The sequence below is a fragment of the Prionailurus viverrinus genome, chromosome B4 (assembly GCF_022837055.1).
Source record: "Prionailurus viverrinus isolate Anna chromosome B4, UM_Priviv_1.0, whole genome shotgun sequence".
Taxonomy (NCBI): domain Eukaryota; kingdom Metazoa; phylum Chordata; class Mammalia; order Carnivora; family Felidae; genus Prionailurus; species Prionailurus viverrinus.
In genome coordinates, this window is record NC_062567.1 from 61,285,777 (window position 1) to 61,736,761 (window position 450,985).

Here is a 450,985-nt window from a genome sequence, read left to right on the forward strand (position 1 = left end):
GTGTTGGGCTCTTTCCATACTTTGTCTATTGTTGATAGTGCTGCTATAAACATTGGGGTGCATGTGTCCCTTCAAAACAGCATCCCTGTATCCCTTGGATAAATACCTAGTAGTACAATTGCTGGGTCATAGGGTAGTTCTATTTTTAATTTTTTGATGAACCTCCATACTGTTTTCCAGAGTGGGTGCACCAGCTTGCATTCCCATCAAAATATAAAGTTTTTAAAATATTGTCATATTAAAGCAGTTATAAACAAATCGGTCACTGAACGGGAAAAATGTTCAGAAATACAGTTAAAAATATATATTTATATTGTGCAGTTACCTTAAGGACATATTTCTACTGTGTAGTTACCTAAAGTTTCATCTCAAGTTAGTGGGGAAAGATGAACTATTCAATAAGTGGTGTTTTGTCTGTTCTGATGAAAAAAAAGATTCATACATCACATCAAAAATAATAAATATTTTGGGGCACCTGGGTGGCGCAGTCGGTTAAGCGTCCGGCTTCAGCCAGGTCACGATCTCGCGGTCCGTGAGTTCGAGCCCCGCGTCGGGCTCTGGGCTGATGGCTCAGAGCCTGGAGACTGTTTCCGATTCTGTGTCTCCCTCTCTCTCTGACCCTCCCCCGTTCATGCTCTGTCTCTCTCTGTCCCAAAAATAAATAAACGTTGAAAAAAAAAATTAAAAAAAAAATATTTTGAGGGGCACCTGGCAGGCTTAGTCGGAAGAGCATGTAACTCTTGATCTTGGGGTTGCAAGTTTGAGCCCCACGTTGGATGTAGAGATTATTTAAATAAATAAAAATTTTTAAATAATAATAATAAATATTTGGGGAGGGGGAGACTTAAAAATCTAAAGATAAACAAAGGTATAAGGTTACAAAAAACTTTTTAGGAGAATACCTTTATAATTTTGAAGCGATAAAGGGTATATGTGTGTGTGTATATACCTTAAATATACATTGTATATGTGATAATTAGTTGTTTGTTTGCTTGTTTTAATACACACTAGAACATTTACTAAGTCCACTTACCCTGGTGTTACCTGAAAATGGGTTTACCTCTTGATGGGTGTCCAGCCAAAAAGACACAACCAAGCCAAAGAATAGGAAAAGGAAGGGTCTTAACTTGCAATAAGTAAAGGAGAACACGGGGGTATCTCCCATATGAACAAACCTGGGGGGCTTTTAAGCTAAGGGTGCATACATATTCATGCAAGGGTTTGTGCAATGGAGATTTCAGCATGGAATTGTCACCTCTTAAGGTGACAGAATTTAGGTCTTAGTTGATAGAAGTTATGAGCGGCAGCAAGGGTCAGAATCGTCAATTCTGTGGCTCCAGTTGGTCTGGTATTTGAGTGCTCAAAGGGGTTTAAATCCTGCAAAGATAACTCAAGAATGTGCATAAGGTCAATCTTTACTTTTGAACCAGCACTGGGAGTTTTACTACTGATTTATTGTCCCTGATATGATTAGGCTATCTCCTGACCTGATAGCGGCTGTTTGTTCTTACATTCTTTTGTTCTCTTAAAATCATTAACTTCTGAGGTCTATTCTGCTATTTCAACATATCCCAGGAAATTCTGCAAGAAATGTGCTGTGGACCAGCAGTTCTGATCAGGCATAGATCACAAGATGGCCAGGCTCAAAAATTGCTTTTATTATGTCAAGAAAGCTATGTCTCGTCTTTCTTTTTCTGGGGACCCCTCTAACTCTTCCTACACTAATGTGACACTCTTGGGAAATGACACTATATATTTGACAATAATCAACATCGATGAGGGTACAGAAAGACAACTGCTCTATAAGATTAGAAGTTAACATGTAAACCTAATAAATTGTTAGATGCTTAGCTCCAAATGTGATAAGCCTTTATTGCTCTGAAAAAGTTAACCACTTTTATTGCTAATTAAGCAATCTTATTTGGCATTTCTTTCTCCTCTGAGCATATAAATAAGACTCTATTCTCAAATCTCCCCAAGCCAACTCTTTTCTTACCTGCTGTTTCCTTCATAATTCAATAAAACCTTTGCATGTACTAACAAATTTATCTAAGAATTTTGCCTGTCAATATAATTGTGTATTCACAGTCAAGGCTCTGGAAGGAATGCACAAAGGAAAATTGGACAGTGATTTTATTTCTGGGGATACAAGTGGGAAATTGAATTTTTACATTTCTGTATTACTTTTATATTTTAAACATCCCAATTAAAAAAAAATGTTAGGGGAGCCAGCATTGACTCTTGATTTCAGCTCAGGTTTTGATCTCATGGTTCTTGAGTTTAAGCCCCATGTTGGGCTCTGCCCTGACAGTGCAGAGCCTGCTTGGGATTCTGTTTCTCTTTCTCTCTCTCTGCCCCTCCTTTGCTCACGTGTGTGTGCTCTCACTCTCTCAAAATAAATAAACATAAAATAAAATAAAATAAAATAAAATAAAATAAAATAAAATAAAATGTTATTGTGTCTGAGTAAAAGCAAAGAAAACAATGTTTCCATGAACTCTGTGTTCACTAGAAAAATGATTTAGTAAAACTATACCTTTTTCTTAGAAAAATATTCAATCATTAAAATTATGTTTGTGAAGATTATATTTCATTTTATTTTAATTTTTTAAAGATTTTTTTGGCAAGTAATCTCTACACCCAACATGGGGCTCATACTCACAATCCCAAGAGTAAGAGTCACATGCTCTACTGACAGCCTGTCAGGCACCCCAAAGATTATATTTTAATTGCTTAATTTTTTATTGTTGTTTTGGTGGTATTTTTTTTTCTTTCAAAATTTTATTTAAATTCTAGTTAGTTAACATACAGTACAATATTGGTTTCAGGAGTGGAATTCAGTGATTCATCACTCACATACAACACCTAAGGCTCATTATAACAAGTGCCCTCCTTAGTACCCATCACCCATCTAGCCCATGTCCCAACCACCTCCCTCCATCAGCCCTCAGTTTGTTCTCTATCAATAAGAGTCTCTCCTGACTAATTTCCCTCTTTTTTTTTCACCCTCCCATATGTTCATTTGTTTTGTTTCTTATTTTTTTGTTTATTTATTTATTTTTGAGGGAGACAGAGACAGAGAGAGAGAGAGCACGCAAGCAAGAGGGAGAGAGAGAGAAAGAGAGAGAGAGAGAGAGAGAGAGAGAGAGAGAGAGAGAGAATCCCAAGCAGGCTCTGCACTGTCAGCACAGAGCCCAATCTGGGACTTGAACTCACGAATCATGAAATCATGACCTGAGCCTAAGTCAGGTGCTTAACCAACTGAGCCATCCAGGTGCCTCCATCTGTTTTGTTTCTTAAATCCTACATATGACTGAAATCATATGGTATTTGTCTTTCTCTTACTGCCTTATTTCACTTAGCATAATACACTCTAGCTCTATCCACGTTGTTGCAAATGGCAAGATTTCATTCTTTTTGATAACTGAGTAATATTCCATGCATATATAAACCACATCTCCAAAGATTATATTTTAACATATAAAACTATTTTAAAAATCTATGCATAGAAAAGAAATAATAGAAGAAAAGAATCTATATTAATGATAGTTGTCTTTGGGTAACAAAAAAAATTTTTATTTTTCACTATTTTCTTCATTGCCTAATGAGCATATATTATTTTAATAATGAGGAAAATGTTGATACAAACAAAACACAGCATGTTTCAGCATGCCCTGACTCTTGTCTTTGAGGATGTGTGAGACAATACTTTGGCCTATTGTGACTTTTACAAAGACTTGTAGTTTGTATTCCCTCCCACAACTTTGAATTTTACCTCACATAATGGATATTTGATAGTTGACTTTTTTTTTTTTTTTTTTTTTTTTAAGGAGTGCAAGTGAACACTTTAATCTGTGATTAGGGGCATTTGGGTGGTTTAGTTGGTTAAACATCCACCTTTGGCTCAGGTCATGATCTCTTGGTTGGTGGGTTTGAGCCCTGCATTGGTCTCTGTGCTGACAGCTCAGAGCCTGGAGCCTGCTTTGGATTCTGTGTCTCCCTTTCTTACTCTGCCCCTCCCCGGCTCATGCTCTGTCTCTCTCTCTTTTAAGAATAAATAAACATTTTTTAAAAATCTGTGATTGAATTAAAATCTTGTAAGTTTTGACTAAGAAGACATCATTTCTGTACTGTATTATTAATCAAAGGGACTACTTCAGATGGTTTATCTATTTGGAAAATACTTTTTTAATAGACATAAGGAGGAAAAAAAAGCTTTACCCTGTTAGGTTTAATACCTAGGGGTATGCAAATTAAATAACAATAGGAGAAAAGGCACTCATTTTTTATTTTTTATGTGTGTAGGAGTTCACAGAAGAGAAGTGGAACTCAGAGAATCAGAGCTTATATACTCTTTTAACAAAAGAAAGGGAGTTTGGGCTTCAAAGGACAGTGAGTGGTGGGGAAGTAAAACCTATAGAAGAGAAGGGCTATTTTAATAAGGTTTTGTTTAGGCAAACTCATCCTAGTGATGGCTCCTTGGCTAGGATAATATGAATCATTTTTGTCTCCCCGGTGGTGGTGGTGGTGGTTAGGGGTAGAGGTGTGATTCTTAAAGTCCTCAGCACAAAATAATCCCTATGTCAAAGTGGCATATTTTGTGTTGGTGTATTCTGATCCCTTGAACAAATGAAGTCGAAATACCTTTAGGGTAAAAATTTACCATTCTATGTAGAGAATTCATTGCTGTACAGAATTTATCCTTTTTGAAGAAGCAGGATGCCACAAAGGTTATAAGCAGAAACTCTTTTTTTTTTAAAAGTGTATGTATGTATGTATGTATGTATGTATTTATTTAAATAATCTCTACACCCAACATGGGGTTCAAACTCATGACCCGGAGATCAAGAGTTGCAGGCTCTTCTGACTGAGCCAGCCAGGTAGCTAGAAACTCTTGATTGCCTGGCTTCTCATATTCTAGCAGTGTGCCTTTGGGCAAATTATTAATCTCTTTGAGCTCGATTTCTTCACCTGTAAAATAATATTGTGGTAAAGAACAAGCAAGATAAGGCATAGTTACCAAAATGTCTGGCACATAGAAAATCATAAATGCTACAAATGTAATTTTATGTTTCTCTTAGAGAATGTTCATTTCATAAGTGCCCTGAGTTCTTGTAGCAGGCAGAGTTAGATTTGAGAAGCAGAAACAATATCAATAATAGAATAAGAGTTTCATTGTAGGCATTAGAACTTAGATGATTATGGTAGCTGGTTGAGAAGTTGATGCAAAGCTGTTGGATAGAGCCTGATGTCATTCAGGCTGGCAATCAGGGAAGCTGGATGTGAGGTATGGAAGAGAAAGAACTGGAGTCCATATGGAGAGACTAGAAACCACAAGGACAAACCATGATTTTGGGTGACCTGTGGTAGAACCTGGTGCCCTTCCTCATGGAACTACCCATACCCCTGGCCCAAGATTAGGAAAAACTGAAGGAAGGGATATGGTGTGTGCTTGAAGAACTATGAGCTGAGAATTACTGTTCACTTCTAGGTGAGCTAGCACATTAGCAACAACATGTGCTCACTACCACAATACCTGGCACCCTATACTGACTTTTGGCATGAAAAACATGACTGCTGCTTCACTTAGGCCTTCTAAAACATGCTCATATTTCTCCTGTGGCCATCTGTAACTCAAAATCATGCAGGGAAAGAAGTTCTGGGGAAGCTGGTTTGAAGTTAGCTAGGTTGATGTACTACAAAGTCATCATACTCCTGTTTTACGTATAATCCTGCCTACTTCAGTCCAAAACAGAACACTTAGAGGAAAAAACACACCATACCATTCAGATATTTTAAACCTAGCTGTTTTATTTTGAAATCGGGGGATTACTAATAACAAAAATTCACCTTCTCTATTCTATTTGGTGAATTTGTAGTTAAGAAAACAAATATCATTTACTTCAGAACATGTAATTTCAAGTGAATCGTGTATCCCACCATACAGAAATTTGTTAAACAAAGGACTGTCAAACTCTTGTGCAGATTTGGCCTCTGGGAGAGGGTTGGGTCCAAAGAAATCTGAATGAGTTGTAACAGCGTGTGGGTACCCTCCTTGTTTCCTCCTCAAATAGTGCCCATCTACAAAGGGCTTTAAATATGCATTAAGTAAAGGAGTTTCAAAGAAATGAGAGTGAGGTAGGTATAATTCCCAAATAAGCCCATAACAGTTATGAGGTTTGCCTTCCTTTGAATGAGAAAGAACAGTGGTGGGTTCTAGAGTATCCCTGCAATGGATAAATACAGGGTAGAGGTAGAGGGAAGAGGAGATGATTTTTTAGAAAGTCAATCCAGAGGCAGAGAAATGCTAGCTATTTTCATTTAAGAATGAAATCTGAGCAGCATCAGGGACTATGAGGTTAAGTGCAGGTGATAATAAGCACTTGCTGTCACTGCACCCAAACAAGGTGGGTGGGCATTTGCAATGGGCTCAAATGAGGGGACATAATCAATGGGCCTCTGATGTCCATCATGCTGTTGTTAAGACCCCTAGAGTTTGTCCTGATTTTTTATATACAAATAGAAAGAAAGGGTTGTGACGATTAGGGAACCCAGGGGTGATGGGTCTACTCAGGGCAAAGACTCAGGTGTGAGGGGCAAAGGCAGGCTGCCCTAAAATGGGTCATTTTGGCATGAACATCACTTCAAGTTAAAAAGCAATCAAAACCTGGAGGATTCAGGAAAAGCTCTTTACCTCCCTCTCAACTGCATAAAAAGAATTTAGATAGGCAACCTGCTCCAGGAAGAGAGGTATTATCACTACATTTTGAGAGGAACTAATTATGGTAGACAGGGAGGAACCTAGAAAGCCCTGTTTGAGTAAAGTCCTCTATGTCTCATTATTTCTGAGTGACCTAGCAAACATTTGTTTACTAAACATTTACTCTTTTTCATCTTCCTGTGAATTGCATTCTTCCCCTCTGAAGTCCCAGACCTCTACCCCCTTTTCCTTAGTTCAGAATGACATACACACTTCATTTTTGCCTATCTTTGGAATTTCCATGTCCATGTGGATTCTCTGTATGTACAAAATTAAATTGATGTTTTCCTTTTAATCTGTCTCGTGTTGATTTATTTGATTTTTAGTCTGGCTAGAAGGACACTGATGGGGACAGGAAATTCCTGCTCCCTTGCAAGGGTTAAATTGTAGTGTAGGGCTAACCTGTAGCCTTGAGAAATAACAGCTTTGTTTTGACACTGTAGGTTAAGAGATAACAGCCTTGTCCTATCAATCAAGGGAACAAAAGTTCAAGGAAAATCAACTGGATTAGTGATTGATTGGATTGGGGCTAGGGCATGTTGAGAACTTTGAAAAAGTGGCGCCAGAGGCAGGGTCAAGGAGGTCAACTGGTTGGGCTTAACAGCAGAAGGTCTGAATTGTTTCCGCCCCCATCTGGGAACTATTTCTTTGTTCTGTTCCCAAGTGATGATAAGACAACGTGGTCGTGGTCGGCTATAAAAACTCTGTACCCTGGCTGCTCGAGGCCACACTCTGATCAAGAGTGTTGGTCCCAATCGGTCGGCCTTGCCTCTCCTTGCAATAAACATCGCTGTGACTGTCACTGGTGCTCGAAGCATTCTGTTTCAGGAGTCGTGTGGATGCAACACCCTGATGTGTGTCAACTAAAGATCATATAAAGGGGCAACGAACACAAAAAGTTAGAAATCCAATGTCTACAAGATCCTATGAGTTCAAGAACTCTTCTAAATTATGCTTTGGTGATTAGTAAGGTCAAGTCATGAAGAACTTCTAGTCTGTGATGGGAAGGAAACTTTCTATTTTGTACAATAATGTCATGACGAGGATTACATTTTCCTGCCCTTACAGTATCATCTATTGGAGAATGCCAGGTATGAGAAGGCTCCAAATGATCAGTCTCACTTGTAAAAGGATGGCATCTTAGCAGGAGGGGTAAATTGAAGTTTGGCTAATTTTGGGAACAGATAATCAAAGGTAGGTCCTTAATAAAGAGAGGAATGATTTTTGTAGATTGGTAACCATTGTTTGGTCAAGAGGAGTGGAGGAGGGTAAAAAAGAGGAGTAGAGGGCATAATAGGTAGGGGCTATGGTCATGTGCAAGGAGGTATGAGGGGGAACACCTGTGGGGGGGACAAGGGCAGTAACAGCTTTGGAGAATTCTCAGACCTTCAGTGTCTTTAACAACATTCAATGTCATGTGGGATACCATCACTGAGAATTAACTGGCCCAACAAAACTGGGCTGAAATTCAGTCTTTAAAAACTAGTTTCCTGTGGTGGTAGAATTGATGGCCCCTTGGCCACAAATGTGGACAGAATAGTTATTTTTCAAAAAAGAATGAGCTGATCAGTTAGTAGCATTTTACATTCAGTCTCAAACTCAAAGCTCTTAGCATCTGAATGGCTGGTCTATTTTCTTTTTTGACTACTGAACCCTATGGCCACCTCCAACCCTTTTGCTCTTTGTTTTCCAAATTGACCTTGAATTTTGTTTTCCAGTTGGTAGTTCAACTCCAAATCTTTTTGACTGTTCAAATAAACACAACAAGGAGATCACTTTACATAAATTGAGAAGTTAATAGCCATTGTTAATGATGGGGAAAGGATAACTTTCTGGATGTTAATGCAAATTCTTATAGCCTTAAAAGGAAATAATCTGGCAATACCTGTTATATTAAAATCACATTTTAGTCCAACAATCCTCCTCCTGGGAATCCTTCCAATACTTGGGATTGTTCACCAGTGGCAAAAATGGGAGTTTCAATTGGGTAATGATGCATTTTAACTAATTATTAAAAATGACTTAGAGCTACTTCCATGATCTGGAGGATTGCTATGGCTTGTTGAATAAAGCAAGAATCAGAGAAATGTGTACTGTGCTATGTAATAAAATGATGACCAAAATGTCTCTATATGTATATTTATTAATACATGGTTGAATGAGCATGAAGAAAAGTACAAAAGTACACATGCATTAGGGTGAATTGATGGTTTATCCCTAAACCAAAACTACATTTATTATTTAGTAAGTCTTGAAATCAGGTTGTGAAAGTCCTTCGATTGTTCTTCAGGACTGTTTTTGCCGTTCTTGTTCCTTTCTATTTCCAGGCTCAGGTCTCCAATTATCCTTTCTTGTTAAATCCAAAGGATATTTTCCTATTTACTTTTCTGTGATATTTAACAAACTGAACATTTTTTACTCACCTGAACCAGTCTCTTTCTTTGCCTCTGTAACAACATTCTCCTTGTTTTCCATCTTTCTTTCTGGCTATTCCTTTGGATCTTTAAAGGCTTATCCTCCTCTCTTGCCATTAAACATTAGAGTTTTTTGAGGCTTGGTCCTAACCTCTTTTCTCATTTTACATTTCACATAAGGTAATACTCCTTCATATCCAGAGTTTTGATGAACTTTTAAAAGTCAGAAATTTACTTCTTTATTAGTAACAGTCTAGTTGGTCCAGGCTTCTTTACAGATATTTCTTCTTTACAGAGATTTCAGTATCTATTTTCCTTCCACTTTATTCCTTAAACATTGCCTTGGGTAGGGGTTATAACCTGGAGTCCATTACATTACTTCTCTATTACTGCCATCATAAGTTACCATAAACGGAGTTGCTTAAACAACACCTACTTACTATCTCACAGACTTCACTTCCAAGCCCATTCGTGCTGTTGGCAGAAATTACTTCCTTTTTATGTTTTCCATGCGGCCCCCTCCATTCAAACCAGCAACAGTGAAGTGAGCCTCTCTTATGCTTTCAATCTGATTTCCACTTCTGCCACATCTCTCTGGTCTCCTGCCCCATCTTCCTCTCCTGATTTTAAGGGCTCATGTCTGGATCCACCCAGATAATCCAGACTCATTTGCTTATTTTAAGGTCAACTGATTAGTAACCTTAGTTATCTGCAAAATCCCTTTTGTATGTAAGTAACATAACCTTTGGAGTAGCATCGGGAGGTGAAGATTATAAAGGCCAAAATCCTAACTACTACATTCATGGATAGGATTTAGTAATACCATGAAATTGGATGGTGAAAGGGTTTGGGACAGCCTGCCCCCTATGTGCCCCTTTGGTATGTTGACTATTTTGAACTGAAGGCAATCAAGACCCTGTGGGCTTAGGAGAAACTTTTGCCCCTCCCTTTACTACATCTAATCTAAATAGGAGGGTCTTTCTAGAATAAGGGTTATTAGCAAAGATAAATTTTACCTGAGTAACCCATCTGTATGGCAGGGCAAACATCTAATTACCAAACATCTGCTCTTTTCTTACTGCCCTGTGAATTACATTCCTTTCCTCTGAAGTCCCAGATCCCTACTTGCTTCTCCTTAGTTCAGAATGACATAAATACTCATTTTGCCTGTCTTTGAAATTTCATGTCTGTGTGGAGTCCTTATATGTATGTTATTAAATTTGGTTTTCTCTAGTTAATCTGTCTCATGTGAATTTGATTCTTTTTTTTTTTTTTTGTAAGATTTTACTTTTAAGTAATCTCTATACCCAACATGGGGCTCAAACTCAGAACCACAAGATCAAGAACAGTTGGTTCATGCTGTACCAACTGAACCAGGCTGGCACCCTGTCAGTTTGATTCTTAATCCAGCTAGAAGGACCTTTGAAAAGGATATGAATAGTTGGTCCCCCATAATGGCAAAACAATTAACTCTATTTTCACTAACATTTTACTGAAATGTACCATATCCTTTGTTGATCTATCAAGAAGAGGCTGTAAATCAACCAAAAGATTTATTTAGGATCTTAGGGATTGCAATCAGGAAGACACAAGTGTCCACCAACATCCAAAGTATGCTTTGAATTGGGAATTTGTAAATTATGAGTGGGAAGTGCAGGCTTATAAAGGCAAAAACCACAAGGTAACATAATTTGTTTTGAAAGAATTATAATGAGTACTGGCAGAATTTAAACTGACTATCTAACACATGATTGGCTATTTAGCTAACAAGTACTAGATTATCTCTATTTCAGTCCATAGCAGAAGGATATGTTCCAGGAGATGATCCAGTTGCAACTGACAAGCTGCAATTGACAAAAGTCGAAAGTTCATGGTGTTCTAAGAATTGAAACAGGAGATGCGCATAGGCCTTACTTCTTAAATATCCTTCCAACTCTATTTTGAGTGACTATCTTAGCAATGGTTATTTCATCTTGAATCTTCTTTCATACCTTCAATTATGAATGTTGGCAAAAAAAAAAAAAAATTTCCACAGTAACATAACAGTATTAACAGTTAATTTGTCACCATTAAAATCACAGGTATTTTCCGGGCACCTGGATGGCTCAGTTGATTAAGCATCTGACTCTTAATTTTGGTCATGATCTTGGGTTAGTGAGATTGAGCTCTGTGTCATTATCTGTGCTGGCCATGTGAAGTCTGCTTGGAATTCTCTCTCCGTCTCTCTGTACCCCCCCATAAATAAACAAATTTTTTTTTTAAATCACAGGTATTTTCATATTATTAGAGTTAATGCAGATGATCTTGAAATATTTAAGTCCATTGGTTAAAAACAAAATCACAGTTGTTAGATCTTATCTGTTAACAAAGAAATACATATTACCATGTTACAATTTGTTTTTAAAAATGTTTTGAGAACTTTCAAATTGAATTAATTTCCTTCATAGTCTTATGTATTTTATTTTAAGCATTCCCAAGCATTATTCTAAGTAGGGGTCTATGGGTTCTACCAAGCTGCTAAAGAGATTTATGGCCCCAAAAAAGAAAACAATTCCTGTCCTCAGGAATTAATCTTCTTTTGTATGGTTGAAATTTGGTTACTGCCTTTTCTACATTCCAACCCAAACAAATAAGAAAGATAGAGAACTTTTGGGCAAAAGCATTCCCTTAGGCGGAAGTTGTGTACAACATTTCTGCTCATAAGTCTTTGTGAGAGCTGAAATGTGGAAATACTTAGCTGCAAGGGAGGCTTGGGGAATGTAGTCTTCAGTTACATGTCCCTGTACCCAGCTAAAAACTACTAACAGGAAGGGGAAACAGAATATAGGGGACATTCAAGAAAAGAAAAAGAAAACCAATGACCCAATTTACAACTGAAATGAGTAAGAGTCATCTTTAGTACACCACTATACTTTTGTTTTATTATAGACATGCTAATGATGTCATGTACTTTTCTAAAACTTGTTTTATAAGTTTAGGAGTTAACCATCCTTGAGGCTAAGTATTATGCTCTTGGAAGATTGAGATAGTATCTATAGTAGAATTAAGTTTGAATTTTTGCTTTTGAATGTCGGGAAACATAGTGGGAGGATGTGTAATTTATGATAAGGGACATAGCATAGAACAATCTAATCTTTTGGGGGAATCTTTCCTCAGCCTGGCCAGCTGGGTAACAAGGTTCCTCGTTTGGCACTCGGTGTTACAAGTACCTTAAAAAGAAGGCAATGTAAAGTCGAGCCCTGGATTAAACATACTTTCAAGTCCTAGAGATTATGTCTTCTCTTTGCAAGTCTCTTTGCTGATGACCCTTCAGGGCTGCTATAATGATGAATGCCAGTTGTACTTTAGGATTTGTGGAAAGAAATACTTTTGGGAAATCAGACAAGCTTTACTTATCTCAAGGAGAAAGGAGAAAGTCAGCATAAACACAGACAAGGATACATGGCAGAGAGATCAGCAACTTCATCCCAAATACAGTTGTAGTTTCCTGGGCACTAAATCTTGCTGGGCATTAAGGCTTCCTCAGGCTCTATAGGAGTGGGGTCTGTATCAGACTTTCTGGCAATAAAACTCCCTCTTCCTTGGGTTGATTCCTTATTGCTGATCTGTGCAGCTTAGGCTCTGGAAAACCCCTTTTCTGAGCCAAGTGCACCACTCCACGTTCCAGGAGATGTTCTAAATTATGTATTAATTTATGGAATGACCTCAATAATCCTATGAAGTAAGTACAGGTGTAATGCCCGAAGTTCCGAAACCTCCCACAAGAGACCACCAGAGCCGTAAGCCAAAACCAAGCGGCAAGGGTCGTTTACTGCAGGTTCGAACCCGGACCTCTGCTCACTCGTTGCCGGTGACGCTAAGAGGCCCCGAGTGAGGTTTTTACAGCCTTTTTATAGACAGGTACAAACAAGTTATGGGGAAGTTAGGGATTCTTCGAGGTTACAGAGCGGTTATTGGTTGATATCTTAATTTAAACACTTAGCAGAATTTAATTGGTCCCTGCCTTTAGGTCAAACCACAACTGGGGTGTGGGTGTCTTAATGATTGGTCAAGAATACGAGGTTACGCCAAGCAGTTGTACAGAAGCGGAACAAGCTGGTTAAGCAAGTGGATTTAAGCTAAGTTTGTTTTTCACAGACCGGATGACTAGGCAAACAGTTTGCCCAGGTTTCTCATTTCTCCCCTTTCTCAAGTACCTGAGGAACCAAGGGGAAGGGGAAAATATGTTAAGCAAGCAGGTTTACAGAAGCGAGAAATGCCGGTTAGTTCATGTACAATCACTTATTCTATTACATACCAGACTACATTTAGGAAGTTTCACAACTTACTCTATTACATAGCGGGTTACATTCAGGAAAGGTTTCACAATGCTCGCAGCAAACAGCAAGCAAAACAGACTTCTCAGCAATTGTATTTCTTATCAAAGATCCATAATAAGCAGAAAAGAGAACTTAGCTTTAAACTAAGGCAGGGCTGTCATTTGGATTTAAAGCTGTTATTTTCACAGGTATCCCCTGCTTTTCACTTTTTGAAAGTTCTCCTTATGCCACTTTGCTTTTACAAAAGACCTACATTAGTTACCTGTTTTTGCTAACCCCAAAAAAATCTGAAGAGGATTTTTGCTTTCATGAAAAGAAGGTGAAAAGTGAATATAGCATTCATCATTTGTTTTGCACGTGCACCCTGAGTAGCGAGAGTGGCACCATTAAGTTCCTTCCTTGGGAACTACACTGTCTCAGCATCAAGCTGCTATATAGCTTTTAACTATGTCTGTGAGCATCTGTGCTTTATCCCCATTTATTTAACAGATATTAGCAAGATGTGTCCTAAGGAAAGCCTAAAAGGAGTTGTTTTGGGGGTCTGGGAATATTAAAAAATGTTCCCATATAAAGTAATGGTAATTGCTGCATCACTACACTATTTTGGATTAGCAAAGTTTTCATAGAAATTCTCTACTTTTGGATAGCAGGAGAAACCTGCATTCCTGTTATTCTCCTTTTATAGGTGAGAAAACTGATCAGAGACAGGTTAAGTGATTTTCCCAAGGTTGTAGATCTAGTGAGTGGGAGTGGCAGAGCCAAGATCCAAATCTTAGGTCAAAGGAATTCCCTGCCCACCCTTTGGCAAAAATTAACCACCTCTGCCCTTTCTTATTCTTAACCACTCAGATGGGACTCCCTTATTTACTTCATATTATAAAAATCCTTGTATAGAAAACATTGATTTTATTTATTTATTTATTTATTTATTTATTTATTTATTTGGAGAAGCTTCCTCTGCATTAATGGACGTTCTCCCTATTCCATTGGCTTGGAGGAAAAAACATCTCCCTAGCTTCACTTTGTGTGCTTTCTTTCACATGCTTTATGGAAAGTTTGCCAACCCCATTCTCTACATCATTGGTTCTGAGACCAGCTGCAACAGCCTATCCTGGGAACTTGTTAGAAATCTACATTTTCAGTCCACTTTAGCCCTACTGAATTGGTTTTGCAGGTGGTGCTCTTCAATCCTTTGGACGATTCCGACGCAAGTGAAACGTAAAGTACCACTGACGGAGACGTTTTCTCCATAGGACAAGTAAACCTGCCTTTGCAAATCTCGCCGCCAGGGACTGGAGGGCGGGGCTGGCCACAGCCGTTGTATACGTGTGGCACTAGGACCCGGGCGGCGCAGGGCTTACCGCTGCCGCTCACGGCCGGGGGCGGGGCCTAGCTGTTCGGGGAGCCTGGGCCTCGCTGATCGACCCGCCCCTGAAGGCGGACCGAGTTGACTTAAACTCAGGGGCCCGGGAGGCCCAGAGCGTCCTCCCCGCTTACCCGCGCTGGGCTCGGCGCCCGTCGGTAAGTGTGGGGCCGGGGAGCCCGCTGCCCCTCGCTCTCCTCAGGTCCCAGGCGCGGCGCTGGCCGTCAGGAGCCCAGGCGCCCGCGGGCAGGCGCCGCGCGCGAGGCGGCGGGCGCTTTTGTTCTGAGGCGAGGACGGAGTCTCGGGGTCGCGGGAGCTCGGGCGTCTCCGGGCCTCGGCCCCGCGACTCGCGCGCCCCACCGCGTGCCGGCCCCTTCGCTCGTGGCCCTGCCTGCCGCGCGGGGCCGGCCGGGGCCAGCCGCGGACGCCGAGCCCGAGCCGGAGGGCGGCGCCTCCTGGGTGTTTTCTTTAAATTGCCTCACTCCTTGCGGTGGAGGTCGGGGTGGAGAGAGCGAGTACGCATTTTGTTGAACTACGAGGTGGTGGGTGTGAGAGTACCTTATGTTTTTAATTATTTCCTGTCGGCGTGGAAAAAAAAAATCTTTGTTTTGCATTTACGGTTTCTCGAGCGTTGCCTTCCTCCCCACCTCCATTATGCTGACCCTCCCGAAACAGAATTGCTCTGCTTGTATCTCCAAGTGGCCCGCGAACGCCTCTGTTCCGCAGATGCTTTCTGTTCCTCAGCAGTAGTTAGTTCCTCGAGGCATTTTTAAATGCACAAATGCATACCGATTTTAGGTGTTTTCGAGGGAGGCGAATGCTCTAAGCACATGTCCTTAGGATCTTGAGTTCAGCAGCAACCTTTTGAGGAGAATCGTTTCAGTGAAAACAATTTATTTGTAATACTTTAAGGAGCCTACCTTCAAAATAAAGAGAACAGCCCATGATACGAGTCAGCTTGGGGTGCATTTGAATAGGTGGGTCGCAGAGCTTGTTTGGGGGACTTTTCTGCTTGTAAATTGTATGTTTTAGTCATTGTTAGCATTCACGAATGTTAAGGTTTTAGTTACGTTTCCCCCTGTACAGTCGGATTCTCTTACTGTTCCAGTGAGGAAAGCTGGTAAGATAAAGTATTTCTGTTTTGGAATGGTAGGGCAGTAGTGATCCTGGAGGACCAACTTGAATTCTAACTTAAACAGTGAATGGTATTTTAGGCCACACCTAGTTTCTATTTGTTACTTTCCACACCTAATGAGAATTCTGTAAACTTCGTATGTTTTTGGTGCAACCTTAAAGGAGGAACACAGTTTGGCACAGCAATGTCCTATCTAGCAAACAGAATAGCATGTGCTTTTATCATAAAGTAAGTTTCATGTGAATAAAAAAAATGCAGTTCATATTAAATTATCACTAATTATAAAATGTTTCTTGCTCTTCCTAGGACCAAAGAAGTATAATAAACACTGTGTGAAGGGGGACTGACATGCTTGGAGGGAAATGGGAACATAGTAGTAAAAGACTAACATTGTACTTAAAAGTAAGTATGTTACCTCCAAGTAGCCTGCTCTAATTTATTATGGAATTAAATTGTTAATTACACGAATCAGCGTTGGTTAAATATTAAACAGTAGGGCACAATGGATTTGATGACAGAGCTTGAGGAGAAATACATGGTTGACATAGCATAGAGAATTTAGTTGTTAGTCTTTGCAAGAAAGAGTAGATTATGGGAGGTGACTGGTTCAGGTTACTCAGGCAGAGGTCTACTTAGGATTGCTCTATTTTTTAGAATTTTTGTAAGTTTATTTTATTTTATTTATTTGTTTTTGAGAGAGAGAAAGAGAGGGAGACCGAGATCCCAAGCAGGCTCCTTGCTGTCAGTGCAGAGCCCGACGTGGGGCTTGATCTCACAAACCATGAGATCATGACCTGAGCCAAAATCAAGAGTTGGAAGCTTAACCGGCTGAGCCACACAGGTGCCCCAAATTATATGAGTTTTAGTCATACAACACACGTGGGACAGCCCCTGTCTGTGAGTGGTAAGAGCTCAGTAAATTTTAGTTGTTGTCCTGTTAGAGGAAAGATATTTTATGGCTTCAGACAGCATTGTATCTAATAGGAAATTCAGTTTGCTCCTTTAAGGTCTAAGTTTATCAGCTCTACGTTAATCAGTTTTGTGTTGATTAAACCCTTTACTATAGATCCTGTTGTAGGTTATGTTTCTGTAGAGAAGTACTAGACACAACTCTGGTTTTTACCTCTAGGCTTAATTTGAAATCAAGAATATCTCCATTAAATTCTCCTTTTAAAAAAAAAATTTTTTTTTTTTAATGTTTTATTTTTGACAGAGACAGAGACAGAGCATGAGCCGGGGAGGGGCAGAGAGAGAGGGAGACACAGAATCCGGAATAGGCTCCAGGCTCTGACCTGTCAGCACAGAGCCCAACAGGGCTTGAACTCACAGACTTCGAGATCATGACCTGGGCTGAGGTCGGCCGCTCAACCTACTGAGCCACCCAGGTGCCCCTCTGTTAAATTCTTAATTCAGGGCATATTTGCCCCAGAGCCTCGTTTTTCCATATTACTGTGTGATATTCAGGACTCCCTTACCATTTAGGTTATCGATGTCTTGTATAAATAGGAACCTAAATGTTTAGGGAATTGATCTTGTTGTTTGAAAAGGTATTTATAAAGATGAATTTCAAGGGTTTTGTGTGTGTGTGTGTGTGTAAGCAGGCCTTCTCCACCCTCCTGCCCCATCCCTCCCATTGAAACAGACATGGAAAGCATTCAATTTTTGAGATAAAGAGACAACGTTTACCAACTCTGTCTCTAGAATGCAAGTTAAAATTTACTTTGTAATAAGTCTTGTAAAGAAAGAACTAACTGGGGACTTTGAGAAATTCTAAATGCTTTGTTGGGAGGCAGCATTGTAGTGTGTATATTCTTGAGATCCTAAGTGTGCTTGTAAATTGAAGGGCAGTGTTAGAGGCTGGCCTCTTGAGGTAAATGTCGTGAGACATTTGCTCATAGTTCTAATGACTGCAAAGATTTAATGACAATCACTAAGATTCTCCTGGGATGTATTAAATTCTATGACTTCACTGTAAATTAAATCTTTAATTTATGGTTAAGATTGCAAAGTACTATAAGAAATTATATTGTCTACCCTATGTTTTAAGAAACAAATCGTAAGCAAATTATTTTTTTTTTTTAAGCCCTAAAAGATAATTTACTGGATCACATCATTAAGAAGTTCAAATAGTTCAACCTTCATGTTTGGCTGGATCCAGTATCTGAATATAAAGAAAGAAAAACTTTAAAGACTTTTGAGACCCTCCATCTTTGAGCTCTGTTCTTCAGCATTGACTCCATTCTCAGGCACACCTTTCTTCCTTGAGTGGCTCTAGCATCTCCAGGTATGTATCCAATCAGCTTGAACTTAGGCCTTTTGTATGGTTGCTCTACCAAAAGTCTATAATTTCATTGGCTTTCATTGGGTCATGTACCCATGTCGGTGCTATTGACAGGGAAATAACTGTTTGGTTTTTAAACCACAGTTTAGGGATATAATTCATATGCCGTATTTATAAAATTCAGTTTGTCCATTTACAGTGTACAGTGTTTTTTGTTTTTTTTTTTTAATTGTGGAGAGAGTGTGCCCTTGTTGTGTCTGTGTGAGTGGGGCAGAGGGAGAGGGAGAGAGAATCTTTAGCAGGCTCCACTACTTGCTTGGAGCCAGATGTACGGGGCTTGATCCCAAGACCCTGGTAACTTAACCAATCAGGAGTCAAGACACGTAACCAACTGAGCCACTCAGGCACCCACTACAGTGTACAGTGGTTTTAAGTTATGTTCACGTGGTGTGCAACCATCATTGCATTCAATTAGAACAGTTTCTTTACTCCCAAAACAATCTCCATGCTCATTAATGGTGTTGATCCTAAAGGTGATGAATCTGCACAGCAACCAAAAAGGTTTATTTAGACCCTTAGGGATTGCAATCTGAGACACACAGAATTGATAAAATCCAAAGTAAAGTGCTGCAACAAGTGGGGAGTGCAAGCTTACATAAGCAGAAGGCACAAGGTTACATAATTTGTTTTGGATGAATAAATGATTGGTTGATGGGTGCTAGCAGAGTTGAAACTAACTATAATACATGTTTGGCTATTTGTAGGCTTTGGCTATTTAGCCAAAGTAGGACGATGCATTCCAGGAGGTGGTCCAGTTGTAACTGACAAAAGTCAGAACTTTGTGATGTTTTGAAAATTAAAACTGGGAAAAAAAATTAAAACTGGAGACAAGCCTCGACCCTACTTTCGATATTCATCCGACTCTATTTAGAGTGACTCTCTTAGCAGTGCTTACTCTGTTTCAGAATCTTCTTTCACAGATCACTCCCCCTTTTCCCCAACCCAAACATTCCCAGGCAACTATTAATCTAGTTTCTGTCTCTAGATGTGTGTACATTTCGTACAGATGGATTAATAATATGTGATCTTTTATGACGTCTCTCACCTAGCATTTTGTTTTGAAGGTTTATCCGTGTCCTTCACTGCTTTTTATTGTCAAGTAATAGTCCATTGCATGGATATGCCACATTTTGTTTATCCTTTAATCAGTTAGCAGACATTTGGATTGTTACCACTTTTTAGCTACTATGAATAATGCCCCTGTGAGGGTTCATGTGCAAGTGTTTGTGTAGACATACATTTTTAATTCCTTTGGGTATGTACCTAGGAATAGAATTGCTCCATCATATAACTACTTGGTCTTTTGAGAAACTGCCAGAGTGTTATTCAGAGTATTTATATATATTTAGATTTAGATTCTCAGCAGCAAGGCATAAGAGTTCCAGTATGTCCACATCCAGGGCAAACACTTGTCTTTTTGTGGTATGCTACTGTGGATTTTTTTTTTTTTTTTTGCGTTTTTAAATGTATATTTATTTTTTAAAGATTTTTAAAAATACTCATTTTTGAGAGAGAGCATGAGTTGGGGAGGAGCAGAGAGACAGACAGACACAGAATCCAAAACAGGTTCCTGGCTCCGAGCTGTCAGTGCAGGGCTTGAACCCACGAACCCGAAGATCATGACCTGAGCTGAAGTCAAATGCTCCACCCACTGAGCCATACAGATGCCCCTGCCACACCGTATTTTTGATTGCATTCTCCTGATGGTTAATGATGTTAAACATCTTTTCATGTGCATGTTGACTATATATCTTTGGAAAAACTTTCAATTTGAGTTGTCTTTGTATTGTTGAGTTGCAAGAGTCCTTTTTTGAATTCTAGTTCCTTATTGTAAATGTGAGGGTTTATTTTTGGATTCTGTTCCACTGATCAGTGTCTATCCTGTATCAGTGCCGCATGGTTTTGTTATCATAGTTTTGTAGTAAGTCTTGAAGTTGGAAAGTGTAAGTCCTCCAACTTTACTCTTTTCAAAATGAATTTCAGGATCAGGTTCTCGATTTCTAGAAAGAAGACATCTGGGATTTTGGTAAGGGTTGTACTGACTCTGTAGATGAATTTGGGTGGTGTTTCTACTTTAACAGTATTAAATCCTTTAATCCATCGAATGTGGGATGTTATCCCTTTTTTTTAGGTCTTTAATTTTCTCTTCTCTTCTCCCCTCCCCTCCCCTCCCCTTTTCTTTTCTATCTCTGCATTCAGCATGGGGCTCGCTCTAATTCAAACCCTGAGGTCAAGAGTTGCATGCTCTTCCACCTGAGCCAGTCAGGTGCCCTTGGTCTTTAATTTCTTACAGCAATGTTTTATAAATTTTTCACTTTTGTTAAACTTATTCAAAGTGTTTGATTCTTTTTAATGTTACTGTAGTGAGATTGATTTCCAGATTAAGTGTTGTTTAGAAATACATTTGGCTTCTGTATACTGAGCTTGTAGTAGGCAACTGAGCTAAACTAGTTAATTAATTATGTTAGTTTTTTAGTGGATTCCTTAAAAGTTTTCTATATACAAGATCATGTCATCTGCAAGTAGAGATAGTTTTACTTCTTCTTTTCCAATCTGGATGTCTTTTATTTCTTTCTTTTCTTTCTTTTTTCTGAACTGCCATGGCTAGAACCTGTAGTACAATATGGATTAGAAGTAGCCAGAACAGGCATCTCTGTTTTTTCCCTGATTTCTTAGAGGATAAACATTCAGTCTTTAACTATTATGATGTAAGCTGTGGGTTTTTTGCAGATGCCTTTTATCAAATCAAAGAAGTTCCCTTCTTTTTCTAGTTTGAGTGTTTTTACCATGAAAAAGAGTTGGATTTGAAGATGCATTTAATTTCCATCCTGTTAGGTCCTTCTTCTGAATCTACTGAGATGATCATGTGGTTTTTGTCCTTTATTGTATTGATATTTTATATAACATTGATTTTTTTATTATTTTTTTTTATTATTATTAAAAAAAAATTTTTTTAATGTTTATTTATTTTTGAGACAGAGAGAGATAGAGCATGAACAGGGGAGGGGCAGAGAGAGAGAGACACAGAATTGGAAGCAGGCTCCAGGCTCTGAGCCATCAGCCCAGAGCCCGACGCGGGGCTCGAACTCACAGACGGCGAGATCGTGACCTGAGCTGAAGTCGGATGCTTAACCGACTGAGCCACCCAGGCGCCCCTAACATTGATTTTTTTAAATCAACCTTGCATTTCAGGGATAAGTCCCACTTTGTTATGGTATATAATTATTTTTATATGCTGCTGTGTTTGGTTTGCTAGTTCTTTTTTGAGGATTTTTGCATCCATATTCATAACAGATTGGTCTGTAGTTGCATTGTGATTTCTCTTCTGGTTTTGCTATGGAGTTATCTTGGCCTCTTAGAATTAACTTGGGAAGTATTCCCTCTTTTGTGTTTTAAAAAAGTTTGTAGAATTGGTTTATAATATTTATGTTTTTGGTATGATTGTCCAGAGTGCCATTTGGGCCTAACCATTTCTTTTTGGGTAATCTTCTGGTTACTAATTCAATCTCTTCATAGGCCTAGTTAGATTTTCTGTGTCTCAAGTCAGTTTCAGTCAGTGTCTTTTGGAGTTTTTTGGGGTTCTTCACTGAATTCCACTGTATGTGTGTGGAACAACAACAAGCAACAACAAGCAGTTCTCTGGGGACACCAGCTGGGTCTCCTACAATTCTGACACTATATACCTGGGGGGTAGCATCAGATTCTACAGGTTGAGGGCTTAGTCCCACAAGACTGCCTTCATCCATACTTGCTTGAGACACCAATCACAAACCCAGGTTATTCCCTGTGCTTCTGACGAACAGGTTACGGATTGGAGGTTTTTATAACTCCCCTTCTTGGACTTGAGATATGAGTCGCAAGTCTAGATTGTTTGTTGCCTGTACTTGTGTCTAACTGGCTATTGATTGGAGGTTTCCCCAACCCCTTCGTTGGAATCTATTAATTTGGTTGAGAGGCTAATGAAACTCGGAGAATCATTTTACTTACTAGGTTACTGGTTTATTGCAAAGGAATTTAAAGGATATGAATCAACAGTCTAGAAGAGCTGATAGAATGAGGTATGTGGGAAGTTGTGTGGAACTTCTCTGCTCCCTCTGGGCATGCCAAAGTCCCCAAATCTTCATGTGTTCACAAACCCAGAAGCCCTCTGAATCCTGTCCTTTTGAGTTTTTATAGAGGCTTTATTACACAGTCATGACTGATTAAAAACATTAGCCATTGATTTAACCTCCAACTCTCCATCCCTCCCTGGAGGTGGGGGACGGCTGAAAGATCCAACCCCCTATTCACATGGATGGTTCTCCTGCCCGCCCCCACCTTTTGGTGCAGTCTAAAAGTCACCTCATTAACCTAACAAAAGGCACCTTTTTTCACTCAACACTTGGGAAAACCTCAGGATTTTAGGAATTCTGTGTGAGAAATAGGGACAAAGATCAAATATATATTTCTTTGTATAAATTACAATATCACAGGGAGCTTGTTCTTTTCTTTCAGATTATCGAATATATTGGCATGTGGTTGTTCATAGTATTCTCTTTTTGTTTTCAATGAAAGGTTGGTAGTAGTGTCTCTATTTCCTGATTTTAGTAATTTGAGACTTTTTTTTTGGTCGGTTTAGGTAAAGGTTTATTAGTTTTGTTGATCTTTTCAAGGACCCAAGTTGTGGTTTTGTTCCTTTTCTCTATATTCTCATGGCTAAAGTTGATGACAGCAAAGGATATAATATAGGACTAACAGAAAAGAGATGCATAGGCAAAGTCTGTGGAGGTGAGGCACATGCTTCCAGGTTCTTCCATGAGTACTGAATGGGCGTGCCATCTCTAGCTACAGTCAGCAGGGACAGATCAAGTCAGGAAGCATTTATATACATTAGAAATTCTTTAAAAAAATTTTTTTTAAATTTATTTTTGAGAGAGTGTGAGTGGGGGAGGGGCAAAGAGAGAGAGAGAGAAACACAGAATCGGAAACGGGTTCCAGTCTCTGAGCTGTCTGTCAGCACAGAGCTCGACGTAGGGCTTGAACATGAACAGCGAGATCATGACCTGAGCCACCCCAGCGCCCCAGAAATCTTTTTTTAATGTTTATTTTTGAGCGCACTAGTGTGAGTCGAGGAGGGGCAGAGAGAGGGAGACAGGATCCCAAGTTGATATCATAGAGCCTGACGTTGGTCTCACTAATCACGAGACCTGAGCCAAAACCTAGAGTCACATGTAACCAGTCACATTTAACCGACTGAGCCACTCAGGTGCCCTACTTCTCATACGTTAGAAATTCTTTAGGACCCTGAAGAATATTTATGTAGGTTATATCAAATCTTCTTCTGCATTTAGTTTCTTGCCATGTGTTATTTTAGTTGAAGTAGTTGAGGGTGTTTATTGGAGGTCAGAAATTTATCTCAAGTAGGTCACTTTCATTATGGCCATAAAGATTCACTGCCACAACTTCTGTTGGTTTTTACATTTTCCTTCCACATGACCATGCTACTATACAAGGTGTTGTGGGTAAGGTGGCTTAGAGCATGGAAGTGATGAGTTCACAGTTGAGTGATTGCCATTCCTTCTCACCCACCATAACTTGCAGAGGTCCTCTATGCTAGTTGGAGAAGGAAGACCATAGACCTAGGGGATAAGGGTTGGAGGAGTAGGCAGAAACTAGTAATCTAATTTACCTCAGGCTTGTAGCTGCCTACTACTCTTAGTCAACATACTGCTGGCCAGTGGAAGATCTTAATCTTAAAGACTCTTAGAAACCCTCAGCAGTTGCTAATTTTGGGGGAATGAATGCTCTTGCGAGTGGTGTCCTTTAGGCCAAGACTCATGTAATTTATTCTGTTAGTCATGATTTCCATTGGTTTCCTGATCGAGGGAAAGCAGAATTCTCTTGTCTGTATCTTCTAGACTACAGTTATGGTTCTGAATTTAAGTGGATCTGTCATCCCCTACCTGACCCTGATAATAAGAAAGTAGATTCTATCCTATAGGTCTCTTCTGGTACTTCAGGTCCCCTTGCGTCATTAGTCTTAACCTTTAGTTTTATAAAACCTGGATCTTAATGGAATGCCAACAAAATGCCTGTGTTAATATTCTTACAATCCTCCAAACAAAACCTGGTACAACCAGAGTAAACACTAGAGTATGGTCTATAATGACGAAGGTAACTAACTAGGTGTAACAGTTTTCAGATTTCTCTTCAAGGCAGTTGAGCCTGCTTTTATGGCAACTGTTTGGTTCTATTCAAAGAGTTTATCCATCTCAAGAGGCACAGAATTGGCTCATTCCTGTTGTAATAGTGGTATTTATCCTCCTAATACACTTTGTACTCCAACAGCATATTGCATCTTAGGTAGCTTATACTGGCAAACTACTCCTCTGTATTTGAGGCACTTGTCAGGAATTTCTAGATATTTGAGACCACCACCTCTCTAATGAATCTTGTTTGCTTAAGGTGGTGGGTACCTGGAGGGTTCTAAAATGAGTTGCTAGGCAGAACTCCCAGGAGGGATAACTGACTTTTTCATGTGTGCTCTCTGATATTTAATTCCCATTTTAGGGAATAGTACAACTCTAAAGTTAGTTTGAAATTTGTCTCTGACCTCTGCTCTGGAGACATAAGCGTAAACTTTCTAGCCTGAATGATAGATGCATTGCTCTGAACTTCCTACTGGCCAGTCATGATGGGGTATGTGTGATTGCCAGCATCCCACGCTCTGCTTAGATTAATCAGTGAGCAAAATTAGAGCAGTTTATTTCCCACTCCCTTGTTCTTCCAGAGAGAAAGCCATGTGACTCTTATTGGTGAGCCTTGATTATACCTGGGACGTTACATGGCTCTGTATGGGGAGCTTGTGGCCTGACCTCCACAAACGGCCTGATCATTCTGCCAGGGGTCAGGGTCAAGTCACTCTTTTCCAGTGTTGCCTAAGAAGAAGTACAGTTCGTTAGGGTATTTGATTGAGTGTCCTGTGCTTCTGAATAGAATTTGTAGCAGGACACATGTAGGGTGGAGGGTAGAGATGTAGGGGGCAACTTCTCCATTGTACTCTGATGACCTTTGTCTATTCATGGGCCAAATAGGCAAAGTCTAATCTCTGTCTGACTCCTACCTTGGCAGGACACCCAGTAGGCCCTTCTGGAACAAAAGTTGATAAGAACTCTTGTGAGAAATAGCCACAGGGATGTTTTTTTTTTTCCTGTTGAGCACAGGACTTTACCACCTCCCTTATCCTTGGGTTATATAGTCGCCAGCTATAAAATGGCTGCAGTTTAGAGTTGGCTTTTTGGCAACCTGTGTTCTCAAACACCTTGGGATCACCCTCTGGGAATAGGGACACTGATGTTATTTTTTTCTGTGTGGGTAAGTAATAAATTTGTATGTGAAGTTATATTCTTGTCTCCTTTCTGTCTCTGGCAATGTGGACAGCTGTGATAGTGGGATTTCTATCTAGCCTTGCTAGCCTTGCACTATTGCCTGGCTTCATTCATTTGTTGTGACAGTTGCGTGTGATCATGTATTTAAAGCATTCAGTGCAGTTCTTAACATATGGTAAACTCTCAAATGATAGCTGTTATTTATAGAATTGTATTATAAATAATGCAAAATTTAGAATATTCCTGAAAGCCTAATTCAAGGATTGATAGCCTAATTTCTTCTATGACTAAGGATACCAACAGCCAGAGCTAGAATAATAGGTTGAGAAAATCATGATACTTTTCGAATTTCTGAAAAGTGCATTTTACATTGAAGTGTTGGTATTGATGGTTTTGTTGATGTTACAGAAGCATCTATAGCTTTTGCTAACGTAAATCAGTTTTTTAGTGGAAAATAGTGGCTTTCCTCGTTTTGACCACATCAGCTGACACTCCAAATAGACTTTGGTTTGTGGAACACATTAGATGTCAAACTTAAGCCATAAGGGAAAGTTTCACTTTAAAATACCAGAATGGGGGGGAGGGGCGCCTGAGTGGCTCAGTCGGTGGAGCATCTGACTTCGGCGCAGGTCATCTCATGGTCTGTGAGTTCAAGCCCTGCATCAGGCTCTGTGCTGACAGCTCAGAGCCTGGAGCCTGCTTCGGATTCTGTGTCTCCCTCTCTCTCTGCCCCTCCCCTGCTTATGCTCTCTCTCTCTCTCTCTCAACAATAAACAACATTAAAAAATTAAAAATAAAATAAAATAAAATAAAATAAAATAAAATAAAATAAAATAAAATACCAGAATGGGGGGGCGCATGGGTGGTCCAATTGGTTAGGTGACCGACTTTGGCTCAGGTCATGATCTTGCAGTTCGTGGGTCAAGCTCCGTGTCAGGTTCTGTGCTGAACAGTTGCTCAGAGCCTGGAGCCTGCTTCAGATTCTGTGTTTCCTTCTCTTTCTGCCCCTCCCCTGCTTGTGCTCTGTCTCATTCTTGTCTCTCAAAAATGAATAAGTGTTAAAAAATTAAAAAAAAATACCAGAAGGGTTTTATGTTTTTTTCAGGTATAAGAAGAGTGTTTAATATATTTTTTAAGAAGTTCTATATTTTTGAAGTATTGAAATCATGTGATGTTTATGGCTGACACAAATCTGAAGGGAGAAGTGGGGACTTTTTCCCATCTGGAAGTTTAAATAGGGACTTCTTTTTAACTTGGTGTTCAGTACTTACAGATTGTGTTTATTCATTTAACAAACGTTTATTGAAGCCTGCTGGACATTGTCTAGGTTTGCATCTTTTGGGCTGCTCTGAGATAGTCTTTTTTTATGCCTATCATCTTGTCTATTAATAGCATTATCTTTCATTTTAATAATGTTCCAGTTTCTTTGACAAATTAACAGTCACCCTTGTATATAAAACAATTCTTGATGTGGCTCTGTTTGTCCTGTTCTATTTCTTACAATTTCATCTGACCTGTAGTAGGCAGATCATAATGTAACCAGTCTGTTTTCATAGAGTTCTGTACATGGGTGCGTGTGATTGTGTTTAAAATAGATACTAATATTACTATTCTTCCACAAGCTGTGATTTTTAGGTTATTTTTTTACTTTGAAATTTCTGTAATAAGGGTAAACTAAAAATAAAGTTGCTGGGTTGAAAATTTTTCTTTTTTTAAGTTTATGTTTTGAGAGTGAGTGAGCAGGGGGTGGGGGCAGAGAGAGAGAGAGAGAGAGAGGGAGGGAGAGAGAGAGAATCCCAAGCAGGCTCTGCAGTGTCAGCGTAGAGCCCAATGTGGGGCTTGAACTCACTAACAGTGGGATCATGACCTGAGCTGAAGTCAGATGTTTAATTACAGAGCCACCCAGGTGCCCTATTTCTCACAGTTTTAGAGGCTGGAAGTCCAAGATCAGGGTTATGGTTTCTCCTGAGGCCTCTTCCTTCTTGGCTTGTGGTCAGCCTCCTCCTATGTGATGTCACATGGTCTCTCTCCCCCCACCGTGTGCATATGCCTTTCTTATGAAGACAACGGTTGTTGTCCTGTTGGATTGTGGTCCTATCCTTCTCACCTCATTTAGACTTAATTACCTCCCTTAAAGGCCTGTTTTCAAATATAGTCACACTGGGGATTAGGACCTCAACATTTGAAATTGGTGGGGGGAATAATACAATTTAGTTCATAACAGCATCCCACCCCCAAGTACATACAAGAAGTAAGGGGAATTTATTAGGCATCATTAACTCTAGTAGAAAAGCTAGTTTGTATTATGCTTCGGCCTTTATTTATTTTTTTCTTTTTTAAGTAAACTGCTCTTAACATGGGATTTGAACTCACAGCCCCGAGACCAGGAGTTGCATGCTTTAGCAACTGAGCCAGCCAGGTACCCCTAGTCAGTTGTATTATTAAGGAGCTTTCCTGAGAGAAGGCATGTGAGGAATATACAGATCTCTCTCTTTTGGGGATTCGTTTTTAATTCAAAAGCATACATACCTTCTTCAATCTTGTTTTTCTTTTTAGTGAAAACACTATGACCCAAGACTTGATAGATGTAAAAGATCTGTAGATTGTTTTGGATTTAAAAAATTTTTTTAAATATTTATTTGTGAGAGAGAATGAGAGAGAGAGAGAGACAGATCCTGAGCAGGGGAGGGGCACAGAGAGGCAGAGAGACAGCATCCTAAACAGGCTCCAGGCTCTGAGCTGTCAACACAGAGCCTTACACAGGGCTTGAACTCTCGAACCATGAAAGCATGACCTGAGTGAAGTCGGATGCTTAATCAACTGAGCCACCCAGGTGCCCCTGATTTAGATTGTCTACATAAACTCTGTGAACAGTTTTATGTTTTCCTTCCCAATTCTTATGCTTTCCAGATCTCTAGTACCATGGCAAAAAGAAGGGGTAATAGTGGCGTTTTCATTTTATTGTCAATATAAATGTTTGAAGCTGCTATTTATCAAAATTAAGGAAATTTCTATTGTTGGTTTGATATGATTGTTCTTCTAATAAATGGATATTGAATTTTATCAAGAGCTTTTGTACCTGTTGAAAATTTATCATCTGGGGCACCTGAGGGGCTCATTTGGTTGAATGTCCTCCTCTTGATTTTGGCTCAGGCCATGATCTCATGGTTTGTGAGTTCAAATCCCGTGTTAGTCTCTGCACTGACATTGTGGAGCCTGCTTGGGATTCTCTCTCTCCCTCTCTACCCCTCCCCTGCTTGTGCTTGCTTGCTTTCTCTCTTAGATAAATAAATTATTGTCCTGTGATTACTTTGGTTAATTTTCAAATGACAAACTTTGTATTTTTGAAGTAAAGCCAGTTTGATCATGGTGGGTTATCCTTTCCATAGGTCACCCCATTTAGTTTGCTGACATTTTGTTTAGGATTTTTTCATTTACATTTCTGAAAGAAATTATTAATTTTCCTTCTTTTCAGCATTTGGATGATAGCCTCAGTGAATGAGCTCTGAAGTGTTCTCTCTTTATCCTTTTTTTTTTTTTAATTTTTTTTTTAACATTTATTTATTTTTGAGACAGAGAGCATGAACAGGGGAGGGTCAGAGAAAGAGGGAGACACACAGAATCTGAAACAGGCTCCAGGCTCTGAGCTGTCAGCACAGAGCCCGATGCGGGGCTCGAACCCACGGACCGCGAGATCATGACCTGAGCCGAAGTCGGACGCTCAACCGACTGAGCCACCCAGGCGCCCCTATCCTTTTAAAGAAGCTGTATGGGGATTGTTTTCTTTCATGAATGATTGTTGGAATACTCCAGCAAAGCCATACAGGCCTGGCATTTTCTTTGTGAAAAGATACTTAATTATCAATGTAAGTTCTTTAAAGAGATAGGGTATTCTTACTGTGTTAGTCCTGGTTATATGTATTTTTCAAAGAATTTGTCTATTACTCCTAAATTTGAAATGTATTGGAATAAATACTTATTATTTTAGTGTCTATAGGGTCTATAGTCTATAGGGTCTAGTGGTAGCCTCTATTCCCAATATTGTGCTTTTAAAGTTTCATGATCCGTATTGTCAGAGGCTTAATGATTTTTATTCTTTTGAAAGAATCAACTTGTGACTAGCTGAATTTCTACATTTTTATTCATTATTTTATTTCAGTCCATCATCATTTCTTTCCTTGGGTTAACTTATTAGTCTTGTGATAAATACAAAGATTGTTTCTTGGTTATTTATTCATTCATTTATTTATGAATGAATGCATGAGTGAGTGAATGTTTTTAAGTAATCTCTACGCCCAGGGTGGGGCTCAAACTCCCTGAGATTAAGAGTCACAAGCTCTACCGACAGAGCCAACTAGGCACCCCTCCCAGTCTCTTTAACATATTTATTTATGCTCTAAATTAGTGTTATGTGTTACATGAACATGGGGATAGGAACATGTTATGGACTGAATTGTGTGTCTTCTCTTCTCCCATTTGTATGTTGAAGCCCTAACGTCTAATGTAACTATTTGGAGGTGAGACCTTTATAGGTAATTAAGGTTAAATAAGGTCATAAGGGTGGGGCTCTGATCCAATAGGACTGATGTCATAAGTAGAGGAAAGAGGCACCAGAGAGCCTGCGTGCGCGCGCTCTCTCTCTCTCTGTAAGTGTAAAGTGTATTCTTTATTTCTCAATTACTTGGCAATTTTCTATTTACTTTGTTTTCTATAATTTCTAGATTGATTCCATCGTAAATTAATCTGAATAATTGAACACTTTGAAAATTGAGATGTGCTTATGGCTCAGCTAGATGGTCATGTTGGTAAAAATTCCATGTGCACTTGGGAAGAATGTATATTCTGCATTTAGGGTGTAGTATTAGTATGTTTAAGTGAAGTTGGTTTTATTTTAATTGGTCTTTCCTCATTTACTATGGTTGTAGAATTGACCATTTTTAGATTTGTCAGTAGCTGTGGGTGAGAGTGTAAGTTATTTTAACCTTTTTGGAGGGCAGTTTGTATTGTTCGTGAAGATAATTTTAATGTCCTTTGACACATTGATTTCACTTCTAGGAGTTTCCAGAAACATTTAGCCAAAAATGTAAAGTATAAATATAGAATCTTTAGGATAGTTTACAAGTGCAAAAACTTTATCTGCCAATAAAGGACTCGTTAAATGGTAATATATACTCAGAAAGTGTATGTTCTGCAGGCAATGAGGATAATATATTTGTAGTGAAATAATAAGGTATCCTAGGTATAGTAATGAAAATGAGGCAAAAAGATGAGGTTTCCTTTATGTATTTGTTTTTTACCTATAAAATTTTCTGTAAGAGGAGGTAACAATAGATACCTCTGGGGAATTAGACAATGGGGATAGACAATAAGGACTATTTGCCATGTGTTTGAAGTTTTTTGTTTGTTTTGTTTCAATGAACATGGGTACTTAGAATAAAGAGCCTGTTAAGATCAAAGTAATTGCCACTTAAATGGAGCAAGCAAAATACTATATTGTGTAGAATTTCTATAAAACACCCCAGAGATTTTATTGATACTTGCCATGTTTATTGTTAAATCCTTCTTTGCTCTTTTCTTTGTATCTCTTCCCCAAATTAAAGATGAAGTTTTGACTGGTCAGAGGTTTCTGGAATTCTAATAGACCATAGCATTGGTGTTAAGGTAAACTAATTTTCTTGAAGTTTTATGCAGACAAAACAAATTTTTAATGAAAGATCTTTATTTCCTACAGATTCCTGACATTCAAAACAACTGACTTTTAATACTCTGCTACTACATCAAATCAACAATGAATTGGAATGCAAAACCAGAGAATGTCACCTTACCACCACATTATCCTAAAAAGCCATCATCTTTTTTGGAGCAGGCTTTAATAAATACATTTAACACAACATCTCAAAGTTCTTTAAGCTATCCTGGAAGTAACCAAGAAGCATGTATGTTTCTTGGAAATTCAAATCCAGTTTCACAGCCACTGCTAAACATGAGAAATTATACAGCTCCTCAGCAAATCCCTATTTCTGATATACATACCGGGACAGTTGTGGCCTCACAAACGTCAGTAGAAAGAATAACATATGCAAATGTTAAAGGATCCAAACAACTAAATCACAATTTGCAGATGTCTTCAGGCGTTACCCAAAATGTTTGGTTGAACTCACCAATGAAGAATTCTGTGCATTCTCATACAGGGGCAACTGTATCTCATCAAACTAGTTTTGGAACTAATACACCTAATGTACATGCACTACAGAATCAATTTGTAACTTCAGATACCTGTTCTGTGCAACTACAAATGATCCCCTCCAATTCTCCAAGAGTTCCTATAACTTATCAGTGGACCCCAAGACTTAACCCATCTGTATCAGAACGACAGGTTGACTGGGCGCAACAGTATACATCCAGTGGACTGACTTATCCAGATTACAGACCGCTTCCAAAGCAATATAGTTACACATCACGAAGCTCTTTGCAAGATCCTTCCCTTCAGAAACAAAACCCTATGCCATCTGCATCATTGCAAATTAAAAATAGTCACCCTCCAGATCCTCCACAGACTTTACAGTCAAAGCAGACTGCAACTGTACATTCCTATCGATACGCAGTTCCTCAAACTGACAAAAGGCCTCCTCCTCCTTATGACTGTAGATACGCAAGCCAGCCTTTGCAAAGTACTCAGCATGTTATTAAACAGGCTTCTGTGGAAGTTCCTCAGAGTCAAGAAATGCACTTACCTGAAATGAGGAAAGACTTTTCTAGAAGTTTACAACTGCATTGGCAAAACCCTAATGAAAATGTCAGCACAGTTGGAAATTCCTGTAACTTGAAAGTAAATAGCAGTGTCATTCAGCCTTTTAATGAACCTGTTAGATCTTCTGTGGATGGTGTTCAGACTCTTGCTCAAAATAATCAAGAGAGGAGAACAGACTCTTGTGATCTAACTTCAAATCAAGTATTGGACACAAGTGTCACAAAAGAAAAGTTAGTGAGGGATATTAAAACATTAGTAGAAATAAAAAAGAAGTTTTCGGAACTTGCAAGGAAAATCAAGATTAATAAAAATCTTTTGATGGCAGCAGGTTGTATTAAAACAACTGATACCTCTTATAGTGAATTAGCTCCAAATTCTGGATTGTCTCTGAAACAAACTGCCCAAATCCGGTCTGGACCACAGGTAACCCTAGTGACTCCAGAGAATAAACCACCAACAGTAATGGAATCTGCAAAAGAAACAAATAGAGCATACAGTACAATGAATTCCAACATTCAGGACCCCAATTGTGGAAATTTTAACCAAGTGAATTCTGTTTTACTAAATTCTGTCTGTTCAGAAAAGTTTCCAATGCCAGATGAGTTACAAGATTTGAAAGTTAGGACTTCTTTAAAGGCATCGACTGTTGAGATTACCCAGGCAACCTTAAATAACAGCCAGATTTCATCAGGAAATGTCAACGTTGAACTAAATGTGCCAACAAATTCTGAAACAACTTATGTTCCTCAGTCTGCGTCCTTTGAGGAATATGTTTCAAAATATCCAAATAAAAATACGCTAATTCTCAGTTTACTTACATGTAGAGATAAACCTCAGGAGAAGTTGTTTAAAAATGCTAGTGAAACTATTCAGGGTTCTAAACCACATAGTTATGAAGTTAATCCAAGTACCCAAATCACTGGTAACCAGCTAAATTTGAAAACAGTGGAAGCTCCAAGTACTTGTAACACAAATGCCAAGGTTTTAGATAACTCTTTTTCCCTTGAGCATAAATCCTCAACAAGTGGAATGCCTTCTAAAAGTGACAGTCACTTTTCCATGGAATTGCTAGCAACATGCCTTTCTCTGTGGAAAAAGCAACCTTCAGAACCTACCGAAGAAAAGCAGTGTAATGAATCAAGAAAAAATAGAACAGCAGTTGGAGTTTCCAAGCCTGTGGAAACCTGTGATAAGAGTCCATTTTCAGTTGTGGGAAATTCTCAGAATAAGGTGTTAAACAGCTCACAAGAAACAACTTTGTCAATGGTAGTACAGAATTCTGAGTCTTCAGGCACAACCAACACAAAAGGAACAGAACTTCAGGTGGCTGTAGTGTCACCACTAATTCTTTCAGATGTCAAAACCTTGTCTGTCAAAGGAACAACACCTGAAGCTTTATCTGAAACAATGTATCCAGTTATTAAAGAAGGCAGTGTTTGTAGCTTACAGAATCAGTTGGCAGAAAATACAAGTATTACTGCTGCTTTGAAAGCTAATGTTGATGAACCAGTAGCAGGTGCTACAACAGACACCAAGATGTTCTTACCAATTCAGAAGGAAGAGCAAAATGAGTCAACTAATGCAGCAGACACACCTCATGGCAATCAAGGAAAGCATATCAAATCAGAACCAGATACCCATTATACTGTGAGTGAACAGCAAGCTTCATACAAGCCAAGGAAAAGTGATATTGCTAGTGGTGATATGTTACATATTGAGAATATTTGTTCTCTTGTTGAAGGTGATACGTCTTATAATTCCCAAATAGCGGAGATATTCAACTTGCCGCCTTTGAAAAGAGTTGAGCCACAGAAATCTTCTCTCCCTAAGCAACAGGTGATTAGTAGTGGACAACAAAAAGAACATACAGACAATGTCACTGAAAATAAAGACTTTGGTTTTCAAAGTGATAATTTTTTAAAGTGCACAGATGTTTCACATAAAATAACTGACCAGGCAGAATCACCTCAACCTCCAGAATCATCTTTGAAGCATGTTAAAGCAAATAGTGGAATTTTAGAGGAAAGTGATTTGGAACATATCACTAAAAAAGAAAGCATGGCTAATGATATGTGTTCATCAGCAGCTATCCAACAGGGCAGTTGCCCTCAGGAAGCTGATGCAGTTTGCAATTACACTGCCCAAGATCCTACAAGAAATGAGATTCTTAATGATAAGGCATCCATCTTATACCTACATGATCAGTTGTCAGAACTTTTAAAAGAATTTCCCTATGGCATTGAAGCTGTGAACACACATGAAGGTTCTGTGGCCCAACAAATAACAAACCAAAACCCAAAAGGTCAAACTTGTGATAAAACTGGTTGTGACTCCAAAGACTCAACAGACCAAATACATATTACAATATTAAACTCAGAGCAAATGAAAGAATTATTTCCTGAACATGAAGATCAACTCTGTGAGGTAGACAAGTTGGGGGAACATCAGAAAGAAGAACCTGTAAACAAAGAAGGGGGCCAGTGTGACCCACAAACAGATACAGATGAAAAGAGTCATGATTCTATAATGGATTCAGAGAAAGATGATGTCCGTTGCTGTGCACTGGGATGGCTATCTATGGTTTATGAAGGAGTACCCCAGTGCCCGTGCAATTCTATCAAGAACTCAGCTTCAGAGAAAGAAGGGGAAGATAAATGTTCTCCTTTGAAGATCAACAGTTGTAAACAAGGAGAGAAAACTGATAGAAATGCCCCTGTTGAATGTAATAGTCCTCTAAATAACAATCCGGAGATTCCTTTGACTTGTCCAGATACAAAAAATCATCTTCCTGAAATAGAAGAAAGCAAAAATATAAATAAGCCCAAAACAAAACATCACAAATCACTGAGGACAGAACAAGAATTATCAGGTCAGTTTTTATCTAAAGGTGATAAAAAACTAGATTCCTTGCAAAGTCACAAAAGGAAAGGAAAACTGAAGTTTCATGAGATAACTTTTCATAGCAGTAATAAAATGACAAAATTTTCTCAAGAGAGCCTGCACCAGAAGCTCATGGCACAAAACTTACGTCCACTAAAACCAAAGGTGGGTTTTTTGACAAATAAAAATAAAGATCTGTGTATGAAGAATGGTTCTTTGGTACAGTCAGTATCCCCAGAGAAAATAAAATTGAAAGCAGGTGGCTTGAGACAAAAAGTTTTGGAAAAAAGGAAGTTAGATGATGGGGGCATACTTGATTCAAAGATAAAGAGGAAGAAATATGATAAACGAGAGCATAATAAAAATACGGGAGATGGTACATTTAAGTTGTGTAATTTTTTGTCACTCGCAAATGAAAGAGCCAGAGTTAAAGAAAAGACAGTATCAAATGCTAAGTCCTCAGGCTCCAAGGACGTTTCATCCAAAATGAGTAGAGTTCTGACACCAAAGGAGTATTTACAAAGGCAGAAGCACAAAGAAGCGATGGGTAGCAACACATCAAAGAAAAGCCACGTGAGAAATGTAACGTGTGATTCTCAGTACGTGAAGTCCAGTAAACTTTCCATGCAAGCAGGGAGTTGTGGGAAATCAAATGAGAGACACAATAGTGTACAGGCTTCTAAAGAATCATTAAATACTTCTTTAAGCCATGCTAAAAACCTCAAATTTCACCATTCTGAGGAGTCTAAAATGTGTATTTCAAGGAATGTTAAAGGGATAGTTGGTGGAAAGCAACTTGATAAAATGTGGATTGATAAAACCAGATTAGACAAAAATTTGAACAGTATAGACAATGAAGTTCAATTTGGCCAAATGTCTCCCCAATCAAAGGATCAAAGGAAACTATATCTGAACAGAGTTGCATTTAAATGCACAGAACGTGAGAGCATTTGTCTCACAAAATTAGATAGTTCGCCCATGAAGCTTAATAAAGAGAGGACACCAGAAAATAAACCTCAGAGCTTCTTACCTGTGAAAGATGCCACAGAAAGACCAAACATGCTGGAGTTTAAATTATGTCCAGATGGACTGATTAAGAATACAAATTGTGATGACAACCGGAAGGATCTGCAGCCTTGTCCTAGCAAGGAGCAGGCACCTGTGCAAGGTCTGGTATGATTTTTTTTGATGATGTCTACAACATTGTAAGGCATGGTTTTAAGTTTATCTTCCCCTTACTGTAAATTGTATTCAATTTGTACTTGATGACAAGAGATGTATGGAATTGTAAGGTTTGCCAAATACAAAGATTTCGTTTTGCACCAAGAAGCCGATATTATGAAAAATGTTTTTGTGCTAAGTTAGAAGAGTGTTAGTTATACATTATTTCAGTCTTTAAAAAAAATTTTTTTTAATGTTTATTTAATTTTGAGACAGACAGAGCATGAACAGGGGAGGGTCAGAGAGAGGGAGACACAGAATCTGAAACAGGCTCCAGGCTCTGAGCTGTCAGCACAGAGCCCGACATGGGGCTCGAACTCATGGACCGTGAAATCATGACCTGAGCCGAAGTCGGCCGCTTAAACGACTGAGCCACCCAGGCGCCCCTCAGTCTTTTGTTGATTCTCATTTGGACTTGTGATTTCAAAGCTCTGTGAGTTTGAAGCTTTGGTCTAAATATGAGGAAATAATCATTACATATTTGTGAAAACTTTTTATACATATGGAAATGGTTTGATTTACTATTATCTTTGAAGTAGTTGGTAACTGTTATCACGAAAGTTAAAGCGCTGTCCTGTAGTCTGCTCTTGAAATGGGAGGGCAACGGAAGCAGTCTTGTCCAATGTTAAGTTACCAAGGCCAGAAGGAAGCATGACTGTCATTTGGCTGAATGATAGAATTCTCAGTGTAGTGCCAGGAGGGAAGGAGAAAATAGAGGACTAATTATTTGGTAGTCAGGAAACATTTAAGTGTTGTGAATATTACTTATAAAACATTGTGTTGAGAAATTCAGATTGGAAAAGTAAAGGATTTGAATGGCAATCTTCTTTTCTCCTGTGCTCTTCAGATGGTATCTGGGCACAGAAAGTTACAATGTAAATATAAGGTACATTTTCTTGGAAGGATATAGGGATGTATGGTAAAAATAGACTATAAAATTTATGTTGTAAAGTATTGGTGATTTCACTTGGCCATATAAATGTATCTGAGGCATGGGTGTAACAAGAACATTGGAAGTAGGTGGGGGCAATGGGAGGGGCTTTCTTTGTCTCATGTACCCTTAAATACCTTGGAATTTGTTGGTGTTCAGCCTAAGTGGGAGAAACAATTCCATACTGAAGATAAACTTTTAATGCAACCCATTTTTCATTTATAAGATACTCAGACACTTGAAATGGAAGGATTTTTGAGGCTTCTTTTAGACTTGCAGTATATGTGAATATATTTAATGCCTTCTAGGATTTATTTTATGTTTATATGACTTTCTTTCATTAAAGTACTAAAAGATGAATAGCAATTTCTAGAGATCTGAAAATGAATATTTAGTTTCAGGAATAAAAAGTACAAAAGAAGACTGGTTAAGAGGTGTAACTGAGGAGAAAAGGATTCCAGAAGCCAACCAAAAAATAGGTAAAATCCTCATGTATTTACATTTTTACTCTACGTATTGGGCACTTGGTCACACAGAAGCTGGATTATAGTTATGAAACTATTGTGAAGTTTGATTTTTATCCATATTTTTTGAATGATTGAGTGTATGGTAGGAAGATAATTTCTGATATTTTCTGTCATACTGTGGAGAGGGGAGCAGTGGTCTGTTTCCTGTTAACAAGAAAATATTTCTCCTCTTGATGAGTTAGGTAACTTTTCTGTGCAGGATTATGCAGTAAATACTAGGTTTTGCAGATCGTAAGGTTTCCTGAATACTCAACTCCGAGACTATAGTGAGAAAATGGCAGTAGAATAATAAATGAATGAGTATAGGCTATACTTGAGTATAGGCTATACTTCAGTTAAACTTTATTTACCACATTGGGCTAGAGGGTTAGCCATACCCTGTTTGCTAGCTCCTGGGTGGGGTGATTAGCAAGTTTAATTCATATAATTCTCAAAACCAGGTAGATGAGCATGTCCCCATTTTATCAGTGGGAGGTAAGGTCATTAGAAATTCCATAACTAATAACCAAATAGGGACTTGAACTTTGTCCCCTCTTTTCAAAGTTAATTCAGTGTGGAATTTGAGTTATTTTGATGATAAGAAACTGAGTCTCCTAGTTAAAATTTATTTCTCTTTGTATGGGAGGGATTTAGGCTGAGTGCCAACCAGAAAAACCAGAGCTTTCAGTATCTTACTTAGTGGAATGAAATGAATGCACTTTGTTTTTAGGGTTTTGCATTGAGAACTAGAAGCTAGGGTTCAGGAGTTTTATCTTAGTTTTGGTTAATTGAATATGAAAAGACAAGTGTTTAGAACTCATTGAAAATGGGTAGAAGCAGAATTTCACCATGAAAAATAAAGAAGCACATTTCTTAAAAGAGAGGAAGTGATGAAGTGGAAAAGAGAGTTTAAAACAAATATACATAAGCAGGCTTGCAGAAATCGAGTCCTGCACAGTAAAGGTACACATAGGAAAAAACTAAATTGATTTAAAGTCTTAAAGAAGAACTGCACTCTTCGTCAGAACAAGAAAACAGCTGAAACAGGGCAAAATGAATTTTAAAAGTCCTAAGAGTGGAAAGCATACTTTTAAAGTTGGAACACAGGAATTCAAAAGTGAGAAAAATGGAAATGGGCATTGAGATTGGATAAGAAAGGTCCTTGGACATAGGAGCGATGTTACTCCATAGAGAAGGTAAGAGACATAATTGAAATATGAATCTGAAAATACTCATAGATGCCTGCGCAAATTGATCAGATATAAGCATGAGCTAAATGAGAGACATAAAGACAGCCACAAATAAGATGAGCAATAAACTGAAGTTGAGTAAACAGTGCTGAGAATCGTGATAAAAAAAAACACAGACTGGGGCACAAGCTCAAGGAGATCTGCAGCAGGGTAAGGAATAGCCAAGATGCGAAGTGTGAGATGAATCACTATGTTGTACCCGAAACTCACGTAATATTGTATGTCAGCTATACTTCAATTAAAAAATAAAAGCAAATAATACTTACAATCCAAAAAAAAAAAAAAAAAGTCTGGAGATTCAGGAAAAGCGTGAAAGAACAAATACCAAGATGAAGAGGTGGAGAACATGAACCAGCGGGAAATGAGACAAAAAACAAATGTTGCAAACTCCCAAACAGATCAAAGATACAGTTGAGATAATTATACATCTACATTTGGTAGCAAAGGTTTGAGTGTAGATGGAGCAAGTTGTGAAACTGTCAAGTCAAGGTAAGGTACAGAGAAGAGGAAGTAACAGAATCCAGTGAAAAGTGACTTAGGAACCCATCTCGGATATCAGTGTCATAGAAGAAAGCTAATGAGGATATACAATAATTTGAAACTAAGAGGATAGAATGCGTGAGTTCCTAGGCAAAAAAAAAGTAAAACAAGACTATTATGCAGAAAGGAATGGCTATAGCAGGAATGAAAACCAAGGGAATTCTATTCTAGACCAGGGGAATTGGCTACTGAGAAGCACAGCCACATCTAGAAATTCAGGAGGTAGGAAAAGCTGGACCCATCAAAAAGATAGGCTAATATAACGCTGAAATGGTCTGACAACAGAAAGCTATAGACATGTCTTAGAATACAAAAACTTTTCCATTCACTGGTTGAAACTGGCTGGTTTGTGCTCTTTGTATTGCTAATTTAGATAGCTGTTAAAAAGGTCACATTTATAATAGTGTGCAAATGATAGAACAAGATAGCTGTGGGATGTGAAGATGGGATGAGAGTAGAAAAGAGTCCCCAAAAGAGGCAAGATGTCCTGTGTGTGTAATTTATAATTCTGTAGGTAAAAAGCCATAGTTTGTCCAACTCCTTGTCCTAATTTTATCCAAGAGAAGAGTGCAGGGTTACCCTCTCCATTTTAATTGATTGTATATTGGTCACAAACACTGAATAATAAAGTAAACAAAATTTCTGTTTCCTTAGATGATAATGTTTTGGCTAATGCAAGACTCTCCAAGAGAAGCTTCAGTGCAGATGGATTTGAAACACTACAAAATCCAGCAAAAGATTCAAAAGCAATGTTTCAAACCTACAAAAAGATGTATATGGAAAAGAGAAGCAGAAGCCTTGGTAGTAGTCCTTTAAAATAATTTCAAGGCTAATTTTTTTTGATGGTTCTGTAATGGGCACCAGGAAGTTTCTGCCAGTTTCTGTTTAGAATATTTTGCTGAAAATGCTCAGAATTGTAAAAAATGTCAAGAGAGTTTGGATACTACATAAGTTTTATACATCTATGAAATCAATTAAGTGGCTTGAGAACCTTGCTTGTGGGTACCAGACATAAGAGATAGATGGTATTTGTCAGCAAAACCATAAGGTATTGAATTTTGACATTACTGAACAAAGTTTACCATTGTTTATTTTGAAATGCTAACTATTGATCCTGAGGGAGGACTGTTGTTCTCAGTTAAGGACTTGTTTATTTTAGCTGGGACTGTAAATATATTTTTATTTCTAAAGCTTATTAGCAAAACTTATTTTTCAAAAATGCTCACTGTGAACGTCAAAGTATATTCTTAAGTATTTTATACCTAATTGTAAACTTTGTCAGAAGTCTTGTTTTGTACTTGTTAAGCTGAACATAATTTTTGGATAATGTTTAAACATTACTTTTCATACTTGAAATAAACATTTATTTTTTAAAAATATATGTGAAGTCATAATGGATTGTGTTTCGTTTTCTACCCTCACAACAGGACACATTTTAGAAGGGTGTTTTTAAAAGGAGAAATGTTAAATTAAGCTGTCAGAAGTAAATATTTTCAGGTTGCATTCAGAAGAAGAGCAAACATTTTACTGGGGTCAGGAAATTGGAAGAAAGAAAGCAAAATGTTTCTGGGTTTTACTTTATGACTCCTAGAAATGTGTTGGTTAGTTTCATAAAATCTCAATGCCATATATATATTATATTTATTTATAAATTGTATATATTATGTATGATATATATAATATATATGGCACTGAGATTTTATGAAAATATAATACATTATATATTATGTATAAATTATATATAACACATAAAAATAAATTACATATATATATATGGTTCATACTTAACCACATTTCTGGGAGTAGGGAGAAATGGGGAGTTTAAGGGGAGTATAGTTTCAGTTTTGCTATTGTGAATATCCTTAACATCACTGAACTGCACACTTAAAAATCCTTAAGGGGGGCACTTGGGTGTCTCAGTTGATTGAGCATCTGACTTCAGCTCAGGTCATGTTCTCACAGCTTGTGAGGTCGAGCCCCACATTGGGCTCTCTGCTGACAGCTTGGAGCCTGGAGCCTGCTTCAGATTCTGTGTCTCCCTCTCTCTCTGCCCCTAACTCATTCATACTCTGTCTCTGTCTCTCTGAAAAATAAACATTAAAATCTTTTTTACTAAAAAAAAAAGTCCTTAAGATAGTAACTTTTATGTGTATTTTATTACAAGTTTAAAAACTATGTTCCAAAGACTACAGAAGACTGGGCTTTTCATAAAATACTAAGCAGCTGTGCTCATTTTGACTATTTGATGGTTTCATGTCAATGATAAGATTCAGTTAGAAAAGCAGTGGTTGGGAAAACTGCTGGCACCATATTTTTTTTTTTTAAGTCTTAATGTCTTTGAAAAAGTAGTGAAAATTGCTAATATAATTAAACCTCAACCCTTGAGTACACGTCTTTTAAATATTCTAGGTGGTGAAATAGCAAGTACAGAAACTGCATTTCAGAACAATCTGAAGCAGAGATTATAAGCAATAATGATACATTGGTCATTGAGGAAAAATGTAACATTTTGACTTGGGAACTCAACCTTAGGATGTCATTTTTACTTGAAGGAATCATTGACATTTTTCTGAAAACTGCCGTCCTCACATTTCCATGAAAATAAAGATATTTATTACCAATGATAAAATGAGCTTTCTAAAAAAATTCAGATTTTGGAAAACTTATATCTGAGACCAAGTTTGATAGCATCTTACTACTAGACCTCTGGTCAGCTCAGTGAAAATGAGTTTGATCATTTAAAAAAAATTTTTACAGTAGGCTCCATGCCCAAAGCGGGGCTTGAACTCAACCCTGAGATCAAGAGTCACATGCTGAACTGACTCATCCAGCCAGGCACCCCTTAATGTAATTTTTGATGTATGTCAATATTTGGAAGATCTGCATAACTTAGTGAACCAATGTTTTCTGATGACCGATGCATGTTGATAAGAGATTATTGAAAATGCCAGGTAGACCAAATGGATTTCGATAGAAGAATGCAAAAAGATATCTATCATGTGAAGCTTCCATGTTGCAACTAACCTTTAGGGAACACTCAGCTTTTGGTGCAGTGTCCAAGAAGAATATTATGCGATTATCTGAAAAAGCTGGAAGAAAGCTCTTGTGCACATAAGCCATCTATGTGTGTGAAATGGGATTTCCTAATACACTTAAACCATGGCATGGCTCAACAACAAGCTGAATGCACAAGTAGGTAGGAAATTCAAGGGTCTTCTATCAAGTCAGACATTAAAGAGATTGGCAGAAATGTAAAACAAGGCCAGACTTTTCATAATTTTGTTTGGATATATATTTTTCATAAAAATGCTATTTATGTAACCATGTGATAGGTTTACTTTTAAACAAAAACACTTGTTAAATGTTTGAATTTTTCATGGAATAAATATTGACATATCTCAATTCCTCAGTTTTTTAAGATGTTTTAAAAAATCAGTGATTACAGTGGTGATTAAGGAGCAAGCACAGATGGATATGGTTAGTCTTTTTTTTAATTTTTTATTTTGTTTGAGAGAGCATGAGTGCGGTAGGGGCAGAGAGAGAGGGAGACAGAATCCCAAGCAGGTTCCATGCTGTCAGCACAGAGCCTGATGTGTTGCTCGAACCCACGAACCCTTAGATCATGACCTGAGCCGAAACCAAAAGTAGGACGCTTAACCACTGAGACACCCAGGCACCCTGAATGTATTCAGGCTTGCATCATTCCCAAAAGTCAACACTAACTTTCAAATATTTCAAAAAACTAGTATAGTATAAAACAGGGTTGTATATAAGGTTGCATGTAACAATGTTGAATGACTGCTTTTGTTATTCTTTAATACTTTTCATATTAGGAGTGCCTTTTACAATGTTAAGGCTAGAACCTTATAGGTACCAATGAACATTCTATGACAATGAATTTTCAAAGGACAGGAGGGAGTAGCCTGCATAAACCACTAAAATTAGTAAAAAGATAAATTCAGCCTTTTAGGTGTTTGAAGCTCTGAGCAGTGTGTCTAAAATATTCTTTATGCATAATACAGCAAAAGACAAACCCTCAATGAAAGAAAGACCAATGAAATTTCTCCAGGAAGAAGGGAACTGAAAATAGAAGTGAGATGCAAGAGTGAAAGGTCAAAGAAATCAGATATTCATCTAAAGAATGACTACAGAAAGAAAGCATTAATAAAACTGATTTTAAAGGAAAAAGCAAAAAATCCATCTGGTAACATTGGGCAGCATGTTACATATACCTTAGTTCCTGGAAATGGAAATTTGCAAGTGTTAAATACCTATAATGTATGAAGCTCTGTGGAAAGTATGGTACTGCAACAGAAGCTGCAAAGAAGAGTAAAACAAGTTTTTCTAAGGAATTTCCAATCTGGAAGATGAGAAAAAGCAAGTGTCCAAATGTCAGTTGATATTTATGAGGGGCATAAATGTTAACAAAAGATGAAATACAATTACAGAAATTTTCTTACTTTGGAATGCCTTATATTACCTTACCACAGCCAGGTTAGTGCCTTCTCTTGCCTTTATCTAGATGAAAGTGGCCAAAACTACTAGTCTTCCCAATTAATTTTTATCTGAGTTTCTTTTCAAGATAAGGGTCCAGAGAAAAGAGCACAAATAATATGTTGTTATTACAGTAGAAGCATAAATAATGTTGGTTTGTTACTATTTCCAGGTTTAAAGGAGTGCATTCAAGGTTCATTTTCTTGCAATTCTAGATGTTTAAAAATAGAACTCAGAAGTATTCAAAACTCTCCTATATTAAGTTTAGACTACAGAGCAGAGATTATGGAGTATGAATCAGGACTACAGCGAAACTATAGTTAAATGAAGACTATCACATCAAACAGCCATCGGGACTTGAAAGGCTTCTGAAATAGTCAAGAAAGCAAAGCTTGAGACTGAATGTCAGATTATTTTACATCAAGATTGGGAAGGTGCCCTGAAAAGGGTGTGAATACACCTTGAAGAAAGCTTTGCTGAGGAAGGTTAAGTGATACAAGCTGATAGCATTTCGATAGTCCTAGTAAACCTAGTAATCCTAGTAAACCTGCTGTAGATACAGGTAACCAGAAGGTAATCAATGAGCTTAATTGTTCAAAATGGTGGCCATTAGACATATGTGTCTGTATTGAGCACTAGAATATAAAATGCACTAGACAGTTTGAACCTATGTTCCAAAGGAAGAGCCAATGGAACTTGAATTGGATAAGGGAGAACAAGAGGGAGTAATGTTTTTTCTAGATTGTGCCACTGAGTAGGTAGAGAGGCCTGCCTTGCCTGCGTAACTAGGGAGTTGAAGTCTTTAGGCTGACCAGGAATTGATTACGTTAAGCCTGTGTTCAGTTTCCATAGAGCTTTTACTTGGAGGCCAGCCTGCAAGGCAACAGTCTTGAATAAATTAACCCACACCTCTTAGTGGTTGAGTCAACTCAGCATAACTTTTAGAAAGGAATGGACTTGTACTCCGAACACCATTTTCACAGACATGATTATTTTCATAGCTGATATTTCAGGGTAAATTTCATAAAACAAATTGAGGTTTAATTTGAAATCTTTGTAGTTTCTCCCAACTTTTGCTTTGCTTAAGTAGAATGGATTTGTCTATGAGATAATTGTTGTTGTTTTTAATAGCAAGAAACAGACCATTGACCTGAATTGAAAGAGTTGGAAGGAGCAGGAAAGGAAATTGAGCATTTTCTTTTCTAAGTCCTTTTCAGTCACTTCCTTCCTGTCTTCTATTATCTGATCTCTCTGTAACTACATGTTGATAATGTTTGAGATTCTAGGCTGTTGTAATTGTGGGGATTTGATGATCAGAACTGTTCCTGTCACTTTGGGAACATTTTAGATGTGTTAAATTCCATTGGTCATTGGGGATTTGCCTGCTCTGATTGCTTTGAATTGCATATCCAAAATGTGGCTCCTATGTTGTTATTATTTTCTGGACCCCAAACACTTTTAATTATTTTTAAGACCTCATATCAAATGTAAAACATATACTTACTCATGACTGAATGGGCTGAGCAAAATATTAACTTCCTATGCATGGGGAGAATTAACTCCGTTCCTTTTGGATGCTTCAAAGAATCTTGTAGGAAACAAAATGTGTGGATAGTTAAGTTTTGTGCTCATACTCAAGTATGCCCTTTAGACCTTTACTCACTGCCTGTCATGAATGATTATTTAGTATTCATAGTACACCAGGAAGTTATATTGTCCTTGTTATACATATAAGAAAACTGAGTTACAGAGAAATAAGGTCAAACAGCTTTAAAGTAATAAAGGAGCACCTAAGAATTAATGTAGTCATCAAAGAACTTCTAATTTGGTCCAAAACACCAAAATCGGTGATTACAATACATTCCTTACCAAGGAACGTTTCATTACATGATAGTTACGAACATTTGCCCTTTCCCCAGTATTAGAAGTGCTGGATTAATTTGCTTGAATATGTCTGCTATGTAATCCCAATATACTACTCCCACAGACGGCCCTTCAGCTTCCACCTCTGTTTGGCTTTGCACTTATAATTACTAGAGGCCTTGTGCTTCCCCCCACCCCCCACCCCCACCCCCAGCTTCACCTTGTGTCAGTGTGACCTTAACTTCTCTTACTCTTCCCTTCATTTGTGATTTAGTACTGTATACCAACTTCATAGATTTGGAACATACTATCATGTGTTTATCCTTTTGCAGACTGAAACTCATTGTTAGATTCCTCCATCAGGTACTGACACTATGTAAGGCTTAAAACATTATGTCACAGTTCATAAGTTTCAGAGATCTGGGTGTGCTGGGCTGAGTGCCTCCTTCAGGTCTCTCACAAGGCTGAATCATGGTTGTTGGTTGGGACTGTAGTTTCATCTGAAGGCTTGACTGAGGAAGGATCCACTTCCAAGCTCATGCATGTGATTGTTGTCAGGGTTCAGGTGTTTCAGGCTTTTAGACTGAGTGCTTCTGTTCCTTGCCAGCATTGGCCTGCAGCTTCCTTCAATTCTTTGCCATGCTGGTTTCTCGATAAGGCAACCTACAACATGGCAGCTGACTTTCCTCAAAGCAATAGAACATGAGTGTGAGAAAGAGCAGGCAAGAGGAAAGTCACAGTCTTTTTGTTACTTAATTTCGGAAATGACATCCTGTTGTTTTGTTATATTCCTTTTTTAGAAATGAGTCACAAATTTCCAGCCCACATTCAAGGAAAAGGGGTTTAGGGGTCACTAGGGACCATCCTAGAGGCTCCCTACCACAGTCTTTACTACATTAAGCCCTAAATTCTTTTGTTGTATGGGAATGGAAGCATGACCTTTCTGTTAGATTTAGGTAGCTCTGTGTTTATTCCAGGGAAGCCTGGAATGGAAGTCTGGCTTCTTGGCCAAAATAAGAATAGACGATGATGCATATAGTTAAATGGTTACCTAACCTGGTTTTAACTCCCTAGTATATAGTATAAAACCCCTCAGTAAACTCATGCCTCAGCATCCCTGCGATTATAATATCTTCCTCCTATCTTGGTAGTTCATACTGCAAAGACAAAGTATGTTCTGTGTGATTAACCAAGGGCCCTGGGAGCTGTGCCCTGAAGCCTCCGATCTCTATCTGCCTGTGCTTTCCTTCCTGTACTGTATCCTTTACTTTTACTAAAGCCTTATATAAGCATATCCCCTGGAGTCACATCATCCCTTTGAGTGATCCAGTCCCATGTGATCATTGCAGTTAGGCTGGTCTGTCCCCACACTGTGCACTTCAGATGTAGCCACTGTGTCTGAATCCCAACAGCATCCAGGTGGCTGTGGAAACTCCCAGCATTAGTCAAATAACCCATGGGGCTATGAAGAACCTCCTCAAATGCCTTTCCCTAAGGTCAGTTTTTCTGTGAGGGGAAGACCTCTTTCTATCCTGCTGCCCATGCCACTGTCCCCTATTGTTTCTTTATATAAAACCAGCTTGCTGAATTTTTATGTTACTGTAGGAATGCTTATCATGTTATATTACAATTAATCTCAATCCCTAGACAGATTAGGAGCTTGAATGCAGGGACTCTGGCTTAATTTTATTTATATTCACAGTGCTTATTGTCTAGCACAATGCTGTGCAATAGCAATGAAATATGGGCCACATATGTAATTTTAAGTTTTCTAGTAACCCAATTAGAAAGTGTAAAAAAACGTCACTGCACTGACAGTATGGAGACTGCTTGGGATGCTCTCTCCTCCTCTCTCTCTCTGCCCCTCCCCTGTTCTCTCTCTTTCTGTCTCAAAATAAGTAAAAATTTTTAAGGGTAAAAAAATTGGTAAAATTAATTTTAATAATGTGTTTCATCTAACCAATATATTTAAACTATATTATCAACATGTAATATGAAAATTACTGAGATATTTCTTTTCTTTTGATATTGAGATTTTGAATTTTAGTGTTTATTTTATATTTACAGTACATCCTAATCAGATTAGCATTTCAGATTCTCAATAGTCATGTGTAGCCTGTCACCACTGAATGGGACAGTCAGGACATGTTAGCACATAAAAGGTGTTCAAGTATCTCTAGGTACATAAGAGGTACTTATTTGTTTAGAATTTACCAATTGCTATGCCAGCTTATTCCTTGACACTTAGCATATATTATCTCAATACACATACAATCTTGAGACACAGGTATCATTATTCTCAGTGTTAAACAGAAAACCGTTTTTTTTCCCACCATTGTATACCCAATTCCTGGCTTATTTTTAAGATACTTATTTTATGAGTAAATTAATGACTATTGATGAGTGAACATTTGGGCTTAAATGTTCAAAAGTGAGTGACAGTCTCAAACCCAGCTCTCTGACTTCATCCATGAGCTCTTCACTCTCCTGCTATACTTCCTCTATGGACAGGTGAAAGAACTGATACGTTAATTAATAAGGAGCAAATTAATAAGAACCTGGAACTCTACCCAAAATACAAGAATCCAGCTTGTATCACTTACGTGAAGCACTTGTTGAATAACTAAATTATCCGTCAGAAACTGTTTAAAAGTGGGGTTATTAGGAAAAATATGTTAAAAGACACTTGTGTTATGTCAATGACTAATAAAAAATGAATTCTTATTGCAACCAACCTTATTATGTATATCATGCCACTAGAAAGAGATGAGGATAACTCTTATTTTTATCTATTTTTTAGTTGAAGTATAGTTGACACACAATGTTAAATTAGTTTCAGGTGTACAACATAGTGATTTGACAAGTGCATACATTACGTTACAATCAAAACTGTAGCTCCCATCTTGTGTATGGTTATAAGTGTATCACCATACAACTCTATTATAAATACCACTGACTATATTCCCTATGCTGTACCTTTTATCCCCATGACTTATTCATCCCATGACTGGAAAGCCTGTACCTCCCACTCCCCTTCACCCATTTCACCCATTCCCCCCAACCACTGCCCCTCTGGCAACCATTAGTTCTCTATATTTATGAGTCTGTTTGTTCATTTGTTTTGGTTTTTAGATTCCACATATAAGTGAAATCATACAGTATTTGTCTTTCTTTTTCTTATTTCATTTCATTTATTTCACCTTCTAGGTCCATACATGTCACAAATGGCAAGATCTTATTCTTCTTTATGGCTGAGTAATATTGGGCTCTGTGTGTGTATGTGTGTGTGTGTGTATGACATCTTTATTCATTTATTGATGGACACTGCTGCTTCCATATTTTGATTATTGTAAATAATGCAATAACCATAGGAACACATATATCTTTTTTACTTTTTCTTTGGGTAAATACTCAATAATGGAAATGGATCATATGGTAATTCTATTTTATTTATTTATTTATTTATTTATTTATTTATTTATTTATTTTTAAATTTGTTTATTTCTTAGAGTGCACAAGTGGAGGAAAGGAGGCAGAGGGAGAGAGAGAGACAAAGAGAGAGAGAATCTTAGGCTCCATGCCCAACACTGAGCCTTCCATGAGGCTTGATCCCACAACCCTGGGAGCATGACCTGAACCAAAATCAAGAGTCAGACACTCAACCAACTGAGCCACCCAGGTGCCCCTATTTTTAATTTTTTAGGAACCTCCATATTGTCTTCCATGGTGGCTATACCAATTTGCATTTCTGACAATAGTACACAAGGGTTCCCTTTTTTCTACGTCCTCACCAACACTAATTGTTTCTTGTGTTTTTTATTTTAGCCATTCTAACAAATGTGAGGTGGTATCCTCTGAAGGTTTTCATTTACATTTCCGTGATGATGAGTGATGTTAAGCATCTTTTCATGTGTCTCTTGGCCATCTGTGTGACTTCTTTGGAAAAATGTCTATTCAGGTCCTCTGTCCATTTTTTAATCTAGTGTGTGTGTGTGTGTGTGTGTGTGTGTGTGTGTGTGTGTGTGTGTTGAGTTGTATAAGTTCTTTATATATTTTGGATATTAATCCCTTATTGGGTATATCATTTACGAGTGTCATCTCCCATTCAATAGGTTGCCCTTTAGTTTTGTTGATGGTTTCCTTTGCTATGCAAAAGCATTGTATTTTGGTGTAGTCCCAATAGTTTATTTTTGCTTTCATTTCACTTGCCTGAGGAGACATATCTAGAAAAATGTTGCTAAGGCCAGTGTCAGATTACTGCCTATGGTTTTCTTCCAGATGTTTTATGGTGTCAGATTTCACATTTGGATCTTTTATCAATTTTGAGTTTATTTATGTGTATGGTATAAGAGAGTGGCCCAGTTTCATTCTTTTGTAGGTAGCTTCCAGTTTCCCTAGCATCATTTATTGAAGAGACCATCTTTTCCCAGAGAATAACTCTTTAAATAGCCTTTGAATTAGTATACTGCAATATCCCACAGACCTTCCTTTCATGAGCAAATTCTTGGATATGATTAAATGTGAAGCAGATAGAGAGGGACTGTTCATTCACCTGTGTAGCAGCTGCAAACTGGCATAGTCCAGACAGGTCCAAACCAATACTAAATGACTAGCAGAATCCGTGTAGGGATTGCCCTATTTGGTTCGATAGGCTTTTAGGGATTGGTTAGTCAGGGAAATATCACCAGCTACCCCTACTCTGGCTTTGTATAGCAGCACTGGCCAATAGTTCTGTATCTACATGGTCTAACTGCAGCTGCTGGCCACCTGTGTCTGTTGAGGAACTGAATTTTTAATTTTACTTAATTTTAATTAATTTAAAGTTAAATAGCTACATGTGACTATTTGACCACATGTTTCTTCTTGGATAATACAGTGTTACAGGGTGGGTGGAAGATTTCCACAGATGTATCTCTCTGTCACTGGGATCCCCATAGGCTTGTGGGAGTTATCAGTGGCACCCTGGTAGAGCCTGTCAGGCCTTATCTGAGTTCCCCTATGGGCTGATTCAGCACCTAGTTGCCCTCTTGCCTCCTGACGATAATTCTTCCTACCTCTAGGACATGGACGTATAACAATGAGTTTATCTATGTGTAGCTTAGACATCTGCCTTTGAACAATTTCCTTTCTTTTATAGAGTAAGATTTGTCATCTTGATATCCTGTAGAACTTTGGTCCATTTCTTTGATGATATTATGCTAACGAGATAGACCTGACAAATAGGAAAAAAAGTAAGCATTCTGTAAGACTTAATAAAACACACACATGCCAGAGGATGGGAAATAAATGTAAAGAAATTCAAGGACTGCCACATTAGTGAGATTTTGGGGGTCTGACTATAGTCTGGCGCACAAGTTGTACCACTCACCACAAAGAGGCACAGTGTTTGATGAACCTCTTTGGGGTCGTGGGTAACATACACCATAAACGGATGTGTTGCCCTAAGTAATTTATAAAGTAATTCACACAACTCTACCTTTATATGAGGCCACAAGCAAGAGAAGGCTCTATACCATGCTCAGGCTATGGTGCAAGTCATCTGCCCCTCTGGCCTAATGGCCCAGAGAGTCCAATGGTACAGGGAAGTTTGGTGCTGTATGAGTCCTCTCCAAAACCCCTTTTTTTTTAAAAGGGGAATTCTAGCAAAAACCCCTAGCATCATGCCCTCTTTTGTTGACAAGTATTCTCCATTTGGAAAAAGGGTTCCTAGATTGCTACCAGGCCCTGTTCTTAGGACAAAAATTGACTCTGCTGAACTGTCCATCATGAATGGGGTATTCTCTGATTCACAAAACTATATAATTGGGTTGGCACAGCAGCATTTCATTGTTACAGGAAACAGTATATACATGGCCAGTCCAAGCAGCTCTTTTTTTTTTTAATGCTTTTTTACATTTATTTGTTTTTGAGAGACAGAGAGAGACAGAGCACAAGCTGGGGAGGGGTGGAGAGAGGAGGAGACATAGAATCCGAAGCAGGCTCCAGGCTCTGAGCTGTCAGCACAGAGGCCAATGTGGGGCTCGAACTCATAAACCATGAGATCATGACCTGAGCGGAAGTCGGACGCCCAACCGACTGAGCCCCTCAGGCGCCCCCAAGCAGCTATTAAGGCATAATTAGGATATATAAGCAAGTCACCTCAGTGTTCTGTCATACCTCAGTCCACACATATGGCCGCATGAGGAGTGAATGAAAAGAAAGAAAGTAGGGTCCTGGTTTATGAATTGGGTTTGTTTAGTATGCTGACTCCAGCCAGAACTATTTTATAGCCCTACTTAGAAATGATACTAAATGACAGTGATAAAGCCAACCTTGTTATAGCCTGCCACCAGGAACAGATGAGAGTAAATCTTTTAAATGACTTTTGAGTTACTTATACTGAAATACCCCACGGCCTTTATAAGAGCAGATTCTTGGATGTGATTAAATGTGAAGCAGAGATAAAGTACTGGTTCATTCACCTTTATAGCATCTACAAACTGACTAGTCTAAACAGGCAAAAAAATCAATAAATAACTATCAGAACAGGATTCCCTATCTGGTTTGATAAACCTATTAAGCAAGTACGAGAGTGACTGATGAGCCACTACATCTGGTTATCAACTTTGGACTTTGGTGGATAGGTATCCTGATGTATGAATTAACATTGATTCATGGACAGGGGCTAATGGGTTGACTTGCTGGTCAGAAACAGTATATCCAGTACTGTGGGTGTCAGTCAACCTCTTTCACCAGCCACCCTGGTGTTTGCTTATTAGGCCTATCCATAAAGTGAGATGGCAGCAGGGAAGTAGGCTCTGCATGGACCTCCCCTCACTTCTGCCTCTCCTGGGTACCCGTGTGCTGTGAGTCAAAGCCATGCTGAGTTCCAGACGGAGCACACCATTCTCCAAGGAACTGATGAGCTACTTGGAGGCAGGTGAGTACATTGGGCACTTTGCATCATGGAAGGAGCAGCAGTTTGTTCTCCTGGGCATAGAAACATATTTCAGAAATGAATTAACCTTTTCCTGCCCCAAGCGCTCCACCAGCACTAAACAGAAGACCATACTCATTGCCATTTATGTTCCATACAAATCACTTCAGACCAAGGAACTTGTTTATATGGAAGGACATAATGGAATGGAATTACACTCACAGGGTACACCAACATTATCACAAGCTCCAACAACCCAAAAGCATCTGGCTTGACAAAATGGTAGATTGGCCTGCTAAAAATCCAGTTACTACATTAGCTGAAAGAAAATTACCTTACAGGATTGAGATGCTGTTTTACAGGATGAATAATTGACTTAAATCAGTAGACAGCAAGTATACCTTTCCCTCGTAGCTAAATATATGAGCCCAGGAACCAAGGGGTGGAGGTCAGGGATGGTCCTATTCAGTCTTTTCCTTGTCTTTTAAAAATTGAGATGTGGGGCACTTGGGTGCCTCAGTTTGTTAAGTATCCAACTTCTGCTCAGGTCATGATCTCACTTTCGAGCCCTGCATTGGGCTCTCTGCTGTCAGCATGGGGCCTACTTCAGATCCTCTGTTCCCCTCTCTCTCTGTCTCTCACCTACTTGTGCTCTCTCTCTCAAACATAAATAAAATTTAAATGTAAGTAAATAAAAATTGAGATGTAATGCACATTTACATAGTGTACAATTAATTATATTTTTGAGAGAGAGAGAGAGAACAAGCAGGGGAAAGGGTCAGAGGGAGAGAGAGAGAGAATCCCAAGCAGGCTCCATGCCCAGTGCAGAGTCCAACATGGGACTCGATCCCACAAGAGTCACTCAACTGACACTCAACTGACTGAGGCACCCAGGCGCCACACCATGAAGTGATTTTCTTTAAAATATATTCACAAAGTTGTGCAACCATCACCACTATCTGATTCTAGAACATTGTCATTATCCTTAAAAGAAAGCCTGTACCCTTAGTGGTGTCCCTCCATTTCCCTTCCTCCTAGCCCTAGGTAATCACACATCTACTTTCTGCCTCTGGGTTTGCCTATCCTGTATATTTCTTATGAATGAAATGATATATAATATGTGGCCTTTGTAGCTAGCTCCTTTCATTTGGTATGATGTTTTAAAGGTTCATTCACGTAGAATGTATCAGTACTTTATTCCTTTTTATGGCTAAATGATACTCCATTGTATGGCCTTTCACTTTTATCTGTTTTTTTTGTTTTTTTGTTTTTTTAAGTAAGCTCTATGCTCACGAGGTTTAAACTCACAACTCTGAGATCAAAAGTTGCATTCTCCACCAACTAAGCAATTATTTTTCTGAACTATAGCTCATTGATCTCTTGCATTAGTGGATTTTAAAAGGAGAATTCTTTAAAGGAAAAGTGGAAATTGAGGCTATTTGCTTTAATTCTTTGTTCCAGGATAATCTTGCCCAGGAATATAAAGAATACATAACTTCACTATTTGCTTTAGGATGTGCTTGCCAGTCAGTGTATCTGGGAAGATCATCTGTAGGAACATTTGCTATTAAGATAACAGCTTGCTCACCTGGAAAAGAGCTTGCTTCTCTGACAACAGTTTACTTATCAAAAATTACTTTAAATCCTCACTTTGCTGTCATAAACTTTGCCAGTTCCAACCAGGTCTCTGTCTAAAAGGATCTTCTTTAAACCACTAAAGTCTAAACCTTCAAAGCCTTAATCCTTAACCCTTCCTTAATCCACCCTCCTCCCCTCCTTCCCAGTCACAATTGAGTCAAGGTGGCACTGTCCTCTCCTGCAGTAAATTTAATAAACTCAACTCTCAACTTTGAGTAGATTTCTCTGGTGGTCTTATGCAAAGTTGACAAAATTTGACAAAAATGACAACAATGACTGGGCATTTTTTACAATTTGTAGGTAAACAAAATTCTCTTGTCAAACACAGACTCTATGATCTAATCTTAGTTTCATATCTTACTTTCATTTTTTTCTTAGTTCACTTACCTATTTTTTTTAAGTTTATTTATTTATAATCTCTACACTCAACATGGGGCTTAAACTCACAACCCCGAGATCAGGAGTCTCATACTCTACCGAGCCAGCTACGTACCCCTAACTGCTCACTTATCTAAACCAGATTAAAATGACAATACTTGTTTTGAGCCAACCAAAATAATAAAGATCTGTGGACGCTGTTAAAATCAGATTTTTATTTTCCCAAGTAATTATTAGTAGGCTGTCAATACAGGGTAAATATTTTTAATCAATATTAAGACGTGTATCTTCTAAGTACAGAAGCTACACAGTTACCTCTGATTTTGCATCTACAGTATATCTAGTTCCTTTAGCTTAATGTGGTAATTTATGGGAAATAAAATGTGGTTGTGTTTGTTACACTTTGAGTCTTTAGAGTGGTGTTTGAAAATATTTTTTTAATGTTTATTTTTGAGAGAGAGTGTGTGTGAGTGGGGGAAGGGAAGAGAGAGAGAGAGAGAGAGAGAGAGACAGACAGACAGGCAGAATCCAAAGCAGGCTTCAGTTTCCAAGCTGTCAGCACGGAGCCCAATGTGGGGCTCGAACTCACAAACTAGAGATCATGATCTGAGCCAAAGTCAGACGTTTAACCAACTGAGCCACCCAGGTACCCCAATATTGATTTATTTTTGAGGGAGAAAGAATAAGTGAACAGGGGAGGGGCAGAGAAAGAGGGGGACAGAGGATCCAAAGTGGGCTCCACGCTGACATCAGATAGGCTGATGTGGGGCTCAAACTAACAAACCTCGAGATCATGACCTGAGCCAAAGTTGGATGCTTAACCAACTGAGCCACTCAGGTGCCCCAGAGTGATATCTTTAGATAAAATATTAGAGTAAAAATATTATCAGCCGTCTGCATAAGGTCTTCATTGGCTTGGCATTGCTCTGAAGGTAATTTCAATGTTCTTCATCCAAGTGAAAGGCACTGCATTGGCTCTTGCTGTAGTGTCAATTTTCAGGTCTCAACACTCCCCATCTCTCTCACTGTTTCCCAACACCCAAGGTTCCCTCCTTTCTTTGAACACCCCCAATTCCTCTGACATTCAAGGCCATCACATTTACAGTTACATTTCCTGGAACATTCCCCTTGTCTTCAACATTTCTTTCTGCTCCTCTAGGTCTCATCTTTTAGATGTCAACTTAAATAGCACTTCCTGGGATGCATCCCAAGGCATCCCAGTCTAGATGGGATAGTCTTAGTCATAGTCTTCTTTGCGCTCCACCTTTTCCTTCCTAGCGCAAACCGTCAGCTGTAAGGATACAACCATTTGCATGCTTATTCCATGTTGTGTCTCCCACTGGGCTCTAAGTTCTCTGAGGCACTTTGTTTACTGTACAGCACAGTGCCTTTCTCCTAGGAGTCCCTCCATAGATGCTTGTGGAACAGATGAATCAATTTTTATTTTTATGTGTTTTAGAGAGAGAGCGCAAGCAAGAGAGGGGCAGAAAGAAGAGAGGGAGAGAGAATCTTAAGCAGGCTCCACACTGGGCATGGGAGAGAAACAATAAACTCTCAGAGCTTGATCTCATGACCATGAGATCATGACCTGAGCTGAAATCAAGAGTTGAATGCTTGGGTGCCTGGCTGGCTCAGTTGGTTGAGCATCCGACTTCAGCTCAGGTCATGATCTCATGGTTTGTGGGTTCAAGCCCCGCATCGGGTTCTCTGCTGTCAGCAAGGAGCCCACTTCAGATCCTCTATCCCCCCCTACCCCCTCTGCCCCTCCCCCACTGGTGTCTTCTCTCTCAAAAATAAATACAATATTTAAAAAAAAAAGAGTTGAATGCTCAACTAACTGTGCCACCCAGGCGCCTTGATGAATCAATTTTTAAAACTCACTTTTCTACGTAATTATTCTTTCAATATAGGAAAGTATGCTAAGTAAAATAATTTTTTTTGCTAAGTTTTTTTTTTTTGCTAAATTTTAGACAAATTACAGTTACAACTTAGCTATGACTATATTAGTAGAATGACTTGAAGGAGTTCCACTTTTGTGGACCTTTCATACAAGATCAAAGTCTGGAAGTCCCTCTGGGTGAGAAGATTGAGTGGCTTCCTGTTTTCTTGGGTTATCACTTTTGGTGACTTGCTCCCCTAACCAATGTCCTCTAGTTCCTGGCTGCCTGCTCATGGTAAGAGTCCAGTACTTCACCAGTTAGAACCTTCATGAAGTAAGGGAGGCTTATCAGTGTGAGCATGCTGGTGCCAAGACTTCCAGAAGTAGGAATAAAACAACCAAGATATAAGTTTCTGCAGCATCTGGAGATATAAGTTCTCTTCCTTCAGTTTCTTTAACTATTAAAAAAAAACAACAAAACGACAAATTTAACTCCATAAGTTTTAAAGTTTTTTTTTTTTTTTAATTCCCTGATTCTCAAGAGAGTAAGTCTATAGAGGCAAATTGGGAAAATTCAAAAGAAATTTAAAATGACCTCAAATCCCACTATCTATAGGTGACAATGATCAATTCTTGGGTTATTTCAAATAGCTTGTGTTTAGGGCTACTTCCAGAGCTCTAAGATGCAGTTTTGGGCTCAGTGAACATCCTTACAAGTTTACTTCACTCCAGTCTCAATGGCTTTTTTGTAGCTCCTTGAATGTTAGAAATACTCTACCCCAGGGCCTTTGTACTTACTGTTCTTTCTGCCTGGAAAAATATCTTCTCAGATAGCTACATGGTACATTCCCCGACCCTCTTTGTATAGGCATTCAGATGTCACTGTGATAGTTAAAATTTATGTCAGTTTGACTAGATCATGGGATGCTCAGATATCTGATTAAACTATTTTTGGGTATGTCTGTGAGGGTGTTTCCAGGAGAGATTAGCATTTGAATTGGTGAACTGAGTAAAGTGGTTTGCCCTTCTCAGTGTAGGTGAGTATTATCTAATCTGTGAAGGGCTTTATTAAAACAAAAAGTAGAAGGAAAGTTGAGTTAGCTTTCTGCCTGACTTCATGAGCTGGGGCATTGATCTCCTGCCTCTGCTGCTCCTTAGTTCTCAGGTCTTCAGACTTGGACTGGAATCTACCATCGTGTGTTGGCTGTCAGGCTATAGAGCTATACCATTAGCTTTTGTGCATCTCCAGATTGTACACATCAGATCTTGGGACTTCTCAGCTTCCACAATCATATGAGCTAATTAATACCTTATAATAAATCTCTCTCTCATTCTCTCTCTCTTCCCATCCATCCATCCATCCATCCATCCATCCATCCTGCTTCTGTTTCTCTGGAAAACCCTGACTATTACAGTCACTTTTCAGAGACACTTTCCTAGGCCACACTATCCAAAGTACACCCTCATCCTTGGGGCTGATTTATTTTTCCTCCTAGTGTCTATCACAGTGTTTTGTTATATGATATGTTTATTAGCTTATTGTTTCTTTCCCTGCTAGAATTTAAATCTCTGCGAACAGGGCTTTGCCTTGTTTCTTGGTGCCTATTTTTATTTCTTTAACAAAAACTTATATACCATTTTCTATATGCTGGGAAATGAGTGCTTTAAAAATATGAACTCATTTTGTCCTCATAATAATGTTCTGGAGTAGGTACTTCTCACTATCCTCCTTTTATAGATGGAGAAATGGAAGCACAGATTAGTAAAGTACATAGTCCAAGGTCACACAACTAGTAAGTGGCAGAACTGAGATTTGACCTGATTAAGTCTGATTCTAGAGTCTGTACTTTTGACCATGATTGTATGCTATGTAGAACAGTGCCAGGCATTATAGTAGGTATTCAATACATGCTAGTTGGATGAAAAATGCTTTCCTATGATTTTTCTTTGCACAGGTTCAGGCTAGTATTTTGTTTCAAGGCAAAAACTGCATCTCTGAATTCTGTATTTCAGGGCCGACATTGTCTCTCTCAGATAGTCACAACCTGACTATCAGCTAGTTGGAAGGTCAGGATGAAATCACTGCTCTCTGATTCTAAATCCTAGTGTATTCTTTGACTCCTACTAAATCTGGGATCACAGACCATTGGTGGGGGCGTCATTCTAGCATATGAATCAGATCAAAAGATTTGGAAAAAAAATTTTAAATTTTCTCTTCCGAAGGTAGATAAATATAAAATGAAAACAAGCAGGAGTCAATGTTGGCACACAATGCAAACCAACACAAAAATTTAAAGTAAAACTGGAACATATAAAACAACGTTTTGCCTGGGGTGCTCCCCGTTAGCAATACTCCTGCCAGTCAAGAGAAGCACATTTACTCTCCTAGAAGTAAGACCCTAAGGAGAAGGTACTTCACTGGGAATTCTGGAAGGTGGAGGACCCACAGGGGACAGCCAGGGAGGAAACAAGAAAGAGTAAATAACCTGAGCCATAAAACCAAGAGTTTGGGCTGTTACAGTTCACAGTGTGAGTCTTGCCTTGTTCTGCTTCCCCAGTGGCGGCAATGGAGAGGACATTGTAAACACTCAACCAAACGGTTGCCCTGTTTTGGATGATTTCACACTTACAGAAAATGAAAAATATGTGGCTTTTACATTTCCTGTCCTTTCCCTATTCCCTTCTTTCAGTTTTCTACCAAATCACTGGGAGTCTTTTATTAGAGAGCTGTACTCACTTTATAGCTTGATTTTGTTTACCCTGGGGCCAAGGACAATTCCATCTGTTTAAAGAGGCAGATGATAAGAAAATGTAAGTGACTCCTTGTCCTTGAGCCTGGCATGAAGTCTAGACAGTGGAGCAAATTTCAGGGTTAAGGGCCTTCAGGAGGGTGGCATTAATAAATACTTTACTCAAATTACTAAATGCTAAAGCCAACAACATTTTAAAATTTTAGTTAAGTAACTACCTGCTCTGTCTTGCAAATGTTTTAGACAGGTGTTAAGGAAGAGCCCTACTGGCTCAAACCAAGACTCTTCTTGAGTTAATTGCATGAAGTTGAAGAAAATTGAAAGATACTGTCGCGCAGTGTGATTTCTTGTTTTTTTTTTCCCTCATATTTATACCCATATTTTGTGAAACATTCCATTGCGCAGTAAGATTCCCACAGAAAACTTGTCTTATAATCCTTACTTACAGATGAGGACTCTTGAGATGACGAGGGGGTGTGTAATTTGTCCCGAAAACACACGGATGGCAAATGGCAGCAACAGAACGTGAACACGGGCATCAAGATGAACACTGCCCTACATTGCTGCTTTGTATTTTCGAGTCATGAGTAAAGATAGATGCCCCCTAACTTGATTAACTTTTTACTCTTTACTTCTTTTTTTTACTCTTCTCTTTTTTACTCTTCTTCTTTTTACTCTTCTACTTCTTCTTCTTCTTTTTTTTAACGTTTATATTTGAGAGAGAAACAGAACGCAAGTGGCAGATGGGCAGGGGGAGGAAGACAGAATCCAAAGCGGGCTCCAGGCTCCCAGCTGTCAGCACAGAGCAGGACATGGGGCTGGAACTCATGAACTACGAGATCATGAACCTGAGCTGAAGTTGGATGCCCCATTCTTCAGCAATTTTATACCGAGGAAGGATTCAAAAGAGAGGCAAGAATGTTCTAATTCCATAAGCTGCATTGTTACGTCTCCTGGAAAAAAGTTCTTTTTCATGTGAATATGGCTTTTGATTTCTTTTCCCCGTCTTTGTGAGTCAGTTTACTCTTGATGTTAAAAAATATTTTATTCATATAATTTTACAAAAGAAAATAAAAGCAACTATATTGCCAGAAACATTTCTGAAAAGTCTTATAAACTGATTTTAAAACAAAACAAAATCCTTTAATTTTATTATGGGTTTTCAGAATATATTTCAGCAAGGATTGCATTCATGAGCCAACCAGGAAGTAATTTGGAGCTGTGATAAAAATGATAAAAATACCTGTGCTCAAAAACTGCTTGGGAATTGAAAGGTAATCTCAGAGGACTAGGCTTTCATATGCTAAATAGAACAGGAGGAACAACGCAAATGTTCTTCATCTGGTGAATAGACAAAGCAAAACAAACAACTTATGGTAAATTTGTACTATGGAATGTTATTTATCAGTAAAAAGTAATGAAGTGCTCATATAACCTGAAAGAACCTTGAAAAGATTATGCTAAATGAAAGAGGCCAGTCACAAAGTACTCCACAAAGTGTGGAGGGATTGGGGCAGGGGAGGGGGGGGTCATAGGTAAAGACTATGTGGTTTCTATTTGAGGTGATGAAAATGTTCTAAAATTGATTGTGATGATGGGAGCATAATTGAATACACTAAAACCATTGAATTGCACACTTTACTTTTTAATTTAATTTAATTTCTTTTAAAGTAGGCTCCATATCTAACGTGGGTCGTGAACTCACGACCCTGAGATTACAAATCCCATGCTCTACTGACTGAACCGGCCCAGCACCCCTGAATTGCACACTTTAAAAGGGTAAATTGGATGATATGTGAATTATACTTCAATAAAGCTGTTGATTTATCTGTTGTGCTTAATCCTCTTTATCTGTTTGGTTCATCCCTCCACCCACCACTGCTCTGGCAACCACAAGTGTGTTCTCTGTGTTTAAGAGTATATTTTTTTGTTTGTCTCTTTTTTGTCTTTGTTTGTTCATTTGCTTCTTCAATTCCACATATGAGTGAAATCATACAGCCTTTGTCTTTCTCTGAATTGTAATGCCCCCGATTTCAAATCCAAGAGACCACCAAGGAGCCGATACTGATGCAAACGCATGAGGGTTTATTTGCAAGCTCGAGCTTGGGCCCAAGTATACCCGACACAGCGAAGCAGGGACTTGGACCCCTAGGTTAAAAGGCGTAGCAGTTTTATAGGGGCCAGTGGCCAATGAGATTGTAACACACACAGAAAGTTGCATAGTCATGTTAGTCCACACACAGGTGGCCAATTGAATTACAATTTACCCTATAGTAACTGTTTGAACTAGCCTATCACTCTGGTCAGAATTGGCGCGCAAGTTTGGCGGGCAAAAGGCGGGGTTTACATTCTTTGGTGGTGAGGGGTTCCGTATTCCTATATGAGCCGGTCTCCAGTAAGGGTGTGCTCAGCGGCTTGACTAGGGTAGGGGAGTGTCTTAAGCAATAAGTAGGTCATGTGGGGGTTATACATGAGATGGTGGGTGTAGCACAAAATGGAGTTAGTCTTGCTCTGCTTGTCCAGGGGTAGGGGATTTTTGTTAAATTCCTTGGGTCCCACATGAATTATTTCATTTAGCACTATACCATCTAGGTCTATCTGCGAGGGCCACTGGTAGGCAACAGGCTTGAACAATGGAGAGGTGAGCAAGGCAAAGGGCCCATGGTGACCACCAAGCTAAATACAAACAGGCTCATTAAGCGACCCACCTTGAAATGGCCACAGGCCCTAAATGACCAATGGACTGCTTACAACCAGTCACAGTTCCTAAGATTACCAAAAAAGGGAAGATTCCATATGTCCCCATACTCCCTTACTCAGCTCTTTAACTATGGACCCTCGCCACTGCCTTGTGGCAGACAATCTCTCCTTTGCTGTCCTGCCCGCTACTTTCTTGCAGTGTAGTCAATAAATTTGTATCTCTTTCATTTTGTCTTGGATGAATTCTTTCACTACCCGTGCTGCCAGCCCCCACCCAGTCAGAGCGCCCCACATTTGGTGGCCCGTATTGGGACCCTTTGTTAGCCTGGGACTGTCCCCAGATTCTCCAGAAATATCTTGGGACTTTCCCTCAGTGAACCGACTCTAATACTCTTTGGGGAACTGACGAACTCCAGTGAGGTTACCCCTCAGTAAGGATCCGAAGATCCAGGGGGAACCCACCAGACCACTCTTTCCTAGAAGGGTGAGGGATTTCCCTCTTTGCCCTTCAGAGGGATTCTTCCCTCCCTCTCCTTTCCCTCTTTGGCCTTTCCACAGTGTAACCCTAGTACTCCTCAGACTACTGAAGTTCTGGCCGGGTCATCTCCCTCATGTGGTCCAAAGTCTGAGGCAACAGGTCAGACTGCCCAAGCGTGTGAGGGCAAAGGACTGCTTTCCCCTCCTCTGACACTCCATCTGTAACTTGTCTAGGGTGAGTCTGCACACTCTACAGACCCAGTTGGGACACTTTCATGATACTGGCTGACTGTCAACTGCTGTGTTTCTTTCACCACGCCCCCCACTTTTCCTTCATTCCTGGAGATCCAGCTGCCATCTTGATCTATAGGCAAAACACATTCTGACGTGTCTGAATGGTAAGTCCTCCCCATCCTTTCTCCAACCCAATTTGGCCACCTGGTGTTCAGCTTTCTGTGTTGCAGGGGATGCCCCAGCAGGGATTAAAATTGCCCTTTGCTCTGACCCTCTCCTTGGGACACCCTAGTAGAGTCAGTTGTCCTGTATAAGGTCTGGTCCTTTTTCAGATCAGTGGGATGCCCCGACTGAAATCGTGACCACAAGTTGGAGCTCTGTTCCCTTTGGTGGGCCACCCCTTTGGAAACCATCAGCCAGACTTTCCCACTATGAGCACACCCCCTCTATTTCAGATTCTGTATGTGTATTCTTTGGACCTGCCCTTGGGCTGTATTCTTAAAAATGGGAACAAATTTGACCCCCAAGTTTTAAGGAAAAATGTCTCATCTTTTAATATAATGTTTCCTAGCCTCAATACAAACTCCCAGATCAAGAGGTGTGGACATTCATGGAACCCTTTCTTATAATTTACTTTCCAGCTTGACCTCTTTTGCTGGAACTCCTCTAGATGGTCAGAGTTCCCATATATTCAGACCTTTCTGGCTTTGTCCCCCAAATCCCAACCTTCGCAAAACATGTAGAATGTGTCTTGCTTGGTTTCGTGGCTCATCTGACACTGTGGACCTTCTAGATGACCTCTCTTTTACTCCACCATCTTTCCCTTCCCCTGAAGGCACATGGACTCAAACCACCCACATTAGATTTCCATATAGGTGTCCTAGGTAAAAATTGCCAATGGAGAACAAACTGATGGATTTTAGTGGACACAGATGCAACATAGTTGGTATTTAAAGCAAACTACAGGGGCGCCTGGGTGGCGCAGTCGGTTAAGCGTCCGACTTCAGCCAGGTCACGATCTCGCGGTCCGTGAGTTTGAGCCCCGCGTCGGGCTCTGGGCTGATGGCTCGGAGCCTGGAGCCTGTTTCCAATTCTGTGTCTCCCTCTCTCTCTGCCTCTCCCCCGTTCATGCTCTGTCTCTCTCTGTCCCAAAAATAAATAAACGTTGAAAAAAAAAATTTAAAGCAAACTACAGTTTGTTGGTTTAACTAAAATAGATAGGTCTTTAGAGTTATTGACATTAAATATAAAACTTCTATTGTACCAAGGTTTACTAAAGGTTAAATGAGCTCATGTTATCTCTGTTGCAATTTGTCAGCAAAAAAAGATGGCTTAAAATAATGGTTAATTTTGTCTGTCTCAAAGTTCTCATGGGTAATTGTTAAGATAGCTTTCAAAATCTTTGGTAACCTGAAACTTTGAGGTTTTGCTAAGTTAAATGATAAATTGGGTTAGATTCATTGGAAATCTAAGTCTTTTCCAAGTAAGATAAAATACTGAAACATTAATTACTAAACATAAGGTTGATCTACTTTTGACTTCTTATTTCAGAGAAACTAAAGATATTTGGATCTATTGGAAAATGTGCTTTGTGCCTTACTGAAAATTTGTACTATGATAAATGTATGTTCCTAAAAATTATGAAATGTATTCAAAAATCTACCTAGTGTAATATGCTAGTGTACAATCCTAATGTAATAGTTCACAGTTGGTTACTACTTACTTTTCAGTGGAGATGAAGGTTTCTAAGAGTTAAACTCCTGCTAAATGTCATTAAGACTGATGGAGATGATAAGGAAAGCAACTCTGTAGGTGGGAAAGCAGGAGATGTGTAAGGAGGATAGAAGGAATGTGAATACATTTGTGTTGAGGGAAGAAGACAATTTTGTCCTAAAATGAGGTGTGTTATTTAGAGAGAAAAGGCTTAGGACAAAATCGGAATGCAAAAGAAAGTTGTAGGTTTGTGAATGGAAATCTTTAGAAAAGAATTTTATGTGTGGTCAGGACAGACTAAGATTGAAATGAGTGGATTTTAAAAATATACTGGTGAGGCACTTGGTTGTCTCAGTTGGTTAAGTGTCCGACTTAGGTTGTGATCAAGTCAAGATCTCATGACTCGTGGTTTCTAGCCCCGTGTTGGGTTCTGTGCTGACAGCTCAGAACCTGGAGCCTGCTTCAGATTTTGGTCTCCCTCTCTTTCTCTGCCCCTCCCCCGCTCACACTCTGTGTGTGTGTGTCTCTCTCTCTCTCTCTCTCTCTCTCAAAAATAAATAAACATTAAAATTAATAAATAAAATCTTTTAAAAAATGTACACTGGTATAAGATTGAAACTCTTTACCCTCTGTTCAAAAGACAATATTTTCTTGGATTGTTGGTCTGCTCTTGATAAGAAAATGTAAACAAAGGGGTTTATTTCTTTATCTGTGCAGAAAACCAAAGCTTCTATGCTTTGTCTTTCTCAGGCCTTTGATTACTTAAGACAGTTAAAACCTCTCAATGTCAAGGAGCTACGTTTTGGAAAGAATTGTGTGGCTTCCTGGAGAATCTCTTACTGCCACCTTCATTATGTGTAAGTAATCCTATTTAGGCATGTGCTTTTAAAATTTCTAAGGTTTTTGAGGCATCTGGGTGGCTCAGTTGGTTGAGTGACGTCGGCTCAGGGCATAACCTCTCAGTTCAGAAGTATGAACCCTGCATTGGGCTCACTGCTGTCCCTCTCTCTCTGCCCCTGCCCCACGTGCACTCTCTCTCAAAAATAAACATTATTTTATTTATTTTTTTTTAACGTTTATTTATTTTTGAGACAGAGAGAGACAGAGCATGAATGGGGGAGGGTCAGAGAGAGAGGGAGACACAGAATCTGAAACAGGCTCCAGGCTCTGAGCTGTCAGCACAGAGCCGGATGCAGGGCTCGAACTCACGGACCGCGAGATCGTGACCTGAGCCGAAGTCGACGCTTAACCGACTGAGCCACCCAGGCGCCCCAACATTATTTTTTTTTTTAATTTTCTAAGGTTTTTAACAAACCTCCCTGAGATTTTAATGGTAAATGAAGTCCTTTTTTTTTTTTTTGACTAATTAGTCTTGTTTATTTGGTATCTTATGTTCTGGTATAAGGTCATCGCTTGATATTCTGATTATTGAGGTGTTATGTGTCACAGAAATAACCAGATTTCCATGTCTGATGCTTTTGCAAATAAGTTTTGTCTTCAAGGAAAGTCATGAAAAGGTCTTTTTTTTTTTTTTTTAATAAATACAGGTATTTGATGTCTTTAAGATCATAAAATTGAACTGGGTGAGAATTTCCAGAACTAGCAAAAAAGCTGCAGCCAAACAATTAGAATTGGTAATGTGGGTCTGAATGAATTGACAAAGATGATTATAGTTTGTGTGACTCTTGGTTAAAACATTACAGGTTCTATAATGTCCGCTCTTCTAGATTGAGAAAATTTTCTGTTAAAATATCTGTGACTGGTCGGAGGGAAGATGGCGGCGTAAGAGGACGCTGGGCTCACCGCGTCCTGCTGATCACTTAGATTCCACCTACACCTGCCTAAATAACCAAGAAAACCGCCAGAAGACTAGCAGAACAGAGTATCTGGAGCCAAGTGCAGATGAGAGGCACGCGAAGAGGGTAGGAAGGGCGGAGAGGCGGTGCACGCTCCACGGACTGGCAGGAGGGAGCTGGGAGAGAGGGGCAGCCCGCTGGCCAAGCAGAGACCCCAAGTCTGGCTTGCAAAAGCGGAGGGGCTGGATGGAGTGTGTTCAGAGAGCAAGTGGGACTTAACATCTGGAAGGTTATAAGTTACCAGATCTGCTCGGATAGCGGGAGGGCTGGAGGACAATGGGAGGGAGAGTTGTTGAGCCCCGGATGACAGAGTTCAGCTTGGCGGGGAACAAAGGCGCTCACCAGCGCCATCTCCCTCGCCCATCCCCCAGCCAAAATCCCAAAGGGAACCAGTTCCTGCCAGGGAACTTGCTTGCACCGCGCAAAAACCCAACGCTGTGCTTCTGAGGATCCATCCCTCTGGCGGCGGGTCTGACTCTCTCCCGGCCACAGGGCCCCTCCCGAAGAGGATCACCCAAGGATAAGCGAGCTGAGTCTGCCCCTCCCGCCCCTGTGCACCTTGCCAATGGACTCCAGCTAATAGCCCAGATCCCCAGCACCACAAGCCTGGCAGTGTGCAAGTAGCCCAGATGGGCCACACCACCCCACAGTGAATCCTGCTCCTAGGAGAGGGGAAGAGAAGGCACACACCAGTCTGACTGTGGCCCCAGACATCAGGTCTGGCTGGGGGCAGACATCAGGTCTGACTGCGGCCCCCACCACCAATGCAGGTTATTCAAGACAGCACAGGGGAAGTGCCCTACAGTTCCGCACCACTCCAGGGAATATCCAAAATGACGAAACGGAAAAATTCCCCTCAAAAGAATCTCCAGGAAATAACAACAGCTAATGAACTGATCAAAAAGGATTTAAACAATATAACAGAAAGTGAATTTAGAATAATAGTCATAAAATTAATCACTGGGCTAGAGGACAGCAGAGAATCTATTGCTACAGAGATCAAGGGACTAAGGATCAGTCAGAAGGAGCTAAAAAATGCTATAAACGAGCTGCAAAATAATGGAGACAACCATGGCTCAGATTGAAGAGGCAGAGGAGAGAATAGGTGATCTAGAAGATAAAATTATGGAAAAAGAAGCTGAGAAAAAGATAAAAAAATCCAGGAGTATGAGGGGAAAATTAGAAAATAAAGAGAGATAATCTATGCATAATTGGTATTCCAGAGGAGGAAGAGAGAGGGAAAGGTGTTGAACGTGTACTTGAACAAATCATAGCTGAGAACTTCCCTGATCTGGGGAAGGAAAAAGACATTGAAATCCAAGAGGCACAGAGAACTCCCTTCAGATGTAACTTGAATCGATCTTGTGCACGACATATCATAGTGAAACTGGCAAAATACAAGGATAAAGAGAAAATTCTGAAAGCAGCTAGGGATAAACGTGCTCTAACATGTAAAGGGAGACCTATAAGACTCGTGACCGATCTCTCTACTGAAACTTGGCAGGCCAGAAAGGAATGGCAGGAAATCTTCCATGTAATGAACAGAAAATATGCAGCCGAGAATCCTTTATCCAGCAAGTCTGTCATTTAGAATAGAAGGAGAGATAAAGGTCTTCCCAAACAAACAAGAACTGAAGGAATTCATCACCACTAAACGAGCCCTACAAGAGATCCTAAGGGGGACCCTGTGAGACAAAGTACCAGAGATATCGCTACAAGCATGAAACCTACAGACATCACAATGACTCTAAACCCATATCTTTCTATAATAACACTAAACGTAAATGTACTAAATGTGGCAACTAAAAGACATAGGGTATTAGAATGGATAAAAAACAAGACGCATCTATTTGCTGTCTACAAGAGACTCATTTTAGACCTGAGGACACCTTCAGATTGAAAGTGAGGGGATGGAGAACTATGTATCATGCTACTGGAAGTAAAAAAAAAAGCTGGAGTAGGCATACTTATATCAGACAAACTAGACTTAAATTAGAGCCTGTAACAAGAGATGAAGAAGGGCATTATATATTAATTACAGGGTCTATCCATCAGGAAGAGCTAACAATTATAAATGTCTATGCACCGAATATGGGAGCCCCCAAATATATAAAACAATTACTCACAAACATAAGCAAGCTTATTGTTAAGAATGTGGTAATTGCAGGGGAATTTAACACTCCACTTACAGCAATGGATAGAACATCTAGAAAGAGAATAAATAAAGAAACAAGGGCCCTGAATGATACATTGGATCAGATGGACTTGACAGATATATTTAGAACTCTGCATCCCAAAGCAACAGAATATACTTTCTTCTTGAGTGCACATGGAACATTTCCAGGATAGATCACATTCTGGGTCACAAAACAGCCCTTCATAAGTATACAAGAATTGAGATCATACCATGCATACTTTCAGACCACAATGCTATGAAGCTTGAAATCAACCACAGGAAAAAGTCTGGAAATCCTCCAAAAGCATGGAGGTTAAAGAACACCCTACTAAAGAATGAATGAGTCAACCAGGCAATTAGAGAAGAAATTTAAAAATATATGGAAACAAATCAAAATGAAAATACAATAATCCAAACGCTTTGGGATACAACGAAGGTAGTCTTGAGAGGAAAATACATTGCAATCCAGGCCTATCTCAAGAAACAAGAAAAAGCCCAAATACAAAATCTAACAGCACACCTAAAGGAAATAGAAGCAGAACAGCAAAGACATCCCAAACCTAGCAGAAGAAGAGAAATAATAAAGATCAGAGCATAAATAAACAATATAGAATCTAAAAAAACGGTAGAGCAGATCAATGAAACCAAGAGTTGGTTTTTTGAAAAAATAAACAAAATTGATAAACCTCTAGCCAGGCTTCTCAAAAAGAAAAGGGAGATGACCCGAATAGATAAAATCATGAATGAAAATGGAATTATTACAACCAATCCCTCAGAGATACAATTATCAGGGAATACTATGAAAAATTATATGCCAACAAACTGGACAACCTGGAAGAAATGGACAAATTCCTAAACACCCACATACTTCCCAAACTCAATCAGGAGGAAATAGAAAGCTTGAACAGACCCATGACCAGCAAAGAAATTCAATCAGTTATCAAAAGTCTCCCAACAAATAAGAGTCCAGGACCAGATGGCTTCCCAGGGGAGTGCTACCAGACGTTTAAAGCAGAAATAATACCTATCCTTCTCAAGCTATTCCAAAAAATAGAAAGGGAAGGAAAACTTCCAGACTCATTCTATGAAGCCAGTATTACTTTGATTCCTAAACCAGACAGAGACCCAGTAAAAAAAGAGAACTACAGGCCAATATCCCTGATGAATAGGGATGCAAAAATTCTCAATAAGATACTAGCAAATCAAATTCAACAGCATACAGAAAGAATTATTCACCATGATCAAGTGGGATCCATTCCTGGGATGAAGGGCTGGTTCAACATTCGTAAATCAATCAACGTGATACATCACATTAATAAAAGAAAAGAAAAGAACCATAGGATCCTGTCAATCGATTCAGAAAAGGCATTTGACAAAATTCAGCAACTTTTCTTAATAAAAACCCTCGAGAAAATCGGGATAGAAGGAACATACTTAAACATCGCAAAAGCCATTTATGAAAAGCCCACAGCTAACATCACCCTCAATGGGGAAAAACTGAGAGCTTTTTCCCTGAGATCAGGAACACGACAGGGATGTCCACTCTCACCGCTGTTGTTTAACATAGTGTTGGAAGTGCTAGCGTCAGCAGTCAGACAACAAAAGGAAATCAAAGGCATCAAAATTGGCAAAGATGAAGTTTAACTTTCACTTTTTGCAGATCACATGATATTATACATGGAAAATCTGATAGACTCCACCAAAAGTCTGCTAGAACTGATACATGAATTCAGCAAAGTTGCAGGATACAAAAATCAATGTACAGAAATCAGTTGCATTCTTATACACTAACAATGAAGCCACAGAAAGACAAATAAAGAAACTGATCCCATTCACAATTGTACCAAGAAGCATAAAATACCTAGGGATAAATCTAACCAAAGATGTAAAAGATCTGTATGCTGAAAACCATAGAAGGCTTATGAAGGAAATTGAAGAAGATATTAAGAAATGGAAAAACATTCCGTGCTCATGGGTTGGAAGAACAAATATTGTCAAAATGTCAATACTACCCAAGGCTATCTACACATTCAATGCAATCCCAATCAAAATTGCACCAGCATTCTTCTCGAAGCTAGAACAAGCAATCCTAAAATTCATATGGAACAACAAAAGGCCCCGAATAGCCAAAGTAATTTTGAAGAAGAAGACCAAAGCAGGAGGCTTCACAATCCCAGACTTTAGCCTCTACTACAAAGCTGTCATCATCAAGACAGCATGGTATTGGCACAAAAACAGACACATAGACCAATGGCATAGAATAGAAACCCCAGAACTAGACCCACAAATGTATGGCCAACTCATCTTTGACAAAGCAGGAAAGAACATCCAATGGAAAAAAGTCTCTTTAACAAATGGTGTTGGGAGAACTAGACAGCAACATGCAGAAGGTTGAAACTAGACCACTTTCTCACACCATTCACAAAAATAAACTAAAAATGGATAAAGGACCTGGATGTGAGACAGGAAACCATCAAAACCCTAGAGGGGAAAGCAGGAAAAGACGTCTCTGACCTCAGCCGCAGCAATTTCTTACTTGACACATCCTCAAAGGCAAGGGAATTAAAAGCAAAAGTGAATTACTGGGACCTTATGAAGATAAAAAGCTTCTGCACAGCAAAGGAAACAACCAACAAAAGTAAAAGGCAACCAACGGAATGGGAAAAGATATTTGCAACTGACATATCGGACAAAGGGCTATTATCCAAAATCTATAAAGAGCTCACCAAACTCCACACCCGAAAAACAAATAACCCAGTGAAGAAATGGGCAGAAAACATGAATAGACACTTCTCTAAAGAAGACATCCGGATGGCCAATAGGCACATGAAAAGATGCTCAATGTCATTCCTCATCAGGGAAATACAAATCCAAACCACACTGAGATATCACCTCATGCCAGTCAGAGTGGCCAAAATGAACAAATCAGGAGACTATAGATGCTGGAGAGGATGTGGAGAAACAGGAACCCTCTTGCACTGTTGGTGGGAATGCAAACTGGTGCGGCCACTCTGGAAAACAGTGTGGAGGTTCCTCAAAAAATTCAAAATAAACCTACTCTATGACCCAGCAGTAGCACTGATAAGAATTTACCCAAGGGATACAGGAGTTCTGATGCATAGGGGCACTTGTACCCCAATGTTTATAGCGGCACTCTCAACAATGGCCAAATTATGGAAAGAGCCTAAATGTCCATCAACTGATGAATGGATAAAAAATTGTGCTTTATAAACACAATGGAGTACTACATGGCACTGAGAAAGAATGAAATATGGCCCTTTGTAGCAACATGAATGGAAGTGGAGAGTGTTATGTTAAGTGAAATAAGCCATACAGAGAAAGACAGATACCATAGGTTTTCACGCTTATGTGGATCCTGAGAAACTTAACCGAAACCCATGGGGGAGGGGTAGGAAAAAAAAAAGAGGTTAGAGTGGGAGAGAGTCAAAGCATAAGAGACTCTGAAAAACTGAGAACAAAGTGAGGGTTGATGGGGGTGGGAGGGAGGGGAGGGTGGGTGATGGGTATTGAGGAGGGCACCTGTTGGGATGAGCACTGGGTGTTGTATGGAAACCAATTTGACAATAAATTTCATATATTGAAAAAAAAGATAAAATAAAAATTAAATAAAATATAAAATATATATATAAATAAATAAAAATTAAATAAAAATAAAATAAAATAAAATGACTTAGAGAAATGTGATTAAGTATTCTTTTTGTGAACAAATTGAAACATATTTTACTTTTCTCCCTAGTTGAACCCTCTGAAATTCAGAAACTCTTAGTGAGTATTCTCATGTTTGAGAGAGACATGCCTAGATTCAGATATGACCAGACAGCTCTAAGGAACTAAGGTTGACTTTATGGAGCCAATGAAGCTCCTTGGAAATGTTGGCCTGATACCTTTCTTACAGAGTTCCCAGCAGTGTTACCAGGTGAGTAAAGAATATCGCTTTCTGGTAGGTGCAGGAAACTGAGGATATTTGGGGAACCTCGAGAAGAGAAATTCAGCCAAATCTCCAAGTATTGCAGGCATGTCTGATGGCAAGTATTTGGCTTGACTTCTGGCCTCGAGAGTCTATTAAAAGTTCAATCTAGAGATTCCTTTTGAAAAGTTCCAGAAAAACAAGTTTTAAAGAATCCATATGGTCAATCACTATTCTTACTAAGCTTATGTAAATAATTAGGCCAAGTTTGTTGAAATTGGACTTGTTTTTCAAGTGAATCAGTCTTGATTTGAAATGAGGATGATTTTAGAGAGAAAAATTGTGTTTCAATAATGCACCTTTGTGGATGTTAAATTCCATTTCTGATTGTCTTTGAATGTTTGTTGTTTGCTTAAGCTAGACAACTTAAAGTAGCCTTCGGAGAATTTGCCACAATAGCTCATGTATAGACAATCTTTGTTCTTGATAATAACAGAACCCCATGGACATATGATTATTTGAACAGCTATAAAGTGGGATGGACTGCCCGACAGCTGTATAACTCAGGTATCACCTTGGCCAATTCTGTGTGGCTGGAATGACAAAATTATTCCTCAAAAGCTGGAATGTACCCCACTCCATAAGGTTAATTATGGGCTTATGATAGAAATAGTGGATGGCCCCACTTTCCTTACGATTAAATAGAGGATACACTTGGGGATGCCCATATCCCCAGACAAGTCTTCTCCCACTTGCCCGTGATTCCTCATAATTAGGATATTTGTTAAGGTTAGACATCAGACAAAGAGGGCTTCTTGGTGGTTTTATCCCTTAGCTGTATTTGTCTTAGGAATGGCCTCTGTTGATGCAAAGTTGCAAATAGAGTTTTTTGCCAAACCTTTAACCTTTCACCAAACCCAACATGTAGTCACCTACAAATTCAAAAGGTGGCCCTCTAAAACCAAATGGCCCTTGATATCCTGACTGTAGCTCAAGGAGGAAACTCTATTAAGGTAGTGTTATGTATATAGTCTAGATTCCCACAGAATTGTGACAGGGATACTAAAAGACATGAATACTCAAATTGGCACCTAAATGATCTCTCTCCTTTACTTGGTTAAACTTCTGGACTGGAGGGAGATTTTTGTCAACCATCAAAGCTCTTTTATTTGGGCTATTCTTTCTCATAATAGTAATAATCTTATTGTCTTTTCTGAAGTCTCTCTGACTGGTTCCCAGATTCCTTCACTGTCATATATTCAAGCTGACAGATGATCCTTTCTTAATCAGGGAGATTCATGCATGCTGTCTACCTTGGATTTGGCTGCCTCTGTCCTTTGTAATTCTTACATATAAATTCCCAACTGACCAATGTTGACCCAAAGGTAGGGATATCTCTATGCCCCTCATTGAGCAGGAAGAAGCTACTGAAGATGAGACCTCCTCCCACATGCCAAAGATCTGTCATTGTTGATCTGTTAGGGGTGGGGGAATGTCAGGGCTGCTTTAGGCAATAGGCTTGAGCAATGGAAACCTGAGCAAGGCAAAAAGGCCCATAGTGACCACCAAGCTAAATACAAGCAGGCTTATTAAGTGACCCACCTTGAAATGGCCACAGGCCCTAAATGACCAATGAGCTACTTACAACCAGGCACAGTTCCTAAGATTACCAAAAAAGGGAAAATCCCATCTGCCCCCATACTCCCTTAGTCCACTCTATAACTGTGACCCCTTACCACTGCCTTGTGGCAGATAGCAGGCACTGCCTTGCTGTCCCTGCCTGGTGCCCCCTTGCAGTATATTCAATAAGCTTTATCTCTTTTGTTCTGCCTTGAGTGAATTCTTTCACTGCCCATGCTGCTGGCCCCCACCTGATCGGAGTGCCCCACACCATCCATATTGTTGCCAATGGCAAGATCTTATTTTCTATGGCTGAGTAATATTCCATTGTGTGCATGTATGTATACATATATATATGTATGTGTGTGTGTGTGTGTGTGTGTGTGTGTGTGTGTGTATCTCACATCTTCTTTATCCATTCATGTATTTATAGACACTGATGCTTCCATATTTTGGTTATTGTAAATAATACTGCAATAACCATAGTGTTGCATATATCTTTTTTGAATTAGTGTTTTTGTTTTCTTTGGATAAATAGCCAGTAGTGAAATTACTAGATCATATGGTGTTTCTTGGTGTCAAATTTAGACATTCTTTTTTTTAAGTTTATTTATTTATTTTTGAGAGAGAGAGAGAGAGAGAGAGAGAGAGAGAGAGGGTGCACAAGTTGGGGGAGGGGCACAGAGAGATGAGAGAGAGAATCCCAAGCAGCCTCCATGCTGTCAGTGAAGCCCAATGCAGGATTCAATCTCACAAATCATGAGATCATGACCTGAGCCGAAATCAAGAGTCAGATACTCAACCAACTGAGCCATCCAGACACCCCCATGTGGTGTTTCTATTTCTGATTTTTTTTTGAGGAAACTCCGTACTGTTTTCCACAGTGGCTACACCAATTTGCATTCCCATCAACAGTGCTCAAGGTTTCGTTTTTCTCCAAATCCTCACCAACACGTGTTGTTTCTTATGTTTTTTATTTTAGCCTTTCTGACAGGTGTGAAGTGATATTTCTTGGTGGTTTTGATTTGCATTTCCCTGATGATGAGTAATGTTAAGCATCTTCTCATGTGTCTGTTGGCCATCTGTATGATTTTTTGAAGAAATGTCTATTAAAGTCCTGTGCTCATTTTTTAATCAGATTGTTTGGTTTTTTGGTGTTGAACTGTGTAAGTTCTTTATATATTTTGGATATTAATCCCCTGTTAAATATGTCATTTGCAAATATCTTCTCCCATTCAGTATATTGCCTGTTTTTTAAAATATTTTTTTAAAGTTTATTTATTTTAAGAGAGAGAGAGAGAGAGAGCAAGTGGGGGGGGGGGGAAGAGAGAGAGGGAGACAGAGGATCCCAAGCAGGCTCCGTGCTGTCGGCACAGAGCCAGATGTGAGGCTTGAACTCACAAACTGTGAGATCATGACCTGAGCTGAAAACAAGAGTTGGGTGGTTAACCAACTGAGCCACCCAGGCCCCCCTATTGCTTATTTGTTTTGTTTGTGGTTTCCTTTGCTGTGCAAAAGCTTTTTATTTTGGTGCAGTCCCAACAGTTTATGTTTGCTCTTATTGCCCTTGCCTGAGGAGACACATCTAGAAAAATGTTTCTACAGCTAGTGCTAAAGAAATTACCGCCTATGTTTTCTTCTAAGAGTTTTATGGTTGCAGCTCTCACATTTAGCTCCTAATCCATTTTAAGTGTGTGTGTGTGTGTGTGTGTGTGTGTGTGTGTGTGATGTAAGAAAGTGGTTCAGTTTCATTCTTTTCCATGTAGTTTTCCAGTTTTCCTAGCACCATTTGTTGAAGAGGCTTTTTCCCAATGCATATTCTTACCTCCTTTGTCATAGATTTGTTAACCATGTAAGTGTGGGTTTATTTATGAACTCTCTATTCTATTCCATTGACCTATGTGTCTATTTTCATTCTAGTACCACATATTGTCTTGATTACTATAGTTGTGTAATATATCTTGAAATCTGGGAATGTGATACTTCTAGCTTTGTTCTTCTTTCTCAAGATAACTTTGGCTCTTCGGGGTCTTTGGTGGTTCCATACAAATTTTAGGATTATTTTTTCTGGTTTTGTGAACAGTGCTGTTGGTATTTTGATAGGGATTGCATTAAATCTGTAGATTGCTTTGGGTAGTATAGACATTTTAACATTGGTTCTCCCAACCCATGAACATGAAATATATTTCCATTTGCTTGTGTCATCTTCAGTTTCTTTCATTAGTATTTTATAGTTTTTGAAGTATAGGTCTTTCACTTCCTTGATTAAGTTTTTTTTTAAGACACATTTATTCAGCATCATGATGAGACTATTACATTTAGCAATCAACAGCATGGGTGCAAAAAAAAAATCTACATTAAAACTCTTTGTTGGCATGCTTTACACTTTCCACGGAACAGAAACTAAAATAATCTCTTATACAATTAGTCACAAATACAGTCCTCAAGTTTTTTTCCCATACACATGAGTATTGTCTAAAACATGTCTTTGTAGGAGCTAGGCCCTGCCACTACTGTCTGTGGCTGAGTTCACAAATCTGTTGTAACCTGTAGCTTCCCTGTCACTTCTCTGGATCTTCTCTCCTGCTAACCTTTGTTTCCTGGCAGTGATTAAAACCTTCTGCCATTGCCATAGCTACTGCTGCTGCTGCTGAAACCTCCATAGCCACCGTGGTTTCATGGTTTAGCAAAGTATTGGCCTCTACCACCATAAGGGCTAAAGCTTCTGCCTCCAAAATTTCCTCCTTTCATGGGTCCAAAATATGAAGATTGATTGTTGTAATTGCCAAAATCATTATAGCTTTTCCACCACCTCCAAAGTTGCTTCCATCCACCAAATCTGTTATAGCCATCCCCACAGCCACCATATCCACCACCCCCTGAACTGCCACCAAAGCCACTTTGCCCACTGAAGTTTCCTCCACGACCAAAGTTGTCATTCCCACCAAAACCACCTCCAATTTCCAGAAACAACCACTTTGACCTCTTTGGCTGGATGAACAACTGGCCATTTCTTGCTTAGATAGGACTTTCCTTACTTCACAGTTGTGGCCATTCACAGTATGGCATTTTTGAATGACAGTCTTGTCTAGATCATGGTCATCATGATCATGGTCATCAAATGTTACAAAAGCAAAGCCTCTCTTTTTGCCACTGCCTCGTCGGTCATGATTTCAATCACTTCAGTTTTCCCATACTTTTCAAAATAATCTCTTAGATGATGTTCTTCGGTGTATTCTTTAATGCCACCAACATCTTTTTCACAGTTAAGTGGGCACCAGGTCTTTGAGAATCTTCTCTTAAGACAGCCCTCTTGGGTTCCACAACTCTTCCATCCACCTTGTGTGACCCTGTATTCATGGCTGCATCCACCTCCTCCACAGTGGCACACGTGACAAACCCAAAGTCTCTGGAGTGCTCGGTGTTTGGATCCCTTGTTACCACAGTGTGTGAGCGTTCCCCATTGCTCAAAATGACTCCTTAGACTCTCATGGGTTGTCTCAAAGCTCGAAACTCTGATGAAGGCTCTTTGGGAGACTCTGACTTAGACATGCTGGTGGTGGGAGAGGAGACTTTAACGATGCTTCCTCGACGCTGTCCATAAGCAGAAAGTCCTTGATTAAGTCTTTACCTAGACGTTTTATTCTTTTTGATGAAATTGTAAGTGGGACTGTTTCCTTAATTTCTCTTTCTGCTACTTCAGTATTAGAGTATAGATATGCTGCAGTTTTCTGCCTATCAATTTTGTATCCTGCTATTTTACTGAATTCATTTAGCAGTTCTGGTAGTTATTTGGTGGAGTCTTTGGGTTTTCTCTATACAGTACCATGCCATCAGCAAATATAATCATAGTTATTTTAAGTTCCAGTTTGATAATGTCAACATCCCTGCCATGTCTGATTCTGATGCTTGCTCTATCTCTTCAAATGGTGTTTTTTGCCTTTTAGTGTGCCTTACAATTTTTCTTGATAGTTTGACAGGATGTACCAGATTAAAAAAAAAAAACAAAACCTGCTGTAATGTGGTGCCTTTAGTAATGTGGTGAAAAAGTGTGGCAGTAGGGGAAACGTTCTGTAGTCCTGTGATTAGGTCTCAATCTTGGTGAACCTATTTCTCTGGATTTTGAAATTTACAAGTATTTTTGTGTTTTTTTCTCCCAGCTTAGGTGGGACAGGATGGCTAGAGTGGGCTGGAGTTGGATATTTTCCATCTTGCAATTCAGTTAGGCTCTGGTTAACTAGTTAGGCTCTGGTTAACAGTAACCCCTGAAGGCAGACCTTGTTCTTAACACAGTGCTCTGGTATATTTCAAATTGGTTCCTTTTCATCTCCTCCTATCAGAAGCACAAAGAGATTTTTTCCCAATATTTACAGTGAGAACTGTAATATGTAGATCTCAGTGAGAACTGAGATATGTACTCACTGAGATATGTAGAGCTCCTGGAGGTATAACTCACAAAAGTATAGTGGCCTTTGTATGTCTGAGTTCTTCTGGAGTTTTTAACTCTCATATTTGTCCATGTTGAGCCTCTAACAATTTGTCAGTTGCAGATTGGGTTTCCAATCCTGGAAGTTTCTCATGGTGGTTTCCATTTGAGTCTCTGCTCCCTGTATTTACCTGTAGGTCTCTCCAATCTTGGGAACAGCGGGTTGCTGTCCAAGAAGAGTTGGATCCAAGAAGAGTAATTGATTTTTCAGTCTTTTAAGGTTTTTACTTCTTGCTGGGACAGAGCGGAGACTTCCAGACTCCTAACATGCAGAACCAGAACCTAGAAGTCTTTACTATTTTTTTTTTAAGTGAGCCAGAATGAGAGAGAGAGCTCATGAGCAGGAGAGAGGCAGAGGGAGAGGGAGAGAGAGACTCTAAGCAGGCTCCACACCCAGAGAGGAGCCTGATGTGGGACTCAATCTCATGGCTGTGAGATCATGACCTGAGCTGAAATTAAGAGTCAGATACTCAATTGACTAAGCCAGCCAGGTGCCCCTAGTAGACGTCTTCTATGTACTTATCACTGTTTTAGGAGCACTGTATTAAAGGACAGCAGCAAATAAGACAATGACCCTGATCTTAGAGAAGTTAAAATTTGTCAGGAGAGACAGGTGGTGTTTTTTTAAAAAATTTAAATCACATCATTCTCACAACACACACACACACACACACACACACAATGTGAGGTGATAGGTATGTTAATTGGCTTGACTGCAGTAATTATTTCATAATGCATATATATCAAAGCATGACATTGTATACTTTAAATATATACACTTTTTACTTGTCAATTATACCTCAATAAAGCTGGAAAAAATAAATCATATTATATTTTAAAGATATTTTTATGGGAAAATACAAATCCTCTATGAATTCCATTTTAGTGTTTTAGATTTTAAACTTTTCTGGCTGGCTCAGTCAGAAGAATATGCAACTCTTGATCTCAGGGTTGTGAGTTTGAGCCCCATGTTGCAAGTAGGGATTACTTAAAAAAATAAACTCTTTTTCCGAAGCCTCTTATTTTTTTTTAATGCATTTAATACTGAGATCTCAATACAGTTTTCCAGACATTTAAATACAAAAACCCCTGTCATAAGTGAAGGCCAGGGTGAAAAATGGCTTATTTACTAAAATAATGAAGTTTGCTTATAGGTAAAAGCAGTATAGGAAAGTAGACAATTTTTTTGAGAAATTGTCCATGAATAATATCTTTTCTTCCTAATTTGAAAAATACAGAAATTACAAAGAATAGTATAACAAACACCTGATGGGGAAATATAATTAAAAACAAAAATCTCCCAACCCAATAAACCTCTCCACAAAGGTAGAAGAGAAAGAGAATAGTTTTTATCATTTGCATAAAAATTAAACTAGAACTTAATATTCATTACAGGCATTCTGCTAACAAATTACACAGAAATAAATCTCACAGTTTTTATATAGCCAGGCAGATACAACCCACTGTATGTATGTTCTCAAGATAAACAACAAAACTAGTTCTCAAGTAGGAGAATTTGAGAACATCATTTGTCACATATAGTTCCTCCTAAATTCACTTGGAATTTGGAGTAACCATGTTTGTTAGTTGGCTTTATTTATTTATTTTTAATGTTTATTTATTTTCAAGACAGAGACAGAGACAGAGACAGAGTGCGAGCAGGCGAGGGGCAGAGTGAGGGAGATGCAGAATCTGAAGTAGGTTCCAGGCTCTGAGCCGTCAGCACAGAGCCCGATGTGGGGCTCGAACTCACACAACCTGAACGGAAGTCGACACTTAACCAATGGAGCCACCCAGGCACCCTGGTTGGCTTTACAATGAAGGAAAAACCAATTTTCATATCTTTATGAGAGCTGGTAGTTTTGCAGTTTGGAGCCAGATGCCCACCAAAATTACTCTCCTAGTCTCCCATGGGAACTGGCAAGTAGGGGTGGGTGCTATCTCCCTTGACATTTACATTTCAAGGAGGTGGCCCCCAGCTCCTTGAGAAAAATATTCCTGGGTTATAAATCTGGCAAAAAAGCCTTAAAAAGGATTTACATCTCAAACCTAAAAGTTTTCTAAAGAAAATGCTCTAAGAAAAGGGAGGAGTCTCTTCCTTCATTTTTAACAGAGAGCATTAAGCCTTTAAGTTTCAATTTTTATTTTCCCTTACACACCCAAATGCCTACCACATACAAGTAATAAGTACTAACAGTTAATTATGTTTGCTTCACATTTTTTTTATAAAAAATTTTTTAACGTTTATTTATTATTGAGAGAGACAGAGTGGGAGCAGGGGAAGGGCAGAGAGAGGGAGACACAGAATCTGAAGCAGGTTCCAGGTTCCAAGCTGTCGGCACAGAGCCCAATGCAGGGCTTGAACTCACAAACTACGAGATCATGACCTGAGCTGAAGTTGGATGCCTAAGTGACTGAGCCACCCAGGCATTCCACATTTTTTTTAATAAAAGAAAAAATATGGAGGTTAAAATTCCTTCTGTGCCTTCCCCACCCTCCATCTCTCTTGCTCTCTCCTTTGAAGCCGCCACTACTCTATATTTGGTGTGCTTCCTTCCAATTGTGGTAATAGCGCTTTGTTTACTCTTACAATTTGTAATTAGAAAATGCCTCTTTTACGTGCTGCTTCTATCTGTTTGGCTTTTTTAGATTCCACATATAAGTGAGATAATGAAGTATTTTTCCTTCTGTGTCTAGCCTCTTTCACTTAGCATACTGTCACCAGGGTCATCATGTTGTTGCAAATGGCAGTATTTCCTTCATTTTTAAGGCTGAATAATATTCCACTGGATATACACACCACATGTTCTTTATTCTTCCATCCGTCAACAGATACTTAGGTTTTTTACATATCTTGGCTGTTGTGAGTCATGCTGCAATGACTATGGGTGCACTGATTTTATTTTCTTTGGATATATATCCAGAAGATGGATTGTTGTAGTTTTAGTTTTATGAGGGGCAGAGAGGTAGGGGGAAAAAGGAGACGTTGATCTATGGATACAATGTTGCAGTATATAGAATAAATAAACCTAGAGATCTAGTGCAGTGAATATAGTTAATATTTATTGAATACTGGAAAACTGCTAAGAGAGTAGATTTCAGGTGCTCTTATTACACACAAAGAAGATAACTATGAGGAAATGGTATTTTAATTAGCTTGACTGTAATGGTGCTTTTATTATGTATATCAAATCATCTCATATGCCTTAAATATATACATTGTTTATTTGAAAAAGAAAGAGAAAAGAAAGTCTCTCTTTTGTAGTGAAAAATATGGAATATAAACAGAATCGCTTCCCTATTGTCCAGCCTGGATTAAAAAGAACAATAGATGAAGTGCCTGACAAAGAGGAGCGTTCCCTGGATTTAATATGCCTGTGCTTTGCATGTATGCTGTGCCCAAAGTCTTGTTCTGAGCTGATAAAGAAGCTTGGCTCTCCTTCAGTGCTCCGAACAAAGAATGTGGTCAACTGACTGATCAAGGTGCAGCTAAGTGCTAAGTCACGTGAAAATTGGTTATGCTCTGAAGATTGGGTCTAGGTCAGGTCTGTGCCGATTGCTAGCATATCTCCCCTTCCACCTTCCCCCAAGCCTCTGTGCTTTAGAAGCTGGAAAGTCCCTATCCTTGGGCACTGGGTGCATGTACAGCAGCAATAAATAGCAATATGAAGAATATGGGCAACAGGTGCTGGAGACTTGTCAATTAGCGACAGAGTGTTACTTCCATATAAGGATATCATGACATGGTGCCCCAGGTTAGAAAGATGCCTAAGGCCAAGATCAAAAAGACTAGGTGCCTCAACATCTACCTATGTTGTAACCCACGTTCAGTGGAATGTGTACTGTCTGCTACATGATTTGTATATCCTTTGATGCAACAATTTCTCCAGTGTAGTCCAGAAACCCTGGGGATCCCCAGAATCCTTTCAGGGATTCCACAAGGTCAAAACTTTTCAAAAATACTAAGCCATCATTTTTTATTCCACTTTCATTCTCTCACAAATGTAAAATGGAATTTTCTAGAGACTACATGGCACGTGATATCATAACAGATTGAATCTATAGCAGATATGAGAATCCAGCTGTCTTCTAGTTGGCTACATACCAAAGAGATTTGCAAAAATGTAACACAATGCCTCTCGGAGAAAATTGTCTTAGTTTTTTTAAAATGTGTCATTCATGATTATGACTGCTATTTTAAAAAGTAATTAATACATATTTTTAAGTTCTTAGTTTTAATTTCTAATGCAGTAAATATTGATAAACTACAGATGATTCTTGAACAACATGGGTCTGAACTGCATGGGTCCATTTGTATGCTGATTTTTTACAGTATAGTACTGTAAATGTATTTTTTCTAATGATTTTCTTAATGTTATTTTCTTTAGCTTACTTTATTATAAGAATACAGTATATAATGCGTATAACATACAAAATATATGTCAATCAACTGTAAATGTCAACAGTAGGCTTTTAGTAACTGAGTTTTTGGGGAGTCAAAAGTTATATGCAGATTTTTGACTGTGGCCGTGGTTCGTGCCTCTAACCTTTACATTGTTCAGTGGCCAACTATGCATAAATAAAAGTTCATTGGAGTTTCAATAATTAAAAAATTTTTTTTTGATGTTTATTTGTTTTTGAGAGACAAAGTGTGAGTGGGGGAGGGGCAGAAAGAGCGGGAGACACAGAATCTGAAGCAGGCTCCAGGCTCTGAGCTGTCAGCACAGAGACTGATGCGGAGCTGAAAGTCATGAACCGTGAGTTCATGACCCGAGCCAAAGCTGGATGCCTAACTGAGCCACCCAGGTGTCCCAATAATTTTAAAGAGTATAAATGTGTCCTGAGCCCAAAACATTTGAGAACTGCTGCTAAAACATTTGCTTGTTTAACTAATGGTAAAATTCCCCCATCTACCATAAATGAGAGATTTCTGGTTCAGTTTTCTTTCATTTCATGATAAAAAATTAGAGTCTTTTATCATATGATTTTACTATTGATTTTGCTCTAACCTTTTGCATTGAAATCTTTTACATCTAGTTTTATGTTAATTCAAAAGCTTTAAATTATTGTGTAGAGTGATATAATTTATTACTAAAAATTGCTTGCTAATGAACCAGATGCCTGTTATTCTTTAAATTGTAAATGGCATTACCATTTTTTTTTCTTTTTCTTTTCTTTATTTTTCTAAAACATATTTATCAGTGAAAAACCTATGGGACAGGCTAGTCTACTCTCTGCAGTGGCTAGTTATTATAATAAATGTGGTTTGGGTTATTTCCAATTCTAACACTGTATTCATTTGAGTTCCCACTGAAGCAGACCCTGAGGAAAGAATTTGACAGCAAGTTATTTATTTGAGAGGTCATCCTAGGAAACACTGGTTGGGGATGGAGAACACAAGAATGGAAAGGAAGGTGGTAAGGAAACTGTGAGCAAATGTAGCTTAATCCTGCTGGAGAACTCTGGGAGTCAGTGTAGAAAGCAAGCCTCCCATCATCCTACCAGAGAAGCGAAGAAACTGGGGTATTTATATACCAGCTGTCTTCAGTCATTGGTTATGTACAGCTGGGGGAGTGCTTATATTCAGGCCACTGGAGAAAACCCTCAGGGTTGGAAATCAGCCGAGCATACTACAGAGTCAGGAGCATGGATGGGGCACTGACAGTGGCAGCTACAAACACGATGCAAAGCTTTTCACCATAAACACTTTATTATTTTGTGTGTTTTGGAAGATTTCGGTAGTTGGTATCAGTTAATATCATTGGAAAAGGTATGAGTAGAATAGGAAGACTTGAGGTGATCTAGATGGCAGTGTAGACTTGATTGTGTGGAATTAAACAAAGACCACCTGAATGAAAACAAAGGCTATTTGTTCAGAGCATGCTATGGCAAGGGAGACAGCTGCTGTCCTTTATATTTTAATGGAGACTTAAGGCAGGCAGAAGAGTGGGAAAACTTGGTAGTGGGAAAACGGAAGTCTTTGAGTATGTCTGATTAGAGGTTGTTGGCATGGGGAAGCTGGTAGGCTAACTGGAAATGGAACATCCTGTGTCTTGGTTAGGGGAACATATTTGGCTTTCTCAGTTGGTCCCTAGTTGGAAACCAGGGCAAAATTTAGGGAAGCTTGCAGTTATTAACCAAAGCTTGGACATTGGGGCATATGGTTGGTCTTTTGGTTTATCTGTATTTCCACAGACCAAACTATTTTTACTTTAGGCCCATATTCCTATCTTATATTTTCTTTGTGCCAGCCATATTAAACATCCCACTTTCCCCAGATAAATACACCAGACTTCGGCATGTAGGAGCTGCCTGCCGTTGCTCATATTGTTACGTCTCCTTTCTAGAAGGCAGAGGAGGGATAGTAAAAGTATCCTCCAGACTGAGAATGCACTTTGAGACCGAAAAACAAAGCAAGTCACTCCATACCATTTACAGAGTTTTTATTCAGGGTATCTTACTGATGGGGGAGGAATTGGATGGGCAATAATTCACTACACAGCTATTCTCTGTGTTTGTCTTTGTTCTCTGAATTAAGTTTGGACCTTAATTCACAGCTTCTATAGAGCAAGGAGATCATTATGTTGCAAAGGGTAGTTGTCTAAAATGGCACCATCTGTGTGCCAGTCATCTCTACTAATTAGCTAAAGTGGTACCCTCTGGGGCTCCTGGGTGGCTCAGTCATTAGGCATCTGACTCTTGATTTCAGCTCCAGGCATGATCCCATGGTTTGTGAGTTTGAGTCCCGTGTCAGGCTCTGTGCTGACAGTATGGAGGCTGCTTGAGATTCTGTCTCCCCTTCTCTCTCTGCTCCCTGCCCCCCCCCCCCACTTGCTCTCTCTCTCTCTCTCTCTGTCTCTCAAAATAAACTTAAAAAATATAAAGTGGTGTCTTCTGTGTGCCACATTAGGGAAGATCAGAGCAAGCCTTCCTACATTCCAGTCAGGGCACACATTAACTTCCATGGAGCCTGGAATATGTAGCCCCAAGGGAGGTCATTCTGTGGGCATGAACAAGATGGAGGGCCAAAGATGGAGTCAATGGTGTCACCACTTCTATACTCCTCTATCTAGAAAATCCTTTCACTGGTTCTCCAGTTGATGGAACAGATCCTACTCCTACTCCTAATCCTAGCTCAAAATCACCTCATGCTTTATAAAGCATTTCCTAACCCTTTCAGGGAGAATCAGTTGAGCTCCACTTCTGAGATCTTTTTTATAAAAATTTTTAACGTTTTTTAAATTTATTTTTGAGAGAGACAGAGCAGGGGAGGGGCAGAGAGAAACAGAAACACAGAACATGAAGCAGGTTCCAGGCTCTGAACTGTCAGCACAGAGCCTGATGTGGGGCTCGAACTTGTGAACCTTGAGATCATGACCTGAGCTGAAGTTAGCTGCTTAACTGACTGAGCCACCCACGCACCCCTCTACTTCTGAGATCTTATTACACTTTATTCATGCTATTAGCATAACCTTTCAAACCCTGTTATAGCCATAGATTTTCAGGCAGTGTCTATATCCCCTGAGAAAGTGGGAACTCCTTTAGATTAGGGTGCATCAGTTTATCTCTTTATGTGGCTCTTCACACTTAGAAAATGCACAGTAAATGTTTGTGAAATGAAGTTGAATTAAATTTCTACTCCAAAACAAAGGTAAAGGGAAGGGGGTGATTGATAGGTTGCTGTTTAATTAATTTTACTAGCTAAACAATTCCTTTGAACCTCAAAATATGTATTTTATTTAGCTTTTAATCTACTTCATTGAAAACATATTTAAACTCAACAAATCTGTTATTGCCATCTTCCCCTTTCAAGGTCATTTTTCATTTAAAAAGAATTCATTTGGTTCATATATGTTTTCTCCCATCCTGTAGGTTACCTTTTCATTTTGCTGATTATGTCTTTTGCTGTGCAAAACCTTTTGATGTAGTTTGATGTAGTCTCACTTGTTTATTTCTGCTTTTGTTGCCTGCGCTTTTGGTGTCAAATCCAAAAAATCATTGCCAAGACTAATGTCAAGGAGTGCCTCCTCTACATCTTCCTCTAGGAGTTTTACAGATTTGGGTCTTATGTTTAGGTCTTTAATATATTTTGAGTTGATTTTCGTATATGGTAGGTGTGGATATCCAGTTTTCTCAACAGCATTTTTGGAAGACACTGTCCTTTCCCCATTAGGTATTTTTGGTGCCTTTGTTGAAAATTAGTTCACTCTATATATGTGAATTGGTTTATTTCTGGGCTGTCTATTCTGTCCCAGTATTCTGTATGTCTGTTTTTATGCCAGTACCATGCTGCTTTTGATTACTATAGCTTTGTAATACAGTTTGAAGTCAGGAAGTTTGAAGTCTGGGTCTTTTGTGGCTCTGTATGAATTTTAGGATTATTTTTTCTATTTTGGTGAAAATTCCATTGGCATTTTGAGAGGGATTGCATTGTATCTGTATATCACTTTGAGTAAAGTAAATATCTGACAGGAGGTTAACTTCCAAAACATATAAGGAATTCATACAAATCAATAGCAAGAAACCAAATCACTAAATTAAAAAGTGAGTAGGAGATATGAATGGACATTTGTCTAAAGAAAACATGCAAGAAGCCAACAGGTACATGAAAAGATGCTCCACATCACTAATCATCAAGAAATGTAGATCAGGGGCACCTGAGTGGCTCAGTCAGTTGAGGGTCTGATTTGATTTTGGCTCAGGTCATGACCCCAGGATCATGGAATTGAGCTCTCCATTGGTCTCTGTGCTGACTGTGGAGCCTGCTTAAGATTCTCTCCCTCCCTCTCTCTCCCTCCCCCACCTCTCTTTTTCTCTGTCCCTCTTTTCCCCTCCCCTGCTCATGCACATTCTCTCTCTCTCTCTCTCTCTCTAAAGTAAAAAGAAAGAAAGAAAGAAAGAAAGAAAGAAAGAAAGAAAGAAAAAAGAAATTTAAATCAAAACCATAATGAGCTATCATCTCACACTTGTTAGGAGGCTATTATCAAAAAGTCAACAGGGGAGCCTGGCTGTCTCAGTCAGTAGAGCCTCTGAATCTTGATCTCAGGGTCATGAGTTCAACCCCCATAGAGCTTACTTAAAAAAAAAAATGGAAGGCTAAAAAAGAAGTAAACAGGTAACAAGTGCTGGGAAGGCTGTGGATAAAAGGGAACCATTGTACACTGTTGGTGGGATATAAATTGGTATAGCCACCATGGAAAATAGTGTGGCTGTTTATCAAAAAATTAAAAATGGAACTGCTATATGATCCAGCAATTCTACTTCTGGGTATATAGTCAAAGAAAATGAAATCAGTATCTTGAAAAGATACCTGCATTCCCATGTTCACTGCAGCATAGTCACAATAGCCAAGATACGGAAACAACCTAAGTGTTAATCAACAGACGAATGGATAAAGAAGATGTGATACACACACACACACACACACACACACACACACACTCTTTAAAAAGAAGGAAATGAGGAAATGCTGGCACACCTGCGTGGCTCAGTCTGTTTAGCATATGACTCTTGATTACAGCTCAGGTCATGATCTCATGGTTTGTGGGTTTAAGCCCTGCATTGGGTTCTGTGTGGACTGTGGGGAGCATTCTTGGGATTCTGTCTTTTTCCCTCTGTCTCTGCTCCTCCCCACCTTGCATGTGCTCTCTCTCTAAAATAAATAAACATAAAAAAGAAAAGGAGGAAACACTGCCATTTGCAATAACTGGAGGACATTGTGCTAAATAAAATAAGCCAAATATGGAAAGACAAATATTTTTTTTATTAACTTATTTTTTATGTTTTTAAATTTACATCCAAAATAGTTAGCATATAGTGCAACAATGATTTCAGGAGTAGATTCCTTAGTGCCCCTTACCCATTTAGCCCATCCCCCCCTCCCACAACCCCTCCAGTAACCCTCAGTTTGTTCTCCATATTTACGAGTCTCTTATGCTTTGTCCCCCTTCCTGTTTTTATATTGTTTTTGTTTCCCTTCCCTTATATGTTCATCTGTTTTGTCTCTTAAAGTCCTCATATGAGTGAAGTCATATGATTTTTGTCTTTCTCTGACTAATTTCACTTAGCATAATACCCTCCAGTTCCATCCACATAGTTGCAAATGGCAAGATTTCATTCTTTTTGATTGCTGAGTAATACTCCATAGTATATATATACCACATCTTCTTTATCCATTCATCCATCGATGGACATTTGGGCTCTTTCCATACTTTGGCTGTTGTTGATAATGCTCCTATAAACATGGGGGTGCATGTGTCCCTTTGAAACAACATCCCTGTGTCCCATGGATAAATGCCTAATAGAGCAATTGCTGGGTCGTAGGGTAGTTCTATTTTTAATTTTTTTGAGGAACGTCCATACTGTTTTCCAGAGTGGCTGTACCAGCGTGCATTCCCACCAACAATGCAAAAGAGATCCTCTTTCTCTGCATCCTCACCAACATCTGTTGTTGCCTGAGTTGTTAATGTTAGCCATTCTGACAGGTGAAAAGTGGTATCTCATTCTGTTTTTGATTTGTATTTCCCTGATAATGAGTGAAGTTGAGCATTTTTTCATGTGTCGGTTGGCCATCTGGATGTCTTCTTTGGAGAAGTGTCTATTCATGTCTTTTGCCCATTTATTCACTGGATTATTTGTTTTTTGGGTGTTGAGTTTGAGAAGTTCTGTATAGATTTTGGATGCTAACCCTTTATCTGATATGTCATTTGCAAATATCTTCTCCCACTCTGTCGGTTGCCTTTTAGTTTTGCTGATTGTTTCCTTTGCTGTCAGAAGTTTTTTATTTTGATGAGGTCCTAGTAGTTCATTTTTGCTTTTGTTTCCCCTGCCTCTGGAGACATGTTGAGTAAGAAGTTGCTGCGGCCAAGATCAAAGAAGTTTTTGCCTGCTTTCTCCTCGAGGATTTTGATGTCTTCCTGTCTTACATTGAGGTCTTTCATCCATTTTGAGTTTATTTTTGTGTATGGTGTAAGAAAGTGGTCCAGGTTCATTCTTCTGCATGTTGCTGTCCAGTTTTCCCAGCACCACTTGCTGAAGAGACTGTCTATCCCACTGGATATTCTTTCCTGCTTTGTCAAAGATTAGTTGGCCATACGTTTGTGGGTCCATTTCTGGGTTCTCTATTCTGTTCCATTGATCTGAGTGTCTGTTCTTGTGCCAGTACCATACTGTCTTGATGATTATAGCTTTGTAGTATAGCTTAAAGTCTGGGATTGTGATGCCTCCTGCTTTGGTTTTCTTTTTAAAGATTGCTTTGGCTCTTCGGGGTCTTTTCTGGTTCCATACAAACTTTAGGATTGTTTGTTCTAGCTCTGTACAGAATGCTGGTGTTATTTTGATAGGGATTATATTGAATATGTAGATTGCTCTGGGTAGTATCAACGTTTTAACAATATTTGTTCTTCTTGTCCAGGAGCATGGAATCTTTTTCCTTTTTTTTTCCTTTTTTTCCTTTTTTCTTCAATTTCTTTCATAAGATTTCTATAGTTTTCAGTGTATAGATTTTTCACCTCTTTGGTTAGATTTATTCCTAGGTATTTTATGGTTTTTTTGTGCAACTGTAAATGGGATCGATTCCTTGATTTCTCTGTCTGTTGCATCATTGTTGATGTATAGGAATGCATCCGATTTCTGTGCCTTGATTTTATATCCTGCAACTTTGCTAAATTCATGAATCAATTCTAGCAGTTTTTTGGTGGAATCTTTTGGGTTTTCCATATAGAGTATCATATCATCTGTGAAGAGTGAAAGTTTGACTTCCTCCTGGCCGATTTGGATGCCTTTTATGTCTTTGTGTTGTCTGATTGGAGGCTAAGACTTCCAATACTATGTTGAAGAACAGTGGCGAGAGTGGACATCCCTGCCTTGTTCCTGACCTTAGGGGGAAAGCTCTCAGATCTTCCCCCATTGAGGATGATATTAGTGTTGGGTGGTTCATATATGGCTTTTATGAACTTGAGGTATGCTCTTTATATCCCTACTTTCTTGAGGGTTTTTATCAAGAAAGGATGCTGTATTTTGTCAAATGCTTTCTCTGCATCTTTTGGGAGGATCATATGGTTCTTGTGGAAAGACAAATATTTATGATCTCACTTACATGTGGAATCTGAAAACAAACAAACCAAAAGGTTCACAGTAGTGCACATGGGACATTCTCCACAATAGATCACATACTGGGTCACAAATCAGCCCTCAACAAGCACAAAAAGACTGATATCATACCATGCATATTTTCTGACTACAACACTAGAAACTTGAAGTACATCACAAGAAAAAATTTGGAATTTTTTTTTAATTTTCCAAATACATGGAGGCTAAAGAACATACTACTGAAGAATTTCCTGGGTTAACCAGGAAATTAAAGAAATAAAAATACATGGAAACAAATGAAAATGAAAACATGATGGTCCAAAACCTTTGGGATGCAGTAAAGGTGATCCTAAGAGGAAAGTATATTGCAATACAGGTCTACCTTAAGAAGCAAGAAAAGTCTCAATTATACAACATACCTTTACACCTAAAGGAGCTAGAAAGAGAACAGCAAATAAAGCCTAAAGCCAGCAGAAGAAGGGAAATAGTAAAGATTAGAGCAGAAGGGCGCCTGGGTGGCTGAGTCGGTTAAGTGTCCAACTTGTGCTCAGGTCATGATCTCGTGGTTCACGAGTTCTAGCCCTGTGTCAGGCTCTGTGCTGACAGCTCAGAGCCTGGAGCCTGCTTCGGATTCTGTGTCTCCCTCACTCTTTGCCCCTCTCTTGCTCATGCTCTGTCTCTGTCTCTTAAAAATAAACATTGAAAAAAAATTTTTTTAAAGATTAGAGCAGAAATAAATGATATAGTGTGGGAAACAGAACACCACAATGACCACAGGCACATATTTGTTCAGGCTCTAAGACCTCTGAGAAAACTCAAGATCATGGGTTAAAAATAACCTGAAAGGACTTGAGTGAAATGCCCTTGGGAAATGTGGTCTGTTCTTTAGTAACCAGATAGAGATGTTTTGCTTAAAGGAAGCCAGCTGTATATAGCACAGTGCATTCACTCCCTTCTTTGTCTTTGCTTCTATCATAAAGATTCTTATTGGAACATGTGTATCTGCTCTCATACACAAGACACATACAATAGCTGAATCAGATGTACATTGTTTACAGGCTTTGCTAAGCTTCTGTTGTTAATCATTGCTGACCTGTTTTTCCTGAAAACGTATATAAGAAGATGTACAATAAACCTCAGTACCTTGGGCTGTTGGCTCGGGGTGTCCTGTGCCTCACTCTACTATCATCTCTTTTTCTCCGTTCCTTCACTGCCCCAGGTCCACGGCCCATTGAGGTCAACAATATAGAAACAAACAAACAAAAACCCAGTAGAGCAGATCAACAAAACTAAGAGCTGGTTCTTTAAAAGAATTAATAAAATTGATAAACCCCGAGTCAGACTTATCAAAAAGAAAAGAGAAAGGATGCAAATAAATAAAATTACAAATGAGAAAGGAGAAATAATAATCAACATCACAGGAATACAAACAATTATAAGAGAATATTATGAAAAATTAGATTCCAACAAACTGGGCAATCTGGAAGAAATGGACTAATTCTTAGAAACATACAAACTACCAAAACTGACACAGGAAGAAATAGAAAATGTGAACAGATCCATGATCAGCCAAGAAATTGAATCAATAATCAAAAATCTCTCAACAAAGTCCAGGGCCAGATGGCTTCACAGGTAAATTCTACCAGACATTTAAAGAAGAATTGATATCTATTCTTCTCAGGGTGCCTGGGAGGCTCAATCAGTTAAACATCTGACTCCTGCTTTCAAGTCAGGTCATGATCTCACAGTTTGTGAGTTCGAGCCCCACATCGGGCTCTGCACTGACAGTAAACCTGCTTGGGATTCTCTCTCTCACTCTCTCTGCTCCTCCCCTGCTCATTCTCTCTCTCTATTTCACAATAAATAAATAAACTTAAAAAAATACCCATTCTTCTCAGTATTTTTCCAAAAAAAAAAGAAGAAGAAAGAAAAGAAATGGAAGAAAAACTTCCAAATTGTTCTACGAGGCCAGCATTACTGTGATTCCAAAACCAAAGACCCCACTAAAAAGGAGAATTATAGGCCAATATCCCTGATGAACATGGATGCAAAATTCTCAGCAAGATGCTAGTAAATCGAATCCAACAGTACATTAAAAGAATCATTCACCAGGATCAAGTGGGATTTATTCCTGGGCTTGAGGGGTGGTTCGCTATTCACAAATCAATCAATGTGATATACCACATTAATAAAAGAAAGTATAAAAACCATATGATCCTCTCAATAGTGGAAGAAAAAGCATTTGACAAAGTACATCATATATTCTTAATAAAAAAACCTCAACGAAGTAGGTATAGATAGAACATTGCTCAACATCATAAAGGCCATATGTGAAAGACCCACAGTTAATATCATCCTCAATGGGGAAAAACTGAGAGCTTTTGCTGTATGGTCAGAAACAAGACAGGGATGTCCACTCTCACCATTACTATTTAACATAGTACTGGAAGTCTTAGCTTCAGCAATCAGACAATAAAAAGAAATAAAAGGTATCAAATTGTCAAGGAAGAAGTCAAACTTTCACTATTTGCAGATGACATGATATTCTATGTAGAAAACCCAAAAGACTTCACCAAAAAATTTCTAGAACTAATACATAAATTCAGCAAAGTCACAGAATATCAAATCAATGTACAGAAATCTGTGTTAGGGTACCTGGGTGACTCAGTTAGTTAAGCATCTGACATTGGCTCAGGTCATGGTCTCACAGTTTGTGGGTTTGAGCCCCACGTTGGGCTCTTTGCTGTCAGCTCTGAGTCCTATTTGGATCCTCTGCCACCCCTTCCCCCCCCCCCCCCCGGCTGCCCCTACCCTGCTCACACATGCGCATGCACTCTCTCTCTCTCTCTCTCTCTCTCTCAAAAAATAAAACATTAAAAAAAAAAGAGGGGCACCTGGGTGGCTCAGTTGGTTGAGCGTCCAGCTTCAGCTCAGGTCATGATCTCACAGTCTGTGAGTTCAAGCCCCACATCAGGCTCTGTGCTGACAGCTCAGAGCCTGGAGCCCGCTTCCGATTCTGTGTCTCCCTCTCTCTCTGCCCCCTGCCCTGCTCACACTCTGTCTCTGTCCTCAAAAAGTGAACAAACATTAAAAAAATTAAAAAAAAAAAGAAATCTGTTGCATTTCTATGCACCAATAATGAAGTAGCAGAAAATGAAATCTAGGAATAAGCCTAACCAAAGAGGTAAATGAACTGTACTCTCAAAACTATAGAACACTTAATGAAAGAAATTGAAGAGGACACTAAGAAATGGAAAAACATTCCATGCTCATGGATTGGAATAACAAATATTGTTAAAATCTACACTACCAAAGCAAACTTCACATTAATATAAATCCCCATCAAAATACCACCAACATTTTTCACAGAGCTAGAACAAACAATCCTAAAATTTGTAAGGAACCACAAAAATCCTCAAATAGCCAAGCAATCTTGAAAAAGAAAAGCAAAACTGGAGGCATCACAATTCTAGACTTCAAGCTGTATTACAAAGCTGTAGTGATCAAGACAGTATGGTACTGGCACAGAAACAGACACATAGATCAATAGAACAGAATAAAAAACCCAGAAATGGACCCATTACTATATGGTCAACTAATATTCGACAAAGCAGGAAAGAATATCCAACGGAAGGAAGATAGTCTCTTCAACAAAAGATGTTGGATAAAATGGACAGCAACATGCAGAAGAATCAAGCTGGATTACTTTCTTACACCATATACAAAAATAGATCCAAAATGGTTGAAAGATCTAAATGTGAGACAGGAAACCATCAAAATCCTAGAGGAGAACAATGTTAGCCACCTTTTGGACCTCTGCCATAGCAACTTCTTACTAGACGTGTTGTCAGAGACAAAAGAAGCAAAAGCAAAAATGAACTATTGGGGCTTCATCAAGATAAAAACCTTCTGCAAAGTAAAGGAAACAACAAAACTAAAAGGCAGCCTACAGAATGGGAGAAGATTTTTGCAAATGACATATCTGATAAAGTTAGTATCCAAAATCTATAAAGAACTTATCAACTCAACACCCAAAAAATTAATAATCCAATTAAGAAATGGGAAGAAGACATGAATAGACATTTTTCCAAAAAAGACATACAGACAGCTAATAGGCACACAAAAAGATGCCCGACATCACTCATCAGTAGGAAATACAAATCAAAACCATGATGAGATACCATCTCACACCTTTCAGAATGGCTAAAATTAACAATACAGGAAACAATAGATGTTGGTGAGGATGCAGTGAAGGGAGAACTCTTTTTTTTTTTTATGTTTATTTTAGAGAGAGAAAGACAGAGTGTGAGCAGGACAGGAGCACAGAGAGAGGGAGATACAGAATCTGAAGCAGGGTCTAGATTCTAAGCTGTCAGCAAGAGCCCAATGTGGGGCTTGAACTCATGAACTGCGAGATCATGAGCTGAGCCAAAGTCAGACACTTAACTGACGGGGCCATGCAGGTGCCCCAAGGGGGAACTCTCTTGCACTGTTGGTGGAAATGCAAACTGGTGCAGCCACTCTGGAAAACAGTATGGAGGTACCTCAAAGAGCTTAAAATAGAACTATCCCATGATCCAGCAATTTCATGAATAGATATTTACCCAAAGGACACAAAAACACTGATTTGAAGGGATACATACACCCTAATGTTTACAGCAGCATTATCAACAATAGCCAAATTATGAAAAAAAGCCCAAATGTCCATGGACTGATCAATGTATAGAGAAGATGTGGTAGGGGTGCCTGGGTGGCTCAGTCAGTTAAGTGTCTGACTCTTGATTTTGGCTCAGGTCATGATCTCACAATTCATGGGTTTGAGCCCCACATTGGGCTCTGTGCTAACTAGCACAGAGCCTGCTTGGGATTCTCTCTCTCTCCCTCTCTCTCTGCCCCTCCCCGCTTACATTCTCTCTCTCTCTCTCTCTCAAAAATAAACATTAAAAAAAAGAAGATATGGTATATATACACAATGGAATATTACTCAGCCATCAAAAAAAAGAAATCTTGTCATTTGCAATGATGTGGATGGAGCTAGAGAGCATTATGTTAAGTGAAATAAGTCAGTCAAAGAAAGACAAATACATATGGTTTTACTCATATGTGTAATTTAAAAAACAAAACAGATGAACATATGGGAAGGGAAAGAAAAAAGAGTGGAACAAACCATAAGAGGCTCTTAACAATAGAGAACAAACTGAGGGTTGATGGAGAGAGGTGGGTGGGAGTTTGGGCTCAATAGGTTATGGGCATTAAGGAGGGCACTTATTGTGATGAGCACTGGGTGTTGTATGTAAGTGATAATTCACTAAATTCTACTTATGAGACCAATACTACACTATGTTAACCAACTAGAATTTAAATAAAAATTAAAAAAAAAAGACATCTCATAGTAACAGAGAGTAGAATGATCGTTACCAGAGGCCGGAGGGTAGGTGAAAAAGGGAAATGCTGGTCAAAGGATACAACCCTTCAATTATAAGATCGATAAGTTCTGGAGACATAAAGTGCACCATGGTGACTATAGTTAAGAGCAATGTATTCTATACTTGAAATTTGCTAACAGTGTAGAGCTCAGGTTTCTCACCACATACAAAAACAAAAGCGACTATATGATGTAATATATTAATTACTTTGTTAGTACTGATCATTTCACAATGTATACATATGTCAAAACATTGTGGGGGCACCTGGCTGGCTCTGTCAGTAGAACATGTGACTTTTTTTTTTTTTTAGAGCAAGATCTTTTTGTTTGTTTGTTTGTTTTGAGTGCAACAGAGAGAGAGAGAAAGCAGGGGAGAATCCTAAGCAGGCTCTGCACTGTCAGCACAAAGCTTGACTTGTGGCTCATTCTCACAAACCATGAGATCATGACCTGAGCCAAAATCAAGAGTAGGATGCTTAAATGACTGAGTTACCCAGGCACCCCAGAACATGTGACTCTTGATTTCAGGGTCATGAGTTCAAGCCCCACAGTGGTCAGAGAGATTACTTTTTTTAAAAACATTATGTTGTACACCTTAAATATGTACAGTTTTATTTGTCAATCATACCTCAATAAAGCTGGTGGGCAGGGGGTGGGGGGAGAATTAAGCAAAGAGTAAAATACATTTTTTAATGTTTTTTAACATTTATTTATTTTTGAGAGACAGAGAGAGGCAAAGTGTGAGCGAGGGAGGGGCAGAGAGAGAGGGAGACACAGAATTTGAAGCAGGCTGCAGGCTCTGAGCTGTCAGCACAGAGCCCAATGAGGGGCGGAACTCACAAACCACAAGATCATGACCTGAGCCGAAGTCGGACACTCAACCGACTGAGCCACCCAGGTGCCCCGAGTAAAATACATTTAAAATCATTGTTGAGACAATCCAATATAATAACATATAAATTCCCTTCTCCTAACACACACAAAGAATACTGAAAATCAGCTGCCTTCCTTTTCATGACTGAGGTATTAGGAAGAAATTATCAGATATGCCAAAGGGAGAGGTAAATATTTTGAGATTCATTTAGTGTTAATACCAGAGATGGAGGCAGAAACATAACACTGTGGTTACTTAGTCCATCATCAAACCAATATTGTTTAAATATGTGTTCAACATTTGTCTAGAAGGAGATGTGTTCCTCAGGGACCCCAAACTCAGCTAAACAGGTGGCTCGTAGTTACCAAATTTTTGCTCCTTTGAGACTAGTTAGGGTCATTTGAGTATGACCCCTAGGGGACCTTATTACTGGGCCACCTCAAGCAGTTCAGAGAAGACAGCTTCTAACCAAACAGGTTATCCTTAAAAGAACTGATAAATAAATTGTCCTCCAAGTTCTCTTACATAGGTCCCTAGAAATTTGCACCGAACAGCCACGGCTCACCCTTGTCCCATTTAAAAAAACATATTTAAGGGCACCTGGGTGGCTCATTCGGTTAAGCACCTGACTTCAGCTCAGGTTGTGATCTCATGGTTGGTGGGTTGAGCCCCACGTTGGGCTCTATGCTGACAGCTGAGAGCCTGGAGGCTGCTTCAGATTCTCTGTCTCCCTCTCTCTCAGCCCCTCCCTACTCACACACTCTCTCTCTCTCTAATTAAAAAAATAACAGTAAAACATTAAAAAAAAAACAGTAAAAGGGGCGCCTGGGTGGCTCAGTCGGTTGAGCGTCCGACTTCAGCTCAGATCTCATAGTCTGTGAGTTCAAGCCCCACATCGGGCTCCGTGCTGACAGCTCAGAGCCTGGAGCCTGTTTCGGATTCTGTGTCTCCCTCTCTCTCTGACCCTCCCCGTTCATGCTCTGTCTCTGTCTCAAAAATAAATAAACGTTAATAAAAAAAAATTTAAAAACACAGTAAAAAATAATAAAAAAAATTAAAACATCTTTATGAATAGACTTATTAAAATAAGCAGGGGCTGGGTTTGGTTGACTTGCTCTTTGCACTTGTAACTTCTGCGATGGTCTCATGAAGCAGCGTGTGAGGCACATGTGCCACAAGCAGGGATCTCATTTTCAATGGGAAGGACAATGTCTCTTGCTCTTTTCAGGTCTCATCACACCTTCTCTAAGCAATACCTTCCTCTTCAAGAAACGCAGGCAGAGGCAGAGTGCTTACTGTCGAATGAAGTATGCTCCCACACAGGTGGCTAGGGGCAACTAACTCAGGTCTGGTGATGGTGGAAGGATTGGATGCAGCTGGGGCTGACCACTTGCTATATATATGCCATGGCCCATGCTTCCGTGGAAGAACTGTACGAACTTCCAGGCCACCTAATTATGGGTAAGTTGTGTATGAAATAAGTGGAGAAAATAGACCGAGCAGTCCTGCCACACTGTGTCTGCTTACTCTTGCTTTAGTGGTTTTATTATATATTATATAAATAGATATGTGTAAATATATGCGTAATATATATGCATGTATAGTGTAAATCTACAACTACTTCTTATACCCTATTTAGTTTCCCCCCATCGTCTCTTTCAGCAAGAATAAGCTTTTAAAAGTTCTTATAGAATGAAAAATTAAATCCAAATTTTGGTTTCTCAATGAAGTTCATGATGAATGTGTAAATTGCACAGAGTATTTATCAACATTTACCACGGCCAGTAATAAGGCTGGCTCTAGTAAGGAGTCTCTAGTAATATCACTGACTAAGTGAAAAGTAGTAGATTCAAATTTGCTGAAGAAAAATCCGCATCTACTTCAAACGTTCGTTAGGAATTTTTTTTTTAATGTTTATTTTTTTGAGAGCAAGACAGAACGCGAGTTGGGGAGGGGCAGAGACAGAGGGAGACGCAGAATCCAAAGCAGTCAGCACAGAACCCGATGCGGGCTGGAACTCACCAACGGTGAGATCAAGACCTGAACGAAGTCAGACACCCAACTGACTAAGCCACCCAGGAGCCCCTAGTTAGGAATTTTTTAAAGAAGACTGTGCCTGAAAATGACTGTGTAACACATGCAGATACATTGGTGTATTTTCTTAGCTGAGAAGCATGATTCTCACTTAGAGCAAATGATGGCTTTTCTAAAGTACTTTTGTTCACTTTCAAGTCTAAGTTTTCTCGTGCACAGGTGAAAAGTAAAATGATATCTGTTAATGTGTTGGCTTTTTAAACTTTGCACCCAGTTTGATAATGTTGGTTTTATATTGGTGTCATCAAATAAATTAATTGCAATAATAGTTTGATTTCTTTTCATCCGATTCAAGTTAAGTTTTTAGAAGCTCATTCCGTCAAAGAATCTAACTTCATTTGTGAATGCTATTGTAGTTTCAGTTTAAAAAGTTCCACATCAAAGTAAAAGGATTTGGTTTTCTTTGATAATAGAAATGTAAATTTTGAAGGAGTACAGCTTTATGGAAAAACAATGTTCTTATTAAATTAAGAAACCCATGGATCCAAAAATATTCTTGGGATTGATTGAGATGCATGCATAATTCATAATCATTTAAAAAAGTGTAGTAATAATTTACTAATGTAAATAAAAGCTATAATTATAAACATTTATAATTTTTTAATATACACAGATTAATGAAAGTACCAAATTTTGGTGAAGCTAATTTGAATTTAAATAAGAACTATTATTAATTAAATTCTTTAAGTATCTGAGACTCAAAAAGAACTAAGTAAACCCAAGTATCCTATAATAGCAGTAAGCCTTTTGGTTAGGAAGTCCTGTATGAGCGCATTGGGTATAAAATGAGATAGAAACCTTTAATCAAAGTATTTAAGAAATGAAGTACCCTGCAAAATCCAGCTACCAAAGGTTTTAGCAACTTGTAATTATTGAATTCAAAATTTGCAAATAGGAAGATACTGAAATTTATTCCTATAATGCAAAGGAAAAGCTGAACAATTTTAACAGAGCTGAAATCGGTTTAATTTTGAACTTCGGTGATTTTGACATGTGAGAATGATTTGTTTTCTTCTCTACAAAGTTCTTACAATATCATTGACTATATTTCCAATGCTATACTTGACGTTTTTGTGACTTACTTATCTTATAATGGAAGTTTGGGGGTGCCTGGCTGGCTCAGTCAGTTGAACGTCCAACTCTTGAGTTTAGGTCAAGTCGTGATCTCAGGGTTGTGGGACCAAGCTCTCAGTAAGTGTGGAGCCTGCCTTGAGATTCTCTCTGTCTCCCTCAGCCCCTCTCCTGCTTGAGCACCCACGCACTCTCTCTCTAAAAAAAATAAATAATGGAAGTTTTTACCTCTGAATCCCCTTCACCTACTTTGCCTATCTTCAGCCTCCTCACCTCTGGCAACCACCATTTTGTTCTCCATATTTATAAGTCCATTTCTGTTTTATTTGTTTTGTTTGTTTGCTTTGTTTCTTAGATTCCACATAAAAGTGAAATCATATGGTATTTGTCTTTCTTTGTCTTATTTCACTTAGCATAGTAACCCTCTAGGTCAATCCATGTTGTCACAAATAGCAAGATCTCATTCTTTTTTATGGTTGGGAAATATCATATATATATATATATATATATATATATACATACATATATATACATATGTACATATATACATATATATACATATGTACATATATATACATATGTACATATATACATATATATATATCTATATGATGGACACTTAGGTTGCATTATCCATTATCTTGGCACAGTGAACCACAGTGACACAGTGAACATAGGGGTGCATATATCTTTTTGAATTAGTGTTTTCATTTTCATTTTCCTCAGATAAAACCTAGAAGTAGAATTACTGTATTACATGGTATTTCTATTTTTAATTTTTTGAGGAACCTCTAAACTGTCTTCCATAGTGGCTGTACCAATTTACATTCCCAACAGTACATGAGGGTTTCTTTTTCTCCATATCCTCACCAATATTTGTCACTTCTTATCTTTTTGATGCTAGCCATTCTCACACATGTGAGGTGATATCTCATTTTGTTTTTAATATGCATTTTGCTGTTGATGAGTGATGTTGAGCATCTTATGTGCCTGTTGGCCATCTGCATGCCTTCTTTGGAAAAATGTCTATTCAGGTCCTCTGCTCATTGTTGAATAAATTGTTTTTTGTTTTTGTTTTTGTGTGTTGAGTTGTATAAGATCTTTATATATATTGGATATTAACTCTTTATCAGATATGCCACTTACAAATATCTTCCTTCATTCAGTAGATTTCCTGTTTGTTTTATTGGTGGTTTCCTTCACTGTGTAAAAGGTTTTTATTTCAGTGTGGTCCCAATTGTTTATTTTTGCTTTTGTTGCCCTTACCTGAGGAAACAGATCCAACAACATCTTGCTAAGACTGACATCTAAGAGATTACTACCTATGTTTTAAGAGTTTTATGGTTTAAAGACTTACATTTAGGTCTTTAATTCATTTTGAGTTTATTTTATGTGTGATGTGAGAAAGTAGTCAAGTTTTATTATTTTGCAGGTAGCTGTCCAATTTTCCCAGCACCATGTATTACTGCCTTTTCTTCATGATATATTCTTGCTTTCTTTTTGACAGACTTAGTCACCATATAAGCATGGATTTATTTCTCTATTCTGTTCTCTTGATCTATAGATCTATTTTTGTGCCAGGACCATGCTGTTTTAATTACTATAGCTTTGTAGTAAATTTGTTGAAATCTGGGAGCGAAATACCTCCAGCTTGATTCTTCGTTCTCAACGTTGCTTTGACTATTTGGGGTCTTTTGTGGTTCCACATAAATTCTAGTATTATTTGTCCCAGTTTTGTGAAAAATGCTGTTGGCATTTTGATAGGGATTGCATTAAATCTATAGATTGCCTTGGGTAGTACGAACATTTGAAATTAATTCTCCTAATCCATGAGCATGAAATATCTTTCCATTTATTTGTCTTCAATTTCTTTCATCAATGTATTACAGTTTTCAGAATACAAGTCTTTCACCTCCTTGGTTAAGTTTATTCCTAGGTATTTTATTCCTTTTGATGGCATTGTAAATGAGATTGTTTTCTTAATTTCTCTTTCTGCTGGTTCATTATTAGTGTATAGATATGCAACAGATTTCTATAATTTACAAATTTTCTGATTTTTGTATCCTGCAACTTACTGAATTTATTTATTCTAATAGGGTTTTTTTGTGGAGTCTTTAGGGTTTTCTACGTATAGTGTCATCAGCTGCAAATAGTGATAATTTTACTTCATTCTTACCAAACTTGGATATCTTTTATTTATTTTTCTTTTCTGATTGCTGTAGCTCATATACCCAGTATTATGTTGAATAAAAGTGAGCATCTTTGTTTTGTTCCTGATCTCAGAGAAAGGCTTTCAACTTTTTAGGTGAGTATGTGTTAGCTGTAGGTTTGTAATATGTGGCCTTTATTATGTTGATGTATGTTCCCTCATACCTGCTTTTTTTGATCTATTAAGATAATCATATGATTTTAACCCTTTATTCTGTGCAAGTGGTGTATCACTTTGATTGATTTGCAGATATTGAACCATCCTTGCTTCCCTGGAATAAATTTTACTTGTCATAGTGAATGATCCTTTTAAAATAAAGAATTCAGCTTGCTAAAATTTTCTTCAAGATTTTTGTATCTATGTTTCTCAGGGATATTGGTGTATAATTTTATTTTTTGTAGTGTCTTTGGTTTTGGTGTCAGTGTAATAAATTACCTCATAGAATACATTTGGAAGCCTTACTTCCTCTTCAATTTTTGAAATAGTTTGAGAAGGACAGATATTAACTCCTCTTTGAATGTTGCTTAGAATTCACCTATGAAGCCATATGGTCCTGGACTTGTGTTTGTTGGGAGTTTTTTGATTACTGATTAAGTTTCATTACCAGTAATCTGTCCAGCTTTCTATTTCTTCCTGAATTAGTCTTGGTAGATTGTATGTTTCTAAGAATTTATTAGTTTCTTCTAGGTTGTCCAGTTTGTGGGCATAACATTTTTCATGGTAATCTCATAATCTTTTGTATTTCTGTGGTGTTAGTTGTAACTAACATTTCTGATTTTATTTGAGTCCTCATCTTTTTTTCTTGATAAGTCTGGCTAAAGGTTTATCAATTTTGTTAATCTTTTCAAAGAACAAGCTCCTAGTTTTTTTGATGTCTTCTATTGCTTTTTCACTTCTTATTTCACTTATTTCTGCTCTGATCTTTATTATTTCCTTCCTTTTACTAATTTTGAGCTTTACTTGTTCTCTTTTTTCTTTTTCATTTAGGTTTAAAGTTAGATTTTTTTGTTTGAGATTTTTCTTGTTTTGAGATAGGCCTATGTTAGAATGAATTTCCTTTTTAGAACTACTTTTGCTGTGTCCCCCAAATTTTGGGACATTGTGTTTCCATTTCCATTTGTCTCAAGGTATTTTATTTATTTATTTTTTTTTTTTTGTTAACCTATTGGTTGTTGAGTAGCATGTTGTTTAGACTTTGTGTGCTTTGGTTTTTCCTTGTAATTAATTTCTAGTTTCATAGTGTTGTGGTCAGAAAAGATGCTTGTTATTATTTCATTCTTCTTAAATCTATTGAGATGTGTTCTGTGGCTTAATATATTCTGGAGAATGTTCCATGTGCATTTGAAAAGAGAGGGTAATCTGTTGTTTTTGGATGGATTGTTCTATATGTATCTGTTAAGTCCATCTGGTCTAATGTGTCATTCAAAGACAGTGTTTCCTATTGATTTTCTGTCTGGATGATCTATCCACTGATGTAAATGGGGTGTTGCAGTTCTCTATTTTTATTCTATTATTGTCAATTTCTCCTTTTATGTCTATTCATATTTGCTTTATATATTTAGGTGCTTCTTTTTGGGTGCATGAATATGTATACAATTATTATATCCTCTTGTTGGATTGGTCCTTTTATCATTAGGTAATATCCTTCTTTTTCTCTTATTACAGTCTTTGTTTTAAAGTATTTTGTCTGATGTAAATATTGTTACCCCAGCTTTCTTTCTGTTTCTGTTTGTATGGAATATATTTTTCTATCCCTTCACTTGCAGACTGCATGTGTCCTTAAGTCTGAAGTGAGCCTTTTGTAGGGAACATATAGATGTGTCTTGTTTTATTTTCCATTCAGTTACCCTATGTCTTTTGAGTTAAACCTTCAGTCCATTTACATTTAAAAGAATTATTGACAGGTATGTACTTTTTGCCATTTTGTTCATTATTCTTGTTTGTTTTATTGTTCTCTTGTTTTCTTCTCTCGCTCTCTTCCCTAGTGATTTGATGACTTTCTTTAGTGTTAAGCTTACATTCCTTTCTCTTTATTTTTTGTGTAGCTATTATAGTTTTTTGGTTTGTGGTTACCACGAGGTTCATATGTAACATTCTATTCATATAGCAGTCTATTTTAAGTTGATGATTGCTTTAGTTTGAACACACTCTGCATTTTTAATCTCTCTCTCCTTAACCCACAATTTATGTATTTGACATCATATTGTAACTACCAGAGGTAATGGAAGTGTTAAATAACCTCATTGTGGTAATCATTTCACAAAGCATATATACACTTTAAATATAAATTTTATTTGTCAGCTACACCTCAATACTGGTGGAAAAAAAAACTAAGGTATGTGAATATGTACCTAAAATAATTTTTCTATGTTGTTTTTTTTTTTTCAACGTTTATTTATTTTTGGGACAGAGAGAGACAGAGCATGAACGGGGGAGGGGCAGAGAGAGAGGGAGACACAGAATCAGAAACAGGCTCCAGGCTCTGAGCCATCAGCCCAGAGCCTGACGCGGGGCTCGAACTCCCGGACCGTGAGATTGTGACCTGGCTGAAGTCGGACGCTTAACCGACTGCACCACCCAGGCGCCCCTCTATGTTGTTTTTTAATATTGGTATAAAAACATAAAGGTTTTAAATTTTGCTTTAAGAGATGTAGATAGATCTTATTTTTATTTTCTTAGGACATTATTTTTTAAATAGTTTTGCAATTAAATTATTTTATAAACCCACCAAAATAACAAAACCAATTTGTTGGTCAATAAATATATCAAAAATTCTAGGATTATGATTACTTTTGGCACCTCCTTTTGATCCAAAATTTCACTATTTGGAAGATAAATTATATGATAATCCTCTCTATTCACAGATTTGTGCTCTGGGGTTTTGCCTAACTGGCTCTTCACTCTTATCTGGCTCAGGATAAAGGACCAAAAATAGCACAAACAAATACATCACGAGTCATTAAAAGAAGATGTCTTACAAGGGAGGAGCAAGGAGGATGAGAAAGGAGGGAAGAAGAATAGGAGCAGACATTATTGTGGTACAATTCTTTTCCTTTCTTTCTTCTTTCTTTCTTTCTTTCTTTCTTTCTTTCTTTCTTTCTTTCTTTCTTTCTTTCATGTTTATTTTTGAGAGAGAAAGAGACAGAATGTGAGCAGGGAATGGCAGAGCGAGAGGAGAGAGAGGGAGACACAGAATCCGAAGCAGACTCCAGGCTCTGAGTGGTCAGCACAGAGCCCAATGCAGGGCTTGAACCCACGAACTGTGAGATCATAATGTGAGCCGAAGTTGGACGCTTAACCAACTGAACCACCCAGGCGTCCCTTCTCTGGGTCATTGTTAAGCCACAACCACGTGCCAACCCAAATCGGAGTACACTCTACTTTCCAGTAAATCTGTGAATGTTATGTCTTTCCTCAAATTTATCAAAAATCATTTTTCACTTTTGAAATTTTACTGTATCTTGTGACTTTTGCAAAGTAATTGTGATTTACAAATATTAGCATAAACAGTGTGCTATCAAGTAGGTGTCTTGTAGGGGTAGTTCAGTGGTGTACCAACAGGGCTAATTAATTAGAAAGATCACAGTCTAGAAGTAGCCACCACAAAGTTCAAGTTATCTTTATTTCTGGAACCCCAGAAGCTTTACAATTATCAAAATGAATATTAGAAATGAGTGTTTATGGATGACATTAGTGATAATTCAAGAAATATGCATTGGCTGAAAGATTTTTAGCAATGCTTCCATTCTTGAATGAACCTTGTCAAAGAATTCAGAGTTCTGGAGGCCTATAGGCCTAAGGATGGCATCCAGATCTTAATCCCTAAACATCTTGCATCCTGCCATGGGTTCAGAGGATTTGGAGTCTCTAAGGCTGACTCTCATCCTGATTAACTGCCTGAACTTGTTAGGCTAGATGTGTTCCAAGAACCTGAAGGGACAGATAGCAGGTCTTTGTTGAACAGTACAGGGTTTCTGACTTGTTTTGTATCTATTTGCAAATGAATGTCTGTGTGCTTCAGACTTGCCTTCACCATGACCTGGTAGGGAGGGTGCCAATGAGTGGCTAAACCTCACCCACCTCTAACTATGAGAGATGACTATTTCGGCCTAAAAGAACTGCATACTTGGGCATGACCTGCCCCCTCAATCTGGCTCCTTTTAATTTTTTCCTGATTTCCAGGATCTAGAGGGGTTCTCAAAGTGCAGTTGCCAAGATAGTAACACCAGCATCCTCTAGGAACTTGTTAGAAATGCAGATTCTCAAAACCCACCTTGAAACTGCCAGATCAGAAGCCCTGGTGTTGTTTTAACATTTTTCACATGATCTTTACGTATGAATGTTTGAGAAGCACTGGACCAGATCACATTTTGCCATCTCTCTTTTCTTGATGGCCCTCTTTTGCTACTTAAAGCACAATTGACTGAATAAATGATCTGAAACTCTCTACATTGTTTATTTCTTAGTATTATGTTTTGTAAAAAAGTCTCCATAAATCAAGACCCAGGTTTCTGGAGTCCAGCTCCAGCAGTTCCAGGGGTTCCCAAAGGATGAATGGTGTTGGCAAAAAAGTGAAAAAAAATAAAATAAAAATGGACACAGACAACAGCAGTGTGTTGAACTGGCCGCTTTATTGTGGCAAATGTGGCATTATTTCCTTGTAGCATACGTCCTCTACGTTTTCTGGCATTATCTAATTCTAAAAATGTTCCTATGTGTAATCACCCTTTAAGGAATAACATGGTTATTTTCTCGTAACGTTCCCTCCTGCCCTTTGCTTATTGATTAATTTCTTACATTATTTTCATTATGTATCTACGTTTATCTACAATCTATAGAGCATTTGCTTTGCTGTTTTCATGAAAGTTCATCTATCTCTCAACACCTCAAGTGGAACAGTTACAGGGACATGAGCTCTTAGTTGTTTCCCTGAACCACTTGTGGCTTGAGGAGCAAAAGTGTTCGCCTGGGTCCAAGGTGCCAGGAGGGGGCCAAGAGGGCCTTAGGAACCCACACCTTATGCATTCCCAGAGAAAAAATGCACCTAGGAACTAATGAACCATTCTGTACCTTAACCGACTAGGTTCAGTCATCATCTGGAATGCCTCCTGGGGGCCAAGTGGGCCTAGGGCTTGGAGTAATTTGTGCCCGTAGGTACACTCCTTTGTCGCCGGAGTGGGGCTTTCAAATCCATTTATTTCTCCTTTGCTGGCAAATGTATGAGGCTATCCTTCCTTTAGGTAGAGGAGTCTTTATAGGGGGTGGCAAGGGCTAAATGTAGGGCTGCACAATTTCCTTGCGGAACCTTATTTTCTTTCCCCAGTGGTTCTTTGCCCCGGGGGCCTGTCAAGGGTAATTCCTCAACAGACAATTCCCCAGGTACTTTTATTAAGGCCAAACTACATAAAAGCGGGAGTACAAGAAGCTTCACTGTCGTTGGGCTGCCCTGCAGTCCCGATGAGTCCACCGCCTGGGCCCTGCCATCAGGCTGGTTGGACAGCGCGGCTTCCGGCACCAGGTGTAAGTTTTAATCAGAATTCCTCACTAATCAAGTGTCCAGAAAGGCTCTTTGTATTAAGTTGATTTTATAAACAACATGGTTTCAGAAATTCTTATTCCTCTGTGATGCAGCAGCAACAGTGTAATGATTATCAAATTCTGTTCTTGGAATTCTAGGCATTTCTTTGAGTGCCCTTCTGGGGCACCTGGAAGGTTGGAAAATGAGGAATAACACTCTCTACACTTGTCTTTTAAAAAAGCCAACATTTGGAGTGCCCGGGTGGCCCAGCTGGCTAAGCGTCTGACTTTAGCTATGCTGACAGGTCAGAGCCTAGAGCCTGCTTCAGATTCTGTGTCTCCCTCTCTCTCTCTCTGCCCCTCTCCTGCTCACGTCACGCTCTATCTCTCTCTCAAAAATAAACACTTAAAAAAAAAAAGCCAACATTTGTTGAGCATTTACTATGAGCCAAGCATAGTTCTAAGTATTTCACATGCTAAGGCATTCATGTAGATGGTGTTTTATTAACCTTTTTGATCCAAGAAGTTATGCCTTCATCTGTTTTATTTACCAGGGTGCAATATACTTTCCTTTTAGGACAGAGGGTTGAAACTAACGACAAAGCAAACTATACCCTTTACTCACTAAACTCCAAATATCCAGACCTCTCTTCAGTCCCGGAATACACAGGTTCTTTCCTATCCCAAGATTTTACATGCTTTCTGTCTTCCTGAAGTTTCTCCTTCAACCAACCATAGCAGGCTTTCTCATTTAGTTTTCTACTTAAGTGTCATCTCTTCTAAGAAACCTTTCTTAACCACCCAACCTGTTTTAGGTAGTTCTTTTATTCTCACTCAAAGTACCTTGTTATTATTATTTTTTTTATAGCTTTTAATGGAATTTGTTAGAACTAATTTTCCTTGTTCAGTTTTTGTGGTTTGTTTTCCCACTGGTCTGTAAGTTTGGCAAGGACTGGGACCTTATCTGTCTTGTTTCTTTTGTCTACCCAGAACCTATTAGTGTCTTATCTTAATTGCTTGTTGTGTAAGAGAAAAACTTATGTTAATATCTCAAGTGAACACCTTTTTAGATGAGTTAAAATAAATACAAAATGGAGACCAGACTTGAAAATTCCCTGAATGGACAGAACAAGTTAAACCATGTAAGCAAAACCTAATATAACTTATTCTGCAACATAAGCAAAACAACTTGGATTGTTCTTTGGAAATGCCTCTGAAATTTTTTTCCCAAAAATGGCATAAGAAGACCACTTTTAACCAATTCCCTGTTGCTTGGAAAAATCCCAATGCTGTAACCAGTCATTATAAAGATGAAATAGTTCCCATGTGTTTACTATATAAGCTGCCTACTATATAAGCATGCCTATAACATGTCTCTAGGCTTCAAGTCACTGTTGGTTTGTAGACTCCCAGTTTGCAAACTGTTCTTCTGTGTACTATAAACTCTTACTAAGTACAAATTATTGATTTTATTTTTAACAGTTTTTGGATTTTGACAGGAGCCACCTGCCAACTTTACATTGGGCTGGCCATAAATATTAGGATCTGAACTCTGTGCAGTCATGCTTTTTTTTGACTTGGGTCAAAAAAAGGAATGTTGGAAATTACATGTATAGCTTATTTAAAATTTGTTAAGATTGGGGTGCCTGGATGGATCAGTCAGTTGAGCATCTGACTCTTGATTTCAGGTCAGGTCATGATCCCAGGGTTGTGGGATTGAGCCCTGCATTGGGCTTTGCACTGAACATGGAGCCCGCTTAAGATTCTCTGTCTTTCCCTCTGCCCCTCTCCCCCACTTGTGCTCTCTTTCTCAAAAACCGCTTTTAAAATTAGTTAAGATTTATTTATTATCTTATAACATAATGTATTTATTAATCCAGTCAAAATGGGCAAAGCTTCTGAATAGATATTTTTCCAGAGAAAACACACAAATGACCAACATGTACATGAAAAGGTGCAACATACCAATCATCAGGGAAATGCAAATCAAAATTGCAATGATATCACCTCATGCTTGTTATAATGGCTATTATAAAGAAGACAAGAGAAGACAAGGATGTGGAGAAAAGGGAACACTTGTGCACTCTTGATGGGAATGTCAATTGGTAGAGCCACTATGGGAAACAGTATGGAGCTTCTTCCAAAAATTAGAAATAGAACTACTGTATAATCCAACAATCCCATTTCTGGGTATGTATTCAAAGGAAATTAAAACAGAATACTGAAGAGATATCTGTACTCCCATGTTTATTACCAAACTGTTCACAATAGCCAAAGTATGAAACAACCTAAGTGTCCATCAACAGATGAATGATAAAGAAGATGGTATACCAATTTGACAATAAATTTCATATATTGAAAAAAAAAGATGGAAAAAAAAGAAAAAAAAGATGGTATAGACATACAATGGAATATTATTTGGCCGTGAGAAAGAAGGCAATCCTAACGTTTGTGACAACATGAATGGACTCTGAGGGCATTATGCTAAGTGAAATAAACCAATAGAGAAAGACATACTGCATGATATCACTTATTTTTTTTAATGTTTATTTATTTTGGAGAGAGATAGGGACAGAACATGAATGGGAGAGGGGCAGAGAGAGAGGGAGACAAAGAATCTGAAGCAGACTCCAGGCTCTGAGCTGTCAGCACAGAGCCCGATGTGGGGCTCAAACTCATGGACTGTGAGATCATGACCTGAGCTGAAGTCAGATGTTTAACTGACTAAGCCACCCAGGTGCCCTACATGATATCACTTATATATGGAATCTTAAAAAAAGGTCAAACTCATGGGAAAAGACAGTAGAAAGGTGGTTGCCAGGGGCTGAGGAGTGGGAGAAATAAAGAGGTTGGTAAAAGGTACAAACTTTCAGCTATAAGGTGAATAAGGTCTGTGAATCTAATGTAAAACATGGTGACTATAGTTGATGACACTGTATTATATAACTGCAATTTGCCAAGGAAGTAGAATTTAAATGTTCTCATTAAAAATGTATATATAAGGATGGATGCATTAATTAACTAGATGGTGGGAATCCTTTCACAATTAAAAAAAAATAATAATGCAATGAATTAGGATTGTATCTATTGAACAATGAAAAATGGCAGAAATATTCCCAAACTTTCATTAGAGCTTTCACCTTATAAAATTTCGTCTTCGAAGTCAGGGTAAGAAAATTCCTTTTTTGTCAGTTCTGCCTTAATGAGGTATAACTAGAAAATTTTATTTATTTATATATTTAGAAAAATTTTAAGTTTCAAACCGATTGTAGTTTTGTTTTCTCTTTGGGTGTTTTAATAAACTGTAGATAAATAGTCATCAGTAAGCCACAGATACAGAAACACTACTCACAAGACTCCTGGTTGTCCCATCCTCCAGTACCTTAAGTAACTGCTGTATGATTAGTGGCATTCAACTCAAATTAGCACATTCAGGGTCCTCCCTCAAGGCATTTTTACTCCAGGTATATGCAGGAAGAATGGAGAAGAATGCCAGCTATCCACACCTGAGTACTCTCCTCTCCATCAGCAGGCATGGAGTTAGCAGGGAGAACCCTGGTTGAGAAATTTGAAGACCGAGGTTCTCACTCTATCAACATGTTGCTATGTGATTTCAAGTACATCACTTCATGTCAATGGCATTAACTATTTCTCATTTATAAAAATGATGGAGCTTGATTTAAGATGTTTTCAAGAGTCCTCTGAGATTATTTTTGTCTTTATCTATTTACAGAAATAAGATTAACCTGACTTAAAAAAAAATTATCTGCCTGGTTTTGTTCTTCACTGGTCTACCAGAAGCACGTGAAAGAAGCTGCTTGCCAGGAGGCTAGAGAAACCAGAGGACAGTGGTAATGCAATGAGCTTTGGGTTTCAAATGCCAGACTTAGGGCAGCTGAAAATTCGACTGATTTGGGCTACCAGTAATATAAGTTGGTAGGTGAGTTGAAAGTGTGAGATCAGATCTCAAATCCTGGCCTATTGATGTCTACAACATTTAGTATTAACTGGGTTTCCCTTCCCTTCAAGTAACTACTGGGGACTTCCTAGAAGAGTTCTCAAAGGAATGCACCTTATATTATTACCGAGGACATATATACATACATACATATCTACTTACATATATACCTACCTGACTGAACCAATACTTAGCCTTATAACACCTAATGCATTGTTATTTTCTATTCTATTGTTTTTGTTTTTTAATTCTTAGCTTCCAACAGCAATTTAAAAGTATTGCCTTGGGAAAGAAGGAATATGGCTAGCAGCTGTCTCCTTCTTGGATCTGTGTTGTGGATTTTAGAACAGATGTTTGTTATTCCCTCCCAAGCTTTCTAGGCAATGTGCCAGTGGGCCTGTCCTGCTGTTGGTCTTTGAGTTGATGGCCCATCTGTCCTGGATCTTGATGGGAGTGGGGGCAGAAGTGGGGGGTACAGGGAGAAAGCTCATTAAACATGGTCTTGTTCTAGGATTTAGAATGTGGTAGGTATGCACTGAATCACTATGTCAGTTAGGTGGTGCTTTAAAAGAGATTTGGGTCTATGATTCAAAAATTTCTTAAAAAAATAAATAATTCAGAAATGTAGTCATCTTCTGCTGTCCATCAGAAATCTGTTACTGAAAACCAGGTGTTCTGCATGCAAATGCTAATCTGGAGCCTATTTCTCATTTATTTAGGTAGGAAAACATGTTATGTCAACCCCAAGCCCTCAACCAATTTCTTAAACAGGCAACTAAAGTGTGGTAATATACCTATATATAATGTTTAAAAATCCAAACCATCTTTTTAGGTGTGCAGTGCTTAAGATATTATTTCTTTTTCACCAAATAATTAATATAATCAGTAACAGCAGATTTTGTACAAAGGCCACTGACCAAGATGGTTTAATGTTTTCTTTAACTTGACTTCATTTAAACAGGCTTCTTTCTGACTCTAGGTGCCTCAACTCCCTTTTCTTAGAATATTTACTTTAGAAAACTTGTAAATTCTTTCTCTACCCCTCTGAGATATAAATCTATTAAAAGCCTCTGATCAGTTTTACAACCCAGGAAAATCTCAGGAACCTGGGAACCATCTCTTTGAAATTTAATTAGCAAAGGATATAACACCCCTATCTCTCAGCTTCCATGGCAGGATAGGAGCCAATTCCAAGGTTTCTTGCTCCAAGTTACAAAACTATTTCTTGTCGTAAAGATAAGAGACATTTATTTTTTCTTTGGATAAAGCCCATTAGCAAATACAGATGGCCTGTGATGTCCCCCTAACATCCTCCAGTACTTTTCCACTAGCTCACCCGAGCCCATAAACAGCCCTGCCCAGTCTGCTGCTGTGGAGTTGAGTTCAGACTTCGTGCTGGCGTCTCTCCTATTGCAGTAGCCTCAGATAAAGTCTCCTGCACCAGTTTAACTTTCTCCAGTGAAATTTTTGCTTTCATACCACCAATGGTCCTGTACTACACTCCTTTTCAAGACACTCAATTCCACAATTTTCAAAAATTTGAACAGGATCTTTGTTAGTTTCCTAGGGCTACCATGACAAATCACCATAAATTGGAAAGTTTAAAAAAACCTAGAAGTTTATTCTTTTACTAATCTAGAAGCCAGAAGCCCCAAATCAAAGTGGTTAACAGCCAGGCTCTTTGTGAAGGCTCTAAGAAAGAATCAGTTTCATGCCTTTCTCTTGGCTTTTGGTGTTGCCAGTAATCCTTAATGTTCCTTGACTTGCAGATGCATCATTGCAATCACTGCTTACATGTTCACGTTGCATTCTCCCTGTGCGTGTCTGTCCCTGTGTCTTTTCTTCTTAAAAGGAAACCAGTCATATTGGATCACGGGCCCATACCACTTTTGTATGACCTCATTTTAACTTAAAAAAAAAATTTTTTTTTTTGAGAGAGAGAGAGAGACAGAGAATCCCAAGGAGGCTCCACACCACCAGCACAGAGCCCAATGTGGGGCCTGAACCCACAAACCATGAGATCATGACCTGAGCTAAAACATAGAGTCAGTTGCTTAACTGACCGAGACACCCAGGTGCCCCTAAACTTACATTTTAATTACATCTGCAAAGACCCTATTTCCAAATAAGGTCACATTCACAAGTACCAGGGGTTAGAATTACAATATACTGGGAGGGGGGAGGGACACATAATGCAACCCACAACTGACTCAGAAGAAACATCAATAGTATTTAGAATGAAAGACATTTTTCTATATTATTTTGTTAAAAATATTGTATTATGGTTAAGACACAAATAGAAGATTTTTCTATGTAAATGTTGGCTGGAAATGTTATATTGAGAGATAAGTATGTTCTATGAAGTTTGGATATTGATGTAGGCAGACCAGGTCCAAGGACCCAGAGTGGGTCCTGCAGGACCAGCCAAGAAGGTCCTTGGCTTTGTGCAGGATAGAAATCAAATGCAAGCCAGGAGCAAGTGAGAAGAGAGTTTATTGAATAGTGTTAAGTGATAGACTATAGCAGATGGAAGCTCTGGAAGACTTGGAAAAGGAGAAGTGAATCTCTCCTTTGCTTGAGGTGAAGGATTTATACTGGAAAGGGGTCCAGGGTATGTATTCCTTCAGGAATCTAGGATGGGGTGCAATCACAGTTGAGTGTCAGGTAAACGATAGATGTTATTCCATAAATCACCAAAGGCACCACTAAAGGTATTGATGCAGTGTCAATCAAGATTTGTTTGAAGCTGATCTCCTGGAACATGTTTGGGATCCAGTTGTTTTGAGATGTTATCAGGTGTTTGGGGGCCTAAGATGAAACTCAGAGAATGATCAACTTTCTTGCTTCCCCTCTAGAATAGGAACATATCTTCCTTGGTTTACTCAGATGCAAAATATAGAACATGAATAAATGGGATTTAGCAGAGAAATGGTGGAAATAGAGCCTTTCTAAAATGGAGTCCCTTCAGTTTCCCTATCTCAGTATTAAATATGAAGAGGTATCTCTTTTGGGAGAAGACTTATCTAAGAGACATTGTACAGGAACAGTAGTAATTGGCTTAGGTTTGGTGAGGTGAAGCTTTTTAAGGATGAGTTGGTGGATGTGTCCAAACAAAACCAGACAAGTAAGGAGATTGCTTTTATTTGGGCTATCAGGGTGCCTCTGGGGGAGGGGTATTGCCTTAGATTTATATAGGGAGGAGTAAGCAGACAATGAGTGGGATGATTTAGAGTTGGGTTGTTATGTAAGCAGAAGTCTCAGTGAGGTAGCTGAATACGAAATATTTTTCTCTGTGGTTAGCTAGTTTCAGGGAGAACAAATAGTTCTAATCTTAGCTCATCAATTACAACAAAGAAGGGGAAGTTGGAAGATCTGTGTCTGCTCTGGTCATCACGTTCTGAAAAGGGAGGAAAAGATCTGCATTTGGCCTGGTTACAGTTAAACAGAGAAATCATCTGTGAGAATTCAGGGGGTCATAAGAAAGGGTGGACAGTGAGGTTTATCTAAGCCAAATGGGTAAGGGTGACTCTTTGAGTAAGCCCTTTCCTAGAACACAAAGGAATGGGGGAGATTTCGGGAAAGCAAAATGCTGGGGGAGGTGTTCTTTACCATCACTGCTTTCCAGAAGCACAGGACTTAGGTAAACTTCAGCACTGTCAACAGTCGCGAGGAAGGGCCTGTGTAGGGCTGAATGCACATTGTCATTGTTTGCTATTAATTATTTACACTTAAGGTTTATCCTTGCAAAACAGATCCCACAGTTGTGGGACACCGCTGCCACCAAGTGGTGGCACCCACTTAGTGACTGCCAAACCTCAGACTTGCAAAGTAAAGACATCCTTTTTTCAGACTCTAGGGGGGGCTACATGTACCCTAGGAGAGTGCAAGAAAAACCACTGGGATGCAGGAATTAAAAAACAGAATTTCTGCTTCATTTTATTTTTATCAAAAAAGCAAGCAAGAATTTAAACTTAGTACTAGGATTTAACATACTATTTTACACTGGGTTTCTCACCCTGAATTTATGTCACATGTCACTTTCTTGGGGAAGAATAGAAGCTTCACATAATGGTAACTTCCTTCTCTGAACCTCTTTAGAGTGTAGTAATATAGTGCAGATTATGAGTGCCTGATTAAAGGGCAGATAATATCTAGTTTCAGTTAAATTTGTCCTTACACATGGACAAGTGACTTTAAAAGACTCCTACTGAGAAATTGTTGGTTTAAAAAATAATGTATGTGCCATCAAATAGGAATCCATGGAAGCACTGACAAACACTCTTACAGTGCTAGAAGATCTTTGTCAGCTACTTAAGAAGAAAAAAACCCAAGAATATAGCATATTTTACAAGAAGCTGGTCAAAAATTCAAAATGATCAACCCTATTTGAAATATGGATTTACTTTAACTATTTTTTAATGTTTATTTGAGAGAGAGAAGGAAAGCAAGAGTAGGGGAGGGGCAGAGAGACAGGGAGAGAGACAGAATCTCAAGCAGGCTCAGCTGTCAGAACAACGCCCTATGCTGGGCTCAAACTCACAATCTGTGAGATCATGACCTGAGCCGAAATCAAGAGTCAGATGCTCAACAGACTGAGCCACCCAGGTGACCCAAGTAGTGTTAAAACAAACTTCACCCCAATTGTTGTGTATGAAGAGGTTTCATAAGATATCTGTTTTGGCTATTACAGCTACCTGTCCACCAAGATTTGAAATAAACTGAAGTTAGAGCCAGTTATTTACATCTCTATTTTATAGTGTTAATCAGCCTTTTCAAAACTTGTGGAAAGGCAGCATGTATAACCACTGGCCCTTTCCCTGTTATAGCAGAAAAGACCTGTGACTGTTTGCCCCCTTACGATATATGTTAGAGTATAATGTTCAAAAAGGTAAAGTCACGACTGTCTAGCAAATACAAAATGAGCACATTTCAAAGATTTCATTTAATGCATTAATTACTGAAGGAACCAGCCAAGATATTATGACAAATTCAAAGAAGCAAGGACATTTATAGAATAAGATGTATGAAATATAAAATACTCCATTGGCCATAAATTTTTGGAATTATCTGTTCCACTGACAGAAGTTATTTGCATCTCTTGCAGACAAAAATCTTCAAGTTAACAAGTGTTAAAGAACAGATATTCAACTGAGTAAATTTGAAGAACTGATGGGCTTTACTCAAGGATTCACAGATGGGCAGCATCCCCTCTAGCAAGTAGATGCTCTGAGGAATTGTGCAAAATGGAAAGTTTTTATAGGAAGGAGAGTGGGGCAAGGAAGCTATTAGGGAGGGAAAATAAAGGATTGTTTCAGGTCTTCTTATCATAAGATGACCTCATTAGTCCTGATCAGAAATTTCCAGACCAATTGGTTTAAAATTCCACTCTTGTGAGAGACTCAAACTGCAATTAGGTTAGGAGGTAAAGCTTGGTGGGATTTAACATAAGTGACTCCATTTTGGTCATGTTTCTTGTTTAACACAAGTAATGTCCTAATTCTGGGACCTTTAATCAATAGTAAATAACGAGGTAAACTTTACATTACTATGATCCTCTGGCCAAATTTAGCCCATGTGATTTGTTTTGTTTTGTTTATTTTTGACAGACAGAGACAGAAAATGAGCAGGGGCAGGAGGAGGGGCAGAAAGAGAGGGAGACACCAAATCTGAAGCAGGCTCCAGGTTCTGAGCTGTCAGCTCAGAGCTCAACACGGAGGTTGAACCCATGAACCCTGAGATCATGACCTGAGCCGAAGTCGGACACTTAATCACTGAACCACCCAAGCACCCCTAGCCCATGTGTTTTATAAATAAAGTTTTATTAGAACTCAGCAAGGTCATTCCTTACTGCCTATGACTGCTTTTGTGTTACAATGGAAGACCTGAGTACTCAAGAGTGCTAACACCCACAAAGCCTAACATATTTACTATCTAGACCTTAACAATTTGTTGGCAACTTGTCCTGGTCAGTACTTGGGTGGGCTTTATCCCCATGTGATGCAGAAAGGATGGGCTACTCACCTTTTCTGCCTTATTTCCAAGTTTTGGATAATTTTCTTGACAGCTACTTGAAAACCCTCAATACATAGTTTATCTCTTTTCGTTATCTTCAGGTAAGTCTTTTGGTGCAAATTTCCTGTTTTATTTTATTTTTCCCTTCAGAATGTTCTAGATATTTATTTTCTTTTATGTTGTTTTATTAATTACAAGTAACTCAGACGGCATTTATTTTTATCCTTGTAAATGAACTACAGCATTTCTTAAAGTATAAAATGTTGCATTTTTACTGTGAAGTTTAATTGACCACATCATGATATATATTGTTGTAGTTGTGAATTTCATTTTCTTGGAGGACAATGAGACCACCCATCTGCACTGTCTTCATTTCAGTAACATTTTCTTTCATATTTGATATTATCTTTAACATTTCATTTGGTATGCTTTCTCAAATTTACTCTAATCGTATGTCTGTAAGTATTCCATGGTCTACCATTCATTTCTCTCATTGGATTTCTTTTGTAATTGTACTTTCCACAAGCCTCTTCCCCAGGTTATTTTTTTTTTTACAGTGTCTTTTATTTATTTTTAAATTTTTTTTTTCAACGTTTATTTATTTTTGGGACAGAGAGAGACAGAGCATGAATGGGGGAGGGGCAGAGAGAGAGGGAGACACAGAATCGGAAACAGGCTCCAGGCTCTGAGCAGTCAGCCCAGAGCCCGACGCGGGGCTCGAACTCACGGACCGTGAGATCGTGACCTGGCTGAAGTCGGACGCTTAACCGACTGCGCCACCCAGGCGCCCCTACAGTGTCTTTTATTTAGGTAGTCAAAATGTGTTCAGCAATAGCATTTATTTATTTATTTATTTATTTATTTATTTATTTATTTTACCATTTATTTTTGAGAGACAGAGAGAGACAGAACATGAGTTGGGGAGGGGCACAGAGAGGGAGACCCAGAATCGGAAGCAGGCTCCAAGCTCTGAGCTGTCAGCACAGAGCGCGATGCAGGTCTCAAACCCACAGACCGCGAGATCATGACCTGAGCCAAAGCTGGACTAAGCCACCCAGGCGCCCCTTTTATCTTAATTTATATACCTAACTCCACCAGCTCTTTTTTCTTTCTGTCTTGTGTTCTCTTCACTCATTCTTAAGCAAATATTTGTATCCATGTACTTTTTTTTTTACATTTTTTTATTAAAAAAATTTTTTTAATGTTTGTTTATTTTCAAGAGAGAGAGAGAGCACAAACACAAGCAGGGGAGGGACAGAGAGAGACACACAGAATCAGAAGAAGGCTCCAGGCTCTGAGCTGTCAGCACAGAGCCCAATGGGGGCCTTGAACCCACCAACCGTGAGATCATGACCTGAGCTGAAGTCGGACGCTTAACTGACTGAGCCACCCAGGTGCCTCACCATGTATTCTTTAATGTTTGATTTAGATCACTAGTAAAATGTAAAAGGGTATATAACTCAGGAATAGCCAGATGGAAGAGATGCGCAGGGCAAGGTCTATGGGAAAGAGTGCAGGACTGTCATGTTCTCTGGGCACACCACTCTCCCCAAATCTCCACGTGTTCACCAACTTGGAAACTCCAAATTCCCTAAGTTTTAATCTAACCAATGTTTATTGAACACACACTATGTGCCAGATACTGCAATGAATAGAACCTGGCTGTGTCACTTTCAGTTTAGTGAGAAACACAGATGTGTAGTGGTAAAGGTGTTCTCTCTAAGAGGTAAAATCTGAGTCCTGTCTGAGAAAGATGTCCTAGGTATGCGAAGCCTGAAAGCAGGGGGGAAATGAGACACAGTTAATGGTTGCTAAAGGACTTTGGGATCTCCTTGGTTTTTAGAAGGGAACTTGTGATTAAGGGAAAGTAAAATTAAAGTCCTATTTGGGGGAAGCTAAGATAGCAGTGCAATAGGAGGAACCTGGGCTATCCTTGTCCCTCAAACAGGTAGATAACTATCAAATCATTCTGAATACCCAAGAAATTGACCTGAGGACTGACAGAACAAGCTGCACAACTAGAGGGACAGAAGAGGCAGGAAGGAGGAAAGTAGGAAGTATGTGGAGATGTGGTTTAAGAGAAATGGATCATGGGTGCTGCTGAGGGGAGGGAGCCCTAGTCAGAGAGAAAGGTGAGAGAGAGTGGAGCACGCAGGGATGAGCACAAGGAGAACACTTCCCCAAAGCCATTGGCTGGGGGAAGGGGCTGATTTTTGTGAGTTCTTGCAACCAAAGGGGCTTAGAGACTGGAGTGTTAAAGGTCTGTGGGCTTGGCTGGGACAGAGTTCTGAGGGCACTGCTCTATTCATAGAGAGAAGGCAGGCAAGCAACCCTGGAGCAGAGGGAGTGATCTGAGAATTACCTAAGGTGCATGGGGAGAGACTGCTCTTCTTGGGGCACATTTGTGAGAGGTGGCATTCACAGAATCACCTCTCTGGAGACAAAAAAGCAGGCAGGCACCATTTCCCTCCCCTGGCCCTCAGCATAGGTGCACAGAAACCTGCTGAGAGCAGCTGACCCAGATACTGGCTGTCTAGCCTGCTTTGCTCCAAATCCCATGCCCCTGCATTCTGCTGTGACTGACATTCTCAGTCAAATCTGCATTGGTCCCAGCGCAGTGAGACCCTCCCCACAGAAGACAGTGCAGGCCCTTGCCACAGCACATCCCTAATGTTTGACGTTTTAAAAGTCAGTAGTCTTGGCTGGAATAGAGCCCAAAGTACACCGCACTGTTTCAGGCAGGCAAGCAACCCGGAGACGGAGACAATAGCATGAAAACAGAGCTCTGAAAAATACCTGGGATACACAAGGGGAAATTATTTGCTCTTCTGGGAGGGCCTTCCTGAGAGCAGCAAGCACGGACTCCTCTCTGCTAGGACAAAGGAACTGATTGGTGCCATTTTCCTCCCCCCACCCCTTAGCATAAACCAACTTCAGTACATAGGACAAGGCCAACACTGGCTGCCTAACCTCCTTATAGGAAGTCCCACCCCCTGTGCTCTGCTGGTACTGCTTTTCTCTGACAAGTGTGCCTAAGGAGTAGTGCAGTGGGCCCCTTCCCCAGAAGGCCAGCAGAAATCTCTGCACATACACATGACCATGGAGTTCTGCAATTCTTCTGTTCTAGTGGAAGTAGCATCAGGTCTCATTTAACAAGTAAACCAGAGCACGTCTAGTTAAAACTTGCCCCACCCTGGCTAAGGTCCAGACACAGCCCACTATAGGCAAGGAGAACTTCACAGGCAACTGACCTGAGGGATAAAGCAGCCAATACAGCAGCACAATGCATACAGCACACACCAGAGACACTCCCTGAAACACCAGACCCTTGACATTATATGACCTCTTCATAAAGCTATTACTCTCAAGAGCAGGAAACATAATAGATTTTTCTAAGACACAGAAAAAGATAGAGGAATTCATTCCAAAAGAAAGAAGAAGAAAAGGTTATGGTCAGAGATCTAAGTGAAACAGATATAATACACCTGATGGAGAATTTAAAGCAGCAATCATAAGGATACTCTCTGGGCTTGAGAAAAGCGTGGAAGAGATTATGGAGTCCCTTACCATAGAGATACAAGAGTAAAAAAATATCCATTCTGAAATTAAAAATGCAATAACTGAGATTCAAAACTATCTGGATATAATGACCATAAGGAGGGAAGAAGCAGAGGCACAAATAAGTGATATAGAAGATAGAATAATGGAAAATAATGAAGGTGATCAAAACAGAAAAAGCAGAACCATGGATCACAAGAATAGACTTAGGGAGCTCAGTGACTCCATCAAATGTAATAACATTCATATCATAGGAGTCCCCAAAAAAGAAGAGAGAGAAAAGGGGGAAGGAGGTTAATTTGAGGAAATAATAGCTGAAAACCCCACTAAACTTGGGGAAGGAAACAAACATTCAAATCCAGGAGGTTTAGAGATCTCCCATCAAAATCAACAATGGCAGGCCAATACCAAGACATATTGTAGGTAAATTTGCAAAATATAGTGATAAAGAAAAATTCCTAAAAGCAGTAAGACGAAAGAAGTCCCTAACTTACAAAGGAAGACCTATAAGGCTAGCTGCAGATCTGTCCACAGAAACTTGGCAAGCCAGAAGAGAGTGGTGTAATATATTCAACATGCTAAATGGGAAAAATCTGTAGCCAAGAGTACTCTGCCAAGAAGGCTATCATTCAGAATAGAAAGGAGGGATAAAGAATTTCCCAAACAAAAACTAAAAAAGTTCATGGCCACTAAACCAGCCCTGCAAGAAATATAAAAGGGGACTCTCTGAGTCAGAAGGGAAGACTAAAAGTGGCAAAGATTAAAAAGGAACAGAGAAAATTTCCAGAAACAATGACAAAACAAGTAAAAAAATGACACTAAATACATATCTATCAATAATTACTCTGAATGTAAATGGACTAAATGCCTCAGTCAAAAGACATAGGTTGCCAGATGGGTAAAAAACAAAAACAAAAAAACCCAAGAACCATCTATATGCTGCCTAGAAGAGATGCATTTTAGACCTAAAGATATCTGCAGATTGAAAGTGAGGGGATGGAGAAACATTTATCATGCAAATGGAAGTCAAAAGACTGTGAGAGTGTTTTAGAGTGCACATGGAACATTATCCAGAATAGATCACATATTAAGTCACAAATCAGGCCTCAACAAGTACAAAAAGATTGAGAGCATACCATGAATATTTTCTGACCATATGCTATGAAACTTGAGATCAATCAATGAAAAAATATGGAAAGACCACAAATATATGGAGGTTAAACAGCATGGTACTAAAGAATGAATGGGTAAACCAGGAAATTAAAGAAGAAATATAAAAATACAAGGAAGCAAATAAAAATGAAAACACAATGGTCCAAAACTTTTAGGAATCAACAAAAGTGGTCATAAGAGGGAAGTATATAGCAATGCAGGCCTATTTCAAGAGGCTAGAAAAATCTCAAATAAACAACCTAAGTTTCCACCTAAAGGAGCTAGAGACAGAACAAATGAAACCTAAAGTCAATAAAAGGAAGGAAATAATAAAGATTAGAGCAGAAATAAGTGATATAGAAACTAAAAAAAACAGTAGAACAGATCAATGAAACCAGGAGCTAGTTCTTTGAAAAAATCAATAAAATTGATAAACCTTTAGCCAGACTTACCAAAAAAGAAAAGAGAAAGGACCCAAAGAAATAAAATCACAAACAAGAGAACAGAAATAATAATCAACACTACAGAAATACAATTATGAGAATATTATGAAAAATGATGTGCCAACAAATCGGATAATCTGGAAGAAATGGACAAATGCCTAGATAAACTAACAAAACTGAAGCAGGAAGAAACAAAATAACCAGCGAAAGAAGTTGAATCACTAATCAAAAATCTCCCACAAACAAAAGTCCAGGGCCAGATGAATTCCACCAAACATTTAAAGAAGAGTTAGTACCTATTCTTCTCAAACTTTTCCAAATAAATAGAAACAAAAGTAAAATTTCCAAACTCATTCTATGAAGCCAGCCTTCCTCTGATTCCAAAATCAGACAAAGACTCCACTAAAAAACAGAACTACAGGCCAATATTCCTGATGAACATGGATGCAAAACTTCTCAGCAAAAAACTAGCAAATCGAATCCAACAGTACATTAAAAGAATCATTCACCATGATCAAGTGGGATTTATTCATGGGTTGCAAGGGTGTTCAATAATCACAAATCAGTGTGATACACCACATTATTAAAAGAAAGGATAAGAATCATGTGATCCTCTCATAGATGCAGATAAAGTATTTGACAAAGCACAACATCTATTCATGATAAAAACCCTCAACAAAATAGGGAGAGAGGGAGCATACCTCAACATAATAAAGGCCACCCTTCATTATGTGAAGGGCCACCCTTTATTATTAGTGAAAACCCACCACTAATATCATTCTCAATGGGGAAAAACTGAGAGCTTTTGCTGTATAGTCAGGAACAAGACAGGGATGTCCACTATCACCTTTGTTATTTAATTTTTTTAATGCTTATTTATTTTTGAGACAGAGAGAGATAGCACCAGCAGGGGATGGGCAAAGGGGAAGAGGGACCAAAGATCTAAAGTGGGCTCTACACTGACAGCGGAGAGCCTGATATGGGACTCAGACTCATGAACTGTGAGATCATGACCTGAGCTGAAGTCAAGAGTAAGACGCTTAACTGACTGAGCCATCCAGGTGCCCCTCTCACTTTTGTTATTTAACATAGTACCGGAAGTCCTAGTGTCTGCAATCAGACAACAAAAGAAATGAAAGGCATACAAACCAGCAAGGAAGAAGTCAAACTTTCACTATTTGCAGACAACATGATACTTTATATAGAAAACCTGAAAGACTCCGCCAAAAAATTGCTGGAACTGATACATGAGTTCAATAGTTTCAGGTACAAAATCAAAGTACAGAAATCTGTTGCATTTCCATACACCAATAATGAAGTAGCAGAATGAGAAATTAAGGAATCAATCCCAAAACCCATAGGATATAGAGGAATAAATCTAACCAAAGAGGTAAAAGATCTGTATTCTGAAAATTATGAAACACTGATGAGGGGCGCCTGGGTGGTTCAGTTGGTTGAGCGTCCGACTTCGGCTCAGGTCATGATCTCGTGATCATGATCATGATCTCATGATCTCATGATCTCATACTCCGTGGGTTCGAGCCCCACGTCAGGCTCTGTGCTGACACCTCAGAGCCTGGAGCCTGCTTTGGATTCTGTGTCTCCTTCTCTCTCTGCTCCTCCCCTGCTCATGCTCTGTCTCTCTCTCTCAAAAATAAAGAAACATTAAAAAATAAAAAAAAAACCACTGATGAAAGAAATTGAAGAGGACACAAAGAAATGGAAAAACATTCCATGCTCGTGGATTGGAAGAAGAAATATTGTTAAAATGTTTATACTACCAAAGCAATCTACACATTTAATGCAACCCCTATAAAATACCACCAGCATTTTTCACAGAGCTCCAAAAAACAATCCTAAAATTTGTATGGAGGCACAAAAGTCCTGAAGTAGCTAAAGCACTCTTGAAAAAGAAAAGCAAAACTGGAGGCATGGCATCACGATTCAGGACTTCAAGTTACATTGCAAAGCTGTAGTGATCAAGACAGTATAATAGGGGCACAGGGGCACCCGGGTGGTTCAGCCAGTTAAGCGTCCGACTTTGGCTCAGGTCATGATCTCACGGTTCATGGGTTCGATCCCTGAGTCAGGCTCTGTGCTGAGCAGGCTCAGAGCCTGGAGCCTGCTTCATATTCTGTGTGTGTGTCTCTCTCTGCCCCTCCCCTGCTCCCTCTGTGTCTTTCTCTCTCTCAAAAATAAAAACCAAAAAAATAAAATAAAATAATGGCATAAAAACAGACACATAGATCAATGGAACAGAGTAGAAAACCTAGAAATGGACCCACAGCTATATGGTTAACTAATCTTTCACAAAGCATGAAAGAATATCAAATGGAAAAAGTCTCTTCAACAGTTGGTGTTGGGAAAACTGGACAGCAACATGCAAAAGAATGAAACTGGACCACTTTCTTACACCATACACAGAAACAAATTCAAAATGGATAAAAGACCTTAGAGGAGACAGAAAATCATCAAAAATTCTAGAGGAGAACATAGGCAGTAACCTCTTTGACCTGGGCCATAACAACATCTTACTAGATAGGTCTCTTGAGGCAAGGGAAACAAAGCAAAAATAAACTATTGGGGCTTCATCAAAATAAAATCTTCTGCACAGCAAAGGAAACAATCAACAAAACTAAAAGGCATTCTTTGGAATGGGAGAAGATATTTGCAAATGAAATATCTGATAAAGGGTTAGTATCCAAAATCTGTAAAGAATTTCTAAAACTCAATACCCAAAAAACAAATAATCCAGTTTAAAAATGGGTAGAAGACAAGAATAGACATTTTTTCCAAAGAAGATGTACAGATGGCTAAGAGACACATGAAAAGATGCTCAACATCACTCATCATCAGGGGAATATAAATCAAAACCACAATGAGACACCATATCACACCCATCAGAATGGCTAAAATCAACAACAGGAAACAGGTATTGGTGAGGCTGCAGAGAATGGGGAACCCTTTTACACTGTTAGTGGGAATGCAAACTGGTGCAGCCACTCTGGAAAACAGTATGGAGGTTCCTCAAAAAGTTTAAAGTGAATCTACCCTGTGATCCTGCAACAGCACTACTGGCTTTTTACCCAAAGAACACAAAAATACTAATTCAGAGAGATGTATGCACCCCAATGTTTATAACAGCATTATCTACAACAGCCAAAATATGGAAATGTGGAATATGGAAATAGTGTCCATGGACTGATGGTTGGATAAAGAAGAGGTGGTATATATGTATATACACTGGAATATTACTCAGCCATAAAAAATGAAATCTTCCCATTTGCGATGAACGTGGATGGAGCTACAGATTATTATGCTGAGTGAAATAAGTCAGAGAAAGACAAATATCATATGATTTCACACATATGTGGAATTTAAGAAACAAAACAGTTTAAGAGAGGGGGAAAAAAAGAGAGGCAAACCAGGAAACAGACTCTAGAGAACAAACAGGGTTACTGGAGGGGAAGTGTGTGGGGAGGGATGGAGTAACTAACTGGAGGGGAAGTGTGTGTGGGAGGGGTGAGATAAACAGGTGATGGATATTAAGGAGGGCAGGTGTTGTGATGAGCACTGGGTTGTTTTTTTTTTTTTAACATGAAATTTATTGTCAAATTGGTTTCCATACAACACCCAGTGCTCATCCCAACAGGTGCCCTCCTCAATACCCATCACCCACCCCCCATCAACCCTTGTTCTCAGTTTTTAAGAGTCTCTTATGTTTTGGCTCTCTCCCACTCTAACCTTTCTTTTTTTTTTTCCTTCCCCTCCCCCATGGTCTTCTGGTAAGTTTCTCAGGATCCACATAAGAGTGAAAACATATGGTATCTGTCTTTCTCTGTAAGCCTAATTTCACTTAGCATAACACTCTCCAGTCCCATCCACGTGAGCACTGGGTTTTGTATGTAAGTGATGAATCACTAAATCCTTCACCTGGAACTGATATTACACTGCATGTTAATTAAGTGGGATTTAAGTGAAAACTTGAAGAGAATAAATAAATAAATAAAGTTCTATTTTGGGATGAAGATAGGTGATTTGCTCATTATTATAAAATTTCTTCTCATCTGTCTCCTTTCAGTAATAAATATGGTGTAACATCATTTTTACCATTCACCTATTTTTATATACAGTTTAAAAAAATATGATTTTAATTTTAATGCTCAAGTTGAAATATAAACGATTGATAAAAAATTACTATAAAATTAATATATAGCTAATAAGTAAATGTTTGGTATGATCATACTAGAAGGCATAATGAATAGTGAGTTGCTTGGGCCTCTATATAGAAAAATGAGAATCTACTAGGTACAAATGCATATAGCAACAGTTATAATATTGTTGGACAGATTTTTTTTCCTTTATCTTTCAAAGTTTCTTCTGGCTAAGATTTAAATTGACATGAGATTAACAGGAGAAAATCAAGTTTAATTTTGTATGTACAGGAACCCCACATACATGAGAGGTTCAAAAAGCAGTAAAATAGGGGCACCTGGGTGGCTCAGTAGGTTAAGCATCCCACTTCAGCTCAAGTCATGATCTCACAGTTTGTGGGTTCAAGCCCCACATCGGGCTCTGTGCTGACAGCTCAGCGCCTGGAGCCTGTTTCAGATTCTTTGCCTCCCTCACTCTCTACCCCTCCCCCACTCGCTCTCTGTCTCCCTCTGTCTCAAAAATAAATAAACATTAAAAAAAATTTCTTTTAAAAGAGCAGTAAAATGAGTTATATGTGCCATTCTGAGCTAAGAAATGGGATAGAGGACTGGGGCTTCAGAGGGTGGGAGGGCAGTTCACGGGCAAAGAGAAGAGCAGGTGTTTCGTAATTAGATGTTTGCCCTGCCATAGAGATTGGTCACTCAGTTAAAATTTATCTCTGGTAATAACTCTCCTTGTGGGAAAGGCTCCTTATGTAGATTCTTCTAGGTAGTTAATGTAGGGCAAATTTTTTCTTAAGTTTTTCTTAAGCCTGCAGGGCCTCAGTCATGTTCACCTCAAAATAGTACACAGGCCAAAGTGGCACATTTTGCGGAGGCTTGTTCTGAACCACTTCAATGTATCACCAACTCAAAAACTATAACCCAAGTTGGCTTCAGAGAAATGATTTTCCAAAATGCTGAGTAACTCAGTAAACTCCTGGGCCAAGTAAAGTATAGTCTTTCCTAGATTTGCACAATGGTTGCATTTGTGGAAAATTCAGTGTCTAGTAAAAGCATGCAAAGTGTTTTCTTTATATGTGAAAAAAAAATTAGGTTTAAGCTCAAATAATTGTGAACAGGTTTTTAACGTCTATAAATGTTTGGAGGGACTAGACATTCATACTCAGAAACAATTTTGCATTGTGAGACTATTCTACACACTGTTGTGTGCCTGGTCCCTACTAAACTAAATGGGAGTCCATATGAGTCCTTCCAATCCCAAATTCCAATGACTGAGACAATCAAAAAGACTTTCAGGGGGCTCCTGGGTTGGTTGAGCAGCTGACTTCAGCTCAGATCACGATCACACTATTTGTGAGTTCAAGCCCCACATCTGGCTCTGTGTGGACAGCTCAGAGCCTGGACCCTGCTGCGGATTCTGTGTCTCCCTCTCTTTCTCTGCCCCTCCCCTGCTCATGTTCTCTTGTCTCTCTCTCAAAAATAAATAAACATTTAAAAAAGTTAAAAAAAAAAAAAAAAGACTTCAGAAACTTCCAAATTGACCTCTAGGGGGCAGTCTGATTCCTGTGGAGATCACAGCTTGAAAATCTCTGTTTTCTTCCACTTGCCTGTGAGGTTAGGTAGGGTGGCATTATTCTGTTGCCTGGGGGGCTGGCTTGGGGTGGGGGTGAGTGGTGGAAACAAAGGAACAATTTTTCCCTCTTGCTAGCCATCAGGGAAGACTGCAATACTAGGGCTTTTACATAAATGAATGGGTAGGTAACTTTTGACACATTTCTCATGCATTTTAAAATTTCCTTGATCAGTTTTCCTTGCATAGAAAGCTGGAGTCAAAAACCCCTCCCTATAAATATGATAGAATAAATGCAGAGATATCCATGTATATTGACATGTATGTATGTAAATGTACAGATATGTATATCGTATGTTTACACACACATATTCATCATGTTGTTTGTACTGTAGAAAAAGTACAGGCAATAAATAAATGTCCACAAAGAGGAGAGTAGATTAAACAAACAAAGAAAAACAAACAAAATCCTGTGGCACCTGCATAAAATGGAATAGCATTGTAGCCATTTTTTAAAAATGAGATAAATCAGGGGCACCTGGGTGTGTCAGTCAGTTAACTGTCCAACTTCAGCTCAGGTCATCATCTCAAAACTCGTGAGTACGAGCCCTCCATCAGGCTCTTTGCTGTCAGCACAGAGCCTGCTTCAGATTGTCTCCCTCTCTCTCTGCCCCTCCCCACCTGGTGCTCTCAAGTCTCTCTCTCAAAAATAAATAAACATTTTTTAAAAAATGAAGTAGATCAATTCATTGGCCTTGAAGAATGTCCTTAAGAACAACATAACTATAAATGTGATGTGTACAGAAATAGAATTGAAAGAATATAAACTGAAATACTATTAGTGGTTATTCTGGAATCTGAAAATTACAGGGGGTATAGGGACTTTCATAGTAGGGTGACCTCGTAAGTCATGACCACAACCCACAGAAAGCCATGTGTGATATCAGGTTTCAGTTAGGTATCTTCTTTTCTTTTTTTCTTCTTCAGTATTGTTTAAACTTACGTGACCATGAAACCCTATTTACCTTTCAGAGAAAGTGATATTTGAAGAAACTGATAGCATGATAAATGTAAGTGTGTGAGTTTTCTTGTGAAATTATACTGGCAGGCACAGAGAGCTCTAATTATGTTCCAGGCATCATTCTAGGGCTTTATAAGTATTCGCTCACTTAATATTCATGGCAAGTCTATGAGGTGAGTTGTTCTCATGATCTTACCTACGTCCAGCTTCATAAAACTATTCAGTGGTAGAGCTGGGATTTGAACCTGGATAGTCTTGCTCTAGAATCTACACTACCTGATGATACTCAATCTAATTCTCTATCTAGTCTAGAAATGCTCAGGCAAACTCAAAGTATGCTGGGTAGATGAATTTACTACTGTTACTGGGTAGAAGAATTTACTATTCTTCCAATCCAGATACTGTTCTCTATCAATCCGGTAACCTTAGCAAAACTGAGAATTTTGTCAGTCTTAAATCACTTCAATTCATATCCCCATCCTAGTTGGTCTTCCTGCTTTCTGTATAGTCACTTTATTTCTTAAAATTTCCAAGACTTTTAGGGTAGAGCCGAAATCCCTTACTTTTGCTTACAAATCTGTGTATGATCTTGCCTCTCTTTATGTTCCAGTTGAGGGCTGGACAACTGGAGGGCAAGCTGAGGGCAAAGTACAAGCTAACAGCACCCCACCCCAACGTGGGGTAAGTGTGATATTCCTCAGACACTCCTGGCTGCCCAAGAACAGAAGAAAGGAAAGACAGCAAATGGTTGACTTGGTAGAGATCACAGTTATGCAGGACAGGAGTCTCCTTCAGTTTATGTATAACTGCAAGAAAAAGGCAATCTTATCCATACCCTAATCTCTAAAAACCTATAGATTCTGTTTCCTGGAGACCTAATATCCCCCTCATCAAGATGTAAGGGGGTTCAAGTTCTTGTCCTGGTGATGTGTGAAAAAAGGCAAATTAAAAATTAAATTCCTTTACTGTCTACAGCCCATTGACATCCTTGAAACTGGCAGAGTGATCTTCCTCTAGTTGCTCAGCTGCCTGTGTGAGCTGTGCTAGGGGCAAAAGGGAATCTTGGCTTAACATTATCCTGACCCCTCAGGATCCTGTAAGTTTACTTCAACATATAAAAATTCCTTTGGAAACTTCCTTTATCTCAGCCCTCCCAAGATATATGCTGGCAATCATACTCCAAGCTTGTGGCCCCTGATACACATCGGAAGGGTCTCATGACTGAGGTTTTACTAAACGGTAATAAATGGCGTTTTCCTAACAACAGCTAGCCCCTCGGGGTCCTGGAAACCTTGCTTCAAAATACCTTTAGAGACTTATTCTATCCCTAACCCCCTCCTAACTTGAAAGTATAAAATCAATTACCCATCACAACCCCAATGCAGCTCTTTCTGCCCATGGGTCCTGTCCTGGTACTTTTATTTATTTATTTTTTTAATGTTTATTTGTTTTAGAGAGAGAACGAGAGAGACAGAGAGTGTGTGTGAGCGGGGCAGAGTCAGAGAGGAGACACAGAATCTGAAGCAGGCTCCAGGCTCTGAGCTATCAGCATAGAGCCGGTTGTGGGACTTGAACTCACCAATCGTGAGATCACGACCTGAGCCGAAGGGACACTTAACTAACTGATTGAGTCACCCAGTCACCCTGTCCCCGTGCTTTAATAAAATCACCTTTTTGCACAAAGGTGTCTTCAAGAATTCTTGCTTGGCCATCAGCTCTGAACCCCACCATCACCCCAAAACCCCATCACAATCTCATCTCTTGCTTCCTCCCCACTTCCAATACATAGACACTCTCTCTGCCGAAGAGACCGCCTTCATTTGTTCCAGCAGGAGAACCTCTGCTCGTGCTATTCTTTCTACCTGAAACTGCCTCCCCTCAAATCCCACATATTTCTGGCTAACTTCTGCACATTCTTCAGGCACCAGGTTGGCTGGTAATTTCTTTAGGAAGGCTTTCTGACCCCCAGATCTCAGATACTCAGGAACTTTTCCTGCATCTCCAGTCCTCCACACGGGAGGCACCCTGTACTTCCTATCTGTCATGAGCGTGCTATGAAGGTACACACATGGATTGTGTCTTTCTACAATGTCAGCTTTATTCAATCTTAAAGCAAGGTTAACATAATTATAGCACAGGTTCACAATTCCAAATTCAATGATATTTCACCCACGTGTTTAACTTGGCTTCTTACATGGTACATAAAGTAAAGCACAAGACCAGCCACACAACCAACAAAAGACAAGAGGGGGTAGGAAGTTAATAAGCCAAACCCAAAGTCAGCCTGTGGGCAAGCAGTTGAGGTAAGGCCTCAGTCCAGCCTGGTCAGCTTGCAGCTCTTACTGCTTATTATGCTCAAACAATGAATTATCTCAGTTCTGTTTGGAGATGAACTGGGCAAAACCTTTAGCAACAGCTGCCTTCTTGAAATGGTCAGACACAGAGGGGTCAGTGTCTGAAGAGTCTGACAATTTCCTGCAAAAATCCTCCCTTTTAAATGGGATTTTATCAGTCTTGGACCCCTGCACACCTCTTTGCTTCTGTGAGTTATCAGTTCTGGGATGTCATCAGCTGGCTCGGGTCTTGGCCATATCTGGTAGCTGCATTACCCTTGGCTGCTTGAGTCAGTAATTGACACGGGGCTCTGCCTGACATGAGTAACTCCATTTTGCTCTCTACACTATCACAGTTTGGGTTGTCTGTATCATCACCAAATTCTGTAGTCTCTGTGAAGCAACCAGGGTCACTTTCACCTCTGTATCTCCAACATCTGGCATATGGTAGATGCTCAATAGATATATTTTTTTAATGTTTATTTATTTTTGAGAAAGAGACAGAGTGTGAGCGGTGGGAGGGGCAGAGAGAGAGGGAGACACAGAATCTGAAGCTGGCTCAGGGCTCTGAGCTGTCAGCACAGAGCCTGTTGCTGTCACCACGAACTGTGAGATCATGACCTGAGCCGAAGACAGACACTTAACTGACTGAGCCATCCAGGCATGCCAATAAATATTTCTTAAATGATGAATGGCTTAACCAAATAAAAAATGGAGAATGTTCTCTACTAGAAAATATTCATACTTCTTTTCTTAGTAATTTCACTTCTAGAATCTTTAAAAAAAAACTTTTTTCTTTTTCGTTTATTTTTGAGAGAGAGAAAGAGACAGAGCGCCAGCAGGAGAGGAACAGAGAGAGAAGCAGACACAGAATCCGAAGCAGGATCCAGGCTCTGAGCTGTCACCACAGAGACTGACACAGGGCTTGAACTCATGAGCTGTGAGATCATGACCTGAGCTGAAGTAAGACATTTACCTGACTGAGCCACCCAGGTGCCCCTAGAATCTTATCTAAAGGAGAGAATCAGAGAAACTTAGAAAATTATGTTCATGATAACAGTAAAAAATGCAAAAGAATCTAGATGAACAGCAAATAGGGCTTCCTCAAATATAACATGTCCAGAAGACATTATTCCACAAGGCTTTGAGAATGCCATTTTTGAAGAAATATAATGAATAGGAAATTATATACAATTTAATATTAAATGGAAAAAGCAAAATACCAAAAAGTGTAATTCCACTTTAATTTAAAATATACAGGGGCACCTAGGTGACTCAGTTTGTTAAGCATCTGACTCTTGATTTCCTATCAGGTCATGATCTCACAGTTCATGGGATTGAGCTCCACGCTGAGCTTGGGATTCTCTCTATCCTCTCTCTCTGCCCCTCCTCAGCTCACATGCATGCTCTCTCACTTTCTCTCAAAATAAATAAATAAACATTTAAAATGTACATGTATGTGTGTGTATGTATACATGTTTATATAGCTCAGTTACACACATGTACATACATAGAAAAAAATGAAAGAAGAGAGAAAAATGTTAATAGGGATTATTTTGGACTGATGGAATTTATAGATGCTTACTATTTATTCCTTACATATTGTTCTATTATCCATGTTTATTTAAAATAAATGTGTTACTTTCTTTATTATCATTTTTTTATTTAAAACTTTTTACTGTTTATTTTTGAAAGAGAGAGAGAGAGAAAGAGAGAGAGTACGAGTGGGAGAAGGAGCAGAGAGAGAGGCAGACACAGAATCCGAAGCAGGCTCCAGGCTCTGACCTGTCAGCACAGAGCCCGATGCAGGGCTCGAACTCACAAACCGTGAGATCATGACCTGAGCTGAAGCCAGATGCTCAATTGACTGAGCCAACCAGGTGCCCCAAATGTGTTACTTTCTTTCTTTTCTTTTTTTTTTTTTTACCGTTTGTTTATTTTAGAGACAGAGAGAGACAGAGCATGAACGGGGGAGGGTCAGAGAGAGAGAGAGGGAGACACAGAATCGGAAGCAGGCTCCAGGCTCTGAGCCATCAGCCCAGAGCCCGACGTGGGGCTCGAACTCACCAACTGCGAGATCATGACCTGAGTCGAAGTCGGACGCTTAACTGACTGAGCCACCCAGGTGCCCCTGTGTTACTTTCTTAATCAGAGAAGAATAACTAAAATGTTTTACCACTAGATAGCTGGGTTATGATTATTTTGGTTTACGTTATTTTTTGTCAGAGTGAAGAAAATGTTAATTTAAAATTTTACAATTTACTAAATTTCCCATGCTGTATATTTATTATATGAATTTTTAAAGACTTATTTACTTTTACTGTTTCCTTTTCTTTTTTAATTTTAATTTTATTATTTTTAAAATTTTTAATGTTTATTTATTATTTTGAGGGAGAGACAGAGCATAAGAAGGGGAGAGGCAGAGAGGGAGAGGGAGACACAGAATCCAGAGCAGGCTCCAGGCTCTGAGATGACAGCTCAGAGCCTCCTGCAGGGCTCAAACCCACGAACCATGAGATTATGACCCGAGCTGAAGGCGGCCACTTAATCGACTGAGCCACCCAGGTGCCCCAGTGCTGTTTTCTTTATTATGATTTTTGAAGTGAGATATAACTGACATATAACATTGTATTAGTTTCAGGTGTATGACATAATGATTTGATTTATGTATATATTGTAAAATGATTACCACATGAGTTTAGTTAACATCCATCACCATATAAGTTGAAAAATTTTTCTTATGATGAGAATTTTTGAGATTTTCTTGTGATAACAATTTTTGAGATCTAGTCTCTTAGCAACTTTCAAAATACAATACAGTATTGTGAACTATAGTCACCATGCTAAACACTCATCCCTGTGACTTATTAATTTTATGTTTTATTATTTTTTAAAGAGGACTTTTTATTTATTTATTAATTTAATTTACTTTATTTTATTTTATTAACTTTGTTTTTTTAAACTTACATCCAAATTAGTTAGCATATAGTGGAATAATGATTTCAGGAGTAGATTCCTTAATGCCCCTTCCCATTTAGCCCGTCCCCCCTCCCACACCGCCTCCAGTAACCCTGTTTGTTCTCCATATTTAAGAGTCTCTTATGTTTTGTCCCCCTTCCAGTTTTTATATTATTTTTGCTTCCCTTCTCTTATATTCATCTGTTTTGTCTCTTAAATCCTCATAGGAGTGAAGTCATATGATTTTTGTCTTTCTCTGACTGACTAATTTCACTTAGTGTAATACCCTCCAGTTCCATCCACGTAGTTGCAAATGCAAGATTTCATTCTTTTTGATTGCCAAGTAATACTCCATTGTGTATATAAAACACCTCTTTATCCATTCATCCATCGATGGACATTTGGGTTCTTTCCATACTTTGGCTGTTGTTGATAATGCTCCTATAAACATGGGGGTGCATGTGTCCCTTCGAAACAGCACACCTGTATCCCTTGCATAAATACCTAGTAGTGCAATTGCTGGGTTGTAGGGTAGTTCTATTTTTAGTTTTTTGAGGAACCTCCATGCTGTTTTCCAGAGTGGCTGCACCAGCTTGCATTCCCACCAGCAATGCAAAAGAGATCCTCTTTCTCCACATCCTCGCCAACATCGGTTGTTGCCTGGGTTATTAATGTTAGCCATTCTGACAGGTGTCAGGTGGTATCTTATTGTGGTTTTGATTTGTATTTCCCTGATGATGAGTGATGTTGAGCATTTTTTCATGTATCAGTTGGCCATCTGGATGTCTTCTTTGGAGAAGTGTCTATTCATGTCTTTTGCCCATTTCTTCACTCGATTATTTGTTTTTGGGGTGTTGAGTTTGAGAAGTTCTGTATAGATTTTGGATGCTAACCCTTTATCTGATATGTCATTTGCAAATATCTTTTCCCATTCTGTCGGTTGCCTTTTAGTTTTGCTGATTATTTCCTTTGCTGTGTAGAAGCTTTTTGTTTTGATGAGGTCCCAGTAGTTCATTTTTGCTTTTGTTTCCCTTGCCTCTGGAGACGTGTTGAGTAAGAAGTTGCTGCGGCCAAGATCAAAGAGGTGTTTGCCTGCTTTCTCCTTGAGAATTTTTATGGCTTCCTGTCTTATATTTTGGTCTTTCATGCATTTTGAGTTTATTTTTGTGTATGGTGTAAGAAAGTAGTCCAAGTTCATTCTTCTGCATGTCGCTGACCAGTTTTCCCAGCCCACTTGCTGAAGAGACTTATTCCATTGGATATTCTTTCCTGCTTTGTCAAAGATTAGTTGGCCATACATTTGTGGGTCCGTTTCTGGGTTCTCTATTCTGTTCCATTGATCTGAGTGTCTGTTCTTGTGCCAGTACCATACTGTCTTGATGATTATAGCTTTGTAGTATAGCTTGAAGTCCAGGATTGTGATGCCTCCTGCTTTGGTTTTCTTTTTCAAGATTGCTTTGGCTATTTGGGATCTTTTCTGGTTCCATACAAACTTTAGGATTGTTTGTTCTAGCTCTGTGAAGAATGCTGGTGTTATTTTGATAGGGATTATATTGAATATGTAGATTGCTTTGGGTAGTATCAACATTTTAACAATATTTGTTCTTCCTATCCAGGAGCATGGACTCTTTTTCCATTTTTTTGTGTCTTCTTCAATTTCTTTCATAAGCTGTCTATAGTTTTCAGTGTATAGATTTTTCACCTCTTTGGTTAGATTTATTCCTAGGTATTTTATGGTTTTTTTGTGCAACTGTAAATGGGATTGATTCCTTGATTTCACTTTCTGTTGCTTCATTGTTGGTGTATAGGAGTGCAACCGATTTCTGTGCATTGATTTTATATCCTACAACTTTGCTAAATTCATGAATCAGTTCTAGCAGTTTTTGGTGGAATCTTTAAAGTTTTCCATATAGACTATCATGTCATCTGCAAAGAGTGAAAGTTTGACCTCCTCCTGGACGATTTGGATGCCTTTATTTCTTTATGTTGTCTGATTGCAGAGGCTAAGATTTCCAATACTATGTTGAATAACACTGGCGAGAGTGGACATCCCTGTCTTGTTCCTGGCCTTAGGGAGAAAGCTCTCAGTTTTTCTCCATTGAGGATGATATTAGCGTTGGGTGGTTCATATATGGCTTTTATGATCTTGAGGTATGCTCCTTTTATCCCTACTTTCTTGAGGGTTTTTATCAAGAAGGATGCTGTGTTTTGTCAAATGCTTTCTCTGCATCTACTGAGAGGACCAAAAGGTTCCTGTCCTTTCTTTTATTGATGTGATGAATCATGTTAATTGTTTGGCAGATATTGAACCGGCCCTGCATCCCAGGTATAAATCCCACTTGGTCGTGGTGAATAATTTGTTTAATGTATTGTTGGATCCAGTTGGCTAATATCTGGTTGAGGATTTTTGTGTCCATGTTCATCAGGGAAATAGGTCTATAGTTCTTCTTTTTAGTGGGGTCTCTGTTTGGTTTTGGAATCAAGGTAATGCTGGCTTCATAGAATGAGTTTGCAAGTTTTCTTTCCACTTCTATTTTTTGGAAGAGCTTCAAGAGAATAGGTGTTAACTCTTCCTTGAGTGTTTGGTAGAATTGCCCTGGAAAGCCATCTGGCCCTGGACTCTTGGTTTTTGGCAGATTTTTGATTACTAATTCGATTTTTTTTTACTGGTTATGGGTCTGTTCAAATCTTCTATTTCTTCCTGTTTCAGTTTTGGTAGTGTATATGTTTCTAGGAATTTGTCCATTTCTTCCAGATTGCCCATTTTATTGGCATAAAATTGCTCATAATATTCTCTTATTATTGTTTTTATTTCTGCTGTGTTGATTGGGATCTCCCTTCTTTCATTCCTGATATTATTTATTTCTGTCCTTTCCTTTTCTTTTTGATCAAACTGGCTAGTGGTTTATTGATTTTGTTAATTCTTTCAAAGAACCAGCTTCTGGTTTCATTGATCTGTTCTACTGGTTTTTTTTTTTTTTTTGTTTCAATAGCATTAATTTCTGCTCTAATCTTTATTATTTCCTGTCTTCTACTGTTTTTGGGTTTTATTTGCTCTTCTTTTTCCAGCTCTTTAAGGCATAAGTTTAGGTTGTGTATCTAACATCTTTCTTCCATCTTTAGGAAGGCCTGGATTGCTATATACTTTTGTCTTATGACCGCCTTTCCTGCGTCCCAGAGGTTTTGGGTTGTGGTGTTATCATTTTCATTGGCTTCCGTGAACTTTTTAATTTCCTCTTTAACTTCTTGTTAATAAATGGGTGAGCCCATTAATTCTTTAGTAGTATGTTCTTCAGTCTCCAAGTATTTGTTACCTTTCCAAATTTTTTCTTGTGGTTGATTTCGAGTTTCATAGGGTTGTGGTCTGAAAATATGCACGGTATGATCTCAATCTTTTTGTACTTGCTAAGGGCTGATTTGTGTCCCAGTATATGGTCTATTCTGGAGAACGTTCCATGTGCACTGGAGAAGAATGTGTATTCTGCTGCTTTAGGATGAAATGTTCTGAATATATCTGTTAAGTCCATCTGGTCCAGTGTATCATTCAAAGCCATTGTTTCCTTGTTGATTTTTTTGATTAGATGATCTGTCTATTGCTGTGAGTGGGGTGTTCAAGTCTCCTACTATTATGGTATTATTATCAATGAGTTTATGTTTGTGATTAACTGATTTATATATTTGGGTGCTTTCACATTTGACATATAAATGTTTACAATTGTTAGGTCTTCTTGGTGGATAGACCCTTTAATTATGATATAATGCCCTTCTTCATCTCTTGATACAATCTTTATTTTAAAGTCTAGATTGTCTGATATAAGTTTGGCTACTCTGGCTTTCTTTTGTTGACCAGTAGCATGATAGATGGTTCTCCATCCCCTTACTTTCAATCTGAAAGTGTCTTTAGGTCTAAAGTGGGTCTCTTGTAAATAGCATATAGATGGATCTTGTTTTCTTATCCATTCTGTTACCCTATGTCTTTTGAATGGAGCATTGACCATTGACATTTAGAATGAGTACTGAAAGATATGAATTTATTTGCATTATGATGCTTGTAGAGTTGGAGTTTCTGGTGGTGTTCTCTGTTCTTTTCTAATCTGTGTTGTTTTGTTTTTGTGTTTTCTCCCCTCAGAAAGTCCCCCCTAAAATTTCTTGCATGGCTGGTTTAGTGGTCACAAACTCCTTTAATTTTTGTTTGTCTGGGAAACTTTTAATCTCTCCTTCTATTTTGAATGACAGCCTTGTTGGATAAAAAATTCTTGGCTGCATGTTTTTCTGATTCAGCACATTGAATATATCCTGCCACTCCTTTCTGGCCTGACAAGTTTCTGTGGATAGGTCTGCTGCAAACCTGATCTGTCTTCCCTTGTAGGTTAGGGACTTTTTTTCCCTTGCTGCTTTCATGATTTTCTCCTTGCCTGAGTATTTTGTGAATTTGATTATGATATGCCTTGTTGATGGTCAGTTTTTGTTGAATCTAATGGGGGGTCCTCTGTGCTTCCTGGATTTTGATGTCTGTGTCTTTCCCCAGGTTAGGAAAGTTTTCCACTATGATTTGCTCACATAACCCTTCTACCCCTATTTCTCTCTCTTCCTCTTCTGGGACCCCTATGATTCTGATGTTGTTCCTTTTTAATGAGTGACTGATTTCTCTAATTCTTAAATCGTGCTCTTTTCCCTTAATCTCCTTCTTTTTTTCTACTTCATTATTCTTCATAAATGGGTCCCCTATATTGCTGATTATCTATTCTGCCTCATCCATCCTTGCTGCTGTGGCATTCATTTGTGATTGCAGCTCAGTTATATCATTTTTTACTTCATCCTGACTAGTTTTTACTCCTTTTATCTCTGCAGAAAGGGATTCTAAGCTATTTTCAACTCCAGCCAGTATTCTTATTGTTGTCATTCTAAATTCTGTTTCAGACATCTTGCTTGTATCTGTGTTGGTTAAGTCCCTGGCTATCGTTTCTTCCTGCTCTTTCTTTTGGGGTGAATTCCTTCATTTTGTCATTTTGAAGGGAGAAAAGGAATTAATGAAGTAGAAAAAATTAAAATTTAAAAAATTTAAAAAATTAAAATTAAAAAAATTAAAATTAAAAAATTAAACACACACACACACAAATCAAATAAATGATGCTAGATCCTAGGTGTATTTTGGTCTGGGTGTTTAAAGTGGCTTGATAGATTAGAAGAAAAGGGGGAAAGAAAAAACAAATCATTTGAAATTTGAAAAAAATACGCTGAAGTAGACTAAAATGAAATGATGGAAATAAAATAGAATTTGAAAAATTTACGCAAAAGTAAAAAATATAGTAGAAAAAATTTAAGGAAAATATTTTTAATAAAAATTAAAGATAAAAATGAATTTTTTCTCTTTCTGTATTCAAGAAAAAGAAAAGAAACAAAAAAGAAGGAGAGAAAGAAAGAGAGAAAGAAAGAAAGAAAGAAAGAAAGAAAGAAAGAAAGAAAGTTGAATAGACGGACCTGCTAACAGACTGAAATATGACTGAAATTACTTCGTTTTCCCCTAGAAGTCAGATTATGAAGACCTTTAAAGTCCATAAACTAAGTAGGCAGTGAGACATCTGTTCATAAAGAGTGAGGTTGGCCCAGTTGGGTGGGGCTCAGTGTAACGGCTCTGTTCTCACTAGATGGCGCTGTTAGCCTACTGGGGTGGATTGTTGTAGCACTCGTAGGTGCATACGCGCATGCACGGAAGTGGTGAGAATGGCATCACCCAGCTACCCAGTCTCTAGTATTGGTACTCTGTTCTCCCTGATCAGCAATCGTGCGCCCATCCTTTGTTGTCAGCTTTTCTCCACTGTCCACTTTTATACTGTCCGCAGCCAAGCCCCAGGCAGTACCTCTTTCCTGAGTTTTGTCTCAGATGCGGCTATTTTCCCTGGCCCCTTACCTCTGAGGGACTGTGGCTTTGACCCGTTCCACCCCTCTGCGGAGGGTCTTATGGAGCAATGGCTGAATGCCGGCCACACCCAGGAAAGTTTGTGGGACTGTGCTGCTGCCGATGCCCAGAGATTGCAGCCAGGTGCCAGCCCTCCCTAGAAAAAGTTTGCAAGGTAGTGTAGCAGCAGTGTTTCAGGGATTATGCAAAATCACAACACACATCTGGCACTAGGCTTCAACCTTAATAACCTTGTTCCAGCACCAGTGAATGTGGCTGTTCTCTGAGGTTTGCAGGGACCAGGTGGCCTCACAACATCTACTAAATGTCCTGCCAGCAGTGGAACCGCTTCTCCCCATGGGTCCTGAGAACCTCCCAGACCCCACTCTGTTCCTCAGGATTTGCCCTTCCCACCAGAGCACCGCCAGATATCGAGCTGCGGAGTTTCAGACTCTGCACTCCCCCTGTTTATAGTCTTAGTGGAATTTAAATCCTCTCCTTTCTCGTTTCTCCCTTTTTAGTTCAGTCCCTGCAGCTGTTTCCGATTTTCTACTTTCTCTCCAGCTGCTTTTGGGGAGGGGTGCTTTCCCATATTCTCTCCCCACCCCCTGTCTCCACATGAAAAAGCAACTCCCTCCCCTCTGTGCCTTCTCTCTCCCCAAGTTCACCTCTCCACACTGTGTATGTACTGAATTCTGTGGTTCAGGTTGTGCAGATTGTTGTGTTAATCCTCAGACAAGTTTTCTAGGTGTGCAGGATGGTTTAGTGTTGGTCTGGCTGTTTTTTATGGGCACAAGACACACAAAAAACTTCCATGCTGTTCCGCCATCTTGGATGCCCCCTGACTTATTAATTTTACAACAGAGGTTTACATCAGTTCACTCCCCACCCCACCCTACTCCCTGCCCCTGACAACCACCAATCTATTCTCTGTAGCTATGAGTTTGGGTGTGGGTTTTTGTTTTTATTTTGCTTTGCTCTTTGTTTCCACATATAAGTGATATCATACAGTATTTGTCTTATTCGTCTTTCTCTGTCTGACTTCTTTCACTTAACATAAGACCCTCAAGATCCTTCCATGTTGCCACAAATGACAGTATTTCCTTCTCTTTTTTTATGGTAAACAATATTCCATATACCGTGCCCATTTTTTAATGGAATTATTTGGGGTTTTTTTACTATTGAGTTGTATGAGTTCTTGTGTATTAAAAATTTTTTTTAATGTTTATTTATTCTTTGAGAGAGAAAGAGAGCATGAGCAGGAGAGGGGCAGGAGAGGGAGACACAGAATCTGAAACAGGCTCCAGGCTCTGAGCTGTCAGCACAGAGCCCAACACAGAGCTTGAACTCATGAACCATGAGATCATGACCTGAGCTGAAGTTGGACGCTTAGCCAACTGAGCCACCCAGGTGCACAAGTTCTTATGTATTTCAGATATTAACCCCATTTCAGACATATGATTTGCAAATATATTCTCCCATTCTATAGTTTGCCTTTTCATTTTGTTTGTGGTTTCTTTTGCTGTATGGACGTTTAGAATTTGATGTAGTTCCGTTTCTTTATTTTTGCTTTTGTTGCCTATACTTTTTTTTTAAGTTTGTTTATTTATTTTTGAGAAAGAAAGAATGAGCGAGCAAGAGAGCCCACAAGTGGGGGAGGGGCAGAGAGAGGGAGAGAAAGAATCCCAAGCAAACTTCACACTGTCAACCCAGAACCCAATGTGGCGTTTGATCTTAGGAATCGTGAGATAGGTCATGACCCGAGTCGAAATCAAGAGTCAGATGCTTAACTGACTGAGTCACCTTTTCACCTATTCTTTTGATGTCAAATCCAAAAACTCATTTCTAAGACTGGTGTTAAGGAGCTTATCCCTTGTGTTTTCTTCTATGACTTTTATAATTTCAGGTTTTATATTCAAGTCTTTAACCCATTTTGAGTTTATTTTTGTGTATGGTGTAAGAAAGTGGTCCAGTTCCTTCTTTTGCATGTGGCCGTCCAGTTTCCCTAACACCATTTATTGAAGAGACTATCCTTTCCCCATTGTGTATGCTTGGTTTCTTTGTTGTGAATTTATTGACCGTATGCATGAGTTTATTTCTCATTTCTCTATTCTGTTCTATTGGTCTGTGTGCCAGCTTTTATGCCAATACCATACTGTTTTGATCACTATTTCTCTATAATATAGTTTGAAATCAGGAAACGTGATGCCTCAAACTTTTTTCTTTCTCAAGATTGTTTTGCCTATTCAAGGTCTAGATACTATTTTTTACTAGGTTTTACTTTTTACAGTGAAAATAAATTCAATTAATTCTTTTCTATTTCATTTAACAACTTTTTTCTGTTAAGAAGAATTATTTGCAATTTGAAAATAAGGAAAAATTATACCATGTATACTATCAAAGTCATACTAGAAGTTCTGTCAAGTGTTTTGTAATTTTGGGGGGCAATGATTCTGAAACTTGTTGACCTTAGAACCCCCATACATGCTAAAAATTATTCAGGACTTCAAAGAACTTTTGTTTAGGTGGGGAATATCAATCAATATTTAGTGTATTAAAAATTTTGACATGGGAATGCAAGCTGGTGCAGCCACTCTGGAAAACAGTATGGAGTTTCCTCAAAAAAGTGAAAATAGGACTACCCTATGACCCAGCAATTGCACTGCTAGGCATTTATCCAAGGGATACAGGTGTGCTGTTTCGAAGGGACACATGCACCCTCATGTTTATAGCAGCACTATTGACAATAGCCAAAGCATGGAAAGAGCCCAAATGTCCATTGATGGATGAATGGATAAAGAAGATGTGGTATATATATATACAATGGAGTATTACTTGGCAATCAAAAAGAATGAAATCTTGCCATTTGCAACTATGTGGATGGAACTGGAGGATATTATGCTAAGTGAAATTAGTCAGAGAAAGACAAAAATCATATGATTTCACTCATATGAGGACTTTAGGAGACAAAACAGATGAACATAAGGGAAAGGAAACAAAAATAATATAAAAACAGGGAGGGGGACAAAATATAAGAGACTCATAAATATGGAGAACAAACTGAGGGTTACGGGAGGGGTTGTGGGAGGGGGGGATGGGCTAAATGGGTAAGGGACACTAAGGCATCTACTCCTGAAATCACTGTTGCACTATATGCTAACTAATTTGGATGTAAATTTAAAAAAATAAAAAATAAAACAAGTTAAAATAAAAAAATAAAACAAACAAAAATTCTGACAAATATTTAAAAATATTCATTAACTCATTTAAAAATAACTCATTACATATGAACATAAATTATATATGTTTTTAAAATATAGCTATATTTTCCAAAAATAAATTAGTGAGTAGAATGGCATTGTTGTACAGTTTTAGAAATCTCTTTAATTTCTGGCTTAATAGAAGACACATAGATTCTCGTATCTGTTTCTGTAGTCAATCTACTGCAATATCACATGTAGACTCTGGAAAACTCCACTGTGTACTCATGAGAGGATGAGAATGAAAGAGTATATTTATCTTAAAAAGTATATATTTATCTTAGTACTATGAAAGTAATTTGACCTTGCTCACCTCTTAAGGATTTTAGCTGTCCCCTTGCCCCATCCCCAAGGGTTTCCACATGACACTTTGAGAGCCCTTACTCTAGGAGCTTATACAATCAATATAGGACCCAGACTTTGAAGTTAAATATTAAATGGATGAATAATTTTCTTTTTTTAAATGTTTATTTGTTTTTGAGAGAGAGAGAATGAGCCAGAGAGGGACAGAGAGAGAGGGAGACAGAGGATCCGAAGCAGGCTCCTGACTGACAGCAGAGAGCCTGATGCAAGGCTTGAACCCGCAAACCTCAAGATCATGACCGAGTCAAAGTCTGACTTTTAACCAACTGAGAGACCCAGGTGCCCCTGGATGGATAATTTTCAAATGATACTTTTTTTCAGTACAATGTAAATGTTTTCTGTCCAGTAGAAATGATTACCCCAAAGGGTAACAATTTTCTTTTTATTTTAAACAGTTTTGTATGTAATTTAGCAAACATGCTGGCATTCTCTTTTTTCCCCAGTGATTATATATATCTAGTCTCTCAAATTCTCCTTTGAACCAGTTTTTCCACCCTGTTGGTCCCTTCATTAATAAGTTAAGTAAACCTGTAGCCTGGATTAACCTTTAATACTTTTTCACTTTGTATTCATCTAAGAGTCATGTTTTTAAGTATTTGAATACCTTTGTATTTCTTAATTTTTTATCTAGAAAAATTCACACCTTTAGAAAAGTTGCAATACTACAGTGAAGACCCTTATGCCACTTACTAGATTCAATCATTAAATTTTTACTACATTTGCGTTAACTTTGTCTCACTCCATCCATCCTTGTAAAGATAAAATTTTTAAATGAATTTCCCCAGTGGCCAAGACAGAAGGGAAAGAAAACTTTTGCTTCTCCCCTTCTTAAAGAAGATCATTTCTGTGAGAAAACTTAGTGATTATGAATCCTTTCTCTAACCTTTTTTTTAAATAAACATTTTGTTTACATGTTAAGTATGAGGGCATTCTACACATCTAAATATAATTATCCGACTCAGAAAACTTAGAATTTAGGGATGCCTGGCTGGCTCAGTCAATTGAGAATGTGACTTTTGATCTTGGGGTCATGAGTTTGAGACCCATGCTGGGTGTAGAGATTACTTTAAAAAATAGAATTTATACAGTAAGCTATCATAAATTTCTAATATATGGTCTGTATTCAAATTTGCCAATAGTCTTAATAATGTCCCTTATGGTTTTCTTTTTTCTTTTTGCTTCAAGATCCAATTAAGGATTATACATTCCTTCTTTAGGAATTTGGACCTTCCATTGGCTAGATAAAAGGTTACATTTTTAACCTTTCTTCCCTCAGAGTTTCTGCTTTTTTTTTTCTGTATGCAAGAACAGGTAGATAATAGCATGATGTGCTATATTCAAATCTTTACACTTGTAAATTATTTAATTTTACCAAACCTCAGTGAATCAGTTAAGATGCTTTTGGTTGCAAGTAATAGAAAATCCAAAATAAAAATGACTTAAACAATTACCTTTAACATCTCAACTAAAAATAAGTCTACCATTAGAACAGCTGCTCAGTGATGTCATCAGAAACCAGGTTCTTCCCATCTTTCCACTGTGCCATTCTCAACATATTGGTTTGCTGCCTTAGGCTGGCTTCCCATGTAATCCCAAGATGGCCACCACAGTTTCATGGTCACATATCAATAATAATGTTCAGAGGCAGGAAAAAGGATATATGTCTTCTTGACTCTCTTTTAAAGAGAGAAGATAACCTTTCTAAAAGCACCAGCCCACACACTGAGGCTTCATTGCCTAAAATTTCATTCCATGTTCCTGCTCAAACCAGTAACTTGGCAAGCAAGATGACAACTCCATGATTGCTCAGGCCAGTTAAAATTTATCTCCTAGTCTAAGAAGGTGCTGAGACCCCTCTGAAGGATTTGTCTGCATGATGAACATAATCTGGTTTGGGAAAGTGACAAGTGTCTGGTACACTCAGTTTTTTCTCTTACCAAAAGGAGGATATCACTTATGGAATATTGCTATAAGTATGAAATGAAATAACATGTGTGAAGTCTAAGCCAGCGCCTGGCATGAAATATGTGTTGATAGATTAAGTTTCTTCCCTTGCTTTCTTGTTAAGATATACTGTTGTTTAACCAAAAGATGGCAGCAAAGGGAAAACTCTTCAATTTAATATTCTTTGCCGGCATCTACCTAGTCCATCACTTTATCTATGTTAGAATTTATGAGAATCTTTAAGTACTCTGAATTTTAATGTTGCTCGCAGAACAATTTTTAATGGATCAGATCTTGTATTTTTAATGTTATAATAATAGCTGTTCTTGAAATCACATAATTTCCACTATGTGACTATATCAATCACTTCAGAAGAAGAGAATATATTAGAATTCTTAGCTGGGAGAGCAATTAAATAGACTGGGAAATATGCTGTTCAAACCACTTGATTCTCCAATCATTTTTATTTGAGGGACAAATCATTTAATAATTTTACAATGTCTATATCAAATATATTAATTAACCACTGATTAATACTTACATCTCCCAATGGAATTTGTTATAATAACTTCAGTTCAGTTCAGCAAACATTTGTTAAGCACCTGTTATATGCCAAGTTTTGTGCTGTGCTGCCTTGGAAGAATCTACTGGGTTGGACAAAGACATGAATAGAAATTCCAACAAATAAGGTAAAGGTATGTACATGTTGCCATAGGAGCAATGAGAAGGGTACTATACCTGGTCTGGGAGATTCGGAAATTTTTCTAGGGTAGATGAGGCCTGAGATACAGTACAGTGAATGAGCAGGGTTTAGATGAGAAGAGTTGGGTGATCAAAGAAAATTGGGAAGACATTCCGAGGGTGGGGTGGGGGGAGAAATCACAAGCCATAGCATGAATCCCAAGCTTACAGAGAAATGTTGGGAGAATGGGAATCTATGAGCGGGGGTTAACTAGCTTAAGTATTACCTGAGAATGAGGTTTATTACAAGGAAAATAAGCAGATGAAACTGGGGGCCTAGGAAGCCCAGTTTATTGAAGACTTTTCAGACCAAGTGAGGAGAATGAATTTTAATGAATAAACAGTGAGCCCTTGACCACTGTCTAAAGGGTTTTAGGCAAAGAAGGAATATGGTAAAAATTTCCTGTTTAGGTATACTGATATGTCTATTTGTTGCATTTGATTTTTGTTTCTTAAAAATGTTTTGAAAAAATGTGTTTTGGAAAAAAAATGTTTTGTAAAATGGGATTAGGGGGCACCTGCCTGGCTCAGTCAGTAGAGCCTATCTCTTGATCTCAGGGTCATGAATTCAAGCTCCGTGTTGGGTATAGAGATTACTTAAAAAAATTTTTAATGAGATTAATAATGGTATCCACCTCATAGAATTGTTATGTGTGTTAAAAGGCTAAAAGATTTTCATATATGTAAAGTGCTTAAAACAGTTTTGGCATATTGTAAGCATTATATAAGTGCTTATTAAGTTAATAAATTCTAATTTGTAACTGAAGAATGCCATATGAGATACACAATATGTTATATATATGTAATAATTGCATAAACATGAAGGCTGTTTACATATAGACATATAAATGTATACATATATAAATAACATATAAATTAAAATGTTAAAATATATAAATAAAATACACATATATCATAAATATACATATAAAATGTACATATCTGCATAAATAAAATAACTTTGCAATGATTAGTCTGGTATGAAATTATGTTAGCCATGTTTGTTTTCATGTGGGAATAAGTTGGCTTTATAAAGTTTGAAACTAGGCAAAATATAAAGGAACTCTGGAAGTGTAGGTAAGAAACTAAGCACAGTGCATTGGGATGCATTTCCTGGGGTGGAAACCAGGCTCATGTGGGACAAGATGAGAGGGAGATTTTTACCTACTGTATATTTTTATAATTTTTGGATCTGGAATCAGTATCTCTTCATCTTAAGTTCTTCATATGATGAGTGAGAATCATATCTACGTGTTAATGTTTTTTTCAAAGAATTTTCAAAGGGTTATGGATAGAGAACATTCTGAAGGATCCCCAACACAGTCCTGCAAAAACTTTTAACTGACTTTTGAAACAACTACCTACTAAGAAAAATGTATGATAGCTCAGTACAATTTACAAAGTGCTTTTAGAAATACTTTCTCATTTATTTCTGACAACTCTGGAGTTGACCAGAAAAGCTACTTTTCTACTTTTAGAAATAAGAAAGCTGAAAGTCCCAGAAGTTTCTGGGTGTGAAAGCCAGTATTTGAAACTGAGCCCATGTCTAGAACTATTTTTACTCTACCACCTACCTCTATAAAACAGATGCCTCAGGGAGGCTGGCTGGGTGGCTCAGTCAGCTAAGCATCAGACTCTTGGTTTCAGCTCAGCTTGTGATCTCACAGTTTATGAGTTCAAGCCCCGCATTGGGTTCTGTGCTGACAGTGAGGAGCTTGCCTGGGATTCTCTTTCTCTCTCTCTCTCTGCCCCTCCCCCATTCATGTGCATGTGCTCTCTCAAAATAAATATTTTAAAAATCAACAATCCAGGGAAAAATTTACTATTTAACTGATAGTTAAATTAGTTAATTTACAACTAATAGTTGTAATGCTTAATAACCAGCAAATAGTGATATTGACTGGTTTATTAAGTTTTCATTATGTTTTTTACTGACTGCATAGTCAGCTGATGAGGAAAGCATTAATTATTGGTCAAATAGTCATAGATCATATGGCACAAAAAAGGAGGAAAGGAAATAAGCAACACAGAGCCCCCAGCACAGAGCCTGATGCAAGGCTTGATCCCACAAACCATGAGATCACGACCTGAGCTGAAATCAAGAGTCGGATGCTTAACCGACTGAGCCACCCAGACATGCCTGGATTGTTGATTTTAATTAATAACACATGTTAATTCTCTACCACCTTGGGAAACTGAGTGTTGTCTGCAAGTTACACATGCACTGATAACATCTGCTTTAACAGATACCTGGTAAGTGGAATGAGAAAGTGGTGGTTTGTGTGAGTTTGCATTTCTCAACTCTTTTTCATGCCTCTCTTCATATTTGTAATTGAGATTATTGGGATAGTAAGGTAAATAATCACTGTTAGGAAAGCATTTTCAGGCATGTGATAGGTAAGTTGGACAAAGAACAAAGCCCTGATCACAGCTGTTAGAGATGTCGATATCTGCATGACAGTTTTCTTTTTAATGACATTTATCGCCAGCTCTCTTATTTTTGATGTACACTAATGATCCATTAACCAGACAATCCTCACTGTTTTCCAGAGGGATATCAGACTCTGAAAAGCTAACTGATAAGATGAAAAGTTGGGGGCAGGTGGGATGTGAAGGGTACCCCCACTGGCTTTCCCTGTGCTAGAGTAAGTGTCACTCTAGTTGTCGTCCTTGACCATGTGAAATGGTAGGAGCACTCCCAAGGTGCAGGGGCACTGGTTTCCTGAAGCTGTCATGGTCTGGGTGTTAGCTGTTGTATCTCTTTAGAAGTCTCCTACAAGACACTTGAAACTTTTCCCTTAGCCTCTCAGGGCTTTAAGACTGGGACCATATCTTGCATACCTTTAATCTCTACATGGGACTCCTATTTCTTCCCATATTGAGGGATACTGAAGCCTTGGTAAGCTGTGCCCTTGGCCAGTAGTTATTTTTTTCTCCTACAATTGTTCTGGGAGAACCAGCGGACTCCATGAGGGCAGGGATTACATCGGTTTTGCCTATTATTGTATCTCCAGCACTTAGAACAGTGTTGTGCATGTAACGAATGCTCAATTTATTGAAGGAACTATCTTTCCTTTCTTTAACAGCTGAGTGTCACAGACTTGCTCTAGGTTTGCACAGTCTCCAAGTCAATGAAAAGTACATCCGACTGGCTCAGGACCCCCAACATCTCACGTCTGGAGTTGATCAGTTTAACTGAGCCCAGAGTAAAGTTTTTCCCTCTTCTCCCTCACTCAGTATACATTTTATGGGTCTCAGTTGATTGAGTGGGATTCTTCTTAAGCTCATACTGAGATTTGAGTCCTACCATTAACCAGCCCATTTGGCAATGGACCAGATCCCCTGCATAGTTCTATCTTGCTTTCTTTTTCTTCCTAGGGAATTGGCTTCAGCTCCAAGAAGCCCTAGATTTGTCCTGTGTCCTCGCTATCTCTGAACCTCCACTGGTGCCATGATTTTAGCAACAAATTTTGCCACTACTCACAGACTCTTATACTGAGGTCCCTCTCTATCTGAATGGATTTGTTAATACTGATTCCATTCTGGATGAGACATGAATCAATGCCCTCTCAACACACACACACACACACACACACACACACACTTTTGGACTTAAATTTTATTTTACTATTATTTCTTAAAATTTTATTTATTTATTTATTTATTTATTTATTTATTTATTTATTTATTTTGAGAGAGAGAGAGAGAGTGTGCATGCACATGAGCAGGAGATGGGCAGACAGAGAGGGGGACAGAGGATCCAAAGAGGCTCTGCATTGACAGCAGAGAGCCCAATGCAGGGCTCAAACTCACGTACCGTGAGATCTCGACCTGAGCCAAAGTTGGATGCTTAAAAGGACTTCAATTTTAAAATACTGTCTCCACTTTGGGGATTGGTTCCATTACAAATATGCTATCTTAGTCACAGCTCATTCATTCCTGGGGCTTACATTCATCTCTCTGCCAGTTCACTGTTGGATTCCTAGCTGATCTCAAGGCCAAGGCTATATATGGTTATAAGAATAGCTCCTTCCTTTGGCAATGCACAAGGACTTCTGGGGATAAGTAGCCAAAAAGATGGCCTGATGTTATTACTTCAATTCACCCTTATCTGTTCACTTCTTTGAAAGAGAAGTGTCTTGTTTTCCCTTGGTAAGCCACACAAATTACATGATATTTTTAAAAATAAAAATCAAAGTATTACTGTGATTTCGTTCCATTGGCTAGTAATTTAGTTAAAGTGGATACATGAGCCAATTCTGGCATATGAGACAGAATGGAAACTGACCTGTGCAGGGTTTCCTTCCTGAAAAACAAGACAAAGGCACCAAAGGAAAAAGCTCTTGCCCCCTACCCTTTTTATTGGCTTGGGTTGGGGGAATGCCCAGAGCAGAATGCAGCCCTCCTGCAACCTTGAGATGACAAGCACAGGACAAGAGCCAACATGCCGAGCACAGGAGAGCAACAAGACAGCTGAGTTTTGCATCATTTGGCAGCTGAACTGATGCCAGCAGCAACCTACCTCCAGGCTTGTTTTAGGGGAAAATTTGTCTATTATTTGTTAGGGCCTGAAGTTGGGGTTTTTTTTACTTGCAAAAGCATGAATTCTAACTTGGAGTTAATTTTCTCTGTTTAGAACATCAGTTCTTATCTTAGAACTGTTAGAACATCTTATTTCTAGGTATTTTCTCATCTGACACTTACTGTGACCTCACATTTCCACATTCCTGGCCCATCCCTGTCTGGAATTTTATTTTTCTTTGTGTCCTAATTGTACCCTTTACCCTGTCCACCACTGGATGTCCACCTACACTTTTCTCTAAAGGTTTTTTTTTTTAATTTTTTTTAACATTTATTTATTTTTGAGACAGAGAGAGACAGAGCATGAATGGGGGAGGGTCAGAGAGAGGGAGACACAGAATCTGAAACAGGCTCCAGGCTCTGAGCTGTCAGCACAGAGCCCGAGGCGGGGCTTGAACTCACGGACCGCGAGATCATGACCTGAGCCGAAGTCGGCCGCTTAACCGACTGAGCCACCCAGGCGCCCCTCTAAAGGTTTAATAGTCTACTGTCCAAATCAGTTTTGGCTCAGGTCATGATCTCATGGTTCATGCATTTGAGCCCTGCATTGGGCTCTGTGCTGACAGTGTGGAGCCTGCTTGGGATTTTCTGTCTCCCTCTCTCTCTGCCCCTCCCCTGCTCATGTGCTCTCTCTCTCTCTCTCTCTCTCTCTCTCTCAAAAATAGATAAACATTAAAAAAAATAGTCGACTCCAACATAAATATTATATTTTTTAAACGTAGGAAACAATGATTTATGGAGGACCTACTACATGTCAGGCTCCATACCAGGTATGTTAGAGACCTTACCTCACTGACTCTTCAGAGAGTTACAAACAAAAGTAATGGTTGCAAGCAAAGTAATGCATTCTAGCTCATTTAAGCGAAAGGGATTGATTTCCTGGTACAGGGTAGCTTACAGAATTTCTACGAGTCCCAGGAACCAAGCTTAAATGCTGCAGAGTTTAAAGGAACACTCAACCACATCATGGACTGTCAACACAGAAGCCCCACTGCTGCTTGTGCATGAAAGCACTGGACACCTGTGACACTAGAGCTTGATCAGTAGAACTTCTGCCACAGCGGCCCTGGAGAAATCATGTGCTTCCATCACAAGAGCCGATGGGCCCCAGTGCAGCTGCCCCCTCATGGGACTTTTTTCACCTCCCAAGTCTCCCAAGCTTGCTTGGCAAAACCTGGCCGTATATGTAAAAAACTGTGGCCACAAGAGAATCTAAAAAACGGAGTTCTTAGTTTTCCAGCATCTAGAGTGTAGGATGGCAAACTAGAGAGTGTTGCAATTGATGCTCAATGAGCCAATAGGAGGGCCTGGCACATGCTTCCTTAAAGAAAGAGTTTTCTTTACAGGGGAGCTGTTTAACTGGTTAATTGCCACAAGGCAGAGAAAACAAATGGATTGCAATTCAGTGGCATCTTCAGAAGAGTAGTGTTAGAATGATTGAGATGGAATTTCAGGAATGAGGGCCATGATGAATGAAGGATGCCTCTGCTGGCTGAGAAAGGTTAAGGAGTTATTCCTGAAATTTCTTTTAGGTAGCTTCACAAATAAACATTAAAATTTTCACATACTTCTTGAAATAAGTTGATGACCTGGGGCACCTGGGTGGTGCTGTCGGTTAATTGTCTGATTCTTGATCTTGGCTCAGGTCAGGATCTCACAGTTTGTGAGTTCAAGCCCTGCATCGGGGTCTGTGCTGATGGTGCGGAGCCTCCTTGAGATTCTACCTCTCCTTCTTTCTGCTGCTCCCTTTCTTGTGCACTCTGTCTCTCTCTCTCTCTCTCTCTCTCTCTCTCTCTCTCTCAAAGTAAGTAAATAAATAAATAAAATGACGATCTGCTTCAAATAAATTAGGTACTTAAAGTTTTTGTTTTAACCTATTTTAAATTTACTTCTGGAAGTAAATGGGCAGATAAAACTTTCCTTCTGCTCCTCTGTGAGTGTATGGGAAAACCAACCTGTGGGACATCCCTTCTATGGTGCTGTGATCTTCTACAAAATATTAAATAAAAATCCTTCTAGCTGGCTATGGAAAGTCTTAATGAACTGAAGGGTGGAGGAACGCTTTCTAATTCCTCCCATATTCATCACCTTAGTAAGAGACACATTTTATTTTATTTTTTTTAAGGTTTATTTATTTTTGAGAGAGAGAGGCAGAGCGTGAGCAGAGGAGGGGCAGAGAGTGAGGGAGACACAGAACCTGAAGCAGGCTCCAGGCTCTGAGCTGTCAGTATAGACCCCAACGTGGGGCTCCAACTCACCAGCTGTGAGATCATGACCCGGGCCAAAGTTGGACGCTTAAGGAATGAGCCACCCAGGTGCCCCAGTATGGGACACATTTTAACATCTTAAAAACCAAAAAACCAAAAACAAAAACCTTGTAAGTTTCTTCATTGATTATTCTGTGCTAAACTGTTTTTTTTTCCTTCAAGGGCAATGTTCATTAATTTAGTACCACCAGCTAGCTGACAGCTTGTTCTGTAGGCTGTCAAGGGCATTGACAAGTGACAAGGATTTTGCTTTTCCTGAAGGATTCTGGGGGGCTTTTCACTGCTACTCACAGGGTACTGACAGCAGAGAATGTGAGTCCACTGGCAAGGAGTCTCCAAGCGGCAGATTGAACATTTCCTGCCGCTGCCAGAAACCCAATACCATAGAGTGAAGCTCTTTGCATTCAGCACCCTCGCCCCCCATTCATTTTCAGAGCCTGTTTTTCCTTTGACAACACTTCGCAGAACAGTGACAAGTGTACAAATGAACTGTCTATTCCTACTCTACTGTATAGCAACATGTCTACTGTCTTAAATCCTCAAACATAGCAGCTTCTAGTTCATTTCCTTGATGTATTCATTATGGTAGCTATACCGGGGGTTATCAAATAAAATTTTCTTTAATGAATATCTCGAAAGATATAGTGTGTCTCTGCAGGATTGCATTGCTTTCTTAAAGTTTACCATGAAGTTACTTTCAAATGAAACATGCTTTTCTCATTCACGTCATCTTACAAATGAGGAATGCATGCTTATAAAAAAAAAACTAGTCTCACTATGTAAGTAAAGACGTTCAACAGAATGCAGCAAGTTAAGGAAAGGAAAAAGGAACATCAGTAATAATTTTAGCACATTTCAGCACAGATATAAGGTTCAGTGTTTGTTGGACTAAAATCATATTATTTAAACATTAATCTTCCTGGTTATTAGGCCTAGTTAATAGGTAGCCCTTTTAAAATCTCAGGTCTATCGCTTTTAGGCATTTGTTGCAAAAGTGTTTTTCTGTTTGCTCATCAATTTCATTTATTTTGTTAAAGGCTTCTCTTTCAGAGTAGGTCTCACTACTTTCAGAATGTCTAATAGATAAAATGCTCGACTGGTGTTTGAGTTTTATGCTATTGTTTGTGAGCCTGGGACTGAACCTTATCTCCAGAACCAGTCCTGCTCCCTGAGCCATAATACAATGTCAGTACCTGAATGAGTTAACACTGACGCCCACAAGGGATGAAAACAATCACTGCCCTAATTTTTTTTTTTATTTCTATAAGTTTGTCAGCATAGGGAGTTTTAAGTAAATGAAATAATATATAGTAATTAACGGTAAAAGATGAGGTGAAGGCAACAACAACAACAAAAAAGAAAGTTGATTAAGAAGAAATGCATAGAAGTTTGAATAACAAGAATGTTTGAACAGTTACTAGTTGACTGGTTTCGCTTAGAGCAGGGTTAGCAAACGGTGGATCATTGGCCAAATCTGGCCCAATGCCTGTTTCTATACAGCTCATGAATCAAGAGTGTTTTTTTTATATTTTTTAATGGTAGAGGGAAAAAAACACAAGAGAAATCCATTTTGTGACATGTGGAAATTAGAAGAAATTCAAATTTCAGTGTTCGTGGATAAGGTTTTATTGGAATACAGCAGCTCTGTATGGCTGTTTTCACACTTTTTTGGCTTAGTTGAGGAGTTGTGACAGAGATCATATAGTCTGCAAGATATTTACTACCTGGCCTTTTACAGCAAAAAGTTGCCCACCCCTGGACTAGATTTTGAAGTTTAATATTTGATACTTTGCTCTTCCTTGCTTTTCCTGTCTTACACCACTTCTTTTCTTTCTTCTTTTTAATTAAAAAAAATTTTTTTTAATTTATTTATTCATTTCAAGAGAGACAGAGAGAGTGAATGGGGGAGGAGCAGAGAGACAGGAAGAGAGAGAATCCCCAGCAGGCTCCACAATGTCAGTGCAGAGCCTGATGTGGGGCTTGAACCCACAAAACGTGAGATCATGACCTGAGCCATAACCAAGAGTTGGTCCCTCAACTAAATGAGCCACCCAGGCACCCTACATTCCTCCTTTTCTATGCACATCTTGGGGATCCTCAATCTGAGCTCAGGGGTGGCATTAACTTAAAGTGAGGGTCCGTTTATACCTAAGTCTGAAATAGAAGAGGCCCAGAAAGAGGAGAGAACTTGATAGAAGACAAACTTGGGTTTGGATTCTGGCTCTGCTGGTTGTATATCTTCTCTCGAGGAAGCATCAGTTTTGTCATCTGTACAATAGGGATAATAATTCAGACATGTGTACTGTGTAGTCAAAAAAATTGAATATGTATGGTGACTGATCTATACCTTCCTTCCCAATTTCCTAAGGAGCAGTGCTCTATGTTTGAGCACTGCTCAATTTGTTTGCCCAAATTCATAGACATGGTTTGGGGAGAAAGAACCCCTTGTGTGGAGTACTTTCTTCCTCTGGTTCCTCTCCTGATGGGGTGATTTAAAGCAACCTACCCTGGATTAAGTGGACTTTCTCTCAAGACTGCATTAGAACTCCTTTCCCCTAGTGTCTAAGGAGGCCTGCCTTGCACAACTAACATTGTGGCTGATGTGAAGAATCTGTGCTTATATGTGACTTTTCATTGTTCTATTGAAGTTTGTCAACTTTGTTTTCATTTCCATTTAGCTCTCTTTTCCTATAAATAGTGTATGTCTAGATTTATACTTAGACTGAATAACATTATCCTGTAATATTTCATTTCTTGTGTCGAGCCCTAAAACATTAAGATCCTGGTCAATCTCTCTCTCACACAAAAAATATAAATATATTTGTTTTTTTTTTTTTTTAACCAAAATGCTCTTAAAGTTTTTGGTCATATGCTCTTAAAGATATACTGCAAACACTGAAACATGTTTTTAAATGTCACTTATTTTCTCTACAAAATGTAGACACTCGTTAAAAGTTCTCACTCTTAAAATGCTGCCATGATTATTGTTATAGCTCAACTTTGTTTTGGTCTGGATAGAAGCCACAGTGATGACTCAGTTCATCCCATGAACCTTCAGTCTAGTTTGCTAAAATGGACAACAGCTGAGCCATATTTATGTCATAATCTAACGAAACAACAGTGTATAAAGTAACATTATAAACCCTTTTTTGAGAAGGAAATTCATTTAAATTAAATTTCCGTTTATATTTATCTAAAACAGGTATTATGTGATTTATATATATAATAATAATATATATAATATATATATAATATATGTATATTATATATATTATATATATATTATATATATAATATATATATACCCCTACTTGATCTCTACAGGTACCTACTAAGTTTTGGAAAAGTTTAGAATTTTTGCTAAATAGATTCAGTCTTATTTTCAAATCTAGGCTTTGACAATTAAGATAAGGCTTGCTTTTTTTTGTAAAGTGAGGATAAATTTAATGTCACATTCTTAATCCTGGGTTTATATTTGCATAAAAGAAGAGCTAGTGGCTGAAAGAAGGAGCTCCTCAAGTTTGGAAGGAACTTTTTCCCTCACAAGCTGTCACTAAAATAGATCTGCTCCCTGACATTACCCTGGAGGTGGCAGGAGTGTTGACAGGACTGGTCAGGGGTAGCTGGCTACCATGGCTTGAGTGCCACGATGTGGAACTGTGGGTAGGTCCCAGACTTACAGGTTCATCTTAGATATCTGTTGTCCCCTGACTCATAGGTGTGATTGATGAGGGACTGACTGAGCTGAACCAGAGAGAGAGGCTGATTTTTGCCTTTTGCCTGACTAGGCCAAGGACCAGAAAGGACAATGATTTTATAATAGAACTCCAGGTAAGGTATTCACTGATGTATTTTTTTTTTTTCTTAATGCTAGGGGCATCAAGATGAGGCCATTTGCTTCATTCCTTACTGATCTCTATGTGGATTGGCTATATTGCCTGATCCATGAGTGAGCCACTGGGCCTTTTTTATTAAGTGGGTTAAGCTCAATTATCAAAGGTCTCAAGCATGGAGATTTTGGTCTATTTCTCCCTCCCTCTTTTTTCTAGCCCAATGAAAGCAAACACTAGGTGAATGTATCTGCTCTGTTCTCTGAAACTTGCCCTTAGGTGGGTTATTCTAAGGGCTAGACTGGAGGACAAGGAATTAACACAATCATTTTATTTTCCACACAGAGCTTCATCTTCCAAACTATACTTTATCAGTACTAACAGTAACAATTGAGTTTCCATCTGCCTTATTCCTTTGGAACGTTTCTTAATTGGTTCAGAAACCAGGTAGGAAGTGAGGTACTATTTATGGGTTGCTCTCAAAGACTTGATCAAGAATGACCCCCTGGAATAGTCAATCTCACCAAAATATCATGACTTTTACACAAAGGAGGGGAAGGGAAATGAATATTGGTCGTAATTGTTAACTGACATACAGCAATTTGGACTTAATATAATTTTAAAGTGATTTCTTGACTGATATTGGTGATAGCCCTTAGTTAGAGGTGGGTTAGGTTTAGCTAATCCCCGTTCCTCACTACCAGCTTATAATGAAAACAAATTTCAGATAAAATCAAGGTATTTACCAAGCTTGCACTTAGCAGCAAGCAGGAACACAGCAGTTCTTACGATGTTTTATTCGATTAGATTAAGACCAAGTCTGTTTCCTCAGGTGCTGGAGTACATCTTGCATAAAATGTTTACCTTAAGACACAGGTATCAGTATTCTGGAGGCAGGATGTGGTTAACTTCATCACTGAATCTTCTGAATGGATGACTGAACACAGGAGGTTTAGAGGTCGATCTGGGTGCCATCCCTTAGGGAGCAGGCTCCAGAACATCCTAGATTCTTAAAAAAAATTTTTTTTAATGTTTATTTTTGAGAGAGAGAGAGAGAGAAAGACAGACCACAAGCCAGGGAGGGACAGAGAGAGAGATACACACACACACACACACACACACACAGAATCCAAGTAGGTTCCAGGCTCTGAGCTATCAGCACAGAGCCCGATGTGGGGCTCAAACTCATGGACTGCGAGATCATGACCTGAGCCGAAGTCAGATGCTTAATGACTGAGCCACCCAAGCACTCCAGAACATCCTCGATTCTTATACTCTGTTCCTGCCAAGAGTGGCTAAAACACTTTAGCTAATCCACCTGTCTTCATCATCACCAGTTTTACCAATGAAAACTCTCTTGTAACATAATGATACTAATTGGCAAAGTCTCCTTGCTTATTACAGAGAAGCACTTGTAGGGTGGGCTTTCTGGTTAGCACGCTGGCCAGCCCCTGAGAGGATGGAGCAGTTCCCAAGAAGAGCATCTGACCTGCCTACTTCACATGTATTACAGAGTGCACAGCCTTTGCAAAGGCCTTCTGTGGTATCCTTGCAGTCTCATTTATGGAGGTGAAAGAATTCAGCACATGCCACCCCAAAATATGCCCCATTTGTATATTGATTATTTTGAGCTGAAGGCACGTGATTTGCTAGAAGGCTCTAGCAAATGCTAGAGGAGGCTTTCTCTGAACTTCTATTATCTGCCCAAAGAGAGATCCTCCAAAAGGAAAGCAGTTGTCATAGGTGCCCTCCCCTGGAATTTCCTCAACCAGGGAAGACTGAGTTTTATCATAGGAGGCAAGACCAGAAGTTGGAACCCCACCCAGACACATTTTGTCACAAACTATCATATCTCACATTTTTCTCCTAAGGCCCATTCATTTTACCAAAAAATCAAGTAGTCGATCTGAAGTGGCCTACAACCTCTATTCCCTCGCCCTGTTGAGATTGTAAAGCTCTCAGATTTCACAGCTACCCCCTCCGTGTACATAATATTAAAAATTAATAAATTTGTGCACCTTTTCTCCTATCAATCTGCCTGTTGCCAGTTTATGTCATAGACCCAGATATCATACTTAGAAGAGGAGGGAAGGGGTGCCCCTGGGTGGCTCAGTCAGTTGAGCGACTGACTTTGGCTCAGGTCTCCATCTCACGGTTCGTGAGTTCAGGCCCCGCATTGGGGTTTGTGTTGACAGCTCAAGCCAGGAGCCTGCTTCTGATTCTGTGTCTCCCTCTCTCTCTGCCCCTCCCCCGCACACACTCTGTTTCTCTCTGCCTCTCAAAAATAAAGAAAACTAATTAAAAAAATAAAAAAAAAAAGAAGAAGAGGAGGGGCAAAGTCTTTCTTCCCTTACAAAAGTTAAGTCTTTTATATGCCCATTTATAGAGGACAAACACAATAGCAGGTTTCCTGCTTCAATACATATTTGAACTCTCCAGTGAGGAGAAAGTATGAAATTTGTAAGGAGTTTTTTTCCATTTATTATTTGATCATAGATTATATTATTCTTTTTTGATTACCCTTTCTATGCTTGAACATATTCCTTATTATATGCTGCACATTGAATAATTCTGGATTTCCTTAGTTCCTCTCTCCCTGCCCCCCTACTTTTGTAATTTTGTAATTTTTTCTTAAGGCCAACTCGTAATCATAGTTCAATTTCCTACTGTAGGCTTGGTTGGACATCGTTATTATCATAACTATCATTATAGGTTCCCCTAACCCAAATTAGTCCATATCCTATGTCTTTCCAAGGTTTTGAACATGTTTGGAAGGTGGCACCTGTGTCCCCCCAAAATACGTGATCTATAGAAGAGCCCAAGTCATGAACTGGTGAGCTCAATGAAGACATAACAGAAATAGTTCCCCTTGATCTCAAAAGTATTCCATTAAGGATTGATTGTATGTATAATGTTTATTTTTTAGTATCCGCCCCGAAGAGCCAAGTATGGTACAGGCTCAATATTATAAGGTGAACAGCCACAGACATGGTTTGGTGGATTAACAATGGACCCTCCACTCAGCAGCCTTTGTAACAGGCTGTGGATACATTGGGAAAGATTGCTCAGGGAACATTCTCTTTAGGGTCATGTGGCCTGACCCTCGTGGTGAATTGAATTTCCTCTGCCTAGTTTCCTTGTTCTCCCCTAGGGAGAGAACATTTTTTTTTTTTTTTGCTTACAATCTTTTTTGAAGTTATACAAAAAGAATCCCCCCAAAGTGAAAAAATACATTATATACAAAAACACTTTCCCTCAGGAGGAAGGCTCTGCGCCCTCTCTTTACATGCAGTGCTTTCAACTGTTGCTCCGGCCTCCACGGTCCCCTCCACTGCTGCCCGGCTTTCAGCCTGATTCTCAGCCTCCTCCTCCATGTTTTCTGAAACTTCATTTCCACTGGAGACGGCATCCCCACTGCCTCCATTCACCTCCAGCTCTTGTTTGGCTTTCTTTGCATCATCTTTTCGGGGACTCTCTTCCTCTGGTTTCCTCTTCTTTCTGACAAGGTGGGAAATGTCAGTCACACAGTTAGATGAGGAAGCACCATCTGTTGGCTTTCTACTGGCAACCATGGAGACTGAAGTGCCTCCTCCACTAGGAGTGAAACCTGAAGCAGAGCTCTCCACCAGAGTTGCTTTCAGAGCCAATTCAGCTACATTCCCACTACGCTGGGACTCCTTCGCATCTTCTATCTTCTCTCTAATTTCAGGTAGCAGTTCCTTCAGCTCCTCAATTTCTTTTTCATATTCAGAAGATGATCTATCAGCCTCCTTCATCTGCTCGCTTAGTACAGCCATTCTCTTCTCAATGGGCTTCTTCGTAGCCCATACCCTCCGTCTTACAGAAACACATGGCTTTGAGGGCTCCTCTACCCGTGTCTATTCCCAGTCACATTTGAAGGGTGCAGGAAGGCTATTACCATGAAGAATGCTTTCCATGGAGTAAGATGGATCCTGAAGGCATCAGAGCTTCTTGCCTTAGCCACATAGGAAATGGAACCAACCTTATGCGTTTATCTCATCAAGATTCTACCTGTTGCATTCAGGGCAACAATTGAAAGTGTTTAGGATTTCTTTATTTTAATCTTGAGGATGAATGACAGAATTTCTGGCCTTGAAGTGAAAAAAATGGTTTTTTAAAATTAATTGAATACATTGTGCCATGAGTCATGTCCTCCATCCCCACCCCTCCTCCTGTACATATCCCTCAACATGTCCTCCATGTTGGTCGTGCATGTGTGGCTTCGTTATATGCTCCCATAGTCTGCAAAGCCCTCCCCTCATGCTCCTGACATCTCCTGTTGTGTGTACCAGCTGTGTCACCGGTCCATCTCAATTTCCAGTTGTGCCAATTGCTTCAGGAGTGGTGTTTGGCAACATGAACAAAAATCATCAACGATGTTGTTTCTGAACTAACGTGCGTGTGTGCATGCGTTTGCTCGTTGATGAGTCTTAAAGACTAACCCAGGGGTGCCTGGGTGGCTCAGTCGGTTAAGGTCTGACTTCAACTCAGGTCATGATCTCACGGTTTGTGAGTTCGAGCCCCGCGTCGGGCTCTGTGCTGACAGCTCAGAGCCTGGAGCCTGCTTTGGATTCTGTGTCTCCTCTCTCTGCCCCTCCCTAACTTGTGCTCGGTCTCTGTCTCTCAAAAATAAATAAATGTAAAGAAAAAAAAAAGACTAACCTAGGTGCAGTCATCACACAAAGGAAACTTTATTTGCAACACATAAGGAGATGGGGGGGGGGCAACGAGGAGGAGGGAAATAACTTCCAAAGCATGACTCCTGGAGCATGGGTGAGTATAGGTTCTTTTATTTAGGGTTAGGATGAATATTCAGAAAGGGGAGCTTTATTATCACATATAAAGGCAGGCATAAATAAGGTTATGCAGGTACTTAGAAAACATCCTATATTATGTTCATGAAGCTTGTGCTCCTTTTAGGGTAGACTTTAACATTATAATAAAGCAGGGGGAGGGGCTATATGGTCATGTTCCTAGAACTGGTATAAACTCCATGGGGTCTTGGGCTTGTTATCTCAGAGAAGGAATGCAGGGCCTTGCTTACTTTTGGAATAGCACTGGGAGTTCTAACATTTATTTATTGTCTCTGAACAGGTTAGTTTATTTCCTGGACTGGTAGAGAATGTTAGTGTTTGCATTCCCTTTATTCCCTTAAAATCCTTAATTACTATGGTTTTTGCATTTCTTTGTAATTCTGCCGCATCCTAGGAAATTCTGCAAGAAGTGAGCTCAGATTAGCGGGGCATACATAGATTACAGAAAATAGCTGCCTACAGTGACTTCTCTGATGTCACTAAAGCTATGTCTTGTCTTTCTTTTCTGGGGACCCCTAACTCTTTCTGCTCACAATGTTTCACTAGACTCATTCTATATTGCTTAAGGCTTAAAACAAAGTTTTAAGTTTTGTGGACAATCCCGGTTTCCAGTCCAATGAGAGAGGAGTACGTGGTTTACTAGAAAAGCCTATATAACAGTTGATGAACATCATTTACCAGTTGTGAGTCCTTGGACAAGGTATATAACTTCTCTGTGCCTTCATTTCCTCATCTGTAAAATAGAAAACTGATCTCCTGGGATTGTTGAGAAGGGTAAATTAGTTGTAAAATGCTTAGAACTGGGTCTGGCACAGAGTAGCATGGAGGACATGAGACATGTTGTCTTTAAAGAAGGAGTAGAGGAAAAGGACAATGGGTTAGGATGGGATCCACTTGACATGTTTTCCAAATTGAACGTCAAAAGCTTGCAGTTGGGTTTTCCTTAATCACCTAGAGAATGCAGTTGCACGTGAGATAAATTGTTGATGAAGTTTGTATAGCTTTGTCAAGCATGTGGCCATGGTCTGGGCTTAGCATCCTTGAACCTCTCAATATCCTCATGAAAATAGGCTGGAATATCCAGGGGCCTTATTAGGAGAAATCAGAGGAGAGATTAGAGGATTATTATGGCATGTCCTTTGTACTTATTAAACAGTTTTTAAAAGAACAGAAAAAGCTAAAATTGTCAAAAAAGAGATGCTAAGAAGTTGAGCCAGTTGTGTAACACAATGCCAAACCATCTAATTTCCCTCTACCAGCAATGTGAGAAAGCATTTCTAAAATGAAATGATTTTGGTAGATACATGATTTATTTGACTTGGTTTACTAAAAATTATTTGTGCGAGCTGGTTATGTAGTCATGGTATCAGCTGTGTTTCCATGGCTACAAAAATAATTGCTCTTCTACAAACAGTTTTTGCAACAGACAAGTATTTGATTATGATCTTAAAATTGCTCTGTAATTCAAGGAATTTTATCTCAACCGAAAGAACAAAAACCTAATGCTTTAAAAACTTATTTTTCGGGGCGCCTGGGTGGCGCAGTCGGTTAAGCGTCCGACTTCTCGCGGTCTGTGAGTTCGAGCCCCGCGCCGGGCTCTGGGCTGATGGCTCAGAGCCTGGAGCCTGTTTCTGATTCTGTGTCTCCCTCTCTCTCTGCCCCTCCCCCGTTCATGCTCTCTCTCTGTCCCAAAAATAAATAAACGTTGAAAAAAAAATTAAAAAAAAAAATAAATAAAAACTTATTTTTCTGGAATTGATTTTGTTTTAAAAAAACAAGAGGAGAGAGTTAGATTATGGAAATGATCTAGCAACTGTGTTTCGAGTGTTTTGCGTTTAGAACTATGTATCCATCCTCAGTTAATAAGATGGCAGTTCATTCTGCAGGGCCTGCATGCTGACCTGAGCACCCATTTATGTGTTCCTGGTTGCCCCTTTTCTATTCCCCATGACTGTTCCTCAAGCTTCTCTATTAGGCTGTCTCCTCTCAGCAGATGACTAGAGACAGAAAAAATAGAGTCTGTTATCTTATTTAAACAGATACAAGGAAAAACACAAGGACCTTGATAGAAAAATTGCAAAAGATGGAAAGAGAGAAGAAATGAAGTGATTAATAAAATAAATGTAGTGGTTTGGGTCAGAAGGTTCAATCTCATTAGTTATCAACAAAATGTAGATTGAAATGACAATAAGATAATACTCCTTTTTTTTGCCTGTCAAGTCAGCAAGGATTTTCAAAAGAACTCAGCACTGCTAAAGCATGATAAGACAGGAGTCTTATCCTGTCTTATCCCATTGTCTATGCCAGTTGACGGGAAAATTAAGCACACAGCCTCCCAAACACCCATGGTCTTTGCCCAGTCATTCCAATTGGAGTAAATCCTATATAAGTAAAACTGAAACAATAGAAATATTCCAATGACTTCTTTTTAATTATTTTAAAACTTCTTTTAACCACTTAACTATGAGCCTTCACATGTATCTTGTCATTTAATCCTCATCAAAACTCTATGAGGCAGGTAACAGTATTCCCTTTTATACAAAGGAAGAAACTGAGGTACAGAGGAAATAAGTAACTTACTTGCCCAAGGGCACACAGACAGGAAGTGGCTCCAAATCCTGAGCCAGGCCCTGAACAATTATGCTCTATTACTTAGTTTTGGAAAAAACTTAAGACAGCAGGCAGTACTCTATAAAACACAGATAATTTCAAGAATTCTGTAGAAGAAAGAAAAAAACAATGATGGGGACATAAAATAGGAACGATGCTAAAAATACATATTATTTCACCTATACCCTTGCTAAAAGAAGGTCACAAATTTGCCTAGAAGCTTTCTAGCAGCCTGGGGATAAACAAAAATCTGATCAGTTATAAAATTCACAATACTCATGATATAAAAGCAGACCACTTACTCTGCAGAAGTCCAATTATTCTTGGTAGTAAGATCAGACATAGATTTATTGCACAGAACACAGAGGGTTCTCATAAAAAGATATTAGGTAATGTCATAGCTAATGACCTTGATAGCATCCTTGTGTAGACAAGATGACCACTTCTGCTGAGTTGAGTATTCCAACTTTTCTCATGTGGCCTCATGACCCAACATCAAAACAAAGCAGGATGTGGGCCAAGCACCTCGTCCTGTACTGGTCTAGAGATTATAGAGTACCTGTGAATGAGTAAGCTGATATCCTTTAGATAAACCTCCCTTTGATAAATGTTGTAGGGCATGAGATTGAGATTGTGTTTTCAACTAGTACCTAGAACTGTCAGTTTCATGTGCACTAAGGACCATTGAATTGGATAGAGTATTAAAACAATTATGAAATAGTCAATTATGCAGCTATTAGAGATGATGCTTAGGAAATATTTTGCTAACATGAAAAATGTTCCATACTACAATATTAAATAAATAAAACTGGATATAAAACTGTATATAGCATATGATATCAACTATTTGAGAATATGTTATGTAGCAAGACATGATTCTTCAGTTTTTCTTAATATAGAATCTTATTTTTTCTGTTATTTACTGCAATAGAAGAACAAAAAGTACTTTCTGGATTGATGAGAATGTCTTAGAAAAAGGCAGCAGTTTTCAATTCCTAATTGCTTGGGTCACCATCAAACCAAAGGGAAAGAAGAAAACAGGTTTTGTTTTGATTTGGTTTGGGAGGCAAGAATACTTGGGGGAAAGCATAAAGACAATGTGGGGGAAACAGATTGGGAGAGGATGGCAATGAGGAGGATTTCCAGAGGTGCCTTCAGAAACCTAAAAACTAATCCCTGGAGTTGCCCATGAAGAGAGGGAGTCCAGTGCTAGGAGATTTCTGTGCCCAGGAGAGAGCTGAGCCCTCATCTCCTATCGGATACATCTGCACTTGAATAGTAACATGCCCAACACTGTTGTCCCAGGGTCTGTGGCTGTTTCTTCTCACAGAGATGTAGGGAGGGACTTGATCCTTCCTGGACTTGCATTAAGCTGATAATTGCCAGACCACAAGACTGTGGGACCCCTCATTCGTTACCCCAGAAAATACAGAGCATTTTCTGTAACCATGCCTTAGGATACCAGTGCAGGGTGGAGAGTTGGGGGGGGGGGAGGTGAGCAGACACAAGGAGCTTCTGATGTAAAGAAAAGACACTGAACTAGGTAAGTCTGAGATCATTTTAATAGTGTGCACACACACACATACCGGAAAAAACTATACCTCCTTCAGGGTCCTACTCTGCTTCCCCTATCTGCTCCTTAAATATGCGTGTTGCCCAGGATCGGTTCTCACTCTTTGTTCTTTTTATTCTAGATACACTTTCTGGGCTGTTGCAGCTTCCACACAAATTCTGATACACACTAAATGTGAAGTCTCCAGTATCTTCTCCTTCAATTACAGTCTAATGACATCCAAACAGCTTCCACAGAGGAAACACATCTAGTTTCTCATCTATAAACTTTTAATCTGTGTTTTTGTCTTTGTTTCTCAATCCCTAAATCCTTGATAAATAGTGTTGTGTTGTAAAAAAGAGGGTCCTGGGAAGGAGAAGGAAATTAGCACTCAGAATCCTTGCAACCGTTTTATGAAGTAGGTGTAGCATTATTCCTATTTATAGATGAGGAAATTGAGGTTGGGGCAGGTAAGTCACTTGCACAAGATCAAACAGCTTGGAAGTAGAATGACTAAGGTTTAAACTTAGATCTATTTCCATAAGAAAAGAAGCCTGATGCTCATGCTGGGGAATCAAACTTCCTGTCCCAGGACTGGGATACTGTGCTAACCAGGAAATAACCAGTTCTTCCTCCAGGACATGTTAGCATATGAGGTGTTTTGTAAGTCATCATTGCCTTTTAACTTGTTTTATTTAAGAATTCTGAATAAATGCAGTGACCTTCTAGCTTCATCTACTTTCTGATGTTACCTGGGACCTCAGTGTATTCTGCAAAAAGGTACATTACGCTATGCACACCATAAAGAAGAAACATCCCTCCTGCTGTGTGTCTCCTTTACTCTCACACTACACTCCTGACCCCAGACATGTGGGTTTTCCACACATCAAGCAATTCTGGGACACCAGCTGGGTGTCCTACAATTTAACACAATTCTGATACTACCTACCCAGAGATAGTGTCAGACCCCACAGGTTAAGGACTTAGTCTCACAAGACTACCCTATACCCCCTCCTTCAGACACCAATTGAAAGTTGAAGTTGGTACCTGTGCTTCTGGTGAACTAGCTATAATTCAGAGGTTCCCACACCCCAACACTTGGGTGTGATTAATTTGCTAGAACAACTCACAGAACTCAGGAAAACAGTTTACTTACTAGATTACCAATTCATAATAAAGAAGATAATAAAGGATACAGATAAATAGCTGGCTGAAGACATACATAGGGCAAAGTCCAGAAGAGACTTCTGTGCAAGAGCTTCTGTCCCCACAGAGTTGAGTTGTGCTACCATCCCAGCACATGGATGTGCTCACTGACCCAAAAGCCCTCAGAACTCCACCCTTTTGGGTTTTTATGGAATATTTAAAATTTTATTTATTTATTTATTTATTTGGAGAGAGAAAGAGAGAGAGCATGCAAGTGGGGAGAGAGAGAATCCCAAGCAGGCTCTACACTGTCAACACAGAGCCTAATGTGGGGCTCGAACTCATGAACTGTGAGTTCATGACCTGAGCTAAAACTAAGAGTTGGATGCTTAACCAACTGAGCCAACAAAGAGCCCCTGGAGTCTTTATTATATAATTAAGCTTATATAATTAAGCATGAATGATTAAATCATTGGCCATTGGTGATTGATTCAACCTCCCGCTCACTCCTCTCCCTAGAGGTGGGGGGGTGGACTGAAAGTTCCAACCCTCTGTTCTTGGTTGATTTCTCCAGCAACCAGTCCCCATCCTTAGAGGCTTTCCAAAAGTCACCTCATTAATATAAACTCAGATGTGGTTGGAAGGAGCTTGTTATGAATAACAAGATACTCCTTTCACCTTTATGGATCTGGAGCTACCTCAGGAACTCGAGGAAAGATCAAATACTATAACAAAAAGTGTTCCCATTTCTCTTATCACTTAGGAAATTCCAAGGATTTTAAGAGCTCTGTGCCGGAAATGGAATGACCAAATATACGTTTCTTATTACAAATCACAATATCACATACACCTCCCAATTTCAAAATTTACAGCAAAGCAACAATAATGAAGACACTGGTACTGGCATAAGAATAGACAAATGGACAAATGGAATAGAATTGAGAGTTTAGAAATAAACCCACATGTCTATAGTCAACTGACTTTTGACAAAAGTGTTAAGACCATTCAATGGAGAAAGAATAGCCTTTTCAACAAATTGTGCTGGGATGACTGGATAGTCACATGTTGACATGTAACAGATGAAATTAGGCCCTTACCTCACACAACATACAAAAATTAATGCCATATGGATTACAGGCTTAAATTTAAGAGCTAAAGCTATAATAACTATTAGAATAAAACAGGTCTAAATCTTCATGACCTTGGATTTGGCAGTGGATTTCAGCTATGACACCAAAAACACAAACAACAAAGGGAAAAATAGGTAAGTTGAACTTCATCAAATTAAGACCTTTTATGCTTCAAAGGACACTATCAAGAAAGTGAAGAGGGACACCTGTGTGGCTCAGTCAGGTAAGTGTCTGACTCTTGATTTTGGCTCAGGTCATGACTTCACTGTTTGTGAGATCAGTCAGGCCCAGCATCAGGGTCTGCACTAAGCATGGAGCCTGCTTACGATTCTCTCTCTCTCTCCCTCTCTCTCTCTCTCTCTCTCTCTCTCTGCTCCTCCTTCCACTCATGCATTCTCTCTCTCAAAATAAATAAACTTAAAAAAAAAAAGAAAGTGAAAAGACAGCCACATGATGGGAGAAAATCATTGCAAGTCATATAACTGATAAGGGAATTATATCTAGAATATGCAAAAAACTCACACAACTCAATAGTAAAATGACAACCCAGTCAAAAAAAATGTATAAAGAATCTGGAAAGGCATTTCTTCAAAGAAAATATACAAATGGCCAATAAACACGTGAAATTACGTTCAATATCATTAGCCATTAAGAAAATGCAAACAAAAATCACAAGATACCATTTCATATCCACTAGGATGGCTAGAATCAAGATGTCAGATAATAATAAATATTGATAAGGATGTAGAGAAATTGGATATTTCATACACTGCTGCTGAGGAGGTGAAATACTTCAGCCACTTTGGAAATCGGTCTGGCAGCTTCCCAGAATGTTAAACCTGGAGTTACCACATGACCTAGCATTTCTACTCCTAGGTATACCCTAAAGAAATGAAAATATATGGCCATATAAAACCCTGTATGGGATGTTTATAACAACATTATTAATAATAGCCCAAAGGTGGAAATCAAATATCCAGGAACTGATGAATAGATTAAAAATATAGTATATCCATACAATGGAGTATTATTTAGCCATAAAAAGGAAAGTAGTATGGATATATGCTACAACATGGACAAATCTCAAATACATGCTAAGTAAAAGAAGCCAGTCATAAAAGATAACATATAATATGATTCTATTTATATGAAGTGTCCAGAATAGGGAAATCTATAGAAACAGAAAGATTAGTAGTTGGGGCGGTGGGGGGGGGGCAAGGTACTTGGAGGATAGCTAAAGGGTATGGGGTGTATGTATGTATGTATGTATTTAGTTAGTTAAGTAAGCTCTACACCCACTGTGGGGCTTGAACTCATGACTCCGAGATGAAGAGTTCCATGCTCTACTGACTGAGCCAGTCAGGCACTCCACAGTGTTTCTTTCTGAGGTAACAAAATTTTTCTAAAACTGACTATAGTGATAGCTGCAGTTTTGTGAACATACTAAAAACCATTGAGTTGTATACTTTAAATGGGTGGATTCTAGAGTATGTGAAACATATCTCAACAAAACTGTTAAAGAAAAAAGATTGACTAGAATAGATGATTAAATTTTTTTTTTCATTTTTATTTTAGAGAGAGAGAAAGAGAGAGTATGTGGGGGAGAGGGGCAAAGGGAGAGAGAGAGAGAATCTCAAGCAGACCCTACAATCAGCACAGGGCTTGATGTGGGGCTCGATCCCACGACCCTCAGATCATGACCTGAACTGAAATCAAGTTGGATGCTTAACCCACTGAGCCACCCAGGTGCCCCTAGAATAGATGATTTCTAATGTTGCTCTCAGGCTTAGGTGATCCTTGCAGTCAGGATGAAAATGATGAGTTTGAACATTAAAGCTGGTTATCTCACCAATCCTCTTGTTAAGATTTAAGAACTGGGCACTTAAAAATTTTTTTTAAACAATTATTTACTTATTTTGAGAGAGAATGAGAGCATGTGTGCACACAAGTTGAGGAGGGACAGAGGGAGAGAGAGAGAGAGAGAGAGAGAGAGGAAGAGATAGAGAATCCCAAGCAGTCTCTGTGCTACCAGTACAGAGCCTGATGTGGGGCTTGATCCAACAAACTGTGAGATCATGACCTGGGTGAAAGCAAGAGTCACTAAGTTAACCAACTGAGCTACCCAGGTGCCCCAGGACCTAGGCATTTTCTATCCTGTTGTCCAGTCTACATGATTTTCATTATCAAAGTTATTTCATGGGGAAAAAAAAAACCCACAAAGTTATTTCATGGGCCAGGATGGCTCCTGGAGCTCCAGTCATTCTATTTGCATTCCAGCCAGCAAGAAAACAGAAGGTAGAAGGGTATACCTTACATTAATGACAATTGCAGAGTTGTATGCATCACTTCTTAAATCCAGTTAACTGGATCCTCGTTGTTGGCAAGTAACTGAATGTACTCAAATAAATAGCCAGATTTGTTACATGACCATTCACACAGCATGACCATTCTTCTGTGGAAGAAAAGAGATGTTGAGAGACACCCAGCAGTTGGCCATGTTCCACAACTTAACCCATCAGCTACCTTTTCATCAATATCCCCAATTTGCTTGTCTCCTAGTCCTCTTACACACTCACTGACAAAACCCTAAGTCTGGATTGATACATCTACTCACCATCTCTACTCTTATACTTAATCCTCTGGAAAAAGCCATACAACTATATGGCTTTAAGTGTTTCTACAAATCCATGATATTTAACTATAGTTGGGCTCTTGACTCAGCTGGCTGACAAAAAATTTACTTAAAACAATCTTTAGATTCTTTGATCCATAGCACCTTGTAAGACCTTAGATGTATTTATCACTTAGCTGCTAGCATGCAGTTTTAGTCACTAGAGTGGTCCTCAAAATAAGCTTTATAAAAGAGAGGAACTGGTATTCTGAAATAAGTAACTCAGAACATTGCCTTAGATCAAGAAAAGCAAGGCTGGTCAGTGGAAAAATTCTAAAGAAATAAGAACTGGCACTCAGAATTTTTTAGTCTTCTTTTATTTTTTTTATTTAAAAAAATTTTTTTTAATGTTTATTTATTTTTGAGACAGAGAGAGACAGAGCATGAACAGGGGAGGGTCAGCGAGAGGGAGACACAGAATCTGAAACAGGCTCCAGTCTCTGAGCTGTCAGCACAGGGCCAGACACGGGGCTTGAACTCACAGACCGCGAGATCATGACCTGAGCCGAAGTCGGCCGCTTAACCGACTGAGCCACCCAGGCGCCCCTAGTCTTCTTTTAAAGAAAGAATACATTATATTAGCTTGTGTCCTACAGTGTGCAAATTCTTTTGGTTGTTTTTCAACCAATACATACGGGAGATAGATTTAATAATGAAGAAAGAATTAAGAAGATGAGATTGCCCCTGGAATAGTCAAATGCTGGTGGCAAAAATGGCAAAATCAGGAGTTTTTAAGAAAATATTATTTAGAAAGTAAAGAAAAACAGATGGAGAAATGTAATCCCAATTAAAATTAAATCGAGCGCTTGGAGAAACCAGTGCCTTTCTGGTGAGAAGATGACAGGATGTAAACTGTGGCTAAGAAACAACCCCAGAGAATCTGGTAGTCACTGATTTTGAAGATGTAAAACAGGAGAGAACAGCTATGTGGCTTTTCTTTTTCTTATTACAAAATACTCCAGCTTTTATTAATTAGCATCTTGCATCTTGAAAGAAAAGAGACAAAAGACAGATGAGATAGCAGAGTTGGGAGTGCTCCCTAAATAAGCATCCAAAAGAGAGCAGAGCTCAAGAAGCCATGTGAACAGGGCGAGACAACACCCTCTGGGAGTGGGTCTGGACCCAGGGGTGCTCCAGGATCTGAGCCAGAGGAAGCTGTGCAGAGGGCTGGTATCTGAGCAGCTTGGAGATGAAGTCCTGGCCTCAAAAGACATTGATGGGGGAAAACCCACTCTTATCCCGGGGAGCATTTGGAGGTCCCAGTGTGTGAGATGCTCTTGAAGGGCGGATTTCTCACCAGCAGTTCATAACAGAGCATTCCAATCCAGATCCACCTTCTCACTGTATACATACATTGTTTCTGGGGTGTTTCTGAGGGCGTGGAGTTGTCTGCTCAGGCTGCTTCCTTCCACATCTTAAACTTCTCTTCATGCTTCAATCTCCTATATTTTGGTTTCTACCCTGTCATGCACAAACTGCTTTTGTCAAGAGTACCCACTTCCATGTTGCTAACTATGGTGACATTTTTGTGTCCTCATCTTACTTGACCTTGACCTCTCAACAGCATTGACTTGGTCCTTATTCCTTCACTTTTCTTCTTCTTTTTAATTTTTAAAAATTTATTTATTTTTGAAGCACAGAGCACAGGCTGAGGAGGGCAGAGAGAGAGGGAGACAGGATCCGAAGCAGCCTCTGCACTGACAGAGGACAGCCCTATGCAGGACTTGAACTCACAAGCCAGCTGTGAGATCATGACCTGAACCCAAGTCAGATGCTTAGCCCACTAAGCCACCTAGGCATCCCCTCCTTCACTCTTCAATGTTTTGTTTTGTTTCCTACAGATATTTCTCTCCTGATTTTCCTCCTACCACACTTACTGGTCTCTTTTAGTTTTATTTCTTTCTTTGTATTTTTTCAGTTTTTATTTAAATTCCAGCTAGTCAACATACAGTGTAATATTAGCTTCAGGTGTACAATATAGTGATTCAACAATTCCATACATTACTTGGGGCTCATCACAAGTGCATTCTTTAATCCCTAGCACCTATTTCACCCATCCCTCCACCCACCTCCCTTCTGGTAACCATCAGTTTGTTCTCTACAGTTACCTCTCAGCTTTCTTTGTTGGCTTTTCCTCTTCAATTCAACCTTTATTAAGGGTATTACAGGGCTAGGTCCTGGACCCCCTTCTCTTCTCTATTTGTGCCCTTTCCCTAGATGGTACCATCAATTTCCTTCACTTGAAATACAGTAAAACCATGGTTTGCAAGCATAATTCATTTTGGAAACATGCTTGTGATCCAAAGCACTTGTATGTAAAAGCGAACTTCAAGAACCATTGGCAAAGTTGTGATCATGCGACATTCGGCATCATGTACTAGTTGTACTGCAAGACATCACTCATTTGTCAAGTTAAAATTTATTAGAAATGTTTACTCATCTTGCAGAACACTCACAGAACAAGTTACTTGCAATCCAAGGTTTTACTCTACCATATAATCCTGGGGCTCCCGGCTGGCTCAGTCATCAGAGCATGCGACTCTTGATCTCTTGGTCATGAGTTCAAACCCCCTATTGTATGTAGAGTTTACTTTAAAAAAACGCCATCTAGGGGCGCCTGGGTGGCTCAGTCGGTTAAGCGTCCGACTTCAGCTCAGGTCACGATCTCACAGTCCGTGAGTTCGAGCCCCGCGTCAGGCTCTGGGCTGATGGCACAGAGCCTGGAGCCTGCTTCCAGTTCTGTGTCTCCCTCTCTCTCTGACCCTCCCCTGTTCATGCTCTGTCTCTCTCTGTCTCAAAAATAAATAAACGTTAAAAAAATTTTTTTTTTAATTAAAATAAATAAATACATAAATAAAATGCCATCTAATGCTAATTTCCAGAGGAGAATTGTTATACCTTCCAAGAAGTCTTTTCTTAACCTTGGTCTTGCATCCAATTTTTGACAACATTTCTATTCAAATGTCTCCAAATGTCTTACACTTAATATGTGCAAAATAGAACTCTTAATCTCCTGAAATTTCCTCCCAGCCTTTCCCATCCAACTAATGGCAAACCATCTTCCAATTGCCCAAGTCAGAAAATTAGAATTTGTTAATGATTCTTTTTTTTCTTCCTATCCCACATCTAATCCCAAACAAGTCTTAAGACTTCTATCTTCCCCTCCCCCCAATATATTATGAATCCATCTACTTCCCCTACTGCTACCACCTCAGTCAAGGTCATCATCTTCTTTCTCCTAGACAATCACAACAACTTCTTAACTAGCGACCCTACTTTTTTTTTTTAATGTTTGTTTGTTTAGATACAGAGAGAGAGAAAGAGAGAGAGAGGGAGAATGAGCAGGGGAGATGCAGAGAGAGAGGGAGAGAGAGAGTCCCAAACAGGCTCTGTGCTGTCAGTGTGGAGCCTGATGTGGGGCTTGATCTCATGAACTGTGAGATCATGACCTGAGCTGAAATCAAGAGTTGGATGCTTAACTGAATGAGCCACCCAGGCACCCCATACTTTTTTTTTTTTTTTAAAGTAAACTGTACTCTCAACGTGTGGTTAGAACTCGTGACCTGGAGATCAAGAGTTGCAATCTCCACCGATTGAGTCAGCCAGGAACCCCCCTATTTCTGTTTTTTGATACCACCAATCTTTTTGCATCAGTAGTGATTTTTTTTTCCTTCATGCCCTGTGTGGCGCCCAACATGGGGCTTGAACTCACAATCCTGAGTTTAAGACCTGAGTTGAGCTCAAAAACCAGACGCTTAATAGACTGAGCCACTCAGGTGCCCCAGTAGTGATGTTCTTAAAGTACAAATCAAATCATTTCATTTTGTGACTAAATAATCAAGTCTCCTACTGCACTGAGAATAAAACCCAAATTCCTTTTTCTTCTTTTTCTTTCTTTTCTTTAGGCTGTTGGGTAAAGGGATGTTCCTGAACAGGTTCAGAATCACTATATAAATTCTAGGGCTATCAAAAACCAAGAGAAGGGACATATTTTGGCAGAAGGAAGCAGACTAAGAAATTTTGTTCAAATCTTGAAGAGCTGGGTGCAAGTCCAGCCTTAGGCAAAAATGTGAATTAGATGATATTTGTCTTCAGTGTTCCCATCCTCCACTTCTTCAGCCATTCAGTTCTTTCCTTGGGGGCATTTCTTCATCAGAATCAGAAAAGAATAAAAGCAAATATAACTGTACATTTAAGTTCAATAACTTTTTGCATTTTAAACTTATTTCTAATTATGAGATGATAGACTTCTTTGTTTATTACCAAAGGAGTCTCAGACATCATTTTCAGGGGGATTAGAAAGACCAGAGGATTTAAAAAGTCCTTTCTGGCAGCCTTAAAAATCCCAGCTCACAACCTACCAGCTCTTCTGACTCTAAGGCTAATCCAGTTAGTAGGGTTATTTAAACATTTTTCAAAAGCATGCTGAGAAATGAAACAGAAATATCTTTTCTTTTTCTTGTGTGGTATGAAACTCATTTGCCTTGGAAAGTTTTTTACTCTGCGAATGCTTGCAGTTTGAAAGACCATAATTTTTTTTTCTTTTTTAAAAATTGGGATGTGGGGCACCTGGGTGGCTCAGTCCGTTGAGCATCTGATTTCAGCTCAGTCATGATCTCACAGTTCATGGGTTTAAGCCCCACATCGGGCTCTCTGCTGACAGCTAGGAGCTTCAAATTCTGTGTCTCCTTCTCTCCCTGCTCCTCCCACCCGCCCCGCCCCCAATCTCTCTCAAAAATAAATAAACATTAAAAAATTTTAAAAAATTGGGATGTAATTGATATATATAACATTATATTACTTTCAGGTGTACAACATCCAAATTATTCTAACCTGCAAGGCAGGCATGATCCCTGAGTGTCCCCCCAGCATTGCTGATCTTTATATTGCAGTCTTAGGCCATCTACTCTTGGCTTATTAAGCCTCAGCTTCTGATTTTTTTTTTTTTTTTTTTTGCACTCACCAAGCTCTTTTCTGCCTTAGACTTTTAGACATGCCTGTTCCCTCTTCCTGGAAAGTTCTTCCTTCACATTTAGCATATCCAATTCCTTCAGGTACCTTAAATATTAAGGTGTATATCACTTTTGTAGAGAGATTTCCACTGATCGTCCTGTTTCTGTTTTCTACCTCGATTTTATCCTTGTTTTTTCCCCCCAAACTTAAAAACACACACATTTATGCTGCTTATTAGGTGTCAGTTATTGTTCTGTTCACAACAATCTCATTATTGTCCCCTCTTTAAGGATGAGGCAACTGAAGCATACACAACTAGTAAGTGGCAAAGTTGGATTTGACCAAGACGACTAGCTTCTGCTCTTAGCCGCTCTACTGTATCCTGCTTATCAATGTCAAACTTTGGAATTTTTGTATTAATTTATCTTTTTTGTTGTTGTCTATTTTTGGTCTGTTTTGTTGTGTTTGTTTGTTTATTCCTCCCAGAACATAAGCTCCATGAGGTCAGGGACTGTTGACCCCTGACATCTTATTGGTCATAGATTTCACAATGCCAACTATTGTTCCTAGGACATAATGGGTACTTAATAAATATCTGCTTAAGGAATGAATGAATGAATGAATGAGAGCAAGAGAAAGCAATATTTATGTAAAGTTGGTGAAAGGTTGGTTTGAGGTACTAAGTCACAAAATATAAATTTTCCTGGATATTTGTAAGTAAGAAAATTCCCTAATTAATCAGAGTAATTGGAGTTCCCCACTAGGATAAAGAAATATGAGGGAGCCCTAGTTCCAGGAACAGTTTAAGAAATTCTTTCCTAGATACTTGTCAGTGTTATATCTATCTATATCTATATCTATCTATATCTATATCTATATATACATGATATGTATGGCATATATATGAAGAAAGAGAAAGGTAACTGTGCAGTACTGGAAGAGTATGGTGGGTAAGGGAATAAGTTGACTTTCTTCAAGGTAAATGCCAACATATACAGGATCAAAGTTGTAATAAGCAAAATCTTAGTGTTAAAATAGTGTAATATCTCAATGAAGTCAGACTGAATACATTAACAAAAGTGGATCAATCAGCAAAATGCGGCAGGACAGAGCATAGGGAATGGGTGGCAATGGAAACTTGGAAGAAGGAAGATCACAGAGGCAAACTCCATTCTTAGTTCTACCCAAAGGAAAGGGAATCATAGGCAATCTACTCCAAGTGTTATGATTCCTTTGGAAGGGCTCTGCTTATACTTTGCTGAGTGAGGAAAGGCCAAGGGCATCCTGGGAAGGAGGCAGTTTAGCTCCCTGCAATTACAGCTTTCATCTCTTTTCTCTCAGCACTTCATGATCGATTGTTCATCATTGTGATAGGGGATGGGCACTACAGGAGCACATGGGAGGGTCTTCTCAACAGTGGTGTGACCTCAAGGTAGTATAAGTGGAATGATGTGGTCTTGATCACCCCCACATCTCTGCCAGCTTGCCATTCATGGTTGGTTGCATGTTTCAAGTGTTTTCTCCTTTATTTATTTATTTATTTATTTATTTATAGATTAGTTTATCACAAGAGAATATTCTGTTGTAATTGTCAGCATCTGGAAGGAATCTTTTCTGTGTTTTCCGAGGTAGAGAAGACCACATCCAGGCTATTAGTCAAGGCTTTGTAAGACATTGTTGTTTGTTTGCTCTTCCTCCCACACCATCAGCAACTGCCTTTTTTTGTTTACCAGGTACAAAATGAAGGGGAGAGTGGAGTCCTGCTTTCTAAAACGGGAAGCTAGCCAGTGTGTGTGTGTGTGTGTGTGTGTGTGTGTGTGTGTTGAACACCTCCTGGCCACTGAGAAGCAGCTCTCTAAGTGCAACCCAATAGAAGAGAGGGAAGGAACTGGTTAGACTTTTGGTCTATGGATCCCACAGCTTCCCTTCCATTTCCACAGAAATCCCTCCTTTCTGCTCCTATCCCTCCCTTTTCTGTAGGTTCTGTATGCTCATCTCTTCTCTGCTTTTGGTCTTTCACTCTGACTTTGCCTTCACCTCTTTTTGTGACTCTTCATCATCACTCTTCATATTGCTCAAAGTGCTCATTTTAAGAGCATATGATATTTAGTTGCTGGATTTGTATTGTTAATGAATGGTGAGGCCAACATAATGATCCAGTTTAGGGCTCTGGAGTTAAGATTAAATTTTGGCTTCACCACTTAAGAGTTGCCTGATTTGGACAAATCCCTCAACTTCCCTAGGCCTTTCTTTTGCCACTTGTAAGTTGGGGATAAGGGTTGCTACCCTCCAAGAATTGTCATTAGGACTGGAGAGAATGAACATACTATACTCAGAAGAATGCCTGTCACATGGGCTCAAGAACTATTAGCTGCTACTATTTTAAAAATGTTTATTGTAGGGTATATCGGTGGTACCGTATAGAGGGAAATTTCATGCAGTTTTGCTTTATTGAAGAATCAGTAGAGTCATGAAATAATAGTTCCCAGAGGCTTACTGGGTGCCTGCATTACAGATCTCTTTTTCGGAACAGATGCCGATCTTGAGGCAAACTGGGCACAGGACCCCTGTGCGAGGGCAAGCAATCTTTAGCGAAGACTCTCTGCAGGGGTAATAAGGCTATTCGGTGACAGAGTGAGGTGAACCAGGCCAAGCTGGAGAGCGGAAGGGAGGGAAGGCGGAGGGGGTGGTGGTGGAAGCGGGCGCCTGGGGGCGCGTCTGGCAGGCACTGGAACCCAGCGCTGGTTTGGGTGCCGGAGGCTGCGAGCCCAGGGGGCGAGAAGGATGCGCGGGCCCGGAGCGCGTTAGTTACCGTTTGCTTTTCTTTGGGGAAGGCCCCGAAGGTCTTAGAGCAGGTCCCTGAGCTTGCGCTCACGTCGCAGCGGCAGAGCAGGGGCGTCCCCGCCACTCTCGGGGGCTGCGCGTCCGCGGGGCAAAGCCGTGCGAGGAACTCCCGCCCGCAGCGAGCCGAGCAGGGAGGAGGCTCCCCCCGCGCGCGTCCCGCCGCCTTCGCCTTGGCCTCTGGCCCGCGCTCCCCCCGCCCGTGCAGCCGGCGGCGGCAGCGGCGGTGGCCCCGCGCGCCCGGCGGGAGGCGCCTCGGGATGTTTCCGTCGGTTCCTTCCCTCCCCCCGCGCTGACTCCATCCGCCTCCCCGCCCCCTGCTCGGAGCCGGGGCCAGGCGCGAAGGGAGGGAGCGGGCCCGAGACTGCATCATTCCGCACCGGCTGCAGCACAGCCAGAGGGAGCAGGTGGAGCGAGCGAGCGAGACGCGAGCCGGAGCGCGCCAGGCCCCGGGGAGACTGCAGTGACGCTGCCCCGGAGACATGGCGGCCGGGCGCCTCTGAATAAGCAGAATCCGGAGCCCCTCGTCGTCCGCGGCCGCCGCAGCCCAGGCCATGCCGTACGGCTGCTGAGCGCACGCAGGGGCCGGCCCAGAGGACACATGCGGCAGCGGCTGCCGCCTCGCCCCTGATCCTCTCCCTGCGTTCTCCATGTTGCATTCCTCCTCAGTTTCTCGGGCTGTGTAGCCGTTGCCGCCGGGAGCAGCAGTCAGGGCATCGCTCCTCTCCGCACGTTCACCCAGCCACACTTTTCCATTTTTACCCTTCCCTCCCCACCGCCTTCACCCTTCCCCCCTGCCTGCCTCCCATCCATCACCCCACCCCGACACCCCCTCCTGCCTCCATCCGCCGGGGCTATGGCCGCAGAAGAGGTATTGCAGACTGTGGACCATTACAAGACTGAGATAGAGAGGCTGACCAAGGAGCTCACGGAGACGACCCACGAGAAGATCCAGGCTGCTGAGTACGGGCTGGTGGTCCTGGAAGAGAAGCTGACCCTCAAACAGCAGTATGACGAGCTGGAGGCAGAGTACGACAGCCTCAAGCAAGAGCTGGAGCAGCTGAAAGAGGTGAGTTGCCTGTCACCTCATCCCTGCTCGGCCCCCGTCCCCCCACCCCCAGCGCCCACTCATCATGTACACAGAAGTCGGGAAGGATGCGGCTGGAAGGAATGTTTCTTCATCTTAGGGTCCTTTGTTGATAAGAGAGGATTGAAAGAGTCCATTGTCCCCCCCCCCCCCCCCCCCCCCGAGAGAAAAATTGCCCAGGAAATGAATGTATAAGCTGGAATTCGAGAGGCAGTGGCCCTTCAGGCTGTGGGGGAGGGACATTCAGAAGTCTTCAAGTCTTAGCACTCTGAGGCGACCTTCTGCTGGGTTGGAATGTGTAAATCCAACTTCTCAAAACTGCTGTTATTTCAAACCTGGGTTCCAGCGACAATCCCATAATCCACAAAGGCGATGAGTAGGTTTGTGCTGAGGGACCCACAATTTAAGGATGTAGGATCTATGCTACCTCAGCCTTCTGAACGTAACCACTCCTTGATGCAAGAGGGGACTGTTATTAGAAGAACTCCCCGCCAATCCCATTTGACAAAGTCTGGGCAATCTTCATTCTCCTTGACTTTAGTTATTCTTGTCATGGGCTGCCTGAGAAAAACAACTCCGCTGGATGATCCCACTGCCTTGATTTCACTTCTGAGTGAGGCAGAGCCATGCCCAAGTCCTGTAAGGTCACCCTGACCAGGGAGGATTTAAACTCCCTTACAAATGGTCTGAATGGTAGGTAGCAAATACATGGGTGGCTGTCCATATCAAATGAGCCTCTTCTGTTTGAAGGGACTGTTTATAAAATGCGTAACACTTGTCCTTTGTAGTCTTTTCATATTTGGCTTTTTTAAAAGACTGGCTAATGTTTTGGAAGAAAATAATGTATATGCTTTGATGTCCTGTCAAGCACTCATAAGCATATACATACTGTTGAAGGAACTCAGTCTATTTTACCCGATTCCTGAAGCACTATGGGTAGCAACTCACTGGTTATAAATTTAAATGTACCCACTGCTTTTCAATGTTGCAAGTCTTTATTTTTAGGTGCATTTTGGCATTTAAAGTGTTATTTCTAAATTTAGTATGTATTATTGAAGATGTTTTCTTATCATGTACTCACTTTTTCAGAAGGCATCTGTTTTATGTTGTTACAGTTAAAAAACATGGTTTATGACCTGTCTAATGAACTTGCCTTCTAACTTAGTACGTAATATGGCCAACACTTATACTTTCAGGTATGTCTAATTTTTATTCTGATGCCTAAAAGCCAACTAATAAACATACAGTGAACACCCCAACTAGACACCTGATCTTTGTGTATCAGGCTGTTAATTTTGAGTTCATGTTTTTCTTACCATGGACATGTCTGTTCTTAACAACAGCTGGGCTTACTGGTATTGTCCAACTTAGATTAGGTCTGATGTGTTTAAATTCAGCAATGCTAAACCTTGTGAAGTCAGGAAACAGGATAGTGATTGTAATTCTCAGAGATGTTTTGATGTTTACACCCATCAACACTGCTTTGCCAAGACGAGGAAGTGCAAACCAGGCAGTGGTAAGCTATCACCTCCTTGATAAAGGAGGTAGACTTCATTTAATGAAGCATTACTGTTAACTGACCTTCCTGCTTGATTTAAACAACGTTTCTAGGGATATTTCTGTGTCATTTGCACCTAGCCTGCATAGTAAACCATAATGCAATTGTCTTTGCCTTTACTAGACCATGAGCTCTTAAGGCAAGGAATCTGTCTTAATTTACTTTGCATCTAAAGCCTTTAACAAAGCCTAGCACATAGTAAGTGTGTAATAAATATTTTGTGGAAAAATAAATTTATACTGGAAGAAGGTACACCTTTATCAAACATTCACTAGTCAGTATTGGTTAGTGTCAGAGAAAGACTAAGAAAATTAGGAGGTATGGGAACTGTTATTGAAACACTATATTACTATCATCAACAATAATGGGGAAAATGAGAAAAAACATTTTGTGAGCATGGTATAACAGTGGTTTCTTAATAAAGAATGATACAAATAGTAGTTATAAATTTTTTTCTTTAAAAATGTAAGGCGTATTTTGTTCTATATAGCAGGAGGTTAATAAAAAATTTATCGTGATTATTTTTACCAAATGATACTCATGTACATATGTATTTTAAGTTGCACTTAGCATAAATTAATTCAGTGTTTTGATTCCTAATGAACTGTCTTAAGCAATTACATACAATTTATTTTAGAGTAATAAAAATAATCATTATATTTGATTGATAGACTAACCTGGTATTTTTATTCTTTAAACATAATGTACACTTTAGTTGGGAATATTATTAAATGAGCTAAATCTGTCTCAATAATATTTCCTGTTTGAAAAGTAAATCCAGAAGAGTTGTGCAAACAAAGATATCCCAATGATGATATCATATAGAAGCCATTTTTGAAAGACATGTTTTATGAGTGCTCTGATTTTTAAAAGGGAAGTTTTGTTCATTTTCAGGTGCATATAGGTGCATTTCAGGTGCAATGTTACATTTTATCTGTAAAGCCAAGTATAAAAATCTTTGGTTTATTTCTAGGCTCTTTCAACAACTATGATTCATTTAAAAATAATTGGTTCAGTTTATGGGAATATCAACAGAGAAAGACTGTACTGTTTTTCGAAGTTGAACATTAGTAATTTGTAGGGTAGCAATATGGCTCAGGCTTTACAGGTCATTTTGTTTTCAAGAGTCAGCACCCAACAATGTTGCTGCCCTCCTTCCCAGGCTGATTACCGCTGTGACAATAATGGAAATGAGCAGCATTGCCTGAAGATGTTCAAAATCAAGACAATGAATTCCTGAATGTTTTTCTAGTTATTTCTTCCCTTAGTCTAGATTGCTTTTTGACCTGGCCTGACATCATTTAGAGCTCTGCCCTGTGCCTACATCACTGTCTACATGACCCAAAAGAACACACTTAAAAAGAAAAGTACTAAGGATATGAAAAAAACAATGACTTCTGACATCATCATAATGTTCTCCTTTTAATTATCTTTGGGGAGCTGGACAAAACCATATACCCGTTAGAATACGTGACGATCATTTTATGATTTCACAAGTAATGCTTGCTTTTCAGTGACCTGAGGGGCACCCATGCCCAGTTATGTCCAGATCCTGCTGATTGTATGTTTGGGATGTGTATAAATCAGCACTGTGAGTGTCATTCAGGCCAAAATAGTGTTTGAAGAAGAGTCATAGTCCTAAAATAATTTTAAAACTAAAAATATACATACATTAAAAAAAACCCTAGAATTTAAGTTTGTTTATTTGTTTTTTGTTTTGTTTTGTTTCTTACTCAAAAAAATATTTGAAATTTAGAAAGTAGTAAAGTTGAGAAAGATCTCCTCAGAAAGGAATGATTCAGCATTCCTGATGGCATTTTAGAAAACATCCATGTGACATCTTTAGAAAAGTTTTGCAGCTAGGTTACAGTAGACTATGTACTAAGAATCTCCAACTCCCTTTTTTTCCTCATGTTCTCAACCCAGACACCAAGGATAGACCCCACTTGCTGAAGAAGCACTTTGTGGGCAATGGGCAGCTTTTCTTCCTGGCACCGATTTTATGATTTTTCAGGGCTATGGTTAAATCATTCAAGGAGTAAACATTGAACTCACACACTTTTTAGAGACTGTCACATTAGGGACCTTAGGAAACCCATTAAATTACTTTGATTCATCTTTAAACAGAATGTTTTTTCTTCATATGCTTGTTGTATATTCTAAATCATGAAATCATACTGTGGTGGGAATCCCTAGATTTCACTTCCCATCTATAAATAAACATAGAGAATGTTAATAATTCATTTATCTAAGCTAATATTTTCTTGCTCACTGTTTTTTCAAAAAAGAAATATTTATTTTTGTTATCAAGTTAATTAAAACATCTAAAATATATCAATGTAGGGTGCCTAGGTGGCTCAGTTGGTTGAGCATCTGACTTCTGATTTTGGCTCGTGATTCCAGGGTTGTGGGATCAAGCCCCGTGTTGTGTGCCAAGTGTAGAGACTGCTTGGGATTCTGTCTCCCTCCCTTTGCCCCTCTGCCCCTCTCCCCCACTCACGTGCTCTCTTTCTCTCTCTCTCTCAAAAAAAAAAAAAAGAATGATACTTTAAAAAAGTATATGCACATACATTTTTGGAAAGTATTTACAAACAACCTCAACAAACAACACAATCACTTTCAATCATATTTCTTCCTTTCTTTTTTTTTTGACCTAATTGCTCTAACTTGCACCCTTCTTTTTATTTCAACTCAAAATTTCATCTCTGGCAAAGTTATTTCTCAGATATCATTTAGCAAGTTGTTATATCTTTAATCACACTCACTATGCTTGTATGAACATGTATGGTAACCATGGTTGGGCAATTTTTTTGGATTTGCATGTTTGTGAATATTCTACTATATCATTCCCTTAAATACAGTTGTACTTTATGGACATCGCATTCCAAATTTGAAAATATGATGGCTACTTGCATGTTGAAATATACTGTAAAACATAATGTTGTACCTGTAAATATGGCTTTGAAGGAGAGGAAGGCATGAAGAGATGCACTCACAATAATTCATTGTGCTGAAGGAGAAGACGTGTGAAGTCAAGTGGCAAGAGTTGAAATTGGAAAGTGGCAGGAGCTACAGTTTGCCTTGAAGATGGGGAGCCATTAAAAGGAAATGAAAAGAAACACTTTGTAACTGTATTTGGTGCCTTATATCTTATTTGATATTCAAAGTAATTCGAAGACTTACTGTTCATTTTTACAGATAAAAAATAGCAAAAATAATAAAGTGTTTAATTATGTACAAAGCTCCATTTAGGACTAGGCATTTTGCATGTCTTATCTCTGATTCTTACAGCAATCTTTTTATGAGGTAGATATTACTCAAATTATGCAGAAGAGGAAAGTAGGTTTTAGGTTAAGGATTTTTCTCAAGGCTGCCAAACTAAGTGGTGAAACCTGGTTTAGGAAGAAGCCCATTTTCTTCTCACTGCACCATACCACCCGGGAAGGTGGTACACGTCCGTCACAAGTGTGGTTTAGAAAGTCCCAGCGTTGGCTCTAGAGGGTGGATTGGAGCTGTGCGGGAACGGTAGGGATGGTGAGGAGGGGTCACACCTAACAGCCCTTCAGGAGGTGTAGGGTGGAACCCAATGCTGGGTGACTAGATGTGGAAGGTACGGGAAAGAATAGAGTGGAGTATTTTCTTAGGATGTGTAGAAGGTGGTTCCATTTACAAAGGAAGGTGCTATGGGGTAGAGCACTTTTAGAGGGTAAGGTTGATGGCCAAGGCATATGAGTCCTTTTAATTCATGTTTTCTTTGAGGGGAGGCATAAGTTCCATGAGACAATCCAGTACTCAACCCTCAATTTAATAAAACAAATGAGTAATTTGTGCAATTAGTCACCATTTCATTCAGACCTAATTTCCAGAACACAGAAGACATGAACAACTTAACAGTGTTTTCACCAGTTAGTTTGACTGCATTTTGAATTAGGAGATTTGAAAATTAATAAACAATGGGCAAAGAAGCTGGGCTGACACAGTGAGGGCCCAGAGGTCAGCCTAAGTGGAAAACAGTCCTTGCTGACCTCTTCAGTTAGAGAGGGGCCTGGGAGAAACAGCTCACACCCCTTGCTGACTGAAAACTTGAAATTGCATTAGTGTTTTGTTTTGTTTTGTTTTGTTTTGAGAGAGAGAGAGAGAGAGAGAGAGAGAGAGCATGTGAGCAGGGAGCGGGACAGATGTAGAAAGAGAATTCTAAGCAGGTTCCACACTCAGTGTGGAGCCTGACATTGGGCTTGATCCCACAACCCTAGGATTATGACCTGAGCGGAAATCAAGAGTCAGATGCTCAATCGACTGAGTCACCCAGGCGCCCCTTTTGAATTTAAGTTTTTTTTCCTTTCCTTTTTTGGTGACAAGAGTTTGATTGCTCCTTCAGAATTATGATTCTGTAATTACAACAATTTATGGCAACAATCCAAGTTAGGTAAAATCATATACAAATTAATAGTTTCTCCTTTCTCTCCTCCCAATTCTGTCTGTATTTCCAATACTTTGATGAGTATTCTTTTATACTTGTTTTAAATGTCTTTAAACATAAATCCATTGACAGGGTTGTTGTTCCTATTCCTTTGTTTTTATAAAAATGGGGTCACTTTATACATATTACTTCGCAACCTGCTGTCTTTCATTTAACACTGTATCCTTTTAGAATGCAGATTTTTCTAGAGCAGGGCTACCCTTTTAAGGCACTGATGTTGCAAGTGTGAAGAAAATTGGACTGCGTAGAGAAGAAAACCAGAGAATCTCAGGGAGGGTGGGTGACTCTGGCGGCTTGGAGGGAGCAGGTGGCTCAGCTTCTGCCCTGAGGATGGCTCTGGTGCTGAGAGAGAGAAAATAAGTGCAGGCGTGTGTAAAACAAATGGATGGTGTTTGTTGGGTTGTCCTGTGGCAGGCCCGTGTGATAATACCAAGGAAAAAGATGGAAAGTCTTGTGGGTGAATTAGCAGCAGTTTTGATTCTTGTCTTCTTGGCTGACGATGGAGCTATGTGTATCAGCATAATAGGTGGCTAGGTTCCATGGCCAGCAAGAGCTGGTCCTGCAGTGTGACTGCATCCTGTCCATACTGGGTCTTGGTGAGAAGCCAAGATGATTCAGACAATTGGGCCTCTTTATGTTCTCCCATCTTTGCCCCGTGATAACTGAGTTTTGAGATAGTTGGTTAGGCTCTTCCACAGCACCTCATATTTGGCATGTCATGAAGTCGATGGGGATCAGTGGGTACAAGACAGGAGATTGTTTGGCAAAAGAGTTCTTCCTTATTACAATGAAAAAGAATAGAAGAATGACAATTGATACCTTTTCCTTCTGGGATTTAATTATTTTGTCTATAAAATTAAGGGGATGGGATAGATAATTTCTATGATTTTTTGCAGCTCTAAATTTCTGTGATGCTGTGTTTTAGAGTTACCTTGTCTACTTATTTTATCTACCTGTCCTTTACTTTTCAAATTCGTTCTAATTTTTTTTTTTTTTTTTACAAAATACAGAATGATCTTATGTAATTGCAGTAATGTTTACCTAGCCTTTAGGGATGTGCATCAGCTGTTTTTGGTATTTTTCGTCCTATCTATTTTTGCTCTGGTCACTCACTTCTAGCCAGGATAATCCACTTGTTTTCACACTTGTATTCTGTCCATTTATTTGTTTATTTATTTATTTTTAATAATTCACAGTTTTCCTTTCCTTTGATACCTGGCCCAAACTCCTTTTCCTTCTGGATTCACTTTAGTTCTTTAATCATATCTATATTGTTATAGAACTGATTCATTGAGTTTATTTCATTGACATATTTGTACTTGGCTTCAGAGAGCAGAACCATGACCCAGTGGGTCTCTGGGAGCCAGATTTGGGGCCCAAATCAAGAAGTAACAAGTACAGGTGTCCAATAATGGAATGAGGCAGCTTTCTTTAGGAAGTAGTGAGTTCCCTGTCACCAAAAAAATTTAAGGAAAGGCTAGGCAACCACATGCTAGAAACACTGTCTGGAAGGTTCATACTTAGAAAGGAGTTTATATAGAATGATCTCCAAGTTTCCCCCCAACCCAATCTGAGTTTTTTTGATTTTATGATTTTATGTGTTCCAAGTAATTTCATACGTTTATGTGTTTTTTTTTTAATTTTTTTTTCAACGTTTATTTATTTTTGGGACAGAGAGAGACAGAGCATGAACGGGGGAGGGTCAGAGAGAGAGGGAGACACAGAATCGGAAACAGGCTCCAGGCTCTGAGCCATCAGCCCAGAGCCTGACGCGGGCTCGAACTCACAGACCGCGAGATCGTGACCTGGCTGAAGTCGGATGCTTAACTGACTGTGCCACCCAGGCGCCCCTCGTTTATGTGTTTTTAATATGCTCTTCCCCATGACTAGATAACAGTGTTTCCAACTTGGTTACATTTTTCTGTTTAATGTTTAGCATTTTGCTGTATTTCTGACTTTGAATATTTGGAATGTTTTCAAAGTATATCAAAAGTTTATCTTAATTTTGATTTATGTTTTGCTTGATTTTCAATAGGAAACATGCATAATAAAGAATTTAAGGTGACTACATCTGTAAATTTGGGGTAATATCCATGAAACTGTATAGTTTGAAGCTATATGGTTACATTGGGGGGGGGTCTATAGCCTCTAGAGTATTTGTTTTCGTACACACACACACACACACACACACACAGTGATGTATTTTGTCATTTACACTTAGTTCAGTATTTTGTATCTGCACTGTCAACTGTTTTCATTAGGTAGCAATCTGAGTTTTTGTTTTGCTTTAGATTGCCCATGCCTGTTGTTGTGTTTCAGTTATCCATTCAAAAGTTTGTATTGAGTGGCTACTATGTTGGGCACTATGCCACATGGTGAAGATACAGTGTTGAGCAAGACAGACAAGATGGAGGTGCCTGAATGGAGCTTATGTTTCAGGCCTGGGAGAGAGTCCACAAACACACACAGTCAGGATGTGAGAAATGCCACAAGTGAAGAGATGGAGACTGGCTAGGGATGGTGTGATCAGGAAAACCTCTCTAGGAGGTGATGGTTGAGCCCGGACCTGAATGATGAAGGCCCCATCCTGTGGAAGAAGGGATTTTGAGGAAGGGGTACAAGTACAAAGATCATAGAACTCTGTTTGTAGTTGTTAGGGGAAATGATGGGTCACCATGCCTTGTAAGTATAGCCATTTATATTTGAAAAGTGACCGTTTATAAAGTACTATATTATCTTTAGAGTTTTGGATGAGATTTTGGGTCTCAGCATAGGAAGTGTGTAAGCAAAGCCTAAATATGCTCTCTGGGATCTTCTTTTGGAAGAGTTGGGTCAGAATCAGTGACTTTCTATACGGACTACTCATTAGGGTCATCTGGGTGATTTACAAAAATACTGCTGCCTTGACCCCATGATCCCACTCCGGCTTCCCCCCTGGGCAGTTCAGAGTCTTTGGGGGTGAAGCCGGGGCTTTGTTTTGTCAACCCGTCTCCCCTTATAGGTACAGTTAGGGCTGAGAACCTCTCCTAGAAACTTCCAACGCTAGGACTAAATGACTATAGGAGTAGAAGTGTTCTGTAAGAAAAGCTGGGAAGTTATGAGCTAATATGTAAACCTTAAGTGCACAGTCTTTTTACTTCTCCAGTTTCTGAAAACTAAAACACTGTAGGGGCACCTGGATGGCTCAGTCAATTAAGTGTCTGACTTCAGCTCAGGTCATGATCTTGCGTCTGTGAGTTCAAGCCCCGCGTCGGGCTCTGTGCTAACAGCACAGAACCTGGAACCTGCTTCAGGTTCTGTGTCTTCCTCTCTCTCTGCCCCTCCCCCACTCACGCTCTTCTCTGTGTCTCTCAAAAATGAATAAAGAGTAAAATAATTAAAAACAAAAAACTAAAACACTGTAAAGTGTTTCAGAAGACCAACAGATATCATCAAAAACTTAACTGCGTTAGACAGAAATGTATGTTAAATGAGACTGTGTTTATTTTTATATACTCTAGGGTTCTTTAAAGTTTACTTTAAAAGTTGTCTTCCTTTGGGGCGCTTGGGTGGCTCAGTCGGTTGAGCGTCTGACTTCAGCTCAGGTCACGATCTCGCGGTCCGCGAGTTCGAGCCCCGCGTCCGGCTCTGGGCTGATGGCTCACAGCCTGGAGCCTGCTTCCGATTCTGTGTCTCCCTTTCTCTCTGCCCCTCCCCTGTTCATGCTCTGTCTCTCTCTGTCTCAAAAATAAATAAAAAACGTTAAAAAAATAAAAAAAAGTCTTCTTTGTTGAATCTGTTTATTTTGCTTTATTCTGTTTGCAGTTGCTAATGCAAACTTTACAAGTTTATAAATAGAGAATTAAAAAAGAATTGCTTTGATTGATCTTTAACTTCTGGGGTTCTTTTTTAAATTATTAACGTTTATTTATTTATTTTGAGAGAGAGAGAGAGAGTGGGGGGAGGGAAAGAGAGAGAGGGAGACAGGATCTCAGGCAGGCTCCACACTGTCAGCGCAGAGCCTGACATTGGGCTCAGTTTTACGAACCATGAGATCATGACCTGAACTGAAATCAAAAGGATGCTTAATGGACTGAGCCACCCAGGCACCCCTGGGGTTATTTCCAATTGTTCTTTTGGTTATACACGCTCACTGTTTTCAAACAGTATTTTATGGAGAAAAAGCACTCTTCTAAAATGTAATATTTAACTGGTGTGTTTCTGTCTTTAAAATTAGAATTGAAAATAAGAAACCTGTTTACATTTATGGGAAGTACCCGGTGACAGCAATTTCCTTAAGAATGTTTGTTGCAGTTTGGCGTGGGTCTGTAATGGAAGGTTCAGAATGACGGGTCTTTGTTTTTCTCTTGCATACTGCAGACTAATGTGGAATCAAATGCCACTGCTGAAGAGGCCTTATCCATCACTTTTTGAAATTGAAAAAGGTTTATATTATAATGGATGTGTGTTGTTGATAAGCCTTACTGAGTGCCATTCTCTAGAAGGTTTTAGGAGATTTTTTTTTTTAAGTTGACCTCTGTGTGAGGTAACTAGATGGAGACAGGACTGGACATGACTTCTGTTGTTGAACTGAAGATACTGTCATCTTGCACATTATCTTTTTGGCATATACAACCATTTTTTCTCGCTTTAAATCACAATGTGGCTTGCTTTCTGCTAATGCTGGCGTATGTGTGCAGAGCTTTTAAACCCAAAACCTCAAGTAAACATAATTAGGAAGGAAAAGCAACCATTACAGAGGGGAAGAAAGGGGTATATTGCACTTGGAAACCAATTCTGAATACCTTTTGAATTGTTGGCTTTTTGGATTATTTAAAAAAAAAATTGATACTGGGGACTCCTGGGTGGCTCATTCGGTTAAGTGTCTGACTTCGGTCTGGCCAGGATCTCACAGTTTGTGGGTTTGAGCCCCGCATTGGGCTTTGTGCTGACAGCTTGGAGCCTGCTTCGGATTCTGTGTCACTCCCTCTCTGCTCCTCCCCCTCTGGCATTCTGTCTCCCCCTCTCTCAAAAATGGACAAACATTAGGGGCACCTGGGTGGCTCAGTCGGTTAATCGGCCGACTTTGGCTCAGGTCATGATCTCGGGGTCCGTGAGTTCAAGCCCCACATCGGGCTCTTTGCTGACAGCTCAGAGCCTGGAGCCTGTTTCAGATTCTGTGTCTCCCTCTCTCTGACCCTCCCCTGTTCATGCTCTATCTCTCTCCGTCTCAAAAATAAATAAACGTTAAAAAAAATTAAAAAAGATATGATACCGGTTCTTAAGTAGTGTTGGCAATTCAGAATTAACTATGGCTTAATGATCTTCTTTTAGTTAATATTTTAAAATAATTTAGGGGCACCTGGGTAACCCAGTCATTCATTGAGCCTCTGACTCTTGATTTTGGCTCAGGCATTATCCAGGGTTGTGGGACTGAGCCCTGCGTTGGGTTCTGCGATGAATGTAGAGCCTTCTTGGAGCCTCTCTCTCTCTTTCTCTCTCTCCCAAAAAAAAAAAAAAAAAAAAGTCCACCTCCTTCAAAGAGGGGAGAACACATGGGCATACACACACACACACACACACACACACACACACACACACACAAAATAATTTAGAACTAGAACCCTAAGAGACGTCAGGGTGTCTGTCTTAATTACTGTAGTTACCGTTATATGTGCTTTTTTTTTTTTCATTGTAGCAAAATAAATACAATACCTTTGCAAGTAACTTTGAAGTGTTTGGGATAATATGAGCTATTATTTGCTAGAATTGAGACCAAGATCTCAAATCCACAATTATATTTTTAGACAATGGTCACAGTAAGACATTTCAGGGAAAGACAATGAAAAGAACTTTATACCCATGAGGTTTTTGTCATCATTGAAAAAATTTTAAGTTTCATTTTTAAAAAAAAGTTTATTTATTTTGAGAGAGAGGGAATGAGGGTGAGTAAGCAGGGAAGGGGCAGAGAGAGAGGGAGAGAGAGCATCCCAAGCAGGCTCCATGCTGAGAGCGTGGAGTGTGGAGCTCATTGGGGGGCTCAATCTTATGAGCCATGCGTGACCTGAACCAAAATCAAGAGTCAGGCACTTAACCCACTGAGCCACCCAGGCACCCCTTAAGTTGTATTTTAATTTGTGATACCCATGTGATTTAGAAATACAGAAAATGTACACCAGAGTAAATACTGTGAGCAGATCATTGCATAAATAATGGTTCATTCATTCTTCCCTACAATAATGATATATTTAGCGCCTTCTATGTGTTAGGCATAAAACTGGATGCTGAGGATACACCAGAGAACAATTCCAACAGAAATCTTGGTGATGGAAGGAGACAAGGAGAGGGTAGTGTGGGGACAATAAACAAAATGAGTAAGTAAAATAGAATGTTAGATGGTCCTAAGTGGTAGAGAGAAAGAGCAGAGAAGAGGGAGATAGGCTTTGAAGTGGGAAAATGTTACTATTTCCAATAGTGTGGTCAGAGAGAGGCTCCTTGAGAGGGATGGCAAAGAGGCCACCTGACTGGCTGGGATTGAGTGAGGGGGGTGAATAGTAAACGAGGCAGAGAGGGAATGGGGGTTAAATGATGAGTCAACTTTTAGGTTATTACCAGGACTACGCCTTTTGGTCTCAGTGAGATGGGAAACTTGAGAAGGATTTGGAGCAAAGGAGTCACAATGCTCTTTTTCCCCACATTGAGATAATCTGTGCATACTTTCAAGTAAGACTTAACTTCTTTTTGGGAAAAGGAATTTAAATTGAACTGGTAGCTCCTGAGATATGATGCATCCTTTTTTTAAACTCTCCTCCATAGCAAGTATTTAATAGATATTTATGGTATTGCATTGATTGAGGCTGGAAAAAAATGATAAAGTTATTCAGGTATTTTATTTTCTTTTTAAAGAATATTTATTTAAGTAATCTCTACACCCAATGTGGGGCTCGAACTCAAAACCCCAAGATCAAGAGTCACATGCTCTACACACTGAGTCAGCCAGGTGCCCCGGGTAGCCAATTATTTTGAAAAGAGGTTGGATTAGACCACTGTTTTAAAAATAACCATTTGTATCATGTCTCTGCCTTTTGGCTAAGATCAAGTGTAAAAATAGCCATTTGTTTGATTGATTAAACCAGTTCGCTAAAGAGACACTGTGCTGACTTTTCTGGTTCCTTGTACCTGAATCTTTAACTTTCTTTTATTCTCTGTCTCTTATTCTAGACCTTTTGAACCATCCAGTAGATCTCAGTCGAAGGTGACAGAAAGACAATTTCAACATTCTATTATAGATTCTGTGTTATGGTTGATATCCTACTTTCTGAGACACTGGAATGGATGCTAGTCATTATTTCATTCATTTGTATATTAAAAATTTATTTAATGTTTATTCATTTTTGAGAGACAGAAGGAGACAGAGCGTGATCAGGGGAGGGGCAGAGAGAGAGGGAGACACAGAATCCAAAGCAGGCTCCAGGCTCTGAGCTGTCGGCACAGAGCCCAATGCGGGGCTCGAGCTCACACATCAAGAGATCATGAGCTGAGCCGAAGTCAAATGCTTAGCTGACTGAGCCACCCAGGCACCCCTACATATTAAATTTTTTTTAGTTGAAGTATATTTGGCATACAGTATTGTATAGGTTCAGGTGATTTAACATTTATATACATTTATATACATGGTGAAATGATTACCATGATAATCTGGCCACTATCTGTTACCATGTGAAGTTGTTGCCTATTATTATGTATGTTCTGTACTGTATGATGCACGCTGTATCCTCATGTCTTGCTTATTTTATAATTGGAAGTTTGTTTGTATTAAATATTTAGAGAGGATCAGTTGTATGCTAAGCATTATGGTTGTTATATGAAAATGAGGAAGACACAGTGTCTATGTATTAAAAAAATTTTTTTTAAGTTTATTTATTTTGAGAGAGAGAGAGAGAACACGAATAGGGGAGAGACAGAGAGAGAGGAAGAGAGAGAATCCCAAGCAGGCTCTGCACTGTCAGCACGGAGCCTGATGTGGGGTTTGAACCCACAAACTGCAAGACCATGACCTGAGCTGAAACCAAGAATCAGGTGCTGAACCTACAGAGCCACCTACGTGCCTCGAAATGGTCTATATTTTTAAGTTAGTTATTTACTCTTGGTAGCAACAGACATGAACAAAGGTGATTATGATACTTTATTGGAAAGGTCATGGGCTTTTTTTTTTAATGTTTGTTTCTTTATTTTGAGGGAGAGAGAGCATGTGTGCAAGAGCGGGGGATGTGCAGAGAGAGAGAGCAAGAGCAAGAGCAAGAGAGAGAGAATCTGAAGCAGGCTCCTCACGGTCAGTGCAGAGTCTGAAGTGGGGCTTGAACTCACAAACTGCAAGATCATGACCTGAGCTGAGATCAAGTCAGACGCTCAAATGACTGACCCACCCAGGCGCCCCAAGGTCATGGGCTTTTGAGTCAGAGTGCTGTGTGATCTTAACACTTAAAACTCTATGAACCTCACTTTCTTCTTCTGTAAAATAGGGAAAGATATTAACTATGGGTGTTAAAGAAAAATCCCTGTGAGGGATGTAAAAGAGTCCTTGACACATAGTAAACACCTGATAAATGATGGATGTGTTGGGGATGATGATGATAATAATAAAATAACAATAAAAACAGTAACGTGTTGGCTGTGCTTGATAGGATACTGAAGTGGAGGGCAGCAAAGTTAACTGAAAAGAATCAGAGAAAGCTTCCTGATTGAGGCAACATGTGAGAGGGCATTGAAGAACAAGTAGGGCTTTATCAGGCAGCTGAGAGGGCAGAGTCATTCAGTAAGATGGAAACCACCTGCAAAGGAGGGAAGGTTGGAGGGACTGACGCTTCTCAGCTGTGGTGGCTGCAGTAGGTGGTGTTTGAAATGAGATAAGAGGTGGGGGGTGAGCCTGGGGAGATGGTTTGGGGCCAGATGGGGAAAGGTCTTCTAATGAGGTTGTCAGTCCCCACCAGCCAAGGCCTTGGTGCTGACTGTGATGTCTGCCATGAGAAGGCTCTGCCAGTGACAGCAGGCTCAGCCACCCTGGAGGAAGGTACCTCTAACAAATCAGGGGGCTGGAAGTATCTGCTGTTTGTATGTGCTCTGTGGGGTATGTTTTAGGGTTTGTTTTAGCCTCATGGCTTTTTGTGAATCTGAGAGTGGCAGCTTCCCGGTCTTTTACCGCCATTGTGGTCAGGTCGCCTAATTGCCTGTTAGTTTGGGCCCTCAGCGCCCACTGTCTCTTCACCGCATCGGGCTGGTGCTGCTCCTCATGGTCCTGATCTCTCACATCCCCCTCAGATTCCTGACTCTGTCAGCTCTGAGAGCCACTAGTGTCCTGCAGTCTTGACATAGATCCTTTCAAAAAAATTTTTTTTTAAGTTTTAAATTTTATTTAAACCCAAGTTAGTTAACATCTAATGTAATAATGGTTTCAGGAGAAGTTGACATAGATTCTAATCTGTTGGTCAAGCCTTTGGATATGTTAAGCTCTGTCCATACCGGACTTGAACATTCTCTGCCATTGGGTTTTGCTAATTAAATTTAATTGCTGTTTTCCTCCTGTCGTCTTTTCTCTCAGTTGCCATTGATTCAGGTTCAACCTTCCTTTTGCTTCTCCTCTGGGACAATCTCTCTTACAACTTGTGAACAGGAGCAGGTCACTTATGGGGAAGTTCAGGAGCTTAAACTATTCTAATGCTATGAGGAAAGTCTTGAAAATTTCCAAGCAGGAAAATAATATAATTAGTTTTGTATATTTTTAAAGTTTATTTATTTATTTTGAGATGGGGGAAGGGAGAAAAAGAGAAAGAGAGAGAGAGAACCCAAGCAGGCTCCACACTGTCAGTGCTGAGTCTGTTGTGGGGCTCCATTCCACAAACTGTGAGATCATGACCTGAACCCCAATCAAGAGTTGGGTGGTTAATTGACTGAGCCACCCAGGCATCCAGGTTTATATTTTAAAATTGTGATTTTTGGTTTTTGATTCTGGCAGTACAGTGGTCTAGGACCTCTGACTAACCCTTCTGCTGGAGACAGTTAAAGATACTTGATAACATATAACACTATCCTTTAAAATGCACAAGTGAATTGGCTATTTCGGAAGGATTCTCAGAGGCTAAAACTGAATTAAAGCGGAAACCCTTAGAACTAAGTAGTACATCAAAGCTGACTTTGGCTTTGAGTGCTTTTGCTGAATCAGGTAAAAATGAGCATTGTTTCTGTGGGTTGCTTGGGGTAGAGAAAATAGGAGAGAGAAAAAACCTAATGTCCTTCTAAGTTTGAGGCCCAAAGGACTTAATGCTCAGTGTAAGGGACAATTGGATATATTGTCCTTCCCCACCTCCATCACCTGACTACATGAAAAATTGGGTCTTTTTCCTCAGATTTCCTATTATCCACAATTGGTTCTCACCATAGACTGCAGATTGTTCACACAGAATGTATGTGTATGGAGGGGATGAATCCAAAAAATCTTAAGGTCCTAAAGTCAGAATTTAGAATGATTCCAGGTTGGTCATGCCTGCAGACATCTGTCAGAAGCAAATACAGACCTGCTCTAAGAAACCTACTGACATGATAGGTTAGAAAGAATCAACACAGATAATATTCTGAAAAATACGAAGGGTGCCTGGGTGGCTCAGTTGGTTAAGTATCAGACTCTTGATCTCAGCTCAGGTCTTGATCTCAGGGCCGTGAGTTCAGGCTCCATGCTGGGCTCCACACTGGGTATGAAGCCTACTTTAAAAACAAACAAACAAACAAATAAATAAATGGCAAAATATACAAGGAGCAAGGCACCTTTGGCTCCACATCTTTGTCATTACCTTTTAAATTTAAATTTATTTATTTTTATTTGAGAGAAAGAGAGGGAGAGAGAGAGAGGAAGGGAGAGAGTCATAAGCAGACTTGGGGCTCAATCCCACCACCCTAGGATCATGACCTGAACTGAAATCAAGAGTTGGATGCTCAACCGACTAAGCCACCCAGGCATCTCCTGGTCATTACTTTGTACTGTTAAACTTTAGGATATTTGCCTCACTGGTAGATGTGAAAGTTATCTCATTGTAGATTTGGTTTGCATTTTGGAGATTGTTAATGAGGGTAAGCATCTTCTTAGATGTTTACAAGTATTTATGTTTCCTCATTATTGAAAGGACTTTTTTTGTGTCTTTTGCCCATTTTTCTATTGGGGTTGTTTATGTTCTTTTTACCCATTTGTAGGAGTATATCTGTGTTGTGTAGACTAAGCCTTCTCAGTCATATAAGCCAGAAATCTCTTCCTAGTTTGTGCCTTGTCTTTTGACAGTTTCTGGGGTGTCTTTGATGAGGAGAACTTCATAATTTTAATTTGGTTGACTTATTACTTTTATGTTGATACATTGTGTGTTTTTTTAAGTTTATTTATTTATTTTGAGAGAGAATGAGCGAGAGAGCTGTCAGCATGGAGCCCGATGCAGGGTTCAATCTGATGAGCTGTGAGATCATGACCTGAGCAGAAGTTGGATGCCCAACTGACTGAGTCACCTAGGTGCCCCTATAATAACATTCTTAATAGCTGGTGGAATACTTCTTCCTATTTTTCTCTTCTTTAGAACCCATTGGTTTTAGGAAGTCTTCTTTGCTCTCATTGACTCTTTGCTTTGATAGGCTTTCAACGTTTACGAGGAAACAACAAGTGAATGAGGGCAGATCACACCATTTCTATCTCACCAGTAAGTGTTAAGGAGAAGGATGCCAAGTGTTTGGTTGTGGTTGTCCTAGACTTTGCATACATTTTTATAAGCAAAGCAGGCAAGCTCCAGAAAAGGAACTAAATTGTCTAATTAGATGTTACTAGAAAACTTAATGGGACCTGTGCTCTAATTCTTAAAAAGTCACTTGGGACAAAAATATTATTTAAGGGCTTTTCATAAAGTATTAAAGATATAAGTTCGAATCCCTTTTTGGTTTTTGAGCAAGCACATGCATATTTCTAACTTAAGCATCTGGAATATCTTACTACCTGAAGCTCTGAAAATTCTTCCTTTGGTTATTTTCTTCTCATGACAGTTGTTGGAAAAACAAACTTGTAGACTACTTTCCAATTCACGGGTCTACTTAGGTATAAATAACATCATAATACCATAAAATTTAAAACTTTTATGGAAAGCGTCAGGTGAAGTATTACTTAAGTAGGAATTAACTTATTTTTTTATCATTTTACATGATTCCATTTATAGTACTATGAAAAATGTAATTGTTCCTCTTAAGTTGAAAAATTCATAGCATTACTTTTGTTCCGATAGTTTCAAACCAATAATTTTCTCTTATGTTTATAGCTTAATTACATTTTCAAGTCACAATATTTGACCTTTTCCCCTTCATAATATTAACTATATGAAGAAGAAAAGTTCAGCAATGCAGCATTATATGGAAACTCCCTCTTTAACATTACAAAATAAGATTTCTCCAGTCCCTTTTTCTACCCAAATCCTTTTCTTTTCTTTCTTTCTTTCTTTTTCTTTTCTTCTTCTTTTTTTTTTTTTTTGATATTTTTGAGAGCAAGAGAGAGACAGACAGATAGAGTGCAAGTGGGGGAGGAGCAGAGAGAGAGGGAGACAAAGAATCTGAAGCAGGCCTCATGCTCTGAGCTGTCAGCACAGAGCCCGACGTGGGACTTGAACCCACCAACCGTGAGATCATGACCTGAGCTGTAGTTGGGATGTCGAACCAACTGAGCCACCCAGGTGCCCCAATACTTTTCTTTTTTATCTTCATTTATCCCCTCCCTCCATTAACTTTACACTAGAATTTTGAGGATTTAATGGATCATTTAATGGATCAAATGAACTCTAATTAGGAGAAAATTCCTGAGAACACTTATTAAGTGTCAGTGTGGGGGAAATATTCCTAAGCAAGATTTGAAACTTGGAAACAAAAGACAGGACTGACACATTTGGTTACATAGAGATTTAAAAAAAAACGTGATAGACATTGTAAACAAAAGTAAAAAACAAGCAGCAGACTGGAAAGAAAATAAAGCAGTGTGGATGATTTACAAAGATTATTATCCCTAAAGTACAGTTCCTACAGGTCAACTGAAAACAATGATACAGTGGAAAAAAGGACAAAGACTAAATAGACAAACAGGAGGATTTGCAAATAATCAATAAACATCTGAAAACATGCATGATCATAGTAGTCCGTGGATGCAGATTAATAATAGTGAGTTTTTTTGGGACGCCTGGTGGCTCAGTGGGTTAAGTCATAGCCTATTGATTTCAGCTGAGGTCATGATCTTAGCGTTGTGAGATGAACCCCACACTGGGTATGCTGAGCCTGCTTGGGATTTTCTCTCTCTCTTTCCCTCTCTCTCTTTTTCTCTCTCTCTGCCCCTTCCTTGCTTAGTCTCTCTTTCTCTCTCTCTCAAAATAAATAAATAGACCTATAAAAAAGAATAGGGAGTTTTCACTTTTTCACCAATCAACTTAAGAAGAGTTAAATTTTTTTTTAAATGTTTATTCATTTTTGAGACAGAGAGAGACAGAGCATGAACGGGGGAGGGGCAGAGAGAGAGGGAGACACAGAATCTGAAACAGGCTCCAGGCTCTGAGCCGTCAGCACAGAGCCCGACGCGGGGCTCGAACTCACGGACCATGAGATCATGACCTGAGCCGAAGTCGGACGCCCAACCGACTGAGCCACCCAGGTGCCCCCAACTTAACAAGAATTTAAAATACTGATCATGTACAGCGTTGGAAAGGGTGTGGAAGTGTGAGCATTCTCCTACATTGCTTATGGGGGCATGAATTGCTATGAGCTTTGAGAATGGCATCTGGCAATCTTATTAGAATATAAAATGTAGTCGGTTAAGCATCCGACTTCAGCTCAGGTCACGATCTCGTGGTCCGTGAGTTCGAGCCCCGCGTCGGGCTCTGGGCTGATGGCTCAGAGCCTGGAGCCTGCTTCTGATTCTGTGTCTCCCTCTCTCTCTGCCGCTCCCCCGTTCATGCTGTGTCTCTCTCTGGCTCAAAAATAAATAAACGTTAAAAACAAAAATTAAAAAAAATATATATATAAAATGCACACAGCACTTGGGCCCAACAATCTCACATAAATCCTAGGTCATTGTATACCAGTCCCCAAATATCTCTTATCAAAGAAAAGCACTTAGCGTTTAGTATCTCCTACTCTAGACCCTATCCAAATATAGGTCATGTATGTGGGGAACATGACAGGAATCAAATTATACTTTCTTCTTTAACAGACTTCTATATATTTAATTAAATAATGCTTCTATACATTTCATAAATTCATATTATAAAATCTAAATGTAATCCTACATATCCCGCTTATCCCTTCTCCCTTAGTTCATTTCATAGACCTGGTTTGAACATTAGATTTAGTGCTCCTAAACTGTGTTTAAAAAATAATTTTGTAATGTTACATTATTTTTCAACTCTTTTGAGTCTTGAAAATATATTTTGTGAGCACTTTTAACAAAAGGTGATTCTCATTCTCTCTTCTGGTGGATTTGGGAGTTGTTCCCATCAAAGTAAAGGGACTACCACCCACGTATTTACTTTTGCCCTTGGAAGTACTTCTCCCCTGCTCTACTGCCATGTTAGTCAGAAGTAGCACATTTACTGTGAGGTTTAGAGAAATATGGTGCCCATAAACCCCTCCCCCCACTTTTACATTCTGTGAAAGAGGTAATTGGTGACTTGGAGCATTAAAAATTTACTGTTACCTCTCTGTGCCGTGGAATGATGGGTCAGTGCCACTGTACCTCAAAATGAAGTTTTGTTCATTCCTGATTCTAAATAAGAAAAGTTATTGTAGACATTTATTCATTTCACAGAAAATTATTGAACACTTGCTATGTTCCAGGCATTGTTAGGTGCTGGGGGTACAAATTCTCTCAGGGGGTTAACACACCAGAGGGGGAAAAAAGCAATAAAAGAGTAAATAAATAAACAAGTAAATTTTGCATAGTGATATGTGCTAAAAAGTAAATAAAGCAGGGTAAAAGAAAAAATAAAAAGACTGTCAGGAATGCTGGTAGTCTACTTTAGAAATGAGGGCTGGTCCATCTTCAAAGGAGATGACGTCCTGTCCCACACGTGAGAAAGAGCAAGCTGGGAAAAGATTTCACAGTGTGTTGGGCTGAGTACCTGCAAATGTAAAGACCTTGATGTGGGAATGAGCTTGCTGTTTGTGAAGATGGCAGCGATACTCCTGGCATTGGGGTACAGTGATCCTTTGTCGTGTAGAACCGTGCTTGTGTTGCGTGATGTTTAACATCTCTGGCCTGCCTACTAAATGCCAGTAGTGCCCCCTCCCAAGTCACTGTGATTACAAAAACGCACTCACTAGACCACACGGTGGCTACAGTTAACAGTCCTATATGGCATAATTGATAGTCGGTAAGAGAGTAGATCTTAAAAGTTCTTCTCATCACAAGAAAAAACTTTGTAACCATATGTGGATGTTAACTAAACTCATTGTAGTAATCATTTGCAATATGTTCATATATCAACTCTTTATGTTGTACACCCCCCAAACTAATACATTGTTGTTTGTCAATTGTATCTCCACTTAAGTAAATACAAAGAAAAGAAATGCAAACAGAAAACATTCTCACGTATTTCAAACACTGCTTCTCCCTTCAGGGTGCCACTACCGCCCTCCACCTAGAGCCTCTGAAAGCTGGGAGGGAGGGAAGTTGGGGAAGGGGATGTTAGAAAGGCGGGAATGGGGAGGTGGAGGGCAACCAGGCCCTTGAGTCCTGGCAAGAAACCTGAATTTTATTTTAAGCATAACAGGCAGCCACTGGAGTGATGTGATCTGATAAATGTTTTAAAAAAATCACTCTGGCTCTTCCTTGCAGACTGTGGACAGAATGAGCTAAGTTAGGAAGCTGTGGCACCAGTTCCCATATTAGATGGCGGTGGCCTGGACTGGGGAGAATCTACCCAGGGAGAGGGCGGTATGATCTGATTCAGGATGTTGAAAGACTTGCTAATTAATTGGATGTGAGAGCCAAAGAACAAGAAATTAGAATGGCGCCCGGCTTTTGGTTTTGTTTTTAATAAGGAATTAAGAATATAAAGAAATCATATGGTAAGGAGATATGAAAATGAAGGAGGAGGAAATGTCACAATTAAATTTAGGAGACGAACCACTCCATATTTTTGAATTTTCAAATTCTTGTGGACTTCAATTTTGATGCTCTGTTTAAAAAAGAATTTAAAAATGTGTGTGCCAAAAGCATTTAACATTTGGAAAGGATTCATGACTTTGGTAGATAAACAAGCATCATCCTATAGTTATTATGCTCTATGATGTAATTTATTGGACTTAAGTTGGCTCCATTTCATGACACACATTGGGTGTATAGCCATATTTCTTAGTTTTCATTTAAAAGCTAAAATGTTAAATCATTTTCTTCCTATGAAATTAAACTAACCATATACACTCTCAATATTCTGTGAAGCCAACCCCATCTAGTTATCAAAATGGATGTATCTTTTAAACTAAAGATTTAAAAAAAATTATTTATAGGACACAATGTGTAAATTCTAGATTAGGAACATGGAGACAAGGGCATAAATATATCCTTAAATTGGAATTATAGCAAACAAACAAACAAACATGACTCGTAGAAAGAACACTTCTCTTTCCCTCTGCTGTGGATCTTTGTTGACTCACTTGCATTGTAGATTGTTCCATAGTCTTGAAGGGCAAGGAGGCAAGTGTACTAGCCTCATGAAACACTGTCTAGGCTGTGACGATAAATGTGAATCCATCTACTCCTGGGATATTTGTGCTCTAGGTATAATGATCCAGGAACAAACGGGTGGCAGTTACAATACAGAGTTCACCTTAATATGAAGAAGGACCTTCCATATGGGGAGACTAAGAGTAGAGTGAAAATTAGCAGGCCTTCTGAAGAGAGAGACTTCCCTGTTGGCTAATGGAGATGTTTAAACAGAAGCCAAAAAGCTACTTGCTAAGGGGGGGTCCAGGAAGTGAGTCAGGCACTTGATGGATTTTGGAAGAGATGAGGTCAAAGTTGTTCTCATAACTGCAGTTCTGTCACTGAATGTGCCTGCCCCATTAATACTGCAGAGTTAGGATAAAATCCTGGTAGCAACAGTTGCACCGTCCACTGGTTTGCTTTGCAATGATTGCTTGGTTGTTAAACTCTAAACTCTACGGGTGAAATACCACAGTGACGGAGAGCAATGCCAGTCAGATCGGCCACCTGTCATCTAGAGCAGAGATTGCAAACCGTTATCTGATAGGCACAATGCAGCCCAGTGATTAGGAAGCATTTGATTTAGGGAGATTCTTTTTTAAAAAATGAGAGTCATAGAAAAAGACTGGATTGCAGAACTCTCTCAAAAAATTGGAAGATTTCACAAAACCCCAGGCCCACCTGCCCTTCAGAAAGGGCATGAAACTCCAGTTTGCCACAGCCCTCCCCATTCCATGTCGTCCATATCCTCTAACTGTCTATTTTCCTCATTTACATCGTCTGTCAGTTCCCTATTGACGTTTGAGTTTGACTTCTGATTTAGATGCTGACACTCTCTTGCCTTTCTAGAGAAAAAAACAAAGGAGAAAGGAAAATCAAGAATGAGAAAGTAGAGGAGGTAGAGAAGCATCATAGTGCCTTACAGAGAGCCCAGGACTTGGATTAAGAGGGCCTCCATTTCATTCTGAGTTCTACCTCTTACGTCTTGAAGCCTCCATTTCTTTATCTACTGAACAGGAACCGTAAATAGGACTGATACTGATTTTTGAATGAGATAGTATATACAGGAGCACCTGGCATAATCCTTGCTGAAAGTATATGTTCTGGTTAGCTAGTTAGCTGAGGTCTTTCTGTATTGTCCTGTAAAACCCCAGGGAACTATAATGTTCCCTTGTTCTGTGACTCTTGATTTTTGTATCTGTTTTCTATACTAGATTCTTTGTATTGTATTCAACTTTATATCACCAAGCACTGAACTTGACATTTTGATGAATAGACGAATTTTTGAGTGAATTTTGAGAATGGAGGAAAACCGAATAGAGAAAAGGGAGTAACTAGTCACCCCTTGCTTCCCTTTCTCCAGATCCCCCTTTCCTCCTCCTCCAGACCCTCAGGCTCATAGTCTTGCTGTGAACCATCATCTCTCTAGAAGGAAGTCCAGCCATACTGACTTGGACCACTCTGTGCCTGGGTTGAACATTCTTAAGAAATGAAGGAGGTAGTTATTTGCTAAACATACCCCAGTTCTTTATTTAGGAGCATTATTATCAGCTTTGCTTATGGGTCCAAAAGTGGCCATTGATACACGGACCTAGAGCAAGCACTGTTTAGGTTTATGAAGACTCTGGTTTTCTTTTTTTTTTTTTTTTTTTTTTTAAATACTTCTTTTTTATTTTTTTTTATTTTTTTTTATTTTTGGGACAGAGAGAGACAGAGCATGAACGGGGGAGGGGCAGAGAGAGAGGGAGACACAGAATCGGAAACAGGCTCCAGGCTCTGAGCCATCAGCCCAGAGCCCGACACGGGGCTCGAACTCACGGACCGCGAGATCGTGACCTGGCTGAAGTCGGACGCTCAACCGACTGCGCCACCCAGGTGCCCCAAAACTCTGGTTTTCATTGAATACTCAGTATTTTAAAGCCGGTCACTTTACTGACAAGTTATTTTGCTTTTGCGACCTGAAGTAATACTATCAAATATTTATTGTAGTGATTCATTGCTTGTATACTTTGTCTATACTTTTCAAGAAGGAAAATGTCCTAGCAGAAAGAGAAGAAGCTGGTGTGTTTGGTGGTGTATGTCCTACCAGGGTATCTGACTGGATTATCGTACAAACTAGAAAGCCGTTGGTGCTCAGTGTTACCCAGTACACAATGCAACCAATGCTACTTTTTGTTACTGTATCATAATAGTACTTGTATCTATTCAATTAAATGGCCTCTTTTGATGTTTTCTAGCAGTGTGGCTGTAGAAAGTGCTCTAAACTTTATCAGGAGACTCGGGTTTTAATTCAGATTCCCTATTTCCTGGCTAGGAGACCAAGGCCAAACATTTATGCTGTAAAAATCACTAAATTGTGTTTGCCATCTACCGTGCACGGAGTCTTGTGCTAAATACTTCCTACTTCTTATTTCACTCTCAATAGCTTGTGAATTATATGTTTTTATTATTACTTGCATTATATGAATGAGAAAAATTGAGACGCAGATAGATTAACTTGTCTCATGACAGAACCAAAATTTGAGTCAGGCAGTATGACTTCAAAACTTGCATTCTTAAGTAATAATAATTAATAATAATAATAATACTAATATCAACAATAATAATAATACTGTAATGGTAGGAATGATAGCTTGGGCTTCCATAGTGCTGCTTGTGTGTCAAGGAGTTCTCTAAGTGCTTTACATACGTTTATTCAAACTCATTGACCTGTGCTTTTTTAGTTCATAAAATTGTTATGAGTATTAAATATGAAGATATGTACATATTTATATATGTATAGATACATGCTATGGAAATTATAAGTTAACTAAATTTCTTAGATGGTATTATTGTATGTTCACACATAAGAATGTAGGATTTTATGGGACACCTGGTGGCTTGGTCAGTTAAGCGTTTGACTCTTGATCTCAGCTCAGGTCTCCATCTCATGGTTGTGAATTCAAGCCCCATGTTGGACTCCAGGCTGGGCATAAAGCCAGCTTTAAAAAACAAAAAGAATGAAGGATTTTGTGATTTTTATTAATTCATAGACTTTAAAGGGACCAGGAAGGTAGAATTTTCTGCATTCAGAAAAGCTGCATGTGTATTCATTTTATATAACAGCATAGCAGTAATAGCTTGGTCTTTCCTTAGTAAGTGTGTAGTGCAATTTGTTTTCTTTTTTTTTTTTTTAATTTTTTAATGTTTATTTACTTTTGAGAGAGAGACACACACAGGCAGTTCTATCATTAGGCAGTGAGCAGGCGAGGGGCAGAGAGAGGGAGACACTGAATCTGAAGCGAGCTCCAGGCTCTGAGCTGTCAGCATGGACCCCAACGCCAGGTTCGAACCCATGAACCGCAAGATCATGATCTGAGCTGAAGTCTGATGCTTAAGTGACTGAGCTACCCAGGTGCCCCACAATTTCTGTTTTCTTGAAAACTTTGTACTGGAGAATGTGCTCAGTGCTCTTATTTAGAAACTATATGACAACTACATAATTGAGGGAGCTAATCTGCCATATGCCCTGTAGTTGCTGTAAAGTGACTGCTTTTAACAACAGTGTTACCTTTGCCTGCTGGATTAGATATTATTGCACCATCTGTGTTTGAGGCTAAGTTTTCTAATGTAGATTCATGCTGTTTCTGTGAATTTGTGTTTGTTGTCGTTTTACAGATTTTAAGGCAGTGCTTTTATGGGCTCTTCTTTTTTCTTTTTGTGTGCAGCATGATGAAAAAAAAATCAAAACCTCTTAAATTAAATCAGAGTTTAATCCCTGTCCCTAAACTAGATGGTAAACTGCTTTAGACCTTTTCCTCTCCCTTTACACAGAGTCATGGCTCAGTAAATACTTGCTGATTGATTCTCAAGTTAAGGATTATTTTTATAGTAGCATATGGTAGGCTTTAAAAAAATATTGGTAGTGGAAAACTAGCTGGCATATATCCATTTTTCAGATTTTTCTAGAAGATATCCTACCAGATGAAAAGCAGCAGAACCATCTGTCCCAGTACTTGGGACAGATCTTAGCAGTCCTCCTTTGGGTTGCACTCTTTGTAGCGGATTGCCTTGCTGCACTGTAATTAAGTCAGCCGGTGGGAGTCCCTGTGTTGAAGGGGCCCTTCCCTGCTGGAGAAGCACCACTGCCTTTGTGTTACATGCCATGTTATTGTGGAGTGGGTCATTTTTTTTCCTGCATGGGTCTTGATTTAACAGCAGGATCCTCTGGGCTTCTTCCAAGCAGCATCATGTTTCCCTGAAAATAAATGGTGGATGAATTCTTTCTTGAGATGATGAAAAACTGTTAAATGAAAGCTTTTCTTTTTTTCACGTTCAAAACAATGCTAAGTGTTTATAATTATACTTCAAATGAGTTACTTGGTTCACTGGCTTTCTTCCTGTTATGGCAAAGATGGAGGTTTTTTTTTTTTTTTCCCTTTCACATGGCAGAGAAATTTATAAAGATATAATATTTTTTTAAATGACTGAAAGTCAAGAATATAACAGATTTATATGCCTGTCTGTGGCCTGATAAAAGAAAGACTACATGTAATACTGTAATAAAATTGATCTGAATATCCTTTATTCCTCTTTTCTCTTATTCTTACCTTCTTAAAGCCCTGTGTCCCCTCCTTCAGCCAAGTCTCTTTCTGCTTACCCATTCTCTTACTCTGCACACCCCCTTATTCTACGTACCCTTCTCCATGGTAAGCAAACTTTTTTGTACCTTAATCCCTTTCTGGAATATTCTTTCCATCTCCTTTTCTTGGCCTTACGTGTATTCTCCTGCAGCCCTTTGTAGGAGACATTGCTCATTCTCTCCCACATCCTTTAACCTAAGACTCCAGAGACAGTGGCATAGTCTCTTTTTTTTCTTCCATATTGCGATGTTTAGACCATTATTCCTCTATTGTTGCCACTACTTTTGCTATGTATCCTTGTTTGTAGTCTGTTTAGACTGAATAGCTTAGTGAAAAAGAATAGACTCAAGGGAAAAGGGAAGATGGGGAGATGCAAATGGGAAGTCTGTCAGCTGTGATAGGATGCTGTTATATACTGTGATAGGATGCTGTTACTTTTTTATGAAAATTTTTTATCTCATTCGTAAGCACTCAATTTTGACTAAATAGCTGAGTACAAAGCAGCTCCAAGAATGATCATATAAAGTTTGAATATTTAATTTGAGGGTAGAGAAAATATTCTTCCAGTGGTAAGATGCATAATTTCACCAAGAAATGTCTGGTAAATCAAGTCAAAAGGCCCTCAGTTTTCCAAGAAGCATTTCAGGGTACTTTCACTTCTTATGGGAAATCTTCCTAGGCATGACCTTGTGAAGTCTGTTATTACTCTGAGGATGTATTAACAGGAACAAACATGTGATCAGAAACATAAATTATGAAAAATGCTGGAATTGCAGTCATAAGTGTTATTGACCTGTTACACATAAGAAACAGAAATCTAGGGGCACCTGGATGGCTCAGTTGGTTGAGCATCTGACTTCTGCTCAGGTCATGATCTTACAGTTTGGCTCAGGTCATAATTTCACAGTTTGAGAGTTTGAGCCCCGCTTTGGGCTCTCTGCTGTCAGCACAAGCCTCCTTCAGATCCTCTGTCTCCCTCTCTCTCTGCCCCCCACTCCCTCAGAAATAAATAATAAAACATTAAAAAAGAAAAGAAACAGAAATCTATGCCTTCTTTCCCCAAACCTCTACTTATTGGATAGGTAAAACATGGTATGCCATACATAGTATTTTGAATTTTTAAATTATTAATAAGGGTGAACAACCCTCATGTTGTTTAACCATTTAAAATTCCTTTCCTGTCAGGTGGTTTTTGGTGTGCATATCCATTGCCTTATCAAACTGTATGTCACTGCTTCCATTGAAAGAAGTGCCATAGTTTAAGAGGATCTTTATTTTTTAGGCAGACTATCTATTGGATTCAATGTTTATAAGAACTAGGTCTACAAATAAGAAGCAAAATCTTGGATATTAGTTTCTTTGAATGAATACAATTTCCATATATTTCCTCATTCTTACAGGGTTACATGCTTGAGTGTGTATAGTTTTGGCATTGGAGAGAGCAGAACTGAGAAAAAAGATGTTTGCAACCACATCATCAATATGTTATACAGCAGAGGAAATGTAGTGACTTAAATTCACTAACTGGAAACTCAAAATTTTTCAGTGTCACTGAAATCTTTCTTAGAATGTATATGTTTCCTTAAAAGGAAAACACATTAGAGAAATTTCTATTAGTTACCTTCTATTTCTGCAAAAGTCTTTGAAATTCAAAGTCTCTCTTACCTTTGGAGGGGATAAAAGTTCAGAACCATGGTTCTCTGTTTTGCTTCTTTGCCTTTGGCTGAGTGGTTACCTTTTCTGAGCCCTTGGCTTTCCATCTGTGAACATAAGGTGCTCCATCTGCCGTTTTAAAGTGAAAATTTATAATTCAAACAAGACAGTGTTTTGATCTTACACTGCTGTTTTATAAGTGTCCAACTTAAAATTAAGAAGATGGAATTATTCAAGTTATTATTATCTCATTCATATCGTATTAGGAATTAACATTTCTGACTTATTTTGTCCAGATATCTGCTTTTGGCCAATTTGTTGTGTTTTTGGTTGTAAGCTAAAAATGTATGAAATGGTATCTCAGAACAAAATCCTGTATTTGTAATGCCCAGTGAGAAATCTGATTTAGATACCTCCTGCTTTGGACAGACTTCAATAATACTTGCCATACACATGTCCTGAACATGTTGGTTTTCTTACCTTTTTCTCCCTCCTGTTGTTGGTAAGCTTCATGAGTCCTTGTCTTGTTTTTGTCTCTCTAGGTGCTAGTGCATGGTATGTGATCAACAAATATTTGTTCAATGTACGGGTTCAATCATAGTCTAGTTTAAAAATAATATCATCCTCATCAGTGTTTTGAGTTTGCTGAACAGAAGATAGTGGGTTCCTTTTAAATAGAGAGGAAAAGTTATTATGAAAAACATACCTTTTCTATATAATGTCCAGCTCTTCAAGCACTGTAAGGCAGGACTGTGTCATAAACAGGACACAGCTTAGACTGCAGAGGTCGCATGTTAGGACAAATCCTATGAAACTGCCTTTTTGTAGCTCAAAAATGATGGGCTGAACCATGTGGAATTTTAATATTCTAATATATTAAACAGAAAGGTGTGAGTGTGAGGGCTTAAAATTTAATGCATTTTCAGGACCTTTGTTACCTGAGAACAGCTACCTACAGAAAAAATAAAATCAGTTCACTTAAAAATTGGGACCAACACTTGATAGTGTAAATAAGCAGGAAAAGAAAAAGGACTGATTGGAATTCTTCCTTGAAATATACAAACATATGGAAATGTTGATAAAAATAACGAATTCTTCAAATTAAAAATGAATTGGCTTATTGTTATTTATGACACACAGCCTTAACTTCACATCTCAGATCTTCGGATCTCACATTAAATTTGAAGACTTCGTTAACTTTTCCAAGGCTTTAAAAAATATGTTATCATTAAAATTTTCTTATGAAGCATCCAAAATATAGACTGTGTTTTAAATTTTATTTTCTTCAGTGGTTAACTGGCTAACACTTCCAGATACTTATCTATCAGGGACTTTGGGTATCACTGGAACCATCTTTTACGGATTTTATGAAATCTTGCATGCGGCACAATTTGAAATTTCATTGTGCATTCAATTTGCATTGCCTTTTTGTGTCCACAGCAGCACTCCATTTGTAGCTGTGGAGATACTGATTTTGTAGGCTATAAATAGTTCTCTCCACTCAACCCATTGCCCTTTTCCTGCCTTATATTTCTTCATGGCAGTTGTTCTCTACTGATGATATTTTTTGTTTGTCCTTTGTTTCCTCCCATCCAGTTTCCAGAACATCTAGTCTTACCTGTCTGTATAACCTTTTTAAAAAGTTGCTTAAACTGTGAAATATGCCCTTCTATACAGAAAAAGCACACAAATAGGAAGCACAGTTTAAACACATAACGTAAAGCCACTCTGTGTAGCCACGACCTAGGCAAAGGGAATAGAAGATTATGAGCACCCCAGAATCTGCCTTTGTGCCCCTCCTCCATTGCAACTCTCCCCACTCCAGGTAATCCATAATTTTGTCATAATAATTGTCTTTTTTTAAAAATAGTTTTACCGCATGTGGTTTAGTTTTTGTCTGGTTTTGAACTTTACACGAATGGAATCATATTGTATATGTTCTTTCATACCATATCATTTTGTTTAACATTTTTTTGTGATATTCTCCTGGTCATTGCATGCAACAGTGGTTGTTTTATTTAATTACTATATAGTACTCCATTGTCCTATTTATCTACTCTTTGGTTGGTGGATTTTTGGGTTACTTTAATTCTTTGGGCTATAATGAAGAGTGCTGCTATGAATAGTTTGCACATATAATCTCATATACAAGTTTGTGAATTTCTACAAGTGTGGCATGGTATATGCCTATCTTCAACCTCATCATGTTTTCCAAAGTGATGGTACCATTTTATATACCTCCCAGCAGTGTATGAGAATTCTTACATTATTGGATATTGTCAAATTTTAAAGTTTTGCCAATCTGCTGGGTATAGAATGATAGCCCATTGTAATTCTAATTTGCATTTCCCTGATTACTGAGATTGAACAACTTTTCAAATGTGTATTTGAATTTCCTATTTTATGAAATGCCTATCTAAGGTTTTAGCCCTTTAAAATATTAGGTTATCTGTCTTTTATACTGGGATATAGGAATTCTTTATATATAGTCAGGATTCTAGTTCTTTATCATTTATGTGTTGCAAATATCTTTTTTTTTAATGTTTATTCATTTTTGAGAGACAGAGATAGAGCGTGAGTGGGGGAGGGGCAGAGAGCAAGGGAGACACAGAATCCAAAGCAGGCTCCAGGCTCCGAGCTGTCAGCACAAAGCTGTCAGAACAGAACCTGACATGAGGCTCAAACTAACAAACTGTAAGATCATGACCCAAACTGCGAGATCATGACCCGAGCTAAAGTCTGATGCTTAACTGACTGAACCACCCAGGCTCCTCCAATTATCTTTTCCTACACAGTGGCTTGTTTTTTCTTTTCATTCTCTTTGTGATGTCCTTTGATAAAATTCCTAACTTTAATGAATGTAAGTAAATTTATCAATTTTTTCCTTTATGTATTTTTGTGTCTTAAAAAAATTTTTTTTAATGTTTATTTATTTTTGAGAGAGACAGAGACAGAATACAAGTGGGTTAGGGGCAGAGAGAGAGGGAGACACAGTATCCGAAGCAGGCTCCAGGCTCTGAGCTGTCAGCACAGAGCCCGATGCAGGGCTCGAACCCATGAACTGTAAGATCATGACCTGAGCTGAAGTCAGACACTCAACCGACTGAGCCACCCAGGTGTCCCTATGTATTTTTGTGTCTTAAAGAAAGTCTCCTTTTCCCCCTAAAAAGAACATCTTCCCTATCCTGAGGTCTTAAATATAATTTTCGTCTAATACAATTAGTTCTTGAATCTTGTATTATTGCAAATATAAATAAATTGTGACCATCACTGAATCCACAGTAGTTGAATTGCGTATATAGATGCTTGAGTCATAAATGATTCTTTCCAGGTTTACTATTAGCATATCACAATAGACCAATGGCTCTTTTGCTAGGAAAATCTAATATTCTTGTTTCCCTGTCACAAAAACATTTTTGCTAAGCTAGAAAGAATATATATAAGGGTATAAATCTGTAGTAGACGTGAATGCCAAAAACTGTGGTTTAAACCAGCAAAATGTACCTTCTTAGATACAAGAAACCTTTGTCAAATAGCCCCTGGCTTCTTCTGGTCCAAGTGAAGAATCACCAGGAGATGTCACATAGTGAAATTAATCCACTTGTGGTAATAGTACTTGGTAATTGCTTGCATTAATCAAGGTAGGTTAATTTCTATTTATTTTCATAACTGTAAAAAAAAATCTATCATCTACCGAAGACTTTTATTTAATAAGCTAAGCTCTTATTTCTTTCATAAAGATTAAAGATCAAATATTAATCCAAACTACTCAGAATCCCTTTCTTTCCCTCACCTTTCTGATACCTGCACCCCACTCCCCTGAGAGGCCAAACTACATTATCAGTCATCTCAAAGCCCTCTTCTTTTATATCCAATACTAGGCCATAAATTAAAAAAAATGTTTTTTAATGGAAAGATGGGAATGGAAAGATGCATTAGTTAGTATGGGGTGGGGGCCCGTGTCAACATCTTTTACCTAGGAAAAGAGTTAGCTGTCTCCTGATGGTTCAGGAATATGCATGGACATAGAGGGAGACCTGAGTTTTCCTGAAAGCAGTATTCTTTAATTCTTGTCAATATTTTAATCAGTGCCACCATGTGTATGTTATTTCTGCATATTATAGTGCTTGGTGTTGAAATGACAAAAAATGGCCGAGGAAAAGGCTATGGAGAGATACAAAATAGGAAAGAAAAGAAAGGATTCACTTTTGCTATAAAAATCCTGTCTATGTTCCCAAATCTCATTTCTTCTTTCTTTTAAAGACAGTGATTTCTGAGTACCAATTAAGTTAGAAGGTACTATGTTGAGCCCACTTATTACACAGGAGATCCTGAAAATCTTTAATTAGTTCCTGGTCTTAGAAGAGGGAAGGAAGAGAGAGATGCTAAAATTATTATACTACATGATAATTTGCAAGATACTCAGATAATGTGTAATGGATGCACAAAAAGCCAGTAACTACACAGAGAAAGCAGTTTTGGGGCTGGATCTTTGAGGACCAGGCTGATAGAAGTTGATGATCAGGTAGATTTGAGGGGCTGGGGACAGTGAGTTTTTTGTTTGGCTTAAGACTGGAGTGAATATTATTGTTGCAGGATTTTTTTACTTCAAAACTCAGGGTTCATTGTCTTGCCGCTTTGAAGAATGAAGAGATGGACACAAAATGAGCAGCAGGCAGAAGTTTATTAGAGTATAAGATCAGAAAGGAAGAAAAGTATGAAAACTCTCTTTCAGAGAGGGGACCTGTGGCTATAGGCAAGGGCCTTTGTTTTACAAGGTTTTGGTCCCCACCTCCCTTCCCTTCCCTCTTGTTCCTTCTCAGGCTCTACCCTTATTGGCTTGGGAGCTCTAGGTGCGATCATTCCTGATCGGCTCAATTCCATCGTATTGGGGGTGGTGTATGGCCGGCCATACGAGTCCTTGAGCGTCAGACGTTTTCTGGTCTACTACTTATTTTCAGTTAGATCTTTTGTCAAATTCATGAGGGAAACCTGAGGGGAAGTAGGTGGTATCTGTTACATTCTTAAGAGGAACCTTACACCTCAGGGGCTTTGCTGTGTCAGACACTACCAGCATTGTTCCAAAATATGTGTTTTTCCCTACTCAGGGACCTCAGGTCCTAATCTTTCCCTCTCTGACTATTGAATCCTATCTTTTCCTATCATATTAGGTCTACAAATGCAGGGCTTTAAGGAGAAAGGCGTAGGACAAAGTGCCAGAACACAACAGGTTTCTATTTTTTGTGTACTTATAGATCACGATAATTCATTTATAGACACACTCATCCTCGTGAGTAAATTGTTCATATCCTATTCACCTTTACCTGGTCTGAGTTGTCAGATTTAGTCATAGAGAGTACAGAGTCAGCTTTTCCTTCTGTGGTGTTTGTGTGGAATGTTTTCAAAGAAGTTCCTCTTCTTGGTTCTTCTTCTTCTTCTCCTCCTTCTCCTTCTTCTTCTTCTTCTTCTTCTTCTTCTTCTTCTTCTTTTTTTTTTTTGTCTGATCTTGATTAGACGTCTCTGCTTGTCTCCTACCTTCCTGATCAATTGATACCTAGGAAATTTGATAGCCGACATCTTAGACTTGTTAAATCATTGAAAGGGTCTTTTAAAATGATAAATGACCCTCAAGTCCAATTTAGTTTTGCTGAGGTGAAAATCACAATCAGAATCAAGGTCTCTGATTTAGTGAGAAAGAGAAATTTCTGGTTAAATAATGAACTGAAGTCTCAACAGATATGCTGAGAAAATCTTATTCATCTTACTAGATAATTTTTAGTTTCTGTGGTGGCATATATTCAGACTGATATTGTCTGATGAGGTTTAGGGGTGATGGGGGGAGTTTGTGGGTTTGGAACTGACAGCCAAGAAAGAATTCTTGAAGATGTCTTTGGTGCAAAAATGGTGATTTTATTAAAGCATAGGGACAGGACCATGGGCCAGAAGAGCTGCACTGCAAGTGTCGGGGGGTGACCGGTTTATGGAGTTGGGGGAGATAAAGTAATGGAGTTTCCAAAGAGATTTTCACATGTTAAAGACTTACTAGAGGCCTAGCTATTACCAAGCTAAGGTTGTTTTCACTGTAGCAAAACATTAAGACAGTAGGGAGTTCCTGGAGAAATGTCATACATTTCTCAAGTATTTGTCAATGGGCTGCAGATTATAAGGAAATTTAATTTTACCTCTCATTTCCTTCTTGCCTCTGTCCCCCACATCACTATGGCGGGGAGGGTGATGCTGGGGTTCCCAAGAAACTGAGTCTACAGTTTACCGGAGATTAGACTATTGATGATTGCCTTTTTCTTGTAATTTACTAAGATATTTGTAAACTGATGGAGACTCTCATCTGTTTAACCATTTGTTTTCTGTCCTTTCCTTTGTCCTTGGGCAGCAAGGAGTATCTGAGGAATGTCAGACATATCCCACCTGGGTGGGGATGCATGTGTGTGCTAGTTTGTATTTTGCTCCCTCATCATGGTCTATTGGTGTTCTCTGAGTCTGCTTTGATTTTGATAGAAAAAGCAAAGCAGAACTCCATTGTTTTCAAAACCAAAGCAGAACTCAATTGTGTTTTCAGTTAATGTGAGCTAATGTGTTAGCAACTGTGTAACCATCAAGCATTTACTAAGCACCTACTATAGGTGAAGCACTGTACAAGGTGCTCTCCATACAGAGATAAGCAAAACAGGCAGGGGTCCTACCCTCATAGAACTTAATGTTGAGTGGGAAAAATGGAATTAATAAATTTTCCATATTTATAATTACAAGTGACACACACATATAAATAGAGGTTGCTCATAACCCATTCATTATTCCCTTTCACTCTTCCTAATATACCATCTGTGTAAGTTAACAGTCATTTGTCAGGCTTATTTAGCAAGTAGCTTTGCAATTTTCTCTTGCATATTTTTGTTGACAATTACTGTTAGTTACACAGTCACTCTTACATATTGGCCAAAGTACCCCACAATCACGATGGCTTCTAGATTTTCAACTTGGGAAAGCAGGTGGATGGAGAGGCCATATACTGAAATAGAGAACGCAGGAGAGAAATTTGAGACCAAAGAAAAAAAATGTTTTGAACACAATTTAAGGGAACTGTGAGATGTCAGAGTGGAGGTATGAAATAGGTCTTGGGTAATATTGGAAACATGGTTGGCCATTGATAAAGATTTGACTCTGTGGTGATGGGCTGGTGCAAATGCGCTTCTGAATCTCAAGACTGACTAATGATAAAAAGCAAGAAAATTAACAATGAGGAACCAATCACACGTGTCTTACTTGGGTTATGTGATATGTGGCTTCAAATCATGTATGTAAGTCATTCCTGAAGTCATGGAGCGAATGAGATGAAAGTAGAGGAAGAAGGACGAGAGTGCTGGTGGAGTCCTGGGGATCACAGTCGTTCAGGGCAGGCAGAGGCAGAGGCTGCAGGGAGAGCCAGAGCCGTGTGGTGGGAGAGCTGTGAACGGGACCAGAAGAGCAGACAAATGGAGACCAACACAGGAAGCGTTTCGAGAAACCAGAGACCAGCACTTCAGAGAGGCCAAGGCAGAGGGGCACTGGACAGCAGGCTGGTTGGGAGGTTCACAGGAACACCTCTGGAGAATTCTGAATTCTGAAATCCACAGGTGTCATTTCATAGAAAGGACAGTGGGGTGATGGTTTCTTTTGTTTTCCTTAGCCACCATTTGGATATTTGATTAATTATCAGACAGCTAAATTTCCAGTGTCTGGGTAGTTAAGATTTACCAAGAAGAACTTCTATGCTCTTTAAAAGTAAGTGACTTGTGATTAAAATCATTCAAGTTGGTTGTTCACCTCGCTGCTCACTCCATTTCTTTGTTCTGTGTTTTAACATCTGCTTCAAGGCTTACTCTCTTTAGAGTCTCTATGGTGATCATTTTTAAAAAGCTTTTTCAGGTTTTCTAGAAACACGCATAGGTGCACAATAACTCTGAAAGTGGGCAGTAAGTACCTGGGTGTGATGGTGAAGTGCTTGCTCTGCCCTGAGAAGTAGGGAATAACATGAACAATTAAAGGGCTAGAGTAGAGAAGGAAAAATCTCAGAGACAGAATGGCTCCAGGTCAGCAAGCTTTGTCTACAGTCTTAAGAAAAGAAGTCTTAGTACTATATCAAGACTGTAGCAGTCAGAGGTAGGGTTGTTTTAAAATGGGAAGCAGAGAACAAAGAGAACCCGAGAAGCAGAGGTTGGCAGTGCGCACCGAGCAGGGGCGGGCACCCTGCCTGGCCTGCATAGTGGTCAGCGCTGCCGACAGGCTTGTGCTGTGGAGACACACAAACTGCTTTTCCAGGGCCTGATGGAGTTACATTTGAATCAGGCATATCTCATTTTGATGTTGATTCCATGCTTCTCCAACTGGTGCCTGGTTAACTGGTTGCTGGAGAGAATGTGATTTTCTTACTGATGTCCTTCTCTGACCTCTTGGCAGTTACAGAATTTTTTATTGTAAGATAAATGTCTATTCTGGTTTTGTGTATCAGTCTCCTGGGGGTTTAATTCACATGTGAGAGCATCCATGAGCCTGAATGAGTCTGGAGTGGGATCGAGTTTCCTAGTCCCCGGCTCGTGACCAGAATTATGTCAGATTCACCAAGTTGAGCTCCCTGTTAAAGTCTCTTGGCAGGCAGGCACTTTCCCGGTGCAACTCCTCCATATCACCATACAGCCTTCCTCTGGGAGCTTTCAGAGATTACCATTATTTTTCTAAAAATGATAAAATTTAATGTACTAAGACTTAATTCTGTAATTGTAAAGATGTGAAACAGGTATTATCTAATGCGAAATGAATAATTGGTCATTTGCAAGCATGCCATGGTTACTGCTGTGCTGCATTCTGTCTCCTGGTGCTCAACTGCCTGGGCCAGACCATTTGTGTATAGCCTGGTCATCTGGCTCATAAACATGTATTAAATATAGATCTTGGGTAATATTGGAAACATTTTTGGGTTTCGGCCATTGATAAATGTTTGGCCACCACTGTGTGGTGATGGGCTGCTCTCTTATAAATGATAGCATTATACATCTATATGTTCTTGTATGTTAAAATTCACGTACCTTTATTAATAAGTTACGTAAGTCACAACTTAATCTGGCCTTATATATATTTCAATATGTAGTATAGGAGAAATCATTTAAAAATGTTTTTTTAATTTTATTTTTGTATTTTACATCCAAATTAGTTAGCATATAGTACAACAATGATTTCAGGAGTAGATTCCTTAGTGCCCCTTCCCATTTAGACCGTCCCCCCTCCCACAACCCCTCCAGTAACCCTCTGTTTGTTCTCCGTATTTAAGAGTCTCTTCTGTTTGTCTCCTCCCTGTTTTTATATTATTTTTGCTTCCCTTCCCTTATGTTCATCAGTTCTGTGTCTTAAAGTCCTCATATGAGTGAAGTCATATGATATTTGTCTTTCTGACTACTTTCACTTAGCATAATACCCTCCAGTTCCATCCACGTAGTAGCAAATGGCAAGATTGCATTTTTTGATTGCCGAGTAATACTCCATTATACACACACACCACATCTTTATCCATTCATCCATCGGTGGACATTTGGGCTCTTTCCATACTTTGGCTATTGTCGATAGTGCTGCTGTAAACACTGGGGTGCATGTGCCCCTTCGAAACAGCATACTTGTATCCCTTGGATAAATGCCTAGTAGTGCAATTGCTGGGTCGTAGGGTCGTTCTATTTTTAATTTTTTTGAGGAGCCTCCATACTGTTTTCCAGAGTGACTGCACCAGTTTGCATCCCCACCAGCAGTGCAAAAGAGATCCTCTTTCTCCACATCCTCGCCAACATCTGTTGTTGCCTGAGTTGTTCATGTTAGCCATTCTGACAGGTGTCAGGTGGTATCTCATTGTGGTTTTGATTTGTGTTTCCCGGATGATGAGTGATGTTGAGCATTTTTTCATGTGTCGGTTGGCCATCTGGATGTCTTCTTTGGAGAAGTATGTCTTTTGCCCATTTCTTCACTGCATTATTTGTTTTTTGGGTGTTGGGTTTGATAAGTTCTTTATAGATTTTGGATACTAACCCTTTATATGATATGTTGTTTGCAAATATCTTCTCCCATTCCATCAGTTGCCTTTTAGTGTTGATGATTGTTTCCTTCACTGTGCAGAAGCTTTTATTTTGATGGTCCCAATAGTTCATTTTTGCTTTTGTTTCCCTTGCCTCTGAGAAATCATTTTTTTAAGTGTTTATTTTTGAGCGAGAGAGAGAGAGATGGAGGGAGCGCGAGCGGGGGAGGGGAAGAGAGGGAGGGAGACAGTATCTGAGGCAGGCTTTGTGGTGTCAGTGCAGAGCCCGATGAAGCAGAGCTCGAACCCCCAAATAATGAGATAACGACCTGAGCCAAAATCGGACTCTGAACCAACTGAACCACCCAGGTGCCCCAAAACCTTTTTTTTCTGAGGTCAAGAAATACATATCGTTTCATACCACAAAATGTGTATGCTTTGTCAAAGAAGCACTTCCAGAAAGTAAGCTGGAGTTGTGAACAATAAAGTTGGGGCTTTAAGATGTTTTAAGTGAATCAGGAAAAAGAAGACTGGTGTCAAAGTTAAAAGCATGCAAAACAAGAGTAAAGGCAAAACATTGACCCTACCTGGCTTGGGAGAATTTTGGTCATGTAACTGTAAGCAGAATAAGTATCCAGGGTTCCTGGGTGGCTCAGTGCATTAAGCATCTGATTTCGGTTCCAGCCATGATCTCATGGTTCGTGGGTTTGGGCCCCATATTGGGCTCTGTGCTAACAGCACAGAGCCTACCTGGGATTCTCTCTCTTTCCCTCTCTCTCTCTCTCTCTCTTTCTCTGCCCTCTACTCCTGCTCTCTCTCTCTCTCAAAAATGAATAAGTGAACATTTAAAGAAAAAGAAAAAACAAGAATAAATAACCAGTTTGGGATTTCCCTGATAGTCCTAGTAGGTCATTTTAGCTTCTCTGAAGGTTTTATCTAGGGAGAAAAAAAAAAGCTTTCTTCCTGACCTGGAGAGTTTATTCTGGCTTTGCTGTGTACAAACAGGAAGATCCTAGGAGATGCCCAGTCAGTTTTTGAGAGGCATGTCGATAAAGGTAGGGATTGCAAGAACTGGGCTTGGGGGCTGAGCAGAGAAAATGATAATCTGAAAGGACACCCAGGTATGATGCTTCTCTTTAGCTGTACAAATACATTGCTTGTTAACATCACTGAATTCACATTGTTGCTTTTCTATGATAATTTCCAGGCCTGCTGTGCTACATAACTTTGAGGAGTAGTGATGGAAATGGCACCACTGAAGTAATGCAGTGCAGGTCTGCAGAGCCTGACTTAGGTGTCTTGGGTCGGTCTGTGACAGCAGTAAGTGTGTGACACTCCCATATCCTGCTAGAGCAGAGGTACTTTGCTATTTTATGAAATAGATAAGATATGCAGGCTGTTGTTCAGAGATAGTATTCTAAAGAGTTAGAACCCTTTCCATAGGTCAAGAAGGCTGGCAAGATTCCTGGTAAATTCACTGACTCATATAATTGTAGCCCTTCCTTGTAATCTTAATATAAGCTATATTGTGCTTCTCAGCAATTCTGGTAAGTCTTTGTGCTTCAGCAAATACTCCTAAACATGTAGGGTCCACTGGCTTGTCTTCTGTGTAGACATCAAAACAGATGATGGTGACATTGTTGGAATGTGGTATGAGACACAGTTGCTTAAAGATAATAAGATTGCCTTGATATAAATGACTGGAAACACCTGCACAAGGCAGGTGATGGTGTAGCGTGTTTTGAGACAGAAGTACAGGGTCCCGCTCCCCCCAGAGCACTTCACACAGCCGTACAGCTGCCACTCACAGAAGTTGCACAGATTCCACCAGTGGACAGCCATTCACCTTTCTTAGGCAGTCTTTTTGCCCTGACAGCCCTTCTGACTCTTCTGGAACCTCTGGCTGCCCGCCTGCCTGCTCACCAGGTACAGCTCATTAATTACTTGTATACAGTACGATTATTGGATTATGGTACAGCTTTCCTTAAAGCATATTTTTCATTTTTATTAATTTGGAGAAATGCATATGCCAACCCAAACATAGTAAGTTGTACAATATTTATTGTAAGACTAGATGAATGGGAGGCCATGTTCCCAGGCATCCCTGGGCTTGGTAACTGTACATTATGGTTACTTCATATTGGGTGATGACTAATCAAATTTGATCAGATCCACTCTCTGGGAGTTTGTGAGACACAGGAGAAAGGAGCAGAGAAAGAAAGAAGAGGAGCGGAGCCTGAAAGAACTGAGAGTGCACTGAGTCACGGAGTGAGGAATATCCAAGTAGACTCTGAGGGGTGGAGGGCATCCCTGCCTCTGCCTGCACTGTTTCACGTCTTTCTTCCCTGCCTCTGGTTTTCCTTTTTCTTTTTCCCAATGGCCATGGTGGAAGATGGATGCTCCATGGTTCCTGAGATTACATGTCTTCAGTTTAAGCAGTTAGCAGAGATAAGTGTTTTTAAATCCCAAATCCACCTGCTAGGGAGGGTGAAATTGATTGGTGTACCTGGGGTTATGTGTTCGAAGCTGGTCTATTCTGCTGTAGCCACGGAGACCGGTTTGTGTGTATAAACATGACTGCTAGGGTCCAGCCCAGAGAAGACAGAGATATGAGCTTGTGAGAATAAGTTCTCCTATTTAAGGAGTTATATCTATAGGTGTATAACATAACCTACTATTTATTTGTTTATTCAAAGAAATCAAACCTACTTAATATAGTAATAACATAGTCAAATAAATACACAGCCACATCTGGTTAGATTTGGTTGCTCATCTGGATCTGAGAGGATTGTTCAGTTATGTTCAAGAGGTTCAGTAGGAAAACTACTCCTAGCAAGTTAGTCAGCAAGGCCCCCCTGGCAAAAGAGGAAATTAAAAAACATTAAATCAATTAAGAGGTTTATCAGGTTCCCAATACTTGACATCAGAGGGTGGATTCAAGACTCACCCAATTCTAAGATTTTTTTAAATGTTTATTTGTTTATTTTTGGAGAGAGAGAGAGAGAGAGAGACAGAGAGAGAGAGAGAGAGAGAATCCCAAGCAGGCTCTGTGCTGTCAGCACAGAGCCTGATGCAAGGCTGGAACTCAAAAACCGTGAGATCGTGACCTGTGCCGAAATCAAGAGCTGGACACTTAACCAACTGAGCCACCCAAGTGCCCCATCTCTAAGATTTTTTAATGGGCTTCTTTAAGGTCATTGTGTACCTTATTTTAAACAAGTCAATAATTTTTTTTCAGTATTTTGGACCTATTGCAAATATTTTCAATATTTTACATGTAATGCTTTTTAATTACTTTCCACCCTGGGGCTTCCATGGCACTATTCTCATTCTCCTCTTACCTCTCTTCCTCAAAGGGCCCCCAAATGCTCTGTATCTCCCCACTCTGTGAAGAGGGGCTTGACTTAAGTCCTTTGCCTCTGCTCTTCTTATTCACTCATTTTCATAAGTTTTTCCAGTATTTTAGCCAAGGAGGCACGTTTCTGCCCCTGACCTCTCACATAACTATTTCTTGGTAGACACATTTGCCAGTTGAATGATAACACAGTGGCTTCATGTCCCACAATTACTAACATTCCCCTAATTTTGTCAGTCACTGAAACTCTCCCATTTACTTAGGTTTAATACCATGAACTCTTCTTTGACAGCTTTTCCTTCTTCATTTTCATTGCTATGACCACAGACCAGATTCTCATTGGGATATCATCATATTCTAAGGGATTAAAAAAAATTCTTTTTGGCTTTGTTTTGCTTTTTTTTTTTTTTTTTTTAAACTTCACCTAATGGTTCATAGCCAGAAATCACACCAGGATTACTTGAATATTTCTTAAACACACACCCTCTGATCTCCATTACAATCACGATCTCTGGAGTGATTTGAAAAATCTCAAAAAATAAAGGCAAGTTCCAGTGTAGAAAGGTTTTGCAGGTGATTCTGATGTGTACCCTGGGTTAAGGATTACTGCTCTTATCTTACCACTGTTAGATCAGTTCTTTAAACATTGCATAAATCCTTCCTTTTGCCAGCAGCCTCCTTAGGCTTGTCAGGTCAAGGTCAAGGTCAAGATCCTCAGTCTGACATTCAGTGCTCCCCATTCCTCTATGTGAGTCCTGAACTTGAGGCAACTTGTTTTCTTGTCTGCCACATTCATATTCAATCTGTCACTTTACTGGTCTCATTAAAGCAGTTCTGCCTTAACTTCTCATAAGAACCACCTTCTCCACCAAGCATTCCCAATGAATATAGCTCCTGTTCTTTCCTTTGCCCAAATTTTTGTGGTTTACTTATTGTCTATACTGCTTATAACCCAATACTTGTTTAGGTACTGTCTTATATGCATGAAATATTTTCGATCAAAGTAGATTTTACGTTTTCTAAAAGTGGGAAAAGTCTTTGATATCCTGTACACAGTCTAGGATAGCCTGGTACTTTGAGTCAACTTAAATACTAAATAACATGCATACTGATGCATTGTGGATAAACCTCCTGCTTCATCCTGTATCCAATTAAAATGATCTCATTTCAGGTTCTCCTCTAATTCAAGCATTTTACCCCATATTGTTTCTGCAATTAGGCAGAAAGATGAGCATCTGTGAAATTAACCTTTTTGCTTTTCTTACTCTGAAATGTGAATTTTTTTAAAAAATGTGGTTTTAAAGTCCAGTGTAGTGAATGACGTTTATTGTTTTTTTTTGTCTTCAGGTAACATATTTTAAAATTTCTTTAACGCACAGTGCAGACAGGATGCTAATAGCAAATGTGGACTTTGTCCACAGCTGTACCCTATCAGCCACTAACACTCTGATTGCATTATTTCAAAGGCGCAGCAATCATTTACACTTTTTATTACCCAGGGGCATTTCAAACTGTTACTGAAATGCATCCATCCCTGGAGTAACCATCTGTGAATGTTGACACCATAAGGTAGAATGATGAGAACTAAATCTAATTGATATGCAAAAAGCAGAATTTCAGTTGTCCAGCTATGGAGATTAAAGTTCAGCAACGAGCTAAATTTTTTACGTAGTATCTAGTTCAAGAACTTATTGTATTGAGATTCTCAAGGAGAAATATAGCCCTCTTTATTCTGATAAGAACATCTCAAAGTATCTTCTTTAATACATGCTTATTGTAAACAAATTCAAACTCTGCAAAGAAAGGAAGTTCTTCTGAAGGCAAGGAGATTGCTGTTGTTGCTATAGGATACCACAATAACAATACATTTCCGTTATACGTTTTCTTGCCCTCCAAAAACAAAAAAGAAAAGAATGCCTTATTTTAATAGTTAAGCTATATTAAAATAAACTATTGGGAGCAACATTTATTAAGATATTAAGATATATTCACTTATATTAAATTGGTTTTATAACAATGGCTTAAGATCTTTGAAAAATTTCTGTCCTTTTATTATGAAATATAATTGTGAAAGGGTCACTTAAATTAGCTGTCTGGCAAGATGTACCATGCCCTCATTCACTTGGAATTATCCAGAAATTCTACAGACCAGCTCATCCTTCAGAAAAGATGTTCCCTGGTGATTTATATGTCTGTGTGGACAAATAACACCTTTAAAATGCAGCGAGGTCTTGAAATGGCCCTGCTGTGGCTGTCCATTGAGAGATCACTATTCTCCTGAGGTCTACCCTAACTGCTGGAAGGAAAATAGCAGCTCCTGTCAGTCTGTGACAGGAGTGTGTATTAGCAGACATTTGTAAAGAGACAACGGTGTGGACTCAGGCCTTTCTGCAATAAAATTGCACTTAAAAATGATTGCTGCTCCAGAGTTTTTGTATGCAGTGTTATGGCACGCTGCAGTTCGGGCAGCAGGCAAACAGCTCTCTTTGAATGGCAGGACAAGTGTATCTCTGTGTTTGAAGTGCCTGAGCTTGTCTTGCCTTTTGCCAGGGGGGACACAATAGCGTCGTCTCTTCTCCTCAGCACAGCTCAATCCTGGCTCCTGGGATGAATTAATAAAGGGATGTGGCCAAGGGCAGCGTTAGCCAGGGCTCAGGTTCCCAGCTATCATATTGCTGAAATCTAAGGATGTGCTTAAAGTAATTGAAGGAAAGCACAGCAGGATTTTATTGGCTCGAGATGAGGCACTCTGAGAGAGGTCTGTTACCGGCATTTGGGGAGTTATTTGGCACTGGGTAACTAGATCGTGTCCCCCCAAATTGCAATATTTTTTGGTGTTCTGGGCTCCACATACTTACCATTCTTTTCTGAAGAGCTGCTAACTGCCTGTCAGTTTAAAAGATTACATTTTGAATAATGCTATGAGGATATCCCTGTGCTGTCTTGGTATTATTTACCACAAGCAGGGCATGTATGTGTTTGGATCAACTAGGAGATCTGCTTGGGACACAATTCTAGAGGTGGTCAGGACTGCTTTTTATATTCTGAATAAGTTATTTGAAAATTATTTGTATTCAAGAAAAATTCCAACCATATGGATTTTTATCTCCAAACAGGAAAATTCTACAAAATTGTTATAAAAATACATATACATAAATATATATATACACACATATGTGGGTATGAGACATTTTGTTCAGTGTTACGTAGTGTGTGATACTGTGTTTTGTGATGCGTGTGTGAGGTGCGGTGTTGATTAATGTGTATGTGAGTATATCTCTATTACCTTAAGATTTGACAGTATTGACATGTATATATACCATGTGACCTAAGAATAGATCAGGAAAGACTTAAGTTTTGACTATCAAAACAATTTCTCAAACATGATGGTACTATTTTATACTGAGTAGATACCGGTTATCATAAAATAAATAATTTTGGTGTTTACAAGTTAAGTAATCTTTTTATAGTCAAGCTAATTCTCTGGTTAGTGCTTTTCTTTTTTGTAAAATGTGTATTTTTTTAAAGTTCTATGCCCAACCTGGGGCTTGAACTCATGACTTCTAGATCAAGAGTCATATGTGCTATTAACTGAGGCAGCCAGGTGCCCCATGTAAAGTATGTATGTTAATAACAGCACCTATCTTTTTTTTTTTTAATTTATTTATTTTTGAGAGAGAGAGAGCATGCGATTGCAGGGGAAGGGCAGAGAGAGAGAGAGTCCCAAACAGGCTCTGTGCTGTCAGCACAGAGCCCAACACAGTACTCTATCTCATGAATCTTGAGATCATGACCTGAGCTGAAACCAACAGTTGGACACTCAACCGACTGAGCCACCCAGGCATCCCATTAATAACACCTATCTTGAAAGATTTTATGTATTTGTCTATCTATACATATTTGTCTCCGTATACATTTATACATCATTCTCCCCAAACCAAAAATGTGTGATAGAAATGTATATGTACACCCCTCCCCCCGTATCTGCATATACAGATTGAATTGGTGTATATCAGTTAACTGGCTGTTAACTGGGAGTAATTTTGCCCTCTCTTCCTCCCTGCCTTGGGGGGCATTTGGCAATGTCTGGACACATTTTTGGTTGTCACTGTTAGGAGTTGCTGCCTGCATCTGTATAGAGGTCTGGATGCTGCTAAATTTACTAAATGCATGAAACAGCCCCCCCCAAAACAAAGAATTATCTGACCCAAATGTCAATAGTGCTGAGGTTGATTATCTCTGGATTAGCATAAATTAAATATTGTCAACCTGGATACATTTGTCTGTGTGTGTGTATATATATATATATATATACACACACACACACACACACACACACACACACAAACACACACACACATATACATACATGCATGTCATATATAATATATGCATATACTATATACAAGGAGGAAGAGAGACGGAGACAGAGAGGCAGAGACAGACACACATACATACACTAGATGAGTTAGTAAATATAAAACACTTTGAACTGTTCCCTAGAATATAATTGCTGGTACATATGCATACATTATAATTATTTTTCTAAAGCAGTGCTCTGATTTTCTTAGGCTTAAAACCCAATAAAGTTGGATATTAATTAGCATGTTTTAAAAATATTAGATATTGATTCAGCTAATTAAATTCTTTAGAAATTACTGTTGTCTATTATAATTATTTTGAGTCTAGAGTCTTATTTTCAGAGATAAGGACTTGATCCCAGCCTCTGTGTCAATATGAATTAAACTTTATGCATATGCTTTTTTCTAGTACTCTTTATATACAGGTGAAAGCATTAATGAAGGACCCAGGCCCACTCTGAGGATGCTCAGAAGTTTACCTTCTCTAGAAGAGATGAAATAAATGTTGGTAGGACAGACCTCTTTGCTTCAGAGCAAATGCAGGTGTGTTGTTACAAATTTTGGATAGTTTACATTAACAGATTTTCAGACCCACCCGTAAACATTTGGGTGGCCAGGACAAGAGGGCAACTGGAAGGCCACATATTCTATGTCTCAGTATTAAAAGTGATAAATCAAGTGTGCTCTCCATGTTTTTCTGTTTCTTCTGGAAGCACCCAAGATTCCTGAGTGCTCAAGGCTGCCTATTGGATGGAGCCAGGAACCATCTGATCCCAAATTTCCTTGCCATGTTTCTTTATTCTCTCAGCATGACTGTTCATTTCCTAGGTATTTTCTTAATCTCTCTACTTTTTTTTTCCTGTCTTCATTGGCCATAGCTTAGTGAATTTCACCTTAGACATTTGCTTTTCCACCTATTTTCTTTTAAAAAGTTCCCCCCGATGTTCACTGTGGTGTCATGATTAAGAGTGTGTGTTCTAGAGCCCAAATACCTCAGCCAAATCCTCTATCTGCCCTGGGCTGGCTAAGTGATTCTGGGTAAGTTGCCTCCCTATGTGTTAGCCTGTGCATCTGCAAAATGGGGATAATAATAAGAATACTTTTAAGGGTGTTTTGAAGACAAATGAGAACGTACATATAGAGTAGGTAATAAGTGTTTGATAAATGTTACTATTTTTATTGACAGGAAAGTAAATATAATTCTTGCCTTTACCTAAAATATTTGTCTAACCAGAAGCTCCCTTTGGGATTTTGGTATTTTGATTTCTGGTATTACAAAGGTGTGATACTTTAACAGCTTTATTGACTAAAGTAAGTTTTGGTGACTAGATAGGGCACTTTGGCCCAATTAATAATATTTGAGGAAATATTTTCTTTTTTTTTTTTTTTTTTATGAAATTTATTGACAGATTGGTTTCCATACAACACCCAGTGCTCATCCCAAAAGGTGCCCTCCTCAATACCCATCACCCACCCTCTCCTCCCTCCCACCCCCCATCAACCCTCAGTTTGTTCAGTTTTTAAGTCTCTTATGCTTTGGCTCTCTCCCATTCTAACCTCTTTTTTTTTTTTTTCCTTCCCCTCCCCCATGGGTTCCTGTGAAGTTTCTCAGGATCCACATAAGAGTGAAACCATATGGTATCTGTCTTTCTCTGTATGGCTTATTTCACTTAGCATCACACTCTCCAGTTCCATCCACGTTGCTACGAAAGGCCATATTTCATTTTTTCTCATTGCCACGTAATATTCCATTGTGTATATAAACCACAATTTCTTTATCCATTCATCAGTTGATGGACATTTAGGCTCTTTCCATAATTTGGCTATTGTTGAGAGTGCTGCTATGAACATTGGGGTACAAGTGGCCCTATGCATCAGTGCTCCTGTATCCCTTGGATAAATTCCTAGCAGTGCTATTGCTGGGTCATAGGGTAGGTCTATTTTTAATTTTCTGAGGAACCTCCACACTGCTTTCCAGAGCGGCTGCACCAATTTGCATTCCCACCAACAGTGCAAGAGGGTTCCCGTTTCTCCACATCCTCTCCAGCATCTATAGTCTCCGGATTTGTTCATTTTGGCCACTCTGACTGGCGTGAGGTGATACCTGAGTGTGGTTTTGATTTGTATTTCCCTGATAAGGAGCGACGCTGAACATCTTTTCATGTGCCTGTTGGCCATCCGGATGTCTTCTTTAGAGAAGTGTCTATTCATGTTTTCTGCCCATTTCTTCACTGGGTTATTTGTTTTTCGGGTGTGGAGTTTGGTGAGCTCTTTATAGATTTTGGATACTAGCCCTTTGTCCGATATGTCATTTGCGAATATCTTTTCCCATTCCGTTGGTTGCCTTTTAGTTTTGTTGGTTGTTTCCTTGGCTGGGCAGAAGCTTTTTATCTTCATAAGGTCCCAGTAATTCACTTTTGCTTTTAATTCCCTTGCCTTTGGGGATGTGTCCAGTAAGAGATTGCTACGGCTGAGGTCAGAGAGGTCTTTTCCTGCTTTCTCCTCTAAGGTTTTGATGGTTTCCTGTCTCACATTTAGGTCCTTTATCCATTTTGAGTTTATTTTTGTGAATGGTGTGAGAAAGTGGTCTAGTTTCAACCTTCTGCATGTTGCTGTCCAGTTCTCCCAGCACCATTTGTTAAAGAGGCTGTCTTTTTTCCATTGGATGTTCTTTCCTGCTTTGTCAAAGATGAGTTGGCCATACGTTTGTGGGTCTAGTTCTGGGGTTTCTATTCTATTCCATTGGTCTATGTGTCTGTTTTGGTGCCAATACCATGCTGTCTTGATGATGACAGCTTTGTAGTAGAGGCTAAAGTCTGGGATTGTGATGCCTCCTGCTTTGGTCTTCTTCTTCAAAATTCCTTTGGCTATTCGAGGCCTTTTGTGGTTCCATATGAATTTTAGGATTGCTTGTTCTAGTTTCGAGAAGAATGCTGGTGCAATTTTGATTGGGATTGCATTGAATGTGTAGATAGCTTTGGGTAGTATTGACATTTTGACAATATTTATTTTTCCAATCCATGAGCAGGGGATGTCTTTCCATTTCTTTAAATCTTCTTCAATTTCCTTCATAAGCTTTCTATAATTTTCAGCATACAGATCCTTTACATCTTTGGTTAGATTTATTCCTAGGTATTTTATGCTTCTTGGTGCAATTGTGAATGGGATCAGTTTCTTTATTTGTCTTTCTGTTGCTTCATTGTTAGTGTATAAGAATGCAACTGATTTCTGTACATTGATTTTGTATCCTGCAACTTTGCTGAATTCCTGTATCAGTTCTAGCAGACTTTTGGTGGAGTCTATTGGATTTTCCATGTATAATATCATGTCATCTGCAAAAAGCGAAAGCTTGACTTCATCTTTGCCAATTTTGATGCCTTTGATTTCCTTTTGTTGTCTGATTGCTGATGCTAGAACTTCCAGCACTATGTTAAACAGCAGCGGTGAGAGTGGGCATCCTTGTCGTGTTCCTGATCTCAGGGAAAAAGCTCTCAGTTTTTCCCCGTTGAGGATGATGTTAGCTGTGGGCTTTTCATAAATGGCTTTTATGATCTTTAAGTATGTTCCTTCTATCCCGACTTTCTCAAGGGTTTTTATTAAGAAAGGGTGCTGGATTTTGTCGAAGGCCTTTTCTGCATCGATTGACAGGATCATATGGTTCTTCTCTTTTTTTTTGTTAATGTGATGTATCACGTTGATTGATTTGCGAATGTTGAACCAGCCCTGCATCCCAGGAATGAATCCCACTTGATCATGGTGAATAATTCTTTTTATATGCCGTTGAATTCGATTTGCTAGTACCTTATTGAGAATTTTTGCATCCATATTCATCAGGGATATTGGCCTGTAGTTCTCTTTTTTTACTGGGTCTCTGTCTGGTTTAGGAATCAAAGTAATACTGGCTTCATAGAATGAGTCTGGAAGTTTTCCTTCCCTTTCTATTTCTTGGAATAGCTTGAGAAGGATAGGTATTATCTCTGCTTGAAACGTCTGGTAGAACTCCCCTGGGAAGCCATCTGGTCCTGGACTCTTATTTGTTGGGAGATTTTTGATAACCGATTCAATTTCTTCGCTGGTTATGGGTCTGTTCAAGCTTTCTATTTCCTCCTGATTGAGTTTTGGAAGAGTGTGGTTGTTCAGGAATTTGTCCATTTCTTCCAGGTTGTCCAGTTTGTTGGCATATAATTTTTCATAGTATTCCCTGATAATTGTTTGTATCTCTGAGGGATTGGTTGTAATAATTCCATTTTCATTCATGATTTTATCTATTTGGGTCATCTCCCTTTTCTTTTTGAGAAGCCTGGCTAGAGGTTTGTCAATTTTGTTTATTTTTTCAAAAAACCAACTCTTGGTTTCGTTGATCTGCTCTACAGTTTTTTTAGTTTCTATATTGTTTATTTCTGCCCTGATCTTTATTATTTCTCTTCTTCTGCTGGGCTTAGGCTGCCTTTGCTGTTCTGCTTCTAGTTCCTTTAGGTGTGCTGTTAGAGTTTGTATTTGGGATTTTTCTTGTTTCTTGAGATAGGCCTGGATTGCAATGTATTTTCCTCTCAGGACTGCCTTTGCTGCGTCCCAAAGCGTTTGGATTGTTGTATTTTCATTTTCATTTGTTTCCATATATTTTTTAATTTCTTCTCTAATTGCCTGGTTGACCCACTCATTCGTTAGTAGGGTGTTCTTTAACCTCCATGCTTTTGGAGGTTTTCCAGACTTTTTTCTGTGGTTGATTTCAAGCTTCATAGCATTGTGGTCTGAAAGTAAGCATGGTATAATTTCAATTCTTGTAAACTTATGAAGGGCTGTTTTGTGACCCAGTATATGATCTATCTTGGAGAATGTTCCATGTGCACTCGAGAAGAAAGTATATTCTGTTGCTTTGGGATGCAGAGTTCTAAATATATCTGTCAAGTCCATCTGATCCAATGTCTCATTCAAGGCCCTTGTTTCTTTATTGACCGTGTGTCTAGATGATCTATCCATTTCTGTAAGTGGTGTATTAAAGTCCCCTGCAATTACCACATTCTTATCAATAAGGTTGCTTATGTTTATGAGTAATTGTTTTATATATTTGGGGGCTCCGGTATTCGGTGCATAGACATTTATAATTGTTAGCTCTTCCTGATGGATAGACCCTGTAACTATTATATAATGTCCTTCTTCATCTCTTGTTACAGCCTTTAATTTAAAGTCTAGTTTGTCTGATATAAGTATGGCTACTCCAGCTTTCTTTTGGCTTCCAGTCGCATGATAAATAGTTCTCCATCCCCTCACTCTCAATCTAAAGGTGTCCTCAGGTCTAAAATGAGTCTCTTGTAGACAGCAAATAGATGGGTCTTGTTTTTTTATCCATTCTGATACCCTATGTCTTTTGGTTGGCGCATTTAATCCATTTACATTCAGTGTTATTATAGAAAGATATGGGTTTAGAGTCATTGTGATGTCTGTATGTTTTATGCTTGTAGTGATGTCTCTGGGACTTTGTCTCACAGGGTCCCCCTTAGGATCTCTTGTAGGGCTGGTTTAGTGGTGACAAATTCCTTCAGTTTTTGTTTGTTTGGGAAGACCTTTATCTCTCCTTCTATTCTAAATGACAGACTTGCTGGATAAAGGATTCTCGGCTGCATATTTTTTCTGTCTAGCACCCTGAAAATCTCGTGCCAATTCTTTCTGGCCTGCCAAGTTTCAAAAGAGAGATCAGTCACGAGTCTTATAGGTCTCCCTTTATATGTGAGGGCACGTTTACCCCTTGCTGCTTTCAGAATTTTCTCTTTATCCTTGTATTTTGCCAGTTTCACTATGATATGTCGTGCAGAAGATCGATTCAAGTTACGTCTGAAGGGAGTTCTCTGTGCCTCTTGGATTTCAATGCCTTTTTCCTTCCCCAGTTCAGGGAAGTTCTCAGCTATTATTTCTTCAAGTACCCCTTCAGCACCTTTCCCTCTCTCTTCCTCCTCTGGGATACCAATTATGCGTATATTATTTCTTTTTAGTGTATCACTTAATTCTCTAATTTTCCCCTCATACTCCTGGATTTTTTTATCTCTCTTTTTCTCAGCTTCCTCTTTTTCCATAACTTTATCTTCTAGTTCACCTATTCTCTCCTCTGCCTCTTCAAGCCGAGCTGTGGTGGTTTCCATTTTGTTATGCATTTCGTTTAAAGCGTTTTTCAGCTCCTCGTGACTGTTCCTTAGTCCCTTGATCTCTGTAGCAAGAGATTCTCTGCTGTCCTGTATACTGTTTTCAAGCCCAGCGATTAATTTTATGACTATTATTCTAAATTCACTTTCTGTTATATTATTTAAATCCTTTTTGATCAGCTCATTAGCTGTTGTTATTTCCTGGAGATTCTTCTGAGGGGAGTTCTTCCGCTTGGTCATTTTGGATAGTCCCTGGAGTGGTGCGGACCTGCAGGGCACTTCCCCTGTGCTGTAGTGTATAACTGGAGTTGGTGGGCGGGGCCACAGTCAGACCTAATGTCTGTCCCCAGCCCACCGCTGGGGCCACGGTCAGACTGGTGTGTGCCTTCTCTTCCCCTCTCCTAGGGGCGGGATTCACTGTGGGGTGGTGTGGCTCGTCTGGGCTACTTGCACCGTGCCAGGCTTGTGATGCTGAGGATCTGGCGTATTAGCTGGGGTGGGTAGGCAAGGTGCTCGGGGGCAGGAGGGGCAGGCTTAGATCGCTTCTCCTTAGGTGATCCACTTCAGGAGGGGCCCTGTGGCAGCGGGAGGGAGTCAGATCCGCTGCCGGAGGTTTGGCTCCGCCGAAGCGCAGAGTTGGGTGTTTGCTCGGAGCGAGCAAGTTCCCCGGCAGGAACAGGTTCTCTTTGGGATTTCGGCTGGGGGATGGGCGGGGGAGATGGCGCTGGCGAGCGCCTTTGTTCCCCACCAAACTGAGCTCTGTTGTCAGGGGGCTCAGCAGCTCTCCCTCCCTTTGTCCTCCAGCCTTCCCGCTTTCCGAGCAGAGCTGTTAACTTATGACCTCCCAGACGCTAAGTCGCGCTTGTTGTGGGAACACAGTCCGTCAGGCCCCTCCGCTTTTGCAAGCCAGACTCGGTGGCTGTGCTTGGCTGGCGAGCCGCCCCTCCGCCCCGGCTCCCTCCCGCCAGTCCGTGGAGCGCGCACCGCCTCGCCGCCCTTCCTACCCTCTTCCGTGGGCCTCTTGTCTGCGTTTGGCTCCAGCGACTCCGTTCTGCTAATCCTCTGGCGGTTTTCTGGGTTATTTAGGCAGATGTAGATGGAATCTAAGTGATCAGCAGGACGTGCGGTGAGCCCAGCGTCCTCCTAAGCCGCCATCTTGCCGCCGACCTCTGAGGAAATATTTTCAAAGATAGATTAAGGTTTGGAACATGGCTATTTTTTAAGTTGGGACTGTGTTTGTTCACTGAATTGACAATTGACTGATGCCCTGTCATCTGGGGTGACTGGGGTGGCCTTCCTGATATCTGTGCCTTCACAATTTGAAAGGAAGTCAAGGCCTTTAGCCAAATAAAACATGTCACAAAGTTTATTTAATTTTAATTTGGCCATTAATTATGGGGCACTTTTCTACGTGCTAAGGGTTGGGGCAATAATATAGTTAAGAGGTTAAGGTGTAGGCTTCGGAATTAGACAGCCTGGTTTTAGATCCTGGCTCCCCCACTTACTTAGCTCTATGACCTTTGGCACATTCCTTCTCTGTGGCTCAGTTTCCAGAAGTAAAAGGAAAATAAAAATGATAGCTACATGTTAAGGTTGTTGTAAGAACTAAATGAATTAGTATGTGGAAAGAACAACTCTGACACGTAGTAAGCACTCAGCCAGTATTAGCTGTTAGCTTTTAAATTCTGTAGGTGGCAGATGTGGTCCCTGTTGTGGTCTTGTAGAGAAGAAACTCCTGCCATGGATTTGTGGAATAGCCCTCCATGACTCTCGTGATGGCTTTGCTTCCATTTCTGTGTGGCTTTCACACTTGTGTAGAACTTTCTTAGTCTCTGCGACATCCTGCAGCATTATGTTTGTATTCCCTGCTCTCCATCCCCACTGGTTTATGAGCTCTTCAGATGCAAGAACATGGTCTTTGGTATTCTTTTCAAAGGGCCTGCACAATGCCTGCCACTCTTGATTAAAAATGCTTAAGAAATGTTTGTTGAGTGAGTGAATGAAAGAATGGGACCAATAATTTGTGTGTAATTTGTACCCTATTAAAAAAGATTGGTTTCCCAGTTTTCTAATGTATAAATGAACTGGTAACGTGTATTTTTGGAGAGGTTGGGTGGGGAGACTTGGAGAAACTGTCAGGCATACTGACAGCAAAATGTGACTACTGGTAGGCTACCAGGGAGGGGAGAAAAACTATGAAAAGCCTGATGTGGGGTGCCTGGGTGGTTCAGCCAGTTAAGCATCCCACTCTTGATTTCGGCTCAGGTCATGATCTCACGGTTTGTGGGATTGAGCCCAGAGTCAGAATCCATGCTGACAGCACAGGGCCTGCTTGGGATTCTCTATCTCCCTCTCTCTCTGCCCCTCCCCTGCTCGTGACTGTGCATTCTCTCTCTCTTTCTCTCAAAGTAAATAAACATTTAAAAAACTTAAAAGTCTGGTGATGCACAGCTATTTCATGTAGACATAGAGTGCTACACATTGCAGTAGCCCTCTCTGGCATCCCTGTGATGTCATGGTGCAATAACCAAAGTGCCAACTATGCCCTCCCTGTCCTGTTAGCTGTAGCCATTATTATCCCGTTAGTGCAGCACCAACCACTTGGTCCCCAAAGCCAGTCCTGGCAAGGAGTGCTCAGGGAGAATCAGTTAATCAGCGGCGGGATTCTGGAATTGTCTTGCTGCCAAAGACCCACTATTTGATATATCTCTGTCATTACTGGATATGTGTGTCTCCAAGTCCAAGTCCCCATACTAATCTTGTCTTTGACAGAACTCTGGCTTGAACCCTGCCTGTTTACCTGGTGCTTTGACATTCTTCCAGTTTATTTTGCCATTCTTGTTCCTGCAGAGAAAATAGGGCAATTAGTGTCTACCAGTAGTTTGGGACTCTCTTTCAGGAGGAGCCACACAGTTGCCCACTTTGAACACAGAGCTCTCCTTGGATATGATGGGTTGGGCCTCACAGACTGAAGCTCGAATCTAGGCTCCAACGTGTCATAGTTGTGAACTCTCTGAGCCTCAGATTTCTTACCCATAAAGTGGGGATGATAATGCCCTGTTGTTACAAGTTTGTTTGTTTACTTATTCATATTAAAAAATTATTTTGTTTATTTTTAAGAGAGACAGAGCACAAGTGGGGGAGGGGCAGAAAGAGAGAGGGAGACACAGAATCCAAAGCAGGCTCCAGGCTTTGAGCTGTCAGCATAGAGCCTGATGCGGGGCTCAAACTCATGAACCGTGAGATTGTGACGTGAGCTAAAGTTGGGTGCTTAACTGACTGAGCCACTCAGGGACCCCTTGTTACCAGTTTAGATAGCATGTATGTATGACATCTGACACACACGTGGCATGTGGTTTAGTCTGGTACATATGTCATAGTCAACAAATGGTAGGTATTATCTCTCCCGCTGCCATGTCCCAACTACTGGCTTAGCGCACTCTGGATATTGTCTGGAACCATGTCTGCCTTTACTTGGCAGCTCTGGTTAAATCTCCTAGAGGTGAACCCATAGCATGGAGAATCTCTCCCAGCATGCCCTAGACTGCCCCTTTTGACAAGAGGTTTATAATACCCTTTGTAGTTAAAAAAGGTTTTATTGTTAAAAAGTTAAGCTGATGCAAGAAAAGCTATCTTTTAAAAACTATTGTATACTTTATAAATATTCCCACCCCAAAAGGGTTAAAATAAAAGTAACCACTCTTATTGAGGTTATGTTCATTTATCTGAAAATAGAACTGCCTCACCTTAAAAAAAAATATTGAGCCTCAGTATAGATTTTGGAAAATCAGAAAGTATGAGTTTTTCAATATCAAATCTGGGTAATAAGAGCTAGCTAACTCAAATTACTTAAAAAAAATTGTTTTATTTGAAAGAGAGGGAGAACAAGTGGGGGAAAGGCAGAGGGAGGGAGGGAGAGAGGCAGGGAGGAGAGAGAGAGAGAGGGAGAGGGAGAGGGAATGAATCTTAAGCAGGCTCCATGCTCAGCATAGAGCCTGTTGAAGGGCTTTATCCCACAACCCTGGGATCATGAGCTGAGTTGGACACTCAACTGACTGAGTGACCCAGGCACCCCTCAAATTACTTTTAATCCTTATAATCTGGTATGAAAATCTGAATTATCTTGAAGTACAGTGGTACCAATTAAAATGGCTCTTCTGTTTCATATTCATTCATGCAACAATTTAGTGTTTATTATGTAGATACTGAGTAATAAACAATGAGATGGGTAGATGCTGCTGTTTGTGAATGGTTAAATGTATTTTTGTATAATTAAATTTCAGGTATCTCTCTTGTGCACACACACATACATGTATACGTATGTGTGTGTTTCCCCTTTTTCTCCTTATGTAATTAAAAGTTAAAACAAGCAAAAGTTGATAATGTTTCAGTTGTACTTAAACTCTATCTAAATCTGCTTTATTTGCAATAAGACTGACATAATTTCATAAGTATCTAACATCATTCAATTTTTTAAAGTTTATTTATTTTGAGAGATAGAGAGAGGGCATGTGCATGAGTGGGGAAGAGGCAGAGAGAGAGGGAGAGAGAGAATCCCAAGCAGGCTCCACACTGTTAGCATGGAGTCTGACGCAGGGCTTGATCTCAAGGACCGTGAGATCACGACCTGAGCCAAAATCAAGAGTTGGATGCTTTACCAACTGAGCCACCCAGGCACCCCACACCATTTATTTAAAAAAAAACAAAAACAAAAACATTTTTACAGCATAGGACATAGAGTATATGATTCTATGACCAAAATCTTTATCTTTGGTCTGGGAGTCTGAATGCTACAGTAATACTCAGTGATACGGTAATTGCCCATAATCTGTTCAGATCAGAAAGAAAAATGATTTGAGTGTCATTATCTTTTCATACTTACTTAAATCCAATCTTTTACATGACTCACTGAGCCCCCCATATGGTAAAAGATCTGAGCCTGAAGACACCCGTTGCCAAATCATTAGCCATCATAATGCTGAGTAGTAATCCTTCCAAGCTGAAAGATGGCATGCTGTATAACAAATGAAAGGGAGCTGACACTAGAAAGAACATTAGTGAAATCAATATTATTCAACCAGAGACCTAGACTCCATTAACAGTATGTCAATATGACCAATTATTTTCTGTAGCACTGACATCATGATTGTATTTTTTTTCTCTTTGTCTTTAGCAGAGAATAGTTTTGCTTACCGTAATTGTTGAATTGTAGCCATTTTCCAGAAGAAGGTCTTCTTGGAATTTTTGCACTGTCATCATTACAGGTTCAATTTGTCTTTATTTGGTATCTAAACTCCTGATTGTAACTTACCTTAGTTTGAAGTTAAGATCAATAAACTGAACTAAACGTTCTGTAAGTCAGTATGAAGTCTAGACATTTCTGATGGTATTCACTGCCTTGCGAATAAGAAGAAATGAAAGCAGGCAGAACTTTGAATAATTAGAGTTTGTAAATATTTGCATAATTATTTTTGTTAATTTTTGCTTTCTCAACAAAGCTGTAAGCTCCCTAACTACGGACATGTATATTTTGTTTGTCATAGTGTTCCCACCTCCTAGTAGTGTATTGTGCCTGGCAAATAGAGGGCTCTCAATGATTTTTTTTTAATGCATTTCTAACATTTCATGGACTTCTGTTCAATTTTTTTGACATTGGGAAGACACCAGCTTCAGGATTATACCTCCAACTACTATAGTAAGGAGACCACCATAATCAGGCAATTCCACATACTGTTGCTGGTTCCAGAACCATCCCATGCCTGCTACAGTATATACCAGCCAATGGATGCACCTCATCATGTCCTTCAACACCCATGAGGTGAGGGAATAATCTTTGGTAGCACTGCCCCAGCGAAGGAAGATCCCTGTATGACCATGTTTGATGGCAGAGACAAGCTGTGATCTCAGCCTCCCTTCTCCCCTCTAAATCCCAGATGAGTATGTCTGTGGTGGACTGGAAGTTAGACTCAAAAACCTAGCTGCAAGGAGGTCTAGAAAATGCGATTTTAATATTCTAGCCTCTGCTGGAAAGAAGGCTCATTAGAAAGAAGTTGAAATGGATGTTAAGCACAATCTACTGTATCTGTTCTATCTCCTTAAAAGTCTATATTCCATTAGCAATCTTGTAAAGAAGGTAAGTGTCGGTGATGACTTTGCAATGCCAAAAAATAATTGACGTGTATAGGGTAGTGGGTAAGGGTATGGGCTCCAGGGTCACACTATCTGATGTCAAATCCTCTTTCTACTCTGTGTGCTCCAATTTCAATACCTATAAATGAGCATAATCTTGTTAAGATAAGAGTTTGAGGAATACATGAGATTAAAAAGTGTGATATGCTTAGCACAGTGCCTAACTAATGGTAACTGACCAGTTAGTGTCACCTATTATAATTCTAACCCTTATTCATCAAATTCTTGTTCTCTAATAGGAAGTGAAGATTCTGTTGATTAATAAGTAGAATTTCAATTTTCCATTATAGTAGATTTGTCAAGTAAGAGTAACAAATCTCATTATTTAATTCTTCCTGTTCCCTTTTCATTCATTCATGCAGTGATTGAGGGTTTATTAATATACAAAGTCCTGAAGTGGATTGTACTCTAGTTTTATTGGATTGATTTAAATTCTTTTTTTTTTCTTTTTTCCAGTGCAAAAAAGTGATTTTATTAAAGCACAGGGATAGGACCTGTGAGGCGAGAATGATTATATACTTGGGAGTTGGAGGAGGTAAAGTGAAGAGGAAGTTTCCAAAGGGATTTTCATATACTAAAGAAGACTCACAGGATACTGGAGGCCCAGCTATTATCAAGCTAGGGTTGTTTTTCCCTTTAGCAAAGCATTAACATGAAGACAGTAGGGAGTTCCTGGTGAACTGCCTCAATGGGCTGCAGGTTATAAGGAAATTTATCTGCCATTTCCTTCTGCCTTTGTTTCCCTCATCATTCCCCTCTGAAAGATACAGCACAAAATTTTGACCCTTAAATCTTTAAGGTTGCTGAGGGTAGAAGGTCTTCTCTTCTGTAACTTCTTCCTGCTGAATAGGGGTGTAGAGATGGCCCTACCTATGGGTCAACATTGGTCATTTGGGGTATTGATATACCAAAAATAGAGGCAGCCAGTCCATGGTAGACAATATAGAGGAACCTCCTCGAGTAGAAAGGATCACCTGTCAGCTAGACATAATGACAATGAAGGAGTATTGTCACCAGGCAGGAAGACACTGGAAAAGACAACAAAATAAGGTGAATATTATGAGAAAGAGAAGCCTCAATAAAAGACCTTTGAGAGTTAATCAGAATTTTCCTCAAGTCCTTTGTTGTTGTTAGAAGAGAAATTTGAGGTCTTCCACAGGTTCACAGGAATAAGAAAACACATCAGTTTGCTCATTGGTTTCGTGTGAGGGAGATACAGGTTTTATTCTTGATATATGAACCTATGAAGAGTACCCCTCTCACTTTACTGCAGTGGGAGTACGTACCTAAGATGACCCGGTAAGGGCCCTTCCATTTTGGAGTTAAATTCCCTGCTGTATTAGACTTCCAGTCCTTTAAATAAACCATATCTCCTGGGTTTATATTGGATGGGTTGTTAACTGTCACATCAGGTTTAGGGAGGATATGGTTTGCATATTCACTTAGGGATCTATGAATTAACCCAGCCTCAAGTGAATGATTTAATAAGGCACTATAGGCTTTATCTATTGATAGGTCTACAGTGAGAACAGGCTTTTCATAAACAGTTGTTGGGGGAGTCCATCCCATTTTCCAGTTGTTCAAATAATTCTGTGTCTATGGGGTCCTGTTACTATCCCCACAGAATAACAAGCACAAAGATTGTCTATACATGAGCCAGCTCTCTGAAGTTTACCTCAAGTTGTCCAGCTTAGGCAAACAACAAACATTTAAAGACAATCAGAGCTAGAATTTAACATCCACAGAGGTGCGTTATTGATACATAATTTGTCTCTCTAGTAACCTTCATTCCCAAAGACAGCCAAGTCAAGACTAATTTGTTTGTAAAACAAGTCCAAGTTTAACAAACTTGGCCTTATTATTTACATACGCTCAGTAAGAACAGTGATTGGCCATGCAGGTCTTTTAAATTTTGCTTTGCTGGAACTTTCTATAAGGAATCTAGATTGAATGTTTAGTAGCCTTTAGTAGCCAGAAGCCAAGCCGTACCAAGTACTTGTGCCATAAGACATGGCTGCAATACCTGTAGATTTAGGTGAATTCCTCTTCTTGAGGTCCCCCAAACATCCTGCACCTGCCAGGAAGTAACATTCTTTACTCACCTGGTAAGGCTGCTGGGAACTCTGTAAGCAACGTATCAGGCCAACATTTCCAAGGGGCTTTATTGGCTTCCTGCTTCATAAAGCCAATCTTAGTTCCTGAAAGCTGTATGGTCATATCTGAGTCTATGCATGTTGCTCTCAAATATGACATTCCAGTCAGAACTTTGGTAAAATAACCAGCATTTCCAATGGTGTCCTGTTACAAGGAGAAGATTCTTACTGAACTTATGCAAATAACTATGATTGCCATGGAAGAAAGACCTCTCATTGAGAGTTTTTTGAATTTCACAGGGTTTAGTAGGTAGGGGATATAAATTCTTAATATATTGTTACTGTATTTGGCATGATATTGGAGAATTTGACAATAAGAAAGTACATAGAGAACAACATCAAGCTACCTCTAATTATACCATACGGAGAGATATTTTTGTCTAGCTTTTAATTTTAATTGCTTGTAATATTTTATTATGTGGAATATAAAAATTGCTATTTCTAGTGATAGAAATAAATGTTTTGAACATGGATTGTAGTGCTCACCAGATATTCCATGTGCCCCTTATGTTTCTTAGCTTCCCTTTTAGTTGAGTTAGGATCCTCAGACTGGTTTAGACAGTGACCTGTGAACAGAATTCACTACTGGCACTTCTTGGCGAAGGCAGTTAAAAGCTAATGTGTTTCCTTTATCCCTTTCTTCCCCTGGTGAAATGAACTTGGACATGGTATATTCCCAATGGCATACCTGAGGAAAGCTGCCCAATCTACTTTGGACTTTACCTGAGTGAAAAACATTTGTTGAGTTAAACCGTTGAAATGTACAGATTTGTCTATTGTAGCAGCTTCTGTTAATTGTCCTAATGATTTGTAGAATTTATCTTGTTTATCAATGGTATTGATTTACTATTATACTCCCAGTGTTAATGGGCTAGGCTATTATGCACCAATTTTCATCAGTGCACTTAATAGTCGGTACTTCCCACCATGTTAACTGAAGATAAATCAGAATATATGGTTGAGGGGAGCCTGGGTGACTCAGTCGGTTAAGTGTATGACTTTGGCTCAGAACATGATCTTGCGGGGCGCCTGGGTGGTGCAGTCGGTTAAGCGTCCGACTTCAGCCAGGTCACGATCTCGCGGCCCGTGAGTTCGAGCCCCGCGTCAGGCTCTGGGCTGATGGCTCAGAGCCTGGAGCCTGTTTCCGATTCTGTGTCTCCCTCTCTCTCTGCCCCTCCCCCGTTCATGCTCTGTCTCTCTCTGTCCCAAAAATAAATAAATGTTGAAAAAAAAATTTTTTTTTAAAAAAAAGAACATGATCTTGCATTCGTGGGTTCGAGCCCTGTGTCAGGCTCTGGGCTGACATTTCAGAGCCTGGAGCCTGCTTTGGATTTTGTGTCTCCCTCTTTGTCTCTGCCCCTCCCCCACTCACACTGTTTCTCTGTCTCTCTCTCTAAAATAAACATTAAAAAAAATTTAAAAAGAATATAAGGTTGAAAAGTGAAAGACCAAGAAAGTTTACTACCATGTAATTTATTTTTGTCTCTTTTTTCTTTTTTTATTGACATCAAACCAGTCAGTGTTTTAGACTACAAAATTTTTATTGCATGGAGGAAAAGTCAGATGGATTGAGATAGTCCCTATTGTTAAATGAAACTTTATGGTATTTGTTATAGAGGCAATTAAAGTAATTATAGAAATTCAAATATAACCTGTCTTTCTGTCTCAGCTCCTTAGTTGCGAGGTCAAAGGAGGAACATTGCGGCCTAGATTCAGAAGTCCTTTTCTTTTCTTTTTCTTTTCTTTTCTTTTTATTATTTTTTAATGTTTTATTTATTTTTGAGAGACAGAATGCAAGTGGGGGAGGGTCAGAGAGAGAGAGAGAGGGCGGGAGACACAGAATCGGAAGCAGGCTTCAGACTCTGAGCTGTCAGCACAGAGCCTGATGTGGGGCTCGAACTCATGAACCGTGAGATCATGACCTGAGCTGAAGTCGGAACTTAACTGACTGAGCCACCCAGGTGCCCCCAGAAGTCCTTTTCAATAACATATTGATAGTTAAAGACAAAGATTGTTGTTCAAGGGCATGAAAGGACAGAAGTGAATCCATTAACACCATAGATAAGAGTCTGACTACTGTGAAAAAAAATCGGGAGGTAAAATGGATTTTAGAAGGTCACAGGAACTAATTGTCATTGTTTATGCTGTTCATCAAAATTATTTTTAATGAGCTATGTGAGGGCCGTGCATCCTGACAGTGTAGGTGAAATGGCAAATCTAGGATCATAGGGCGTAATTAGCTGACACTTCCCTGCTTTTGCTGAAAGAGGGAGATCTCTCCTTGAGAAAGATCCAGAGGGGACCATGGTTAGTTAGACAAAGCATTTGGTGAGAGCTTGAATTTCGCATCAGAGCTCAAAGGAACTGCAATAGAGATGAATTGAGAGAATATTATGAGAAGAAAGACCAGAATTACTAGAAGAGATATTTGAAAAGAGACTCTAGGACTGATGGTTCAGATCTATATAAAAGTATTTGAGGAGATGCTCTGTCAAAATTCATTTGTCAAGAGGATTTGGCAAGTTAGCCTCAAGGTGAACACGGTGAAACAATGCAGAATCTCCAGAAACTGCAGAGACCCTTCAAGAATCCTAACAGGGCTCTTTATAAAGGAAATCTGTAGGTAATCATTATTGAATTGTTTCTGTGAAAAAGGTCTGTCTTAGTTAATGGTATATGCTAATCAGACTGAGTTTCCAGAGATTGTTACAAGGTTTATTAAACTGCAGTAGTTCTCAACTGGGGGTAACTTTGCACTCCCTTCTCCCTCCACAATGTCTGGAGGCATTTTTGGTTGTCACAACCAGGGGAACACTACTGGCATCTAGTGGGTAGAAGCCAGGGATGCTGCTAAGTATTCAAATGTCCTATGTTGCACAGGACAGTCCCCACAACAAAGAATCATTCAGCCAACAATGTCATTATTGCTCAAGTTAAGAAACCTTGAGTTAATAAACCAGGGAACTTGTATTTAAGTGAAAAAATGGAGAAGACTGGAGGAAATGAAAATGAACCATATTTGTTAAGCGTCTACCCAACATAGTGCCTAGGACTATAGTACTAGGAAGGATTATAGACAGAGTGCCTGCCTCACGGAGATCATAGGATAGCAGTTCTTTTAGTAGTAGGTTGGAACCTTGGCTGAGGGCAAGTTTCCAGACCTTTCTAAGCCTCAGTTATCAAAAAAGTAGGAATAATAATAACAGTACATGCCTTGTTGGTTTTTGTAAAAATTAAACAAGAAACATAATAAATGCTTGTCACAATGCCTGACAATCTTTAAATGCCCAATAAATGGTAGCTGGTATCAGCACAGAAATAAAATTGAAAAGTTGTATACCACAGTATCTGTATTGGTTATCACTGGGCCATATAAAAACATATTTTTTTAAGTTTATTTTTTTTTTTGAGAGAGAGACAGAATGAGTAGGAGAGGGTCAGAGAGAGAGGGAGAGAGAATCCTACTGTCAGCGCAGAGTGCGATGCAGGATCGAACCCACAAAATATGAGATCATGACCTGAGCTGAAATCAAGAGCCAGGCGCTTAACCAACTGAGCCATCCAGGTGCCTCTGGGCCATGACTTTTAACTTAGATTGTATTTAAAAATTTTCTACCATAACACTCTTATTTTTATGAGAAAATAGTAAACTTGTTTTAAGTCAGTTCAAAAGGAAGCTTCAGATTCCATATTATAAATTCTAAATATTCTCTTCCTTTTAGAGTCAAGTCTAGGTTATCTAGATTACAAAATAGATATTTTCAGCTGCTACCTAAATTATGAGTGTATAGAAAGCTGCAATGCTGGAATGAAATAGGACTCTGAAATAAAATGGTTGTCAATATTCTGTGATTAAAAAAAAAAGCAGTGATGTGTTTATGACAGATGGAATGAATTGCAGGATTTGGTTTTGTTCAAGGTATTCACATATATTCTTGTTTTGCTTAGACTTTAAAATTATTTCTCTTTCTATGGGCACATAGAAATTACAGAGAAGTAGCTGAGAGTCATTCTTATTTGACATGGATTTTCTTAATGCCAGGTCATATGTGATTGAGGGAAACCCAGAAAGACTCTTGTGAGTGGTTAAGAGCACACACAGACCCTGCAGCCCAGCTTCTTTGCATCAAATCCCAGCCCTACCACTCATTACCTTTTTGATCTTGGGGAAGTAACTTAACTTCCTTGTGACTTAGTTTCCCCACTTTAAAAAAAAATTTTTTTTTAACGTTTATTTATTTTTGAGACAGAGCATGAACGGGGGAGGGTCAGAGAGAGGGAGACACAGAATCCGAAACAGGCTCCAGGGTCTGAGCTGTAGGCACAGAGCCTGACGCGGGGATCGAACTCACAGACCGCGAGATCGTGACCTGAGCCGAAGTCGACTGCTCAACCGACTGAGCCACCCAGGCGCCCCTTAGTTTTCCCACTTTTAAAAAGGAAATAATAATGTTCTCATGCTATGAAGGTTAAAAGGAGATGATATACATTTCTGTTTCTATTTATTTGTTGAATGTTGGATAGATTTTTAATTTCTATATTTTTTTAACCTATTGCAAACACACAGCACTAACTTTGGTAAAACAAAGGTAATTTTGATAGCCATTCTTCAGGACATAAATAGTAGGTATCAGACTGCTCTGTATTAATTAGTTCACTTACATTGGATTGTATTCTATGACTTCATGTTATCTGTTACATTGGAAGATCTTATTATTTAGAACTAGCTACTAATGCATGACTCAGCTTTTCCAAGTTGTGGTTCTTGGTCAAGCACCTTCTTCACCTTTCATTCTTTCTCAAGAAAGGCCTTTCATTTATGTTCAGCTCATGAGATAAAAGCTGAGATGCACACTTGTGTGTTCTTGGTGGGAGAGTGAAGGATTCAAGGTCCCTTTCTCCTGGTGCAGTTTCCTATACTTGTTTTCTACTTACATGGTAACACTTGGCCTCTGTGAGCCTTCTGCTTTGAAAGGCTCCGATGTAGGACTGAGGAGCAAGGCCAGATGAGGATCCAGGGACAAGAAATGGAAGCCAGCTACTCAGGGGTAGTTCTACCCTGGATCTTGAGGAAAGAGGATGGGAAGTGGGGTGGGGCAGTCTTTGAAACTGGTGAGGAGAATTTGGCATTTGGTTGACAGGAGCCAGGTCATGTAACAGAGGTTGATCACTGATAACATTTGTGCTGAAAGATTTTTAGGCTCAGACTGCCTCAACAATGCTCAGCAATGTAGAAACTTTGGATGTGGACCAAGCACTCAGTCAGGTCCTGAGTGAATCCAAAATAGTTTTCTGAGAAGAATCCTGATGTTGTGTGTGTCTATTGTGAGGAGATGGGACAGTGTTGCACCTAGATGTGAATCCTGGTCAGACGCTAGAAGTGGGCTCAACAATGAACTCTTCTAAATTCAAGGATCTGGGTATTAATCTACTTCACAGGCTCTCTCAGGAAATTGTATTGGGAACCATCAATTTTCTCATAAAAAGTTCAACTAAAAAATTATTTTAAAAAGTTTTTTTAATGTTTATTTATTTTTGAGAGACAGACACACACACACGCACACACACAGAATGTGAGCACGGGAGGAGCAGAGAGAGGAAGACACAGAATCTGAATCAGGCTCCAGGCTCTGAGCTGTCAGCACAGAGCCCATGTGGGGCTTGAACCCATGAACCGTGAGATCATGACCTGAGCTGAAGTTGGACACTTCACCGACTGAGTCACCCAGGTGCCCCAGCTGAAAAAATTATTTTAAAGAAAATTAATATCTAAAACAATATTTACTCTGACACTTAGGAGCACGATACGTAATTGTTGAATTGTTGAAAGTATTCTAGGTATTTGAAGTTTTATTCTCTAGATTAGTGGCTTTTGAATTTTGCCTTGAGTCCCTGAGGCCTTCTGAGGATGAGAGAGAGTAGAAAGAAGGAAAGGCACAGATTTATTCAAGACTTCTCTAGAAGGTTCTACTTGAAGAAAAGTTTTCTCCACTAACCACACTTTGAAAACCACTTTTATAGGCAAATAACATCTTATCTTTGGATAACCTAGGTCATTAGACAGCTTTCATTGGAAAGCTACCTGTGTTGCTTTAGCTTCCCAAAGAAACACCTTCACCAAATTGTGTTTTAAAATTATGCTTTAAAATTATATTGAAGGTTGATATAAAAACTGGCTTTTTCTGTGAAACCATGACTATGGATCCTTTGAACATGTATTCCTCACATGAAACATATCTGATTAAATTCTAAGGAAACCCTTGTTTCTTCTTCTTCTTTTTTTTTAAAGTTTATTTATTTGTTTCAAGAGAGACAGAGACAGCATGAACAGGGTAGGCGCAGAGGGAGGGGGAGAGAGAATCTCAAGCAGCCTCCATACTGTCAGCACAAAGCCTGATGCAGGGCTTGAACTCATGAACCATGAGTCCCTGACCTGAGCTGAAACCAAGAGTTGAACACTCAACTGACTGAGCCACCCAGGAGCCTCTGAAAAACTTTGATTCTTTAGAGAGTAATTCCTCTTCTCTGCCAATGCAAATTATATAATTACTTTGTCTCCAACTTTCCCTTCGACATCTAAAATTCTGATCCTGATAAAATTATGCACAACCACAGAAATGATTGACTTTGAGCATTGCAATAGTTGTTTACTCTTTGTTCTTTATGTATTTCCCCCTAATTTTCTTCTTTTCTTTCCATTTTATTATGTATGCCTCTTTGCAAGCTGCCTCGAATGCTTTTTGGAATAAGGCAGTTTATGCATTCAATAAATAAAATATGTTTAAGCCACTTATGAACAGTACCTTCTTGGGACAAAGCCTAAACATTGCTTGTATAAAAAGATCACCTGGGGTGCCTGGGTGGCTCAGTCGGTTAAGCATCTGGCTTTGGCTTAGGTCATGATCTTGTGGTTCTCGAGTTTGAGCCACGCATCGGGCTCTGTGCTGACACCTCAGAGCCTGGAGCCTGCTTCGGATTGTCTCTCTCTCTCTCTCTCTCTCTCTCTCTCTCTCTCTCTCTCTGTCCCTCCCCTGCACATGCTCTGTCTCTCTCAAAAATGAATAAACATTAAAAAAAATTTTTTTAATATGGTTTCCCAAATTTATTCTTTTTTTTTTTTTTTTTTTTTAACATTTTTAATTTATTTTTGGGACAGAGAGAGACAGAGCATGAACGGGGGAGGGGCAGAGAGAGAGGGAGACACAGAATCGGAAACAGGCTCCAGGCTCTGAGCCATCAGCCCAGAGCCTGACGCGGGGCTCGAACTCACGGACCGTGAGATCGTGACCTGGCTGAAGTCGGACGCTTAACCGACTGCGCCACCCAGGCGCCCCCCAAATTTATTCTTAAAGTAGCAACACAGTGAGAAATTTCCCTTTGAGAATGAGATCAAGATAAAGATGTCTTTTGTCAAAAACAGCACCGTCCCTAAGAGTGCCTCTCTATAGGAAGATTGTGCATTCCTGCCCTGCTGAAGTCAGACATGGCTACTTTATTGTTTGGGCCTGTGAACTATGAGCAGAAGCAACATGTCACTATCAAATAGAAGCCTTAGGAGTGCATGCATGATGTGTCACGTTCACTCTTCCCCTTGCCGGCACGACTAGTAATGTTCCAGGTCCGGCAGGTCTGTTAGCATGGTCTCAGAGCTACAACCAACCCTTGACAGGGATGTAGTGGGAACTAGAAATGAGCCTTTACTGTTTTAAAAACATATCACATCAGGAAGTGTGATATACAGTTTTCCTATGAAGAGCAAGATTTTGATGCTTCTTTTACTTTATAACTTAAGGTCTACACATACAACATTCAGTAAGTTTTTCTTCTTTTGTGGGTATCTCAACAAGGGTGATGAAGTTTTGTGGGTGATGGTGGGATGGTCTGGAGCCGACGGTCAAGAAAGAATTCTTGAAGATGTCTTCGGTGCAAAAAGGTGATTTTATTAAAGCATGGGGACAGGACTCGTGAGCAGAAAGAGCTGCACTTTGGTCGTGACCTGTAACTCATTATATACCTTCAGGTTGGGAGGAGGTCAAGGGTAGAGTAAGTCTCTAAGGGATTTTGGAAGCAAGGTTTCCAGGACCTTGAAGGGTTCAATGTTGCTAGGGAAACACCGTTTATTACTGTTTAGTAAAACCTCAGTCATGAGACCCTTAAGATGTATATCGGGGGGCCATAAGCTTGGAGTAGGATTACCAGCATATATCATTGGGGGCAGTTGAGATAAAGAAGTTTCCAAAGGAATTTTTATGTGTTAGAGTAGACTTACAGGAGCCTTGAGGGTGGGATAATGTTTAGCCAAGATTCTCTTTTGCCCCTAGCAAAGTGTCATCAAAGGAGGTCATTCTGCTGGTTTCAAGGACTTGTCAGTGGATTTTAGGCAGTAAAGGAATTTAAGTTTTCATTTGCCTTAGTTTCCCACATCACCATGGCAAGCACTTAAACCCCTTTCCTTTGTTTTTTGGTAGCCAGGAGTGTCTGAGGAATATCATGCATATTCCACCTGGGGAGCGGGGTGGTGTGTGTGCTGTTGCCCTCAGCTTGCCCCACGCTCCCTCATCAAGGGCACCCTCTGTTCTCACCCATCTGGAGTTAACAGTAAGGCTTATGTCACAGTACTGTTATGATGGAGTTAGCTGTATGAATGCTTTTCTTTGTTGTTATTGTTGTTTGCATATTTATATTTTTAAAATCATACTAAGACTGCTGGAGTTGAGCACTGGGCTTTATGAGGGATTTTTCCTTCATTTCTCTCTTATTTGTATCACATTTCCCCTTCTTTTTCCTGTCCTGCTTTTATATTTGTTTCTACTTTGGACTGAGCACTAATGCATTCATTACTGGATGCTTTTATGTACCTTTATGTATTAAGTCTAGAATGACCAGTTACCCAAAGAAGGAGTTAAGTAGCTAGAGTTAAGGAGTTATAGTTAGCTAGGGTCACCAAGCAGCTGGCATCTTTGTGAGAGGGAGTGACCAGTTTGCTTTTATACTAGGTACTGGTTATATAGAGATGAAAAGAGAAGGATTCTTCAATCAAAAACCTTAGAATCTAGAACGGAAATAGACTTATCAGCAAGCTAGTTTGTCTCTTTACCCCTAAACTTACACCAGAATCTCTGACGGTAACACTTTTCTCAGGAAGGACTTTTTCTTCCACATTAAAGGCAGTAAGAGATCCAGAGTCCAGAACTTTCTCCCCTCAGGCTTAGAGTAGATATGGCTGAATTCACTATCTTCTCACTCACCCTCTACCTAACATTGGTCCTACACACAACTTCAGATCTTTTAAAGTTGTGAGAACTTCCAAGACTCAGGCCCTCTTACCTCATTCCTGTGTAGGGAGGTCCAAAGTGACTAATCCTCCAGGGCTTTTATAGATCGTGTGGTGTTACAGAAGATTTTAATGTGGGTAGGACAGAACATCCATTCATTCCTTCATGTGCTTACCATGTGCCAGAATTGGGGATCCATTGCTAAATAAGACAGACAAGGTCTTTGCCCTCAAAGTGCCTGTGTTCTATACATTAATATTGTGAATTTCCTTTCATAACATGCCCTATGCCAAGTCATCCTCTCTTGTAGATCTCATCTTTAAGTGTTGTTCAGTTGCTAAACCAGCATTATCAGGTAGGGTTATGCCAGTTGACAGCACAACCTACCTAATACCAACAACATAAAATGCCTGAGTTTACCACTTGCCTGTGCTGTTACCTGGCTGGCCAGGTGTCTTGCTCCATTCAGGCAGAGTTTTAATTGACTACCATCAACTGCATTACTCCTAGATTCTAATTTCTGCTTGGATTCCTTAAAGCTATGTCCCACTTACCTGATTGGCTATTTGAATACAAACTGCTGATTAGCTGAGATAAGCATGGTTTTGACTTCTGTCTAAGCTACCCATGACAACTTTAGCTAACATGATCATTTTTAGAAGTATTCTCTTTAGAAACAAAGGGATGGGAGGGAAGGAGAGAGGAAGGAGACCAAGGAAGAAAGGAGGGAAGGAAGGAAGGAAAGGAAAGGAGGGAAACAAGGAAAATAACAGCTAGAGTCATGCTTACCTAGTTTCAACTTTCCAATTTTGCCTCTTTTCTTACCAATGTAATAGCTCAAAAATAGATCAAACACCCTAACACAATAATCCCCAACTCCAAACCTGATTTTTATAGATTTCTTTAGAAATTATTTTAGCCACTTTATTTAGGTTTTTCTCTTTGAAAAATTACTTTAATTTCCATTCAGTTGCCAGATGTATTCATCAAACACTTCTCTAAGAAACTTGCACATATTTGGAATTCAATAAATATTGGTTGGATAAATGAATGTGAACTCTGTAAGAATCACTTATTCCACAAATAGTCTCTTACCAAAATTTCCAGAAACAATTTTTGTGTTAAATCAAAAAACAAAACAAAAAGCCAATTCTGCTTCTTCCCACAGAGTTTTACAATAGCCTTTACAAAATAATCTTGAACATATTTCAGTCTTGTTTATGGTAGAAATAAAAAAGCATCATCACATTTTTCTGTTGGGTATTGTTTCCTCCCATAATTTATAGGCATTCTTTGTCTATTATGATTATAACTTTAAAGCTTTAATCCACTGGAACTACTTTGTTTTTATTTTCTTCCAGTTGGATAACGAATTGTTTCAGCATGATTATACTGTACTGCCCTATGAAATGAATTGCCATCTCTTGACTATATGGACTCCTCTTTCCCTGTATATCCTGTTCTCCTCCACTGGTCTATCTTCTGTAGTTAGGCCTGTATAATGTTGGAAAACATTGTTGTTAACATAAGTTTAAAAATAGTAGAGATTCTCTTCATTATTGGTTTTCATAATTTTCCTGGTTATTTCCAGATTTTTATTTTCCAATATATGCAATTGTAAATCACTTACCTCCAAAACCTCATTGGAATTCTAACTGGAATTGCATACATCTTCTGATTCACAGGATCAGAATGTATTTCCATTTGTCTTCTCTTATGCTTTTTAAAATATAGTTTTCTTCATATAGGATTTGTACCTTTCCAACAACATTTTATAGGTTTCTTTTTTTGTAAATGGAATTTAAAAATGTTCTTTTTCTACCTGGTTACTATTAGTATAGAGAGAAGTGATTGATTTTTATTAGCCCTTTATTTCATTTATTTGCAGGCATTTATTAATTGACCCTTTTTTGAGGTCTGTTTCCTGTTTTGAAGCACAAGATAGATTATGTTTACCTTACTTACTATTTTATTCCCATTTCAGCAGGTTTGATGAATAAATGAATGAATGAACTTCTTTTAAAAAGAGTTGGAGAAGAGATTCATAATTTTCTCTACTTTCTCTTATGTTTATTATAAATGTGTTTCTAACACATACCAAACACTTAACATCCTTGGATTACTGCTGTCAATAAATTGAGAAGATTCTTCAATCTCTTCCTTAACTTTTTTAAAACAACTTTGTTGGGCACCTGGGTGGCTCAGTCTGTTAAGTATCTGACTTTGGTTCAGGTCATGATCTCGTGGGTTTAAGCCCCACGTCAAGCTCTGTCCTGACAGCTCAGAGCCTGGAACCTGCTTCGGATTCTGTGTCTCCCTCCCTTTCCATCCCTCTCTGGCTCACTCTGTCTGTGTTTCTGTTAAAGATTAAAAAAACAAAACAAAACACACACACATTAAATAAATAAATAAATAAATAAATAAATAAATAAATAAATAAAACAACTTTATTGATGTATATATTTTGTATAGCATAAAAATCACTCATTTCAAGTGCACAATTAAATGACTTTTGGCAAATTTATTGAGTGGTACAATTGTTACTATAAATCAGATTTAAAACATTTTGATCCTCCTAATAAGATCCCTCATGCCCATTTATAATTAATCTCTCTTTCTACCCCCACTCCCAGCCCCAAGCAACTACTCATCTATTTTTTTTTCAATGGATTTGCTTATTCTGGATATTTCATATGAATGGGATCATATAATATGTGACCTTTTGTGACTAGGCTCTTTCACTTAGTATAATGTTGCTAAGGTTCATTCATATTGTAGCATGTATTAATATTTCATTCCTTTGTTGCTAGATAATATTCTATTGTATGATATACCACATTTTATCTATCTATTCATTAGTAATTATACATAGATTATTTCTACTTCTTGGTTATTATAAATAATGCTGGTGTGAACTCTACATGCAAACCTTTGTGTGGATATATGTTTTCATTTTTCTTGGGTAGCATCTAGGAGTGGAATTTCAGGTTCATTTTACTGTATTTGAGAAAATGCCAAACTGTTTCCCCAAGTGACGAGACCATTTTATATTCATAGCAGCAATGTATAAAGTCTCTGTTTCTCCTTCCTTACCTCTTTCTTCCCAATTGATATATGATTGAGATATAGTGTATGTTGAGGTACAACTTATATATGATAAAATTCTTAGATTTTAAGTGTGCAATCCAGTGAGTTTTGACAAATGTACACATGTGTGTATACCATCACTATGTCAATCAAGATAAGGAACATTGCCATCACTCTAGAAAGTCCCCATGCCAGTTGCCCTCAGATGTAATTGCTGTTTTGATTTTCATCATTGTGGATTAGTATAGTCTATTCTAAAATTTCATATAAACCAACTCATACAGATGTGCTCTTTTGTGTTGACTTTCTTCACTTAACATAAGGTTTTTGAATTTCATCAGTGTTGTTTATCCTCAGTAGTTTGTTCCTTTTTATTACTGAGAGTATTTCAGTGTATAAATGTACCATATATTATTTATCCATTTACTTGTTGATAGACATTTGAGTAATTTTTATTTTATGGTTATTAGGAATAAAGCTACAATTGAGCATTCTTATACAAATGTTTTGATGGATATGCTTTTAATTTTCTTATATAAATACCCAAGAATGTAATTGCTAGGTTATAAAGTAGTTATATGTTATCTACTGATTTATACCTGATATTGTCAGTTTATGAAATTTTATAAGAATTCGTTTTTGGAGCGCCTGAGTGGCTCATTTGTTAAGGGTCTGACTCTTGGTTTCAGCTCAGGTCATGATTTCACAACTCGTGAGTTTGAGCTTTGTGTCGGGCTCTGCCCTGATGGTGCAGAACCTGCTTGGGATTCTCTACCTCCCTCGTTCTCTGCCACTCCCATGCTTATGCTCTTTCTCTTTCTCTCTCAAAAATAAAAATAAAAATATAAATAAATAAATAAATAAATAAAGCATTTAAAAATATGTCTTTGATTTTTAAACTTTTTAAAAAGTTTATTTACTTATTTTGAGAGAGAGAGAAGAGTGGGAGGGGCAGAGAGAGGGAGAGACAGAGAGAATCCCAAGTAGGCTCTGCACGGTCAGCACAGAGCCTGATATGGGGCTCGAACTCATGAACTGTGAAATCAAGACCTGAGTTGAAATCAAGAGTTGAATGCATAACCAGCTAAGTCACCCAGGTGCCCCCTCATGTCTTTGATTTTTAAAGTAATTGTACAGTCTGCTGATATATATATATAATTTTATATTTTATGCTATTTTACTGATTATTTAATTTTCTTGTATAGAACCTATAAAAAATATTTAACAATGATGGTGATATTTGGCATTGTCGTTTTGTTGCTGATATGAATAGATATGGGTTTTTAAAAAATGTGTATTTATTTATTTTGAGAGAGAGTGAGGACAAGTGGGAGAGGGGCAGAGAGAGGGAGAGAGAGAGAATCTCAAGCAGGCTCCTTGCTGTCAGCAGAAAGCCTGGTGCAGGGCTCCATCCCACGAACCGTGAGATCATAACCTTGGCCAAAACCAAGAGTTGGACCCTCAACCAACTGAGTCACCCAGGCACACTGAATAGAAATGGTCTTGATGCATCACCATTTGGTATGATGTTTGCTTTTGGTAAACAGTCTTAAATTAAAAAAAGATAAAATAAAATAAACCATCTTTATCATACTTAAATTGTTGTAAGCTTTCCCTATTTTACTTAGCTACTGAATTTTGCCCAGTACATTGTGGGAATCTCTTAATGTCTTCTTTTACTTCACTTCCTTTTTTAAAAAAAATTTTATTATTTTTTTAATGTTTGTTTATTTTTGAGAAGAGGGAGAGAAAGAGAGAGAGAGAGAGAGAGGAGAGTGTGTGAGTGTGGGAGGGGCCAAGAGAGAAGGAAACACAGAATCTGAAGCAGGCTTTAGGCTCCAAGCTCTGAGCTATCAGCACAGAGCCCCGTGCAGGGGCTCAAACTCATCCAGGTGAGGTCATGACCTCGAAGTCAGACGCTTAGCCTACTGAGCCACCCAGGCACCCCTACTTTATTTCCTTTTTTTGTTGAGATGATAAATTATGTTTATAGATTTCTTGAACTAATTTAACAATCCTGAAATAAATCTTACAAAAGACCAAAGATAGAAATAGGGTTTTATTAAAAAAAAATTTTATGTTGTACTTTTTATATTTGAGAGAGAGAGACAGAGAGCGAGTAGGGGAGGGACAGAGAGACAGAGACAGAATCTGAAGCAGGCTCCAGGCTCTGAGCTGTTAGCACAGAGCCCGACGCGGGGCTCAGACTCACAAACCATGAGATCACGACCTGAGCCAAAGTCAGATGTTTAACCGACTAAGCCATCCAGGTGCCCCTAGAAATAGGATTTTATAGAGAAGAAAATCTAAATGACCAACAAACATAAGAAGAGGCTCAACTTTAGTTTTAATGAAGGGAATATATATTAAGGCAACACTGATACACCACCCTTTATCCATAAGATTAGCAAAGAGGGTGATGATACTCAGTACTAGTGAATTTTAAGAAAAGAACACACTCCTATTTATTGGAGGGAATGTGAATTTCTGTAGGCTTTTGGGAACACTATCTGGCAAATCTTTAAAAAATGATGCATACAATTATTAGATCATATAGGTAAGATCTATGATCTAATAGTCATAATCTTGCTTTATGTTGACATAGCCTTATATTTTTCATGAATTTCATGCTGTATAAGAGTTGGATTTTATACTGTGACTGAGTGAGAAAGTCTTTTTTGTTTGTTTGTTTTTTAACGATTTTATTTTTAAGGAATATCTGCACCCAACATGGGGCTTGAACTTAAAACCCCAAGATCAAGAGTCACATGTTTCACCAACTAAGCCAGCCAGGTGCCCCAAGTGAGATAGTCTTGTAATCAGAACATTGAGTTCTTTTTTTTTCCCTTAAATTTTATTTATTTTGGGGCACCTGGGTGGCTCAGTCGGTTGGGTGTCTGACTTTGGCTCAGGTCATGATCCTACAGCTTGTGAATTCGAGTCCTGTGTGAGGCTCTGTGCTCACAACTCGGAATCTGGAGCCTGCCTTGGATTCTGCGTCTCCCTCTCTGCCCCTCCCCCTCTCATGTTCAGTCTCTCTCTCTCTCTCTCTCTCTCTCTCAAAAATAAACGTTTAAAAAAATAAAGTTTATTTTTTTATTTTGAGAGACAGAGCATAAGCAGAGGAGGGGCAGAGAGGGGAAGAATCCCAAGCAGGCTCCTCACTGCCAGCGCAGAACTGGATGTGGGGCTTGCACTCATGAAACTGCAAGATCCTGGCCTGAGCTGAAACCAAGAGTTGTTTGCCAACTGATTGAGCCACCCAAGTGCCCAGAACATTGAGTTCTTAAGTAATAAATGTTACCCGTGATTAGCATGTAAATTTGAAATAACATTATAATAACATTCTAATTATCAAGTCATTATTTCAGTGTATGTAAACATCAGGGTTTTTTTTTTCAGTATATGAAATTTATTGTCAAAATGGTTTCCATACAACACCCAGTGCTCTCCTCAATACCCATCACCCACCCTCCCCTCCCTCCCACCCCCCATCAACCCTCAGTTTGTTCTCAGTTTTTAAGAGTCTCTTATGCTTTGGCTCTCTCCCACTCTAACCTCTTTTTTTTTTTCCTTCCCCTCCCCCATGGGTTTCTGTTAAGTTTCTCAGGATCCACATAAGAGTGAAAACATATGGTATCTGTCTTTCTCTGTATGGCTTATTTCACTTAGCATCACACTCTCCAGTTCCATCCACGTTGCTACAAAGGGCCGTATTTCGTTCTTTCTCATTGCCACGTAGTACTCCATTGTGTATATAAACCACAATTTCTTTATCCATTCATCAGTTGATGGACGTTTAGGCTCTTTCCATAATTTGGCTATTGTTGAGAGTGCTGCTATAAACATTGGGGTACAAGTGTCCCTATGCATCAGTACTCCTGTATCCCTTGAGTAAATTCCTAGAAGTGCTATTGCTGGGTCATAGGGTAGGTCTATTTTTAATTTTTTGAGGAACCTCCACACTGTTTTCCAGAGTGGCTGCACCAATTTGCATTCCCACCAACAGTGCAAGAAGGTTCCCGTTTCTCCACATCCTCGCCAGCATCTATAGTCTCCTGATTTGTTCATTTTGGCCACTCTGACTGGAGTGAGGTGATATCTGAGTGTGGCTTTGTTTTGTATTTCCCTGATAAGGAGCGACGTTGAGCATCTTTTCATGTGCCTGTTGGCCATCCAGATGTCTTCTTTAGAGAAGTGTCTATTCATGTTTTCTGCCCATTTCTTCACTGGGTTATTTGTTTTTTGGGTGTGGAGTTTGGTGAGCTCTTTATAGATTTTGGATACTAGCCCTTTGTCCGATATGTTATTTGCAAATATCTTTTCCCATTCCGTTGGTTGCCTTTTAGTTTTGTTGGTTGTTTCCTTATCTTCATAAGGTCCCAGTAATTCATTTTTGCTTTTAATTCCCTTGCCTTTGGGGATGTGTCGGGTAAGAGATTGCTATGGCTGAGGTCAGAGAGGTCTTTTCCTGCTTTCTCCTCTAGGGTTTTGATGGTTTCCTGTCTCACATTCAGGTCCTTTATCCATTTTGAGTTTATTTTTGTGAATGGTGTGAGAAAGTGGTCTAGTTTCAACCTTCTGCATGTTGCTGTCCAGTTCTCCCAGCACCATTTGTTAAAGAGACTGTCTTTTTTCCATTGGATGCTCTTTCATGCTTTGTCAAAGATGAGTTGGCCATACTTTTGTGGGTCTAGTTCTGGAGTTTCTATTCTATTCCATTGGTCTATGTGTCTGTTTTTGTGCCAATCCCATGCTGTCTTGATGATGACAGCTTTGTAGTAGAGGCTAAAGTCTGGGATTGTGATGCCTCCTGCTTTGGTCTTCTTCTTCAAAATTACTTTGGCTATTCGGGGCCTTTTGTGGTTCCAACATCAGGGTTTTGTATAGCAACAGAGTAAGGAGTGTGAGTGGCATAAGTATTAAAGAGTGCCATCCTTTAAGAAATTTATAATAAAAAATATATGCTTTTCTAAAATGGGCAGATCCGAGAGTTGATGAGTTATTTGCTTTATAAAAGCAGTCACTATTGCTTAAGTTATAACCTTAAAGTGTAAAGTTTACTACAAATACGTGAAAGTTTTCTTATATTGTATGTTCATGGCTTCTGGCAATAATGCTTTTCAATAGAGAAGAAAAGAAATGCTCTGATTTTCAGAGTTTAACTAGAATAATTTAAAGATAGCATGTGTTCATTATTTTCCCTTACTCTCTCTTTTAAAAATAGTGTAGTTTTTTCTTAAAATGTGCATTTCCCCCAACATACTAGATTTCTATTTATTTAGACTTAACTTATTCGGTAAGAGTAGCATAATGTTTGGATTCAAACTCAAGCTAAATCTTACCTTCTTCAAAATTAATAATGTGTAGCTTTTTTCTACCCATTTTACCCAATAAAATATTTTCACGGTTAAAAAAAAAGATAGGATCTATCCCAAAGAAATAAAATTACCAGGATTCAAATGTATGTATAAAAAGTCAATTTTATATTATTTTGTATAATGTCAAGAACTAGAAAAATCTGAAGCCCATCGTATCATGCGTTCATGCCATGGAATTTATACAAGTAACAAAAAGAATGAGTTAGATCTTTATCTGTTGATCTTGAGTTTGTTTTTTTGTTTTTTTTTTTTTAGTGAAATAAGCAAATTGCTGAGAAATGTACATGGTATAATACAAATTTTATCAGGCAGGTAATAACATATATATATTTGTTTATAATCTCATAGGCAAGGGAAGAGATTCAAAAGATGACCACTGGAACACTGACCCTGGTTTCCCGGCTGAGGTGTGGGAATGTCTAAGGAGAAGTGGAAGGAGTTGAGTTAAAAAAAAAAAAAAAGAAACAAACAAACAGGGATAAAAATATATTATTTTGAAAAGAAAAGTATTTTATTTTAGTTGTCAACAATTTTTTTAATATTTATTTTTGAGAGAGAGAGAGAGAACACAAGCAGGGAAGGCAGAGAGAAGGAGGGGCAGAGAGAGGGAGACACAGAATCTGAAGCAGGGCCCAGACTGAGCTGTCAGCACAGAGCCTGATGCGGGGCTCGAACTCCTGAACCAGGAGACCATGACCTGAGCCAAAGTCAGATGTTTAACTGACTGAGCCACCCAGGCACCTTGAAAATTATTTTAAAAGAATATAAATATTTATGTAAAATAATATTGCAAAAACTCTTTATAATGATAAAATTTAGAAATAGCACAAATGATTAACTTAATGAAATTATTTACAGCTGTTAACAATAGTGACATACATGTGTTTAGTATGTGTATTAAATGACAATTCAGATTGCAAAAGAGTATATATGCTGTGATCTTGTCTACTTTGTGCTAATGTGATTGCGATGATGGGTTTTTTTTGTTTATTTTTTTTAGGGAACAAGAGCTGAAATTATTTTTGGAAGTATGAATTACTAAAGTACTTATAGTCTCTATTACTTAAATTATACTCTTCCTGGTATAGCTGTAATTTCATGAGATTTAGTCATATCTTTAATTAGATAGTAGTCTGATTGAGGGGAGGAATCACTTTTTAAGATTCTATGTGTCACTCTCAGCACTCAGAATAATTCTGATTCATAATTTCAAGAGCTCACCATTAAATACAGCCCATATGAGAGAATGGGTTCAGCATTAAAAAGGTCAAACCCTGAGTTTTTAAAAGCAGCAGGCCACGGTCAAACTATTCTTCACTTGGCTGCAGTGCTGGTGCCTGCCTGTTGCAAGTAACCAGCTTGATCACAATGCATGCTGGGACTGAAGCTGAAGTTTCTAGGAAAAGGACAGGAAGGTGAGATAGGACAGGAGACTGATCTGTTTGCCAGGTCAGCAAATTAGTCTCTGATATATGGAAATTAGGATTTGCTTAGAATTTGATGAACTGGTTGCTTTGATTCGAGCTGGAGCCTCTACTCCAGGATCTTCTATCTGGTGGATGGGCCATAGAAGCAAGAATCTCAAAAAAAAAAAGGGGGGGGGGGAGAAGGGAACAGGAAGGGAAGGGAAGGATCTTATGTTAATGTTAAAAAGTCAGGTAGGTGGCCACTTGTTGAGTAGTCTCTATAACGGTGTGGAAGTCTGGCAACTGACTGGGTTTCTTGGTCCATACTCTCCAGTGCTGATGCAGGGAGTTCCTCTGTCTCTGAGGCTGGCTGTCCTGGCCCACCGCAAGTCAGACACCTGGGGGTTCCTCACTTCCACACCTTCCAGCTGAAGGAATGAATGATGCATAAGGCTTTTGTATTATACTTTCATTCAAGGGCTTCGCATTTCATTGTAGGGAACTTAGCTGTTCCTTAAACAGCACTCTACTTGTAACAGAGCAACCACCCTTTTCTACTTCTGGTAGGGCCAGCTTTTGGAGTATGTCAAATATTAATCAAAAGAACAAGATATACTTCATTGTTCTCTAAGGGCCACCACAATGTAAATAAATCAGCATAGTCGAGGGACCCAGTTTTGTATTTTTCTGTGTAATCTATTTGTGCTTCTGTAGAAACAACAGGCCATGCCTCAGGTGATGAAGCAGTTCTGTGGAGAAACCCATGTACGCCAGATTCCGGATGCCATTCCCACCAGAAACGATGCCAAGAAAATACTTTTATTTTGAATAAATGAGAAAATCAATATCTAGATGAGGTATACATTGCAAAGTAGAAATTATATATTGTTGGTATATTTATCAATCCCTATTAACTCAAGCTGAACTTGACAGAAAAATATTAGTCCCTCCTTAAAATAGATAAAACACATTTTAAGGTAGGTTGTTTTTCTTTCTATTGTGCTAGCCAGTGTTTAAAATTTAATGGTATAAAAATGTAGGGGAGGAAAAAGTTTTCCTCAACCCTCAACCCTCTTAGGATCCCCGACTGGGTCTGAAAATTAAACTGACCGAGACAGTCTAACAGGAGAAAAGCCTACAAATATTTAACAATAATTTTATATGATATGGGAGCCTTCATAAGGAAATGAAGACCTGAAGAAGCTGTTAAAGCTGAATATTTTTATGCTAAGTTTGATGAAGAGTGGGCATTTGTGGAGACATTTGATAGGTCAGGGAGAATGAGATTAGTGCGGTAAACTGGGAGACATTTAGCAAGGCCCGTTTGTTCGGATTCTTCTTACTGTCCCTTTGTTGTAGGAGATAAGGATGCCCCTTTCCTCCCTTATAAGGAAGACCTCTCTCATATGAAGTTTTTATGACCTGTTTTAAGGGTGAGAGACAGTGAGGAGGGAAGGTCTTTTCTACTTTTGCTATTTTCTCAAAACTCTATCAGTTTAAAATTTTCAGCCTGCCAAGTTGCCATATTTTGAGATAGCATTTTCTGAACCTCATCAATAGGTTGAGTGGTAAAAGAATCTAAATTTCTACCTTTTTGAGTTCCAGAGTGCTTATTTTACTACAACTATGAAAACAAGCAAGATGTTTTCATAGCTGTAACACTGTGTTATTTAAAAAAAAATTATGTGAAGATTGTATATTAGGCTAATGTTTAATAAATTATGTGAAGGCTGAAGTAATTCATGTCTTTGTGGTGGGAATAAAGGGGACTTAATGTGGGGGATTTCCCCTCATATAAGGCAAAGAAGCAAAGCCCTATTTATCCACTGAGCCCGAGCCCAGACTTGAACATCTTTCCCCTTATGAAGAGGCAGAGCGAGTGAAGTCCACATGTAGACATCAGTGCTCCTGAGCTCTTGGGTCCCATAATTAGCTTTAAAGCTCTGCCCAAAGAACCCTAAGGATTTCTCCCCAGACCTTGCAGTCACCCACTGAGACGTGTTTTCTTGGTCTGCTTTTCCTTCTTCCTCTTGGGTGAATGTCTTCCTTGCCTTCATGAAGAGTCTCTACTTCACTTAGCCTTTCATCTGGAGGCCAACTCAGATGATTTATAATAGGCACCAGGTACATATTCTACTTATATTCTGGAGTTAGGCCTTTCTCTTGATGTTTTTTCTGGTTACTTTTTTTATTTCTTTATCAGATTTCCGAATATACTGCCCCTTGTGCCCTTCATTCTCTTCTGCAAAGGTTTTTCTAGGCAATATTACCCTAGCTCCACTGGAAGTACATGGCTCCCTTGGGGAACCTAAAATATGGGCATACCTCGGAGATATTGTGGGTTTGGTTCCAGACCACTGCAATAAAGTAAATATTGCAATAAATTGAGTGAAATGAATTTTTTGGTTTCCCAGTGTATATAAAATTAATGTTTGTACTAGACTATAGTCTATTAAGTGTACAATAATATCATATCTAAAACATGATTTAAAATAATTTAAGTTGGGGCGCCTGGGTGGCTCAGGTGGTTAAGTGTCTGACTTCAGCTCAGGTCATGATCTCATGGTTCATGGGTTCAAGCCTCACATCGGGCTCTGTGCTGACAGCTCAGAGCCTGGAGCCTGCTTCTGATTCTGTGTCGCCCTCTCTCTCTCTGCTCCACCCCCAGTCATGCTCTGTCTCTCACTCTCTCAAAAATAAATAAACTTTACAAAAATTAAAAAAAATAAATTAAAATTTAAGTAATTTAAAAATGATTTAATAATATTGCTAAAAACTGCTAAACATCATCTGAACTTTCAGTAAGTCATAATCTTTTTGCTGGTGGAGAGTCTTGCCTCAATGTTGATGGCTCCTGACTGATCAGGGTATTAAGTGGTTGCTGAAGGTTGGGGTGGCTGTTGCAATTTTTAAAAATAAGATAATGGCAACAATAAAGTTTGCCGTATCAACTGATTCTTTCTTTCATGAATGATTTCTCTGTAGCATGTGATACTGTTTGATACTATTTTACCTACAGAAGTACTTTCAAAATTGGAGTGAATCCTCTCAAACCCTGCCACTGCTTTATCAACTAAGTTAATGTGATATTCTGAATTCTTTGTTGTCAGTTCAGCAGTCTTCACAGTGTTTCACCAGGAGTAGATTCCATCTCAAGAAACCACTTTACTCATCCATAAGAAACAACACCTTGTCTTTTAAAGTTTTATTATGAGGGGCACCAGGGTGGCTCAGTTGGTTGAGCGTCTGACTCTTGATTTCAGCTCAAGTCACGATCCCAGGGTCATGGGAATGAGTCCATACGCTGAGTGTGGAGACTCTTTGGGATTCTCGCTCCCTTTCTGCTCCTCTCCCCTGCTCATACTTTCTAAAAGAAATTATGAGATTGCTACAGTTCAGTCCCATCTTCGGGCTCCTCTTCTAATTCTAGTTCTCTGGCTCTTTCCACCATATCTGCAGTTACTTCCTCCACTGAAGTCTTGAACCCTTCAGAGTCATCCATGTGGCTTGGACTCAATTTCTTCCAAACCCTGTAAATGTCAATCTTTGACCTTCCCATGAATCGCAAATGCTTTTAATGGATCTAGAATAGCAAATCCTTTACAGAAGGGTTTAAATATTCCTTTTATGGGCTACACAATGGATGTTATGTTAGCAGATGTGAAAACAACATTAATCTTGTACATCTGTATCAGATCTCTTGGGTAACCAGGTACATCGTCAGCAGACAGTACTATTTTGAAAGGATTCTTTATTTTGGAGCTATAGGTCTTGACAGTGGGCTTAAAATATTCAGCAAACCATGTTGTAAACAGGTGTACTGTCATCCAGGCTTTGTTGTTCCATTTACAGGGAAAAGGTAGAGTAGATGTAGCATAATTCTTTAGGGGCCCTAGGATTTTTGGAAATGGGCAGTGAGCATTGGCTTCAACCTAAAGTCACCGGCTGCATGAGCCCCTAAAAAGAGAGCTAGCCTGTCCTTCGAAGCTTTGATACCAGGCATTGACTTTTCCTCTAGCAATGAAAGTCCTAGATGGCATCTTCTTCTAATAGAAGGCTATTTCAACTACATTGAAAATCTGTTGTTTGGTGTCACCTTTACTCATTATCTCAGCTTGATCTTTTGGATAACTCGCTGAGGCTTCTACATCAGCACCTGCGGCTTCATCTTGCACTTTTATGTTATGGACACACCTTCTTTTCTTAAATCTCATGTACCAACCTCTGCTAGCTTCACACTTTTTTTCTGTAGCTTCCTCGCCTCTCCCAGCCTTCATGGACTTGAGTAGAAACAGGGCCTACTTTGAATTAGGCTCTGGCTTAAGAGAATCTTGTGGCTGGTTTTATCATCTATCCAGACCACTCAAAGTTTCTCCATATCAGCAGTAATCTCTCTGTGTTATCATTCGAGTGTTCACAGGTGTTCGTGGGAGTAGCCTCAAGAACTTTTCCTTTGCCTTCACAACTTGGCTAACTGTTTGATGCAAAAGACCTGGCTTTTGGCCTATCTCAGCTTTTAACATACCTTCCTCACTGAGCTTAATCATTTCTAGCTTTTAATTTAAAGTGAGATGTGTGACACTTCCTTTCACTTGAACACTTAACAGCCCATTGTAGGGTTATTAACTGGTCCTAACTTTAATATTGTTGTGTCTTGGGGGAATAGGGAAGCCTGGAGGAGAGGGAGAAAGACCGGGGAACACCAGATTGGTGGAGCAGTCAGAACACACAAAACATTTATGGATTAAGTTCACTGTCTTAAATGGGTATGGTTGGTGGTGCCCCAAAACAATTACAGTAGATACCATCAAAGATCACTGATCATAGATCACCTTAAAGAATATAATAATAATGAAAAAATTTGCCAGAATTACCAAAATGTGACACAGAGACACAAAGTGAACAAATGCTCTTGGGAAAATGTCGCTGATAGACTCGTTTCACACACAAACCTGGGGCGCCCGGGTGGCTCAGTCGGTTGAGTGTCCGACTTCGGCTCAGGTCATGATCTCCGGGTACATGAGTTCGAACCCCGCATCGGGCTCTGTGCTGACAGCTCGGAGCCTGGAACCTGGAGCCTGCTTCAGATTCTGTGTCTCCCTCCCCATCTCTCTGCCCCATCCCCACTCATGCTCTGTCTCTCTCTGTCTTAAAAATAAATAAAACATTAAAACACACACACACACACACACACACACACACACACACACACAAACCTTCAGTTTGTAGAAAAAGAAAAACTAGTATCTGCAATGTGCAGTAGATCAAAGTGCAATAAAATGAGGTATGCCTGTAGACCTTTCCCTTTAATAATTCACAACTCTGGTCTCAGCAGGTTACATTTTCCTCCTAACATTCTGTTTTCTTAGTCCTGGCTTGCCAATTTGAAACTTTATGCCACCTTCCAAAAGATCACCCGTTGTAGACATTCTGTTGAAAATAAAGATTACCCATTTATTGTATGCTTTATTTTGTGACCTATATTATCTCATTTAATCCTTAAAATAACGTTATTGACTAAGGAGTCTTGGCTTTCTCAGGTTTGTGGAACCAGTCACTCTTCATCCACATGTATTCCAGCTTGTGACAGTTGCCTCCTCTCATATTCTCTGGTGGAAAGATAGATACATATTTAATTTTACTGGAGGTTTAAAGGATTTTCAGGGAGAACTAAAAATACCTATGTTTCCATCTATCTTTACCCAGAAGTTGGAATATTACCTTCTACAATGAAGTCATGAATTTAGGTATATTTTTGTACTTGGAAAGAAACATAAAAGAACTAAATACGTGTTTATAAAAAAGTTCCACTCTACTAATTTGTCATATTGAATGCCATGGTGTATAGTAATTCTGGCTATAAAATGAAAATCATTTTTAGATTTGATTTTTTTCTCTGATTAATATTTGAAATCCTTAGAAGTTACTATCAGGAGCCTTTTATTTTGTGCATATAAATGCAGTAAGACAGCTTGTTGGTTATCTTATGCACTTACGTATTATCTTATGAAATATTATATTTTTGCCCATTTCAAGTTCACATAAACTAATGATTCTATCAGAAAACATAATTTTTCACTCACTGGATTTTGGAACATAATTCAGTTTTTTTTTTTCAGTAACTACTGTTTATAATTGGAATTTACTTGTTATCATTCTAACAGCAAAATACTGGCTTATGTAATTTGAGTGCAATTATATTTTTCTCTTTATGTCTGTATGTACTTCATCAATTTAGTAAAAGCAATAGCAGAACTTTGAAATTCCTGCACAGCAGATTGCAGAGGAAATATCTGCTGATTTGTCTGCACTGTAAGACCCTGGTTCTGACAGAATTGTGATGGTAATTGCTCAAAGATGTATTCTGTTTACTAAGACTAATGTTGCATCTGTTTTTAATTAGCTGCTACAAATGATAAACTGCCAGTGTATGCTTGTTAGATTTACTTAAATTTATTCTATTCCAAATAAAGGAGAACTTAAAGAATACCAATATAGGACAGAAAACTGCTCATTGTCAATCAAGTTCAGAAAGGTGGTGGTAAATATCTCCATGCATCTTTTTGATTTTATGGAAAGGAGAAAAACTTGACTTCCTGTGGTACAGGCAATTATATCTCGTGTCTGTTGTAGTTTCCTAATTTTTTCGTATATATGAATTACTGTTTTGAGTAGATGATTCATTTCCAAGGACAAGGCTCTCTGCATTCTCACACTGTCTGCCACTGTGTATAGAAAATGTTTACTGACATAAGGAGATTTGTAGTATTCCTATTCATAAGAGTTTTAAAAGTTGTTTTGAGAAAAAGGGTTGGAAAGGACGGAGAGTTAAAAGTGTTATGATTTATCGTGAAATTTGGTGATATCATTCACAGTGCTTTATTTATCCAATGGGTTGGAAAAATGTGTGTTAATTTCTTATTTTTTCATAATTTTACAGGCTGTTAAGCCATCTTGCTGTTAGTTTTAAAAGAGCAGTATTGGTGGTGCCTGGCTGGCTCAGTTGGTAGAGCATGTGACTCTTGATCTCAGGGTTGTGAGTTCAAGCCCCACATTGGGTGTAGAGCTTACTTAAACAGGAAAGGATTATGACATGCTGAAAGATGAGATATGATGGTTTAGCATCTTGGGGCACCTGGCTGGCTCAGTTGGTGGAGGATGTGACTCTCAATTTTGAGGTTGTGGGTTTGAGCCCCATGTTGGGTGTAGAGATAACTTAAAATCTTTAAAAAAAAAAGAGCAGTGTTGATGATCATAATCAGGACTGTTGAAGAAAGAGGACATTTTAAGTAACTGTGAAGTGTTTAAGTTGAGTTGGTATCTAATGCAGTGCCTTGCAAGGAGAAAACATTTATTGATTTGGTTTCTTGGCATACTGATTCCTTGCTACTGTATGGCCTTGAATAGTCAGTAATTGACTAAGACTAAAATGTTATATGGCAGATGATTGTTTTCCGTCCTAGGTGAGGACCTAATGAGAAGTTGCTTAAAATAGCATCAAAGGAACTTAGACTTCAGAAAAAAAAAGGAGGATAACAGGAATCCTTTTGCAGAGGATTCCTTTTTACCTGAAACTTTGGAAAACAGGTAAATGAATTAGAAAGTTCAATTTTTATAACTTTTGCTTTCTTGATTTTCATTGTTATGTGCAGTTTATGAAATCTAAATTTTCTTCATGAGATGTGTTTTATGGTTTAAAAGAACAGTTAGGTCAAGTTAGTTAAGTTATATCGATAGAGTTATATATTAGAATGTCAGCTTTGTTCCTATCAGCTAATTCTGGCAGAACCAATTTGTATTTTTCAATATGATTTGTTGAATTCCCGAAGTTTATTTGTTAGTTGTTACAAACATGGTTTTATATTTAAGCTCTGTCCGGATGGAGGTGTTTTTATCTTTGCATGTGCCTGAACTAATAGTGCCAGAGAACAGAGGAGCAGAACTACCCCCCAGGCGCCTCGCCCCTTCCATAGCCTTCACTACCTGGCAGGGAAGCCACTGGTAGAGTCCGTTCCCCAGGACCTGGGAAGGAATATGACAAGTAAAAAAGGCCAAAGTAAAGGTCATACCTAATTTAAATTATTGCTTTTGTCATATTCTCTGCTAGTCACAAGAATGTTTTATTATTAATCACAAACCAAGGAATTGGTATTCTTAATTTATAATGCTTTTTTTTTAATGTTTATTTATTTTTGAGAGAGCGAGAGAGAGTGTGAGCAGAGGAGGGTCAGAGAGAGAGGGAGACACAGAATCCAAAGCAGGCTCCAGGCTCCAGGCTCCAAGTTGTCAGCACAGGGCCCGATGTGGGGCTCAAACTCACAAACCTGAGATCATGACCTGAGCCGAAGTGGGACGCTTAACCGACTGAGCCACCCAGGTGCCCTGTAATTTATAATGCTTCTAAAGAGCCGCATCCAGTGCTATGGTTTTGATACTTTAGTAGTCACTGAAGCTAAGTTATGCTGTGGTAACAAACCACCCTCAAAGTTTCAGGGGCTTGCAGAGGTTTGTCCCTCACGCTCTACATCTGTTATAGGTAACTAAGACTTATTCCATGTCATTGCCATTCTGAGACATGAACCACGGGAGCAGCCCCTCTCTGAGACTTTGCTTATCATTTAGCAGAGGGGGAAAAATCCCACAGTGAAAACCTACAGTGGATCTTAAAGCTTCTGCTTGAAAGTGGCACATGTCATGCCACACACATTTTACAAACCAAGTCACGTGGCCGCTCTGGGGTGTGCACAGAGGCGCACCACAGGTCATGCAGCCAAGTCTGGCGTCAGTGTGGCAGGGGTGTATAGTCCTTCCTTGTGGGGCCACCAATAGTTTTGAATAGCGATACCATCTCCTTATAAAATCTTGAGATTCGTCTGTGTGTGTGATGAGGTCTGAATGTTGACTGACTTTTCATGCAAAGGCAGCCATCTGTACTCAACCCATCATTTCATTTCTTCTGGGATTTATAGGAAAATAGCCTGTCTCAACCCCTTTGCATCTATGTGGGACCAGAAGACTACTTATGGCCAGCGTATTATGGAGAGAAGTGTTGTGTGGCACTTCCAGACCTAGCTCCCAAACATCTAGTAAAATCCCCCCTCCTCTCATTATTGTTGAGGTGAATTCAGGGGAGCCTACTTCTCTAAATCACAGTTCCAAGGGGATGTAGCCAAGAGAACCACCTGACCAGAAACATCTACTTTGAACTATGGGATAGAACAAATGAATCTTTGTTGTCTTATGACACTAAGATTTCGTGGTTGCTTATTCCTGTGTTACCCTATCCTGACTAATAAAACCTTGCTTTATGGTTTATTTAATGATACTCATTTACTAGGATTATGTACATTCTGTAATAGAGTGGCCAAATAAGACATACTTCCAAAATTGCCGGAAGTATGCATAGATTTCTTTTTTATTTATTAACATTTTTTTAAATGTGTATATAATTTTGAGAAGGAGAGAGATAGAGGTGAGTGGGGGAGGGACAGAGAGAGAGGAAGACAGAATTCAAAGCAGTCTCCAGGCTCTGAGCTGTCAGCACAGAGCCTGACATGGGGCTCAAACTCAAGAACCATGCTATCATGACCTGAGCCAAAGTTGGACACTTAAGACTGAGCCACCCAGGCGCTCCTCTTTTTTTTAAATGTTTATTTATTTTTGAGAGACAGAGCACGAGTGGGGGAGGTGCATAGAGAGGGAGACAGAGAATCTGAAGCAGGCTCTAGGCTCTGAGCTATCAGCACAGAGCCCGATGTGGGGCTCGAGCTCACAAACCATGAGATCATGACTTGAGCTGAAGTCGGACACTTAACCGACTGAGCCACCCAGGTGCCCCTGCATAGATTTCTACTGTAGAAATCTGAATATGTGACTAAAGAATTGAATTTTAGATTTTATTTAATTTTTTTAAAGTTTATTAGAGAGAGAAAGTATGTGCAAGCATGTGCGGGGAGGGGCAGAAAGAGTAGTAGAGAGAGACAGCAGGCTCCATGCTGTCAGTGCAGAGCCTGACATGAGGCTCAATCCCATGAATCTTGAGATCATGACCTGAGCCAAAATCAGACATTGGATGCTTAACTGACTGAGCCACCTAGGCACCTCCAGATTTTATTTAATTGTAATTAATGTAAATGTAAGTGTCCACATGGGGCCAATGGCTCCCATATTGGACCACAGAGCTTTAAACAGTAGGAAGCTTTTTGGCTTTTTGATGTATTATAAATCTTTCCACTATTTCATCCATTAAGCATAAAACCAATGTGTTGTCTAAATTAGACACTTACTGAATGACTGAGACTTATAAAAATGAAGAGCAAAAATTAATCACATTTTTATACAGTGTTTCATTGGGGACAGTTTTGACATTGGAGCACGAGTCAGAGTTCTTTACTAGTACGAGTTGACATGAGGGCCCATGTTAATAGGTTCCAAATATAGTGCAGAAGAACAAATGGTGAAATGGACATTTTTGCCAAAGTATAAGTGTAATCTTTACTGACATAAAATAAATTTAAAATGAGTAAGACTTCACAGTCTTAAGTTTAAAAAATTTTTCACTGTGAAGTATGTAAGATGTGTTGAGTTGATAACTTTGCAAATGCTGTGCCTTTGCCTGAATCTCTGTATTACATTTGTAGAGATGCTTGTGATCCCAGGAACCATTTACAGCTATCATGAAAAATGATCTACATTTCTCTATGTTTAAAGGTCCATTTCAAAGCAGGAGCTGAGTCATGTAATGGAAATAGTATTGGATTCAGAGCAAATATCTATATTCTGTTGTCCACACTCTAACTTGCTATATGAACTTAGGTATGTTATCTAAATTCTCTGGGTCTCAATGTCTTCTACAGTGAACGTATGAGCTTAGACTCCTCACCAAATTCCAAAATTCTATGGTTGAACTTCCCTCTATTTCAATCATGTTTTTTCTCCTTAACCATTTGTTATTTATTTACTATTAGAGAGAGGGGGGAAAGCATGCTCAAGTGGGAGAAAAAGGCAGAGAGAGAGAAACAGAAACAGAGAGACAGAGACAGAGAGAGAATCTTAAGCAGGTCCCACGCTTAGCATGGAGCCTGACGTGGGGCTCGATTCCATGACTCTGGGATTATGACCTGAGCTAAAATCAAGGTTGGACTCTCAACCAGGTTGGACTGAGCCACCCTGGAGCCCCTAACCATTTGTTATTTACACATGGAATGGGGCATATTAGAACTGAGCCCACCCGTGTCAACATGACTTAACTCTTTGCTCCAGGAAATTATCTTGCTCAGGAAGATTAGACAGTAATTTAATAAATAACTTCACTGTTTGCTTTAGAAAATTCTTGCAAATCAATTTATCAGGACAAACACTTTGCTCATCTGGGCAAACAGCTCTCTTAATAGAACGATATACTGTTCATCTGGGCAAACAGTTTGACAAGTATGGAGAACAATGACATTATGCTTTGGGGTCTTGAAAGTGAATCTGCTGTAAATGCTATCTAATTGGGAGAAAAATATCTTAGTATGTGAGTCTAGGTATTTTTCTTGACTAGCATGAGATTCTACATAGTTTGTATATTGCTGAGGTTAATTATATATAACATGGATAGTGAGAACATAGACATTGGGTTAATTATAACAAGGCAGGTGAGCAAAATCAATTTTCTCTGTCAAACATAGTTTACATCTTTATGTAAACAACAATTTGTTTATAAAATACATTCTAAGAAATTCAGTTTTCTATAACAAACATAACATAGTTTTAAGGTTCAAGGTTAAAGCCCTTATAGTTTGCATCTTTTTTTAGTTAAGTAAGCTCTTTGCCCAATGTAGGGCTTGAACTCACAACCCTGAGATCAAGATTCTCATGCTCTACTAAGTCAGCCAAGTGCCCCAACTCTTTATAGTTTGAAATAACATACTACAGAGGTTCCCTGACATTACTTACCCAACATTTAAGAGCTACTTATTAGTTTGACAAGAGGCAGAGCATGTGCAAATTTAAACTGAAAGCAGAAATTTGTGCCTGTTGTTTGAGTATTCTTTGTTCAGTGTGCTCTTAAGACTCCCAAATGAAACTACTTCTCAACTTGTCATATTTTTGATCCTTCCTGAATTCTTTTTTTTTTTAATTTTTTAATCTTTATTTATCTTTGAGAGAGAGAGACAGAGTGAGAGTGAGGGAGGGACAGAATCTGAAGCAGGCTCCAGGCTCTGAGCTGTCAGCACAGAGCCTGATGGGGGGCTCGAATGCATGAACTGTGATATCATGACCTGTGCCAAAGTTGGATGCTTAACTGACTGAGCCACCCAGGCACCCCAATCATTTCCGAATTCTTAAATAACTTCTATCAAAGTTATTTTTCTCAAAATTTCTCACTCAGTACCTTCATTACTCATGTGTTCTCTCTTTAATTTTAACCAAAACTGAATCAAGGTATTTTCAGATTTATACTTTTCATTTCCTCACGAAATGTGGTAGAAAAAGTTTTGTCCTTAGAGTCATAGTTTTACCTTAGGAAATTGAAACATGGATCTGAAAGCAGGTTGTTGAGGATATGGAGTTGGAACTTAGAATGTGCCTTTAAGAAGGAATAACCCTGAGAAGAGCCTGTGACATTACATTTTGTTGTTCTGACATAGCCATTTTGTTGTGGGATCATTTGGTGTGTACTAAAAAGGATACCTTGGTTTTCAGTTGAAAGAAATGGCCAAATTAATGTGCAAAGCAGACAGCCTTACCTTTCCTGAGCCTCATCCTGGTTGGCTACCTGTTACATTCTCTTTCCCTTCCTGAACTCCTCTGCCCCTACTCCCCACCCTGGCCCTGTGGATACTGGATAATGTTGAATTGGGGATGTGGCATAAGGTGAATTGGAGGGAAGCATGAGATGGGCTAATGGTTAAATAACATCTGGCAGGCCAACTGCATATAACTAGGCATTAGAAGTTTTCCAGCCACCCTTACTTATCTCAGGAAAGGCCATCAGTCATTAAAAACAAAGCATCTTTTCCTTCCTGAGATTTTACTTATATCTTAATAAAAATATTTTTTTAACATCTATTTATTATCGAGAGACAGACATAGAGCATGAGCAGGGGAGGGGCAGAGAGAGGGGGAAATACATACTCTGAAGCAGGCTCCAGGCTGTGAGCTGTCAGCACCGAGCCCAATGCGGGGCTTGAACTCACAGACTGTGAGATCATGACCTGAGCCAAAGTCGGATGCTTAACCCAACTGAGCCACCCAGGCGCCCCTACTTATATCTTTAATGTCTGCATCTCAAATTCCATTCCTCTCATTTCTCCCTAAAGTTTTTTTTTAAGATTTTATTTTTAAGATCAATACACCCAATGTAAGATCAATACACCCAATGTGGGGCTCAAACCCACAACCCTGAGATTAAGAGTCATACCCTCCACTGGCCAAGCCAGCCAGATGCCCCTCATTTCTCCTTAAAGTTAAAGGCACTGATGCAGATTGGAATTGGAGTGGAAATGTTTGGGCTTGTGGGAGAAAAATTCATATTAGTTTTGGTTTGAAGAGAAGAATCTACTTGTGGTTATCATATTATTACAATCAGGCCCGATGGAAGAAACCGAAAAGTCTTGTTTTCTTACTGACTAAGGAATTTAAGGACTTTGCCATGGATGTTACATATAGAGGGCTGGAGACAGCTTCCTTGACAGCCAATTAGTATGTATAGTTTTGAAGTTTATGACTACATTCCTCAAGAAATAGAATTAGCCTTCTGAAGTCTGGATGTCTCCAGGTAACTTGTTACACATTGGTTGGGACGCTTTTATGATGAAAAGGTACAGAGTAGCCGTAAGTAAGACAGGAAAGAATCTTCACCCGGCACACGGTTAGGATTTGTAGATCTCCAAGTCCTAGGTATTATGGCTGTTCCTAGCCTTCACCTTATCAACTGGCTATGACTGCTTGTCTAACACAAATCTCTGAGTAATAAGCATGCATCATATATTTTTTTCCCAGTCCTTATGTATAATGATGAGTTTGGGGAGAGGACCAAATATCCTTAAAGTTCTATAGACATTTTGATAAATTTTTGAGAGGAGAATGATTATAGGAGTAACATGTATGTTATAAATGCTCTAAAAATACTGAAAAAAAATAATGAGGAGCCTGAACATTCTTCATAGCCAGGGTCAGGGTCAGGGGTGAATGTTGCATGACTTGGTAATAAAACCTGCACCTGTGCGCTTTGACAGGCCAGTCTGAATACCCTGCTTGTTAGTCTGTTTCCCCACCCTCATCTTCCCCATGCTGGTGGTTGAGAGGCACCTCTAGCCTACTTATTTCATGATTTTACTCCTCCCTTTAGTTCTTAGCACCAGGTCTGCTTAGTACTGCACCAAGGTCTGTTTTTCTTAAAATGCCCCCTCACTCTCATGGCTTCTGATGGTCTGTAAGTAAGTACCATCTACCTCCTTCCTTCTCCCTCAAGGCTTTTTGTGAAACCAGTCACTCTCAACTGGAAGCTTTTTCCACTTCCTTCTTGCCTGTTCACTATCAGTGTTTCCCTTTAAGACCAACATCATAAAGGAGCCTTTAGGTCTGGGCTCTGGTTTCATCAATTACTGGACTGGTGATCCTAGACAAATTTCTTACCTTTACTTTCTCAATATCTTTTTTCCCCTTTTATATCACGGCTGTTGACTTTTCATTTACTGTTCATTTCCACCTTTACTGATGTTCCACTGTTTTCTATTAAGAGTATGCTATGAATTCACAAAGAGATGAATATAAGACTAGTAGGAATGAACTGCAGAGAAGAATAAATGTGAGGCGGAAAGGAGGTTATTGTGAATTAGAATAAAATTTGTTTATTTTTAAATGTTTTTTTAATGTTTATTTTTGAAAGAGAGAGAGTGCAAGCCGGGGAAGGCAGAGAGGGAAGGGGACAGAGGATCTGAAGCAGGCTCCGTGTTGGCAGCAGAGAACCTGATGTGGTGCTTAAAAACTGTGAGATCATGACCTGAGCCAAAGTTGAACGTTTAACTGACTGAGCCACCCCGGTGCTGCTAGAATAGAATGTATTAATAGTTCTTGTAAATTTTTGGAAAGTATTGAGGATAATTAAAAGTTAAAAAATTATATAAGACAGTATATGGGGTACCTGGGGGCTCAGTCAGTTAAGTGTCCAACTCTTAATTTTGGCTCAGGTCATGATCCTAAGTTCATGAGATCGAGCCCCATTTTGGGCTCTGACCTCACAGCACAGAGCTGCTTGGGATTCTCTCTTTCAACCTCTCTCTCTGCCCCTCTCCTGTGCTTGTGCTCTCTTTCTCTCTTTCTCAAAATAAGTAAACATTTAAAAATATGAAAAAAAAATATCTAAGAGACTATATCACTTACAATTTGGCTACATTTTACAGAAAACTCAAGTAGGAGTGGCTTAAACATAAAAGAGGCCCAAAACTAAATAGTTTAGCACTAGTTTGGCAATCCTGTGGTCACAAAGAGCCCAGGCTTCTTCCCACCTTCTTCCTGCTCTCCTTAGTGCTGGCTTACATGCCAAAAGTCTGCTTATAGTCACAAGATGCTCTTAGCACTCCAGCCATCATGTCTGTATTCCAAGTTGGAAGAAAATGAAATGGCAAAAGTGCACATCTGTCAACTGAATCAGCCCCCTTTGAAGGAGCTTCCCTAGCTTCTATCTACTTGGCTTCTGCTTACATTTCCTTGAACTCCTGTAGAAGTCAAGAAGTTAGGAAAAGCAGTCTTTAAGCTAGGGCAGTATACCCCAAATAACATCAACATTTCTTATGAAGGAGAGAGAGGGTAGATATTGTTCAGATAACTCACAGTCCCTTCCACAACAGCAAACTAGGGTGGGGGTAGCTGGATGACAGTTTCACTTTGGTTTATTTTTATTTTTATTTGTGTTTTTAATTAAAATTGTTTTTAATGTTTATTTTTGAGAGAGAGAGAGAGTATGTATGAGTGGGGGAGGGGCAGAAAGAGAGGGAGACACAGAATCTGAAGCAGGCTCTAGACTCTGAGCTGTCAGCACAGAGCCCAACATGGGGGCTCGAACTCACGAACTGCGAGATCATGAGCTGAAGTCGGACACTTAACCAACTGAGCCACCCAGGCGCCCCTATTTTTATTTTTTAAAGTAGGCTTCATGCTAGCGTGGAGCCCAACACGAGGATGGAACTCAGAATCCTGAGATCAAGACCTGAGCTGAGACCCAGAGTCTGATGCTCAACTGACTGAGCCACGCAGGCACCCCAGTTTCACTTTGTTTTAGCCTAATCTTTGCCTAAATTACTTTTGTATTTCCTAACTTCCTATAAGTTCAGAACAAAAGTCTCGTATTATCTTAGTAATGCTTTTTATCAGGTTTTTCATTTTCTGATCTGTTGCAGTTCTGCTCTGCATAGTACAGAGTACTTGATGCCCAGGCTCTGGAGTCAGGCCACTGGGCTTTTAATCCTGGCTGTCCCGTTGTCCAGCTGGTGACTTTGGCAGATTACTGAACCTACTATTCAAAATAGTCAATAATAATACCATTATTTATTTTAAGTAATGTTTTAGGCTGAGGTGGTTTTTAAACATTCAAGTAAAAGATCAGGTTACTTTACATGAAGGCAAGAAGACACCCTCAAAACATTTGGTTCATATATTTTGTTAACCAATAAGAACATGAGGGTCCACATACAGAGGAAAAGAAACAATATATCCAAGAAACATTTTTCTTTTCTTATTTGATTCGTAATAAAAGTCACTCAATGTAGTCTCATATCTCAGTCACAACTGAGTGTTAAGAAAATCTAGGCCACGTTGATAACTCCATGTTAATACTGCTTTTTTATTTTTGCTAATAGCTGCAAAACCAGGAATATTTCCTCATTACTTTCTTCTTTAGGCTTTCCAAAAAGCCTACAGTATTTCTTCTCTGAGAATAGAGTGTGAGATAATCTTTTTCCTGAATGAAACAAGGTTTTCCTTTTCTGACTCTGGAACTAGAATGATCTCCTGGGGGATCCCTCTTATCTAGGGCGATTGTGGTAGTCACTCTGCCTGAGCTGATTTCTGTTCACTTTCTTGAGCTGAATCACCTCAATGGCTCTACAAGTTGTCCTTCAAAGCACTAGACTTGTTTTTATACAAAACCTGCATATAAATAAAACCACCAGTTTTCCTAAGTTTTAACGAGGCCTTGATATTCCAGCAATTTGGTACCTAAATGCACAGGTTCTGAATGAATGTTGGAAGGAAGAAAGGATGGCAGAAAGGGAAAAAGGGAAGGGAGGGAAAGTTAGCAAAAAGAAATTGTTTTTTTACTGAATATTGGTTTGATTTTTAGTTGGGAAAAGGAATGTAAAATTTATTATTTTTCTACTTGGAGACCCAGAATATAACTTATGATGACTTAAGAAGTTAAGTTCCTTTTATCTACATCTTAATAGACAAAGATGCTCAATGGATAAAATCCAGAAAAAAATTCTACCTGTATTTTATACATATTTTGTTCAGAAAACAGAATCTATTTAAAGATTGAAGAGTTGGTGTTTTTTTTTCTGGTTGTAATACTCATAAAATGTGTGCATTTGAGTTTTGCTCCTGGACAGACATATTCTGCTAAGCAAGCAGTCTTAAAAGAGATTGATTGCTGAGCATGTATGTTTTTCCTTATGCTGATTCTTAAAGTCTCTGTAATTTGCTTGAGACTGTGGATAGCTATAGTAATAAGAGACTAGCTTTTAACCCAGGCAAAGGAGGCTGAAGTGAACCATCAGAAATAAGACTGACTATATACATCAACTAAGGGACAGTGGTTGCCTAACCCTTTTGACCCCAAGATTTCTTATGACATAAATCACCCTGCCAACAACAGAAAAAAAACACTTAGAACCCAGGGAAAGCTAAGGAAGAGGAAGCATGGGTGATCACCAGCCTGGCCAGATGGAGTCCTTTTGGTTGAGCCAAGTTCACCAGGGTAGAAGACCAGATCTTAGCTTGAGGCCCACACCCTGATGAGTAAAACATGTGTTAAAGACTTCAAGGGGCCCAGTGGGGAACAATGGGCAAGATTTGGAGGTCCTGAACTTCCCTAAGTTTTGGGGGTGGGAGAGGAAAGGTGTAACTTTTTTCTTTTTCTACTTTTTGGGTTTATCTATATTTTCCTCAGTAATTACATGTATTACTTATATAAAGGTTTTATATATTCACTGGCTAAATTTCAAAATCAATATGGATTTGCTCCTTTCCTACAAAGTATGACATTTTCATTTAATAGATTGCCATCAGTACTCACATTCTGTTTGATGCAGATAGTTCAAAGCTTAAATAACAATGAATAAGGTTTAGATGATACAAGTTACCCCTTCTTTCTCAGGGGAACTGCCCCTCACTTCAGTACCTTAACATCTGTGGCGCATTATGGGATAGTCTAGAGACAGGCACACTTCTGTCAATATGATTTATGATGGACTTGGCACTTGATATCAGCAGGAAAGGAGGGGCAATTCATTACATTGTGCTAGGGATATTGGTTATTTATATAGAAAATGATTAAAATAGATCTGTACTTCATTCCACACACAAAAATCAATTTCATGTAGATTAAGGGACTTAAATGTAAAAGGCAAAACTTTTGAACTTTTGGAAGAAAACACAGAATAGCCTTATGACCTTGAAGAAGGGAAGGATCTTAAATGAGACACAAAAGTCCTGGCCAGAGAGCAAGGGATTAGTCACTGGACCTAAAACTAAGGACATTACTTCATCAAAAGACATCACTAAAAGATTGGAGCGGCGGGGAGAGCAACAAACCAGAAAATATTTGCCATACTTATTAGTAACAAATAGTAAGGGAACAGGAACCTGTCCTTTAGAAAATGAGACCTTATGTTCTGAAAAGACACTGTAAAATGTGTGAAAAGACAAACCATAAATACTGGGGGAAGATATTTGCCATGCATATAACTGACAAATTAGTAAAGGCGGGGGTGGGGGGAAACACTCTGTTGAAAAATGAAAAAAAAGCCTTGAGTAGAAACTACACAGAAATGGAAAGGTGAATGGTTAATAAAAATATGAAAATGCATAATCTCATTTGTAATCATGGAAATGCAAATTAAACCACTAGGTGGTACTATTTTACCCTCCCCAAGGTGGTAAAAACTTTAAAGTCTTAAAGTAAACAGTAAGGATGTGGGGTATTAGGAACTCTCGGTCACTGCTGGTGGCAGTGTGAGTTGGTCCAGCATTGGAGTCCCCTGCAGCCCTGCTGGGGAGAGCAGAGCTGTGTGTGATCTGCAACCTGGCCATTCAGCTCCTGGCCCGCACCCCAGACCCGTGGTCCTCAACCCTTCCTTACGTTAAAATCTCAAAATGAGTGTGTCAGAAATACTTAGGCGAGGACTTACCCCAGACCTGTGGATACCAAACTGTGTGCCCAGGGTGCCCAGGGGCACTGTGGCAGCCCCACAGAGGACCAAGGGATATTCACATATATTTGTTTGAGGGCAACACAGTGATACTTGGCCTCTGTTGACACTGTGTGAGCTACTAGCTCCAGATAGTTCAGTTCACAGTTTCAATATCAGATTGGGCTACATTCTTCTTTTTCTTTTTAGCACAATATTTTGCAAAGCTGGGTTTTCAGTGGTTGCTAATAAAAAGCAGATGCCATGCGAAAATCAATGTGTAACAGGAAATGAGGGTGACAGGGTCCAATCTGATTCCAGGTTTGAGAAGTTGTGCAGTGCCCAGTGGATACACACATCTCATTAGTAAATAATTATGGTTATTTAAGAATGACATTAGAATATTATTTTTTCTTTAAATTTGCATACATTAGATTTTTTTTATGAATGACAACTTTATTTTTTATTTTTTATTTTTTTACTTTCTGTAATTTATTTGTCTTTTATAATTTACATCCATGTTAGTTAGCACATGGTGCAACAATGATTTCAGGAGTAGATTCCGTAAGCCCCTTACCCGTTTAGCCCATCCTCCCCTCCCACAACCCCTCCAACAACCCTCTGTTGTTCTCTACATTTAAGAGTCTCTTATGTTTTGTCCCCCTCCCTGTTTTTATATTATTTTTGCTTCCCTTCCCTTGTGTTCATCCGTTCTGTGTCTTAAAATCCTCCTATGAGTTAAGTCATATGACATTTGTCTTTCTCTGACTGACTGATTTTGCTTAGCATACTACCCTCTAGCTCTGTCCACATAGTTGCAAATGGCAAGATTTCATTCTTTTTGATTGCCGAGTTATACTCCATTGTATATATATATACCACGTGTTCTTTATCCATTCATCCATCAGTAGACATTTGGGCTCTTTCCATACTTTGGTTATTGTCAATAGTGCTGCTGTAAACACTGGGGTGCATGCGTCCCTTCAAAACAGCACACCTGTATCCCTTGGATAAATACCTAGCAGTGCAATTGCTGGGTCGTAGGGTAGTTCTATTTTTGGATTTTTGAGGAACCTCCATCCTGTTTTCCAGAGTGGCTGCACCAGCTTGCATTCCCACCAACAATGCAAAAGAGATCCTCTTTCTCCGCATCCTCGCCAACATGTGTTGTTGCCTGAGTTGTTGATGTTAGCCATTCTGACAGGTGTAAGGTGGTATCTCATTGTGGTTTTGATTTGTATTTCCCTGATGATGAGTGATGTTGAGCACTTTTTCATGTGTCGCTTTGCCATCTGGATGTCTCCTTTGGAGAAGTATCTATTCAGTGTGACAACTTTATTTTTTTACACTTAAAGGCTGATGAAAAACCATTACTAATCCTTTTAAAGAAAATGCAACATCTCGATCAGAAAGGATAACTGTATTTACTCATTAAATACCATTTACGTTTTTTACAACACAACTCGAAGACACCGAACATACATGTTTAATCTCAGTACAGTGGATTCAAGACCAAGTATAAGTGTTAAAGCATCAAGGCCAGATTACAAATTATCATAGTCGTCATTGTCGTTGTCATCATCGTCATTATCATCATCTTCTTCTCATTTTCTTTTCAGCGCATTTGATGATTCATTAGCAGTACTTTGTGATGACACCATTTTAATGGTAATAAGGATGTTTTTGGACCCAATTAATGATGGATTAACCAGAATGTTCTGAACTGTGAATGTTGCAGAAATTGATGCTTTATCAGCTCGGGACTGTGCAGTGGGCAGCCCAAGACTGTAAACCTTTGCTCTGTGAGGAACATTGGAGTCCCGAATTTAGTTGACACAGTGTGGGTTTGTGGGTTTGGCATGCCAAGTGTGGGTCTACTAGTCTACTACATGGTGGTCTGCTAGTAACTGAACCAATACTTAACTGTGGAACTGTTATTCTTCTCACAGAAGTAGATGCCTTTTTTTTTAAATTTTTTTTTCAACGTTTATTTATTTTTGGGACAGAGAGAGACAGAGCGTGAACGGGGGAGGGGCAGAGAGAGAGGGAGACACAGAATCGGAAACAGGCTCCAGGCTCTGAGCCATCAGCCCAGAGCCTGATGCGGGGCTCGAACTCCCGGACCGCGAGATCGTGACCTGGCTGAAGTCGGACGCTTAACCGACTGCGCCACCCAGGCGCCCCATCCTTTTTTTTTTTTAATAAAGACTGAAGTCTATAGTTTGGAGCAGTGAACCAGTATCTCTCAGGTGCCAACCTGGGACCTGAATATGGCTTGGTTACTGGCAAAGGAGTTTGATTTCTTTGCCTTGCAACATCTAATAGAAAAATCTCTTGGGAGAGGGGAGGTAAAAGACCGATCAACATTACATTGGGTTGCAAATCACACATCGTTTGCATCAACAGTAGCTTTCTTAGCATGCCTTCAATAAATTTTTGCTTCATCTAGAATTGTGGTCACATATCGGAAGGCAAGCTCCATCTGATTTATAACTCTTGGCTTATATTCTGTAATGCCCATATCTTCAGGATTTGTGCCATCATCTGTGCATCTTTCAGCGTGCTCTTGGGAGAAGCCATCTTGCCAGACTCCATGATCTCCATTGTGGCTAAATAACCCACATTAATGTATTTCAGTCCTGATCTTGCAAGTTCTTTGCCTAGCGCATTTTTTCCAACCCCTGGTGTACCACACTGGCTCCAGGAGCCTTGGCTCACGTGCTGTACATACGTTAGTTTTTCAAACACCTACTACATTGTTAGGACATAAATACTTATTTAGGAAAGAGTTGTTCAGTAGTTCTTTTGTCCTGGGGTGCCATGAAAACATTATTGAGACACCAGGTGTGCCTTAAACCATGAATGCTTAGGAATCTCTATCCCAAATCAGTTAACTCAGAATATTTGGAGATGGAGTCTGTGTGTCTGTTTTCAAGAACTTTACAGGTGATTCTAATAGGCCACTAGGGCGGTACCATTATAGAGAAACTTTTGCACTTATGATTTAGGACAATGCTATTCAAAGTATATCTGGGGACCAGCACTGTTTGCAAATTATTTCCTGCAGGTCTGTACCAAGATAAATATAGTTTATATTAATCACACTTTCAGTGAGGTACAGTTTTTATAATCCTTTTGTAATCCTCTTTTACTCCTACATTATGTTTGTTCTGGTTAAGTTTATTGAAATACAATTTTATGTCTCTTACATTTATTAATAAAAAAATTGGTTAAGTGAATGCTGGTGAGGATGTGGAGCACTGTGAACCCCCATGCATTGCTGGTGCAAATGAAAAATGATGCAGCCACTTTGGAAGACAATTTGGGGGTTTCCTATAAAACTAAACATACTCTTGCCATATGATCTAGTGATCACGGTCCTTGACATCTATCCAAAGGAATATGGATATGAAAACATATCCAAAAAAAGCCTGTACATGGATGTTTACAGCAGCTTTGTTCATAGTTGCCAAAACTTAAAAAAAAAAAAATTTTAATGTTTGTTTATTTTAGAGACAGAGAGACAGCACAAAGAAACAGAGAGAGCCAGAGACAGAATCTGAAACAGGCTGCAGGCTCTGAGCTGTCAGCACAGAGCCCGACATGGGGCTTGAACCCACAAACTGTGAGATCATGACCTGAGCTGAAGTCGGACGCTTAACTGACTGAGCCACCCAGGTGTCCCAATAGTTGCCAAAACTTGAAAGCAACAAAGATGTCCATCGTAGATGAATGAATAAATAAAAGGTAGTCCCTCTAAACAATGGAATCTTATTCAGTGCTAAAAAGAAACGAGCTATCAAGCCATGAAAAGACATGGAGGAAACTTATATACATATTGCTAAATGAAGGAAGCCAATCTGAGAAGCTAAATACATACGTATGATTCCAACTATATGACATTGGCAAAACCACAATGGAGATAGTGGAAAGATCAGTGGTTGCCAGGAGCTAGTGGGGATGAGTAGGCAGGACACAGAATTTTTAGGGCTGTGAAACTGTTTGGTATGATGAAGGTGGTTACATGTCATTATACATTTTTCTAAATCTATACAAAGTACAACACCAAGAGTGCATCCTAATGTAAAGTATGAACTTTGAATGATAATGATGTGTCAGTGTAGGTTCGTTGATTGTAACAAATGTGCCTCTCTGGTGGGGAAGGCTATGCATGTGTAGGGACAAGGAATAATGGGAAATCTCCATAACCTTCCTCTCAATTTTGATGTGTACCTAGAAGTACTCTTAAAAAAATAGTCTTAAAAAGAATTGAGGCCTATATTTTGTACTTTTCTTCTCACATTTTTAGCAATTTATGTTTGTCCAGCTTTGTTAAGGTGTAATTGACTTGCAACAAACTGCACGTATTTAAAGTGAACTGTTTGTTCAATTTTGACATATGCATGCATTTATTAAACCATTACCACAACCAAAATAATGAACATATCTATCAGTCCTTAAAATATTTTCATGCCCCTTGATAATCTCTCCCTTTTGCCCCTCCACACCCCTTCCTCAACACCCCCTACCCCATCTCAGAGCAACCATTCATCTGCTTTCTGTCACTACTGATTCTTTTACATTCTCTAGAATGTCATGTAAATGGAATCTGACAGTATACACTCTTGTTTTGTCTGGGTTCTTGTACTCAGCATGATTATTTTGCATACGTTGCATGTATCAACGTTCATTCCTTTTCATTGCCGAGTAATGTTCCATTGTATGACTCTACCATATTTGTTTATTTGTTCACCTATCGGTGGACATTTGAGTTGTTTCTCATTTTGTATATTACAAATAAAGTTGCTGTAGGGGTGCCTGGGTGGCTCTGTTGGTTGAACATCCAACTTCAGCTCAGGTCATGATTTCACAACTCATGAGTTCGAGCCCTGCGTTGGGCTCTGTGCTGACAGTTTGGAGCCTGGAGCCTGCTTCAGATTCTGTGTCTCCCTCTCACTCTGCCCCTAACCCACACGCATTCTGTCTCCATCTCTCTCAAAAATAAATATTGAAAAAAATTTTTTAAAAAAGTTGCTATAAATATTTATGTACAAATCTTTATGTGGACACATGCTTTCATTTATTTTGGGTAAATAAATACCTAGGAATGGAACAGTTAGGTCATATGGTCGGTGTATGCTTATAGTAATTTATTTTTATTGCATTTTACAAAAGCATTAGTCCACCAAAGATTGGAAATAAAACTGTTCCTTACCACATGTATTTTGAGAAGTATTAGCCTAGGAGATAGGCAGAAGAATATCCAGAGCTACATTGTTTATATCAAAAAACTAGAAGCAATCCAATTATCCATTGTCAGGAGAATAGATTATTAAAATGAGGTAATTGGGCACCTAGGTGGCTCAGTCAGTTAAATGTCTGACTTCGGCTCTGGTCATGATCTCGCGGTTCATGAGTTCAAGCCCCGCATGGGTCTCTGTGCTGACAGCTCAGAACCTGGAGCCCACTTTGGATTCTGTGTCTCCATTTCTCTCTGCTCCTCCCCTGCTCATGCTCTGTCTCTCTCTCCTTCAAAAATAAACATTCAAAAAAAATTTTAATGAGGTATATATTTATATATTTGTTATTCAGTAGAATATAGCAATGAAAAAAGATGAATTACAGCTATACCAATCAAAATTATATTGTAGGAATGTAAACGAGTTAAAAAAACAAATTACAAAAGAATGCATATGGAATGATTCCATTGTAGGACTTCAAAAACAAGCAATATTGAACAATATATTATTTACAAATACATACATATATGGTAAACTACAAAAAAGGAAATGGTAAATACAGAATAGTGTTTACTTGGGGGGCGTTGGGGTGCAATGTGGGAGATAGAGCAAATAGAAACTTTTGAGACTAACAAATCATGGTCTTTTTTTTAAACTACAGAAATTAATTTTGATGTTATTTTTTGTGCTTATATTTTGTTATAAATTTTCTTTGTGTATGTTCAATATATAACAACAACATTTAGAAAAATCTCTGAACTGGGGCTCCTGAGTGGCTCAGTCGGTTGAGTGTCCGACTTCGGCTCAGGTTATGATCTCACACTTTGTCAGTTGGAGCGCCATGTCGGGCTCTGTGCTGACAGCTCAGAGCCTGGAGCCTGTTTTGGATTCTGTGCCTCCCTCTGTCTCTGCCCCTCTCCCACTCACACTCTATCTCTCAAAAATGAATAAATGTTAAAAAGAAAAGAAAAGAAAAGAAAAGTCTGAATGGTTTTAAAAGGCTGCCTGAATAGTTCTGGGGCACCTGGGTGGCTCAGTTGGTTAAGCGTCTGACTCTTGATTTCGGCTCAGGTCATAATCTCATGGTTCATGGGTTTGAGCCCCACCTCAGGCTGTGTGCTGACAGTGCACAGCCTGCTTGGGATCCTGTCTCTCCTCTCTCTGCCCTGCCCCTGCCCCGCCCCCCCAAATAAATAAATAAACTTAAAAAAAAATAAAAGGGGGTTTGTTTACCAAGACAGAAGGTGCCAATTATAAACCATCAAGAATACAAAAAAAATCTAGGCTTTAAATAAATATATATGTGAATGATAGGCTGTTAGGTATTACACTTGGAAATATCAGAGACAATAACTCAAGTTATCATAGATATCTTGTTTTTCCAAGATGGATGGAATTTACAATGAGATAGGAGTTAGGTTAAAAGTCAGAAAAGATAGGGAAAGTTAAGGAAGAGTTGCAAGTTCTCACTGAAGGAAGATAAAGCTGAATTCTTTGCTAAAGTAAACTTTAGAGCCTAGGCCTTGAGACATTTCTGTTGTTTTTTTGCTTGTTTGTTTGTTTTTACATTTTGAATGGCTTAATAAGAAAAAGCGCACATCAGAACTCCCTTTCCGGTAAGAGGTTTAGGGTTTCAGAAATGCACAGGGAGCTGTGATCGACGGAGAGAAGAACAGCCCCCTGAGTCATGCACAAGTTCGCAGAGAACCTCACACCAGACCTGAGACTTCCAAAGGGGAGGTGAGAGGCAGGGGCAGGCGGTGTTTAGTAAGCCTTTACTGTGTGCAAGGTATTTTGTATGGGTTTTATACCTCTTCTCTGATACCCTTACCTTTGAGGGCCAGTCTGTTTTTACTTTTAAGGTAGATGGTATTATTCTCATTTATGTACATGTGAGGACTGAGACATAGAAATTCAAAACCTTGCCAGACATTTCAGAAGAGGCTTATTTAAACCCAAATGTATTTGATTCCAAAGCACGTTTCCTTCCTCCTGATAGTAGCCAGTAATTTTTGAGCATTTACTGTATTTGTACCAAGAACTGTTCCAAGCGATACATAGATTTTCTCTTTTAAGCCTAACAATAACCCTATGAGATAAGAAAACTGAGGTTTAAGATATTAAGTAACTTGTCCAGTGCTCTACAGTTAGGAAGTGGCAGAGTTGCTCTAGCTCAGGAGCCCATGCCCTTGACCTCTTCTGCCTCTTATGAGTACATGTGCCCTTTCAAGGATCCGACTTGATTCTCACTGTCAAGGATACCCTAGGACTCCTAGTAACTTTTGAGCCATGAGTCATGGAAACCGATTTTTCCTAGCTGGGTACTTTTGGGTTGTCTCACCTCCAGTGATCTCGTCCCTTGTTATTGGATCATACCCTCTAAGATACTTTCCTGCTGGAATAAGTCGTTTGGGAAATGTTTCTCAGTCACTTCTAACAAGTGTAGCTCATTTATTCCTGTGTGTGTTATGCACACACTTTATGAAATCTTTTGGACCCATTATTTCCCACGGAATGAGTGAATCCTTAGTAGAACTCTCAGTTCTCTTAAACTCTCAGACTATAATCTTTAACATGGGCTTTCTTTAAGGCTTAAATTTCAAAGAAATGGTAATTCAACATTATTTAAACCATTTGATGGGATTATAACTCCTATCCTTTCTACTCCAAAAGTATTTGAAGTAGATCAAAATAAAAGAAGCCCATACCATGGGGGTAAACACAACAAAAACTCAAAACAGTATAGAGAAAACAGGAGAGAGTTATGCCAGAAACTTAAGATATTTTAGTTAATTGCTCTAGAGCACTTAATGCTGAATTTCCTGGCCAGCTGAGGCAACAGAGAAGTATAATTGGTCAGATAGTTTTTATTATATGTTTACATCTTTTTTTTTTAATGTTTATTTATTTTGAGGGAGAGAGAGACAGAGTGTGAGCAGTGGAGGGGCAGAGAGAGAGGGAGACACAGAATCCAAAGCAGGCTCCAGGCTCCGAGCTGTGAGCACAGAGCCCGATGTGGGGCTCAAACTCACAAACCATGAGACCATGACCTGAGCTGAAGTCGGATGCTTAACTGACTGAGCCACCCAGGTGCCCCTATATGTTAAAGAAGGTAAAGTTGTTCATTGGAGAGGATGGGTTACAATGATAGGTTAGTTGCCAACCGTTTTTTCCTACATATTAAATCATGGCTCAATATTTCCTGATGCACCCAGATCTTAAAGTGCTACATGTAGTAGAGATTTTGAAGGACTGCCATTGATAGTCCTTTAAAGAAGTGCCATGGCACTGCAGTAATTCTTGTTTAGTAACACCGAAATTTAGGCTTGCTGTTGAGGGGAAAGGCCAGATTCTGGCTCACTCTCCCTCCTTTGTTCAGGTTCTGCTCAAAGGTCACCCCCTTCCCTGATAGTGCTGTTTAAATGGGTGGGTACCTGCCTTACTCTCTATCCCTGTTCTGTCCAACATGGGAGCCACTATTCAAATGTGACAATTAAAATTAATGAAATTACATAAAATGAAAAAATTCAATTCTTTGGTCACTCTGGCCACAATTTCAGAGCCCATCAGTCACATGTGGTTAGTGGTTAGTGGTTAGTGGACAACATAGATACATCTTTGCAGAAAGTTCTATTAGGCAGTGCTATTCTGTGCTTTTATGCTTGCTTTCATTTTCTTTCTAGAACTTTTCCAACATTATGCCACATACTTACTGATTTATTTATGTTCCACTGGAATGTATGCTCCCACTAGCAGAGATCTTTTTTCTAGAACATTGCAGATCTTCAGTGCTTAAAGCAGTGCCTATTACAGTTCTCTGTAGGTACTTGTTGAGCACTTAGATCAATGAAATGAATGAATAGATTTTAATATTTGAAATAAAAAAGATTTTGTCTGATGTCCTTGGATGATTTAGTATATTGTTTTGCCACAATTTTTAAGATGAAAGAATGAAAATTCTGTAACCAATTTTCAATTTTCTGTAACATATTTTCAAGATAATGTAACATTATTAAATACACTAGCCAAACTTTTATTTCTTTTATCATTCATATTAAGAAGGATAATAAGTATGAAAACTCCACTTAACAGCTAGTGTATTGTCCTGAACATGAAGGTAAAAAATATCAGTTCTCTTTAGGTTAAGAAGTCATGTGAGTAGGATGAGAAAGCAAAAAACTATTTTGTAGCTAACTGGACTTCCATTGGTATGTAATTGAAAGCAACTGTGATTCCATTGTAATGGAATATATGAAGATAATATTCTACAATTAAATCCTAATACATTCCAAAATTGTATAGAAATATCAATTTACCTGAATTAATTTCAAATGAAAATTACCCATGAAATGATTGCAGTACATAAAAGTATTTGCTGTCTGAAAGATAACTAGAGGCATGACTACCCTGGGTTTGCCTATATACATAGACATCGAAGCTAGTTTTGTGATTTCTGCCAAGGATACAGCTTCAATGGCCTTGAAGAAGATTGTCTTCTCTTGGGTCCAGCTTTGTCGGGATATACTTGGAGTAGTGATGGAGGAGGAAGCTACCTGGCAGAGCCAGACAGGTCTGATGAATGAACTTTGACAATTAACCAAATGATAGATGTCAGCTGGTATCCCATCCCATTCTAGTTACTGACAGTTAGGATAGGTAAAGTAAGAGTGTTTTCTCCTTTTTTCTTCCTTTCTAAATTGCAGGTATTTTCTGAGTAGTGTTAGCACTCAGTGCATTTGCAAATGTAGATCATGGGGCTTCGGTAGCCTATGCAGCACTGCTATTATTTTTCTATTTCAAGTGAGAAACACCATGGTTAATGTCCTTGGATAACCTTGCATACTTTCACTGGTTTTTAAATCAGGTCCAATGAAGGGCCAAGTTCTTCATTAAAATAATGACTAACTTTGGAAGCCCATATGTTCAGTTAAGGTTCTGAGCTGCAGTAAATGTAAAGAGTCATCAAAATGTTTATATTTGCAATTTCAGTTCTTGATTCTTTTTTGAAATCTGTTCTGTGTATATATTTGAAAAATTTTATCCCCTTTGGTGTTGGACCCAGAGTATAATTTTTAAAACTGTATGTCAGGGGTGGAGAGGCACAGTCACTTGCTGTTAAGACTTCAGGGTTTGTTTCAGCTACCAAGAGAGCATTGCTTACGTACTGAGAATAATATGACCCCCATTTTTGAGTGCCTAATAAGTCTATTGATTTTACTCAGGAAGAGTAAAGAATATGTCCTCTGGCAGTTTTCTATTATGAAGAAGTGGAAAAATAGGTTGTAAAAAAGAAGGTAGCTGAGGTGCTTGACACAGTTAATGCTAATTGTAAATTTTACTAATGCCTAACTATGTAGTCAGGGTTCCTTTGCTAGGGGGAAGGTAGGTGAAGACTTCACCAGGTCACCATGGGGAAGTGTGCTGCCAGACCTCTCCCCTCCAAAGGCTTTCTAATGGGTAATGAATTCAGAATTGCCCTCACAGAATTTGACCACTACTGATGGAAAAGCAAAGTAAACATCACCTCTGAAGATAATTTTTCATCTGCTCATGAGTCTATATGTTTATTACTACATCTAGAAATTTGGCTACTCAAATAAGAGTTTATTTCTGTTTGGAGACTTAACAAGCCAAACACCAAAATGAATGTTCCACTCTGTGCAGATGAACGTCCATCTGTCCATACTGGAATGTTTCCTTCTCAGTTGATGCTTAGGAACCATCTTTTGATTTTGATCTATGTAGAAGTTCTAAAGAAGATAGTTTACTGAGACATAGTTTTGCAGGTTATTATTTTTTAAAATTTCTGTTCTATGAGTATAATTTGAAGAAGAGTCTTTGAAATAATGAAATCATACTGTCTCCTCCTAAGTTTTAACGATTTCCCTTGTAATGGATCAACACACACCTTTTCTGCCTTCAGGTTTGTAATGATGTCAAACAATTTTCCAGATTAACTCCAGCCTGTATCAAGTCCAGCAGCATAATTTTACGACATTTTAAATTTCAGAACAAAATTGCATTACATACATAATAAAGCCTCAGTACTATTTTTTTTAATTAAAGCATAGTTGACATACAGTGTTACGTTAGTTTCAGGTGTACAACATAGTCAGTAACTTTATATATTATGCTGTGGTTATCACAAGTGTAGCTATCATCTGTCACCGTATAATGCTATTACAGTACCATTGACTGTATTCCCCATGCTGTACCTTTCATCCCAGTGACTTACTCATTCCATAACTGGAAGACTTTGTCTCCCACTCCCCTTCGCCCATTTTGTCCATACCCCCACTCCCCTCCCTCTGGCAACCATCAGTATGTTCTCCGTATTTATGGGTCTGTTTCTGCTTTTTGTTTGTTTTGTTTTGTTTTTGAGATGCCACATATAAGGAAATCATATGGTATTTGTCTTTCTCTATCTGACTCATTTCACGTAACGTAATGTCTTCTAAGTCCATCCATGTTGTCACAAATGGCAAAATCTCATTCTTTTTTATGACTGAGTAATATTCCAGTGTGTGTATATGTGTGTGCATGTGTGTGTGTGTGTATACCACATCTTTCTTATCCATTCATCTATTGATGGATACTTGGGTTGCTTTTGTATCTTGGCTATTGTAAATAATAATGCAATAAATATAAGGGTGAATATATTTTTTTGAATTAGTGTTTTTGTGTTCTTTGGGTAAATACCCAAAGTACTTCTAATTAAATATAGTATTCCATTGGTGTTGAAGTACATGTATTCTTTTTTAAAAAAATTTTTTAATGTTTATTTATTTTTGAGAGAGAGAAAGGGCACACAAGAGGGGGAGGAGCAGAGAGAGAGGGAGACACAAAATCCAAGGTGGGTTCCAGTCTCTGAGCTGTACGCACAAAGTCCAACACGGGGCTCAAACTCACAAAATGCAAGATCATGACCTGAGCTGAAGTTGGATGCATAACTGATTGAGCTACCCAGGGACCCCTCAAGTACATTTATTCCTCATAATTCTTTATGCCACTATTTTATCAGATCTACCAAATTCTTTAGGGTAGAAACTATACCTATTTATGTAACTTTTCATTTTGAAATAACTCTAGACATAGAAAAAACTCCAAAAATACTACACTGAATTCCCCAAATGTTAACATCGTACAAAACCATAGGAAAATTATGGAAACCAGAAATTTGCCTTGATACAATATTATTAACCGATATAAAGAATTTATTTCACTTTTGCCAGTTGCCCTACTAATGTCTTTTTTCGGGTCTAGGATCCAATCCAAACTCCCACATAGCATTTTATTGTCATGTTTTCTTAGTCTCACCTAGTCTAGAGGTGTCTTTACTTATTTTTATGGAACTTAATACTTTTCAAGAGTCCTGGCCAATACTTTTGTGGAATGTCCTCCAGTTATGTTTTGTTTGATGCATTCTTATGGTAAGAATTGGCTTATATGTTTTTGGCAAGAATACCACAGAAGAGATGCCATCCCCTCTTATTGTGTTACATTAGAGAGTACATGATGTCAGTATGTTTCATTGGTGCTGATCTAACTTTTGGTCACATAAGGTGATCAGGATTCTCCACTGCAAGTTTCCCATTTTTCCAACTGGAATTTATAAGTATCATGGGAGAAGATACTTTAAGACTATGCAAATATCCTGTTTCTCATCATACTTTTGGCCTATGAATTTTATATTCCATTGATCATTTTTGCCTGCAACAATGATTACTTGGTGTTTGCCAAATGATGATATATTTTATCTCCACCATTCCTACTACACCTAAAAATTAGAGTTCTACTATAAGGAAGAGCAATTCCTTCTTCCCTCATTTATTCAGTTATTTTATCAATGTGGACTCATGACTGTATTATTCTATGGATTATAATTCATTACTGTAATTATTTATTTTATTGACCAAATTATCCCAGATTTGGCCATTGGGAGCCCCTTCTGGTAGGCTCTTGTGTCCTTTGACAGATCCCTATCATTTTTTGAAAGCATTTTGTTACTTACTCTTTGGCACCACAAGATGTATGAAATTCATTTTGCTCTAGTTCAAGAATGGGTTATTTCTCCAAAGAGCCCTAGTTCTTTTATTTACTTATTTATTTTAATGTTTATTCATTTTTGAGAGAGCGTGAGCAGGGGAGGGGCAGAGAGAGGGAGGTACAGAGGATCCAGAGTAGGCTCTGAGCTGTCAGCACAGAGCCTGATGCGGGGCTCAAACTCGTGAACTGTGATATCATGACCTGAGCCAAAGTTGGATGCTCACTTGAGCCACCCAAGTGCCCCCAGCCCTAAATCTTTTCTTTTTTTAAAAAAATTTTAAACGTTTATTTATTTTTGAGAGAGTGAGCGGGGGAGGGGCAGAGAGAGAGGGAGACACAGAATCTGAAGCAGGCTCCAGGCTCTGAGCTGTCAGCACAGAGCCTGATGTGGGGTTTGAACTCATGGACCATGAGATCATGACCTGAGCCGAAGTAGGACACTTAACTGACTGAGCCACCCAGGCGCCCCCCGAGCCCTAATTCTTTTAATTGGAGATTGATATGTAGAAACAAAATTTGGGTGCAGGTATATTCTTGGCTGCTGAGATGTCCTTGCTACTGCGCCTCTCAGAGGGCAGAGTTAGGAAATATGTGTGTGTGTATGCACATGCATAAATGTCTCTCTCCATCTGTTCATCTGTGAATATTTATCTACCTATTAAAGACTGTAAGTTCACCCTGATGCTTCTAATTACAACACAGTGCCACCAGTTTCCTTCCAGAAGTCTCCCTTTCCTTATTTGTAACTTTCTCCAACAGTGAGAAACCTGGCTTCCATTATCGATAATACAGTTATTTATTTGCTCAACCCTAGTGTACGTATAAAGAAGTTTTTAGGATTGTGATCCCATAATCCCTGTGAGAATTTACTAGCTTGACTATAGTAGTTGGGTACAGTTCTTTTTGTCTTTAGCTTTACAGTATACAGCAAATACACTAATTTCCAAAATTAGCTCTCCACTCCTCTCAGTATGGTTAAGTTGTTCATTTGTAGTACAGCTAGGAACATTGGTTACTTTTTGTGTTCCACATGGGGTCACTGGTTTTAGTTACTATTTGGAAGGTGTGTGAAACATTACTAGAGTTGTGAGAATCAGGGCTATATGAAAAGGTGTGCTCGGGAAAGTGAGTATCCCTCATCCCTTATATCACTTTTCCTTCCTGCTGCTCCCACTCGCCCTCTGTGGCTTACCAGTATCATTAGTTTCTGGTTTATTCTGTATTTCTTTTTTATTCTGTATATGTAGATGCATATCTTCTTACACAGTGATTACAGTTCTTTTGTGTGTGTGTGTGTGTGTTTAGTAGTGTGCAATTTGAATGCTGTTTGGGGATTTCCTCTCTTCAGGGTGCTGTTCCTAATTGGTATATTCTTACCACTAATGTATTCGAAAGCTAATGAAACTATTATTTTCTTCCTTGAAAAATAATTTTGGGATTGTTTTCTAGAATGAGAGTGAGAACGTGAATTTTGTTGGCCTCGTTAGCACTGAACTGTCTGTTCCTTAATAGGCTTGGTTTAAGAAAATTGTAACATAAAACAAGCAGTGTTTTTCAGGTTTTCTTTAAGTCATTATATATATTTTTAGCAAGACATTTAAAAATTTTCTTTCCCCTTACTAATTGAGTGAATTATTTCAAGTATCAGTGAGAGCAGTTAGACTGTTGCATAAAATGTATTGTTTTGCTCCCAGAAGTCTTGTAGAGTAGCTTTTCTAAAAATACTAAAAACCAAACATTTCCCGGAGTTTGTTTAAATAGTGCTGTGGTGCATTTCATCGGGCATTCTTTTTCTTTTCACATACTCTGCAGGCATTTGGGCAGTCCTTCTCCATCCACCGGAAGGTTGCTGAGGATGGAGAGACCCGGGAGGAAACACTTCTGCAAGAGTCTGCATCGAAGGAAGCTTACTATCTGGGGAAGATCTTGGAGATGCAGAACGAACTGAAACAGAGCCGGGCTGTGGTCACTAACGTTCAGGCAGAAAATGAGAGGCTCACGGCTGTCGTGCAGGATCTGAAGGAGGTAAACAGCCAACTCCCTGTGAGAGATTTGTGGGAGAGAGAAATAAGATAAAATTCTTTCTAGGAGAGAGGAATAAAACACACAAAGCACATAATACTGATGCTAGTGATTTTTCTTGTTGAGTGAAATGACAGCCTGTTCTGAGATGAGCTTTTTTGTCTTCTTGTTTGTTAAGAATTGGAAGTCCATTTATCGAGTAGTTGGGAATTGGCCTTGCTTTTCTGCAAAGGTTTTTAAAAAATATTGTGACCTTAGCACTTCCTCTCCCCTTTACCTGTTTTAATACAAGGTGGAGAAAAAGCTGGCTGTGATGCTCTGTGTCAGCACTAATTCAAAATGACAGTCGTGTTGGCTCCGGACTCTTCTCACTGGGGAGTGAGACCCCAGGGGAGTGTCTGTGGGGTCGTAGAGTCTGACAATGCAGAGCCATAAACTATTTTTTTGGCTGTAGAGAAGGCAGCACATTACAGCTGGTATGAATTAGGTCTGGGAGCCTTCCTCAGTTGCTGGGCCTTCTGGACTCACTCTCTTCAGCTTTTCCATGGCAGCATCACGTGCCAGATCATTTTCAGAGTGGCAGAGTCATTCTTTAGTGGGGGGGGGGGGGTGGGATATTGGGAACAGCTTAATCTACCACACCCTTTTAAGAGCATTTTTGGAAACTTCATATTAAGTCATTCACTCCATTTTTGGATGTGAATGCTATAGAGGAGGTACAGATGTCCTCGAATTCTTATACCAGTGCAGAAGAGAATGATGAACCAAGTGGGCTTTTCAGTTGAGTGTTTTAGTAATGTAAAAGGGTAGAATGAAAGAATTGTTAAATATTGTAAAATACAAGAGAAATAATACACTGATGTTTTTCTCCTGAAATTAGTGACATTACAAATAGAGTTTTGTAAATAGAGATGTAAATTGTCCTAAATTTGTTGGCATTTAATAAATAATTTGCATTTCCACATGTCCATGTTACAGTGAACTAAATGCATATTACAGTAAGGTTTCTGCTTTACCTAGGTCATTCTCTTTGGACATGCCCAAGAATAGTAATATGATTTCTAGAGACCAAGAAAGGGCCGACCAAGTGGAAATTAGTGCTGGGTACTGAGAAGAACATGAGACAGTTTTCAAGATACCCTGCCTCCTTTTCCTCCAATGCAAGTGAAGGTTAAAAACAAAGCTCCTCTCTAGTTCTTTATATGATGCATCTATCAGTGTTGGGTTTGGGCCATCACTTGCTTACCCTTTATGGTAGCAGACCCTGCTCTTCCTAAGGAATTGCCATTCACCCTTTCAGCCCCAGGCTTCCCTGTGAGACAGGTGTCCACTACAGAAGTGGACCCAAGATCATGTAGTGCTACAGGCTACCATCCTGGATCAAGTGAGTCCCTGGACATCCACCAGGGGCTTACGTGGAGCAGCAGGTTCACGTGGCAAGTTGGCAGATGCAGTGTGACAAAGGCAACACGGGGCCATGGGCACACACAGGCAGTTGGTTTGTGGAGAATTCCCATGGCCAGTGAGTCAAGCGGTCTCAACTGCTAATTAGATGGATCCTCTGAAAGCCACACATCCTCACTGTGCACAGCAGCTAGAGCTGAGGAACAAGCAGTGAGGGTTGGGGAAGGGCAGAAAATCCACAGATGTTTCTCTGTGGAGGCATTGCAGTGGTGATTGACCAAGCATCCTCACTACAAGCTGCACTTGAGTGGAGTTTCCAGGGAGTAGATTTACGATCATCAGTGGGAGTCAGTACTGAAGAGTGAAGGTATAAGTTATGAATGAATTGAGGGAGCAAAGAAAAAAATTTTAAGGAGCCATTCATTCAGATCAGTTTTCAAATTTTAGTGAGTATCAGAATCACCTAGAAAACACATCAAAACATGACCCCTGGCCCCACCCTCAGGAGTTCTGATTCTGGAGGTCTTGGTGGAACGCAATTAATTTGCACTTCTTACAGTTTCACAGCAGGTGATGCTGTGGCTGCTGCCCTGGAGACCATGCATTAAGAACCACTAATTTAAACTTTTTGGCTGGCCCCAAATTAGGGAAAGGAGTATCATAATCATACGGCTCACAATTTGGGGAATTGCTGAATGAATCACTGGGTTATAATCCTCTATTTCTATACAATAGTTGATTTGCAGCAAGAGAATAACTTGCTATATCCAAATTTATATATTTTTTAATCTAAAATATACATAAGACAATCTAGCCTATGAGTGTATTCATTCAGGTTTATTAGTTAATGAAAAGAAAAAAAAACCCAGTTGTCAATTTCCTGTTCTTCTAAGTGTGCCAACAAGATATTTGTTGGTGTTCTTTCTGATGGGCTGGAAGCTACTGGTATTACTATACTTGGAGGCCTGCAGGTTTTCATCCAGGCCTCATGTTTTCAAGTACCTAGTAAAACTATTAGCATTTAGAGCTGAGTACATCTGTAAAAGGAGAAAAGGAATACATTCTATTTTTTGGTATATTGATATAAACTTTTTTATTGAGATATAATTGATATACAACATGTTAGTTTCAGGTATACAGCATAATGATTGATATTTATACAATGATTGATACAGGGTAATGATTTGATGTTTATGTTGTGAAATGATCACCACAATAGGTCTAGTTAATGTCCATCACCTTACATAGTTAAAAGAAATTTTTTTTCATGTGATGAAAAAATTTGTTAAGATTTGTTCTCTTAGCAAATATATAATACTATATTATTAATTATAGTCACCATACTGTACATTATATCCCCATGACATTTATTTTCTAACTGGGAGTTTGTATTGACATAGATTTTTGATGTCTGGTGTTAAATTGAAATCACAGATTTGTTTTTATTGTATGCTCAATTTTATTTTTTTATTTTTGTACTCTGAGCATGGAATGATGCATAATGATTGGAAGAGAGATCATAAAACAAAAAATCATAACCTGATGGACCATGGGAAATACAGAAGGATAACCAACACAAGGTGTAGGAAATCATCAGCTTGACAGATGCTATGTGAATTTAATTGATGGAATCACTTTTATGTACTGGCAGTAAACCATTTACTCATTTATTTACTCATCTCTTATTTCAGTAGGATTGTTGGTACTGGCCAAGATGTGTGTGTCTGTAAATGTTGCGTGTGTATTATAGAAGCTTGACACATGTTTGTATACATGTGTAATTCCAAGGTCAAATTCTCTTCCATATATGGTAGATATAGGATAATATAGTAGAAAAAAATAGAACATTTTATGAACTAGGTATTAGAAAATTAATATTCTAGTCTCAGCTCTGCTAAAAGTTTTACAATTATATTCATGGTATTTGTAGAAGCTTATTTTATCATATAGTAAATACAGTACATATTAAACATAAACTGTTATCATTAAAAATTTTCTGCATCCTCCATAAAAACATTGTTGAAAATATCCCTTATTATGTTGATCTATATTCTTAGGTCAAAGAAACATCAGATAAATACTCCTTTGAATTTATTACCTTGAAAATTCTTTCTGTTGAGATATGAATCAGGCAGTAGGAATTACAGTATGCTTTTTTTTTCTGCTTTGGTTGTTAAGAAGCTCCAGGACTATGTTTAACTGTAAAAACTCAGATTTTTCATATAATTCTTCCCATTTTTATCATCCTGATTGTATGTGTGTCTTTAATGGTAAACTACTTTAACAAATTTTTTGAAGTATAGACAGCATAAAGAAAAAATATCACCCCAACTAAAGAACCAAATTAGGGGTTAATCCTACAGGGCCAGTAAAAAAACCCTTGGGTTGCCTTGATCAGCATCATTTTGGTGAGAGCTTAAAGAGAACAGGTTACTATAGTGCCTAAGCAGATATTTAGTAAACAAATTTGATTTTCATTTTTCTCTCTCCAACCTATAGGTGTAACATGTAGACGATAGCCTAAATAGGTTTATTTGAACAATATTTATTGAACACTTACTTTGTATTAAAGTAAAATCCACATTGATAAAATCATAAAACAGGATAATGAAACTTCTAATAATACTGAATACTCTCAGTTGTTAGTAAGGTAAGTCAGAATTTACTGCAATATTTTACGAAGTATACAATGCACTTTTACCGGTATTCCTAACCAGAATTGGTGTATATGTGAAAAAGAGATGTTATGGGAGATAGAACCCTTCAAGTAGAATGCAGAAGACTGGAGTTATAAGATGGATTATTGACCTTAATAGAGATTAAACCTATACTTTAAAATGCAAATAACTTAACATTGACTGCCAGATAATATGCCAGGCACTGTTCTAAATTCTTTACATGGATTAACTTGCTGAATCCTTATAACACCCTGTTGAGGTAGATTCTATTATACCATTTCATTTTCTGACAGGGCACATAAATCACAGAGATGTCACATAACTTGTCCAAAGCATGTGAGTAGTAAGTGACAAGCCAGGATTGGAACTCAGAAAGTCGCTCTCATCTAGACTGTGTCTGTCGTGTCACTATACTGCCAAGAGCACAAGTTTCCCTCCTCTCAGTCTTGCCTCACGCTAATGAAATTTCTAGCAAAATATATGAAGCTTTAGTACATTATCTAAATTTGTAACTTACTGGAATATTATTATTAGTTTTGTGATGTGGCCATTTTTTTAAATAATTTTTTTTGTTAACATTTATTTATTATTGAGAGACACAGAGCATGAGCAGGGGAGGGGCAGAGAGAGGGGAAGACACAGAATCTGAAGTAGGCTCCAGGCTCTGAGCTGTCAGCACAGAGCCTGACTCCAGGCTCGAACTCACAAACTGTGAGATCATGACCTGAGCTGAAGTTGGTCGCCTAACCAACTGAGCCATCCAGGCGCCCCTTGGGATGTGGCCATTTAATTTTTTTTTCTTTTCTTTTTTATTTTTTAATTTACATGCAAATTAGTTAGCATAAGTGCAAAAATGATTTCAGGAGTAGATTCCAGTACTTCATCCCCTATGTATAACACCCAGCGCTCATCCCAACAAGTGTCCTCCTTAATGCCCCTTACCCATTTAGCCCATCCTCCCCACCCACAACCCCTCTAGCAACCCTCAAGTTTGTTCTCTGTATTTAAGAGTCTCATGTTTTGTTTCCCTCCTTGTTTTTATATCATTTTTGCTTCCTTTCCCTTATGTTCATCTGTTTTGTATCTTAAAGTCCTCACATGAATGAAGTCATATGATCTTTGTTTTTCTCGAATTTCGTTTAGCATAATACCCTCTAGTTCTATCCACATCATTGCAAATGGCAAGATTTCATTCTTTTTGATTGCTGAGTAATACTCCATTGTGTGTGTGTGTGTGTGTGTGTGTGTGTGTGTGTGTGTGTGTGTATCATCTTCTTTATCCATTCATCTGTCAATGGACATTTTGGGCTCTTTCCATACTTTGGCTATTGTCAATAATGCTGCTATAAGCACTGGGGTGTATGTGCCTCTTTGAAACAGAACACCTGAATCCCTTGGATAAATACCTAGTAGTGCAATTGCTGGGTCATAGGGTAGTTCTATTTTTAATTTTTTGAGGAACCTCCATACTGTTATCCAGAGTGGCTGCACCAGTTTGCATTCCCCCCAGTAGTGCAAAAGAGATCCTCTTTCTCCACATCCTCTCCAACATCTGTTGTTGCTTGCATTGTTAATTTTAGCCATTCTGACTGCTGTGAGGATGGTATCTCACTGTGTGATGTTGAGTGATGTGAAGCATTTTTTCATGTGTCAGTTGGCCATCTGGATGTCTTTTTTTGGAGAAGTGTCTATTCATGTCTTCTGCCCAAGTCTTTACTGGATTATTTATTTTTTGGGTGTTGAGTTGGATAAGTTCTTTATAGATTTTGAATACTAACCCTTTATCTGATATATCATTTGCAAATATCTTCTCCCATTCCATCGGTTGCCTTTTAGTTTTGATGATCGTTTCCTTTGCTGTGTAGAATCTTTTTATCTTGATGAGGTCACAATAGTTCATTTTTGCTTTTGTTTTTCTTGCCTCTGGAGGCATGTTGAGTAAAAAGTTGCTGTGGCCAAGGTCAAAGAGATTTTTGCCTGTTTTCATCTGTAGGATTTTGATGGCTTCCTGTCTTACATTTAGGTTTTTCATCCATTTTGAGTTTATTTTTGTGTATGGTGAAGAAAGTGGTCCAGGTTCATTTTTCTGCATGTTGCTGTCCAGTTTTCCCAGGACCATTTGCTGAAGAGACTGTCTTTATTCCATTGGATATTCTTTCCTGCTTCATCAAAGATTACTTGGCCATACGTTTGTGGGTCCATTTTTGGGTTCTCTGTTCTGTTCCATTGATCTGAATGTCTATTTTTGTGCCAGTACCATACTGTCTTGATGATTACAGCTTTGCAATACAGCTTGAAGTCTGGAATTGTGATGCCTCCAGCTTTGGTTTTCTTTTTCAGGATTGCTTTGGCTATTTGGGGTCTTTTCTGGTTCTATACAAATTTTAGGATTGTTTGTTCTAGCTCTGTGAAGAATGCTGGTGTTGTTTTGAGAGGGATTGCATCGAATACATAGATTGCTTTGGGTGGTATTGACATTTTAAAAACACTTGTTTTTCCAATCCCGGAGCATGGGATATTTTTCCATTTTTTTGTGTGTCTTCTTCAATGTCTTTCATAAGCTTTCTGTAGTTTTCAGTGTATAGAGTTTTCACCTCTTTGGTTAGGTTTATTCCTAGGGATTTTTTTGGTTTTTAGTGTGCCATTTTATATTTTAAAAGCTGCTTAATCCATATGACTTTTATTACATTTGAAACTCTTACTATTTTCCCTCATTGTTATACACCAAATTTCATGATATACCAGTGGCTTAATTTCCAGGAACCTATGATGCCAACATTTTAGGAATACATCTAATCTACCATTAAGAATCCATATCTACAAACTTTTAGGGCAGGAAGGCTTTTAGTGATTATTTGGTAAAGACTATTCCTAGTTCAACAATTCTTTTTCCAATATCTCTACATGGTCAATGTAGCCTTTATTCAGACATTTCCAGCACTATGGAGAAGATAAACTGTGAGTCCTTACAAGGAGGGGGCTTTCTTTTGTCTGCCATTTATCTTTGAATCTCCAGCACCCAGCACAGTGTCTTGCCAAAAGCAGACATTAAAAAATGTTTGTTGACATGAACTGAAAGAACATGCTTTGGAAGTTACACATTCCTAGATTTGAATTTGAGGTGGGCCACTTACCAACTATGTGGTGTTGAAAAATTGCTTTTGTTCTCTAAGCTTCGCTTCCTTAATCCCAATGTGGAGGTGATAATACTAACATAGAGGTCCTGTGCAGAATGCCCAGAGTTGCTAAATTATTATTTTCTCCCTGTCTTACCACTTCTTTACAAGGCTGCCCGTCCTGTTGCTTGGCAGTTCTAATTGTTAAACTGCCCTTTTTTATTAAATGAACAGTTGACACCCTGTAATTTTCACCAGCTGTCCACATTTCTAGCCTTTGGATATACAAAGAATATATATATATATATATATATATATATATATATATATATTTTTTTTTTTTTTTTTAGTTTCCTATTCCACTTGACAATTTCAGCCTATGCCCAACAGCTTCAAATATTTGCAAAGAACTGTTTTGTCTTCTCTTTTTCAGGCTAAACATATCTAGATCCATTAGCACTTCCTTATGTGACATGGTTTCAGGTTGCCTTACCTTCTTAGACTAACATCCAGTGTCTCTTAAGAATATGTGTCTGCTTTTTAAAAACATGATACTATTGAGTGTCTTTACCCTTGTTATATATCCTTGAAATTTTGAATCATTGGACCTAGATTGGAGTTTCTCATCTTAGTGTTTTAATGTTTTTGGATTTCCAATTTTGCAATTGTACATTCATGCACTCAACAAAGCTCTCTGAAGTGCTTAATATGAACCAGATGCTTGGAAAACACCAATGAACAAATATATTTAATAATGAGTGGTTGTTTTCTTTTTTTTTTTTTTTTTTATTTATTTTTGGGACAGAGAGACAGAGCATGAACGGGGGAGGGGCAGAGAGAGAGGGAGACAGAATCGGAAACAGGCTCCAGGCTCTGAGCCATCAGCCCAGAGCCTGACGCGGGGCTCGAACTCACGGACCGCGAGATCGTGACCTGGCTGAAGTCGGACGCTCAACCGACTGCGCCACCCAGGCGCCCCTGAGTGGTTGTTTTCAATGTTAAAACAACTAAATGTATTTAGAAACTATTTCCTTCTACTCTACTATCTGTGGAAATAGAGAGTAAGCTGTGTTTTAGACAATATATATGAATGTTTGTGCCCCCCCCAACATACATATGTTGAAAACTAATCTCCAGTGTGATAGTATTTGGAGATGACATTTTTAGAAATTATAGGTCATGAAGGTGGAGCCCTTATGAATGGGATTAGCTCCCTCATAAAAGAGACCTCTCTAGCCCCTTCCACCATGTGAAGACACTGTGAGAAAATGGCCATCTCTGAACCAGGAGGCAGGCCCTCACTAGACACTGAACCTGTCTGTGCCTTGTTCTTGCACTTCCCAGCCTCCAGAACTGTGCAAAATAAATGTTTGTTGCTTAAGCCACACAGTCTATGGTATTTTGTTATAGCAGCCTGAATGGACTGGGACAACATATAACATTTTATATAATATACTCATCATCTTAGTCTCTCATTATAACTACAAATATCTGGTACTTGCTGTGACTAAGTGAAAAATATCATCTAAACAGCCAGATTAGATGTCATTGACCTGAGCTACTAAGCACATGTTCACTTTATTCTAGGGAGAGCCCTTCAGCCACTCTTTAAAAATCGATTTGCTTGTTTTATAAATAGGTGCTTTGGTAATGGGGTAGAATTAGCAATCAGGAAATCTAAGTTTGCGTCTTAACTATTGTACCAGATGTGTGATTAAATTTTTCATTTCCTATGTAAACACTATAATAATACCTGTCCTGTTCCCCATGATTTTTATGAAGATAAAATATTTTCATGAAAATGCTTTACAAGAAATAAAAGACTGTTATTTATTGTTTCAAGTTTTGGTAATCAGACTTACTGACACATAACAAGACAGAAACAATAAATCAGAAAGTTGTATTGAAGTGTCAGGAGAAGCCCCCCACACCTTCTGAAAGTAGCAAGAATAATGCCTGACATCCTGACACTAAAACAGGAAACAACACATATTTTAAAACCAGTAGGTTGAAAGAGGTGAGCTGTCTAGGTGCTCTTACTATCAGTGTAAGCAGCCTTTTATACCAGGCTCGTTCTTGAAAGGGTCACTGTGTTATTAGTACAACATCGAAGGTGCTTACAGATGACCCAAGTGATGGGGACAAGATTGAATTATTTAATTGACATAGCCAATAAATAACAAAGATTTCCTTATGGTCTCTGATGTTGATCATTGGGAACTATGTTTATACATAGTTGAATGAACTTGACACTTCCAACTGAATGATGATTTTACCATTCTGTAAAGATAGGGCTTGGATGTAGTCAGAAAACTATTTCCCTGGCCTGTCCCATTTTCTCCCCTGCTCCCCACACATGTTGGGTATGGGCCTCACACCTCTCTGAGATGATACAAAGCCCCAAACAATGAAGAATTATCAGGGTTTTAATTGGTTTAGTAACTAATAACAATATCATAGCTAACATTTTGAGAGCTTACCACGTGCCAAGCATGGTATCAGCACTTTACCCTCATCATTTCATTTAATTCCTTCTCTGTTTTCTATCTTTGCCTGCCTTTACTTGTGAGGCAAAGAGAGGCTAAACAGCTTGTCCAGCAAGTAGTCAAGAAGGCCTAAACAATCTGACTCTAGAACCCCTGCTCTTAATGATGTTAGTGTCTGCTATTGGTTTATTAATTCCACCAGAGAGTGCTATATTTCTTTTGGTCAAAAAATTCTTTCCAGGGGCACCTGGGTGGCTCATTCGGTAAGCGTCCGACTTTGACTCAGGTCATGATCTCGCAGTTCGTGAGTTCAAGCCCCGCGTTGGGCTCTGTGCTGACGGTTCAGAGCTTGGAGCCTGTTTTAGATTCTGTGTCTCTGTCTCTTTCTGCACCTCCCCCACTCGCACCCTGTCTCTGTCTGTCTCTCAAAAATAAACATTAAAAAAATTCTTTTCAAGTTATTTCCAACACTTGCTAAGCTATCGTAAACAAATATCTCTATTAACATTATTAGGAATTTGAAAGCAAAGTTTAACAATATACAGACAATTCACTTTTGAATAATTGTGCTTTGATTGTGCCTTTTGGAAAAATAAGTTACACGAGTGGATTTGTTTGTAGGATTAATTTAAAATTATAAGCTCAAAGAATGTTTTTTTGGCGGGGGGGTGTACAATTCTATGTATTATGACACATAAATAGATTCATGTAACTGCAGCCACAATCAAGATGCAGAACAGTTTCATCGCTCCAGAAACCTCCACTGTGCTGGGCGACTGCTTTGTGGTCATACGGTCCCCCACTCAATTTCTGATAACCAGTCATCTGTTCTCAGTCACTATGGTTTTGTCTTTTCAGGAATGTCATATAAAGGAAATCCTACAACATGTAAACTCTTGAATTTCGGTCCTTTCTCTCAGCATAATGTCTATGAGATTCATCTAAGTTGTTACATATATCAATAAGTGTTCCTTTTTATAGTGGAATAGGATTCCACTATATGGATATACTATAGTTTTTTTCAATCAGTTCACTTATTGAAGAACATTTGGGTGTTTTCAGATTTTGGTAGTTACAAGCAGAGCTGTCATGAACATTTGTATTTTTGTGTGAATATAAGTTTTCATTTCTCTAGGACAAATAATTAAGAGGGTGGGAACTCTTGGTCAGGTGGTGTGTGTTTCAGAGTGGCTGTACCGTGTTGCATTTCTGATAGCAATGTGTTAAAGTTCTAATTTCCCTTCATCCTTTCCAGCACTTGATATTATTAGTATTTTTAATTTTAGCCATTCTTATAGGTATGTAGTAATATCTCATCATAGTTTTGTTTGAATTTCCCTAATGCCTAATAATATTGAGCATCTTTTCATGTGCTTATTTGCCCTCCACAGTCTCCTTGGTAAAGCTTCTGTTTCAGGCTTTTTTCCATTTATTAATTGTGTTCTTTCTTTTCATAGGTAAGTTTTGAGAATTCTTTATATATTCTGGATATAAGACCTTTGCAAACGTTTGTCCTAGTACTTGGCTTATCTTTTCATTCTCTTTAATTTTTTGCAAAGCACAATTTTTCTCGTTTTGATAAAGTCTAATGTATCAGAAAACACTTATGGGAGGTGGGAGTGGGTGGAATGAGTTAAGGGGAGTCAGAAGGTACAAACTTCTGGTTTGTAATGATGTAATATATAGCATGAGGATGTAACATATAGCATGGTGAGTAGAGTTAATAATACTATATTGCATAGTTGAAGGTTGCTGAGAGAGTGGATCTTTTTATTTATTTTTTTTAATGTCACTTTATTCCTATTTGGTATATAGATGAGCCAAAGGATTTTTTTTAAATATGAGTTTATTCCTATTCAGTTGTTGCCTGCTTCCAGACCTCTATGGAAGACAAAGTTCCTTTGATCATCTGGTAAGTTGTGGGTTCTGAGCTGAGCAGTGCTCTTGGTCATGGAGTAGATAGACATAGAGTAGGTTCTGTGTCTGTGTCTGCTCAGGGCTCACAGCTAACAAGAGAGTAGATCTTAAAAGTACTCATCACACACAAAAAGTTTGGTAACTAGGTATGGTGACAAATGCCAACTGTATTTACTGTGGTGATCATTTCACAGTGTATACAAATATCGAATCATTGTGTTATATACCTGAAATTATTGGAATGTCATGTGTCAGTTATACCTCAGTAATATTAATATTATTATTAATAATAATACATTTATGTATTGTGTTGTTCCTATCAGATTTAAGAATACTCTGGGGTGCCTGTGTGGCTCAGTCAGTTGAGCATCCAACTCTTGATTTCAGCTCAGGTCATAATCTCACAGTCATGGGATTGAGCCCTGTGTGGGGCTCTGCTCTGTGTGGGGTGTGGAACCTACTTGAGATTTTTTCTCTCCCTCTCCCTCTGCCCTTCCTCTGGTCTCTCTTTCTTTCTCTCTCAAAAGAAACAAACAAACAAAATAAAACAAAAAAACCAACTTTTCTATCCCCAAGTCATGATAGATAATAGCTAGATTTTCTCCTATATTTTTATCTCAAAGCTTTAGAGCTTTAAATTTAGATCTGTGATCCCTTTGAGTTAATTTTTGTATAAAGTATGAAGTTTAAGATGGGGTTCATTTTTTTGCATATACATATCTGATTGTTCCACCATCATTTGTTAAAAAGACTTTTCTTCTTCCATTGAATTGCCTTTGCACCTCTGTCAGAATCAATTGGCCATATTTGTTTGGGTCTATTTCTAGACTCTATTCTCTTCTGTTGATTTATATGTCTATCCCTTTGCTAATACCACACTGTCATGATGAAGTCATAGAGGTAACAGGAAGCCAATTCATGTAGGGTATTATAGACCATTGAAAGGATTTTGGCTTTTGCTTTGAGCGAAATGGGAAATTATTGGAAAGTGTTGAGCAAAGGAGTGACATGACTTTAATGAGACAAGGATAAGAGTAGGACATTTTTGCAGTCATCCAGATGTAAGAAGATGGTAGTTTGGGCCAAAATGATAGGTGGAGGTAGTGAAAAGAGGTCATATTCTGAAAGTATTTTGAGAGTGGAGCCAACATGACTTTTAAATGGGTCGATTGTAGAGATTAAGAAATAAGAAGGGGAAATGTTGACTCCAGTCAAAGGTTTTAGCTTGACCAACTTGAAAAATGGAATTATCATCACTTGAGATGGGGAAAGCATCAGATGAAATAAGTTTTAGGAGGGAAGATCAGAACTTTTAGACATGTTGAATTTTAAATTTTGATTAGACCACCAAGTGTAGAATATGCAGGGGTCATGGGGAAAGAGGGCCTAGCATTTGGGAGAGAGATTTAGGGATAGAAATATAACTTGTAGAATTATCAGCAGATACATTCTACTTAAGGCACATCAGTGGGAGATCACCAAGACTGGAAGTATAGATAGACAAGGAAGAGGCCCAGGAACTGATCCCTAGACCACCTCAGCACTGAGAGGTTGGGGACAAGAAGGGAAACTAGCAGAAGACACTAAAAATCATAGTGGGATAGAAAGAAAATAAAGAGAGAATGATTCCTAGGAGCCAAATGAAGAAAGTGATATCTATGAAGGAAGTTATCAAAAGTGCAAATGCTGCGGGGCGCCTGGGTGGCTCAGTTAGTTAGTTAAGCATCCGACTTTGGTTCGGGTCATGATCTATCTCATAGCTTAGGAGTTCCAGCACCACATCTGGCTCTGTGCTCACAGCTCAGAGCCTGGAGCCTGCTTCGGATTCTGTGTCTCACTCGCTCTCTGCCACTCCCCTGCTTGTGCTCTGTCCCCGTCTCTCAAAAATAAATTAAAAAAAATTTTTTAAGAGTGCAAATGCTGCTAATAGGTCAACCAAGATAAGGAAACTAAATATACCACTGGGTTTAACATCATGAGGTCATCAGTCACCTCAGTGAGAGACATTTCTGTGGAGTTGTAGAAGCAGAAGTCTGATTTAGAACAGGGTTGAGAAAGAAAAGAGGAATTGGAGACAAAGAATAGAGGCAACTTTGTGTGTGTATGACGGGTGGGGGGGGGGCTAGTTTGTTTGCAAAGAGGACCAAAGAAATGAGGAAGTAGCTGGGGAAAGACAGAATGGGCTTAAAATAAAGTGGTTGATTTTTGTTCTTTTTTCTTAAGGTGAAAAATAATGTAATGGTGGCCTTTGTAAAGGCTGATTGATGATGGGTGACTCAGCAGGGAGGGACATTTTAATGACATAAGAGGACCAGGGGAGAATGCTAGAACAATTGATTTTCTTGATGGAAGGAGAAAGGGATGGGATTTGGTACAAAAAGTGGAGAGATTGCCTTTAAAAAGGAGCAAGGACGTTTCATCAATGGCAATGCCTGGAAAAGCAGAGTATGTGGATGCAGATGTAGGTACTATGGCAGGTGTGAGCAAGTCCTCTTCAGGTTGCTTCATTTTCCTCACTGAAGCAGGAAGCAAGGTCAGCAACTGAGAAGGAAGGTTGGGGGGAAGTGTTAGGAATTTGAAGAGAGAAGAGTGACAGAATAGTCACCTGGGACGGTGAATCACTAAGGGAGGAGCAGGGGAAAGAGTGGCTGAAGCCAGAGGAGGATGTTCCTCAAGAGCAGGAATTCCAGGAACCAAGATCATCTATGTGCATATTGAGGATGCCAGGAAGTATGACCAGAAGTTTTAGAGTTATTGACAGTAAGCCTGGAGCTAAAGTCTTGGAGAAATGACGGGGAATGAATTGGTGTCTGGGAAGTGACTGTATCATTGGTGGTAATGGATAGTATACAGGGTTTAGTCCTACCCTGCTGCCACTAACTTGCCCCAGTGGAAGCTACTGTTATTTTGTCCCCCCCCCCCCAAATATGTATTTATCAGCCTAAGAAGAAAATCTCATAATGACATGAGATTCGAAGCAGAGGGGTTTTAGGAGAGTTGGGAGACTGCTCTGAAAGCAGCCATGTGGAGCAAAAGGGGCACCCATCCCACCTCCAGGCCAGCACTTGAGAGGGTTGCAGGGGAAACAGTGTCCCCAGGGGAGAGTCAGTTTTCCATTAAAGCAAGGTGAGGAGTGCATTATACACATCTATAAAACCATCATGATGCCTGCTGCAATCCCATATGTTCATAGAGTCAGTGGATATTGTTTAAAATGCATGCATTATTGTAAGGAGCATATACATTTAATTTCTCTTTTTAAAGATTGAAAATATTTTGTCCATGATTTTGGAAGTTGGTTGTTCTATTTGTCAATGAGAAATAATACAACAGCTCTTGAATAGTTTTGAAAATGATGTCAGTTGATCCCTATTAAATATTTTGAGCCTTTTTGAGATTATTTTGGAGAGGTAATGAGGACCTGCATCTTTATAATGCCAGATATTTTGAGGGCAACTTAAAAAATGAAAGCATATGTAAATATTTCCAACATCCAGATGTTGGACATCATTTGGACACAGCTTCAAAATAGTACCTTTTTTGTTTGTGACTCTTTTGTTTCTGCACTATAATATGAGAAGAGGCATAAACTTCTGGCCTGATATGATAGTTGCATCAATTTCCCATGTAATAGCCAGTCATTAAACCAGTGCCAAATGGAGGGGCGCCTGGGTGGCTCAGTCGGTTGAGCGTCCGACTTCAGCTCAGATCATGAGCTCGCAGTTTGTGAGTTCGAGCCCCGCGTTGGGCTCTGTGCTGATAGCTCAGAGCCTGGAGCCTGCTTCAGACTCTGTGTCTCCCTCTCTCTGCCCCTTCCCCGCTCATGCTCTGTCTCTCTCTGTCTCTCAAAAATGAATAAATGTTAACAAATTTTTTTTAATTAAAAAAAAAAAACAGGGCCAAATGGAGAATTAAAAGGGAAACTGCAGGGAAGGTCAAGCCAAAGTTAGAAATGGTCAGAGAGTATTGCTCAGAACATACTGTAGAAATGGAAACTCTGAAGTTGATCTAGGTTTTAAAGAAAATCTATTTTTAAATGTTTATCTATTTTTGAGGGAGAGAGAGAGAGAGAGAGAGAGAGAGAACAAACCTATGCATGCACGCATGTGTGGGAGAGGGACGGAGAGAAAGGGAGACAGAGAATCCAAAGCAGGCTTTGCACTGTCAGCTATCAGCACAGAGCCCGATGCTGGGCTTGAACTCACAATCCGTGAAATCATGACCTGAGCTGAAGTCAGATGCTTAACCAACTGAGCCACTTAAGTGCCCCCAAAATCTATTTTTAAAGTAGTCTTGAATAGTCTACTTTTTTAAAAAGGTAAGTAAGTTTCTGTTAGTTCTCATTCATCATTTAAAAATAATAAGCTGTGAAAGGCAGCCTGCTAAATGTAAAATGGGTATGGTATATATGATCTATCTATCTATCTATCTATCTATCATGTATATATTTCTTTCCTTTCCCCTTCCCTCCCTTCCTGCCTGACTCCCTTCCTTTTCCCCTTCTCCTGCCTTCCCTTCCTCCCTTCCCTTGCATATCTTGTGAATAGGGTCAAACATCAGCTTTCTGTCTCTTGGAATATAAGAAGAAAGATCCGTGTACAATCCATTTTGTACACATTGATTCTTGGACTAAAAATAGCTTGATTCCATTTCAAACTTTTTCTCCCATCCCAAGAAGCTCAGGTTTTGTTCCCAGTGCAGACTGGGTAGAAGGAGAAATAATGCCGTCAGCATTTTAGCTGGAGTGCTTAGTGGACAATTTTCATGTTTTTTTACATCTTGACCTCTGTTTCCAGAGAACATCCTGGTTGGCAGCTCAGGCCTGATTAAGATTCACTTCAGGCATTTAATTCTCCTAAGGGAGTTTATAGCTTAATCTAACAATCAAGAATACCTGAATCTACTCTGAACTTAATTTCTTGAAGGTTATAGGAAACTTCTACTTGAGCAAGGCAAAAAGAGCAAATAAATGGGTGAGCTTAGGTATATAATGAATTTTGATGTATATATTTTGAATTATACTTCTTAAAAATTTTAATTTTTTTGAGAGAGAGTGCATGAGTAGGGGAGAGAGAGGGAAGGAGGGAGAGAGAGAGAGAGAAAGAGAGAGAAAGAGAGAGACAGACAGAATCCTAAGCAGGCTCCATGCTGAGCAGAGTCTGATGTGGGGCTCAGTCCCATGACCCTGGGATCATAGCCTAAGCCGAAATCAAGACTCAGATGCTTAACTGACTGAGCCACCCAGGTGCCCTGAATTATACCTTTAAATATTTAATCAACAAATATATTTTTTAAAATAAATATTAAAGACCAAATCGTACTAAATGTATTAATAGATCCAATTAATAGATCCATTAATAAATATTAAAAGACCAAATCGTACTAAATGTATTAATAGATCCAAACTTTAACTTTCAATTTGAGTTAGAGTAGAATACTATATATCCCATTAGACAGCCTATACATTGATTACTTTCTTATCTAGCTTTCTCATTATCACTTGTTCAGCAATATTAAAAGTACTCAGATTTAGAAATAATTCTTTGTAGGGTTTTGGTTTCACTAAAACAATTATTCAAAAAGCAGAATTGGAACTAAAAATCTCTTTTGAGGCTACCACAATATAAAAAAATCTCACCACTTACATTACATTAAGAAATCTAGAATACCAACATGTGTTTCCTCATGGGCTTTAGCAAACAGTATACCTCTACAATTGTTTTTATTTATTTATTTTTTTAGAGACAGGATGCAAGTAAGCGAGGGGCAGAGAGAGAGAGAGAGAGAGAGAGAGAGAGGGAGAGACAGAGAAGTGGGGTTCACCAGAAGTGGGGCCCAAGCTTACCCAATATGGGACTTGAGCTCACAGTCCATGAGCTCATGATGAGCTGAAGTCAGATGCTTAATGACTGAGCCAGCCAGGCGCCCCCACAGTTGTTTTTAAACAGGAAGGTAGAGGGGCGCCTGGGTGGCGCAGTCGGTTAAGCGTCCGACTTCAGCCAGGTCACGATCTCGCGGTCCGTGAGTTCAAGCCCCGCGTCGGGCTCTGGGCTGATGGCTCAGAGCCTGGAGCCTGTTTCCGATTCTGTGTCTCCCTCTCTCTCTGCCCCTCCCCCGTTCATGCTCTGTCTCTCTCTGTCCCAAAAATAAATAAACGTTGAAAAAAAAAATTTAAACAGGAAGGTAGAGATTTGACTACTTGTACCAAGAAGTGGCCTTCAAACGTTTTTGGATGGTGAACTTGGTGATTAAGAAAGGAGGATATGAAAGAATCTGTCAGTATAACATCACCTCTCTTCTGCAGCTATTAATGATGGTGAGACTGGGCCTTCAGAGTAATAAACATCTCACCTCATTATTTGAATCAGTCTTTCACTGGCAGTGCTTACCACTTTTCTTTCATTATCATCCCTATAAAAGAGCCTTTTAAGATATTTTTTCCTAATTGCCACAAAATTAAATAGCGAGGAATAAGATTTTGGAGGATAGGGTTGAGCTTGAGGGAATCACACACCATCGTAATACCTAAGACTTTTTTCACTTCCCCTAGGACCAATTTCACTCCCTTTGGGTCTGTATTGATTTTCTATGGCTGCTGTAACAAAGTACTTCAAATTCTGTGGCTTGAAACAGCATAAACTTACTCTCTAGTTTCTGGAGGCTAGAAGTCTGCAGTTTACTGGGCTGAGGTCAAAGTATGGGGAGGGCCACACTCCCACTGAAGGCACTATAGGAGCGCCTATTTCCTCTTTTAGCCTCCACCTTTGTCCAATTTCTAGAACTGCATTCCATACATTCATTGGCTCAAGGCTCTGTCCTCCACCTTTCAAAGTCAGCAGTTCAGCATCTTGCTTCAGTGTCATATTGCCGTCTTCGTCAAATCTTCCTCTGCCTCCCTTTTATCAAGACACTCGGGTTACATTTAGGGTCTACCTGGGTAATCCGGGATAACTTTGCCATCTCAAAATCCTTAACTTAATTACATCTACACAGTCTCTATTGCCATAGGAAGTAACATTCACAGGTCCCAGGCATTAAGACTTGATATCTTTGGGGGCCATTATTCAGCCTACCACATGGGTGATACCACCCAATTGGAAATGCGCCATTAAGAAAGAAAGAAAAGAAAGTAGAATAGAAGGTAATAAATATGTACCTTTGGCTATTTTTTTAAATTATATTTTCATCTATTTGGGGCACTTGTCATTAGAAGATAGAGGATGTGTTTAAAATTAATAGGATTCAGAAGAGTAGAGTTGGTGATGCCCATCTTACTGTGGTGTACATTTATTCTGCATCACCCTTTCTGCTGGGGCCAGTCAGCAGAGAAGGGCAGTGAGTCACTCCAAGGTCAGACAGTGTTATTACCTAACTCTTATTGTGATGGGCAAATCCACCATTAAGCTTCAGATTGAGAGAAATACTATTGAGTTGGCAAATGCTTTCGATGTGTACGTGCAGATAGTCATATGTAACCACAATTTCTCACACTCTGTGGCAAGAGAAAGAAAGATGAAATGAAAAGAGAAATGAAAATTCTGTGCTGTATTTTAATTTGCTGCAAAACTCCTCCTTCATGAATGACCATTCTATTAAGCACCTACTTTGTGCAAATGCTATGCCAACACTGCTGAACATATGAGCATGTGTGATGCAATGTGTGCTTCTATTAGACTGTTCAGAGGGATAAAATAAGTATGTAATTAATTATAGTACTGGAAGGCACTTCTCTCCCCCTGTGCTCCTCAGGATAGTTGTCTGAATTAAAGCAGGAAACACCTGCCTGACATCCTCTAAGTACGTAGCCTGATTAGTGCCCTCTGGGAAACATCCAGTGGCCACCACTTGGTTCTCTAGCCTAAGAGAAATATTATTAATTAAAGACTTACTGCCAGGTTCTTCTTTGTTTATTATAATGAATATCTTAGATGGCCTTGAAATCGATTAGTTCTCTATTAACAATCCATGAGTTGTACTTCCATCCGAAATGAGTAGAGGGTATTATGGAGGCTGAATAATACATTTAATAATTATGGAAGTTGAATTCAACAAGAATCCTTATCAAGTCCAACTAGATTCTTAAGGCTCTGCTCAAACTGCTTTTGGAGACAGACTTTCCCTGACATATTTAACCAAATCATAGGCTAAAAAACCTTCATATTTGCCCTTATTCTTGGGCAAATAGGACCTGGGCATCTTAATCTTTATTTTAAAACTGAATTGCTGGAAAATGCTATTGAAGGCTAGCATAATAACATTTCATTTTGGATAATGCAGAGGAACAAAAGAAAAATTGTATTAGGAAAAATCTCCTAAAAGTTTATTATTTAAAACTTTGCAAATAATTGAAGTCAGAAATTTTGGATTTTGTTTTTAGAGCTATGTGTAGATTTTGCAAGTAGTTTCATCCCCATATTTGCCAGAGTTTAGCGCTGGTTCTGCACATGTTAGTGGAGTAATGTTAGGCAAGTAAAACAGCCTCTTCAGGCCTCAATATTATTACCTATTAAATGGGAATAAGTTAATACGTACCTCTCAGGGCTTTTGTGAGGATTAAATGAATCCTGACATGTGACATACCTGGAAAAGCACCTGGCACGTAGTTAACATGGAGTCAGAGTTAGCTATTTTATTATTTTATTGCTGTTTGCATATATTTAAAAATATATTTAGGATTATTTCACTAGGATAGCATTCCAAAAATAGAATTACAAGATCAAATGATACAAAGGTTTTTTTTTTTTAAAGATCCTACATGTAGCTATATTGCTTTCTTAATTGGTTCAAGCAATTTATGCTCTCATCAGTAATAGAAAAGAATTCCCATTTCACTGAGCCCTGGCGAGCATTAAGCTTTATAACTCGTTTTGATTGCTTATTTGGTAGTTGAGTAGTGGCATTTCAGTATTAATTTATAAGGTCATTTATGGTAGAGTCATGATTTATCTTGTTCATCAGTGTATCCTAGCACAAAGCTTGGAATACAGTAGACACAGAAAAAAGAACAAGTGAATGAGATTTGCTACATTCATTAAATTGTGGAATAATTAATGAATAAATTCATTTAGTAATTAAGGAATAATTTGTATTCCTTATGTTTTTGCATATTTATTTATTAGGTTTTAGTGTTTCTATTATGTATGTGTGTTTCAAGAAGTTACTGATTGTTTTCTTTTTCATACATTACTCAGTGCTGGTCATGATAAGTGTACTCTTAATCACTATCACCTATTCCATCCATCCCTTCACCCGCCTCCCCTCTGCCCAGTTGATTTTTCTTAATCATTACTATGAGTATTTCCTCCAGTTTTTTATTTGCCTTTTGATTTTATTTTACTTTTGACACACTGAAGTTTTGGCAGTTCTATTTTTAAATCCACTGCTTGTAATCCTATGAGGTTCCTTTTAGTGGTTTTAAGAATACAATGTTTTTCCCTCCTTCTTCCCTTCACCCTTCTCAAAACTATAAAATCATAATATTTATATCAGTTTGATGGTTTGATTTTTAATATTTTTTAAATTTAATTTTATTTATTTAGTTTGAGAGAGAGAGCACACACAAGTAGGGGAGGGGCAGAGAAAGAGGGGGAAAGAGAGAATCCCAAGCAGGCTCCACTGTCAGCGTGGAGTCTGATGCTACTCTTGAACCCATGAACCGTGAGATCATGGCCTGAGCCAAAACCAAGAGTTAGCTGCTTAAATGTATGAACCACTCAAGTGCCCCTGATTTTTACTTTTAATGCTTTAGTCTATGTGAGATTCAGTTTGGTATGTAGAACAATGTGAGAGTTTAAATTTAAAAAGTTCCCTGAGATGGTTAAATAACCCAACACCATTTACAGCATGGTGCCCCTCTTTTAGAAAGAATATCCTTCTCGGGGCACCTAGGTGGCTCAGTTGGTTGAATGTCTGACTCTCGATTTCAGCTCAGGTCATGATCCTAAGGTAATAGGATCAAGCCTTTGCATGGGGCTCTGTGCTGAGCTTGAAGCCTGTTTAGGATTCTCTTTCTCTTTCTGCCCCCCTCTCTAAAGTAATAATAAAAAAAGAATATCCTTCTATTTTCTTTTAAATAAGCTCTACACCCAATATGGGGCTTTAGTCACGACCCTGAGGTCAAGAGTCAGTTGCATACTCTATCGATTAAGCCAGCCAGGTGTCCCTCTTTCTCTATACACTCTATTTAAACTTATCACAAACAGTTTAAATTGGGAGAGTCAGAATAAATTACAGTTTAAAAAAAAAAACCAACAAAACCCAGAATATCCTTAATGAAAAGAATGAATTGTTAATAATTTTCAATTCAAATGAAGAAAAATAAGCATATTTAATGCTATTAATATTTTCTGCAATATGATTTTTTAATTTTACATAGTTCTTTTTTGTTTTTAAATGTTTATTTTTGAGAGAGAGAGAGAGAGAGAGAGAGACAGAGCACAAGTGGAGGAGGGGCAGAGAGCGAGGGGGACACAACCTCCAAAGCAGGCTCCAGGCTCTGAGCTGTCAGCACAGAGCCAGATGTGGGGCTTGAACTCACAAACCATGAGATCATGACCTGAGCTGAAGTTGGACACTTAACTGACTGAGCCACCCAGGCGCCCCCTTGGCATAGTTCTTTAAGGCATGATTTATAAGCTTTTAAAATTGGCCTAAGTTCTTCGGTTAAGGGTTTATAATTTTGATAAGAGTCTCAGTATTTTTACTTTGAATATCAAAAATAGAACACTATAGTCAAAATTAATGTTATTTCTTTCTGCTTGATTAGCCAGCAACAGATTTTGATTAGCTTCCGGAAACCTAAATATTCAGCAGCCTGAGGGTTTCTTACCAGGTCTGAGAAGGTAATTATATACATAGCTTCTGAATAAATAACACATTTTTTGGTCTGAGTGATTTTCTTCATAATTTCCCTTTAAACTAAAATTGATTCCTTTTTTAAAGACACTTGTGTTTTCTTTCCCAAAAGAACACCTGCATGAGTCTGTCTTCACTGTATTGTGTTTTTTATCCTGTCTGTCCTAGTTTGTCCTGTTTCTATTGTATCCTGTTATTCTGCCTACATGCTCTTACGCTGGGGATTCACTTTGTAATTATTACCATGTGACAGTATGTTTAAGTTTTACTAGTACTGTTTCTCTCTTATTTTTTTCTTTTGTTTCAATTATTTTGATGGCCCTTTTACTTTTAGATTATCAATATGCCTGCACTCTTGATAGATAGTACAATTTGGAAGACAAGCTCAGGCTCCTTTTTCTTTTCCTGTGATGATTTAATATTTCTTCTAGGAGTGACTTAAAAAAATCATTAATTCAATTGTCTACAGGTAACAGTTCTTTATCAACTGTTCCAAAATTAAAATCATTGCTTTCATATGTATTCTCTAAAATGAAATATGGAAACCACTGATATTCACAACCAGACATTGCAAAAATCAAGACAGAAGTTCTTTTGGATTTGAAATACAGAGCTCATAATATCCAGTCATAGAACTTCCCATCTAATTTTTTTTTCTGCTAATAGGTGCTCACTCTGACAGCTCTTCTTAAGGACCACTTGATCCTGTGTCTTTCTTTGCCCTTTCTCTTTATGCAAATAAGATGACCCCTATATCCAGTCAAATTATCACAGCAGGCTTTTCATCAGTTTTAATGGAGTGTCAGCCTTGCCACCTGCTTATCTGGTACCCAAAGCTTGTGTATCTCCCTTCATTCTGCAGCACAGAATACTCATCAGAGGCTGTCATCAGACAGGGTTAACTTCAATTGCCTACTTGTTATTCTATTCCTGTCAAAAACCCAGCTGACAGGTGTTCAAGGGCCATAGCCCAAGTGACATGCAATCCGCCAACTCCTCCATTTTTTCTTAAGTTTTAATCTTCTCTTGACATGGAGTATTGGAAAGCTGTATACTTTCTCTTATCAGGAATTTGATGTGATGTTTGAAAATATGGACCCAGAAGTCAGGTAAGAGTTAAGTTCAAATTCAAGCTCTACCACTTTTTTTTCAGTGGAATCTTGTCTAAATCTCATAGTGTTTGTCAGCCTCAGTTGTTTATCTGTGCAATAAGGTTAAAAATAATGGGGAAGAAATGTATTTCTCTTGAATATCTAATGGTATTTTAAAAATGTTATTTTATTTTTCTATTTTTATTTTTATTATTTTTTTATTTGAATATAGTTTTTTAATGTTTATTTATTTTCGAGAGAGATAGAGAGAGACTGCATGTGAGTGAGGGAGGGGCAGAGAGAGAGGGAGACACAAAATCCGATGCAGGCTCCAGTCTCCAAGATGTCAGCACAGAGCCCGACGCGGGGCTTGAACCCACGAACCGTGAGATCATGACCTGAGCCAAAATTGGATGCTCAACTGGCTGAACCACCCAGGTGCCCCATTTGAATATAGTTGGCACACAATGTTATATTAATTTCAGATGTACAACTTAGTGATTTGACAAGTTTATACATTATACTATGTTCATCACAAGCGTAGCTGACATCTGTCCCTTTGCATCACTATTACAGTATCATTGACTGTATTCTTTATGCTCTGCTTTTTATTCCTGTGACTTATTCATTCCATAACTGGAAGCCTGTATCTCCCTTTTTCCTTTACCATTTTGCCTGACCTCCCACCCCCCTCTCTCTGGCAACTTAAGTTTGTTCTCTGTATTTGTAGGTCTGATGCTGCTTTTTGTTTATTCCTTTTTTAAGTTTTTATTTATGAGTGAAATCATATGGTTATTTGTCTTTCTCAGTCTGACTTATTTTACTTAGTGTAATACCCTCTAGGTTCATCTATTGTTATCTCAAATGGCACAATAGCATCTTTTTTTATGGCTGTATCATATCTAATGGTATTTTATTCTATTTTTTAAAATATTTATTTATTTTGAGAGAGAGAGAGAGCAAGAGTGCATGAAGGGTAGGGACAGAGAGAGAGGGAGAGGGAGAATTCTAAGCAGGCTCACATCAGCACAGAGCCTGATTTGGGGCTCTGTCTCACTAACCATGAGATCATGACCTGAGACAAAACCAAGAGTCAGACGCTTAACTGACTGAACCACCCAGGTGCTCCAATTTTATTTTGTTTTTAAAGTTTATTTATTTATTTTGAGAGAGAGAGAGAGAGAGAGAGAGAGAGAGCAAGCATATGCATGCAAGCAGGGGAGGAACAGAAAGAGAGGGGGAGAGAGAATTCCAAGCAGGCTCTGAACTGTCACCACAGAGCCCAATGTGGGGCTTGATCCCAGTTACTTTGAGATCATGACCTGAGCTGAAGTCAAGAGTCAAATGCTCAGCTGACTGAGCCACCCTGGCACCCTTGTCTAATGGTATTAAAAAAAAGAGAAAACTAGAATTAAATGACTCTGTGTGTTTCCTTTTTCACATGTTTGCTGGGAAGCAGAGAGCTCAGTTTAAAGCTCAGTTACAGTGGCTACTTGAGACCTGGTCAGGGTATTGCTTTTTGGTATGTGAGCTATTTTCCTGGGTAAGTAGACGATTGGATCGTCAGTAAGTAACTGATCCAAGATCAGTTAATTTTCCTAAAGTAAAAGTTTATTTAAAAGTGAATTAAATTATCAGTTTACATTCTTATCTGTCCTAGGCAAAATTTTCCTGGAACAAATAATTCATGTTGACACTAGGGGTCTCAGTCTTAGTCCTGAGAATTCAATTCTCAGGTCCTAGTCGTAGGACTAAGGCATCATATTAATGCTTTTGGTCATACTTCTCAAGGACATGTGCTTCTTTTTTTTCATTTTGTAAAATTTTCTATTTTATTTTAACTGCTTTATTATGTATATAAACATATATAATAAATATTATATATATTTTTTACTATAAATGTCCTCAAAACATTTTAAGTAGGGGGTATAAATAATAATAACGCACAAATGGTAATATAACCCAAATCATCAGGAGGGACAAAGAAAGCAAAAAAGGCCATGGTGTAGTGGTTAAAGCATAGGATTTAGAGTCAGACACACCTTGGTTTGAATCATGGCCCTGAGCAGTTCTTTACCTCTCACCGCCTTAGTTTCTTAATTTGTTATGTGAGCATAATGTTACCGTATAGGGTTATTCTCAGGATTAAATGAGGTAGTACAAAGCTCTTAGATAGTAAAAAGCTCTTAGAATGAATAATAAGATGGGTGCCCAATAAACAGTAATTATAGAAAAAAGGATGAAATCACAACTTGGTGCCACAGGCATTTTAAGGATTTGAATTTTAGGTTGAAGCAAGATTGACATCAGGAAAGAAAAAGTGTCCCTCAGCTTTTCAAGAATCATGAACTACAGAAGCTAAACAGTGCCTGACTTTAACCTGCCTCCTGTTAAAGAATTATTTAAAGTATACCACAAAGTCCTGATTTGATTAAATTCTCTAAGAAGGTGTAATTCCAAATTCCAGAGCTGGAGATGGACATGGTAATCACTGGACTTCAGTATTAGAATCAAGACATCCAAGAGGCAACCAGCATTGCTTCGAGTTCTCTCTCTAGTAGATGTAAAGACCTTTGCCAGCTGATTGGCAAGTGTGAAAGAGGAATATTAACAATACCCAGGAGTCTAAGTCAGAAGGGAAAATTAGGAAATGTTGCTCAAGTTGACTTCCCAGTGTAGAATAGAAGGAATGTTTAGACTGAAAAACAACTACCTGTTTGTAAATAATGTAAAGACGTAAATAACACATTTAGGGACACTTGAATGTCCTATTACTTCATTAGTTCATTAGTTCACCTCCTGCTTAGGCCCACCTGAAAACTAGAAGAATGATGGGAGGGACTAGTCATTAAAGAGGAAAAGAATTGATTATCTCAATCTCCAGAAATAACAGCATAATAATATGGCAGATTTCCACCAAACCATTAAAAAAAAAAAAAGGCAGCACTTTTCTGCTGATTAGGAAAAACTGTTAAGCATCTTTATCATTATTTGATATTTGTAGCTTTTACAGTGTTTATTGTTTTTACTTTCCTTCTCCCACTATTTTGCATTCATCAAATACTTGTTGAACATGTTCTGTTCACCAGGTACTGGTCTAGACAGTGGAGGTACAGCAAGAAACAAGACAAAATCCTTGCTGTCATGAAGCTTACATTCTAGTGGGTGAGAATGACTATAAATGTAATTATAATATCCTGTCATGTTGTAAAATGGGGAACTCTCATGGAGGGACTGGGTTGGTAGGCTGGGGGGCGGGGTGTAACATCAGAGTTTTGTTTTGATCATATTTTGTTTGAGATGCCTGTAAGACCTCCAAGTGGAGAAGACAACAAGAAGAAGAAGATCATTGGATACACAAGTCTGGAGCTCAGGGTAGAGGTTGAGACTAGGGAAAGAAGTTTAGGAGTTACCAGTGAAAGATGACATTGAAAGCCATGGGTCCAGATCTCATCACTGTGGAGTAACAAGAGAAGATGTCCAAGGATCTAGCCTTGGACAGTTACTTACAGAAATCCATGAAGAAAAGGAAGAGCCATTAAAGGAGGCTGAATTCTAGAGATACATGTGTTTCCAAAAGGAAGAAGTGAACTGTGAGTAGGATGAAGCCAAGACTTGACCATTCAATTTGGCAAGATGGGGTTGCTGATAACCTTGGCAAGAGATATTTCCCTGGAGTGGAGGGAACAAGGCAGAGCAAAAGGGAAGAAATGGCAATATAAACAATTCATTTCAAGATTTTGCTGTGAAAGGTAGCAGAGGAATGGGGCTACTATTATTTTTGTTTTCTTTCTTAGTTTCTGTTATGGTGGTCATGTATTTTATTGCAAGATGTGTGTTTGTAAAGTGATGATCTTTATTTTTTTTTAAGTTTATTTATTCTGAGAGAAAGCATGCAAGCAGGAGGGGGGCAGAGAAAGGGAGAGAGAGAAACTCAAGCAGGCTCTGTGCTGTCAGTTCGGAGCCTGATGGGGGGCTCAATCCCACCACCTGTGAGATCATAATCAAGAGTTGGGCATTTAACCAACTTAGCCATCCAGGTGCCGCATAAAGTGATGATCTTTAAAGAAGGAGAAATTGATAATGAAGAAGAAAGGTAGGAGAGATATTGGTAAGAGCAAAGTCCTTGAGCAGGTAAGCTTTCCTTGAGCTTTCCTGATATGCATAGAGATGGAAACCTTAGAATGAAAAAAACAGACTCAACTCTAAGTTAGGTTAGGGTGGGGTTGGTGTGGGGGCCTATGAAGCTGGGGAGCCTGTATATTACTGAGTACCAGTCGTTAGGGAAAGGAACCCCAAGTGGGTAGGGTAGAGTATGGTAACAGCTGACCAAAAAAAAAAAAAAAGATTTGAATAAACAAGTGTTGTGGTGCCCTGGAGAGCAGATCTGGGATGCAAAAGTGAGCCTGCTCAATTGGTGAGAAGACTGATATGGACAGGGATCTCTATGAAACAAAATATGTTCTTATATATGGGTGTTTTGAAATAGTTTAATTGGTCCTATACTTTGTTTAACAATATGTATATCTATTTTCAAGTAATTTATTGATTTGCCTGTGAATGTATCTTTCCTCTTCTCACTTTTTCTTATTTAGAGTAAAAACAACAGAATAGAGTTTCTTATTTGATTTTCATGGAGGAAAGAGATATAGATCATTGTGGCTGGAGAGGAGTATTTCTAGGTTTCCCAGGTGTCCCTAACAACATTCAAATGGAGTCTAACTTAAAATGCTGTGGCTTGGGGAATGTTTTCTTAGGGATCACTAATTACTTCAGGAGCCCTGCAGAAGAGTTGTTTGTTGACAATTTAAGATGTATTTGGTTAACTGGCAGTATTGAACTGAAGTTGTCACATTATTGTGTTGTTCATTTTTATGTACAATGACTTCCTGTGTGATTTGATAATACCATTAATTTGTGAGTGTTTTTATGGTAGCACAGCTTTAGTTCCCAGGAATGCTTAAAGCATGGGTCCTACAACAGAGACTTGACAAAGAAATAAAAGGGATATAATAATAAATGCTGTCGAGTTGGTATGCCAGACAATTTGGTTAGTGACCCGTTTTTTGAGGTCAAGTAGGAGACACAAGGAAGGATATTGGGAGAGCCTGTATGGTGGAGAGGCTGAACTATTGGAAAGGCCAGATGGAAAAGTATATTATTATGTTAACTTTGCAGCCCTAGATCTGCTAACAGGACTGCTAAAATAAAGGTTGTCTTGTGCTTCATTAATCATGAAGAAATTTCTTTTTAGACATTGAGTCGAACTTTCTTGGCTATATTGAGCACAGCACTAAGTGGTTGGTTGAGATTGTGCACTTAGCAGTTACCCTGTTCCATTCGAATCTGGTTTTTATCACTTATTAGCTGTGTGGACTTTGGGCAAGTAAATCCCTTGTGCCTAAGAAATAGGCATGATAATAGTGCCAACCACAGAGGGGTTATTGTGAGGATTAAATGCAATACATCTAAAACAATTAGAAGGATATCAGGGACACAAGTTAGATGTTTTCATTATTACTGCATTGGGATATATAATAATATGACTGTCTAAAAACCATTTTGTGGTGCATAGTTAACTTTAAGAGATGGTGAAAGGGTAGAATGACAAAGCTAATAAATACTCAGGGATGAGAAATGAGACTCATCTTTTATCTTGCTTGGTTTTCCCATACTTTTCAAAATTGTGTTATTTTAATCTTTATTACATATAGACATTTTCAGTAAATTTGGGCACTATATGTCATTGTAAGGATGAAATTGCAAGCCTAATTATTAGTCCTTTTGAGTGTGTAAGAACCTATACAAAATTTCCTTCTCTTCAAATTTTATTTTTCTTATATTTACCTCATTGTTTTTGGCCATAATAGAAACTTGTCTTTAAAAGTTATTCCCTACAGAGCTGCCTGGGTGGCTCAGTCAGTTAAGCATCAGACTTCAGCTCAGGTCATGATCTCATGGTTCGTGGCTTTGAGCCCCACCTTGGGCTCTGTGCTGACAGCTCACAACCTGGGGCCTGCTTCACATTCTGTGTCTCCCTTTCTCTCTCTGCCCCTCTGCAGCTTAGAGAATGACATACAATTGAAATCTTTAACCAGGCTGCCCCAACCTCCAGCACCCCCTTGTAGAACTAACCACTCGCATTAGTTTCCTGTAACAAATTACCACAAACTTTTTTAGATTAAAAACTCCAAATTTTTTAACTTAAAGTTTTATAGTTCAGAAGTCTGAAATGAGCCTCACCGGGCTATAATCAAGGTGTTAGGAGGGCTGGGTGTTTGTTCCCTTCTTGAAGCTCTAGGGAAGAGTCTCTCCCCTTGCCCTTTCCACCTCCTGAGACCACCCACATTCCTTGGCTCATGGCTTCCTTCCATCTTCAACATAAGCAATGTCAAGCCAGGTCTCTGTCGTGCTAACCATTTCTCTGGTTCTCTCCTCTGCCTCCCTCTTCCACTTTTAAGGACCCTTGTGATTACATGTGCCCACCTGGATAATCCAGTATCATCTTCCTGTTCCATGGTCAGCTGATTAACAACCTTAATTCATCTATACCCCTAATTTTCATTTGTTTATAATTTAACATATGTACAGGGGATTAGGACACGGACATCTTTGGGGGGCTGTTGTCGTACCTGCTGTGCCACTGTTAACACTTACTTACATATTGTTTCAGAAATGTTTAATACTTCTTGATTTTTTTTCCATTTAATTATACATTTCATAGAACTTTCCATAGTTTTTTAATAGATACATACTGTTCTGTGTGGATATACCATAATTATGTATGCAGTCCCCTGGACAGTTGGTTTATTTTTATGCTTTTTGGTTTTTCTCTTAAGCTATATGCTAAAGAATATCTTTGTAATTTATATTTGCATGTTTTGGTAAATATATCCATGGGATAAGTTGTTTGAGGTTTAATTTCCTGGTAAAACAGGATGGACATTTACAATTTTGATATATTTTTTTCCAAATTGCCTTGCCAAAGACTCCATCAGTTAACCATTGATAAGAGTTCATGTTTACACGCACATTGGCAAACACTGTTCTTTTCAGGGTTTTTTTAACAAAAGTTTTAAACTCTACAACTATGATATGTTGGGAAAAAAACCCACTTCTTTTACTTTATTGTTTTTCATTATGAATTGGTGTTAGCATCTTACTGTGTTTATTAGCCATTTAGATTCTTTTTTCTTTGAAGTGCTTGTTCATATATTTGCGCAGTTTTTCTGTTAGATTTACCACATTATTAATAATGCCAAGAACTCTGCTAGTTGCTATGCATGATGCAGAGATGAGGAAAATCTGATCCCTAATTTCAAACTGCTTACATTCTAAATCTGAACTCATTTAGTGTACTTTAATGCCCATGTACTTATCCAACCCCGTTTGTCACTTTCCCCTTTCAAAAGGACTTAGTATACATACAAATTTAATTGAATGAAAATAGCCCAAGAAGGACCATGGATTAGTATTTTATTGTTTTTGACCGGAAGTGATTAGAATGTTTCCTTTTTCAAGAACAGCAGCAGCAACAACAACAACAAAAAGCAAAAGTGAATGTTAAGCTTCCAACTAATATTTATTAGTCAGAAGTCTTAGGTGAATAGTGACAGAAACAGCTCTGCAGTCACTCTCTAGCACATTTCTATTTGATTTTATTCTTAACGTTTTTGACCATATGAGCTTCTCTGGGTTTGTTTTATTTATTTTCTATTTCCCTCCAACCGCACTAGAAGCTCTCTGTAGGCAGGGACCATATCTGTCTTATTCATTGCTCTATCCCAAACACCCAGAATAGTGTTTGGCCTTCATACAAGAATATTTGCTTAGGAAAGTATCTGTTGCATAAACAAAATAGGGAATTTAAACCTCTTAATAGGTCCCCTATTTTGATATATTCACATGTAATATCTATTTGCAAATCCAAAGCAACACAGGAAAATAAATCAAAGCCTGGCATTCCCCACAACCTTTCCTCCTCTGTTCAGCATGCTGCTGTCAAGAGCAGTGCATTTGCTTGCATCACTAATTCAGTTGGGGGCAGTCACATCATGTGCCTCTTGCTGAACTAAGCCTTTGAATCAGATGAGTGAAATTTGGGCCCAGTCTTCTGGAATTCGATGAATACTATTACCTAGTTTCCCTCTGGTGCAATTAGAATGGAGCAGTGGCACCAAGAGATAACATTGGTTAAAAAGCAATTTCCTCTTTTGTTCTCTGTCTTTAATTAGTCTGTTTATTTGTCTCCGCACTGCTGAGGGACATTTTTTTCTCCCAAAGCAAAAGCATTAAGATCCATTTAGTGTTTTGATTGAGACTCATATCTTCTTCCCTGACTAACTCTTGCCCACTGTGTTAGTCTGCTCAGGCTGCCATAACAAAATGTTACAGACTGGGTAGCTTACATAACAAAACTTTATACCTCAAACTTATGGAGGCTGGGAAGTCCAAGATAAGATTCCAGCCAATTTGGTCAGGGCTTTTCTTCTGTGCTCATGTGGGGGGTGAGGGGCAAGCAAGTTCTCTGGTGCCTCTTTTTGAAAGGGCACCAATCCCATCATGGGGTGCCCACCCTCGTAAGATCATCTAATTCCAATTCCTCCCGAAGGCCCCACCTCCATCACATTGGCAGAGCGTAGGACTTCAACATGAATTTGGGGTGGGGGACAACAACTCAGTACCTAGAAGCTGCAGTGGGCCAGTCATCTGGAGGGAGTTTGGAAAAGCTCTACCCATGCCAAAGCTTTCTCTCTTTTTAAAGGAATGGAAGTATAATTACTAACGTGACCCTTTTGATGCTCATTTATTCTACAAATATGTGTGCCATATTACTCACTGGATTACAAATCTTATCATGCAGCAGTGAATTGGAGAACATAACCAATCTGTCTGTGAGGCCGTGATCAGGCACCTGCTCACCTCCCAAATGTACTGTAGCACTCTCTTTTACCCATGTTGCTTCAGAACTCTGGCCACTTGTGGCTGCTTCCTTCCTTTTTTAGGGCCTTTGTTCTTGCTGTTCACTCTCCCTGAAATGCTTTGACCCAGATGGTCAGCTCATTGTCATCATTCAGCTAAATGTCATCCCTCATAGGACATCCCTGACACCAACCACAATTACTCCCTGGGCTAGTTGGTCTGTGCCAGATGCTTTGCCAGATAGAAAGAAGACAAAGATCAGTAGTAAAGTGCCAGGCTTATCAAAGTGTTACCCTTAATAAATGTTGGCACGAATGTTCATGTTGATAATAGCTGGCAGGTATTGAACACCTACTATGTGGGAAGCACTGTGCCAAGGGCTTACCATTATTTCTCTGATAAAATCCTTACAGATATCCTCTGATATACACATGATTATTGTCTTCACATCAGATCAGAAAACTGCAGCGCAGGAGAAAATGGTAGAACTAGAAATTACTCAGTTTCACTGGGCTTCAGATTTTAGAGGCTTATGTAAGATTTCCTTTTTGTCAGATGATAAATCAGATCAGCAAGACAAAGTATCTTTATCTTGAAAAGTTGAAAAAATAATAGATCAGAAGGAAAATTGTAAAAAGAAGCAGTGGTGATTAATGGACATGAAGGTATTTTGTAATTAGACCTGCATTTGAATTCTGACCCAGCCACCATTTGGCTCTGTGAAAGAATTAACTCTTATCTTTTGTTTCTTATCTGTAAAAAGGAAGTTCCAACTGGCACTAACACATTCTCGTTCAATGTTAGTTTGATTTTCTTGAATAATAATAATAATAATGCTCAGTTATCTAATTTGTGCAGTTCAGCACCAAACACAAATAAACATTTAAGAATTTATTTTTAATGGTATAAAGTCTTTTCTAAGCAGCACTAAGATTAGAAATGCAAATTTTCCAGAAATTTGAAAGCTGTGTTGAAAGGATCAGACATTTTGTTAGGGAAATAGAAATAAATGTACAATTATATACATATAAAATTATTTTATTTGTTCTGGAATACAAAATGTTGCCTGTATTACTCACTGTAGATCCAGTGACCGTAGAAACTTGTGTAGCATTTTGTTGAGCTCCTCTGTCTCTTTAAAGGATTGTGCCAACGTATTAAAAATGTCAATAGGAACTCTCAAATATTAAGAGTGGGAATATATCTTGGTATAATCACTTTGAAAAACTGTTAGGTCTTATGTAGTAAAACTAAAGATGCATAGACTCTAAGATCTAGTGATTCCAATCCTAGGTATGTACCCTGGAAAACTTTGCACTTTTGAATCAGGGGGGCATATACAACAAAGTTCCCAGCAGCACTGTTTGCAATAGAGAAGGCTGAAAACAGATGTCCATCCACAGTAAAATGAGTAAATTATAGTATATGCAATAGAAACTTATGTTTGTACAGTTTAAGTGGCTGCTAATCACTAATGTGATTGTAATTCATTAGTTCTCATTGATAAATAATGTTTTATATATAATCTTACGTATATAGAATATGTCAACAACACACATGCACGGACTTTAGCTCAGGTCATGATCTTGCAGTTCATGAGTTTGAGCCCCACATCGGGCTTTGTGCTGAGCTCCGAACTTGGAGCCTGCTTCCGATTCTGTGTCTCCCTCTCTCTCTGCCCCTCGCCCGCTTGTGCTCTGTCTCCCTCTCTCTCTCAAAAATAAATAGACGTTAAAATTTTTTTAAATTTGTTTTTATTATAGTATAGTTTACACACAATGTTACATTAATTTCAGGTGTACAATATAGTGATTCCACAAATCTATATGGTATGCTGTGCTCACCATAAGTGTAGCGACCGTCTGTTACCGTACAATATTATTATAATACTAGTGACTATATTCTCTATGCTGTACTTTTTATCACTGTGACTTAATCACTCCATAACTGGCAGCCTGTATCTCCCATTCCTCTTTGCCCATTTTGCCCATCCTCTCATGTCCTTCCCTATGTCAATCATCAGTTTGTTCTCTGTATTGATGAATCTGTTTCTACTTTTTGTTTGTTCATTTTGTTTTGTTTTTTAGATTCCACATATATGTGAAATCATATGGTATTTGTCTTTCTCTCTCTGACTTACTTCACTTAGCATAATACCCTCCAGGTCTACCCATGTTGCTACAAACGTCAAGATTTCATTTTTTCTTATGACTGAGTAGTATTCCATTGTGTGTGTGTGTGTGTGTGTGTGTGTGTGTGTGTACCACATCTTCTTTATCCCTTCATCTGTTGATGGATATTTAGTTTGCTTCCATATTTTGGCTATTGTAAATAATGCTGCAATAAACAAAGGGGCACATACATCTTTACTAATCAGTGTTTTCATTTTCTTTGGGTAAATAACCAGTAGTGGAATTACTGTATTATATGGTCCTTCTATTTTTAACCTTTTCAAGGAGCATCCATACTGTTTTCCTTAATGGCTGCACCACTTTATACTTCCACCAAGAGTGCACAAGGGTTCCTTTTTATCCACATCTGTGCCTACACTTGTTATTTCTTGTCATTTTGATTCTAGCCTTTCTGGCAGGTATAAAGTGATATGTCCTTGTGGTTTCGATTTGCGTTCTCCTGATGATTAGTGATGTTGGCATCTTTTCATGTATCTAAATTGTTTGAGATATTTGGCTATTAAGAATAGGGCTTCTCTGAACATCCTTCTTCATGAAATGCAGCATGTGTATGTGTACTTCTGTTGGTTATATGCCTAGGAGTAGAATTGCTGTAGGATGTGCCTGTTCGAGGATAGCAGAGACTGACAAACAATTTTCCAAAGTGGTTGTACCAGTATACATACCTAATATGTGAGAGTTTGGCTATACCACATCTTCAGCAATGCTTGGTATTTTTTTTCCCTTATTTTTGCCACTCTTGTGAGCATACAGCTGTATTGTACCATGGTTGTAATGTACATTTTCCTGAGGGTTATTAAAATTGAGGCCCTTTTAGTATGTTTATTGGTCATTTGTATGCTATTTTTAAAGCAAGATATTTATTAATAAAAGAATCCTTGGAAACATTATTTAATAAGGCTGATTATGAAATTTCTGTGTAAATCGTTGTATCAGTGAATTGAGGCTACATTATTCTACAGTAAGTGACATAATAGCACTTGAGAATCTGAGTCACTCAAAGCAATAAGGTTTAATTATTGCTTTTGCTTCTTGCCTATTTCTGATGGTTAGTGGTTCTGTTCCACATCCCCACCATTCTGACAGCTTGGCTGTGAGGACAGCTCCTATTTGGGGCATTGCTTGGCTCTGGGCAGAGAGAAAAGAAAGGCAGCAATGTGATGGGTCATACATCAATGCCCAGACGTGGCAGGCACTTCACTTTTACTCATATCCATTGACCAAACGTATCATGTGTCTAAGACTGATGTCGGTGAGAGCATTATATAATCTTCTAAGAGGAAGGAGCTTATTGGAAGGGGCAGTAAACATTTGTGGCAAGAAAGTGACCAATACAGTCTCTGTCTACAGAGTAGGTTTGAGAATCGTTTGGAGCTGAATGGCAGCCATCCCTCTAGGTAGGGTATACACTCACCGGTTCTTCAGAACTGTGTCTGGTGGCTGCCTTCTCTGCAGTTGTGCCTTTCAAATACTTTTAAGATAGCCCACAATAAATAGTACATTTTACATTGGTATTTGTCACTTACATGCGTGCATATGCATGTGTACACATTCACGTGCAGGTGTAGAGATGCATATACATTCTAAAGCAAAATTTCATGGAACAATGCTTACTGTTACTTTCTGCAGTGCATGCAGATATGATCTCTTCTATTCTATCCTACTTTACCATATTCTGTTATTTGATACTTTTTTTTAAATGCTGGAATCAACCCTCTAAATTGATTTCACAAACCACTGCTGGGTCATAGGACACAAATTGAAAACATTGCTCTTGATCATATCCCTTGTCTGCTGCTCCTCTGAATGCTACTGGTTAGTTTTCCAGACTGAATTTCTGCCTATGCTTTTTAGGATTCCCAGGACAGTTTGTTGTGTGGGTGAGCAGCATCTGCTTGCCCTCACTGATTTAAGCCTGTGCAATTACTGTTTTTGCCCAAGGGCCCTAAATAAAACTTATACTGCTTAAGTACCCAGAAGTTTCCCTGACTCCTCTTTCTTTATCTGACTTTTTATTTCAATCAGAATAGCCTTTTAGACAAACAGACCTCTGATTCAAAGTATCATAATTTCCTAGCTGGGCAAATGTGAGTGAGTCCTACTGTAGGCGCAGGAAGGAGAGTTCCAGGAGCATGAGGGCTGTGAACGGGGACTTCATTACCTGGCAAGGCCCACAAGCACTGTTTTCATAGGATCAATTCCTCTATCTCATGGAATCATTTAATAAGTATTTATTGATCACCTATGTGCCTGGCCCTGTGCTAGAGACCTTACCCAAAACTTGTACAAAGATTCGTAGATGCACAGAGTGTAGATAGTAGTAATCATTTATTTCTATGTTTTACCCTTCCTGTTTCTTTTTTTTCCTCTTGACCCAGAAATCCAGCCGTTGTCAGAGGACAATTCCACTTAAGTGTTTGTCACTCAAATGTGTATCCTGCTCAGATCTTTGTGAGTTCTCATGGTGGTTTGTCTATACGTGTGTGGAATGGGTGTATGCATGTTGTTATAGGAGGAAGGTATGGGGACAGTGAGACACTAAGTAAAGGTCTATCAGCCACCATGACACAGCAGCATTGTTATGAAACCAAGTGGAAAAGGGTAATGCTAAAAGGAAGAAAAACAGTGCCTCCACGTTTTTATGGAGTTCAGTGAGGCTTTGCATTTTGAGGACCATACCTATTTTGATACCTAGAGGATCACACCATCTCTGTGGTGTTGGTGGCTGGAAGAGATTTGGCACCTAGGGGAGTACTGGTGTCAAAGAACCTGGCATGATCGGGCAGCAAGGCCTAGAGGGACACGGCAGGAAAAGGCCCGTTGGGATCGTCAGAGGCAGCAGTGAGATCCTTTCGTGCCAATTAGGAGGCAGTGGAGGCACAGCAGGAGAGGAAGGAAATGGTGAGTGCCTTGACAAGACATGTTGCTGAGCCCAGGAGGACAGCTAAGGAAGACTACCAGAAATAATTACGGGGCTGAGGTGAGTTCACACCTAACAGATCTTGCAGTAGCTGTTAGAGGCAAGAACTGGTGACACATGCGTTGTTACTATTAATTGTAACCCCATTTTAAGTCATGGGCTTAGATAACAGGGTTCTTTATCCTTGTCTGTATATATGCTTTACCTGTAAATGCCCTTTCCTAACAGGTTGCATGGAGCTCATTACCAGGAATCTTTGAACACTGTCCCCAGCCTTCCCCATTGCCTTGACATTTGTTTCTTCTCTTTTTAAATGTTTTATTTATTTTTGAGAGAGAGAGCATGAGTGAGGGAGGGACAGAGAGAGGGGTGGACAAAAGATTCCAGGTGGGCTATGCACTGAGAGCAGCAAGACTGATGTGGGGCTCGAACTTACAGACTGTGAGATCGTGACCTGAGCTTGAGCTAAAGTCAGACGCTTAACTCACTGAGCCACCCAGGTGCCCCTCTTCTCTTTTTAAAAATCTTATCTCTTTTCTACCTATTCTGTTCTTGATCTCTTGAGTATATATTTGAGCCTGAGGAGTCATGAACTCTTTGGCTGCTCTGTTATGGTTGTCTTCTGTTTCCTCTGTTGTTCCTCCTCAGTCTCCCATTCCCTTCTCCATCCCTGTCCCTATTAAGAGCAAGCCTCTTGCTCATGCACTTCAGCCTCCTACCACCCTTAATGTTAGCAAAACAACAAAAAATAAGAGTAATTAAGGTGGGTGTAGGGGATTGAATAGTGGCCCCCCCAAGTAAATATCACACAGCTCAGCACAGGCTAATCCCTGGTACCTCAGAATGTGACCTTATTTGGAATAAGGGTCTTTGCAAATGTAATTAAGGGGAAGATCTTGAGATGCGATCGTCCTGGAGACGAGTGGGCCCTGAATCCAACGAGAGGTACCCTCATCAGAGAAGAAAAGGAACAGACATAGGGAAGAATGCCTTGTGAAGACAGAGGCAGTGATTGGCTAATACAAGACAACAAAGGCCAGGGACCACTAGAAGCTGGAAAATCAAGGAAGGATTCTCCCCTAGAGTCTTCAGAAGGAGTGTGGCTCTCTTGGTACCTCAATTTCAGACTTTTGGCTTTTAGAACTGTGAGAAAATAAGTTCTATTGTTTAAGCCACCAACCTTGTGGTAATCTGTTGCGGCAGCCCTGGGAATCTCAAACCACGGGAGACTGTACAGCACCAAAGGATCATTTATTTCACAATCGGTGAACATTTTAAATAAGAAAATATTCTAAAAAGAATATGAAAACATTTTCCAATTGTTAAAACATTTTTTAAATGTTTGCTAAGTAATTATATGTAACATATTATAGAGCCAGTTTTCACCTGGCAATAAAGTGCTCCTAAAGTTAATGCATACACAAATTGTTTGAGACTCATAATACATTTTTTCCTGTAGGAGTCATGTGATATATTATGGGTTTTTCAGATATTAATCCATGACAATCATTCTAATGTTAATCATATGAAGACTATAAATTTCTTGAAACTGGGAATCGTCCTAAACACATTTAAATGTCACTGCCTAGCAGACGGCTTTGCATATGATGGGTCCTCCAATAAACACTCCTTAAACAGTTCATTTTTTTAAGTTCCAGTAATGTGTTATGGCAGCTGTTTTGGAGTCCGATTTTAAGTCTCGAAATCCTGGCTCTGCTACCTACAGGATGTAAGTCATTGAGCAAATTATATAATCTCACTGCACCTCAATTTATTTGTCTTATAAAACTGTGATAATCATAATACCTAACTCATAATGTTGTGGGGAGTAAATGAATTATTACATATAAAATACTTATAAAATAACAGTACTTGCATACCAGGATTCAATGCACATCAAATATTATTAGCTTTTAAGCACATCTCCCCAGCTAAATTATAAACTCTTTGAGATAGAGGCAATGTCTTATACTTTTTATAATACCAGAGCCTATATAATTTCTTACATATTATATGCATTGAGTATTTATAAAAGTATATAATAAAAGGCATGAGTGAATGATTATATGCTTACAATACTTTCTCCATAAAAAATCAAATATACACAGAATTGGTAACATTCTAACATTTGTTACAGTAAAAAAATGTGATCAGAAATTAAATAAAATTTAAGACTTGTCAGAGAACTACAAGTATAAGTAAGAGAAGGAAAGAAACAGAAATCACTACCAGTGGGAAATTCTTCGCTATATTTTAGCCCCTGAAAGACAGGGACTTTTATCCTATGTTTTATTGTAATTCCAGTGTTTTGCATAATGTTTGGGATAGGAAGGCATGTGCAGCCTCATACACAAGAAGAGTTCAAAGAAACCCCTATGCAGATTTCCAGAGACCTTGTTCTTTTCTTTTTAAAATTTTTTTTAAATTTATTATTTATTTTGAGAGAGAGAGAGAGAGAGAGAGAGAGAGAGAGAGAACACGCATGCATGAATAAGGGAGGGGCAGAGAGAGAGAATCCCATGCAGGCCCCACACTGTCAGCCCAGAACCTAGTGTGGGGCTTGATTCCATGAACCATGAGATCATGACCTGAGCTGAGATCAAGATAACGCTTAACAGACTGAGCCACCCAGGTGCCCCTGGAGGCCTTTTTCTGTGTAGCTCTCTTCTTTCCAGAATTCTACCCTGCAGATTCCAGCCACCTCAGCTTCCTGAGCTCTGAACTCCATCTGCTTACCTCAGGTGAGCCTCTGAGTTCCCCTACCTGGCACCTCCAGCAGAAAGTTGGGGTGTGCATAGCATTTACCTCATCTGGTTTCATTCTTCCAGAAATCATAGTCCTATAGGCCTGTCATTCAGTGTCTGAAAACAGCTGTTTCATATACTTTGTTCAGCTAATTGTTTACAAATTAAAGTTAGGACTTTGTTACTTTATCACGGCTGAAAGCAGAAGTTCTCATGCAAGTGTCTTGGTTAAAAGAGGGAAGAAAATAAAGTAACTATAAACTAAGACTTTTAAGTCTTTTGTTTACTAAGAATTAAGTGCTATAATTAATTTAAAAAGACAGTGTCATTCCTCAATTCTAGGCAAATTTTCAGGCTCAGTCAGCAGTTTGCTTCAAGAATAAATAAAGTCTTCCATCTTCACTTCCAGCTTAAGTGAATTAGAATGGAGAATGGAATTCTAAAGTATAAAGAATGTACACTGTTCACTGACCCAGAACCCATATCTCATAGCTTGTTAGGCAGGATGGTGCCTAAGTATGTCATCTCACCATGCATTTGTACATCCATTCTTACAGCCATAATCTATGAGGATCTTCCATTGCTTCTCACAAATTGGCTTCAACTTTTAATGATGATGTATACAGATTCCTTCATCTAAGCACAGAGACCATGTCTATTTACATTATTTCTGTGCAATCAGTCATTTCCCCCTCGAAGGTCATAGCTGTACAGTTCTATTGTATGTAAACTATCTGTTTTAATCCTATTTTAATCCTCCTGTACTGGTGAGGAGAAAGGGATGAGAGTCATTTCATCCAAGAAGTACATTATGTCTACTGGAAGATTTTCTTGTTTGAGAAACACTCTTGGAATTATAGTTTTCAAAAAATTTCAAAGTTGACTAAAATGCGGTAATTGTCAATTTTACAACGGATGATTTCTTTTCAGCATAGTGGTAATGAGTGGGCCACGTTGTAAAATTCATCCCATTGTTAGTTATGACCAGACTCTTAAAAGCTCCTTCGTGTGAGCTGCCGAACAGCAGGTGAACCCCATCATCTAAAAGATATTTGGGGGCCACCTTTGGTCCAGAATCCAAGACAACACAGCAGGGGTAGAATTTAGGATGAGCAAGAAGTTAACGAATAATACCTCAATCACCTTATGGGACGGAGAGGCCTGGTCTGAGAACCCTGGCACCAAAGCTTGAATTCTTTCCTGGCTGACAGGACTCCCAAGCCCCACCTTCATGGTCCCATTGTGCCAGCACAAGAGTGGCTGATGACAGAGGCTGTCAGATTTCAAACTTTCCATACTTTCAAACTTTCTATTTTTGGGTTCCTGTATTTATATATAATGTATATAATTTACCCACAATTTAAGCAAATAACTGCATGATTTCCTTATTGATTAGGTCTGTTGTAAGCAAGGCATGTAAGTTCAGGAGAGCAGAGATCTTTATAGTTTTTTGTTGTTCTTTACTATATCCTAACACTTATAATAGTGTCTGGCACATAAGCACTCGATGAATAGTTGTTGAATGAATACATACTAAATATGAGTCTTTGTCAATATGTGTGAAAAACATCTATTCCTGTTTAGAGGCTTATCTTTTCATTTACTTTATAATAAATGATACATGTATAAACAGATATATTGAATTTTAATGCAGTTAAGTGTACCAGTCTTTTCCTGTATAGTAAGCTGTTTTTGTTTCTTGTTTGAGAAATTTTCTGCTACAAAGTCATAAACGTGTTCCTATATTTTCTTCTAGCCCCTTTTTCCCCACTGATGTGCAATGGCATCTCTGTGGTTTATTAATTTTTTTTCACCCATTCCCCTACCCATCTTTTCTCTGGCAACCATCAGTTTGTTCTCTGCATTAGGAAGTCTGTTCCTGTTTTTCGTTTATTCATTTTGTTTTCTAGATCCCACACATGAGTAGAATTGTTGTCTTTATCTGTCTGACTTATTTCACCTAGCATTGTACCCTCTAGGTCCATCTGTATTGTTGCAAATGACGAGATCTCATCTTTTCTTATGGCTGAGTAATGTTCTATTGTGTGTGTATGTGTGTGTGCGCGTGCCACATCTTCCTTTTATAAAAAATTTTGTTTTGATTATAGTATAGTTAACATATAGTGTTAAATTAGTTTTAGGTGTACAATATAGTGATTCACAAATTCTATATGTTGCTTGGTGCTCATCAAGATAAGTGTACTCTTGATCCCCTTCACCTATTTCACTCATCCCTCCCCACCTCTCCTCGGGTGACCATCTGTTCTATATATTTAAAAATCTGGGGGCTTTTTGGTCTCTTTTTTTTCTTTGTTCATTTGTTTTGTTTCTTAAATTCCACATATGAGTGAAATCATATGGTATTTGTCTTTCTCTGACTTATTTCACCTAGTATTATACTCCCTAGCTACATCCATGTTGTTGCAAATGGCAAGATTTCATTCTTTTTTATAGCTGAATAACATTCCATTATATACATATATATATATATATATATATATCCATTATATGTATATATATATATCCATTATATATATATATACACACACACATACACATATATACACATATATATATACACACATGTGTGTGTATTTGTATACATGTATATATACACACACACAAATACATGCACACATACCACATCTTTTTTATCCATTCATATATCAGTGGACACTTGGGTTGCTTCCCTATCTTGGCTATTGTAAATAATGCTGCAGTAAACATAGGGGTGCATTTTCTTTAGTAAAAACCCAGTAGTGGAATTACTAGATTATAGGTATTTCTGTTTTAAATATTTTGAGGAGCATCCATACTGCTTTCCACAGTGGCTGTACCAATTTGTATTCCCACCAATAGTACACAAGTGTTCTTTTTTATCCACATTTGCACCAACACTTATTATTTCTTGTCATTTTGATTCTAGCCATTCTGACAGGTATAAGGTGATATCTATCTCATTGTGGTTTTGATTTGCATTTCCCTGATGATTATTATGTTGAGCATCTTTTCATGTGTCTGTTGGCCATCTGTATGTCTTCTTTGGAAAAATATCTATTCAGGTCTTATGCCCATTTTTATACCAAATTACTTTTGGGGGGGGGTACAGAGTTGTATAAGTTCTTTCTGCATTTTGGATATTAACTCCTTATTGGATATATCATTTGCAAATATCTTCTCTCTTCTCCCATTCAGTAGGCTGCTTTTTTGTTTTGTTGATGGTTTTCTTTGCTTTTTATTTTGGGATAGTCTCAATAGTTTATTCTTGCTTTTGTTTCCCTTGCCCGAGGAGACATATGTAGAAAATGTTCTATGGCTAATGTCAGAGAAATGATTGCCTGTATTTTTTTCTAGGAGTGTTATGGTTTCAGGTCTCACATTTAGGTCTCTCATCCATTTTGAGTTTATTTCTGTGTGTGGTGTGAGAAAGTGAGCCAGCTTCATTCTTTTGCATGTTGCTATTGTGAGTCAGTTAACTTGGACCAGTGGTTATCAAATTTTCATGTACATCAGAAGAGCTTGTTAAAATGTGGATTGTTGGGGGTGCCTGGGTGGCTCAGTTGGTTGCATGTCTGACTGCTGCTCAGGTGATGGTCTCATAGTCCATGAGTTCGAGCCCCGTGTAGGGCTCTGTGCTGATAGCTCAGAGCCTGGAGCCTGCTTCAGATTCTGTGTCTCCCTCTCTCTCTGCCCCTCCCCTGCTCACGCTCTGTCTCTGTCTCTCAAAAACAAATAAACATTAAAAAACATTTTTTAAAAAAAGAGGAAGGTAAACAGCTCTTCTTGAGTCTGTTGGGCCTTGATTGTCTTCAGCTTGAAATAATATATACGCCAAAGTGACATTTTTGAGGTCATGTATTTTGCTCCCCCTCACTTTTATAGACAAAATTCTCTGAGTTTATAATACTTTCAACTTTTCCTTTTGGTGACACCAGAAAAGGATGAAAGCTACTTCACACATATCTTGATTAATTAAATAGTAGATGAGAACATATTTTGTCTCACTGTTTAACTCACTTAAATGTTAAGTAAGTAAAGCAAAAAGTAATTATTAGAAGTTTTTAGGTAACAGTATAACAGGATAAAAAAAAAAGCAACTCCAACAGAATACTCTTAAGAAATGTCCACCCCCTCCCCATGCACACTGAGAGTTCATTTGGCTAATAGTGATTTTTAATATATATTTTATATTTCCTTGGCCTTGGCCCATAGACTAAATGCAGACATTTCTCATTTAGTTATTTTCAAGTTTGTTGCCTAAGATGCTAATTGAAATTCAGGGCAGGGAAAAATACATCACTGGCCTTTGTGTATCTATGAAAAGGCCTTCTTATTGGACTTTGTTCAGTATAAAAGCTTCTCTTCTTTGCCAAGTGAGAGTGACCCTATGTGTGAAGTGTGTTCAGTGGGGTCTTCAAGAGCAACATCGACACCAGTCACTTACCAGCCGGAAGCCATCATGCTCTCTTCCCAAGAGGACAGCTTACAAGCTGTATGTGCCCCTGACCAGGTGCCAAAAGAAGATATTCACTCATGCTTTCCAAAAATCTTTCCCAGGCCTGGGGGAAGGGAGCCATCCTTTGAGCCCCTTTGTGGAACTCTGAGTCTCTAAGGAGGTAAAGCATGTTCTCATCCCTCAAACACCGCCTTTTCTCCCTGAGCCAAATACGAGTGTACTTAGGGCTTGAGGGTATGACCCCTTAGTTCTCTGTTTACAAAGAGCTTCCAGCCTCCTTCTGAGTTTGAAGGCCCACAAAATAAGGAATTCATTTTGATTTGCAGAGAACTCCTCATTTCACCTTGCATATGTCCTTTCAGTCTGTTTTCTTTGGTTATCTGCCTGCAGCCAGGAGATGAAGTCCGGGTGTCTTAAGGAGAGGAGCCCTGACTGAGGGTTCTGGGGAATCTGGGTCAAAACCTAGAGCTATCATTTCCTCTCTCTGTGGCCTATCTCCATTTCCTTAATCTCTCTAGGCCTCAGTTTACTCATTATTGGAGTAAGATATACACTACAAGTTCTTTTTACTTAACTACTTCCACCATATTTAATTACCAAATATTAGTATTACATACTAGTTATATATGGTTGAATCATATGTTCTCTAGCTGTCTTTTTTATGCCTGACAAATTGCTTTCCTAGTTCTGATAACTCATATGCATGTGGTTAAAACAACTTTTCTTAAAACTTTTTTTTTAAGTTTATTTATTTATTTTGAGAGAGAGAGAGTGTGAGGGAGGGGCAAAGAGAAAGGGAGGGAGAGAATTTCAAGCAGACTCCACACCAGCAGCGTGGAGCCTGACCTGGGGCTCAGACTCATGACTCATGAGATCATGACCTGAGCCAAAACCAAGAGCCTGATGCTTAACCAACTGAGCCACCCAGGCACCCCTAAAACAACTTTTATTAAAACATTAAATAATCAAGGTGTCATTCTTCAATGGCACTGTAATTGATTGAAAATTTCACTTTGGGTGATTATAAAATTGGTAACAACAATAAAGCAGCTGTTATTTTCTTATAAGAGAAAAATCACAAGATTGAGAATTTACTTACCTTTACCTGCCAAGAAGGAAAAATGTTGCTGAATATATTTACATATACATACATATGTATTTGTATCTTTGCAATATAACTGAATTTCTGCTAATACTTCACTCTGTTCATCTTGACTTATAGTACTTCATTTGGTTTTAGATGTCCGTCTGCAAAGATATACCTTGTAGGGGTGCCCTGGTGGCTCAGTCAGCTGAGTCCAACTCTTGGTTTCTGCTCAGGTCATGATCTCGCCATTTTGTGAGTTTGAGTCCTGCATCAGGCTCTGCACTAGCAGCATGGAGCCTGCTTGGGATTCTCTCTCTTTCTCTCTCTCTGCCCCTCCCCCACTGGTACTGTCTCTGTCTCAAAATAAATAAACTTTAAAAAAAAATTTAAAAAAGGTATAGATTGTGGGAAAACTTCTTACTGTTATGGAGAATGTAAAGAAAATGCCTCAGAATATTCTCTTAGGAAGGCAAAACATTTCTGATGCCATTCATATCCCTGACACCTCTGTTCCATTTTAGGGCTGACTTGTATCATCTGCCTTCTGGTGACCCAGCAGCTCTGTCCCACCTGAATATGCAGGATGTGAGGGAGGGAGGCTGCACCCTCTCATCCTCTGCATAGTGTCTTCCTGGATGGTTGCTGGAATTCATCAGTATTGCATTCTATTTTCCTAGCCTCAACTCCGTTTCTGTTTGCTTTTATTAAAGTTGCAGCAATTACGCAGGATCAGATCATTGAAAGGACTCACATGATTCCAAAGGGTATATTCATATAAGGCTTTGTAGGGGCAGAAACCTTTCCTCTCTTCCCTTCTAGGTTCTTTGCCTTGTCTAATAACTAAATTGACTTAACACATTAACAGGAGACAAATTTTGTATGTATGGGTGGTCCCATAAAAACAGACTCCCCAGCAGTCAGGTAATTGAGTCTTATATGCCATCCTGAGCTAAGGAGAAGGGGGTAGGGGTCTGGCACTATTTTTTTAAGTTTATTTATTTATTTTGAGAGAGGGAACTGGAGAGGGGCAGAAAAAGAATCCCAAGCAGGCTGTGTGCCATCCACAGAGCGTGTCATGGAGCTCCATCTCACAAACCGTGAGATCATGACCTGAGCTGAAACCAAGATTCGGATGCTTAATTGAGCCCCCCAGGCACCCCAGAGGGTCTGGCACTTTCAAGGGGTGGAAAATGGGAAGAGCCAGTGTTTGGTAAACAAATGTTTGTGAAGTCATGCAAGTAGTTCTTTCTTATACAAAACGTTCTCTTTGGTTACAGCTCTCTTCCTGGTATAGCCCTCACCGCCCCCCCCCCCCCCCATCTAAATTCTTTGAGGCAGTTCAGGGGAAGGTAAAAAATTCTCCCTGTCTCCTGGGCCTCTGGTTGTCTTCAGCTGCAAATAATCCATATGTCAAAGTGGCACATTCTGGGGTGGCTTATTCTGCTCCCCCTCAGCTTTGATAAACTAAAGGATGGGGTATAGCAGGAGCAGGAAAACACAGACAGACAGAGAGGTCTGAGCCTTCCAGACACAGCTTTAGGGCTCTTTCTTAATCTCAGTGGATGTGATTTGTGTTTAGGTTATGCACCATTAAGATACACACAAGATACCTGTTTCCAGGGCAGCCAAGACACAAGTTTACAGAAGAGTCTTTTGTATCGCCCTGCTCATATAGCTAAATTAGACAATATAATTTATGAATCTGAGTACCAATCATCGACCTATAAGTTTTCTATAAAAGATATAGATAATGGGGCACCTGGCTGGCTCAGGCAGTAGAGCATGTGACTCTTGATCTTGAGGTTGTGGGTTTCAGCCCCAAGTTGGGTGCAGAAATTACTTAAAATCCTTTTTAATAGGGGCGCCTGGGTGGCTCAGTCGGTTAAGCGTCTGACTTCGGCTCAGGTCATGATCTCACGGTCCATGAGTTCGAGCCCCGCGTCGGACTCTGTGCTGACAGCTCAGAGCCTGGAGCCTGTTTCAGATTCTGTGTCTCCCTCTCTCTCTGCCCCTCCCCTGCTCATGCTCTGTCTCTCTCTGTCTCAAAAATAAATAAACATTAAAAAAAATTTTTTTTAAATCCTTTTTAATAATATACAGACAAGTTAGTAGAGTATGTGTCAAGGAGAATTTCAGACTTTAAACAGCATACAAGTCACTCTTTAGTTCATTTTGTCTTTGTCATGGCCCAGGGTCAGCCACGGATGTCCAGGGGTCCCCAGAGATGAGCACAGACCTACCTTTGACTGCAGGTTAACCCGTATACAGTAACTCTTATTCTGTGCTAATACTGTTTCACTCTCACCTGAACCTTATAACTTTTAAATTTCACTACCTAGGATTTCCACTATATGTCAAGTTATCACTCCTGTCATACCAAAAGTTCGTTTTTTAGGTGATACCAAAGTTCAGTTTCTATTTACTTATTTCATAACAACAACAAAAAAAGCTTATACCAAGAAGACCTTGGTAAGGAGAGTTCTTTTTGAAACTTTTTAAGAAGTTTATTCATTTATTTTTGAGAAAGAGTGCATACACATGAGCAGGGGAGGGGCAGAGAGAGCAGGAGAGAGAAAATCCCAAGCCGGCTCCACGCTGTCAGCACAGAGCCCAACACGGGGCTTGAACTCGTGAGATCATAATCTGAGCTGAAACCAAGAGTCAGACGCTTAACCGACTGAGCCAGTCGGTACCCCTCTTTTGGAAACTTTAATGGAGATTTTAAGAGGTATAAAGTTTATCACCTTAAATATTTATGTAAAAGATACATCTTTGAATTTCTTAAGACTTTTAATACAACAGTAAAAAATTGGAATGCCGGTTAACTAAAGACCAATCAATACTTTAGAGTTTGTAACTTGTATTTTATTAAGCACATACACAGCTGGCTTCCTATATTAGTTAGCCTGTAGGACTCATATTCCCAGAATATTAAAAGCCTTTAATAGGGAAAAGATTCTGGATACACTGTAACAGTCAGGACCATAGCTACCACTGCTTCAGTAATCAGAGTCTTTACCTATGAAACTTACTTAATAGGCAGTGAGTATTCAAAATGTGGGCACCTCTTACTACCATCATGTCATTAGCTCCAGCATCAATTCTGAGGAAAATCTGTAGGATGTCCTCTTGGAAATAATAAAATAGTTTGTTTGTTTTTTTTTTTCCAGAAATAGCACCCACTAGCTCATTATAAACTGGGATAGATTTGCTGAGGCATTTATATGTATATTCATTCGTTATTTCTTAGAAGGAAACTATAACCTAAAGACAGAAGTTAAAATAATCTGGTTCATATTAGCCATCCCATTTAAGCAATAAATCACTTTAAAGATCATTTTAAAGATAGCAGAACATAGTGGTTAAGAACATGTGTTCTAAAAGTACATTGACTCTTGCTCTGCCATTTATTCTTGAATTTAGGGAAATTATTATGTAACCAAACCAAGCCTCAGCCTATGTGTAAAATGGGATTAAGGGCACCTGGCTGGCTCAGTCAGTAGAGCACATGACTCTTGATCTCCGACTTGTGAGTTTGAGCCTTACGTTGGATGTAGAGATTACTTAAAACAAAATTTTAATGAGATTAATAATGGTATCCATCTCATAGAGTTAAGTGTGTTAAAAGGTTAAAAGTATTTCGTATTTCTAAAGTGCTTAGAATAGTCTTAGCACATTGTAAGCATTATGTAAGTGCTTATTAAGTTAATAAATTCTGGCTTGTAATTGAAGAATGCCATATGAAATACATGATATATATGATATATATATTATATATAAACATATATATATAAATACACATATATAAATAACATATAAAATACTTATTAAAACATATAAATAAAATATACATATTCCATAAATATACATATAAAATATACATATATGCATAAATAAAACAGCTTTGCAATGATTAGTCTGGTATGAAATTATGTTAGCCATGTTCGTTTTCATGTGGGAATAAGTTGGCTTTATAAAGTTTGAGACTAGGCAAAATACAAAGGAACTCTGGAAGTATAGGTAAGATACTAAGCACAGTGCATTGGGATGAGGTGGAAACCAGGCTCGTGTGGGACAAGATGAGAGGGAGATTTTTACCCACTGTATATATTTTTATAATTTCTGGATCTGGAATCAGTATCTCTTCATCTTAAATTCTTCATATGATGAGTGAGAATCATATCTATGTATTGATGGTTTTTTCAAAGAATTTTCAAAGGGTTACGGATAGAGAACATTCTAAAGGATCCCCAACACAGTCCTGCAAAAACTTTTAACTGACTTTTGAAACAACTACCTACTAAGAAAAATGTATGATAGCTCAGTACAATTTACAAAGTGCTTTTAGAAATACTTTCTCATTTATTTCTTACAACTCTGGAGTTGACCAGAAAAGCTACTTTTCTACCTTTAGTAGAAAACTTTTCTTTTAATAAGAAAATACTATTAATAACTTTTCTTTTAATAAGAAAACTGCAAGTCCCAGAAATTCCTGGGTGTGAAAGCCAGTATTTGAAACTGAATCCATGTCTAGAACTATTTTTACTCTACCACCTACCTCTATAAAACAGATGCCTCAGGGCGTCTGGGTGGCTCAGTCCGTTAAGCGTCCTACTCTTGATCTCAGTTCAAATCATAATCTCACAGTTTGTGGTATGGCTCCTCATCGGGCTTTGCGCTGAAAGTGCAAAATCTCTTGGGATTCTCTCCTCTCCCGCTGAGCCTCCCCCGTTTGTGTGTGTGTGCGAACATGCACATGTGCTCTCTCTCTCAAAATAAAAAAATAAATATTAAAAAAAATAACCTAAACAGAAACTTAAAAAAAGCAGATGTCTCTCTGCAGCTATTGTTTTTGATACTATGCCATAAATTGAAGACTTCATTTGAGTAACTATATTCACTATTTTTTAAGTTTCCTGCTTTATTGCCAATGTTTGGACTAAACTTTTATTTCCTGGGTAATAAAGATGTTTTATAGGAACAAAAAATAAATAGCTAGGTCAGACAGGCCAGATATCCTGGAAAAGCTTCAGAAACTATCTGGATGAATGACCAATCATCGTTTACTATACACACATACCTGAAGAATAAACAAAAATAGTGTCTCTAATAATCAGTCCCCTGAGGGACTAACTTGTCCCTTTCAAATCAAATTATGTTGTATTAATACCCCCCTTTCTGTTCAGCCTTTTCTTCCTGATGATAATCATCTCACATTTTGTTACCTTCTATCCCTTCTCCCTTATCTTTCCTCTAAATTTTTTCTTTATTTCAATGTTTACTTGCATTAAAAAAAATCACTTTAATGGATACAATTACCTCCTTTTTTATTCACTTCTTCCCCTTTCACGATGTCTCTTTTCAATAAAAAATCTATAAACAGTATATTCCCTTGATGATGGGGATTAAAATTACTTATCATAATCAATCACTTTGACCCTGTTGATGCTATCTATTTCTTTGGTTAGATCATTCTTTACAGTAAGATCAAGGAAAGTATGAGAAGCTGAGGTAAAAGGGTAACTGTTAGAGATTGAACTATTTCTGGAGTATTTGCGAATACAGCTTTCATGTGTATTGCACAATCTAGATTCAAATTTATTTAGTACGTGATGTAAATTTCCCTTTTCCATTTAATAAGTCATCACAGTAATTGTGTAATCAGAGCAGCATGTATATTTAATGTTATAAAGAGAAACTATCAGAAAACTGTTGTGCTATCATTCATTATGGTGTTTTATATCTTTAAATTTAAAAAAGAGAAATTAAAAGAAAAATCAAACAAGTAAGCAAGAGGTAACTAGACTGCTTTGGGAAATGATCATGGTTTCCTGACGTCAAGGTTGGTTATAGAAAAGAGAAAAGATTTCAATATTTTATGTATGTAAGAGCTCATTCCAAAACAGATCAGTATATTTAGGTTACAATACCCGGGTCACAAAGCCACATTTTATTGATAAAAAATAACTTGCAGCAATTGAGTGAACTTTAAATGATCATGCTTCCTTGTGAAACATAATATTGTGATTGCTAGATCTGATATATGCTGGATAAATGCCAGCACGATTATAGTACTTTGCTGATGTAGAATGAAATATGTTTTGTGCTGTAGTAAAGCTGCCTATAGACTTCAAAAAGCCAAGATATTTTATCAGCAGTAACCAATTGTTTAAAATGTTCCACACAGTTTTAAAAGACCACATATTATATGATTCCATTTATATGAAAATGTCCAATAGAAGCAAGTAGAAAGTGGATTAGTAGCTGCCTGGAGCTGGAAAAATGGGGTGGGGTATGAGGTGGGGAGCTAAAAGGTTTAGAATTCATTTCTGAGGTAATAAAAATGTTCCAAAATTGATTGTGGTGATGGTCACAACTCTGTGACTATATTAAAAACCACTGAATTATATACTTTAAGTGGGTGGATTATAGGTATATGAATTGTATCTTAAGGAAGTTGATACCAAAAAAAAAAAATCTTACACAAAGAGCTTTCCTGTAAAACACATGTTCCACACCACTAAGATACAATGGAAATGTTTCTGATTTATTTTGAAAATTTAGAATTATGTCTGTGTTCTTTTAATGCACTCTTTATTAAAGTAAAAGAATGAAAAAACTATAAATCAGGGTATAAGAAAATAAGTCGTTATTTATTTTGTGCCATTTATTTCAAATGTTTGCATTAAAAGGATAGGTTTTATTTTGCTGGCGAGCTATTGCTTATGATAAATGTTTGAGATGAGGCATTGAAATGTGAACTGTTTGTGAGATGTATTGGTCCTTGGCTTCTTTCTAATGGAGTCAGATGTCCTATGGGAAAGATGCCTTTATTGCTTCAAATTCAGTCTAAAGTCGTTAACTCTTCATGATAGCACTTCTTCAGAGCAAGATTTGTGTACGCTTCAAAGTGAGAATTGCAGAGTTTTGGTTTCGTTATAGCTTTGTTTCTGTTTTTTTCTTTCTATTTTTTGTTTCCAGTTTTTATTTAAATTCCAGTTCGTTAACATACAGTGAAAGGTTAGTTTCAGGAGTGGAATTTAGTGATTCATCACTTACATATAACACCCAGTGCTCCTCATAACAAAGAGCCCTCCTTAATACCCATCACCCATTTAGCCCAAACCTCTGCCCACTTCCCTTCCAGCAACCCTCAGTTTATTCTCTGTAGTTTAGAGTTTGTTTTATGGTTTGCCTCTCTTGATTTTTTCCCCTATGTTCATCTGTTTTTTTTTTCTTGAATTCCACATTTGAGTGAAATTATATGGCATTTGTCTTTGACTGACTCATTTAGGCTTGCATAATATGCTCATGCTCTAGTTCTGTCCTTGTTGCAAATGGTAAGATTTCATTCTTTTTTATGGCTGAGTAATATTCCATTGTATATATATATACCACATATTCTTTATTCATTCCTCAGTCAATGGACACTTGCACTCCTTCCATAATTAGGCTATTGTTGATAATGTTGCTATAAACATTAGGGTGCATGTGTCCCCTTGAGTCAGTATTTTTGTATCCTTTGTGTAAATACCTAATAGTGTGGTTACTGGATCTTAGGGTAGTTCTATTTTTAACTTTTTGAGGAACCTCCATACTGTTTTTCCAAAGTGGCTGCACCAGTTTGCATTTCCTACCAACAGTGTAAGAGGGTTCCCCTTTCTCCTCATCCTCACTAACATCTGTTCTTTCCTGTATTGTTAATTTTAGCTATTCTGACAAGTGTGAAGTGATATCTCACTGTGGTTTTTATTTGTACTTACCCGATGATGATTTATGTTGAACATCTTTTCATGTGTCTCTTAGCCATCTGTATGTCTTCTTTGGAAAAATGTCTATTCATGTCTTCTGCTCATTTCTTAAGTGGATTATTTATTTTTTAGGTGTTGACTTTGATAAGTCTTTTATAGATTTTGGATACTAGCCTTTTATCAGATGTCATTTGCAAATATCTTCTTCCATTCCAAAGGTTGCCTTTTAGTTTTGGTGATTGTTTCCTTGACTGTGAAGAAGTTTTTTTGAATCTTCATGAGGTCCAATAGTTCACGTTTGCTTTTGTTTCCCTTACCTATGGAGATGTATCTCAGAAGAAATTGTTATGGCCAAAGTCAAAGAGGTTGTTTCCTGTGTTCTCCTTTAGAATTTTGATGGCTGTCTTACAGTTAGGTCTTTCTTTCAGTTTGAATTTACTTTGTGTAAGAAAGTGGTCCAGTTTCATTCTGCATGTTGCTGTCATTTTTCCTACATCAGTTGTTGAAGAGACTGTCTTTTTTCCATTGGATATTCTTTCTTGCTTTGTTGAAGATTAGTTGGCCATATAGTTGTGGGTCCATTTTCTGTTCTGTCTTCTGTTCCATTGATCTATGTGTCTGTTCTTGTGCCAGTACCATACTGTCTTGATCACTACAGCTTTCTAACGTAACTTGAAGTCCAGAATTTTGATGCCCCCAATTTGCTGTTCTTTTTCAAGATTGTTTTGACTATTTGGTTTCTTCTGTGGTTACATACAAATTTTAGGATTGTTTGAGCTCTGTGAGAAATGTTGGTAGCATTTTGATAGGGATTGCATCAAATGTGTGGATTACTTTGGCTAGTACAGACATTGTAAAAATATTTGTTCTTCCAATCCATGAACATGGGATGTTTTCCCATTTCTTTTTGTCATCTTCAATTTCTTTCATAAGTGTTCTATAGGTTTCAGAGTACAGATCTTTTACTTCTTTGGTTAGGTTTATTCCTAGATATCTTATGGTTTTTGGTGCAATTGTAAAGGGATTGGTTCCTTGAATTCTTTTTCTGCTTCTTCTTTATTGGTGTATAGAAATGTAACAGATTTCTGTACATTGATTTTATATACCTGCAACTTTACTGAATTCGTGTATCAGTTGTAGCAATTTTTTGGAGTCTTTCAGATTTTCCACATGGAGTATCATGTTGTCTGCGAATAGTGAAAGTTTGACTTCTTCCTTGCTGATTTGGATGCTTTTTGTTGTTGTTGTTGTTGTTGTTGTTGTTGTTGTCTGCTTGCTGAGGCTAGGACTTCCAGTACTATGTTGAATAACATTGATGAGAGTAGACATCCTATTCTTGTCCCTGACCATAGAGGACAAGCTCTCAGTTTTTCCCCATTGAGGATTATATTACCTGCGAGTCTTTCATATATGGCCTTTTCTATGCTGTACTTTGCCACATGCTTTTTCTGCATCTATTGAGTGGATCATTTGGTTCTTATCCTTTCTTTTATTAGTGTGGCGTATCGGGGCGCCTGGGTGGCTCAGTTGGTTGAGCGACCGACTTCAGCTCAGGTCACAATCTCACGGTTCGTGAGTTCGAGCCCCGCGTCGGGCTCTGGGCTGATGGCTCAAAGCCTGGAGCCTGCTTCCAATTCTGTGTCTCCCTCTCTCTCTGCCCCTCCCCTGTTCATGCTCTGTCTCTCTCTGTCTCAAAAATAAATAAACATTAAAAAAAAATTTTTTTTTAAATGTGGTGTATCACGTTGATTGATTTGCAGATACTGAACCACACTTACAGCCCAGGAATAAATCCTACTTGATTGTGATAAATGCTTCTTTTAATGTACCATCGGATTCGATTTGCTAGTATTTTGTTGAGAATAATGGCATCCATGTTCACCAGGGATATTGGTCTATAATTTTCCTTTTAAAAATTTTTGAACAATGTTTATTTATTTTTGAGAGAGAGAGAAAGAGAGAGACAGAGTGCAAGCTGGGGAGGGGTAGAGAGAGAGGGAGCCACAGAATCTGAAGCAGGGTCCAGGCTCTGAGCTGTCAGCACAGAGCCGACTCAGGACTCGAACTCCCAAACCATGAGATCATGACCTGAGCCGAAGTTGGACACTCAACCAACTGAGCCACCCAGGCACCTCTGTAATTCTCCTTTTTAATGGGGTCTTTATCTGGTTTTGGAATCAAGGTGATCTGTCCTCATAGAATGAGTTGGAAGTTTTCCTTCTATTTCTATTTTTTTGAAAAGTTTGAGAAGAATAGGTATTAACACTTCTTTAAATGTCTGGTAGAATTCTCCTGGGAAGCCATCTGGCCCTGGACTTTTGTTTGTTGGGAGATTTTTGATTACTGTTTCGATTTGTTGGTTATGGGTCTGGTCAAGTTTTCTATTTCTTCCTGTTCTCGTTTTGGTAGTTTGTATGTTACTAGGAATTTATCCATTTGTTTGAAATTGCTCAGTTTGTTAGCATATAATTTTTCATAATATTCTCTTTTAATTGTATTTCTGTAGTGGCAGTTGTGATCTCTCCTCCCTCATTTGTGATTTTATTTATTTGGGTTCTTTCTCTTTTCTTTTTGATAAGTCTGGCTAGGGGGTTATCAATTTTAGTAATTCTTTCAAAGATCCAGCTCCTGGTTTCATTAATCTGTCCTACCTTTTTTTTTTAATTTTCTGTATCTTTTATTTCTGCTCTAATCTTTATTATTTTCCTTGTTCTGCTGGCTTTAGTATTCATTTGTTGTTCTTTCTCTACCTCCTTTACATGTAATGTTAGGTTGCATATTTCAGATTTTTCTTGTTTCTTGAGGTAGAACTGTATAACTGTATACTTTCCTCTTATGACTGCTTTTGCTGCATCCCAAAGGTTTTGAACTATCTTGTTTTGTTTATCATTTATTTCCATGTATTTTTTAATTTCTTCTTTGATTTCTTTGTTGACCCATTCGGTTTTTAGTAGTATTTAACCTCCATGTATTTGCGGTCTTTCCAAATTTTTCCTTGTGGTTGACTTCTAGTTTCATAGTTTTGTAGTCTGAGAATATGCATAGTGTGATCGCAGTCTTTTTGTACTTGTTGAGTGCTGATTTGTGACCCGATATGTGATCTATTTTAGAGAATGTCCCATGTACACTCAAAAAGAATGTGTATTCTGCTTTAAGATGAAATGTTTGAATAATCTGTGAAGTTCATCTGGTCCAGTGTGTCATTGAAAGCCATTTTTCCCTTGTTGATTTTCTGCTTAGAAGATCTCTCCATTGCTATAAGTGAGGTGTTAAAGTCTCTTATTATTATTGTTGTTATTATTATTATTTTATTTAGACAGAGAGTGAGCATGAGTGGGGGAGAAGGCAGAGAGAGGGAGGGAGGGAGAGGGAGGATGTCAAGCAGGCTTCACTCTCAGCATGATGCCTGAGGCGGTGCTTGATACGACAACCCTGGGATCATGACCTGAGCTGAAATCAAGAGTCAGATGCTCAACTGATTGAGCCACTCAGGCACCCCTAATGTCCCCTACTATTATTGTATTATTGTCAGTGAGTTCTTTATGTTTGTTATTAATTGATTTATATATTTGAGTGTTCCAAGTTGACATAAATATTTCCAAGCTTTAGATCTTCTGGTTGGATAAACCACTTTATTATGATATAGGTATTCATCTCTTGTTACAATCTTTTGTGTAAAATCTAGTTTGTCTGATATGAGTGTTGGTATTCCAGCTTTCTCTTGATGTCTGTTTGCATGATAAATGGTTCTCCATCCCCTCATTTTCAATCTGCAGATGTTTTTAGGTCTGAAATTGGTCTCTTGTAGGCAGCATATAGATGGGTCTTTTTTTTTTTAATCCATTCTGACACACTGTGCTTTTGACTGGAGCATTTAGTCCTTTTCCATTCAGAGTGATCATTGATAGATATGAACTTAGTGCCATGGTAGTACCTGTAAACTCCTTGTTTCTGGATATTTTCTCTGTTCCTTTCTAGTCTTTGTCCCTTTTGATGTTTCCTTTCCATTCAGAGTCTACTTTAATATTTCTTGCAAGGCTGGCTTAGTGGTCATGAACTCCTTTAGTTTTTGTTTGCCTGGGAAACTCTTTATCTCTCCTTCTATTCTGAATTACAGCCTTTCTGGATAGTATTCTTGGGCTGCACATTTTTCCCATTCAGCACATTGAATATATCATACCACTCCCTTCTTGCCTGCCAAGTTTTGAGGAAGGGGTATGCTGCTAACCTTATTTGTCTTCTTTTACAAGTCAGGGACTTCTTTTGTCTTGCCGCCTTTTGGATTTTTTCCTTATCTCTATATTTTACCAATTTAACTATGATATGTCTTGGTGTTGACCTGCTTTTGTTGATTTTTGATGAGAGTTCTCTGTGCCTCTGGGATTTAGATGTCTGTTTACTTCCCCAGATTAGGGAAGTTTTTAACTATTATTTCCTCAGTCAACCTTCTGCCCCCTTTTCCTCTGTTCTTATTCTGGAGCTCCTATGATATGAATGTTATTAGGCTTTATGGATCACTGAGTTCTCAAAGTCTGCATTCATGATCTAATATTTTTCTTTCCCTCTTCTTTTCAGCTTCACAATTTTCCATAATGTCATCTCCCATTTTTTAAAGGTTTGTTGATTTATTTTGAGAGAGAGAGAGAGAGAGAGAGAGAGAGAGCAAGCAGGGAAGCGGCAGAGAGAGGGAGAGACAGAATCCCAGAGCAGGGTCTGAACTGTCAGCCGAGTGCTCAAACTCACAAACTGTAATATCATCCACCTGAGCTGAGATTAAGATGCTTAACTGACTGAGCCACCTAGGCACCCCCATAATTTTATCTTTTTTTCTTTTTAACAATGTTTATTTTTGAGAGAGACAGAACATGAGTGGAGGAAGGACAGAGAGAGAGGGAAACACAGAACCTGAACCAGGTTCCAGGTTCTGAGCTGTCAGCCCAGAGCCCGAAACGGGGCTCAAACCCACAAACTGCAAGATAATAATCTGAGCCAAAGTCAAATGCTTAACCAATTTAGCCACCCAGGTACCCCCATAATTTTATCTTCTATATCACTTATTTGTTTCTCTACTTCTTCCATCCTCGTGGTCATTACATCCAGTCAGTTTTGCATTTTGGTTATAGCATTTTTTATTTTGGCCTGACTAGTTTTAGGACTTTTACCTCTGCAGTAAGGGACTCCATGGTGTCTTCTATTCTTTTCTTAAGCCTAGCTAGTATCCTTATGATTGTTGTTTTAAATTCTGGCTCAAGCATATTACTTATATCTGTTTCGCTTAGATCCCCTGACCTAACCTTTTCTTGTTCTTTCTTTTGGGATGAATTCCTCCATCTTGGCATTTTGTCTAGCTCTCTGTCTTCTTTTGTATGTTAAGAAAGTCTGTTATGTTTCCTCCTCCTGACAGAAATGGATTTATGAAGCAGAGGTCATATACCGTCCAGAACCTGGCGCTTCAGGAAGTGTCTCTGGTGTATGCGATGTGCACTCTGCTGCTGTTTTTTGGCTGCTCTTTCCCTCAGGTCAATCTTCTGCAGAGTTTCTCTGTAGAGAGTTAAACTAAGCCAGAGTGTGGCTAGTTTTAACTAGGTGTGCTCTGATCTACTTGTTAAAGAAGACCTGATGTTATTTCCACTAGAGCTGAAGCTTTGCAGAACTCTGTGATCGGTAGTAGACATGGTGTGTGTTTGTTGGGGGGTGGGGGTGGGGGGTTGTGCTGGTCTTCTGGAGGAGAGGCCCATTGCACTGATTCTTAGGCATACTTCCCCCCAAAAAGCAGTACCTGCAATGTGCAGGGGGGTGGGCCTTGGTGTAAGCAGTTTATTTAGGCTGCCACTGTCGGCACTGTGCTGGTTAATGAAGTTAGTTTATGCTGAGGAGTGGGGAAGAGAAATGGTGTCAGCTGCCTCCCTTGTCCCCAGCTAGGGGAGTTTGTGCCTGCTGTTGTCTGGGAAGTCCTCCCAGAAGGGCAAACCATCTCCCCTCGTATAACCTAGGCATCCCTCATATCCTTGCCCACACCCTGTCTGTGTCTGGGCCATCTGCCCACCAGGCAGCACAGGCTTTGTTGCTCTTGTATAGTCACTAATTCGTGTCCAGTCAGGACCTGATCCTGATTACCCTTTTTTAAAAAAACATTTATTTATTATTGAGAGACAGAGAGAAACAGAGCATGAGCATGGGAGGGGCAGAGAGAGAAGGAGACACAGAATATGAAGCAGGCTCCAGGCTCTGAGCTGTCAGCACAGAGTCTGACATGGGGCTCGAACTCAAAAACCGCGAGATCATGACCTGAGTCGAAGTCGGATGCTTAACTGACTGAGCCACCCAGGCACCCCTGTTTTACCCTTTTTAAAAAAAAATTAATGTTTTTTTTGTTGTTGTTGTTTTTGTTTTGTTTTTTTTTTAGAGAGAGAGAGAGAGTGCAAGTGGTGGAGGGGCAGAGAGAGTGGGAGACACAGAATCTGAAGCAGGCTCCAGGCTCTGAGCTGTCAGCACAGACCCCAGTGCAGGGCTCCAATCCACGAAACACGAGATCATGGCCCAAGCCAAAGTCGGATGCTTAACCGACTGAGCCAGCGAGGCACCCGATTTTACCCTTTTTTATATTGATCCACTTCTCTTTTATTTTTATGCCATTATTTAAATCTGATCGTCCAGTCAACCCTTGGCAGTTGCAAGTGATAAGGGGCTTAGTGGTTTACACCATTCAGCTGTACAGATACTATCATTTTACTGTCTCAAAATAACATTTTTCAGTGATTTGGTCTGTGGATTGTTTAAAATTTTCCTTTAAAAGGCAAAAGTCTTGCAGTCAAATAAACTTAGCAAACACTGCATACCATGTCTTGCTCTTACAAAGTTTCAAAGCATACTAGCAAATGAAGTGCTCTGGGAAGTCCAGCAACAACAACAAAAATAAGCGCATGACTTTATTTAATGTAGTATTTCCCAAACTTATGTTTGAATGACTCCTAGTAACTCTATATAGAATAGCCTAATTCAGAACTCACTGTGGGAAATGCTGTCCTGAAATCATAATTCTCTTCTTCTTTATTACTCTTGCGCAGCCACAACAAATCTTCTACTTCCTTTTTCTTGCTGAGCATGTTTGTTTTAAGCCACATTTCAAAATTACCCTGTTTGTTCTTCCTAGTTATTAAGTCTAGATTGCAATCAAAGATACCGACTCTTTGGTACTCTGGATATTGTGTTTTCTTCATTGGTAGCTCTCCTGAAGACTTGTGAAGCCCACATACTGCCTGTTAGAGCAATAGGGTTTACCTTATTGTGATTTTGGAAGAAAATCCTTATGTGTCCATCAGCTTGTTATCACAGAGATGTCTTGCTCTGTTTCTCATTCATTGTACCCATTCTTATGAGAGATAACATTGCGAGTCATGTCAGTCATATATCAATACAGTAAATGAGTTTATCAAATCTTTTCCTTAGTGCAAATTTCTAGAGATGGAATAAAGTATAAATATGCATGGAATGGGTGTCACCAATAAGAATTTCTTAACACTAGGGGATTTTACCTAGGGGATTTTACCTACCTGCTTCGTAGGTGTGCTTTTGAAATTTTTTTTCAGTTTATGAACTCACATGTATAAAATATACTCAACCCTACAAAGACTTCCTTAGCTTCTCTTCATGTTACCACTAATCCTGTTCAAGCTTGAAATGATGAGTTGAGCTCTGGGATACAACTACCATGTGTGACATGCCCACTGGATTCTAGGGCACTGTGATAAACAATTACTGAGAAAGTCCCTGCTGTCATGGCTCTTACATCTAGTAGGAGAAAAAATAGCCAATAAGCAAACAAACAAATCAGTAGCGATAAGCATTTTCCAGACCATTAACACAGGATTATGTGAATGTGACTGGGTAGCTACTTTAGATTGAATGATCAGGAAAAGCTTCTTATGGAGAAGACATTTAGGTTGAAATCCTAATGAAGAAACAGCAATGTGAACAAGGAAAAGGGAATCCCCAAATGCAAAAACTCTAAAGGAGGACCCAACTTGGGGTGGTTGAGAAACCAAAAGGCCAAGGAAGGGAGCCTCATGGGTGAATGCGAGCAAAATAGATGATGAGCTCTTTATTTTTTTTTTAATTTTTTTTTAACGTGTATTTATTTTTGAGACAGAGAGAGACAGAGCATGAACAGGGGAGGGGCAGAGAGAGAGGGAGACACAGAATCTGAAACAGGCTCCAGGCTCTGAGCGGTCAGCACAGAGCCCGACGCGAGGCTCAAACTCACGGACCATGAGATCATGACCTGAGCCGAAGTCGGATGCTTAACCGACCGAGCCACCTAGACGCCCCAATGATGAGCTCTTTAAAGGAGGTAGGAGGCAGGGCACATGGGGTTCTGTTAGCACTGGTAAGGATTTGAGAATCATTAGCATATAGGTGGTTTATTGAAAGCCAGAGACCTTGACAAGGTTGCCTTTGGGGAGTAAGTAGACAGAAAAGGGGGGTTACTCAGCATAGATTTGGAACAGTCAACATTTAGAGATTGAGCAGAGAAAGATGAGGAGCAAGTCAGAAAGGACTCTAAAGAAGCAACCAGTGAGGTTAGTTTAGATGTCTGGAAAGCCATTGGAGAAGGTGTTTCTAAAAGGAGGGAGTGGTAAATCCCATTGAAGAAGTGGAGTAAGAGGAAAACAGATATGCTTGTTACAAATCTAGTGGCAGCATGCAAAGTCATTGATGACTTTGATGAGAGCAGTTTCAGTGTTCCTTGGAATGGACTGAAGACAAATATGATCTGAGAAAGGGTGATCATGCATAAAGAAATAGAGATACAGATATAAAGGTCAAGGGTTTTTTTAAATAAATTTTAAAAATATTTATTTATTTATTTATTTTCAGATATAGAAAGAGAGCATGAGCACAAGCAGGGGAGGGGCAGAGAGAGAGAGAGAGAGAGGGAGACACAGAATCCAAAGCAGGCTCCAAATTCTGAGTTGTCAGCAGAAAGCCCGACATGGGACTCAAACTCACAAACTGTGAGATCATGACCTGAGCCAAAGTCGGATGTTTGACTGACTGAGCCACCCGGGCGCCCCAAGGTTTGTTAGTTTTAAGGAAGGATTTGTTATCTTTGTGAACAGTAGATTGGAAGCAACTAATGAAAATGAGAATGGGAATAGGAGCCAAACCTTGCCTTCCTCCCCACACTACCACAACCAAGGAAATGTGAGACAAGGTTCTAGGGGAGGGAAGGAGAAACTGATGATAGGAGAACAGGGAAGCAGGAAACTTACTACATTGTGGACATGTAGCATGACCACTAGTGCTTAAGACCCATTTGGATTTGAAAGAATCAAGACTTTTTTGGTTTTTTAATCGATCCCTCCTACCAGGTACCATTTTAATCCACAAAACAACCCTTGGAGGTGGTTCCTCCTGCAAGAAAAGAAGCAGACATGGAGAAGTAAGTAACCTCGGCCAAAGTTAGTAAGTGTTGGAGTATGGCTGCTCAGCTTTGGGCATGCAAGGCAGAGTTAAGCTTTATGATCAAGAGAGAGGGATGGAAGGGAATTAAATGTGTTTGCAAGAGAGTAAGTGTGTGACAGTAGTGGGATCGAAGCTGGATGAGGAGGGAAGTGAAGACCCAAGGTCATAGATAATGAGCAAGTTGGAGATCAAAGGTGGAAGAATGGCTGGGTTAGGAGAATCAGAGATGATTTAGAAGAGTAGGAGATTTAGTTACTGGTGACAACATGACAGAGTGGGTGGCTGACGTGTGATAGAAGAGCAAATCACCCGAGTTGAGGTTGAGGAACTGAGAAGTCAGGACCTGTCCCACGATGTGTCATCCAGTAGCCCCATCCTTCTTCTTGCCTCGCGCAAGAGAAACTCAGAGACTTGTGCTCACGGAATCCTCAAATAAAGCATATGCTGGTCCTAAGGCATGGAGAGTTGGGGCAGTGCAGGTGGCAATGTCAGCAGGTTCCCTTGGGTTAAAGCGGGTCACGACCCCTTTTCCTCTCCGTTCCCCACCCCTACACTTTCCTCAGCTACCCAATTCCAGGCATTCTTGGCCCCAGGGCAGAGAATTCTTGGCCCAGAAGAGGCAGAGAAAACAATGGTCCACTCCTCTCACCAACTGAGAGAAGTGTTAATTTTTGGCAAGGGAAGGAAAATAAGCAAACTGCCTGGCAGTGGCAACTTTGTGGCAGAGAAGTGAGAAATAACCCCAACCGTTCCCCCTCTGAAGCTTTTCCCACTTGGACCAGCATCTCTGGTCCAGATCAGATCAGAAGTTCCTGCTTTGACTATCCAAATTGATACTACTTACAACTTTATAAGCCACATCACTAACTCTCACATTCACTTTGTCGTAAATGTCTTTTCTTCTTACAGCTTGATTTAGGTGCCTTTATCCTTACTCTGTTTTTTCCCCTCTTCTTTTCTTATCATGTCAGCCATTCTAGCTGCAGCGTACCTCAGTACTCCTAGCTCTCTCACTTTGGCTCTTGGAGTGGCTGCTCAAGTTCATTCTCTGTGGCTCTCTCTTCTTGTAGCCCACCCTCCCTGCTCCAAGCAGGGTCACTTGTCAAACTATAGGTCTGATCACATGACTGCTTTGCTTAAGAGACTGTGATGGTTTGTTCTCCCCGATTCCTTTGTTTAACATAGAATTTCCCGCAAAATTGTCTCGAGTTACTTTGCTCCAATCACACCAAACTGCACTATTTTCTAACCTACAGCCCATTTAAGGACTTAAAATGTTCTAAGCACTGAAAACATTTTGGTTCTTCCTCCATCCCATAGATTAACAATACTAGTCTGTAATTCAACATTTTATTGTATGGAATAATACTGAACTTAGACCTAAGCTAAAAATAATTGTCCATTTTCTAGATTTTTTGTGAATTTCTCTTTCTATCTCTCTGTCAGTGCTTTATCTTTACTGATTTCCGCAAAGTAATGCCCAGTCTGACCACTGGGTATTTTTTTTTTCAATATATAAAATGTATTGTCAAATTGGTTTCCATACAACACCCAGTGCTCATCCCAAAAGGTGCCCTCCTCAATACCCATCACCCACCCTCCCCTCCCTCCCACCCCCCATCAACCCTCAGTTTGTTCTCAGTTTTGAAGAGTCTCTTATGCTTTGGCTCTCTCCCACTCTAACCTCTTTTTTTGTTTTCCCTCCCCCTCCCCCATGGGTTTCTGTTAAGTTTCTCAGGATCCACATAAGAGTGAAAACATATGGTATCTGTCTTTCTCTGTATGGCTTATTTCACTTAGCGTCACACTCTCCAGTTCCATCCATGTTACTACAAAGGGCCATATTTTGTTCTTTCTCATTGCCACGTAGTACTCCATTGTGTATATAAACCACAATTTCTTTATCCATTCATCACTTGATGGACATTTAGGCTCTTTCCATAATTTGGCTATTGTTGAGAGTGCTACTATAAACATTGGGGTACAAGTGCCCCTATGCATCAGTACTCCTGTATCCCTTGGGTAAATTCCTAGCAGTGCTATTGCTGGGTCATAGGGTAGGTCTATTTTTAATTTTCTGAGGAACCTCCACACTGTTTTCCAGAGTGGCTGCACCAATTTGCATTCCCACCAACAGTGCAAGAAGGTTCCCGTTTCTCCACATCCTCTCCAGCATCTATAGTCTCCTGATTTGTTCATTTTGGCCACTCTGACTGGCGTGAGGTGATATCTGAGTGTGGTTTTGATTTGTATTTCCCTGATAAGGAGCGATGTTGAGCATCTTTTCATGTGCCTGTTGGCCATCCAGATGTCTTCTTTAGAGAAGTGTCTATTCATGTTTTCTGCCCATTTCTTCACTGGGTTATTTGTTTTTCAGGTGTGGAGTTTGGTGAGCTCTTTATAGATTTTGGATACTAGCCCTTTGTCCGATATGTCATTTGCAAATATCTTTTCCCATTCCGTTGGTTGCCTTTTAGTTTTGTTGGTTGTTTCCTTTGCTGTGCAGAAGCTTTTTATCTTCATAAGATCCCAGTAGTTCATCTATGCTTTTAATTCCCTTGCCTTTGAGGATGTGTCAAGTAAGGAATTGCTGCGGCTAAGGTCAGAGAGGTCTTTTCCTGCTTTCTCCTCTAGGGTTTTGATGGCTTCCTGTCTCACATTCAGGTCCTTTATCCATTTTGAGTTTATTTTTGTGAATGGTGTGAGAAAGTGGTCTAGTTTCAACCTTCTGCATGTTGCTGTCCAGTTCTCCCAACACCATTTGTTAAAGAGACTGTCTTTTTTCCATTGGATGTTCTTTCCTGCTTTGTCAAAGATGAGTTGGCCATACGTTTGTCGGTCTAGTTCTGGGGTTTCTATTCTATTCCATTGGTCTATGTGTCTGTTTTTGTGCCAATACCATGCTGTCTTGATGATGACAGCTTTGTAGTAGAGGCTAAAGTCTGAGATTGTGATGCCTCCTGCTTTGGTCTTCTTCTTCAAAATTACTTTGGCTATTCGGGGCCTTTTGTGGTTCCATATGAATTTTAGGATTGCTTGTTCTAGTTTCGAGAAGAATGCTGGTGCAATTTTGATTGGGATTGCATTGGATGTGTAGATAGCTTTGGGTAGTATTGACATTTTGACAATATTTATTCTTCCAATCCATGAGCAGGGAATGTCTTTCCATTTCTTTATATCTTCTTCAATTACCTTCATAAGCTTTCTATAGTTTTCAGCATACAGATCTTTTACATCTTTGGTTAGATTTATCCCTAGGTATTTTATGCTTCTTGGTGCAATTGTGAATGGGATCAGTTTCTTTATTTGTCTTTCTTTTGCTTCATTGTTAGTGTATAAGGATGCAACTGATTTCTATACATTGATTTTGTATCCTGCAACTTTGCTGAATTCATGTATTAGTTCTAGCAGACTTTTGGTGGAGTCTATCAGATTTTCCATGTATAGTATCATGTCATCTGCAAAAAGCGAAAGCTTGACTTCATCTTTGCCAATTTTGATGCCTTTGATTTCCTTTTGTTGTCTGATTGCTGACGCTAGAACTTCCAACACTATGTTAAACAACAGCAGTGAGAGTGGGCATCCCTGTCGTGTTCCTGATCTCAGGGAAAAAGCTCTCATTTTTTCCCCTTTGAGGATGATGTTAGCTGTGGGCTTTTCATAAATGGCTTTTATGATGTTTAAGTATGTTCCTTCTATCCCGACTTTCTCAAGGGTTTTATTAAGAAAGAGTGCTGAATTTGGTCAAAGGCCTTTTCTGCATCGATTGACAGGATCATATGGTTCTTCTCTTTTCTTTTATTAATGTGATGTATCACGTTGATTGATTTGCGAATGTTGAACCAGCCCTGCGTCCCAGGAATGAATCCCACTTGATCATGGTGAATAATTCTTTTTGTATGCTGTTGAATTCGATTTGCTAGTATCTTATCGAGAATTTTTGCATCCCTATTCATCAGGGATATTGGCCTGTAGTTCTCTTTTTTTACTGGGTCTCTGTCTGGTTTAGGAATCAAAGTAATACTGGCTTCATAGAATGAGTCTGGAAGTTTTCCTTCCCTTTCTATTTCTTGGAATAGCTTGAGAAGGATAGGTATTATCTCTGCTTTAAATGTCTGGTAGAACTCCCCTGGGAAGCCATCTGGTCCTGGACTCTTATTTGTTGGGAGATTTTTGATAACCGATTCAATCTCTTCGCTGGTTATGGGTCTGTTCAAGCTTTCTATTTCCTCCTGATTGAGTTTTGGAAGAGTGTGGGTGTTTAGGAATTTGTCCATTTCTTCCAGGTTGTCCAATTTGTTGGCATATAATTTTTCATAGTATTCCCTGATAATTGTTTGTATCTCTGAGGGATTGGTTGTAATAATTCCATTTTCATTCATGATTTTATCTATTTGTATGATCATCTCCATTTTCTTTTTCAGAAGCCTGGCTAGAGGTTTGTCAATTTTGTTTATTTTTTCAAAAAACCAACTCTTGGTTTCGTTGATCTGCTCTACAGTTTTTTTAGATTCTATATTGTTTATTTCTGCTCTGATCTTTATTATTTCTCTTCTTCTGCTGGGTTTAGGCTGCCTTTGCTGTTCTGCTTCTATTTCCTTTAGGTGTGCTGTTAGATTTTGTATTTGGGATTTTTCTTGTTTCTTGAGATAAGCCTGGATTGCAGTGTATTTTCCTCTCAGGACTGCCTTCGCTGTGTCCCAAAGCATTTGGATTGTTGTATTTTCATTTTCGTTTCTTTCCATCTATTTTTTAATTTCTTCTCTAATTGCCTGGTTGACCCACTCATTCTTTAGTAGGGTGTTCTTTAACCTCCATGCTTTTGGAGGATTTCCAGACTTTTCCCTGTGGTTGATTTCAAGCTTCATAGCATTGTGGTCGGAAAGTATGCATGGTATAATTTCAATTCTTGTATACTTATGAAGGGCTGTTTTGTGACCCAGTATATGATCTATCTTGGAGAATGTTCCATGTGCACTCGAGAAGAAAGTATATTCTCTTGCTTTGGGATGCAGAGTTCTAAATATATCTGTCAAGTCCATCTGATCCAATGTATCCTTCAGGGCCCTTGTTTCTTTAGGGACCGTGTGTCTAGATGATCTATCCATTTCTGTAAGTGGGGTGTTAAAGTCCCCTGGAATTACCACATTCTTATCAATAAGGATGCTTATGTTTATGAGTAATTGTATTATATATTTGGGGGCTCCAGTATTGGGCACATAGACATTTATAATTGTTAGCTCTTCCTCATGGATAGACTCTCTGATTATTATATAATGCCCTTCTTCATCTCTTGTTACAGCCTTTAAAGTCTAGTTTGTCTGATATAAGTATGGCTACTCCAGCTTTCTTTTGGCTTCCAGTAGCATGATAAATAGTTCTCCATCCCCTCACTCTCAATCTAAAGGTGTCCTCAGGTCTAAAATGAGTCTCTTGTAGACAGCAAATAGATGGGTCTTGTTTTTTTATCCATTCTGATACCCTATGTCTTTTGATTGGCGAATTTAGTCCATTTATGTTCAGTGTTATTATAGAAAGATACGGGTTTAGAGTCATTGTGATGTCTGTAGTTTTATGCTTGTAGCGATGTCTCTGGTACTTTGTCTCACAGGATCCCCCTTAGGATCTCTTGTAGGGCTGGTTTAGTGGTGACAAATTCCTTCAGTTTTTGTTTGTTTTGGAAGACCTTTATCTCTCCTTCTATTCTAAATGACAGACTTGCTGGATAAAGGATTCTCGGCTGCATATTTTTTCTGTTCAACACATTGAAGATGCCAATCCTGCCAATCCTTTCTGGCCTGCCAAGTTTCAAAAGAGAGATCAGTCACGAGTCTTATAGGCCTCCCTTTATATGTTAGGGCATGTTTATCCCAGCTGCTTTCAGAATTTTCTCTTTATCCTTATATTTTGCCAGTTTCACTATGATATGTCGTGCAGAAGATCGATTCAAGTTACGTCTGAAGGGAGTTCTCTGTGCCTCTTGGATTTCAATGCCTTTATCCTTCCCCAGTTCAGGGAAGTTCTCAGCTATTATTTCTTCAAGTACACCTTCAGCACCTTTCCCTATCTCTTTCTCCTCTGGGACACCAATTATGCGTATATTATTTCTTTTTAATGTACCACTTAGTTCTCTAATTTTCCCCTCATACTCCTGGAATTTTTTATCTCTCTTTTTCTCAGCTTCCTCTTTTTCCATAATTTTATCTTCTAGTTCACCTATTCTCTCCTCTGCCTCTTCAATCCGAGCTGTGGTCGTTTCCATTTTATTTTGCATGTCATTTAAAGCATCTTTCAGCTCCTGACTGTTCCTTAGTCCCTTGATCTCTGTAGCCAGAGATTCTCTGCTGTCCTCTATACTGTTTTCAAGCCCAGCAATTAAGTTTATGACTATTATTCTAAATTCACTTTCTGTTATATTATTTAAATCCTTTTTGATCAGTTCATTAGCTGTTGTTATTTCCTGGAGATTCTTCTGAGGGGAATTCTTGCGTTTGGTCATTTTGGATAGTCCCTGGAGTGGTGTGGACCTGCAGGGCACTTCCCCTGTGCTGTGGTGTATAACTGGAGTTGGTGGGCGGGGCCGCAGTCAGACCTGATGTCTGCCCCCAGCCCACCGCTGGGGCCACAGTCAGACTGGTGTGTGCCTTCTCTTCCCCTCTCCTAGGGGCGGGATTCACTGTGGGGTGGCGTGGCCCATCTGGGCTACTTGCACCCTGCCAGGCTTGTGGTGCTGGGGATCTGGCGTATTAGCTGGGGTGGGTAGGCAAGGTGCACGGGGGCAGGAGGGGCAGGCTTAGCTCACTTCTCCTTAGGTGATCCACTTCAGGAGGGGCCCTGTGGCAGCGGGAGGGAGTCAGACCCGCTGCCGGAGGGGTGGCTCCACAGAAGCACAGCGTTGGGTGTTTGCGCGAGCAAGCAAGTTCCCTGGCAGGAACTGGTTCTCTTTGGGATTTTGGCTGGGGGATGGGCGAGGGAGATGGCGCTGGCTAGCGCCTTTGTTCCCTGCCAAACTGAGCTCCGTCGTCCCAGGGCTCAGCAACTCTCCCTCCCTTTGTCCTCCAGCCTTTCCGCTTTCTGAGCAGAGCTGTTCACTTATGACCTCCCAGATGCTAAGTCCCGCTTGCTGTCGGAACATACACCGTCTGGCCCCTCCACTTTTGCAAGCCAGACTCGGGGCTCTGCTTGGCTGGCGGGCTGCCCCTCCGCCCCCGCTCCCTCCCGCCAGTCCGTGGAGCGTGCACCGCCTCTCCGCCCTTCCCACCCCCTTTCGTGGGCCTCTCCTCTGCGCTTGGCTCCAGAGACTGTTCTGCTAGTCTTCTGGTGGTTTTCTGGGTTATTTAGGCAGGTGTAGTGGAATCTAAGTGATCAGCAGGTCGGGCGGTGAGCCCATCGTCCTTCTACGCCACCATCTTCTGCCCTCCCTTGACCACTGGGTATTTTAACACTGCCCTCAACACAAATATGACTCTGCTTTTGTTTCAAAAGTTTACTTCTGACTAGAAGGGCTGTCTCTTTATAGATTTAGTTAACTCTACTACATGTCTTTCAAGGTCTGCTCAAACGTAACTTCCTTTGTAAGGTTTCGCTGACTTAACCAGTAGTAATTGACTGCTCAGCCTTGTGGTGTGAACCTCTCTAACAACACTTGTTCTGTTGTGTTATGGTGAATTATCTGTGTGTCTGGCATCTCTGCTCCTTTCCCCATGTTACATTATTAAATCCTTATAATTACCACATAATGTTAAGTATTAGGATCCCCATTTTACAGATGAATAAACTGGAGGGTCTAGTTCCCATCTCACACAAGCTATTATAAAGACCTAATGTGACAGTGAATTAACTAATTTATAAAAGACTAAGCTATATGACTGGAAGGCATTATTTACACAATATTTTGTGTGGTAACAAATGCTTAGATTTTCTTCTTGCCGATAATAGAAGGAATGTATTGTTTGCGCAAAAAGAAATCCTTTTAATATCAATTAAAATAAAACTAAGAATGCTGCTATGCTCTAGTGCAATGCAAATAATGAGGATAGTCAACCCCAAACATTTCAGGTCCATTTGCTCTGAGGAGGAACTGGAGCTCAGGTCTCTGGAGGTGACAAACTAAAGCATTCCCTAGTCGTACCTTGTCTCCCTTTCTCTCCTGCTTTATTTTTCTCACTCTCCTTATTCTTTATGGGGTTTTTAGAAGAGCTCAGAAACATCTTATCCCAGGAAGAAAAAATTGTAGGAGATAAATGTATGATGCGTGACACAAAAAACAATAGGAGAAATCTTTTAAATTTATGATGGAAGCAAAGAACATTGCTCAAAGAATGTAGTCTTTGCCAGTTCAAAAACAAGGACTTCTAGCAAAATACATAAGACCAGGGGCACCTGGGTGGCTCTGTCGGTTGAAGGTCTGACTTCTGTTCAGGTCATGATCTCACGGTTCATGAGTTAGAGTCCTTCATTGGGCTCGCTGCTCTCAGTGTGGAGACTGGAGTCTGCTTGGAATCCTCTGTCTTCCTTTCTCTTTGCCCCTCCCCTGCTCACATGTGCTCTCCCCCCCCACCACCTCAAAGAAAAATAAACATTAAAAAGAATACAGAAGACCAGTTTTCTTCCTTTAGGCCTTATGTCTGTTTCCTTGTTAGCTAGTCTTTGAACTTAACCTGTCTCCCAGCTAAGCTCCTCCTTTTCCTTATTTAGCATCAGGAGTTTTCATTAGCCATTTTATGAGTTATTTGATAGTGACGCTCATTAGCGTTGTTGTGGCCTTAAATTTGACATTTACCATCTTACTGTATAAGATTTTAATGGTTAATTCTCAGTGTATTCAAGCTAGGCTTCTGGTTATTACATTTTTTTACAATGTCCACATTCACATTTTAGAGCATGTGTTATATCTTAACATTTTTCTTTACAATTTTATATAAATGACTGGCATCCAATTTATCAGGCTTCTTCACATCTTTATGCAGGTAAATATGGACAACTAAATAAATATATATCACTCAGTTAATGGTAAGTTTCTCAAGAAATAGAACAATATTATTTCAAGGTTTCATGTTCTGCAAAATAAAAGAATTTAATGAAATATTTTAATTTGGCTTTATAGCCAAACTCCACTATTTTTCATTCTATACTTATTGAGCACGTGTGTCCAAGGAACAGGGAATAAAGTAACATTTCTGCCTCCAAGTTGCTAGACTACATAGTGAAGAAGAATTATAGCAAGTCTAGTTATTTCACAGATTTAGGTATGTTTTATTTCAAAGTGTCTTATTCTCCCTTTGGTCCCCACTCTAAAGCAATGCAAGACCAAAAGCCATCATCCCAGCAGTAATAGTCTTCTTTAAATTTTGAGTTAACCATTTGTATTCCTGTTTGTTGTTAATTCCATGGTTATAAAGGCCTAAAATTTGCCAGGTATTAGGGACACATCGATGAGCAATACAGAAAAGGTTCATTATGTTCAGATGAAAAAGGAAATTTAATGTCAAAAGTATAAAAGGTACGTGAATGATTTCCAGCAATGATTGGTGCTATTCTTTCAATGGTTATTTTTTGAGTGCCTACTATATGCTAAAGGCTGACATATAAAGTAAATCATGTAAGGTGAAGGGAGGGCCAGGGAGCTGTCATCTTAGCTGTTTAGAGAAGGTCCCTCTGAGGAGATGACATTTGAATTGAGATCTAAATGACAAGCAGAAGCAGAAGAGTTTTTTTGACCTGGGTCCTCAGAGTCTATGGATAGAATTCAGGAGACTTGATGATAAACTTGGGTGGGAAAAATAATTACATTGCGTTCACTGAAGTCAGGCTGAAATTTGACTTTGTCTTGATGTGAATGTAGGCGTCAAACCTCAGTAGTATCATCATCGCCTGTTACTTTGTGATCAGTATTTTCATACCACATCTCTGTTCTTGCAGGTATTGAAATATCATCATTGCTTTGAAATTATGGTATTTCTTAGATCTGCCACTAAATCTGATTATTACGTTGTGTTAATAAAGAAGCACACGTGATTATGCTGTCAGTCAGTATTGCTGTGTAGTCACCTCAACATTTAGAGGCTTAAAGCATCACTCCGTGATTCCAAGGATCGGTCATTTGGGTTGTGGTCGGCTGAGCAGTTCTTATGGACAGGCCTGCAGTCACTCACAGGGCTGCTTGTCACCCGGCAGCCCAACTGAGCAAAATAGTCCACAAAGTCCCTCTCCCGTGCTTGGCAGCTGGTGCTGACTGTGGGCTGGATGGCATGGCTCCTGCAGGCGGGCCTGGCTTCTTCGTACGGTGGCACTGTTCCACCTCGTGAGGCTGAGGCTCAGAAATCCCACAACACTTCCACCACCTTCTGCAGGTCAGAGCAAGTCAGAGGCCAGCTCAGAGTCAGCTTAAGAGGAGACTCCAAGAGAAGTATGATTAATTGGAGTCCATTACTGTAATAAATGACCTGATTGCCATATCGTAATTTTTAAAACATTGTATTAATTTAATTGTAATATAATCAGTATCCTTTGTGATCCTGTCAAAGCATAAGCTCTGAGGGAGGAAATTTTCCCTCCTCTCTGTGCCTGAGCCAAAGAATTAAACATAAGACATTTTATATAAGACATACACAAGATACGACAGGTGAACAAGAAGAAAGCATACAAATTAACTTTTTTATGTGTACACAGGGGGCTTTAGAAGGAAAATGAGAACCCAAAGAAGCCATCAAGCCCCCAAACTTATATATACCTTTTACACAAAAAATGATAAATTGTGGGGATGTGACAAGATAGGATAACTTGTGCTAGGGGCAGGACATTGTGGAACAGTGACTAGGAAATGTATGGAGAACCTAATAGAAGATCAGGGTTATTTTAGTAGGTTTGTTTGTACAAGTCCATTTTGGTGCCCATACTGTCTCTGCTGATAAGAATGTTCTTCTCTTCTGGTACAGGGAGAGCACCTTTCTCAGGGGCAGTTTCGTGTCCTGCTTTTAGGTAGAAAGGGGGAGGACAGAGAGAACCCTTCCTGCATCAGCTGTTTCTCAAGGGCCTGCAGCTCAAACTAATCAGTATGCATGCTCTGAACCCTTTAAAATATTATTCTGAGAAAAGCTTCATCACCTTGAACACGTTGTCAAAGAGGGCCATGGCACAAATGAGGTCAAGAACCCTTGATCAGGGGGCACATGGGTGGCTCAGTTAGTTAGGCATCTGACTCTGGCCCAGGTCATGATCTGGCGGTTCACACGTTCAAGCCCCACATCCAGCTCTGTGCTGACAGCTCAGAGCCTGGTTCCTGCTTCATTCAGATTCTCTGTCTCCCTCTCTCTGCCCCTACCCTGCTTGCACTCTGTCTCTCTCTCTCTCTCTCTCTCCAAACTAAATAAACATAAAAAATAAAAAAATAAAAAATAAACTGATCCGGAGGCAAGAAGTTCTGGGAGGGGAAGTGCAAAGGCCTCAAGGCAGGAGCAAGCTGGCAAGTCCAACATGGTTGGGGGGCACGAGGAAAGCTACTGAGACTGCCACGCATGACCAAGGGCTGGACAGACGCAGGTCAGACCATGTGGCTTATTGGGAAACTTGTGGATGGACAGCCCCCATACTTGGAGGCTGGAAAGTTGGTACTGTATGTGTACTAACCTATGATTTTCTTTTATATTTCATAATATATTGTAGCTATATTTCTCTTTCAGTATATTAAGCTCATTTTTTTCTCATTCTTTTTTTTTTTAATTTTTTTTTCAACTTTTATTTATTTTTGGGACAGAGAGAGAGAGAGCATGAACGGGGGAGGGGCAGAGAGAGAGGGAGACACAGAATCGGAAACAGGCTCCAGGCTCTGAGCCATCAGCCCAGAGCCTGACGCGGGGCTCGAACTCACGGACCGCGAGATCGTGACCTGGCTGAAGTCGGACGCTTAACCGACTGCGCCACCCAGGCGCCCCTCTCATTCTTTTAAATAATTTTATAATGCCAATTCAGCAGATGCCTGATTCTTTATTTCATTGTTTCCCCGATAGCCAACATATAGGCTATTTCCAGTTCTTTGTGTAAATATATACAGGTTTACTTTTCTCTATGAAAATACTTTTAAAATTGTTTTTTCTATGTAGAATTGCTGAATCTCGTGTATGTGCTTTTAAAGTTTTGTCACATACCACTACATTGCCATTCGAAAGATGGTGGGACTGACTTACATTCTATGAGGTGTTTTTGTTATTATCTGTAACCACCAAGGTATCTGTACTTTATAAAACCTAGCATAAGAAAGTTTTATATCTATTGTCTATTCTGTTGTTTCAGAACAATGAGATGGTGGAGCTACAGAGAATACGGATGAAGGATGAAATCCGAGAATACAAATTCCGAGAAGCCCGCCTCCTTCAGGACTACACTGAGCTGGAAGAAGAAAATATCACGTTGCAGAAACTCGTGTCCACGTTAAAGCAGAACCAGGTGAGGTTCAAAAAGTTTTTGAGTTACACTCCAGATAGAGCCACATCTTCTGACCACCAAGGTTAAATCTCTTTATTTCTCAGAAAGGAACTTGCCTGAATTTGCCTTAATCTTCCTACAATATTTATGTGCTGGTATTTCCTGACCCTCCTCCTGTTTCAGCTAACCTTTAAAAGTCAAACCTGGAAGGATAATTTACAATAAAACTTTGCTGGATAAGAAGCAATATCTTAGTTTATCCTGTAGCCCTGTGTTAACTTATTTTAGGTGGAATTGAGTTGTATTATAATCAATTTAACCTGACAGCTTCTCATTAAGAGCAATCCCTTCTCTCTCTTTCTGTAGATTGCTTTCAAATCACACAGGAAAAGGGATTATGAAATATAAATGAATAAGAATAAAATTATAAGAAAAAGATAATATCTGATTTTTCTTCAGCTGTAACCTGACCAAAAACATTGCGTGTGGACGTTCAAATAATTTTTTTTTTTTTTTTGTAGTGAGGCTTAGTTTAATTGCTTAATTTTCCAGATTGGTTTGCTTGTGGTATGTTACAGTAAGTAACAAAAGTAAGTAACTTAGTAAGTAAACTTAGAGGCCATCCCAGGTGTATGCTTCTATTTCTCCTCCCTTCCCAAGCTGATATCTCTATCCAAAACTATTTTGGGGTTTGATAGATAACAAGGGTTGGGAAGGGAAAGAAAGAATCCAGAAGAAAAAAAAAATCCACGTGTTGACACAATTGAAATTTGATTTCTGATCATTGCTACTTCTCCCCAGCTTTGGAATGTTGGGGAAACAAAGTATCTACCAGGGAGCACAGGAGTGGGGGGGTTGGTTTCAGACCATTACAAAGGGCTACCAGGACATCCCCCTCTGTTTTTACCTCAATCCTTGCAGTTTAAGTACTGACTCCCTGTGTGTATGTTCTGTTCTGAGGGCTGGTGAGCATCCCAGGTCTCAGTTTGGCTGGGGTCAGTGAGCTCACGTGAAGAAAATCAGTCTGAGAAAAAAATTTTAAGTATGTTTCTGAGAAACTTCTTAAGAAGGGTATTTTTTTTGTTGTTGTTTGGTGTTTTGGTCACTGATGAAGAATGCAGAGGACTTGAAGCGAATTTACTTGAAGTGCAGATATTTGAAGTGGCCATTAGCTCCAGTCCTTCTAAACCCTCTCTGCACAGGCAGGAGTGTGGCCAGACAGCCTTGCTGTAGCCTCCCATCACTGCATGTGGTAGACTGATAGAGTCGGGAGGTTAATTTAGGCCAGTATTAGGTATTCTTGAAAGTCTGCCAAGGTATCCTGTGAGTATTCATTAACCCAGATGCCGTTTCTGTGGGAATCCGTACTATTAGTCTGGCTGATTACTGTTTATGGCTCATCCATGCCCTTCCACCAGTAATTGAAATATGGAAATCAAATGCATAACTCAGAAGTTTGAAAAAAGACAAAACAAACAAATGGGAAAATGTACGCATCTCTCCAGTTTTATTTTCTAGATGCAATATGGTAATTTTCCCAATCAAGTGTCTAATTAATTAACTTGAAATCATTTTCTGCACAAAGGGCCATTCTGGCTTATTCCCTGACAAATGGATACACTGTAGTGTTATAAGTCTCTCCCAATTAAGAAAATGCTAGGTTTAGCTTTTTGGTGTTTTTTCCTCCTGTTGGCCTTTATTGCCAGGAGTTAGAATCCATCATAAACTCTCTTCCCAATTAATGCGGTATTAAGTATAATATTTTATGTATACATGCCACAGTTGGTTTTTTTCCCCAAAGAAATGACGGTGCTGGCTTTCAATCTCAAAACTGGTCTGAATGTTGCTTTGTACTGAAGCTCCCTAAGCAAAGTATACTCCCACAGCCTGGGTATTGACATTTCTCTGAATAGGTAAGCTAGTAGCATTGTAAAATGCTTAGTTCAGAGAACTAGAAGATTCTTTTTCTTCCTGAGGTTCTATTTCTCTTTTAACTATTTATTATTTTCTAAATAACTCTGGTTTAAATAGCACTTCTTATTCTCTATATAGTTCCTATATATTACTTTGTTTATTTTCTATCCCCCTCAACAATTATATGGCACTTAGTACAGAGCCTGACCCATAGAAGGCATTGAATAGACATCTGTTAAAAGAATGAGTAAATTGTTTCTTTCTTTCTCTTATATTCATTCTTTTCAGCTTAGAAAGGAAATTATAATTTCAGATAATTATAATTAACCAAACCACATTTTATTGTTTTATTTATTTTATAAATATGAAATATATGGGAACACCAGAGAGTCGACTTTGAAAACTTTAGCTACTTTGCTCTGTGTGCTGGTTTGGTTCCGTGTACAAAATAAAATCAGGTCCAGTCTTATAAATATAAATATTTATTATTTATACCTCGATATTTTTTAAAAATAAAATATCTGAAAGAAGTATAGGAGCCATGAAGAGAGGTCAAGTGAACTGTCAATTTCCTACCAGAAAAACCCACTGATGAAGCAGAGCTATTTATTAGACCTCTCCCAGTAAGAGACCACCCACCTCGACAGAGCCTCAGTAATGTCTAAAATGGGAGGTTTAGGGAAAGGGTGTTCATAGGATTTTAGGCTCTGGACTGGGTTTTGCATGGTGGGGAGCTGGTTGGGATAGATTGAGTCTATGACATAATGGCTGTCAGTTAGGAGGCACAACAAAGCAAGGGTCCTGATGTGTGGGTCTCATCTTTTAGGAGCAAGTATTTCCCACAAGCAGCCAAGTTTTTTATCCCTCATCTCAGTATTGGTTAACACAGAGTTAACAGAAAAATTTGCCTGGTCCCAGTATTACCTACAGGGCAGGGAATTATGTTAGCTTCAATTTCTAGAGATGTACAGGTGGGGGGGGGGGGGGGAGGGCGGGCGGAAATAATAAGTTCTCTGTCCCTAATATCTCACATGCTAAGCTAAAGCACTCAATATTGGTTATCTAGCCTTTGAAACCCTGTTTAAAATTAATAATTCAATCATACTTCTATTATGAAGAACATTTCCTCCAGGGATATATTTCTATATCAAGAAATAATATCATAAGAGACCTAGGGAATGTATTCAATTCAGTTTTATTTCATTTAACCAGTGTTTCAGGAGTATCTTTCAGTGAGGTCATGTACTTTTTTAAGGACAAAAGATATGGTCACTGGCTTAAAGAATGTATAGTCCCAGTAGGGAAGGCAATAATAAACTCATAGCCATCCACATAATTGCATATTAAAGCTATGTGTTAGATTTGGCAATACAGGGCCAGTGCCGGGAGCCGATCCATCCAGCCTTCCTGATGGCACAGCCCAGGTGGTTGGCGGAAGGGCAACGCACAGTGACCCTCTGAATGGGAAGCTACTGGTATCCCTCCTGTTACTCATCTTGGTCATCCCCATGGTCCAGTTGGCACTGATGATTCAAAATAAACCCATGGGGGGCAAACTTGGGAACATTTTCTGGGGATGACCCCCAGGAAAACTGGGAAAAACCATGAGAATCCGAAGATGGATAATGAAACCTTATATCCAGCCGGTGCCACCCCCGCCTGCCCATCCCCTACCTAAAGGAAGGATAGCCCCCTATATTTCCCAGCCAAGGAGGGGGGCAAATGGATTAGAAACCCCCACTCCCGCAACAAAGGAATGTATCTATGGATACAAGTTACTCCAACCCCTAGGCCCACTTGGCCCCCAGGAGGCATTCCAGAGCATAGCTGGACCTGGTGGGTTAAGGTATAGAATGGTTCATTAGTTCCTAGGTATACATTGTCTCTCTGGGAGCACATAAGCGTGGGTTCCCAGGGCCCTCTTGGCTCCCTCCCAGCACCCCAGACCAAAGCGAATACTTTTGTTCCTTATGCTGCAAATGGTTCAAAGGAACAATTAAGAAGTCACATCCCTGTAAATGTTCCACTTGAGGTGTTGAGAGCTAGATGACCTTTCATGAAAATAGCAAAGCAAATGCCTTATAAACTATAAATAAACGTAGATACATAATGAAAGTAATATGAGGAAATTAATCAATAAGCAAAGGGCAGGAGGGAATGTTACACAGAAATAACCATAAAGTTCCTTAATGGGTGATTACACAAAGGAACATTTTTAGAATTAGGTAATGCCGAGAAACATAGATGACGCACGCTACAAACAAATTGCTAACAAATATGATGCCACGTTTGCCACAATAAAGCGGCCAGTCTAACACACTGCTGTTGTCTGTGTCCATTTGTCATCTCACGGACGCCATTCATCGTTCGGGAACCCCTGGACCTACTGGGGCTGGACCCCGGCAGGCCAGATTAAGATTTTTAGAGTTCCTAAACTCTGAAAAGATTATGATACTTACCCCCAACCCTCTTGTAGTTAAAAATAAGAAAGTTACTAAGCTGTGAAGTTGCTAAAAGAAATTGTACCAAAGTACTGATTTTTCTAATAGTGACTACTTTGATGATATCTTTAAAAAATCAAACATCAATTTTTTAAGTGCCTTCTCATTCCTGTTTCTTGGTACCTCTCCTTTGCTGGACCTCTAACCATGTAATGTGGCCTTAATGGTAATGGCATCAGAAAAGAGGGATCTGTTTGCCTTTGGAGTTAGGATCAGATTTTTGACATGGGTCTGGAAAGATGAATAGGAGTTTTCCAGATGACGTCCTTTGCTGAGGCAGAGAAACATGAAACAGCTGGGTAAATATTAGGAGTATTTGAGTGAGAAGCGAGTGAAGCTGACCAGAGACAAAGAGATCAAGTCTTATACGAAGTATACCATCAATTAAATAAGAATTATAAACTAAAAAAATCTACAGTGTCTTCAAGTATAGCTCAGAAATCAGTAAACTTTTTCAATAAAGGGCCAGGCAGTAAATATGTTAGGTTTTGCAGGCCTAATATATGTCTAACAGCATCTCTTCCAACTACTCCACTCTGGTGTTGTAGCATGAAAATGGCCATAGACAAAATAGGTTGAATGTATTCTAATAAAACTTTATTTGTAAAAATAGGTGGTGGGCTAGCTTTTGTCCAGAAGACACAGTAATGTTTGACAGTCCCTGGCGTAAGCTATCAGTTTAACAAGGATTACAGAATAAAAGGCCTACAATGCAAACTAGAGACATGTCTGCATATGTAAAGCTATCATGTAATTTGGGAGCAGTCAGAGGATTGGTTGAAATACTAGGAAAGGTTAGCAAATGATAGGTATCCTGAGTTGTCCAGGAAAGGGAAAAGAGAAGGTCAAGAGGAAGATAACTTTATAGTATATAAGCAGGCCTAGAAGAAACCATGATATAAGGACACAGATTCTGTTATCCCAAGCAATTTCCATGATTTGAGTCTTTTGAATGATTCTGTCATGGACATGTGAAGTTCCAATGGTCTTGTATAACGGTGAGTGCTGTTTGTCCAGCATTATCCATTATTCCTTTCTCCCAATGTTATTACCCAGTTTTCACTGACCATAAGGCTGCCCAAAGGAAAGATATATTCTTATTCTTTCACCTCCATTGTAAATAAGTTTCATATGACTAGTATTGCCCAATGGTATATGAGAAGTGATGAGCACCTTTTGGGACATGTGCTTAAAGGGAAGGGGTGAGGGGGCACCTGGGTGGCTCAGTCGGTTGAGCGTCTGACTTCGGCTCAGGTCATGATCTCACAGTCGGTGAGTTCGAGCCCCGCGTCGGGCTCTGTGCTGACCGCTCAGAGCCTGGAGCCTGTTTCAGATTCTGTGTCTCCCTCTCTCTGACCCTCCCCCGTTCATGCTCTGTCTCTCTCTGTCTCAAAAATAAATAAACGTTAAAAAATATATTAAAAAAAAAAAAGGGAAGGGGTGTTCCCCTTACTTTGAGCCACTGCTTGAAACATGATCAAGGTGGCATACTACCTTAGATCATATGGGCCAGAGTAGAAGACAGTGCAATAAGACAGAAGAAGACTGGTTCCTGGATGACCTTATGATGGAGCAGAGAGTCCTATTGGCCCTTGACTGACTACATCCATAGTGTTACATGAGACAGAGAAACAAACTTCTATCTAGACTAAATCATTCTTACTTAGGTCTCTGTTACATCAGCCAAACCTATATCTGACCTAAACCTGTAACAAAAATTGTTATCCTAACCTTTATGAGATAAGCCATTGCATTGAGATTATGTGAAGAACAGGGGTTGGAGGGTGGAATTAAAGATCCCCATCCTTTAATTTTTTTTAGTATTTCTTAAAATGGAAGTTTAATATAAACACTAAGATAAATGTAAAGCTAAACACATAGTTTATATTAGTATCTAATATAATGACTTTATTATATGACCTTCCTAGTTTATTTTTTCTTCCACAATAATTTATTCAGCAAACACTTGTTGAAGAGCAGAATTCTGTTGGAACATGATGGAAGAATATTGAATCACTGTGAGGACGCCTAGGTGCATAACAAGTATTTCCTCCTTCTGAGGAAATTACCTCTGTGGAGGTAAAAGAGTTATTAAATTAAAAAGTGACATGTGAAAGGGGAACCACAAGAGATTAGAGATAGAGAACAAACTGAGGGTTGATGGTGGGGAGGTGGGTAAGAGATGTGCTAGATGGGTGATGGGTACTAAGGAGGGCACTTGTGATGAACACTGGCTGTTGTAAGTGAAGGATCACTGAATTCTACCTCTGAAATCAATATTGCACTGTATGTTAACTGATGTGGGAAGGAAATGGCAGGTAGAACTAAATTTCCTTATAACCTGCAGCCCACTGACAAATGCTTGAGGCAGGCAGAGTAAAATGTTTCTCCAGGAACTCCCTGCTGTCTTAATGCTAATGATTTACTAGAGGGAAAAACTATCTTAGCTTGACAATAGCTAGGCCTCCGGTATCCTGTGAGTCTTCTTTAGCATATGAAAATCTCTTTGGAACCTTCCTCTGGACTTTATCTCCCCCAACTCCCAAATATATGACCAGTCTCTTCACAGGGTCTGGGGCAGCTCTTCCTGCTCATGGGTCCTGTCCCCGTGCTTTAATAAAGTCACCATTTTTGCACCAAAGACGTCTCAAGAATTCTTTCTTGGTCGTAGGCTCTGGATCCCACCTTAACCCCAAAAACTTCATCATTAACTAAAATTTAAATTCAAAACAAAAGAAAACAAACAAAGTGGCATGTCGATTTAGAGTAGGGATCTCTTTCACTTGTGGGCATTCATGACCCAGAGAGTGTTTAAGCAGGCTATTTGATTCTAATTCAAAAGAATATTACATTGATAACTATATATATATATATATATATATATATATATATATTTGTTATTAGATAATCAGTGCCGCTATTCAGATTCTATCTGTAAGCACATAAAATTGTTCTTTGTTTTGTTTTACCCTCACACATATTTTCTTGAGATTAAATTCTTATTGTGATATTTTAGCTAATTTATCTGAATATAAAACTTTCCTTATCATTAATAATTGAATAAAACAAAATAATAGTGATGATAAAATATTTTCTTGGTTGTAAATATTCTGATAAACTATGTTGTTGTTTTTTTTTTTTTAATTCCTGTTTTTTTTTTTTTTTTAGGCAAACAATGCCCCCTTTTGGCCATTGGCTCCTATAAAAAGAAATCATAAAAACAGACACCTTTTTCATCTCTGCTAAGAATTGAATTTATATATATAACTTAACATAAAAATAGATTATACATCATGTTACATATATAAGTTATATAATAATAATATGTTATAAATTATATAATTTACATACAAAGAACCTGTCCTGTGTTACCTTAAGAGTATATATACTGTGTCCTGAGATTTGAGATTTATTTTGTAGAGAAACAATTTATACTGCGTAGTTTCTTTCTTTTATTTTGTTTTTAGTTAACGTACAGTGTTATATTAGTCTACTTGCTATATTGTATGCCTGAAACTAACATTTTAATTTTTTAAATAATTAGGTCTACTAGAATGGTTAATGGCAGTGTTGTAAGACCCAAATTTTAGTTTTATGAATCTTCTTTGTCATATCTAATTCAGGTTGAATACGAAGGCCTAAAGCATGAGATTAAGCGATTTGAGGAAGAAACCGTGCTGCTCAACAGCCAGCTGGAAGATGCCATCCGGTTGAAAGAGATTGCAGAGCACCAGCTGGAAGAAGCCCTTGAGACCTTAAAAAACGAGAGGGAACAAAAGAACATCCTGCGGAAGGAGCTCTCCCAGTATATCACCCTCAATGACAACCATCTTAGCATCTCTGTCGATGGACTCAAGTTTGCGGAGGATGCGGGTGAACCGAACAATGACGACAAAATGAATGGGCATATCCACGGGCCCCTTGTGAAACTCAATGGAGACTATCGGACTCCCACTTTAAGGAAAGGAGAGTCTCTACACCCCGTTTCTGACTTATTCAGTGAGCTGAACATTTCAGAAATACAGAAGTTAAAGCAGCAACTTATGCAGGTAAAATCTCTTCTGTTACTGTGAACTTCTTGCAGGCTGCACGGAGCCTGTTTTGTGATATCTTCTTCTCACATTTTATTTCTAGCTCATTTTTTGACATACTGCTTCTTCACCTGGCAACCTTGAAAGTATAGTATTTTAGAAAGACACAACCGAAGAGGTGTTGAAAAGAAATCGCTCATTTGCCTGGCTTTAGGAAATATATCTTAGAGCCACAAAGTGGATTATGATCAGGTGTGAAGGGAGAGAAGCCTCTTGATGCATTTCTAACAGAAGAATTCAAAAGCTTTATACATGAGTGATCTGACTTTTCCACCACAAACAACTGTAGTGTTAAAGAATAACAATACACTTCGCAGGAATACTTTAAGCTTTTTTTTTTTAATTTTTTTTAATGTTTATTTATTTCTGAGACAGAGAGAGACAGAGCATGAGTGGGGGAGGGGCAGAGAGAGAGCGAGACACAGAATCAGAAGCAGGCTCCAGACTCTGAGCTGTCAGCCCAGAGCCTGACTCGGGGCTCGAACTCACAAACCGTGAGATCATGACCTGAGACGAAGTCGGTCGCTGAACCGACTGAGCCACCCAGGCGCCCCGAAGCTTTTAAAAGACATGAAGGACTTTCAGTCTATAAATTAGCTAGGATATCATATGATTCAAAATACAGAGCAGGTATAAATCTGAAACCAAGGAGTTCTTATTGCAACATGAGCTAGGCCTTAAATTTTTAGCATCTTCAAATTCAAATATCTTGTGAAGAGTCCTGCCTTTTAAGTTTATCTCACTGTGAGATGGCTTTTCTAGTTTAGATACTGCCTCCCTGCCATACCTTAATCTAGTGCTAATGGGAATCTCGTCTGAAGCATAGCACTGCCACCAACACCATCATCTGAGGGCTTCTTTATAGTACACATTCTTGGGCTCCACGCAAATCTTCTGAACCAGGAATCTGGTTCAACAGGCTTGTCAGGTGATTAACTCTTTGGTCTGTTACCCACCCCCTCACCCCCCAAGTTTCTCTGCATACAGCTGGTTAGAGGCCATCAGGACTGTGCAGTCATTTATTTCTATGGTAAACAGGGCTTATAATGTTCTGCCTCTACAGAAATGATGGCTAAAAAGTGAAATTAGTGAAAATAAATAAAGATCTGGAGACGGAGTGAAGTTAATTTTATAGGTTTATTGTTAATATTACATCACGAGTTAACACATTGTGCACTTTACCTGCCCTGTGCTCTTGGCTACTAGCAAAGAATTCGTTTTCACAATGTTTAACTGAAATCAAGAGGGCATGGCCATTGGAAGAAAATGAATGTATATAGACTTTTATCTGACTGCAAAGTTCAGTTCTGTGTAGGTAATATTTTTTTATGTCTTTTTGCTCAGTTCACACTAATACAACTAGATTGATAGCAAACATATTTTAAATTTGTATGTGACAGATAATATAAGAATTCATGCCCCCAAATTAAATAGAATTAATATAAAATTTTTCTTAAACTATCACGTTGGTGGCTTTAGGATAAAAAGTTAGCATGCCAAGACTTTTGTTTCTTCTTATTAGGGTGGCAGTGTAGATTAGGAAGAGGTGCTTTTCTGCATAAAACAGCACAACAGTTTTCAACTAGGTCGGCCCTTGGGCTGCAAACTCAGGGCTGCTCTTCCATTTAATCCTGTAGGTCGTCTGAAATAATAGAAAATTCTGAAAGAAATGAGTCGTGTAACAAAAAGAATGGTGGAGACAAGTTCTCAGCAAGGGAGCGATTCCGGGTTGGAATGTCATTTGCATTGGGGTGGGATGATTCCTCCTTGTCTGTGACTGGTGAGCTACCAGAGGTTTAGTGTCTCTGGTCCCAACCCATTAAGTGCCAGTTACATCTCCTCAGGCAACGTGATGATGAAATGCCCCACCCGTTTCAAATGTTCCAAGGGTCAACTGCCAGTTGAGAATCCTCCTATAGAAAGACAGCACTTTACTCTCCCATAAAATGGGGATACAGACTACCTTCTCCATTAGAGTGGCATGGTTTATGAGTTAATGTGTGTAGAGTGCCTCGTAAACGCTCAATAATTGTGAACTGTTATGACTACTTCAACTCCATACTGCCTGGAGCACTCTCTTTAGCTTTTATTAGTATTATTAACTTACTGTTGGACAGTTGGCTCTGGGAGAGTCATCTCAGAAGGGACTAATGTGCTCACTGGTAAGAATACAGGAAGGTAACAGTAAAGTGTCAGCGTGAGGTCTGAAAAGGGATGTTCATTTAGCAGAAAGTTAGGGAGAGAAAGACTTGGCCGGGTAAACCTTCCCTCAGTACAGCAGACAACAGTGTACTGGGGTTTAATTAATGTTGACAGTTTGTCAAGATATGAAGAGGCACAGGCACGGCCTTATGTTCCAAAGTTAGCACTGCATTTAGTTGTGGAGACCAGGCTCAACACAGGAATGGGGGACTTACAGCTTCCAGTCTCACAGCAGCAACACTAACATCTAATTATGGTTTAGACAAAATCACCATCTTTTGGTAAGCAACATTTTTTAAAAAGCGCATTAACTGGGGCGCCTGGGTGGCTCAGTCAGTTAAGCGGCCGACTTCGGCTCAGGTCATGATCTCGCGGTCCGTGAGTTCGAGCCCCGCGTCGGGCTCTTTGCTGACCGCTCAGAGTCTGGAGCCTGTTTCAGATTCTGTGTCTCCCTCTCTCTGACCCACCCCTGTTCATGCTCTGTCTCTCCCTGTCTCAAAAATAAATAAAATGGTAAAAACAATTTTAAAAAAAGCGCATTAACTTTTTCTAAGAATATATTTCGTTCAAACTGTTGAGTACAAGTATAGCGGAATGTATCTTTTCATGCATAATTTATAATCTGATAGGTTTTCCTTAGCTGTGCATCCCCCTTGGGTTTAATTTGTATAAATAAGCAAATTATAAAAACATTACAGGATACATTACCAAAAAGTAATTGCAGTTGTCTTTGATGTTAATGAGGCTTGAAAATAATATGACAGTTCTGATACACAGCAGTACTCTTAATGCACCTTGCAGCATATCCTGTATGTCAGCACCACTGTCTGGACATCCCAAGGAACAAGCAATCAGATGTACTTTACGTGTGACTATCTGAAATGCTTGGAGCCAAATGTGTTGAATGAAATGTTCAGAATGTAGAAAGGTAATATACAGCATATACTATATATTTTACGACATCCCTAATGAGATCAGGTGCAGCAGTGAATGATCAAATACTATTAACATTTTTTTTTATGTTTATTTATTTTTGAGACAGTGAGAGACAGCATGAACAGGGGAGGGTCAGAGAGAGGGAGACACAGAATCGGAAGCAGGCTCCAGGGTCCGAGCTGTCAGCACAGAGCTTGACGTGGGGCTCCAACTCAGGGAACGTGAGATCATGACCTGAGCCGAAGTGGGACTCTTAACTGACTGAGCCACCCAGGCGTCCCACTATTAACATTTTTGTAGTGAAACATGTGACTGTTCACTCTAAGAGGAGAAAATGAGGACCAGAGAAGGCCTCTCATCAGGCAGGTGCAATTTTGCTGCTTGAGGAGTCTAGGGCTGTCTGAATATCACTACCCATTGAGTTATGATACAACTTTTATTTAAAGCCACTTGAGATTTTGAAATTATGGCTGTCGTGGGGCATTACAGCTGCCATACTGTTCAGGCAGTTCTCAGTCTTGTGTACCTCAGCTTCTAACATCAGAATACTTTGGATATCCCAGCTTGTATTTTCATAGTTCACTTGTGTCTTAGGATTTCTTTTGGCCAGGGTCCAAAGTACCGCATCTGAGAGAAAGTTTTGCACCTTCAAATTGAACACCTGTGCTTAGTTAATGTTGTCAGTTTGTGGAGACATAGAGAGGCACAAGCAGGGATCTAACACCCTGTACCAGGGAATATGCAGCTTTTAAATTATTCTTCCTGAGAATTAAAGAAACCTTTTGTAAACAGCATACCCAGGTCAAAGCCTATTGGCCTATTCTTATCTTACAAGTTTCCATCTATGCATGTTAATTATGTTTTCCCATCTATGGGTATTTATTTGCCTTGGTTCTGAAAAGAAAAAAAATCTGTTTTTGCCTTGGGTATCAGGAATGATGGGTGAGTTGCTTTACTTCTCTGAGATGCATCTATAAAGGGAAGGTAATAAATTAGCCCCATCAGAAGTCTCTAGGCCTTTGTTAGTTAGAATTAGGGAAAAAAAAAAAAAAAATAGGTCCATTTCTAAAGAGGTCATACTGCCATCTGCTGGGAAATGGCAATAATTAATATGAAAATCTAGGACAACTGCAATTGAAATAGTGTCTCTGACAGTTGTATTGCCCTCAAGACTCGGTTATTTAAAACAGATTAAACAGCTTACCCTTGAACAACATGGTTTGAATTGCATGGTTCCACTTACACACAGATTTTTTTTTGTAAATACAGTACAGTACTGTAAAGGTGTCCCTTCCTTATGATTTTCTTAATAACTTTTTTTCTCTAGCTTACTTTATTATAAAAAAAACTAGTGTATAACACAAATAACATATAAAATATGTATTAATTGACTTTATGTTATTGGTAAGGCTTCCAATCAAACAGTACTGCGTTGTTCAAGGGCCAACTGTAATTGATATTTTCCAGTGCTGGTCAGGTAACTTAATTAGTTTTATTAGAATGAAAATAAGTAGATCCTGTCTGAGGAAACTAAATTTCTTAATCTATTTAAAGGAGTCTCTATGCTTATGCTAATATTTCTGCCTTCAATAAATAGCCTCTGTCTAACGTCACATTGCAGAGAGTTTTCTCCTTGGTCAAACTAAGGGGAAAATTTTTGGATTTTTTTCTTTCAGTATCACACTAGCTATATTTTACATTTAATGTGACAAAACAACAATGTTTCTATGAAACTGAAACTGATATTTTGTTGTATCCTCATGGTTGTGAAAGAATAAAGATTCATATTATATTTAGATCCACTCTATTAAAAACAATTTTAGTTTTTCCTATAATGATGGTAAGTGGTCAATTTGCTATATGTCCCATAAGAGTTCAGAGCAGTTTATATATATTTGATTAATTGGTTGGTGTTTGCAACAACTGTATGGGGTAGATAGTATTATTATCTTCATTTTACAGGTAGGGAAACTGAAGCACAGATGTTTTTGTCACCAAAATCAAATCAAGTCAAATATTATATGTGCTTAAAAAGACTTACAGAATATTTATGGGGAGAAATTAATTATAAGAAGATGCTCTGTGTTTTTTAAAACTTAAAGTGACATATACAGTTTCCTAGGACAAAGTTGACAACTCATTAAATGATTACAGACTTTATAATTAAAGATTACCTTTAATATAAGCTTTATAAGCAAATGAATTTCTCAGAAGCCTTACTTTTCCTGCCATATATCAAAACATAAAAGGGCATCTATTATCACAACAGCAAGGGAGTCTATGTCATTTTTTAAGAATTTTCTGGAGATATAATTCACGTAAAATACATCCACCCAGCTAAAGGGTATAATTCATTGTTTTTTAGTGTATTTACAGAGTTGTGCAACCATCACCACGGTCAATTTTAGAGTATTTTCATCACACCAAAAATAAACCATGTACTCATTAACCACTCCAGCCCTGAGCAACCACTAATCTACTTTCTGTCTTTATAGATTTGTCTATTCTAGACATTTGATGTGCTTGGAATCATACAACAGGTGGCCTTTCATGACTGAGTTTTTCTTTTTTCTTTTTCAATGTTTATTTATTTTAGAGAGAGAGCATGAGCAGGGGAGGTGCAGGAAGGGGGGGGACAGAGGATCTGAAGTGGGCTCCATGCTGACAACAGAGCCCAATGCTGGGCTCAAACTCACAAACCATGAGATCATGACCTGAACTGAAGTTGAACCCTCAACAGACTGAGCCACCCAGGCACCTTATGACTGGCTTTTCCATTTAGCATAACATGTTTGAGGTTCATGTATGTTACAACATATATTAGTATTTCATTCTCTTTTCTTGGCAAGTAATATTCCATTATTTGGATATACCGCATTCTATTTATCCATTTACCAGTGATGAACATTTGAATTGTTTCCACTTTTTGACTGTTATGAATAATGGCATGAACATTTATGTACAAGTTTTTGTGTGCACATATGTTTTATTCTCTTCAGTATATGCTTAGGAGTGGAATTGCGGTCCTTTGGCAACTCTGTTCCACCAGTTGATATTTCACTAGATTGATCTTTTTCATAGTTCTTGTTTGTCAGGGAACAGATATGCATTGCCAGAATAGTTTTACTTCAAGCAGAGAAGAATAAATTATTTATTTCTGATTTCTATTTGTGTATGTCAGTCCTAGGTATACCATTACAAGAATCACACTATCCATTCAAATTGAGAGTCAGTTGACCAGGATAAAGACTTTATGAAAATGAATAGCATATAAGGGTACCTGGGTGGCTCAGTCTGTTAAGCATCCAACTTCGGCTCAGGTCCTGATATCACAGTTTGTGGGTTCAAGCTTTGTGTTAGACTCTGTGCTGACAGCTTGGTGCTTGGAGCCTGCTTTGGATTCTGTGTCCCCCTCTCTCTCTGCCCTTCCCCTGCTCACACGTTCTCTCTCTCTCTCTCTCTGTCTCTCAAGAAGGAAGAAAAGAAGGAAAGAAAGAAAGAAAGAAAGAAAGAAAGAAAGAAAGAAAGAAAGAAAATTAATGGCATATAAAGCAGCTTTGATTTCTTTTCCTATAAAAGTCCTTTGAATGTGCAAATTCTGACTATCTTTTCTTTTGTTCTTCCACAAAAGAGCTATCAGTACTCAATACATATAAATGTGTTCATTTAAAAGATAAAGATACAGTGAAATTAAAAAATTTCTATGGGAGGGACACGTGGCTCCATCAGTCAGTAAAGGATGCAACTCTTGATCTCAGGGTCATGGGTTTGAGTCCCACATTGGTGGTAGAGATTACTTAAAAAAATTTTTATGGGACATAATGACAATAATAATAATAGTTAACATATATTGTATACTAAAACTGGATTAAAGAGTTCACAAATTCTGCATTCAAGTTTTCTGGCAAAACAACCCGCCCTACCATAAAAAATAAAATACTCAGTTCCAGATAGAAGATGAAGATTGTAGAAGATGAAGATTTTAGTCACTATGGAAGATGCTAATTAATAGAGCAAGTCTCCCTTAGATAAGTTCTTCACCAATAGAGATTAAAATAGTACCCTTAAAATGAATAGTAATTTTAATCTTTGAAGTGCTTTACACATCTTAGTTTGTGCACTGCTTCTGAAATCCAAATATAATTTAAGGTACTCTAAACCTCAATAGCTAAGCGAAAATATCATGCTGAAGTTGTATAAAATTATCCACAATTTAGTTATTCATTGGAGGGGGAACAAACCAACCATAACTGTCTGGAAAAAAATGTGTGTGTGTGTGTGTGTGTGTGTGTGTGCGCGCGCGCGCGCGTGCGTGTAAATTTTGATATCATTCTCTGTTCAAGTGATTCCACCAGAAATATACTGAGTGTGATAATTAATACTGTATGTGGAAAATACAGACATGAAAGAGATAATGTCCTATTTGATATTTTCTGGAGAGACTATCATGAAGAACCTGACAGATTTACCTTGTAGCCTTAGAAAATGTTATTTGTAAATCAGAATTGGCAGAGTACAGATTGAAATTCTCCTAATGGTATTACCTCATTTATTATAACACTGTTTCCTCTAAAAACAAGGTTGAGACATATTTAGTGCCTTTTGTTCTGGTCCAATTTTTATTTTATTCAAAGGCTTTTTGGAAACAGCTTTGTCTGTTGTAATCATATATACTAATCAAATGATGTTTAGGTTTTTCAGAGTAAATACACTTAGTTTTCAAGAGAAAAAAATTCCTAAAATAATACATTTTCATTGATACTGTCTACAATATCAGTAATAGAATATTTAGAAGATTTTCTGTCTCCCTTATCAAAAATTCAACTGACTTGGCTTTTCATCAAGTACATTACATAATTACCTGCATTTTTTCATTTAAAATTATTGCCCAATAGTCTGGATAAGTCCATTCATCTTTGGCTATGGTGATATAGTTTGTTATATCTAATGAAACCCAACCAGGAGGATTTGTATTGAAATATGTCTTGACTTTGAAATGAAATAGTTGCTTTTGCAAATACAGATACAAATCTGTGAAACAAAGGCGTTTGCCGTGTAGAAATATTTTGGTCATGGGAATGACCAGTTACCCAAGTGTTAACAATGGCTAACATTAGAATACCTGGAGCATTAAATTCACTGTCTTACTCAATCATCCTTTTGTAAGTTAAGAAACTTGCCCAGAGTCATAGAGTTAGGTAAATGCTGGTGCCAAGATTAGAGTCGAATTCTCTGATACTACAGCCTAGTTGGGTTTTTTTTTTAACCTGTAATACTATTCTTTTGGAATATTTTGGTTTCTATAGCCATAATATGTACCTTGTGGATTGTGTTCCAGATATGGGCAAGCACTATGTCATAAAATCAAAGCTATGACTTAGAAGGCTCTAATAATAAGATAACATAACTATATTTTTAATTCTAATTTCATGACTGTACTATACATTTGATCTTAGCCAAAAGGCCGAGAAGCGATGAGTGTACTATACAGGCAGTCCTCGTTTTGCATGATATTGATGGGTCATAAATGATTGTGTAAACTGAAACCATGCAAAACAAACTCACAATTAATGGAGAAAATTCAATTGTACTATGATCTTTTTTATTTCTCTCTCTCTTTTTTGTTTTGAAGTAAGGTCTATGCTCAATGTGGGGCTTGAACTCATGACTCCAAGATCAAGAGTCGCATGCTCTACCAACTGAGCCAGCCAGGTGCTCTTTGTTTTGTGATCTTTAAAAATTTTTTTTATCAGAACATTCAAAACTCCCTTATTGTTGGCTATAAATATGTAAAGAATTGAAAAAATAGTAAAACTACTTAGTACACTGTAATCCAAAAATGAGAAATATATTTAAAGTTTTCCTTGTAAAAAACTTATCTTTGAGATAAAAATTTAACCCTCCCCAGAATAAACTAGGGAAATTAAATTTATGTTTTATAGAATATTAAAGATATCAAAGCTTTTGAAACAGAAATTTGAACTGTGCCTCCTCCCCACCAAACACTTATCAAGAATAGTTTGATCTTGCCACCCTCTCATCACATAATTTATTATCGGAACAAGAATCTTTTCTATGCCTTGTTAAATTGTCATACTCATAAGTTTGGATCAGCTTTCAACATTCTATCCTTTGTACTTTCAGTGTCTGAAAATATCTCTGAGAGTGCCTTTAGTGTACCCATGTCATTTTCTCTAGAACCTTTTAATCCTTTCTGTAACAACTGTTCTTTTGATTTATATCGATACCTCTCTATCACCAAATTGCCTTGGCTGCATATCTAAATTCCTTGAAATGGCATCAGGGTCAATATTCGCAAATTCAACCGTTTCTCCTGTAACTCCATTTATGTTTAATTCAGATTTCACTTCCAATGTGTCTCTCTTTGTTTCTCTGCTGCTTGTTCATTCCCTCCTTCCTTTTCTTTTTGTTTTTTCACTTTCCCTCCCTCCCTTTCTTCCTTTCTTTTCTTTCTTTCCATCTCTCTCCCTCCCTCCCTTCTTTTCTTTTCCTTTCTTCTCTTTCCTTTCTCCTCTTTCTTTCTTTCTTTCTTTCTTTCTTTCCCAATGCCCTCTTTGGACTATTTTTGTGAAACATCATGTGGGTTTATCACTGGAAGATGGTGAGACAACACAACTACACTTTGCTGTCTGTGAATGAACTGAATAACAGATATGCAGTGACCAATCACTGAAAGACTTTGGAAGAAGTAATGTAATTGTTCACTGGTCATGATGTTATTATGTAATGATTTTGTATATTGAAGCAGCAAAGTTTATACCTTACACATTGTTCACAGTTAATGTACCAGTCATCAAAATTCAAACTGTGTTTTGGGGGACTGGTGTTTTAACTAACGATGGTCACTGAAATTAATACATATTAGAACCTTAAGTGAAGACTCTCTATATATGATAATAATATGAAGGATATCAAGTATCACAAAGAATCATAAAAATATTACTCTACTGTATTACAAATTTATAGATAGCTATGGATCTCCTAAAATAATATGCTGATATAATATTAATTATAGTTTAATAATTGATATTATCATGTTATTATAATAATAATTTTATTTAACCCCTAGGAATTTAGAAGTTTGGAGGGATATAATGTATGATTCAGGAAAATTTTAAAGTTCAAATTGATAAATTACTTTAGTTATAAAAACATTCAACATCAAGCTGTTATCTTTAAATAATATTTAAATATTTAAATAATAATATCAATATATTAGTAATATCAATATATTGATACTGTATTTATAGAATATATTATATTATGTGTTATATTATTATGTTATATATTAGTATAATATCAAATATTAACAATATCAATATTTGCTTATTAAAAACACATTTATGTCATAATCACATAAAAACTTTTAATTCATAATGATTACCTGAATTGAGGGAAGAAAATGTTCTTTTAAATATATATATTTAACACAACTATGTATTTAAATATATATATATATATATACTTTTTGTTTTTTAATTTTTTAGTGTTTATTCATGTTTGAGAGACACAGAGAGACACGACGCATGAGGGGGGGGATAGAGAGAGAGAGAGGGAGACACAGAATCCAAAGGAGGCTCCAGGTTCTGAGCTGTCAGCACAGAGCCCAACATGGGACTTGAACTCACAAACCATGAGATCATGACCTGAGCTGAAGTCAGGTGCTCAACCGACTGAGCCACCCAGGTGCCCTATATACTTTTAATATTTATTTGTTTTGAGAGAGAAAGAGAGCAGGGGGAGGGGCAGAGACAGAGGGAGAGAGAGAATCCAAATCAGGCTCCATGCTCAGCACAGAGCCTGATGTACGGCTTGAACCCACAAACCGTGAGATCATGACCTGAGCTGAAAGCAAGGGTTAGATGCTTAATTGACTGAGCCACTGAGGCACCCCCAGGAAATGCTTTTTAAAATTCTCCTATTATAGGGGTGCTTGGTGGCTCAGTTGGCTAAGCATCTGCCTCTTGGTCTCAGCTCAGGTTTTTGGAGTTCGAACCCCACATTGTGCTGTGCTGACAGTATGGAGCCTGCTTCAGATTCTCTCTCCCTCGTTCTCTGCCACTCCACCCCTCTCAAAACAAATAAATAAACTTAAAAAATTCTCCTATTATAATTTCTTATAAACTTATGCTTTTTTAAAAAAAATTAACGTTTATTTATTTTTGAGACAGAGGGAGACAAAGAGACAGTGCACGAGTGGGGGAGGGGCAGAAAGAGAGGGAGACACAGAATCCAAAGCAGGCTCCAGGCCCCAAGCTGTCAGCACAAAGCCCAACGTGGGGCTTGAACTCACAAACTGTGAGATCATGACCTGAGCACAAGTTGGATGCTTAACCAATTGAGCCACTTGGGTGCCTTTTTATAAACTTATGTTTAATGAGACAGTATTTTACATTGAGATTAGAATTTTTTTAATATACAATAATACTACCTATGTAATAACAAAACTGTCATGTTAATCAAATATATTGCTAATTTTTAAAATTCCTGTTTGGACTGAAGGAATTGAAATGGTTTATAAATTGTTCTTTTACCCCTAAAACTCTGTGTTTTTATATTAAAATCTATCAAATTTTGAGCATGTCTGTTTTGGAGATCAAATGATTATTTTTTTATTTTAAGGGGATGGTTAGTGCTCCCAGCATTATTTAGTAAGTTAAAGCCTTAGGTGTTAAATCTGATTTTTGGTTGAGCTCTCAGAAGGAAAGGATGATTCATAGGCACCTTGAGACAGTCACTTATCCCACATGAACTAAGGAGCATATATTCTCCAAGGCTCTGAAAATAAAGACAGTGCTAAGTACCATCTCTTGAAGTCATGTTGTGTTTTCTGCAAGATGTTAAGATAAAAATAAGATTGTTTGGATAACATTCAGGTTTCATGAGTGTATGTGTATAATGCATGAGAATTTGGATGAGTAAATATGCATAGCATAATTCTTTTAAAATGATGTACTTTTAGACTGATTGACTTACCAGAACTGCTGAAATAAGAAAACACACTCCAATTTAATTTGCAATAATGGGGACATTGGCTCTTCTACAGTTATTTTAAATGTATACATGCCTGACTGTGAATGGATCAAGTGCGTCATTGGCATTGCACTGAAATCATTCAGACACTTTTTTTTTGCCATCACAGGTAGAGCGGGAAAAGGCCATTCTTCTGGCCAATCTCCAGGAGTCACAGACGCAGCTGGAACACACGAAGGGGGCGCTGACAGAGCAGCACGAACGGGTGCACCGGCTAACAGAACACGTTAATGCCATGAGAGGCCTACAGAGCAGCAAAGAACTCAAGGCTGAGCTGGATGGGGAGAAGGGCCGGGACTCAGCGGAGGAGGCCCATGACTATGAGGTGGACATCAATGGCTTAGAGATCCTTGAATGCAAGTATAGGGTGGCAGTAACTGAGGTGATTGATTTGAAAGCTGAAATTAAGGCCTTAAAGGAGAAATATAATAAATCTGTAGAAAACTATACTGATGAAAAAGCCAAGTATGAGAGTAAGATCCAAATGTATGATGAGCAGGTTACAAGTCTTGAAAAGACCACCAAGGAGAGTGGAGAGAAGATGGCCCACATGGAGAAGGAGTTGCAAAAGATGACCAGCATAGCCAACGAAAATCACAATACCCTTAATACAGCCCAGGATGAGCTGGTGACATTTAGTGAGGAGCTAGCCCAGCTTTACCACCATGTATGTCTGTGTAATAACGAAACCCCCAACAGGGTCATGCTGGACTATTATAGGCAAAGCAGAGTCACTCGTAGTGGCAGCCTGAAAGGGCCTGATGATCCCAGGGGACTTTTGTCTCCACGATTAGCCAGGCGGGGTGTGTCATCCCCAGTAGAAACAAGGACCTCATCTGAACCAGTTTCAAAAGAAAACACAGAGGCCAGCAAAGAACCAAGTCCAACCAAGACCCCCACAATCTCTCCTGTTATTACTGCCCCACCATCATCTCCAGTATTGGATACAAGTGACATCCGCAAAGAGCCAATGAATATCTACAACCTTAATGCCATAATCCGGGACCAAATCAAACATCTGCAGAAAGCTGTGGACCGGTCCTTGCAACTGTCTCGTCAAAGAGCAGCAGCACGGGAGCTGGCCCCCATGATTGATAAAGACAAGGAAGCCTTAATGGAAGAGATCCTCAAGCTCAAGTCCCTGCTGAGCACCAAACGGGAGCAGATTGCCACACTGAGAGCAGTACTGAAAGCCAACAAACAGGTGATCTCATTCTACTGACAACACACGCTAGCCAACGCTTTCTTAACTAGTTAATTCTTTAATGGTTTTAGTGTCCGTTATCATCAGGGTGAGAGTTCAGATTCCTGGTCAGCAGAGTAATAAATCAAACTACGTCTCAGTGCCAGATCAGAATGTAATAATTATTTTTCAGTGAGTGAGTAGATGATACAGGAGAGTAGCTATGCCCCTCTAGGGGAGGTCGAGGAGAGGAAGTTAAAGCAGGATCCAAGAGGAAGATCTAGTTGCAGATGTAGAAAGGCAATTCAGGCAGTACTTAGCTGGAGTCCAGCAGTCACTGAGTATGGAAACAGGAGATGGAGGGGGGTTGAATGGGCTGGCATGGCAGCATATACCAGGGAGACACTCTGGCAAGCCCCAGAGCGAGCAGAGGGGAGCCCTCTAGAGAGAGATATAGAATGTCTACGAGCTCTGCCAGTGACCACGTATCTGAAATTTAGGTTCAGTTGCGATGTTAATTCATCACCTAGCTTAAGCTGTGGAAAGTTTTTCCTAAGCATAGATCTTGTCCTTCTGGAATAAGCAGGAATGCTACAACATGACCCTACCTGACTAATTCCTAGATCTTCTCTGTGACTGAATTTGTTTTCCACCCTTGAGCTTTACCTGGGTGAGAATGCTGTGAAATATAGATGGGAAAATATTTTTAACCTCTGTTTAGTTTCTCTGGAACATAAACCTTAAAAGATACATTTGAGAAGGGTGCTGATAAAGGGTGTTGATAAAGGGAAAGCATCAGATGCCTTCTTGCAAATGTAGGCAGTGCTGGTGTTGGGGGGTGAGGGTTAATTTCAGATGCAATGCTCCTTCTCCTTTTACCCTCATATGAGGGAAGCCACACCAATATTGTGTCATCCACAGTACAGTTTTCTAGCGTCTTTGTCTTTAGTTCCCATAAATCCCCTGATATAATTGGGAGGTCTGTCCCACAAGCACTAATTTCTTTGCACTGTAAACATGTTTTATATAAATCTAAGGACAAATTAGGACCTTCTTTTGTGCCATCACTTCAAGGAAATAGAAGAGATTAGGATGAGTAAAGAATTTGTGAGAGATCTGATTCCAATTTGAGGTCAGAATGAAAGAATTTGTGGGGCGCCTGGGTGGCTCAGTTGGTTAAGTGTCCGACTCATGGTTTTGGCTCAGGTCATGATCTCATGGTTTCTGAGTTCGAGCCCCTGTCAGTGCAGAGCCTGCTTGGGATTCTCTCTCTGTCCCTCTCTCTCTGCTTTTCCCCTGCTCTATCTCTCTCTCAAAAATAAGTAAGTAAAAACTTAAAAAAAAAATAATTTGCTACCATAAACTACTACAATCCAAAGACCCAGTTATTTAGAGTTATCATAACAAACCAATACCATATCACTAAAAACCACATTAGATAAGGCTTAGACAACCTTTATCAAGGACCTAATATCCTGGGCATTCTTGCTCAAGCCACTCAAATAGCATCTCTGACTTCTTCCTGAAGGTTGAATATGAACAACCTAGAAATCTAGATCTATAAGTGACAAGATGCTTAAATGATGCAGAAGTATAGATAGGCATGGTTGATAAGCCATGAAAGACTAATTTGTGAATGAGCATTCATTTATTACATAGTTCAAGGCAGGTGGTAGATAATGATGCCAATTAAGTGACCAAGTAATCTAGTAGGAGTTCAACACATGCCTGTTAACTGTTTGCAGAGTAGGACGTGTCATTGAGAGGTACAAACAGTATCATAGGAATTCAGGGCAATACAGGAATACAAAGCATTCCTGGCTAAATTTTTATTTTCTCAGTGGTTTGTGGTACCATTTGCATTACACTAGCGTCACAAACCGTATGGTCTCAGTAAATAAAATGAAAACACATTTCTAGCCATGCATTTAGTTTACATTTTAATGATGTTGGCCCTATCGCTATGATGCTTATGTGCCATAAATAACTTCAGATGTCTGCAGATGACATCCATTATGTTTAGACATTGTGGAATGTTCACTATTAAGACTAAGGTAAGAATTCTGTCATAAAGGGAAAAGGGGGAATCTTCTTGTTTTAAAAATAGACATTCTGCGTTCTCTATGAATTTTTTCATAGACTTCAGGTTTTTCTGTATGCAGTGTCTTCTGCTGAAATATGCAAATGTTTATGAAATAGCATCTGTGTACTAAACTGTGCTAGATGCTAAACATTCAAAGAAGAGTGATACATGGTCCCTGCCCTTCAGAATAGGACTCACAAACTGGTGAGAATGTTGGGAAAGAAACAGATCATTACAGTTTGATATTATACATGCTGTAATAGAAGTTATGGAAACATTGCCGAGGAAGCAATTGATGTTTCCTAAAGGAGTTAGGAAAAAAAAAAAGACTTCATGGAAGCAGTTTTACTTGAGTTTGTTGTTAAAGGATAAGGAGTTGTTTTCCAGGAGAGGAAGAAACAATTCCAAGCAGAAAGAATAGTAGGTAGAAAGTCAAAGAATAGAATGATATATTCAGGGAATGGTTGTGAAGATGTCTGTGGCTGGAAGCAAGATTTTTTATTTACAAAGTTAAGTTAGGGAGCATGGAGAATGTAGCAAATGCAGACATCAGCAAATCTACTCATGGGCTGAAGATACTTAGAGTTTCTAACTTCTGAAAAGGCTTTGTGCAGTCTGGACCAACAAGTCTACAAACAGAACTGAGTCTTTGGGGGCATTTCTCACAAATAATAAATGAGTTTGTGCTTCTATTTCAGATCTTGCTCTTCTGTTATTCCCTTCTCTCCTCCCCTTGGATAACTGATCATTTGGCTTCATATGCTTACCAATTTGTTACACCTACATTTTCACAACTTAAGCTTAACGGTTCTATATGAATATATGTATAAATTTAAAAAAAAATTAAACTGCCATTTTTCTCCCCAGATCAATTTCTGCATTCTGGATAATTTTCTGAATCGGTAGTATTTCTGAAGATTCCATTGAGTTATAGCTACAGAATACGCTAAAATGTTTTATCAGTAAATTCTCATTTTAATCTGAATTTAAATTCAATTAAAACCTATAAGAAGCTACTTTGGAATCAAGACATTAACAAGTTACTCTATCCTAACATTGTTTTAATTATAAAAAGAATCCAGGTATCTCGATAGAAGTTGGCACTTTGCATAAGAAAGTTCAAGCTGTCCATTTTAAGCACAAAAGGAAATGTTAAAAACCAGGAACATCCCATTAGCAATGGATTTTTCTTCATTAGTAGTGGATTTTTTCATTAGTATTGAGTATTTTTACACACTCTGAAAAGCTGTGGTTAACAGTTTGTTTAAAATGGTATGTTTTCGGGGTGCCTGGGTGTCTCACTCGGTTAAGCGTCCGACTTCAGCTCAGGTCATGATCTTGCGGTTTGTGAGTTCAAGCCCCGCATGGGGTTCTGTGCTGACAGCTCAGAGCCTGGAGCCTGCTTCAGATTCTGTGTCTTCATCTATCTCTCTGCCTCTCCCTTGCTCATGCTCTGTCACTTTCTGCCTCAAAAATAAATAAAACATTAAAAAAAATTTTTTTAAATGGTATGTTTTCTGTTTGGCTTCAATATATATACAACATGTGCTGTGCATCAAACAGGCAGTCCCTGAATACACATTGATTTCATGCATTGATTCAGTTAACATTTTTCTTTCTTCTTACGGTGTGTCAAACTAGTTTTCAGTTTGAAACGCTGTTAATTCCAAAAGATTCAGAAATGCCCAAATTCTAAGTTCAAAGGGATATTTTAATTCATTCAAACATTTTGGAATTTCTCCTTTTTATGGAAATTGTGAAGAATTAAATTAGACTATAATTTATTGTTTTGAAGTTGTATGCAAAGGCAGGAAGTAATCGGTTCCTTGTGAATTCTTTTCCTTACACATGTAATATGGATTTATAGTTTATAGTGTACTCATACTATAAATTGCAATGGCCTGTGTCTTTTATTCTATGTTTTAGGCCCCTAGAGCACAGGGGCAAGAATATTTGCATTCTGTTATATTTCTTTTTCTTTTTTACTTTTTTTTAACATTGATTTATTTTTGAAAGAGCACAAGTGGGGGAGGAACAGAGAGAGAGGGAGACACAGAATCTGAAGCAGCCTCCAGGCTCCAAGTTGTCAGCACAGAGCCCAACATGGGGCTCGAACTCACGATCCATGAGATCATGACCTGAGCTGAAGCCGGACATTTTACTGACAGAGCCACCCAGGCGCCCCGCATTCTGTTGTATTTCATTTGGAACCTGTGCTTCTTTACTGCCTTCTCCTTGATAAAATCCTTCTTGGATAAAGTTTAATTTTAGCTCCCTTTCTGTCTGAAAAATTGCGGACTCAAGAATTTGCGTTAAAATATTTTCTGAACTACGATCATTTCCTTAGCTTCTGATACTCTGGTTCACAGCTGGCTTCCAGAGCGATTTAACCATGTTATGGATTTTAAAGAAAAACTGCCTTATGTCCGTCCAAATACATATATATGTTTATATAAAATTAACCAAACCAATTTCACTTTCCATTTATGAAAGAAAGTCCTAGACCCAGCATGGAAAAATCTGTATGATAGGTTTTCCTGATACGAAAATCCTAAGCGTTGTGATTTTTCTGCTTCAGACAGCTGAGGTGGCTCTAGCTAATCTCAAGAACAAATATGAAAATGAGAAAGCAATGGTGACTGAAACTATGACGAAGCTTAGAAATGAACTGAAGGCTTTGAAAGAAGATGCAGCAACTTTCTCATCCCTGAGAGCAATGTTTGCAACAAGGTAACAGTTTTTTCTTCCAAGATGAGGTGGGGTGCTTGGGAGAAAGACTTTAAAATTCACATTCACATGCACACCTCTTGGTGTGCCATCTAAGGGTGAGGGGTGAAGAAAATACTTGAGATTCCACTCTGACCTAAGGCAAAATGTTGTGTGCTGTTTTCCAGAGCCCTCTACTGGACACACTGGATCAAGCAATTCGTTTACATAGAAGTATTTTTAAATTAATAGATATTTTTCCCTAGAGCTTATGTGCCAAAAAGAATTAGGACCCCCCCCCCAAAAAAAAGCCTCCGATAATGGGGAGGAAATGTTTTTCTTAAAATTGCTAAATATTGTATTATCACCACTGAAATTTATTTCTGTGACATAAAAGTGCTTATCATTAGTAAGTATTGCATGAGAAAGACATGTTCATGATGAATATAAGTACTCATTATATCAGCTAATTATTTGGACTTTAATACACTATGAATTAAATTATAATTTTTTTTTGTGAGAGAGAGCATGAATGGGGAAGTGGGGCAGGGAGAGAGAGAGAGACAGAGAGACAGAGAGAGAGAGAGAATGAGACAATCTTAAGCAGGCACCACACTGTCAGCACAGAGCTCAACGTGGGTCTTCATCTCATGAACTGTGAGATCATGACCTGAGCTGAAATCAAGAGTCAGACGCTCAACCAACTGACCCATCCAGGCGCTCCTAAATTATAATTTCTAAAATGTAATTGTATTTATCACCAAGTTTTTCACATTGCCATGCTAATTAACTAGACAAATATTAGTGACTACCTCTCCCCACCAGTTTCATTATGAAGTGCTTTGTGTTTAAACTTGAAGTGATTAAGCATGTATGGATTCAAAGGTTTCAAAATCTTGAGATTTTCAATAGTGTCGCCATCCCCTTTTTACTGTCACAATTCAGTGCCAAAACAAAAGCAGTCATGTGTCTTATATAATACACACGTGGTACAAAATTCATAAAGCATAACTATGGGTTTATTTGCAGATTTAGTAGATAACTTATATGTAGCTAATATAAATGTAAAAAACAAAACAAAACAAAACAAATCCTGGGTTTTATAGGAGCCCTGGAATCTGTCCGGCTTTCTTGCATATGAGGAGAGAAAAGTTTCAAGCTCATACTTTGTGATTGACTCTCTCGGTGATGGCCGCTAGAGGGCTAAGTGCTTGGTGAACCACAGAGATGCAGAAGACCTGAATGAGCTGACCTCTGGGTCTGATCCTGGGAGAGTTTGAGGAATAGAGTGGATATATTTATACACCTCTGGCCACCGTGGGGGGCAGGATAGAGAATGGGGATGCTACACAGTGCTCCCCTCTTTGATGAAAGAAATCAGTCAGCATTACATGTAGAATTAAAACATATACATTTCCTCTTTTAAACAGAAGTCAAAATATTTTTAATGGGACATTTATAGTCTTAATCTGGCTTAAATAACCAGAAATTTGTTTTTTTGTTTTGTTTTGTTTTGTTTTTTTAGGTATAGTAACTGTCTTGCTCCCTAGTATTTTTTAAAATATTGTTATCTGACCAATTAAAATAAATCCAGGATGTTAAACCCACCTCGTATTTTACTAAGACGCAATATTTCTTTTGGTATCCCTACTATGCTTCTTGACATTTAAGTTTAACAAAAATGGGACCCACCTGCATTTCAAGTTCTTTCACCTAGAGTCTGTTTTTTCTTTAAAATGCTGCAAGGCTTATCTTAATTTCAAAGTTTGCACGGCACATTTTGGATATCTCCATCAAGTCATTAACTCTCAGCTGGTGCATGAAGAGTATTTGTTGTTATTATGTTAGTGGGTAAGTAAACTCAGAAAAAAAAAACTGAAAATTGTGTGATCAAGCCTCCCTTCCAAATGTTTGTGTGCTTAGATTTTACTTTTGTTGGGGAAAAAAGATCACTGAGCTTATCTTTTGGCTACAGCACGAGTATCAAAGCCGAAGAAAGATGTTCCCGACAGCCTGCTATATCTGTATCAAACCCTATGCAAATCTTGATTTTCTTTGACATCTATGGCTTTATCTTCTGGTTAAGAAATCTTTGAAAATATTCAGGTTTCTAATTCAGGCAAATCTGCCATATTGAAAACAGTGCAGCTGCAATGGGGACTCAAAGTAAAACCTATAAATACAGATAAAGGAGGAAATGTTTTCTTTATAAACACTATTATTCCTTTGCATGCTACAAGCCTAGTCTATGATAAACCTGTCACATTCCTCTGAAGAAGATCATGTTACACAGTAGAAGAAGCTATTGTAACACATCTAAGATGATGTGAACATTACCTGAAATGTTACAGTTCACTCTTCTGCCACCATGGAGCAGCCTCCATAATAACTCTGTCACTGGGGTTTAAGATGTCATCCATTAAGAGTGTCCCCATATGCACTCCATGGTATGGAAGAACCATCAGTTCTTGAACCTTCTCCAGTTTTCCACTGTAATAGGTTACCTCCATTCTGCTCAGGGAAGACCAGTGTTCTAAATCTAAATTCCAGTGAAATTCTCAACTCAAGTTCCACATTTAGTATCCCCAAGATTTTCTCCTGACCACTTTTTTGTTTGGGTTCTAGATGTGATGAGTATGTCACACAGTTGGATGAGATGCAGAGACAGTTAGCAGCCGCAGAGGATGAGAAGAAGACTCTAAACACTTTGTTACGAATGGCTATCCAGCAAAAACTCGCCCTGACCCAGCGGCTGGAGGACTTAGAGTTTGACCATGAGCAGTCCCGACGCAGCAAAGGCAAACTTGGAAAGAGCAAGATCGGCAGCCCTAAAGTAAGTGGGGAGGCATCAGTCACCGTGCCCACCATAGACACTTACCTCCTGCATAGTCAGGGCCCACAGACACCCAACATTCGGGTCAGCAGTGGCACTCAGAGGAAAAGGTATGCATGCAGCGATCTTCATAGTATGGTGCAGAGGCCAGATTTTTAGTTAACTGCAAAAATTAATGTGCTCTTATTGTGGAGGATGGAGGAAGGGAAGGAAGAGAAAAACTGGGAGTGGGTGTATAAATGGGCCTTGCTTGGCCCTTCCAAATCAAATCCTTTTGATAATCGTGTTTATTTGTTCCTTTCTGTCCCCCATGCCCCACGTCTTGATTAACCATAATATAATTTTTGAGTATCTGTCAACATTTTTGCTGTTCTTTGTATGCATAAATTTGCCTCTCCCTTACCTCCAACCTAAAAATTGATAGACAAAAAAAGGTGGATATTAAGAATGAAGCTGCGTTTTACGTGACATTTAAAAGTCATTGTACCTCTGGTAATGGTGCTAGTTACCAGCTTCTCTTTAATGCGGCAAGGATATGAATATGTTCTTTTAGGGAAGCTTGTCCACATTACCAAATCTGACAACTGACTCAAAGGAGATGTCTATATTTAGGTAAATGGAATTGATTGTGTGTAGTCTTTTCCTTAAAAGCAGGTTGTTGTGCCTTTTCATTTCGTATGTGAATGTTGCTCAAAGAAATCATTTGCAAGGTTATTAGTGGCTTGATTTGGTGACCTTTTTACAGAGTCCTGGATGTTGAATTACTTACCCTGTATTTTCAGTTAATGGTAAAATTTGTATTTTAGGAATTTTCAGTAAAGTATCAAATAATATAAATATTTTCTATTTGCGGTTCAAACTGACTAACGATAATAAATTTCTTTTCCAGTATCCAGTACAGTTTCCAAATAGGGTTGTATCCTGGTATGGAAACTAAGCAATAAGCAAAAATCTTGACTTACATGTTTTAAAAAAATTAAATGCCAATGTAAATAATGTTGTCACTGGTGAGGCTTTGAAAGGTAATTAAAGTAAAACTTTTTTGTTTCCTATATGTATTTTCTTGGATCTCCTGCAAGACAATTTTCACCTTCCCTTTGTGATCAGAGCCGTCCCAGGACTTCAGGGGCTACCTACCTACAGAATTTATTAAGAGTTCCCCCTGATCCCACCTCCACAGAATCATTTCTTCTGAAGGGCCCCCCTTCCATGAATGAATTCATCCAAGGGCACCGGCTCAGCAAGGAAAAAAGGTTAACCGTGGCTCCACCAGGTAAACATTTTTTCCTTGGGTGCATGTGATGCAGATGATTAGCTGAGTAGACCACTCCCCCTTCCTCCCAACCACTCATGTCCACCCATCCACGGAGTCCAACTTGGACCACAGGTAAATTCCTGCAGCTAACATAAAAATGCCTTTATGCCTAGCTTCCCGTTTCCTCCTTGACTCGGCCAGACGAGCATTCCTTAGGAGTCTCCAAGGACTTCCTTTTAACAGCCAATGATGGTAAATGAGAGTTGGAAGGAATGGGATAGGTCAAGGGAACCTAGCAACAGGCGTAATGCAGGGCACACCCCCCGGGTCCTATCTGCAGCGTGGTAGCTCATAGCGATTCCATCTTGATCAAATTTTGTCATTTTGTTCTGATATTTTTTAAGGTAGTTTCAGTCAAGGGAGCTATCTTTATAAAAAGCCTTTGGGGCTAATCTCCTTTTGTAGTGACTCAGAATGTCTCTTCAATCACTATAGAGAAAATAGAAGTAAAATCCGCTAAGGTTTTGCTCCTCTGGAACATTTACATCTTAATGTAATATTCTTGTAGTTTGCAAGCCCTTATTGATTTATGCTTACCAATATGCTCACATTTTATTTTTAGCTTCACTGTTTTGCATTTTTCTTTTTCTTTATAAAAAATTTTTCCTATGAAGAGCTTCCTATGTGACTTCTGGCAAATAAAGTTCAGCCCTCTGAGAAATCCCTGCATGCGAATTATAGGTCAAAGGTGTTATACAGGAAGTCCATGAAACAAAATAAGCCCAAAGGCAGCATAATGGTTAGTTGTCACAGGGAATGAAAAATTAAAACTAATTCAAGTTAGTTGTCAACACGAGCATCTATATTTCTGGCCTCCCTTGAAAGATTCTGAATATCTGACAGCCCGAGGTCAGTGTCCGTGCGTGTCAATAACCTGTCAGAGCCTCGTACTGGCTGCTGCTTTTATGCACTTTTCCACAGCCCCCTTACTCCCGAGTACTGATACCCAGCCTGCTGCACCCATTTTTGTTATCTTCTGGACCCTACTATAGCCTTTGAGTTTGCCACAGAATTTTTTTTTTTTTAATTCACTTTAGTTGTCTCACCTACCTCATTTACTTGATGTTTACCTTAATTCCTTTTTGGAAACCTCTGCCTTTGGATCTGTAATAATATCCTCATATGATTCACGAATCAGCCTACTGATTGGGATGAAAAGGTGTGGTGTGGAAATTTATAGCACATAATCAACATTCTAAGAATGTTTGAGCAAATGGGTGATGATAACGAGTTGGGAGAGCATATCAGCCAAAATGTATGCCAAAAAACAAAACAAAACAAAAACAACAAACAAAAACCTACAACTCTGCCAGGTGTTCTTACTTTCATAGCTCATTTCCTAATATTTCAGACCCCTTTGGAAGGTACCTTGAAGTATCTGTAAATCACCAAAACGATTGTGATTCATCAGGATATCTAACTTGAATAAAACACTTCAAGTTGTTTTAGTGTTCCAAGTGGATTTAGTAGCACTATCTATTGGAACTTAGGAAAGAAATCCTATGATTAATTAGGAACCCTATTGTATTTGAATTAAAAAGTGACCTATCAGTAAGATTAAAAATTAATAAATATTAACAATAACTGTTTTCATTTTGTGTATGATCATTTGATCCTTATTTACATTAATGTGTATTTATATCATTGTCATTACATTGTCGAAACCATTAACATTACATTGTAAACTTTTCTATGCTACTACCTCGACTATTTTTATTTTTAAAGGTTGTATCATAAATTTTATTTCAGATTTTATTCCTTTAATCTCTACTTCTCCTGTTAACTGCTGGGGTGTTTTTTCATTCTTTGTTATTTTCTGCAGTGCTGCTAGAAATACTCTCATGCATTCAACTTCTCATCAGTTTCGTTTTTTTCTCAAGTGAGATCACTGGGTTACAATGATGAAAATCTTTATGTTTTTTGCTCCGTTTTGATGTTGCTGTCAAAGAGGATAGATCAGTGTACTAAGAGTCTCACAGAATATTTTTCCCTTTCCACACATTCTGAATGTTTCTAGTTCTTTTTGCACACTGTACCCATCTTGCAACTCTAAGGCTAGTGAGCCTACATGAACGAGAGTAGCATTATGTTTTCTCAAACACTTGAGTTTCAAATAACCAGAAAATGCCGTTGGTCTTAGAAATTATTATTTTATACAAGATTAGAGATGTAAATAATGTGGCATTGAGAATCATCACTAGGCCAGAAAATCATTTTAATCACAACTTACTATATATCGATAAACCTTACATTTTTAACCATTTATTTGAAGTTAAAATAATGGAAGAGGGGAGGGAGTAAAGCTGTTATCATAGCCTAAGGAATTTTCAGTTTTATACCACGGGCCCAACCAGATTAGTTCTTAATCAATTTTTAGAGCAACCCAGCAACATTTTTTTAAAAGTTTTGGTTAAATCAATTACTATAAAAAGTGACTAATTACCTATACCAAATTGTAGCTTCAAAAAATATATTAGGGTTATTGACACTATATATTATTTTTCCTAGGCTGAACTGCATTGGGTAAGACATATTAAGTATTATTTATAATGGTTTTACTATATAAAATATGTTCAATAAGCTGAGAAAGGGAAAATATACCATATATATCCAGTCCAATGTTCTCTGTAAGAAGTATTTTAAACCCATGGGAAATAATAGATTTTATTAGTCTTTTTTATTCGTGAGTTTACTATAAGTTACTGATAATTATAAAATTTACTAGCTAGTAACAATATATGTTCATCATTTTAAAAGGACAATTCCCTGTTAACTTATTAGAATGTTTTTTGATAAGTTTTCTGAAATATGTTTTTAATAGGTTGTTGTAGGTGATTATTATTATTCTAATAAGTGGGTTTTCTATTGAGGACCATTGAAGTAATTAAATTAATCAAATCATTTCAGTAGACATACAAAGAGTTTAATTTGTTTTGAAGCCTTTTGTTGAGGAATTATGACAGATATAAATCTCATTTAAAAATTTAAAACACAAAACATAAAATATTATTTACCATATATAAGGTATATTTTCAAATAGATTTTATTTCTTTGAGATGGTCAGGAGAAAACCCATCTTATTCAAGCTACAATTTCTCAATTTCTGGAGAATCAACTCTAGGATGGGGCACTGATTTTCAAAATTAATAGATTGTTTTGTACTAATTAATTTTCAACATTAATATAACCTTTTGGAGGAAATTCTGGCCTTTGCTTCTGATTTCGGCTGTTTCTGCTGCCTCATCCTCTGAAATTCCAGAGTTTCTGTCCTTAGCTTGTTGACTTTCTTGTTGATGACTTTGTCCTTATCATGGCATACAAAATGTAGTGTCCTCACACATATGGCTACTATCCTTGATGAATTTGAATCCAAAGGGACTCTGTTGTCATCAACGAGTTTACAATCAGGCAGCAGGTGGCGCATCTTTATAAAATCATTAGTTGTTTTATATTATTTATAATATAAATGGTTGTATATTATTTATATAATAATAATAATAACAATAATAACATCTTACTATTTCATCAATACTTACAATCAGTCTACCAGAATATGTGAAAGAAATCCGTGTAACGTATAGGTAAGAGTTGCTATTTCAGTAAAGACTTGACTGCATGATTTGCGCAGGTAAATTAGGTTCCTGAACCCAGTTGAAATGTGTGTATCTGTGTCTGTGTGGAGGCTTCCCCACACCAACCAGCAAATCTCAGACACCATCAGGGTGTGCTACGATTCAACTGAATTCTGACACTGTATCCAGAAATAACACTGCATTCCACGGTCCCACAAAACTGCTGCTCCCTGCTTCCCAGACACCAGTTGAAAGGCCAGATTATTACTTGTGCTTCTAACTAACCGGCTATAGATTAGGGGTTCCAATGACTCCCACTTTGGCTTCAGATACCAATCATAAATTAAGTTGTTACCTATATTTCTGACCAAATGAATCAGAGAGGCTATGAATCAGAGTTCCCATGACCCCCTCTTCAGGTTCATTAATTTGCTAGAGCAGCTCACAGAACTCAGAGAAATATGTTACTTACTAGATTACCAATTTATTGTAAAAGGATCTAAATCAGGAACAGCCAGATGGAAGAGAGGCATAGAGCAAGGTATGGCAAAGGAACTGGGAGTTCCATGTTTTCTCCCAGAGCACACTGCTGTCCCCAAATCTCCTCAGGCATTCACCAGTTCAGTCCTTTTGGGGTTTTTTGGAGGCATCATTACACAGGCACGGTTGATTAAATCATTGGCCATTGGTGATTGATTCAGCCTCCAGCCCCCTCCCCTCCCCTGAGGTTAGGCCTGGTAGGACTGAAAGTTCCAAACCTCCAATCACATGGCAAGTTCTCTTGATTCTCCTGGTAACCAGCCTCCATCCTTAGGCAGAGTCCAAAAGTCACTTTATTAACATAACTGGGGACACCATTGTCACTCCCAACACTTAGGAAATTCCAAGGGTTTTTTTTGTTTTGTTTTGCTTTTGTTTTTGTTTTGAGAGCTGTGAACCTGGAACTATGGACAAAGACCAAATAAATCTTTCTTATAAATCACAGTATTGCAACAGGATAAACAAGAAGTTTCAAACTTACAAAAGCAAGTTGGAACTCTCTTCTTGAAGTAACAGCCTGAGCAGTTTGCTCTTCGTGCTGCATTTTCCGTTTAGGAGCTTTCTCTTTTGGATGTTTTGCTTTCCCGTATCATTTCACTTCCCTCTGTCCCTCCACACTTCTCTCTTTCTCTCCCTCTCTCTGACACCATTACTGAACTCGTGTGAGAGAATGGTATTCTTGTGAAATCTGAACATTTTGTATGATGTTTTAGATTTTACCCGTGTTTAAAGCAGCTCACAGAAATGTGTTAACCTTAGATATGCAATCACCCTTTCAGATGTATAGTCAACAATAGACACGAACATGTTCATTAGTGAAAATTTCACTGCATTCAAACATTTATTTGTCTGTCTTTTATATTGCAGTTTATGCTCTTAAGCATGTATCAAAACCATATTTCTTAACTCATTTGCTCACTCACTCATTCATCAGAATGTAACAAAATGTATTGAGCTACCATTATGTGTCAGGCACTTTTCTTGGCTCTTGACATAATATGTTATGTAAGTGAAACACCATCCCTGTGCTTCAAGAAACTCATAGTCTGTAGGGGAGGTAGGTAGGCAAATAAGTAACGGTGTTAATAGGTTTTCCCAGAATAAACAGAGGGTTTAGGGTGTTTAGGAACATTCTCCCAAAAGAAATGCAAGCCCTGGTCGTGAAAGGTGGCTAGATGTTGATGGGCAGATGATAGGGATGCAGGTGTGGGTAATGAGCAGAGCCTCCTAGGAAAGGAGGTCGACCAATACAAAGGCCACGAGGTTGGGAACTAGAAATTGCAGCAGGACTGAGGAGTGATGGGAAATGACACTGGAAGGACAAGCAAGGACTTGAAAACAGACGGCCAGGTTAGTGAGAGTGGACTTTATTCCATTGGCAGAGATGACTGTTTTAAGAATAAGAACAGGTTTTCATTATATACGATTGCCCTGATAAAAGGTAGAGAATGGATTGGATGTGCCAACACCTAAGGTAAAGAAGCAGATACAGTGTCTGAAATTTGCAGATGAGAGGTGGTAGAGACTGGACGTCAAAACTGGAGCAGTGTGAATGTTGACATGTGTCTGAATGTAGAGAAGTCCAGCCATACCCAACAGCTGGTATGTCCTGTGTACCCACAGCCTACTTTAACAGCCTGTCTCCTTCATCCTCCCACATTTTGTAGGTGGAAGGAGCTCAGTGAATGCTATTTGAACTGACTTCCTGAACTAACAAACAGCCTCAGTGGCGTTTTTTTTTGTTTGTTTCCTAAAGCTTATTTTTTCCCTTAGAGGCTTCTCCATTTTTGTGGGTTCCCTTTCCCCATATCAGTATGCTTCCCGCCCCCAACAGGATTTAATTCTTGAAGTAGCCAGAGTGAACAGCATTCTGTTGAAACTTGTAACCTTGGGGCGCCTGGGTGGCTCAGTCGGTTGAGCGTCCAACTTCAGCTCAGGTCATGATCTCCCAGTTCATGAGTTTGAGCCCCGAGTAGGGCTCTGTGCTGACAGCTGGGAGCCTGCAGCCTGCTTCGGATTCTGTGTCCCTCTCTCTCTCTGCCCCTCCCCTGCTCACACTCTGTCTCTCTCTTTCTTTCTCAAAAATAAATAAACATTTAAAAAATTAAAAAAAAAAAAGCTTGTAATCTTTTGGGCTTGTATTTTCTCTTAACATAGCTTCTATAGAGTTCTTCTTTACAGATGAAAGCTTGGGTGTTTTCTGATGCTGGTCCATGTTGCCCTTACTTTGAATCTGACAAAACAGAAGTTAAATCAAAAATATCAATCCAGGGGCGCCTGGGTGGCTCAGTCGGTTAAGTGTCTGACTCTTGATCTCGGTTCAGGTCATGATGTCACAGTTGGTGAATCTGAGCCCCATATCAGGCTCTGTACTGACAGTGCAAAGCCTGCTTGGGATTCTCTTCTCTGCATCTCCCTCTGCCCTTCCCCCACTCGCTCTCTCTCTCTCAAAAATAAATATTTAACAAAAATATCAATTCAGAAAGTTACCAATCACATGTCGAAAAATACATGTTTCTGTCTTGCTCCGATGTAATATGCAATTAGAAATTGGTTCAGATTTCCAAATTTCAGTGTATCATGTATGTTGCAGGAGTATTTTTATTTTTCTGGGTCAGTCATGCTTCATTTCACAGTGGAAATGTCCGACACCCTCACATTTCTTTTCAGTATTTCTTTCAAGGAGCAATTCCATTTTTATAGGAAATCTTTTACTATAGAATGAATGATCTTGAGTTGGAATGTGCAATGTTAAGAATGCCATCTGGGGGAAGAAAAAAAAAGAATGTCATCTGAGAGATGTGTCTCTTCATTAAATTCCAGTTGAAAATTGAAAAATACCCGATTGAAAACTGAACAATGTAGCTTATTTTTCCCAATAGCTCTATATTTGGTTTGGTTAGAGAAATACCTGTGTATTCTCTAATTTAGCTGAATGTTTTGATTTTTGTCTAGATAACGAGTTTAGTATAAAAATATCTTAGAATTTTAAGATTTTCCCCCTTTCTTATTTTCTCTTACAAAGTGTTTAACCTGTGTGTATCCTATATACCAGTTTTACCATTGGGTACATAAATTACACAAATTATGAAGACTTTTCTGATCCCTTGTATCCACTAGACAGAATTGCCTTCCTCTTCCTCTCTGCCTCACTACAGGTGGCATGGACACAGTGTCTTAAATCAGATTCCTCTATGAATCTATAAGGTTTTCGGCAGGAACCCTGTTCCTTGATCTTTTACTCTTCAAGATCTTGCACTGTTCGTGGCACATAGTTGGCCCTCAGTTTGGTGGATAATTGATATTCAGTCCAAATTTTCTACGGTGTCTCAAAATATTTGGCTTTATTGTGGTTTATCATCTATACATGTAGTTCTTCTGATGTGTAGATTAGAAATAGTGTATTTCAGATGTGATGTAATGTAGGTAATAGAATAAAATCTGCATAACAGTTGTATTTGGGAACTTTTCAAGTGGGGTCTTCACTTCTCTTGTTTTATTCAATGTGTGATATATATATATATATATATATATATATATATAATCTTGAAGTTCCTGTATTTGGTTGTTTTTATATATGGGTACTTAAAAATCAAGGCAATTATAAGAAAATATCCACTTTAGAGGCAAAGTTTATGAATCCATGTAGTACAGAGTAAAAGATTGCATATAAATATGTAGGCTTTCCTCATTTTTTACTCTTACTCCTTTTTATATGTTTTTAAAATAGTTTTTAAGTATATTTTCAATAGATAATGATGGTCCAAAGTTCAAAAGGTACGAAAGAATATAAAATAGAAGGTAGCTCTCTCCCAGCCTCCTTCTCATGTCCTTCCAGAAACATTCTCTATATGTACAAGAGAATATCTATAAATACGTACATATATAATCACAAGTATATATTATATATGTATGTATTAACATTGGCACAACCACAAACATTGTTATGCATGCTATTTTTTTCACTTAATATAGCTTGGCTTCCTTTATATCAATATTCATCTTTTTGTTTATTTTTAACCAGGTGTTAATGAGGAGAAGGAAGATATACTTGAACCCTTTACAAAATCTTAAAAATGTTTTCATGTGTAGAATAGAAATATTTCTTGCTATTCAATAAAATGGGAGTCATCAGATGTTTCACCTCCTAGACCAGAGCTATTCAGTAGTAAGGTAGTGTGAACTAGATGTGTAATTTTAATCTAGTAGCCGTATGAGAAAAAGTAAAAAGAAACACATGAGCTTAATTTTAGCAATATGTTTTAACACAGTGTGTCTATATTATTATCATTGCAACATGCAGTCAATAGAAGCAAATATTAGTGAGATATCTTATGTTCTGATCTTCTTGGTCCTTGAAATTCAGCCTATATTTTGTACTTAGAATACATTGCAGTTTGAATTAGCCATATTTCAAGTGCTCAATAGCCAGATTTGGCTGGTAGTATTTTATTGAACAGTGTAGTTCTAGGCCTTCTTGCTTACCAATAGTTTTAACTACATATAATTTCTGCACAGAAACTTCAGTTTTACTCATTAACATCTAATTTTAAAATGAGACTTAAGATGGTGCATATTTAGGTTTTCTTTTAAAATGAAATGCTAGGGGACACCTGGGTGGCTCAGTCAGTTGAGCATCTAAACTCTTGATTTCAGCTGAGGTCATGGTCCCAGGGTTGTGGGTTTGGAGCCCCGTGTTGGGCTCCATGCTAAGCATGGAGCCTGCTTGATAATTCACTCTGCCTCTTCTTCTCCCCCTCCCCCCATTCTCTAAATAAATTTAAAAATGAGATATTGGGCCAAATGTTTTTTGTTGCAGATTTATTCTGCTTTGTTTGTCCCTGATTGGTGGCAATGCTCTTTTAGATAGGTACATATTAAATGTTTGTATACTCTTCTTTATACTTCTCCTTTATTTGTTACTAGGCATCTTCGTCAGTATTCTAATTTAATCCCTATTGTTTAGGTATATCCTAAGAAACCATATGTCTTAAATATTCTTAAAATAATAACACAACTGAATTTTTCTAAAATTGGTATAATCAAGCTTGTAAAAAGTCCATTTTATTTAAGTAGGGAGTACATTGAAAATGTTTATAATGCATCCTGCTAGTTTTAAATGACAGAATTTAATGACACCATATATAGACTGAAAACACACAAAAAAAACTCTTTCCAGGTGGGTCTTCTGTATTTTCCTTTTGTCCAGGATAACAGAGAAGATAAAGACAATACTAAATAAATAATTTCATGGTGCGTACTAAAGCCGCTCAATAAATAATGCAGAATTTAATGGAACATCTGACGACCAGAGGATTTTAATTTATTTTTATTTTTGTCTTTGTTTCCTACTCCCTCCTCTGTGAGGTATACTATCCAGAGCTTAAATTTTCTTGAAAGATTCCATATTTAAAATCTGAGCATTGTAAGCAAAATTAGCAGTGATAAAAAATTTACGGAAGGGATCCTCAGGAAAACAACATTGTGGCAGGAATGTACATATTAGATTAGACAATATTTTTTATTCCATGTTGACTATTTTAGTATAAGTATGTAGTTTTAAACCCACAGAAATTGAAATTTTCTTGTTAAATTCTTCAAGGAAAAAATGAAAATCTTCCCCAATATATCCATTAAGTGAAAAAAAATATAGTTTTTGATAGACCTAATTATTGCACATTCAGGGCAAAAGTGGTCAGGTCATACTTGTGTCCTCTAGAATCCAGCTAAAGATGGAGGCCTCCAGGGGCACCTGGGTGGCTCAGTTGGTTGAGCATTCCACTTCAGCTTAGGTCATGATCTCGCGATTTGTGAGTTCGAACCCCATGTCAGGCTCTGTGCAGATAACTCAGAACCTGGAGCCTGCTTTGGATTCTGTGTCTCCCTCTGTCTCTCTGCCCCTCCCCCATTCCGTCTCTCTCTCTCTCTCTCTCTCTCTCTCTCTCTCTCAAAAATAAGTAAACATTAAAAAAAGAAAAAAAAAAAGATAGAGGCCTCCAAAAAATGGCTAAGTTCAGAAGGATAATGGAGGGGCATAGATGGGCTGGGACACACAAAAGACACAGGACATTCCAGGCAATAACTGCCTTCCTCTTCTGATTCTGCCCAAATGACACTTTCTAGCTCACTAAAAAATATCAGGAGGCAGATAGAAAACATCAAGGAGACGTATACCTCTAGGATAAGTTTCTAGATTAGAGATCCTGCTTCCGACTCACTGAATTGACCAGCCTCTGCCACTAAAGGACCAACTAGTCCAAATACTGAATTTAAAAATTGCTCATGTTCTCTATGATCTACCTGTGCATGCTCCCAACTCAAGTCAGGGAACAGCCTTTATTCTGCCAACCTGTCATCTACAGCACCTACAGCACCTAACCTTTAGTATCTTGGGTATCCTTTGTGGGTGTCAGGTGCTGCAACTGTCTACCACTGGCATCACCTTGCCTTCATATCCCAAAGCTCCTTATGCAAAAGAAGAGTTTTAGTATTCTGTTCTGTTGGGCAGCTGGGACCTCCCCCTTATTGTATTCCAGGGGAGAATAGCCATCAGCCTCTTCTTTGCTATGCTCCCACTATTTAATCCTGTTTGTTGGCACTAGTCTATTGTATTCTACTGTTTGCCCTCACTGCAACTACTTAATAACCTCTGTTATTTTAAAACAAAACCCCTCTGATTATAAACATTTCCCGGGATGTTAAATCCAAACATCAGCTTTCAAAGGGATGCTTTATATCTACAAATAACTCTAAGAAAACATAAGAAAAAGCCACAATGGGTCTCCAGTGAAGCCAATCTTGAGGTTAACAACAGTAGACTCTCCTTTACATTCATAATGATATATGGACAGAGCTTCTCCCAACTCTGGAGACTCTGATTCTATGAGTACACATTATTCCCTTCATGATCGGGACTGGAGCTTGTGTACAACCATGTTTCTAAATAGACTTGCAAATAAAAACATTAAAATATTTCAGTACAAGTAGTACACTTTCCAAAAAGAAAAAGGAATATTCCCATTATCTTAAACAGAACAACCTTTTTTTGTTTGACAGTCTGAAGTGTCTATGTGTTATGAACTGACTGTACAAGGCAGGAAAGAGCAGTGTCCCACACTGAATTCTTGCAGTGTGCTAATGCTTTGATTTCCTTCCCAAAACTGATGGGACTCAATTTCTAAAAGCATACCTAGATTATTACACATGATATGGAGGCCACTGATTTAATTTAGATATGTTTCTTTGGTGCCCATCACCAAACTCTCTGGAGGCATTAATAAATAGCTGGGGAACGGACCTTTCCACGTGCTAACACTGGCTTCAGTGGCTCTCCTGAGCTCTGGGCAAGTTGGTCAGGGTCTGAAGGGGCAGCCTGAATTCTGCTGGGAGCATGGTGCAAATAATGGGTAGATGTAATGCTCATGGGAAGACTACACTTGCTTGAAATGAAGTAGTGAAAAGGTAGTTCCATAGCACTTGCACCCAGACTACTTACAGTGACCTAGTAATTAAACTTGTACAGCTCATCGACCAGAAAAGATTGACCGTGGGTGATACTCATTACATGACAATGGAGCCACCCTGGCTTTCCTTTTGTGCAACAGTATGTCCCTTCTTCTACACACCCCTCTCTTCCACCATCTATTGATGCTTCTTTGGTTATCTTGGCAGTTTCCTCAGTGTATTGTGCTTGAAAGGTATGAGAGGAAAAAGGAAAAACACCAAACAGTTGACTTTATTCCTTTCTCTTGTTTACTCTAAAAAAAGTAAAGTCATAAAGATGTCATATAACTCTTAATTTTATGGTCCTTTAATTGTCACCTCTCAGCCAAAAAGAAACAGTCATTAATGTGCTCTCCACATCACAAATCCAAAGTTTTTAGGAACTGTGCATGTAAAAGCCAAGTTCGTTTCCATTTTGCTCATTACTGGACTCTGGAGATTTCCTTTTTCTTTTTTGGTGTATAGGTTATGTCACTTTCATGTGTCCAGACCATAAATCAGATCTCCTTCAGGGGGACTGCTCAGGTAATGGCATTAGTCTGTGAAGGTTCTCAAGAAACGGACTGATCAGATTGTTACTCTTAAAATAGTTAAAGGAAACAACTCTAATTTCAAATATTTGCATTGATTTATATGAAAATGTGTGTGTTTATTTTGCAGGATACTGGTTTAGAAACAGGACTGTCATTTTAGCTAAACCTACTTTTAGTGGATATGAAATTGTTGCTTTTTTTAGTTGAAGGGATAAACTTTCCTCACATGAAGTACTTTTTTGCTGCTCCGATGCTGTTCATCTAGTCTGTTTTTTGCTCCAAACTGGGCCTTGCCTTCCAATTCTTCATCACACATAAGGGTATGTCTGACTCCAAATAGAATCAATCGATGATCAGCTTAGATGGTAAGATCTGAAATTACAAGTTTAGAGTAGGAGGGAGTACCATCCCTGGTACTCTGGTCAAATGGCACCCAAGACTGGCACAGATGTCACAGGGAGGATGCTATTTAGCTTACCTTGCACACCGGTTTCTGGCAGCCCACAGTCACGGCTCCGCCTCCATTCATACGTCCTTAAAAAAAACAAGTATAGATTAGTTGCTTACTCTGAGTAGGTATTTATGGAATAAGCCGTTATGTAATGACACAGAATCAGTTAAACATACATTTTTTTCTCTTTTTATGCACTACTTGACATCAAAAGCAAAAAGAGGTAAGTTGGCTATAAACCTGTAGGTGAACCTCATTTTCTTTAATAGATTTATTCTTGAGTAGCTTTGCTTCAAACAAGTTTCCATAAGTCAAATACTTTTACATTAGGAAGCTTGTCATTGTAGATCCTTATTCTTTGATAAATGAATAAGCACCTTCTGTAAACCTGGATTTTAAAAATATTTAATATTTAAAGATACTGCTTTTCCTTTAACCGAGTTATACTTAGGATTTAATTTGCTTGTGAGGACATAGTGCATTTTGTAACACTTGGTTTAGTTTGGGGGTTTCTGAATTGTTCCCCCCCCAAAATATGGATTACATCAGTATTTCTTCTTTTCCAAGAAAAGTGAAAAAAGGCAAGAAACAACTGACATTGGTGAACATCTATAATTTTCAGATCCATCGCTTTACAGAAGAGGATGCCCTGAACCTCTCAGAATATTTTCTAGTGTTGACTTTTTTATGATGAAAAAATATTAAATAAGAAAATCAAACACATTTCACTGAGTGGTGTCTCATATATTTTTCTTTTCGGGATATATTTTTACAATTGATCTTTTTGGTGGGTTTTCGGTGGTAGTTTGTTTAACTTATTTCTCTCTTGTGTCTTTTTGGTGATGAATCAATTCTGACATTTCAAAGGTATAGCTGGTCTTCATCTGCTACGTGCTATTATTCACTTTGCTGAATGAGAACAGACCCATCATACCACCTTGAGTTAACTCTGCCAGCTAACATTGTCCTTGGGAAGGTCATTTCTGAACAAAAGGCTGTTTTCCAAAAGGTGTCTAATTGGTGTAAGAATCTGGTAGCAAAATGTACTTTTACCTCTTGGTGCCACTGTATTTCATCCCCCTCCCCTCCTTTATCTTCTGTCCTTCCCACCGTAAGGAGTTGATTACACATGTGCTCATGGTTTCATTATACATTGTTCAGGAGCAGAAGGCTGACTATATTGCAGGGCATTTTTATATTTCTCTTTCGCAAGGTTAGAAATAAAAAACAGATTGTGAATATTGCTTTGTTTTATCAGCTAGTTATATGATATCCATGAGGACAGCAGATGGAAAGCTGGGTGAAAGTTTTTGTTTAATCTATGATGACTGAAAGGTTTAAAGATGCTCCCTCTTCTTCGCAAGTCATGCTCTGATTCTACATCATTGAAGACAATTTTAATGCTTGTCACCAAAATGTGATAAACTATATGCAGTTGTCATTTGTATGAAGGTGGAGCCAGTTTAAAGATGTGTTATCGGGTCATATGTTTGCATTGTCTATATTGAATTTTTTCTATGTATTTCAACAATTCTGTCTTTACTGTTCTCTGGAAAATTTTAATGAATGATTGTTTCTATCAAGGGTATAAACATGTCATGGAATTTGCTGTGTTAAACACTGATGGAAAGATAAGGCTGAAGTGTCTGGTGACATGAATTAGCAGATTACACTCCTGAGTAGTCAGAAATAAGGCTATTGTCCTATCGGTGGATACTTTCAGAGAAACTAATGTATTCACAGGATATGTTGTATGTTTAGCAAACAGGGATGAGATAGCCAACTCTATGTGTTTGATTATAAAATGCTAAAAGTTGATTCACAGCTATCCATTTTTATTAGTGTCAATGTACCTTTAAGTTCATCATTAGACTTTTACAAATATTTCAACTTTTCTTAATTACTGTTTATATTTATGTCAATGTTTCTATTTCATGCTCTCCTTATTATTTTTCTTTATATAATGTTTCTACTTTAAATATTTCTTTTTTTTCCCTAAATATTCTGTATGTCTGTTTTTTTCAGTTTATGTGTATAGGCATCCATAGGACCATTTAAGCGTTCAAGCCGTTACTATTAGGAGAATGTATTTTGATGCTTCTTTCCATGAACTTTTCTGTTAATTCACTAACACACTATTAATCATTTTGTAGATTTAGTGAGGAATAATTTAGTATTGATGTTATTTGGCACACTTTAAATAATGGCACTTAAAAATTATTTTCAAGATTTATACATCCGAGTTTTACAATTATCAAAGGACAATAATTAATCACCCAATATCACTAAATTAGCTCTAAAACCTCTATCAGATAGTATTTCCTCCTTCTTAATTCTTTCATTAGAAAGATGATGACAGGAATGCCTAATTATAAACTCTCCCCTCTTCAAGTGGATCCATCAGACAATGCATTAATGAAGTACTAATAAAGAAACAAATCCAAGAATCCTTTAGGGAAGATGAAATCAGTATATTAACAAGGATTTTTTCACCACATGCATCCCCAAGCAAACTATTGTGGGGAAACGAAGAATTATAAGAATGATAAGACAGGGTTCTCTCTCTCTGAACCACGTAGAGTGGCCAAGGAGATTAGACATACTTCAAGGACAGCAGTGGTCAAAGCTGTATACAAAAGGAGTTTAGGGGAAGCAAATGCTTCCCTCTGGGTGGTCAGGAATAAAAACAAAACTTGTTATTTCTGAATGGTCCAAGAGAAGAGCATTTCAGATGAATGTAATGATAGGGGCAAAAAAAAAAAAACAAACCAAAAGAATCATTGTCAAGATGATTTCATCATATGGTCTATCTTGGCTTTTTAAATTTTACTGTTGTCAAAGGCATTTACTTAGTTACTTCAAGCTGAAAACCTCAAGGTCACCTTGACTTCTCCCCATGGTGTTCCTCATGTGTAATCAATGGCCAATTCCTGTCCATAGACCTGGGCTGTATGCTTTCACAGACATTCTTTCACCTGGTCTGCAAAGTTGTATTTAATGTCCTCACTTAACAGAGAAACTGAAGCTCAGAACAGTTAAGTCACTTCTTCAGTGTCCCTCAGCTACTGTTTGGTGGAGTAGGATCTAACCACAAAGGTCTCTCTGATGGACTTTAAATCTCATGCAGAAATGGAGGAAAGTTGAGGAGCACAGGGGAGAGAGAATGGAGAATGAAGAGGAAGGCAAGGAGACCACAGAATTGCTGCAGAAGTATCATTGGCAGATGGAAGAAAATTATCATGATTTACCCATTATCCATCCCCAAGGATTGTTGTGTAAAGCCCTCACTTAAGACCTGGCTGTAGGCATAAGTATGACAGTAACTAATCATGAGGAGCATCTTTGTGCTGTTATCTGCAAATATCCAGAATTCCTGTGTTTGGGAGGCTTTTCTTTAATAATTATACATTTTTTCTAGAAACTTGTTTTCTAGAAAATACTCAGATATCATATTCTGTCATCGGTTTAGTTTTCGCCAATACCACTGATTTGACCACTTTGGCATTTAAAATGCTTTTTTGCTAAGAAGAAAGTCTGCAGAAATTCGAGTACAGATGTTCATTTAGAATTTGTGCTTCTGGCCTTTTGTATATGTCTTTTTCCCTGAGTTTCCTTGAATTAAACCTTATTTATTTGTCCCAACTCTTAGACTGTTTAGAGTTTGGAAAAGTTTAAGTTCTCGGTTTACTTAGACTAGAGAAGTACTGGTGACAGAGTAAGAGAGAAGAGTGGGGGTGCTAACTGCTTCCACTTTGGAGCAACTACAGAGGCTCCATATTAGTTTGCTAGGACTACCATAACAAAAGACCATAGACTGAGGGGCTTACACAATATACATTTATTTATTCATCGTTCTGGAAGCTAGAAGGCCAAGATCAAGGTTGGGCAGGATTTGTTTCTCTGGAGGCCTCTCCCCCTGGCATGTAGATGGCCACCTTCTCTTCACATGGCCTGTGTGAGCCCATCCCTGGTGTCTCTGTGTTCTCTGTCTCCCAATCCCTGCTCTTCATAAGGCCATCAATCAGATTGGATTAGAGCTGACCCTAACACAGCAGCATTTTCACTTAATGACCTCTTTAAAGATCCTGTTTCCAAATATAGAGTAGTTACATTCTGAGGTAGTGGTAGGGCTTCCAACATAAGAATTTGGGGTGACAAAATTTAGTCCATTACAGATCCATGGGGCATTCCACTGGGCTTGTGTTCTCACTGTGCTTCCCTCTGCAAGCGTGCAAAGCACATCACTTGAACCTTTCTGATCCTCAGTGTCCTGATATCTAAAATGAGGATCATGACAACCAAACTCAACTGAGTTTTGTGAGCCCAAAAAAGCTTTATAAAAATCACTATAAAAATCTTACGGAAGGTACCCATGCACAAACTCCTTAACCTTGGCCTCAGGTTCTTGTTTGCAAAATAAAAATAAATCCTATCTGTTTTAAGTTTTTTTAGGGATTAAAGAACTGTTGCATGCAAAATGCTTAGCCTAATGTCTGCAAATATACAGCACTTACTGAATGTTCCATGTTACCATTATTTCTCATCCTTTCCTCTTCCTTCTGCATTCCTTCTGCCTGCTCTTCCTTTTCTGTCATGGCCCAAATCCCAATTAGTGACTAGTTTGGAAGTAGATGGCCAGGTGTGTGGAAAGAAGAACGAGGGATATCCTTTCATCTCTCATAAGGGCACAAAAGAGGATGTCTCTACGTTTGGATCATTAACTAAGGAGCTATTTTAGGACAATCTATAACTATCTCTGTTGACCTTCTGTTTAATAACTTTCATCGTTAAACATTTTTTTTCTACTGTTAATCATCTGTCCTCATTGAAAGGTCCTTAATGAATATTGACCATTTACTCCAAGTAGGTAAGATTTTTGTTCCAAAGTGATATCCATTTGAAAATAACAGTAATATCATTATTTATGACAGCAGTTGTTTAAGTGGGTAAATTTAATTACTGAGCCCATCTTTCTTTAACAGTCTTGGAAATAGTACATCAAGTAGACAAAGTGATTAACTGTCTCACCAAGAGGCATGTTTGCATTTGTATCGTGATTTTCATTTTCCCTGCCATTTTTGAAGTATGTGAGTTGCCATTTGTAAATGAGAAGGGGGAAAAAAAGGAAAGCACACATACTATTCCTTCCCACTTTTCTTGTTGAAGGAAAGATGCTAAAAATATCATGGCCTTATGAAAGATGAGGAAAATGTGCTCAGGGAGAATATGGAAGTGAGAAGGTGAGTTCCTAGATGAGTCAGAGAAAGAAATGTGGAAATAGAATTTTTATATAATGGAAAAGAAATATATTTCTCTGATCTGTAGACCAACAACCTTGAGGCTGATTCTAGGGAAATTTCTGGAAGCTGATGGGTTTCATATGCTCAGTATAGAATAGGGATCACTAACAGCCAGCATGAGTTCATCAAGAATGACTTATGCTAGACTTATTTTCATTCTCTATCTTGTAAGATCAGGAAGAGTGGTAATATAATATACCTGAATTTTGGCAAACAACTGACCAGGTATTTTATAATGTTTTTTAGGATAGAAAAATTCTAGATGATGTAATTGTTTAGGTCCATAACTGGTTGAAAGACATCTTCAAATGGCCCAAATTCATAGATTGGTACTCATGACATAAGGTCTCTACTTAGCCTGACCCCATTATTGGTTACTAATCTTAGATAAAGATGAAGATATCAAGGTCATGATTATCACATTTTCTAATTTGAGGGAGAAATAACAGGGAGAGGACGTTACTGTACTAGATGGACAGAATAGGATCTAAAAGATGCATCAGGTAGGAAAAGGTGAGACTTACTGGAGATAAACATAAAATTAAAAGTATGTGAAGGGCACTTGGCCGGCTCAGTCGGAGGAGCGTGCAACTCTTCATCTCAGGGTCATGAGTTCAAGCCCCATGTAGAAATCACTTAAATAAAACTTTTTTAAAAAGCACATGAAATATCGCATTGGGATTCCAGACACCCCAAGTACAAGTTGGAGGAAGCATAACTGGATGGCACCCTCTGTAGGCAAAGTGAGCTCGTATGAAACAGTGTGACACATCTGCCGGAAAAAAAAAAAAAATCCATGCAGGCTTCTGCTCTTTGGATAGAATCAGGGTATCTCAAATGAGGCAAGACTGCCAGCCCACCCCACCAATCACATCTTATCCCACATGATTTCCTTTCTGAACACCTCACTTTTAGAAGATTGTTGCACAAACTGGAACATGGTCAGAGAGCAAGGAGGCGAGTGAGGGAAGTTGAAATTGGGTCCTGTGAAGAGGAATTTGCATTATTTGGCCCGAGGAAACCTCAGGGGACAGGGAATTTTCATAGGAAGATGTGTAGCGCCTGGCAGAGTCTGTGGTCATGAGGGAAGGAGATGTGGTATGGAAAATAAGAGCTCATGAAACCATAGGGATGCGTCAGTTCTCAGGTCTGGAACCCCAGGGGTGGGGAAGGCTGGCCACTCTGTAGGGGACCATTTGCCACAAAGAGCTGCTGCTACGCTTCCCGCAGAGCATATGGCACCAAGGAAGCTGTCCCTGCAGCCGCAGGGTCCTCATCCTCTCACCACTGCCTGCTGAGCCCAGTGTGGAGCCAAAACACAGAGGCGGTCCCTGCCTCCTTCCACATGAGGCTCTCCCTCCCTCCCCAAACAGCCACCAGAAGGCTCATGGGACTTTCTAAGGCATTGACTTTTTAAAAAATTGGTTCATATTTCTAAGTTGCATTAGGAAATTTAAAAGTAATAGAAGCCAGAGGGGAAAACCCTATAACCAGACTTTCTCTCCCTAATCGTTAATTTACAGAAATTGCATATTATCTCCATTCTTGCACCCTTGATCTTGCTTTGTGTTTTGAGGGAATTGGTTGCCTTCAAATTACTATGTCAACTATCTGGTGAAGTTCTTATTTTTTTTAACTTTTTTTTAATGTGAATTTATCTTTGAGAGACAGAGGGAGAGAGAGAGAGAGGGAGAGAGAGAGACAGAGCATGAGTGAGGGAGGGGCAGAGAGAGAAGGAGACACAGGATCTGAAGCAGGCTCCAGGCTCCAAGCTGTCAGCACAGAGCCTAACAAGGGGCTCGAACTCACAAACCGAGAGACCGGGACCTGAGCCAAAGTCGGCCGCTTAACCGACTGAGCCATCCAGGTGTCCCTGGTGAAGTTCTTATTTATGTTTCTTTGACTCTATGACCCCCATATTTTCTAGAGGCCTCAGCATCAGAGAAGTCTGCCTGTTTTAAATACTTGCTCTGCCACTTTCTACCTGTGTGACGGTGAGCAAGTTAATATATATGGTGATCGTGTATTAATTTAATCAGTGAATGTTTGTGGAACACCTACTATGATGTCAGTTCTGTATTTGTTGCTAGTGCATGAAAAATGTTAAAGGAAAAAAGCCTCAGGGTATATGAGATTCTGATATCGTTCCCATATATCAAAAATACTTATTTTCTTATGGTAGGAATAGTGAAAATAATACCTCCAGAGTGTTGCTAAGACTTAAAACAGATAACTAATATAAAGTTCCTAAGAGAAATTACATCACGTTGATTCAGCGAATAATTTCCTTTCTTCTTTCTCCTTCCTTTTTTTTTTTTAACTTCCTTTCTAGTCGGTTTTGTTTATGGAGGAATGTCATACAAGTGTAGTCTTTATGTGTATACCAGTATAGACCTGTCAATGCTTTAAGCTATAATATCCCTTATTCATCTGCCCTTGAGGTACTAACAATCTCTTGAATACGCTATGACGTGTCTCAGGCCTGTGACCTTATGAACATACAGTGTTATCTAGTTCAGTTCTGAACATTTCAAATACTTTAATTTTGTGATAAAAGATTTTATTACTATTAGTAGAGACCATAAGCCATTTATAGTTGCTAAGAAGTTCTTTGGCTAACTCATCATTTTAGGCATCAGCCTAGATGTTACAACCTCCAGGAAGCATTTTCTGGCCATTTAGACTCAGTTAAGTATTTCTGCTCTGAGATTCCTACATTTTCCTATCCTGGAAAGCAATGCACTGATTTGTGTGCAAATGCAATTCAGCCTTTGGCTTATACAATCCTGGATTCAAATCCAGCTCCACCTCTTGGTGGACTTTGGCTAGTTACTTAACCTAAGTCCTCCTTTCCTCATCCATCAACTGTGATTAATAAAACAGGATTACAGGAGAGCATGCATGTTAAGTGCCTACCCAGTGCCTGGCACATGGTAAGCATTGAATAAGTGCTGGGTGGTTATCATCATCACCATCATCATCATCACCATCACCATCACCCCCGGCATCATGACACTTACTGTAATTGCTGGTTGAATATGCTTGTTTTACCTAATTGGCCAGGGACCATATCTTCTCTGTTTTCCTTTTGTCCCCAGTGCCTAACAGATTTGAACACATACTCAGAGTTTAGTAACTTGATTGTTGAATGGTTGTGATGAGCTCAGGTGACAGTCGTGACTCCTGGAGTGCTTTAATATATCCTGCATGAGTCACATAATTGTCATCTTTTATGCCCTCAAAAGTAAAGGGATTTTCCCAATCCCCAACCCACCCACTTCATTTTACAAAGTACATGCTAGTACACATCCCACTGTTCAGCTGGGCTAGATGTATATGTAACTGGAAGGCTGTCAACCCAATAAGAGAGTTTAAAAAAATTTTTTTTAATGCTTATTTATATTTGAGAAAGAGAGAGAAAGAAACAGTGCACAAGTGGGGGAGGGGCAGAGAGAGACAGAGGCAGAATTGGAAGCAGGCTCTGGGTTCTGAGCTGTCAGCACAGAGCCCAATGTGGGGCTCGAACCCATGAGCCATGAGATCATGACCTGAGCTGAAGTCAGACGCTCAACCGACTGAACCACCCAGGTGTCCTGAGAAGAAAGTTTTAGAAGGCAAGTCAGAGCAATATGGCTGTTTTTCAAATTTTATTTTTCCATCTATCACCATATTATTTGTGGAATTTGCTTTTTAACCTTTAAGGACAACACTTGCTAACTACTTATAAATAACAAGTGCAAAGTAGTAATGATAATGAGCCCAGAGGTGATGTTGCTACTAAAGTAGAAAAAACTGATACTCACTATAAGTGTAAGGAATATCCACCACTTATTAAACAATTCATTAAGGGAATACACTGTGGTCCTGCTCATCTGCTTGCTAAATTTTATCACAGAGCATATTTTGAATGAATAATAATTTGTAACTACCTTAGCAAAAAATATTTCTATTGTAAGGGAGAAATAGGAAAAAATTTAGACCATGTAAACCCTCAAAATTAATTCTAAGGCTTGTCATTCCACAGAGGCCAATTTTTTTTAAAAGAAGAGCTTTACCTCCCTGGAAATGGAAGACATAAGGCCACATTCCAGAGTGGTTTTCCCAGTGTTCACTTTCATTTCAATCCATTGTATTTACCCAAGTACACCATAGGAGGGCAGCATTCTCCTGGTTAACTTAAACAAAACTGCTGATCGTATCAAAATCATTATCTGAATTAGCCCAAGACATCCCTAAATTATCACTTAGATCAGAAAGCCGTTGGAAAAGATAAAAGGAGCATGAAGGAAATCATCCTTTAAGACTCTGAGTTTCTACAAAAGGGAATCATTGAGTTAATCAAGCTGCAAAATGAGAAGACAAAGTTAAAGGAAAGAAAAAATAATTCTCCAAAGTGGAGAAAATGGAAATATTTGTTACATTTGAAAGACTTTTACTAACTATGATAATCTGAACACAAGCTACTCAGTGAGAATCATATCTCATTCTTAATAGTAAGCAATAATTAATAAGCTATTCTGCAACAAAGACCACCTATGAAAGGCTCCCTTCAGTAATGATGTTCCCTTGAATGAACTCAAATCAGGCCTGTCTACTTAGCATCACAGACAGCTTTAGTGTGGTTTCAGTGTTGTAAGCAAAAGCATCAGCAGTTTTCACAAATTTTGGTATTCTGGAATTATATAAGCAGGTTTTGCTGTATTGAGAATATACTGGCTTTAGAACAAGTGATACTTAGACACAAGCCTGTGAATGGAAATTTCAGTGAAGCCTCAAAAATTCAAGGCTATAAATCATGATTTTATAATTTGGCTTAAATGTTATCTTTATAACATATAAGGAAAGAGGTTTGCTAAGCAAATCCATGGTCTAAGCAGTTAGCAAAAGGACATGCTGCAATTATTTGAGAATAATTGAATTTTCAAGTCTAACTCCAATTTTGACTTTTCTGCAAAATCTTTTTGCAGAAATATGACACATGCATTTCTAACTAGCTTCTCAGGTGACAGTCTGGTGCTAATGAACAGACTATTCTTTGATTATTTTAGAACACCCAGTACACGGTCTTTCTTGGGAGTAGATGATTAACATAACTGATCAGCTAACACATGGAGTTCACTAACTAGCATTTTGCCAACCTAGTGTGAGTAATATTATGTGACTTTAAAATGGCAAAAATATAACAAAAGTGATTCTCCCATTCATGTTATCTTTATCAGTCCAAGTTACTAACAATTAGCTATTGTAATGAACATTCTAATATTTCTGCTAGCAGTTCTTGCTTTTGATTAATAACATTATCAGAAAACTGTAAAGATGACTCCTTTCTCTGATATCTTCTTAATCATGGAAAATATTGTATTGCATGCTTTTTCTCAGTGTGCCTATGGGATTGACAATATGCCCATGTGTTCTGACAATAAAGGCAGTTATCTGAATGTATCCCATTTTGGAAAAGCAGACCTAGGTGGAAAACATGTAACTACCATCAAGTTCAGAACTTGAAGATCTTTAATTATATTAATAGGTCCCTTATTTTTAGATGTATCCAGATACCAAATATGAATGGCCACATATGTTCAAAAGTACTTGAGAAATCTCACTACTAATTTTGTGTCCCTAATTTTTTAATACTGTATTTAAATAAGAAAAACGTCTTTTCTATTGGCATCATTCAGGGGGGAACAAAGCTTAATCCAGATGTTTCAATGAGAATGCACATTCCTCACTAAATCTCTCAGGCAACTGCTTTAGTTACTGTTACTAACACAATGCTCCGTCATCTCTTTGTATACATGTCTAATTTATCAGTTTCTTGTAGATTGTCAGCAGCCTGCTGCCTCCGTACCGCCACAGTGCTCACAACTAGCCGGGAGGCAAGACTGCCCAACTGTCAGGTAAATTTGGATGTCATTTCTCTTCTCACCCAGCTGCATGTCAGATCCATGGATCCCAAGCTCTCCTTTCTAACACCATAACTTCCTATCCATGATTATATTTGCTACATTGTATCTCAAATATGGGCTACGCTAACATACACTGGATACCTGAAGTCCACGTGTACCCGATGGAAATACAAGAGAGCTAGAGTTGATTTTACTGGCTGCCAGTGGGTAGACTAAGGGCTGCCTTCAGCTCCCTTGTGTGAGTAAATAGTTGAATTAGTCCAGTGGTTCATTACCTTCCCAAATATAAAACCTGGAATTGTTAGGATGCTTGCCCTACTTTTTCTTTTGCTTGTCTTCTGTCCTTAGAATATAGTTCTCAGGCAAAAAAAAGCAAGAAGAATAGAAAGCATATCTCATGTCTGTGGCAAGATAACTTTATGAAAATGTTTCTCTTTTTTCTCCACCCACCATCCTCATTAAAACTGAATTTGAAAGCTGGAGAATAACTTATAATTGGCATTTAAAACGAATATTTGCAGTGATAGTGCCCTTTATGTGAGATTAACTGAAGAATTTTAAAGACAGCTTTACATATTCCCTGGACACTAAGTTGGAGAGTTTGCTGATGACTTGTGTTCCAATGAAAGCTTTACAAATCCATCATGAATTTACCTCCATGTGGCTGCACTCCCACTCAGCATCAGAGCGCCCCCCTCAGGACCTCACATTCTTGTGGAATACTTCATCTCCAGTTACTTGGCCTCTGATGGTGCCAAGTTTTTATAGTCTGGTGCCGCTTGTATAGTCTACTTATTGTTCTTTCCAGATTTTAATTTGTGCTTTGCTCTTCTACCAGGGCAAGGCTGGTTTTGAGCAGGGGCGGGTCTAATTGTATTTCTACATATGTCAGAACTAGATATCAGTAGCTGGCTGCCCGTGGCCATGGGTTAGAGCCAGGAGGACTGGGGAGCCATAAGTGCTCCCCAGAAATACAGTGGCAGCCAAAGCCCCCATGTGACTTGGTCTCCACGTGGTTGTCCAGCCAACTGTGGAAGTGAGACGGGGAGTTAGCAGGAAACGGTGCATGATTAAATAGGCCCCAAGCCAGTATCTCCTGATTGATGTCTAGTCTGCCAACAGGATTCCAGCAACAGGATTTTTACTTTAGAAATGTTCTTTGCTAACATATGAATGCCATTTTATTACAGCAGCCAACTGTAGAGTCACTTTAATTGTGTAAGTAATTGAATATAATTATAAATGTTCACACCCAACCTAGCGGGACTCTGTGTGTGGAGTGTTGAAGGGGTCTTAACCCGCAGTCCATTCTCCACCGGGCATCCCCACCGCTCCACCGATGTTCAGCACCTGTTGATTACAGGAATGAGTGAATGAGCTCTGGAGGCAGATAGTTTGAGTTTAAGTCCTACCCCTACCACCTGCTAGTTGTGTAATTGTGGAAAGTTGCTTTTGCTGGCTCAGCTTCTGTGTGTGTCTGTTGTTGTTTTGTTTGTTTGTTTGTTTCCACTTATAAAGTAAGGAAGAGAATAGTTTTGAGGGATTCTGTGAGGCACAGGCCTGATGCACACCCAGTGTGCTCTCGATATCTATTACCACTACTAACCATTCTCAGTACCTAACTGTTCCTCAAGGCAAAGGCCTGTGGTCTCTTTCATAACTTCTCTAATTTGCTTGTGGAAAGTGTGAGGAAGCCCATGTCTTATTTATTTATTTTTTTAAATTTGTTTTAATTTACATCCAAGTTAGTTGGCATATAGTACAATAATGATTTCAGGAGTAGAATCCAGTGATTGATCTCCTACGTAGGAGAAGTCTACTTCTTTAAGTGTTTCAAATGGGTAAGGAATGGAAAGGCTAGTGGGGAAATTTTTTACATTGAATTTTATTTCACCTTCCTTTCTTTTTCTTAGGAACCAGTTTGACTAAATGGTTACCTGCCCCAGTTCCGTATCTTCTGAGTGTACAGAATTTAGGTTGTTTGCTACACCCTCACAGGGATTATTTCCTTTAAAGAAAAGCAACTTAATGAATTACAGATGTTTCCAGTTTCTACCCATGGGAATGCAGCATGGTCCAAGCTTCCGCTGTCCCTTATTGTGGTCCACACAGAGAAATGATAAAGTACATACAGACCTGAAAAGACTGTCCTTTTCAGAGTCACCGAGATTATGATCGTCTTCCTTCCCACCCACACCTGCTGCCAAATGGCTTGAATTTGATGCCCTCACTGCTCTTTTCACTTCTTTATGGCAAGAAAAGTTAACAGCCAACGTTTGAATTCTTACCATGTACCTGACATGTGTTCAGTTCTTTACGGTTTTTAATCATTACAACCCCCCGAAGGTAGGCACAGTTACCCCACCCATTTTTAAACCAGGACACTGAGGAGGAGGAGGAGGTCACATGACTTCTCTGGGGTCACCCATCCTGGAAGCAGTTGAGCCCAACGAGTCTGGCACCCATGGTCCCACCACTACAGTACACACCAATGTGCTGCCCGGAGATGCTCACCGATTTTAATTCTGCTGTGATGAGCATAGAGAGCATTTAAATCACCCATGTTGACGCTTTATCCCTGCCTGGAAAAGGAATGTTCATTTCATAGAAACATGAGAAATGAAACACGCTAACAGTGTTGAGTAACCATACATCAGTGTTCCCTATCTCTGTTTCTCACAATGAAAATTATCTTATACTTCCTTCAGCTTACATAGGTGTTCAAATAACTTTTGGGGCATATAGTTTTGAATACATGAGCATTTTCCTATTTTTCATATGTGCTTTCTACAGACTGATTCCATTATAGAGCTAAGTTATTGCAATTGTTTATAGATGATAGATACTATAATATGGACAGAGTGCCCAAGGTGTTGCAGCGTTGGATGTAATATTTAAATATATGCAGATGTTTCTTATTTAGCACTTCTCCCCTTCTATCAAGTAGTTGCTTATTGGGACAAAAAAAAAGAAACTTTCTGAAGAAATACCCATCTTTATATCTTAATAATAGTTTCCTAAGCCAACTGTTTACAACATGATCTACCTACAAAAAGTAGGTTCTTAAATGGTAAAGGTTGAATAACAGGTGGGTTCCTGAAGGTGTTTAGTCATCAGAACTGAATACGTTCTGTGCCTTAAATAATTAGAACTTCTCTAATATTTATATCTAAGAAACAATTTCTTAACCTGTAAGCCAATGTGTGATTGCATCTTTATGGAAATTTAAAATAGCCATAGTGTATTATAAAGTATTTATGGGGGTGCCTGGGTGGCTCAGTCGGTTGAGTGTCTGACATCAGCTCAGGTCATGATCTCACTGTTCCTGAGTTTGAGCCCCGCATCGGGCTCTGTGTTAAGAGCTCAGAGCCTGGGACCTGTTTCAGATTCTGTGTCTCCCTCTCTCTCTCTCTGTCTCTGTCTGCTCCTCCCCTACTCATGCTCTGTCTCTCTCTCTCTCTCTCTCTCTCTCTCTCTCAAATAAACATTAAAAAAATAATAAAAAAGAAATAAAGTATTTATGATCCCTCACTTTATGTAAAAAATCTGAAATAATGAACAAATTTTGAAATCATCATGAATAGCATAGTGTCATGGTGTTGGGCCAAGCGGACCATAACTTGGAGTTAAGCTGTTGCTACACCCTTCAGCTGGTCAAGCAGAAATGCTTGTCTTCTTTGATGAAGAAGAGTATTGGAACGACATGGGGCCTTCAAACAGCCGTCTTGTGTAATGTGACTACCCCATGCTGCTTGCCACAACTTATGTTGAATAATATGTTTCGTTCCCCCCAGAAGAAACTTGTTCTTAATCATGCAGATTTAATAGAAAGAAGCCCTGTTAGGTCCGTGGGAGAGTCTGTCTGCTGCTGTGTTTCCTCCGCCATCTGACTCTGTGTGGAGGGTGGAGGTAGACTCTTGCCATGCAATATTTTTTTAGTGCTTGTGTTGAAGCTCCAGCTCTCCCAGGCTCACCTACCATATTTTAAAAATAGCTGGGAAAAATCATTGTTATCGCTTGTTGCTCTTACCAATACAGAAGAGCACCTCTCCTCTGAAATTAAATTCATAGCAGTTCAAAGAGTTTGGGAGGTAAAGATGACCTCAAGCAGATCGGTTTTTACATAATTATAATTTTGTATTAAAATTCAAGAGATATACTTGAAGGATAATCTCAGTACCAAAGGTAAAAAGTGTTTTTTTTAATGTTTATTTATTTTTGAGCGAGAGAGAGAGAACACGAAGAGGGGAGGGGCAGAGAGAGAGGGACACGCAGTATCTGAAGCAGGCTCCAGGCTCCCACCTGTCAGCACAGAGCGGGACGCGGACCTCAGACTCACCAACCGTGAGGTCATGACCTGAGCCAAAGTCAGATGCTTAACTGATTGAGCCACCCAGCTGCCCCAAGATAAAAAGTATTTTTAATGGCAATTTTTAATGAATTCAATGATAATATTAGCTTTAAAAACTATGATTAAATAAATACTAATACTCATAATCATGGTAAGCCATGAATAGTTTTCTCAAATATTACTCCTGACAGAAATGAATTCTATGGTACTGAATTTCATAATATATGAGGGAAAAAGCAGAGTGTTAGAAAAATGCCCATCTTTTTCTATTAAAAAAAAAATCCCCAGAGTGTGTGTTCCCCTCCATTAGTTACCTTTGAAAAGGTCTGAACTCCAATGTGTTTTATAGTTTTACCGTAGAAAATTCAGTGATTTCACTCCCTTATCCTGCAAGATTATTCATCAAAACATTGATGAGCCTGGACATTTATGTGTTCATTTAAACTGGAGGCTCTCCGAAGTGGTTGTTTGGAAGTCTGTATTATATGCTCATCGAATAGGAAGTTTTAAAACTGTCCCGTCTGATTTACACCACTAAACTAAAGCAAGCAGTGGCAACCTTTAGAGCAAATTAGGCTTCAATAGACAAAGGATTTATCCTATGGAATCTGGATCTACCAGAGAACTGAAGAGTTCTCTAAAGGCTTGGTCCAGCATTGTCTGCATTCCCCTGGAGCTTGTTAGAAATAAAGATTCTCAGGTCCCCCCTCAGAGCTATCAAATCAGAATCGGCATTTTACCAAGATCCCAGGTGATTGGTGTGCACATAAAAGTTTAAAAAGAACCGATTTGAAGAAATCTTGCAACTAACCCAAAGACCTGAGGGAAACGAGACTGTGTGCAGAAATTAAAGAGCAACATTGGGGGAAGAGTTATATATGTCCTTTCCTTACCACATTTTCCTTTTTCTTTTTAATTCCTTTCTTTCTCTCTTTCTCTCTTTCTTTCTCTCTCTCTCTCTCTCTCTCTCTGTCTCTTTCTTTCTTTCTTTCTGTGCACTGTTTTGAAAAACTCCAGTCGTCTTAGCATGCTTTAGATTTAAACCGTTTATTGTGCAGAGTTTCTGTTTCTGTTTTAAAATTTTCTGTGAAGAGATTGTGTCTCTTTAACCCTTACAAGTGTGCCTGGCCCCCTGTACGTGTGTTTCTTGCTGACACGCTTGTTTCTCATTTTCAGTCCTGACATAGCTCTCCCTGACGAGCAGCCACATTCCAGCCCGCAGTGCGCCCCTCTCCACTGTCTCTCCAAGCCTCCTTACCCCTAGTCTCCATCTCCCACGGACGAATATCTGAGGTGAATGCTTTGTAACCACACACAGGATACTGCCCAAGATCCCGCGGGTGTTTTCTTCTCGGGTGTGAGAGGTAGGATTGGATTCGTGTTCGTCATTTTGGAAGATGAAAGAAAGTTAAGAAGAATAACACAAAGCACAGACTCCAGTGTGATGAAACATTTGATGGTTTCTCTAAGTCACAGACAAACCTCTACAATCAAATGGCTATAGTTAATTAAAAGCAAGAAATAAAAGGAAACAGGAACCGTATATCTCAGATGGCTGGCTTTACCTCGATAGCATAAGAAAGACCTAAGACAATGTAAAATACATAGATTGTAAAATCATCTTTCCTTGTACTTCTAATTCAGCTATAGAAGTCGATTCCCATATTTTTTTGTCATCAATATTTATTTTATACTTTATTTGCCACATGACTTATGTCTATAAAAATCATTTCTGTGAGAGGTGAACTTAATTCATTTATTTTTAAATACACATAATTTGCTCAATTAAGTATGAGTTTTAATTTAGTTTGAAATCTGGAATTGACCAGACCATGGTCATATTTCTTGCACAAAATAATAAATGAGGTGCATCGGAATGTTAACAATAACTGTATTTTGCTGCTACACTGATATTGTTTATGTGCTTATTTACATTAACTGCTGGTGATGTTTTTTTTTTTAACTATAATTCTTTACTTGATTTTATTAAGTAAATCTAAGAAAGACTATGTTATGATTCACTGACTTACTCAACTTTTGACAGCATCTTTAATTTTTTAAAACTGCAGACAAGTAGATCACTGGTGCTGCTCTCTTGTGTGTGTGTATGTGTGTGTGATAATGTTAAGGAAGCTAAATAACGTTAAGGGGGAAAAAAGCGTGTTCATTTAAAGACCAGATTTTTTTTTTTACTTTCCCAAATTCAGGGTCCCTAATCATGAGTCTTTCCTGCAAAAAAGGTATCAAACTGGGAAAACATATACTACATAGATGTAAGTTAGCCTTTGATTAATTAATTTACCCAGAAAGTGTTCAAATTTTGATTAAAAGTGTATGTTTTGTTGTTGTTAGGTTTTTTTCATAATGAATCTTCCTTGCCAAAAAACAATAAATAAACCTTAGCTCATTGTCTACTTTTGACAAACACTCAGGTGCCTACAATCATTATATTATATTGAGATAATACATGTTCCTAGTTCATTTACAGATTCTGCTGGGTAACTTTTATGACTTGATTTAAGGCAGTGGATTTTCATAGCAAAATTTCTTTTGCACATAATCTGACGAACAAGGAAAACAGCTAATTGAGCTGAAAGGTCTAACACTCTTGGGCTCCTTAAGTACCAAGTGCTGCCCACACAATCGCTCCTAGCCCTGATTCCTTGTCTAGTCAGGTAGCCTTAACTTATTTAAAACCATAACGGTTTGACCTTTTCATGTAACTGTATCTGTGACTTCTCTTCAAAACAAAAACAATCCTCACTGTTAACACAAAAGACAGTTAACAATGCAGGGCTCTAGCAGTGGAGATCTAGTTGTGGAGATCTCAGCTTCATGGGTGGGGGTAGGGAGCACATTCGTGGATGGTCTATCAAAGATGGCAGCCAGTCAGTAAATCATAAAGCACAGTGCAGGAGCTCTCGTCAGTTGTACGTACACCTATTAAGTAGTGGTCACTATTACCAAAGCAACCAAGAGGTTTTGAGTTCCTTATGTGAGTGCTATTTTCAACAGTGTCATTTATTATGCAGCTTGGAGTAACTGGAAATCTTCACCAAAGTAAAGATTCAGGTTAAAGTAACAGAAACAAGAAACAAAACAAACCTTCATAAAGTCCTGATCGTGGCAGCCAAATGTTCTGCTCGTTCCTACCTGCATTGCCTTGCTGTTCTTAATCATTTCCTTCATTTTGTTAATGTTTTATCTGCTTGGTACCAGTATTAGTGAGACGGTGTGGATTTCGTTGGAGTTCAATTCAAAGAAACTGTCCCATACCCCCTCCTACTTTTTCTTTCTCTGTTTCTTCTTTTTATTTCTCTTTCAAGCATTATGTTTTCATACCTGAGAAGTGGCATGGCTGCTAAGTTGACTTTTAATAAAAACTGTGCCTGAGGGAAAATACGCCTTTTTAAAAAGTACCTCAGAACATCTTCCTCTATTGCCTCATCAACTTTGTTGGTGGTACAGGGATTCAGCAGTAAGTATTGTCTGTGTGGAGTACAGGGCAGTACTGCCTATTGACAGTGCAGTATTGCTTTCGTGCCCCTTTACTCTGTAGTTATGACCTGGTGAAAAGCCAAGGTATAGACAACACATTTATTTCTTTCAATACAAGTTTATCATTAAGTCTATTATATGCTGGTTTTATTTCACTTCTTTATCCTAATAGAGTGGGAAATGCTTGTTTTGAAGTATCAATTCTATAAAGTTGCTAATTTTAGCAAACTTTGCCAAGAAGATATAGAAACGTGGAAATAAATTTCTAATTTTCAGCACAAACTTAGATAATAGTCCCTAACCGGTAAGAGAGAATTCCATGTATTTACACTGTGGCATCATTTAGTATAGTTTAAACCGAGCCATATCTATATTTATTTATAGGCATTTAAAAATTAAATATGTGTAGCATTGATAAAAATCAGTACCTTTAAAAAAATCAGAATTCAAAAAGAAATTGAAAAATTGAAGAATCAGTGAAAATCAGAAAGAACAAACCTCAGTGAGACTGACTGAAGACAGACTTGGCGAATGAAAACCAACTACAGAAATACAATAATATTGGTTAATCATTGGAAACACAGTGGGCAAAGACGAAAGGTAACCGGCAAGAGCGGTTAACAAAGGAACTAGTAGTTTTTTACAAGTAAGCACAATTACTATACTAAAAAGAAGTCATTATGCAGAGATGCTTTCCTACTGAGGCTTTTTCTTAGCCAAAAAATAAAATTAAGTTTAAAGGAACAATAAATTGCCTTTGGCCTGAGTGCCCAGGAGTATACAGGACCTTTGGATTTATCTTTCCAGTCAACTTGTATGTCATCAGATCCCTCTCATACATACAATTCTGCTTCAATGAGAGGAATCTGAAGAACTTTGAGAAAACGAAAAGTTATTAAATAATTAAGAAAAGACCTATTTAGAAAGATGATACTTTTACTTAGCTTAAGGAAAAGGAGGTACAATAGTGATCCTCAAGCCAAGAAAATGTAACAAACGAGAAGTACCGGTTATAGATATCATTATTAAGACTGGAATAAGAAAAACTAAGTCTTTAGTGTGAAGGATTTATATTACCTCTATGAAAGAGATTTTTAACGGTGGAAAACAAATCAGTGGAACTGATAATCATAAGGAATTTTTGTTTTTCAAAAATTAAATACTATTGGTTTTCTAGTAAGGATTGATAGGTGGCAAGGTATTTTGTGATAACGTATTATAATTCTGGGATTCCATAATCCTATGCTTCTTTTGAACTTGAAAATACTCTGAAGTAATGCTGGTTAATCATAAAATATTTTATCCCTTGAAAATAGGATAACAATCTTAATTTTTCCAAGATCTCTGATAAAAAACAAGACCATTGGTATTACTTTTTCTTCCAGCTATATTTCATAATATCTTTAAAGTTGCCCAGAATGTAGTAATTTTAGTATAAAAAGCCTCAATTGTCAGAGTCTAAAAAACAAATGTCCTCAGGAATACTTCAGAAATAGAAAGTATGCAATCCCTTGGGGGCCAGATGCCTCTCAAATTTTATCTTTTCTTAAAAGGATCTCCAATCTCAGTATTTCCTCTTTCTAATGCTTTGGAAAATATTCCTGTACAGATAGTCCTTCTGTTTCCAACAACCATGAAACATTGGTCATATAAACCAACCGGGAATGTGGACGGTATTAAATAAAATCCTCTACAATTCTCAAGTGGAAATTACAAAATATGAAAAGGAAGAAATGGAATATATTTTCTACTAGGATAAGAATGACAAATTTTAATGTGTAATTATTGTAATCAATCAGCCAAAAGACATAATCTGTCTTTCAGAAAGACATATCAAGGGAAAGTAATCGATTTCCCGTAAGGAACTATGTTGATCCAGCCCAAGGATGCCAAAGGCATTGATATTGTAGATCTAAAGGAGGACTTAGATTCAAAAGGAACTCTTAGGATAAAGTTCACAATTCAAAAAAATTGTCCTCCAGACTTTTTGTTTGTTTTTAAGCCAGAATGATTTAAAATAATCCTTGTATTTAAGATTGCAAAAAATTTAGAAGAATATGTTTTCAAATAAAGGGAACATAATTCTTGACAAAGCTGTTGAACTGGAGTTGTGATAAATGGCATGATCAGTGCTGCTATTGACAAGGAATTTTTACCTTGAAATCAATTTCTATGGATATAGAAGACCAATCTAGCTCCCGAGTGACCTTTTCCACTGTCTGTAATTATGTCCCCAGATGAGTTGCATCTGTAAGTAAATTCATCTTTACTTAAACACCAAGTTAACTGCCATAGTCCCTGATGTGTTGCATTTGTAGCCTGATCCAATTACGTTGACATCAGAAGGATTTTGTCTAGACATCTCTTTCATCCTTCTTACTCAAAGTATAACCGCAAAAGATAGTTAGTATTAAGGTGTGTTCCCCAATCGATTTTTCCAGAAATAATGTTCTACTTACGAAGAAGAGGAGTAATTAACTGCCTTTACTTTAAGGGTGTGAGTACATAAAAGTATGCGTGTAAAATGTTTGCATGAGATATTTCACATCATGTAAGCTTTCCCATATTCATAATATGAACACTATAGAAGTCTTATTTCTCTTGTGATCTTCTCTCCATTAGGAATGTAAGGAGATTATTACCTATATCTGGTCTCCTTTCCATATTGAAATGCATGGCTCTAATCCTCAGTGTATTTTTATCCCTTTCCTCTGGAGTTATTTAAAATTTGTCCTATTTAAACTGACGCCTGAATAAACTACCGAGCCAGATTATTTCTGTGATTGGAGTTTAAGTGCTATAGAACATTGGTCAAGAACACATCTTTATTTTAACTTTTCTTTCTTTCAGAATTATTCTCTGATCGTTATGGTTCTCTAATAAAAACACTGAGAAGTAAATCGAATGTTTTTAGTATAGCTGTATGCTTTTCTTTCTAAAAAGTCATTTAAAAACAAAGATCAGAGAACTATAAAGAGAAATGTCATCATTTTGTTGACGAATCATTATTCAATAATAACAAATATCCAGAATGAATCATTTTGTTGTTTAGGTTTATAGATTTGATTATGTACCAAATCTTAGAGGAAATAAATGATTTTACCATTATTGCCACAAAATTTTTAAGCTCAATGGTTTGACTGTTAGAGTCAATTAAACAATTCTTTGAAAATCTTTTATGATATTTTTATAATCTACTCAGTGTTTTTATTTGCATGATTATGCATATATGATGAACCATATATGATTCTGAATTGTATTGCTTTCCAGTATTAACATTTGTGCAATGTGTGGCCCCCCTGATTTGTACACTATATAATTGTTGTTGTAAAGATTCTGCTGTTCCTACATTTAATTGCAATTTTGTTATTATACCTTTTGGGATTAAATGATGTGAAGTGTTTCCACCTAATGATAATACCATATGAAAACATGACTAAAAGACTGATCTAAGAAACTCTTTTGTTGCTAATTATTTTTTAAAACCCAAATTTCAAAGGACACTTGTTCTCCAAGACATATACATTTATTTTAAATTCAGAAAAATTCTTATGAATTTATTATTGCTTGTTCTTTAAAATTTTTTTATTATAGACAATCCTCAGTGAATGTTTCGTGGGAGAATCCATATATGATATGTTCTTGTATTTGTGTAATCTGATCATGCACTCAATGGTTGGAAAAGGAACTCCAATGCTAAGAAAATAACCAAAAGCCAATATATCGATTCTTATATCTTGGTTTATGTTACCAACTGAATATGGTGTAATGCATAACTCTTTCCAGTAAATAAACTGGTTATCTTTTGTTCATTTCATCTATGCTACCTTTTTATCAGTTTGAGCCATTTTTCTGTATGTCATTTTGATTTGTACTTACCAAAAAAGAAGAAAGTATAGGAGTTTCTATGTGATTTATATATTTATTCAAAGAGCACTTATTTGAACTGAAAACTAAATGCTTCCCTTTGACATTTCTACACATTCCTATTAAGTAATGTGTATCAAATTTGCCCATTTTCTCCATTTATCATCTCTCATACCTGTAATCTTTTCTAAAAGGGTATTTTGGCAGGAGGATACATTTAGCTGAATTAGATTAGGATGTACCAACATGAAGAAAATGTGTGTTCAAAAAAAAAAAAAAGGAAACATTACTTTAATGAAAGAAGAATGAAGAAGTTTGTATGCTTTATTTTGGAATACAATCCTTCTTTGTTCTCTTTCATGTGAAGGAACAGCAGAGTCCCAAAACTTGGAGGAAGGTTAGTTTGCTAGCTCCTTCTTCAACTATGTGTTGTAGCAAATCAGCTGCTTTGGGAGTTATCTGCTTTGACGTGATTGTATTTCAGGAAGTGGGAGAGAGGGAGAACCAGGCAGAATATGGACTTACGTGAGGCTTTGATGAGTTGAAACCTCTAATGCAGTCCTCACCATAACTGATCAGATTAATGGGCACTGCAACAATCCTAGCTGAAGGTGCCTGCTTAGTTGTTGTATGAACACAACACTAGATATAATAGTGTAAACTTTCCCCCAAGTCTCTCCTTTTCCTCTTCTGAAAGCTATTGCTTTTCCTGGAGGTTGGATCTAGAGGTCTATTTGATCCATGATCTTCTCTTAAACAATGAAGCTAATAGTTGCATTCAAAAGCTAAAAACTGGATCAGCCTCCAGGAGCACCAGGTAAGTTTCTTCTTATCCCTGCATTTTGCAGGTGACTTGAACAGCACTGCATCCCCACTGGGCGTAAGAAAGAATCCAGAATTGATGGGCACTTGTGGGAGGGATTTTCTTAATTCGGGGTTGTACACACATCGACTAGTAAGTACATTGTGGGAACTCAATAAACTCGAAACCCACTTCTTGAGAAGTGGGTTCATTGGCTCCTTACCATCGAACCTTTCTTTTAACACATCTGGAATTGAGTTTATAGAACCTAAAGTCACCTATTGTAATATCAGCAGGCACAAAATACCAACCAATTGAGGGAAGTGGCCTTTAAATTAAGTGAATGGTTATTCTCACCATTTTCTTAGTCTAGGTGTCTAACTATATTTGAAGGAACCTTCATGTATATAATGAAATCATCTGACAGAGTTCCTTCTTAAACATTTCATGAATCAACTATCATTGAAATACCTTAAGCAGAAAGGATAATTCAGCTACAATATTAGCTGTCAAGAAAGATAAATATCACTGGAAAAAATATTGCCAGTATCAAAAGTAAACATAATTCATAATGTAATTTAAATGTAGAAAACAATATAAAGATAGATAAGTCATAACTATAGTAACATCCTGTTAAAGAGTAAAGAAAAGTTACAGTTGTTTACGTAATTTGTGAGATCTGGTGCAGAATGAAAATGTGGACTTCCTTGTTCAAACATTATTCAGAATTTCAAGATCTTGACAGCAGAGCATGAAAGCAGGCTGGGAATCCTCAGCATAGGGCCCTGTGTGACAGCAGAAGGCCGGCCCACGAATAGGCTAGAAGTCCCGCCCCAGAAGATGCTGCAGTAATGCTCTGGGACCTAAACAGTGAACGGAGCTATGCAGAACCTGGACCTTATTATTAACAGAATGGATTTTCCAGTTTCTGTGTTGGCAAGAAAAAAATAATGTGTTTATTATCTGGGACAAAGCATTTTTTTAATATAAATAGCATTATTTTTTATTTTTTATTATTTTTTATTTTTTTTATATATGAAATTTATTGTCAAATTGGTTTCCATACAACACCCAGTGCTCATCCCAAAAGGTGCCCTCCTCAATACCCATCACCCACCCTCTCCTCCCTCCCACCCCCCATCAACCCTCAGTTTGTTCTCAGTTTTTAACAGTCTCTTATGTTTTGGCTGTCTCCCACTCTAAAGGGACAAAGCATTTTAATGCTGTTACTTCAAAGAGTTATAATGTTGAGTCTTGCAATACTCTCATAACCCAATGCAGTCATACATTTCAACTTGAGACTTTAAAATTCTGACATACCTACTAAGTCGTATAGAGATGGTAAAAATCATTAAAATAAATCTTATATCAGCAGTAGATGTTTTAATTACTGTGTATTTAAGTAAAACCAATTTAAAAACCCTGCTGGTAGCTTCATAACTTGACTTCCCTTGAAGTTATGAATGATTAATAATGTCAGTCAAATATCACAGGAAGATTTGCCTCATTTAGAAGAGCTAATAGCCCAAGATTAGTAAGTGATTTATCTCAATTTCTAAATAAATCAGAGGAAAGAAATTATTTACTTCTTTGAGATCCATTGATATTGAAAATAAAAGGGCTCATGTTTTACTGTTACCCTATGTGAAAGAAAGGGAGAAAATTTGAATATATATTAGTTTTTCCCCCCTTGTTACTTTTGATAAAGTAACAGTGGAGACCTATGGAAATGGTTATCTGTAAAAGAGCAAGGGGTATGGTGGAAGCGAACCAAGGGAGCCAGATCCCTCAGTAGGAGGTGAATGCTTTTTTACATTGTTTTCCTATTTCAACCATGGAAATATAGTATCTATTCAAAAATGGAAAAATAAATATTGGCTCTCAAATATTTTACAATGAAGTCAGAAATAAAAAATTAGCATGATTTCTGGAGCAATAATTGTTTTAAAGCAGACTATGTCATCAGAAGTATTTTGAAAAACATGAAATTTGTTCAGATTTAAGCCCTGGTATTTACAATCTCTGTGCATTGGAAAGGTATTTAATCTCTTCTTGCCTCAACTATCTCATTTTGTAAGTGAGGATACCAATGCCCACCTGCAAGGTTATTATAAAAATTAAATGCAAGGGCGTACATGACTTCTTTCAAACAGTATTTAGCCTTTCACAGCTAATAATATTTCCAATACCATAATGCTTAGACTACTGAATTTCATCTTATCTGGATGAAATTCATCATTCACTTGTACATGCATCACTTCAGGAAAGATTTATTGAGAACCTGTTTTGTGCCAGATATTCCTCTAGGGGCTTAAGATAGAAAACAAAACAAAGAAGGTTCATGTCTTTCTGAAATTTGTATTGTATATGTTGCATTAATGAGGGAGATATACAAAAAACAGTAAACAGAATAAAAGTGTAAATATCAAAGTATGTTAGTGAAATTGTTATGGAAAAAGAAAAAAAGTAGAACCAGGAAAAGAGATTGTGCTGGGTTGGTGGAGTGAAAGTGAAACAGATCACAATATTAAATGGGGTGGACAGGTGGGGCCTTATTAAAAGAAGATAAATATAATCCTGTTCACATCACGATTGCTTCAGTTTTTAAAATTATTAAATTACATCTGTTGTTTGGATTTTTATATGTTATTATCCATCTAAAAACATCAACCACAATGAACATTAAGCAATAGCATTTTCAAAATCTGCCTTTTAAAATATTCTAATAATTTGGAATGAGCATTAAAAAATCTGCATGTATTTCATTTCATGACAATATTGGCTTAAAATCCCAATATTTATTTTACAAATAGCTTTCATGCCTTTTTGAAACTTTAAGACATGCCCATTTAGGGGCGCCTGGGTGGCGCAGTCGGTTAAGCGACCGACTTCAGCCAGGTCACGATCTCGCGGTCCGTGAGTTCGAGCCCCGCGTCGGGCTCTGGGCTGATGGCTCAGAGCCTGGAGCCTGTTTCCGATTCTGTGTCTCCCTCTCTGCCCCTCCCCCGTTCATTCTCTGTCTCTCTCTGTCCCCAAAATAAATAAACGTTGAAAAAAAAAATTTTTAAAAAGACATGCCCATTTATGCTTCCCCAATAAAAATTTGAGTCAGATAATTTTACTCAATAGGCTCACTGATAATTGTCAATTCTAATGTCAATTGACCCTATACATAATCCTTAAGATAACTCATGTTTTTCAATGTATAGTCAGAGACTAAACGGTTCTTTCCTTTATGGATTAATTCCAACTCTCTCCTTGAATGACCCTTTCATCCAAAATAAAATTAAGGGTTCTTTTAAAAATATATTTGTAGGGGTGCCTGGGTGGCTCAGTAGGTTAAGCGTCTGACTTCAGCTCAGGCCATGATCTCACAGTGCATGGGTTTGAGCCCCACATAGGGCTCTGCACTGACAATGCAGAGCCTGCTTGGGATTCTCTCTCTCACCCTCTCTCTCTGCCCCTCCCCTACTTGTGCTTTCTCTCTCTCAAAATAAATAATTTAATAAATAAAAACTTTAAAAAAATAAAAATGTATTTGCACACCCTCCCCTAAAAAATTCATTTATGCAAACTTTCTTCCTAATACAAAGGTAAGAAAGATATTGTCATGGAGTGCCTGGCTGACTCAGTTGGTAGAGCGTGACTCTTTATCTTGGGGTTGTCAGTTCAAGCCCCACATTGGGTATGGAGATAAAATTAAATCTTTAAAAAAAAAAAAAGAAAGATATTGTCACATTGCTAAACTTCGCATTGGCTTGCTGCTAAGCATTACCTTTTTTCTTAGATTTGCATAGATTCAGACTTCAAGCCTGCCTATTTCATTAGAATGGGCAGAAAATCATATATATTTTGAAGCCAGCTTTCTCTGTATTCTCATGAATAGTTGCCCTAATTTTGGGTTATTTTATTAGAAAATAAGGCCCATGTTACTAAATATACTTATGAAATATGGAAAGAGCCTCATCAAATTACAAACGTAGGTAAGTATGCATACTTAATAAATATCAAACAAAGATGAAAATAAAATCCAATTTATGAAAATATCATCTATTAAAAGTCTAATTATCTCCTGTGAAGAGTTCTTTAATGTCACTCCTTTCCAGCAGCTGCACCAACAAAGCTGACTTGAATTCAAGTATAATTATGATAATGTCACTTTAATTACACACACACACAAAACCAGTCAAAGGTTGTTCTTTAAAAGTGTGTTTTATCTGGTAAATGGCTGCCTTTGGACTGGAACGTGACAGCCTACAGTTATTGGTAATATCATTTAATTTCCACATCTAACGATTAATGGGGAAAACAAGATTTTTCAAAAGTACTCTGTAGGAACACATTATTATTGGAATATTCCAAAGACCACATTGGAATATATTATGCACATTACTATATAGTTTCTATATATTTTTTAATGTATATACATTATATTTAAAGGATATTTTCTTGCTCAATATACTTCATTAGAACTTTGAAAGTGAAGTCAGACCAGGGAAATGGAGTAACTTCATGTTGTTGGAATAAAAATTAAATGAATTCTAATGAATTCAATGTGTAGGCATCACCTGCTCCTGTCTTATGTTCTCTCTATAATAACACTGCACATGACCATCAAAATTGCAGTTTTCATTTATCAACTGTTCAGTTACTACTAAAAATTCTTTTGAACATTTATTGACCACATATTACATGTATCAGTGGAATCTTAAAACTTCCTTTAAGACCAACCAGTTGGACAAAATTATACCACCTGGAAATTATACCAAATGGAAAGCTGGAACATGTGCTGAAGTAATGGCAATCTCCTGGTGCTTGAAACCCTGTACTGAACAATATGGATGCTTCTAGAACAGTCCTGTTATATATTTAGGACATATGAAAACAGCATAATACAGTTAAAACATTTACCAGAATACATCTGATAAAGTCTGAAAACGAGCACAGAAAGCCTGGCTGTCTATTTTCAGATGGAAACATTGTGCCTAAGGTATTGAACAAATTATGCAAGAACTGATCATGTTCTTAAATATACTCTAGATCAGCAAAGACACAGGGTGATAATTGTCAGGGTAAGTGATGATCACACTAGTGAGGCTGAGGAGGCAGTGTCAGCTTTTAAGTTCAAGATCCTATTCTCACCCGAGACTTGCTGAGCTTCTCTTTGTCCTTGGATGGGAGTTACTTTCAACCAGGAAATTTGGGAGAGAGCTGATCAGTTCAGGATAAAAGCGTTCAGTTCAGCTGGAATAAATCAGTTTATTTTCCTTCAAATCGGTCCAGGTGAGGTTCTGCCAACCCCATTCATGTATTTCCCAGATGTTTGTTCCTCTTTTCCTAGTAATAGAAGCAATAGAAGCATGTTTATTCTAGCAAATTTGCAAGATGTGGAAAAGGAGAAAGAGGACAATAAAATTCACCCATAGTCATCTCTCAATAAAAACTGCTGATAATATTTTGGTGTCTTTCCTTGAATGATATTGCATATACAATTTTGAATCCTGCTTTTTTCTCTTAACATTTTATAGGAAATTTCTTTCTAGGTTATTAAAACTTTTGAACTATATCATTTTTAAGGCTGGTATAATAATATTCTATGGAATGAATAAAGTATACTTTTTAAAACACTCTCCTATTTTTGGACATCTAGGTTGCTTTCAGACTTTTACTATTGTAAATAATTATTAAATTTTTAATAAAATTTTAATTATTAAATTAAAATTTATTAAAATTTAATAAATTATTAAAATCTCTATACAGATATTATCCAAATTTCTGACTCTTTTCATGGGATCCATTCCTTCAGGAGGAATTACTGTTAATAATGGTCATATATATTTTTCCTTTAATGCATTTTTCTTCAGTAAATTTCACTGAGTATTTTACTATAAAGAAGTTACTGTGCAAGATGCTACGGGGATACAAATATGAATTAAACAGACTTTACCATCACAGACCTTACAATCTAGAAAGGAAAATCATACAAAAGTATACATAATTATAATCAATGTTTGAAAGTGATACATTCCATGAACAAAGGTTTTGATTTGCCCTTTGGAGACTCAAAAATTGGGAGTCTGTTTTCTCATGACAAATTGAAATCTTTTTGCACGAAAACATTATTCCCTGCTTTAAAAAGTACTTCTTTTTTTTTTTTAATGTTTACTTTTGAGAGAGAGACAGAGAGAGACAGAGCACGAGCAGGGAAGGGGCAGAGAAAGGAAGACACAGAAGCCAAAGCAGGCTCCAGGCTCCAAGGTGTCAGCACAGAGCCCACAGCAGTGCTTAACTCAGGAACCGGGAGATCATGACCTGCGAGATCCTGACCAGAGCAGAAGCCGGAAGCTCAACAGTCTGAGCCACTCAGGCACCCCTAAACAGTATTTCTGATTGCCAGTGTTCTCATTAAAACGTTGTGTCTACTTTGAAAACGACTCAATTGGATGTATTGCATAAATAATATCACCGAGTTCAGGTTTGTAGTTTGTCTCTTTTTCATGAGAAATTTCATGGCATTTTGAATATGGTTATTTTGTATTCTAATGATGTAGGCAAATGCCTACAGATGTGAGTTGTATAATAAAAGCAATGGTGTCATTGGATAAATTATACATTATACAATTATACAATTAGCACTACTATCTTATAGCTACAATAGATCAGCTTTGTTGACATTGTTAGGGTACGTACGAAGGCATAATATAGCAGAGCTTAAATGACAGGTTTTGATACTAGTTTAATTATTTTTCAAAATCAAATGAACATTCTACGTAGGTTTCTTATTTTCATTATATCAGGGGTCAGAAAACTCTGTAAAGGGTCAGAGGGTAAATATTTTCAGACTTGTTCTCCATCTCGTCTGTGTCACAGCTACTTAACTCTGCCGTTGTATGAAAGCAATCATAAACTGCTGACTGGGTTCAATAAAAATTTATTTATGAACATAGAAATTTGTATTTTACATAGATTTTATGTGTGATAAAATATTATTATTTTGATTTTCCCCACTGTTTCAAAAATTAAAGGCCATTGTTAGTTCATGGGCCATACAAAAATAATCGGTGGGTGGGCTGCATTTGGTCCACAGGTCATAGTTTGCTGACCTGTTACCTAGATTATCATATTCTAAAGTGACATATATATATACATATATATATATACCCTAAAATAAAACCTTTCTAACCAGCAGTAATAAAAGATTAAATAAAAAGCTTTATAATTTCACCACTTTAAGTACTTTTCTTAAAATTCAGATAAATTATTTTCCTTGTATTAGTATGCTTTTGGCTACAGGTAACAAGAAAGGGTGACTAATGGTGGCTTCATTCTAAAGACAACCTATCACTTACGAAGGATTCAAGATGTAGGAAGTTTCAAGTTGCTTGCATAGCATATTGAACTCAGCAATTCCCTGGGCTCTTTGCAACATTCTGTTCTAGCACCCTGAGTAGATCCAGCAAGCTTTCCCCTCCTGGTCACAAGATGGCTACAGCAACTCAGGGCTTACATCTGTATCCTTATAAAACCACTTCTATAAGCAGGAGGAGCATGGAGGACATGGGTAGGGAATGGGTTCTTTTCCATAGGTTATTCTGTTATCGAGGAGGAAAGTTCTTCCCAGAAGCCCACAGCAGAGTTTCCCTTAACACCCACTGTGCGGAACCAGCCATATGCTCTCCCCTTAAATCAACGAGCAAAGAAAACAGGATTACCCTGATCATCTGACCCCATCCAGCTTTTCCTTTGAAAGAACACAATTTATCTGCTATATTGCTGCCAACATTTAAATGACATTGGGTTTTGTTAACAAAGAAAAGTAGGGATGGCAGTTGAGTACACAACCAAGAGTGTTGCTGTATTCTTTCAGTTTTTAATAATTTATGAGGCAATATATTTAAGGTGTATAAAACCAAGTTAGGAAAACCACACTTCATTAAATGAGATATGGGGTTTTTGTAACATTGTAATAAATTTTCTAATTTCTTTATATATTCTGCCACTAATTCACTTCTGATCATTCCTGGAATATTTTAGCTCAAAGAATAAGCTTCTTCCAGTAATAAGTACATAAAATATATACATACATACATAAAATATTTGAGAAAGAAAATTGATTTAAATCATGCACATATAAGAAGCTTTAGAAAAAGTCTATCAGAATGTTATTTGGATTTATAACAGTACAAAAAAATGTGTATGTTTACAAATGTATGTATATCATATTTCATCCATCCATTTTTTTTCTTTTTAACATCTCTGAAATTGCATTGCATCTTACAATCAATGGTATCATATAATTTAAGGCTAGATAGCTCCTGATAAAATATATCATTGTGGACGTGTAAACTTGGTTTTTGAGGGTTTTTTTAATCATAGTAAAAATACACAACATGAAATTTACCATCTTAGCCATTTTAAGTGTATAGTACAGTAGTATTAATTATATGCACAGACACTAGAACTGTCCTTTTGCAAAGCTAAAACTCTATACCCATTGAACAACAGCCCCAGCAACCATTGTTCTACCTTCTGTTTTTAAGAATTTGGCTACTTTGGGGGTGACTGTGTGGCTCAGTCGGTTAAGTGTCCAACTTTGGCTCAGGTCATGATCTCACAGTTTGTGAGTGCAAGCCCTGCATCGGGCTCTGTGCTGATAGCTCAGAGCCTGGAGCCTGCTTCAGATTCTGTGTCTCCCTCTCTGTCTCTGCCCCTCTCCTGCTCATGCTCTGTCTGTCTGTCTCTCTCTCAAAAACAGATAAATGTTAAAAAAAATTAACAAAGAAATTTGGCTTTTTTTTTTTAAGTTTACTTATTTATTTTGAGAGAGAGAGAGCAGGGGAGGGGCAGAGAGAGGGGGAGAGATTCCCAAGCAGTCTCTGCACTGTCAGCACAGAGCTGGACATGGGGCCAAACTTATGAACTGTGAGATCATGACCTGAGCCAAAACCAAGAGTCGGGATGCTTAACCAACTAAGCTACCCAAGTGCCTCCAAATTTAGCTACTTTAAATACCTCATGACCATTGAGTTTGTGCATTGTAAGTTTGCGTGTGGTGGGTTTAAAAGCATTTAAAATATCTCCAAAGAAATTTCACATAAAATGGAATCAACAAAATCTTAGAGTGTATACACACAAAGGTACAGAAACAGAACAATGGCTGCAAACGTGATTATTAGTAACATTAGTGATGGCTGTAAATGTGATACTAGCAAATATTTGTTGGAGGAAGGACTGTATTTCCATGCTTCCTTAGAAAAAAATAAGAGTTCTTTTTATGGGATTAACAAGTTACCTATAAGTAGATACGGCTGTTTTATTTCTCCAGGTAAGATAAGCAATTTTCTATCTCATACAAAGCAATACAATTGGAAGTAGGAGAAATTGTAAAATTCTTCAGAATAGATAAAAGAAATTTCACAGCAAGATTCACCAAATGATCATTAAAACATTTGTCATGGATGGCTCTCTATGCCCTCCACTAGGCCTTGTCTTCACCTTGCCATTCCCCCTTAACATTGACTTCCTCTGGGAAACTTCTGATAGGCCAGCTTCAAGCTGGGTGCCCCTCTCCTAATATCACAGAACTATCAGGGACTGTATACTTTGTAAGGTAACTGCTTTCTTTCCAGTTTCCAAGTGGTTTAAAAAATATTGACTGGCCATTTCCTTTCAAAGAGCAATAGGGGTAAATTGAAGTTCAAGGCCAAACTTGTACCATGACAGTTTCAGAGGACTCTTTGAATTTGTGCAAATCTTCTAAGAGGTGTGTATATATGTTTCCTTGATGCAATACTTGGTCAAAATATAGGTGTAGAAGTTAAATTAACAAAAATTAATTAACAGTAATATATATGAAATTATATATATGATTGCATAATTTCTAACATGCGATTTCATATATATAGAAAACTATTGAAATCTCAAGTAGTATCAACTCAATATATCATACTGTTTACTATTTCCTGTTAAATGTAGCATCTTCTTTAATTAGGTCTTCAGAAAATTATCTTCTGTATGTCATCCCCCTAATGCTACTACATAAAGTCAGCATGATTCATGCCTTTTAGTGACCTTTATTACTTTAATGACATTTCTATAAATTCCTACCCAGTGATGGCATCAAAGTAAATGAATGATAAGTTTGTAACTCATTTACTGAGGATATAACACAATTTATTATTAAGGTGAAGAGGTTTTATCTTTCTTTAGTGAGATAAAAATAAGAATGAATTTGCTGCAAAGCATTGATTTGTCATAAATTCTAGTTTGGGAAATGATGTCCTATCAGTCATGGAAGCAGCTTATTGGTTCATAATTTTTCTTCTGAATGTTCTTTTTAGGCTTTATCTCACTTATTAGGGACTAGATCAGTTGGAGACTGGTTAGGTTGTTAAAATTAAATTGCATGTTTGTTTAAAATATTTAAATCAGAATTAAAAGATATATCAATATACATAAAACTTTTGCTACAATGCGAAATATAATTATAGATAAAATTTAAGGAACATGAACTAGTCTATAGTCTTGCTATGCATTTTTCTAGTCTGACCTTACACGTTAATTCCTGGGAAAGAGGTGATTCTGGGCTGCCAGCTCCTCTCCAGGAGCTCCACCATGGTGTGGGGCTCCAGCTTCTCCTCCGGCCCTTCTGCATTCCAGCTGGCAATTAGAGGACTAGAGATCCTCATGGTGAGGGTGCAGAAGCCAGGCCTGGAGGTGACACATACCACTCCTGTCCACAAAATTTTGAAGAATGTGGTTACATGGCTCTACCTAACTGCAAGGGAAGGTTTAAATCAGTCCCCTTGTGTGCCCAAGGAAAATGATACAGGAGTGGGTTAGCATCCCGCACTGTCTCAGCCACGGAGATGGGGTGTATAAGCACCTGTGAACTGTGCTTATCTCTGTGTGTCGGTATCCAGTGCAGTTCTCATTCAATATGTGCTAATTAGTGGCAAATCTCCTATTAGCTATATAGATCAAAAACACAGTACACAAAGACTATATGTATTAGATAATATTCAATATTTTGTTCTACTCTTACCTAAGATAACTTGAGATCAAATGACCCACTCGTTCCATGTTGCAAATCATAGCCATCAAATGTGAAGTTCCTTAAAAATGGTTTTTATCAGAAAATAGTAAGCAGCAGTAACACTGATAGAGGTAATGTCAGTTGATATGTATGTTATAAAACATCCCATCTGAAAATACAGACATCCACTGATGTGAACTGATATTATATCATTAGGCAAATGTGAACAACTTTGAACCAAGAAAGAAATAGAAATATGTACACACTACTCAAAATATCCAAATAAGGGAGCATAAAACTGTTGCCCCAAATACTTGTAGTAAGATACCTTTTTGCCCCAAACAGATGTGTTTACTGTAGTCCTCTTTTGACAGAGAAAGCATCTCTCTCTCTCTCTCTCTCTCTCTCTCTCTCTGTGTGTGTGTGTGTGTGTGTGTGTGTGTATGTTGGGGAGGGGAGTTCATCAGTAACCAGTTCTCTAAAAAAGAAGATTGCCAGCATGTTCTCACTTAAAAAAAAAGGTTACTCTGAGCTAGGTTGCTAGTACAGTAGTACTGATTGCAATACTACCTTTTTACGGAAGCAAATACATTATGTTAAACTTTGTATTTCAATTATGGTTAACTCGCATATATGGAGTAAAATCTATTTCAGTATTAATTTATATTTGAAACTACTATTTAAATTATTTCCAGTACCATATGGCATAGTATATAAACTTTTAAAATAAATAAATAAATGTTTATTTATTTTTGAGACAGAGCATGAGTGGGACAGGGGCAGAGAGAGAGGGAGACACAGAATCTGAAGCAGGCACCAGACTCTGAGGTGTCAGCACAGAGTCCGATGTGGGGCTCGAACTCACAAGCAGTGAGATCATGACCTGAGCCAAAGTCAGACGCTTAACCAACTGAGCTACCCAGGCACACCAGTTTATATAATTAGGTGCAATGTAGTGATACGGATAATAAATCCAAGGGGAGCAAAACCTCCTTTCAACAAGGTGTGAAAACTTAAAAATTAGGGGGTATTTTCTTCTCAGGGGGGATGTTTATTGAAGTAGCAGTCAAGGAGATTGAGATAGTTGAACTGCCCTCTTTAAAGTTTCCTTGAGAAC

The 450,985-nt window shown here is 38.7% G+C and overlaps 3 protein-coding genes and 2 pseudogenes across 5 annotated transcripts; 2 read left to right on the forward strand and 3 right to left on the reverse strand.

Annotated features, from left to right (window-relative positions):
- The first annotated feature begins 14,871 nt into the window (after positions 1-14,871).
- On the forward strand, positions 14,872-41,157 carry RESF1 (retroelement silencing factor 1). 3 transcript variants are annotated; one of them, XM_047868641.1, is made up of 6 exons: positions 14,872-15,014; positions 16,298-16,393; positions 18,075-18,275; positions 31,431-36,498; positions 37,878-37,961; positions 40,433-41,157. In XM_047868641.1, exons 4-6 carry the CDS (start codon positions 31,488-31,490, stop codon positions 40,597-40,599), a joined length of 5,262 nt encoding a protein of 1,753 aa, XP_047724597.1. In that variant the 5' UTR covers positions 14,872-15,014; positions 16,298-16,393; positions 18,075-18,275; positions 31,431-31,487; the 3' UTR covers positions 40,600-41,157. The 3 variants fall into 3 exon arrangements, with proteins under 3 accessions (XP_047724597.1, XP_047724598.1, XP_047724599.1); XM_047868642.1 differs by lacking the exon at positions 14,872-15,014 and adding an exon at positions 15,626-15,833; XM_047868643.1 differs by lacking the exons at positions 14,872-15,014; positions 16,298-16,393 and adding an exon at positions 17,327-17,376.
- Positions 41,158-77,010: 35,853 nt separating this feature from the next.
- On the reverse strand, positions 77,011-77,952 carry LOC125169485 (heterogeneous nuclear ribonucleoprotein A1-like; annotated as a pseudogene).
- Positions 77,953-161,388: 83,436 nt separating this feature from the next.
- Positions 161,389-162,019, reverse strand: LOC125170719 (nuclear autoantigenic sperm protein-like). The gene is made up of 2 exons (XM_047867420.1): positions 161,840-162,019; positions 161,389-161,782 (listed from the first exon to the last, which is right to left on the reverse strand). The coding sequence occupies exons 1-2, from the start codon at positions 162,008-162,010 to the stop codon at positions 161,447-161,449; spliced, it is 507 nt and encodes a 168-aa protein (XP_047723376.1). The 5' UTR covers positions 162,011-162,019; the 3' UTR covers positions 161,389-161,446.
- An 18,775-nt stretch (positions 162,020-180,794) lies between these two features.
- BICD1 (BICD cargo adaptor 1) lies at positions 180,795-432,365 on the forward strand. Its single transcript, XM_047866664.1, has 11 exons — positions 180,795-181,020; positions 295,977-296,189; positions 371,561-371,713; positions 379,731-380,156; positions 392,500-393,594; positions 398,235-398,386; positions 400,988-401,305; positions 402,275-402,468; positions 415,324-415,332; positions 426,231-426,306; positions 431,843-432,365. Exons 1-11 carry the CDS (start codon positions 180,808-180,810, stop codon positions 431,928-431,930), a joined length of 2,937 nt encoding a protein of 978 aa, XP_047722620.1. The 5' UTR covers positions 180,795-180,807; the 3' UTR covers positions 431,931-432,365.
- LOC125170244 (transcription initiation factor TFIID subunit 9-like) lies at positions 282,423-283,473 on the reverse strand (annotated as a pseudogene).
- Positions 432,366-450,985: the final 18,620 nt, after the last annotated feature.

Coding starts and splice junctions, on each gene's coding strand:
- BICD1 (XM_047866664.1), top strand. CDS start 180,808: ATGGCCGCAGAAGAGGTATTGCAGACTGTGGACCATTACAAGACTGAG. Junction 371,714..379,730: donor CCACGTTAAAGCAGAACCAG/GTGAGGTTCAAA, acceptor TATCTAATTCAG/GTTGAATACGAAGGCCTAAA. Junction 380,157..392,499: donor TAAAGCAGCAACTTATGCAG/GTAAAATCTCTT, acceptor TTGCCATCACAG/GTAGAGCGGGAAAAGGCCAT.
- RESF1 (XM_047868641.1), top strand. CDS start 31,488: ATGAATTGGAATGCAAAACCAGAGAATGTCACCTTACCACCACATTAT. Junction 36,499..37,877: donor GGAGCAGGCACCTGTGCAAG/GTCTGGTATGAT, acceptor ATGAATATTTAG/TTTCAGGAATAAAAAGTACA. Junction 37,962..40,432: donor AGAAGCCAACCAAAAAATAG/GTAAAATCCTCA, acceptor CTGTTTCCTTAG/ATGATAATGTTTTGGCTAAT.
- LOC125170719 (XM_047867420.1), bottom strand. CDS start 162,010: ATGGCTGTACTAAGCGAGCAGATGAAGGAGGCTGATAGATCATCTTCT. Junction 161,783..161,839: donor TGGCTCTGAAAGCAACTCTG/GTGGAGAGCTCT, acceptor TCAGTCTCCATG/GTTGCCAGTAGAAAGCCAAC.